General features: G+C 37.6%; 4 protein-coding genes and 1 pseudogene across 14 annotated transcripts; 3 read left to right on the forward strand and 2 right to left on the reverse strand.

Moving 5' to 3' along the window:
• The first annotated feature begins 4,477 nt into the window (after positions 1-4,477).
• On the forward strand, positions 4,478-66,645 carry LOC105496881 (CDP-diacylglycerol synthase 1). The gene is made up of 13 exons (XM_011767522.3): positions 4,478-5,062; positions 25,340-25,467; positions 32,934-33,030; positions 35,976-36,073; positions 37,777-37,916; positions 47,263-47,321; positions 49,312-49,394; positions 50,728-50,815; positions 54,248-54,316; positions 56,136-56,288; positions 58,299-58,418; positions 60,476-60,579; positions 63,868-66,645. The coding sequence occupies exons 1-13, from the start codon at positions 4,946-4,948 to the stop codon at positions 63,995-63,997; spliced, it is 1,386 nt and encodes a 461-aa protein (XP_011765824.2). The 5' UTR covers positions 4,478-4,945; the 3' UTR covers positions 63,998-66,645.
• Positions 66,646-83,450: 16,805 nt separating this feature from the next.
• Positions 83,451-391,375, reverse strand: LOC105496884 (WD repeat and FYVE domain containing 3). 11 transcript variants are annotated; one of them, XM_011767525.3, is made up of 69 exons: positions 391,262-391,375; positions 357,370-357,460; positions 319,314-319,413; positions 270,832-271,042; positions 260,301-260,424; positions 255,147-255,200; positions 251,805-251,914; positions 247,546-247,707; positions 242,133-242,325; positions 239,743-239,929; positions 237,235-237,401; positions 229,791-230,258; positions 228,847-228,948; positions 226,169-226,362; positions 218,723-219,180; positions 217,177-217,260; positions 212,126-212,303; positions 210,514-210,728; positions 206,691-206,803; positions 204,839-205,070; positions 203,191-203,291; positions 202,830-203,048; positions 198,122-198,303; positions 195,927-196,158; positions 194,422-194,582; positions 191,437-191,548; positions 188,597-188,787; positions 187,005-187,157; positions 183,584-183,657; positions 183,339-183,500; positions 181,555-181,649; positions 175,207-175,327; positions 174,765-174,982; positions 169,626-169,861; positions 167,981-168,115; positions 166,410-166,589; positions 164,184-164,417; positions 156,392-156,491; positions 154,391-154,551; positions 152,827-153,056; positions 151,657-151,766; positions 149,822-150,004; positions 148,805-148,962; positions 147,652-147,729; positions 145,985-146,212; positions 139,480-139,530; positions 137,066-137,234; positions 134,066-134,229; positions 131,068-131,216; positions 129,816-129,936; positions 128,836-128,921; positions 126,644-126,724; positions 122,809-122,863; positions 122,425-122,544; positions 118,611-118,728; positions 117,564-117,670; positions 115,895-116,048; positions 110,248-110,339; positions 109,498-109,710; positions 106,350-106,497; positions 105,098-105,252; positions 103,972-104,130; positions 101,569-101,748; positions 97,755-97,937; positions 96,187-96,283; positions 92,770-93,108; positions 92,036-92,147; positions 91,050-91,247; positions 83,451-86,826 (listed from the first exon to the last, which is right to left on the reverse strand). In XM_011767525.3, exons 4-69 carry the CDS (start codon positions 271,009-271,011, stop codon positions 86,703-86,705), a joined length of 10,650 nt encoding a protein of 3,549 aa, XP_011765827.2. In that variant the 5' UTR covers positions 271,012-271,042; positions 319,314-319,413; positions 357,370-357,460; positions 391,262-391,375; the 3' UTR covers positions 83,451-86,702. The 11 variants fall into 11 exon arrangements, with proteins under 11 accessions (XP_011765827.2, XP_011765830.2, XP_070949706.1 ...); XM_011767528.3 differs by lacking the exon at positions 319,314-319,413; XM_071093605.1 differs by lacking the exon at positions 255,147-255,200 and having other exon boundaries at positions 92,785-93,108.
• On the reverse strand, positions 302,478-302,578 carry LOC112429372 (U6 spliceosomal RNA; annotated as a pseudogene).
• LOC112429368 (uncharacterized) lies at positions 390,655-401,720 on the forward strand. Its single transcript, XM_024797619.2, has 3 exons — positions 390,655-390,905; positions 394,771-394,922; positions 401,528-401,720. Exons 1-3 carry the CDS (start codon positions 390,826-390,828, stop codon positions 401,650-401,652), a joined length of 357 nt encoding a protein of 118 aa, XP_024653387.2. The 5' UTR covers positions 390,655-390,825; the 3' UTR covers positions 401,653-401,720.
• On the forward strand, positions 391,450-391,755 carry LOC105496883 (uncharacterized). Its single transcript, XM_071093606.1, has one exon. It carries the CDS (start codon positions 391,450-391,452, stop codon positions 391,753-391,755), a length of 306 nt encoding a protein of 101 aa, XP_070949707.1.
• Positions 401,721-576,716: the final 174,996 nt, after the last annotated feature.

The following is a 576,716-nucleotide window of genomic DNA, read 5'->3' on the forward strand; positions in this document are numbered from 1 at the left end:
TTCTACCTACCTCACCAAAGCAATATCAGCATATTCTTACTTCTTCACAGTCCTCTGGGGTGTTGCAGTTTAGTGAGTTTAGAAGTCAAATATTGTTCTCCTCAAGAAACGTAGCTTTCAACAATATGAATGATAATAATAGGTAACACTTGTGTAGTGCTTCACGACGGCCAGACACTATTCTAAGTATTTTACATATATTAACCAATTTAGTCTTCATAAGAATCTTAGGAGGAAAATATTACCTTATCCTCATTTTGCACATGAGGACACTGAAGCTAATTGCCTAATGCCAGTAGGTGGCAGAGCTGGGATTTGAACTCAGGCTAGCTTCAGAATTTACGTGCCTGTTATAACAAACTATCCCCCACCCCCAACTTTAGAAGTTGCTTGTTTCTGCTGCTATATATTTGTACTACATTATGAACCAGGCAGAATTTGAAGTATAAAAACTTAGCTTTCAATCCCAAATTTCCTTTCTAACCTTTTACATCTGAACCTCAGATATTTTTTCTTATAAAACAGGAGTAATATTTATTATGCCTAGCTTACAGATTGTTGAGTAGAACAAATGAAATAATGTATGCGAAAGTGCTTTGTAAAGTGTTATGTAAAGAATTATTACTTAAGCTTTGAATGGACATGTCAGGATACAGCTTCAGCTGTGTATGATGAAAATGTTGCTTAAAGCAAATTAGGTCACAGCTAGATTCAAGCTATGATTCAAGCTAGCTTCAAGCTATGATTCAAACCCAGGTTCTTGGTGTATAAACCCCATACTTCTAACTACACCATAGCACTCTCTCATCTGATACTCTGTCACTACAATACTTGATAGTACACCATTGTTTTCCTATGCAGTTCCATTAAAAATAAAAATGTAAATATAAGTTATACTTCAAGATTTTCCCATAAAATGTTTCTCTGGTGGCCTAAATCAGAAATTCCTACCTCCAACTTATAAACAAAGCTGACAGAGGGCAACAGAGAAAGATAGGTCAAGCGACAAAAGCTGTAACTTGGGTAGCTAAGCAACTGGAAACGCTTGGCTGAGGAAGATTTCTTCCGCCCCTGGCAAGCTGGGGACATTCCAACAGGGCACCTTTGAGCCTCTGATGTGAAAAGCAGCTCAGATTCACATTCCCACCCCAGAAGGGCATGTTTATCAGTCTGGGAACATTCTGAGGACATTCAGGGAAGAGTAGTAACAAATTGCTTCATCTCCTACTCTCACTACTTCAGGCAACGTCTCTGCATCTTATGCTCTTATTACTTCCAGCAAAAGAGAAGGTAAACAGTAATCTAAAATAAAAACCATATAAACAATAATGTTAGCACTCTCTCTCTTATCTCTCTAGCAAATTCCTCATTAGAAGTTGAAAATTTTTAATTTTTTTAATTTTTAATTTTTATTTTTTTTTGAGACAGGGTCTCACTCTGTCACCCAGTCTAGAGTGCAGTAGAGTGAACAGGGCTCACAGCAGCCTCGAACTCCCAGACCCAAGCAGTCCTCCTGCCTCAGCTTCCTAAGTAGCTGGGAGTACAGGCACACGCCACCATGCCCAGCTAATTTTTAAATTTTTGTGTAGAGATGGGGTCTCTATATGTTGCCCAGGCTGGTCTTGAACTTCTGGGCTCAAGAGATATTCATGCATCGGCCTCGCAAAGTGCTGGGATTACAGATGTGAGCCAACACGCCTGGCTGGAAAATCATAAAATCAATCCAAGAAGTGCTGGCTGGGTTGTACTATGTGATTAGGCCTATGCACGTGCTTAGGGTTTCCGTGAAGCCCTTCAGCAGGATAAATTCAAGAACAGTTAACAGGTAAAGCCTTAGAAACCATTACACGCCAGATTTTGTGTCACCAAACATAAATACAATAAATTTAGAACACATAAGTTCCCTAAATGAAAATGAAAGATAAAAAAGAAAGAAAAAGGAACAAGAAAAAAGACATTGAAAAAGTCTGAGAACACAGAGTTTCAGAAGCCAGTTGTGGTTGAGTATATTGCACTGTATCTTAAATAAAGTCATTACTACAATCCCTCTTAATAAGTATTAAAATCAACTTCTCTCTCATATAAAGTGAAAATGAAGAAAAGTGAGTACCTATGTAAGTCTAAAACAGACTTTAAATGAAGAAACAATAAATACTATACATTCATGGGTTGCATAACAATGTTTCGGTCAACAATGGACCACACATACCACTGTGGCCTATAAGATTACAACACCATATTTTTATAGTACCTTTTCTATGTTTAGATACACAAATACTTACTGTTGTGTAGAGTTGTCTAAGCAATAGGCTTTACCATGCAGCCTGGGTGTGCAGTAGGCTATGCCATCTAGGTTTAGTACACCCTGTAATGTTGCAAAATGATGCATTTCTAAGAATGTATCCCCACTGTTAAACAACACATGAGTGTATATATTTCCTTGTTAGGCTGTACCTTTGCCATCCCATCGTTTCTTCATTCACTTCTTCAGCAAACATTGTTACCTATAGAAGGGTGGTGTTTGGCACTGTGGAAAGAGCTAGACCTGTAAAGATGAATAAGCCAGTTCCTGCTGTCTGGGCTCAGTCTGTTCACTCAACTAGTGGTAATAACTATAATGAAGAAGATTGAAAGAAATTGCTGTCTTAGCTACAATACAAGAAGGAGCAGAGCTTAAGAAAGGTGAGGTAAGTAGAACCTCACATTCTATTTTGGCGGTCTTTGCATTGGTCCCACTTTTCCTGGGTTGGGGAATACTGTTTCTTCTGTCATGCACTACTGTCCTCTGCTGCTCCCCTTTGTCACCCCTCTCACTCTCTTTTTTCCTCCTGCAGCAAAGGGAAAAAGTCAAAGAGGCCATGAGTGGACTAGGGAAAGGGGAAACAGGAAGTTGTTCAGGTATCTTGTGTACCAGGTCTCCTTTTCTTGGGCTATGGGGAAAACCAAAGGCTGGATTCTGATCGTCTAAAAGCTAAAAGGGACCACAGAGGCCATCCTTACTATCCGTTTATAGCTGAGGACACTGAGGCTTAATAACTTACCAGGCCATGCAATTAGTGGCATTGGCAGCACTAGAACTCAGGCTTCTTGACTTCCAGAGTTAGAATGGAGCACTTCTAATCCTTTTTGCAGAGTAGGGTGGTAGCCAGAGAGGGAAACCCTACTACTGGCTTCACTAGCTTCTTCAGTCATTATTTTGATTATCTTCTTCACTATCAAGCAGTCCTTCATTTCTGATCCTCCAAACAATTGGACAATTTATTAATGCAGTCACCCCATAGTTCTCTGTTCAGTAGGGACTTATTTTCAGCTCTTCTCTGTCATTTCCGCTATCCTCCCCATAAGGAACAAATTAGGGTTTCTTGACATCCTTTTGAAAACGTTGCAACCCGAACTAACCGCACAGCTTCAAAGATCCGTTTGGTGAGGTAAAATGATGTCTTTGTGTTCTGCTTTTCAATGCATCCTACTTTGACTTTTGGGTTTGCTCATTTGTTAGTAAATTTTCAACACCTTACTTACTTTTACCGTGTCAGTAATAACCTTGAGGAATTTATATAGTTGATCTCTTTGTATAAGGGTGCTTTCCTGAACCTTGCCCTGTGTGAAGGCCCGCCTTTTTTCTTTGCTCTCTCTCTTTTTTTTTTTTTTCATTTGTTAGCTTGTCAGTAATGACCAGGTGGCGGATACATGTCAAGAAAACTAATCACCTTCTAACAGGATTAGGACTAGAATTAACGCAGATTTTTTGCCCTCCTGTTCCCTCTTTGGCAGCCCAAGGTCCACCACTGCTCAGAGACTAGCTGAAGGGCAACTGCGCCCCACAGCATCTCACACTGTGTTGGGATCCTAGGTGGTGACCTTTGTAAGATTCAGTACCGAGTTTCTGGGAGATGGCGCTGCGGTTGTGATTAGAACTGTTGGCCGACGCACCTCTGGACGCCCAGTGAGGCAAAAGCATCTCCTGTTTTCAAGGTGATGACACTGGGCGGGAATGCCGCGGGGCCAACCAGTCGGTCCTGCCAGACAAGTTTCTGGTCCGGTGAGCCTCCGACCCGCCGCGCGTGTCAAGCTGACATGGTCGGGGTGGCGTTTGAAGGAGCAGTGTTGAGTGCTGTCAACATTTAGCGGGCGTCTTTGAGTAGCTCCTCCAGTCCTCGCAGCGGCCCAGGGACAAGTCTGCAAGTTCCCACCGCTCACTTCCAGCCCGCGCTGGCCCCGCCTCCGCCTCCGCCTCCGCCTCCGTCTCCGCCTCCGCCTCCCAGCTCCTCCAGCCTCCTCCAGCCCCGCCGCTCCCACCTTTTCTCAGGCCCCCACCTGCCAGCACGCAGAGGCGGGGGCGGGGCCGCGGGCCGGGATCGTGACGTCATCTCGCGGGGAGGCGGGGCTGTGGGAACCGCAGTGCAGCGCAGAGGGGCGGGGCCTACGGCGCGAGACCCGGTGCGGGAGGCCTGGGCAGGGAGAAGTGTGCGGGGCTGGGACCCGCCGGCTCCGAGTCCGGCTCCGAGTCCGGCTCCGGGGGGCTGGGCGGGAGGGGCTGGCGCGGCAGCGGGAGCCCAGCGCAGCGCTAAAGCGGGTCAAGTGTCCTCCTTTTCTCCCCGCCCCTTCTCCTCCTCCCACCTGGGCCTCTGCGTGGAGACGCGCACCTGGCAACCGGAGGCCGCGTCTCCGCCTTCTCGGCTCGCGCCTGGCTCCCCGAGCCTGCCCGGGACCTCCGCCGGAGCCGCGCTCGCTGCAGGCGGCCTCGAGCGCTCTCTCGTTGATGCCGTTTTGGAGGTGACCGGCGCGGCGGCCGCTCTATGGTGGGGCCGCGTTAGTGGCTGCGGCTCCGCGGGACTCCAGGGCGCGGCTGCGAGGTGGCGGGGCGCCCCGCCTGCAGAACACCGCGCGCAGCTCGGGTTTCGGGGTGCTTGAGGAGGCCACCACGGCAGCGCGGGAGCGGAAGATGTTGGAGCTGAGGTACCGGGGAAGCTGCCCCGGCCCCGGGGAAGCGGTGTCGCCGCCACCCCGTGAGGGAGAGGCGGCCGGCGGCGACCACGAAACCGAGAGCACCAGCGACAAAGTAAGTGGAGCCGCGAGAGGCGGACGCCGCGCCCTGGCTGGGTCCTGGTTGGAAGCGGGACACCTGAGAGCAAGGGTGGGGCCCTTCGAGCGTCAGGTGAGGCTGCAGGCTGCCCGTGCACCTTCCTCCCTGCCTGGCACTGCTTCCTCCTTTCCCAGAGGGGATCGGGACCCGGGATCCCAGTGGCGGTGCGGTTCCCAGGATGACCGCGGCCGCTGCCTGAGATAAATGGGTTACTCAACACGGCTTACAGTTTAGTTTCATCCCCTTCCGGTCCTTTCTTCAGGATCTGGGGCCGACGCTGGAATCAGGATGGAACCTGCCCTCCTAGGGGCTGCAGTTAGTAGCTGCCACCTCACCCCTCTTCTCAGTAGAGGGAACAAAGTTAGTAAGGACTCTATAGAGACGTGCCACCGTCGTGCCACCGGCTCTATCATTTCATTGGATCCTGACGCGGGAGGCTTGGCTTCTTGCGCTATCCCATCTGCAGTTTTATTTTCTCCGTCCTTTTTCAGTATGATAGATTTTGGAGGTTTGAGAGTATCATGCACGTGACATTATAGTAATCTTCCAGCTTCTTTTGAGTACACGGCAGACAGTGCAATTCTTCTGTCTACCAGTAGATTTCATTTAACCCGACACGTTAATTCATGAAGAGTTTTCACTCCCTTTTCTATAGATTACTCTTCTTTCACATTTAAGAATAAGTACATGTGATATTACCATCTGTTTAAAGCTAGAAAAGCAGTTCGGGCGTGTTTGGTAATACAGTGGTGCAAGTAAGAACTTGTGAAGAAATGCAGTTTTATGACCTTATGGACTGGATGGTTTGGGAAATTGGGCCAGAGAATAGATTGTTGTATCAAACCATCTGTTTAGAAAATTCCATTTTATTTGAGAAACCCAAAACACGTAAACTGTTTCTAGAAGCCTACTTTGGAAGCAGGCGTTGCCATTTAAATTACAGAAGTGAGGTGAATTGCCCAAGGTCAAGTTCGTGCCTCTTGAAACTAGAATCTGTTCTCCTGATTCCTTTTCTTCTGATTTATGTGGTTGCTGAGACTGGCTAGCAGTTCTGATTTGGGAAGGATTCCACCTGAAAGTTGATGTTGATGAAATTGATGTAACCCAAATTACAAAGCCCTAATAGGAACATATCACATGATACCGCGAAATAAACACAAACGTGATTCTTAGAAACTAAAACTTTAGAATCAATGGAGTGACACTTTTTTCCCCTTACCCTTGATAGTAAGTAGAATAAAATGAGTCTGTAATAGAACATATGTGTCAAGGAATTACCCAAAATATAACAATTTCCAGCTACTGAAGGTTGAAGTTACAAAACTAGAAACAGTGAGCTGAGAATAGTCTTTGTGAAAACTGCCTTGGAAACTAGACCCAAAATAGAATTAATTAGGTTGGGATTTGTTTTTTGTTTTGTTTTTAGCACCGGTATAGTTTAGCATCAAGGAAATACCAGCTTCTCTATGTTGACTCCCTTAACTCGACAAAACTAACAACCTTTTATTAAGATAAAAGATATTCAGGAAGCCATGCATAAAATACCTTTGGAATTAAGGTTTTTTTTTTTGTTTTTTTTTTTGTTTTGTTTTTTTTTACACCATAATGTATTTAAAATGGAATGGAAACTACTTCTGTGGTGTGATTTGACTCATTAGAACTGTTGTCTCTAGCTATCTGTGACTGGGTTGCCTCGCTGCATATTTATTTATTTATCAGTGCAGTACTGTTGGTTTTCATTAACACATGTCCAGCTGGATTTTGTTTTCTGAAAGTAGACTTTGCTATATGTAACCTGTTTTGTCAAGATTTCTTAGACAAGGATGAACATATTCAAACCATATCTAAAATACTGCTCTACTTTTAGAGTTTATCACAAGGAACTTTTGACTTGGCAAGCTTATAGATGTTGAACTCTATCCCTGTCTGTCCTTTCTTATCAGGGTGTGTATTTGAATACACCTATATTTCCAGGTCAAGGGCTATTTTAAAATCAGTTTGCACACTGGAGGCTGGTTAATATTTGGTCAATTCAAACTCATTAAGGGCCTTCTCTGTTCTGTTGCAGTAAAGGCAAAACTCTTGGGGAATTAGTGAAAGAAGTGAAGGAGGTACATTATATTCTGCTATTATAATACACTCCCATGCATTGCCATTTTGTAGTCTTTTAATAATGGTGTTATTATTAACATGACACTCCCTTTGTTCGGACTGGTGACTTGTGCTGAGGGAAGGCTCTGTACTCCAGATAATTAGCAAGTGAAAAAAATACTTCTTACCTGCAGGGGAGTGTTCCCAAGTGTTAAATGTTGGAGTGGTACTTGAAATATGACAAGGGACCCCTTCAAGGCACCCCGCAGGAGACATATATGAGTTAGATTTATTAGAAGTCTGTACAAGGCTCATTGTTAGCATAGAGGGCATGCTTGGCCTCTACCTGGAGACTGCCGGAAAAGCTCTAAACGGTAGGTGAGGATTGAACTGGAAGTGAAAAGATTCCTGGGACTCACCAGGTTTACAAGGATTTGGGTTGGGTGTTCTAGGCAAAGGACATGTTGGGTTTTTTCTTGAATCAGCATTCTAGGCAGACGGTTGGAGATACAGAGGAAGAGATAATGAAGGTCCTGAGAGCAAAAGGAGGAGGCATTGCTTAGAGCAGTGGTCCCTAACCTTTTTGGCACCAGGGATCAGTTTTGTGGAAGACACTTTTCCATGGATGGGTTCGGGGGGATGGTTTCAGGATGATTCAAATACATTACATTTATTGTGCACTTTATTTCTATTATTATTACATTGTAACATATAATGAAATAATTATACAACTAGCCATAATATAGAATCTGTGGGAGCCCTGAGCTTGTTATCCTGCAACTATACAGTCCCACCTGGGGGTGATGGGAGACAGTGACAGATCAGCAGGCATTAGATTCTGATAAGGAGCATGCAGCCTAGATTCCTTGCATGTGCAGTTCACAACAGGGTTCAGGCTTCTGTGAGGATCTAATGCTGCTGTTGATCTGACAGGAGGCAGCGCTCAGGTGGTAATCTGAGTGATGGGGTGTGGCTGTAAATACAGAGGAAGCTTCGCTCACAGGCCACCCACCTCCTGCTGTGCAGCCGGGTTCCCAACAGGTCCAGCACCTAACAGGCCGGTACTGGTCTGTGGCTTGGGGGTTCGGGACCCCTGGCTTAGAGGACATCATCAGTAGTACTTAGGAATAAGGGCTGAGACAGAACATGGAGTTTAGCAAAAGATCTAAGTAGAAGCAGGTTTAGGTTGAGGAAATTGAGAGGTGAAATGTTGGTAGTTATTATTATAAAGTGGCAGTGAAAGGAATACAGGATGGCAGCTAGAGAGACAAGAGGATTAATGAAGATTTTTCTTTTCAGAGGAGCGGAGATATATATTTGTATGAAAGTCGAATGAGTAAAGATGTTGAAGACAATGGGTAAGCCCTAGGAAAAAGAAAGCAAACATGGGGTAGAGACTGTGGATTATTGGGATATCCAAGGAAAGGAAAGAGGGATGCATGTCCCTTCCTTAAGAAAAGAAAGACGGAATGAAGGGTGGATACAGGAACATTTTGAAAAGCAGAAAGGAGAAGATCAAGTGTTCAATGCATTCAGTTAGTAAGGTAGGAACTCAGAACCAATGAGCTTCAAGGGATCTTAGAAACAACTTGGTTTAACTCAGTTCGTATATATTTGTATATATTTATATATAGTTTGGTATATATACAATTATAAACAATAAATTTGTGTTCAGTTGAATCTTCACTGAGTTTGATAATTCTGTATAGTACTATAATAGTTACCTTTTGGTCATTTCCTATCACATTTCCCAAAAATGACAGTTCAAATGTGTTCCAGTCGCATTTGGTGTTGTGTGAGTGTGTGTTAGGAATATCCCCATTTAATAGCTGAGAAGAAGAAAAACAATGGGAGTGACTTAGGCCTGGGGAGTGCCAGAGGTCCTGTGAATGACCACAGATTCAGCTCGGCAGGGAAGTGGGCTGGTGAAGATCTGATGGGTTGGGTGGGAATGAGCATTGAAAGGGAAAGAGCTAAGACCTGACTTACGTAGAGACCAAGGGAGAACTTCCCCTCCGCCCTCTGAAGACTTGCCAGAAAAAACTGACAACAGGTAGATTAATCGGAGAAATGGCATACAAATTTATTAATGTGTGGGATGGGAGGAGGGAGACAGAGTGATTACCTGAACCCCAGAAGGAGGCACAGAAGCTCGTATACCATCTTGAGGCAAAGGTGGTCCTATCATGTAGATGAAACCTCATAGGGAGCAGCCCTCAGAGAGAATAGATGGTGAATATTTCTTTCAGACCTTTAAAGGTGTCAGACTCTCAGTTAATCTTTCCTAGATCCAGACAAGAGAGAACCTCAAAGAAGGCCAGGTTGCATCAATGCGGATTTTCTCTACAGATGCAAATCTCCCTCACAACAGACGGCTTTGCAGGGCTATTTGTTTGCAGGCCCTCAGAACAGCCATCTCAAAATATGTCAAAGAAGTATAATTTGGGGTGAAATATTCTGATTTCCTTCACTTGCTAGACCCTGAAGTGGGAGAAAAGAGGGTGCACATTGAAGCTGTGGCCAGTCAAGGGGAGCACATGTGGAATAGTGTGCTTTCAGGTGAGGTCCCTGTGTGTTTGTGCATGGGGCTGCTACTTAGAGATTTTGATTTGTGAAGTTGAGGGGAAAGCAATCCAGAGATCATTTAACTTCTGTCCTCCATTTGAGATGTGTGCAGCTTCTTTCATAAATACATTATTATTTTCAAATAAACTTTTAATTTTGGAACAACTTTGATTTATGTAACCACCCCACAGGTTCTTCTTGCTTGCTGCCCAGATAGAACTGGTTTAACAACACAGGAGAATTGCAATAGAGAAAAATAGTTTAATGCACACAGAACTGGCTAAACAGGAGACCAGAGTTTTATTACTCAAATTAACCTCCCTAAAAATTTGGAGGCTAGGCTTTTTAAAAGAGAGTTTGGCATGCAGCAGTTAGAGAATGGGTGCTGCTGACTGGTTGGGGAGGCAAATTACAGGGGTATGGAGAGCGGTCCTTGTATGCTGAGTCCACTTCTGGGTGGGGGGCCACAGGAGTTGCTGGTTTGGCGGACTTACCCAGTCATCAGAAATATAAAAATCTGAAAGTAGTCTGTCTTTTAAAAGGCCAATCTTAGCTTATTTAATAGTGATATTATGTATAGAAGGAATTGTAGAAGTTGCAAATCTTGTGATTTCCAGAGCACTGGCTGGTAATTGTTTACATGTAATCACAGCAAAATTCAGTCCCCTCTCATAATCCTAAACTTGTGACCTGTTGTTAGTTTTATAAAGGCAGTTTAGTTTAGGGAAGAGCTGTTACCATTTAACCTATAAACTAAATTTCTTCCAAAGTTAGCTTGGTCCTCACTTGGGAATGACCATGGGCATCTTGAAGGTTAAAGGCAAGATAGAGTTGGTTAGGTCAGATTTTTTTTCACTGTTAGAGTTTTTGTAAAGATGGTTGGTTTCATTTACAGAAGCATTACAAAGGTTTCTGTGTACTTTTCACCAACTTTCCCCTAAGGTTTATATCTTGCATAACCGTGGTACATTGGTCAAAACTTAAGAAATTAACATAGCTATAATATCATCTTAGACTGCAGATACTATTCGGAAATTCACTGGTTGTTCCACTGTCCATTTACTGCCCTGGAATACAATCCGGGATTCAGCACTGCATTTTGTCTACTTTATTTTGTTTTTGTAAAAGCCTTAGTGTGTTTTTGTAAATTACTTTTTCATTTTGGTGCACTTCACTATAGGTTGTGCTAATGTCACCTGTAAGTGTAATGAACATCTTCTATAGTTTTTCATCTAGATCTAAGCCATTAATAAAATATTATGGCTTAGATGTAGATTTCTGGACTACCATTTGGGCTGATACTCCCTAACTGTTGATGAATTATCAGTCAGTATTACCACCTAAGTAATTTTCCATGATTCAGCTTTTATCATGCACAGCATATTCATTTCATTTAATAACATTTAAAAAAAAATGCTGGCTTCCAAAATATCAGCAACCCAGCCAAGTGATAAGACAGAGCTAGGTTTTTAGCTTACTGCAGTGAGGAACACTTCCACGGAGCCTTGGTAGTATTTCAGAGGGGGAGAAGCAAGGTGTAACTTATTTGAGAATTGGAAGTTTGATTTAAGGCAGGTCTTTTATTTTTTATTTTATTTTAATTTTTTTTAGACGGAGTCTCGCTCTGTTGCCCAGGCTGGAGTGCAGTGGCGTGATCTCAGCTCACTGCAAGCTCTGCCTCCCGGGTCATGCCATTCTCCTGCCTCAGCCTCCTGAGTAGCTGGGACTACAGGTGCCTGCCACCATGCCTGGCTAATTTTTTTGTATTTTTAGTAGAGATGGAGTTTCACCATGTTAGCCAGGATGATCTCAATCTCCTGACCCTTGTGATCTGCCTGGCTCGGCCTCCCAAAGTGCTGGGATTACAGGCGTGAGCCACCGCACCTGGCCTAAGACAGGTCTTTCAATGTGGGGAATTGATTAGGATTGGGTAAGGGTCACAATATAACAGTTTGGGATTGGTGGATAAGCCAGATAAGGATTTCGAGGCAAAAGTTTTCAAAGAGTCTTAGGACTAAACTGTTCGTTGATGCTTCCTTTCAAAGAGTTGATGTGTCTTTTAGGAATTCTTGTAAATAACATGAACTTCAAGCAAGAGTTTCCAGGAATACTCAAGTTATACTAACGAAAGAGTGAATCTAAAGGCATGGTAATGTAATAGTAAGCTCTGTGCAGGTTAGGAATGGTAGTTAACTTGAGATTTCTAAAGAATACCTGAGGGTTACCACATGAATTTTCACTTGCTGTTTATGATCTTTAAACAGTTCATTTTCTTGTTATTTTGAGAGATATTACCGTAGAATGTCATCAACTACATACATCAAGCTTTGGATGTGTACCACAGTGGGTTTTTTTGATGCTGTCATGCTGAGGAAAAAGCTGAGGTGCAACATAGAATTTAAAGACAATACCTGAGCCAACTTTAAAGATTTTACTTGAGCCAAACTGAGTACACTGCCTGGGACATACTTCCAAGTTGCCTGGGTGAGTGCCTTGGTTGGCCTTTCTTATAAGCAAGTTTTTAAAGGCAAAAGGGAGCAAGGAATGGGCTGGTACAAAGTTATTTGACGGGAATTCTCATTGCCTTACAGAGATAATATTGATGAGTGATTGGCTATTCAGTTTTAAAACGTAAGGTATGAGTTACAGTGTCTAGTATATGGTATTTTATGGCTACCTGGTATCAGTCCAGAGCCAACATAGCAAGTGGCTATGTTGTTTAGCTCAAACGGTGAGAGACATGACTGCTGACACATTTTGAACGCTTCTCTGGGCCTGATAATTTAATGAGACTCGTATTCTTCAAAATAAAAGTTTCTTTTCCCTTTTAATGCGAACAATATTTTGTCAAAATATACTGGGGAAAAGTGGGACAATTTAATGTGCTCTGGAAAATTATGAAGAAAAATTAAGATATATACACGTAGTATGAGTATTCTTTATGTGTTTATGAATTTTGTTTTTGTAAAACAGGCTGTCACGTTTCTTCCCAGATAACACAGATAAATACAGGGGTTTGGTGTGTTTGTTTTCCTTTAACCATTCTATATTTGGGGATGTCTTTTCCAAAAATACAGATTTTAGTTCAGTGTAAAGAACATAGGTCATTTAGGGAATTATAAACATATTTCTTAAGGCTTGGTTTGGTTCCGTGCATTCAGTAAATACTTGTTGAGTGCCTATTATAAGCAAGACACTGCTTGAATGTTATTTTTTTGTGGCTTTTTTAATACTCTTTGAGAAAAGAAGTGGTGTCAAGATTTGTTTGTTGCTCAACAACTAATTGTAGAATATATTAGTCTCTTGAATTATGGACTTTCACTGCATGGAATAATGATATAAACTAATTTTTTAGTGCAAAATAATTTATAATTTGCAAAATACTTGCTTATACTTAAAATCAATTTTAGTCTCTTAGCAATTATATAGGCAAGGGAGATAGGTTTAGTTTACATATGAGAAAATTGGAATTTGACAGCCTAAATGCCCTGCTAAGCATCACAGTATTTAGAGCCAGGATTTACCTTACTTTTCTAATTTAAAAATGTAAATGAGAAATCAGATGTGTGGTCCTAAATGTATAAAATCAACTAAAACATTAAAAAGAATCTTACTCTGTTACTACCTTGTGTGATTTTGGACTAATTTGGTCTTTTTGAGTCTATGAAATGTTGGCATTGGATTAGACATTTTTAGCTGACAGCCTGTAATTGGGTGATTTCAGGCACCTAGATTTAAACAGCACTTCAAGTATTTCCTCGCTTACTTATGATCAATTACAAGAAATCATTAGCTTTTATTTCATTTTATAGCTGTTTATATTTTATTTGGTTGAGAAATGTTTCAGAACTTAATGAGAATGACATCACATTTTGAAATTACTCTAGAAATGGAGAGGAAGTAATTTCATTAATGACCAATTTTTGTTTGTTTGTTTTTGTTTTTTTTTTGAGGCAGAGTCGCACTCTGTCACCCAGGCTGGAGTGCAGTGGCACGATCTTGGCTCACTACAAGCTCCCCGCCCCTCCTATTCAAGCAATTCTCCCACCTCAGCCTCTCAAGTAGCTGGGATTACAGGCACGCAACCCAAAGCCCAGCTAATTTTTTATTTTTTAGTAGAGATGGGATTTCACCATGTTGGCTGGGCTGGTCTTGAACTTCTGACCTCAAGTAATCCACCTGTCTCAGTCTCCCAAAGTGCTAGGATTACAGGCATGAGCCACTGTGCCTGGCCGACCAATTGGTTTTTGATCGTCCTGAGATACGCCAAGTTTATTATCTAAGTATTTACTTATTTTCTTATCCTCAAAAAGAGGTGAAAGATATTTTTCAGGACATATCATTGAATGTTTGCTTAAGACTTTCTCAGAACTATCAAGATTTTAAATTTTTAAAATATGAAATTGAAAGGCACAGGATGAGAGAAAAAAGAGTCCAGTCCAGAATGAGGAGCTCATATCTATGGAAATTATAGCTGCTTTTTGCAAACTTAGCAGCTAAGAAAGCAGTGTTGCTTTTTTGCTTCCTGGCTGTGGTTGCAGTTCCCTTTATTTGCCGGAACCCATGGCCAGCTATTTAAGAGCTTTCTGCAAGGCTGATGTGGCCAATCTGATTTCATCACCTGTGTGGCCCAGGTGGGACCAGACACCTTGACAGTTAAGTTTTGGCTCACTGCTACCTTCCAGTCCCAAGCAGGTCATTTCACAAACAATGTGGGGCTGTCTGTGGGTCAATGAATATTTATTAAGCCCATCTGGAACTTCACTTTTTATCTTAATATATAAAAATCCAGATTTGGGAAACCAAATTAGATTTGTCTTTCAAGAGTGTGCTGTTTATTTTTTCACCTACTTATACTGTGCTTGTACTTGAACCGTCTCAGAGTTGAGGCTTTGAACAATTCTGTGGGACACTATTCATGTAGAAGTCAATGTAGATAGTGCCCTGGAATGCTGCATGTAGTAGTCTCATTTATAATAATGTATACTGCTTTTAATAAATATGAAGTTGATACAAAAATGTGTACAAAGTATACAAGAAGATAAGGATACCAGCTAGTGACCTGGGTGGCTTATCTTCTCAGAGGTATTCCTTCCTTGTCTTGATAGGTTTACAACATCTGTTTGCATCCCCTGTCACCTTAAATAATGAGTTTCGAATGTATGATTATTTGATCCCAGAGCTTGAGGATGGCCATTCTGGAGCTTAGATTCAAGTTGCCTTGAGTATACACTCTGATTAGCAGCAGTTACAAGGTTTTTTGTTGTTGTTGTTGTTGTTTTTGTTTTTTCTCCTTTAGATAGAGTCTTGCTCTATCACCCAAGCTAGAGTGCAGTGACGCAATCTTGGCTCACTGCAACCTCTGTCTCCCAGATTCAAGCAATTCTCCTGCCTGGGACTCCTGAGTAGCTGGTATTACAGGCGCGCTCCACTACGCCTGGCTAATTTTTGTATTTTAGTAGAGACAGGGTTTCACCATGTTGGCCAGGCTGGTCTCAAACTCCTGACCTCAGGTGATCCACCCGCCTCGGCCTCACAAAGTGCTGGGTTACAGGCATGAGCCACCATGCTGGCCTACCCGTGGGTTTTTAAGGAAAAAAGAAAAGGCAGTTCCTAAGTTGTTTAATAAGAATTTAGATTAAAATAAACTATTGATTGGCTACACGTTGTTCTTTGTATCATAAATTGCAGGAAGATAAGGGGTGAGGCAGCGAGTCTGGAACAAAATGCCTTTAAGTAATTGCTCCCAGGCACGGGTGTGGGGTGTGACTGAAGTCCCATACCCCGGGGCCTGATAAATTTTACATGCCTCACATAGCTGGTCAGCTCAGAGCTATTTTTCTTTTCTCACCTCAATCAATATATTGTTTAGTGTAGGGGAGTGAAAACCCTTCCAGGTTTCTTGGCTGGGCTACAAATTAAATTGACATAAGACAGTTAAGAGAAAAACCATTTTTCTCTTGTTTAATTACATATGTCCAAAACAAAACAGGAAAGAAGTGTCAGATTTCTGAAGTTTATATAGCACCCTGAGATACTGAAAGGAATAGGGGCTGAGGCTTCTAAGGGGTTCTGGCCACATAAGTTCTGGGAGGGTAAGGTGAGGAAATGCATGGTGAATAACGGCTGTCTTGTTATGCGGTTAATCTCTCAGGTAATAAAAGCTGTCTCAGAGTAGCCATCTTCCTTATACAAATGCTTTACTAATGTAGATTTCCTTTAGAGATATAAATTTCTTTTACGAAATAACAACACTTCAGAGCTACTAATGTGTCTGCAGTTTCTCAGAATTATAATCTTGAAATATACCAAAGAAGTGTATTTTGGGGTGGCATATTGTAGTTCCCTATAGTCATATTTTAGGGTAGTATGTCCTGAGTCTCAATATTGGTTTTGAAGTTTTCTCTACCTTTTTATTGTAACTTTTTAATAATATAAAAATGTTAAAAGGTTAGGACAATGATCTTCAGTATACCTAGGACTTAACTGTTATTAAGAGATTGCTAAGTTTACTTTATCTTGCCATATATACACAGTTGGCTCTCCATATCTATGGGTCATGGCTCACTGCAGGCTCAACCTCCCAAGCTCAAGTGATCCTCCCACCTCAGCCTCCTGAGTACCTGGGACCACAGGCATGCACCACCATGCCCAGATAATTTTTGAATTTTTTTGTAGCGATGGGGTCTCCCTATGTTGTCCAGGCTGGTCTCAAACTCCTTGGCTCAAGCAATCCTTCTGCCTCGGCCTCCCGAAGTGCTCCCAAAGGTGAAGCATAGGACATGAAAACCCTCAATGCATATCATCCAAGAGGTGGCCAAAATCAGTCTGGTGATGGTCAGTTTTTAGGAAAGGGATGCATTGTGAAATTGGCACGCTGTCATATCAAAATTGCAAAGAGGGAGAGTCCAGTAGCAGCCTCAGATGATTGGCTAAAGGTGATAAAAGAAAGGGTACTCTGTTTCTTGTTTTCTAGAGCTGGTTTCTGCTTACTCCTTCAGAAAGAATTCTGGCTAAAGGTTAATGAGGAAGGGGCCTACTGAGGCATGTCCAACCTCCTGTCCCATCGTGGCTGGAACTCAGTTTCTGAAGTTTCTCTGGTGTCCCTTTGGCCAAGAAGGGGTTTGTTCAGTCAGTTGGGGGGCTTGGGCTTTTATTTTTATTTCTCAATTATTTATAATACCTAATACATAATACATTATGTAAATTCTACATAAATAATTGCATACTGTCGTTGTACAATATAGTATGCTGTATTGTTTACAGAATAATGACAAGAAAAAACTCTACATGTTTAATACAGATGCAACCGTCTTTTTTTTCCGTTTGAATATTTTTCATCTGAGGCTGGTTAAATTCGTGAATATGGAACCCACAAATGTGAGGGGGCCAACCATCCTTGTTTTTTTTGCTCTAAATAAATGCAAGGCAGAAAAGCTGGAGGCATTATTTATCTTAGCCCTGAAAAAGTGATATACCTGTGAGGACCAATCATTAATAAGATCCCTGGTAAAAAACAAGTTTGGGATGACAGTAATCATTCAGATTTTGAGTGAAACTCCTTAATTTTCTCCGTTCTTTTGTGTAATTCCATGGATTTTTTTTTTTCTTCTAGTGATCTTTATTCTTCATTTGGAATTTAAGACTTACATACATGAAACCATACAAAGTAGTATGATTTTAATGTATAATAGAAAGGGATATTACTGGAGAAAGATCAGAAGGAGCCAAACATTTAGGAAAGTCTTAAAATGGGCCTTAAAATTAAGTAAGATTTGAATATTGTAGATGGCATCTTAGGAATGGCAAAAAACAGAGCAACAATATTGTAGCTTGGAAGACTTGGCCCGATTCCATTTGGGGATAGAGAGATGACAGCCATAATTCCCTCAGCACATACTCACCAAGCTCCTGGTTGCAGGAATGGCCATGGTGGGTGAGACTGCTGGGTGAACAGGCAATCAAAACATGTCATACAAATGTTGGCATGCAAAGAGCTGCACAAAATGGGCTGAGGAGCTCCATTAGCTTCTGATTGCTGCTAAAACAAATCCCTAAAAACTCAGTGTCTTAAAACAATATAACCTTACCTTATGGTTCTGGAGGTCAGAAGTCCAAAATGGCTATCCCTAGGCTAAAGTGAAGATGTCCTGGTAGGACTGTGTTCCTTCTGCAGGCTGTAGGGGAAAATCTGTTTCCTTGCCTTTTCAAGCTTCTAGAGGCTAACTGCATACCTTGGCTGGTGGCCCCTTACTCCTTGCTCAAAACCAGCATCACTGTACCTCTGCTTCTGTCATCTCTTCTCTGACTCTGACCCTCCAGTCTTGCACTTATAAGGACCCTTGTGATTATATTAGACTCACCTGTATAATCCAGGATAAGCTCACCACCTCAAGATCAGTTGATTAGCAAACTTAATCCTGTCCACTTCCTTAATTTTCCCTTGCATTGTATCAACATCTTCACATATTCTGGGATTAAGACGTGAATATCTTGGTGGGGAGAGTGGGGAGGGAAGCATATTTTGCCCATGACAGGCTCCCTGTAGAAGAGTATTCTAGAAATTACATCTAGGTCGATACCTTAAAGATAAATAGGCAGAGTCAGGCAAAGCCAGGCTCAAAGCGGAAGAGCGTAAGTTATAAATAGAGGAATACTGTAGCACAATATTGAGAGGCTGAGACTGTTCACGCTCTGGGGAGCGCAGAAACTTTAGTTTTGCAGAGCCTGGAGTGGCTGGGTGGGTGTGGCCAAAGCCCTGGCTGGAGAGTAAGAGGAGGCTGGGTTTATACCCTGTGATGAGGAGGTGGGTGGATGATGTAATCAGATTTGCGTTATGTTATGCTGAGACACATTTGTTTTTCTCTTATCCAGGCATTGGGATCCACCACAAAGTGTAACTCCTGATTGGATTACTAAGGTGGTGCTCTGAACCAACCAGTCACCTCCTTCCTTCAGTGGGGAATAGAACAGGGCTGCAGAGAAAGATTTAGGGACCAGTTTTTCCCTTTGCAGTTCAAATTTAAACAAATAAGGAGTTTTTATCAATTATAATTAATTAGTATAGGATAGGACCACAGAGCTGATGAATGAGGTAACCAGATTTCTGTCTATAAAATACAGTGTTATGGGAGCAATGGCTCACACCTGTAATCCCAGCACTTTGGGAGGCCAAGGTGGGAGGATCGCTTGAGACCAGCCTGGGCAACATAGGGAGACCCTGTCCCTACAAAAAATAACAAAAAATTAGCCAGGTGTGGTGGCTCCAGCTGTAGTCCCAGCTACTTGGGTAGCTGAGGTGAGAGGATCACTTGAGCCTGGGAGGGTGAGGTTATAGTGAGCCTTGATAGTGCACTGCACTCCAACCTGGGTGACCCTGTCTTGAAAGAAACAAAACAGTGTTACTAAGTCCCTTGACCATTCTCTATCTTTATAGAGGTCTTGAGCCTCCTCACTCTTGGTTCACCAAAGTGCTGACTCACTAGGAAGTAAATCAGTTTAGTCCTTCTCCCCATCACAGATAGAAAGCAGTTCCTTCTCTTCACTTCCACTCCTGGGAGAAAGAGAAGAAATCCATGCTTATATGAAAACCGTGAAGAAACAGACAGAAAACGCTGAAATCAGGAACATAGCCTCATGTTCTTTCAAGTAAAACTGTTCAGTTTCAAGATTTTTAAAAGGCTGCCTCCTTTCAGGTGTGGAGCTATATGTCTCTGTGGGTTTCCTTTGGCTTAATTGCAAATCTTAATGCTGAACTGAGCTACAAGGATCAGTGTGCACATCAAGGGACCCTTGACGGAAGAGCTGACCATGGTTTTCTAACTCACTTTTTAAGGGGCCAGTTGTAAAAGAGACAAAAAGTGTGAGTGATTAATATATTATCCTTTGTTTTATTTTTAAACCACTACTTTACCTTCATTTGTTTATAGACTTCCTTTTGGACCCATCATCTATTTTTAAAATTTTGATTCTTATTTTAATTAATTTATTTTGAGGTGGGATCTTGCTATGTTGGCCAGGGTGGTTTCTAACTTCTGGGTTCAAGAGGCCCTCCTACCTCAGCTTCCTGAATAGCTGGAAATAGCTGCTTGCCACTGCACCCAGCTATTTTTTACTTTAACTGACATAATAGTTGTACATACTTATGGAGTACAGTGTCATATCTTGAAGCCTGTGTACAGTGTGTAATGATGGAATCATCCTCTTGATGAACTGTATCCTTTGTTCCCTGAGCCCCATGTCCTTGTTCTTGTCCTTTCTGTCCCCAGTATTGGAAAGCACCTCAGTTCTCTTTCCTGGACTGCTCTTTAAGAGTCCCCATGAACTATAAATGACATTCACTAAATTGAACACACTTAAAGTGCTATCTTAGCTCAAGATGTTATAATGAAAATACTATAGCCTAAACAACAGGAATTTATTTCTTATAAATCTGGAGGCTGGACATTCAAGATCAACATGCTGGCCAATTTGGTTCCTGCTGAGAGCCCTTTGCAAACTGACACCTTGCTGTGTCCTCATGTGGTAGAGAGATTATCTCTTGTGCCTCTTCATAAGGGCACTAAACCCATTCATGAGTCTCCACCCTAATTGACTTCATAATCTTACAAAGGTTACCTCCAGATAACATTACATTAGAAAGTTGCACTTCATTGTATAATTTGTTTTTTGGCAGGGACAGAAACATTCAGTCCATAGCAAATATAATTTGGCAAATTTTGACACATATATATATGTATATATGTATATATGCCTATGACTATGAAGCCATCATATAGTCAAGATAATGAGCTAATCTATCACCACTAAAAGTTTTCCCCTTTTTGTAGTTCTTCTTTCATCCCTAGACACCTACTAATCTGCTTTCTGGCACCATAGATGAGTTTGCATTTTCTGGAATTTTATATAAATGGAATAATGTAATACATGTGTGTATATATGTACATATATATGTATACGTGTATATATACATATTTTATGTACATTTTGTCTGGCACCTCTTACTCAGCATAATTATTTTGGGATTCATCCATGTATCAATTGCTCACTTATTTTTATCACAAGAGAATATTCCACTGTATGGAAGTAACATAATTTGTCAATTTCCCTGTTGGCTATTTGAGTTGTCCCTACTTTGGAGCTATTGCAAGTAAAGCTACCATGAACATTTTTCCACAAGTCTTTGCTTGTATCTACACTTCCATTATCTTGGATGAATACCTAGGAGTGAAATGGCCAGTTCAGTTGTTGGTTGTATATGTAATTTTTTTAAAAACTGTGATACTGTTTTCCAAAGTGGTTGTACTATTTTATATTCTCACCAGCAGTGTGCAAGCCTTTCAGTTCCTCCACATTTTCTCCAAAACTTGGTGTGTTCAGTTTTAAAATTTTACCCATTCTAATAGATGTATAGTAGAATCACATTGTGATTTTGACTTGCATTCCCTTAATAACTAATAATGTTGAACATATTTTCATGTATTTATTTACCATCTGTGTATTACCCCTGAAATGTCTGACCAAATATTTTGTTCATTTATTGAGTTGTTCTTTGTTGAATTTTGAGAGTTCGTTATGTATTCCAGATTACAAGTCCTTTATTAGATATGTGATTTGAAAATGTCTTTAATTCTGTGACTTGTCTTCTCATTCTCTTAACAGTGTCTTTTGAAAGACACTGTTAGTTTTGATGAAGTTATATTTATCATTTTTTTGGTGGATAATAATTTTGTTATCATACTAAGAAATCTTTGCCTAACCAAGGTCTCAGAAAGTTTATGGAAGATTTATAGCTTTATATAAATGTCTGTGATCTGTTTTGATTTAATTTTTATCTGTGGTGTGAGGTATGGATCAAGGTTCTTCATTAAAATTGTGTCAGTACCGTCTGTTGAGTTACCTTTGCAAGTTTGTTGTTAATCCATTGACCATATGTATGTAGATTTATTTCTGGACTATTCTTTTCCATTGATTATTTTGTCTGTTATGTCAGTACCACATTGTCTTGATTACAGTAGCTTTATAAGAACTCTTGAAAACAGGTAATATAAGTCCTTCAAATTTAGTTTTTTTCCAAACTTGTTTGGCTCTTCTATGTTCTTTGCATTTTCATAGAAATTTTAGAAGATTTTCTCCAAAAAAGCCTTATGAGGTGTTTACAGAAGAAGGTGATGGTCAGCAAGGCTTGCAGCAGTGAATGAGAATGGAAATGAAGGGAGGCTGGGCACAGTGGCTCACACCTGTACTCCCAGCACTTTGGGAGGCCAAGGCAGGTGGATTGCTTGAGCCCAGGAGTTCAAGACCAGCCTGGGAAATATGGTGATACACCATTTCTATGAAAAATGCCAAAAAAAATTAGCCAAGTGTGGTGGTGCATGCCTTTACTCCCAGCTACTAAGGAGGCTGAGGTGGGAGGATGACTTGAGCCCAGGAGTCTGAGGTTGCCATGAGCCAAGATCACGCCGCTGCACTTCAGCCTGGGTGACAGAGTAAGACCCTGTCTCAAAAAAAAAAAAAAAAAAAAAAAAGCAAAAGAAAAAGAAATGGAGGGAAAGACAAATGACAGACTTGGTGCCGACTGAATGTGTTGGTTAAAGGAGGCAGATATCAAGTGTTAAGGTGATGCCTAAGTTTCTGACCTGAGTAATTGGTTAACTGGATTGGTGGTGGTATCTTCTCCAAAGAAGGAATTATAGAAGGAGGCAGCATTTTGATGTGGAAGAGAGAGAAGTCCATTGCTTATGTTGAATTTCAGATGATGCCAGTGGAAAACCACCTGGAGATGGCATGTTGGAAGCTGGAGACATAAGTTTACAGGGAGTCATCGGTGTACGGGGTCTGTGGGAGATCACATGGTGGTGGGAGAACACAGGCCCAAGACAGAAAGTTGAAGATCATTATCTTTAAATTATGAGCTTGAGAAGAAGCAGCTACGAATTTTTAGGTTCTTGTAAACATTTTAAATACCTTCATTCAGGTATGGTGGCTCACCCCTATAATCCCAGCACTTTGGGAGGTCGAGACGGGTGGATCACCTGAGGTCAGGAGTTCAAGACTAGCCTGGCCAACATGTGAAACCTCATCTCTACTAAAAATACAAAAATGAGCTGGGCCTGGTGGGGCTTACCTGTAATCCCAGCTACACGGGAGGTTGAGGCAGGAGAATTGCTGGAACCTGGGAGGTGGAGGCTGCAGTGAGCTGAGATTGTACCACTGCACTTCATTCTGGGTGGCAGAGTGAGACTCCATCTCAAATAACTAACTAACTAACTAACTAACTAACTAAATAAATAAATAAATAAAATAAATACCTTCATTCAACGTGCACAATGCTGCATAGCTCTATTTGATCATTAAAAGTATTATAGTACTTCCTTCTTTTCTCTGACCTCCATTCACACTCTTATTTTCCTTTTCAAGTCTGGCATCTTTGTAACAAAGTCTATATATTAAATACAGTCAAACAAGGGCCCCTGTTACTCATTCTCATAATTGAGTAACATTGCTCCAAAATGCCACTATTTGGAAATTATCTTGTATTCTTTAATTACTAGAATGAAATAGACTCCTAGTCCAATTTAAGTTTTTATTTTGTGCTTCTCTAAAGGGTATAAAATAGAAAGCAGAAGCTTAAATAATGTAAGTAAAAGCAGGGCAGCCTTGTTGAGGGTGGGGAGGGTAGGGTTGCAGCACGTCACCATTATTGCCAAGTGGGCTTTAAAGTGGCTTGCAGAAAACTTTAGTATGTTGAGGAGTACAACTTGAATGCTAGTCTGGATGGTTTTAGTATTTTATAAATAAGGAAACCAAGGCCTGAGTTCCCTTCAGATTAAGTGATTTGCCCTTTGTCTCGCTGCTAGTTAGGGCAGAGGTAGAATTAGGGCTGGTAACTCCTGATTCCTAGTCTCATGCTCTTTTTGTAGGATAGTGATACTGCCCTAGAGAACCACTTCCATTAGTCACCATCCCCACTACCCCTCACACCACCAATGTCAATACTCTGCGTTATTAAAGGTGAAAAGAAGATGGCAGGGAAAAAGAAAAAAAAAGCGAAACAAAACTGATGTGTTTCCCTTGTTCCAGATGTCCAAGCTCTGTGGCTTATCAGACTGACAGCAGGTGACATGCCATTTTCTGAGGGGATGTTCTGTCTGGTTGTTTATTAGTTACCATCTCTCTGTATTTAAGCAGCTTCGGGGCCAACTGACTCTTGGTGTCACAGTGGGAATCTGACATTTCTATTTCTCATTTGTCATTTAGGGTACATCGACACATTTAATTTTGTAATTGTATGCTTAAAAAGTGAGGGAACTAAAGTTTATTAGTGCTTTATGAAAACTGAAAATACTCCCAAAGGCTAACATTATATTTGGTGAGCCTCCTAATGAGGAATTAGAAGACTTGATTCAATCATAATATTATCTTACTGCTTATTTGAATTTACTAAGTCCTTGGCACTGTACTAAATGCTTCATTTTAGGGATGAAGAAACAGTTCAAAGGGGCAATGACATTTGCCGATGTTTTGGAGCTAATAAGGGCTGAGTTTGGATTGCACATCCTCAACATTCTGAATTGTTGGGCGCTTTTATTCCTAGGATTATTTCAGTCTCTATATCCTGCTCAGTGCTCTGTTTGTATTTGCCTCCAGGGAATATTCTTTTTCCTCTATCCCAGTTCAACGCCCTCACTCCAGTTTCCTCCTCTGTAAGCCATTCTCCCAAGGTGTCTGTGTGTTTACCACTCATAACTGAAGGTTGCCAAGATAGGATGGATTGGGTAGGGCCTGAGTGGGGAGAGGTTGTAGAAGAGGAAAGAACATGGCAGTGGGGACTTATGGCAGAATGAGCAACTTTAAAACTGAACATTAGATGACATTTCTGTTTTGAAAACTGCATTGACCACCCTATCCCTGGAAATTCTGCAGTGACCACCTTTGTCTAAAGGCCTAGAGCTCCCTGCCATCTCCAGCATCCTCACGTAGCTCCTGTACATGCACTCAGTAGTCAGTTTGTGTTTTAAATAACTTCTTTAAAAATCTCATCACCAAATGCTGTTGATCATAGTTTACTTACCAGTAAAATAGAGATGAGGTCCATTTGACCTGCTTCAATTGGGATTCTCTCTCGAGGATCTAATAAAAATGATGGAAGTTGAAATGTTTAAAAATATATGTGAAATGCTACGCTCATGTAAGATATTACTCTTATTGTTGATGCTTTAATTGAAATCAGATTTAAAAAGGGACTCTTAACAGCCAATCAGAATCTACATGGAACTAACACCGAGATCTCCCAGGTAAGTGGCAAAACAATACGTATCTGATTTTAGGGGTATATTTCTGATTTAGAGAATATGGGAGCTTCTTTTGTTTAAAGTTATACTTCATATTATTAATAGTAGATTTTAGCAAAGGTAATCAAACTTTCCTAACAAAGAAGTATAGCAATGCTAAGATACTCAAGATAAATTAATAATTGTTTCTTTGTTTTAGATTATGTAACTGAGATGTGACACACTGAGCAATAAATGAATGTATTGGCAAGCATGTGCTTTTCTAAACATGATTTTGCAAAGTAATTTGTCTTTTTAATGTTAGGAAACAGATATTGATGACAGATATGGAGATTTGGATTCCAGAACAGATTCTGATATTCCGGAAATTCCAGCATCCTCAGATAGAACCCCTGAGATTCTCAAGAAAGCTCTATCTGGTTTATCTTCCAGGTATGATTGGATGAAGATGAGTATATCTTAGTGCACAAGATAGGCTTTGAGGTTATCCTTGTCCATGTAAGAAATTTGGCTTTTTGTAAGTTTTCCAGCTATGGTATTAGGTGGCCAAAGAGGCGCCACCTAATATCTGAGGTATAGTTCTATGTATTTAATGTGTATCCACCCTTAAAACCTTGTGAAGTACGAGAAAACCAAGGCTGAGAGGTTAATTGTTGAAGGCTACAGAGCTAGTAAGATACAGACCGGGGATTCTTGCCTTGGGCTGTCAGATTCTGAAGTCTATGATCTATTTACCACGTCATGTTGCTTTTTCTGGTATTAGAACACCTAATAAAGAAAATTCCATAGTCTCTGTTCCCTATTTTTCAAATGCCAGACAGAAATAGGTATTTTTTTCTTTTTTCTTTTCTTTCTTTCTTTTTTAAATAAGACGGGGTTTCACCACATTGCCCAGGCTGGTCTTGAATTCCTGGACTCGAGCAGTCTGCCCACTTTGGCCACCCAAAGTGCTAGGATTACAGGTGTAAGCCATGGCACCAGGCCAGTATTTTTTTTTTTCTTTTAACTGAGTTTAAGATTATTGTCTAAAACTCCACAACCCATTACCATTTTATACTTGTGCAACATTTAAAAATGTTTAATGACCACAAAATTTCAGCTAATTATATTACCCTTCATTGTATACTTTAGTAATATGAATTATAAAATTTATAAAAGCAAAATAAGCCTAAGCTTTTGTCCAGATTAATGTATGAAATGTTACACATTGGTATAGAAAGAACAATGTTTCCCCAACTTTTTGACACTATGACACAGTGAGAGATACGTTGTATACCACATTCCAAGACACACAAATGTATATTTTAACTGCTGCAAAAATGTTATGAAACAGTTCTTCCCATTACTGTGATACCCTCTGATTTCTTTTCTGTTTGATGCTGTTCTATGTTATTGAACAAAAAATGCTACATGTAACTTACTCAATGGATTTTACTACCCTTGGGTCATAGCCTGCAGTCTGAAAACCACTAGTTTAGTTGTATCTAGTAAATGTAATATGAATTTTTCTTTTTTTTACTTTGTAAGGGATAACCATATTAGAATACATTAGTTAAAAGCAACATTTTCATACTTTTTGACCAATAGAACATATGTTTGATCTGCTATTAAAAGCATGATTATTTTAATAGTTCTTGTTCCCAGTTGTTTTCATGACCTAATTCACAGATGTAACTTTGTGTTAAAATCTCATCAAGTCTATCTCAGACCTGAAATTTTGTGTAGTTGATGTTCTATAAGAATGATGCCAGATTTGTATGTGTCATTCATAAGATCTTCCTTAATCAGGAAGTTTTTTTTTTTCTGATATAAAGTAACAATAGCAAATACTAGCAGCTAATATTTATTTAGCATTTACGATGTACTACCATTGCTTCAGGCACTTTATATGTGTTAACTAATACTCTCACGGCAACCTCATAACACAAGTATATAAATGTGGAAACGTAGACAGATATTATATATCAAGGGTCATGTAGCTAGTAAGTTATGGAACCACATTCTGAACCTGAGTACTGTGGCTTCAATGCCTGTGTTCTTATCTATGCTATTTATGAGTGAATTGGTTTTAGAAAATGAACAGTAGATAGTATAATGGTTTCAATCTTCTCAAGAAACTTTTCTACAAAGGTTACACAAATGTTTTACATGTAATCTGTTTTATACATTTTTATCCTGTTTTTAGTCTATATTGAAAACAGACTGTCTTGACAGTTATTAAGGATATCTAGGAATCGAACTCAGCTCTGCACCAAGCAGACCTAATAGACATCTACAGAACTCTCCACCCCAAATCAACAGAATATACATTCTTCTTAGCACCACATCACACTTCTTCCAAAATTGACTACATAGTTGGAAGTAAAGCACTCCTTAGCAAATGTAAAAGAACAGAAATTATAAGTCTCTCAGACCATAGTGCAATCAAACTAGAACTCAGGATTAAGAAACTCACTCAAAACCGCTCAACTGCATGGAAACTGAACAACCTGCTCCTGAATGACTACTGGGTACATAATGAAATGAAGGCAGAAATAAAGATGTTCTTTGAAACCAATGAGACGAAAGACAGATGTTCTTTGAAACCAGTGAGAACAAAGACACAACATACCAGAATCTCTGGGACACATTAAAAGCAGTGTGTTGAGGGAAATTTATACCACTAAATGCCCACAAGAGAAAGCAGGAAAGATCTAAAATTGACACCCTGACATCACAATTAAAAGAACTAGAGAAGCAAGAGCAAACACATTCAAAAGCTAGCAGAAGGCAAGAAATAACTAAGATCAGAGCAGAACTGAAGGAAATAGAGACACAAAAAACCCTTCAAAAAAATCAATGAATCCAGGAGCTGGTTTTTTGAAAAGATCAACAAAATTGATAGACCGCTAGCAAGACTAATAAAGAAGAAAAGAGAGAAGAATCAAATAGACGCAATAAAAAATGATAAAGGGGATATCACCACCGATCCCACAGAAATACAAACTACCATCAGAGAATACTATAAACACCTCTATGCAAATAAAACAGAAAATGTAGAAGAAATGGATACATTCCTGGACACATACACCCTCCCAAGTCTAAACCAGGAAGAAGTTGAATCCCTGAATAGACCAATAACAGTTTCTGAAATTGAGGCAATAATTAATAGCCTACCAACCAGAAAAAGTCCAGGACCAGATGGGTTCACAGCCGAATTCTACCAAAGGTGCAAGGAGGAGCTGGTACCATTCCTTCTGAAACTACTCCAATCAATAGAAAAAGAGGGAATCCTCCCTAATTCATTTTATGAGGCCAACATTATCCTGATACTAAAGCCTAGCAGAGACACAACAAAAAAAGAGAATTTTAGACCAATATCCCTGATGAACATCGATGCAAAGATCCTCAATAAAATACTGGCAAACCGAATCCAGCAGCACATCAAAAAGCTTATCTACCATGATCAAGTGAGCTTCATCCCTGGGATGCAAGGCTGGTTCAACATATGCAAATCAATAAACGTAATCCAGCATATAAACAGAACCAAAGATAAAAACCACATGATTATCTCAATAGATGCAGAAAAGGCCTTTGACAAAATTCAACAGCCCTTCATGCTAAAAACGCTCAATAAACTTGGTATTGATGGGACATATCTCAAAATAATAAGAGCTATTTATGACAAACCCACAGCCCATATCATACTGAATGGGCAAAAACTGAAAGCGTTCCCTTTGAAAACTGGCAAACTGGCACAAGACAGGATGCCCTCTCACACCACTCCTATTCAACATAGTGATAGAAGTTCTGGCCAGAGCAATCAGGCAAGAGAAAGAAATAAAGGGTATTCAATTAGGAAAAGAGGAAATCAAATTGTCCCTATTTGCAGCTGACATGATTGTATATTTAGAAAACCCCATTGTCTCAGCCCAAAATCTCTTTAAGCTGATAAGCAACTTCATCAAAGTCTCAGGATACAAAATCAATGTGCAGAAATCACAAGCATTCCTGTACACCAATAACAGACAAAGAGCCAAATCATGAGTGAACTCCCATTGCTTCAAAGAGAATAAAATACGTAGGAATCCAACTTACAAGGGATGTGAAGGACCTCTTCAAGGAGAACTACAAACCACTGCTCAATGAAATAAAAGAGGACACAAACAAATGGAAGAACATTCCATGCTCATGAATAGAAGAATCAATATTGTGAAAATGGCCATACTGCCCAAGGTAATTTATAGATTCAATGCCATCCCCATTAAGCTACCAATGACTTCCTTCACAGAATTGGAAAAAACTACTTTAAAGCTCATATGGAACCAAAAAAGAGCCCACATTGCCAAGACAGTCTGAAGCCAAAAGAACAAAGCTGGAGGCATCACACTACCTGACTTCAAACTATACTACAAGGCTACAGTAACCAAAACAGCATGGTACTGGTACCAAAACAGAAATATAGACCAGTGGAACAGAATAGAGCCCTTAGAAATAATGCCACACATCTACAACCATCTGATCTTTGACAAGCATGACAAAAACAAGAAATGGGGAAAGGATTCCCTATTTAGTAAATGGTGCTGGGAAAACTGGCTAGCCATATGTAAAAAGCTGAAAGTGGATCCCGTCTTTTCGCCTTATACAAAAATTAATTCAAGATGGATTAGAGACTTAAATGTTAGACCTAAAACCATAAAAACCCTAGAAGAAAACCTAAGCAATACCATTCAGGACATAGACATGGGCAAGGACTTCATGACTAAAACACCAAAAGCAATGGCAACAAAAGTCAAAATTGATAAATGGGATCTAATTAAACTAAAGAGCTTCTGCACAGCAAAGGAAACTACCATCAGAGTGAACAGGCAACCTACAGAATGGGAGAACATTTTTACAATCTACCCATCTGACAAAGGGCTAATATCCAGAATCTACAAAAAGCTTAAACACATTTACAAGAAGAAAATCAAACAACCCCATCAAAAAGTGAGCAAAGGATATGAACAGACACTTCTCAAAAGAAGACATTTATGCAACTAGCAGACACATGAAATAATGCTCATCATCACTGGCCATCAGAGACATGCAAATCAAAACCACAATGAGATATCTCACACCAGTTAGAATGGCGATCATTAAAAAGTCAGGAAACAACAGGTGCTGGAGAGGATGTGGAGAAATAGGAACACTTTTACACTCTTGGTGGGACGGTAAACTAGTTCAACCATTGTGGAAGACACTGTGGCAATTCCTCCAGGATCTAGAACTAGAAATACCATTTGACCCAGCCATCCCATTACTGGGCATATACCCAAAGGATTATAAATCATGCTTCTATAAAGACACATGCACATGTATGTTTATTGAGGCACTAATCACAATAGCAAAGACTTGGAACCAACCCAAATGTCCATCAATGATAGACTGGATTAAGAAAATGTGGCACATATACACTATGGAATACTATGGAGCCATAAAAAAGGATGAGTTCATGTCCTTTGTAGGGACATGGATGAAGCTAGAAACCATCATTCTGAGCAAAATATCACAAGGACAGAAAGCCAGACACCACACGTTCTCACTCATAGGTGGGAATTGAACAATGAGAACACTTGGACACAGGGTGGGGAACATCACAAACCGGGGTCTGCGTGGGGTGGGGGGTGTCAGGGAGGGATAGCATTAGGAGATATACCTAATGTAAATGACTAGTTAATGGGTGTAGCACATCAACATGGCACAGGTATGCATATGTAACAAACCTTCACATTGTGCACATGTACCCTAGAACTTAAGGTATAATAATAATAATAATAAAAAGAAAACAGACTGTCCTGCAAAGACTTAGAATTTATAGATACATAGGATTAAAAATAGTAATTACATAAGAAATGTACATTACTTGTGGGGAAAAAAATCCTGTAATTCTCCTACCAAGACATTAATATTTAGAATACTTTGGTGTTTACTCTTTGAGGCTTTTTTTTTGTGCTGTGTGTGTGTGTGTGTGTGTGTGTGTGTGTGTGTGTATGGATGTGTGTAAGGCAAAAATGGGATTGTACTGTTTTCTACCTTACTGTTTTCATTTTCGTTCCATAGTGTTATTAGGAACAACATTTTATGTAGGATCCTAAATATATTTCAGAGACATTTTTAATGTCTATGACATATTTTGTTGTATGGCTGTAGTCTAGTTTATCCAACTGACCACCTATTGGTGGGCATTTAGTTTATTACTAAATGTTCACAATTAAAAATACCTCTACATTAAACATTTTTCTTTGTAGCTCACTTTGGTTTAACATCCATTAATTATTTCCTTAGGATAAAGTCCTAAAGGGAAATCCCTTGGTCAAGGTTTCTGCCCTCCCCTTACTTTTTTTTTAAACAGGATTTTCCTCTATTGCCTAGACTGGAGTGCAGTGGCACAGTCTCAACTCCCTGCAACCTCTACCTCTCAGGCTCAAGCAATCCTCCTACCTCAGCCACCCAAGTAACTGGGACTACAGGCGTGAGCCACCATGCCTGGTTAATTTTTGTATTTTTTATAGAGACAGGATTTTGCCTTGGCTTGTTGTGCTTTATTTACCTCTGACTAGATTTGTGACCTAGCCCAGTTTCCTAATCCATCCATTTAATCCGCAAACAGTTGTATCTGTACAACTACATGGAGCCTTTCAGCCATAGCATTTTTGACTCTACACTCATTTTCAGTTCTGCCCCATGCTCAAGCTCTCATGAGAAGTTTATGCCTACATAGTTTGTTAATAGAGGGAAATAAAGTTGAATGAGTGCAATTTGACTACCTTATGAAGAAATTGGAAACTGGAAAAAAATATATGTTGTTGGTATGTTGGTATTTTAGATCCTTCAAAGGAGTATTTGAAAAGAGTGTTTGTTGGAAGTGTCTAAATTATATTGGAGAGTGGTTGAAAGCAAGGAATGTAATCTTTTTTTTTTTTTTTTTTTTTAAAGAGATAGTATCTTGCTCTGCCACCCAGGCTGGAGTGCAGTGGCACAATCATGGCTCAATGCAGCCTTGACCTCCTGTGCTCAAGTGTTCCTCCCACCTCAGCCCTGACATGCCCTGCCTCCTGTCCCCCTCCCCACTGCCACCACCCTTCAGTAGCTGGGACCACAGGCAGGCGAGTACCACCACGCCCAGCTGATTTTTGCTTTTTTTGTAGAGCTCGGTTTTTACCACGTTGCCCAGGCTGGTCTCAAACTCCAGGGCTGAAGCGATTCTATATCTTATGAAGGCAGCTAATATTTCTGTTCTAAGAAGGGAATGAGGGCTGGGCATGGTGGCTCACACCTGAAATCCCAGCACTTTGGGAGGCCAAGGCAGGAAGATCACTTGAACCCAGGAGTTAGAGACCAGCCTGAGCAAGATAGTGAGACCCTGTCTCTATTTTTTTAAAAAAAGGAGTGAGGACTTGTGCTTAGAATACACTGCATATATGTTACTAGGCTTTAAGTTGAATCAAAATCTCTTGTAACATAATTTAAGTGCTACCAGTTGAATTAATAAAAATCAGAAAAGTCCTAAAGAAAAACAGCAACAATTCTAAATATAGATGTCATCATTTGTGTATAAGAGCATTCAGAAATCACCATCCATGTATTTGAATTATTCTGGATTTTTCATACAAGGCTGCCAACAGTTTATATGACATGGTCACACAAGGAGTGATATTTGTGTGGCACACTGGGGGTGAAGTGTGAGGCTTGTGGTGGTGGTGGGGTGCATGAATGCTACTTGGTTTTTGTTTTTGTTGTTTGTTATTATATAAAGTGAAGTAGTGGAATCTTAAAGTATAGTTAAGGAAAATTCATAAATCTGGCAAATCAATACTGAAACCACACAAAAAAACCTTAAGAACACATTAAATACTAACTTTCCGTTTTCTTTGTAGGTGGAAAAACTGGTGGATACGTGGAATTCTCACTCTAACTATGATCTCGTTGTTTTTCCTGATCATCTCTATGGGATCCTTCATGCTGATGCTCCTTGTAAGTGTTTGACTTTTCCCTGAGTGTCTCTTGCTTTGTTTTTCAACATTTATATATGATTGAAGTAATTTGAGCATATCATAAAAAATAAGTTAATTCAACACTCAGTCATAGCATATTTAGTTCCTTTAAGTGTCTTTTATTTCATGATGATCTGACTTAATCTTTTCTGTTTGCAAAATGACTATTCAATGTGTTCATTCAGCAGAGACCAAATTTGTGTAACAGGCACATGTCTATGTGTCTGACATTGTGCCAAGCATATTTCATAAAAGATATGACATGAGCCTGAGACCTCATCTCTACAGAAAATTTTAAAAAATAAGCTAGGTGGTGGTGGTTCATGGCTGTAGTCCCAGCTACTGGGGAGGCTGAGGTGGGAGGATCACTTGAGTCCAGGAGGTTGAGGCTGCTGTGAGCTGTGATTGTACTACTGTACTCCAGCCTGGGCAACAGAGTGAAACCATCTCACACACACACACACACACACACACAAAAAAAAAAAATATATATATATACACACACACACACACACATACACACACGTAACATGAACATGTGACTATTAGCTAGATCCCTGATTTCAAGGAACTCAGTGTAATGGCAGAAACATACAAGTAACCATATGAATAAAAGTATGCTAAATAAGCAAGATAAGTTCTATGATACAACATGCTAGGAGTACACAGTAGAAAAGCACCTAGTCCAGTCTGAGGGAGAGATAAGGAGGCTTCCAAAAGAGACAGTACCGAAGCCGAGTCCTGAATACTGGACAGGGAAAGGAATTCCAAAGTGGAGACATCCTGGGCAGGCCGAGGAGGGAGTGAGAGGATGCGGTCCATTGGAAGATCTTCAAGTTGTACGTGTAGAGGGTGTCTTTGTAGGGCACTGGAGAGGCAAGGAAAAACCATTCTGGGAGTTTTGGATTTTGGTGTGTGGGGGAAGCTCAACAAGTCAGGAAGCCAAACAAGTATTTTAACCCTTCATTCATTCATGTAACAAATGCTTCCAAGATGCCTGCTATATGCTATATGCTATATGCCATATGCCATCCATTAGTTCTATGGATGATACAGTGGTACTGAGAAAAATGTACCTCTCTCTGCCCTCATGGAGCATACTATCTGCACTTCAAAGAGTTGATTATTTACAGTCAGATGCCACCTGATGACATTTTGGTCCGTGATGGACAACTATATGATAGAAATCCTATAAGATTATAATGGAGCCAAAAAATTCCTATTGCCTCGTGATTTTATTCCAATTGCCAACAGTATTCAGTAAAGTAACATGTTGTATAAATTTGTAGCCTAGGACCAATAGGCTATACCATATAGACTAGATGTATAGGAGGCCATACCATCTAGGTTTGTGTAAGTATATTTTATGATGTTGGCACAACAACAAAATTGCCTAACGATGCATTTCTCAGAACATACCCCTGTTGTTAAGCAACACATGACTATATATAATCACAAACTACAATAAGCATTTGAAAAAAAGAATAATACTAAGAGCAAAGGCGGAGCTCGGAGCCTTTGCAGAGGCACAGTGCCAAGCACATGGGCTGCAATCTGAAGGCTGAGTGGGAATCAACGAGGTAAACGATGGAGTCTGGGGGAGGACCATCACAGGCAGAGGATTCCTGTGTGCAAAAGCCCAGATATTTAAAGCATGAAACATTCGAAGCCCACAAGTGTTGGAATCATGTGGCTGAAAAGAGACATTTAGTTTTTAAAGTATGTGATTGGACATGTAATCAGTATAATAGGAAAAAATAGCTTAAGAATACCCTGAATGGTAGGTTTTGGAAAACTAACTTGTGGAAATCTTAAAAGGAAATCCCAAAATATATCCTCTGACAGAGTTTGGTAAGCTTTTTCTGTTAAAGGACCAGATAGTAATATTTTAGGCTTTAAGGGGCTGCATATGTTTCAGTCACATAATCTTTGATTTTTAAATAACTCTTTAAAAAATATAAAAATCCATTCTTAGCTCAAGGACAGCATTAAAAACAAGCCCCTGGAGAGTGCTCTCTAGACAAAAAAAGTTAGTCTGCCATATTCACAAAGATTTTTACCTCTTAATTCATGACAATAAGTGTTCGACTTGCCATTTGCTCTTTGAGTCTTGAAATTGACAGGTCAAGCACTGGGTGTGATGCTACATCTTGAGAAATTACCTTCATCCAGGTTGCTGAATGCAGCAGTTTGAAGGACTACAAAATAGAACATCAAAAAGGGATTTATAAATGTAAACCCATTTAATGGGTGTGCAGTCACGACACTGTGTAAACAGAAATGCATAAACTCAGTTGACTGGCCAAAGTGGCTTCAAATGTGGAAGGTTGCTTATACTTTGCTAAGGTAGCCCAGCTTCGATTGACCAGTGAGTAGCTGGCTATGGGAGGGCTGACACAGCTGGGAGGATGAAAAGGCCATTCCAGGGTGACTGGGTAGAAAGTGTTTTAACTGTTTGTCCTGACAGTATCTTTATTACTTGCAAGTATAACAATGCATGGTTACAAGCAAACTTTCATGTATGATTTTCTTAGGGTATCTCAAGAAACATAATGGACAGATTGGACAAAAAGATTCTCCATCTTGAGAAGGACAGTCTAAATAATGAAATAGTAATGAGGGATAAATCCTAGTCAACTGTGGCCAACCAGATTATATCCCTCAACCTTTAAACTCCAGTGCCATTCCCCACCCCGGGAAGGATCTTCCAAGCCTTTTTGAGTAAAACATTATTTTGTCCACCCCTTTGAGGCATCACTTGGTTTTAGAGACATGGAATATTGCATTTTTTTTACTGACATTTAGAATAATTAAAAATTGGTAGATTAAGATTTTTCAAATACATATGACAAACTGCTTTATTGAATGATTAAGCACAAATGTAAGCATTGAGAAATGTATGTTAATGTTTTCTCTTGGTTTCAGGTTCTGGGCATCCAAGTGAAATGCTTCCATGAAATTATCACTATAGGTTATAGAGTCTATCACTCCTATGATCTACCATGGTTTAGAACACTGAGTTGGTAAGTAAGCTTGAAACTATTTCAGATATGAAAAGTTAATTTCTGAAGTTTGTAAAGGAAGCATCTTGATCAGTCAGTATCCACTCAATTTACCCTATAGATTGATTTTAGAGAAAGATAAATAAAAATAATATAGTTGAATTTTGAAAAGAAGATCACCTTTGTCTTTCCCACTCCGATACAACTTCTTTCAGATCTCATATTTTAGTCTTTGTAGAGATATCTAATATGTGTTGAATATATACACCATTCTTGTCCTTTTTTTAAAATAAAAAACTAAACGTAGTGTTGGAAACATTTTTGTATCATTTACAATAATAATTTTAGCAAAATATTTGCATATAACCTTTTCCTTCATTTTCCTTCATTTCCTCTCAGTTGACATGATAATATACAACATATTGTATACACACAAATGCATGTAAAGTTAGTGACAAATCACCAAATGATATTAACATTTAAAATTTTACATCTTTTAAAACTTTTCATGTATAAATCATTGCTATCAGAACCTTGGCTAGGAAACATGATAACGTTATAGTTCATATTTAACCCAAGTGGCCATCCTTTTTAATATATTTGATTAATATCAACCAGGGAGTCAGTGTCTCATTATAGCAGATGGGGTTTAGGATGGTCAAAAAGAAGTGTCTTGATTTTGGTGAGAGCTGATTTTTCCTTGTAGCAGGTTTCTTCATGAGTGGCAAAGTATATAGGAAATGTTAGATAGGTAAAGAAATTGGAGAATAAATAAATGTAAAATCATGCAGTATTGATTCTAAGTATTAAAAAAAAGAGAAGATAAATAAGGATGGGCTCCGGTGATTGTAGAAGGTGTCAAACAAGAGGTAAAAGATAAACTGGTATTTGAAATGAAGACAAGTTTTGGATAAAGAAGAGTTTTCTGGTTGGGGATGTAGCACCCATCAGTTTCTAGATGTGGGACAGACGTATTTATACTACCGCTGATGAGATATTCCTGGCCCTTCTGAGCAGAGGGTATTGTTTAGCGGATAGTGGGTAAATAGTTCGATTAGTAGACCAGGTTAGGCCTTGATTGCCTTACAGAGGAAGAATCCCGGCTCATTTGGAGTCCACTAGGAGCATTAGAAGAGGGGAGATGCCAGTGCGTGCAGGGCAGTGGGGAGACAGGTTGAATTACCTCTTCTTTCTTTCCTTCTTAATCTTCCTGAGGACAGGTGGGGATTTGTCTTAGGACTTCTACTATTAAAAAGCATTAGAGCTGTGAGTAGTTAGGAGTTAATTTTCATTATGAACTTAATACCTCAATATATACACCCACACATTATACATATATGCAAAGTATTAAAATCATACACACACATACACACATTATACTACACACAAAGTATTAAATTTATACACACACATGCACTGCTCCCACCTCCCAAGGGTGAAGGATTGTGTGTATGTAGTATTTTCTACATTGTTTCCTAATTATCTCTGGCATTAGATTTTCAGCTAAATAAAGGTATGATTTATATTCGGTAAATTTTTGCTAATCGATAAATTTGAAATTAAGTTTAAAACAGGAAAATAGCATTTTAGTGAAATATATCTTGAATTGGTCTTCTGAACTTGGTTTTGATCTTTGTGTCATCAGAATGTAGAAAATAATTTTGTTGAGTTTGAGGGGAAGGAAAGCTTCAAATATAGAAAAGCTAATTGTTTTTAAATTATAGGTACTTTCTATTGTGTGTAAACTACTTTTTCTATGGAGAGACTGTAGCTGATTATTTTGCTACATTTGTTCAAAGAGAAGAACAACTTCAGTTCCTCATTCGCTACCACAGATTTATATCATTTGCCCTCTATCTGGCAGGTAAGTTAAGGAATATTCTGTATTGATATGTAGCTAACACATTTTCCATGTTTATTTTTATTTCTGTTATTTAAATTCGTAATTTTTTGGTTACATTTTATTCTAGCCTCTCTTTTTCATTGTTTCTCATGTATAAAGCTATTTCTTTCATCATGTTCTTAAATAGCAATTACTCCCTTATAGTGGGTTTAAAAAGTGCTTATTAAGAATCACTCCAGGCCGGACTCTGGTTCACACCTGTAATGCCAGTACTTTGGAAGGCTGAGGTGGGCGAAACACCCGAGGTCGGGAATTTGAGACCATCCTGACCAATATGAAGAATCATGACGCTGCACTCCAGCCTGGGCGACAGTGCGAGACTCCATCTGAAAATAATAATAATAAAAAAAGAACAATTGTGGTTAATTAAAACATAAATCATTTATATCATTAATATATGCATATTAGTTTTCAAACTGAATTTCAAAATAATTATGATGTAAACAGCAACCCTGCACCACACCACTTTGAGATTTTTTCCTTTTTTCTAAGTAATAGGCCTATTTCTTAGTTTAGGCATTATCTATTGACTTCCTGTTATAACCTACCTCACTTCTTCATACTCAGTTTTTTTATAGTCACAGTTTGCATTAAGTAGGTACTTAAAATATCACTTCCTATAGAACCAAATAGTATCTATGATTACATTTCCTTCTTTTACTACTTTTTGTTTTTCCTGAACTGAGTAACTGCCTCACCTTCTCTTTCCCATATTTGCTAATTTCAGTGTAGAGATCTTTAATTTTTCCTTCAGGTTTGCCCCATGTCTGTTGGTAGTATTTTCAGATGTTTACACAAGTCAGATAGTATATCAATTGCCTTTTTTCCTGGAGACTTCTATGCCAGAGACCTCTGCATTCCAGTTCCTGTGTGAGCTGGCTGCATTTGGGCCCACTGCTGAGCTGTGCTCATGATTTGAGCCCATTTCTTCCATCCCAGGTCTTCCATCTCTTGGTTAACACCCTCACTTTGCTGAAGCATGGCCTGCTGTAGTTTCTTATGAAATGATGTGTAGAAGGTAGATGTCTTATGTTTGTGCATTTCTAAAGATACCTTTGGTCTGTTCTCACAGCTGATTGCTTTGGCTAGGGCTCACACTTATTGTTAAGACTTTTACTTAATAATCCAAGTCAGAAGCCTAGGCCTCAGTCTTGCCTTCCACCAGGCCTTTTCTCCTTAGTGTCTCTAGAAAATATGTTTAGGCACTTGTAATTTCTTAGGTCTACTAACAGTTTTCTATCTGTTTTCTAGCTTCCAAATTTTGTAGACATGTGTCTTCTTTTCTCCTTGACATTTCTTCAGTTTTCTCTGTTCTCATGGGGCTTCCCCTTAATTTCTTTTAATGTTATTTTGCAGGGACACCAGGATGGAATACAAACTGTCATTTAAAAACAAAAAGCCTTAACTAGTTTTGTTTTTCCCTTGGCTTAGAACAATTTGTTATTTTTGCTCACAGTCCTGCGGCTTGGCAGGCTTAACTGAGCAGTTCTAACCCCAGGCCTCTCACGTGGTTGCCGTGAGACAGAGGCCGGTGCTCATGTCTTAAGTGTGCTGGACATCAAAAATGGCTCCTTTTCATGACTGCAGTTCGTGCCGCTTGCTGACTTGGGCACTGACCTGTGGCGCCTCCGTGTGGCTGGGATGGGACAGGCACCCTGGGTTCTGAATGGGGAGCATGCCAGGAGCCAGGTGTTTCAAGAGGCCTAAACTAGTGTTTTTTTTTGTTTTGTTTTTGTTTTTTAATGAAAATATATGCCCATGATAAAAACTGAGACTAGAAAGGAGTATTTGATGAAACTTTTCTCCACCTCAGGGCCTTACTTACAATATCTGGAGGCTTACTACTGTTATTCCAGAAATTGTCTGAGTATTCCAGCTTTTATGTGTACATCCCCCTTCCCTTTTTCTTATACAAGTAAGAGTATCTCTTCTGTACCATTTTTCACTTCATACATTAATAGCTTATAGATGGATTTATATTGGCACATCTACACCTATCATTGTATCCATATCTGCAGTTACATCTATATTGATATACAGCAATAGCTGAGAGGTAGAATGTCGGCATATAAGGTGATTACTGTTTTCCCCTTTGGTTTGCTATAATTTATGCTTGAGAATAACATCTCAATTGAGTGTGGACCAATAGTGTAATTCATTTTCTTTGTTGTTTCTTTATATATTTTGTCTTTGATTATCGCCTCCCAGCCAGCCCCTTTTTAGTAATTCTTTGTTTCATGTATGACTTTTGGACTCTACTTCTATAAAAATACAATCTGTGTTTCATCTTTTTTTTTTTTTTTTTTTTTTTAAACAGAGTCTCACTCTGTTGCCCAGGCTGGAGTGCAGTGGCACTATCTCGGCTCATGGCAACCTCCGCCTCCTGGGTTCAGATGATTCTCCTGCCTCAGCCTCCCAAGTAACTAGGACTACAGGCATGTATTACTGCACCTGGCTAATTTTTGTGTTTTTAGTAGAGATGGAGTTTCACTATGTTGCTCAGGTTGGTGTCTAACTCCTGGGCTCAAGTGATCCCCCTGCCTTGGTCTCCCAAAGTGCTGGGGTTATGGTCATGAGCCACCATGTCTGGCCTGGTATTTCTTCATTTTTCTAACAGTATACTTATTTCTACCATAGACATATTTTACCATTTCTTATTTTACACTCAGAATCACAGAAACTTACTGAAAGTCTTTAAAGTCATTCTTTGAGCAAACATTTGAGTGTTTTTCAAATGCTAGGTACTGTGAATGATGTTGAGGATATAAAGGGAAATGAAGCGATTGTGTGCCTTCCAGGGTCTTGAAGCTGGTGAGATGTGAGTCTTCTAGTTCATTGCTGAAATGTGAACAATTTCTGGCAGGAGCATGAAGAAGAGGAAGGAAGGCCATGGAGGGCCTTTGAGAAGAGATGACAGGTTTCATGAAAAGGAAAGAGCAAGCAGGCAGTTGCCAGGTATCAGATAGTAGAAAAGTCCATTCCAGGCAGAGGAACAGCTGTGCAGGCATGAGAATGAGAAAGGATTGCATGTTTTGGGTTCATGGAGGCATGGAAGGTAGGCAGGAGCCACATCTTGAGAAAATTTGTATGTCATAGGAAGGGTTTGGACTTTATATCTGGGAAAACATTGGAGGATTTTAAGCTAAGAAATGATGTAACCAGACTTGTAATTAAATGAAGTAGGTTGGGAGACATTATCAGGCAGACTAGATAGGAAGCTACTAAATGTAGTAAGGACCTAAACTCTTCCGGTGTGTAGTTAATACTAAATGAGTAATAAGTTAGAAAATAAAAATACCACAGGCTGATCGTAGAACCCAACTGCTATTTTATGACAGTCTATGAAAAGTTGTTTATATATCACAGGTTATTGGCTTAAAATGCACATCTTTGTTGAGATAATTGCATGTTCACATGCAGTTGTAAGAAATAATAGATCTTTTTACACTTTGCTCGGTTATCATCAATAATAGTATTTTGCAAAACTATAGTACATCACACCAGGATATTGACATCATTATAGTCACACAAATGTACTTTTTGTTTGTTATTTTGAGATAGGATGTCACTGTTTTCCCAGGCTGGTCTTGAATTCCTGGACTCAACTTACCCTTCGGCCTCAGATTCCTTGGTAGCTGGGATTACAGGCGTGTATTACCATGCCCCGCTCTATAGGTCTACTTTAAAAATGCAGCCTCATAGTAAGCTAGGAGCTACTCAGTTAAATGGTGTAACTTCCAGTATAAAACAGGCATAGAATACTTGAATACTATATGTCTATTATCATTTTAAGGGTGGCCTAAAAATGGCTTGGTTAGACCAAAAGCACCCATGGTGTACCTCTCTTGTTTGTTTAATTCCCAGAGTGCAGTGCAGGACTGGCATTGAGGGTCCGACTCTGTATTTGTTGGATAAAGGATTAAAAGGCTGAGAACATGCACATCCACACACAGTGCTTCTTAATTATATTTTCTTAGTATCAGTGTTTTGTTTGCTGAGTCTTGAGGCCTTAGTGGCTACTTTTGAAGTGCTTAGCAACATTTGTGAGCTTAGTCCAGCAAATGGAGTTAAGCTTTGAAACAGGACTATGGAAACAGAGAGTGTGCTAACATTGAGATATTTGTACCTTTCTTTCAAATTATGCTGTGGATATCTTTGGAAGTCTTTTTGTTAAACAATATTCCAAGGGCCCTGTGAAAATTTTAGTTCTATTATAGTGGTCAAATGACTTCAGAAAATGTATGTCTTACCAGATTTAAAAAGCAGAGACAGTTCAAACTACTTCATTGACATTGAATTTTATTTAAATAAAATATAGGTATCTCCAATTCTGACCCCTCATGTCATGCAATTACATGGTTAGCAGTGATATGTCGACAAACTTAAGGTGTTTGACCCGTAATATCATCACCTTACATTTCTTTATTCAACTATAGTGATATGCATATTATGTTTAATAAATTATTTTTTGCTTGTATTTGTGCATGCATAGCTATTTTGATTTCTTTAAAATTCTTAGGGAGATAATATGACTTGAATGTAACGCTTTCAGTTCAAGAAAATTGATGGACATACAAAACTAAGTTATAGCCAAAATTAATGCATAATTAAGATATTTTCCCCAAACATCCTGAGTATCTTTTATATCAGAGGATATTAATGAAATCTTTAGAAAAATGTCACAAATAATTCACAAAAGACTGTGTCTCCAAAACTACTTAAAATTTCTGAATTAAAGACTACTAAACTCTATATACATGCTAGTACTGGTTCTAAACCTTAGACTAACCATTCAGATTAATAGAAAACTTTTTAAAATGTTTAACCAATATGATGATTGGTTTGTATGGTAATCTCTACAATGCATATTCGTTTAAAACTTTTTCAGAACAACTCAGTTGTAGCCTGGTGTCTGAATCAAGGCACACAATGCTTTTTTAATTTGATGCTAGAATAAAGGCACACAATGCTTATTTAATTTGATGCTAGAAAGTTTTGATGGTTTAGGCAAGTATAATGAAGAATATAACCAAGTGAAAGAATGGGGGATGAGTCGGAAGCTCTAGTATTCAATCTTGGGCCCATCCTACTGTCTGTTTTTTGAATTAAGGGCTATATGTTTACTAAATTTTGACTAATCATCAATGGTAAATTTAAAAAACAACTTTATTTTCATTTGTTTTCGGTGTCTTCAACAAGAGTAAGAGCTCCTGAATGGCAGTGCCTATCTTATTCATTTTTGCATCTTGTTTCTGGCATATCAAAGGTGCTTAATAAATATTTTTTATCTATTTTTCTGAAATTTCCTCTGTCTCATCTGTTGGGCTTTTCAGTATCTTGTGTTTTTTCCTTTACTTTTCCTGACCCCCTTAAAAATCTTCATCCTCTTTTTCTTTTTTAAATGAATTTTTTAAGAGATGGTGACTTGCTCTGTGGTCCAGGCTGGATGGAGTATAGTAGCTTGATCATAGCTCACTGCAGTCTCAAACTCCTGGGCTCAAGTGATCCTCCAGCCTCAGCCTCCCAAGTAGCTGGGACTGTCGGTATGTGCCGTCCTGCCCAGCTAATTTTTACTTTTATTTCATAGAGACAGGATCCTGCTGTGTTGCACAGGCTGGTCTTGAACTCATGGCCTCAAGCCGTCCTCCTTCCTTGGCCTCCCAGGGTGTTGGGATTAAAGGCATAGGACACTGCACCTGGATACTCTTGTTTTTTTTTTTTTTTTTTTTTTTGAGACGGAGTCTTGCTGTGTCGCCCAGGCTGGAGTGCAGTGGCGCGATCTCGGCTCACTGCAAGCTCTGCCTCCTGGGTTCACGCCATTCTGCCTCGGCCTCCCCAGTAGGCGGGACTACAGGCACCCGCCACCACACCTGGCTAATTTTGTTTTGTATTTTTTAGTAGAGACGGGGTTTCACAGTGTTAGCCAGGATGGCCTCGATCTCCTGACCTCGTGATCCACCCGCCTCGGCCTCGCAAAGTGCTGGGATTACAGGCATGAGCCACCACGCCCGGCCTCTTGTTCTTTTGGGATATACCTCTCTTTAGTTTGTTGGGTAACTGGTTCTGCTTAATCGCTGGAGAACTCTTTGTTGCTGGGCAACGAGATATACGTATCTTTGTATTGAGAACACCAGGCACAATACTATGTAGATAAATAATAAGTATAACTTTTATATAAAGAACTATATATTAGGATGCCTTTTCAGTACTTTTATTTATAGTACTATAACACATTCTGTGGTTTTAATTTAGAAATATACAGGCCAGGCGCAGTGGCTCACACCTGTAATCCCAGCACTTTGGGAGGCCGAGGCAGGCGGATCACAAGGTCAGGAGATCGAGACCATCCTGGCTAACACAGTGAAACTCTGTCTCTACTAAAAATACAAAAAATTAGCCAGACTTGCTGGCAGGCACCTGTAGTCCCAGCTACTCAGGAGGCTGAGGCAGGAGAATGGCGTGAACCTGGGAGGCGGAGCTTGCTGTGAGCCTAGATCACACCACTGCACTCCAGCCTGGGCGACAGAGTGAGACTCTGTCTCAAAAAAAAAAAAAAAAAAAAAAGAGAAATAGTCATGCAAGCATTCTTTGTTAACAATCGGGAAAAAAAATGAAACTATGGATCCAAGTGTACAAAAAGTGATCCTTTCCACAGATTTATTAAAATATAAATATATTTTTAAGTATTGAAACATAAAATGTTAATATGTCCATATAGTTGTGAATGAGAAAGATTAAGTTCATATGTTTTTTTTTTACAATGTTTTTCTTTAAAAATTAGTACAGTTGGCCCTCCTATATCCATGGGTTTTGCATCCCTGGAGTCAACCAACTGTGACTCCAACCAAATATTCTGGAAAAAAAAAAAGGCAACACAATGGATAATTGTGTCTTTACTGAACATGTATAGACTTGTTTCTTGTCATCATTCCCTGAAAAATACAGTCTAACAACTATTTATATAGAATTTACATTGTATTAGGAATTATAAGTAATGTAGAAATGATTTAAGATGCACAGGAGGATGTAAGTAGGTTAGATGCAAATACTATAGCATTTTATAGAAGAGACTTGAGCATCCATGGATTTTTGTCCTTTGGGATCCTGCAGCCAATCACCCAGGGATAATGAGAGATGACTATAGTTAGCCTTAGCTATGCTAGGAAAACACTGTATACCTCCCCCTTCCTCCAAGTCAGAGAATTGTATTACTTTACTGTATCTAGGAGTCAGACAATTCTATCACATAGGCAAAACTGGATCAGGTAAACGTGAGTTGCCAAGGTTGTCCTGGATAAAATGTCCATTAGGAAAATGTTAAATGATTCTACCGGTAATTGTGTTTGAAGAAATGTAAGTAAGGGTGAATGGTGTTATAATTTCAAGAAAGAGAAAATCATATATTTTGGAGTAGTATTTGTGAATAGATAATTTATAGTTAATGATATTGGGAAGTTCCCAAGGCTGTGCTGGGAGAGTCAAGGGGTCTGTTTGGACAGAAAACACTGTTCCTGTCTTGTGTCTCTGCTTTGCCCTTACCCATTGGCCTTTGAACCGAGTCCAGTCCACGTTCACCTTTAACTATGGATCAGTGGCAAAAAACAGCATAGAAGTCATTACTTGAGCTTCAAGATAAGTTTATCTGCTGTAGAAGAACAACTCAAAAGCAGGAATTTTTAAAGGAATCTTTTATACAATTGGCAATTTTGATGCCATTAATTTCATGTTTTAGTATCTCTCTCTCTCATTCTTTCCCTCTTTCCTTCTTTCTCTCAATAAAGTGACATATTGGCTTTCATTTGTGCCTCCACTCAGAAAATGTGTCCATATTGCTTGTGCAGGCCAGTTAGTTGGATTACCTCATAGATGACAAATAGGAGGTGAGATAGGATTGGGCTCAGTATTCGTTCTCTTCATTTTGTCATGGTCCTTTCTGCTTTGACATTTCAAATTGATCATCGAAAGTCGTGAAAGGCAGCTGCTGTTGGATTCTTTGCTTGGTAAAAGTAGTACCCTTGTTTACTCTACTGGTAGAATTGCCTCGGTAAGTATAACTTGGATGTACAAAGTCTAGTATTTATTTTATGTAGAATTGATCAACTGAAAATTCAATTTCTCTCTTGGAGAACTCACTCTTTAAAGATACTGCAGAGGCTAGGTACAGTGGCTCACACTTGTAATCTTGATACTTTGGGAGGCCAAGGTGGGAGGATCACTTGAGGCCAGGAGTTCAAGGCTGCAGTGAGCTGTGATTGTGCCATTGCACTCCAGGCTGGGCCACAGAGCGATACCTTGACTCAAAAAAGAAAAAAAGAGATGTTGCAGAATAGAATGCATACATAGCCATTTATCTGAAATTAAATTTGGTTTATGTATTTTTCGATATCTACCTCTGTAAAATAAACCTATCTTTAGAAGTTTACTGGTATTTTTGGCAAGAAGTGATTCATATTGCCTCCCATTATTTTAGTGTGTGATTATTAGATTTCACTTAATTGGTTAGAATTTAATAAATTTTCATTGTAATAAATTTGTAAAATGTAAACATAAATACAAATACTGTTTGTAAATCTTTACATTATTAAGAGTATTACATTTTACTATAATTATTGTGTGCTTTTGAGAAATTGCAAATTGCTCTTAACCTGAATTTTGCTGATTTTGGTTTATGGAACCATGGGACTCTTAGGGGTCAATCGTATTTGAGTGTTTATTTTCTAGCCCTGTGATCTTCAGTAAATTAATAAAGCCTTTTTTGCATTTTTCCTCATCTGTAAAATGGAGCTAATAATGAGTATGTTATAGGGATTTGGAAAGGATTGATAATAAAGGATTAATTATCATTAATGATTAAATGCTTAGATAAGAGCCTAGAAATAGTAAGTATTCAACAGACTTCAGCTGCTATAATAGTTATTATTCATTTTTCTATTATGTAGAGATTGAAAACATTCTGTACATATACTTGATGCATTGTTATAGCAAATAAATACTATTTAATTTAAATTTAAGATCTGTTTTCCATGCCCACATATTAACAAGGGATTAATTAATTAAATTAATGCAGAGGATGTTTATTGAATTTGTGCCACGGAATATATATTAGGCACTTTGGAGAGTACAAGATTGTTTCCCTCAAAAAACTTACTTAAAATGCTTAATATAAGATAGTAGGAGAGATGGCATCTGAGTAAGTGGCTAAAATACGCATAGCTGTGATATAGGACATTGGTTTATTTGGGCTCAGGGAATCTTAACCCTTTGTACCAAATTGTACTACGAGCACGTGTTTTTTGTTCTTGAACAGGTTTCTGCATGTTTGTACTCAGTTTGGTGAAGAAACATTATCGTCTGCAGTTTTATATGGTGTGTATTAACTATTATTCCTTAGTCATTATCTGTGATAAAAACCCTTAACTTTTTTTTTCTGTAGTGAGAAGATACAGTCTAATCTACTAGCTGTTGTTTTGCATGAATGTGAGGGATATTTGGATTTCAGATGATCATTAAATGTAAACTATTAAAGTTGAGAAGTTTGTGAGGATTTTAAAATTTTAACTTTTCAAAGTTTACTGAGAACTTTTTCTTTGAATATTTTCAAATGGTGTAAAATTAAAGTTTTTGGGTTCCTTAAATATGTAGAAATTTGAAGAATTTCTTACTCCTGGACAGTTACTAAGTCTGGGAAGCATCTGTCATATTGTTCTATGAAAGTAACTATGTTTACTTGCACTTGGCGTGAGCATAAAGCAGCAGAGCATGTATGATCTTGGTGGTCATGGTTAGTCATAGAATTGTGTAATTCTTTCTGGCATAAGATATTTTGTTCAATGTACCAAAGCCTGTCTTAAGAAATGTATCACTTTACATATGAACTTTTCTTATTTTCTTAAACTGTAGCTAGTAAGACTGTGCAATGCAATGTAGTATTAAGATCTGTAAATTCATGTAATAGTGAGGCTTATTTTGGACTTGGAATATTGTTTCTGTTCTTTATGCTTAGCTTTTCTCCATTAAGACATTCTGCTGAACATAATTGCTGGGAAATTGTGTTTCTTATAGTTCTTATTTCAGGGGATCTGAGCATGAAGAGTAAAATTCTGAGTGAATTTTATGTAGAAACAAGACAAGTAAAAGTAATAGAATATCCAGTGAAAATATAAATGGCATCTGTTGGAAAAAAATTAATTATGCATTTTTAAACAATCAGGGTAAAAGAGAATTGGATCTTTTAAGCAGATAAAAATTGAATAAAATAAAGCAACCATTATAATATGGTTGCTTAAATGGGAAACAGGTTTATTAAGAATAAATCAAAAGGCCAAACACCGATGGCTCATGCCTGTGATCCCAACACTTTGGGAGGCCAAGGCAGGCAGATGCCTTGAGCCCAGGAGTTTGAGACCAGTCTGGGCAACATGGCAAAACCCCATTTCTACAAAAAATAGGAAAATCAGACGGGCATGGTGGCATGCACCTGTAGTCCCAGCTACTGGGGAGGCTGAGGCAGAAGGATCACTTGAACCTGGGAGGTCAAGGCTGCAGTGAGCTGTGATCACACCACTGCACGCCAGCCTGGGTGACAGAGTGAGACCCTGTCTCAAGGGCAGGGGTCCGGGGAGAATAAATCAAACTCTTTAAGAATTTTTAAAAGTAATTTTATGAATTTCAATCAAAATTATAAGACTAGTACATGGAAACCTTCTTTTGTTTATATTCTACCCATATTGTTGATTGTGTTAAAAGTGGCCATCTTTCAGGCTAGCTAGAATTGGTAAAACACAAAGGTCTTTAAAAATTTGAAATTGAATACTGTCATTGAACAGACCTGTCGCGATCACCCTTCAAGTATGAAAGATAGAGTTTAAGGGCAGTTGAACCCTGCTGGTTTGAATAATTTAAAGTTGGAAATAACTCTTTATGGGAAAAAGTTACCATAATAAACTCTGAAAGAAAAGGAATTTTTAGCATTTTTTAATAACCGCAGAATGCAGCCAGAGTAAAATGCTCCCCTTTAAATGCTAAAACAACAGAAATCTCTCATTATCACTTAAATCTAATGATTCAAGATAATGGTTTATGTTTTATAAGTTTTAAAATTTAGTACTATATCTATTATTAGAATTCTATTTGTATGTAAATTAAGGTTACTTTGTTAAATGTTTTCATTATTTTAAGGTTCCAGTAGGCAACAAAAGGAACATAATTTACTAACGGTGTTTATTTTATATGACTCTAACGTATGCATTTTGACCAAAAGTCATGGTAGAAATTTGCGTTTCAAAATTGCTGTTGCTTCTTCAGCTGCACTGATCAGTTATGTTCACTAATTTTTGTATTGTTGGGCTATTAACAGTTCGCATGGACTCATGTCACTTTATTGATAACTGTCACTCAGTCACACCTTGTCATCCAAAATCTGTTTGAAGGCATGATATGGTAAGGCAACAGAAATATGCTGCTTAATAAATATGTCTTAGCACTTTTATAGCTCTTTAACATTGGACAATGTCTTGCAGATTTCTACTAAAATATGCTGTTTGTTGTTCCTATTCCATTAAACTATCTTACTGAGTTTTGCTTACTATTTGACATCTAAAGACAAAATGCTTCATTAACAACTGGATACCATTCTTATTCAGGTTCCAAATATAGGAAGTTTCCATAAAAGACCCAAACAATTAATTACATTTTCAGGTGTTAATAAATCCTAATGTGACTTTTCACAAAAGATAGACTTTAAATACAATATTTATTAAGATATTATTTACATAGAATGCCAAAAAATATAAAACTTTGCCTGTTAGTAACTACTGTGAAGAAATGCATGTTTTTCTAGGTGAAAGGTAGGTAGGTTTTTTCCTTTGCTTCTGTGTAGGAGTTGGTTTCCAGATTGTAGAAGTTAATTGCTCTATGGCAGTGGCTTGCATATTCAGAATGCATTTTTGTTAGGTAAAAATCATAAAACTTATTACTTAAAAATTAGTTGGAATGGAGAAAAAGCTTAAGATTTAGAAAAAGTGACCATATTTTTCCTACACTCATTTTAAACTCATTAATTAAAATCTTTTACAGTTGATGGGGTTTGTCAAGATAAATTGTATTCCCTTGACAGCTTTATGCCTTTTTACCAAGGGTGTGGGTGTGTCTGTATGTCTGTGTGTCTCTGTGTGTATATGTGTGTGTGTAAGTAATTGGAATCATTTTAAGATTGTCTTTAATGTATTATGCAGACTTTTCATTGATGGGGCAGTTACTGAAGTAAGTAGGTTCTGCACATTCAGTAGGGTTTACTGAAATCGTAAGCTAAGATATAATTAAAAATAATTGAGAATATGTATTAAGAACTCGATATAAATTTATCAGGTTATGCTCTGTCTAAAGAAATGACTCATTTTCGTATTAAAAGGCTGGTTTTCTTAAGATTAGCTTTCAGCCTGCCTTTTATTTTTTATTATAACATGTTCCTCATAAAGCTAAAATGAGAACATCCGTAACTGTAGAAATCAATAATTTAATATTTTCCTTAGCAGTATTTTCCTAGCGTGTTAGTTTATTTTTAGATTTTGCTCTGTTTAAATTGGTAAGTGGGCAAATTTGGTTGATATTTATCATTTCTACTGTTTTGGCAAGTGTTACGTTCTGGCTAGGCTGCAGTGCAATCCAAAGGGTTATTCTGATAGCTCATTATGAATCGTAATCTGTGCGAATATTTGCCACTTACTCACGTGAACTTTTTCCTGCTGACTTTTTTTTTTTTTTAAAAAAACAGGTTCCTTGTTCCAATATCAAGTGTTATCTGCAATGACATAACTGCTTACCTTTTTGGATTTTTTTTTGGGAGAACTCCATTAATTAAGGTAATGGAAAAATTTTATAAGCAAGCCACTATATAACCTTAAAGATTAGCCACTGGAGGACATTTCCAACAACTTGTGCTGTTGTGCATCTTTTATTTCCGAGGTGCTTTGATTTTCCTTAGCTGCACGGTACAGAAGCAGCAAGCCATATTTCTCAGTACTTCCTTCTGGGTTCTTCATCGGTTCTTCTGTTGGCTTCTCAGTAAGGGCCTGACTCCATCAGTTGTCCTTCCTTCCTTCTTTCCTTCCTTCCCTCCTTCCCTCCTTTCTGTCTTTCTTTTCTTTCTTCATGTGGCTTCTTTTCTTTTCAGGAGATGGGGCCTTGCTTTGCCACCCAGGCTGGAGTACAGTGGTGTTATCATGGTTCACTGAACCTTCCACCTCCGAGGCTCTAGCAATCCCCCCACCTCAGCCTCCCGGGTAGCTGGGGCTTCAGGTTCATGCCACCACACCCAGCTAATTTTTGTATTTTTTGTAGAGATAGAGTCTTGCCATGTTGTTCGGGCTTGTCTCAAACTCCTGGGCTCAAGCTGTCTGCCCATTCCAGCCTCCCAAAGTACTGGGATGAAAGGCCTGAGCCACCGCCCCTCGGCTCTGTGGCTGCTTTTTCTTGGCCATTGGTGCAGTTCTTCTTTATCTTCCTTTCCAGCAGGCCTATACACAAGCCTTTTCCTTGACTCTCCTCTCCCTTCAACCTGTAGCCTCACCTGTCCCCTTCTTTGCCAAACTTTCTAAAAGAGATTATACAATACCACCTTCACATCCTCATATCCATTTGTGGGACTTTTTATATCCAAACTCATATCAAAAGATTTTGGGGCCCTACAATAAAATACTAATAAAATACAAATAATAATGAAAGGGAAAGGAAAATACACCTGAGTAGGCCATGTTGTTTTGCTATGGAATTGGTTCTATTTATGGGCAATGGAGGTAAAGAAGGAAATGAACTAAATTATATAGTTCTCATTCGGGAGAAGAAATAAACTAATTCTTCATGGAAATCAAATCATTTTCTAGAACTGATTTCTTCTAAAAGAGCTCTTATTTATTTTTATTTTTTGTTTTTATTTGTTTTTGGAGACAGCGTCTCGCCCTGTCACCCAGGCTGGAGTACAGTGGTGCAATCTGGGTTCACTGCAACCTCCGCCTCCTGGCTTCAAGTGATTCACCTGCCTCAGCCTCTCAAGTATCTGGGATTACTGGCGTCTGCCACTATGCCTAATTTTAGTATTTTTAGTAGAGACAGGGTTTCACCATGTTGGCGAGGCTGGTCTAGAACTCCTGACCTCGAGTGATCTGCCTACCTTGACCTCCCAAAGTGCTGGGATTACAGGCATGAGCCACCACACCTGGCCTAAAAGAGCGTTTCATGTTGGAGTTTCAGATAAGATTCACACAATTCACATTATTGGTCAAAGTTTTTAATAATGTTCTGACAGACATATTATTACTTGGCTGTTTTGATATTATTATATGAAGGCAGTTTTGGAAGGACTGAGACAATTGTTCAGATATAAAGCCTTCTGTTGGTTCAGAGTGGTATGAGGGTAGTTTTGCATTACCAGAAGAATTTGTGGACTGCCTGTTCTTCCAAAAACCTCTGTAAACTCTACCCTTCTTGGGGAGGAGCTCACAGAGAGCATCTGCTAAGAGCATCAGCACACAGAGAGCGTTGGGCTGAGCTGTATAAGGATACTGGTAAGCAAGCTGTATATTTTTAAAACGTTTCTAAAGCTACTCCAGAGCACATGATTTATGTATTCAAGAGTTATACCCAGACTGAGAATTTTTCGGCTTGGGAAGCTGTATTAGTTCATTCTCACACTGCTATAAAGAAATGCCTGAGCTTTAAGTCGCTCATGGTTCTGCAGGCTGTACAGGAAGCATGGCTGGGGAGGCCTCAGGAAACTTACAATCTTGGTGGAAGGGGAAGCAGGCACATCTTACATGGTCAGAGCAGGAGAGAGGGAGAGTGAGGAGGTGCCACAAACTTTTCGACAACCAGATATCATGAGAACTCACGGGACAGCAGTAGGAGAATGATGCTTAACCATTAGAAACCGCTTCCCTGATCCAGTCACCTCCCACCAGGCCCCACCTCTGACACTGAGGATTACAAGTTGACATGACATTTGGGTGGAGACACAGATCCAAACCATATCAGAAGCCTTCAAAAAGGCTGTTATAGCTGTGGAAGAATCTTAGCAACTGATTTTGAACACAGCCTTCTAGTGAATTTATCAGGCTGGGTTAGTCGTATAATATACTTAGATAATTGAACAATTAACCCCTAAATCTATATGATAGGCATCAATTTAATTTGATAAGCTATCTTTACAGTAATCAGCACTTTTGAATTTGAGTCTGCTCCTCCTGCATGGCAGTGATAGTGAATTACCCTAGGAGAAGGTATGTCTGTCCCTTCTCTGTGGCAGAATTGTTATCAGATTTGTCAGGAAACGATTTCTGCCAACTGTTTTGCTTTGGGGCTCTATGAATATCAGGACAAGAAGTCTGTGAAGAGCTCCTATAGGTTAACCCATAACCCATTTTAATTTCCAGAGACGTCATTCTGATATTTGGTTTCTGTCCCTCATTAATGACCTGATAACCAAATCCCCCCACACATCTCTTTATCTCCCCTGGGCAACAACTTTCACCTTCTACTCCTGAATCTTTTCCTTCTGCCCCGACACCACTAACTTCTAGATTTTTTTCCAGATTTCTCTCCATGAATGGTCCATTGACTGGGCCGCAATAGCCTGAATCCAACACAAACAATATCTCTTCTTTGAAGTACATGTTCCTATCTTCTTGGAGATGGACATAGGTTGTGAAAAAAGAGAGAAGGATATGTGAATACTTGAGCAAATACAGTATCTGGGGTTCTGGAGTATTTTGCCATATCAGAAGGAAGTCTGTGTTTATATAGCATATTAGGAATATGTGAAAATTATATGTGCTAAAATGTCCATGTTTCGTTGTACTTATTCTATTTTTGGCCAATAGCGGGTCAATATTGACTGTGTGTACTTGGAACGAATATATCTCATTCTTATTCAAAGAACTTACACCAACTATTATCGGGTTTTATATTAGCATAAAAGTCATAGGACAGTTATTTTAGTATAGAGTTTATAGTCTTTTAAGAGACAAAACAAATTTAGGTCATTTAACATGAACAAACACATATTCACAGCGTCAAATATTTGAGGGTCTACTATGTGTTTAAATATTATTAGAGAGATTTTCAGTAGTAAATCAAGATCAGAGAAAAGGAAAAAGGGTTTTAAACTATTCTAATAAGAGAAAAAGTAAGAAGAGATGTACAGGTTATTGAGGAAACTCCTTGAACAGCGTTTGTATGTATATATAATGTGAGTTTTGTGAGTGCAGTAATGCTTTTTAATTTTATTTGCCCTTTTTTAGTTGTCTCCTAAAAAGACGTGGGAAGGATTCATTGGTGGTTTCTTTTCCACAGTTGTGTTTGGATTCATTGTGAGTATTACTAAGATTTTTATTTTATATACATTTTGAAATATGATACCAGGCTTATGAGTCTACTTTAAACCTAGAAAAATTAAACCACAAAATGCTGATAATGTATTTATTGAAACCTACTAAAAAGAACCAGTACTGTACCTCGGTAGCCCTTATCCTGGCTACATATAGAATCACCTGAGAAGCTTCAACAAAATCTGTGTCTCAACCTTATCCCAGGCCAATTAACACCCCCAGGTAATTCTAATGGCCATCCCTGCTGTTGTGCTGTTGTGTTTGGTAGTTTCTAACAGCTATTCTGCCTTAGGTGGGGCACAAGTACTGGGACAGGTGGTGGCCTTGAGTAATAGCAGAGTATGCAAATACTGTTGAAAAGCTCTGCCTTCTTAAACACATGGTGGCCACTTGGCTCAGTGGGTGGTTACTGTTGTGGGCCCAACATGCAAAAACAGTCTGTTAACTATAAATTATTAATGTTCGCTTTTAGCATGTTAAATAGCTATTGTTTATGTTTTACAAATTAGTTTACAGTTATAGGATTTAGATTTTTATTAAAAGGTGTCCAGTGAGAATGAGAGTGTAGTACCATAGCTGGATATAAGATAAATATACAAAAAAGTACTGTCAGGAAGCTTAATTTTTCCTTGTTTCTGACAGCTGTAGTTACATTCTGTATCCAAATCTAGAGTACCTAGTAACAACATGAAGCATGGAGAGAGTGAATATACAAATAAATGGAAGTGTGCCATGATCCTGGATAGGGGAACCACCAGAATTCCTCCATTTAATTTATAAATTTAGTTCATTTGCAATGAAAATTTTAATAAAATGTGATAAAATTGTTCCAATGTTTTTGTGGTAGAATATTGATGAGATAATAATTGACAGATAGAAGAGTGCAAAAGGATCCAATCTCATCCAATGTGTTTACATTACAAAGTGAGAATAATTAAACATTATGAAGTTAAATAGTGTAAGAATTTGTTATTATCAAAGACTATCTTGAAAATACCACAGGAATAGCCATATCATTGGAAGAAAAGTAGGAGCTACCCCATAAGCATGTAAAGCATGACAAAATAATGGGGAAGGAAATTTCACATCTATAAGAAATTATATATACATAATATATATAATAATATGTAATATATATAATATATATTTTATATATATAATAAACTGGTTGTTTGGAAGCAAAATCAGTTTATATTCATTCCTAGTGTCTTGAATTTCTATTAATCATTCTCGAGCAGAATAACAGGGTGAATGGCTGCAAGAAAAAGAGAATAAGCTGTTGTCTAGCAATTTAAATTTATAAGAGGATATTTTATTTTATGTATCTTACTTCCAAGGCTGAGGACATCTAGTTTTAAAAATTGCAGTGGTGTGGCCAGGGAAAGAATAATTTGGTCAAAGTTTTCTGGGCTGGCTAAGAACAGCGGTGTTGTTCACCTGTACTATTGTGTACTATTTTCAATGTAATGTTGAATTACTGGTTAATTATTAACTGATTAAATTAATATAAACTTTTCTGCAGTATACTTCAGTTCTTTATTCTCCTGTACCATATAATTGTGATTATGCAGAGATTACAATCTTATTGATTTCAAATAAACTTTTTTTCTAATGGTCTTTTAAGTCTTTTACTAGGATAATTATGATCATTTAACTTTGAAAATACATAGCAAAATATTAAGACAGAAATTCTGGCATTCTATCTCTGGCCCTTCTGATGTATACCTTAAGAGATATATATTTAGTCAGTGTGTCATGAACTTTTGCTTTGTTTTTTGTTTTGTTTTGTTTTGAACACCAGGCTGCCTATGTGTTATCCAAATACCAGTACTTTGTCTGCCCAGTGGAATACCGAAGTGATGTAAACTCCTTTGTGACGGAATGTGAGCCCTCAGAACTTTTCCAGCTTCAGACTTATTCCCTTCCACCCTTTCTAAAGGCAGTGTTGAGACAGGTAGAGTAAAAGTTCAAGATAAACATAGTTAGAGATCTTTCACTCTGAAGATTAAGCTTCTTTTATAATTTATTTATTTATTTAATTTGTTTCTTTTTTTGACACAGAATTTCCCTCTGTTGCCCAGGCTGGAGTATGGTGGCATATTCTCAGCTTACCGCAACCTTTGCCTACCAGGCTCAGGCGATTCTTATGCCTCAGCCTCCTGAGTAGCTGGGATTACAGGCACTCACCACCACACCTGGTTAACTTTTGTATTTTAAGTAGAGACGGGTGTCACCATGTTGGCCAATCTGGTCTCAAACTCCTGGCCTCAAGTGATCCACCTGCTTAGCCTCCCAAGGTGCTGGGATTACAAGCGTGAGCCATTTGTGCCTGGCCTGAAGATTAAGCTTTCTTTAAAAGTGGGATTCAGATTTGTACAAGAAACTGACTTCTGTAGAATTTTTAATTCCTTGATATAGCAGTGGTTTTAGTGTTAACTTAAATCAAATGGATGAGAACAACTTACAAATCAAATGGATCCAATGGTTTTGAATGTGTTTCTCATATCACTGACATCAATTGACTCAATTTAAAACTTAAAATTCACCAGTTTACCGAGTCCATGATTTTTAGAGGATATTTATTATGGATAGAAAGTTGCTGCTTCTACAAATCAGTTTTCCTTCCAAACACACAGTGCCTTCATTTAAAGGTATCTTGGAGGCCTTGCACTGGAGGATGTCGACATGCTCTCTAGTAGAACCCTCCTGATCTGTGTCATCAGGTCTGGTGAGTGGCTGGTTAAAGTGAGGAATCAAATAATAGCATGTGTGTCTGTATCTTTGTGTGCACACATGTACACGTTTATAAAGTAAAATCCATAATTTTTGAGAAGCAACTTAACAAATTATTTCTCTCTCTGAGTGCTCAGTACATGGTTTCCAAGAACTTTTTGAATGTCCAAGCCATCTGTTACTTGTTATAAAACTTTTTATACTGCTGGTGTTTGATTAGGAGCAAGGCTATTGCTTTGAGAACAGGTCAAAAAATTGATGTCTCCGCCGGGCACAGTGGCTTACACCTGCAATACCAGCACTTTGGGAGGCCGAGGCAGGTGGATCTCCTGAGATCAGGAGTTCCAGACCAGCCTGACCAAAAGGTGAAACCCCATCTCTACTAAACATAAAAAATTAGGCAGACGTGGTGGCATACACCTGTAATTCCAGCTACTTGGGAAGCTGAGGCAGGAGAATCACTTGAACCTGGGAGGTAGATGTTGCAGTGAGCTGAGATTGCACCATTGCACTCTAGCCTGGGCAATAAGAGCGAAACTCCACTTCAAAAAAAAAAAAAAAAATTTGGTGTCTCAAAATCTTTCTTCAACCACACCCATTTTGCACTGTCTGTAAGTTGTAGTTTCAGATTATTTAAAAAGGAGCAAGAACTACAAATTTGCAAGATAATTTGACTACAAAATTCTTTTTATGATTGTCTCTGCAAATCTTTAGTGATTGTCTCACTGATGCTCATTTTGATAATCTTCTTTAAGCAACTTATTTTTGTGTTTTTCCACAGCATTCGTCATAGTTTTAGAGAAAAGTCCAACTTTTCCCTTATTTTATCATATAAAATTAAAGTGAAATAAAATACAATGTTAAATTATATAATTACAGAAACAAAACATTACTCATTTAAAAAAATTTGGAAAATAACACAGCTGATTCTTGGTAAGAAGTAAAGTTCCTAGACAACCTGGAAGGTAGACTACCAAGCTGCAAGATTTCAGTGTGCCAGTTGCCTGTCATTATGCTTACAGAGAGAAGGGAAAGTGCTGGCTAAGTAGAGGATGGTACAGAAGGCTTACAATAGACTTTTCTTCTATGATCCTTAAAGTTTGAAAAATTAACAAAAATGTGGTACATGCTTTGACTTACTATTTTTACAATGGTTCTTAGATCAGGTGGCATGTTCAAATACAATTTCAATGAAATTAGCCCCTCTCCTCCCCTTCTTTTCTCTCTTTAGGAAAGAGTGAGCTTGTACCCTTTCCAGATCCACAGCATTGCTCTGTCAACCTTTGCATCTTTAATTGGCCCGTTTGGAGGCTTCTTTGCCAGTGGATTCAAAAGAGCCTTCAAAATCAAGGTGTGTGTTTAGATTCTGTGTTATATTATTAGAGAATCTAATTAGAGAATGTAACCTAGTTGAAATTTGGTTAGCTCATGATCTACATTAAGCCCCTAGGCAACAACTTTTGTATCCTGTTTGTTTCGACCTCACAGAAATGCTGCCACGCTGATCTGAATGTATTCTTTCTTGTTAGGTTTGTGATACTATGTTAATACATTTTAAGTGTCATGTCAGTTTCCTTTATAGAAATGGCATGTGTCCTTTAGTGTTGGAATAGACCTAGAATCTTGGTCTTTCAAGTGCTCACCCAAGAATCCAGCCATGAATCATCTGAAGTTTAGTGTTTTACTACAGTCTCACTTGAAGGGACACACAGAAGAACCTTTGGCTATGTAACCGTCCATTCTGCTAAGTCAGGTGTCATCAGACTCTTTCTGTAAAGGGCAAACAATAAGTTTATTAGGATGTGCAGACCATATATTCTATCACAGCGTCTCAACCCTGAACCCTGCTGTTGCAGTCAGAAAGCCCCCCATGGACAATATGTCAATGAATGGGCATGGCTGCATTTAATGCAACTTTATTTATAAAAATAGGTCGTGGCCGGGATCTGATCTATGGGACATACTTTTCTGACCCCTGTTCCAGATACCTAAAATTATCCCTGTGTATTAGGTTAGATCATCATAAAGTGACATGTTATCTCAGCAATTTTATCTCAGCCTCCCTCACATGGCTGAAGCACCATCTGGGGTTAGAGAGTGGCTATGGAAAGTGGGGTGGTCAGGGAAAGCCTTTCTGAGGAGGTGAGATTTGAGAAAAGAAGTCCTGCAGAGAAAACTAAGAAGAGAGTTCCAGAGCGTACAGAGGAGTGGAGGAGGTTAGCCTGTTTGAAGGTGAGCAAGAACAGTGTGGCTGTGGTTGAGAGTAGGAGATGAGACTACAGAGTTTGGTGGGGCCAGATCACACGTGGCCTACAGGTCAGGGAATGAGTGAACTCAGCGAGCGTTTGCCAGTGGGAAGCTACTATGTAAGATGCAATGCCATATACAAAAACATACAAGATGTTGTTCCTGTTCTAAAGATGTTCACCTCCTACTAGGGAAGATAATACACATCCCCAGAGAACTACAGCAACAGCTGTGCAGGATGAGTATCTTGCAAAGGCTGTAACAGCAAAGTGGCATTGGGTTACTGTGGCTCTCTTATGCTTTGACTAGTAAGGAAGAGAAGGAGGGAAATGGGTTGGCAAAAATTAACCAAAGACTTTTTCAGTAATTGGTTTAAAAAGAAAAATATTATATTAAGAATGGTATTTTCTTTAATGGTCTCCAATCCAAGGTTTTTTGTTAAATGGTGAGATTTTTTTTTGCATGTTGGAAACCAAGCAGCTATTGCTGTTGTAGTTTAAATATTTTTAGGGTGCCCGAGTGAACTAGAAGAGCAGTTAGTCGTGTCTGTTTCCCAGGCACCCAGATATGGGAACCTACCTGTACAGGGACAATTTGCAGAGGCTTACTACCCATTCCCTCAGGGTGGCCATTTAACGGACTAATGCGTCCCAGATGGGCTCACTGTAATTTTATTTTTTACTCTAACACTTAAAAAAAGAAGAAGAAATATTTATCATAGTAGTAAAATGTTTATTTCAGAGTAAGAACTATTGGGATAAACAAGTTAGAACCAGTTGTACATCTTTTAACAACACTAAAATAGCTCCCCAAACAGCTTATGGTTAAAAAGAAAGCTAGGCTATAACAAAATTAGATTAGTAATAGCTAATAGAATTTTTATTTAGAAGTTTTATTAACAAAAGTAAGTGCTAGATTTAATTAATGTTTAATGAATGAATGCTGTGGGTCAATTCAGAAATCATTCTAAAAGAAGCATGTATTTGGAAGTCGTGGTTTTAATCTGCTGGATGTGTTCTAATAAGTTTTTATTTAGGGAAAAAAATCCAATAGTAATGTATTTTCGTTAGAGTGAGTCCATGATGCCAAAGAGACACAGATAGGAATTTTGTAGCAGGTGATTTTTTGAAAATTTGCTAATATATTTGTTTGTTTCTAAAGGATTTTGCAAATACCATTCCTGGACATGGTGGGATAATGGACAGATTTGATTGTCAGTATTTGATGGCAACTTTTGTACATGTGTACATCACAAGTTTTATAAGGTACTTTTACATTTAACACATTTTTTAGATGATTTCTTTGAGTTCTCATTTCCATCAACATTAGTTTGAGTAAGTTAATAACTTTTTCCATCAGTGGTAATCTACAATATTAAAGCAAGTGGTGGCTACTGGAATTAGAGTCTTGAGCAGGATGGTTAACTTGTAATCATTTTACCTACACTTGAACAACTTAAAAAAAGATAGTATTTGTTATGGTCCTGGACCATGTTAAAGACCCAATTAATGTGGATGGTATAGGATTTGAAACTTGAGGAGATTTAATTTCTCAACTGTGGGCATTGCAATGATCATGAATACTAAAAATTACAAAGGAAGACAATGAAATGCATCCAGTCTACCAATTATTACTTGAGTGCCTGCCATGTTGTAGAATGTTCTAGGGACAAATATGGCAGAGGACAAAACAAACCAAATCTCTGCCCCCATAGCTTCTTGTTTGGAGGTTGAAAGAAGAATGATGAGAAAGAGACAATAAACAAATAAGCAAATAAATATAGTTTGTTAGATGGTGTTAAGTGTCACACAGAAAAATAAAGCAGGCCGAGGGGATCATGCTTGTGTGTATAGGGGCTGGCTGCTGGGTGAGTGGATGAATATTGCCATTTTATAAAGGGTGGTTTATTCTTGTTATTAAACCTTAATGTTTTGGATCTGCCTTGAAATACCAACTTGGGTGTGAAGGCTTAACATCGACTGCATGTTAACTTTATTTTCTGTGGTCTCTACTGGGGGCCCAGAAGGCGGAACACTTATTAATAATAGTGCCTGAGCCATAGAAAACATGGATTTCCTTCATAGTACTTGGAAGGAAATTCATATTTAGCGAACCCTAAATACACATTTTAAATATGTACCACAGTAGTGTGAGAATTTTCATATTAACTATTTTTGAGAGACAGTCTTGATAGGAGTTTATCAGTTACATTAATCTTTTCAAAAATATCAACTCCTGGCTTTGTTAATTTTCTCTACTGTAAATTTTTTACTTCATTGATTTCTCCTCTCATCTCATTCCTTTGCCTTTTTAAAATGTTCAATTTGCTGTTCTTTTTTTAATTCTGGAGATGAACTTAGATTATTGATTTTTAGCCTTCTTGTCTAATTTATCCATTGAAGACTATTAAGTATTGCTTTATCCTCTTCCTACAAGTTGTGATATTTGTGTTTTCATTATTTAGTTACATATGTTTTCTGATTTCCAGTATTATATCTTCTTTAACACATGGATTATTTAGAAGCATATTCATTAGTTTTCAAACAAATGGAGATTTTCTCACTTTCCTCCCTTAATTCCACTGTGGTCGGAAAACATACCCTGTGGTTTGAGTATTTTATAATTTTTGCAATCTGCTTTGTGGTGCAGCGTGTTATCTATTTTCTGGTACATGCTCCATGTGCAAAGGTGTATTCTGTAGTTTTGGGTTGTAGTTTTGTCCGTGTCAGTTAGGTGAGGTTTAATTAAATCTTCGGTACTGATTTTTGTTTATTTGTTTTTCTGTTTGTTTGGTCTGCTTGTTGTATCACTTACTAACAGAGCTTTGTTAAAGTCACTCATTGTGATTGTAAATGTATCTATTTTTATTTGTAGTTCTACAAATATTTGCTTTATATATTTTGAGGTTGCATTAGGTATATACAAATTTAGGATTATCATATCTCTCCGTTGAATTGATCCTTTTGTCATTATATAATGTCTGTCTTTACTGCTTGCCTTAAAGTCTATTTTGTTGAATATTAGAATAGCAATATCAGCTTTCTTTTGGTCAGTGTTTGCATGGTATTTCTTTGTCTCTCCTTTTATTTTTAACATTCCCTTTTCCTCATATTTAATGTGTGTTTCTTTTTTCTAGTAAGCATATAGCTGATTTTTTTCCCTGTTTTATTTATAAGACAGTTGACAGTCTTTATCCTTTTAATGGGACTATTTAACTTATTTGCATATTATTTATTGATCTATTTGGGTATTGGTAATTAGTGGTTAAATCCTTAGAACTTTGTTTTCAGAATATGGCAGCTTTTTAGGGCATTAACTCATATGCTTTCTTTTTAAAAAAAAAAAAAATGCTGTTCTCTCAGTAGGGAGATGTCATGCTGAGCCATGTTGTCCACCATTTGAAAGCAGCTATTTAGACTGTTAGAAGACAGTGAGAGTGCCAGGATGCAACTCGCTGGGAGCACCTGCTGACACAATTTTGCATTTAGCTGAACTTGCTAAAGCAGCCTTCCTTTTCTCTGTGGGTCACTTCTCGGGGTTTATGCTGTGAAGTTGCTGACTCTTTTAAAGAAATGAAATAAGACGAACAGTGTCCTGATCTGAGTGTGAAAGGCATATGGCGGCAGTTTTTTGACAGATGAGTTGAGCCACATGCGTGAAGATGACCCATGGTGGGATGGCTCATCTGGGCTCTTGTGCAATTTGTTAAGTCGAAGATTTTCAGAGTAAATAGTTCCTCTGCTCATCCTCATTGTGGTAACACTAAATAGACATTTCTTTGTTGCTGGAATTTCTACTTCCTATAATTCTATGTGAACAATCTTTATTGTAAGTCATACATTTACCCACATAAATGTCTTTCTTAGAATTCTGTGCCATCCGTGTACATTACTTGTATGTTGCTTTTTCCCATTGGATTTTAAAGCAGATCTTTTATTTTGTTTGTTTTTTTTATTGGAGTTTACCTAGGACTGTCTTTGAACAAAGACCATGGCACCTATATCACTGGTAAGGGGCTTCAGTGCTAGGCTCAGAACTTTTGTGTTCTGACTCTTTGAACATTCATAGCTCCTTGGAGATATTTTTCAACAGAGTACCTTTCATCATCTGAAGTTTCTTTGAAGTTAAAAATTTCAATTATATTTTCATGCCCTCTTTTTGGTTTGTCCTGTGTTCACCAGGCTCCTTTCCTTAGAGAATAGTTTTTGTGTCTCATTCAATCTCAAGATTTGCCATTTATCCCCACCTTTAACTTTGGTTGCCCTTTCAAGAACTTTTGTAGAACTTAGATCTGCACACCTTCAGTTGCCTTATATTGCTTTTGTGTTTTGTGTTTGTGCATTCTTTCTCCCTCTCTGCTGTATGCTTCTCAAAGCAGAATAGTTCTGGCTGTTTATCCCCTTGACACTAACACTGCACATTAAAGTGAGCTGTTATCACTTTAATAACAGCTACTCTACACTGAAAGGAATGGTTTGTTTTAAATTGGGGGTATACGCTTCACTTATCCCTATTAAAATAACACAAACCTGTCTTCTTTGCCTTATAATTAGGGGCCCAAATCCCAGCAAAGTGCTACAGCAGTTGTTGGTGCTTCAACCAGAACAGCAGTTAAATATATATAAAACCCTGAAGACTCATCTCATTGAGAAAGGAATCCTGCAACCCGCCTTGAAGGTATAATTTGATCCAGAGAGGGAAGGACTGACAAGAAGGAATTCTTCAGAAAAACACTGACGGATGTTTTGTAAATTGTACAGAAAAATAGTTAAAAATGCAATAGATTGAAGTTTTGGAGATATGTTTCTCTCTGAAATTACTGTGAATATTTAACAAACACTTACTTGATCTATGTTATGAAATAAGTAGCAAATTGCCAGCAAAATGTCTTGTACCTTTTCTAAAGTATATTTTCTGATGTGAACTTCCTTCCCCTTACTTGCTAGGTTTCATAATTTAAAGACTGGTATTTAAAAGAGTCAAACACTATAAAATGAGTAAGTTGAGGATGTTTTAAGATTGCACCTGGCACTGTGCCTTTTTGCACAAATATTTACTTCTGCACTTGGAGCTGCTCTTAATTTTAGCAAAATGTTTTATGCAAGGCACAATAGGAAGTCAGTTCTCCTGCACTTCCTCCTCATGTAGTCTGGAGTACTTTCTAAAGGGCTTAGTTGGATTAAAAAAAGAAAAAAAGTTTGTCTGCTTTTCAAAGAAGTAACCATTTGCCAGGGGAAAACATTCTGCTTTTAGGTAGTTTCAAAATTCAGGGGAGGGAGCCTGAAATTTTTGCCATGATTGGTTTGTTAGAGCAGGCATCAAACTACTTCTGATAAAATTGATTGGAAGATCACGACCTCGCAAAAACTTTTCAAGAGCAACAAGCAAGAATCCTGCTGTGAAGAACACAGTGTACAGATCCTCCGCAGATTATCTCAACAGAGGACAGTAGCTCAGGAGGCCGCGCCAAACAGTGACCTGTGGCCTGGGCCATCTCTTGGTCATGTGTTTCACTTTTCCTTGTTGCCCTGTGAACTGGCTTCCATGGTTCTGTAGGGTAGTGAGTCGGGGTTGTGGCTGCAGCAGAGCAGAAGATGCTCGCCCGAGTGGGAGTGACCCACCCCCGTGTCCCTGCTGCCTCACTCCTGGCTTCTACTGCAGCCCTTTGTAGACTCACCTCGCAAGAAGGAAGATCTGCCTGGAGACCTGATCCCAGTCCAGCTTTTTGGTCGTAGGTCATCTTTGTCCCATTGCTCTTTTGCATCATGTCATAAAATTTGAGGATATCAGCTGATTATTTTTTCTTCCAAGAATGAAAATCAAGCAGAATTGATTCCTACAAGGAAAAAAAAGCACACGAATGCCAAACCTTTCCTTTGGTGGACTGGACACTAACCAGATGAGAGTAAATTTCTTATCCGTGGACGTATGTAAGCTACTGCTGCTGTGTGCTCTCCACAGCCATATTTATTGTATTAAACAATCAGCACTAAACCTTCAAAACTTGCCCAGTGCTCCTAGTTAAATGTTCCGAGGGGAGAAATAGATATATTTTAAATAATGTTTTGCTAATGAAAAGAGTAAATATTTTTGTTTAAATCAGCAAAAACTTTCCATTATTTTATATTTCCGTCTGACTACTATACCTAAAACAAAAGATTGCCGCTATACCCGGGTTCCACTGATGCAGTCAGCTAGCAGCCTCATCACATGCACACGTGATTAGACATAGGTGCACTCAGTACCAAGAGTGCATTTTATGGTCCAGCATACACTCCATTGATTCATCATCACTGCATGCGTTCAGCCAGTGTATCTCACACTATCTGTGTAAATCTAAAACTGGTACTGGCAATGTTAGTAGAGGAGGCAGTGATCACATTTAAAATCAGGCCACTTACAAGTTTAATTTTCAACATCTCATGTTTTTATTTGTCCCATTACAGCTTCAAATGTTGGTCATAAAAAAAATTTAAGCTACTAAAGTTTAAAGAATAAAATGAAAATTTTGTGATAAGAACGTACATTAAAAACTCAGTAGTTTGCATGAGTAAGAACTCCTTGAGATACACAGATTCCCCCCACATTTGTATTTAAAATAATTGGTGAGGCATTGAGATACAGAATTATAAGAAAGCATTACTGAATATGTGTGTTATAAAGTCAATATTATAAACAAAATATGGAGCTAGAAATATTTGGGATCACAGTAATAGTTTTTCACAGATATACTTTTAGAGTTGAATGTACGTTATCCTATATGTAAAAAAGCAAATTCTTAATTTTAACGGAGCTCTCGATTGACCTGTTCAGCATACTTTTATAGCATGTATATTGAAATAGAATATATTTTAGCAAAAGGTTGCCATAAAACTCTTGACTTGGCTCATTTTGATATTTGCACTGTGAAGAGGGCTTAAATTCCAATGTAGCAATATGCTGGTAGAAAAATGAAAAACTGGGAAGTTCTTTCACAGTAATGCCTAATTGTTCCAAATTTGCTATATTTGGAGGTGCTCTACTGGTACTTCCTGCTTGACTCTCTGACCTGTGGGATGCACATTCTTCCTCAACGCTTTTTCCTTTTGGTGGTGACGTATGTTCACTATCTGAGAGTAAAAGACCATACACGCCCCTCTTTTTAAAATTAATAGTATCTCTTCCTTTTCACTTTGGTTTGAACAAAGATAGTGTCACCTTGTTCCATGAAAAAGAAAAAGCATAAACAGTGTATATTTAGGGTATATGGGTGATAGCTTATGATATGTGTCAATCAGTTCTCTGAATCTTTTACTGAAACTGAGATAGGAAAATAAAACTGAAACAAATCATATTCGACTTTGTTGTGCCATTTTCTCATTGGAGAAGAAATATGCAACCAGTATTTACAGAATAATGACAGATATATGTGAGTATTGTATCGTGTCTATTCCATCACCAGCACCTACAGTGACATCTTCAGGGCTGGGATAAAATAAGTTCTGGTGATTACCAAACATCTGTATTTGTTGAGAGGCAATGTCCTCTTAATACAAAGAGTACTGAACTTTTATGGTATTAGCACAGTTTGTAATTACACGTGTATTTTTGTGAATGTCTGAATAATGTGTGTCCCTTACTAGAGCTTTAAGCCAAACAGAGGCCAGATGAAGTCGGTTTGGGTTGGCCACTGCATACCCAGTGTCTGGCATGATGCCTGCTCTCTGTAGGGTCTCCAGCTTCTGAAATGCACAAGCTTGGAGCTTGGTCTAAAGACCCAGCTATACACATTCCCTCTTGTCTCTAGGACACCTCCTATCCCCTTCCCCAGACCTTTTATTTTGCAGAGTTCTAAGGTGGGCCTCATTATTCCTAGCTAATAGGGTTGTTTTAAGGATTCAGTGAAAACTCATATTGTCCAGCATTGAATAGCTGATTAGCAATTCTTAGTTTCCTTCCGTCCTTCCTGTCTGCTCCTCTTCCATTGCCTGTCTGCAGTGGGAAACGACAGGTTATAGGACTGAGCGGAAAAGTAACCACCGCTTTGGCCACGTCTGCTTCAGCTGGTGGGTAACGGAAGTGTTCCATGACTGATAGAAAAACCATTGATCCACTTCAGCAAACCCGAAATGACTACCTGACCCAGCACTATGCTTTGTTCTCACATGACGAAAAACCTTAGAACTAGTAGTTTTCTGCCTAGTCACAGAAACAGGTACAGAAGTGAATGTCATTTGAAGTGGATATTGATCAGAGTGATGACAGATATATAAACCAGGTGTGTGGGAACACAGGTGACCACCATCTGACCTCCATAAGACCTGTCTTTCCTGACCATAGTCTATAGCCAGATCTTTCTGCCCCCCTCTTGAAGCTTATAAAGTTTAAAATTCACTCCTTGAAGAGGGGCTGTGGTGATTTGGGAATCTTTAGTAGCTGCAAAGAAAAATCAGGTCTAGATAATTTAGCCAAAATCAGAAGCCATTCCTACCTTAATCTCATCGTTTTCCTATAGAGAAACGGAGAACCTTCTTAAATCATCAGATACGCATCAGTCATCATTTAGTAAAAGTTGGTGAGCATTTCCTGATGATGGCAAAGTGAGTTTCCAGAAGGAATGGAGAGAATCCAGCCTGTTCTCTACTGTGTACAAAAGATAAGGCTGGTGAAGCAAGAGCCTTGTCACTCAAGAGAGCCGAAGAATTATTGAGGGAGAGTGCACCTTAAGGATCGCATTGTCCTCTAGTGAAAGTGAAATTTAAAACTGCTGTCTCTCAACTTGTAACATGAACAGGGTATAGGACTTGGAGTTTAACTCTCAGACTTTCTGCTGTGCATCTGACTTGAGTTTAATGTGTCCAGATGATTTTCTTTTTTCTTTTCTTTTTCTTTCTTTTCTTTCTTTCTTGAGACAGGGTCTCACTCTGTTGCCCCAGGCTGGTGTGCAGTGGCGTGATGACTGCTCATTGCAGTCTCAACCTCCCAGGCTCAAGCGATCATCATCTTTTAGCCTCCTGAGTAGCTGGGAGGGACTACAGGCACATGCCACCATGCTTGGCTAATTTTTTTTTTTTTTGGTAGAGATGGGGTTTCACCATATTGCCCAGGCTGGTCTCCAATTTTTGACCTCAAAAGAGCCGCCTGCCTCTGCCTCCCAAAGTACTGGGATTACAAGCATGAGCCGCTGCACCTGGTCTGGGTGATTTTCTGTTCAACAATTCAAGCTTCAGATGAGGCCTAGGCAAGTGATGAGTTTGGGGAATATTCTTGAGTAATCTATTAAATATATTTTTCATTGGTTTTAGTAAATCTCAAAAAGTTGTGAAGAAAAGGAAACAGAGGCTTCAGCTAGTCCAGGTAAGACATACACATTTGAATTGTCAGAAATTCCATTTGTTTTTTCCCCCAACAGTTTTACTGAGATATAATTTACATACCATAACATTGTGCCACCACCACCAAATCCAGTTTGAGAGCACTTTCATGATCTTCCAAAAAGTTTCCTGGTGCCCATTTGCAGTTAATCCTCACTCCACGTCTCAGCCTTTGGCAACCACTGATCTGCTTTCTGTCTGTGTGATATTTCACATAAATTGAATTATATAGTATGTTTTGCACCTGGCATGTTTTTGCATGTATTAGCACTTCTCTCCTTTTATTAATATGTTTTGCTAACTCATCAGTTGATGAACATTTGGGTTATTTCCAGCTTGGGGCCCTTATGAAGAATGTTACTATGAATGTGAGTGGACATACATGTCTTTGTGCAGAAATTTCTTCATTTCTCTCGGGTAGATGGCTAGGGGAGGAATTGCTTAATTGTATGGTAAGTTTCTTTTAAAGAAATAACTTGCCGGACACAGTGGCTCAGGCCTGCTGGGAGGCCTAGGCAGGTGGATCACCTGGGGTCAGGAGTTCAAGACCAGCCTGGCTAACATGGCGAGATCCCATCTCTACTAAAAATACAAAAATCCTCTGGGCATGGTGGCGTGCTCCTGTAATCCCGGCTGTTTGGGAGGCTGAGGCAGAAGAATCGCTTGGGAGGCAGAAGTTGCAGTGAGCCAAGATTGTGCCATTTCACCCCAGCCTGGGTGACAGAGCAAGACTCTGGCTCAAAAAAGAAAAAGAAAACAAACTGTTTTCTAAAGTAGCTGTACAATCTTACATTCTTACTTGTGATCTGCAATGGTTGTAGTTTATCTGCATCTTTACCCAAACCTGCCATCACCTGTCTTTTAAATTATAGACATTCTAGCTGATGCATAAAGGTATTTCATTGTGATTTTCATTTGCATTTCTCTAATGGCTAGTGGTGGTGTGTCTTTTCATGTGCTTTATTTCCCTTCTATATATCTTATTTGACAAAAATATTCGTATCTTTTTGCCCATTTTTTATTTTTTTTAAATTTTTATTATTTATTTATTTATTTTTTGAGACGGAGTCTCGCTCTGTCACCCAGGCTGGAGTGCAGTGGTGCAACTTCTGCCTCCCAGGCTCAAGAGATCCTCTTCAGCCTCCTGAGTAGCTGGGATTACAGGTGCCCACCACCATGCCCATTTAATTTTCGTATTTTTTGTAGAGATGGGATTTGCCATGTTGGCCAGGGTGGTCTCAAACTCCTGGGCTCAAGTGATCCACCTGCTTTGACCTCCCAAACTGCTGGGATTACAGGCATGAGCCACTGCATCCATCCTCTTTTGCCCATTTTTAAATGGCACTATTTTCCTTATTATTGAGTTTAAGAAATCTTTATATATTCTGGATAGAAGTACCTTATCAGATATATAATTTGCAAATATTGTCTCTTAGGCTTTGGCTTGTCTTTTATTTTCTTAACGGTGTCTTTTGAAGTTTAACATCTTTTAAATTTAATGATGTCCAATTAGTCATCTTTGCCTCTTGAGGCTCCTGTGTTCAGGGGCAGCCAGTAGTGGAAGTGTTGCCCAGACCCTCTCCAGGTACCCTCTGCACCTGTGTGCAGCCTCATCTAGGAAAGCGCTTGGCCCAACCACACAATTCCCAGCTTGTGGTACCATTAGCCCTCCCTTCTCATCCTCTGAGATTGTCACTTCCACTGACTTCTCTGGGTATGGGTATTGTCCACTGTTGCAAATTGAGCAAGTCCCACTGGACTGTCGGAGTCCTCAGAGTCTCTCCTGCCCTGACTAAAGCTGTAACCCAGCTGAGCTGGTGGGGGCATGCATGCAGCCCTCGGGAAGGATTCCACAAGCACCCACTGTGCCCCAGTTTTTCAAGCATAAACGTTTTTCGTAGTGTATACCTTTGTTCAATTTCTAGAGTGTGGAAATATAAATTTTCTCCAGCTTTTAATAGATGCTTTTTTGGGGAGAGGATTTGCCACCCCCTAACTCAGACATAGCTGGAAGTCCCACCTTGACAATTCTACTTGATAGCAGGAAGAGAAGGAACAGATCTTAATCCAAATCCAAGTATGACGACACTACTTCTCCTCTGCTGAGGAGTAGTGACCAAGTGTATACACTAATATTAAGAGCGACGCCAAAATAACTTATGGAAGTTCTAAGTGAGAGCCCTCACTGAAGGAAGGGGCAGTTTGCTCCCGTGCCCCATTGAGCTCTGGCCCCCAGGAAGGCAAAGGCAAGAAGAGGCCTTCCTACTAATCATGGCCCCCCTCCATCTTTTTCACAATTGTCGGCACCCTGAAAGGCGACTCAGTTCTAAGATCCAGCTTTCAAGAATTTCAAGAGGGTACCTTTTCTTTGAATGTAATATATACTGCTAAGAGTATTTATTACCACCACCCCCAGAACCTCAGTCATTCACTAAATGATGGATATCATATATCCACTAAACATGGATATAGAACCATATTTGAATGAGACATCATTTTAGTATTTGAAATAACTAAATATGTCCAATTCCCTCAAAAGAAGGTGCAGATTAGCTGGAGAAACGTTGTAGAAGGTGCTGTGATTGTGGTCACCTCAGGAAAGGTTGGAGCTCTGACTTGGGCTGGAGCTAGCAGGGAGTGAGGCAAGGTGGTAGGAAAAGCCCAGGCGGGATCAGAGACCCCAGCGCATTCTGAGGCTGCTAGAAGAGGCTGTCACTGTCACTACTTTCTCACCAGATACCTTCTTGAAAGTATATTGGAAAGTGACCTGTCCCCAAATCAGAGTGACTTACATTTTAATGAGCACTTGAAGGGGGCACAGAGGGAGACAGGTTGGTTGGTGCTGTTCCCTGAGAATAAAAACTGATTGGATACATTGCTAGTGTGAATGTAAAATGGTGCAATAGCTTTGGAAAACAGTCTGAGAGCTGCTCGAAATGTAAAACATGGAGTTACCATATGAGCCAACAATTCCATTTCTTGGTATATACCTAAGAGAAATGTAAGCATTCATCCATACAAAAACCTGAACATGAATGTTTACAGCAGCATGATTCACAATAGTAAAAAAGTGGAAACAAGCTAAACACCATGTGCTGAATGGATAAATAAGATGTAGTCTATCCATACAATGGGCTACTACTTGGAAATCAAAAGGCGTGAAACACTGATACATGCTGTGATATAGATGAAGCTCAAAAATGTTAAGTGAAATAAACCATTCACAAAAGACCACATATTGCATCATTCCATTAGATAAAATGTTCAGATTGGGCAAATAGACAAAGTAGATTAGTGTGTTGGCAGAGGCTGGGGGCAGGAGGAGGAGAATAGGGAGTAACTGCTAATGGTAAGGGGTTTCTTTTTGGGTGATGAAAATATTCTGAAATTAGATTGTGACAATGGTGGTGTATTAATTAGTCTGTTTTCATGCTGCTGATAAACCAGAGACTGCGACGAAAAAGAGGTATAATTGGACTTACAGTTCCACCTGACTGGGGAGGCCTCAGAATCGTGGCAGGAGGTGAAAGGCACTTCTTACATAGTGGTGGCAAGAGAAAATGAGAGAGAAATGAAAGTGGAAACCCCAGATAAATCTATCAGATCTCGTGAGACTTACGAGAATAGCATGGGAAAGACTGGCCCCCATGATTCACTTACCTCCCCCCAGGGCCCTCCCACAACACACGAGAATTCTGGGAGATACAATTCAAGTTGAGATTTGGGTGAAGACATAGCCAAACCATATCATTCCACCCCGACCCCTCCAAATCTCATGTCCTCACATTACAAAACCGATCATGCCTTCCCAACAGTCCCCCAAAGTCTTATTTCACCGTTAACCCAAAAGTCAACAGTCCAAAGTCTGATTTGAGACAAGGCAAATTCCTTCTGCCTATGAGCTTGTAAAATCAATAGCAAGCTAGTTACTTCCTAGATACAATGGGGGTACAGGCATTGAGTAAATAACAGCCATTCCAAATGGAAGAAATTGGCCAAAAAAAGGGGTTACAGAGCCCATGCAAGTCTGAAATCCAGTGGGGCAGTCAAGTTTGTTTTTTTGTGTTTTAGTTTTTGTTTGTTTTTGAGACAGAGTTTCACTCTTGTTGCCCAAGCTGGAATGCAATGGCACGATCTCGGCTCACTGCACCCTCTACCTCCCAGACTCAAGCAATTCTCTTGCCTCAGCCCCCTGAGTAGCTGGGATTACAGCCGTCCACCACCATGTCCAGCTAATTTTTTGTATTTTTAGTAGAAATGAAGTTTCACCCTGTTGACCAGGCTGGTCTCAAACACCTGACCTCAGGTGATCCATCTGCCTCGGCCTCCCAAAGTGCTGGGATCACAGGCGTGAGCCACCACACCTGTCTGGCAGTCAAGTTTTAAAGCTCCAAGATGATCTCCTTTGACTCCGTGTCTCACATCCAGGTCATGCTGATTCAAGAGGTGGGTTCCCATGGTCTTGGGCAGCCCTGCCCTTGTGGCTTTGCAGGATACAGCCTCCCTCCTGGCTGCTTTCACAGGCTGGTGTTGAGTGTCTGTGGCTTTTTCAGGTGCATGGTGCAAACTGTAGGTTAGTGGATCTACCATTCTGAGGTCTGGAGGATGGTGGCCCTCTTCTCACAGCTCCACTAGGCAGGGCCCCAGTAGGGAGTCTGTGTGGGGGCTCTGATCCCACATTTTCCTTCTGCACTGCCCTAGCAGAGGTTCTCCATGAGGGTCCCACCCCTGCAGCAAACTTTTGCTGGGGCATCCAGGTGTTTCCATACGTCTTCTGAAATCTGGGCATAAGTTCCCAAATTCAATTCTTGACTTCTGTGCACCCACAGGCTCAACATCACGTGGAAGCTGCCAAGGCTTGGAGCATCCACCCTCTGAAGCCACAGCCCGAGGTGTACATTGGCCCCTTTCAGCCACAACTGGAGCAAGTTGGACACAGGGCACCAAGTCCCTGGGCTGCATACAGCATGGGGACCCTGGGTCTGGCCCATGAAACCACTTTTTCCTCCTAGGCCTCCAGGCCTGTGATGGGAGGGGTTGCTGTGAAGGTCTCTGATATGGCCTGGAGCCATTTTCCCCATTGTCTTGGGGATTAACATTAGGCTTCTGCTACTTATACAAATTTCTGTAGCTAGCTTGAATTTCTCCCCAGAAAATGGGTTTTTCTTTTCTATTACATAGTTGGGTTGCATTTTTTCCAAACTTTTATCCTCTGCTTCCCTTATAAAACTGAATGCCTTTAACAGTACCCAAGTCATGTTTTGAATGCTTTGCTGCCTAGAAATTTCTGCCAGATAACCTAAATCATCTTTCTTAAGTTCAAAGTTTCACAAATCTCTAGGGCAGGGGCAGAATGCCGCCATTCTCTTTGCTAAAATGTAACAAGAGTCACCTTTACTCCAGTTCCCAACACTTTCCTCATCTCTGAGAACACCTCAGCCTGGACTTTATTGTCCATATTGCTATCAGCAGTTTGGGCTAAGCCATTGAACAAGTCTCCAGGAAATTCCAAACTTTCCCACATTCTCCTGCTTCTTCTGAGCCCTCCAAACTGTTCCAGCCTCTGCCTCTTGCCCAGTTCCAAAATAGTTTCCACATTTTTTGTGTATCTTTTCAGCAACGCCCCACTCTACTGGTACCAATTTACTATATTAGTCTGTTTTCATGCTGCTGATAAAGACATACTGGAAACTGAAAAGAGAAAGAGGTCTAATTGGACTTACAGTTCCACATGGCTGGGGAGTCCTCAGAATCATGGCAGGAGGTGAAAGGCACTTCTTACATGGCGGCAGCAAGAGAAAATGAGAGAGAAGCAAAAGCGGAAACCCCTGATAAACCCATCAGATCTTGTGGGACTTATTCACACATGAGAATAGCATGGGAAAGACTGGCCCGCATGATTGAATTACTCCCCCTGGGTCCCTCCCACAACACGTGGGAATTTTGGGAGATACAATTCAAGTTGAGATTTGGGTGGGAACACAGCCAAACCGTATCAGGTGGCGAAACTCTGAATATACCAAAACATACTGAATTGTAGACTTGATGATTTTTACAGTATGTTAATTATGTATTGAAGTTGTTAAAATAGCTGATTGGAGAATCTGAATGATGGGATATGGTGAAAAGGCAGGGGTGGGATGGGGGAGTATTCTAGGACTGGGTATGGGACAGGGAAGGGCTGCCAGCTGACCCCAAATGGGAACCCCACAATGGGTCCAGTAGCCCCTCCTGGATCCATCTGCTGGGCAGGGTTGAGGGGTGGGGGCTGCCCTGGAATATATCGTCCTCCCCAGTTAGGCTGGACTAGGAAAAGGAGGGGAAGAGGCTTTCTTCTCTGGCACTGCTACAAAGACCCTGTGGCTTCTATCCTGGGGTGCTGGGTGGGTGATTCTCATAGGCAGAGGGTGCCTTGCTCAAGGTATCTTCAAAGAATGAGAAACTTTGAATGTTTAAGACCAAACCCTAGGCTGGGTGTGGTGGCTCATACCAGTAATTCCAGCACTTTGGGAGGCCAAGGTGGGAGGATCACTTGAGCCCAGGAGTTTCAGACCAGCCTGGGCAATATAATGAGACCTCATCTATTAAAAAAAAAAATTAGCTGGGCGGCCTGAACCTGTGGTTCCAGCTACTCAGGAGGATGAGGCAGGAGGATGGCTTAAGCCTGAGAGGTCAAGGCTGCAGTGAGCTATGATAGCGCCACTGCACTCCAGCCTGGGGCGTGAGAGAGACCCTGTCTGAAAAAATAAAGAATAATAAAAACCAAACCCTAGTGAGCATTTCAAGCACATGTGTTCAGGCATGTGGTATTCGAAAGCTCAAATTCAACATAAGAAAGATGATGTAAGATATTTACAAAAACAGATTGCATTACCATTGAGGGCAAATCGAGGGCTGCCTCTAATTCCTTCATTCAACACATTTATTGAGTAGCCACTCTGTCAGATACAGTTTTAGAACTCCCTGCAGCAGTGAGTGAAACAGACAAAAGTGTCTGCGGTCATGTAGCTTACCCTTTGCTAGAGAGACAGAAAGAACTAGTAGTATAGCACGTTGTAGAGGGTCTCAGAGAAGGGTGATTATGAGGAAGTCAGAGGGAGGGAAATTGCAATTGTAAATACTGTAGGTTGGTCAGGGGAGGCCTCACTTAGAAGGTGACATTTGAGGAAAGACTTGGAGGTGAGGGAGGAAGAGGAGCACACCTGGAGTAGGATCCTTGCAGGCAGAGGGCAGAGTCAGGGCATGGCCCTGTGGCGGAGGAGGCCCTAGCCCAGGACATAGAAGAGGGTGTGAGGGGTAAGAAGGTGAGGAGCCCTGCAGGGCTTGACACGGAATGGGCAATTGCAGCACACACACGGTGACTGCTGTGTCACAAAACCCAATCACAACACCCAATCCTCAAACTAAGGGGGGAACCATGTTAAGGAGAATTCACTCACAGTATATCACAGCAAACATAAAGGCTGGACAGGAGTCCACGTTTAAAAGAGGAAGAGGAAAATCAATAGCATGACACCTATGTAAAAGGCAGGCAGGCAAGAAGGCAGGACAAAAGTTTGCAAAAGACCAGGAATGCAGTGGCGGGTCACGGGGTGGGGGCAGTGGAGTGAACAAGGGGGAATAGGGGAGGACCTCCCAGGAAGGCCTGGTATCATACAATAATTCAAAAAAGGACAAAGATCAGATAACAATGATATGAAAATGGGGAGTGCAGAGCGAAGAAAACATATTGTGGAAGAGAGTATTACTGAATTAGAAACAGTAAGGAATGGAATACACTTACTGAAAATCTACAGATAACCTGCATGAAGGCAAGCCTCTCATTTATAGGCCAAAAAGTTCTTGGAGAGGGTACTTACATCATTGTAAAAAATCATCTTCAAGGCCCAGCTAAGTATGTATTAGCACAAACACAGATTTGCTACCTTAGAAGGAAAAAGACATCAACATTCGCAGATTGGAGCTTGAACCACAGCACACTTGATAACATTGCTTTAGGAGAACTTGGTTTCTTTTTTCCTCTTGGCAGAATCGGCCAGCAGCAGACTCAAAGGATCCTCAAGTTTATAACCAAAGACTGCTTAGTTCACCTTTGCTCCATGGTGAATTTCTTGAGTCAGTTTGCAAAGGAGTGGCTTCCTTTTATGAAGGGAAATTTTATGCTGGGAAATAACATTTTTAGGATATAGCTTTTGTTTGAAGTTTGTAGTAGGGCCTGAGGGCAAGACCCTAAACAAGTTGTTTTTCTTTAACTCTGTCCTCTGTACTGGAATGCAGCTTGCAACTCTTCTTTGCCTTTGTTGAGCAGGAAGCATGATAGCTGAAGGCCAAGGTTGAAGTTCGGATGCTCTATCTTCTTGATAAAGAAGGGCATAATTATGCACGGATAATATTGAAATAACATCCAAAGTACACTTGCACTGTAATCACCTAAAAGAAAATTGGGAAATACTAACTGGGAGCTGTTTGTAAAGAGCCTTGGCCTGGGTGTCAGATGCTTAGGAGCAGAGCTGGGAATTCTACCTAAAAAGCAGCCTGGCTTTGGGAACACTAAACACCTGTATGAACCCCTTCCCTCTCGTGCTAAATGAGGGTTTGGACTTGATGACTTTGAAGAGCCCTTCCCATTCTAGCATTCTGCCTCCTGTATATCTGACTGAAGGTTAACTCCCTGCCATTGGCGTTCATTTGGCATTCAGATGTTTCAGTGCATCATCCCTTTTATGTTCGTATTTCCGAGTTAACACTGGAATGTACTGACAACATATTTGTCAGGCACTACCCTTCCTATATATATTACCACATCGAATCCTTATAACAATTCTCTGGGGGCAGGTATCCTAATACAAATTTTCCATATAAGGAAACTCAGACCTAGAGTGGTTAAGTCACTCACCTGAGGTCACACAGTAAGTGGTACAATGGGAGCTTAGCCCCCAGACTGACTCTCCTGATAGTTTATTATACTAGTTAGAACTGTATCTAATATTAAAAGATTAGTATTAGCAGTTTCTTTTACATTATCAAAATTTTAGTGCCTTGAATAATGTGATTTCAAAAGTCCTTATTTGAAACCCCAACTGCTTTTGGGCTGTAGAGGTTGTATCCCAGTAGCTGGGGGTGGCCGCCAAAACACTTCAATGTGATAGGGCCTTGTCTTGCTCTTGGGAGGTTTCAATGGGAGCCCAGTTGAAGCACTGGATTAGTAATTAGGAATATCATTACTGAATGAGATTGCATGCATGCTACTTTACAATTTAGGTAGCCTCATCTCATGTCTTCTTGGACCAGTGGTTCTCAAGGGGTTTCCAGGCCCCCAGGAAACCTGAGACCCTTTCAGAGGGTCTGCAAGATTTTCACAGTACTACTAAAACACTATTTACCCTTTCGCTGCATTGATATTTTTATTGAGGTACAAAAGCAGTGGTGGGTAGAACTGCTGGAACCTTAGTATGGTGGTGCCAAACCACTAGTAGTAATGATCATATTCTTCATAATCAAACACTTGCAGTAAAAACACAAGTGCCTCTTTGACTTAAGAATGACCTTGGAGAAGCAATAAAAATTATTACTTTTATTAAATCTTGGCCCTTAAGTAGAGTGACACAAGATGAGAAGTACCCATAAAGAACCTGCATACTGAAGTACAACATTTGTCTCAAAGAGAAGCACTTGTGTGACTGAATTGTGAGCTGAACTCTCTTCCTTTCTCATGGAATGCTATTTTTATTGAAAGAACAGTTGACAAGCTACAGTTCTATGGATGGTATGTTCTCAAATATTAACAAAGTGAGCCTGTCCCTTCAAAGAAAACAGCAGACAGTATTTATTGCCAATGATAACAATTTAGGTTTTAAGCAAAAATAATAATTTTTTGTAGAATTTGTGTCTGTCACTATGACTTAAAATTTTCTGATACAGCTGGTGGTATTTTAATGTATATGATAATGTGATTTTTTGGTATTATCTAATGATATACGTCAACATTTAGAAGTTCTACATATACTGTTTCTGTCTCTGGTGCTTGAATCAAGATTTAAAAATAATTTTCTAAATGATCAATGCATGATGCTGTAAAATTATGGATGGGTAAAAAAATAAATTCAAAGTGCAAGACAGATCCACGGATTTTAATGTCATAATAATATGAGAAGTTCATTGGCATCATTTCAGAGTCCACGTAGTAATTAATCTTTAAGAAACTTAAACTATTAAAAAACTTAAAACTACGACTTAAGAAGCAATGATCTGAAAAAGCAATTATAATATTCTAGCTCGAAAAACTGAAAGCCTTTCCTTTAAGATCTGGAATAAGACAAGGATGCCCATTTTCACTGTTACTCAACATAGTGTCCTAGCTGGAGCAATCAGAAAAGAGAAAGAAAAGGCATCTAATTGGAACAGAAGTAGTCAAATTATTCTTGTTTGAAGATGGTATGATCTTATATTTGGGAAAACCTAAAATTAGAACTGATAAATTCAGTAAAATTGCAGCATACAAAATCAACATACAAAAATCAGGAGCATTTCTACATGCCAACAGTGAACAATATGAAAAAGAAATCAAGAAAGTAATCCCATTTACAATGGCTACAAATAAAGTAATATACCTAGGAATAAATTTAACCAAAGGAATGAAAGATCTCTATAATGAAAACTGTAAAAGACTGATGAAAGAAGCTAAAGAGAACACACAAAAAATGGAAATATATTCCATGTTCATGGATTGGAAGAATCAATGTTGTTAAAATGTCCATACTACCCAAAGCAATCTACAGATTAAATGCAATTCCTATCAAAATATCAATGACATTCTTCACAGAAATAGAAAAAATAATCCTAAAATTTATGTGGAATCACAAAGTACCCAGAATAGCCAAAGCCACTGTGAACAAAAGGAACAAAACTGGAGGAATCATATTACCTGACTTCAAATTACACTACAGAGCTATAGTAACCAAAACAGCTTGGTACTGGTGTAAAAACAATAGTCTAAATAGCCATAGACCAATGGAACAGAATAAAGAATCCAGAAATAAAACCATATATCTACAGTGAACTCATTTTTGACAAAAGTGCCAAGAACATACATTGAGGAAAGGACAATCCATTCAATAAATCCTGTCGTGGAAACTAGATATCCATATGCGGAAGAATGAAGCTAGACTCCCTATCTCTCACCATATACAAACATCAAATCAAAATGGATTAAATATTTAATTCTAAGACCTAAAACTATGAAACTGCTAGAAGAAACCATTGGGGAAACTCTCCAGGACTTTGGTCAGGGCAAAGATTTTTTGGCTAAGACCTCAAAAGCACGGATAACCAAAGCAAAAATGGACAGTGGGATCACATCAAGTTAAAAAGCTTCTGTACAGCAAAGGAAATGATCAACAAGTGAAGAGGCAACCCACAGAATAGAAGAAAATATTTGCAAACCACCCATCTGACAAGGGTGGTTAATAACCAGAATATATAAGGAGCTCAAACAACTCGACAGGAAAAAAAAAATCTAATAATCCTATTAAAAAATGGGCAAATGATCTGAATAGGCATTTCTCAAAAGAAGACATACAAATGTCAAACAGGTATATAAAAAAATGCTCAACATCACAAATCATCAGAGAAATGCAAACCAAAACCACAAGGAGATATCCTCTCACCCAAGTTAGAATGGCTGTTATCCAAGAGACAGGCAAGAACAAATGCTGGTGAGGATAGAGAAAGGGGAACCCTCCTACACTGTTGGTGGGAATGTAAATTAGTACAACCATATTCTCCATACTATGGAGTATAATATATAGTATGGATTCTCCATATAAATTCTCCATACTATGGAGAACAGTATGGAGGTTCCTAAAAAAACTAAAAATAGAACTGCCATATGACCCAGCAATCCCACTAGGCATACACACAAAAGAGAGGAAGTCAGTATATCAAAGAGATACCTACCCTCCCATGTTTACTGCAGTACTATTCGCAATAACCAAGATTTGAACTCAACCTGAGTCTATCAGCAGATGAATGGATACAGAAAATGTGGCACATATACACAATGGAATACTATTCAGCCATAAAAAAAAATGAAATACTGTCATTTACAACAACATGGATGGAATTAGAGGACATTATGTTAAGTGAAACAAGCCAGGAAAATACAAAAAAAGACATTTTGCATGTGCTCACTCATTTGTGGGAGTCAAAGATTAAAACAAGTGAACTCATGGAGACAGAGAGTAGAATGATGGTTATGAGAGGCTAGAAAGAGTAGTAGGGAGGAGGGTGGAAAGTGGAGATGTTTAGTGGGTACAAAAATATAGTCACATAGAATGAATAAGATCTAGTATTTGATAGCACAACAGGGTGACTCTAATCAACAATTTACTGCGTATTTTAAAATAGCCAAAAGAGTGGAACTGGAATGTTCCTAACACAAAGGGATGATAAATGCTTGAGGTGGTAAATACTCTATTAACTTCGATGTGACTATTATACATTGTATGCCTGTACTAAAACATAACATGTACCTCATAAATATATACTTATGAGCCCATAAAAATTAAAAATATTCACCCCCTTTTCAACCAATACATGTGTGAGGTTGGATTTTCTTCATGCTTCAACCAAAACAAAGTATATTCCTGATGTGACTATAGTAGGGGTGCGATAGACACACTTTTCACAATATGATAGCTGGAGAATAAAGCTCAGGAAACGAGCCAAAGCCACGCAGATGTGTCTTTTCCCAAAAATCCAGTCAAAACGAAGTATCACAACAGATGGAATGCGGAAGCAGACTTGAGAATCCACCTGTCTTCTATTGAGCCAGACATTAAAGAGATTTGCAAAAAATTTGGTTTGGAAAAGATTTTTTTTTTTTTTTTTGGAGACGGAGTCTCACTCTGTCACCCAGGCTGGAGTACAGTGGTGAGATCTCAGCTCACTGCAACCTCCACCTCCTGGGTTCAAGTCATTCTCCTGCCTCTGCCTCCCAGGTAGCTGGGATTACAGGCGCGCACCACCACGCCTGGCTAATTTTTGTATGTTTGTAGTAGAGACGGGGTTTTGCCATGTTGGCCAGGCTAGTCTTGAACTCCTGACCTCAGGTGATCTGCCCACCTCGGCCTCCCAAAGTGCTGGGATTACAGGTGTGAGCCACTGCACTCGGCTAGGAAAGACTTTTTATAGAAATATATAATTTATGTTAATACATCATGCTCTTATCATTGTTATTTTTAAATGAGTTGACATATATATTTTAAATCTCAGTTTTAATTTCTAATACAATGACTACTGATAGATAGAAACCATATAAGCAAAAGCTGTTCGGGGTCCTTGAAAATTTTTAAGGATCAAAGAATTCTCAGACCAAAAAGTTTAAAGAAGCACCATCTTAGACCATTCCCATCCTCACAGGCAGCTACTGATAAAGGAAAACCCTTTGGAGAGAGCGAGCGCTAAAACAAGAGGCTTTCTACATTCCCAAGCTGGTTAGAACTGAAGCCTCCGTGGTAATTCCTATTCAGGGATCTCCAAAACACCATGCTATTGTGGTAGCTTGGCTTGATGCTGTCTCTAGCAAAAGTAAAAGAAAATAAAAGAGCTTTATAATAGGTGGGAGGAAATGAGAATATTCATAAAGCAAAAAACTAACCAAGTGCTGGGCCAATTCCATCAAATGGTCAAAAGTGAGGTGTGTAGGGAAAATTTTGTTGAAGATGAGAAGCAAATGGCAGACAAGGGACTCACTGAAAATCATTTACATGGTTGTTCTTTTAAACTCTGAATTTCTGCATCTGAGAATTCTGCAGTGCCCATCCTTGACTGCAACCCATCACTAGAACTGTAATAAAGCATTAATAATATGGGAACTGCTCTAAGCTTTCTCTTTTACCATTTGTAAAAAAAAATTTTAAAGAAATTGGTATTGTTTTAGTTCTTCACATTCCTTCATCTTCTGCCACTCAAGTGGAGTTGCACTAAGGTAAAATTTGTAATAAGCAAAATATATTCAAATTTGGGGCTCTGCTATTCAAGCTTAAAATGAATTTAGCATCTTTAGAAAAAGTACAATCATCAAAACAGCCTAAATAAACTTAAAAACTCTTCTTTACGGAAAGGGTATTTTAAAACCAAACAAGCTGATAACAAGAACAATGGATTGTGAGTTCTAACACTCTCAGATTGAAGGCTGAACTGGAAAGACTAGCTGCTAACAGCGGCTGCTGTAGTTCCAGGTGAGGGGGGACACCGGAATATTCCTTTTGTGACTATAGTATGGGTGCAAGACACACACACACACACACACATATATATATATATACACACACTATTGCTTACTTTTCACAATATTTTGGCTAGAGAATAAAGCTCAGGAAAAAAGAGCAAAAACCATGCAGACCTGTCTTTTTCTACAGGTCCAGTCAAATTTGAGGATCACATCTCCCAGAAGGGGCTTGCTTCTCCTTACTGCCACCCACATACACTCATTAGCCCTGGGAATCCAGCACAATTGAGAAGCTCAGACTGCAGAAAGCCTGATTTTTAGGGATGGGTCAAACTAGAACTGGAACTGGAACCTTAACAGCCAATACTTCTGCAATCTTATGCAGGTGCTTCTGAAGTATTTACAACTAGAAAAGAACTACATAAAGTTTAGGGAGTTATTAGATCTCTGTTTTGTTTTCCTTCCCTGAATAACTGACTTAACAACTTTTCTTTTTCTTTCTTTTGGTGGTAAATAGTGGGTATTTATTTGAAATGAAAAAAAATTACTTAAGTACCTGGACTATTGCATTTAATCATGTATTGTAATTGTGTTACTCTACCTTTTTGCATCAGAGACAAATATACAATGAACATTCAGATATCACAGATTGCACACTAGATAGTAATTCTTCAGGTCTTTTACATAACCAAGAAACATATTGGTTTCTGCAATATAGTATAAAAGTCCACAATCAATCCAGTCTTAGCCAGTATCTTCAATTTACTTCTGTTGCTGTACAAATAATTGGCCATTACTAGGGCTTACAAGTTAATAACAGGACAAAAAATATACATTGCACTGACACAAAAAGTCAGCTGTGTTAATAGTCATGCAACAAGTAACCAAACTTGCTGAAATTAAAAATACTTTCTAAAAACAGTTTTAACGGCATAAATATTTTATACACAGTTCATTTACCAAAACAAAATGTATTTAAATGATACAAAGCAAAAATAAGTTTCTACCAACTTTATACATAAGAAAGTGCAAAATAACTTATCTATAGAGTGTTTTGCTATTATCCAGACGGATGGCTGCTATGGGCAGCTATTCTCTTCTTCAAAAGCATGACATTACAGTTGCACACTACACACAAATGTTAGAATACATGGATGAACAAATGAACAGGTGGATGGATGAATGAACAAACTACGAAGATCAGGCAGGAGCCCTGTGAGGTACTCTCAGAGAAAGAATGCAGACCACACTAAGGTAGATGTACATGTTGACAATAGATGTTGGTAAATAAATTTACATGGAACACAGAACGATATCCAGAGAAATAATTAGTTTATGTGAGTGTACTTGTATGTGTGAGTGATTCTGTTGATTTCTGCATTAGAGGCAAAAAGAAAAGAAACCCGATTGAACAAAACAGTTGCCCACAGCACCAGCTGCCAGAGGAAATACTACCATGAGGGTTTTGGTTTCCACCTTCTAGTTATGGAAGTCGTGTCAGAAAGTTAGTAATGAAAGTTGTGTTGGAAAGTTTAAAAGTGTTCATCTCATATAGTTTCCTATTACAAAGAGGAATAACCTTTAAGTAAGAACACACACACATTCATATATTCAAGTCTTTGAAGAACACCTCTGCCACTGGGTATGGGGTAAACATGATTCATGGGCAAAAGGAGGACGCTTCTTTTAAAAAGTGTAGAATAACACTGCTACAACTCATCTAGAGGGCCACACAGGGGCAAGGCCCACAGTTACGTGATAGCACAATTTCTGCAACTGTTGAACATCAGCATTATTTATTAGAATTGAAGATGGTGATGGGGGAGGGACAGTGTGGGGGGAGTAAGACACAGAAAGGAAAACAGAACACAACTTTTCTTTAAGTTAAAGTATTAATGCCGATAATCCTTTTATTAACAAGTATATTTGAACTTTTAGAAATGGAAGTGTTTTAATCAATTTTGATATGTAATCATAAATAGTCTGTAGGCTCAAACCCAGGTAAATAAAGATTTAAATTTAGTAAGCGTAAGGCACTAAAGCAGCCTTTATATTTTCTCTTGGAGACCTAGTTATCGTATCAGGAAGAACAAATTTGTTCTTAAGCTGGTTTCAGCCCATCAGGTACAAGATCACCATTGTACCAAATGCCTATTTTTGAATGCATGTGCATATATGTGCATTTTAGTGCATAAGTGTGCCTCTCACCAGGGCCTAAAGACGGAAAGTTGGAAAAGCCAAAGCCGCTGTCCTTTGCATGACACCTCTGTGAGGATGTGAAGGCCTTTCCTTTCGCACCTGTGAGGGTGTGAAGGCCTATCTTGGGCCATTAATGATTCTACATTTTTCAAATCACAGGGCTTTTAGAATTGTTCATAATATTATCACTAAGTTTCTGAAAATGTTAAAATCTAGATTAACTTTCATTTTTTAATATTTATATATATATGTACATAACACACATTTAAAAAAATCCCACCACCAAGCCTTTTCTCCGTAAACTAATCTCTTAGCCCCTTCCAGCTTTAATCCCCCTGGATTTGTGTGTTCTGTATCCAACTAGTAGAACAAATTAAATAACTAAATATTAAAATACTGTAATTATATTCATAGCAAAAACAAAAAAATAGACATTGATACAGTATAAATCTCACTGTTTTCAGGTAGATGACATTAAATGGTAAGGGTTAATTTTAAGCAGTTCTGACATGATTCAGTTTTACAACAAAGTTTATATGTTAATTCTGTACACTTTTTTCTTTCCTTTTTTTACCCCTTTTTTGAAAATAAGCTATAGTAGAACATCCGTGTCACGAAAGACACATACTTATTATGTTCTATGCAAGATAAGCTAATTTTGGGTTACATGCAAATATATTTCCATTAGTTGAGACAGGGCTGTTTCCTGCACTGCATTGGTCATCTGACCACCTTTCTGCAATGCTAACAAGGTATTCTTTGACCAAACAGCAGTCCACATACAAGTTTAAAAGGGGCCTTGTTTATGTAGGAACAACACTGAGGTGGTGCATAGCCAGGTACAAGACACCCAAATATTTCCAGTTTATCTTACGGCTGGACTCCTATTCTCCCACGCTGTTTCCTAAAGAAGGTCCACATTATTTTGGTTACTAGCCTAGTTTAAGTGGAGATACTGTGGGCAACTTGAAAGAAATGACATCAGGCACACAGGCTGAGCTTGAAAGGAAAAAAAGACCACAGATAATGTCTTTGGGGATTTAAAAAAACATATTTATAATTAATTGGTAAGTGAGGGATGTCAGACAAACCATAAGTAGTTCATTGAGTTAGTGGTTTAGTTTGAAGTTTCATGTTACAGGCAGTTAAGTCCTTATTTAGAAAAAAGGCCTTTTATACCTATTTACAATATACAGTTACTTGCAAAGAAGTCAGATTTACAACCATTTTCTAAAAGCCTTTTTTGTTGTTGGTTTTTCCAAATAAGGATGAGTAGCTCTATAAAAATGAGATGCAAGAAAAGAGAGTTAATAAGTGAGGATATTTCTCTTGGAGACAGCTACTGTCATCAGGGAGAATTGGAGATGGAAAGTGTTGCTTCTAGGAACCACCTCATATTCTTCTTGTGCTGTTCACCTGAATCACGTCTGCCCCATTCCTGTACTCTACACCCGTTTTATTCAATGATCCCTTTGAATTTTAACACTTCAAACACGTGGTATGAAGAGATGTGTAAACGGAGACTGTTTTCAATGCCTTCCAAGCTGGGACAGGAGAATCGGGAAGGGGTCTACAGACCGTGGTCTCCACTCAGCTTGTTGAATCTTCAACAATTTCGAGGCCCATCTTCTGAACCTCTCTCATGCTGTAAGTTATAATAACAGTTCTGACAAACACGCACCGGGGATGAGATTTTCAAGCGTTTGATTTCAGATTGAAATCGACTGCACCTAAAGGAAAGGAAAAGTCAATTAATTATTGGTCTCCTCCATGCTTGATCATGGGCTCCGGAATATTAATAATCGAATGGAAAGCTTGCAGTAAAATGCCAAAGGCCATACTGGTTTGTGTTGTGTGGCTGAACAAGGACTAAAAGGAAAGCTGTATTATTTGTTTCAGTCTATGAAGAAATGCAGTATTAAACCAGGGAAGCTATTTCTTTGACTGATGAGAATTAAAAAAAATGAAAACAAAAAAACAGAGTTAAGATTTTCCTACACAATGAGGCCAAGGTGTCTGAACATCGATGTGAGGCCATTCTACCTGTGCAGACTAATTCTCATGGCCTATAAGCTTGGGAATATGGTATGTCAGTGTCTTTACTTGGAGCTTGACATATTTCTCCTGGAAATTAGAAAAACTCACTAGTGGAAATTAGAAGACTCACTAATGAATATCTACTTCCAAGAGAATTACTAAAAACTCATTAGTGAGTCTTCTAATTTCCAAGAGAAATATGAGTTTGATCACTATCAAGTTCCATTGTGCTTTTAAACATTTTGATTGATCCACTCTTCAATCATTTCTTAAACAGTTAGACTGGCTTTCCTTTTCCAGTCCCAACACCCTCATTTCCTATTTATCTTGCTGGAACTCTTTGAAGCAGACTACTCTTAAGAGATGTTCAAATTCTTTAAGAAGTATTCAGAGTTCCTATTCCTGGAATAAAGCTGGGTGTGACTCAGGATGTGGTATTAAATCACTTTAGGCTTGGATTTTCACAAGATTAAAATGGAAATGAAAAAAAAAAATTTTTTTTTTTTAAGAGATGGGGTCTCAGTACATTGTCCAGGCTGTCCTCAAATTCCTGGCCTCAAGTGATCTTCCTGCCTTGACCTCCCAAAGTGCTGAGACTACAGATGTGAGCCACTGTACCTGTCCCTGAAATGGAGATTTATGTTTAGTCCATTAATCTAACAGTAAAAGTGTCTAGAGAGTAAATTAAGTACTATAAGCTTATGGGTTTAAAGGACTGTCCCTGGACCTCTGAGAACCCTGAGGAGTGTCAACAGCTCTCAGCCATAGAGACCACAGGCTGTGTGTTCTGGACAGCACTTCCTTCTGTGCCTGCTTCATCGGAACTTATCACTCTTTGGTCAGTTTCCAATAAAGCTTCCATCCAACATTTAATAGCAATGGATAATTTAAAGAATTACCTATAATTAAACAATATTTTGAAAATTAAACATGACAAAGAACAGATGTGTGCCAGCAGACATACGGAAGTGCTAGCACAAATCACTAGATTAATATGATGGGTGTGGAGGTTGAAAACTATAATCCCAGAACTTTGGGAGGCTGAGGTGGGGGTACTGCTTGAGCCCACAGCTTTGAGATCAGCCTGGGGAACATAGTGAGACTCTGTCTCTACAAAAAATACAAAAATTAGCCAGGTGTGGTGGCTCTTGCCTATAGTCTTAGCTACTTGGAAGGCTGAGGTGGGAGGACTGCTTGAGCCTGGGAGATCAAAGCTGCAGTGAGCTGTGATCATGCCACTGCACTCCAGCCTGGGTGATAGAGGAAGACCCCCATCTCAAGAAATCTATATCTATATCTAGATATATATAGATATGGGCCGGGTGCAGAGGCTCATGACTGTAATCCCAGCACTTTGGGAGGCTGAGGTGGGCAGACCATGAGGTCAGGAGTTCGAGACCAGTCTGGCCAATATGGTGAAACCCTGTCTCTACTAAAAATACAAAAAGTAGCCGGGCAGGTGGTGCATGCCTTAGTCCCAGCTACTCAGGAAGCTGAGGTAGGAGAATCGCTTGAACCCAGGAGGCAGAGGTTGCAGTGAGCCAAGATCGCGCCACTGCACTCCAGCCTGGGTGACACAGTGAGATTCCGTCTCAAAAAAAAAAAAAGAAAGAAAGAAAGAAAGACTATATGGCTCTGTGCTTTGAAAGGCCTGCTCTATAAAACCCATTATGGGTTTTAAAATGTATTATTTATTTTTTTGAGATGGAGTCGCGCTCTGTTGCCCAGGCTGGATGGAGGGAAGTGGCATGATCTCGGGTCACTGCAACCTCTGTCTCCTGGGTTCATGTGATTCTCTCACTTAACCTCTTGAGTAGCTGGGATTACAGGCACACACCACACCTGGCTAATTTCTGTATTTTTAGTACAGACACGGTTTTGCCATGTTGGCCAGGCTGGTCTCTAACTCCTTACCTCAGGTGATTAGACCACCTCAGCCTCCCAAAGTGCTGGCATTACAGGTGTGAGCCACCGTGCCCAGCCCCATTATAGGTTTTATACAGCAGGCCTTTAAAAGCACAGAGCCACTAGACAGAATCCTCTGCCAGCCCCACATAAATTCCCATAGGAAATGGCTGGCTGCAACATTTTGGGTCCCTCATCTTGAACCAGACTGCCCAGCAGAAAAGGTTTAAGGAATCAAATTATGGAACATCTGTTTTGCCAGACTCTGAACTTGGTGCCTTAAAACACTCATACATGTGATCTCATTTAATTCTCTCAGCAGCTCTAAGAGGACTGGTCTTCTTACCCACATTTACAGATGAAGAAACCAAAGCTCAGAGAGGCTCGGTAACTTGCTGGCATTATGGCAACAGAAAGCAGCACAATGAGCATTTGGTCAGTGTAAACCCAAAGACTATGCCCACACCAGTAAGCCAATGCTGCTTACAAAACCTCAGAAACTGCCTCATAATTACACAAGTTAAGAATAATATGCTTTCTATGAAGGCATCTCTGGAGTAAGGCAATACAAGCCTTAGAGTATACTGTCCATGGAATCCTTCCTGTGGTCTGGCAGAAAAGTAATGACTGTGGATATGTATCTGGGACCCGGGTGTAGGACAGAGTTATCAACCAAATCCACAGCCATGGGACCGCTGACCTTTCATATGGGGGAAAAACAGATCCTTGCCTCATGTCATACCCCAAAATGAATTACAAATGAATTAAAGATCTAAATGTGAAAAATAAAACTTTGAAACCTTTAAAAGAAAATAAATAAGATTATCTTCGTGATCTTAGGACAGGGAAAGAATTCTTAAGGCACAAAAAAGCAAAAATCATAAAGAGTAATAAATGTGACTACAACCAGTTTAAAAACTTGTCTGACAGAAAAAACATATACAAAGTTGAAACGCAAGCCACAGACTGGCAGAACATACCTGTAAGATATATAAAAGACAAATGTGTACAGCACAGAATATATAAAAGAACTCCTCAAGGAAAAAAAAAGAAAAAGGCAAAGTACCCAAGAGGAAACCCAAATAGCCAACAAACATGAAAAGATGTTGTCTCACTAGCATTGCAAGTTAAAACAACAAAGCATTATTTTTTAGCTATCAGATTGGCAAAAGTGGAAAAAGTCTGGCAGTCCCAAGCATGACTAAGAATTTGGAGAACTTTCATGTCCTGTTGGAGGTAGTATTAACTAGCACTCCTGTTTTGAAGAGTAATTTGGCAATATCTAATTAAGAACAAGAACAAATCTGTGTTCTATCAATTTCATTCCATCTCTAGAGGAATTCCAGCTTGTGTATTAGAAGGGCATTTATAGGGATATGCATTGTAGCATTATTTATAGTACTAATAGAAAAAAAAAAAACCCTGAGAAGGCATCAAAAGAGAAATAAATGGTGATAAATTCATATAATTAAAACAACCGACAATAGTTAAAATAAATATATTAGAATAAGTTATCTATATAAATGGATTTCAAAGACAATGTTGAGTAAGAAAGTTACAGAAGGGTAAAAATAGTATACTATATAAAGCTGAAAAGTGAAGCTGAAAACACCAAAACAATATGATGTAATGTTTACAGAAGCAACACATGCTCCTGAAAGTATAACAACATGGAGAATGGGTGTGATTGGTGAAGGGTGCAAAGAAGATACTTAAAATGTATCTATAGTGTTTACAGAAACATTTCACATACAGGTCTCCAAATTAAATATGATGAAATATTAGCATATGTGCATTCTGTGTCATGGATGACAAGGTGTTTGTGACTTGTATGATAGAAAAATTTCCTAATTGTAGTAATAAAGAAGAACAGAAAAAGTGAAGACTGGTTCATACTAACAAGGCATACTGTAGTGGGGATGCCAGGGCAATCAGAACCTGTGTGTAGGACATAATTAACATCCTTAGAGCTTACTCAATGTAAATTCAAAAAGCAGATATCTTATCTTACTTCTGGCAGAAGAGCTGACCACAGTTCCTGCAATGGTGTCGTCTTTCTGTGAGTGAAAACCTCACCGAGCAGCCCGAGCAGCTGTCGCCGCCTTCGTCCTTCACCCAGTGATCAGCAGCAGAACGGCCTGGCTGGTCACTCACAGACCAGCTGAAAACTCGGCCTCGACTGTCACCAACGAGGATCCTACTGTGATCCCTGCAGGAGACATGACAGAGGAGGTCATTGTATAGAAGGCTTCTGTTGTCTGTGATCTCCTTCTTGAGGCTCTCTGGTTTTTGGTGGATGTGTGTTTTGGGGTCAGGGCTGGTAAGGGTCCCGGAGAGACTCCTTGATTCACTCAGGGATGTATGTGTAAACAGACAAAAACTGAATTGAGCCCACATTTACACTTCCATTTCAATTTTCTTTGGATCACCCTTGCTATATCTTTGAAGAACAGAAAAAGCAGTTTTTCACTTTTTTAAAAAATTCAGAATTAAAATCCAGTGTATGGGCACGGTGGCTCACACCTGTAATCCCAGCACTTTGGGAGGCCGAGGTGGGCAGATCACTTGAGCCCAGGAATTTGAGACTAGCCTGGGCAACACGGTGAAATCCCATCCTACAAAAAATACAAAAATTAGCCAGGTATGATGGTACGCGCCTATAGTCCCAGTTATTTGAGGGGCAGAGGTGGGAGGACTGCTCGAGCCTGGGAGGTTGAGGCTGCAGTGAGCTGTGATTGTGCCCCTGCACTCTAGCCTAAGCAACAGAGCAAGACCCTGTCTCAAACAAACAAAAAAAAAAAAAAAAAAAAAAAAGAAGAAAAAGAAAAGAAAAATATCTACACACTGACAGGGTTCTTCTTCAAATTTATCTCTTTGAGCTATGTATGATAATACAAATAAAATCTGTTTTCCCCAAAGACAAGCCTGGAGTATATGGCCCTTGGCTAACCAAATGACTCAGATGGGAAGCGGAGCTGGAAAAAGCCTGACACTTACTTGGAGATGCCCAAGGCAGTGACCTCAGCTGGGTGTGCATTGTCCTTCCGATCAAAGGCTGTGTGCATAGTCAGCTTACTCCTGAACACCAGCTGCCGTTCCCATCGGTACCCTGGAGTGGAGAAGTGGAGGACACAACATACTCAACTGAGGGAAGCCAGTACTGGGGAGAAATACTCTACGACGGTGGCCTTAAACTTAGGGTACCTCAACATACAGCTACAGCAGCTTTTCCAGTTCTCAGCAGTTGCCGCCTTGGTTGAAAGTAAAGCTATCTAGCTTGATATTAACATGGGTCAGGCTGAAGAAATATCTCACTGAAGGAGACAAACTAATGAGAAGGGGAAATTTTCAGTGCAAGCAGATGCATCCAATTTCTCCAACTGAGGACCTTGCTTCTAACTCTATTCTGGGCAAAGTTACCTGTGAATGCAGTTTTATTTATTCATTTTAAATTAGCTTGCGTGATTTAATGAGTTGTGAATAAATGCAGTTTTTGTTTGAGGTATTTTTCTTTAGAAGATGCCCAGCATATTGCAAACACCCTTGTAGGATAGAATTTTTAAGTCCACTTTACACTAGAAGAAACTGAAGAGGCCTTCTGTGTAAAGAGGCCTTTTGTGTGAGTGGCCCAGGTCACAGGGCACATCCAGGGTGGGGCCCAGGGAGAGCTAGACCCCACTGCCTCAATCCACCAACCCTCACAAAACATATAAGGAGTGAGAAATAGATACCAGACTTCAAGTTACCAGGTTTCAATCTGCTGTAATTCCGCACCTCGATGGGATTGGGGTGGGGGTGGCTAAGGGGGCCCTGCAGATGGGCTCTGGTCTGGCCCTCTGAATAGTTCACAAATATGAAGCCGTCTTTCTCATCTAGACTGAGCTGGTCCGACCAGCGTCTGGAGTCATCAGAGCCACTGTCAGTACACCAGGCAGCTGCTGCGCGGCAGGAGGCTGTTCGGGGTCTGTGGCTGGTGCTGCTGGGTTGGCTTGGAGTGTCCTTAGGATCCTGGCTGACGCTCTGCTCATCTGCTTCTGAATCACTGCTGTCCTCGTCTTGGCCTTCCTGCCCTGGTGAAGCATTGAGATAATTGGAACATACAGAACCACCAAAGTTACACCCAGCTTTGTTCTACTAGCATTTTTTTCTCCCAGTTATAAGCCTTTATAGACATAATATTTTAAGCTAAGTGTAACAAAAAAGAAAGTAAGTGCCACGATTTTTGGCTAGAGTACAGAGCAAAGAAATAAAAAAGCAGGATTTCTGAAAGAGTTTATTAAAAACTTTGGCCAAAATCCTTAACTTGGAATTCAGTCTCCCACAATCTGGCCAGAACATGCCTTTGCCGCACACTCCCTGCCATGCTGCAGCTAGACGGTGTCACTCCAGCTCTCTCCCTGCAGACCTGCTCCTCCTCCAAGGGTGAGCTTCCTCACATGCTGCTGGTGCCACCTAGACCCAGCTTCCCAATCTGTGTGTTCCGACGTCACCTAGCTTTCAAGGCACAGCTTAAACATTCCTGTCTCTAAATCACCTAATTCCTTCAGCTCAAAGTATTCTCCCCCTTTTCTGGACTTTAACAGTTCTGTGCCTTTAACAGTTCTGTGCCTCCCAAGTTCTTGAAATTGTCATTCTAAAAGATTACTTTTGGATATTCTATATATATATATATATTTATTTATTTATTTTTGGAGAAAGAATCTTGCTGTGTTGCCCAGGCTGGAGTGCAGTGGCATGATCTCGGCTCACTGCAACCTCTGCCTCCTGGGTTCAAGCAATTCTCCTGCCTCAGCCTCACAAGTAACTGGGACTACAGGTACCCGCCACCACACCTGGCTAATTTTTGTATTTTTAGTAGAGACAGGGTTTCACTATGTTGGCCAGGCTGGTCTTGAACTCCTGACCTCATGATCCACCCGCCCCGGCCTCTGAAAGTGCTGGGATTACAGGTGTGAGCCACCGTGCCCGGCTACTTTTGGATATTCTTTCTACAAGATGGTAGAGAGAAGGACCATTGCAGACAGTGGTTAATGGCTGAAAGGTTAGTGAATTATCTTATTTTTAATTTTTATTTATGTACTTATTTTTACAGACATGTATCTTGCTCTGTCACCCAAGCTGGAGTGCAGTGGACCAATCATAGCTCACTGTAGCCTCAACCTCCTGAGCCCACGGAATCTGCCCGCCTCAGCCTTCTGAGTAGCTGGGACCACAGGTGCATGCCACAACACTTGGCTAAAGATTAGTGAATTATTGATGAAAGCCTTACTTTGGAATTTAGTTCTTCTTCCTCTTTTCACTGTTATTTTGCGCATTTCTTCACATCAACTCTCTACTCTGTTGCAATAAAGTCTACTGGAGGGAAAATATATAAGAAACAAGTACACCTGGCCCTCCATTTCTGTGGGTTCTACATCCATGGATTCAATTAACCTCAGATGGAAAGTACTGGGGAAAATAAACTGTGTCTGTTACTGAACATGTGCAGAATTTTTTTTTCCTTGTCATTAGTCCCTAAACAATACAATATCATAACTATTTACACAGCATTTACATTGTATTGCAAGTAATCTGGAGATGATTTAAGGTATTCAGGAGGGTGTTAGTAGGTTTTATACAAATACTACTTACACCATTTTATATCAGGGACTTGAGCATTCTCAGATTTTGGTATCCAAGGGAGGTCTTAGAACCAACTCCTGAGGATACTGGGCCCACCACAGTTATTTTCTTAGCAAGACAAATACTTTGTCTGCTTCCTACTCAGTAGGGGTCTACTGGACTAATGTGAATGAAGTTTTCACCCCAACGGCTTATGATCATGAGCTCTGAGGTCCGCAAACAAGCAGCTTTGGAAGCGGCTTTAGTTTCCAGTGAACCTCTAGCTTGTTTACATTTCGCCCCAGCAAGTGCCCACAAATCTCACCACTTCCACATTGTCCAGTTCTTCTGTGGGCTGCTCTCCCTCTCTGCCACTTCTGCCAGACTGCCCACAATAAAGACATACAAATATCTTTCCACCTTGAATTTGACCCCTTCTATCTCACTCATGCATATCATCTTCCACTGTTATTTACTTAAAAGCTTTTTAAGGGAAAGGAAAATGACCCACTTCTCACTCGTTCCCTTAATTCACTATCTGACATATAACAGGTAACCCCCAAACACTTACTGAATTAAACTGAATTCTTATGTCTCCAAACACCCAAATGACCTTTTCGGTGGGGCTGTAATTAGAAATTTACATGTACTAATATAACACCAGCATTAAAATGTCCTGCCCAAGGTCTCTTTTTTCTTCTCTGGCATGGAAAGTAAAAGCTACTTTCAGCTTATATAGAGAAGTGACTTGTGTCCTTCAGCTAAGTTTCCTTTATTAACTCTCTGACATCATCAAAGTCACAATGAATTCTCAGTGTACAAAAGCCAATCATGAAGAAACAATCTGAAGGTCAAACTTAAAACCTTGCTCCTTTCCAGGAAGTTCCTTGTACCCACTGTTCTACATCAAAGGGGGTGGCTTCTTCGGAGACTGCAATGCAAAGCAGATCTCACCCTGGCATTATGGCATTGCTTTCAGTTATTCTGGGTAGAAATCAATTATATCTATATTTCACTGGAAAATTGTAAATTGCTTTACAAATAATGTACTACAGGTAACCAGGCTTCAGTGTGAATTAATGCCCTAATGTAAGCAAGTCTGACGGTGGACTCTGGTCTGCCTCTGTTAATTGTTTACAAACACGATTGTATCTGTGATGCACACTGAGCCAGCCCCATGGTGGGCAGAACAAATGTGGGGCTGGGGTGCAGCAGAGCTTGTCTGACTTATACAACAGCATGCCCTCTAGGTCTGTTGTGTTTTCAGAAGTGAAAGCCCAAGCCTTCGGTACTCCAGGAATTAAGTGCTATATTTAGTATGGAATGTGGAAGTTAACCGCAAGACACCACCACACCGAATGTTGCCCAGTGAAGTAGAGAAAACCTGGCATGTCTGCTCAAAGGAATCACACAACAGGCAGCAACCACGCTTCTCCAAGCAGTGCCCAACCTTGGGCTCCTCTTTATGTTGTTTGGTATAAGTTTATCCACAGTGACAGAAAAGAAATGTGAAAACGACTGAGTCATTTTTAGAAAGTATTAAATACCTATTTGTGCTTCTGGACAGTCTTCCTGCATTTCTAGGTGTTCAGCAGGCTCAGGAGCTGGTGTTTCAGGAACTTGCAAAAATTCCATCCTCCAAAACTAAATTTAAATAAGTACAAAAGTTAAAACGTTACAAAACAGATTAAGGAACCAATTTACATTACTCAGTGAAGATAGACTCTCAGGGTTAACAGATAGCTTAATTTCCATCATGTTATACAGTTAGATTTCCCGTATCTTGGAAGATGTGGCAGGGGACTGCCTACACACAATGGCTGTTTCAAAGTAGAGGGAAAAGATTATAGTCATATCAGTTTAAAAACATGGTTCAGGCCAGGCACAGGGTCTCATGCCTATAATCCCAGCATTGTGGGAAGCCAAGGTGGGCGGATGATTTGAGGTCAGGCATTTGAGACCAGCCAGGTCAGCATGGTGAAACCCTGTCTCTACTAGAAGTACAAAAATTAGCCGGGCATAGCAGTCCATGATTGCAATTCCAGCTACTTGGGAGGCTGAGGCAGGAGAATTGCTTGAACTCCGGAGGCAGAGGTTTCAGTAAGCTGAGACTGTACTACACTCCAGCCTGGGTGACAGAGCAACTCACTCTGTCTCAAAAACAAAACAAAAACATAGTTCAACTAAGTAAACTTTTTTGTTTCCTACAAAAACCTCTCAGAGTCTTGCATATGCTAATATACATTATAGATCCCCAAGAAGGCACACAGTCAACAGAATCCCCAGGTGCCCAGCTAGGGAGCTATTTTATGCTGCTTCACAGATTGAGCATGTGAAACACCACCGTCGAGGAAGCGGACTCCAGGGTGTGTGTGTATGTGAGTTTTTGTATGTGTGTAGATGTGTATTGTGTGAGGTACAGGGTGTGGTAGTGGAGTGGCCTGATGGCCTCACTGTCTCTCCACATGTGACTCTGACTAAAGAGGGTGGTAATCAGCTGCTCTCTGCTTTTACAAAGAGCACAATTAAAGAAAAACAAGCACAAAGAAACATCTCCTGACACAGAAACACTCAAATACTGCAACAGACTACAAAATTGAATACTCCATTGCCTCTATTTTCTGTAGAGGCCAAGCACATAGCAACCTGAGAAAAGGATAAAGTACATCTAGGCTTCAGGTGCAGTCATCTGGGATCGTAGCTGGGGACGCTGGAAGTATTTTCCAGTACTGTGATTCTTTGTAGGGAAGAGACTTATCCCTGCTCACTATGTTTTCTCTACGAAGCCATTTGACAGGCTGAAAACCCAGTACCTCTGCAGTTTGCATTTTGAGCAATCCCAGTGTGACATGGGAATCATGTTTAAGTGACCTAATTGTGTCAAGCTGTCAAATGGCCAGTAGCACTACCAGATCTACTTAATACGAAGAAAAGAGGCCAAGACACTGGTGTTCCTCATGTCTGATAATGCAGAGGCCAAGGCTTGTCTGAACTGGAGCAAGAGTTCACTAAACATTACAACCTGTTCAGGTGTTCTTAACCTGTAGTTAGCTACAAGTTTCAGGTAAACTGGGACGACAAATATCCTAATGAGTTTTTCTCTCAGCTCACTTACCCGAACCACTCCATCTGAGTGTCCTGTCACTATGACGTTCTGTGTGTCCCATTCGTTCATCTCTGACACGCAGCAGCAGATGATCTGCTGGCTCCTACCTGTGAATGTGTTGACACTCACGATAGGGTTCCCATTGATGCTCCACACATGGATGTATGTGCCAGCGCAGGACACAATGTCCCCCTGAGAAGAGAGAGAAAAATGTCATTCTCTTTGCTCCCTTCCAATTACCTTCTGGTTTCTGAAGCAAACTGAATCCCTGGCCTAGTTCTCAGAAAGCTTTTCAGTCCCAAGACTAGCGGCTAATTTCTTAGGTAATCTGAAATTCAGTGCTTGCTGACTTAAAAAAAATACCCTGAACAAAGGCTTAAGAATTCACAGTTGAGTGGATGCAGTGGCCAAAGGGACCACAGATGGAGACAAAGGGTAGGTTCACGTCCCTGGCACACTGCTGAGCAAGGTCTGGCGATACAAGAAAGCTCCCTGTCATCTGAGGAGATGATGAACTACTCTTCTTCCTCCCATTGTTAACAAAATCTATTACGCCTTTCATCTAGAGGCAGGAATCCACCTCCACTTTTACAAAATGAATCCAACCACTAAAACCACAGGGTAGAAGAGGCATATTTCAGTTCAGATATAGTTGTGTTTCTTCAATAAATCAAAAGGCACAATCTTGGTAATGCTGTAATATCCTATTTTAAAATCTGTATTCAAAATAGGGGTGGGGGAATGTGGGGGGAGAAAAGGAGTGGTACATGGGTCACTTCTTGGCAAACTTAGTAAAAACCAAGATCCCTGAGCTGATAACTTATGTTTTCATGAGTTCCAAAGATAGAAAAGAACAACCTATTTTCTCAAATTCTACCAGGCTGGGCTCTACCTAACCTGGTGAGAACACAACCCACTATAGTTGAAGAAAGGAGGATGCTTTCTGAAGCATCTCCTGTATGCCAGTCACTGGGGTGGAGACTTCAGATGTTCTGGTTAACACAGAAACCTTGTGAGACTATCATTAGCCTTGCTTTAAAGGATGAAAGTGAGGGGCAAAGAACTTAAGTAACTTATTTATCATCAGAGATTTGAAGCCAGCTTTCTATAGCCCCAAAACTTACATACCATACCGTGCTGCCTCTCTCATTCCTAAGATAGTCTGGATATCACGATGCTAGGTATTAGCTTTAGAAAAGACCTGGTCAAGTTCAGTACCCTCAGGAGATACATAAGAACCTACATAAGTCTGAAGATGGTCAGCAAAAACAGAGGAGAACTAGAAGCTGCAAAGCAGCATCAACACATAAGAAGGTAAGGTGGAGGAGGCTGGGGTAGGGTGAGGAGGAGGACTAGGCCTGTTCCATCCAGTCTGTGCTGCACCGTCTGTGCTGGTCTTGCTACTGCTCCTCCTTATTCCTCCCATCCCCCAGCTCTTCTTCTACCAAAATGGCAAGAAATAAACCAAAACCCAAACTGAAACAATACTTAGCAAAGCATTGTTGTGTCTGCTTCTATTTCAGTTACTGAACCATCTCTGACTATGAGTGTCAGCAGTTGAGTTTTAATTAGTGGCTTCAGTCTCTGCAAGAGACAATTGCTCCATTCTGCACTGGGCAAGACCTTCTTCAGTTACTCTGGGGACTTAATTAGAGTTTATTAGAGTAAATCCTGTTGTTATGAAGGCAGAGACATAAGAATTAAAGGCAAAGAGGCGTTGGCCTAAAATGTAAACTGAAATAAAGCAGACTTGATATTGGTTGGAGAAACACAACAGAAATAGAAATCTTTTCATGAGTTATTAAGATATTACAAGAGCATCTTAAAAAGAAAAGACTGCTTTTGTAGTATTTGCAGCAAATATTGCAATCCAGTAGTGTACACTGGCTCAAACAACTGGCTATAATAAAATTATCAGTATTTAGGTTAAGAACAACCCCAAAACAAAGTGCTCCAAATAATGGATTAAGCATCTGATTCAACACTGCTGCATCAGAGTGGTTCTACAGCACCCACATTTTTGTAAAGCTCTTTAGGTTCAAATGTTTGCAGGACCAACCCAAGGTGTTGTTCTGAAAACCTCTTAAAGCTTTCAGACACAAACAAATTTGGCTCTTCTACCCTTGCATGTCCCCTACTCATTCTCAACCTGAGTACACCTGCCATTATTAATCAGACACTCTAAATGACTGACAACTATAAATGAATTTCTTTCTTTTTCCTTTTTAAATAAGATGACTACAAGATAGTTGACTAAAAGTGTTAACACTGAGTAACTTCTGGTAGAAATCAAAGATGCAGCATCCTTGATGAGGAAAGCTGTCTGTGTAGGTGACAGTGTGAACGTCACTCAATGACATGGCTAGAACTGTTCTGTGCATGAAGGATGGCCCTGCGGTAGGGGTGAAGGTAAGATGGCAATGGATATGTACAGCTAAGAAGCGATGAGGCTTGGGTGGATTCCTGCCGACTCCCAAGACTGATTTGTATATGGGGCATCACCTACATGCTGACATACATCATCTACTTACTAATGCGATAAGCTTGTGGGGCCTCAGTCTCTGTAAACCTGCCCTCAAGCTTCCCCTGCTTCAAGACCATCTTAGCAATGAATCTCCTCTTGTCTGCTTCAGGTGGGCTTGGTTTGTGTACAGTGCTCCTAGACAAGGGCATTTATTTTATTTGACTTCTTTCATTTATTTGTATATGAACTATTTATTTCTGAAAAGAGATAGCATCTTTTGATAACTTTTGGATCTGTTTTGAAAATAGCTATATAAGAATTTTTCTCTTGTTTGGGTACCCAAATGTCATCCTTTTTACTTTCCATACTCTGACTATATTTTATTAAAAATTTCAACACATTTCTAATGTTCTTCTTTTTCTATTGTCCAGGCTGGAGTGCAGTGGAGCAATCTCGGCTCACTGCCATCTCCACATCCCAGGTTCAAGCGATTCTCCTGCCTCATCCTCCCAAATAGCTAGGATTAAAGGCACCCACCACTGGCCCGGCTAATTTTTGTATTTTTAGTAGAGACGGAGTTTCACTATGTGGCTAGGCTGGTCTGGAACTCCTGACCTCAAATGATCCACCTGCAGTGGCCTCCCAAAGTGCTGGGATTATAGGCATGAGCCACCAAGCCCGGCCAATTTCTAACATTCTTAACAAATCCTACAAATTTCTTGTTTTAAAAAAAAAATTCTAGAAAGCTTTGTTTTATTTTAATCGAATCTTGTTCTCTCTAATGTATGCAGCAGTGAATGGATTTTAAGACAAAACTGCTCTCTGGATTACAAACTTTAACATCTACTTGCTTTTCAAACAACACTAAGTCAAAGAAAATGTAGTAACTTTTATAAAATGAGTGCCTATAACTTCAAAAACAACGAGTCATTTTTTAGAAGAAAAATTTATTATTTTTTTAAGAGACAGTGTTTTGTTGTGTTTCCCAGGCTGGAGTACAACGGCTATCACAGGCACAGCCCACTACTGAACGGCTATCACAGGCACAGCCCACTACTGATCAGCATGGGAATTCTGATCTGCTCCATCTCCAACCAGGGCTGGTTCACCCCTCCTTAGGCAACCTGCTGGTCTCTGGCTTTCAGGAGGTCGTCATATCAATGCTGACCTTAGTGCAGACATCTGATGGCTATAGTGCCTACAGCCCAGAAGTCCTGGGCTCAAGTCATCCTCCCACCTTAGCCTCCTGAGTAGCTGCAACTACAGACACGTTCCCCCGAGCCCCACCATTGTTAATGTATTTTGGCCAAGACTACTTGTTTACCTAAACGTAAGTGAAGTCGGCAATTTACTACTTACTGTTAATTCATTGATACAAAGAGCAGAAACTGGAGCTCGATGCCCGCGAAGCTGGGTTAGAAATGACAGTTTGTTCAAATCCCAAATGATACAGGTTCGATCCCGGGACCCACTGACAATTATGTGATAGGCTAATGATGCTGTGGCGCAGGTGACGGTATCAGTGTGGCCCAGTAAGGCCTACAAATGAGAACAAACAAACAAAATCAGGTTGATCTCAGTGACAGGGTTCCACGGCGACTCCAGAAGCTCCTGGATGCATCAGGAAGCAGTGGCATGCATGCTGGGTAGCAGGTGACTCGAGCAGTGGTGTCTGGAGAGTCTGGAAGGCAGACCTCCTTTCTCCTCCTGCTGACTGCCCTTGCCTCAGTCCATGGGGGTAGAGAGAAGTCTGGAGCATTCTGGAGGCTCTTCTCTCTGTTTTCGCATTACTACTTTCGTGGAGGTGGGCCAGGATCTTAGAAGGAAGAGGGAATGACAACCACAACCCAGCTTGGGTTTCTTTATACTATTTTTATGTAGAGATGTATTGATTATGGGCACCAAAAATACAGAATTTCAACTCTGTATCTATTCTTTTATGCCACAAACTCCTGTTCAGATCATTCTAAGGAATTACAATTGAATGAATTTTTTTAAAAAATGCATAAACTGTGAGAACCACATGGTTATAGCATGTGGTCTACAATAGACAAAGGGAGAATGTAGTCCTGAGGCATCAACATGCCGGAGTCCTGCTGCCAATGGGAGATATCTGAATATCTGTGCCTGAGAGGAATTCTTTCTTTAAACTTCCCTCTTTTGCTGGAATATGAAGAGAAACAGGACCCAGGGAAATGGCAATGTGTGAAAATAAGTAAATATTCTGAAGAAAAAGATTTAGATTACTGTTAGTAGTTCCTAAGTACTTAGAATGGGCCATCTGTCCCGGCAGAAAAATATATCCACTTAATAATGAGTTGGCTTCATCTGTTGCCTTCCACACTAGGATGTAAGAAGTCGCCTTCTATTGTACATTTGGGGAGAGCCTTGGGTGTAAAACAGTGCAAACTTGGAGGAGAGATTTTTCTATCATGTATAGTAGGTATTTTTTAGAGATTGAAGGTTGATCAATTTTTTAATACTTTCGAGAGAGAAAACTATCTGTGTATACACATGAAATATATGTGTGTGTGTGTGTGTGTGTGCATAATATAAAAAAATGAGGTGGCTTAAAATTTTGGTCATATAGACATCTTTATTGCATGCTTAGCAAACTCCAGGAAACCATTTTAAGTAGGAAGTCCTTTTTACTGGCACATTACTTTCAAAGTGCATTTTCTAAATGGAAAATATTTTTAAGCAATATAATTTGGATCAGCAAAATGTACTATTAACCTTGTAATCTGTTCATTTCAAGACTTTCTCCCTCTTTATATGGCTTGCCTCAGGACCCAGCAACTCTGTGAAGTTTCTGGCCTATACAGATGATTCAGTTTTATACTGAACAGGGGTTCAATTTTTTTTCTATAGGTATTTTTGACACAACTGTTTGAGTTTGGCTTTTAAAATAGCTTTGAAGTCAGACAGAACTTAAATTATAGCTTTACTGCTACATGTGACTTTAGACTTGTGTCTTGACCACTCTAACCTGTGTCTTTTTCAGGGGTAAGATGGGGCTAATAACTACCTTGTAGAATTGTGTGGGCTAGAGTTTTGTATTTGTAGAATACTCAACACAGTCCCCTGAAATAGAGGTGCTCAAGAAATGACAAGTGGTATTGTTACATTATTTTTCAAATTTGTATCATTAAAAATACTTAGATATATGCTCCTTATTTAAAAAAAGTTCTCTCCCAAATAAAATATTACGAAATGGCTTAATTATAAAAGGACTCTTGCTTTAAGTAAAAATTAATAATAGAATCATGTATGTAACAGGCAATCAGAAATACTTGTTAATTAAATCATCAAGGGCTCTATTGAATATATTCATGAGTTTGGCATATCCTTAAGTATATGACAAATGAGAAAAGAGAAAAACAAAGAATAAAGAATTTAGTGGCAGATAAATGGAAATCACCCTGGAAGGAAATTAATGAGTCAATAGCAAACATAATTCAGTTTGCAAAAATTCAATTTGGACTTTTGCATTTATATTACTTAAATACACTGAAATATATGTTACCTAAAGACAACTATCTTCAGATTTTAACAAAGGGACCGGCTTAGATCATTGTTAGAAACAGCTTATTCTGATTTCCTTTATTTTTTGAAAAAGTATTTCTAGCAACAGAACGTAACTTTGGTTTTGTCCATTATATCTGAAGTACCTCAGAATTATGGAAGCTTTTTACTTTCTAAAGGGTGTAGGCACAGGAGATGGACTATGTCCTTCTTGGCATTTTCTATGTTCTATCTTACCTGTTTGAGGGTGAGAGTCTTGGCCTTTTCTTTGGAGGTGCCCATCTCCCACACACACACAACTGTGCTTGTTCCACCCGTGATGACCAGCTTGGGGTTGGGGCAGATTGCACAGAGAATCTGGCCCCACTCAGACAAACATTCATAAACAGTCACAGCCTGTAAAGTAAAATGGATGTGAGACACACATGCGGTTAAGTACTACAAACTTCTGAAACTCAAGGAGCAGAGCTGAGTGGAGGTGCAGGCACCTTACTGGCAAATAGCAGCTCATGTTCTGAGCTAGCTTTAGTTCAGAAGCATATCCACTGAATCTCTACCCTGAACTACTCCTACCACCTCCAACTATTGCTGCTGCTGAAAGCCATAACCAAAAAGGACTTTGTTCATAATGGGGGTCTCTGGTTTCTCCAGACTGGGAAAATGATGCTGAAATTGTGTGACCTATGGAAGGTGCAGGGGACAATGTGGCAAAAGGCTGCATTTGCTGTAGATAGAATGTGAAAAGAGAGCGTGACTGCTGCTGTTTAAGGAGAACATCAACAAAATGGAATCGTGTTACAAAACAACATAACAGACTGTGCAGATTGTTTTTGTCTTGCATTTGGGAGGGGACTGTTGGAGGGCAAACACAGGGCACTAAAGAATCACTACAGATTGTCTCTCCAAGAGGTACTTACGGGACCCAAAACAGTTGCTGTTGCTTCTTGTGGGATAGAGCAACAGGTTTTCTGCCAGCTTGTTTGGAGCACTAAAATGAAAAGTGGGCCAGATGGTGACTCATCAAAAGGAGGCTATTCTGGTTGACAGAAATGCTGAGCACCTTGCTGGCTGGGATCTCTCGGAGGAATTCTTTGAGTGAGAAGAAAACTGCTAGCCCCTATTACACAACTTTGCAAAAGAGGCTTGTTCTGCAGGGAACATGACGTCTCTATGAACTCCTTTATCCTGCTCTCATTCAGTGAAGCACTCCTTTCCCCAAATAGGAAAGCTCACTTTTCCTTTGGGGTTTGGAGGAACAGCTGACAAGTCCTTGGACTGGGTACTCCCCAACGCTATTACTCATATAGGATAGCCAGACCACAAAAGAGCAATATTAAATGAGTAGGCAGGAAATAATGCAAACCTTGTCTGACTCATAGGTTCCCAGTCTGCAACTGAGGTCTGCATATCCCCAAGCAAAACTTTTATTCCAGGTTGGTGGGATAAGAACCTTATTCTGTTCCACGGCAAGAATACCTTTATCTGTACATACGATTTGTCCCACAGGTTCTTTGAGTTCTATAAAAAAGAAATCATGGTATTAGGACAGGAACAGGAAAAACTAACGTCATCATCTCATAGAGGATGATAATTTCAAATATTCATATAAATCAAGCATCCTGACACCTACATTGAGACAAAATAATCTCAGAAATAGAGCTGGGCTTTTGAATCTCCCACAAGACCTGCTGGGTGGAATGTTGAACCTAACAGGTCCTCTGCAGGACTTCCCTCCAGTTTTCCTATTTCTGGGCACTCTCTGGTTAGGTTACTTACTGTTCAGGTCTGCCTCTCTAGGGTTGTACAGAGTAATCTGGGATGCTCCCCAGAATGTCATAGGGGCACAGATGATCAACAAATCTATGTCCTTAGTACTTCCCAAGTCATAGCTAGCCCTTAGACTTCCTCAAGGAAGGTCATGTCATTCCCTAGAGGCACGCACTCCTTGCTCCACACCAGCACTCTGATGACCACATTACTACTCCAGAAAAATCGCCAGGAGTGATTGACGCTGGCACAGAGCAGAGTCTGTGTAATGAGGCCAAATGGCATAGAATGGCACACAAGTTAACCAGACTTTGTTCCAATTCTTGGATATTTTTAAGCGACAACTTAAAGATTTTGCAGAACTTTTTTTTTTTCATTCTAAGGGAAAAAAACTTACTTGAAAAAATATTTTTACATATCCCATTATACCATTAGATAAAAGACAGATGTCTTTTCACTGGCATACTAAAAATACGTTCTTTTACTAATATATCAGATAGGCAGAACATATTTAAATGAGAATGAAATTATGAAGCCAATTTTTTTTTTTTTTTTTTTTTTTTTTTACCTATAAAGTTGAAGTTACAAGATTTTGGTATTTTAGAGCTCTGATTATCTTAAAGAGGAGAGAGAAGACTGTTTGGTTCCGATATGAAATCCAACAAGCCAAAAAAATAAAACAGAGAAAATATAAATACTAGTAGGTACTTAGTAATTTAACACAAAATCTATGGCACTTATTAAACAAATTATGCTATTGTCAAAAAGCAAATTTGTTATTGTTAAACTGGGATTATTAAATAATCCCATTAAATCACAAATCAAAAGTTTATTTCTCATTATTTTACCTTTTACAGGTGTTAGAGAAGGCCTCAAGTTGTCTAGATGATGAAAAAAGATCTTGTCACTTGTAGATCCTGGTAGGACAGAGATTCCTGCATTGTCTCCATTGAGTCGACTTCTCACTCGCTTTGGTGGATGAGGTTTTTTAAATAACTGGTATGAAAGAAGATGACACACTTTATAATGAAAGATCACACTTATAAGCCCTTTTATATGCCAAGCATTGTGTTCTTATTTCAATTAAGGTTCACAAGAACCAGTAGGTACTATATTATCCTCATTTCACACCTGAGAAAGAGATTCAAAGAGGCTACGAGGGTGGCCAGAGAACTCACACCTGAATAAGCAGGGGCAGGACTATGATACTAAAGCATCGGCTATTGTCTTGTTCTACGCTAAGCTGAATTCACAATAACTTTCTAAAAGAAAGTTAACCTACAGTTGATTGACAATTATTTTCCAATGATATTCGAAATTTAACTCTTAGTAGCCTAATACCATTCTGTGCCACTGAAGGCAGGCAGACATTCTATCTAACTGGATTATTTCTGGTTTCAACGTGGCCTTTATGTGATTTAGAAACATCATTTTGGTGTCCTAAAAAGGTGTTACTGATTTGCTGAAAGTGTGAACATTATCATCTTCTTTGTACTCTGCTATGCTGTAAAGGGAAAAAAGAAAATAAAAATGTGCTACATCATCATTCAGTATTTCTATAGGATTAAAAATATTAATGGCTGGGTGAGGTGGCTCATGCCTGTAATCCCAGCACTTTGGGAGACCGAGGTGGGCAGATCATGAGGTCAGGAGTTCGAGACCAGCCTGGCCAATATGGCGAAACCCGTCTCTACTAAAAATACAAAAATTAGCTGGGTGTGGTGGCACATGCCTGTAGTTCCAGCTACTTGGGATGCTGAGGCAGGAGAACTGCTTGAACGCAGGAGGCGGAGGTTGCAGTGAGCAAAGATTGCGCTACTGCACTCCAGCGTGGGCAACAAAGCGAGACTCCGTCTCAAAAAAAAAAAAAAAAAGTACATTTAAGATTACTATTTTTCAATTATTGTAAATCTTTGAGACAGGCATAGTTTCTGTTGGAAAACTAGTATTTGAGGAGGAGATCTGAAAAACTTTAAAGGAAATGAGATTTAAGATGAATACAACACCATCACACTTTATAAATTAGATATTTGGGGTTTCCAAGAGAAAAAAAACAGAAAAAGTTCTTTGTGCAGAGGAAGATACACATTCCAGGCTCTCAAACCTTTAAATGTTTTGTTCCTACTTTATCTACATAATGGACCAAAAGATCAGGCTTCTAAAAAGATACATAGTTTTAAAGCACATTCATGAATGTGCATTTACTGAAGCACTTTTATGTGAGGACCTAAGGACAGAGCACTGCGCCAGGCTGCGGGTATATAATGATGTATGGAGATGATGACCATAAAACCTACATTCCTGAGGATGGCCTTACTTGAAAGTACCCTCTATTACTCAATGTATGTCCCAGAAATATGCTGGCATCCAAACGATACTTCCCAGACTTCTGGCCTCTTCTACTTCAAAGTAGCACAAAAATCCTGCAACAGTGCAAGTGTCTTGATTTTTACGTTCAGAATATGTATTTCCCCTAGGGTATGAAAAATGGCTCCAGCCCTTGTAACTCTCAGGAAAAAGAACAAAGTTAACTAAATAAAGGTATAGCTAATATTCGTCAACTGTGAATAGTTTATCAGCAAGTATTTTGCTTTAAAAAACACGACCAGGTGCCATAGCTTATGCCTGTAATCCCAGCACTTTGGTAGCTGAGGTGTGAGGACTGCTTGAGTCTAGGAGTTCGAGGCCAGCCTGGGCAACACAGTGAGACTCTATCTCTATAAAATAAAAATAAATAAAAACAAAAGTAAACATGTTTCTTTTATGAGGGGATCAGATTGCTAGGTGATCAGACTGCATTGTGAATGGTACAGTTATAGCATGTCCTGCTATCTATTATGACTTTTCTATATAAAGAGATGTGTCATTGTTTTGTGTGTTCTCAAGTGTCAACCCTGGAAATCTCAAGGTCAGTTAACCTACAAAAAGGGAGTCCACAGAGACGTCTAAAGCAGGAACAGAGAAGGCAGCCAGGATCAAAGTAGGAGCCACTGGTACTTAGTAAAGGTGGGTGGTCTGACCAGCTCGTCAAAGTGTGCCTTCACACTGTGGGGAAGTGCTGCAGCTACTACTGGTGCACCCAGCCCTCCTGCCATACCTCGGACAATGGCGATGAGAGAAGGGATGAGGTCTCTTCAGGGAGGTCTGCTCATCGCTGAACAGGAAATAGGCCTACAGTATCTGGGTGCTGAAAGGCTTAGATCTTGGTCTTCCTCTCCAAGTTTCAGAAGGTGGTGAGGGCAGCTATTGCATGTCCTAGGCATTCCTGTGGCACGTGCTCTCACAGCACAGCACTTATGCCTATGTCAACAATCTAACCCAATCCAACATCATCTGTTCCCTGAACTACTACAATAGCTTTCTTAATGGTCTTCTGCTCCCCATTTGGGTCCCCAGCAGTGTGTGTGTGTGTGTGTGTGTGTGTGTGTGTGTGTGTGTGTGTGTGTGTGTGTCCCCATTTGGGTCCCCAGCAGTGTGTGTGTGTGTGTGTGTGTGTGTGTGTCAGACACACAGAAAAAGAGAGAGAGACAGAGAGAGATAGAGTGAGAGAGTGAGAGAGAGAGAGAGAGAGAGGTGTGCATAGAGTAGTTTATTCTGACTGAGACCAGAATGAACTTCTAAAGTTTAAATATGACCATGTCATTTCTCTGCCTAAAATCAGCACTGGTTTCCCACTGGCCTCCAGACAAAACCTCATCTCTGTATGTGGCCTATAAGGCCCCTCCTGTTATGTCTTATGGAGGTTTAAGAAAGCACACCCTGCATTAGTCTGTAAGGGATAATTCTCTTTAAACAAAATTTTTATTTATTTGGAGTGTGAGAGTGAGAAAAAAAGCAACAATGTAGGAATCTATTGAAATACTAGGTGATATTTATGGCTGTTTATTAAGTTAATCTAAACTTAATTATTTTGTGGTCATCCACAGTCTAGAGAAATGTTACAAAATTTACAAAATGAAACAGAGTACATCAATCATAAAAAAAGAACATCCATACCTGTTTAGGGATCTGACCGAAGTTATTAATGAACCCAATTGTGGCTGTCTCCTTTAGTGGGTCATTGATGTTGTAGATATCCACTTGACCCTCATAAAAAAGATGATGGAAGACATTTACAGCTTCTACTGCAGCAGGGCCTTGCTGTTTATACCCGAAGATTAAGTCAATCCACTCATGTAGATGGGCACTCACATAATCACACTCCAAAGCCTATAATTTCAAACACAGATTTAGTCACTGGCTGACTTCTATTACTTGCTCAGAGACTAGAAAAACCTTGGTAAGTGGTTAATAGGAACAAAAATAACTAAAAATCATAAAAACAACATAGTAGTTCCCTCTTATTTGTGGTTTCGCTTTCTGAGATTTCGGTTACCTGCAGTAAACCATGGTTTGAAATTATTATATTTATGAGAGTGAGAGAGAGAGATCACATTCACATAGCTCTTAGTATGCTGTTATGATGTTCTATTTTATTGTTATTATTCTTAATCTCTTACTATGCCTAATACAAAAATTAACCTTTATCAGATGTATAGGAAAATACATAGTTTATATATACATAGGGTTTGGTACTATTCCTGGTTTCAGGCATCCACTGGGGTTCTTGGGATGTGTCCCCTGTAGATAAGGGGGCCTGGCTGTGTTAGTAACAAACAGGTGATACTCTGCTAGAGGCCCTGTCTTTGTATTATGTTCAATGACCAAATGAAATCCAACTTCAATTGCAAAGTGTCCTTCCATTACCTCACGATGGACTCTGATGAATTCTCGTGGGTCCCCTTTTGCCCAGGGTGGAAGGATAACATCTCCAAGCTTGGTGCCATTTTGTTTACAGCCTATGCAATTATATACATTAAAAAATAAAAAATAAAAAATAAAAAAAAAAAGAAAGAATGGGATAAATGGTTAACTTTATATTCTTCTGACAGACAAATGGTGGGTTAGATTCATTACCAGAACACTGAAATTGTACACCAGAAAGGACTTCAGAGATTATCAATCTAGCATCCCTCAAGGTTGCTCCTCAGATCACTCCAGCAGAAACAGGTACTAAGTCAGCAAAACTGAGGCCCTCACTGCCAATGTCTTCAGGAAATGCTGAGTTATACAAAGTGAAACATGCTTCTTTCTGCAGAGTCTTGAGGGCAAGACTCCTCAGAGGTTTCATATGCTAACATGCACTGCCCTTCTCGAAGAGGGATATCGAATACAAAATGTCTGAAATTTAATTGACCACGGGACTCCTTTTCAGTGAAACATTTTGCAGGGTTACTGTTTTGAATCTCCTGGAAACAGTCTCCTAGAGATATCTGCAATACAAGAGGTTTATCATATCGCTGACTCTTAGGTTCTCAAAAGAGCTCTGTAGAACTGGCATGTACTTTGCAGTAAGCATTCTCATTTAAAAAGTGAAATCTGAAATGACATAACTTTTTGCTGTTATTGCATCATTTAACAGAAAAAATATTTGGAAAAACTACAGGGCTACCAAAACCAAAAAATAACATGTTGTGATAAAGCACATAAATAACATTTATTCCATATAAACTTATTTTAAGTGATAGCCAGATAATTTCTAAAATACAAAAGAAACCATTCGCTATGAAATCTATCCACATCAAAATATATTAAATTTGGCTGCATCTAAGCAAAAAGGTTGTTTTTCTTTTTTTGAAATATACCAAAAAAGTCACTTTAGCTTACAGAGTTTTTATAGGTACAAATCAGATTATCCTTGTAAAAATGACTTTACAAACAACAATGTTGACTCACTAGTTTAATAGCAGTTGGTTAGATAAATACTCGTGTTGGAAATTTTCATACAGAAAAGCAGTTGTTCAAATTTTAGAACACAAAGCCAATTCCAAGTGAAAGCAAATAAAATATTTCCCTTAGATACAATCTTGCCTTTAGCATTGCTAGTTGATGGTTTATTGACAACGTGATATTAAGTGAGTGGTGCAAATATCAGTTTACTCTTTAAAGGAATGTCTTGACTTGGTTGGAAAGGTTACCATATGATTTAAGACAAAGATAAATCAAGTTATTACAACCCTTCCTCCTCAACCATACACACTGCACACTCTGTGCTGAATCCCCCTGAAATGCCCAATAGGCCTAATTTTTTGGTAATAATAAACAGGTAAAAAGGCTACTTGAGAAAGAAATTACTTTTCAAAATTTTGCTATAATCCTTGAACACTTATTTGATAGAATTTTATTTTATGAACACTATATGCAATTTTAAAATGACATATAAAGGTAACACAGTCTGTAGGAAAGCCTTTGTCTAATTCTTTTACTTTTTTTTTTTTTTAGATAGGGTCTTGCTCTGCTGCCCAGGCTGGACTGCAGTGGTATAATCATGGCTCACTTCAGCCTTGAGCTCCTGGCCTCACGTGATCCTCCCACCTCAGTCTCCCATGTACAGGCACATGTCACCATGCCTGGCTAATTATTTTATTTTGAAGGGATGAGGTTTTGCTCTGTTGCTCAGGCTAATTTTGAACTCCTGGCTTCAAGTGATGCTCCTACCTTGGCCTCCCAAAGTGCTTGAATTATAGGCAAGAGCCAGCGCCTGGCCCTTAATTTTGCTCTTCTGAAGCTCTCCTCCGTGTGTATCCAAGGATATATGGACAAGAAGACCCCAGGGTGAATATTACTTATCTCATAGCAAGGGGAAAAAAAAATCCAAGTGCTTTTTCTTTCTTTTTTTTCATTTGACACAGAATCTTGCTCTGTTGCCCGGGCTGGAGTGCAGTCGTGTGCTCTTGGCTCACTGCAACGTCTGCCTCCTGGATGAGTCTTGTGCCTTAGCCTTCTGAGTAGCTGGGATTACAGGCACACACCACGATGCCCAGCTAATTTTTGTATTTTTAGTAGAGATGAGTTTTCACCATGTTAGCGAGGCTGGTCTCGAACTCTTGGCCTCAAGCAATCTGCCCACCTCAGTTTCCCAAAGTCCTGAGATTACAAGCGTGAGCCACTGTGACCGGCCCCAGGTGTGTTTTCTTTTACACCATTTACTATCTTTTCTGTGTGAAGAGGCAAACTGTGTTTTTTTTTTTTTTCTATTGGGGTGAAATTCACATAAAGTCAACCATTTAAAGTGAACAATTCAGTGGCATTTAGTTCAGACACAATGTTATGCAACCATGATTTCTATCTAGTCCCAAAGCATTTTTATCACCCCAAAAGTAATCTTGTACCCGTTAATCAGTAGCTGCCCGTATTACTTTCACTCCAGCCCCAGAACACCAATCTGTGTCCTGTCTCTGTGGACTTACCTATTCTGAGTATTTCCTATAAATGGAAATGTAGAAGATGTGACAGTTTTTGCCTGGCTTCTTTCACTTTGTATAATGTTTCTGAGGTTCAACCACATTGCAGTATTTATTAGTGCCTCATTCACTCTCATGGACGAATAATATTTCATTGCATGTATGTGCTACAACTGGTTTATCCACTCATCACTTGATAGACATTTGAGCTGTTTCTGCCGTTTGGTTATTGTGAATAATGCTACTATGAACACGTTCATACACATACTTAATTGAGTTGCGTTTTCAATTCTATATACCAAGGAGTGGAACTGCTAGGTCATATGGAAATTCTGTTTAACTTTTTGAGGAACTGCCAAACTACTTCCCACAGTGGCTAAACCATTTTATACAACCACCAGCAACGTATGAGGGTTCTAATTTTTCTATACCTTTGCCAGCCCTTGTTATTTTTCAGTTCCCCCCACCCCATTATGGTCATCCTAGTAAATATGAAGTGGTATCTCACTGTGGTTTTCATTTGCATTCCCCTAATGACTAATGATGTTGAGCATCTTTTCATGAGTTCACCAGCCATTTGTATAACTTATTTGGGAAATTGTCTATTCAAGTCCTTTGCCCATTTTCCAACTGGGTTGTTTGTCTTTTTGTTGTTGAGTTATAAGGGTTGTTTATATTCTGGATACTAGATCCTCATTAGATATATTATTTGCAAATATTTTCTTCCATTCTATAGGCATCTATTCATTTTCTTGATAACATTCTTAGATGCAGAAATTTCTAATTTTGATTCAGTCCAATTTATCTTTTGTTGTTGTTGCTTGTACTTTTCATATCATATTTAAGAATCCATTGCCAAATTCAAGATCATGAAGATTTACCCCTATGTTTTCTTTTAAGAGTCGTATGACTTTAGGTTTTATATACAGTGTTTTGAAGTGTTTTGTTTTTGAGACAGGGTGTCAGTTTATCACCCAGGTTGGAGTGTAGTGGCATGAACACAGCTCACTGTATCCTCGACCTCCTGGGGTAAAGTGATCCTCCCACCTCAGTCTCCTGAGTAGCTGGGATTATAGGTGTACATCACCACGCCCAGCTAATTTTTGTATTTTTTGTAGAGATGAGGTTTTGCCATGTTGCCCAGGTTGGTCTTGAACTCCTGAGCTCAAGTGATTCACCTGCCTTGTCCTCCCAAAGTGCTGGGATTACAGGTGTGAGCCACCATGCCCGGCTCAACCACTGTTTTTTAAAGTATGCTATTTCAAGGAGGGAAGATAATTTGTTATGAGGGTAAACATAACAAAGATACATCCTCCTTTTTTAAAATTTACTTATTTTAAAAGTAGATTGGTTGGTTGGATTTGTAAGTGGTCTGTCTGGAACACCTTTGCAACATGGATTATCATAACTGATAGACGTTTCTGGAAGATTATGAGCTATCTCTTTCTTTCTGCACCTCTCCATATTTGTCTCTTTGACAGTGGTATCCCTGGGGAAGAAGGCAATATTCTCCAAAGTTGAATTATAAGTGAACATAAGAAAACACTAATGTGGCTGTCCGTGGTGGCTCACGCCTGTAACCTTTGCACTTTGGGAGGCTGAGGTGGGTGGACCACTTGAGGTCAGAAGTTCAAGACCAGCCTGGCCAACATGGGGAAACCCCGTCTCTACTAAAAATATGAAAAAGAATTAGCCAGGCATGGTGGCGCATATAATCCCAGCTACTTGGGAGGCTGAGGCACGAGAATTGCTTGGACCTGTAAGGTGGAGGCTGCGGTGAGCAGAGATTATGCCACTGCACTCCAGCTTGGGTGACAGAGCAAGACTCTGTCTCAAAAAAAGAAAATGCTAATGTGCATTCATAGTCAAAGGCTATAGCAGGTATTTGTTGATTGTCCTTGTTGACTATCTATTCTATTCTTTTGGGAAAACCCATCACTTTCTCTAATTCTAAGCCCTAAAGTTGTGTCTTTAGCTGCTCAAGGGTAAGCTCTAGGCATAACTGGAGGTAATAAAATCAATTTCAGGACGTTTCCTGGGGCTCTGGAGAGAGTCTTGTTATCTTCCCCATTAGATCCCATTTCACAAAGGTAGAGTTGCTGATGGACAATTAAATATACAAAAATTATCTTTAGCAAACTTCAAATAGAAATATCTTCCATATGTATAGGATACAAACACTTCCCTGTATTTTCTGTTCATGAAAATTTGGAGGTAGTACAGTTATAATTTATGTGCTAACTCTTATAAAACAGTAGAAAATACAAAGAATGAAAAAATATAAAACAACAAATATCTGGCAGGAATACTCTAACATGAAAACAATGGAATTCTGATATGCTTTAAAAGAAATACTCAGAAGCACAGATCAGCAAACTGTGTTCCAATAAACTGTAACCAAAGTCAAATCCACTTCCTCTAACAGCCAGATAATATAAAAACAGCACTGATGAAGTTTTTCTTGTTTTTGTAAGTGCTGATTTGGTCCTGTTTTTCTAGAAAATAGAGCCCTTACAGGATAAAGAAAAGGGATTTACTTAAAGTTATTCTGAAGTTCTAATTTTAAAACACATTAGCATATAAACCAAGAATATATTAGGCAATAAACGAGATTAAAACAATATGTGAAAAATTCAGATATACCACTCTTAGCTATTAATGGGTTTCAATAGTAATATTTTTCAAATAAATTTTCACTTCACCTTTGTTTTCATAAAAACAATAAAATTCTAAATGTTGGAAGTAATCTGTCTCAATATTTATTTATTTAGAGACGGAGTCTCGCTCTGTTGCCCAGGCTGGAGTGCAGTTCACGATCTCGGCTCACTGCAACCTCCACCTCCCAGGTTCAAGCAATTTTCCTGCCTCAGCCTCCTGAGTAGCTGGGATTACAGGTGCCCATTACCACGTCCAGCTAATTTTTGTAACCTCAAAAATGACATGTAACCACACCCAATTATAGCAAATGACTGCAAGAAACTAAAATGACTGCAAGAAACGAAATTTTTTTCTTGTTAATGTGTGCTGCAGACAATCTTTAGAAAAGTGACTTATTTCTATTGGGCTTTTCCTGGCTGACATTCCTAAGACAGTGCCACAGCTCTACGTACCTAGATCGAAGTTGTTGGAATTGAATAGGAATTCTGGTAAATAAAAGAACTCTGGAATAAGTTCTTTTACATCTGCCATGTTGTGCTTCGATGCTGAATACCAGGCCTCGCGCACACTGTGAAACATCCGGTCAGCCAGGTCAAAGTGGCCACCCTGTGGGCAGAATGAGAAGACACCTCTCTATTACAGAACCATTCCCACCTGACAGCTTCTATCAAGTTCAAGAGCTTGAAAACTCCAACTATATTTGGTGACATTTCAATTTCTCATTATCCTACATTAAATGCACAAAATTTTTTAATAAACATGAAACATCTATTTCTCTTTGGAGTAATCCTTACAGAGGGTTCTCTCCACATTTGTTTTATAATCAAACTGAAAATCAAATGTAAAGATTTTAAAAAGTCATCCAAAAAACAGTAGATTTTAAAGAGAGGACAAGGCTGTAAGAAATATGAGTTCTTCCATAGTTTGATGATGCCATCACAAGAAAAGATTCTAATGTACATCATCTACAGTTGGAAACATTCAAATTACGTTTTGAATGTTTTTTGCATAAATTAACATGATATGCAAGTTCTCATACTAATGAGAATTAAATGGAGAATTAGAAAAGGTGATCAGTTACAGACTGATAAAGCAAATTAAAATAGAAAAGGGATATTTTTGACTACACAGCCTCAGGTACACTACCCATCTTCTTCAGTAAAGCCCGCCATGCTGCTGTGTTTTAAGTGAACACGGTGTACCTGTCTTATGATGCTCACTGTGGGAAAATGCCAAAGTCCATGCCGTGGCTGCCAAGGCCTGCCATACAATGTAGCCCCTGTTTCCTTGTTCACCTCTTCCCTTACAACTAACTTTCCTCCTTACTTACTCTATTCTGGACACACTGGCCACTGGGCTGCTCCTCAAACATGTCAGATACAAGCCTGCCTTAGAGCCCTTGCACAAGCTCTTCCCTCTGCCTGGAACATGTATCTCCAGATATCTGCAGAAGCAACACCCTTACCTCCTTTAGACTTTTTTTCACAGGAGACCTACTCTGATCACTCTACTTAAAACTGCATCCCACCCTGCCCAACCTCCTGTTCTCTCCACCTCCCATCCCCCTTTCCGGACCTATATCTTTCTGATAGCTTTTATCACATTCTAAAACACTTTACAGTTTTCTTATTTTTGATATTTGGCTGTCTCCTTCAACTGAAATACATAAACTGCACAGGTAAGGCTTTTCTCTTTATTAATTGAAGTCCTCCCAAGTACCTGGAACAGTGCCTGGCACACAGTAGGCATTTATTAAATATGTGCTAAATAAATGAAAGAGAATGTCCAGAAAAGCAATCATAATCGAGGAAACAGAGAATGAGCTGGAATATATCACGTTTTTGTAAAATAAAAATTGTTTAATTCAACCAGTTAGGGCTGGTTGAAAAATGTATGCTACTTATGTTTTTGATTAAAGGATGCTGGCACTTATTTGTTCTAAGCGAATTGTAGTTCATTATCAGTTTTGGTCCAACAAAATTCTACTTTAGTTATGTAATTACTTTGTCATTAAAACTTCACAGAGCTTCTTATAATGGAAGATAATGGTATTTTAAAAGGTGACATTTTAGATAGAAGAGGCTAGTATAAAATAGAAAAACCTCCAATTTAAAGTTTTACCTGTAGCCTTAAGAATATCTGTGTGAAAGGCTCCATCCTCACAAGGTATGAGGCCACAATCATTGCAGATGAATAGTGGGTCCCATAGTGGTATGCGGGAGTTTCTCCTGTTTAAGAAAATTAAAGCATAATTGAAACCAAAAGAAGAAATATGAAAAATAAAATCAGTATTACTTTATGTTTGAAAATAATAGCCCATGTGATAACTGTGACACTAAACGCAGTTAGTACTGGCATTTTCAGCAGGAAAACTTCATGATGACACCACTATCCCTCTCTTCTATATTTGACAGTAGTCCAAATTAAGTATAATTCAATGGCCTATTCCCACAAACTTAGTATGTCTACCAATTTCATGTTTTGAGGCTTACTATAATAGTTAACCCTTAATAGTAGACCATCTTCCACTAAAGCAGGATATGCACTTATAGTTACTTTTTTATTAGGTTCTGGCTTTGCAATTACATATTTCTCTAAATTGTTGTTTATGAATATTAAGCACTTTTTATGTATTTTTACTACATATTCTCCTCGGCAGAGAGGGGGAACAAAAAGCTTAGGCTTTCTTTCTCCTTTGTTTGTTTTGTCTTTTTGAGGGAGAAACACAATAAACATTAAACATAATAAATAACAAGTAAACTATATAGTTTTAGAAAATAGTCATTTTTTTAAATGCAAAAGGGTTCTAAAAATTGCCTCAATAAAATTAAAGAGAGACAATAAATTAAAGTGTGGTTCCTGGACTAAATATGATTAGAGACAGAGGCAGATTATGATGAGAAATTTCTGTCCTATGCAAAGCAGGAATACTTAGTTTTTCACCAGTACTCTAATAAGCTATTTAAAACGCCTTCTAAGCATGGCCACAAGTTGGCATGCAAACCTGATTCCTCTGCTATAATAATCTGCATATATGTGTGGACATATAATGTATATAGATATGATATATAAGAAATTTGAAGGAGGATGTGAGAATGTCAGACCGCTACATAATGACTTACTTTTGAAACTTGGGTAAAAGGTCCAATGACAGAAAAAGTTTCTTACCATTAGGATCCTCCCAGTCTTTATATCGCTTCTTATACTGAGCTAAGCGTTCATCTGTTTGTGCTCCCATTGGCTTAGCCAGGTTTCTAAACGTCTTGGGATTAGTAAGATCCACCTCCTAAAATACAAAATGTAACTCAATTTCAAGTTACTATACACTATCTAGCCTCACTAACGTAGATACAGTGGCTACAGTGGACGATGATGATTTATAAACACACTAGTACCTATGGGGTCAAGCTGGCATAACTGGACTCCAAAATAATGTTATGTATATATTGTTTATCCACACTTTACAGACAGGCACATGGGAGTTGGTTAACCGATTCAGTTGGAAGATAAGTGCTTTGGAAATTATGTGTTTCACAGGGGAAGCCACTAAGGATCTAGGTTTAGGGGATGAGGATTAAGAGGGAAAATGCTTCCAAGTCTTGGCAAGGACCCAGCAGGAGACTGTGGACACAATAGCTCCAATTCATCGTTAACCTCATCACTCACATAATTGGAGGATCAGATCTCCCTTCTGTGTCCTCCCTCCCTCCACCCCCACCCTGTCTCCCTCCAATGTTACTTCTGAGCATTTTCTTCTCAGAGGTGATCTGGAACTGATATAAACTAGAACACTCAGTAATTCTTTCACCTCTAAAAGATAACATTACACCAGATCAAGTAACTTTCCAATGAGACGGATTCTTCTAGTTTACCAGAGATTACTTTACAAGTTGATGAGTTGACCTAATTCATATATTTAAAAGGAAACTAAAATTTACTCCCTGAGGATTTTGAAAGTAGAAATTTGAAATACGTGCCTGTGGCATATTTGTGTCCTTTTTATAGGACATCATGAATAACCAGTTTTGCCAAACTTTTATTTATTTATTTATTTATTTTTTTTTGAGAGGGAGTCTGGCTCTGTCGCCCAGGCTGGAGTGCAGTGGCCGGACCTCAGCTCACTGCAAGCTCCGCCTCCCGGGTTTAGGCCATTCTCCTGCCTCAGCCTCCCGAGTAGCGGGGACTACAGGCGCCCGCCACCTCGCCCGGCTAGTTTTTTTTTTTGTATTTTTTAGTAGAGATGGGGTTTCACCGTGTTAGCCAGGATGGTCTTGATCTCCTGACCTCGTGATCCGCCCGTCTCGGCCTCCCAAAGTGCTGGGATTACAGGCTTGAGCCACCGCGCCCGGCCCAAACTTTTATTTTTAAAAATCTTGGGCAGGAGAAACTGATCTACATTTCTGAATGTAAGTCAAGTTAGCGTATTTGTTATCTCAAAGTTTATATGTAAAGTACCTCGTTTATATTTTCTGGTTAATTCAACAAATGTTAAAGTATGTACAAAGTGCCAGGCATCATCCTATTGGCTGAGAGTTGAGAGAGACATAAAATGGTCTGTGTGCTCAAGGACCTTGACCCTATGATTACTGCAGGACTATGCTGTAAAAGAAAGCTCCATGATTCAAATGGTGGGAAAAAAACCCAACATAGGTACCATATTATACAACTATAGGGCAGTGTGGGAATAGAAGGCAAAGGAGAAAAAGAACAGAAGGGTCCACATAACAGGGCTGGTACTTGAGTGTTTCCTGAAGGATGAAGTGGAGTTGGTCAGTTGAGTTAGTTGGTGGAGAGAAGAAATGCACGATGGGCACTGGGCAGGTCAGGCTGTGTGGGAAAAGCCACTAAATTACAGAAGAGGGATCTGGGGTGCCCCACGATAGCTGTTCTGGGAGGACATGAGGAATATATACACAGGAGCTACAATGAAAAGGTTGCTATAGTGAGGATTTTCAACTCTCTCCCAAATTATGACGGTGATTCACTGAATAATTTTATTATTTATTTATTTTTACTTCATTATTTTATTTTATTTTTTTTGAGACAGCTTCTTGCTCTGTTGCCCAGGCCAGAGTACAGAGGCACACTCTCAGCTCACAGCAATCTCCACCTCACCAGCTCAAGTGATCCTCCCCTTTCAGCCTCCTGAGTAGCTGGGACTACAGATACTTGTCACCACGCCTGGCTACTTTTTTGTATTTTTTGTAGAGATGGGGTTTTCCGTGTTGCCCAGGCTGGTCTTGAACTCCTGGACTCAAGCAATCTGCCCTCCCTGGCCTCCCAAAGTTCTGGGGTTACAGGTGTAAGTCACAGCACCTGGTCACTGAATGATTTTAAACAGGGGGATGACTCAATTAGTGTTCCTGAAACTGGCTGCAGTGTAGAAGGCATAGTGAAGGAAGGAGAGACTAGAGCATTAAGCCCAGTTAGGAGGCTGCTGCAACAGTCCAATAGAAGATGCAGAGGGCCTGAAATGAGACACTAGGTACACTGATGGAGACAAAGGTAGAAATGCCTTGGCCACTGAGCAGACATGGACAGTAGGAAAATAATTTCCAGCCTGTAAGACAGCATGGATGATGGTGCCACTTCCTAAGATGGGGAATACACAGTGAGGGTCAGAATTGCATCGGGAGAACGAGGTAGAGAATTGAAGGTTCAGTAATGGGATCTGTCATGTTCATGTAAGATACATATTCAAATATGGGTTGACAAAGTTCTCCACTCCCTTCTCAGAAAACCACATTTCTTTTGGACTTCTGTCTCTTTAAAAATCTACACTTTCTTTCTAACTTTCCTTGATGGACTTAAAGAAAAAATATTTTCACTTATCAATCTTTACTCCTGATCTCTTCTTTTCCTTTTATTATTTATGTATTATGCATTAGGTATGCAAATTAATTATACAAGCAAATATATAGATTCAAACATCAAATACACTAACGTACGTCCATGCATAAAGGGTGGATTTCCTTTCATTCTTTCATTAGACCAAAATTTTCTGAGGATAGAAGCTTTATCCTTTTTAATATATTGATGTATAAAATTTCTGAAAGGATAAGCAGCCATGATTCTAGTGAATAAGAAGGTCTAATGAATTTCTAAATTTTAAAAACAATCTTTTTGGTTGTTTACCTAGGGCTAAGTGTCTTTTGTTTTGCCTGCTACGGTTCATTTCCAAAATAATCAGATGTCTATCAGACAGGAGGTAAAGGAAGAGAGGAATCAAAACATTCATATGCTTCTATCTGCTCTTGATTTTGAGACTTGTCAGGTACATGTTGAATTGTTGGAAATCTTCTCCCAAGGCTTTCTGGAATAGTATAAAAGATTTCTTTTATGTGGCAGTAATGTCTTGTAGAAGGGTTACTTTGTGTTTTCCTAACAAACACTTCAAAGTACACAGATGGATTCTGATATCCACCAATAGATGCAAATTAATCAGCACTTAAAAAAACTGAATAGATATTATGAATTAATGGCCAGTACTCAATAAGTTGGTCAATTATCCAAACTTTGTATATGTCTGTGCTAAATGCTTCTCATCTATTTGAATTAAGTGCCTGTGCCTATTGAGAACATTAAACTACAAACCAAATAAAACATTTAGGCAACTGCAGTTTTTTTTTTTTTTTTCTTGTCAGAGACACAGTCTTGCTTGGTAGGTCACCAAGTCTGGAGTGCAGTGGCGCAATCTTGGCTCACTGGAGCCTCCATCTCCTGGGCTAAAGCAATCCTCCCACCTCAGCCTCCTGAGTAGCTGGGACAACTGGGGTTTGGCACCACACCTGGCTAATTTCTGCAGTTTTAGTGGAGACAGGGTTTTGCCATGTTGCTCTGGCTGGTCTTGAAATCCTGGGCTCAAGTGATTTGCCTGCCTCGGCTTCCCAAAGTACTGGGATTTTAGGGATGAGCCACTGCACCCTGCTTCAATTGTAGCATTTAAAAATTATTTTTGAAAATGTGTTCTACTAAGATTTACCTCTGAGTCGTAATCTGCAAGGATCCAGGGGAAGACAGGATACTGCATGAGATCATTATATGATCTGCCAGCCAAAGTGTTCAAATGCATCAAATATTGGAAGTTGCTGATTTCACCTCTCTGGAAAAAGATGAATATTCATTTTTGAGCAATCAATGATTTCTACTATGTTCAGCTTTTAAAATTTTATATGCAAAATGATGTAAAGGACATATTCTTTTTAACAGATTTCAGAACAATGAAATACTTTTTTTTCTAAAAAGAATGAAAATAAAATATTTTCTCTATGGTATATATTTTATGGATAATTAAAGTGCTTTTAACTGTATGACTTCTACTCTAACTACAAACTTCTAAGGAAGCTCATATATTCATTAAACTTACCTCCCATCTCTGAGTCACAGACTTCTCTCCAACCAAAGTGCTAAGCAACCCAGATCTAAAAGCAATACATAATACAATAAATTAGAAGCAATAAAATTTTAAATCTGAAAAATTATAAAGTTGAAAAATTTAAGTCATCTGGTCCAGGAATTTTTCAAACTGTGGAGGATCTATTAGTGGGTCATAAAATCAGTTTAGTGGGCTGTGATCAGCGTTTTGAAATATGAAGTAACATAGAACTGAATTGAAGAAAACAGAGGACATCAGAAGGCATCACATACCTTAAGGGAAAGTATTTTTTTGTGAATTTTGTTTGAGTATTTATAACTCCATTTATGTGTCTTGGGATGAATGTAATATATATTTTTTACTCTAGGTCATATTCAAAAGAGTTGGAAGAACACTGATCTAGTTCAACTTTTTTTTTTTTTTTGAGATGGAGTCTTGCTCTGTCACCCAGGCTGGATTGCAGTGGCATGGTCTCGGCTCACTGCAGCCTCTGCCTCCTGGGTTCTACTGATTCTCCTGCCTCAGCCTCCTGGGTAGCTGTGATTACATGCACTCACCACCACGCCCAGCTAATTTTTGTATTTTTAGTAGAGGCATGGTTTCACCATGTTGCCCAGGCTGGTCTCGAACTCCTGACCTCAGGTGATCCTCTCACCTCAGCCTCCCAAAGTGCTAGGATTACAGGCGTGAGCCACAGTGCCTGGCCTTCTTTTTCTTTTTAAAACTATTTTATAATTTATTTTTTGTAGAGATGGGGTCTTGGTATGTTGCCCAGGTTGGTCTCAAGATCCTGGCCTCAAATGATCCTCCTAACTCGGTCTCCCAAATTATTGGGACTAGAGGCATAAGCCATACTCTAACCATAGTCTTTCTTATTTTTACTATAATCACTAAGCAAACAGATCCAAGGATACTTAATTAGAATAACTGAAATATTATAATACTTTATACACAGTACGTACATAATACATTAAATAAGTGAATGAAAATATGAATATTGTATAACAGGAAAGTCACTGGTGTCCAGGCCATTTGAAATTTAAGCATTACTTTTTTGGGGACAGCAGACTTCCTTAAAATGTTATAAAATCCTATTTAAGGTTTATCAGCTTTATAATATTGATAATTAATAATTGGTCATGGAACCAGGAGAAAGTATTTATATGTTTTCTTTTCTGAAAGGAAATTAATACATTTGTAAACCTTAGGTCCTAAACACATCCAGCTCGATGGTACTATTTTCCACTTTGAGATAGTCTTTCCATCAGGCAAACTGAATGCACAAGATACTCTCTTTGGAAAAATAGCCATGATCACTCTTCAACATCGTAAGAAAGGGAACAACTGAAATGGACGACTAAAGTTGGAAAAGAATTTCTGTTTCTTGCCTCTGAGCTCTTAAAAGTTCTTTAACAACTGCCAACTCAGCACAGGAAGTAGCAAGAACAAAGAAATAGCAAGTTTAAGATTATCTAGGAAGCAGTAACAATTTGCTTACAAGTAGAAAAAAGGCTCATTATGTTTTTAAGGAAATTTTTCACTTCCTGTATTTATGTTAACAACAACACAAATGATTAGGAGCAGAACATGTTTCTGGGGTTAACAAAAGCATGTATTTAGCATTGTATTTGCTAAGGCTTGGCTATAAAAAAATAACAACAAAACTTAAAGAGAAATACACAACATATATAGAGGCACACAGATTGGAATCAAATTTTATTTACAAATTACATAATCTCTAGAACTTTCAAAAGTCATTTTCTTGCATGCTCTAATAATTAATTTACAGCCCCAAAGCACTGCTTCTTTCCAGTGGATTATAAAAGGCTACCACTTATTGAGTGATGTAAATGGAGCTGGGTCTATGGATTCTTGTAATGGCTATGTCATCTAGAAGGCATCGCTAACATGAAATGCGGCTATAAAGAGCATAAAGGAATCCCTGACAGTTCAGAATACACAAAAACAGAGGTTTAAACGTAAATGTCAAAAAGCAAAATTTAGAGGAAAACTGGGAAATCTGCAACAAATACGACAAGCAAAGGAGTAATAACTTATGGTAGAAAAATCCTACACAAATTAATAAGATCTCAAAGGAAAAATAGGCAAAAGATATGGACAATTTACAAATAATGATTCTAAATGGCTAATAAACATACACAGAGCTCATGCTTACTAATAATCAAAGAAATATACATTTAAAAAATGAGAAAACATTTTATAAAATCAATAAAATAAAAAAATTAATATACAGGCCAGGTGTGGTGGCTCACGCCTGTAATCCCAGCACTTTGGGAGGCCGAGGTGGGTGGATCACAAGGTAGGGAGTTCGAGAGCAGCCTGGCCAATATGGTAAAACCCCATCACTACTAAAAATACAAAAATTAGCCGGGCATGGTGGCGCACACCTGTAGTCCCAGCTACTTGGGAGACTGAGGCAGAAGAATTGCTTGAACCCGGGAGGCGGAGGCTGCAGTGAACTGAGATCATGCCACTACACTTCAGCCTGGGCAACAGAGCAAAACTCTGTCCCAGTAATAATAATAATAATAATAATAATACACAAAGTTAGCAAGTATCTATTGAGACAAACTTATCCACTAATAGTACAATATAAACTTGTATAGTTTTTATGAATATCAAGTTGGTTTTGTGTATCAAGAGCCTTAAAATTCCTACTCTTTGTTTTATTAAGGGGACTCTACCACAATAAAATAATGAAGAATCATAGCCGGGCGTGGTGGCTCATGCCTGTAATCCCAGAACTTTGGTGGGCCAAGATGGGCGGATCCCTTAAGGCCAGGAGTTTGAGACCACCCTGGCCAACATGGCAAAACCCCTTCTCTACTAAAAATACAAAAATTAGCCAGGCATGGTAGCACATACTTGTAATCCCAGCTACTCGGGAGGCTGAGAACTGCTCAGCCTGATGCTGAGAATCGCTTGAGCCCAGGAGGCAGAGGTTGCAGTGAGCCAAGATCACCCCATTGCACGCCAGCCTGGGTAACAGAGGGAAACTCTGTCTCAAAATAAAAAAATAAAAAAATAAAAAAAATAATAACGAAGAATCACATTTCCAGTCTTATGATAAGAAAACCTGATAAACACCAGGCGCGGTGGCTCACATCTGTAATCCCAGCACTTTGGGAGGCCGAAGCGGGCAGATCACCTGAGGTCAGGAGTTTGAGACCAGCCTGACCAACGTGGCAAAACCCCGTCTCTACTAAAAATACAAAAATTAGCCAGGTGTGGTGGCAGGCACCTGTAATCCCAGCTACTTGGGAGGCTGAGGCAGGAGAATCTCATGGACACAGGAGGCGGAGGTTGCAGTGAGCCAAGACGTGCCATTGCACTCCAGCCTGGGTGACAGAGTGAGACTTCATCTCAAAATAATAATAATAACAATAATTTAAAAAAAGCAAAAACCTGACAAAGATGAAATATCCAAAAATTACATGATGTTTTATATATGTGATGAATAGGTAGCAAATTATAGTTATGTTTCTGAATAGTTTTTTAAAGACAAGAGGTAATATTTAAATATAACACTGAATAGAAGAAGCAGGATAAAAACTTGTATTTAGAGTATAAACTCAGTTATGTACACAACAATGTACTCATGCTTTAAAGAACAGAAGGTAATTGATCAAAATGTGAGCAGTGATTTGACATAGTGATTATGCATACCTTTTTCTTTTCTTCCTTTAAAAAAGTTTGCAACCACCAGGGGAAAAACACTCATTTAAAATGTTAAATAATACTGTCCAGATATGAATCATCCCAACTTCACTACTAAACTGTAATATTCAAGGAACAAACCACCTACCCCTGCTCCACACTCGTGTTTGGTCGTTGTCCAGATACGGATTCTGAACTGTCCGTTAGAGACGGCACTACAGCCAAAAACCTGAAAAATTTAAAACAGCATAAAATTGAAAATGAAGTCTCAGTCAGGATCTAATGGGAAGCTTTAGAAAGGATGATTTGTTTAGATGTTCATAGTTGCATCTACCCTCCCATAACCCACTGAATGGCAGGCAAAAGGAATATATAATAATTAGAATACTCTTTGGGTTATAAAAAAAATATGATGACATCCAGAGCCAAATATAAATGCCCATAACAAAATCTATTATTTTGGACTTCTCTGAATAGGAAATAATTTCTTAGCACTAAAAACAATAGCACCTTTAGAAATTAAAAAATCAGATAAGTAAAAGTGAATCTCAATCACTTTACTTAGCTCTTCCCATATGTGAAAGGAGTTTTGGGCTACCAATCAATATCCACACGTGCTTTATTTGAACCACCCTCATTTCCCAGCTGCTCACAGGTAATATTACTGTACTGCAATGAGAAGCAATGTTGGATGGTTTAGTTATTCCTCATGGAAATAATTTGAAATATAAAAATTTTCTATAATAGAGGGATTGCCAGGATCTACATCACCCTTCAAAGAACAAGAGAATGCCTCTCATCTACATGGTTAGTTCAGAATAGCCTTATTATTCACACATTCAAGAGAATGATCTTTAAATACCAGAGATACATGTTGCTTTTCCTTTTTAAAAAAATTTATAGGCTGAGTGCGGTGACTCATGCCTGTAATCTCAGCACTTTGGGAGGCCAAGGTGGGCAGATCATGAGGTCAGGAGATTGAGACCATCCTGGCCAACAGAGTGAATGAAACTCCATCTCTACTAAAACCACAAAAATTAGCTGGGTGTGGTGGTACATGCTTGAAATCCCAGCTACTTGGGAGGATGAGGCAGGAAAACTGCTTAAACCTGGCGGGCGGAGGCTGCAGTGAGGCAAGATCATGCCACTGCACTCCAGCCTGGTGACAGAGCAAAAATTATTTTTTTTGAAACAGTGCCTTGCTCACTCAGGCTAGAGTGCAGTGGTGTGATCATGGCTTACTGCAACCTTGACCTCCTGGGCTTAAGCAATCCTCCCACCTCAACCTCCAATTACAGGCATGCGCCACAATGCCCAGCTAATTATTTTATTTTTTTATAGAGACAGGGTCTCACTATGTTGCCCAGGCTGGTCTTGAAGTCTAGACCCAAGTGATCCTCCCTCGTTGGCCTCCCAAAGTGCTGAGGATATGAACGTGAGCCATTGCATAGCTTGGCCTGTTTTTCGCTTAAAAGGAAATTTTAAATATAGTTTATTAAAGATAAAAATATGCTTAAATTAGACTATCTGCCTTATTTAGCTATACTACTTTTTCAAGGATGAAGGTATCCAATATCCCTTCCATGGCCAGAGAAAAGTCCCACGTAAATTAAATTTCTAAGGGAACTCAGTCCTTGCTTTCAATAGCAAGAAACTGCATTGGCTTCATTTTGGTAAATACAAAGAAACCTTATTTTGAAAGTAAAGGTTTATTTTTGGCCAGGCACGGTGGCTCATGCCTGTAATCCCAGCACTTTGGGAGGCCGAGGCGGGCGGATCACGAGGTCAGGAGATTGAGACCATCCTGGCTAACATGGTGAAACCCCGTCTCTACTAAAAATACAAAAAAATAAGCCGGGCATGGTAGCGGGAGCCTGTAGTCCCAGCTACTCGGGAGGCTGAGGCAGGAGAATGGCGTAAACCTGGGAGGCGGAGTTTTAAGTGAGCCGAGATCAGGCCACTGCACTCTAGCCTGGGTGACAGAACGAGACTCTGTCTCAAGAAAAAAAAAAAAGAAACTGAAGTTTTATTTTTAAAGCTACAGTTTCATCATCCTTTGTATGTAGAGACACAGGACTTAGTGATAAAAGTAGTTTTTGATGATTTCTACTATAAGTTAGCAGGAGGAAAAATGGTATGTCACAATAGAATTGCATTATTTTAAAAGTTAGAAGAACAATTGTTTCAAGAGGCTGGCAACAATAATACAAATTATTTTCTTCAAAGATGTTGGCTCAATGATCTAAATTCTAGATTTTTAAAAACTAGCAAAACTGAGAAAAGATTCCCCCTCCCATCTCTTCCCACAGTAGTAGACAAAGTGTTCCTAACAAACAAGACCTTTGATAGACTTTGTTTCTAATTCCTTTCTGAAAAGCAAGGAGGTAATTCCGTCCATCTCCAGAGAAAACTTCCACAGCAATAGGCTGAAATGATCAGAGAGAAAAACATTAAGAAAAAACAGAAGTTCACAAACAAGATTATATATTAACTTTTCCACTATGAATTTCTACAATGTTCAAGAAGTTAATCTGCTAACACTTTTAAAGTCATGAATTCCCTGAAGATTAAGCTACAAAATAAACAGATATTTCTTATTCTGCTCAATTTATTTCTAAAGTCTTTAATAACAGAAAAAAATAATTATTATACAATTATAATTTTATAAAATTATAGTAAGGATATAATTTTTATATTAGAAGAAAACTAAAATGTTAATTTGGATAGCTACAGGGAAAGATGGATAACAAAGATAATCACTCAAATTTTAGGTTGTGTTTAAACAAGAGAAATGCATTGTACAAAATTATGCATCCACGTGACCTGAGGTGACCTGAGTCTGTCTATAACCAAATCTAAGGATTATTCTAAATGCAGATCCTGGCCGGACACGGTGGCTCATGCCTGTAATCCCAGCACTTTGGGAGGCTGAGGTGGGTGGATCACGATGTCAGGAGATCAAGACCAACCTGGCTAACATGGTGAAACCCCGTCTCTACTAAAAAATACGAAACAATTAGCCGGGCGTGGTGGCGGGCACCTGTAGTCCCAGCTACTCAGGAGGCTGAGACAGGAGAATGGCGTAAACCCGGGAGGTGGAGCTTGCAGTGAGCCTAGATCACGCCACTGCACTCCAGCCTGGGCGACAGAGCAAGACTCCGTCTCAATAAATAAATAAATAAATAAATAAATAAATAAATAAATACATAAATAAATAAGTGCAGATCCTATTGAGGGTTTCCATGGCACATACCAATTTTTAAATAATACATTTTCAGAATAAAGAAACAGGACAAAACAGTACTACTAAATTGACTCACCTGCAGGAGATATCTCCTTTTATGAACTTCCTTGATATCTTCATATGCAAAAATGCTGCATGTTCTCTTGAGTTGACTAGGACCTTGCCTGGCTCCTCTAGGGATAATTGGCTCATGCATACTACAGGCAGCCAAGAGAAAAAGCAAATAAACAAAAACACAGCAAGAGATAAATTTACTGTTCCACAAAGGGTGAGCTAATTTTAAACACATGAACAGGATGGAGGAATAATATATATCAGAATTTTCAGTTAAAAAATACGTTTAAAAGAAAAATTTGTTAGCTACCTGAGATACAAGGAACCCCCTTTGATGAATGCAATTTTAAAAACTCCCCTATTACTGTCAGGACCAAGTTATTCACCAGACATGGTTAGCACAGTGCTTCAGCTCACATACTTTCTGGGGACCAAGAAAATGTCTTAATTTATTTTAAAAATCAGAAAAAAAAATCAACTTTTAGGTAGAAAAAGGTAGAAAAAAATGTTTTCATATGTGATTATATTTATACCATTAGTCACAACATATAAGTTTAAATATTTTTGTATGGAAAAAGGACCCATAAAAGTCTTCATGTGACCCTGACTGTTGCTGAAAGTAATTATTTGAAATATCTCCTAGGAATGAACTATAGAAACAATGTCTGTATTCAAGGGTGCTAGGAAAATGTTAAAGAAGAGAAGCAGCCAGCCTGTTGATCTTCTAAGCCCTAAGCTTCTTATCCTTTTTCTAGCTTGGTCTCTCTCCCGAGTTTTCCACTACTCACTATTAGTTTCATCACAGGACAGCAGAAGAAAAGGAAGATGCCTACAACTCAGCCAGTAAATCTCTGCTAATGCTTTAGTCATGCTGTTTCTAGGGTACTCAGTACCTGATGATGCTCTTTCATTTTTAGGAGTATTGTGCAGTTACCTGCATTTTCTCTACAATTGTATATCTGCTATATTTTTTAAAAGGACGATTTATAAATTCAGAATAAATTTATAAATATATAGATTATAATATAAATAACTCAGAATTCACAGAAATAAATGTTATTTAGCTTTCATCTTAATAAAGAAGCCAAACATTTTCATTATTACCTTAAAATAACTGAATATCATCTTTGTGAGTATGTAATGACGAATACACACAAACTGAGAGAGAACATTACCTAGAACACAATTTTTTGATTAAAAAAGAAAACTATGCAAATATACTTTCTGTCTTCTAAAGACAGTCATACATTGTGTCTCTTCATTCATTTACTTACTTTGGAGGTAAGGTTTCAATATCTCTTATTTCTCTGGTTGCTGTCATGGTAAATCCATCAATCACATAAAAATGCTCTTTACCAAAAAGAAGGAGCCCCTCACTGGTATCTAGGCCCTGGACTCGAGCACAACGGTACATGTGTTGGATCTATAAAGAAGCCCATAAACATTCATTAATACAGGTATTTTGTAAAGATCAATTTTTGTTAGACTATTATGGCATCCCTAGAGCTAAGCATATTAAATCAGAGTTTAAACATATTCCGAAGAATAAGCTTAGATTACAGTCTGATTTGCACCTGACTAGAGTAAAACTAAACAATTCCTTCATACCCATCCACTCATCTGCCAATCCCATCTCTCTCAATATTCTGGGTGTACTTTCTGTAGGCCAGGCACATATGCGCTAGCTTCTAAAAGTGAAGAACATTAGATAAGGCTCCTGCCCTCATGAAGGGAGACAGACACAGCAAGCTTGGCAGGAAAGGGAATTCAGGCATACATGTAAGGAGATTAGAATAGGATTGTGTTCTATGTGAGGCAAGATGACATAGAGTGAAAATTGCAGGGCCTGCTAACTCAGGGTAAATTTCCAGTTCTGCCACTTTGTAGACTGGGTCAAGTTTCTTAATTTCTCTGAGTCTCCATGTCTTCATTTGTAAATTTCTAATTGACTTGTGAGAATTAAGTGAGATAATGTACATAATCAGGTTAGGAATTATTGGTTGCTTTCTCTTCCACACAGTTTATCTTCTTTTTCCATCATATCCCCTGGAAATGGAACTGTAGAATTTGTTTCTATTCATTCCCCACCTGGATTCTGCTCCCTGGAGACTATTGTACTGTTGCAAAAAGCCAAGCTTGGCAGAAGTTGTGTTTTCCTCATAGGAAGGAGCATTGCTAAATCTCTCAAAGTAAGTATTGTTTTCTCTCCAAAGGGCAGTATCTAATTCTTTGTAAAAACTCTTTCTTGCTTAAACTTAGTTCAACATGAGTCAAGACAAAAATCAGCAATTAAATCAGAGTTAAACAAATGTCAGTTTGAATACACTTCCCGCACTATTAAAACTTAAAGCAACTACAGCAAAAACTGTACTCATGAGATTAAAAGTTTTAAAAATGAAAGCATTGTAGTAAGCTTTCTAAAATATCTAAATATAAGTCAATTTTCATTGCTACATCTGATCAATCCTGATATACTTTAAAAGTTTCTCTATTGCAGTATATTTATGCATATATACACATACATACATACATATATTATATATACACACATACACACACACACACACACACACACACAAATGCTTATTTCCTAAGTGTATGGCTGGATTAATTTTCAAATGCTAAAAATTTGGTGTGACCAGCATCCAGACCAAGAAACAGAATGCTTCCCAGTCCGTAGAAGCCTCTCTTGTGCTTCCTTCATATCTGGGGTACTTTTATAGTTACATGATCTTTTCTTAATGTATTGTCATTCAATATTAATTAGGGCACACATTTGAACAGAACTGTTTTGATTATACTCCAATTTCTAGTGACTACTTAGAGCGTAAGACCTCAAAGGTTTTATACCAAGATCTAATGTAACAGACAAAAGAACATCCTTTAAAAAGGTGATATTCATGACACATTCACGTCATTCATTCCCTTGTTTATTCAACCAATCATGCCTTCATTCAAAGGTTTATTGGTTATCTATTATGCAACTGGACCTGTGTAAGCCAATGAGATAGGGATAAGACACAGTTTGCCTATAAGGAGCTCAAAATCTAGGACAAGAGAAAGATATTGGAACAAGTAATTATGACATAATATGGAGTGATATATATAAGGCATCATGAAAGTATAGAGGAAGGGTATCCAACCAAGCCTGAGCTAGCAAAAGAGTCAAAGAAAGCTTCCTATGTTTGACTATTACAAACATCCAGATAAATGGGATAACACACAGGATTTATTAGGATAAAGGTTAAGCAAGTAAAAGGAAGAGGGGCATTTTGGCAGGAAAAAACAATATGAGTGACATGGTTTGCATGTGTGTCCCCTACACAGCTCATGTTGCAATGTGATCCCCATTGTTGGAGGGGCGGCCTTATGGGAGGTGTTTGGGTCATGGAAGTGGGACCCTCACGAATGGCTTGGTGTCGTCCTGGCGGTAATGAGTCCTCACTCTATCAGTTCACACAAGAGCGCCTTTTCTTACCATGTGACAAGCCTGCACCCCTTCATCTTTTGCCACGAGTTAAAGCTTTCTAAGGCCTCATCAGAAGCCAAGCAGATGCTGGTGCCATGCTTGTACAGCTTGTAGAAGTGTTAAGCCAAATAAACATGTTTTCTTTATAAATTATCCAGCCTGAAGTATTCCTTTATAGCAATGCAACATGGACAACACAATGAGTAAAGTGCAGAGTGGAAAAAAAACACAACATGGTGGGTGTAATGAATTCCAAGGTGTACCAGGCTGCAGGGGATCAGGTTATAAGACAGAGTCAGTGGAATGAGACCAGAGAGGTCAGCAGGGTATTGGAGGTTGAGTGAGAAATAGGAAGGTGATATCTTCTGTGAGTGAAGGACAGTAGGGGCTAAATAATCCAAGGCTGGAGGTGACAGTCCAGATTGGCTGAAGCTGCTGGTAGGTTATTACTGGAATTACGGAGATGTAGAAAAAAATACAAGGCCAGATTGCTGAATAGGCTGTCTACATGGACTTGAAATAGAGAATTATGGCAAGATCTGTGGTATAGAGGAAGACAGAGAATTAGGTGCCAGTTGTTAATACTGTATCTGATGAAACCTTATGCTGTTTAATGTTTCAGGGGAGTGAGAAAACCCTTACAGAAGAGAGAAGTAGAGTACTGAACCCAAAAGGCTGCTTAAAGCTGTATTTTATTACAGAGGCTAAAGCATTTACTTTCCACAGCTACCCTATCAACTCATGTTGTCTTAATAATATGTTACTGAAATATTTACAATCCTTACTTTTCAGAAGCACAATACCTTTTCTCCTTCCTCTAATAGACGCAGTAAGGTAGCATTATCTGTTTTCTCCTCCTCTTCTATGGAGCTGCCCTCGGCAATCTGGTCTTGTAGCTGCTCCTGGTTCTCCTCATCTCCTCCATCAGGTGCAGATCGGGAGCGTTTTAGAGGAGGCTTGACCAAACCTACAGTATAATAACCAAGAGGGCCATGTGGCATTGCAAGGACCTTGTGCGGAAGCAGTTTAGTCTCATGTAGTCCCTTCTACAGATATCCAATTTGAGACAATTCTGGAAGGTATAGGGAGGTAGCACATTCAGTGGTTAAGAACATAGTCCTCTGGAGTTAATGACCTTGGAAAATTATTCAACTTTCTGAATCTTAGTTTCTTATCTAAAAAACTGGGACAAGAGCCGGGTATGGGCAATATAGCAAGACTCTGTCTTAAAACAACAACAACAACAAAAAACCACCTGGTACAAGTACAGTATCTTCTTAGAGGATTGTTGGACTACATTAGGTAATTCATGTGAAGTGCTTAGCATTATGCTTAATACATAATAAATTCTCAGTAAGTGTCAGGTGATGATGATAACAGAACGCTATAATAGTAAGAATGGTGTAGCTTAGGTAGGTGTCATTAAGGGGACACCATGAATAAATAATCAAGTATTGTCACAAAAATAAAGACAGCAAACTATAAACATGATTATGACTGGGTGCAGTAGCTCATGCCTATAATCACAGCACTTTGGGAGGCCAAGGTGAGCCGATCACCTGAGGTCAGGAGTTTGAGACCAGCCTGGGCAACAATGCAAAACCCTGTCTCTACTAAAAATAAAAAAATTAGCCGGGTGTGGTGGTGCATGCCTGTAGTCCCAGCTACTCAGGAGGCTGAGGTAGGAGAATCGCTTGAACCTGGGAGGCAGAGGTTGCAGTGAGCTGAGATCATGCCACTGCACTCCAGCCTGGGTGACACACCAAGACTCTGTCTCAAAAAAAGTAAAAAATAAACATGATTACAAGATATCCCACCTATCTGGAGGACTCTTGAAGACTATTTCATGCCTCATTTCACAAGTGGCAGTACGGTTTTTCATACATGAATTAATTTGATCAAAATACCAGGTCAGAAAGAACAGAATTCTTTATAATACAGGGACATATAATTTAATCTGCAGATTAAGGAAACATTTTACTACCTACATTTTGACAACTTTTTAGTAATCAAAGTAGGATAAATTAAAATCAGTTGATAGTAACCAGTGAGGACCCAACGTATGAGAAATCCTTAAAATACATGCTAAATCACATATTTTGATTAAATTAATACTCTTTGTGCCATCCAAAGTAACACTATACCTGCCTGTTACAGTTGCTCTAAGCACTTTGGAAAAGCACAAGTCAGCCTGAGTCTTATCCTTTGAATATTACTTATCAGAGGTTTTGCTTTGCCTTGAGAAGAGCCTTGTTTTCATATTCGAACAAGTGTAATAAGTAAGCAACAGAGATCAAATCCTCCAGAGAACATCCACAAGGGGAGAAAGCTTACAGCTGCATTATTTTTAGCTTAATGAATCAAAACCTCCATTTCTATGTCTTGCATAATACCCTGTATATTTATGCTTTTAGCTCAATTAGAGATTAGGAAAATCAGGCCAGAGAAGTTAAGAGCCAATGACCCAAACACAATCTATCAAACTCTGTGGATTATACCTTGGCTTGTATCCAGCAATAGCTTTGAACCCAATTCAATAACTGTGCTGGTGCAATGTCAACAAAATTAGAAGGCTGTAATCTCTGTTCAACTACCAAAAGTTTCAGTGATTTTATGAAAATGTTGGAACAATTATAAAATGTTTAGTAAGTCATAGTCATCACATGAGAGAACAGGTATAACAACAGGAGAAACTGATCACAATTTAAATAGTGTTTTTTGTTGACACAGTCCTAAACAGATTGCTTTAAAACAATCCGAAACTAATTTTTAATTTATTAACTCATGAAAACTCATTTTTAATTTCTTAGTTTTTAATTCTAAAACTAACTTTTAATTAAAATCTTAATTTACACTTTAGGGATGTATAGAATACGCAAAGAGTTTTGAATTTGTGTTGAATCAGAGGCTTAAGATTAAAACAACCAATTGATTTACTTACTCGAACTGAATCCTCATTCTGTGCTAGTCATGTGTCAAAATTTATAAAGTAAGAAAAAACAATCTGTCTTTGAGAAAAACTCATAAATTAGAAAATGGAAACATACAGCAGTGAAAAATCACTGAAACTGCTATAACAGACATGCACAAAGTACTATCAGTGAACAGAGGAGTTGGAGAGGACTTTAGAGAAGGATGATTTTATACATGACCAGTGAGTTTAAGACTGAGTAGGATGTGTTAAGGTAAGGATAATGGAGAAGCTGTAGAAAAGAAGAAACCATTTCAGGCTGAGGGCACCAATGTAAAAGTACAGAATCTGAAAGTCTATGGACATTGTAGTCCAATTCATCATCTATTCAGCTCCTAAAGTTTAGATCTGGGATAATCTCTCTCAACTCATAGGAAGAAAAACCATTATTCCTTACTATTGGCTAATATGCACTAATTACAGGTTTAATAGTTATTTTAATTTTATAAATATTTAGTTATTAAGCCCTTAACTTAAAATATCAAGTGCTGAGGCACATGTTCTCAAGACCTTCTGAGGCTGTGTCATGAAAAAATGCATATGCATATTAAGAAAAAAACTAAATATCAAGTGCCATTGAGGATTCTGAGAAATACAATTAAAAAACCATTAAGCCAATGGGCACGTGACATTCATTTGTAGGCAATAAACAAAAGCAAGTGTCTTTAGTTCTGACAAAGAAATCAATCGTTAAGAAGGGTGAGATGGTAAAATACGTATAGATATTTTAAAAGTTGGGCCTACTATTTACAGTTGCTCAAATTTTTGTATGAATTCAAATACAAGAATGTTCCAAAATCACTTTTAATCAAAATCAAAAAGGCAGGCTGACCTCTGACTTTAGCAATAGTGTCTTCCCCATGCTCTGGTTCTTGCTGAGCAGCTTCGCCTTCTGAACTCTCCACAATGGTGTCTTGGACAATGGCGGGATTGCCAGAGGCCAGTCGCATGTAGTACTCTTTACTGTCATAACTTACGGCTCTTCTGTATCGAGCAGGTTTCTAAGAAGTGACAAAAGAAAATGACTGAAGATAACTATCATCAAGAATTAAAACATAATATTCTTGAGGAAAGGTATGGTGTCAAGGTGTGTTACCTTTTTAAAGGGGCTTTTCATAGACTGTATGTATATACAGTAAATCCACATTTTTGGGTTAGGTTTCTCTGTTTTAAAATTCCATTGAGTTTTTTAAAGACATACATAAAACAACAATATTAGCAGTTTTGTTCTTCCTGAAATAATCTCTAGCCAGAAAACGTTTCTGTGTTAGTGCAGTGTGTCTTCTTTGGTGTATGAGAAAACCTCCCCATCCAGTAAAGAGAATGCTCACTGTTGAAGAGCATCGAGCTGCAAAGAGCCTGTCTAGTCTGTGAGGAGCCTGGAACTTTGCTTCCACCCGAAGTGAAGTAATTAGGTCAGGCCTAAAGATCCACACACTCAGAATAATCAGTGTGAGTGTGTAGTTCAAATACTTGGAGGTACAGACTCAATTGCCCTATTCTTTCCTATATTCCCAGGTTTCACTGAGAACGGCCAAAACCTTCTTCAGATCCTTCTGAGAGTCCTGACCCAAAAAGGAATCAAGAAGTTTTATGCCAGTTGACACTCTGGTTAGCTTGCCACTGCAAGCTGCTCTCTCCAATTTGCTCATTCTCATTGTCTGTTATGTAAAGTAATATGACCCATAACTAACTCAACTAAATGAGTATATTAAGAACATACAGCAGTCCATTTTGAAGAAGAAATTAATTACCTAGAAGCATAAGGATTTGATGTCTTAGAACATGATACATGAACATTTCTTTTCCTGATTAGCCTTTATTCTCAAAACAGGTTCTCCAACTGACTTAAATTGTTTTCCCCTTAAAATCATAGAAGATGAGAAACTAAGATCTCAAATATCCTACAAAATATCAGACAGAGGGAAAAGTTGGCATGTATATAGGATCCTCGGATCGGAATTAGACCCACACCATGGATTAATAATTTTAAAAATATGAAATCTGAAACATGCTTTGAAACCTTCCCCTTCTAAATATGACTTTACTTTCCTATAAACAAGAATATGTAATTTTAAAAATTCTACTATCGGTCTACTCTTGAAACTCAAATAGTCAATATGCATCATTTACAACAATGCCCTTTTCAAGCAACATTTTTTTTAAGTGATTTCCAACTAAAGTGGAAAACAAGTGTCCTTTGGGTGAGACATGTAGAATGAGATACTGAACCAAATTTTAGATAAAAAAATAACTAAGTGAAGCCACATTAGCCTTTTTTAACTTCAGGCACAGAGCAAGGAAACAGAGTTGCCAGTGAACTGAGGAATGATATACAGCAAATGGAGAATGAAAATATTACTTGACACAGGAAAGTATTAAAATGATGTAAAATAATATTACAATTTGGAGGATCTGATGGGTAAACAAACAAGAACACTGTACTATTTTTGAAAATGAAAGGAAGGTAGTAGATTTTGTACCATAAAAATTCTTTTGTATGAGGTATCTTCAACTCAAAATTGCTAATATTTAAAAAGATAAAAGCATTGTTAGTGATGGGCAAGAGAATGAATTAATAGATGTGGGACAGCATCTGCTTGATTACCGACTTCATGTACAGATTCAAAATTGACCTACAAGAATTTTTCTCTAAATATTTTGAGGTGTACTTCTGTGTCCTAAAAAACTACATTTTTTATTGAATTACATACTTCCATCTTTCTGGAATATAAAAATGATAATTAACTTTTCTACTAATTAAAATAAATTTGTATTTTAAAAAGTGATCACACACTCTTAGTTTCCATTCATTCTGATTGAAAAAAAATTTTAAAAGAGGAGACATTGCTGCATTCTCAAAATACACACTTTAGTATTTAGAATTGAATGAGTAACTGAAAAGTTGAAGACGCCAGGCTGCCCATTACTAACATGCCTCATAATTTGTTAGTTTATGTGTGAAGCAATACATGTTTTTGTAGTGAGAGCAGTGAACACTCAGCCTGTTAGTGAGCAGCATATAAATCCTAAAAAGAGACAATTAGAAAAAGCTGAGAAACAGTAGAACAACGTCTCTCAGCCTGAATGAAATCAACTGTTCAACTCTAAGGAACTTATAGGAAGAACAAATTGAAAGCCAATCTTTTAAGTTAGTCTAATCTAGCATGCACTTAAAAAAAACCCAGAAAACAAAAAACAAAACTACAAGTAGTTTACATTCTTTTACTGTAATTTGTGTTTTACCTTTTGAGGAATATCATCGGGTGTCTCAGGCTGTTTACTTGGGATCTCAGACTGAAAACAGGGTATTAAGTATAGACATATCAGAAAAAAAAAACATAAAGAGGAACACAAAAATAAAATTTTTCTTGAGGACTGTATGAAATATGAAAGATGTAGTTACTCAAAGAAAATTAACATGATAGCCAAAGCAGCTTAAATAATCACTTAGCATCTTGTGGTTACTTTCTCACAGATCAAAAGTAGTTTTAAGTAAACCTTAAATACGCCAAATGTCTCAGTGCTATTGAACAGGACGAACTCTTACAAATCACACAGGCAAAACTTCAGCACAGGTTGCCATTGACTTGATTTACAGGCAACTCTTTATACTGTTTAAAAAAAAAAAAGAAAAAAAAACAACAGAAAACAAACCTGAAATCAGGATAACAGAACCTAATGCTAGCTAATATCTTCCATCTTCTTTTCCCTGGGGTTATCCCTAAATCTGTGTTGTTAACAGGGGCAAATGGCTGATTTAAGCTATCATTTACAATACTCCATACCACAGACATCACTCTCTTTCTTTTAGGAATCCTCCTTTAAAAGCATAAGGACCTACCTACTTCCTTCACTACCTTCACCATCCCAGAAAGGCTGAAAGCAGAGGGTAGACTGGATCATCAGCTTCCAGATCAGAAGTTCTTCTAGAGTACTTTTAAAAGAATTAGGTAATGGCTTTATATTTTATTTTCAGAATAAAATCCTGGTTAATAAGAAGGCAATTCTGTTGAGCTGTAGCATGTGGCTTCATGTAAGCACACAGGTAGCTACAGACAATAATGCAACCAAAAACCACTTCCGAATTTCCTTCCTGTTCATGGTTTATATCTGGTGATGACTTCTAGTACCTTTCCCTATAGTAAACATGAGCAGGCAAAATGTTTTCACAAATGTTTGCTTCCCAAGGCAAAACCATGGCCCACTAGGCATACTTACAAATACTTCACATGGTTTTAATGATTCTTTCTTTTTAAAAGCAAACTTGTAAAGGTATATCTTATATTGAAAAATAATCTTTAACGTCTAATCAACGTTCTTTATCTTGGTAGGGATTTAGATGATAAAAGTGTAATGTATGTATTTGTTAAAACTCACTGACTAGACCATAATAAAATAAAAGCATTTTAATGGCAAAAACAGATCAGGAAATCCAACATTAAAAAAAGAAAGAAAAAAAAATCACTGAATGGTACACTTAAGATTTGTATATTTCAAGGTATATAAAATTTCCTTCAGGAAAAAAAGAATTGTAAACAAATATTGAACTCATAATATGCACATGAAAGTGAAGAAAACTGATTCTTCAACTCGCTCTGAAATTCATAAAACAAAACAAACGAACAAACAAAAACAAGATAGGACCAGGAGTGGTGGCTCACACCTATAATCCTAGCACTTTGGGAGGCCGAGGTGGGTGGATTGCTGGAGCTCAGGAGTTCAAGATCAGCCTGGGCAACATGGCGAACCCCCCATCTCTACCAAAAAATCCAAAAATAGCCTGGCGTAGTGGTACATGCCTGTAAACCCAGCTGCTTGGGAGACTGAGGCGAGAGGATTACTTGAGCCCAGGTGGTCGAGGCTACAGACAGCCAAGATCGCCACTGCACTCCAGCCTGGGCAACAGAGCGATACCTTGTCTTAAAACAAATGAATAAAAATATAAGACAGACTGTTGGATAGATATGCAACAAATAAATACAACAAAACAGACCAATTACCAATGTCATACCTGTGACATTCACTATATATACTCCCAGCCAGGATGTACGCAGGGTCTACTAAGTATACTCTTATATTTTTCCTGGCACCATATGGTACATCGCCAATTAAATACATATTTGCTCACTGATTGATTAACCAGTTCTTATTTTACTAAAAGACCCAGCACTCAATAGTAAATATGTTATCCAATAATTTTAGCATTATTTTGGTTTCCTTTTATTTAAAAAAGCATTAAATTATTACTATAATTGTTTACATAGAAACCTATATTTTTCAAAGTCAGAATTTCTAGAAAATAATTTTATAGTCCTTTTACTTCAAATGTTTCTATAATGCTGGCAATGAAATTTTCTAAATGAGCTGCTTAGTTTCTGTAAGTCTTGTGACATTTACACATTATATAAAAATACGTATTGAGGCAGCCACAAGAAACTCTCCTAGTTAGAAAAGGAACCTAAAAGTTGACTAGCTTCCTGCCCCTGAGTAACCCTAATTTAATAGGCAAAGTCTTCACCCTAATGAACTTTGCAAAGAATAGTAAATGTGTTTGAGATTATTATTCTTTAAAAATAAGGGAATTATATAATTAAAGCCTAGTTAATATTTAAATACAATTTTTTTAAAATGGCAAAATATGCATTATTTTCCTCCCTTAGGATTCAGAGGAACAACCAGATTTTGAATTTTCAGCACATCCCAGGCTTACATCTTACACTATCTATAATATTTGTTTAAAATACAGAATTATAGTATAATTCAGCTCTTTTAATTATGAAAATTACTCCCCAAGAAAGGTTACTATGTGAAAAGTATTAATCATTTTTATGTGAGAATACAGAATTTTCCACATGTACTTAATTTTTCTCAAGATATTAATAATTATTATTACAATTTTTATTACAATAATTTTAGTTGATAAACTTTCAATGCTGTAAAGTCTGAGTATGTTCCATATTCTATACACAAACATCCAATTTAAAATCAATAAATAAAATTCAAAACTTATACTAGGTAAGGTATTTTTTATACAGTATGTAACATTATCAAAGTTTAAGAAATAAAACTTTAATGAGTAAAAAAAAAAATCACCTGATTTATTTCTAACAAATCAAAGACCTTAAAACAGAAATTAATTTTTTAATCACCACTGTATTCTTTAGCGTAAGTGACAGGACAAAACATGGAAATGTTACTGAGAAATAATAATTATTTTAATCAATAACGCAAAAGATCAAATCATATGCCCTTGCACCAGGAGAGGCTTCAAAAGCAACTTTAGGTTGGCACAAACCTATTATATCACAAAAAGTACTGACTATATTAAACATGCATGCAAGGAGGGCAACAAATTCATGGAAGTTTAAAGGAAAGAACTGGTTGATCTCTAACTCTGGGAGGCAATATTTTTTAATATAGATCAGGGCAGAGGTGGATTTACTATGAAGTTAAGGTAGTTTAAACTTTAGTGGCCTTCACTTGCATGAGTCCCTTTCAAATCCCTGGAAACAAAGCCCTACTAATTTTATATTCATAATTTTTACTCTTTTTCTTATAGAGCCCTCTCCTAAACTGTATAAACTACAGGGCCCATAAAATTGCATTCGAGGCCATTTTAGTGGAAAAGTTTTAGATTTAGGAAAATTCTATAGAATGCTAAAGAGAAAGCACAGGAAAAAAGTCTATAACTTAGGGAAGACAAGAGTGCTGGCAGTTCATTCACTCAATATTCATTGAGTATTAGGTACTTTGTTAGCACTAGAGAGATAAAACCTAACATGGAATACATTCACTATCAATGGATAATGTCATAAAATGGGCAAACATTAGAATCTTTTCTTTTTCAAAGTGATTCTACTACTAAGGGACTGTTGAACTATACTCCTACCTTACTACACTACTTCGCAGCTGCAGCCTAGAAGGTGTTCCTTAACTACTCTAGGTTTCATTTTCTCATGTGTAAAACTGGGATAACAATATTAACTGTACTTCAGAGGGCTGTTATGAGACTGAAACAAAATGAATTCAAACTGCTCCGTAGAGCATCTAGCTCAGGAGTGTCCAATCTTTTCGCTTCCTAGGCCATACTGGAAGAAAACTTGTCTTGGGTCACACATAAAATACACTAAGACTAACAATAGCTGATGACGTTAAAAAAAAAATTCTCTCTCTCTCTTTTTTTTAGATGGAGTTTTGCTCTTGTTGCCCAGGCTGGAGAGCAATGGTGCGATCTCGGCTCACCACAACCTCTGCCTCCTGGGTTCAAGCGATTCTGTCTCAGCCTCCCGAGTAGCTGGAATTACAGGCATGCGCCACCACACCTGGCTAATTTTCTATCTTTAGTAAAGATGAGGTTTCTCCATGTTGGTCAGCATGGTCTTGAACTCCCAACCTCAGGTGATCTGTCTGCCTCGGCTTCCCAAAATGCTGGGATTACAGGTGTGGGCCACCGTGCCTGGCAAAAGTCTCATTATGTTTTAAGAAAGTGTATGAATTTGTGTTGGGTCACATTCAAAGCCATCCTGGGCTATATGTGACCCTTGGGCCTCAGATTGGAGAAGCTTGATCTAGCTCATTGTGCTCTGTAAATATTAGCTCTTCTTTTTTGATTTGATGGTAGAATTCAGTGGGATAATAGATATTATAACTTTTTGAAAATTTGTTTTTAACACTGCCAGATGCATATTCCAAAAGATACAAGTGGACATTTAATGGCATTTCAAATTTACAAAATATGTGAACTACTAAAACTAAAATAAAAATTATTTCAGAAAATTACACCATAGCAGATTAATCTTGACCTTGATTTGTGCATGAACTATGCAGCATGAATTCTATATTCTGTAACTGTCTCTCCTTCCTGACTGCTTTTTCCTTTTAGGTGAAAGTATCTCCAACATTTCTCAACTGTCTTGTATTTTCCAATATGTAACCCACTTGTTAAATAAATAAGTTCCATCTGGTGCATACTTATTTATGACAGTGTCTGTTTCGATTTCACAGGCTGGTGAATTCCTTTGCCTAGGTAAAATGCTGATGATACTACGGTTGTAGGTGTGAACTCTTAATAGGGTACTTTGTTTTTATCTGATATAGAAGTTAAAATACACTTTTGTAAACAAATGACATTATTACAAGGAAGGAAAGGAGCACAGATAAAAATATTATGGTTATTGTAAAAATAATTCAAAAGTATATGCCTCAGTAAAATCTAAACAGTGAGTTGGTCATATATTTGGGAAAGCATATTTATATTTTAGTATTCTTGAATGGATTCAATTTAAGCATTGACTCAATAAGAAATACTTTATCAAACTGCTAATGCCTTAAATTCTTAATAGATTGTTAAGGAAAAAAGATTAACAATTAAAAGATCATATTGTTGCTTTGCTCTTATAAAAGTAAGTGCTAGTAACAGGCTGCAAAAATATGGGTAGATTACCTTTTTTACAGTGCTCCAGAATTAGAAATTATAGTGCTTTAAGGCACAGCTGCATCAAGTATGGCATTCTTGACAGAATTGAATAGCTTTGAGAAAAGCAGACTTCAGGGAGCTATCTTCTAAACTTTTAACAACTATCAGCAGGAGCTAAGACCTACATATATTACTATTTTAGAAATTTTACTGTTAATTGACAAATTATAATTGTTTATGGTATACAAAGTGATGTTATATGTATATGGTTTGAATGATTAAATCAAGCTAATTAACATATTCAGCACCTCAAATACTTAACAATTTTTGCGCCAAGAACATTTGAAATGTACTCTCTTAGCAATTTTGAAATGTACAATACATTATTATCAATTATAGTCACTAGGAATGTAACAGATCTCAAAAAAATGTATTCCTCCCGTTTATCTGAAACTGTACCCTTTGACCAACATCTCCCTATTCCCCTCATCTCTCAGCCTCTGGAAACCTTCATTCTATTCTTTGCTTCTGAGTTTGATTGTTTTAGATGCCCCATATAAGTGAGATGGATCATGTAGTATTTGTCCTTCTGCACCTTGCTTATTTCATGTAACATGATGTTCTCCAGGTTCATATACACTGTTACAAATGACAGGCTTTCCTTATTTTTTTAAGGCTGAATACTATTCCATTATGTAAACATAGCATATTTTATTTATGTTACTCTGCTGATGGACACTTAGGTTGATGCTAAGATCTATATTAGCATCAGGACTGAGGTTAAACCAATCAGTACAAGATAAATGGAGCTAGGGTGCTCGTCAGAGAAAACCAAGAGGCATTGGAACAATTCAAGCTGCCTCACCTTATATGATCAGAGCTACTTAGAAGATTCATGTGTTCTAATATATAGTGCTTATTCTGGACCAGACACTATTTTAAACACTTAACTAATTTTAATGAACTTAATCCTCCCAATAGTCCTATGAGGTGGAACCATTATTTGCTCAAATTCAGGCATAACAAAACGAAAACCCGGAGAGGTTTAATGACCCGTAACCCAGCCATAATAGCAAAGTGGTGGAGTCAGGTCTTAAATTTGGGCAGTCTGGGTCTGGAGTCTCTGATATAAACCTCTTTATCATGATGTCTCCTTCTTGCACTGTTGCATCTTTTCACTCCACCTCCACTCTGAAGTTATCAATTCAATGGAGTTTGTTGAATTTTTTAAATGAGCTATTTGAGGTAACTGACTTAATAGAGAAAAAATGCTTACAAAGGAAAATAAAAACTTGAAAGAGCCAGTGTGATCATTGAATTCTGCATACTCACCGCCACATTTGTCTCTTGTTCAGTTTCTGGCACGTAAGGGTAATGGTTATAAAACATATCGTTTCGCACCATCTTTTTCCTCATCCTGCAGGGCCCTTCTGTCATCTCCAGCATCCACTTGTCCAGGTGGGAGCCGATGGGAGGGCCCCACAGCCCCCGCTCCCGCAACAGCTCGCACTCGATCTGGCACCACTCTTCCGTCACGTACTTCAGGGCATTCTGCTGACGCTGACAGGAAAGAGTCCAGGTCGGTTTTCAAGCAAAAGCAGGAGTAACAGTAACAAGTCTACAAGTCACTGAAAATCAAGTTATTACTTGGAAACAAACACAATCCACACCATTTCAGTTAATCCTATAAAAGTAAAATTACATTCGTTTATGGTTAAAGTAAGCGGGTTTGTTGTAGAAGGTGGACTTCTTAAAGCATCAAGTAAATGACAGACATGTATAGGGTAGAGCGTGCAATATAGTGGAACAGAGAGTTCAAAGAAGTCTGTTTATCTGGCACAGGAAAGACGGTAATATTATGATGAAAATATATTGAAATGGTTAGCCCTATGTGCGCTAATAAATACATATGGTAATTTAAAGATACACCAAACTGGAAAATAGCTACCACAACATGTACGGGGGATAGTCTAGGAAATCAGATGAAGAAAAAGTGCCAACAGGCTTGATTACTGGTGAACTAGGTAAACATTTCCAAAGATTTTAGATGAAGAATATAAACATGCAGCACTAAGAGGAAACTTGACATTCATACAAAAATCAAAGAGAAACCATTTTCTCCTGGCCACTGGGATAGATTCAAACCATTTTACTTAAAAGGAAATTATGTCACAGTACAAGTTCTTCTTGTCTATCAAATGAGAAATATGTAACATTTCAACAGTACACAATGATAAATAACTTGCCCAACGATTCATGGAATGTAAGTATACACAATTTAAATCTAAAAATAAAGATTTCTAAAACATAACTGTCAGTAAAGATTACTGAGTAAATAATTAAAAATTTACCTATCACAGTAGTACTTATATGTTCTTTGGTTGGGGAAACTAAGGATCTAGTGTGATATCCATAAAATATTAGCAGTTAACCATTCAGAAACCTTTAATAGATCCAGAATAGCTAATCTGAGAATAAAACATTTAAGATAAGCTTTTGAGTAATTATGAATTTACCAAGAGAATTTCAATAAATTTATTTTTCACTGACATAATCACCAAGCACTTGTAGGGTAGTAAAAAATAATTTCATTTAATCTTGTAATTTTTTACAATTTTAAGAGACTTCTCAGAGACTTGGATGCATGTTTTCACAATCTCCTTGTTAAAAGCCTGAAAAAGAAGGCTCATCCTTACATTTTTATTTTTATTAGGAACAAAGACATGTAATGTGTCAGTAGTGGATGTCAACAGAATTCAGCTGGGCTCATTTTCAGTTAGTTGCTTTTTGAAATGCAGTTTGTTGACAGAAGATTAAAATTTTCCATCCTAAAATCAGTAGCCAAAGTATCTGATGGCAGGAATAATTAAAACCATCATCTGATGATGAATACAGTCCAGCAAGTACCTTAAAATGGGCAGAGAGATACCAGCACAAACAGAGACCTTTTACATACAAAAAATGTAAAACAAACCATTATGATGATTATAAATCCTTACCTCCTGATATTCTTTATATTGTGTATCTACTAAGTCGCGAACAACAGCAATGTGAGTAAACATCCACTGCGAAATCTCCTAACAATGGATGGAAAAAGAGTCTTAATATTTCATGGATTTCTGGAAAAAAATAGTTAATTACCCTTGAAATTAATGCTAAATAATTGGTTAAAATTCTGCCAAAAGCACCAACACAGAAAACTAAAACAAAAAATTCGGAATGAATTCCATGCTTGTGTGATGGACACAGATCTGCATGCTCTCCTACCCCCCAACCCCCTTCAAGGAAGGGCTTGCTGCCCACGTTTCTGGGCTACTGTCGACACCCTCAGGGATGGCCTTAGCTGCAGAAGGAAGATGGGGCGCCCCACATCCAATGATCTAGGGGTGAGAAGAATCACATATTTCAGCTTAATGGAGGTCAATTCTAAGAGGGTATTCTGTCCTCAAAGCTCCACTTAGTTTGGCTGAGGCTGTCACTAGACCAGCACTGCAGCCTGACTTTTCCCTATATCCAATCCTGCTTTCTTCTCCCTTCCACAGGTATTGATTCCAAGGGCACCCCCTAATATACATTATGCGCACTAAACTCCATCTCAGAGTTTGCTTCCTAGAAAACCTAACCTGATGCATGAGATGGCTGACACATACTATTTCTCTCAGACCCTTTCATAGCTGCCACTTAGATTCTGGAATGGTGAAGGAAGTAGGAGGAAGAAGTTAATGCTGGAGGCAGATGAGCTTTTAAAAAACCATCAATCATAGGTATATACAACAGGACTAAAAATTTAAAAAGACTTGTTTGGCTATTGCCTTAAAATTTATATAATTATTAGTAATAACATTACTGAAAGTTGGGAAAATTGAGAGAAAATTATCCATAGTCTGATCATATATTAATCTCTAAATCTCATCTTCTATCCAGTTATAAGATGTGTATAAGTAAATAGCACTAATAAATACTTTTATCATAAGAAAATGAGAGAAATTCCCATAGTCTGGATTACTTCTATCTTTATTCTAAAGCAAAAATACAGGAAAGTTTCATTTCCAATCAACTGCTTGTACATGTTAAGTATATTATATAAAATACTACAACTAAACCTTGAAATATAAATTTCTAATAATATCATCAATGAAACTAAAAAAGTACCTGGGTGGAAAGACTGTGTTTATTAAGACCACTTTCTTTTCGATTCCTTCTTGATCCTGTTAACTTGGAAAGACCAAAGCCACTGCTGACACGGGATAATTTGGACTGTGTGGTGGGCACTAAAGCTTCTCCTCGACTTATGCATTTCTTTTCATGGGCTATGAAAAATTAAATTAGATTATTTTATAATTTCTCCATGTATTTATGAATCTTCCTTTTAAAACTTTCATATGTGGTTATAAACTACAACGCTGTAGTTAACAAAAGCAGCACATATTACAGATGCAGACATTACATTTAGATATCACAAATTTATTTATTGGTAATCTTGTTTAAGGATGATTGCTTACAAATTATTGTATTACCTGAACTTACAGTTGGTTGAAACTTCACAGCTCTGTAATAACATGTACATTTAACTATGAGTTTCTATATTAATAATTCATAATCACCTAATTAAAATCTTTGGTGTTGGGTATACTTCGCAACTTAGAAATGTTTTGGATTTTTAAAAGGTTATATAGCTTATACACTGTAGATTATACAATGGCACCAGAGAATCTACGGTAAAAAGCTATAATTTAATACATCAATATTACTGCAACAAAATGTATGAATATTCCCATACCAAGTAGGACAAAGAAAAATAAGTTAGGTTCTGCTATAAAGTCAGTTTTGGCACCAAATTAATGAAAAAACAGAGCTTTTTGAATTTCAAAATTATAGTTAAGGGATTGTTGACCTGTAGCCAAGACAGTGACCATACTAGAGCTGCTAGCAATGTATTACATTCTGAATGCAAAAATGCCTAATGTATAACATACCTCAGATACAAAAAAAAACTCAAAGAAAAGTAAGATCTCAGTATAATCATTCTAGAATGGTTGTTATATTGATTTTCATTTCTACTGACTTTATAGTATCCTTTTGGGAATGCTGTAATCACATATTTAAAGTATACCCATATATGACAGCCAAATGTAAATCTCCCGGTCATAATATCTCTATAGGCCTTACCCAAATGATTCTGCCAGCACTTCAGGGCAGCTTCTTCAACGAGTGGCCTTGCTGTAGCTATGTCCACGTGGCCCCTTTCATTCACAGGCAGAGTTACTTTGAACAGCTCCTCTAAGACTTGTTTCTTACTATGTATCAGTTCAGTCCAAACTCTGTTGACAGCTTTTATGAGAAGCTGACGCCCTAGTAAACAAACAAACAAACAAGCAAGCAAATGACCAAAACAAGGCATAAAGTTAGTTTTTATTTTTCTTCATGTTTACATGTAGGAATTTTGACTACAATATTTAATTGTTTAAAAAAAAAAAAAAAGCTCATGTTGTATCTAGCCCAGTGAAAAGGTTATTTAGACAACTCAAACTGTGGTTGCCTATTTAGAAAACATTAAAAATATCTTTGTATTCATACAAAAGAACTACATTTTTATTTATAAAATTGGAAATTATATATATGTAATTATCTAACTTTTTCTAGATTAAAAACTTATCCCCCATTTAAAAGTAATTTTTAGATCTGAATGTTTAAGGTGAGTTCAAAACTAAGTTAGTATTCTTGAATATTTTGCACAAGAAAAGAAATATTTTGAGAAGACTTTTACTATGAAATTCATTCTTACTTTGGATTCCTTGTTTGTATGCCTGACACCTCCTCCAGACCAGTCAGCCCTCAGCAATCACCTGAGGGCCTGTGATAACAAGCTCTGCTAGTCCCTCACCCCAGGGTTTCTAATTCAGTAGGTCAGAGTAGGGCAACAGAATCTGCTTTTCTACTAAGTTCCCAAATGATATTGATGTTGCTATTGTGAGGACCTTGCTATGAGAACCAATGCCAGTTCCTCAGGGGGTGAAAATAATAACCACATCTTTGGTGTTTAGGATTCAAAACATTTTGGTGAAAGAACAGAGAATAAATTCATGTTTAAATGAAGGAATGAAATTAAAACGAGTGCTGGGCTTCCTGACAATGAAACCATATGTAAAACTATTGCACAGTATTTCTGAGGAGAAAAACACTACCAGAGTGATTTCTCTTTATCACTAAACATGTGGAAGTAAGAAATCAATCCATACAAGGACTTCAATATGCAATGCTTACAGGATCAGTGGGAAAACCAGATTGAAAAAAAAGAGAGGGGCTGGGCACAGTGGGCTCACATTTGTAATCCCAGCACTTTGGGAGGTCGAGGCTGGTGGATCACTTGAGGTCAGGAGGTTGAGACCAGTCTGGCCAACACGGTGAAACTCTGTCTCTACTAAAAATACAAAAACAATTAGGCATGGTGATACCCGCCTGCAATCCCAGTAACTCAGGAGGCTGAGACATGAGAATCACTTGAACACGAAAGGTAAAGGTTGTAGTGAGCTGAAATTGTGCCACTGCACTCCAGCCTGGGCGACTGAGCAAGATTCTGTTTTTTTTTTTTTTTAAAGAGAGTATAGAGAGAGAGAGAGTATAAAGAAGAATAAAAAATAGCACTATTGATAACCTGTCTCAAGCAATATTTGCCTACTCTGATGTGATATGCCTAGCATTACCACTGGGCAGTTCTCTTTATAGTTAATTCCAAGGTAGTATTTGAACTTAAGCAAATGTAAATATTAATACCACCACCAAATCTCACAGTGTTACTAAGAAATGATGAGCTTAGCAACATTACTGGTTTGTGCTTTACTCTTATTGGCATGAGGGGACTCTTTGTCTATGTATAGGTTGCTCTACTGGGAGAGTTGCTATCAATGCTGGCAGTTTCTGCAGCCAGTTTGTTGGTTATGTCTTAAAAACTGGAGATAAAACAACTTCAACAATTTAAAAACATCCCAAGTTGAGGCAATTACCTTCACTAATATCTTGGCTGTAACTACCATCTGGTTCAATGTCAGAGGGGATCATAATGTGCCATGTGGTCATGCGGGCTTCTGCTTCCAGTCCAAATCCATCCACGTTGCTGAAAAATTCCAATCAGTTTAAACTTTATGAAGGAAATGATTAGCTGCAGACTACAGTAACTAAGAATTACTCTATTTCCATTACCAGCAGACACTGAATGTCTACTCAGCAGATGCACAGAACAGAGCTCTAGTTTGCCAGGAAGATGCCATTTTTAAGAGGTGATCAAATAAATCCACTTGACTAAATGTAATTAGACTAATCTATAGCATCAAGATTATTACCTTAATATTTAATATGCCTTTTGATTATTGTGAACATTTTAACCTAACAATTACAAAATGTTCATTCAACTAACATTTTTCTAATATGCCTGTGTCCTCTCTCCAGTCTTATATCTCACTACTCTGCTTCTGTAGTGAAATAGTTGCAGTTCTCCTAAGGTGCCACTCTTTCTTCCCTCTGGGCATTCATACAGACTGTTCTTTCTTCCAGTAGCAGTTGTCTCCATTCTCTTGTCCTCCCCAACCAGGTCTCAAGCTGCAGCTCAGCAGGTATTTCTTTCAGGTTAGGGGCCCCTCTTATGTGCCTCCAAAGCACTGGGTTGTTCCTAGCAGATCACTCAATACAGCTGACTGGTCTTGCTTAGCTTTTTCCCCTCAAGAAGGCTGCCACAGGGTCTATCTTACTCACATTTTGTACCACCCCCTAATTCAAGGCTTGGCCCCGGGAGACTCTAATGAAATATCTGTCAAAGCAATCAACTGGAAAATACTAATTTTACTCATTTAACACATAACACTGCATTGAGCTTTACTTTTTACTTCTCTTAGACTTCAATGGTATGTATTTTGTTTGCTTTAAAAGCAAACTGCCTTACATAAGTGACATATGGTGATAATGGGAAATTTTACAGGTGTAGAAAACTAAGTTAAAGGAAAAAAGATACCCATAATTTCACTGCAAAAATGCAACACTTGCCCTTTACCTTTTTGCATAAAGGTTTAAATAAAACAGAATAAGGGTAAAAGAAAGGCTACTATCAAAAAAATGAAGAATTTTGTTGGAATAACATCAAAGCCAAATTTAACATGGCAAACTGAACCTAAAGGATTTACCTTCCAACATGTAGATTGATCAAGCAGTGGGCCAGACAGCTAATAAATTCTTGGTCATGGTTCCCAGGTCCTAGGATCAAGTTTCTGTTTACAGTGAGGACCCTGAGTGAATCAAGCAGAGCTACTTGCTGAGGAACAGTTTTGTGTGCCCGTGAGAACTGGTACAAGATGGTCCTATTGAGGCAGTGATACACTGCATCCAGTGACAATCCCTGTGATCTTCTCTTTGACTAAAGACACGGAAGATATGTTTTTAGTACAATAGACAAAAGTAAAACACCTGTTAATCATTCACACCTGAACTTTTATTAGGTCTATTATATACCAGATGCCATGCTAAGTATGAAGGTGCTAAGTTAAAAGATACAAAGCTCTTGCTATTATGGATTTCAGAACCCATGAGTCACATGAATACCACTTAATGAATGATATGATGGCTACATTAAAAAAAAGAGCTCCCAAGGAGGGGAGCCACTAACGCTGCTGTGGGCAGAGCAGTCTCCCTGAGAACACGAGGATGTGACATCTAGGGGAGTCTCCTCACAAATATATTTTGTTAGGATAAATGATCACTATTCAAAAGTACTGAAAAAATTAAGATGTTACTAAAATCATTTTTTTTTGACATTCTAATTTCATCCCCTCGTTTGAGAATTTTTCTCTTTGGCTTAAATACAAATATATCCCTTTAAAAAGACTTAGGTGACATGAGAGAGCCTATGCATCTGTGTACCATATGCTAATGGTATTTCCTACTTTATTTCCTACTTTCTACATTAAGTATTATATAAGATTAATCAATTGTGCCAAACCAGGCCAAACCCTTAATTAAAAGTACTGTGAACATGCACAAAAAATAACAACTTCAAGAGAATATAAACTACAAGGAACTTTGTAAAGATTCAACTGGTAAGAGAATATTCTTTTAATATCAACTCTTCATGCTGTGTAAACCTTTACACATGGATGTAGTATACAGTACAAACCTACCAAACCATATTAAGGTATTTAAATCTATCGGGGTAGCAAAGAATAACACCTAGGCAACTTTACAAGGGACACACTGGCACCAGGCAATTGGTAATGGGGAGGGGTTCAAAGTCTGTATGTCTATTCAGTTTTTTTTTTTGAGACAGAGTCTCGCTTTGTCATCCAGGCTGGAGTGCAGTACTGTGATCTTGGCTCACTGCAACCTCCGCCTCCCAGGTTCAAGTGATTCTCCTGCCTCTGCTTCCCAAATAGCTGGAATTACAGGCACACACCAACATGCCTGGCAAATTTTTGTATTTTCGGTAGAGACAGGGTCTCACCATGTTGGCCAGGCTGGTCTCCGACTTCTGACCTCAAGTGATCCGCCCGCCTTGGCCTTCTAAAGTGCTGATACTACAGGTGTGAGCCACTGTGCCTGGCCTGTCTCCATTCACTTTTAATAAGCTTAGCTTTTTATTAAATGTTAACATTCATTATCTTATTAGTTACACTTCATTTCAACAATTTTGATACCATAGGCAAAGTTTTCAATAGGAAAACATGTACTCTACAACTGATAGTGACAATGGATTACCTGTGCAATTAGTTGAATTATAAAATCTATAAGAAGTTTAGATTCTTTGTTGAACATGCCTTGCCAAAGCTTGTCCACCACACGCTGTGTGAAATAAAACACATTGTTCACCAATACCTGGTAGCTTCCTCCACTGGTAATAGGCAGAGATGCGTCTTCCCCTAAATTCCAGTAGGAAAAAAATGTCTAAGAAAATTGATATCTAGCAACACAAGATCAGATCCTCAAAAAAATAAGGCTAAGGAAAAATAAGTGTATCTACAACATGTAGAAATATGACTACTAGCTTTTATGTACTACTTCAAGAAAATGACGTTCAATGGTCAGAAATCAGGATGAATAATTTCAGCAGGATAAAGTGTTATGGATTGAAACTACCTGTGGAGTCTCCTATTGCCTAAACAAGAGTCTGTGATAAACAAGCAGTTCTGCAACATAAACTGTCAGTCACAGGTGTTCTCCATTTGAGAGAAAAAGGGCCAGTTTATTAGCTCTTAATTGATTTTGTGTAAGTAATAAAGGGTAAAACTGTAAAACAAAACTGTTTTAGAGTATAGCTCTAATAGCAGTGAAGTAACACAGACAGAAAAGAGCTTCAGGAAAATTGTGAAAAATAAAGTATAATCAATGTTGAGGGGTTTGTTTAGCCCCTCCATCATTACCATTGGCTCTCTTTCTAAAGCTATCTGAGTGTTTTCAGTGTGTTTGCATATACATATTGCTTTCAGACTAATCCTCCTAGCTCCTCCTCCTAACCAGAATGCTTCCTCTAAGCCAGGGGTCCCCAACTCCCAGGACATGGACCGGACCACACAGCAGAAGGTGTGAGGCAGGTGTGCAAGCATTACCACTGGAGCTCCTTCTGTCAGATCAGCCGTGCCATTAGATTCTCATAGGAGGGCAAGCCCTATTATGAACCGTGCATGCAAGGGATCCAGGGTTGCACAATCCTTCCGATAATCAAATGATAAATGTAATACTTGAATCATCACAAAACCATAATCCCACCCCCCGCCCCGGTCTGTGGAAAAACTGTCTCCAACGAAACTGGTCCCCAGTGCCAAAAAGTTTGGGGACCACTGCCTTAAGCCTTTCCTCCACAGAAATTCTGGAGGTTCGATTTTTATTATTCTCACCTAATGCTAATAATAATTTTTATTATTCTCACCTAATGCCACAGAATTTGATTTTTATTATTCTCACCTAATGCTAAATTGCCCCATTAATCAAAATTATCTGTGTTGTGTCTTTGTGTAGTATGACTGCTCTAAACTGATAAGAATAAGTACAAAACTGTGACTTGACTTTGAGAGTGCATAGTTGCATGTTAAGACAATACTAAAGATTTCCTGGCAAATTTACTTCGGGAAATAATTGTAATTTAATAGCACAGAGGTTATATGATTAGTATTATTGCTAGGAACTCAAAAGTAGCATATATAGTATACTAACCCATTATGTTTCCTTCTCTTATAATTCTGCTTTGTTTTATACACAAATGTTGGCTTCATTGTACATGTATTAAGTTTCATATTTTTATTGTAACTAGATATAGACATACAGAAAAAACACATTTCAATGTGTTTTGACTCTATGTCCTGGAAGCCATACTAAAAAGATAACATACATATACCTATGACCCAACAATTCCACTCATAGGTATATACTCAATAGATATGTGTAAGTATTATACACATATGTGGTCCATATGAACATGAATGTTTATAGCAGCTGTTAAAATTATCTCAAGGTGAAAACTTTCATATGTCTGTCAAGAGTAAAATGACAAATTGATATAATCACATGATGAAATACAATATATTAATGAAAACAATGGACTCCTGCTACATGCAACAAGATAAATCTCACAAATATAATGTTGAGTATGAGAAGCCAGACAAAAAAGGAAAGAGAAAAGGTGATGTTAAAAAGTAGTTTTACTTGGGGCTTAGAGAGGAAAGTGATTATAGGTATTTTTATAAAATAAAAACACAGAATTACCTAATAACACATCAGCTGCAAGCAAATGGTCCATCACACTATCCAAAATGTAAGTTTGAAATTCTTTTTGCTGAGTTCTTGTAGACCTTTCAGGGGAAGCCTAATCAAGAAAATTTAGGATTAGAAACAGAACCAACAACAAAAAAAATATGAGCTCAATCATATTTACATTACCTAATGTATTAAAAAGATTAAAAAATCCTACTGATAAAATTTTTAAAATGCCATGAGAGATGGTATACATGCTTATGGACTTTCACATATTTTCTAACTACAGAATTAAAAAAAATTTAAAGTAAAGGTGAAACATCATCTTCTTTTAAATCAATTTCTTAAGACATAGTATTCTAAACATTATATTTATTATATGGTTACAGTTTATATTATATAACATATAATACATAAACAATATATATAGTATTGCTATATAAAAACTGTTATATAACTGTTATAATAACTGTTATATAAAAACTTATATATATATAACAATACTATATATATTTATATATAGTATTGTTATATAAAAACTGTTATATAAAAATTGTTATATAAAAACTGTTTAGCAATATAATAAATATTTGACTGTTAGCACACCTCACTTCCAAAAGAGATATGGCAGTTTATAATGAAATACAGATAAAATAAATAACAAATGAATTATAAAGCCATTAAAATAAAAAACCCCAAGAATCTAGTAATCAAGAGGGCATGTCAATAGGGAGAGGAAATATATTTGTAACAAAAAAATAATTAAGCACAAATTTAGCTCTGAGCTTCATAGGTGTCAAGAAAACAATAGTTTACAAAGCTTTCTATTGTCTATAAAAAGAAACACATAGTGTCACAAGTGCCTACAGTCCCAGCTACTACGGAGGCTGGGGTGGGAGGATTGCTTGAGTTTGAGTCAAGCCTGTGCAATATAGCAAGACCCTTTTATGAAAAAAAGAAAGAGGGAAAGAAAAACACAATAGATGGTCAGCAAAGACATATGTTTTCCTAAAATTGTTCTGAGAGGAATGTTCTCTGTGGGTTTTTGTGAGGAGGATAGTGAACAACTCTATATAGGTGGTATCTTTGCTAAGTTTTACAATGTGCAAAGATGATTCTGAAAATTATCTTATGTTAAAGTGTCGAGCACAAAGTTAAACTGTAGTCTACTGACAACAATTCTACTTGTAATTAGGGTATGACAATCCAGGTGCATAACTTTCCAGTATCTGATCCGGTGAGCAGCAAGGAACTGGCAACAGTGGGATGAGATGTAGGAAAGAGCCTTTTGTCACCCTCAAATGCCAGTAGTTTCAGCCAGGTTTTTGATAGGAGTTGGATATTAAACAACTCAATAAATGTCCTAACATCCTTTCTTAAAAAGAGATCTGTATGTTTTAGATTCAGGCACAGTATTGAGGTTTTGCAAGTGATATAGAAGAACCTACTTATTCTTGAATAGGGAGATCTGGTACTATATTTATGACCATGTTACAAAAGTGGGCTTTTAGAATGCTGTTCTACTTTCCCTTCTATTCTGATTTTCAAGGTGGTCCTGTTAATGTTTTAAGAAAGTAGCTAGAATAAAAGTTCTATATTGAGAACAAGAACACTAACCTAAGTTCTCAAAAGCCAACCACTAAACTAAAATTGTAAGGAAAATTGCTCCTTCTTCTGCATAAGACTACTTATTTTGTTTTAAAATGACAAAATATGGGTCTAGTAAGAATTAAAAGAAGACCAGTGCTTAGGAGTTTGGTTTGTCATTAAACTAATTTGGGAAAAAGTGAAGAACATCTCATGTTGTTTTTAATCTTGATAAATTTTCCTGTGTAGTTAACAGATTAATACAATAGCGAGCAGGAGACTTGTGACCAAGGCCTGTCTAGTCCTTTCAAGCTGATACTACATTGAGTGTCTTATCCCTATAAACTGAAGAGGATGTGAGGACTTTTAAGTGATTAACAGCAGACCAACAGTTACAGGAGGGTTTCCTTATAATTACATCAGAGACCATTTTATCCAATAGCTTGAGTTATCATAATTTGCTAAGGAATAAAGCTCTGCAGTCACAGAAGGACATAAACATTTTGAAAAAAATGGTACTCCTGGCTGGGCATGGAGGCTAATGCCTATAATCCCAGTACTTTGGGAGGCTAAGGTGGGTGGATCACTTGAGCCCAGGAGTTCAAAATCAGCCTGGGGACAATGGTAAAACCCCGTCTCTATCAAAAAAAAAAAAAAAAAAAAAAAAAAAAAAAGTCTGGCACGGTGGTGTGTGCCGGTAGTCACAGCTACTTGGGAGGCTGAGATGGGAGGATTGATTGAGCTCGGCAGGTCAAGGATGCAGTGAGCCATGACTGTGCCACTGTATTCCAGACTATGCAACAGAGCAAGACCCTGTCTCAAAAAAAGAAAGTTACTCTTTCAGGCTCATAATCAACTCAAGGTGGTTAATGAGATAAGTAGTAATGAGTAGGGCTTATCAAATCTTAACTAGAAAAAGTTTTGAAGTCTGTAAAACAAAGGGACTACTAAACATACAGAAGTGAATGTAATTTATTTTTATTAAAATAATATTCTTTCTTATTCCAGAAGGATTTAAGACTGACTTACTCATCAACAGGCATTTAATCTTCTGATTTGTCTCAATAAAACTGTTACACGCATGATGAGGACCCAGAATTTACACTTGTGACTGGTCCTAGTGGCCTAGTTTGATGTTCTTGCTGAGGTGTATAGCAGTCTAACTTTTCAAGGACTTAACATTTTATGAAAGCATGCATTGTTGTCTCTGAGATGTTCTTTTTCTTTTTAAACAATTCACTGGACTACTGTTTTGTGCCAGACATAGGGCTTATATATATACATTATCTCATATAGTCAGGAAAATACCCTTGAAAAAGATACTAATGATTTTAGAAATAAGTTAACTGAGGCCTCGAGAGAGTAAGTCACTTGGTCAAGTCACATCTAGGATTCAATTCTCAGTTTCTGTGAAGCCAAAGCCCATGGCTTCACCAGTTACATCATACTCTCCCCGCTCTACTAAAATCACCTTATGAAAGTTAAAAGCACAAGAGCAAATCTGCAGAGTGTGGGCTACAATCTGTTCATCACTCTTTTAGATAAGACTGGTTGGCCCACCAGACAACCAGAATGAAGGCAGCCATTCAACATATCCATCTTTAAACAGTCTCCTTTTCGAGGTCTTGGGGACACTACCCAGAATCTTTGTGTCCCACACACAGGCCAGACAGCCTGTACACGTCTGCTGCCCGTGGGTAAACAGCACAGTCGCTATGGAAGGCAGGCCTTTGGAATTCTGTCCTGTTTCTGTAATGGGCTGGAAGGCATTAAAGATAGGATTTTGAGTCTCCTAATTCTGACTGTAGTCTGCCTGTTGACTGATTTTTCCTCTCTGAGTTATTCTGTGGTGCTCTCTTTGCCCACTTGGCCATTGTTTTTTGCTTGTGTCCCTGTAGTTCCTCAGGGTGGGTTTCACTCTGATGTATGACAATGGGGAGCTCTTGCAGAAGATGGTTGGAATAGAGTCCAGTGAACTCCTCAGACCACAGTAAGGTGCTTATGGTGTCAGAAAAGTGTTGGCCGTATCTCCTCCCAAATCTCATCTTGAATTGTAGCTCCCATAATCCCCACAAGTCATGGGAGGGACACAGTGGAAGGTAATTAAATCATGGGGGTGGTTACTCTCATGCTGTTCTTGTGATACTGAGTGAGTTCTCAAGAGACCTGATGGTTTTATAAGGGGGTATTCCCCCACTTCACTCTGCACTTCTCCTTGCTGCCACAATGTGAAGATGGACGTGTTTGCTTCCCCTTCTGCCATGATTGTAAGTTTCCTGAGGCCTCCCCAGCCTTGCTGAATTATGAGTCAACTAAACCTCTTTCCTCTAAAAATTACCCCATCTCAGGTATGTCTTTATTAGCAGTGTGAGGTTGGACTAACACACACTGCAAGTCAGCACCCTCTCAGTTTCATTATCTTTACCTCCAGATACACACAAATCTGTTTGAGCTGTTCACATGCACTTTCTTCCTATTGCCACAGTATTTATTTGCAGCAAATTCATTTGGCTCTCCAGAAGTCTAGTGGTGACAGCAGAGGTTACTGATAAACAGGAGCTAGGAAAAGAGTCTCTAGGCACCCCTATAGAAGACAACACAGGCCACTTAGTCAATTTTTTGAGTATGTTTAAGTGTCGGGCACTGTGTTATGAGTATTAAATCTTATTTAGTTTTCACAATAATTCTCAGAGAGAGGTTCCACTTTTATATCATTTTACAGATATGTAAATTGTATAGATGTGAAGATAATTGAACTTGGTCAAGGTCACACAGCTATATCCAGCACACATGTAATTCCTCAAAATACTTTTTGCTGGGTGATGTACATATATTTAACCCTCACAGTAATCTTGTAAGAGAGATGGTAAATTATATCATTCTCTAGAGAATGAATTTAGCTTGGGAAGATGAACGTGCTTATACATTAAACAACAGGGCCAGAATTTATTTATTTATTTATTTATTTATTTATTTATTTATTTATTTGAGACGGAGTCTCGCTCTGCCGCCCAGGCTGGAGTACAGTGGCCGGATCTCAGCTCACTGCAAGCTCCACCTCCCGGGTTCACGCCATTCTCCTGCCTCAGCCTCCCGAGTAGCTGGGACTACAGGCGCCTGCCACTGCGCCCGGCTAATTTTTTGTATTTTTAGTAGAGACGGGGTTTCACCGTGATAGCCAGGATGGTCTCGATCTCCTGACCTCGTGATCCGCCCGTCTTGGCCTCCCAAAAGTGCTGGGATTACAGGCTTGAGCCACCGCGCCCGGCCAGGGCCAGAATTTAAACCCAGGCACTTCTTACTCTCAAACCTATGATCTAGCTTTCTGCTACAGCACACCACTTCCCTTGTATTTGGCCTCAGTCACACTAAAGCCAGTCTATATGAATGAAAATCTCCTATTTGTATGCTAATGAATTTTACCGCTAACGAAGGTAATTTTACATGTTCTTTTGTAGATATAATCAAGTAAGTAGATACTTTTATAATGAAATTCTAACACTCATAAGACTGAACATGCTCTCGTTCACGTTTACTGGACTCAGATGTTCAAGTCCCTTCCTTCACAAAGGTAAATGGTAAATATATAAGATAATTCTCTCTCTCTCTCTTCTTTTTTTTTTTTTTCTTTTCTTTTTGAGACAGGGTCTCACTCTGACACCTAGGCTGGAATGCATTGGAATGCAGTAGTGTAATCATGGCTCACTGCAACTTTGAACTCCTGGGCTCCAGCGATCCTTCCACCTTAGCCTCCAGTAGGTAGGATATAGGCACGCACCACAACACTGGCTATGGCTAATTTTTTTGCAAAGATGGGATTTCACCTGTTGCCCAGGTTGGTCTTGAACTCCTGGCCTTAAGAAATCTTCCTGCTTTGACCTCCGAAAGAAAGGGTTGGGATTACAGGCATGAGCCACCATGCTCAACCTAATTTTCTTCTTGAATCTCTTCATGGATAAAGACTTCATAATCATAATTTTCAAAATCATAGGTTTATAATTTATTGTTACACCATTGGAAGACACAGAATGTTAATATTTCATTAACATAAAATTTTTTTGTATATGTATTCTGCATATGTATATTAAAGATCCTCAAAATATTTAAAAGCAAATTTCTATGTTTTTTTTATTAGATGGTATCCTATCTTCCTGTTTGGGAATTTCCAGGGATGAATAGTTAAATGACTCAAAAATACAGTAAGCCTTACTTAATGTCATTGACAGGTTCCTGGCAACTGCAACTTTAAGTGAAACAATGTACAGCAGGTCTTCAAATAACATTGTTTCCTTCAACATAGTTTTATTATAAGGTTGATGAGGAAAAAAATTAGTTTTGTTACACATCATTTTGCTTAAAGTTGCAGCTACCAAGAACCTATCAATGACATTAAGCGAGGACTTACTGTACTGACAGAATACACCAAGTCTCTGTGCTAACTGTTGTGAGAGACAAAGGAACACATGAAAGTTGGTCTCTAAGCAGTTTATAATCTATCTGGAAACTTCAATCCTGACACCCCCTGCTCTTCCCTGAACTATAATCCTACTCCCTAGTATAATGAAGCACTATTCTACTGTAGGGCAAATTCATGCCCCAACAAAGAGAACCTTACTTCAAGGTTAATACATGTTATTATATATCAAATTTTTCCTACTAAAAAAATATAGAAAACAAAAATAAAGGGCAATTATACAATTTATATATGGCTAATTAATTAGCTATTCAGGTTCCAGAAGCTTGAAAATGCTATCACTGGATATTTCCAGTCATTCCATATCTTTCATGTATGTATTTTCCTTTTTTGATCAGTTATGCTTTCTTGCACACTTCTCTTCTGGCCTTTATCCTATTATTTTCTGATAAACTATTTCACTTTTTCACAAAATGCTTCAAATTTTTACCATATACAGTGAGATACTGGTCATTTCTCTTCTCAGAGCTTTTTAAAGTTTCCAAACGGGAGAAGTTCCACTGGGCCTGCTTTTTAATTCTACCACATGCATTAGTGAGGAAACCAATTATTCTCCTGCCATTATTAAACATTGTCATCCTGGTTAAATGCTTAGCATAACTGGTACCCTAATTACACTAGTGATTTTTTTAAAATTGACCAAATTGAGATATTTTCACATGGATAAGATAAACATGTGGTTTTCAGGTTGCTATTTATAAGTTAAGTGTACTAGCCACTAGAGGGCGCACAAAAAAAAAAATCTCAGGTTCAGCTGTCAAACGGCTGAGAGATAGTGGAAGTTCCTCAAAGAGAAAAGCAGTCTTCTCCACAGATCTACTCTTTCACAAAACATGTTATTTTTAGAGCCCCTGGCATGGGCTGTTTGACCTTATTTACATGAATTGGTCAAAAGAACATTAATGTATATGCAACTAATTATACGGTATTAAATTATCTCTCTGTGATATCTTCAGGCTTTTCTAGGTAAACATTTTTTAATACTTTTCTGGGATAGCTAATTTCTAGAGCCAGCAATGAGGTCACTTAAAGGCTTAGAGCCACTCTCATTTTCTGATGTATCAGCTGATTCATATCAATTGTCAGGAGAATGGGCAGGCAGGCAACCTAGAAGTTTGCTGCCTTGGGGAATTTAACAAGTGCATCCTGGGCACCTATTCTGTACAATACACCATGTCTTAAGCTGCACAGGACACTGACAACAGTAACACCTGGCAATGATAGGTAAGATAAATTGATGTAGGAAGTTATAAGGTAAGAAGACAATGGCACTAGGCACTGTTAATGTCCAGGGAAGGGATTGGCACACTATGGCCTGTGGGCCAAATACAGCCTGTGCTGTTTCTGTAGATAAAGTTTTATCAGAACGCTGCCATGCTCATTCTCTTACTTACTGTCCATGGCTGCTTTCTAGCTACAACAACGTAGCTGAATAGTTGTGACAGAGACTGTATGGCTCACAAGCTTAAAATATTTACTATTTGGCTTTTTACAGAAGAAGTCTGCCAGCTTCTAGAGAAAGGATGATAAAGGACTGAATTAGAGACATCTTTGAGGGAAGAAAAAGAAGAACAAATTGATAGGGTCTAAAGCACATGTGGGATAACAACTTTGCACAGCCTATAACATGTTCTGCCTACACATAAACAAGAGGAATTAAAAATCTTTGGCATAGAACTTGCTTGGTTACTAATGTTCTAATTTAAAAAATAATGCAAAAGAGATATAAATGCATTTCTTTACCTCCAACAAAAGATCAATTAGTGGAGTTTGCTTGCTGGCAGGGGTGAGACAGAGGTTGTCTATGATTAAGACCCTCATGAAGTCAAAAACGAACTTTTTAGCTGGGTGATTGGTCAGATATGTCTTGGTGCCCACATTGCAGTACTCTGATTGGCTCCTGTTCATCCCTGTGTCTGCTGCAAACGCTTTAAACTCTTCTGCTGGAGATCCAACTTCATCATCAAGGTCAGTCACCTAGTAAAATCAAGTGGAAAGATACAGTAATCACATTAGACTCTGACATTTCTACTTCTGTGTTTCCTAAAAATAAAACTGTAGCAGCAGCATTTTCCACCTATTAAGCTGTTCAGCACATTATTTCACTCTGCTTTACTCGACCCTTCCTTTCAAGGTAGTAATCTGGCACCATATGTCATGGTTATGCAACATATGGTGTTTCTGACTGACCACTAACAACATACCACCTTCATGTTGAATTATATGTCTACTGCGGCTAACTGCACTTAAAATATATGGAATAAAATGAGGATAACTATGTTTCCATATTTGAACTCTACCCCTACTGTGAAGTCAAATGTCACAGAATTTCAGATAAAAATCTGGCATAATGGTAGCATGTAAGGGCTGATCCATTTTTTATAGGTTAAAAAAATAAATAAATTAAAAAAACCCAACAATACTAGTACCAATTTTGAACCAAGTGACAGAGAGAGAGAGACTAGCAAAGAAATTATAAGACGCTGATGGCCAGACGCAGTGGCTCTCGCCTGTAATCCCAGTACTTTGGGAGGCCGACGCGGGGGGATCACCTGAGATCAGGAGTTCCAGACTAGCCTGGCCAACATGGCGAAACCCCATCTCTATTAAAAACACAGAAAAACTGGCCAGGCATAGTGGTCCATGCCTGTAATCTCAGCTACTCAGGAGGCTGAGGCAGGAGAATCGCTTGAATTTGGGACGCAGAGGTTGCAGTGAGCCGAGATCATGCCACCATTGCACTCCAGCTGGATGATAAGAGCGAAACCCTGTCTCAAAAAAAAAAAAAAAAAAAAAAGATGCTGACAACAAAAAGACATTGATATATTATTCAAGGTCTTTTTTTTTTTTTTTTTAACCAAAAATAAGGATTCTAAACATTATAAACAAGCCAGGGTATTAAGGTCATGTGTCATATTTGCCCTTCTCCTAAAAATCCCTACCATTTTAAAATAAGTACTGTACCTTTATACATGGAGAAAAATTAGTATAAAGAAGGTCATCTACCCCAGGTTCTAGAGTACATGGTGGAAATAAGAAGAAAAATCATGAAATTTTGAAGTACTATGGAGGAATAACTATCTTTTGGGTGTGTTCTATTTATTTTTAAGCCTGTTTTATGTTTACAGTTTATTAGCTAATCAACATCAACGTGCAAAAGTGGTAAGTACAAGCCCCTGCAATATGGTTTTGTGTAAATTACAGTAGTTTATTTGTTTTGAAGTCATCAGTATTTATGTCAACTGAACTATTAGTTACTGTAATGAACAGTATTTAGACTCCAAGTTATGAAACTATCCATCAAGGCCTCTGCAAAAATGTGGTTCAGTGAATTTCCATGTGAATATATTTTCAAAGCAGGAAACAAGGCAGCATATGAAGATATGATATTGTACATGCTAACACAATTTTTGGGCTTATTTTAAAGGACAAAAGAGTATCTATACATACTATATGTGATTATATCTAGTAGTTTTTAAGTTAGTACAAAATAAGCAAAATAAAAGTTTAATGAAAAAAGAAAAGTCAGGCAGAAGAAAGGACCAACACTTGCTTTCAACCCTATAATTTATTTGTAAAAGTTAAATCCAGCAAATATCTACTTCCTAAAATAATAAATAAATAAATTTGGTTGGACTAGAGTTATCTTAATGGAAAAGAACATTTTATAACTACACAGCTGGCATCATGTAAAATAAGAAATGAATCAACTATTTGAAAAGGGAAATTACTAACAAGGGACTTACAAGAATATGGTGAATGAGAAAAGGAAGTAGAGTTCACTGTGATTTTAGGAGAAAGCAGAAGGAAACTGTGGGGAGCTGGGGACACCAGACAATAATGCAAGAGGTGATGTATAAAGTTATGAAACTGTAACTTGTTCAGAAGCTTAAAAGATTGTCAAAAAAAATCTGCTAACCATTGAAACAGACTAATTCCAGTTCTGACATTTTCCTCCCCCTTTCCTACCATCTCTGAGTAAGGGCGAATATTGAAGGGGAAGACGGTGGCTGCCAGTGCACACAGGAAGTCAGGGCTCATCCACATGGAGGCAAGGTCTGGGACATTGTGATACAAATATCTGAAGAACTGCATCAGGGTCACAGGATATTCTCGGAGCCAAGATCCCTCTTCTTCTGATTGCCAAGGCTGTTATGGGGACATGAGAGGAAACACTATGTTAGAGTAATTGACACTGCTATAAATTATTTTAAAAATCCACTACTCAGTACTCTTATGAAACTGGATATATTGATGGTACAGAACTCTGTAAACCACACATATGAGCAAACACACACGCAAAGAAATTTAGAAACTAGCTTAAAAAAAATCCCCTTAGAAACTGATGGGATCATTGTCTAATCGTTGGATTACTCAGGTCTGCTAACCATTATCAGTGGTTTTGATTATTCATTATTATTATCATGAGTGTTGGTGGTACCAAAGTGGCTGTATTACCATCAATGTTGCCCCATCGTGCATCATGCTAGGAAGTTAGGAGTAAGATAAAAGGTGGAGAAATTACTTCACCTTTCTGAGCCTCACTCTTAAGCATTATGTAATACAACAATGATGATGACTAAAGAAAAACCATGAATACTGTATATCTGAACAATGTATATCTTCTGATATCTGCCCAGAGAGTATCTTTTAAAAAACTTTTCTTATGTTTTTGTAGTTGTTTATGAATAGGCACCAAAACAAGACTCCTAAAACATTCTAAATTAGTACATCTAATGGTAATGTTCTGTTCTTAGATGATACCACAATAGTTTTGACTGAAATTAGATTTGTCAGGTACATGTAATTCAAGGAGTCAAGTTAATATTTCCTGTTACAACACAATCCTAAATTGTACAAACAAATCTGGTCATTATTCACTGTATTCCTGTCAGATCGATAGGAACATCAATTTTGTCTTTTACTCTTTCAATTCTTCATCTCTAAGTTAGACATAATTAGAGCAGAAGAAAAGCAAAAACAAAATCAAATGAAACTTGTATTGTTAACATTTCTGACCTCTAAAAGAAAGTGACTTTAAAAGTTGAAATATTATGTAATATTATAATTGTAATAACATTCACTACAAATATATACTCATTACATATGTACTCATTATTATATATTCTATAATATTAATAATGTAAGTTAATACTTATGAAACACTTATGTATCAGGCATGTTTATAAGTGCTTTATGTGTATACACTATCTTATTAATTCCTCACAAATACCCTAAGAGATGCATTCTATTATCGCCGGCATTTTAAACACCAGGAAACTGAGGCACATAACTGAGGATAACAGGTTGGAAGTACCAGAGGTGAGATTTTAACCCAGGTAGGGCTTCAGAGTCCATGGTCTTAACAACTACACAGTGTGTTCTTACATTAGACATAACTTTGTCTAACATAAGAGTCTCAAGTTCCAGAGATCATGCAGTAAATAAGTAGTTATGTTACCAAAAAATTCCTCTATTTACAAAAAAGTATCCCAGGCAGGAGGAACTCTCAATAGGCCTGGGTATCTGAGTGAACTTACTGAATTCAGCATGCTGCGGAGCATTCCCAATAATAAAAAAACAGCTTCTGTGCACACGTTATGGATAGAAGAGACCACAGTTCCGCTGGAGGCAGGAACTCCAAAGATAAATGTCCAGATGGAATCCAAGTCAAACTGCAGAGGTGAAAGTAAGCAAATATTAGCCACCACTAATTTTTCAGTAGAGACCCTCGTAAGTTCTAATAGCCTAAAATTTCTTTGAAACTAGTTTTTCGTTGTTTTTAAAAGTAACCAATGATATAGACATAAAGAACTAGTACCCTTCCATCCTACATTTTAAAACTCATTTTTATAGATATAAAAAAATTGAATACTATGTTATTATTCTGCATCCTGCCTTAGGTACCTATGTTAAAAAACTGCTTTCTACTTTTTTCCTAAAGAATGTAAAAATAAAACACACGTTAATTAGCCAAGAGATAAAATTATAGAACCAATAAATTTAAGCAAGATCTTTTAAACAAAGCACATTAAGCTCACTTCTTTCCCATTCTCAGCAATATTTTAATTTTAGATTACTTACAGATAAGATCTGATAAAATAAAAATTGAGACTTATTAATAGCAGGTTTATAAATAAACTTTATGACTATGGTACCATGGATATTGAAAAACTGCATAACCAATACAACTGCGCTAAGCATGAATCTGTATCTTGATTTAATCTAAGGGCACAGACTCAAGTGTTTACACTTAAAAGATTTTGTCAACTACTAGAATTGATTTGAATAGCATTTGGCATTAGGATGGAAGCATAGTTGAATCTAAAAGCTAGATTCCTAAGTCTTTGCAGTACCACAAACATTAGCTATATATAGACATCTTTAATAGTCTTCAATTAGAAGTCAACTAAAGTCTTACTGTTTTCCTAATGTTGATAATATCTATCATTAAGTAATTTTTTTTCCCCTAATCAGAATTTGCACTGAGAATCCTGTCACACCCACTCGAGGAGTGATATTTAATTTATGGTATATAAGCTACTCCTTTCATTTTTAATTCCGCAGAAATAAATCACATAACAGGCTGGGCACAGTGGCTCATGCCTGTAATCCCAGCACTTTGGGAGGCTGAGGCAGGTGGATCACCTGAGGTCAGGAGTTCAAGACCAGCTAGGCCAACAAGGTAAGACCCTGTCTCTACTAAAAATACAAAAATTAGCCCAGTGGGGTGGCGCCTGACTGTAGTTTCAGCTACTCAGGAGGCTGAGGTGGGAGAATCGCTTGAACCCGGGAGGTGAAATTTTCAGTCAGTCACGTCACTGCACTTCAGCCTGGGTGACAGAATAAGACTCTGTCTCACAAATAAAATAAAATAAAATAAAATAAAATAAAATAAAATAAATCATGTAACAAAAGAGTTCTTTAGATCACCATTAAATATCATACAGAGTCTTTATGCATATATAATATACAGAGTAATCATATAGGAAAAAAATGTAAATAGGGACAAAGGACTTTTGGGAAAATTTTCTGTGGTATTTTCAAATTTTTCTGTCCCAAATCAAACCTTAAATGTGGGGAAAGTGATGGAATTGACAGTTGGTTTTACAGTGATTATCCATTATCCTACGGTGATTCTTTGGAATACATAATTTCACGCGCCCCTTGCTAGATAATTCCTACCTGGCAACCCTGCTTACTCCGGCAGCTGATGACAGGCACACTGACCTGCAGGTTCTCAGGCAGCTCACTAACTGGCTGCTGCAGAAACAATGCCATGAGGAGAAAATAGAGGGCAGGGACATTAGTGTGTTTAGGAAGGAATGACTGAAGGACTGGAAAACCAGGAAAATGACAAGCATCTCGGTTAATCTCCCTGACTGTCGATCTCCCACCAGCACTTCTGCCCACATTGAATCCTAAGAGAAGAGAAAATATAACAGTAAGTGCAAAATTAGCAACTGATAAACATGCTGCATTAACAAAGGAGAAAGCAATTCAGTATGTGTTAACATTTCTATCCAGAACATTCATATTACTATAGGCAATTAAGTATTCAATTGTTGAATTAATCTTCAGTCAAAAGTTTTACTTTACCATTTGTTTGACTTGAGCAAGCCTGTCTATTAGGATATAGGTTTTGAAACACAGTTGGGACAATAAGATACAAGGAGTTTGAAAATCCTTCTTAAGGTGCTATAAGTTCTACTTATTAAATGAAAGACCTCAGAGGAGCTCTAGTGTTCTTGGCTTGTAGTTCCCCAAGAAAAAAGTGAAATCCAAAATACAGCCAAAATTTAGAATGCTACAAAAATATAACTTAAAAATATCCTTGTTATAATACATTTTTATTTTTTTGAGACACAGTTTTGCTCTGTTGCCCAGGCTGGAGTGCAATGCCATGATCTTGGCTCACTAAAGCTCCACCTCCTGGGTTCAAAGCAATCCTCCTGCCTCAGCCTCCTAGGTAGCTGGGACTACAAGCATGAGCTACCACCACCAGCTAATTTTTGTAACTTGTTATAACAATATATTTCATTTGTCCTGAAAATCATGAAAAACTAGCTAACCTTAAATTACCTATGAATTTAGAGATAAGACTAAATGAGTAAGTAAAACAATCTTTACTCACAACATCATCTGTAATCTGTTGGAAAGCTGCTGGGCAGTGGGATGGCAAATCCAAGCCTGTTGTGGCTGCAGCTATCCACTGGCTGAGCTTAACATCCGGAATTCCCTCTAGAAACCCAGCTTTTAAAGGAGATGGTCAGTTCTTACTAATATAGCTTATGGCAGCAGTGTTTCTATCAATCTTGTTTCCTCTGTTTTATAATGAAATTCAGGATACACCCTAAACATATGGTTCACCCCACACCTAGGGAAGTACTCATTACACAGTGAATGTTGCTCAAATTTTCAATGGAAACTTTTGCGAATAGCAACCAATAGATGAAGAATTTATTTCGGTCTGAAGCAATTTGTATTTCAAATAGATATTTGCATTTGTTATTTATTCTTTAAGAGATGAGGGTTCACTCTGGAGGGTTCACGTTGGAGTACAGTGGCGTGATCGTAGCTCACTTAACCTCAAACTCCTGGACTCAAAGGATCCTCCCGTCTCAGCCTCACCAGCAACTAGGACTACAGGGACATGCGACCATGCCTGGCTGATTAAAACATTTTTTTTTTGTAGAGACAGGGTGTTGCTATGTTGCTCAGGCTAGTCTCAAACTCCTAGCTTCAGGTGATCCTCCCACCTTGGCCTCCCAAAGCGCTAAGATTACAGGCATGAGCAACTGCACTCAGCATAGATAGCCATAGTTTTTTCAACTTCTTTTTTTCTGGAATGCTGCAAAGTACATATTACAACTACTGTTTTATATAATAAAGGAACATTTTATGTCTACGTTGCTTTTAAAATATTTTATCCTAACCAATTCCTCAGTGTGACATGAATTAACTTCCAAAGTATGCTCTTCTAATTAATAAAAAATTATATAGCAATTCAACAAGCTCCTTCCCAGATCACTCCTTAATCACAATGAATATGTGAGGTAGAAATTACTATTATCATTTTTACAACAGAGAAAACATGATTTGTTCAAGTCACAATGTGGTCATAAGTGGCAGTACTATGCTATGAAAACGAATTTCTCCATTTTAGAGTCTGAAAATTATTATTTTCTTTGCCCTTATTAATGAAACTGCCACATTTCTGAAAGATTGCCTTAATTAGAAGATCATGCTGATTTTTTTTAATAGTAAATTCTAAATAAAATTATAAGAATAAACAATGTTTTGAGCTCTAAGAAATCAAAAGACATCTCAGCTACTCAGGAGGCTGAGATGGGAGGATTGCTTGAGCCCAGGAGTTTAAGTCTAGCCTGAACCACATAACAAGATCCAATCTCTAAAACATAAAAAAATTTTAAAAAATGAAAAAGAAAACCAAAAGACATGAAGTGGTATTTTATACATTAAATAGTAAAATAGATTTTGATTACAATGCAAGTTCTAAAAAAAAAAAAAAAAAAAAAAAAAAAAAGACAAAACTGGCATTATCATTTTCCTCTCTGAAGTCTCACATTATTTTTCCCTATAATTGATCTTAAGGAATATTTAATATACTACGATTAAGCATTAATTTAGATACAAGTTTCAGCTACATGGAAGATTTTTATGGCAGCCATAAAAAAGAATGAGTTCATGTCCTTTGCAGGGACATGGACGAAGCTGGAAACAATCATCCTCAGCAAACTAACAGAGGAACAGAAAACCAAACACCGCATGTTCTCACTCATAAGTGGGAGTTGAAGACTGAGAACATATGGACACAGGGAGGTGAACATCACATACCGGGCCTGTCGTGGGGTGGGGGTTAAGGGGAGGGAGAGCATTAGGACAAATACCTAATGCATGTGGGGCTTAAAACCTAGATGATGGGTTGATAGGTGCAGCAAACCACCGTGGCACATGTATACATATGTAACAAACCTGTGTGTTCTGCACATGTATCCCAGAACTTAAAGTAAAATTAAAAAAATACATATTTTTATAAAGAAAAATTTGACAAAAACCAATAAATGTGAATAAAAAAGTAAAAAAAAAAAAAAAAAAATAGGTTGCTATTCCGTCAAGGAGAAATAGAATCAAATGAGCTGATATATACACCTGTTTATATACACAAAAATGTGTATGTGTCAGATAGATATTCAGGGAAAATTAAGTTAAGCGGGGTCAAATTGAAATTAAATTTAAATTGAATACCCAGATTTCTTCTTTGAAATAGGAGCAGCATATGCATGCTCACAAAAGTACCAATGAAGGATCAAAAGATTCTAATACATGAAATCAGGTAGGTCAGATACAGTGAAAGTGATGCAGGACAGAAAAAGCACAGGACTAAGAAGACAGATTCTTACACAGTATTACTGCCTCGCAAACTAACCTTATGTAGTTAACAGTCTTAATTTCCTAATTAGAGAAATTAATCCTTACTTTATATTCATCAGGCTTATTTTCTAGAAAATAAAACTTATACGCAATAAAATATATGCCTGTCTCCAGATTCTTGAAGGACAAATGAGATTATATATGTGAAATAATTTTTCAAACCACAAAGTACTATTATAAATCTCAGGCGTGATTACTCCTGCTGCTGTTGGCCTTCCAAATAACCATTGCTGCCAGTTAGCATTTAAACCTTGCATATTCAACAGAACTCACATTCAATTATGCCTTTCATTATTTATTCTCCAGTAGGTATTATTAAGGCCAATAAACGAAACTTCTTACTACCAAAGTATTCAAAACAATTATATCTGTAGATTAAATCCTTCCCCAGAGTTCATGTAAAACAGTGATATATTTTTGAGCACAAAAGTACCTATGATGATCATTTAAACTGTATATTATAAACCAGACAATTTTCTTTAGAAATCACTTCACAGTGACATGGAAATGATATTACTTTTCCTTTATCACATACGAAGTTTCTTCAGACCTTCTTCATATATGAAATAACAATACAATAGTACTATGTTGAAAGATCTGTCTTCCTATGGCCGGGCATGGTGGCTGACACCTGTAATCCCAGCACTTTAGGAGGTGGAGGCGGGTAGATCACGAGGTCAGGAGATCGAGACCATCCTGGCTAACACGGTGAAACCCTGTCTCTACTAAAAAAAAAAAAAAAAAAAAAAAAAAAAAAAAATAGCTGGGCGTGGTGGCAGGTGCCTATAGTCCCAGCTACTCGGGAGGCTGAGGCAGAAGAATGGCATGAATCCAGGAGGTGGAGCTTGCAGTGAGCCAAGATGGCACCACTGCACTCCAGCCTGGGTGACAGAGTAAGACTCCGTCTCAAAAAAAAAAGAAAAAAAAAGAAAAAAAAAAAAAAAAAAAAAGATCTGTCTCCTATCATTTGCTTTCATGTTTGAATTAGTAGTACAGACAGCACCTAGACACTGATACTTAAACTTGTTTTCTATAAATAAATTACATATTAAATTCTAATCCCTATTTTTCCCATTGGACCAAGGTAAACAGATATTCTCAATATAAGCTTCTTAAGATCAGACATACAACAATTAGACACGATTTACAAGGTAATGTTACATGACAAATGTATATCTAAAATTATTTAAGAACGGAATGACTTTGCCTTTCAATAAAAACACTACCTTCAAATATATATTTTCCAAAGTAATATTACTAATATGAATGGAAACATATGAGTTCAAATAAATCTAGCATAGGAAACTGCAATTTTCTAACATTAGGTAAATGCTCAGTTATAGGGTGAAAATAGCTATGGTACTAGTGAGCTTACATCCTTGTGTGGCAATATAACATAAATGTTAAAAGCATAGACTTTGGAACTGAGTAAAATGAATTTGGTTTTCTAATCTGTAAAATAGATATGATAGTATTTGTACCTCACAGAGTGATGAAATGTTATTACCTGGCAAGTGTTTAGGAACTGGCAGACAGTAAGTACTCAAAATAAATATTTATTATTATTATTAATTTAGTTCTACTGATAATTTGCTAATTATTTACTTACAGATCAGTAAGGCCTATATTACAAAAAGATCCTGAGGAATTCCCTGAGTTTTCAAATCTTAGTGTCTTATCTGTCTTCAGTTTGATTTGCCACTTAAAAGGCCTAATTTGAAATCTTCTAAGATCTTCATTCTATCATTAATTAAAATTAATATCTCCTTAATGGTGATCAAACTGCAGAGGATAAGTTTACATAAAATTTAAAAATAAAACAAAACACACCAGCTCATTTCCAAGCAGCTTACTAGAAAAGTCTCATACCTAATACAGTTCCAATCTTATTAGTTAAGACAGAATCTGTCTGTTCAAGCCATCCTCCACCACTGAGTCCTTCTTTAAACTTGATGAGAATAGACTGATTACTTAGTAGGACAACAAGAATCCTCATGGCTGCTGTAACTGTGGTGGAATGTAAGTGTTCCTCCATAAACATCATGATCCAGTCAAAACCCAGTGTCTTCACCAGTTCTTCACAAGCTCTATTCAAAGACAGATGGATTTAAAAAACAAAAAACAAAATTACTTTCAGAAATTAGGATTTCCAATCAAAAAGGAAAAAGAAGACTGAGTTTCATTCTTGAGATACTATAAACTTCAGGGTTAAAAAAATCTATTTAAAGTCAATGGCAATTCCTTCTTTTGCCTAACATGAATTAACTAATAGTAGCAACTGGTATAATAACTTTTAAAAATATTTACTTACTGCAAATTAATGCTTGTCTTTTCTTTAGATGTATAAATTAGTTTTAGCAAGATATCCAGAAGTCTGTTCCTCAAAAGTATAAGATTAGCAGATACAAGACCTCCAAACTCCTCTTCAGTTCCTTAAATAAAAATAAATACATTAAATCTCCCTAGTAGATAAGCTAAAAGAAAATATACAACATAGTTCTTGGAAAGTTTACTGAAAAATATATCTTTTAGAAAACATTTTCTCCAGGACTGCTTTTCACCAACATGGACAAGAAAAAGGGTCAGTTAAATATTTCTCTTTAGAACTCTGAAAATTGTTCATTTACATTTGACATTTCCTAAACTAGTGATAATAAGGCTGTGAGATCTTTTTTACGTTACATTAATATTCCCCTTGACTTCTCAATAGGGGGAAAGTCATCAAATGAGGACCATGTGAATAAAAATAATAATCACTACTGACTCTCAACCTCTCAAATCCTTAAATTTTAGTTTCTTTTTTGAAAGATACAGTTAAATCTACCAGATTTAAAAATTGAAACTAGAAAGCAAAGACTTATTCAGTAAATGTAATAACATAAAGAAAAGTTAGAATTAAATAGCACAGAAGAAAGGCAAAGGCACACAAACACATAAAAGAGAAATTAGAAAAGAGAGGAAGTAATGGAGCTCAGACGTTCTCAGATAGTACGGCAAGTACACAGAATTGGGCATCGACAACCCAGCATTCTAGGCCCAACTCTACTCCAGCAGAGCTATGTGTTACTGAGTCACAGACCTCACAGAGGCACACCTTTTAATGCACTTTGCAGATACTGCCTTTCTTATAAATTAAAGGATTGTGGCAACTATACATACAGAGAGTCCAATCAGGCCTTTTTTTTTCAAAAGCATGTGCTTACTTCATGTCTCTGTCTTATTTTGGTAATTCTTACAATGTTTCAAACTTTTTCATTATTATAATATCTGTTACAGTGATCTGTGATCTTTGATGTTACTATCATAATTGTTTACAAGTGCCACAAACTGTACTCTTATAATGGTTAACTTAATTTTAAAAAATGTGCTTTTGACAGCTTCGACTGGTCATTTCCCCGTCTCTCTCATTATTCTCAGGCTTCCCTATTCCCTGAGACATAATAGTATTGAAATTAGACTAATTAATAACCCTACAATGGCACCTAGATGTTCAAGTGAAAGGAAGAGTCACGTATCTCTCACTTTAAATCAAAAGCAAGAAATGATTAAGTTCAGAGAGGAAGGTATGTTGAAAGATGACACAAGCCCAAAGCTGGCCTCTTGTGCTAAAAAGTTAGCTAAGTTGTGAATACAAAAAAAATTCTTGAAGAAAACTGAAAGTGCTACTCCAATGAACACACGATGATCAAAAAAAAAAAAAAAAAAAAGTGAAACAGCCTATTGCTGATAGAAAGTTTTACTGGTCTAGATAGAAGACTAAATCATCTACAACAGTCCCTTAAGCTAAAACATACTCCTGAGCAAAGCCTGAACTCTCTTCAACTCTATGAAGGCTGAGAAAGCTGAGAAAGCTGCAGAAGCAAAGTTGGGGGCCAGATGCACTGGCTCATGACTGCAACAAAACATTAGGGAGGCTGAGGTGGGAGAATTGCTTGAGTCCAGGAGTTTGAGACCAACCTGGGCAACACAGTTGGACCCCGTCTCTAAAAAAATGAAGAAATGAACTGGGCATGCTAGCACACACCTATAGTCCCAGGTACTCAAAAGGCTGATGTGTGAGGATTGCTGGAGCCCAGGAGGTCGAGGCTGCAGTTAGCCATGATTGTGCCACTGCACTCCAGCATGGGTGACAAAGTGAGACCCTGTCTCAAAAACAGACAAAAAGAAAAGCTGGAACTAGAAGAGGCTGGTTCATGAGGTTTAAGGAAAGAAGCCATATCCCTAACAAATGTGAAAGATGAAGCAGCAAGTGCTGATATAGAAGTTGCAGCAAGTTATACAGAAGATCTAGTAAGATAATTAATGAACATGACTACACTAAACAGCAGATTTCTCCAACAGACTTCTCAACAGATTTTTTTCCAACAGCTGCCTATTGGAAGAAGATGCCACGTAGGACTTTCGTAGCTAAAGGGGAGAAGTCAATGTCTGGCTTTAAAGCTCCAAAGAACAGAGCTGACTCTCTTGTTAGAGGCTAACGCAGCGGGTGACTTTAAGTGGAAGCCAATGCTCATTCATCATCTTGAAAATCCTGGCCGGGCGCGGTGGCTCAAGCCTGTAATCCCAGCACTTTGGGAGGCCGAGACGGGCGGATCACGAGGTCAGGAGATCGAGACCATCCTGGCTAACACGGTGAAACCCGGTCTCTAATAAAAAATACAAAAAAAAACTAGCCGGGCGAGGTGGCGGGTGCCTGTAGTCCCAGCTACTCGGGAGGCTGAGGCAGGAGAATGGCGTGAACCCGGGAGGCGGAGCTTGCAGTGAGCCGAGATCTGGCCATTGCACTCCAGCCTGGGTGACACAGCAAGACTCCGTCTCAAAAGAAAAAAAAAAAAAAAAAAAAAAAGAAAATCCTTGGGCCCTAAGAATAAAGCTCAGTCTACTCTGCCTGTGCTCGCTAAATGAAATAAGAGAGTCTGGATGACAGCACATCTGCTTACAGTATGGTTTACCGAATATTTTAAGCCCACTGTTCAGACCTACTGCTCAGAAATAAAGGTTTCTTTCAAAATACTACCAGCTCATTGACAATGCACCTAGCTATCCAAGAGCTCTGACGGAGATGCACAAAAAAGTTAATGTTGCTTTCATGCCTGCTAATACAACATCCATTCTGCAGCCCATGAATCAAGCAGTAATTTTGACTTCAAATTAACTTCAAAGTTGTATTATTTAAGAAATACATTTCTTAAGGCTATAGCTGCCATAGACAGTGATTTACCTGATGGATCTGGGCAAAGTAAAGTAAATCTTTTGGATAAAATTCACCAATTTAGATGCCATTAAGAATATTCATGATTCATGGGAAGAGGTCAAAATATAAACATTAACAGGAGTTTGGAAGAAGTTGATTCCAACCCTTATGGATGACTTTGAGGGGTTCAAGACTTCAGTGGAAGAAGTAAGTGCAGATGTGGTAGAAACAGCAAGAGAATTAGAATAAGATGTGAAGCCTAAAGATGTGATTGAATTACTGCAATCTCATGATATAACTTTAACAGATGAGGAGCTGCTTCTTACGGATGAGCAAAGAAAGTGATTTCTTGAGATGGAAATCTACTTCTGGTCAAAATGCTTTGAACATTGTTCAAATAACAACAAATGATTTACAATAGTACATAAACTTAATTGATATAGCAGTGACAGTTTTTGAAAGGATTGACTCCCATTTTTAAAGAAGTTCTACCATAGGTAAAATGCCATCAAACAGTACTGCATGCTACACAGAAAACTTTTGTGAAAGGAACAGTCCATTGTTATAACAAACTATATTGTCCTTTTTTGCTTATATTATTATTTTTAATTGACATATAATTGTATATAGTCATGGGAAACAGTATGATATTTCAATACATGTGTACCATGTATTGAATGTAGTTTGTAATGACCAAAGCAGAATAATTAGCATATCCATCACCTAAAATTAGCATATCCATCACCTAAATAATTAGCATATCCATCACCTGTCTTATTTTAAGAAATTGCCACAGCCACCTCAACCTTCAGCAACCACCACCCTGGTCAATCAGCAGCCAACAATATCCAGACATCACCCTCCATCAGCAAAAATTACGATTTGCTGAAGGCTCAGATGATTGTTAGCATTTTTTAGCAATAAAAAACTTTTAAATTGAGTTACATACATTTTTTTAAGACACAATGCTACTGCACATATAGTAGACTACAGTATAGTGTAAACATAACTTTTACAGCACTGGGAAACCAAAAAATTTATGTGACTCACTTTATTGTGATGTTAGCTTCATTTGCAGTGGTGTGGAACTAAACCTGCAATATTTCTGAGGTATTCCTATACTTTCCTTCTTACTAGAACTAAGGTTCAGGCTAAAGTTTCAGGGTTATATACTTCTACTTGTTTGGGGCAATGTACCTTTAAACTGTCCTTTATAATGCTAATTTAGTACCTTAATCATTATGGGTACTTCAAGCTACCAAAAAGAACCCAAGATCCTCCCTCTTCTAAGAAGACAGAGACTGGTAATTGCCTTATCAAAAGAATATCACAAAACTTACATTACTCTAAGAGCTACTTCCTTTAAATTTTTCTACAATAAAGTAATAATCTAGCCAGAAATTAACAATTTTATCTTTTATGTCTCCTTTTCTTACTGCCAGTTTTCATTTTTTAGAACATTATATTATACTCAATAAAGTCTTCAGTGCATATCAAATAAATAATAAATGTCATATACTAATAAGACTAGCAATTTGCTTCTGACTTTATTATTTCAAATGACAATAAGCTGATGATAATATCAGTCTAATCAACTTGGCATATCGAAAGAAAAATTTACTAATTTATACATCCCTACTTCAATGTTTTATATGAAAGAAAAATTTACAACACTACTATGGTTACTGAATTCAATGGACAACAAATAAATATGGAAACCAGAGAAATATTTTTCCCACTTTTTTTTTGTCTGTTTTTGGAGACCAGAATCTCACTCTGTCACCCAAGTGCAGTGACACAATTACAGTTCACTACAGCCTCAACCTCCTCAGGCTCAAGTGATCCTCCTACTGCGGCCTTCTGAGTAGCTGGGTCTACAGATGCACGCCAACATGCCTGGGTAATTTTTGTATTTTTTGTAGAGACGGAGCTTTGCCATGTTGCCCAGGCTGGTCTTGAATTCCTAGACTCAAGCAATTTACCTGCTTCAGCCTCCCAAAGTGTTGGGATTACAGGTGTGAGCCACCACGTTCAGCCCACATATTTTGTATACTTGAAATAAATTCCTTACATATTTCAGCAATATTTAAAGTACTTTCACTACCTAACCATAATTAGTCAGCCTATATTAATTTAGAACTTAGAAATAATCTTTGTATTTGGTAGGAAAATGTAGTAGTTAAAAGCTTAGAATGCTGGTTTGGACTACCTGAGTTCCCATATAGTCAATGGTATGATATTGGATAAGTTTCTTTTACTTGTATCTTTTTGGGCTGCAGTTTCCTCCCTTGTATAATTGGAATAATAGTACCTATTTCATACAGTTATTACAAAATTATATAGAGCACTTAGTAAGTATTCAATAAGTGTTATTCATTGATCTGATCTTTATACTTATCATCCACTGCTAATTTGCTTCATCAGAGAAATATCAACATCATTCTAAATGAATTGGCAGTAGGTAACAGTCAGGGGTCCTGAACCTGTCACTAACATACTGTGTGATTTACAGCAAGTCACTTAGTTTTTCAAATCTCTCCATCTCTCCTTTGAAAACTGTAATCACACCACTTTCTCTTACTCATGAAGCACAGGAGAGGCTGTGCTCGGGAAGAACAGACAACATGGAGAACCCCTTTGGGAGGAAGTGATACAACAACAGTTCCTCTCTACCCTCCAGGTGGATGGGGTGGTATGGATTTAAATGAAATAATCTATATGATATGATTTGGGAATAATGTAATAGAGTAATAATGTAAATAAGGCTGAACAAATATAAGATTCTGAGAATTTAATTCCAGAGGTCAACCTAAAAAAAGGTCCTTTCAATGCATTCCAAGCAACTCTCCTGTCCTAGCACATACAACAGGAAAAACATATGGGAACAGAGTGGGGAATATATATATACTAAATGAGGAAAGGTTTCCAAAATACGTGCTTGTCATGGACCCAGGAACTTACAACTTATGAAATTATTTTTATATTATACTTACATAAAATGATTCTAGTAAAATGTTTTTTTCTCAGTGACTACTAAATATTTAACAGGGAAGTGAAAATAACAGTAATATAGATATATGGATATAATTTAGTTTAACAAGTATCATGTTTCTGAAAAGATATACACACATTAAAAAAATCAAACAATGTTCAAATTACACAGGAAGAATTTGCTATTTAAAGAAACATTGCTATGAATACTCTATAAAAATAGGAAACATTTTATTTTTAAAGTGAAATTCACACCCTATTAAATTTTGTAGGTAATACTGTAATACTGCATATTGTATAGGCTTGATATAAGACAAATACATCAGAGAAAGGCCAAAAAATATAACGTAATGAGAAAAGTTATACATATATTATATATAATCACATATAATTCAGGTCTAATTTGGGCCAGAAGAAAAAAAGACATAATATTTAGTTGACCACTATCTTCTCCAAGCTCCAGAATCAACTTACCAGTGTCAAGCTTCTCTTCATTATTTATTTCCATTACTACAAATTTCTCACAAACTGCAAAGGTTGGCAAAGTAGAAGAAATAAACTGGCCAAATCTTTAAACAAAGGAAAACAAGATTATGGATTTTCTTTTTCCTCTTCCCAAAACAACAAAGTACAAAGAAATAAAGCCAAAATAGGACTTCTTATCTTAACTAGCCTTTTAAGGACCATTAGGTGATAATATTTAGTTTGCTTCCTCTTGGACCATCCCAAGTAACATTACATAAAATAATGCTTTTAAAATATGGGGAAAATACAGTTCTTCAAAATATGAATTCTTTAATGCACTAACGTGCAAATGGTTTCAAAAACCAAACAACATGATCCATATTCGAATGTCCTAACATTAACTGGATGGATCCACTGTAGCCCAGTGGTTAAGAACTTGGGTTTACATATATGATCAAATTCCTGGAGTAGGGGGAACAGGAGAAGAAAAAACACCCTGGCCGTATCACACTCTAATTATGTGGGCTTTGTTTCTTCATTTATAAAGTAGGAAAAAAAACAAAAACTTTTACAGGTTTAGGTAATAATTTCAGCAAAGTGACCATTACAATGCTAGGAATACATTCTTGACATAATGATAATTATAATTCTCCAAAATAATTCTTAAGCTGAAGTTTAAATCTGCCACCAGGTTTTTTTGTTTGTTTGTTTGTTTGAGACGGAGTCTCACTCTTGTCGCCCAGGCTAGAGTGCAGTGGCGCCATCTTGGCTCACTGCAACCTCCGCCTCTTGGGTTCAAGTGATTCTCCTACCTCAGCCTCCCGAGTAGCTGGGATTACAGGTGCCCACGACCACGCCTGGCTAATTGTTCATATTTTTAGTAGAGATGGGTTTTCACCATGTTGTTCAGGATGGTCTTGAACTTCTGACCTCATGATCCGCCCACCTCGGCCTCCCAAAGTGCTGGGATTATAGGCGTTTGCCACCACGCCTGCCCCACCAGGTTTAAAAATATGTTTTGAAGGCAAATTAACACAAAAGTGAGTGATTTACAAACTATACAGATTAGAGGTTAGTCTATGAGAATAACTGAATAAATGAGTGTGATTTTACCTGAGATACTTGGTAGATCACATGAACAGTAGTGACCAAGTCCAGTTTAAGCAATTCTCTACTTGAAAAATATTCAATTGTGCAGTTTGTTTTTCTTGTTTTCTTTCTATAATCCCCAAATTTTCCAAAATGGGGATTATCATGTGAACATAAGAACACTTCTACAGACATGCCATCAATATGCCTTAAACCACATTTTGCATTGTCTGCAAAATAATACTTATATCATATTAAAAAGTGTGGATATGCAACAGATTTAAAATACCATAATCTGTTTGAATGAAAGAGAATAAAAAATAGAGGTGGCACACCCACTATTTTGGAGTGTGTATGTATGCTTGTGCACATACACTTAAAAATTAGCAGGGCTTGGGAAATAGGATTGGGAACCAAGAATTCCTGGACTGAATACATTATATCCAGGCCAATTTCACTGGGCTAATTCCTATATCTTTTCTCACCAATATTCTATTATTCACTAGTGGCAACAATTAGCTTTGCTCCATCAAAGCAAGACATTGTCTCACTCATGTTTTCCATGCATCATACATATTTTGAATAGTATTAACATTACAGGTGTTATTACACAGTCATAAAAACCAACTACATTCATCTCACCCCTCTTAACCTGATTGGTACTTTTAGTTAATAAAAAGACAAAGACAAAGAAGATTTCCTACCTGAGCAGATCATTGCTGTTGGGAAAACCTTGCAGTAAGAAGCTCAGCACATTACTAATAGCAGCAATAGTAGGCTGGGATAAAGACATGTCTCGAAGAGTCAGGAGCAGCTTTGGGATTAACTGGAATTCTCTCATTAATTTGGCATTCTTTGAAGCTTCACTGTAAGAGAAAGAAGATTGTATACACTGTACTATCCCCTTTTCTATAGCTGAATAACTAACTACATGAGTATTAATTAATACCTGGACTCTGTGAGTAGTTCAATAAAGTGTTCAAATAAGGAAAGATGAAGTTCATATGGTGCATGGAGCCAGACCTATAAAAAATAAAAACAGTAGTATATTTAAGGTTAAAAAAAATGCCCAAATGCCAAACCAACAAACAATACAGCACATGGAACTTATTTCACTTTTATAATTATTATTTTATAAAGCTCTATAAAACCACTTATATAAATTGGCCAAAAAAATGACCAAAATGATGAAATTATCACACTTTTACAAAGCTATTACGAATATCCTCCATATGCTAAAGAGTGTAATGAAAAACATGAACATGATATGGAGCCAAATGAAAGACAACCAAAGCCCCCAAACAAACCTCTAGACATGACAAATAAAATAGTTAAAATGAAAAATATACTGGATGGCATTAATAGCAGATGAGATACTTCGGAAAAACAATTTAATAACCTTGAAAACATAACAATGGAAATTATTCAGAATGAAGCATAAGAAAAAAATACTAAAGAGAAATACCAGATTTAGTGTATGAGTGATTCGAGACAGTTTCAAGCAATCTAAGATACGTGTAACTCGTGTCCAGAAAAGGGAAGGGAGTGGCAGGAAAAATCATTGAAGAAATAATGGCTAAAAAATTCAAATGTGATGAAAATGACAAACTCACAAATCAATAAACCCAAGCAGAAGAAACATAAAGTGGACAAAGGGGACAATGACATGAATGACATCTTTAACGTGTGAAAACAATAAAAACAGTCAACTAGAATTCTATTCCATGCAAAAATGTCCTTCGAAAAGGAAGAAAGAAATGGAAGACTTTTCCAGATGACGGAATTCACTGCCAATATTTCTGTAATACAGAAATGTTAAAAAAGTATCTCCAGGCAGAAAAATTACACAAGATGGAAATTTAGATTTACGCAATGGAATAAAAAAGCTATAAATACTATATATGTAGTCAAATAGAAAATAATTGTAAAATGTCTTTTGAAAAAAATTCATCATTTAAAGCAAAAATAATACAAACTATTGTAGGGATTATAAATATATAGAAGTAAATGTATACAACAATAGCATAAAAATGGAAAGGGAGAAATTAAAGTCTCTTATTGCAAAGTATTTATAAGGTATAATATTCTTTAAAGATAGACTGAACTTTTAGATGCACACAATAAATTCTAAAACAATCACAAAAAATTGTTTATGGCACTGCAATTATTTTCCTTATATTTGTCAAATGACTATTTTAAAAATTTGGTAAATTAGGTATTTATAGACTACTTGCGGTTTGGAGTAATTAGGGATGCTATAAGAGGCCATAAAGTCAGCAATGTACTATAAAATAAAGCCAAAATTTATTAAGCAACTAAATTTCTGATGTTTGTATATTGAGTTTTAATCAGAAATCTGAGACTGAAGATAATCCTTGATTTAAATGTGTCAGTTACCAGGTGAAAACAAGGTTAGGCTGGGTTAGGTAGGTCTTCTTAGTGATCCCATAATCCTTTCTGTCTACCATCTCTGGGCTTTCACTAGTTTTAAATTATCTATTTCTTTGTCTTTTTCTTCTAATGGACTAAATGCCTTCAGTCGTGGACTCTTGCCTTTTCTTTTCACATCCTTCGTAACTAATACAGTGCTTGCCTCAAAAATATTCAGCAAGTGCTTTCTAAAAGAGTAAGAGGTTTGGATATCAGAACGTTGAATACTAGGCTGAGAAATGTGTACTTTATAGTGTAGAAAAGGAAAATCAGTGCAAGTCCTTGAATAAATGACAAGATTATGCCTTTGAAAGAATGAGGTCCCAAGGGTATGTAGGACAGCCTGAGCAAAGGGAAAAAAGAAGTGATAGTTATCCTAGTATGAATAGGAGAAGAATTGAGTATGGCTTGAATTAAGATATAGCAGTAGAAGCAGAAAAGGCAGACTATGGAATGTGAAAGTAGAACCTATATGACAATATCAGACTGTTTACAGACAGAGAAGAAGGAAGCTGATGTTTTCAATTTCAAGCCTTGGTGACTAGGCAAATGGTGGTGTTATTAACATAAACAGAGAAGTTAGAAGGAAGAACTAATTTGAGGAGGGATGCCAAGTTCAGTTAAGGTGCTGATGGGACACAAAAATGGAAGTGTTGAGCAAGAATTAGAAATAAGTCTGGAATTCAGATGCCAAGGTTAGAGATTTAGATTTGAGGATCAACTCCACAGAGATGAGACTGTCAACCTAGGTAGGAGTTTAAAGGAAGGAAAACAACAAACACAGGAAAATGTAAAAAAGTAAAGATGGACATCTTTACAAAAAATAATGAAAACATCACTGCAAGAAAATAATAGAAAAAAATAGAAAGATATAAGAACGAGGATATTAACACCTGAAAGCTAGCAAAAGAAGTATAACTTGAAAGAATACGAGGGAAACAGACAACAGCCAATGTTACTGAGAGTTGGGGATACTGAAAACTGAGTACAGACCATAGATTTTTATTTAGAGGGAAGCTTCTACTAAGCTTTGAAAATACAGTGTCAGTAAAGTACTTAGGGCACACTATTTGTGAGGGATTCAATAACTGACAAAACAGAGCTTACAGTAGTTGTGAGGAAGAACGGTTAGGGCCTAGACATAAGAGTTTGCAAATACTAAGTGCTAGGCACTATTCTGGGTGGTAGGAACACAAAGACAAAGAAGATAAACACTATCTCTGCAATCATAAAGCCTACAGATCCTGCAGTTTCAAAGGGATATATTATATAAATTTAGTATATAGTAACTAACATGCAAAGTGCTGTAAACAAGAAATTAAATGGAAAAAGGCTATGAGTGATTAAGTGCTGCCTTGAGAGAACAGAGTATAAGCTGTTACAGTAATAAGCCAGTAGAAATGAAAATGCCTTTGAAAGAATGAGGTCCCAAGGGTATGCAGGACAGCCTGAGCAAAGGGGAAAAAGAAGTGATAGTTATCCTAGTATGAATAGGAGAAAAATTGATTAGGGCTTGAGTTAGGATATAGCAGTAGAAGCAGAAAACGTAGACTATGAAATGCGAACATAAAATGAATGATATTTTACCATGCAGTTGTAACCAAAATTAGAGGTCTAGGTCCTATTTATCAAGAAAAAGTTTCTATCAGAATCGCTTGATGAAAATATGTTCGACTCACGTAATGCCACTGCCAGCAGCAAATTAGCTAGTTAGGGATATGCACCATACCATTTCACTTCTAAAATATTTGCAAAATGGAATATCCTTGGAGAAAAGGAACCCCAGCATTATTCTACTTTTTATCTTTTACTAAATGATATTAACATGAATGTCACAAAATTACAGGACTTTAAACACATTTTAGAGATAAAATAGTTTATAATCATATGGAGTAAGAAATACATTCATTGATTATATATTATTATGCTTATATACATACTTCAAAATCACAAAGGAGGTCCTGGAAAGCAGTCGAATTTGGAATAATGGAGGTCTCATGTCCACTATCAACAGTTCCCACCAAAGAAAAAGTTAGATGGAGGATGTGGCTGTTAAGAAGGGAACGTTTCTTCTTAAGCAACATTGCCAGCAACTACAAGAAAGTAATACCACATGCCTGTTGATAAATCATCATGTATATTCTTTACACATACACCCCAAACCCCCCAACACATGCACAGAATCCTATGTAGATGATTTTCCGAGATTTCAAAGTTACCTTCTAAATTTTTATTATGGCAATATAACATTAGGTAAAATCTGAAAAACAAAGGGATCCTAACACCATTATTAAAATATCTACTTTTACATTTACCCTTTCAATTCTAATATAAATATGTAAATAATTACCAACATGTGCATAAAATTGTATGTGTAATGAAAACATCACAGTAAGAAAATAAAATTATATGCACATGATGGTAACTACTTAACTATACATTTTTTTCTGTATATAAACTTCTGCAATATAGTTTTCATAATTACAATTTTAAAAGGTTGAATGATAGTCTATGGAATGTTTAGAGTATAGTTAGTCATTCTCTCATTACTGGTATATGTAGATTGCTCTATTTTTTCATGATAAACAATGCTGCAATAATCATTTTGAAAGTTTTGTAAAAGAAAACACTTATTGAAATAGTATAATTAAATCTATACAACACAGTAAACAGTATATTCATTATCAATAAACTAATGGCTAAACTTGCAGAAGGCATTTGTACTTCATGTATGATAAGAGGTTTTAATCTTCTTTCAAATATTTGTTCCTCTTCTTATAAGTGATTTTTTGTCTAATTCTGGTACAGACTGTGGATACCTAAATGCTGCCTTTTTTTTTTTTTTTTTTTTTTTTTTTTTTTTAGGTCTTGCTCTGTCGCCCAGGCTGGAGTGCAATGGCACAATCTTGGCTTACTGCAGCCTCCGCCTTCCGGGTGCAAGCAATTCTCCTGCTTCAGCCTCTGGAGTAGCTGGGATTACAGGCACATGCCACCACGCCTGGCTAATTTTTGTATTTTTAGTTTTCAGGAATAGCAATGGTACACTTATTATGTAGTGGCTTTCACATCTCCTGAGTAAGTAACAGAGACAAAAGATGGTAGGGTGTGAGATGGAGGGGAGAGACAAGGAGACAGAGAGAGCGCTGAATCTTCTATGGATTTGGCAATCTTTTGAGAAAGGGGGAATAGGACCCCATTTCATTTCATTCCCATTTCCACAGAGAAAAACAACATTCAAACCAGCAAACCTTTGTTCTGAAAATATATTCAATGTATTAAAGCTATATTGAAATAATGTTGCCTAACTCAAGTGTTTAGTAAGATTTGATAAGATAGAAGAAAGAGGATAAAGCAAAATAAAGAAACAATACAACTTTCATTGAACATGTATCAGTTTTCATAAAACTACTGGCTCTTTAAGTTTACTTGGACAACATAATTCTTCCAGAGTTTGAAACAACATGAAAGATAATAAAAAGCAGGGTATTTTAGGTGCCAGGTGAAATGAAGGCAAAGTTTTACAGTTACAAACCTGGTAGCCCTTGATTCTTTCCATTTCTTTGCTGGCTAGTGGGTTACTCTTGACCACACAAACCAGGGCCTTGACTGCTGCATATAACCCTTCCACATCAGAGGCCATGGCCACCAGGCCCAGGATGGCTGCAGCTCCACCAATGTACTGCAAAGTAGTGGCAACAGGCTTAGGGACAAATGTTCTTACTCCTGATTAAAAGATAGTGAAAAATAATTAAGATAAATTCCCTACGTGAACAAGAACCGTATACATTATTTTGAAAAGTCTTTAATTAGTAAAGTTTTATTTAAAAAATATCTTCTGTCTATAATGCAAATTCTAGGGAAAGCATTAAAGGTAGGATTTAGGACAAGGCAATAAAGGCTGGCTGGTCACGGTGGCTCACACCTGTAATCCCAACACTTTGGGAGGCTGAGGTAAGTGGGTCACAAGGTCAGGAGTTTGAGACCAGCCTGACCAACATGGTGAAACCTCGTCTCTACTAAAAATACAAAAATTAGCCGGGCGTGGTGGCACGTGCCTGTAATCTCAGCTACACAGGAGGCCGAGGCAGGAGACTCACTTGAACCTAGGAGTTGGAGGTTGCAGTGAGCCGAGATCGCGCCACTGCACTCCAGCCTGGGCAACAGAGGGAGACTCCATCTAAAGTAATAATAATAATAATAATAATAATAATAATAATAATAAAAGAAAAAAGAAAAAAAGCTAATCTACATACTTTTAGAGAAGACTGGGTGTAGAGGAGTGAGCAGAGAAGAGCAGGGCTTTTCAGCAAGCACAAATGTTTCTACTGTGTAGCTTTGGGCTGTACTCAAAAGTGCAGTGGTCTTGAGAATGAATTTCTGAGTAAGTGAGAGTGCCTTAGTAGAGTCTGCTGGGGAATAACCTTGGGGACAGTAAAAATCACTTTAACTCTGTGAACTGGGGAACAGCTTGGAGAAGCCATCCTGGCGGGGATGATGTACTTCCTATAGATAAACCAAGCAAAGCACATTACTGACCATTACCCAAAGCTTCTCTTGGTTAAGTAATCTGAGTAACAGTACATCAGTGACTTTAGGAGAGTGTAAGTTTATAGAAACACAGTCCTGGAACTGTGTGTCAATTAAAAAAAATCACACCTACATTCCTAACATTTTAAAGAGGCATTATGTGAATGTCACTTGCCTGTTGACCAAGATAGAGATTTTAAAAAATAAAACTAACATGCATATTATATTTCTATGTGCTCTGCAGTATTCACAATACTTTCTTTCCTTCTTTCCCATTTTGTTTTTTAGACAGGGTCTTGTTGTCACCCAGGCTGGAGTGCAGTGGCTCAATCACAGCTCACTGCAGCCTCCTGGGCTCAAACAATCCTTCTGTCTAGGCCTCCCAATGTGCTGGGATTACATGGTGTGAGCCACCATGCCCAGCCCACAATACCTTCATATATTACAGTGCTGGATTTTGAAAACTAGCTCCCAAGGTAATTAGGGCCAGGATTACTAGTTTATAGATAAGAAAACTGAAGTTCATAGAGCATAACTGAATGGCATAATATCACACAGTGGCACAACAGGAGCTGGAACCTAAGTCTCTGAACTCTTTATTTACTGCTCACTGCTCTTTCCACTATACCACAGGTCTGCTATACTTCTGAAAAGGACATACCACAGTGCTTAATAAGCATTTTTTGAATAAAAGAACACTACCATGTGCTTTAAAGAAAATTTTCTTCAATGCGATATTACCAAAAAAGAAAAACAAAGATTTATGCAATTCACTGGGACAATAAAAATTGCCAATGACTGATAAACATGTTGGATTCTGTCCAGCACAACACTAACTTTTTATTAATCTAAAAAGGAACCAGTATTATATACTGATTTGCACATTAAAAGGCACAATCACTGGTTCTGAATTTTGAATGGCCTGATTGGTTTATGTCTCAAGATCCTATCTAACCAAAAAACAAAAACAAAAACAAAAACGTTTTAAGCAGACATGTACAAGGCTCTGTACTACTCTCAACTTTCATTATAGCTTGAGTCATAGTGTTTATCTCAGAATCACTTAGTTCTAGCTCATTTCTAAATTAACAAAACTCATGAGCTATATACCAAATCATGAAACAATCAGTAATAGTTCTGAATTTTGATACCTGTTGCTAAATGTAATTTGAAATTTACCTAAAAATTACATGAAATTATATAGTCAGTGCTGATCATCACTGACAAGAGGGAAACAGTGGGTTTTTTTTTTTTTTTTTTTTTTTTAACTTTAAGTTCTGGGATACATGCACAGAACGTGCAGGTTTGCTACATAGGTAAACATGTGCCATGGTGGTTTGCTGTGCCTATCAACCTGTCACCTAGGTATTAAGCCTCACATGCGTTAGGTATTTGTACTGATGCTCTCCCTCCCCTCGACCCACTTCCCCTGACAGGTCCTGGTATGTGATGTTCCCCTCCCTGTGTCCATGTGTTCTCACTGTTCAGCTCCCACCTATGAGTGAGAATATGCGACATTTGGTTCTCTGTTCTTGTGTTAGTTTGCTGAGGATGATGATTTCCAGCTTCATCCATGTCCCTGCAAAGGACATAATCTCATTCTTTTTTATGGCTGTACAGTATTCCATGGTGGATATGTAAAAGTTAGTGGGATTTTATGAAAGGTTATTAATTTTAAGTTGACTGGAATTTGAGATTGTTATATTTAATCTCTGAATACTGCACGTACACTATAGGTCAGTGCTATACAATATGAAATTAAATACTGCCCCTCAAGTGAGGAAAGTGAATGCAAACTTGATGGCAAACAAAGAAGTCTGAAAAAACAAAGACAAGTCCACTCACCCAAGTATCCAATCAGAGCGGCCCCAATTGTCCGTGCAGATCCATTAAGATGTCCTGCTGAATTGTGTATCAACTTCACAGGAGTGGCATTCTCATGTGAGGAAATGCCTAACTGAAAAATAGGAAAGGAAAATAATGTAATTATATAAGAACAGTTTCAATGTTTTGATTGGGAAAAAAACCAAACACACGAATGGTAACATATCTTTTCTTTCCTCCCTTATCAGAATACTGAAAAACGGCATTTAGGTCCAGCCTGATGGCTCATCCCTATAATCCTAACACTTTGTAAGATAGAGGCAAGGGAATTGCTCGAGTCCAGGAGTTTGAGACCAGCCTGGGCAACATGGTGAGACCCCCATCTCTACTAAAATGCAAAAAATTAGCCAGGCCTGGTGGTGCATTACTCAGGAGGCAGAGGTAGGAGAAACACTTGAGCCTGGGAGGTCAAGGATGCAGTCAACGGAGATCGTGCCACTGGCACTCCACACTCCAGTCTGGGTGAGTTTATTTTTGGAAATGTACAAACGCTTCCAAAGTGTGGAAACTCATAGGAGTTAAGTTAAACACAATTTACTGAGATAAAGATGGCGAGAGGATTTTGAGACACAGCTTCAGGGGTCTTTCTGAATGAAGTTCTTTGGTAGTTTAAAGGTTGTTATCACTAACTTCCTCACAGTATTTCAGATCAGTGAACATATGAGCTTTATTCCATATCCAAGTAAACGTAAGTTATCCAAGAGTTTATAGATAAAATTGCCTACATAAAGGAATCTTACATTTTAATACATTCACACATAACACAAGATCTATTTTCAAGTCAAATATAACTTTAATTCTGTTGTTCACTATAGAGTTATGTACAGTTTATGTTCCTTAGATATGTATATGTGTCAACATATGTATATATGTATACACACACACACACACACACAGACACACACACGAAGCTCTCTATAAGAGCTGTCAATACTTACAGTTCCTGGTCTCTTGATTTCCTTCCCCTTGGACTTTGCCTTCGGTAATCAGCCAAAATGGCTTGTCACACTCACTGACTCATAGTCACTCCTCACTTCTCATCTTACTGTGACCACTTAAGACATTTCCACAATGAATCCTTGATCTTACAACATTAGGCCCTCCTGGTTTTTCTCCCTTCTCACTGATTGCTACTTCTCAGTCTTTTCTGGTTCTTCTTGATGTCCCCAACTCCGTAACACTGGAATGTCCCAGGTTTCAGTCTTTAAAACTTTCCATTTCCCTATCTACGTCTATGCTTTGGTGAATACATGTAGACTCATGGCTTTAAACACCACCTGTATAAATGTACTCCAGATTCATATTTTCAATGGCCTTGAAATCTCTACTGTGATGTCTAATACACTTCTCAAACTTCTAAAACAGAATTCTTAATATTCCTCCCAACTCTACTCTTTTTGTAGTTTTCACCAAATCATAAAATTTGACTCCGTTTTCCCAGCTGTTCAAGCAAAAAACCTGGACTCCTTAACTCTCTCACCTTTCACACTCATTCCACATTCTATCACCCAAAACTGCTAGGTCTACTTTTAAAATATACCTTGAGCCTTGTGGGGTGGCTCACACCTGTAATCCCAGCACTCTGCGAGGCTGAGGCAGGCGGATCACCTGAAGTTAGGAGTTCAAGACCAGCCTGGCCAACATGGTGAAACCCTGTCTCTAATAAAAATACAAAAATCAGCTGGGTGTGGCATGCCTATAATCCCAGCTACTCAGGAGGCTGAGACAGGAGAATCACTTGAACCCGGGAGACGGAGGTTGCAGTGAGCTGAGATGACACCATTGCACTCTAGCCTGAGTGACAAGAACGAAACTCCGTCTCAAAAAAAAAAAAAGTGTATATATATATTATACAAGGGGTGTGTGTGTGTGTGTGTGTGTATATATATATATACACCTTGAATCTGATCACTTCTTATCACCACCACTGCTATTGCCCAAGTTAAAACCACCATCATCTCTCATAGGAATTATTTATCAGTCTCATAACTTGTCTCCCTACTACCACCTTTGTTTCTCTTCAGTCTATTCTCAACAGAAGTCATAGTGATAAAATGTAAGTTACAGCATTTCCCTCCTATGTCTGAAACTCTATAATGCCTCCCATCTTTCTCCATCAAAGCCAATGTCTTTACAATTGCCCCATGAATCCTAAACAACCTGGGACCCATCACCACTCTGGGCTACTCTCCTACTGCCTGGGCCCTCTCTAATTTTATTCCAGCCACATGTCTCCATGGCAAGCAAGCATTAGTACTTTTCTCAGGGCCTTTGCACTTGGATTCCTGGAATACAAAACACTCCCACACCCATAGGTATATCCCATGCTGCCTATTCCTATGGCTTGTACCTCATCCCTGTCAAGTCTTTGCTCAAAATTCACCTTCTCAGTAAAGTCTCCTTGGACCACCATATTTAAAACTTGAAACTTCTCTCTTTCCCCTTCCCTGCTTTATTTTACTGCATAGCACCCATCACCTTCTAACATACTTTACGATTAGGTTATTTCTTTAGGTATTATCATCTGTCTCTTCCACTAGAATGCAGGAAACATAAGAGCAGAAATTTTCTTTTTATCCACTGCTATGTCCTGAACTGAATGTCACCTGGCACATAATAGGTCATTCATTAAAAAGTTGAGTTGTAGCCTTAAAAACAGTAATTGTTTTCATTAGTTTTCTAAAGTTAAATTTCTTAATTGCCAATATAAATAAAAAAATTAATATGAATTATGTACTCATAACAGAAACTGTCACTTTTCCAAATTAAGTTACATATCTACATGTGTTTTGGCCTGCATTTGAAGTCAAATTAACCAAACATAAACAACACATGAAAGGCATGATTTTTAGCAATCACTCATAATTGAGTAGTATCCATATGAGACTCTGAGATACATTCCCAGTGAGAATCAGCCATAGTACACCAAGAAATCATCCTGCCTACCTGCTTAGCAATGGCTTTGCTATCCAATTTGTTATACACTTTCCGGATTCTTGCCACTGTTAGAGAAGACACAGAGAGTGCATAGAGGCCAAACGACACCTTCTCCTCTGGTACTAATGACACAGGGGATGGCACTACCCCTTCGGATTTTGCATCTTTACCTTCAAAAGAAGAATAATTCTTTTCAAAATCATCAGTAGTTCTCATCTTAAAATAAGTTTTTTATTCTTACTATCATTTTTAAATGAGGAGGCTTGAAAGTCTTAAAGTAGAATAAGAGAGGTAAATTTAAAAACTATTTTACTTCTCAGCTCTTCATTTATTTCTTTAATTAAAAAATGGAAAAAGAAATCTAGCCATAGAGTTCTACATTTTAAGTGCTACTCTTAAAACATGTTTAAAATATAGCACAATGTAAAGGAAGAAAAGTTTTAACTGTTATCTGACGAATTGTAAAACATGTCCCCCTGGATTCAAAGGAAAAAGGATGGAGATGAATAAAATGCCTATCAGCCATGTAGCACTATGTCCCCTCCCCCAAAAAAGCACTCAGATATGCCTGCCTGTATTCTCCAAGACAACAAAGCAGAAGAGTTATTAATAAAGGCACGTGTTTTAAAGCCACATGGCCTGAGTTTGAATCTTGCTTTATCACTTAAAAGCTGTGCGACTTATATGTCTTTGTGCCTCATTTTCCTCTTCTGTGAAATGGGAATATAGACAGTACCTAACTCACGGTGTTTCGAGATGAATAAATACATGTGAAGGGCTCAGAACAGCTACATCCTTCATTTGTATTGACTTATTTAGCACACAGTAAGAGACCAAGAAGTGTTAGCTTTTATTAGATACCATTTAAATTAAGAATGAGTGAAAAGATAAATTACTAAATGATAGGATTATGACCATTTACAATATACTTGTCCTAATTCTTCTGAGATTCTTGGTGGAATCAGAACAAGGGAGTGGAAGACATCATTTGCAAGAAGTACTAGCAAGGAATTGCCAGCTTAACATCAGTTCCTCTGAGTCTATATTTCATTTGGGAGAAAGGATAACAAAAAGTAGGCTTGGAGTAAAGAAGTGAGAAAAAATAATGTTAAGTGATCTAATCTAGAGAATATATGTGTGTGTTTATTGAACCTATCTGTTCTTCCTTTAACAGGAGTGGCTATACTTTAAACTGCTTCATGTAATAGGAGAAATCACAAAAAGAGAAGAGTGTCACACAGTTAGACTCCTAGAGGGCATATACCTATATCTCGGAGCCAGTAAGAGAAACTGGATAATAAACCATCAGGCATAAAGACAAAGAATCCAGAAAGTGCAGTATGATCAGTGGAGGAAAATATTTTAAAGAGGAGTGAGTATCCTGCTGAAGAAGATTAGAGAAAGAGAAGGCGCTTTTCCTAGATAAACAATATGTATAACCTCATACACACATGCATCTATATTGCAGGAGTTAAATTTCACACAACTTCAGGAACTAAAAATAAGTTACTCACATGGCATACATACAGCCTGAAAGCTTCCAACGTAATTTGGTCCAAGTTCATAAATGGTAGTAACATTTGAAGAAGGCAAAACTTCTTCTAGAAAATGTGTGGGTCCCAGGCGCCAAACCAAGGAAGCAATTTGGCGTTGGGCAGGTGGAGTACCAATGTAGGCATAGACCGTGCTCACCACTGGTGGATTTGCTGAACCTGAACCCCCTGGAGTACTGTGAACATAATGAAGCTGTAAGGAAGACAAAAGCAAATGTGTGAGATGTGAACACTTTCCCCAGGAAAATTACTTTGACATATATATTTTCATTATCTCAAGGTCACACAACTTTACAAATGCACAAAAACATTTGGGGTTGAGAAACAGGAAGGGCAAGGCATGATACTGGGATCTGTAACTGAGGACCAGGTATAGTAGCTAAAACTTTTATCCAACTCTCTAACACAGATAAACTCTTTAATGCTAGAAATGGCAACAAGCAATTTTAGGGATACTGTCAATGGCTGGTTTGCATATCAAGTTAATGATGCTTCTCTGAAATTTTTGTGCTGATATAAAGAGAGCTTTCCACTATAGAATTAAAGTAGTCTTGAAATTAGGTATGTTACCTTCAATGTGAGTCCGTTAACTAAAATTACTGATGAAAATTGTTTTATAGAGATAAATTATTATAATGAATACATAATTAAGTACAGTATAAGAGATAAAGAACTTAAGTTGCTTTTTCTTGCTGAAGCAGCTTAATGGGATGAAGGACATTTCCATTAATTGTTGTGTCATAATAACATCTCAGCTTCAGATCCTATTCATTATTCTGTATATTAAACAGCAGTTCTTGGTGATGTTAATAGCACAATTGTGAAGACCAACATGTGAGCTACAGTTGATTTCACACTACTGTGACTATTGACAGGGACAGTGATGATGATGATGTAAATAAATCAATAATAAATTTCCTACTGCTCAACTCTACAAGCTGAGGCCATTTTTATTTTTAATGATACTAAAATTAATGAAGTAGCAATGTACTAGAGAATCTACAAACTCATTTCAAATGTAATCATGTATACAAATAAATCAACGACTATTCCACAAGGTGCATTTTAGGGTTTATCATACTGAAACACAATGCCACAATAAAATATCATCATCATCAAGGAAGGAAATAAATTCAAAGATGCTGCTGGTTTCAGTGTTTTTTAAACTTTAATTCACACACAAGGACAAACTTTGTCTTTTTTTCTTTCAAGTGATCGCTCTAAAATGGATACCTGCCTATAATCCCAGCATTTTGGAAGGCTGAGGTGGGAGGATCACCTGAGGTCAGGAGTTCAAGACCAGCCTGGCCAACATGGTGAAACCCCATCTCTACTAAAAATACAAAAATTAGCCAGGCGTCATGGCACGCACCTGTAGTCCCAGCTACTTGGGAGGCTGAGGCAGGAGAATTGCTCAAACCCAGGAGGTGGAGGTTGCGGTGGGTTGAGATCATGCCACTGCACTCCAGCCTGGGCGACAGAGTGAGAGGCCATCTTAAAAAAAAAAAAAAGATACTAACTTTTAGAAGGTCAGGAATTTTCAGTTTGCCAGCTGAGTTCTGTACAAAGTAACAAGCAGTATTTATTCTCATTCAGAAAAAGGGAGTTTCACCTGTTTCTTTACTCAATAATCAACTCTTTTTTTCTCTTCTAAATAGTATCACAATCTACAGTAATGTTTATGTAGTCATTCATTCAAGAAACAATAAACTGAATACCTACTATCATTATCGGGGACTAATCTGGGTGATCTGAAAACAAAGAAAAAAAAGCAATTCTAGCTCTAAAGAATATAAGTCTTCTGGATGAAATTACAGCAACAGCAATGAAGTGACAAAATAGTGTGTTCACCATTATTTAGGAATCCTTCCACTGGTTCCTCTATTATGAAAAAGCACCTAGCAAACTGGCTTAAGCTCTTGCATATTCAGCAACTTCTTTAGTACCTATAAGCCCTCATTTCTATTCTTCTCTAATAAAATGGTAAGAATTGGTTACATGAGTCTAACATATTATTCAAATGGGTACTGAATGTCAACTTAAAATTAAGAAAGTAATTATACAAATATCACTGTAATACACACACACCCCACCCACACCCACCCCAAACTACTACCTTATAAAGCAGGTAGATTTACAAGTGCACATACTCTTACCTTTACAGTGTTAACAAGCTGTCCATCAATATAGAGGGCTGCAGTACTGTTTTTCAACATGCCTTTGCTCATTACCAGGACCAAATGATGCCACTGTCCCTCAATGATAAGCTCTCCACATCGAAAGCGAGCACAGCATGGGAGAATTTCATAAAATGAGGACTCTTCACTAAAATCATCAACTGAAATAAAGGGGGGAAGACATAAAAAACTTTTTCCAACACCATCCCTATTCAAATTATTCATATCTAGATCAGCATGTTTTGACTTTATGTTAAAACAAAATAATGATGCAGACTGATTTGAGTAATAATACAATTCTGGAAAAAAAATGATAATGCGGGCTGGGTGCAGTAGCTCATGCCTGTAATGTCAGCACTTTGGGAAGCTGAGGTGGGTGGATCACCTGAGGTCAGGAGTTCGAGACCAGCCTGGCCAACATGGTGAAACCCCGTCTCTACTAAAAATACAAAAATTAGCTAGGCATGGTGGTGTACATCTGTAGTCCCAGCTACTCGGGAGACTGAGCCAGGAGAAACGCTTGAACCTCGGAGGCAGAGGTTGCAGTGAGCTGAGATTGCACCACTGTACTCCAGCCTGGGTAACAGAGCGAAACTCCATCTCAAAAAAATAAATAAATAAAAATAAAGAGATAATGCAAACAGAAGATGCCCTATTCATGCAATACCCTTACCAGCAGTAAGAAGTGAAACCTAGAATGTATTTTTGCTCTCTTCTGCTCAGGAAATATAGGTATAATCAAAGTTACAATGAACAAAAGTAAGCTAACGAAGTAAATAATACCTAAGAATAAAGAGACAATAACATTATGACAAACACTAAAAAGAGACTAGTTGACACCCAAAACAAAAATAAACAAGTGGGACTATCTCAAACTGAAAAGCTTTTAAATAGCAAAGGAAACACCAGAGTGATAAGGCAATCTATGGAATGGGAGAAAAATATTTGCTAACTATGTATTTCATAAGGGATTAATGTCAAAAATACCTAAGAAATTACTAGAACTCAATAGTAAAGAAACTAATAATCAATTAAAACTGAGCTAAGAACTTGAACAGACATTTCTCCAAAGAAGGCATATAAATGGCAGACAGGTATATGAAAAATGCTCAATGTTACTAATCATCAGGGAAATCCAAATCATAAGCACAATGGCATATCATCTCACACATGTCAGAATGGCTATTATCAAAAAAAACAAAACACAAGTGTTGGCAAGAATGTGGAGAAATTGGAAGCCTTGTGCACTGTTGGTGGGAATGTAAAATGCTGCAGCTGCTATGGAAAACAGTACGGAGGTTCCTCAAAACACTGAAAATAGAACTAACATATAATCCAGCAATACCATATCTGGGTACTTATCTAAATCACTGAAATCAGGACTTCAGAGAGTTATCAGTACTCCCCTGGACAGATGAGTAGATAAAGAAAATGCGGTATATGCATACAATGGAATAATAATTAGCCTTAAAGAAGAAAATTCTGCAATATCTGACAACATACATGAAGCTTAAGGACATTATGCTAAATGAAACAGCCAGTCATAGAAAGACATATATTGCATGACTCCACTTATGTGAGGTATTTAAAATAGCCAAATTCAGAGAAACAATGAATGAAATGTTGGTTGCCAAGGGCTTGAGGGAGGGGCAAATGGGAAGTTACTAATCAAATGGTGCTAAGTTTCAGTGAAGCAAGAGAAAAAAAGCTTGAGATTTGCTCTACAACACTGTAACTACAGTCAACAATAATGCACTGTAACTTTTTGACATTGATTTGGTTACAGTATGGGTTAGAAAAAGAACCAAGAAAAATGTAAAGTTTATTCTTGCTATATGCTATGCTCAATGATACAAGATGACAACTATCTATTATTAGTTAGTGGCCATACTGTCCATAATAAAAGGTAGTAAGAAGGAGATGATTTACAGCATAGACTAGGTATTTGTTGATCCAAGTTTCCTGCTTTATCAGACAACCTTGTCTCATGTATATAAACATATTCTGATTTGCTATCATTCTACGATTACTTCCTGACTCCAATCTGGCTCCTCTTTGTTACCCTATATGTTACCAGACCATGCTAAGAAATAATGATTTCATATTAATTTAATTTTAATGTTAAGCTAAATAAAAATTAGTTTACCTTTTATCAGTACTTAACAAGTGGCAAGACAGCAGTAGAAAACCAGGTTTTAAATACTCATTTAAAAAGAAAATTAAGAAAAGGGCTAACCTGTAACCATATAATTTAAAGCAGATCTGGTATTTTTCACTGCATGTACAAACAAGTAAACATACTGAAAGTAAAATTTATGTGACATGAAGAAGAAAATGCAAATAAAATATTGATTTCTATTTTTGGAATATTAAAATATCTGCACATACTTAAATACCTAGATTATATTTTAGAACGGGAATTCAGAATATATGTCTGTTGATAAGACTATTACACAGACAAAAATCTTATCCATGAGGTTACTTGATATAGGAACTGAATAAACTAGGCAGAAAGCAGAGTCCTAAAGCCTTGAAAGGTGTAGTGCTATGGTCCAATGGAGGTGAAAGTAAATATGAACATATGGGTGAAACAAGGAACTCGTCCCTCTTCCTTCCCTGGTTCGTAGACTATAAGTCTTCTCAAGTATCGAAGAAGATATTCCTTATAAACATTTGTGAGAGTTTTACTTTCTGACTTAGGTTTGAACTAAGACATTTCCAGCACTGAGTGGTATGTCAGGGTATCTCAGTGAGCCAACTGGCTTATGACAACTCTTAATTTCCTAGGCATCGTAATGGGTTATAGCTGTTGAGAGAATGAATTCTGGCAATACTAACATATATGTTACCGTCATTTCTAATCATATATGGACTACAGCAACCTGGCAAATTACGTTTAGTAATAAAAATGAGATAAGAGTTAGAAAATATTTTCCTAGTTTATAGATTTATCTCCAGATCCACTCCTTAACTTTTCCATTAAATTCTAGGGTGTCTTCGAGTTCCCCATTATTATTCACTTTTCTCATTGTTTCCTTCTCAGGCCGTTCATTTCCTCTATTCATGTATTTATATGTTTACATAATATCTGTATGCCTAATACATTCTAGGTACTGTGTTAGACAGGGAAGCCTAGATTACAAAGATTAATAATTTTGTTTGTGGGAGGTTCAAATAGCATAAGCAGACAAAAACAAATTAAAAATTAAAATCTATGAAGTCTAGATAAGAGATGAAGACTATTAAACAAGTGCTATGGAAGTAGGCACAGGGAGGAAGGGAAGATTTGAGAAATATTAGGGAGGAGTATTACAGTAAGACTTAGTGGAAGGGGTGGTATTTTCAAGTTGACTCAAGGTTTCTAGCTGGGCTAACTGGCAGTGGTCGTGCCATTTATCAACACAGGAAAATATAAGGAGATGTAGGTTTTTTGTTTTTATTTGAAACGGGATGTCTCTCCTAGGCTGAGTGCCGTGGCACCTTCACAGCTCACTACAACCTCAAACTCATGGGCTTCACCAATCCTACCACCTCAGCCTCCTAAAGGAGATGTAGGTTTTATAAAGAAGGAATATTAGAAACTGAGATGTTTACTGGAATACTGTTCATGTGGAGGTGTTTAATATGCAGTTGGAAATATGAGGACCTAGCTTGGGACATAGACAAATGAAAAAAAAAAACCTTGACTTCACAGTCCTTGAGATAAAAAGACTTAAAGCAATACTAGTTCACGATTTTTTTTCCCATGAAGAGCTGGTCAAGTATAAAGATGAAAGGTGAAACACTGGAGAACACTACTTCTGAGGGGCAGATAGAAGAGAAAGCTCAAGATGGAAGGAAATTGCAAAACAAAGATCAGAGAAATAGTGAGTATTCTAGAACACAAGATTGGAGGTAATTTTAATTAGGACGAATTAGTCAACGGGACCAAATGCTACTAAGGGACAAATAAAGCATCATAACAAGAATTTTAAAGTACTAACTATATTGATGTCTAGTTCTGTGCTAGGTACCATGAGGAATACTAAGTCAAGAAACCTTACAATCTTTAAAGACTAACATTCATATTAAATTAATATGTATTGAATACCAACCACATGTCAATATGTGATATTATTTTACTTAGTTAAAAGAACAAAATTTTAAAAATCACATTTATACAAAATGCTTTGAGTTTGGAGATCTACTGTACAGCACTGTAAAGTCATGGCATGTTGGAGAAAACTAGGGAATTCGAGTTATAAAATAGTATATAGTATGCATTATATCTTGAAGGTAAGTGACGGATAAGGTAATTGAAATGTTATTGTGTCTAGCACAGTGTGGCACATATGGCAGGCAGGTGCTCAATGAATATTAATTAGTTAAGCAGAATTCACAGCCAATGATAATCCTTACCAAAATACATCAAACAAGCAACCTGCTTTCCTATGAAAAGCTGTGATTTCTTGGCAAGTAGAGATAAGTCCTTATTAGGTACTCACTCCCTCCACTGTTTTGTAAGTCTCTTTTGAAAGTGCCTTAAAATTCACTGGTAAGCAATATTCAATGTTTCATATAACTTGTTCTATGCTATAATAATTTAAGCTGAAAAGTCATTATTAGTTGGACTTTTAAAATAAATACAAAAATGAAGTTTTAATACTTTTATAATCAAAAGAAGAAAACAGAAAAAACAAATACTGACCATAATTTTGGAGGAGTTCCTCTTTGGTGGAAACAATCAGAGATCGGTCTTTTGCTGATAGAACTATGGCAAGGCACACGTAATGCTGCTCGGAAGAATTTGCTCGGCGTACAACAGTAAGAAGTCTGACAGGGTGGTTATTTGGAGGAGAACTAAAATGTTCAATACAAAACCAGCTAGAGTAACTTAAGCCAGAGGGAGGAGGAAAGAATCTTTCACCTACAGTAAAAATTTTAAAAAAAAGTTTGTGTGGATTAATATTTATATTTTTAAAAAGATGCCAACAAAAGCATGTAAACTCTAAATTAAATATAATGTACTGGAAAAAAATTATCATAAGCAGAAAGAAAATATTACTTACCAGAACCAATGCCACTGACCACAGCTCCATCAATAAGACCTGTCGTGACGGTATTAGTTGTAGGAGCATTATGAGGGGCCAAACTGGGCAGAAACAGACAGCTATTAAAGAAAAGACAACATACATATTAGAGATCAATGACTCCTTCTCTTAACACTGTGCACTTACCACGGTGAAATAACTGCCAGTATTTAATGTTGATTAGAGAAAATATCATGGAATAAATCTGGATGCCTTGCAAAGCCCTTCCCTTCTTTTAATCATGTAAGGGTATCAAAAGACATAATTTTAAAATCTCCCAAAATAACATTTTTAATTTAAATTAAAAAAATTTAAGATACAAAATGCATATGGCAACATACTCTAATGTATAAACCCAATCAAGACATTAGAACAATTTCATCACTGAAGGAAAACTCCCACGTGCCCCTTTCTGTCACTCTTGTTACCACTGATTGCTTTTGACTATTCCCAACCATGTTTTAATCTATGGTTTGATAATGACCTATGACAATATTCTTAAAACACAGAGGTTTCAATCCATATAAGAATCCCACAAACAACTAGTATAGACAAAAATTATGAATTAACACTCTAAGGCTGGGCATAGTGGCTCACGCCTATAATCCCAGCACTTTGGGAGGCTGAAGTGGGCAGATCACTGGAGATTGGGAGTTCGAGACTAGCCTGGCCACTATGGCGAAACCTCATCTCTATTAAAAATACAAAAATTAGCTGGACATGGTGGCGTGCGCCTGTAATCCCAGCTACTTGGGAGGCTGAGGCAGGAGAAGAGTGTGAACCTGGGAGGTGGAAGTTGCAGTGAGCCAAGATCGCGCCATTGCACTCCAGCCTGGGCGACAGGGCAAGACTCTATCTCAAAAGGAAAAAAAAAAAGAAAAAAAAAACTCTAATAGCTAACAGATCTAGCTATTAGATATATTAGCATTTGTGTCTATTTTAAGGCTGTTGGACTTCATGAACTCTTTTAGATTCTTTATAGATTCATTATTGCCATTTCTGCTACTATAATCTGCTGCCACTTGAAATAATTTACTCATTTGAAGTGACAGTCCTTGAATACTTATAATGTATAAATTATTACGCTAGGTAATTTGAAGGATAGATGATGATAAAACCCAAAGACTTTTCAATTTAATTTTAATTTATATATTATCTATACATTTATATTTATTACATCAGATGTTGGCAGACTTTTTCTGGAAAGGTCCAAATCATAAATATTTTATGTTTTGTGAACCAGGCCGTCTCCATCATGACTACTCAACTCTGACACTCTAGCACAAAAGCAACCATAGGAAATATAAATGACTGTGGCTGTGTTCCAATAAAACTTCATTTACAAAAAAAAAAAAAAAAATTTGCAAAAGCTTTACTAACAAAACAGATTTGGTCCATGGGCCTAAGATTTTGGGTTCCTATGTCATATCAATTTATTTAGTATAACAAACAAAAATAATTAAATGTAGTAATCTTAAAATATCATGCTCAAAAAACTCAATAATTAAAAAATATTAAGTATGGTAAAATATATTTTAATTAAGTATATTTAAAACCAAAGATCCATTTGTAAAGGCAAGTATGAGGCATAAAATAATAAAGCTTGGCTTCCTTGCAAATTTCTTACCCAAACCCTTCAAGCGATGTGTCAAATTCAACAAAAGCTGGAGTAACTGATGACCCATGAAGTCTGATGTCATGTGGGGTTGTCATAGAGACCAGACACTTTACCCTGGTCAGGGGTACAGTACTTCCTTCCGCAGATTTTACCAGGCTCTTGCTTATCCGGTAATGGTTATCTTCATGTAAGCTAAAAACATTATCAGTACCCAGACCTTCCAGAGATGTGATCATACTACCTGTAAGTCAAGGAAATCTCTTGGGAAAATGTCATATGGAATTTTAAAATAACTTTACAAGGCTGATTTATTTGTAAATACCACTTCAGTTTCAATACACAATAATTTTCTTTTTAAGTGCCAAGATCATTATCCAGTTTTAATGTACTTAGTTTATTTTTAAACTTAATAGCATGCATTTCCTTTTTTACTAAAGCAATATGCACATTGCAGAAATGTTGGAAACTAAGAGTATAAATAAAAATAAACATCTCAAATAATTGTCATCAAAGCCACTGATACAATGAAATTTAATTATAAATCTCAGTTAATAGTTTACAAATCAGGTAATACTTTTATTTCACAAAACTATGATTTATTAATTCTCTTTGAGGGAAAAGTAAACAATTTTAGAGCACTAAAATGAAAAGAAACAGGTCATCTTTATTATAAAACAAATTAGAGATAAATGGCAGAAACTTGCTTCTCCCATTTTCTCCCCATTATTAATTATTTCCTTACAATTATTAGAACGAAATGTGCGATCATAAAAGTACTTTAACTGAAAGATTTCCATATTTATAAAAAGGGTAACAATTTCAAGAATAAAAAGAAAAATTCTAAACAGATTGTCATTATCTCTCCAGGGACACATTACAAACGTAATGAAGAAAATATTCTCTCTCAAAATAAACTACATGAGTGTAGGAAACTGTTTTCCTTCTAAATGTGCTGGATATTCAGGTAACTATAAAAATATTTCAAATATTCTCTTAGGGAAAGGAACTATTTTTGTTTCTACTCTTAGCAAAGGAAATCACAATTCAATTCTAACTAACTGTGTAAAGTACAAAAATAATAACAAAAACATCACAATAACAAAATATGCATCCAGAAGCTGTATATCAGTTAACATGAAAACCTGCAATCATTTCTGTTCTCTAATACAACAGTGTTAGAACTCAGAATATCTTAAAGTTTCTGAAACACAAACACAGTATTTGCTAATCACTGATAATAATTTGTATGAGGAAAAATTAAGACTCAAATAATGGGTGAAGTTTGTTTAATCTGACCTCAGAACTGTCACCTGAAAAACGAAGGGGCTGAACTATATGATCACTACTTCCTTCCAAAGTGGCCATCTATCCCTTTCTCTCAGCCTATCACTAGCCACTTGGCTTCGTTTCTTTCCCTATCCAACCTATAAGCAGGATTAATGTATCAGTTCAACTACTTTTATCAGTATTTTTAATTTCCTATCCTCCATGTGTTCCTGCAGTAGCTGTCCTGCAAATCCACAGCCTGTCAACAATAATCAACCATTCTTCAGTCCAGGCAGCAAAGGCTACTCGCGGAAGGCAAGAAACTATGAATCCTCTGAGAAAGAGGTATCTCCTTTCCAAGCCAAGGGTTGTTCCGCCCGTAATTCTTATCTCTTTTGGATCCTTCAAACACCAATGATTCCCTCCTCACTCCAACTGCCTCCTTCCTCAATCAACCCAATCTTTTGTTTCTCTATTTAAACAATAAACCCTTCTCTTTCTTTGCTTTCACAAACTTCTTGAAATAATATTCAGCCCCTACATGATTTTCATTCATAAAATAAATCAAAAAAGGGAATTTCAAAAGTCAACTTACTTCTCATCTCTGGTTCATAACTCAGTGAACTTGGTTTGTGGACCCTATATTGTTTTAGCAGTTTTTTGTCCCAGGCACCACAATTTAAAGGACTTGCCAAACGTAAAAACTCCCTAAGAAAGAGACAAAGCAAAGTTATTCCTTGACTGAGAATGTTATATAATTCATAAATGAAATATTCAGAAAATGAATTTAATAAATTCCAACAGACTAATTACAATACAAAAAAATGCAAAGTATAATGAAACAATATAGTGTTAGTTTTACATTTAATCACCATATAGCTATATATCTGCCACTTTTTTTTTAAATTTGCTTTTTAGACAGTTATTCCTTGAGAATATTTATAATTCATAAACCAAACATTTTCAAATAAGGAATTTAATAAATTCCAACAGACTAATTACAATACAAAAAATGCAAGTATAATAAAACATATACAGTGTTAGTTTTACATGTAATCACCATATAGCTATATATCTGCTACACATTTTTATAAATTCATTTTTTTAGAAGTTAATAATATTTAAGAAGAATCCCAACTCAGATATTTCTAAAACCAAACTCATCACCTTATATTCAAACCCAGGGCTTTTCTTTTGTTCTACATCTCACTGAAATGTGTTTTTGTTCCTTCTCCTTTCTTTAACTTTCCATATTCAGAAAATTAGAAAATCCTGCTATTTCCACTCATAAAAATATGGAATCTGCTCTCTTCTCTCATTATTGCTGTTATCACCCAGACCACGTCATTTTACTATTCCTAAAACAGAGTCTTAATTACCTCCTGTGACACCAATGTTGCCCCAACTCAATCCATTCTTCACTACAGTCAGTATCTCAAAGAACTTAAATCTACACAGTGTCACTCTATTGCTTAAGACTCTTCCATGGCTGTCCATTTCTCATAGTTGAAAACACAAAACAGCTAGCATTCAGTACCATACATCAGATGATTTCTACTGTACTCTCCAGCTTCACTGCTCCCATCTTTCCCCCAATCATAAACTCCACTAAAGACATACGTAAAGCTTCTGACTGCCTAAGAAAGCTGTACTCCTTCTCTACCCTGGAAGAAAGACATATTTGTCTTTCTTGTTGGGGAAAAAATTCTTGCCCTTACTTTTTCACCTGATTAACCCTCTTCCATATTTTACACTTTTTTATTTATAATTTTTTTTGCAAAAAAATATTGCAGCTCAATTTTTTGTGTGTGTGTGAGACAGGCTCTTGCTCTGTCACCCAGACTGGAGTGCGGTGATGTGATCACAGCTCACTGCAATCTCAAACTCTTGGGCCCAAGAAATCCTTCGGCCTCAGTCTCCCAAGTAACAAAGACTACAGGCACACACCACCATGCTAGTTAAAAAATATATATTTTATATTTTTTATATATTTATATATATAATATATATAATATATATATTTTATATATTTTTATACATACATATTTATACATATATAAAATATATATACATATATAAAAAATATGTGTTTATATATACATATATATATTTTTTTGTAGAAACAGGGTGTCACTATGTTATTCAGAGGCTTATTTCAAACTCCTGACCTCAAGTAATCCTCCTGCATTGGCCTCCCAAAGTGTTGGGATTACAGGCATGAGCCACACTGCCCGGCCTCATACTTTACTTCATTAATTGTCATTTCCTCCAGGAAGCCTGCTTTGAGTCACACTTCCAAAAGTCTCTGCCCCTATATAAACTCTGCAACACTGCTATTACAAACTTAATAAACAATATTTTCATTTCCTGCTTATCTGCATGTATTCTTTACTAGACCATACATTTTTTAAGAGCATGAGCCCTCCATATCCTGTCATTTACAACATCATGTTAAAAAAGAAAAAAGTAGAATACTTCTCTAAATTTCCAATTCCCTATAGCAGGAAACAAAAAAGGCTTACAAGTTAGGTTTGCCAGTTTTTCATGTAGAACATTAGACACAATTAGTTTATAATCTATGGCTTTTAAGTAGCAAAGTACTTGTATCATCATTTGACTTTTTTTTTGTGAGAACTCATTCATTGTGAAAACTGAACATACCCAATGGTTGACTTTCATTGCTTATTCTATTTATCTAACTATGCAATACAAGTTATCTGGTAAAACAGTAGCATTAGGTATGGGACAATCTCTCTCTCTCTCTCTCTCTCTCTCTCTCTCTCTCTGTGTTTCTCTACTTTTTAAGTAGCAGATTACCAAAAAGGATCAGGGGAAAATCTCAATGGTATTTTCGAAACTTTAGGATGGTGAGTACAACTACAAGATAATGGATGAAGAGAGTAGGTCCATCTCACTCATCTTGGCATTATAAAGGCTGTGAACACTGCCTGATACAACACCATTTAACAAATGTTTACAGCATAAAAGTTTTTTAGTTCACAGTTTGGAGTCAGTTTTAAAAACTTACAAATAAATTTCAACCATTTTTAAGAAAGCTTGTGAAAGTTTTATAATATAATAAGTTCTGTAATAGCAGTGTTATAGAGTTTATACACAGGCAGCCTACCCAGACTTTTGGAAGGGTGGCTCAAAGCAGGAGGCTTCCTGGAGGAAATGACAGATATCTATGAATCATTCAAGAAATACACATATATAAGTATATATTTCTTGAATGATTCACAAACTGTGATACATCCATAATATGGAACATTATTCAGTAACAAACAGAAAAAACTACTGATACATGTAACAACTTGTGTGCAGTTCAAGAGCAATATGATTACTGAAGAGACAATTTCAAAAGATCACATACTATATAACTTCATTTATGTAACATTCTCAAAATCAGTAGTACCCAACCTTTTTGGCATCAGGGACCGGTTTTGTGGGAGACAATTTTTTCATGGATGGGCTGTGGGGGATGGTTTCAGGATGAAACTGTTCCACCTCAGATCATCAGGTATTAGATTAGTTAGATTCTCATAAGGAGTGCCCAAACTAGATCCCCTGCATGCACAGTTCATAATAGGGTTCACGCTCCTATGAGCATCTAATGTCACTGCTGATTTGACAGGAGGTGGAGCACAGGCGGTAAATGCTGGCTCACCCACAGCTTACCTCCTGCTGCGCAGCCCAGTTCCTAATAGGACATGGACCAGTACTGGTCCACAGCTCGGGGATTTGAGACCCCTGTTCATAATGACAAAACTATGGAGATGGAGAACAGATCAGTGCTTTCCATGGGCTAACGATGTTGGGGTTAGGGGAGTGCGTATGACAATAAAGGTAGCACTAGAGAAATCTTTGTGACATCGTAATTGTGTGGTGATTACATGAATCTACATGTGATACAATAACAGATAATTGCTTGTGCACATAAATACATCATACCAATATCATTTTTTTGGTTTGGATACTGTAGTATAGTTATGTCAGGTGTAACTACTGGAGAAAAATGGGCAAAGGGCACAGGAAAACTCTTGGATCTATATTCACAACTTATGGTGAATCTATTATTATTTCAAATTAAAAAGTTAAAAAGTATTTCTTTAAAAACTTCTTACATATGAAAAGTTATTAAATATAAAGTAAATGCATGACTTTATTTTTAAAGGAAAGGGAGAGCTTGCTAGATTCAAATGAAAGAAATAACTGATGGACAGAAACACTAAATGATTACTAATAACTAGATTTATTTGTTTCTAAGTGCTATATTTTGAGTATTTTGTCCATTTTTGTTATATTTTGCCCATAGATAACGGAATATATGTCCATTAAGGCAGGAACTCTGGAATCATAAGGACTCTAGAAACTGACATTACTAATTGTGGATTATTTGAGTATGAAAGAGAACTCACCTCAGTACCATGGGTTCCAGGGCCTGAGAGGCTAATCGTTCAAACATGCGCTGCAGGGGTGGGTGCAGTGAGTGGTCCTCATCAGCCAGTGCGGCACTACACCTCTGCAGCAGTCGTGCATGAAGACCAGCTTCACACATGACTTGCTGGTTCCTTTCCGTGTGCACCAGGGATTGTAAAATATTTGCCACGGCAAGTTGAAGATCCAAAGCATGCTAAAATCAACAAAGAAATCCACACAGTCAGGTCATTTTTAGTGAGAAAGGTGACAATTCTTTTCGCATACCTTTTTTTTTTTTTTGAGACGGAGTTTCGTTCTTGTTGCTCAGGCTGGAGTGCAATGGCTCGGTCTCGGCTCACTGCAACCTCTGGCTCGCAGGTTCAAGTGATTATCCTGCCTCAGCCTCCCAAGTAACTGGGATGACAGGCGCCCACCACCATGCCCAGCTAATTGTTATATTTTTAGTAGAGATGGGGTTTCACCATGTTGGCCAGGCTGGTCTCAAACTCCTGAACTCAGGCGATCTACCTGCCTCAGCCTCCCAAGTTCTAGTACCACGCCCGGCAGAAGCATACTTTTTTTTTTTTTTTTTTTGAGATAGAGTCTTGCTCTGTCGCCCAGGTTGGAGTGCAATGGTGTGATCTCAGCTCTCGGCTCACTGCAACCTCCGCCTCCCGGGTTCAAGCAATTCTCCTGCCTCAGTCTGCCGAGGAGCTGGGACTACAGGCGCCCGCCACCACGCCAGGCTAATTTTTTGTATTTTTAGTAGAGGCGGGGTTTCACTGTGTTAGCCAGGATGGTCTCGATCTCCTGACCTTGTGATCCACCTGCCTTGGCCTCCTAAAGTGCTGGGATTACAGGCGTGAGCCACCGCGCCCGGCCAGAAGCATACCTTTTAACATGAAGTCTCTATATGCTTCCAAATACATTCAGATAAATTAAGTAACTGGCTTAGAGCAATATAGCAATTCCAGAACAGGTTAGGCAAACATGTCCTATTTTAATTTTGCGAGAAATACAGGCAGCTGGATTCTATTCTCTTTAGACTTTTGTATTACATGACTGTATGACTGTATGACTAAAAGTAGTTCTATTTTTATAGAAATAGCAGGGACAAAGTCTTCTTAATGGTGGGCAGATAACTAGTTTAAAGGAAAGCCCATTGTTTACATCTGTGACACTTTAGGCCTTAGAGACCACATAACATTTTAATAAAAATCACCACCCAAACTCCAATTCACCCAAACTCTTGAGTGCAACAAGTCAAAACAGACAAATAGCCTCAATGTAGTATCTTCAGTCATTTTTCCTTCTGTATTATTCATTAGCAATGTCCACTGCTGAGCAGGATTTACAAGGAGAAAGAGAATTATTCTAGTATCAGAAGAAACCACCTTGGTTGCCTTTGTAACAAATGAACTGGATTCTAAAACATATATATCTACCATTCATCATGAAAGGTAACACTCAAATTAAAAAATCCTTTTTTTTTCCAGCTACTTTAGTATGTAATACTAACTTTCTCCTCAACCCCCTAGCTCATATAATTGCACTCACGTCCTTTCATTCATTTCATTACAGATGGGAAGGAACTAACATATCCAAGCTTACTTCTGGCTGTGTCACTGACCCAACGGAGGCCAGTAGGTCCAGCATGGCAAGCATGGCTCCAGGATGAATGATGACTGCATCAGAATTCTGGAGAGATGAAGTTGCCACATGTAGTTTCAGGTCAGCAACATTTTTAGGAGGGTAAACAGGGGGAGTTGAAACAGAATGATATACATGCCTATAAAAAAACGAAAGGGTAAATTTAGTATTGAATTCCAATCACATTCTATTCCTCTTCGGTTACTTTCATCCACTGATAACCAAAAAGCCTTGTTAGAAAACAACTTAAGGTTGGGATAGAAAAAAAGGAATATATTATCAACTCGAGTTGATATGTGTATGTGTCTGCATGTGTGTGGGTGGATGTGTGCAGACCATGTAACTATCCATTATTCATAGTCTTTATATGATTTTTACTTTTACTGATTTACTGTATGGATTGTTTGATTAAAAAATGACACCTATACCAGAAGATGTAAAGAACAGGTACAATCATAGTGATTCAAAGCTCTAGGAAGAGGACAATTCCAATAATATGTGATGAGAGATCAAGTTAAATTAATTCCCTCAATGAGATTTTATCTTTTGAAATTACCTATATGTGTTTTAACCTTTCCTTAGTGCATGAGTAACACTAACGGGGTCAACTGAGTCAGGGTTGTCTCAGAGGCTAGGCTATCCAAGAATAAATATATTTGGCATTGTGGGAGTTTTCCTTTAGCTTATTTGGAACTGCTTTCATTTTCTGCATTTATCCTCACTACCACTGAAAATATTCATTGCAACTTTTAAAAACTTGAAGACAATTTACAGAACAAGTTTCTGTGAATTAGAAAACCCAGCCATGTCCTGAATGTACGCATTTCTTCTCATCAATGATCTCTACTTTCTATTTCATACTACTCATCTACAATTCATGAATTTTGCACATTTTGCATCTTGGCACTAAGAAACAGATGCTTGTGGCTTCAGCCTATGGGAACTCTTTGTTCCAATGAGTTGGTCTCAGCATAATTTGCCTAATGCTGAGCTCTGTCACAGAAAGCAATGCAGTTTTAGCTTTCTGGGACAAGAGCAGCTTGGGAAACAGATGCTTTACGTCAGTGATTTAGTAGCAAAGAATTGGCACTGCCATGGTTTAAAAAAAAATACCGTTCTCTTTTTAACAGGGATTCTAGGAAAATGTTCAGCTTTACTTATAAAAAGGCGCATAGGCTCTCCTAGTTTATTTAAAAGTCAGCATGTCCTTTACCCATTCATGTTTTCACTCCCTGTATTCTGCCATTTTTCATTCAAAAAGATTTAATTTCTAAACTTACTAAGAAAAATATTTCAAAATGTGTATTACCAACAGTTATCCTACTCCTATATTGCTCCCTTTATTATTTTAAATATTTTGATCCGTCTGGAAAACAGATTCATAATTTACCTAGCATGTATCAGAAATAACCACTGAATTCCAAAATTTCATTAAAAATGTTTTCATTGCATACACACACATATGCATAGATTCTAATTGTCTATTTTAGTTATAGGCCTTCCAAAATCATTTCTAAATTGACAGATTTGATGAGATTTGGATTTAAATTACTGATACACTCAGGAAGAAATCTTTATATCTTTGGACACTGAACTCTTTACTAACACAGGTTGAGTATCCCTAATCCAAAAATCTGAAATCTGAAATGCTCCAAAATCCAAAACTTTTTAAGCACCCACATGATGCCACAAGTAGAAAATTTCACATCTCACCTTATATGATGGATCAGAGTCAAAACAGAGTCAAAACTTTGTTTCATGTACAAAATTATTAAAAATATTACATAAAATTGTCTTCTGGCTACTTGAATAAGATGTATATGAAACATAAATAAATTCTGTGTCTGGACTTGGGTCCCATAGATATCTCATTATATATATTGCAAATATTACAAAATCCAAAAAGCTGGAAATCAAAACAATACTGGTACCAAGTGTTTTGAACAAGAAACACTCAACCTGTATACAATTATTACAGTAGTACTTTTTTTAATCTAAGAAAACAATATTCTGAAAAAGGAATTACATTCATTGTTTTCAAACCAGAAAAATATTGCAAACATTGCTGATGTCTAAAACACGGTATTTATTAACTAAAATTAGGTGTATTACAACAGGTATTATACAAAATTAATTCTGATTAAGTCATCTAGGTATCACCATAGGTATCACTTTTTAAATTCTGGAATTACGGTAAGCTCATTAAATGGTTAATTCCCAAGCAAGAACTAAACATTTCCAAAGATAGGATAAAATTACATTTCATAATTTGGTTGCTATTTAATATTTCAACCTCAATTCTCATATATATTTAAGATTCATCCACCTCTCCGGGGAATACATAATATTTAAATTCTGAATCTGCTTTGCTTAACTTATCAGGTGTGTAGAGGCACTAAATAATGGATCCCATGTTTGAAGGATAACAAGTACTTGTCACCTTTTGCTCCACTGCAGTCATATTCTGTAGAGTTCTGATTATTATTTTGTATTCACTTCTTCTAACTCTGATTGAACACTGTTCAGCTATAATTCTGTTCTATCATTCCTTCTGAATAATAATGAACAATGAAAAAGGTTATGAGTTTTAATTTTCCAAATATAAAGTCAGCTAGTTCATTTTCCCCCAATTCTTAAAATAATTAGAGAAAAATCTCCTGGATACTACATGTCAGACAAGTATCACAAGTTCAAAACATCCTTAGCATCTGAGAGTGTTCCACAAGCCATAAAAACACAGTTAAATTTTGGTTTATCCTTTTGCCAACAAAACCAATATGTTTTGCTACAAGAAAAAGATGTCTATAAGCTGATGTAATTTGTTGAGAGTTTCTAGAAATAGTGTGACTTAAATTCTAATTTCAAGTTACTAGACTTGAATTTGTGAAGTAAAAACATTATATTCTTTACTAGCTTATGATTCTTACCGCTGAGCAAAATGTATGCAAGCTGAATAGAATGGCAACCTGAAAATGTCAACAATGATCTTAGTATTAGCATGAACAGTATCAGGAGCTTTCTGTCCTTGAGGGAATGTCAACTTGTAAGGCTCATGGAGAATTCACACGGATTAGGGCTCAATCAACTAGCTTTACTGATTTAGTGACAGTCTTCCCTTAAGTCAAAGACCTGGTATCTCTACATGGAGCTACACTGCAAATGATGACAATATGTTTTTGATTTAAGGCCATAAGTAACTCTTTAAGAATAAAAATAAAATGCTGTTTTCTCTTTGTCAAATTACCATTTAAATAAACAGAAAGTTCTGATGTACTTTTGGAAATGGAGTCTCGCTCTGTAGTCCAGGCTGGAGGGCAGTGGAGTGATCTCACTGCAACCTCTACCTCCTGCGTTCATGCAGTTCTCCTGACTCAGCTCCCGAGTAGCTGGGATTACAGGCGCAAACTGCCATGCTGGCTTTTTTTTTTTTTTGTATTTTAGTAGAGAGGGGGTTTCACCGTGTTGCCAGGCTGGTCTTGAACTCCTGACCTCAGGCAATCCGCCCACCTCGGCCTCCCAAAATGTTAGGATTACAGGTGTGAGCCACTGCAACTGGCCCTGATGTATTTTTTTAAGTATCCTTTTAATCTGTGTATTTCTATTTTGTGGTATTTGGTTAATACTTAAAAAGGACTAAATGTTTTTAAACAGCAAATTTTAAGGCATTACTCATTATGACATAATCACCATATTTTTAAATTGTGATTTTTAGTAATTTAAACTATTTACTAATTGAAATTATTTCTCTAACATTTAGTAATTTCTAGGGCTCATGAGCAAACACAAATTTTCAAACACACATTGTTTTTTGCCTCGACCATTTTAGCAACAGAAAAACACATGATATCAACTTGAATTTACCTAGTTTATCATTCTTCGAATTAGGAAGAGCTCTTTTTTTAAAAAAGAAATTGCAGTTTTTAAGCACAAATATACTGAACAACCCTATATTCATTTAAGACTATTCTGAACTATGCCATGGTTTGCTGCGCAAAGTAAGCTATAAGTGTAAATTTAAGAGAAAAAGGAAATTGCATCTTTTCATATACCTAATATTACTATGCAAACACGTTGAAATACAGAATCCATAACAAATACTTTTGATGTACTAACTCCATCTGTCTTCGAATTTCAAAATCTGAACAATAGTAATAAGATTAAAACAACAATATAGCAGCACCTTGGGATTCATTTTTTAAAAGCCGCAATGAAAGAATATTAATGTAAGAGTTAAGGACTTATTTTTGGTTATGAGGAAAACAGGAGAAAGAATGAAGTATTTGGGGCCAACTGCAGACCATAATCATTTGATGGTTGGGCTGCAAATGTAATCTTACGTGGATCTTAACTATACTTCCGTCAATCAACTGCAGTTTTTAAAAATTTGAGTAGAATTTTTTTAAAGGTAGTTTTGAAAAGACCAACTAGATCAGCTTAGAGATTTACAAAGAACTGATCAAAGTATTGGGGTGGGTTTTTTATTAACTTTTTCAAAGTTTAGCTGTGAGCATTTTTCATAACAGCAACATACTTCAATTGGTTGAATCTGATGGAGAAAATACACATTTCCTTCCAATGCTATGAAATTCATTTTGGAATAATAGTAAAAACCAAAGAATGATCCCAACGTTTAAAGTAAAAAATAATAATTAAAAAAAAGAAAAATTAAAAAAGTGGAAAAGTACTCTACTTAGAGACATTAAGTCCACTTTTCTAACTTATTTTTAATAAAAGACATGCTTTTTCTATAACCAAAATGTGTAGTTTAGTATAAAAAAGTTGGATGACAAAATTATATGTCCTTCATAGTTTCATAGCATCAACACATTTTACTCTCATGTATATAAGAAAAATTGGTATTTTTAAAACCTAAAAACACCCCCCAAAACCCAAAAGTTCAAAAAAAAACAAAACTGAAATCACAAAACACAATCACCATGTTAACATAAATAAGCACAGAAAAAAAGAAACCCCACACAAATAGAGACTGACTTCTCTTATATGATCAGTACCTTTTCCTGGACAAAGCTGGTGTACCCCAAGGAGAGGGGAGAGAAGACTCACTTGTCAGGCAAGGAGGGATCTGTTCTGCACGACTACAGACACAAAACAGACAGGGTGGTTTAGAGAGGTTAGAAGAAGAGAACACCAGGTTGGCAGTTGGTTAGTTTCACAAGAAATGCCAGTAAAAGTTTAATAAGGAACATCCTCCATATTCAGCAGGAACAAGGAACAAGACTACAACACATGCACTGAATGAAACAGAAAAGCATGCTCACGGCAGATGCTTATTCCATTCATGTTAACATTTAACACATCTGTTAAACAGGGTGCTCTAGGCCCTATTTTTGACAGTGACTAAAAATGACATATTCTAACTAGGATAAGAAGAAATCAAGGGAAAAGAGGTTGAATCTGAATACACAAATTTATATAGCTCATTCCTAGAACACTACACTGTCCTGTGTTTCCTATAAGTTAACCATATATGTGCATTTTATTTCGAGATAGGGAAAAGCAGAAGTTTAAAGAAAAAAAATTTTTATAATTTTTGTCATAGTTGTTTAGATTTTTAAATGTAAATACTGAGGACTAAGAAATCTTGTTAAGAAGGAAGAAATATCTCAGTTGATACTTCAAAGCAGATATTCCACAGAAAAGGACACAAAACCTATTATAAGCTCTGTCCAGTGGAGTTACATGGTCTATTTACGAGGGCAGTTCATTTATTTTATATAGTAAAACTATGGTAACTGTTAAAAGCAATAACGCTTGGGGCATAAATTAGAAGTATTATTTTCAAAGTGACATCTTCATTGAAAACACAGTTGAAGCACTGAAAATAAGTGATCTAGATGAAGTGGCTCTCCTACAATCTCCGAGAACCCTATATTTCCCCATTGTAGAATTTGTCATGCTATAGGTAATTGTTTATTTATGTGTCTATATTTTAGCTAAAAGATAACAAGGACTAAGACAGCCCTGTACAGAGCTGAATCCTCAATGCCTAGCACAGTGACTTGGCATGCAGCAGGTTTTGTTAAGTACTTATTTCATAAAGGAATGAGTAAATACTGAGTCTGATGGCCTCTTGAACTTGATGGTTCAAGACACTGACATCTCTCTTTGGGAACTATATCATTTTTTGAGGAGTACGAAATGTGGAGAATGATGGAGTATGTGTCTGGAAATAAGAATAATCATAATGATGTTCTGTTGATAACACATATCAGTAAGTCCAGATGCACCTTTTAAGGCTAAAAAGAAAAAAGACAATAGTAAACACGATCATTAAAGGAAACTTCATAGAATCTGTTCCAGTAACTGCAATGAGAACTAATTGAACCTGAATTTACAAATAGCACACAGGCTTCCATGCTAAAAAAACAATACCAGAGCAAGAGTAATATTCAAAAATAAAGTGATACACCTCAAACAAACAGGAGAAAAGATTCATCTACTTTCATATTCTTTGGGATTAACTCATAATTCAAGTCTTAACGTTGAAGTCATGCTTAGTATACACCCTTTAATTCAGAGGACAGAGCAGAGCCATACCTGTCAAAAGAATCTGTGGCTACTTTGTAAAGATAAATAAAAAGTTTACTGCAGTGCCGTAACGTGGGTGACACTGATTCTATTGAGACTACATCTTCCTCTAAAAGTCTTTGAAATGGCTGTGTATTTGAGGGGAAGACATTCATGGCGCTTATTTTTCTTAGGTCTGAGAAGCAGCCAAGAAATCGAACAGCATCTGCCAACTTCTCATACTGAATCTCTGTTTTGAAGAAATGAGAGTTGGCTGGCTCATAGCGCATTGCTGCAGTCAACGTGCAGAACACAGTGTGAAGAAGTTCAAATACTTGATTCTGGTTCACTTTCTCCCAGCCATTCTTGGGTGGACAGCTCAAAGATCTTTCCATAGCAACGAGCAAGGATGTAATGTACACAAATCCTCCAACTTTCCTAAAAACTGTTCTTGAACGATGGCTTTCTCGAAGGACCGACAGGAGGGCCTACAGGAGACAAAAGAAAAAAACAAATGAAAATACACGTAATTAAAAAAACAAACCACTAGCATGTATATGGAGGTTGTACATTCTGTGAATCTGACATGCTTGTATAATTTACCCAATAAACGGTCCTATAAAGCATATCAAATATTTTGCTAATTAAAAAATGTCACATTAAATGCTGAAGGTAATTTTAGGAAACAATATCACATATTTCTTTGATAGAATAAAGCTATATCCAAATATTGGTTGAAGAGCTTTCAGAGTCTTTAATTGATTATGACATCAATGAATTCAGTGACTTTATAAAGTAAGTAAAATACATCTTCTAATCTAGTTTTACACAATCATGAAAACTTATGACTGTGTGTATAGAAACTGATTAATTCTAGAAGGGATCAGAGAGATGGTCGGGGCAGCCAAGATCTGAGGTCTTTTGTCTCCTATAAAGTGACCACATTCATTCTTTAGAAAGAAGATTCACTTCAGAAGACTTATTAAACATTCTCTTTTCCAAAATGAACTGAAGCCTGAGGGCTGAAAGTATGATCTTTCCCAAAACAGCTGTAAGCTTTAAGAAAGAAAACCTGAAGTACATAAGTAAATCAAATATTTACTTTCTGAACTGTCATAATTTTAACTTAGCTTATGATATATATTTTTTTTAAACAAAAACAAAAACAGAGTCATGCTCTATCACCCAACTTGGAGTCCTGGGGTGCCATCCTGACTCACTGCAACCTCCACCTCCTGGGTTCAAGCAATTCTCCTGCCTCAGCCTGCTGAGTAGCTGGGATTACAGGCACGCACAACCATGCCCAGTTAATTTTTTATATTTTTAGTAGAGATGGGATTTCACCATATTGGCCATGCTAGTCTCAAACTCCTGGCCTCAAGTGATCCACTCACCTCTGCCTCCCAAAGTGCTGGGATTACAGCCGTGAGCCACCGCCCTGGCCAGCTTATGATTTTAAAAAACACATTACAAAATCACCTAATATTTTATCAGGTACTTGCTATGTACTAGGCATTCTAGGTACTTTTATGCACTATCTTATTTAATCCTTTCAACAATCCTGTGTGTAAGGTACTATTATTATTTCCACTTTATAGATAAGGAATTGAGGCCCAATGTGGTAAAATAACTCTCCAAAGACTATATAACTTATATAATAATAAAGGTAGAATTTAAACCTAGGCAGTCTAATTACCCTACTCCTGTACTTAATCATGACATTATGCCCCAAACAGCAATCTGAAATCTTTTTTATGGATACAGTGGACTCCTTTGCCCTCTGTTTCATTAATTGTAGCACAATGGGTATTTACTATTACTTAAGATATAATTTCTAATCTGTCCAATCATTGCATTTGAAAAAAGTCATTTTATTAAAAGATCTCACACATTTCTAATGGTATCTGAAGAATGAAAAGGCTACATACAGGTTGAGTATCCATTATTTAAAGTATTTGGGACCAGAAAAGTTTCAGATTTTGGAATATTTGCACATATACAGTAAGTTATCTTGGGGATGGGACCCAAATCTAAACATAAAATTCATGTATGTTTCATATATACCTTATACACATAGCCTGAAGGTAATTTTATACAGTATTTTAAATAATTTTGTTCATGCAACTTATCATCACATGAGGTCAGGTGTGGAATTTTCCACTTGTCAGCACTCAAAAAGATTGTAGCATTTTGAATTTCAGGTTTTTGGATGAGGGATGCTCAACCTGTATTAATATATTAGTCACCTTTTGACCTACACTGCTTCAGAAGTTATGAAGATTTCATTGTTCATATATATGCCTTAATATTTTAAAAGACAGAAAATATGCAATATGTATGTAAATAAAATATAGAAACAATGTACTCCTTCCAATAGTCTTTAATCAATAAATTTCCATTTTAGCATCTGGTAACAATATAGTTTCCCTATATTGTCAAATTTAATAAACTGTATTAATACTTAAAATATCTCATATTAACAAAAGACTTTTTAACCAACACACACACACACATATGCGTGGGTGCACACACACACACTCCTTATAACATAGCCTGAAGACGGCTGAACTCAGAATGCTTGGGGTCATATTCCGACTCCAACATTAAAAAGCATTTAACCATCCCAGTTACTTAACCTTTCTGTGTCACAGTTTCCTCTTATGTAAAATGGAAACAACAATAACTAGCCTCAAAGGAAATACATGTAAAAACACTTAGAGAAGTGCCTGGCATATAAGCCTATCACTGTCATCAATTTTCAAAAACATACTGGAAGAAAAATATGACTATGACAAGTATTATTTTATAGATGAGGAGGGGTGAGTTCAAAGTTAAAGTAACATGTACAAAATGCTATCACTGGTTAGAATTATGACTGAGGTTAGAAAAACTGCTGCTTATGAATCTTTAGTCCAATAATTTATATTATGTACTTCTGGACAGGCCCACCTCCTACTTCCTCAAAATTGGTATCTGTTGGCGCTCTGACATTATCCCAGCACAATCTCAGTATTTGAAAAATTTCAAATACAATGAATAATGTAACTTCCCACTTACATCAATAAATGATGACGAGTAGCAAACACCAAAGTTGCAATGAGATCTGGAGGCTGCTTGGTTAATAAGACAAAATCAGCTATATATTATTTATATTTGCATAAATACAATTCATACAATTCAAATTTGTGCATCAGGAGAATTTCCATGACATGTCATGGAATGTCAGGTTTGCGTATAAATAATTACAAATTAAATTATATAGGTTTGTGGTATATGTCAGTTGAATGGAGGAACTAAGAGGCAATTCTGAATGAAATAAAAATGGAAATTGAAACTGAGAACCCAAATTTTCCCTACTGGCACACAACACTACTTTATCCCTTCAAAGCAGAATGCCAGAGCTAGCTCATACCGGCTCTCAAGAGGTCAAGTACCGTATTTTCAGGAATTTTGTAAGTCAGTTGTTAAACGTACAATCATAATTTAAAATTAAGTAATAAATTTACAACTAAATATTTTAAAGACAAAAGTAATACTCAAAACTCATCAGTTTCTAATTATTTTCTGAGTTTTACTATTATCTATGCTTTTGCATATCTGCATGAGGAAATGCTATATAATGGTGTACTACTGTGCATCTCTTTCCAGTCTACATTCAGTGGCACATTAGTTGATTGAATAGGCCACAATGCGAGTATTTATACCCTGGAAATCTGTAAATGCAAAATATCACGACCCTCTCCTGCCCTCTTCCAGCCTGAGAATCAGTTACTAACATTAACCAGAGCACTGCCTCAAAATTATGGGTCAGTCAACTACTTCTTGTTGGCTTACCAATATTTTAAAAATCCAATTAATAAGGTACCAAAAGAGGAGAAAATGGTATGTTAAAAAAGTTGGCAACCTTAGCATCTTTTGACGCCATCTATATTCTCCCAACAATTCCTTCAAATACAAAATGTTCTTCAAATACTGACATTCATGTGGATATCCTTTTTGTCTAAGAGATAAATTGTGGTGAGATTAATCTTGCTTTTAAGATGCATATTCAAAATTGTCATTATACACCATCAAAACATGATGAAATATATAACAGCATAAAGAAAGAAATGCTATTTTTTCATTACCAATGAAGCATTTAATTGAATAAAAGTAAAAGAAAATAGAAGTAATAACTCCTGTAATGTCTGTGGCTGAAATGGGCATGTAGGAAACTAGCATATGCCACCCCAAAAGATGCCACTTTGGCATAAGGATTATTTTCAGTTGAAGGCAACTGAGAAGAAGTAGATATAAGAAAACTCTCTGCCATTCCCTATTAGATGAAGTCAGACCCTTCTCAGCCTGGAGACAGCAAATAAATGCACAAAACAAACTACCAACTATTCTTTATCTACCATTTATTTGCCTTCCCACAATTAGATATCCCTAGAGTCCTTTCTCTTTATGTCATCATTTCTCTAAAAATGTACGGTTCTTTGCGGAGAATGCTACGCAGTGGTCCCCCTTCTCTGCAGTTTTGCTTTCCTTCATTTTAGTTACCTGTGCTCAAACTTGGCCTGAAAATATTGAATGAAAACAACAATTCAAAAGTCTTAAACTGTGTATCGTTCAGAGTAACATGATGAAATCTCACACTGCCCCACACCACTGTGACTCATCCCCGTGTCCAGTGTACATATGCTGTATAAGCCACCTGCCCGTTAGTCACTGAGTATAGTCTCGGTTATCAGAGCAACTGTGGAGGTATCCCAGTGCTTGTGTTCAAGTAACCCTTATTGTACTTAATAGTGGCACCAAAGCACAAGAGTAGGGACACTGGCATATTGTTAAAATTATTCTATCTTATTATTGGTTATTGTTGTTAATCTTACTGTGCCTAATTTATAAATTAGACATTATCACAGGTATAAACATAGTATATATAGGGTTCCATATTATCTGCAGTTTCAGACATTTCTGGGGGTCTTGGAATGTATTTCCCTGAAGATATGGGGGGACTACCATATAAAATGGAGTTCTAAGCCACCTCTTTGAGAATTAGTCATCTTTCCCTGGTTGTCTCCCATGCACATATGAGGTACACATGTTAATAAACTTCTGCTTGTTTTTCTCTTGCTAATTTGTCTTTTGTAACACCAGTCTGTCCTAGCTAAGAACTCAGCAGGTAGAGGAAAAATAATGTCTTCCTCATCCACAGGTGAGAGTACTAGTAGAAGTCGTCAGAGGACAGGGAGATCGGGTCACAAGGGCCTTGGAAGCAAGCAAGGTTAAACACACTGGTTTGTCTGTTATTATTTTAATGTCATTTTAGACTTGAAGAAAAACTGCATAATCAGTTGAAAGAATTCACAGATATCCTTCATTCGGATTCTTGAAAAATTACCATATTACTTAATTTCTCTCTCTCCACTTCCCTTTTCCCCTAAAAGCTTCAGTGTGTTTTTCAAAAAATAGAATTCTCTTACTACTCACAGTACAATGCTCAAAATAGAAAATTAACATTGAAATAATGCAATTATTTTATCTACAGATCTTGTGTTTTTTCCAAATCCCAATAATATTCTCCATAACAAAGGAAAATTCAAGTTCATGTACTACATTCAGTAGTCACTTCAACCTCTTTACTTTCTGGAACAGTTCCTAAGTCATTTTTCATTTTATTTTTTTTTAAGAGTTTAGGCCAGTTATTTCATAGAATGTTCTCCTATTAGGATTTATGTGATGTTTTCTAATAATCAGATTCATATTATATACTTTTGGGAGGAAAAACTACAAAAATGAGCTGAATTTTTCTATGTGCTTCATATCAGGAGGTGTATGCTGTTCATTTGTCCATCACTGGCAAAGTTAATGCTGATCATTTAGTTAAGGTAGGGTCCACTGTAAAGCTAATATTTTAGCACTCGAAATTAAGAAATATCTTTTGAGGACACAATTTAAGACTACGCAAAAATCCTTTCATTTCTAAAACTTTCATCTACTGTCTTTAGTAGCCAGTGATGAATTTTACCTGAACCAATTATTACTATGATAGTTCATAATGGTGATTTTCTTTGACTTTTGACTATAAATAAGAGATTTTCCTTTTTTCTCATTTATTTGTTTGATTGTACTTAATTATTTTCTTTGATCTCTTCTTTACTTTTTAAAGGCTAACTGAAATGTTTTAGGCTTATTTTGTTTCTTTCTCTGCCCTAGTCCTGGAATCAAGCATTTCACCAAGGAGGCCTGAATCCTTATAATGGAAAATTGTATTTAGAAACCTTGCATCAATCAATAAATTAAAGAACATAAATTTTAATGGACTTCTCTCACTTTACTCAGATATTATTTAAATACAAGAGCAGGTTTTTAGTCACAAAAAGAGAAGGCTACGTCTCTTTTTATTAAAACAACTATTATTCACCGCACATAAGTTAAAAGCACAGCTTTATAAAGAGACTACATGGGTTCAGATCAAGGCTCCTCTACCTACTAGGCATATACAACTTGGGAAAATTTTTTAACCAGTCTGTGTTTCAGTTTGTAACATGTAAAGCAGGGACACTAATAGTATTTATTTTTATCATAAGGATTAAATAAGTAGATGCACATAAATGCATACAATAGTACTAATAGAACGCAGTCAATAAATGTTAGCTACTATTATATCTGGAACTTGGAATTTTTTAAAATATATCATTTAATATTTAATAGTCTTTACTTTTCCATTACACCTTACTTGCTTTACTAAATTCACTTCTAAATGAAAGTGAAACATTTGATTATATTTTGATTCTAAAAATTTCTTACATATCATTTCTTACAGTAGCAATGATTTCAGTAATATGAGAGAATGTGAGTGTATAAGTCTGTGTAAAACAATGGTGCTGTGGAAATAAAATGGGTATTGAAATCTGGGGGTCAGTTCTACTAACTAAAAGTCACTTACGTAAACAATATAAGTTATATATTTCTATAAACCTAAGTTTTCTCATCTGCAAAACAGGGGGCTACTTACTTTACAATATTGCTAAGGAGTAAATGATAAAAGCACATGTAAAACTTCTGGTATATTGTTTGATATCTACTAGGATATCCATTACTTACATACATACATATATGCATGCATGTGTATATAATGTCAAATCTAGCATTTCATTTCACAGATGCATAACACTATGAGTGAATTCAATTGAACAGAAAATATATATATTTAGTATTTATTAAGATCCTATACTTCACTAATATTTAATTTAAGAGTTCCAATAAGTCAAGATAATTACTGCAAAGGTTTATAGCAGTAAGTTAAATATATACTGAAAGACATAAATGACTGGAGTTTTTCCAAATTCCTAATGTGCACAAAGTTGTGAGGTTTTCTGGGTAATTTTGATTTTTTAAATTTCCCTGCCTCTAACTTAAATGTAGATCATTTAAAAATAACCACAGATTTTAGTAGTAAAAGAGGGGAAACATATTTATCAAACTTACCCTTAAAATATCAGTCTTCAACTGCAATTCCGTCGGTGGGGCTGAATGCATTAGCCCCAGGAGAGTGCCCATGTCATCGTCCCCATTTGGAGAGAGCACCAGCTGCTGGATAGTCATCAGGGCATGCTGTCGGCATTGAGGGTACTTTACTATATTATGTGCACATCTTGCACCTCCAAATTCTCGAAAAATTCCTTGAAGGAAGGAAAAAAAGTCCAATAATGGCTACTTTAAAATATTCTGAGACAAGTCAGATAAACTAACATTCAATTATTTTTCGTAAAGTAACACAAAATAATGTAAATAAAACCTACCCAATGATTTCACCTTTTAAATTACAATACAAATTTGCACAGCGGGTTGTCAGCAAAGGTATATGCAAATTTTCTCTACATTTTCTTAATGCAAGATTAATGCCGTGATATGTTCACCATGCCCAAGCTCTCAAAATCTAGAATATTCAGAAGTGTCTTAGGTAAACCCCAGGAGACTCTATATTGTAATCAACTTATGTAAAAGGCTTTCAGAGGAACAACAGCCTAAATAAAGGAGATTTAAATGAACATGGCTTCCAAAATAGTAGCAAGAAAGAAATGGAATAAATTATTCCACCATGGGAAAAATTACAAGGGACCAACATGTTTTGTTGCATAGGTAGAGCACAAGAACAAAAAGTGACAAATTCTGTAACAGAAAGCATGTGTCATTGTTACTGCTCCAAAGCCTTTACACAGATTGACTTACTTAATACTCATCCCCTACCATATAGAAGTAAGGCAGTCAAAGTCATACAGCTAGTAAGCAACAGAAAAGGATGTATGCCTACACAGCCCAGCTCTGTAAGCCTGTGATCCTGCTCACAAGTGATACTGTTCTCACATCAAATATTAATATCATCCTCCAGTATTAAAAAAATGGGCCCAGTGATTGAAATGACTATATTAGTATTTCCTCTAAGTAATTCTTCTATCCCTTACATTTTTAGGACATCTTGTTTATATCTCTATTATGGTTTATAACAAACAGTCTTACTATTATTATTTATATTTGGTCTTTCATGACTATTGGATTTTCTCCTGTGTTTCAATAAACGTTCACTGAAACAGTGTATTCTGCTATAGCAGCCACTGCCCTCTCTGCTTAGTGGCTTTCTATTTGCTAACTTCATAAAAATTGTATGATCATGAAGTCAGTCTAAGCCATGTGTTCGAGATTCAGCACATGGAATTTGTGACAGCCTTTCATTACCTGAAGGCCTGTTTAGTTACCTCCCGGTTGTCAGTAAGGACCCACTAGATAATCATAATGGCTAATATTATTTAATACTTAAACTGTGAGTAAAGCACTGTTTTGTGCCTAACATCACAGAGCTAGTAATCTCTTTCCTATTAGGAAGAGAAAAACTGAAAAGAATTGTATGAAAGTGTTTGGCACTTTGGGAGATGTACTAAGTGACTTTTAGTCACACAGAGTAAGCTCTCCAATTGTCCAATCTCTTCCTGTGCAACTTCTAGGTCTACTCAAGGAAAGTTAATTTGCAAAGCAAATTCCTGTTAGTGTATCTTTATTATGTTTCTGAGTACCTCAGTTAACTAAACCTAGTTAGTGGGAATAAGATTATGCATTATGCCACAGACAAAATGTTACTACAGTATCAATTTAAAGTCATCATACTCATTGTTTCAATTACCTGTTAAATTCATTCAAGTCTTGGCATTTGCCAAAGTTGTATTAAACTAATTACTTTTATAATTATGTGTCTACATTTTCTTCACTAGATTCTAATTCCTGGGGAGCAAGAACGATCTTACCTTGGCATCTAGGTGTTATTCTAACACCTAGCTAGCATGGTACCTGGGATACACAATATATTTAAAACATGATGAATGCTGAATTTCTCTGCATTCAGGCAGTCATGCAAGTGCATGGGGTTCAGTCATCCCTGGCTTTCCATAACACTTAAAATATAATTCAAGCTCCTTACCATGGCCTAAAAAGCTCCCTATGATTTGGGCCCAGCCTACTAATCTGAACTCATTTTCCCCTCATTATTCCTTTGAAGTTGCACTGACCTTATTACCTGAGAGTTGTTTGATGTTAATTAAAATCTCAAGTAATCTTTTTTAAAATGCAAGAGTGATATTTTATAAATATAGTTGGCCTATCTGTTAATGACAGGTAGAAAAGGATAAAAGAGAAATTGAGACCAAAATTAAACAAAATATTTAGTAAGTTAATTAACCTTGGAGAGGTTACGTTTTATTAGAGAATCATTTTTCAGTATTTTCTGAAGGTCGTAACATTATAATACTCTAACTTGTAGTACTAAAAATATTTTTTAAATCACTGTGTAAAGAAAATATTTTAGGAAAAAATTAAATAGCAACTTACTTGAGTAAGAGTGTACCAGTAAAAAATTAGAATACTTTAAACAGAAGACACTATAAAAAGCAATTTAAACATCATTTTGAAATAGTAACAATGTCATATGTTTTGTCATCAAGGTACTGCTAATGGTCAAAAGTAAAGTACTGAATTTTTAGGAACATGATGGGTACCAAACTGAATTAATAGTTTTTTCTCTTAAGTGACAGGAAGATTTCAGAAGGAAGAATCACCACAGAAGATGCAACCAGTAGTAATCTCCCAAAGTATTTGCTTATAGCTTTTTAAATTACCTGCATTTGTGTTTGATCCTTGAAGAAGCACTGTCAAGGTCTCCATAACCAATAAAGCCAGGTGTTTTTGGTCTTCAACTGAACTATTATTTCTTGAGTCCCCTATAAAAAGATTCAAAGGTCCAAATTACAAAAGTGATAAGCTTATTTTTTCTTGATTCAGTTTTATTGTAATAATTTATTTCTTCAGTATTCACTTTTACCCCAATATGACACATATAATATAATCTTTAAAATGATGCATGTGTCCAACATTTGCAAAAGTAGGCTCAAAATCAACATTAACAGATTTTATTTCAGTATGCTTGCAAGTGGCAGTTATCTAATAAATATTAAAAATGAAAATACAAAGGTTAATAGAATGCTAGATTTTGATTCACCAAAGAGTTAGAAAAGGTCATGAATAAAGTTACCTATTCAACCTGTATTAATTCACATTTAATACTTATTAACTACCAGATACTATTGTACTTTTATCAGATTTATCAGAGAGGTACCCAATGATAATACATTGTGTATATAACATCATTAAATATACTTATTTTCTCTATACAATAAAAACATGTTGAAGTAACTATACATTTAACTATATTTATTAGTTGTAATTAATAAATCTGATTATTTTCAGAAGCTTTTAAAACTCGCTCTTAGAAGCAGAAGGCAGTATATACTAGTCATGTGGATCACACAAGTTCTTCCTCGGTTTTTACCTTCCTTTAAACTCTCTCCAATACACTGACATAATTCTAGCTTCCTCCTCCCCAATTCCCTAACAGAGGTTGAATGAACCTGTAAATTTTGGAAAATATAGTTCACTAATATGTCACAATAATACACAGTAGGAAGTCATTGAAATCAATAACCAAAGAATGGGAACAAGAACAAAAAACTCTCTGCTTTGAACCCCTTTTCAAACAAAAATAAAATTACAGACAATATTTTACCTTGCTCATTTTGTGCCTGAGTTGGATCCTTCAACAGGGCAGCATATTTATGCAAAAGGTTTACCATGACCTCCAAAAGGCCAACCTCCCTGAACACATCTTTAAATATGTAGTCATGTCTTGTAAACTTAAGAAGTGTTTTCATTGCAATAATGCTACAGTGATAAGAAGAGCTAGATTTTAAGAGGATACTGACACTAATAAGTTCTTTACAAGGAATATAATTTAAGCTAAAAACAACAAACTCCAGCATCTCAAAGTATTTGTTTTGTACTTCTGGGAGTTTAGAAATCTTCTCTGCAAATTGTGACAACGTGTGCTGTGACTCTAGGATGAAGTAATTGGCATTGTCAGCCATGTAGATATTTGTGATAGCATCAAGGATGATTTGGGCAAGGAAGCTGGTCTTTGCTTTTAAAAATGCATTCTGAAGAACTGCAAAGGCCTGGATGTTTCTCACACTGTGACCTAAAACAGAGAAGAAAAACATAAAAGTAGGTATTATGTGATATTTTAATGATGGCAAACCAGTCTGTTTAAACACATCATGAATTATAACATTTATCAATTATTTACTAAGAACATAATCCTGTTTTCACAAAAGGTCTTATTTTTCTTCATCAAGTTCAAATCATTTAATTAAAAATAACAATGATTAAAATTTTAATGCATTATGATGAATATTTCAATTCATTAATAGTGTATATTGAAAAGTTGGACTGTTTTAGAGGGAATAAAAGCATATTATAAACATCCATGCTTCAGAGTTTGGAAATGTGTGGTAGTGTAGCATTTAATTATCTATGAGATTGATTTTGACTATAAGGACAGCTGTCTCTCAGTTTAAAAAGACTTTGAGGTTTAAGAAGTTACAGGCCTGAGAACATCAATAAAGAAGCAGGAAAATAGGAGGGGAAAATTTTTCCAAATTCCAATTTTTCTTTATAATTAGAACACTATGGTTTTTATAAATTTTAAGCTGGAAGTTTGTTTTGTTTTCTAGCTAAAAGTACAATTTACTCATACAGACATTTGTTAAAGCAGTTTATGGCCAGCTATTCAAACATAACAAATGGAAAAAAAAAATCTTTATACATGGCTCTGGTGAGGCAAATCAGCGACAATAATCATAAAGAAATTAAGGCAGAAAGTTATACTTGAAGTACATGAAAATAAGCAGCTTGCTTCTAAAAGTAGTCCCCAGAACAATAGCTATTAGGAGTATGTGTCATTTCCAAGAATGACCAAAAAATTAACATAGTGCCTTACAGAATAAGCTGGATTTTAGAAAGTGAATAAACCAGAGAACTACCAAAATTCTTAAATGGAGTAGAAAGAACGCTCAGGGCTGGGGGCAGTAGCTCATGCCAGTAGTCCCAGCACTTTGGGAAGATGGCCTGAGGACAGGAGTTCTAGACTAGCCTGGCTAACATAGCAAGACCACCTCCATTTCTACAGGAGATTAAAAAAAAAAATTAGCTGGGGATGGTGGCATGTGCCTGTAGTTCTAGCTACTTGGGAGGCTGAGGCAGGAGGACTGCTTGAGCCCAGGAGTTTGAGGTTGCAGTGAGCTATGATCACACCACTGCACCTCAGCCTGAGTGACAGAAAGCAATCCTGTCTGTAAAACAAACAAACAAACAAAAAAGAATGCTCAGAAATCCTGACTTGGACATTTCTTAAAAACACAGGGAATTTAAAAAATCTCCAGCCTACATATGATTTCAATTTTCTGATTTCTTGTTTATAACATATATGGCAAATACCAAAAGTTTATCTTTGTTTCCTGTGTCTATTAGTCTATCTAAGTTTTTTTCAGTTACCTACAGAATATAAAGAATAAAGATGTCTGGAAAAGAATAACTGACATCTCAGCAGCTTTTCAAAAAAAATTAGTTCACAGGATTATTAATTTGTATGGCAAACCAAAAGACTTAGAATAGCCAAGACTTAGAATAGCCAATGATTCTGAGAAGAACAAAACTGGACAACTTACGTGTCCTGATTTTAGGCTTATTATAAAGCTACAGCAATCAAGACTGTGGTATTAGCTTAAGGATAGACACATGGATCAATCAAACAAAATTCAGAAAGTGTCTCAGATATATATAGTCATATATGATATTTTCAACAAAGGTCTTGGAACATTCAGATATCCATATTAAAAAAAGAAACCAGTACTTTCTACCCTCTATAATAATAACTTAAAATGTACTATAGACCTTAATTTAAGAGTTAAAATATGAAACACTGGATAAAGAAAAAAAAAATAGAAGAAAATATTAGAGATCTTCGTGAATCTGAGTAAAGATTTCTTCTATAGGAGAAAAATAATCACAAAATATTCTTGAAATGAAAAACTGGACTTCATCAAAATTTAAAACTTCCATTTCTCAAAAGATGCATTAAAAAAACCCCAGCAAGTCAAGATGAAGAGAACACACTTCCAAAATACATATTAAGGGATAAAGAACTTATACAGAATATCTAAAGAACTCTTATAACTCCAATAAAACAACCCTATCAAACAATGGGCACAGAGATCTGAACCAAGGTAGAGAAACAGATGGTGACAAAGCACATAAAAAATGTAAAACTTCATTAGTCAATTAGAAAAATGAAAATTAAAATAACAATTAGACATTATTACATACTTAGTAGAAGTCTAAAATTAAAAGGACTAACAATACCAAGTGTTATTGACAACGTCAAGTAACTGGAACTGATATTACTGATGTGAATGCAAAAATGAGACAGCCACTTTAGAAAATACTCTGGCAGTTTCTCATAAAGTTAAACATACATTTACCATATGGTCTAGCACTTTCACTGCTCTGTATTTAGCTAAAAGAAATGAAAACGTATGTCCACAGAAAGATTTGTTTTATATAAATGTCCACTGTTGCTTTATTCCTGATAGTCAAATAAATGTCCATCAACTGGTGAAGAGATACATAAATTGTGGGCTATCCAAACAATGAAGTAATACCCAGCATTAAAAAGGAGCAAACTTCTGATACACGCAATAATATGGGTGAATCTCCAAAGTATTACAATATTCCTCCCATTTTCATGGTTTTATTTTCTGTGGTTTCAGTTACCCATGGTTAATCACAGTCTGAAAATATTACATACAATAGATATTTTAAGACAGAGAGAGCACTCATGCTCTTAAGAGAGAGCACACATTTACATAACTTTTATTATTGTATATTACTATAATTTTCATATTTTATTATTATTGTTAATCTCTTACTGTGACAAATTTATAATTTCAACTTTATCATATGTATGTATGTGGAAGAAAAACATAGAATATATATGGTTTGGTATTATCTGTGGTTTCAAGTATTACTGGGGACGTTGGAACACATTCTTCCCGATTAAGAGGGGAATGATTAGATAGAATCACTTAAAGTTTATCTAAAGAATCCAGATACACAAAAACTATATACTGTATGATTACAGTGTATTAAGTTCTAGAAAGGGCAAAACTAAAACAGACTAGTGGTTGCCAGGGCAAGCGTTAAGGTGGGGAGGGCTGACTGCAAGGAGAACAAGGAAACTTTCTAGAAGGGTGAAAATATTCCACATCATGATTACAGTGGTGATTACACAACCATATCCACTTGTCAAAACTCATCAAATTCAACACTCAGATGAATAGATTTAATGTACACAAATCACACCTCAATACTGCTAGAAAATATAAAAGACAACCTATTTCACATTCTTTCCATAATGGAATACAGCTATTTCCTTTGATTCTTGCAATAACGCTGAAAGTAGACCATGGGAAACAGAAAATTTTGAGTTATACAGGAAACTCAAAATGATGTAGCTTGACCCATTCACTATATAGAAGATTATGCCAGTTTTTCTGAAGAAGAAACTGATGTTTAGAAAAGTTAGGTCACTTATAATTACATAAATTCTGACTCTTAGGGCATCACCCTTTCTAGAGAGCCTTACTTTCATAGACATTATGTCACTGGATTCTCTCAATAACCCTGGGAGGTGCTAGGTTATATGACTATTATCCCTGTTATGAATGAGACAAAACCAGGCAATGATATTGCAAAAGATTAATTTTGCTTCATTATTTCAAAATTATACTGTTGTAATTAGCTATTATGCCAATATCAACATCACATTGATAAACCAAATGAAACAACAATAAAGCATAAAATAGGAATTACATTGCTGCGATATTTTTATGTTAATTCATAGAAAGAGTTAACTGCAGAATGGTTAAGCTGGAATCTATAAATTAGAAGTTTTCTGAGAAGTCCCTATTTTTTTCTTTTACTTTATTTATTTATTTATTTTATTATATTTTAAGTTCTAGGGTGCATGTGCACAACGTGCAGGTTTGTTACATATGTATACATGTGCCATGTTGGTGTGCTGCACCCATTAAGTTGTCATTTGCATTAGGTATATCTCCTAATGCTATCCTTTCCTCCTACCCCCACCCCACGACAGGCCCTGGTGTGTGATGTTCCCCTTCCTGTGTCCAAGTGTTCTCACTGTTCAATTCCCACCTATGAGTGAGAACATGCAGTGTTTGGTTTTCTGTCCTTGTGATACTTTGCTCAGAACGATGGTTTCCAGCTTCATCCATGTCCCTACAAAGGACATGAACTCATCCTTTTTTATGGCTGCATAGTATTCCATGGTGTACATATTTTCTTAATCCAGTCTAACATTGATGGACATTTGGGTTGGTTCCAAATCTTTGCTATTGTGAATAGTGCTGATCAATAAACATATGTGTGCATGTGTCTTTATAGCAGCATGATTTATAATCCTCTGGGTACACACCCAGTAATGGGATGGCTGGGTCAAATGGTATTTCTAGTTCTAGATCCGTGAGGAATCACCACATTGTCTTCCACAATGGTTGAACTAGTTTACAGTCCCACCAACAGTGTAAAAGTGTTCCTATTTCTCCACATCCTCTCCAGCACCTGTTGTTTCCCGACTTTTTATTGATTTTCATTCTAACTGGTGTGAGATGGTATCTCATTGTGGTTTTGATTTGCATTTCTCTGATGGCCAGTGACGATGAGCATTTTTTCATGTTGTCTGTTGGCTGCATAAATGTCTTCTTTTGAGAAGCGTCTGTTCATATCCTTCACCCACTTTTTGATGGGGTTGTTTTTTTCTTATAAGTTTGTTTGAGTTCTCTGCAGATTTTGGATATTAGCCCTTTGTCAGATGAGTAGATTGCAAACATTTTTTCCCATTATGTAGGTTGCCTGTTCACTCTGATGGTAGTTTCTTTTGTTGTGCAGAAGCTCTTTAGTTTAATTAGAACCCATTTGTCAATTTTGGCTTTTGTTGCCATTGCTTTTGGTGTTTTAGTCATGAAGTCCTTGCCCATGCCTATGTCCTGAATGGTATTGCCTAGGTTTTCTTCTAGGGTTTTTATGGTTTTAGGTCTAACATTTAAGTCTCTAATCTACCTTGAATTAATTTCTGTGTAAGGTGTAAGGAAGGGATCCAGTTTCAGCTTTCTACATATGGCTAGCCAGTTTTCCAGGCACCATTTATTAAATAGGGAATCCTTTCCCCATTTCTTGTTTTTGTCAGGTTTGTCAAAGATCAGATGGTTGTAGATGTGTGGTATTATTTCTGAGGGTGCTGTTCTGTTCCATTAGTCTGTATCTCTGTTTTGGTACCAGTACCATGCTGTTTTGGTTACTGTAGCCTTGTAGTACAGTTTGAAGTCAGGTAGCGTGATGCCTCCAGCTTTGTTATTTTGGCTTAGGATTGTCTTGGCAATGCGGGCTCTTTTTGGCTCCATATGAACTTAAAAGCAGTTTTTTCCAATTCTGTGAAGAAACTCTTTGGTAGCTTGATGGGGATGGCATTGAATCTATAAATTACCTTGGGCAGTATGGCCATTTTCACTATATTGATTCTTCCTAGCCATGAGCTTGGAATGTTCTTCCATTTGTTTGTGTCCTTGTTTATTTCGCTGAGCAGTGGTTTGTAGTTCTGATTGAAGAAGTCTTTTGCTTTTAAGAGAAAGAGGGTCTTGCTCTGTCACCCAGGCCGGAGTGCAGTGGTGTGATGATCGCTCACTGAAGCTTTGAACTACCGGGCTCAAAAGATCCTCCTGTGTAGCTGGGATTACAGGAGTGAATTGCCACACTATTTTTTTCTTAATAGTAAATAAAATGAAACCTTAAATCACGTAGGGAAACGTAGATTTCTCCCTACTTATTGCAGAGACTCATTTAAAAGGTTCTAAACAACTTATGTACTGAGGGTATATCATATCACACTGTTTGATGATGCCATCTCTTTTCATTTATTTAAAGACTGTTGATTTCTATGTCATAACATATATAGATATGTATTATAAATTTAAATAACCAGACATGTTGGTATTTTTTGGCTGGCTAAATTTTATATGGAAATATCAAGATCCTACTGAATACTCAGTAAGTGACAGTCATGTGACTAAAAACTATTAGAGGCCTCCAGGCTCAGGTTACTTTGAAATGATTACTGTGTATTTTTTGAAAAATAAAATACATAATAAAACTAGCTAGCATAATTATGTAATTAAATATTATTAAGATCCAAATGTTTGGAAATCTAGACTATAAAAATTTATCCTCTGACCTGAATGAAATAATGTAACCTCTGTACTTAGATTTTGCTTAGTTTTAAATAAAATATAAGCAGTTATACTTCATGCTGTCCACAGTCAGCCCCTGTATCCATGGGTTCTGCATGTGTGGATTCAATCAATCACAGATGAAAAATATTAAAGAAAAAAAGGTGTGGTTGCATCGGTACTGAACATGTACAGACCTTTTTCCTTGTCATTATTTCCTAAACAATACAGTAAAATAAGAACATAGCATTTACATTGTATTTGGTATTGTAAGTAATCTAGAGATTATTTATTTGAAGTATATGGGAAGACACATGTAGGTTATATGCAAATACTATACCATTTTAAGTCAGGGACTTGAGTGTCTATGGATTTTGGTATCTGTGAGGGGTCCTGGAACCAATCCCCCACAGATACTGAGGGATGATTGTATATCTTAATAGCTACAGAGATTAGACTGAAAATTGAGTTCTATTCACGTAAAGTAGAAATGCATGAAGTGCCAGCATTCAAAAGAAGCATGTTTTTATTAAATTGTTTGAATGTTAAAAAAGAAACACTGTAATATAAATCTCCTTGTTTGATTTTATGATATTTTTACAATATTATTTTCAGGTATTTGATCTGCTAGATTAAAGATTATTACTTAAGAAATACTTAGACTTAAACCATTAAAAAAAAAACAAGCTTTAAGGGAAACAACATATTACTTTTATATATATAACATAAACAAAAAGTAATATACCAAAATACGACAAATTAATTCTTTCTCTATTTTTCTCAGTAGCACAGAAGGGAAAAAACAAGACTCACCTTTGCCTGCAGGCTGAGGTACTGCAAATCCAGGCAATAAAAACGGTGCCCCTGTGGTAATACCAGCTGGTTTTAGTTCATTGACACCATATGTTGTTAGGGAAGTTATCAGATTAACCAGATCTTTCAAGGCATCTTTGGATTCTGCCTCTTTTGCTTGCTCCAATCTAGAAAGGTATGATTTAGAAAGTATTTTTTCTCTTTGGTTGTGTTCTCAGATTTAACACAGAAAGTATTTTTCAATTTTATATGCAGTAAATAAATGTATAAAAGTACTCTGAGAAGTACCGAAAGAACACTGGGGTCATTAGGGAATTATCTTTTAACAATGGTTTTACTGAGAACAGAAAATGGGTTGCAACAAATATCTTTTTTTAAAAAAAAATAGATTTATTGGGTATTTCCCCTTAAAAGAAGTAATTATTCTCATTAAAATAAACTTGGAGAATGCCAAAAAGTAGGAAAGAAGAAAAAGTATGATTAGCCTCATAAACACAATTAACATTCTTATATATTTCTTAAGCTTATCTTTTTAATATGAAAAGTTTAGTTTTTACAGTATTTATTCTCAGACTATATACAGAACGTTGTACCCTATTTTTTTCCTTTACTAGTGCTATATGTGTACTTCCACATGTTAGTGTAAGCTTTCACAGGTAAGCTTTTAGGGGCCATACAGAGTCAACCACACATTTGGGGAGGGAGAGGTCCAACAGCCAGCAGAATACAAAAGCACTAATAAATAAAATCTTGTCTACATTTTGGATTATATCTTTAGGATCAATAAACAAATGAAATTATTGTATCAGATTACCAACATTTTTAAGGCTCTTAATATCTTGCCAACCTACACTTTCAAAGGATGAATCAATTAATACCCCTCTAGCAATGTGAAGTGGTTATTTAATCAACTTCCATATGTATTTATAAATTTGCATATATATGCAAAATGATATTCTTAGGGGTTATCTAATATCAACTAGCAGCAACTAGGTTAAATTGATGTTACAAATAACAAGTTCTGGCCAGGCATGGTGGCTCACACCTATAATCCTGGTGCTTTGGGAGGCTAAGGAAGGAGGACTGCTTGAGGCTAGGAGTTTGGTAGCAGCCTGGGCAACATAGGCTCTACAAATAGGCCGGGCGCGGTGGCTCAAGCCTGTAATCCCAGCACTTTGGGAGGCCGAGACGGGTGGATCACAAGGTCAGGAGATCGAGACCATCCTGGCTAACATGGCGAAACCCCGTCTCTACTAAAAACACAAAAAATTAGCCGGGCGAGGTGGCGGCGCCTGTGGTCCCAGCTACTCGGGAGGCTGAGGCAGGAGAATGGTGGGAACCCGGGAGGCGGAGCTTGCAGTGAGCTGAGATCTGGCCACTGCACTCCAGCCTGGGCGACAGAGCGAGACTCCGTCTCAAAAAAATAAATAAATAAATAAATAAATAAATAAAACAAAATATAGCTGGGTGTAGCTACTTAGGAAACTGAGATGGGAGGATCTCTTGTGTTCAAAATTATAGTGAGCTATGATTATGCCACTGCACTCCAGCCTCGGAACATAATGAGACCCTAGAGGGAGGGAGGGAGGGAGGGAGGAAGGTAGGAAGGAAGGGAGGAAGGAAGGGAAGGAGAGAGACAAGTAAGTGTACAAAACAGTGGTGTCTTATAATAGATCAAATGATTTAAAAATAATTAATGGCCCAGGAATAGCTGCTGAAAAATTATGAGTATCTTCTTCTTAAGAAAATCTGTAACCAGCCACTTTCTAAGTATGTGCATGAATCATTTGCAATGGAAAAGGGGGTAACACATTTTGAAATTATTAATTTTTTTCATATACACAATCATAAGGTTTCATTTCATCTACATAATTATTCTTGTTATTAAGTACATTAATAAAAAGACTAGAAGTACTATAAAATAAAGAACCAAAAATTAAGAAGAGTTTATACTTTAAGAAGATAATAATTCATCTAAATTCTTCTCCTTCAGCTGCTAAAGAGCAGATTTATGCTTCATATCTAACCTCTGACTTCACCACATTTGTGGCCTGCATTTGGCAATTTAACTCTAAATTCACATTTCCACTCTGTTGGCAGAACAGGAATAAAAAGAAGGGAGTAGGCCAGTTGTGGTGGCTCATGACTGTAATCTCAGAACTTTGGGAGGCCGAAGGATCGCTTGAGGCCAAGAGTTTGAGATCAGCCTGGGCAACATAGCAAGATCCTGTCTCTATAAAAAATGTTTAAAAATTAGCTGGGGTGTGGTGGTACATGCCTGTAGTCCTAGCTACTTGGGAGGATGACGTGGGAGGACCATTTGAGCCCAGGAATACGAAGCTACAGTGAGCTGTGATCACACCAGGAAAAGTAGGGAGTAAAGCCAGGTATACATTAAATAAGTGTTTCATTAACCTGCTTTTCCTATAACACCAAATCACATTGTTTTCTTTGATAAAAAAGACTGAGTAGACATTTAAAATATATTCTTAAATTGTGCAGTCTTACCTAAGCAAGAGATCACAAAGAAAATTATATCCTTGCCATATCCGAAAATCATCCAGAAGTGTTTGGGAAACATCACTGGAATCTTTGAGGAAACAAGAAAGCCCAGCAAACATTTCAACAATTTCTAGGGGAGACAGGTCATCTGATTGCTGCATATTCTGAACACATGTAGATAAACACTCTTTCTCTGTAAGAATAGATAATTAAATAAATATGCATTATTCCTGACAATTGCTTAAAAATTTTTTAATTGTTAACTGTTGTTTAATGAAACATTAAATTTTAACATATCTGTAAAATACCATGAGATAAATGTAACACATTCTAAAAGTCAATATAAGAGTCATATGCACTGGGAAAGCACTGCCTCTAGGTAGTAAACAAAGGATAATACAGAAACGTGTTGAAAAATACTTGACATGTATGTACATGTAATTTTTTCACATATTTTGCTGTTTTATTAAATGGCCACTGCCAAATCATATTTTTGATATTTTATATTGATATAGTAACAAGATGAAAAAAGCAAAAACTATCTTCTAAGTTTAAGAACAAAAATCTAGTAATTAGTTAAAACTTTAAGTTAGGGAGAATATATAGCCTGGCTAACATGGTGAAACCTCGTCTCTACTAAAAAATACAAAAATTAGCTGGGTGTGCTTGCACGTGCCTGTAGTCCCAGCTACTCGGGAGGCTGAGGTAGGAGAATCACTTGAACCTGGGAGGCAGAGATTGCAGTGAGTCGAGATCATGCCACTGCACTGCACTCCAGCCTGCGTGACAGGGCAAGACTGTCTCAAAAAAATAAAATAAAATAAAACAAAAAAATAAATTAGAGAGACTATAGACAAATGAGATACAGAAATACTTTAGGAAATAAAAGTTTTAAAATTTTATTTGTATATTACTAGTTTAAAACACAGTTATATCTTATGCCTGACTCAGGATTTGTAGCATTTCAAGGAAGATTTTCACTTTCTTATCTTTGGTAATATGTATTTGTATAAAGAAACTTACTGTTACATAACAAAAGCTAAGATTTAACAGAGGAATGGGAGGAAATACGCATTTAATAACTGACTCATGTATTAGGTACTAGCTTTCACATATATCATTTAGTAAATGTAAGTGAACAAATTGGTGTATTATTTTGAAAGAGTTTCAGGACAATAATATCAGGTAGTTCTCAACTTGATGATTTAAGATTTTTCTACTTTATGATGGTGTGAAAGTAACATGTATTCAGTAGAAACTGTACTTTATGTACCCATATAAGCATTGTTTTCCACTTCAGAATAGTATTCAGTAAATTACATGAGATATTTAATACTTTATTATAAAGTTGATTTTGTGTTAGATGATCTTACTCAACTATAGGCTAACGTAAGTGTTCTAGTTAGTTTCAGAGTAGGCTAGGCTGTTATGATGTTCGGTAGGTTAAGTATATTACATGTGTTTTTGACTTACATTATTTTCAAATTATGATGGGTTTATTGGGACATAACCCCATCGTAAATCAAGGAGCATTTGTGTATATACCAAATAAGCAGATTGCTTGAGAAGCTAAGGCAATTGTCTCCTATACAGACATTTTAAAAGACAGTTGAATATTACATATACTTTAAACCGACAGTGTCTTCTTATTGCTGATAAAGAATCCACCTAATTCCATCTATGCTGCATAAGACAGATTATTACCTAGCAACTTATGCAATATCTTCAGAAAGACTGGTTATAGGATATCAAAAAAATTTCTTTTTTATTCAGTAAAAGAAGGGAGAATAGGCTGTGACATAGAACTTTCATTACATTATGATTGAATTTACACAACAATGAAATTTTTTTTTAACTTTTAGAAATATCCATTGTTGGCCAGGTGTAGCGGCTGACACCTGTAATCCCAGCACTTTGGGAAGCCGAGGAGGGTTGATCATTAGGTCAGGAGTTCAAGACCAGCCTGGCCAAGATGGTGAAACCCTGTCTCTATTAAAAATACAAAAATCAGCCGGGTATGGTGGTGTGCACCCGTAATCCCAGCTACTCGGGAGGCTAGGGCAGAGAATTGCTTGAACCCAGGAGGTAGAGGCTGCAGTGAGCCGAGATCGCACTACTGCATTCCAGCCTGGGCAACAGAGAGAGACTCCATCTCAAAAAAAAAACAAAAAACAAAAAACAAAAAAAGAAGTATCTGTTGTTCAGAACTTACGAGGAGAATGTTTTACATTTGAAATGCCCCCATAGATGAAAAAAAATTTTCTTTTATCTCGGCAAATTTATTTTTTATTTTAAAGAACAAGGTATAGAATACTGAAAGATAAAAATACATCTATTATTAAATGAAGAAAAGTGGAAGAAATTTAGAACACTGAAATATATAAAGAGATATTCACCATGAATATACTTCACTACATTGACACTAAGACCATGACGAGATATGGTCATGAGGACTTCTCCAGCACTCTTTCTCCAAGGCAGGTTATAGGGAGGGCACCAAGAGGTTATTGCACTGAATAGAAGCTGGAGATCATCTTTCTGAGCCAGCTCCTCCGCAGGGGAAACAAAACTGCACAGTTTCACTAAGATCTAAAAAATAAAACAAAACAAGAGTGTGTAAGCAAAAATCAAATAATCTGATTTAAAAATGGGCAAATGAGCTGAATGGACTTCTCTCAAAAGAAGACATAGAAATGGCCAACAGGTATATGAAAAAATGCTCAACATCACTAATCATCAGGGAAATGAAAATTAAAACCACAATAAGGTATCACCTCAAGCCAGTTAGAATGGCTATTATCAAAGATAAAAATGAACAGATGCTGGTTAACTCCTATATACTGTTAGTAAGAATATAAATTAGTACAGCCATTATGAAAAACAGTATGGAGGATCCTCAGAAAAGTAAAAATAGAACTACCATATGATCTAGCAATCCCACTACTGGGGGTATATATCCAAAGGAAATGAAATCGGTATGTCAAAGAGACAGCTGTACATCCACGTTTACTGTAGCACTATTCCCAATAGCCAAAATTTAGAATCAAAGTATCCAACAGATGAATGGATAAAGAAAATATGGAATATATATATACAATCTAAAACTATTCAGCCATAAAAAAGAATGAAATTTTGTCATTCAAGGCAATGTGGATAATATGTTAAGGAAAATAATCCAGGCACAGAAAGATGAATATTGAATGCTTTCATTCACGTGTAGTAGCTTAAAAAGTTGATCTCTTAAAAGTAAAGAGTAGAATTTTGGTTACAAAGGGTGGATAAGGGAAAGCGAGTGGGGCAAACTAAAGGCTGGTTAAGGGATACTGAAGTACAGTTAGGATTAAGTTCTAATGTTCTATAGCACTATAGGGTGAATATTATTTAAAAAACAATTTATTGTATATTTTTAAATAGCCAGAAGAATGAATTTTGAATGTTCCCAATGCAAAGAAGTAATAAATGTTTGAGGTGATGGATATATATACACTAGTTACCCTTGATTTGATCATTACACATTGTATACATAAAAAAATATTACACTATGACCTATAAATATGTGCGTTGTCAATTAAAATTAATAATAAAAGTTAAAAAACCATAAGACTATATGTAAGTAAGTAAATGGCTGATTATGTTATGACAGTAAACTAGTCCTACTTATATCAGCTTATTTTGAAAAAAAAATTTACTATCCTCTCTTCACCCTAATATTTTTGCATACCTTGGCTTGAAACAAGATAAAACAGTATTGCCTTTCCAAGTCAACATTTTATTTTTCTAACTTAGTTCTTTAATTTTTAGTTTGCCACAGGCAAAATGTAATTTTCTTCTCTAAAAGGGACAGTTTTAGTTAAAAAAAGGAAGTAAAAATAGATCTTTAAAAGCAAAGATATTTTGAAATTGTTTCAATTTTCTATACAAGTAACAGGGGATATTAGAATAATATAAACAATCTTCATTTCAAAGTATTTTAAATCTAGTTGCCAAAAACCTAAAGTCTGGCTTTCAAAGAAGACTCAAGACTTCTTAAGTACTGGAATGAGAACGTATTCTTTAACTGTGATTTGCAGAATACACACTACACAAGGGCACACAGCATTAAGAGCCTGCAACTTGGGAATTCAGCAATGGTTTCTGCCCTCAATGGGCTCTTCCTTCTAATACCAGTTCAGGTTAGGAAAAGTTAACTTTTCTCTTTGCTAAATTTTCTCATCTAAATATTTTTTGAAATATACAATACGAATGAAATTACTATAATTTATGACATCATTTTATTATCTTGAAAAAGAGCGCTTCATGAAATTTTGATAATTCAGCATCAGTGGAAAATAGCAGCCAGGTGTGGTGGCTCACGTCTGTAATCCTAGCACTTTGGGAGGCCCAAGGTGGGCAGATTGCTTGAGTCCAGGAGTTTGAGACCAGTCTGGGCAACATGGTAAAACTCCATCTCTACAAAAAATTAGCTAGGCATGGTGGCTAGTTACTCAGGAGGCTGAAGTGAGAGGATCGCCTGAGCCCAGGAGGTCGAGGCTGCAGTGAGCTATGATCGTGCCACTGCACTTCAGTCTAGATGACAGAGTGAGACCTTGTCTCAAAAAAGAAGAAAAGAAAAGAAAAGAAAAGCTCAATAGAGAGAGGTATTTGAAATATCATATTTTATCTGAGAAAACTAGGCCTTCCTTTTCCTATTTCCTTCAAATGCAAAAACTTGCTTAGATATAAAAGCTTTCTAATTCATAGCTGCCAAGTATCAGAAAGGGAAAAAGGTTTAATAATTCATAAAAACAATAAAATATTTATAAAACCAGTAAATATGGTACCCTTCCCACCAAATGCCTGGAGAAACTGCTGGATACCAAATGTCCATTAATATGTGTAATATGTCATCATCTTTTATCATATGTGAATATAGACAGTTAAATGCAACAAAAAAGTATATTCTCAGAGGGGTGTATTACTGATTATAGTTGTTGTTGGTTCTGACACTGCCTTATATGATCAGCGAGACAAATGCCAGTTTTCCAATTAGGTACATAGAAAACAAACCCACAAATAATAAAATACTTTTTTACAAATCAAATCACTGTTCTCAAGCTGGATGCAAGGATTTCTTGAATTTGTTGACTTCTAAGATAATTGGTTCATCTTTATAGGTAGGATTCTTATAAATAATCTAGAATGATCCTTTCATTTTACAGAACAGAAAACTGTAAAGTCAATTTATCATTCCTGGCTGGGCATGGTGGCTTATGCCTGTAATCCCAGCACTTTGGGAGGCTGAGGTGGGAGGATCACTTGAGCCCAGGAGTTGGAGACCAACCCTGCCAACATGGTGCAACCTCATCTCTACTAAAAACAACAACAACAAAAAACTAGCCAGGCTTGGTGGCACAGCTTGTAATCCCAGCTACTTGGGTGGTTAAGGCACGAAAATCGCTCGAATCAAAGAGGCGGAGGTTGCAGTGAGCCAAGATCGTACCACCTCACCCCAGCCTAGGAGACAGAGCGAGATTGTCTCCAAAAAAATTTTCTCATTCCTCTTCTGCCTCTACACTAACCACTTATATTTGTAAGAACTCTGTTACAAAAGTCCAATCAAGTGTGGCAGACCAATAATTGGTCACATCAACAACAACAAAAAAAACTGAATGCCTGCATGAAGCATTACCAAATGCTAAAGTCCCAGGAAACCATATGTCACATAATACAAACGTAGGGATTTCATCTATTTTAAAACATTTAATAAGTTTGTCTCAATTGGTTTCCTAGACACAATGATGAAAACATTAGCCTGCGATGAGGAACTAAAACAAAGGAAGTGATACACTAAAAGGAGCAGTGAACTAGGAGTTGGTAGAGCTAGGTTTTTATTACTGTCACTCATCTTCTGTGGATCATAAACCGGAATATTAGTTTCCACAACTGTAAATGAGGAGTTTGATTTAAATGATCTTTTGAGTCCCTTTTGGCCTTAATATTCAATGACTTCAGTATGCTAAAGTGACTCCCACATGACTGAAAGTCAGCACCTGGTTTTCAAGTAGAAATAATTTTTTAAAAAAACTTTGCTATGCTTACTTAGGTATTAAAAGTATCAAATGGAGATTCCATTTATTACCTAAGGCATTAGTTCTTTAAAAAGGGTTTACTGAAATGAGACCGCTATTCTAATCAGCAAAGATCAACCCACTACATTCATCGGCAATATCTTCAAGCAGCTATAATTCCTATGCGATTTACTCCTTCATTTATTCCCATTGCTTTTCTCAGCCAATCTATTCAGGAGTCAGATAGATCTGAGTTCTAAGCCTATTTCTGCCATTTGCTTATGTAATCATTTTGGGGAAAAACAAAAGCTTTGAAGTCGTGGGGTTATCTTGCAAATTGAGATGTGAGATGAGAAATATTAACCACAAGCACAAAAGTAACAGATCAAGTGTTCAATAAATACATTGATTTAGTATTTTACTTGATAATCCTATTCTTTCACTTTCTAAAACTGTCTTGGTCTCACTCTCCCCTGTCCTTTCATCACTAGCAGCTCTACAAAACAGTCATCCTTACAGTAAAGAGCCCAGTGACATGAGGTAAGCCTGCAACCATTATTCTACATAGCTCTATCTTTTATACCCCAATCCACTGTTCTCTTCATTCCCTTCCTACTCTCAATGGTGATGATGGTGGCAGCAGCAGTAATCACAGTTACTTCTTCCTATCTACTATGTGCTAAGCTGAAAACTGTACCTTTACATATTATGTCATTTAAGCCGCAAAAAACCTTTTAGGTAGATATCATTTTCATTTTACAGGTGCGAAATCTGCATCTTAGATGACTTAGCTTTAGAGAACTAGATCTAAACATGTTGTTGTTTTTAACTGTTGATTGGGTTAAAAACATGTAAAATTTACCATCTTAACTGTTTTAAGTGTGTGGTACTGGTACAGTAGTATTAACTATATGTACACTGTTGTGCAACAGAACTTCTTCATCTTGCAAAACTGAAACTCTATTCCTATCAAAAAATAATTCCCTTTTCTTCTTTCCCTTAGTACCTAGCCACCAGTATTTTACTTCTGTTCTACCTGTATTACTACTTTAGATATATCATATGAGTGGAATCATGCAGTATTTGTCTTTTTGCATCAAATGTTGTTTTTTTAATACTATATCAGACCAATGGACAGATTATATTCTCTATGTTTGTAGGTTGCTTGTTTTGACAATTTTCTCCCAAGAAAGGATACCATACATGATGACTATATTCCTGGGCTAGCTAATAAAGGTCTATCACATGTTTGTTAACCCACAATGCTATTAAAAGAACAGTGCTAATAGTGGGAAAGAAGAATTTTACAGGTAGGGCAGAGGAGGAGGCAGCCATCACCAAAGTACACTGTCTTTACAAGTGAAATATTTATTGGCTAGGAACTTCCTGTATATAAACAGCAACTAGACAGAATTTCCAGACATTATAAGAAATATTATCCAAATCTTTATATCATTTTCAAGAGTTTTTCCTTGCTTAGTTCATTTTCGATACATGCCGATATATCAAATGTAATCTCAATGGCTGGATCTGTTCAGAGAAATAAACTTGCTAATGCCTCACTCAAATATTCCTGAAAAGAATATTTCAATATTATTTCTGCAGATTCAAAAAATGTGACAATTATATGAGATAAAGTCATAATATCATAAATAAAATGAAATATGAGTTAATAAATGGAATATGTAGAACATCTATTTAGGAAGTACACCCACTTCCCTTTAAATAGGGTGGACATCCAGGCAAATAGCACCTTTCATACCTGTACAAAAACTTTCTGGAGTAGTCCTCGACGTTCTGCTAGAGGTAGCTCATTCTGTGCACCTCCAACTGCCTCAGGCACATGTGGAAGGTCAAAAAACAGATATAAACATTTAACCAGGGTGGAAGGCACTGACATTGTTGTCATGCAGTCCACAGTTTTCTGGAAAACAAACCAATAAATAAGTGAATAGATAGACAGACACAACTATAATTGGTACAGCCAAATAATTCATAAATGTTAACCTGAAAATTACATATCAAGGTAACTTTTTAAATGCATATAAGAATTTAAAAATGACTCCAAGTGAAGAAATATACAACTTTGCATTTGAATAATTTTGCTTTAATCAAATAGTGAGATTGAGTTTGTTATATAGTAAATTAGCAATTAAAGGTAATATTTATTTATTAAAAAGCAGCATGTTTCAGGAAGCATAAGCTTTACAATTCAGAAAAACAGACACTTAATAACTATGAACTTCAGCAAACTACTTAATTCTCCTGAGATTCACTTTCCTTTCTTATAGAAATAGATAGAATGATACACCCTCTTCAGGGTTAACATGAGAGTTATGTAAGATAATAAACACAAAGATACATTAAGCACCAAATTGTATATTCATTGTTGCTCTTCTATTATTTTTATCTTTATTCTTATTGTAGATTTTTGAGGCTAGAAAGACACTTGAGTGATAAAGCCATCACTGACACCAATACATCTCCATATTAGTTTCAAAGATATCCAGAGGAGAAACTCCTCTAGACCTTCTTACAGTACATATTTCAACACTGTTAAGTATGATATATTTATCAAAATTTTCCATGGTGCAGTTTGGAACAAAAAGTTTAACCACACTAGAGATCAACAGACTGCATAAACTGTTGATTCGTTTATTTACTTTCTCATAAAACATTTATTGAGTGTGTAGGGAATGTTAGGCTGTGTGCTGGGAGCTGGGCATGCAAAGATGAAGCATCTCTGTCCTTCAGAAGACCACAGTCGACTGGAATTATTAGAGTCCTAAATAATTATGATTTAATCTCTTAATATTTCAGTCTAACAATGGTAGTACATACAGGCTAATATAAAAGGGATTAACCAACACTGCCAGAAAGGGCATTAAAAAGTATAAGGAATTAAAAAAAAGGGAAAGATCACCTGGAAGATACATAGGAGGTGGTTAGGCCATATGGTACAGTATTTTTGAAGAACCACAGATTCCAAAAATGCTGACTCCTGAAGAGCCACAATAATAATGGCTAACCTTGAATTACTGTTTACTATGTAAGAGGCATAAGGCTAATAAGCACTTCACATACATCATCTTACCTACTACTTAAGTCAACCCCATGAGACACTTCATTTGTAAAATGATCCTTATTTCACAACTGAAGCAACTGAGGCTCATCACTTACATACCCTGCTTTAGGTCAGAGAGCTGGCTAAGTGGCCTACAAAGTGTGTATGCTCAATGACCTATGAAAATAGTCTCATGTTTTATTTTGTTGGCAGTGATGACCCAGTGAAGTGTTACAAACAAAAAGTAAAAGAACTAGATTTCAGAAAATTAACTGGTGGTAATACAGATCATAAATTAAATATAGAGAGCCAGAAGAAAAGGGTAATTAGGAAACTAACTCCCCAAACCACAGAAGAGATGGGGCCAGAACTAATGCAGTAGCAGGGTGATGAAGAAGAGAGAGCTTCAAGACTATCCCTGGAAGATGTGGCCCCTTTCTACATACCTAACCTGCCATTTCTTGTCTCAAATACTCTAAACCTTTTATTCTATTCACCTACGATTTATTATTTCTTAACACTTGCGTTACCATACATTTAATGTTCAGTTTAAACATCTGCTATGTCTCAAAGTTTACTGAACTCATCTTCCCTTCTACCTTCACCTTCAAAATGTTTAACTCTCACATTTCTATTTTCAATAGCACTATATATGCCCCTTTATTAAATATGATGGTATTATCTTTTCCTGCTTCATCTCTGTCATCTATGCATTGAGTCGGGACTATGTTTTGGTCATCTCTGTATATCGCTGCTACCAGGAGAAAATATGGTGCTCAAAAAAGGTAGCTCCAAACATAACACTGAATTTGCTTTTCAAATGTTATCTATTTCCAGATAGATTATTACGAGCTTTAGCTCACCACTAAGCAAAGTGGTATGACATTTCATTTTCATCTGATTGTAGATAGATTTAAAGTATAACTTGGTATCTAAACTTGTAATTTTTAAGTGATTAGGTTTTCATAGAAAATATGAATAAATGTAGAACATTTTACTAAAAGTTAATATTACTTATATTAAATATCAATAGTAAATATTTAAATTATATAAAGTTTTAATAGCAAATAAAGATGTGCTATTCTAAACCAAATTTTGGTATAGTAACACACAGACATTTATAGCTACCATCAACAGCAAACAGAATTGAGATTTTGTTATTCATCCAGTAGAGTCAGATACATGAAAACAATGGTCTACTCTGGGACCATTTGAAGATTACTTAGAATAACCAACCCGCTCCATTTGCCTGAGACTGTGCAGTATCCTGAGATGCAGACCTTTCTATCCTAAAACCTGGAAAATCTCAGGAACACCAGGACAGGTTGGTTACACTAATTCCCTGAGATTTAAAAAAAAAAGAGGGCCAGGCACGGTGGCTCACGCATGTAATCCCAGCACTTTGGGAGGCCAAGACAGGCGGATCACCTGAGGTCAGGAGTTCGAGACCAGCCTGGCCAACATGGTAAAACCCCATCTCTACTAAAAATACAAAAATTAGCTGGGTGTGGTGGCACCCGCCTGTATTCTCAGCTACTCAGGAGGCTGAGGCAAGAGAATCGCTTGAATCTGGGAGGCGGAGGTTGCAGTGAGCCAAGGTCACGCCATTGCACTCCACTCCAGCATGGGTGACAGAGCAAGACTCCGCCTCAAAAAAAAAAAAAGAAAGAAAAAACACAGCAAACAAATAAAAAGAAAATAGATCATTCCAAGGAGAAAATTCTAAGAGATAATTACTTTGGGTTACTGACAGGTTTCAGGATATGGTTACTAAGACGTACGCACTGTATCTGCTGTGGCCAGTCACCTGGTATAATGATGTTACAGTTACCTAGGTCCATTATTAAATGATGGGAGGTGTTTAAAAGTCCACTGTAACTTAGACAACAGACATTTCCAAGATTGGTACTGACTTCAGTAGGTAATTATACTCTGGATTTTAGAAGGCTGAATAAACCTCTTTCATTCCCAAAACATCAAAGGCCAAAAAATCAGGTAATTCAAATAGCTCATTAATGAGCACATGCAACATATTTCATGACAGATACTTATAGCTGATTTAGAGGAAATAAAAGTAATTTCCAGAATAAATCAAATGAGAAGAAAATATATATTATCCTAAAAACATCAATGTTTTCTTATTTCCCATACAAATTTAAAACTATTTTCCATGTAATTTGTTCTTTATTAGCTGAGTGACTTTACATAAACAGTGATTTTTTTTTTTTTTTAATTTTCCTGAGCCAGAGTTTCCCTAACACGGGTGACAAAAATGTTGGGCTGGGCCTGATAGACCCAGAGTTCCTGAGCTACTTGCCACCAGTCAGAAATAGTCCATCTGTTTGCCCAGAATGCTCTACAAGTGGTATCACTACAAAAAATTTTTTTTAGAGACAGGGTCTCATTCTGTCACCAGGCTGGAGTACAGTGCTGTGATTATGGCTCATTGCAGCTTCAACCTCCAGGGCTCAAGCAATCCTCTTGCCTCAGCCTCTGAACAGCTGGGACTTCAGGTACAGGCCACCATGCTCAGCTAATTTTTTTTTTTTTTTTTTTTTTTTTTAGAGATGGGGGTCTCTCTATGTTGGCCAGACTGGTCTCAAACTTCTGGGCTCAAGCAATCTTCCCACCTTGGCCTCTCAAAGTGCTGTAATTACAGGTGTGAGCCACTGAGCCCAGCCACAAATGGTTATGTTCCTATGTGTGTTACAACATTATCGAGATGGAAAACACTGCTCTAAGTCATGCGTTTCCTTATGAGTAAAATGCATAGAACATCAAACTCCTGGCAGAGATGCTATGAGAAGCATGACATAATGTTTTAAGAGAGTTAGAAGAATACAAATGATTATCATAGTATCTCATCCGGATATAATGATATATTTAATAACAAAATCACAAGAGAGGTTATAAAATAAAGACGCTGAGTTATCAAACATGAAAACTAAGAACTTTACCTGACCAGAGGAAGCTAACAAATTAATTGTCGTCAGAAGCATCCAGCCTCTACTGGCTTCTTCACTCTGATTGATCTCCAGGAACTGAACTATGGCCCGACTTGCAGCCTCTGTAAAACCAAAGGGAAAGTCATTAAGTGGGGGGAAAGTCACATATAAAGAGGTTCTTCTTTAAAACCTACCAAGAAAATGAAAATTTACTAAGCACATAATTGTATCAGTACTATTACATATGGAAAAACTTAAAAAATAGCAATGTTTTAATGATATTCATAAACCATTATATCGTTAATACAGAAATGTAAAAGCCAACCTATGTATTTCTGGGAAAGTTATGACAGGAGCTGATCAGAAAGTCACAGAAGAGGTGAAATTTGAGCTAAATCTGCCTGGAAAACAAGTACATGTTTGTCCAGGAAGTGGGAGTGATTAAAGATGCAGAGAGAACAAGAACACAGCAATAAAGCAAGAGTGGCTAGAGGAATGAGCCTGATACATACAGATCAAGACAAAGAACTGTGATAACACTTTCTTAACATTATAGAAGAACACTGTTGAGAAGTGGAGTCTAATACCAACAGTAGTGATTTTTTAAAATAGAGGTGCCTAATTATGAAGGACGGTAAGCTACTGGCTGTATTTGTTTTTTGGGGCAAGAGGGAGCAAATGTAGTTTCTTGAGAAAAGGAGATGATGAAAGGATTATACTAAGACTATTAATCTAGTAGTAATGTGTATGACAGACTGGAAGGCTAAGGAGAATGGTGAGAGGGAAATAAAATTAAAAGGCTTCCTAAGTAATACACACAGGAATAACTTGAGCAGCTGACAGGAGGAAGAGAGAAACAGTGAAATACATACGACAGCCAATCATAGAACTGCAGACTTGGAAGAATCTTCAAAAGTAAATTTAGTTGATTATTTTCCTTATTAGAGAGAAAAGTAAATAGAGATGTCTCTAAATATGTACCTAATTTCATCAGCATGGTTTGCCAATTTTTATAGTAATATATGATAGGACTTAAAATTGTCAGAAAAGAAGTCCAATTTGGCAGGGTGCAGTGGCTCACACCTGTAATCCCAGCACTCTGGGAGGCCAAGGCAGGTGGATCACCTGAGGTCAGGAGTTCGAGACCAGCCTGGCCAACATGGAGAAACTCCATCTCTACTAAAAATAGAAAAATTAGGCAGGTGTGGTTTCATGAGCCTGTAATCCCAGCTACTTGGGAGGCTGAGGCAGGAGAATCGCTTGCACCCGGGAGGCGGAGGCTGCAGTGAGCCAAGATCATGCCACTGCACGCCAACCTGGGCAACACAGTGAGACTCTGTCTCAAAAAAAAACAAAAAAAAGAACAGAAGGTAAGTTCAATTTGTTCAGTGGGAACTAACTGGGTAAAAAACTAATGTATACTTGGCTGGGTGTGGTGGCTCACGCCACCGAGGTCAGGAGATCAAGGACATCTTGGCTACTAACACAGTGAAACTCCGTCTCTTAAAAATACAAAAAATCAGCCAGGTGTGGTGGTGGGAGCCTGTAGTCCCAGCTACTTGGGAGACTGAGGCAGGAGAATTGCTTGAACCTGGAGCTAGAGGGTGCAGTGAGCCGAGATCACATCACTGCACTCCAGCCTGGGTGACAGAGCGAGACTCCATCTCAACAACAAAACAAAACAAAAAGCTAATGTATACTTAACACACTTCATAAAGAAGTAGAAAGTAGAAAATAAGATTTAGGTTATCTTAGGTGTATTTTTTCTTTAATTTAACATAAAATAGAAGTGTTTTATTAGATAACTGAATACAAGACTTACACATGATTCTGGGCTGGGCAAAGTTTAATCTTTGTAAACTTCCATTTGAGGGTACACTATAGCAGTAAAATTTTTAAAATAGCTTCTTTTTATTGCATCTTAACTATATATCAAGCATTGTGTTAAGTACTTGTGGGTTTAACTCATTTAATCTTCACAAAGAACCCTGTGGGTTATTTTCTACTAATATATCCCTTATAATAGTGTAAGTTGAGAAATGCAGAAGATAAATAATTTGCCTACAATCACGAAGCTAGTCAGTGAAAGAGATCTGGATAGGGCTGAGGTTGAATGATACGGGGAGATTCCAAACTCTATCGACAAAATAAACTATCTTTACATAACAAATACATTTTACTATTTTGTAAAGAATAGTATAACTGTATCACTGCAAAAAAAAAAAGAACTATTTTATTTTCACCTGCCAATTTCAGTATGTGTCATTCAGAATATTTCAAAGGCATCTCCCACTTTTTATTCTATTATTTTTTATTTTTTTGAGACAAGGTCTCACTCTATTGTCCAGGCTGGAGTGCACGATCACGGCTTACTGCAGCCTCAACCTCCTCAACTCAAGCAATCCTCCTGCCTCAGTCCCCCATGTAGCTGGGACTAACAGTATGCACCACCATGCATAGCCAATTAAAAAAAATTTTCTTTGTTGAGACAGAGTATCGCTATACTGCCCAGGCTGGTCTCAAACTCCTGAATTCAAGTGATCCTCCTGTCTTGGCCTCCCAAAGCACTGGGATTACCTGTACCTGGGTGTGAGCTGCTGTGCCCAGCCTCACTTTTTATTTTAAATGAGGTAAGTGGCTTATTTTAAAAGTACATAGCATTTAGTGCTATCTTAAAAAATTATGTATACTAGCAAGACAATTAAAATAAAACCTCCATAAATCAAATGGTTTCTTAAAACTTTGAGGAAAAAATGCCCACTACTAGTCAGAAACATACTGGATCTTTTAATTTCAATATTTAACAAATACAAATATAAATGATTATTTAAGTTTTTAAGAGTTAATGAAAGAAGATATTAATAGTAACCCAATCTTTAGAGTTGTCAATCATTTGATTCAAGCTTTATCTTTCACACTGCATTTCAGTACATATAGTTAGAATGAAAAACACAGAAATGAGGTTAGTAAAGCCCAGGATTAGATTAAATAAGTAAAGAATGCAGACAATCTTAAATGCAATTTCTCAACCTACACTGAGAGAAAACAAACAAATTTAATTAGCATTCAAAACAATCAGAATGCAAAACATGTTAATAATAAGTGAAATACAAGTTTTCCTTTGCAAAGTCCATTTAAAGCATATGCCATTTTCAAATTTTTGCTTCATGATAATGGTGAGTTACATTAATGGTATTATTATACTTATTTCATTAATGAAGACACAAAGCCCTAAACACCCTTACCCCCTCCAAAAAAAAATTCCACAAGTTAGTCAGAAAAACAATATTAGAATTCACAGCTTCCATGCTTTTCATTTAACAATACATAACCACATCTTGGGAATGAAATTACCTGAAGGTGTTGTGGCTTTGAAATCCTTGGGGGACAGCAGGGCACACTGTTTTTCTGTTTAAAAAAAAAGGCTGGGTTGTCTAAGTGGGGATTCACTAAATTCCACTAATCCCACCACAAGAGTACTGGGGTCAACATCATCCAGCCTCTCCACTGCTGGATTGCCGCCCACTGGGGATTGCACTACTAGGTTTAACAGTGGCACCTAGCATGTAGCAAAAACATTAATAATAAACTGAAGATACTACTTTATGCAGGTAGGAATTTTCTGCTTTGCTGATATAAATTGACCATGTGCTCTTAAACTTAAGCATTTTTAGAACTGGCTGAACTAACTAGAAGAGATGGGGAAAAATCTTAAGATACACCCTCTATACAATCTGGCTACAACATTATGTTTTTGTCAAATTAACTGAGTCACTACTTACTTCCAGCAAAAGCCACAAGGAGGCAAAGGAACAAGAAAGAATTAAGGGAGACAAGGAGACTGTGACTTGACCTAAATGTGTAACAAATCATCCATGTATCCATTTTGCAACTTGATATGCCCTAAAAGGTTTCCATTTACATTAACTTCAGACAGATGTAAACAACAGAACTGCACATAAGCTTGTTTCCTACTGAGATATCTACAGCCCATATCTCAAGTAATCTGATAAAAAAGTCTGTATCTGTGAGTGCTGATTAGGTAACACCCAAAATAACAAGTCTTCCATAGCAAATTCAGAGGGGTACTGGAAGAATAATCTTGTTCTGGTGAACAATGAACATAACCAGCCTTCAAAGGAATAACAGAAGGTTCACTTCACCTGTTTTTTGGTAGAAAAACTATGTGAATGTAAATTAAGACAAAATTCTTTTCAATGATAACTGCCTATAAAATAAAAGGTTATATGAGGTATCTAAAGTAGTCGAACTTATAGAAGGAGAAATCAGAATGGTGGTTGGTGGCCAGGGGCTGAGAGGAGGGGGAAACGAGGAGCTGCTGTCCAATGGGTATAGTTTCAATCATGTAAGATTAAAAAAAAGTTCTAGAGATCTGCTTGCTGTACAGCATGGTATGTATAGTTAACAGTCTGTACTGTACACTTAAAAATTGGTGAAGAGGGTAGACCCCATATTAAGTGTTATTTTAACCACAATAAAAATAAGTAAATAAGAAAATAAAGATGAAATATGTAAGAGTTGGATGATTTAGGATATACTTAGGTCCTGAAAAATCTAGAACTTTTTACTAGAAAATCAATAGGTCAAAAAGTCTCCATGAATGTATTTTTGATAACAACACTGACCAAAATAATCTTCCAATGTTCTAAACGAAAAATGAAAGAAAAAAAACAAAGATTCCCATAGCCAGGGTAAGGCTGACTAAGGAGACACTCCAGAATTATGTTCTTCTCTCCTAAAAATCAGGAAAGCTGGCTCTTCTAACTCTACTCTGATTCTCAAAGCATTAAAAAAAAAAAAAAAAAAAAAAAAAAAAAAGGGCAGAGAAATCCTATGTCCAAAATCAGTAAAAGTTTATTGAACACCTAATTATGTGACAAGCATTATTCTAGGTGCTAGTAATACAGGGGTGAACACAACAGACAATAAAATTAAATAAGTAAATAAAGAAAATACTTTCAAATGATAACAAAGCTATGAAGGTTAACATACAATGTGACTGAATAGATACTAATGGGTGTGGGGACAGAGGATAGAAGAACTATTTGAGACAGGGTACTCAGGAAAGATTTTTCATGGGAAGTAACACAAACTAAATTGAGTATCATAGGATTCAAAGGTTAATGAATTTCAGAAGTTTAAAACTAAAAATTATGTGAAATTACACAATATGAAAAAAATGTATCTTAAAAAATTCCTAGGTAATAAGTTGCCACCAATGAGGAAAAGTGAATGAAGAGCACATGATCCTAGGTACTATTTTTGTAACTTCCTAAGAGTCTATGATTATTTTAAACTTAAAAGTTAAAAAAAAATACTTGTGTAATTTTTACTGTAATTAACAATGAGACATCTTCTACTCTATTTAAGACATCTTTCATTACATCTAAAAAATTGCTCTATGGATGTAAAATCATAAAGGGAGTTTGGAAAATGAATCTCCAATGTAGCAAAATGTCTTTCTACAAACATGCAGATTAAGTATTTAAAAAGACAGTAACAGAGGCAAGTATAAATAAGTTTTAGGAATTTTTTCCTAATCTAGTATGTCATTCAAGAAAGAATGGGGAATACCTCATTTCATCAGCATGGGTATTTCCTTACAGGACTATGAAAATGGATGAATACATCCATTAAAATGCTTGTAAAAGGATTTTTAAAAGGTATAAACTTTTAAGAACAAGAACAGGATAAGTGAAAGCAATGAAATTTTGTATATTAAAATAGCAGCGAGATTCATGGTTACTGATTACCAAACCCTAGAATCTTGAAGTAATTCAAGAAAAGTGGAAAAGCAACCAAACTACCAAAGAACCCCTGAGAGGCTCAGGAATTGGTGGCACAAGGCACCTTTGGAAGCAGAAGGAAATAAGAACTAGACAGAGAAGCATTGGTGGAAAATATGTTCAAGAGCACTTAGACCCAAGGTCCCCACTACTATGTGGGCACTAGACGGGAGGTTTGTTTGTTCACTGAAAAGAATAAGAGAGGGAGTGCGGATTGGGGGGCACCAGGCACCATCTGGACATACAAAGGTAAAATAAAAGCTTATATACTAAACCTTGAGGGTCCCCAAACCTTTCCCCTACTTTGCTTCCAAAATGCTGAGTCAGGCATGTATCTTCCAAGCAGAGACTGGACAATTCTCTGAGTACCTGCTTAGTTTAGGAAAAAGATCACCAAAAAAATAGCCTAGCAAGATCACCTTATGTTGCAGCCCACAGCTGCAAGTTTCACACACAATTAAAAAGCTTTTTAATGCTCCATTCTTATGTAAGAATAGATGGTCATGGGTGAGACATGTAAGGACATTCTCTAACATAAAAGACAAAGATAAAAACAAATTGATTAAAAAAAACTTTTTTATTAAACCTGAAAGAAACAGATTATTTAGGGAGACAAAAATCTGAAAGAAAAAAATAAGAAACCTCAGAAAGATGAGAAGAAAATATACCCCAAAAATAACAGAAACCAGTAAGAAAGAACACTTAGAAATAAAAAATATTTTTTAAAATGAGAAAAATATAATGTCACAAAGGAAAAAAAAAAAACCTCTACAGAAGAGATAGATGATAAAATTGAGGAGTTCTCTCAGCAAGTAGTCAAAAAACAAAGAGAAAATGAGAGGAAAGATAAGAAAATGAGAGGAATATTCTAAGAGGGTCATCTGACTAGAAGGAGAAAACAGAGGGGAGGATATTATTAAACAATTCATGAAACTTTGCCCAAATTAAAGGATATGAATAACCAGACTGAAAGAGTCCAATGAGTACCCAGCACATGTATAAAAATAGGTCTACCACAAGGCATGTTATTATGAAATTTTAGAAAACCAGGGACAAAGAGAGGATCCTAAAAGCTTCTAGAAAAAAAAAAAAAAATAGGTCACAGAGGAAAAAAAAAAATCAAGAATATACGTAGCTTTTGATTTCTCAGTAACAATGTAAGAACTTAAATTATAAAAGAAAAATTTTAAAATTCTGAGACAAAATGATTTCCCACATAGAACCTGATACTTACTTAAAGAGGACTGATAATAATGCAGCTGCAAGATTTTTCCAAAATGACCCTGAGTGCTCATCCTGGGCTGCATGGAAGGGCAGAGCTAAGACACTCATCACTGACCATCTCAACCCATCGTCAACTTTCCCAGGCAACTGGTAGCTTCTAATCACCGCTAAGAGGACCTCCTGGATTACATAGCTAGCATTCTCAAACAACTCCTATAAATATCTAACAAGTATTCAATGGCCTAAGTCATAGGCAGTTTAAATGTCTCTTCACTAACAAGATTACTCTTGAGTTTGTCCTTTAGGAATGGAGAACAATGGGGGACAGAAAGGAGGAGAGGAAAGTGTCTCTCCATTTAAACGTAAACCACAGCTGCGTTTCAGCGCATCTCCCCAGCACATGTATCTGTGAGATCACGAGAGTGGTAGATATGTGTCTTCTTTTCTCTTATTGACCGTTGGTTTTGTATTAAATAAGTTTCCTTTTCTATAATAATCATGCTGTATGATGTAACGGAATTGTTCTAAGTCCTGGCAGCTGAAAGGTTGTCAGGTGAAAGAAGAGAAAAGAATCCAGTTTTTACAGCAATAGTCAAAAAATGTTTAACTCATGGTATGTCTAAAACAACAAGCAGAACAAAACCCTGATAACTCCCCTGCATCCTTTTTTACGAAGCTGCTGGAAAAGATGCACTACCAAAATCAGGGATTCAGGAAAAAGAATCCATCCAAAAGAAATGAAAAGGCATCTCAGGACAATGTGAATAGTGATGTTAAAATGGCAGCTGTGCAGCTGGCCTAGAGAGCAACTACTACAGATGACAGAGAACCCTAAGTAGCTCATGGTCTACGGCGAAGATAAGACACATGCACAATGACCACCCAGGAGGTTGAGAAGAAAAACAGTAGTTCAGAAGAGAAAAAATGTTTCTTTGCCTAAAGAAATCAAAAAGCATTTCATCAAGGAAGCATGACTTAATCATGCTGACATTTAGACATACTGAAATGAGGAAAAGATTCTCCTTCCTCAGTGAAGCATTCTAAGAAAATGATTAAAATAAGAGAATAAACATGTTTGAAGATTACAGACAGCAGGATTTGGTTGAAATACAGAAAACAAGCAATAGAAGCAGTGTATGCTTTTAAAAAAAAAAAAGACCAGATGATAGCTTGGCCTTAAATTTCATGCTGAGGAATTTGTATTTTGTTCAAAGGGAAACAGAGAGTATTTTAAAGGGTTAGGGTGGAAGTGGTAGTGGTCCAGGCAGAGTAGCCTTGAGTAGAACTACTCGAGAGTTGAAGATGCTGAAACCAGGAAAAGAATGTGACTCTAAGAAAGGGAAAGGGAATGGGTAAATGAACTTAATACTCAATGTGCTGAGAACAAGGTCTGTTTTCCATTTAATTTTAATGGGACTTTTACAGAACTGTCTGTTCATTCAAACAAATCAGTTTTTGCTGGCTACTGTAAAAATACCTGTGGATTTGTTTGATGCTCTCCTTCGAATTTCTGTCACCATTAGTCGTGAGACTTGTGTTGTGAACTGCAGAAGATCAGAAAATTTTTCTGTCATTGTATTCGGCGGAGCATTTCCAAAAACCTGTAGATAAGAAAAGATATAGTTAACGAAGCACTGACACATTTTTCTTTTATTTTGTGAATTCTGAAGTGTAGTATGACTTGAAAATCAAGTCCAGAAAAGTCTACCTACACAGTTACTTTGAATCTTAATACGTTGGAAACACAACTTTCAATAAATCACATATCTAGCCACATTTCCTTTTACAAATAAGTTTGCTCAAGAAATGATTAAATAAATGAAATCTATTTATTTTAGACATTATTGATAAAATTTGAATCAATCTCACTAAAAACGTTAGAAATTGTAACATGTTTCTTTTTTTTTTTTTTGAGACGGAGTCTCACTCTGTTGACTAGGCTGGAGTGCAGTGGCACGATTTTGGCTCACTGCAACCTCCGCCTCCTGGGTTCAAGTGATTCTCCTGCCTCAGCCTCCCAAGTAGCTGGGACTACAGGTGCATGCCACCATGTCCGGCTAATTTTTGTATTTTTAGTAGAGACAGGTTTCACCATCTTGGCCAGGCTAGTCTTGAATCCCTGACCTCTGGTGATCCGCCTGCCTCGGCCTCTCAAAGGCTGGGATTACAGGCATGAGCCACTGCGTCCGGCCAACATTTTTCTGACGAAATCTAATTTGAGAATTTAGAGAAAAGTTATAAAGGATCTTTGATGGAGTACAGGCATATTGGATGGTGAAAAGCAGCTCCACTGATAAATCCCAGGCTGACTTCGGAATTCACTAAACTCACTTCATATCTCAGAATTTCTACATTCTAATCACAATAATTTACAAAATAAGACTGTTACGAAAAAACTAGGAAAAAGAAAATAAATAGGAAGGTCATGAAATAAACTTGTTTTTACACAAATTTTAATATAAATGAGCTTTAGAATAAATAAGTCTTATTATCTTTTTTTTTTTTTTTTGACAACTGGGTCTTGCTATATTGCCCAGACAGGTCTTAAATTCCTGGGCTCAAGCTATCCTCATGCCTCTGCCTCCCTAAGTGCTGGGATTACAGGTGTGAGCCACTGTATTCTGTCCACAATAAATAATTTTTAAAAGTAAACGGGTATGGGTTCAGCAAAGAGAATTTGAGAAAATGAAACCTGGACAGACCATCATAAGAAAAGAAGTGGTATTTTAATGGGTAAATAACTAGATGTATCCTGAGGTATTATTTTAAAGAATATTCTTTATAGCTGAAAGGAAATTCTCTATATTCTAAGTCTATTATAGTATCTCTCCCTTTTAACACTCATTACACAGTATTTTATATAATTATTACCTATTGAAATGTCACTACAAAAGGAGAAAACATAATTTACTCATCTTCATATTCTCCCAAGCCAGCACTCTGCCTTTTATAGTAATGTTCCCTAAATATGGTTGTTTATTTATATGTTGACTGCCCTCACAACCAAATTCTAGAGAATATTCAAGGAGCACTGAAGGAGAACATGAGAACATAAACTAAAATTAAGAAGGAAAACAAAACAAACAAGCAAATAAAAGACCCAGCTAGGGAGATGGATTGGAAAAGAAAACTAAATAAAAATCTAAGACCAGAAAGACCTCTATATTTTCCATGTATTGGTTACAAATTTTGGCTCAAAGATACAGAAGAGAAAACCTGATCAATCACATCATTTGCAATGTCCTTAGCATGAAAAATATATATATTTAAGGAAGTACTTGTATTCCTCATATTACAGTAGTCCCCCTTATCTGTGAGAAGTAAGTTCTAAGACCGCAGTGGATGTCTGAAACCATGGATAGTACCAAACCCCATAAACACTATATTTTTTACCACAATACATACCTGTGATAAAGTTTAAGTAATAAATTAGGCACAGTAAGAGCCTGGCAACAATAATTAATAACAAAGTAAAAAAATTGTAACAATATACTATTCGCAATTGCACAAATACAAGATTCCTTCTTATTACAGATCTCAGAAACCTCAGCACACAGTTTTTGGTGTTTCCTTACTAAGTCAAGAACTTATACCTTTTCACTTAAAGGAAAGACTTCTCTCTGGCATACCCAAGTTACCATCCCCATAACTTTTGCACTTTGGGGCCATTATTAAGAAAAATAGAGCTTCTTGAAAACAAGCAGTTTGATACCAGAACAGTAGGTCTCATAACTGAGGCTGCCACTAAGTGACTATTGGGCAGGTGGCCCATACATCATGGATACACTGGACAAAGGAATAATTCACATCCGGGGAGGGATGGAGCTGAATGGTGTCAGATTTCAAACTCGTGAATTGTTTGTTTCTGTAATTTTCCACTTAATATTTTTAGACCACAGATGACCGAAACTATGAAAAGCAAAGCCCTGAGTAAGGAGGGATTACTGCATAATATAAACGATTCCTTCCACATATCCCAATAAAAGGATATAACAAACAATGTGATATCCTTCTAATAGAAAATGTGTTTCTTACACGTTTCTTATAACCTCCCTCAAATTGAGTTGAAAACACTAAAACAATAAATCAATTCTACAAGGGTATCCTTTTATCCAAACACCTAGTCTGTTCAATAATTTGACAAATGAGTAATTTGTAAAAATCTCAAAAAATAAACTGTACTTTTCAATACTTCCTCAACAAACACATTTTTTTCTGCTGAGATTTTGATAAATGTTGTGTGCTTAGAATTAACCTGTGTCACTTGTTAAATAATCTATGTTACCTGTTAAATAACCCTCCCCTGCCTTTTTTTTTTTTTTTTTTTTTTTGAGATAGGGTCTTACTCTCTCATTCAGGCTGGAGTGCAGTGGTGCAATCATGGTTTACTGTTAGCTCAATCTCCTGAGCTCAGGTGATCCTCCCACCTCAGCCTTCTGAGTAGCTATGATTACAGGTGCCCGCCACCACACCCAGCTGATTTTTCTATTTTTTATAGAGATAGGAATTTTGCCATTTGTACAGGCTGGTCTTGAACTCCTGGGCTCAAGTGATCTGCCCACAATGGCCTCCCAGAGTGCTGGGAATACAGGCATGAGTCACTGCGCCCGGCCAGAAACCTCTATTCTTTAACAAACTGGAGACTGATAAAAATTGAGAAGCCTAATAAAGACACATGTTTGAATAGCCATTCCACCTGTGCTCAGAGATGAGTACATAGCCTTTTGTTATTGTTGTTGTTGAGACAGACTTTTTGCTCTTGTTGCCCAGGCTGGAGTGGTACAATGGCACATTTTCGGCTCACTGCAATGTCTGCCTCCTGGGTTCAAGTGATTCTCCTGCCTCAGCCTCCTGAGTAGCTGGGATTACAGGCACCCACCACCACTCCTGGCTAATTTTTTTTGTATTTTTAGTAGAGATGAGGTTTCACCATGTTGGCCAGACTGGTCTCAACCTCCTGGCCTCAGGTGATCCGCTCATCTCGGCCTCCCAAAGCGCTGGGATTACAGATGTGAGCCAACTCTCCGGCTGAGTACATAGCTTTTTAATGGAGGTATTTATAATATTCCTATTACTCAGAGTGTATCAATGTATATTTTGCTCCTAAGAATAGTATGAGGTATTTTATTGCTAAGAGTTATTAGGACAACTAAACAGAAGCAATAGTTCATTTCTTGAACAGTTGTAAGATACGATTATTCAACCAATCTTCATGCTGGGTAAATAATATGCTGTTGAAAATGCCAGTAACTTTTTACACAAATCCTGATGTTTACTGCTTTATTTCCTCTAATAAATTTTCTCACAAGTAAATAAAACTGGCTTGAATTTACCAACTCAAAATCAGTACTACAGAAAAAGACTATGTCATATTTGCTAATCTGAAATGAACAAGCATTGCTTCTTAAATAAGGTTTATTCGGTTTATTCACTCACAAATATTTATTGGCTTCCTAGTATATATGCCAGGCAATGTTAGAAGAGTACTGAATATAAAGGTAAATAAAACAATATGATTTCTGTGCTCATGAAACACAGGACATTTTAGCACAGAAGACCAATGGTAAATAAGTTGATTTTAAACTTAAAATTATTTAAAGATAGTATCATGAAGAAAGTAAAACAGGGTGGCTGAAAGAGAATGCCTGGGGTGGGAAGAAGGTTGTCAGGAAAGTTCTCTCTGAAGAAGTGACACTGCTGCCAAAGGATGATACTGACTACTGAGGAAAAGTTACAAGCCAAAGAGACAAGGAAAGAGGGTTGCAGTCAGTGAGATCAGAGCTGTGCAAAGACCTTAAAGTAAGACTGATTTTGGGGTATAGAGTAATGAAAAGGAGGCAGATAAAGCTGGGGCATTTTGTCTAAAAGGAAAAATGGTACAAGATAAGATTGGAGGGATAGAGGAACTAAAGCATGAATCTGACATTGCAGATAATACTGAATGGATAAGGTAGCAAAGAAAACAGTGTAGTTTTTGTGATTGACTTAAAAAATTAAATCTAAAAGTATTAGGTATGTTTTCACTACTTTCAATAAGTAGTGGTATTTCTTGAAACTATACAATGCTTCCATCATTTACATAAATGTTTGCCAAAGAGGATGCAGCATGAAGCTGGGTGTCAGAAGGTGTGCTCACTCTCAGGGAGTACTGACTACTTGTCAAATTTTTCTGGTTCTAGGTCAGGTACAGTGGCTCACGCCTTAATCCCAGAACTTTGGCGGGCTGAGGTGGGTAGATCACCTGAGGTCAGGAGTTGAGACCAGCCTGGCCAACATGGTAAAACCCCATGACAACTAAAAATATAAAAATTAGCTGAGTGTGGTGGCACATGCCTACAATACCAGCCACTTGGGAGGCTGAGGCATGAGAACTGCTTGAACCTGGGAGGCATAGGTTGCAGTGAGCAAAGATGGCACCACTGCACTCCAGCCTGGGCAACAACAGAGCCAGACTTGGTCTCAAACAAACAACGACAAAAAATTTCTGGTTCTGCAGAGGAAGAAAGTTGGGCAAGAGAACAGGTAACACATTCAACTCAAAAGGGCTGATTCTAGAATAGATACGTAAAATTCATAACAGATTAAAAAAAAAAAACAGTACTGAAGAACAAAAATGCCTTCTTGCAAATTCACTAGAAATAACAACAACTACCATATAATACCCATTTAAAATCTGCCTAGCACTATTCAAGAATTTGGTGTCATTTAAGTCTCATAAAATTCTACAGAATAGGTTCTACTAGTAGCCTCATTTTACAGTTAAGAAATTAAGAGTTAGAGAAGTTAACTTAAAACAGGAGGTAATCCAGACAGAATTTAAAACTACATCTATCTGATTTCAAGCCAGGCTCTTAATCACTCAGCACTATATTTTTCTCAAACTGTGCATGAACCCTAGCACTGTAACTTTGCATAGTGTTCATCTTTACAGAAAAATAGCAAGGTTTGACTTATTTTTAAAAGAATCATTTTTAGTATCCACCTAAATAGATTTCAGAAGATTTCCTGGCACCTCTTCAACCAAACATTTTTGGCACTCAGGGAAAACAAATTAATGATGTTGTCTAATGGCATTCAAAAAGGCTCAATATATACTTGTTACTGAATGGTGCTATTCAATAAAAATATATTAAATATGACTAATAAAGGAGAGGTTGGAATGTTTACAAAATTTTTTAAAATGGAGGCTTTTGTTTCCTAAATATGTGTTACATCTAAAGTTAAGTCAGACTATTGGCCATCATTAGTCCTAAAATAATTTGCTATAAATAACAATGTTAAAAAACTAACAATGAAGATGTAATTGCTTTATTTCATATGGTAAATCAGTTAAGATTTCTTATCAATTAATATAAATGATTAAGGAAAGATTTATCTTATGCTCTTTTTGGTTCTAAGAAGGACCATCAGATGAGAGTCTGAGAAGAACAGAATGCCTAACTCAGTCCCGTCCTCTCCTTTTGAGCTCTGCCTGCCTCATAAGAATATGCATTCTCATCTGCTCTGGCTGTGGCCTGTGACTGTCCAGTTCTGCCAGTGACTGGGTAAGTAAACATGACTATTTCAGGGCTGAATTCAGCGAGTCCTTTATTGCACAGACCCAAGCCACATTCTCCAGTATCAACTGTATTGGTATTACATAATAAGTAATAAAGCTGCAACAAAATAATTCATCTGTCTGCCTTCTGATCTCTCTCTTATTTGGTTCTAAGTTTGGGTGACCTCTCTCTTAAGCCAACAAATTTAAAAGTAATGATAATTTGTAAGGGATTTAAAAAGGACACTGTATTACATTTACATGCTTCTCAAATATAAATTGGAATTAAGTTAAAAAATAAGGAGAGTTTCTTACAGAAGATCTAATTGGTAAACATTACATTTTAAAAATATACAACAAAATATAACAAATACTACAGTAACAGTGGCAGTTATGAATTTTTAGACAACTAAAATGTTACTCATTTTGACAAGTTTAAACCAAATGTTTTCTTTTGTCAGCTTTTGTTCTGGGACTAAAGGTTAATTATTTTTAAGAATGCTGAATAAATATTATTCTGCTATTTTCAGACTTCACTATAATCTTTCAGTTTGAGCAAATCAGTAAGAGGGAAGATAACAGCAGCCTCCTTGTAGGACTGTAATGAAGAAAACAGGAGGCATTTTGAGAACCCAGCATGAGACTTGGCCCAGAAAAAAGACTCAATACATGTCATTTCCCAACCCATGTCTCTCAAAGGCAAAAATGATGCACTGAAATAACACTATTAAGCATACTTTAAAAACTAGTCTGTAGCTAGTTGTCCATGTCTAACTAGTCTGTAGCTAGGTGTCCATGTCTATTTTAGCTTGTTCACCATTTAGCTCTAATCAAGCAAAGTCTCACAATCAACACCTCAATCCCTTTTTAGAAATCATGGTAAGAACTGGTTGGCTCTAGTGACATACTGAGCTACTCACTCACCACAGGTATTTCTCACTAGTGGAGAATGTTCAAGCACAAATGGCCAAATGTTAAATAGATATGGCTACATATTTCTAAATTTTTCTAAATTTAATGGAAATGGTATCTAAGAACAATTCTAGTTTATTAATTATATCCAATGAATAAGAATTTTTTAAAAACATTTTTCAAATTAGTCACAACAGTACAGATATAACTTTCTATCTTTTCATTAGTTAAGAGTTTACTGAATCTTTGTGATATTCAAATCACTCATTATATTAGAGGTTTAAAGCATTGCATACACATATGTTTCTAATCAACCAATTAAAAACTTTTGAGAGAATTTGTTAATAGTTAATGAGACTTACAATAACATAGGACGTAAGACAACTAAGTCAAACATTATAAATAGATAGAGAATAATTATTAAAGCATCTCATATCTGCTTATTAAAAAAACAAATATTCCTAAGATTCTTCTAGTCTAGTAGACTGTGGAAGCCTAACTGATGAAATACATGGGATACATACATATGTAGGATATTACTTAATAATTCATGTTAACAGCCAAGAACAATTCCCTTAACTGCTCTAAACATTCTTATTACCTTGTAAACATTCCTAAGTCTGAGAGAAGGAAATTACCTCAAACTACTCAGTAACCAACAGCACATCATGACATTAAAGTAAAACAAAAACAAGATTTAAAAACAAAACAAACTTCCGGGTAATAAAAATTAACTTCCCGGTAATAAAAATTAGTAACTTCCCTGAATAGGGCTTAAAACAATAGCTTGCCATAGTTCTCCCTCCCATTTTTAAAAGAGCTATTTTAAACCTTTCCCCACCTCTTCTCACGTTCCTACTCTACCATCTCCTCCCTCTATCATTCTTGGCAGATAATCTATCCTATTATTTCATAAGCAAGGAAATGTACATTCTCTAAATGCATTAATGTTTCTATCCTCTTCCTGTTGTATCCAACACAAGCTCATGGGTGATATGTGAACTAACCTTCCTTGCACTCTTGCCCTTCTGCCTTACCAGCATATAAAAACCTCAATCTCAATAAATCAGGTATTGCTTTCTCTACTTTTTCACACAGGCCAGTACAGATAAGGTCTAGTATAAATTTATCATCTCCAACCTTCACTGAGCTGACAATACTAATCAATTCTTTTATTGCCCCCTTTCAACTCTTTCTCACTCATTCCCTTTCACTAGTATTCCCAACAACAAAAATAATAATATTCATGTAATAAAAACAATAATAGATACAATAATAATAATAATAATAGGCACACATTTCTTGGGACACACTTATTAAGTGCTGTAAGTATGTTATCTGCATTTTACTCTCACGACAACCCAATAAGGTTGACATTATTATTTTACGGCCCAGAAATCGAAGGTAACTGTTCCTCCCCAGTGCATTAGACAACTAGAAGTCTAGTTCCTTAAGAGGAAGAAGAGAGATATCACCGCAAATCAAAGACAAGAACACTGATATGTAAACACTGGAGATTAAGTGATAGTCTATCACTGAACATGAGACATATTAAAACAATAAATAAATAAAATAGTAATAATAAAACAAGAAAGAATTCAAGGAAATTAAAACTGGGATAGTAATAGCACAACACTACTCTAAAAGAGCTAACGTTTGATTGACAGAGGTCCAGAAAAGGGGGAACATACAAGATACAGGGGAGAATATTCTCAAAGAAATCTTTCAGAATATTTACCCAGACTGAACAATACAAGTTTTCAGATTAAGAAGGCTTAAGCTGAAGCCACAAAAAATTTCAAAATAACGAGAAAAGGAAGAGCCTAGAAAATTTCATACAGAAAGATAGATGAACAGAGAAAATAATATAGACAAGAAGTGAGACTAGATGGGATAGAGCCAGTTAGAGATTGGGGCACAGGGTGAGGGGGTGGGTGTGGAGAAAGGCATAGCCAAGGGCATGGAGATAGATCTGGAAAAAGGGAGATCCAGGGGAGAAGAAAAAGAGAAAGGGGAGAGTCAGAGACAGGGAGAGAAATAGGGACAGAGAGGAGATAAAGAGAGAAATGGGAGGACAGAGAAAGACAGTGATGGAGAAGAGAGAGATGAAAGGCATAGAGAGACAGACAGAGATAGGAAGAAAGAAATGGAAACAGAGGAAGGCAGGGAGACACAGGATGAAAAGGACAGAGACAGGGCAAGGCAGAGAAAATGTGGGAGGGAGAGAGAAAGAGAAGGAGGAAAAAGAGCGAGAGAAGGGAAACCAAGAAACAGAGACATGGAGAGAAAGAAATTGAGACAGTTCTGAAGTCTGAGGAAAACAAGTTCTATAATAATAGAATAATAAAGGTAGTACCATATAAGGTTCATCTTTGAATAAATTTAAATTTACACCACTATCAGTAGAGAGCAAACACTGATTACTGCTTACACAAGCAGCATAACTAATAGGGAAAGGATGAGGAGGGCAGCGTGTATGAATGAGTGTATGTATGTATGTTACTGTTTGGAGGGAGAGGAAGTAAAAAAGCTAATTCTCATATTCCTCAGTAGGAAGTCAATTAAAACTACACAACCAAGAGCAGTAAAAATATGTTATTTAAAAGCCCGTCATGGCAACAGCAATTAGTGGTGAAGGGCGGGAGAGCACCTATAAGCCTGTGAAACTATCTGACTTTTTTAAATGATGTATTTGTGAACTTTTGATACACATAAAAAAATTATTATTATTATTATTTTTGAGACAGAGTTTCGCTCTTGTCACCCAGGCTGGAGTGCAACGGCGTGGTCTCAGCTCACTGCAACGTTTACCTCCCGAGTTCAAGAGATTCTACTGCCTCAGTCCCCCGAATAGCTGGAATTACAGGCACTTGCCACCATGCCTGGCTCATTTTTGTATTTTTAGTAGAGATGGGGTCTCACCATATTGGCCAGGCTTGTCTCAACCTCCTGACCTCAGGTGATCCACTTGCCTTGGCCTCCCAAAGTGCTAGGATTACAGGCGTGAGCCACCGCGCCCGGCCTAAAAAAAGTTATTTTAAAAATACCCAACAAGTTTGCTACATGTAATTTACAAAATATATTACAACATTAACTCTATTTTGTTTATCTATAGCCTATAACCATCCTCTTACAGTGTCTCTTAAACAACAGCAAATTGTAATGACTTTTTAAAGTGTACAAAGGGCTTGGGCAGTTGTACCATTTGGTGTAATAAAATCATCACTTTAAAAGATAACAGAAATAACACAATTGATAATTTACAATCTATTCCTCTTCCAAAACTCAACCATAACAGGGACATTTTAAACAATGGTTCACAGCTTGCACTTTACCTGTTAAAAAATCAAAAAGTCTCACTGAATGTAGTTTATTCTGACCAGTTTCACATCAAGTCACATTGCTTTATAGCAGATTGGAAAGATGAAACAAGAACAGCAAACTTCTTAAAAACTAACTCATCCTACTATTTTTTTCTACCTATGGCTTACCAGTAACCTTCAGATTCTTGTAGTGCCTCCCAGTCCTGGAAGGTGTGTGTCTGGCAACCTGGACTTACCCTGTTAAACACTGGCAGCATCATATACAGTTTCTCTTCTTGTTCCTTCTGAGTCATGTGCCGGGGAGGATGGCACAACTCCGTGAAGAGCCGGCGGAGGTGCATCAGCCCTAAGGCGTTGTCTTGTGGGCTACACTCCTCCTGCCTCGGCCGCCCCATGATCCTCTTCACCATGTTCATCTTGGCTGGTTGGTGAGACACACTTCTAATTCTGTTGGAAAATGTCAATACGTGAAGAGTCAAAACATCATCATCTTGACTAGGTCAAACATGCATGTAAGAGCTTATAAGAAATTTGCAAAATAGAAAATTCTGTCTAAAATATATCTTTCTACTTCTTTAAACACAAAAGACAGAGAAGCAAAATTTGATGAATCCCCCGAAGGACAAATTATTAATCATAGCACTGGAAGTTCCTACTCACTCTGCCACAATTTGTATAAAATGTAAAACATTAATCAGACAAGTAACAATGTTTCCAATTAGTTTAGTCATATCAAGTTCAAAAATAAAGGCGCCAGGCACAGTGGTGCACACCTGCAATCCCAGCACTTTTGGAGGCTAAGGCAGGCGAATGGCTCAAGCTCAGGAGCTCGAGACCAGTCTGGGCAATATGACAAAACCCCATCTCTACTAAAAATACAAAAATTAGTCAGGTATGGTAGTGTGTGCCCATAGTCCCACCTACTCAGGAGGCTGAGGTGGGAAGATAACTTGAGCCTGAGGGGCTGAGGTTGCAGTGAGCCAAGATCACGCCACTGCATACCAGCCTGGGTGACAGAGGCTCTGCCTTTAAATAAATAAATAAATAAATAAAATAAAAACACAAAGGGATCACAAAACTTACTATTAACAGACTTCTTAATGGTTAATGTAAAATGAATGAAAAAACAAACTTTATCCTAATCTCAAAACATCGAAGACAATCAAAAACCCCAAAACCTCACAACATTTTCTATTTTTCGTTATTTAATTTATAATTACTTTTTTTGCTAGAAAATTCAAGTATACCTTGAGTACCTGAAGAACAGTATATATTATAGATTAAAATGTGCACATTAAACACAATAATATCCTAACTTATAAATAATAAAAGGATAGTGAAAATGATCATGTGACTGAAGACTACTTTCTATAGTTCGGTAAGTCATGTTAAATCACTTAGTGGATAATGATGCGCATTTTTCAAAGAAGTGAAATGGGGGGGCGGAGCAAGATGGCCGAATAGGAACAGCTCCAGTCTCCAACTCCCAGCGCGAGCAACACAGAAGACCGGTGATTTCTGCATTTTCAACTGAGCCTCTGCTGCTGACACCCAGGCAAACAGGGTCTGGAGAGGACCTCAAGCAATCTCCAACAGACCTGCAGCTGAGGGTCCTGACTGTTAGAAGGAAAACTATCAAACAGGAAGGACACCTACACCAAAACCCCATCAGTACGTCACCATCATCATCAAAGACCAGAGGCAGATAAAACCACAAAGATGGGGAAAAAGCAGGGCAGAAAAGCTGGAAATTCAAAAAATAAGAGCACATCTCCCCCGGCAAAGGAGCGCAGCTCATCGCCAGCAACGAATCAAAGCTTGACAGAGAATGACTTTGACGAGATGAGAGAAAAAGGCTTCAGCCCATCAAACTTCTCAGAGCTAAAGGAGGAATTACGTACCCAGCGCAAAGAAACTAAAAATCTTGAAAAAAAAGTGGAAGAATTGATGGCTAGAGTAATTAATGCAGAGAAGGTCATAAACGAAATGGAAGAGATAAAAACCATGACACGAGAAATACATGACAAATGCACAAGCTTCAGTAACCGACTCGATCAACCGGAAGAAAGAGTATCAGCGACTGAGGATCAAATGAACGAAATGAAGCGAGAAGAGAAACCAAAAGAAAAAAGAAGAAATAGAAATGAACAAAGCCTGCAAGAAGTATGGGATTATGTAAAAAGACCAAATCTACATCTGATTGGGGTACCTGAAAGTGAAGGGGAAAATGGAACCAAGTTGGAAAACACTCTTCAGGATATCATCCAGGAGAACTTCCCCAACCTAGTAGGGCAGGCCAACATTCGAATTCAGGAAATACAGAGAACGCCACAAAGATACTCCTCGAGAAGAGCAACTCCAAGACACAAAATTGCCAGATTCACCAAAGTTGAAATGAAGGAAAAAATCTTAAGGGCAGCCAGAGAGAAAGGTCGGGTTACCCACAAAGGGAAGCCCATCAGACTAACAGCAGATCTCTCGGCAGAAACTCTACAAGCCAGAAGAGAGTGGGGGCCAATATTCAACATTCTTAAAGAAAAGAATTTTCAACCCAGAATTTCATATCCAGCCAAACTAAGTTTCATAAGTGAAGGAGAAATAAAATCCTTTACAGATAGGCAAATGCTTAGAGATTTTGTCACCACTAGGCCTGCCTTACAAGAGACCCTGAAGGAAGCACTAAACATGGAAAGGAACAACCGGTACCAGCCATTGCAAAACCATGCCAAAATGTAAAGACCATTTAGGCTAGGAAGAAACTGCATCAACTAACGAGCAAAATAACCAGTTAATATCATAATGGCAGGATCAAGTTTACAAATAACAATATTAACCTTAAATGTAAATGGACTAAATGTTCCAATTAAAAGACACAGACTGGCAAACTGGATAAAGAGTCAAGAACCATCAGTCTGCTGTATTCAGGAGACCCATCTCACATGCAGAGACATACATAGGTTCAAAATAAAGGGATGGAGGAAGATTTACCAAGCAAATGGAGAACAAAAAAAAGCAGTGGTTGCAATACTAGTCTCTGATAAAACAGACTTTAAACCATCAAAGATCAAAAGAGACAAAGAAGGCCATTACATAATGGTAAAAGGATCAATTCAACAGGAAGAGCTAACTATCCTAAATATATATGCACCCAATACAGGAGCACCCAGATTCATAAAGCAAGTCCTTAGAGACTTGCAAAGAGACTTAGACTCCCATACAATAATAATGGGAGACTTCAACACTCCACTGTCAACATTAGACAGATCAACGAGACAGAAAGTTAACAAGGATATCCAGGAATTGAACTCATCTCTGCAGCAAGCAGACCTAATAGACATCTATAGAACTCTCCACCCCAAATCAACAGAATATACATTCTTCTCAGCACCACATCGCACTTATTCCAAAATTGACCACATAATTGGAAGTAAAGCACTCCTCAGCAAATGTACAAGAACAGAAATTATAACAAACTGTCTCTCAGACCACAGTGCAATCAAACTAGAACTCAGGACTAAGAAACTCAATCAAAACTGCTCAACTACATGGAAACTGAACAACCTGCTCCTGAATGACTACTGGGTACATAACGAAATGAAGGCAGAAATAAAGATGTTCTTTGAAGCCAATGAGAACAAAGCTACAACATACCAGAAGCTCTGGGACACATTTAAAGCAGTGTGTAGAGGGAAATTTATAGCACTAAATGCCCACAAGAGAAAGCAGGAAAGATCTAAAATTGACACTCTAACATCACAATTAAAAGAACTAGAGAAGCAAGAGCAAACGCATTCAAAAGCTAGCAGAAGGCAAGAAATAACTAAGATCAGAGCAGAACTGAAGGAGATAGAGACACAAAAAACCCTCCAAAAAATCAATGAATCCAGGAGTTGGTTTTTTGAAAAGATCAACAAGATTGACAGACCGCTAGCAAGACTAATAAAGAAGAAAAGAGAGAAGAATCAAATAGACGCAATAAAAAATGATAAAGGGGATATCACCACCGACCCCACAGAAATACAAACTACCATCAGAGAATACTATAAACACCTCTACGCAAATAAACTAGAAAATCTAGAAGAAATGGATAATGTCCTGGACACTTACACTCTTCCAAGACTAAACCAGGAAGAAGTTGAATCCCTGAATAGACCAATAGCAGGCTCTGAAATTGAGGCAATAATTAATAGCCTACCAACGAAAAAAAGTCCAGGACCAGATGGATTCACAGCTGAATTCTACCAGAGGTACAAGGAGGAGCTGGTACCATTCCGTCTGAAACTATTCCAATCAATAGAAAAACAGGGAATCCTCCCTAACTCATTTTATGAGGCCAACATCATCCTGATATCAAAGCCTGGCAGAGACAGAACAAAAAAAGAGAATTTTAGACCAATATCCCTGATGAACATCGATGCAAAAATCCTCAATAAAATACTGGCAAACCGGATTCAGCAGCACATCAAAAAGCTTATCCACCATGATCAAGTGGGCTTCATCCCTGGGATGCAAGGCTGGTTCAACATTCGCAAATCAATAAACATAATCCAGCATATAAACAGAACCAAAGACAAAAACCACATGATTATCTCAATAGATGCAGAAAAGGCCTTTGACAAAATTCAACAGCCCTTCATGCTAAAAACTCTCAATAAATTCGGTATTGATGGAACGTACCTCAAAATAATAAGAGCTATTTATGACAAACCCACAGCCAATATCATACTGAATGGGCAAAAACTGGAAAAATTCTCTTTGAAAACTGGCACAAGACAGGGATGCCCTCTCTCACCACTCCTATTCAACATAGTGTTGGAAGTTCTGGCTAGGGCAATCAGGCAAGAGAAAGAAATCAAGGGTATTCAGTTAGGAAAAGAAGAAGTCAAATTGTCCCTCTTTGCAGATGACATGATTGTATATTTAGAAAACCCCATTGTCTCAGCCCAAAATCTCCTTAAGCTGATAAGCAACTTCAGCAAAGTCTCAGGATACAAAATTAATGTGCAAAAATCACAAGCATTCTTATACACCAGGAACAGACAAACACAGAGCCAAATCATGAATGAACTCCCATTCACAATTGCTTCAAAGAGAATAAAATACCTAGGAATACAACTTACAAGGGATGTAAAGGACCTCTTCAAGGAGAACTACAAACCACTGCTCAGTGAAATCAAAGAGGACACAAACAAATGGAAGAACATACCATGCTCATGGATAGGAATAATCGATATCATGAAAATGGCCACACTGCCCAAGGTTATTTATAGATTTAATGCCATCCCCTTCAAGCTACCAATGAGTTTCTTCACAGAATTGGAAAAAACTGCTTTAAAGTTCATATGGAACCAAAAAAGAGCCCGCATCTCCAAGACAATCCTAAGTCAAAAGAACAAAGCTGGAGGCATCACGCTACCTAACTTCAAACTATACTATAAGGCTACAGTAACCAAAACAGCATGGTACTGGTACCAAAACAGAGCTATAGACCAATGGAACAGAACAGAGTCCTCAGAAATAATACCACACATCTACAGCCATCTGGTCTTTGAGAAACCTGAGAGAAACAAGAAATGGGGAAAGGATTCCCTATTTAATAAATGGTACTGGGAAAATTGGCTAGCCATAAGTAGAAAGCTGAAACTGGATCCTTTCCTTACTCCTTATACGAAAATTAATTCAAGATGGATTAGAGACTTAAATGTTAGACCTAATACCATAAAAACCCTAGAGGAAAACCTAGGTAGTACCATTCAGGACATAGGCATGGGCAAAAACTTCATGTCTAAAACACAAAAAGCAACGGCAGCAAAAGCCAAAATTGACAAATGGGATCTCATTAAACTAAAGAGCTTCTGCACAGCAAAAGAAACTACCATCAGAGTGAACAGGCAACCTACAGAATGGGAGAAAATTTTTGCAATCTACTCATCTGACAAAGGGCTAATATCCAGAACCTACAAAGAACTCAAACAAATTTACAAGAAAAAAACAACCCCATCAAAAAGTGGGCAAAGGATATGAACAGACATTTCTCAAAAGAAGACATTCATACAGCCAACAGACACATGAAAAAATGCTCATCATCACTGGCCATCAGAGAAATGCAAATCAAAACCACAATGAGATACCATCTCACACCAGTTAGAATGGCGATCATTAAAAAGTCAGGAAACAACAGGTGCTGGAGAGGATGTGGAGAAATAGGAACACTTTTACACTGTTGGTGGGATTGTAAACTAGTTCAACCATTATGGAAAACAGTATGGCGATTCCTCAAGGATCTAGAACTAGATGTACCATATGACCCAGCCATCCCATTACTGGGTATATACCCAAAGCATTATAAATCATGCTGCTGTAAAGACACATGCACACGTAAGTTTATTGCGGCACTATTCACAATAGCAAAGACTTGGAATCAACCCAAATGTCCATCAGTGACAGACTGGATTAAGAAAATGTGGCACATATACACCATGGAATACTATGCAGCCATAAAAAAGGATGAGTTTGTGTCCTTTGTAGGGACATGGATGCAGCTGGAAACCATCATTCTTAGCAAACTATCACAAGAACAGAAAACCAAACACCGCATGTTCTCACTCATAGTTGGGAACTGAACAATGAGATCACTTGGACTCGGGAAGGGGAACATCACACACTGGGGCCTATCATGGGGAGGGGGGAGGGGGGAGGGATTGCATTGGGAGTTATATCTGATGTAAATAACGAGTTGATGGGTGCAGCACAGCAACATGACACAAGTATACATATGTAACAAACGTGTACGTTATGCACATGTACACTAGAACTTAAAGTATAATAATAATAAAAAATAAAAAAAAAGGAAAAAAAAAAGAAGTGAAATAGAATAGAAAAAAATAGAAGATAAGAAAAGAATAACTTGTTTCATGATATTTATTTCAGATAAGGGTGTATGAATGTATACTGAATCATAATACAAAATGTATCCCTTGCTGGAGGCTGCAGTTAAAAAAATACACAAACTAACCACTGAGTTAAAGTATATACAAAATCAATAACAATAAGCTTTCAGAAAGCATCATTACCCCTTTTTAACCACTACTAACAATGTCAGTAATTGGCTAAGTCTAGATACAAAAACATGATATCTTATAAAAGGAACCAGGAAGGGTGGGAGGACATTCTGGGTATGCAGAATTTGGATGAAGGGCCATTTGCTTTTTAATCCATAGAAAAGCAGGCATCACCTGAGATAAATTTTTCGTTTTGCTACAGAACCATATAAGCCAGTATGCCATTTCTTAAGAAATGAAGGACTACAGCAAGGTTAGAGTTTTATTTACTAAACATCTGCCTACTGATTTTTAAAAGTGTAAGAAGAATTTCAAACACACTTGCCCTTGAGAATTTTGAGTGAATTCCGTATTTGACTACAGGCATATGCTGAGGCACTGTAGCTAACAGGGGGACAGGATGTGATTCATCACAGGTGAAGAGGAGACAGACAAATTGTGCCTACAACTCTGCCAATGGCTTGTTTGCACTCAATGACTACTGTGCAAAGAGCACTCCGCACATTCTCAAGTGCCCAACTGCTGGAAACAGTGCTAATACATAGGCAAAGGGCTGGGATGAGCAGTTAATCTGTAAAATAACAAAAGTTAGTACAGTTCAAAGATGTCCAATGTATCTTATTCTTGAAAAATATGTCTTCCAAATATAAATATTTCAACAAATATATTCAAAAATCCTACTATGTGCTGGTATTTAAAGTCCTGGAAACCCCAGAGCAAAACTTAAATTTGAAGTGAACTATGAAAATTTTATAAATTAGCTAACATTTTAGATTTTGTATAGTTCTGCTCCTTTTCCTTACCCTGAGTTGATAATTTAGAGATTATGGATAGGACTTAGGGGATTCATGATACTCCAACACTTCAAAATTTTTTTTTCTAACAGAATTTCTCAGCTTTCAAAGCGGTCTAAATCATCTTTTAAAAGGTCAAGAATCATTCCCTGTTTTTAGAATGAGTTTCAAGGAACTTACAGAACATCTCATTTGCTCTTAATTCCAACTCACAAAAACGGAGTAAGGAGAAAATTCTCCATTTTTTTCTCCTACGTTTTATTGAGGTACAAATTGAGAAATAAAAATTGCATACACTTAAGATATACAACAATGTTCTGATATACATACACACTGTGAAATAATCAGCACAGTCAAGTTAATATATCCATCGCCTGAAATAGTCATCATTCAAAAAATAAAATATGTGGTGAAAACATGTAATATCTACCCTCTTAGCAAATATCAAGTATACAATACACTATCAACTATCAATGTCACATTGCCGTACATTAGATCTCCAGAACTTTCTATCCCTTGACCAGTATCTCTGTGAGTTTGACTATTTTATACTCCACTTGTAACTGATATCATACAGTATTTGTCTTTGCATGACTGGTTTATTTCACATTTAGTATAATGTTCTCAAGGTTCACCTGTGTTGCTGCAAACGACAGCACTTATAAGGACGAATAATATTCCACTGTGTAGGCTGCACATGCACACATACATATCTCATTTTCTTTATTATTCAACTGTCAAGGGACATTCACATTGTTTCCATATCTTGACTTTTGTGATTAGTGCTGCAACAAACATGGGAGTGCAGGCATCTCTTCAAGATACTGATTTCATTTCCTTTGGAAATACACCCAGAAATGAGATTGCTGTATCATAAAGATAATTCTATTTTTAATTTCTTGAGGAACCTCTAAACTGTTTTCCAAAGTGGCTATACCAATTGATATTCCCACCAACAGTGTACAAGAGTACCTCTTTTTCCACATTCTGGCCAACACTTTTCCACATTCTGGTCAACATTCTCGCCATTCTAACAGGTGTGAGGGGATATCTTATTGTGGTTTTGATCTGCATTTCCCTGGTGATTATTAATACTGAGCATCTTTTCACACACCTATTAGATATTTAGGTGCTTTCTCACTTTTTAATCAGGTTATTTGAGTTTTGCTATGAGTTGCATGAGTCCCTTATGTACTTAAATCATCACCTACATCAAATATCATGAGGCTCTCCCCGTTTTTATCTAGTACTTTTTGGTTTCAGGTATTATATTAAAGTCTTTAGTCTATTTTGAGTGAGTTGTTGTATGTGGTGTAAAATAAGGTCTAATTTTATTCTTCTGCATGAGGATATCCAGTTTTCCCAACACTACTTATTACAGAGACTATCTTTCACCATTCCATGTGCTCAGCACCCTTGTTGAAGATCAGCTGACTGTCAATGCATGGATTTATTTCTCATGTCTCTATTCCATTTCATTGGTCTATATGTCTGTTTTTATGCCAGTATGACACTATTAAGATTACTGTAGCTTTGTAATATATTTTGATATCACGAAATATGATACTTTCAGTTTTTTTCTTCTTGTTCAAGACTGCTATGGCTATTTGGGTTCTTTTGTGGTTCCACAAGATTTTTTTTTCTATTTCTGTAAAGAATGCTATAGGAGGCCAGGTGCAGTGGCTGATGCCTATAATCCCAGCATTTTTGGAGGACGAGGTGGGCGGATAACCTTAAGTCAGCAATTTGAGATGAACCTGGCCAACATGGTGAATTCCCGTCTCTACTAAAAATACAAAAAACTAGCCAGGTGTGGCACACACCGGTAGTCCCAGCTACTCAGGAGGCCGAGGCAGGGAATCACTTGAGCCTGGGAGGCGGAGGTTGCAGTAAGCCAAGATGGCACCACTGCACTCCAGCCTGGGTGAAAGAGCAAGACTCCATCACGAAAAAAAAAAAATGCTATTGGAATTTTTGAAAAGGATTATGCTTAATCTACAGATCATTTTGGGTAGTATGAACATTGCAACAACATTAACTCTACCAATCATGAACAAAAGAAATCTTTTTATTTATCAATGTTTTCTTTAATGTCCTTCATCAACGCTTTATTGAAGTGTACAAGTCTTTCACTTCTTCGATTAAGTTTATTTCTATGAATTGCATTTTTTCTGTTGCTATTGCAAACGGGATTGCTTCCTACCTTTAAGAGAAGCCCCCAAGATAAGAACTCACTCAAAGTACGATAGCAAAAAGGAACTTGGATGAGAATCCAGGCCTTTCAACTCCCAGTTAAGTGGCCTTCACCAGGCTTACTTATATTGAGGTATCAATTTTAAATTATAAAATCCTTGGAAACTGTGACTCTAGTTAGCATGTTTATTTACTTAGCATCAGGTAACAATCAGAATGTGAAAATAATCTTTTTTGAGTTTTCTGAAACACATAAATCTGGTTTTTTTTTTTTCTTTTGAAACTAGTTCTCACTCTCACACCCAGGCTGGAGTGCATTGGTGCAATCACTGTGCTCACCAAAGCCTCGAACTCCTGGGCTCAAGTGATTCTCCCAACTCAGCCTCCCTAGTAGCTGGGATGACAGGCGTGCACCACCATGCCTGTCTAATTTTTGTATTTTTTATAGAGACAGGGTTTCGTTCGTCCTGTTGCCCAGGCTGGTCTGAAATTCCTGAGCTGAAGCGATCCGCCTGCCTCAGTCTCCCAAAGTGCTGGGATTACAGGCATGAGCCACCACATCTGGCCTCAACTTTCATTTTCATTTTAAAAATACACATGATCACATTATGACAAATATTATCTCACTATATATAACCAAGCTATTGCAATATGGTTATTTAATATTTTATCAGATACAAAAGGATACACACCAAACAATCAAAAGTGGCAAAGATTCTCTCCTTGACCAAACTCTAGTTAGGTTCTTCAGAACTCTCTTCTCAACCAGGCTTGGCTTTTGGCCTTCAGTGCTTATCTCTTCATTGTCCAATTAAAAATCTGCTAAGTCAGTTTAGCCAGAATCCCCATTCTAATATCTGATTGGGTGGTCACATCTCCCACCATCCTCTAGGTAATGGATGTCTGATCACCCTGGCCTGCCTTCAGCAAGAATCTTGTTAGGTCAGTTTAGCCAGAAGCTCCAATGTTTCCTCTTAGTAATTTTCTATCCACTGACTGCCCCCTGCACCCCAACACTGCTATTTAGCTATAACATGCCTACCTTTCCTCGTTCTTTTCCAAGTTGAGCCCAATCTCTCCCTTTCACTGCAAAACTCCACTGGAATGATCCCTACATCTATCATGATGGTCTTGAACAAAGTCTGATTTATTGTTCTTTTACAAATGCCAGAGACCAGGCACAATAGCTCATACCTGAAATTCCAACACTTTGGGAGGCCCAGGAAGGCAGATCCTTTAAGCTCAAGCATTTGAGACCAGTTTGGGACACATGGCAAAACCCCGCCTCTACAAAAAATATAAAAATTGGCCAGGCATGGTGCTGCATGCCTGTATTCCCAGATACTAGGGAGGCTGAGATGAGGGGATCGCTTGGGTCTGGGGACATAAAGCCTGCAGTGAGCCGTAAGCGTGCCACTGTACTCCAGCCTGGGTTACAGAGTGAGACCCTGTCTCAAAACCAAGTGCCAGAATAAATAATTTTTTTTAACAGGAGCTCAGTGGGTTTACTGGTACTTCTCAATTACTCAGATAATCTCAATGATGGGGAAAAAAAATCAGATTCCTCCTTTGCTCCTAATGTACCAAGTAACACTTAAGCATATCAGTTTTCTGAACCACGGTGGGACAGAATAATAGGGTCTGCAGACAGGGCATCTAAGGACAATTTGTGTTGACTTCCTAAAGCTGAATCAAAGTTACACACCAAGGTCCGGGGGCAAGAGATCTAAGGCCAATTCGTGCTGACTTCCCAAAGCTGGATTAAAAGGAAAACACCTGGGTCTGGAACTTCCAAAAGCTAAACCATAAGGAAATACCCCATCTCCCCAGGCCCGAGAAGCAAAGGATCAAAGGCTACTCTCCCTAACCCTCCCCTTTCCACCACGTCTTAGATGGAAGGGGAAAGTGCCCTGGATGGGCTGCGGGCCAAGCTCAGGCCATTCCTTCATCCGCAGAGGGCACCAATTCACCGCAGCCTTTAATTAGCCATGGACCAAATCCTTCATCCAGATAAGGAGTAGCTGATAGGACCTCAAAAGGAAGACTTAAACCCCAGAAAACTTTGTAACCAGGCCCTTGAGCCGCTTGCTTGGGCCCACTCCCACCCTGTAGAGTGCTTTCTCACTTAAATAAATCCCTGCGTTTGCAGCTTCATTCCTTCATTACTTGTGCTTCACTGCGTGTGCATTTTGTCTAGTTCTTTGTAGAAAACATCAAGGACCTGGACATCTCACACTTCAGGCCTGCTCTCTGGTAACCATGGCTTTGGCTACATTTAAATGTTTACATTTAAAACATAATTCAGAACAAGAAGTAACATGTCTAAAATACTCTTCGGCAGTGAAAGAGTAGAAAGAATAGGCACTTATCAAACCTTTATAAACATGCCCATATAGTAAATCAGGTAACTTCAGGAGAAAGGCTCTAAACACCCTTGAATCTTGAGTTTCTTTCATCTATAAAATCTTTCCTCATCAACTTTTCGTAAAACTTAAATAACATCATTTCTGTAATATGCTAAGCATATTAGTTACATTCAATAAATGTTATCTTTTATTCCTTCACCTTGATCATGAAACATTTAATTTTTTATATGCATTTTTAGTTATTTAAACAAGCAAAGCAAAGGAAATACTATAAGCCCATATAGTACTATGTTTTAGAGACTTGCAAAATGACACAAAAAATTAAGGAATAATTTATTTTTTAGTTGGATGTAGAATAAGAGGTTTACAAAGCAATAAAGAAAAGATATGCAAAATAAGGAGGACAAACCACAGAAGAATGTTTTTGCTTAATTTTAATGTTAGTAAGGGTTTTCAAAATATTTATAAAGATTATTGTGTATAAGAACTGACTTTCTAATACAAACCCTATTTGGTTTCATAAGAAAAAATAATGTTAGGACTGCCAGCAGGGGGTTATTTAAATAACAATGAGATAATTACTGCAATAAACCCAGATAGTATTTCTTAATCTAATCTCTTATGTTAATAAGAGAAAACCACTTTAAACTTGCTCACTCAAAATCATTTAAACAGTTTTCCATTACTTAAATCATAGATGGGTATAAACCAAGTAAATAGGCTAAATTTTTAAAATATATTTGTCAAGTAACTAGCTGCATTTGAGTAGCTCTGCTGAAAACTTAAAATAACTTTCCTAACTCTTTAATTATATAAGCGAAGAAACAAAACAGACTCACTACATTCAATAAATGTAATGTAAGCTCACATGGCTAAGTAAATCTTACAGTTTCATCAGAGAATTATAAGCAATTACTGAGGTTTTTCTTTTTTCTTCTTCTTAATCTTTCTGGAAAATCCTATTTTTCCTTACACTTTGAAAAGTAAAGGCAAACTTCTCATACTTTTGAAGGATAAAGGCAAAACTCAGATGCTCCCAACAAACTGGGTATATAAACCAGCAGTCTAATATGTACAGTAAAAAACAAACAAAAACAAGTTTTAGATATAGTCCTGAATTTGAATTTAAAATATCTACCTTCTGAAGCATTAAGTTTTTTGTCTGTCAAGGAGAATCACTATCATATTTTAGCCCAGACTATGATATTACAAGATTAGTCTAGTCTATGGACCCATCATACATACTATATATACACTGAGCCGCACAATTTCTCACATTTCTTTAAACATTTTTTGGTGTGCTTAATTCTTTTCACACAGAAAAACATATTCCAAAGCCAAAAGCAACTCACCTCCATTTAAGAATACTTCACTTACATATAATTTACAACAGCAACTGTTGAAATCTCCCCGCCGCCTTTCTGGAACCCTTCCTACTACAGCTCCCACTGCTATCTTGGGAGCAGAAATTGCAACCACTAATAGAAGCCCTAAAGGTAGATTTATCTTAATAGTTAAAAGGCAGTTAGGTTACTTGGTATGATTAATAAAGTCTAATTCAATTATATTATGGAATAAACTGTTGAAAGCTGATCTGAGATCACAAGCATTCTCTGAGTTTTTATACATATGATGCTAAAAATTTGTATAAAAGACATGCAAAAGGATTCTTATAACACAATACTTCTATAAAATGTGACTGCATAATACTGACAAGTTGTGCATTCTACATATGTTTGCTAACCTATAGTTCAGGTCATTTAGCTCGGTAATCACTGCCCACTATCCTCAGTGGAAGGCACAGTACAGGGAGAGTGAGCTCAGGAATGAGATACACTTCAGCTGACCTAAAACTAACACAGATATATCCCAGATCTTGGCATCATTAGGAATTTATTTCTGACATTTCAAATTCCAAAATCTCACTCTGAGATAATCTTTTAATCCATTCCCCTTTCTCATCACTGAATCTGCGGTCTTCACTAGAATCATTTATCCCTTGACTTCTCCCAGAGGTGAGGCCATATTTAATTCTCATCAGCATCTTCACGCCCCCTGCATTCCTGGCCTATACACCTTCTCAACATGTATTCCTACCTCCAAGAATCCAGCCACATCATTTCTTCTTTTCTAATTTTGGGTTGCTGGGTTCTACAGAGAAAATTATATAATTCTGTAGACTGGTTATAATATAGTTATTATTTTATACTTCTTTCCATAAATAAAAACTAATAATTCCAAATAGATTAAAGATTTGCATGTAAACAAACAATAAAATATTAGCAGCAAATATAAAAAGAATACTTATACTTTAGGGTAAATCTTTAAAAGGGAAAAAAAGACAGACTTATGGCCAAAAATACCACAAAGTTAAAAGATAAGCAACAAATAGGCAAAAAATATTGGCAGTCCTTCCAGCAAAGTATTAATAATTAGGATATCCATGGAACTCAGACTCAACCACCCTAAAGCAAAGTAGACAGGGAACACAAATAGACTACTCCCAGTAAAAACACTACACAACATATATGAAGAGGTACTTAAAATCACTAATCCAAGAAATGTAAATAAAAACAAAGTACAATTTTTTGATCAGCAGTTTGGTAAAACTAATAGGATTTCTCTTCATAGACAGTAAGAAGTACTAAGTAAAATGGAAACTACTACACATATAAGTCAACAAGAAGTTATCCTGTAGAAATATTCACACAGATCACAAAGATGTCATACAATGTAAATTACCGCATTATGTTATTATAATCATTTTCAATAGTGAAAAAACTGGAAACAATCTAGTCCTTTAACAGATCAATAGGTAATTCATGGTACATCCATGTCATGGAATATCGATAAAAGAACATGTATTAATATGAAAAGTTAAATAAAAAACAAAATAAGGGTTTTAGCACCAAAATGTAAAGAGCTTTGAAGTCATCTCCTGTTCTTACATAAGAAACCACTGGATAAACTTTAACTCAAAGACTTTTCTTGGGCCCATCAAAGAACTGAGGTCGCAGGGCAAACAAACCCCGGAAGTCCAGAGTCACAGCTAAAATCAGCCTACCTGGATCAGAAGTCTCTGCAGTCATGAACTGGTAGGAACACCTCAATGGTAACTGGGACAAATTGGTGGCAGGTGAAAGTGGACTAGCATGAGAGGGAGAAATGCCAGAACCACAGATTTCCAGGGTTCCAATCACAATAGGTTTTCACGGCGAAGATCTGAGAAAGATCCCCTCCCTGGCTCTACCAGAGAAGGGGAAGAGTGAGTAATCGTTGTGAAATGCTCTCAGAGTATTCTCCATAACAAAGGCCTACACTGCAGGATGAAAGATTTTATCAGAGACTTGTCTTTCCTGGGGGAAGGGCATTTCTTCCCCTCCAGCCCCTTTAGCCTTCTGGTCTCACTTGAGGTCCAGGAAGAGGGGGCAAAGAAAGAATAAAGGAAGCAAAGCCCAGGGGAAACACTTGGAAGGTCACAGCCCAGGGTCCAGATCCACTAAAACACTGATATTTAGTAACGAGATTATAAAACATTTTCTCTTCCTCCATACTTTCACCACACCAACAGGGCTCTTAAAAAAAAAAATAAATAAATCAAAAGGAAATGCTAGAAATCAAAAGCACTCTAACAGATAGAAGAATGCTTTGATAGGCTCAACAGCAGATGGATACTGCTGAGTAAAGAGTCAGTGAATTGAAGACAGGTCAACAGAAACTTCCAGAAAGAGAAGAGAGAAGGGAAAAACAGCATATTTAAAGTAATAATGACAAAGAACTTTGAGAACTTTGCAAAATTAATGACAAACACCAAACCACAGATACAGGAATCTCAGAGAATGCAAACATGATAAATACCTAAAAGACTACATGTAGGTATATTATATTCAAACTGCAGTAAATCAAACATAAAGAGAAAATCATGGAAGCATGATGAGGTAGGGGGATAACAGGGAGGGAAAACAGTATCAATAAAGGAACAAGGATAAACAGTTTTAGTGGGCTTCTCATCTAAAACATACAAGCAAGAAGAGAAGGAGTAAAACAGTTTAAGCATTAGGAGAAAAGCCCACCAACCTAATATACCAAATTCCCACCCATGAAATTCCTAGGAATTCTATATCTAATGAAATTATCCTTCAAAAATGAAGAAAGAATAAAGATTTCCTCAAATAATCAAAAACTGAAAGAACTTGTTGTGAGGAGATCTTCTCTGCAAGAAATGTTAAAAGTTCTTCAGAAAGAAGAAAAATAATATGGGTCAGTAAATTATATCTATATTAATGAAAGGAAGAACACTGGATAAGGAATAAATGAAGGTAACATAACATTTTTATCCTTTTTTTTTTCTTTTTTCGACACAAGATCTCACTGTTACCAGGGCTGGAGTGCAGGCACGATCCTGGCTCACTGCAGCCTCAACCTCCTGTGTTCAAGTGATCCTCCCACCTCAGCCTCCCGAGTAGTTGGGACTACGGGAGCATACCACCACAGCCAGTTAATTTTTGTATTTTCTGTAGAGATGGGTATTTGCCATGTTTTGCAGGCTGGTCTCAAATTCCTGGCTTAAGTGATCTGCTCACCTCAGCCTCCCAAAGTGTGAGGATTACAGGCGTGAGCCATCATGCCTAGCTTTTAATTATTCCTAATTGATCTAAAAGATAACTGATTGTTTAAAAATAGCAATAATGTGTTGGATGATTATAGCTTATGAATAAGTAAGATAAATGAGAGCAATATCACAAGGGAGAGGAGGGAGGAGCTGGTAATGCTATTGCAAGAAACTTGCAGTATACCTCAGTGATAAAAAGTGTCATATGAAGGCAGATCAAGATAAGTAAAAAGTGAATGTTGGCATCTAGGGCAACCATTAAGTTTAATATGCCCCCAGGTGCGGTGGTTCATGCCTGAAATCCCAGCAATTTGGTAGGCCGAGGCGGGCAGATCACGAGCTCAGGAAACTGAGACTATCCTGGACAACATGATGAAACCGCGTCTCTATTAAAAATACAAAAATTAGCCAGGCATGGTGGTGGGCGCCTGTAGTCCCAGCTACTTGGGCGGCTGAGGCAGAAGTATCACTTGAACCCTGGAGGCAGAGGTTGCAGTGAGCTGAGATCAACACTGCACTCCAGCCTGGTGACAGAGGGAGACTCCGTCTCAAAACAAACAAAGAAACAAACATTAGCTGGGTGTGGTGGTGGGCGCCTGTAATCCCAGCTACTCGGGAGGCTGAGACAGGAGAATCACTTGAACCCAGGAGGCAGAGGTTACAGTGAGCCAAGATCAGGCCACTGCACTCCAGCCTAGGGAACAGAGCAAGACTCTGTCTCAAACAAACAAACAAACAAAAAACAAATTTAATATGCTAAGATAGGGGATTAAAAGAAATCATATAAAATGCTCAGTTAAACCCTGAGCAAGAAAAGAGGGGAGGAAGGAACGAAGAACAAATGCAACAAATAGAACACAGTTACGAACATGACAGATATTTATCCTACTAAATCAATAATCACTATAAATGTGAGTGGTCTAAATACACCAATTAAAGGACAGAGAATGTCAGAGGGGATTAAAAACTCAAATCCCTAGACAATATAGTATCTATATGAATGTAAATTTAAATATAAATAATCAGATAGGTTAAAGGTAAACAGATGGAGAGAAACACGCCATGCTAACTCTAATCAAAAGAAAGCTGGATTCTATTGACTTACCCTTGAAATATAAAAGATTTTTTAAAAAGCAGGATGGAGTAGCTAAATTAATTTTACACAGTGTAGTCTTTTGAATAAGAAAATAATATCAGGGATAAAGAGAGGCATTATATACCAACAAAAGGATCATTTCTACAAGAAGACATAACAATCCTTAATGTGTATAGGTCTAAAAGGCATATAAAAATATGTAGGGCAAAACCTGAACTGAAGGGAGAAAGAGACAAAATGATTATTAGAGTTTGAGATAGCACTCATACATTAATTGATAAATCAAGCATGCAGGAAATCAATACATATACAGTTTACCTGAACAGCACTGTCATTAAACTAGATCTACAGTTGACATTGATAGGATACTTGATCCAACAACAGCAGAATACACATTCTTCTCAAATTCACGTGAAACATTCACCAAGACAGACCACATTCTGTGCTATAAACACACCTTCACAAATTTCAAAGAACAGAAATCATATAAAGTGTGCTCCCAGACCACAATGGAATTAAAAGGGAAATTTGGAAATTAAACAACACACTTTTTTTTTTTCTTTTTGAGACGGAGTCTCGCACTGTCGCCCAGGCTAGAGTGCAGTGGCGCGATCTCGGCTCACTGCAAGCTCCGCCTCCCAGGTTCACGCCATTCTCCTGCCTCAGCCTCCTGAGTAGCTGGGACTACAGGCACCGGCCACCGTGCCCGGCTGATTTTTTTTTTTTTTTTTTTTGTATTTTTAGTAGAGACAGGGTTTCACCGTGGTCTTGATCTCCTGACCTTGTGATCCGCCCGCCTCGGCCTCCCAAAGTGCTGGGATTACAGGCGTGAGCCACCGCGCCCGGCCTAAACAACACACTTCTAAATAAACATATGGTCCAAAGACTTGTCAAGAGAAACTGAAACACATTTTGAACTAAATGAAAATACAACTTATCAACGTGCATAAAATGCAGCAAAAGCTGTTCTTTGAGGAAAAAAATTCCCTCAAAGCACTAAATATACACATTATAAAAGAAGAAAGATCTGAGGATTAATAAACTACACTTCTACCTTAGGAAACTAGAAAAAGAAAAGTAGTTTAAGCTTAAAGAAAGCAGAAAAAAAATCAAAATTAGGGCAGAAATTATTGAAATTGAAAAAAGATAACAGAGAAAAATCAATAAAACTAAATGCTTGCTCTTTGAAATGATCAGTAAACTTAGTCTAAATCTCACTAACACATGACTGGTGTCCCATTCCTTCTTTTTTTTTTTTTTTTTTTTTTTTTTGAGACAGGGTCTCATTCTGTAACCCAGGCTGGAGTGCAGTGGCATGATCGGGGCTCAGTGTAGCCTCAACCTCCTGTACTTACATAATTCTCCTGTCTTGGCCTCCCTAGTACCTGGGGCTACAGGCATGCACCACCACACCTGGCTAATTTTTGTATTTTTTGTAGAGATGGAGTTTCGCCACGTTGCCCAGGATGTTCTCACACTACTGGACTCAAGCAATTCACCTGCCTCGGGCCTCACAAAATGCTGGGATTACAGGTGTGGGCCACTGCCCCGGGCCTGGTGTCCTGCTCTTAAAGCTCCTAAGTTATCTTCCGAAAAACCAAGCAGAGGCCAGGCTCGGTGGCTCATGCCTGTAAACCCAGCACTTTGGGAGGCCGAGGCAGGCGGATCACCTGGGGTCAGGAGTTCGAGACCAGCCTGGCCAACATGGTGAAACCCTGCCTCTACTAAAAATATAAAAATTAGCTGGGCATGGCAGCACACACCTGTAATCCCAGCTACTGGGGAGGCTGAGGCAGGGGAATTGCTTAAGCCCAGGAGGCAGAGGTTTCAGTGAGCCAACATTGTGCCAATGCACTCTAGCCTGGCTGACAGAGCAAGACTCTGTCTCAAAAATAAACAAACAAACAAACAAAAACAAAAACAAAACCACAAAGCAGGTATCATACCACTTTTCTGATTTAAAACCTCTGTTGATTCCTTATTGTCTAAGAATAAATTAAAATACAATTTTCAGCATCATTTACCAGTAAGCCACCTCTTTCACTCTAAATTCTGCCACACTGAAAGTATCTCCCAGACTGTTAGGCCCTTTCAGTCCTCTATGTATTATGTATATTGTTTTCTCTGCTACCGATGCCGCCCATCCTCTGCTTTTCCAAGTAGCCTAAAATTCAGCTCTAAGGTCACCTTCTCAGAGAAGTCTTCCCCAAATCTCCAGGCAGAGTTTGTTGTTCAGCTTTTAGCCTACCATGAAACTTTAGTTACAAAGTCATGCATTGCTTAACGACAGGGATACGCTCTGAGAAGTGCACTGTTAGGCGATTTTGTCCTTGTGCAAACATCAGAAAGTGTACGTACACAAACCTAGATGGTACAGCCTACTACAAACCTAGACTATACGGTATAGCCTATTGCTCCTAGGTACAAACCTGTACAGCATGTTGCTGTACTGAATACTATAGGCAACTGTAACACAATGGTATTTGTCTATCTAAACACAGAAAATGGCCTGTAACTCCAGCACTTTGGGAGTCCGAGGCGGGCAGATCATGGGGTCAGGAGTTTGAGACCAGCCTGGCCAACATGGTGAAATCCCATCTCTACTAAAAATACAAAAATTAGCCAGGCATGGTGGCACTTGCCTGTAGTCCCAGCTACTCGGGGTCTCAGGCAGGAGAACTGCTTGAACCCGGGAGGTGGAAGTTGCAGTGAGCCGAGATTGTGCCACTGCACTCCAGCCTGGGCTACCGAGCAAGACTCTGCCTCAAAAAAACAAAAACAAAAACAAAAAAACCCACAAACACACACACACAGAAAACATATAATAAAAATACCATAGAAAGATAAAAAATGGTATACCTGCAGAGGCCACTTGTTACGAATGGAGCTTGCAACACTGCAGTTGCTCTGGGTGAGTCAGTGAGTAAGTGGTGAATAAATGTGAAGGCCTAGGACATCTGAATATATCGTAGACTTTATAAACACTGTACACTGAGGTTACACTAAATTTATAACAAATATTTTTCTTTCTTCAATAATAAATTAACTTCAGCTTACTGAAACTCTTTATGAAATTTCAAACTTTCAAATTTTTAAAAAACTTTTGGACTTTTTTAGAATAACAAGTAGCTTAAAACACAAACACATTGTACAGTGGTACAAAAATACTTTCTTTCTTTATATCACTCTATGAGCATTTTTATGTTTCAATTTTCTTCTAACTTTTAAAACAGTTTTGTTAAAAAAGACACAAACACACACATTAGCCAAGGCTTGCACAGGGCCAAGATTATCAATATCACTGTCTTCCTCCTCCACATCTTGTCTCACTGGAAGGTCTTCAGAGACAATAACCCATATGGAGCTGTTATCTCCTATGATAACAATGCCTTCTTCTGAGTACCTCCTGAAGGACCTGCCTGAATCTGTCTTACAGTTAATTTTCTTTTTATAAGTGAGAGTACACTCTAAAATAATAATGAAAAGTATAGTATAGTAACTACATAAACGAGTAACATGGTAATTTATTATGTATTACATGATTTATATACATGTGTTATTACTATACATAATTGTATGTGCTATACTTTCATACAACTGGCAGCACAGAAGGCTTGTTTACACCAGCATCACAACGAACATGTGAGTTGTGCTTTGTGCTATGGTATTACAACACTTATGACATCACTAGGTGACAAGAATTTTTCCAGCTTCATTATAGTCTCTGGGAACACCATCGTATATGTAGTCTGTTGTTGACTAACATATTATTATGCACTGCATGACTGTAGTCTGTTACAGAATATTCATCATTAAGAGAGACAGTATAACATATTAGTTACACAGGCTTCCCAATTAATTGTATCACTTACTAACTGTTTAACCTCAAGTCAGATACGTTCTGTGTGTAAGATTTCTCATCTGGAAAAAAAGAATAATTATCAGAACCTAACTCATAGTGTTATTTGTACAAAGTAGGTAATTTATTACATGGAAAGCACTTAGATTAGTATTTGGCACAAGTGCTCAGTAAGAGACAGCTATTATTACTGTTATTCTACTGTAATGTACATTTACCAGTAAATGATTATTCCCATTAGCAATAATTTTCTCAATAATGAAAACCAAATCTTATATAAGTTTGTATCCTTAGTTCATAGTAAGTGGTTGGTGAATGATTACATGTTAAAAAAAACCCCACAAAACTAACATAGAGTTATATACCTGGTAAGTGACAGCACTAGATTTTCTGTTCAGATATTCTGAGTTCTGGGTGTGTATTTTACTATTCCTCACAAAATCTTACATATTACAACATAAAAAACATGCTTAAACTTACAATTTATGTATCCTAGTCCTCATCCTAAAGAAAGCTTTTGTAGGACATCTTACATATCTCCTGATAAAAAATTACATTAATCATTAATCATTTGTTCTAAATTGAAAAGATACCAACTTGCTTAAATAAATTTCATGCTATTAAATTATCAATATCTTGCATCAAACTATAAATTCCTTGAAAGAAGGCTGTGCTCTCCAAATCCTTTAACACATAGCTAAGTATCTGGTACACAGTAGAATTGAAGGAATATATGTATGAGTGATTCTCAAAAGTACAAATTTTAAGGCTCTTTATTATCTAGTCACTGCATAGGCCTGACCTTCTTCATGCCCCACTATTGTACTTTAAGCAGAGCAGTCTACTGCAGGCCTTCTTGCTCTGCCTGCACACACCCTGAGCCCTCTCCTGGGAGCTCTCCGCCTCTGGCGCTTCTACATCCAGATGATTATGAATCACCCTTTAAATCTCAGCTCAACTGTCCCTCTTCTAAGAATCTTTCCAGCTTTCTTTTGTTGTTGTTTTTCTCGTTTTGTTGCCCAGGCTGGAGTGCAGTTGCATGATCAGGACTTATTGCAGCCTCCATCTCCTGGGCTCAAACCATCCTCTTACCTCAGACTCCCAGTTAATTGTTTTATTTTTTATAGAGATGAGGTCTCACTATGTTGCCCAGGCTGGTCTCCAATTCCAGGCCTCAAGTGATCCTTCTACCTCGGCTTCCCAAAGAGTTGGAATTAAAGGTGTGAGTCACTGTGCCTGGCTGAAAGCATTCCTGAATCTCCCAGTTTGATAGATGCCTCCCATTCTTGGTTCCCATAGCATCTTGTGTACATCTTTATCATAGCATTTATCACATCATGTAACTGTTGTTTTGATTGTCTTTTTCAACACCAGACAATGTAAGATTATGGAAGGCAAAGGTCATATCCTACTCAACTTTTTCCTGAATACCTGACATAGTACTTGACAAATAAGAAACAGACAAAAGAAAGATTCATAAATGAGTAAATGGTGCTGAATAAGAGTTTAGAAGATAAATAATTTAGAGGCAGCTCAAGGATTAGTTAAGGTGATTTAAAATAGGCCAAAGGGGCAAATTTTTTCTTTAAATTTCTTATCTGTTTATTTTAAAACAAGAAAACTTAGAAGACAACTTTGTTTTTTATGGTTTAAAATCAATTATATAGCTAACAAAAATGACCATTTTTGTTAAGATCGTTGGGTACCCCATAGGTACTTTTTAAAACATGTTCAGTTAAAACTGATATAAATTCAGAAAATAAGAACTATTTAAGAGAAGGCAAGGGCAGAAGGAAAAAAATTACTAATAGAGAGTTGGGTTTGGGTGGTAAACAGATGATGACAAAACAAAAGGCAATAAGCCAGAATCCTCTGCTGGAAATTCATGCATCAACAACATACTGAGAACAAGGAACATCTCAAAGAGGAAAACAGCTCATTAGTATCATAACAAATTATGACTGCATGGGGCTGGAATATATGTTAAGACCTGAAAGTGATGAAAGGAAAATGACAAATGCAAAACATTGTGCAGAATTACATTGGTAAAACCTCACAAATGAAAAAAATATGAATAAAGTAATGACATCAACAAAAATAATAATGGTAAAATAGATGTTTGCTTCTTCACAGATTATACTATTGATTAATTAGGATGAGGAGTTTTATTGTGAGTTATTTTATATTCACAAAATATCAAAATTTACACATCCAAATGAATTTTGCTCTTTGAATTAGTTATGTTGGAAAGCTATGTATACATAATGATGTTGACATGGTTTGAAATGCTTTAAAAAATTCCTCTCTACAAAATGCTTTAAGAGCATTGTGTAAGCTACATCTAAAAATCAGTATCATCATATATCATGTGTTACCAAAAATGGAATTTCCCAGTGTACTCATATGCTTTAGTTTCAAAACTTCCTCAAAATATCTTCTGTCTGTTACTAAGTATCAAATCCATTTAAAAGATTGAAAATTCACCACTAATAATCAAAAGGCTGCACTGCACACTCTGTGTTTGCATCCCCAACTACAATAGCAATTGCTGAAATTTAATTCCTTAAGTGTCTACTGTATATAAGGAACTAAGGGAATGCTGACTCCAGTTTTTACTCTGCCAATAATGTGGCTATATTCATTTTTCTAAAATTTCAAACACATCGGAGTACAACTTTCCCTAAAAGTGACAAAAATGGCTGCAATGGGCTAGAGACAAAACCTTTGCAAGGTATAAAAAGGTATAAAAAGACTGCTCAAAATCTGGTGTGTCCCTAATTTTGAAGCTGTATCTTCTGCCCTAACCCTCCCCTCATTCCATGCTCATACCACATCACCTATCTGCTGCTCCGTGGACACACCATGCAATTTCAAACCCTTGAAGCTTCTCCCAGATGGTCTTTGTTTGAAATGACAGATTTTTCTACTGCATGCAGTAGAAAATGAACTATCATAGGTAGTTCATGACTGTACTTAATCTTCAAGCAATGTGGACACAGCTATATAGTAGTAACTTGACCACTGATTCAAAGATATATTTATCAACTCACTCCAACCCACTTGAATTTCTCTCTGTTCCAGCCATGACTAGCTCTACTTTCAGCAGCTTATATTCCCTATGTTCTTGTCACCACAGTAACTGAAGACATTACTTTGAAAAGTAAAACTTTAAAAATGTTTAGAAGAAAATGTTGGAAAATACAACCTCAGGTTAAGGAAGAAATGTCTTAAAATGAAACAAAACAAAAATTACGCATACACACACACACACACACACACACAATCGACCTCATCAAAATTAACTTCTGTACATCAAAATTTAAAAAAGTAAACATAAGCTAGAAATTAGGAGAGAAATATTTGCAACATCCATAATGAACAAAAAAGCATTACATTCAAAATGTGTAAAGAATGCCTTCAAGTCAATGAAATGCAAACAACCCAATAGAAAAATGGACAAAAGACAAATAGGCATTTCACAGAAAAGGAAACATGAATGGCCACAAGAATATGAAAAGCTACACAACCTCATTAGTCATAAATGAAATGCAAATTAACATAACAACAAATTAACATTTGTGTTAGGCAGAATAATGGCCCCTAAAGACGTCTCTACTACATCCTAATCTCTAGAACCTGTATCTTACATTATGTGGCCCAAAGGACATTGCAAATGTGATTACGTAAAGGGCCTTGCAATGGGGAGATTATTCTGTATTCTTTGAGCAAGCCTGATATAATCACAAAGAAGGAGTCAGGAGAGAGAAGATGTGACCAGGAAGCAGAGGTTGGGAGTGATATGGCCATGAGCCAGTAATGTGGGCCATGAGCCAGTAATGTGCTGGGATTATGGGCATGAGTCACCACGCCTGGCCTCCTTTATAATTTTTGCATTAGTCTACAAATGGAATAAAAATAAATAATAATTGTATTATTTCAAGTCACTAAGAACATGATGATTTGTTACAAGATCAATAGGATATCAATATACTATTGTATATCAAAAATCAAATGTGACAATATCAAATTAGTAAAGATATGAACAAATGAGTTACAAATTTTAGGCAACAGTGTTTATGGATGGGCATTATCTGGTTGGAATTATCTAGTAAAATTGACCATATACAGATCACACGAATCAGCAATTCCACTTAGGTATATACCCTAGAGAAACTCACATATATGTAGAAGGAGATGTATAAAGTAATGTCCATAAGCAACATCGATTAAATTGTAAAAATCTGAAAATAATTAAAGTGTTTGTCAATAAGGAACCATATATAAATATATTTTTGGAGACAGAGTCTTGCTCTGTTACCCAGGCTAGCGTGCAGTGGCAGGATCTTGGTTCACCGCAACCTCTGCCTCCTGAGTTCAAGCAATTCTCCTGCCTCAGCCTCTCCAGTGGCTGGGGTTACAGGTATGCACCACCATGCCCAGCTAATTTTTTCTATTTTTCTTTTTAGTACAGATGGGGTTTCTCTATGTTACCCAGGCTGGTCTTGAACTCCTGACCTTAAGTGATCCGCCCTCCCTGGCCTCCCAGTGTGCTGGGATTACAGGTATGATCCACTGTGCCCGGCCTGATGGTAAGTCTTACTGAGCTTCTTCAATTGTTTGTCATGTATACACTCAACTGATATTTTTCAATTTAGCCTTATTCAAGATTTGTATTTAATAGCCTTGTTCAAGATTTGTAATTTTTTACCATACATATACATCAATTGCTAAATATTACATTATATACTTTCATTTTAATCCCTCTATTTCAATCTGTGTATTATTCTCTTCATTCACAGACTGCATGGGAACATGAGAATCATTTGTGGTTATCTGAGAGCAAATAACATATCTCCCTGTGAATTATTTTCTTAAATCTAAAAAAATAAGAAAAAAAATACTACCCTTGCTTCACCTCAAATATACCATTAAGATAAACAAATAAAGCAATACAGTTATTTCTGAAAGTACTTTGCAAGAAAGACAGCCATATCTTAGGAAAATACTCTTCTTTTCACCAAATCTTTTTCTCAGTTTGTCAAATTACATTCCTTTTATTTTGAGGGCTGAATTCAAATGTCTTTGTTTTCCAGGAAACAGCCTAATTGGCTTCTAATTAGAATATGATCTTTACAATCACAAAAAAAAAAAAAAAAAAAGATTGTTAAGCTAGGTGCAGTGGCTCACGCCTGTAATCCCAACACTTTGAGAAGGTGAGGCAGGCTGATGGCTTGAGCTCAGGAATTCGAGACCAGCCTGGGAAACATGGCAAGATCCCATCTCCACTCAAAATACAAAAAAATAGCCAGGCATGATGTACTTCTGAAGTCCCAGGTTGAGGTAAAAGGATCGCTTGAGCCCAAGGGGTGCGTGGAGGATGCAGTGAGCCGAGATTGCACCACTGTAATCCAGCCTGGGTGACAGAGCAAGACCCTGTCTCAAAAAAAAAAAAAAAAAAAATTATTAAGATCTATTTATCTGTTTCTATTTTAAACTATGTACATTTGTATGGTAGTATTTATACTCGAATATAAGGACATGAGAAACATTATCTCATGCAATCTTCAAAACATTGTTAGTAAGTAGTATGAATGGGACTTGAAGTCATGCCTTGTGACAGCTCTTTGCTCTCTGTAAGAATGCCTGTTACACCTGTGCCATCATCTCATATCCGCTCATCCCAAATTCACATATAATCCTCATCACCTAGAAAAACAAGCACTGAGTATCCACATCAAGGCTCTCAGTCAACAGTCAATATTCTAGTTTGGTCCCATTTGAGGCTATTCCTCGACATACCACAGGTATAATAAAAGCATGTTAGGATTTGTGGAGAGTATCTCCAAAAAGTGCACAGCTCCACTACCACTCCTTGAAGATGAATCTGATGTGAGGTCAGTAATCTGTTTCTTTATATTCAACTTTTAGTAGTTGGCAGAGCACCTGACGCACTGAAGATGCTTAATGAATGGATGGATAAATGGATGGATAGAATGAGGCAGAGAATCTTCCTCTGACACACCTAACTTATCTTCTCCACAAATTCTTCTATTCAAATTATTTTAAATTATGTGTATATATAATCTGCTCTTTATTCACTTTTTAGGGATATACACATGAAAAAGATTAGGAAACTTATGAAATTCTTAAACATACTTTAAAATAAAAGGTGACAGTAATGTGACTATCAGGGACACAAAAATTACTTGTTATTAGATTTATACCCTTTGTTAATCAGAGTATTATTGTTTCCCTTACAATTTTTAATTTTTTTTTTGAGACACAGTGTCACTCTGTCACCCAGGATGGTGTGCATGGCATGATCAGAGCTCACTGATCATCAGAGCTCACTGAAGCCTTGACATCCTAGGCTCAAGTGATCCTCCCACCTCAGCCTCCTGAGTAGCTAGTACTCATTTTTTTCAGTTTTTGTAGAGTTGGGGTCTCACTATCTTGCCCAGGTTAGTGACAAACTCTGGGGTAGAGTGATCCTCCCACCTCAGCCTCCCAAAGTGCTGGGATTATGGGCATGAGCCACCACGCCTGGCCTCCCTTATAATTTTTGCGTTAGCCTACAAATGAAATATAAAACTGCATTTATATTCTCATGACTGGGGGATACATTCTCACTAAAGGAGTTGAAGAGTGGAGGGGTAGATGAAAAGGAGAGCAAAAAACTACATGTCTCTGTCCTTCCACCATATCAAAACGTAAGAATGATTACTACCAATAGGCATGTCTTAATTACATCATTTCACTGCTGATCACATGTAGCCTATTTTAAAAAATGCCTTTGGGGAAGAATCAGAAGAGAAATGTTATTCTTAAATCAGTTAGCTATTTAATATATTGTGTATATCTATCTGAAACAGTGACAATATTTGAAATATGTGGCTTCTCTAATTTATGAGGAAATAAGTAACTAAAGTGAATAATTCTGCAAAGTGTAAATCAGTTTACCACATTTTTTTCTCGGTAAGTCTCATCATCTTCTTAGAAGGGATGCAATGTAATAAAATATAAAACACTACCTTGAATAAACTGGCACAAAACCCCTCTGGCAGTGAGGAACTATTTCCTAGGCTTATTTATTTTTATAACATTCCCTAATAAGACCTAACTCTCATTATTTTGAAGAACAATCTAAAAAAGTAATGCCTTTTATATCATTACTGAAGGATCAAGCATACCTAGCTGTTACTTTCATTTTACTTGTCTCCTTTTACATTTTACAATTAACACCTAAAGGAGCTGGGAAAAGGGAAAGACTACAACTGAAATCCTCCAGTTGAAATATTTGCTAGGAGGTTTAACATTTGGAGGTTAAGTTCCTAATCTACTTATTCTATTTCTAATACCTAGGCTTTTGAATTCAGTGGCTTAAACAGAAAATACAAACTACATGAAATAAATGTTTCATATAAAGACCAAACTACCCCTAAGAAGCAGACATAACATTCTATTTAATGATTGAAATAAAATATACATGTATGTGGTGTCTCAAAATTACATGCTAAAAATTACAATTTGAGTTGAGAATATTTTTCAGGTAGGGAACAAAGAATGCAAAGATTTGGGACTCAAAAAGCTATAGATTACTTTTTAGTTTTTCTTTCTTTGTGAAATTACACAAAACAAAGCCATTCTATGGTCAAAACTGAGTCACTCCAAGACATTTAGTTGATTTGGGTTTATGCATATATTTATGTTCCTAGTAGAACATACACTAAGTCATTCAAAAATATTGAGAGCTACACCAATGTTGATTACTTAAAATATTTGGACTTGTTTTTAAAAGCAACCTATTTCTAACGTGAAACTTACTATTGATCTAGGTTTTTAAAAAAATATTCACTTGCTTTCAATTTTTGACTGATTTAAAAATTTTCATACCATTTAATATACACTTAAAGTATACATACACTTATACTCTCAGACTTTAGACAAGATAACAACTCATTTAATTTCAAATCCAGATGTCTCCTGAAAAGCAAAATCTAACATTTAAATAACGTGGGGAAAAAAGAGACCCTGAAGAAATGACATTTAATTATAATTAAAGAAATTGATCAAGAATTTATAATACATATATCTCAAGGATCATAATGGTTACTAGTTAAGAGTGTTAAGCATAATTTAAATGTACTTAGGAAACACAACAGGTAACAATGATCATGAAACTTGAAAATTAAACTATATAATTTTTAGACTTTGAAAATAATCTTCTACCAAACCATGGTAATAAAATCAGTGGCAGAATGATGTAAGAACAAACTGACCAAGGTAGGGGTGAGAAATCTCAGAGGGAGATCCATATATCTAATCAGAACCAAACATGTGATAATTGTCACAAAAAAGGGTATATAACAATCACGTAGATGGCACTGAGAAACTAACTCACTAATTTTAGAACACAATTAAACTAGACCCCTCCCTAAAGCCACATACAGAGGTGGGCTCAAAATGGATTAAAGATCCAAATATGAAAGGTAAACTATAAAGCTAACAGAAGAATATACATATTCTTTGTTGTTGTTGTTGTTTGTGATGAAGTCTTACTGTGTCACCCAGGCTGGAATGCAATTCCATGATCTCGGCTCACTGCAATCTCCACCTCCTGGGTTCAAGCAATTCTCCTGTCTCAGCCTCCTGAGTAGCTGGGATTACAGACGTGCACCACCATGCCTGGCTAATTTTTTGTGTGTTTTTGTAGAGATGGGGTTCCACCATGTTGGCCAGGCTGGTCTCGAACTCCTGACCTCAAGTGATTCACCCGCCTTGGCCTCCCAAAGTGCTGGGATTACAGGAGTGAGTCACCAAGCCCGGCAAATATATATATATATATTCATATTCTTATGAATCAAGTAAGAACTCTAAAAGGATAAATTCAAAATCACTTATCATATATAAAAATAAAATGATGAATGTAATTACTTCAAAATTAAATATTTTGGCTTGGAAAGGAACACTGTAAACCAACAAAAAAAGAGAGAACACAATAGAAGGTATTTAAAATATCTAAAACTGATAAGAATTAGCATATAGAATTTACAAATAATACCAAAAAAAAAAAAAAAAAAAAAAAGAAAGAAAAAGAAAAACACAGCAATCCCACTGAAAAAAAAGGCAAAAAATATCAACAAGCAATCTGGAAGGTCATCAAACATAGAGGTGTTTAAATTTAATTAGTATTCAGAGAAATGCACATTGAAAGAAAATGCCACTTTGCACGTAATAGATTAGCAACAATCAGAAAGCTGGAAAATGCTGTGTCCTTAGACATGTGGACAGAAACTACATACATGACTAGTGAGAAAATGAACTGGATCTAAACGGTAATTTTGCATCACTTGGAATCTTGCATTCCTCTTCTATATCTACACTCTGAAGAAATTCTCTCATTGGCAGGAATTTTTTGGAAGCTATTTAAGAGGTCCATCACTGAGCAAAAGAATAGGCAAACCAAAGTTGATACACAACTATATATAGTTATTTAAAAGTATATATTTCAGATCCATTTAAGTTGGACACATCTTAGAAACATAGTGATGGGTTAAAAAAATTAAAAAATAAGATGAAATACATTACAATGTAACTTTTGGAAATTAAAAATACATGGACAGAAAGCAAATATTTTACAAGGACACATGTTAACAAAAGACAACATTAACTACTTTAGAATGGTTGTGCCTGTCCTTCATTAAATTAATAGCTCTTTAAAGAAAATAATTACTTTGCAATACTTCTGAATTTAGCTCAACTAACCCTAAAAATCACTGTTTTATATAAAAATATATTTACATTAACAACTGAAATTAAATACTTATATACCAACCAATTCATTTCTTAAGTTAGTCTCAATTGAACCACATTTATTTATTTCCTCTTCTTTTTTTTTTTTCCTTTAATGGAATGCTTCACAAATTTGCACGTCATCCTTGTGCAGTAGCCATGTTAATCTTCTCTGTGCTGCTAATGTGAGCACAACTGAACCATGTTTAAATCAGATACATGTACTTTTTTCTAAAGTGATTCTTAGCTATTTATCAACACAGCCATTTTGTTCCTTTTAACCCTCTGACACACACACACACAAATCCTTAAAATAAATTTCATCTGCTCAGCAAGTAACAAGAAAAATATACGTATTTGTAGGAATATTTAGAGAAGGGAGGAAGGAAAGAAGGAAGGGAGGGAGGGAGGGAACTGGTTTTTCAATAGACATTAGATATTAAATCAAATGCACAACTTTTAATAGCAAAATAAATCTGAGTTTCTTCTAGTCTTCAGACAAACCTACCCATGGTCTCCAACAACAAAAAAGTCACGCTGGGAATACCAACACGGTTCTGGTAGTGTTCAATACCCTAGATATGCCTTTAATAAAAAGACAGCAATTTCCTATTAGTATTTTGGAGTCATCACAACTTTGGCATAATCTCTCAGTCTTCCTATGAATATATGATGAAAATTATGGTAAAGAATGATCACTTTAATATTCTGAATCATGAATAATTTATAAAACATTAACCATTATGCTGAGTAGGTGCTTGGGATACAGTGGTACATATCAACAACCTGGAATATGTGACATTTACACCATGTGCCAGGAAATGACAATTCATTTAAGATCGACATGATATCTGACCTCGTGGAGTTTAGAGGCTGGGTGGTAGCAAAGATTAGGAAGGATGATAAAGGCAAAGCATGTACTAGGGAAACACAGGAAGAGTAGAGAAAAGTACATCAGGGAAACCTAATCTAGCTTCAGGGAGGTAGGGCTGTGGGGAAGAAGAGTGTTAGGAAAGAAAGCACATTTTTAAAAGATCGTCAATTACAGGAGAAAATAAATGAATTTCACTGGCCTATCCTAAGACCATTCTAGCCAATCAGGTTTTTGCAGCTCAGTTACTGCCCATTGGCTTGTAATCAGTATTTCCAAGTGGAAAACACTAGCCATTCTTTCCTTGAATCATTTTAAGTCTAAAGGGACAGCATCAGTAATTAGTAGCCCAGGCTGGAGTTAATCCCTAAGGAACTCTCATTTCCTGCCTCTATTTCAGTTTTTGTCCAGGAAATAAAGCCTTAAGATTCATAGCCAAGTACAACGCTAGGTATTTTCACAAAAATTTATTCATTTATTTCCTACCACAAAATGGTATGCCTACTTTACACATTTAAAAAATGGAAGCTCAGAGTTTAAGCAGCTTGCCAAAAAGATCCAACAACTAGCATTAGCTAAAATTTGAATTCAAGACATGTAACTCCAAATCCAGTACTCTTTTATTAAATGGAAGCTCTTTGTCTTTAGGAAGTAACTTTACTTATGAAAGCAATGGCAATTTTATTTTCTAGTTGTTCCTACTAAAGATAGTACTATTTGTTCTTCCTTAAAACATTTGGACAAAATGATCAAGTATTTTTGTCCCGAATAACTTAAAAAAAAAAAAAAACACAAAACCCATGTTTACTTTGTGTATCTTCCACCAAGGGTGTAACCAGACTGGTGACAAGAAATATGACTCACGAGCAGCATCTTGGCAAAGAATTCTTAGTATCTCTAGATACATCTGACACACAGGGGAAATGTTACCTACATGAAACTACATTTTCTTTTCCTGTGAGGAGCTCCCACTATCTTTAATTCAAATCAGCCATAATCATAACACAATGCCTCAATGTTAAATACAGTATAATATTCAGAATATTAAGGAAATAATTTCTTGGCAGAATCTGCCAAAGGCAAATACAAATAAAAAATTACTGTTGGGTAGTCATGGTGCCTCGTGCCTGTAATCCCAGCACTTTGGAAGGCCAAGGTGAGAGGACTGTTTAAGCCCAGAAGTTCCAGATTATAGTAAACTATGATTGTGACTATTAGCAATTAAACACAGCAATGTATTATGTCATTTAATGAGTTCTGAGCAATTCTTTTATTAATGAGAAAATGAGATAATAACCTTAGAAAAAAACTCCAATATCACGAGTACTTAACTATTAACCTTATTCTTCTGTGAATAAAATAATATACTTCCATATTGTGACTTTTGATTTAAAAAAGACAGGTTCCATAATCTTGCATATCCGCTAAAATGTAAATGCAAAATATTTCTGCCTTCGTCTACTGTTCTTACCTTCTGCTGAAGCTAAACTAAATAGTGGTGTGTTAGATCCAGCTTGTACCAGCTCATGAGAGCCGATGGCTAAGTTTTCAGAAATTTTGGACATCCAGCTGTCAAACTACAAATAGCTTGGGACTAGCCAAAGTAAGAATATTTGCACCACAGCAATCAGCAAACACTAAAAATTGGGGCTTTTTTTTTTTCCTGGCTAACTGGTTGTTATAAATTTGTCAGTACATCAGCACCGTGCTTAGGCCACACTAGTGCTTCAGCAGCTAATATTTTTATCTTCTTTTCTTCTCTTCTTTACTTCTCTTTTCCTCTGTAAACACTGATTTTATACTTTTATTTTTTCCCCAAAGGCCTTGCCTTGAAAATACTTAGACTACTTCAAAAAGTTCAGATATTGTGACTAATGATGTAAAGTGAAAATATTTTTTCACCAAAATATTCTCACAGAAAGTGTATCCCTGATTCCTTACCTGATTGGCCTGATTTATCATATTCTACTACTTTAAAAGCAATGTCTCTATTCCTTGTCAGGGTGCTAAGAGCAAATTTTTATTCCCTCCAGTGAATATTGTGCTTGAAGCTTATACATGTATTCCTCATAAAACATAAATGCATAATATTATCAATACTAAAATGTCTACAGTCTTTTGTCTAAGCAATATATTTTGTGCATGATATTACACATTCGCAGAGACCTTTTGCATTAAACTATGAATCATTATGCAAAAACAGAATACAAAATTGATTAGTTCCCTTTTACCGAAGAAGAAATAAAGACAGATTGAAATTTCTATAAAGGCAATGAAACTAAGAAACAATGTTTAAACAACCTCAATATGTGATTAAAAAAATTCTGGTTTGATTCACAAAAATGCTGCATTACAGGGACAAGCAATGGACTAGCAAGAATAGCTGGCAGTAAAAAAGTTCTGGAGTCAGGCAGATACGAATTTCAAATTCTGTTCCTCCATTCACTATGTATGTGACCTCAGGAAAAGTAAATCAAACTACCCTAAGCTACATTTTCCTTAATAGTAAATGGAGATGAGTATGATACTGGCTTTACAATGCTGTAAGAAAAGACAGTCAGAATACATGTGATATGACTACCACATGGAAGGCAATCAATGTTTAGTTATGACATGATTGGCATTGGTTACTGCAAAACCAACCAATGACTTTGAATTGGAATTAAGGAAAAAAATTAATCATTTTAATAAACAAAGAGTATGTTCCACATTCTTACAGCCAGTATATGATAAATGTGGTAGGGACTGCAGCTCAAGATCCATCATACCTTGCTCCTGTAATGGGCTTTCACGTATTACAGAGGCTATAAAACAAAGTAAGCAAGGTTTACACAGACTCCTTTGCAAATAGGTTCTCATTGCAATTTAGGTTCAGCCAATCAAACTTACTTGCCCCAGCTTTTTTTTTTCAAATAGTGTCTCACTGTAACTCGCACTGGAGTACAGTGACACGACCATGGCTCACTTCATCCTCAACCTTCCAGACTCAGGCAATCATCCTGCCTCAGTCTCCTGAGTAGGTGGTACTACAGGTGCATATCACCATGTCCAGCTAATTTTTGTATTTTTTGCAGAGACAGAGTTTTGCTCTGTTGCGCAGGCTGGTCTTGAACTCTTGAGCTCAAGATATCCACCTGCCTTGGCCTCCCAAAGTGCTGGGATTACAGGCGTGAGCCACAGCACATGGCCTTGCCTAAGCTTTGAAAAGGAGAAGTGAAGCAGAGACCACACTGTCCATGATATACATACATTTTTTAGCTGAAGTGTTGGACAGAGATCCCAGTACCCAGTGATTATCCTGCTGGCTGCTGGGAGGCAGTGCATGTCACATCTATTTGCCTGGTCATAATAGTTATAGTATGACTGGAGCAAGCAGCAGTAGAGGCAGCTTTCTGCAATGGCACTGAACTATGTGTTCTAGAGCAGGGGTTGAGAACTTTCTCAGTTAAGGGTCAGATACAAAATATTTTGCTATGCGGTTTTTGTTACAACTACTTAACACTGCCACTGTAGTGTGAAAGCAGCCATATATAATAGGTAAGTGAGCATGTATTGCTGTGTTCAAATAAACGCTGACATTTGAATTTCACATTTTTTTCATTTTTAATTTGAGAAAGTATTTTGCTATGTTGTCCAGGATATTCTCAAATGCCTGGCCTAAAGCAATTCTCCTCCCACCTTGGCCTCCCAAGTAGCTAAGACTACACTACAGGTGCCCAGCACTGTGCCCATTGTGAATTTATTAATTTTTAAGTGTCATAAAACATTATTTTTCCTTTGATTTTTTCAAATATTTAAAAATATAACAACCATTCTTAGTCTGTAAGACATAGACAAGCAGGTGATAGGCCAGATTTTGCCTAAAGGCCATAGTTTGCCACCCTACAACAGTCTCCTGATCCACACCGACAGCCGCAGCTCCCTTAGAAACCAGTGTTGAGGTATACCACTGGGAGATGTTTTTAAATTTAACCATGAGTCCAAAATCTGTTTTGTCTGCCCTTTCCTCTCCTCCATGATTTTGTAAGCCACTAATGCCACGTAATAAGTATTTTCCTGCGTAAACTGCTAGAACAGATTCTATTCTCTGCAACTAAATCCTGACTGACTCATAGTGCTACACATACATAAGCACTTTTTATTTTCAACCAAAAAAAAAAAAAAACCCTTATTACCTTTCAGGTGTACACCATGAAATATTCATTTACAAATTAATTTTAATGCATTAAAAATATTACTTTACAACTAAAAAACTATACACAACAGAATGTCATTTTAAGAATACACTATTTAATTGAAATTTATTTCAAACTAGGCACATAAATCACCTAATCCAGAAGAATCTACAGATTCCGCAGAACACCATGATAAACATAAGAAAAGCCTAATTAATAATTTGAAAGTATTTATTATGTATGAACCACCATTATATAATATAAAATTATATAATGGGGAAGAAAAACTGTTCACCTCCTTTCAGTGATTAGGGAACCTGCATTAGATTACAGAATGAAAAAGCAGAAAACAGGAGAACTCACTAGACATTTTGCTTATGGAAACTCTACTTTTTGTTTTTAGGGAAGCATAAATGCATCTCTAAAGTCTATGATGGCTCTAGAGTATTTTAAGTGGCAACTGCACAATCTTTGAGCACTACATTCATTTCTCTCCAGGCATTAAAAAGTCAAATTGGGACAGACCTTCAGTTCACATCAATAACAGTACAACTAATCTTTCCTGGAAGGTACAGCAGAGAATAACCCTGGAAACAGAAACTATCTAAAGATAATTTAGAAAAATGGCCTTCAAATTTTTTTTTGTATGCAATCCCTCACATAAGTCAGAATCTTTACTATTTTTAGGTTGATATTTCAACCTGAGTTTAAAGAGTTACAAAGGATGGCATTATAAGCATTGACAGTTTTAAATAAAATAATATATCAGGCTTTGGAATGTATTCATGGGATCTAAATGTAGCATTACAATCAACATCCTCTATTACATATATATATTTTTTAAGTTATTCTTTAACAGTCAGAAATTTAAACTTATTTTGAATCAAAATTCAGGCATTATATAATCTGTTATAAAGTGTGTGTGTGCGCGCGTGCGCATGTGTATAAGAATCTCCAAAAAAAGGACTCTAAAAAAAGGTATTACTAAATACTTTTTAAAGTATATTGAAGGGTTTAAAATACTTGTTAAAAAGTATTTTAAAGGTCACTAAAACTAGTAACCATCATTTTGTTAATATCAAATATCCAATATTTGATGAGTTCAAAATCTCATAAATGTCATAGTTGATTTTCATAGATATTTTATATGAATCAGGTTCAAAATAAAGACCACTTATTGCTATTGGCTGATAATGTCTCTTAAGCCTCTCATATAGATCTCTCAGTTTATACTGGGCACAGGAACTCTGTGTTGTCTACTGTTTGCTGAATAATTTATTCAACAAATATTTATTAAGCAACCACTATGTGTCCGGCAATGTTTTAGATGCTAAGAATGTAGAGGAAGAACAGAAGCCTGCTAAAGTTCTGTGTCCTTTTGGAGTTTAGATTCTCATGAGAGAGAGAAAAAAATAAACAAAGAAATCAATTATGTCTGATGGTTATGAAAAAAATTCAGTGAGCTTTGAAAATATAATGTTCCTAGGGTTGCTGTTTCAGTCTGCATGGTCAAGGAACGTTTCTCTGAGGGATTCACACCAGAACAGAAACCTGAATGAATGAGGGAGCAATCCCTAAGAATTTCAAGGGGAATAAAATTCCAGGCTAAGGAACAATTAAAACCGAAAGGCTTGAAGTAAGATTGTGCTTCACATGGCTGAAGAACTGTAATGAAGCCAGTAGGGTTGGGGAGCAGAATTAGAGAAGGGGAGAGTGTTAAGCTCTCATATGTCTGCATTGTGATTCAGTATTTACTACTCTTCAGCTGCTTTCCACCAACTGAGGCCAAGGAGATGGCTCTATATACTACCTCCTCTACTCTGCTGCTTCTTGCCACTCTTTTCTGAAAAAAAAAAAAAAAAAAAAAAAAAAGGTACATCTGTGTCTTTCCCTGCAGCTTTGCCTTGCCTGAGACTTTGTAGTCCCCTCACTACCTACCATGTGAGAGCTCTGCTGTGTTTAAAATCTGTAGATATTTGCACACTTCTCAATTTGCTTCAATGTTCACAATGTTTGGCAGCTCTTCTCATGATCTGAGGCTTGGGATTACTGTTTTCTCCTCATTTCACTTAAGTTAAAAGATTTCTTCCTTATTCTTTATTATTTTTGTTATATTCAGTTAACATTAGGAAGAAGAATAGAATACAAATGCTTTTACTTGGTCATTTTGAATGAAATCCTTTTCCTCACCTACTGTTGATAAATTTAGAGTAGGTACACCTAGAGAACTTACATTTCTAAATCTCTATTTTTTATTTCAATTTCTAGATTTTCCTATTTGAAAATCTGAGAAATTCTAGACCACCAACATCTATAGACTTACAACTATTGTTTAAAAAATAGGCCAGCTACGGTGGCTCAAGCCTGTAATTCCAGCACTTTGGGAGGCCGAGGCAGGCAGATCGCAAGGTCAAGAGTTCAAGACCAGAATGGCCAAGATGGTGAAACCCCATCTCTACTAAAAACACACATACACACACACACACACACATTAGCCAGGTGTGGTGGCAAGCGCCTGTAATCCCAGCTACTCAGGAGGCTGAGGCAGAGAATTGCTTGAACCTGGGAAGTGGACGTTGCAGTGAGCCGAGGCTGCATCACTGCACTCCAGCCTGGGCGACAGAGCAAGACTTCATCTCAAAAAAAAACAAAAGTAATTAAAAAAATAATAATAATTTAGCACAGCATCAACTTTAAATGTATATTAAAGACTCTATACGGAACATAAACTTGGAAACTATAGCAAATTTCTACCATGATCCTTACATCCAAACTAAGGAATAACAAAAGGCAAATAAATGTCCACATTCAAATGGATATGCAATGAAGAGAGAATAAGCAAAATATCAAAACAATATATGTTAAATAAATACAGCATTATTACTTTCGAGAACATAAAACTGTGGTTATGCTGATAAAAAGCTTACTCTGTTTTCTACTTTAAATAACAGTCCAATTGTCATGTACTTATGTATAAGTGATTTGCATGAAAAGTATTCTGAATCATCTAACAGCACTGTTTAAAAACCCAGCTCTTGGCCAGGTGCAGGGGCTCACACCTGCAATCTCCGCACTTTGGGAGGCTGAGGTGGGCAGATCACTTGAGGTGAGGAGTTCGAGACCATCCTGGCCAACATGGTGAAACCCCAATTCTACTAGGCTGGGTGCAGTGCCTCACCCCTGTATTCCTAGCACTCTGGGAGGTCAAGGCGGGCGGATCGCCTGAGGTCAGGAGTTCGAGACCAGTCTGGCCCACATAATGAAACCCTGTCTCTACTAAAAATACAAAAATTAGCCAGGCATGGGGCACACGCCTGTATTCCCAGCTACTCAGGAGGCTGAGACACGAGAATTGCTTCAACCCAGGAGGCAGAGGATGCAGTGAGCCCAGATCGCATCACTGCACTCCAGCCTGGGTGACAAAGCAAGACTCAGTCTGAAAAAAAAAAAAAAAAAATTAGCCAGTTGTGGTGGCACACGCCTGTAATCCCAGTTATTCAGGAGGTTAAAACATGAGAATCACTTGAACCTGGGGGGAGGAGGTTGCAGTGAGCCAAGATTGCACCACCGCACTTCAGGCTGGGCAACAGAACGAGACTCTGTCTCAAAAAAAAAAAAAAAGTCAGCTTTTTCAAATAAGTGAACATTTTTCTCATACTTGATTAATAAGTTACTAAAAAGTAACTTATTAAACTCTTTCCTCAGAAATGTAAAACTCAGGTTAGCTTTTACTAAACTTTAAAAACACTGAATTAGTGACCTCACATGATTATAAGCTCAGAGTTCAAAAATTGTATATGTTAACATTTACTTTCTTATTCATTTAATAACACTTTTTACATGCAAGTACTATGCTAGAAACTAGTGATGGAAAGATAAATCAATCACATGCTACCCTGTAGGGGCTCATGGTTAAGTGAAAAAATATAATAGAAGCAATGTGATAAGTATTACAATGAATAATAAATAAAGAAACAAAGTGCTATGGAGAACACAGGGAAAAGGCAGTTAACTATCAATAGAGAAAGTGACATCTGAACTAAGCCTTAGAAATTGAAGAGAAGTTCATTCAGCTGACAATGGACTAGAACTTATTTCCAGCAAATAAACTGTGTACACAGACAAGAAAGCCCAAGATACGCTGCTGGGTTGGCCAAGTAGTTCTGCATAGTTGGAACAAAGGGTGAATGTGGAGAAAAGCTGGAGATGAAGCGCGCGAAGAAAAGCCAGTCACAGGAAGAGCCTAAAAGGCCTTACATCTTAGACTAACAATAAACTGTTAAGTAGGAGGGCTATGTATGTTGAGAAAATATTTCTAAATATAGTGTGATATGTGGGATAGATGTATCTTAATGATGCTTTCAGCCATAAAGGCAGAGCCAGTGGAGGTAAGGGTGAGGCACAGCGGTATGAGAGATTACAAGTAATGCCACTGACACAGGGGTAACAATCTAGGAAGTAGATATCCTTCAGGATCAAAGGAAAAAGAGATCAAGAGGACTCAGAATTCCAGGTTGGGTGATATGAACAACAGTAGTGCCATTAATTAAGCTGGAAATAAATTGAAGGAATAAGAATTAGTGCAAAAGATAAAAAGAGACAAATTGGAACATGGTGAAAAGGGTGAAAGAGGCCGGGCACGGTGGCTCATGCCTGTAATCCTAGCACTTTGGGAGGCCGAGGTGGACAGATCATGAGGTCAAGAGATAAGAGACCGGGCGTGCCTAAGATGGCCGAATAGGAACAGAAACAGCCTCCAGCTCCCAGTGTGAGTGACACAGAAGACGGGTGACTTCTGCATTTTCAACTGAGGTACTGGGTTCATCTCACTGGGTCGTGTCGGACAATTGGTGCTGGTCCGCTGGTGCAGCCCGACCAGTGACAGCTGAAGCAGAGCGAGGCATTGCCTCACCTAGGAAGCGCAAGGGGGAAGAGAATTCTCTTTCCTAGCAAAAAGAAATTGAGACACACAACACCTGGAAAATCGGGTAACTCCCACCCTAATACTGTGCTTTACCAAGGGTCTTAGCATATGGCACACCAGGTGATTATATCCCACACTTGGCACGGAGGGTCCCACGCCCAAGGAGCCTCCCTCATTGCTAGCACAGCAGTCTGAGATCTAACCGCAAGGCAGCAGCGAGGCTGGAGGAGGGGCGCCCGCTATTGCTGAGGCTTAAGTAGGTAAACAAAGCCATCAGGAAGCTCGAATTGGGTGGAGCCCACCACAGCTCAAAGAGGCCAGCCTGCCTCTGTAGACTCCTCCTCTGGGGACAGGGCATAGCTAAACAAAAAGCAGCAGAAACCTCCACAGAGGTAAATGCCCCTGTCTGACAGCTTTGAAGAGAGCAGTGGATCTCCCAGCATGGAGGTTGAGATCTGAGAATGGACACACTGCCTGCTCAAGTGGGTCCCTGACCCCTGAGTAGCCTAACTGGGAGACATCACCTACTAGGTGCAGACCAACACTTCACACCTCACACAGCGGGGTACACCCCTGAGACGAAGCTTCTAGAGCAAGAATCAGACAGCAACACTCACTGTTCAGCAATATTCTATCTTCTGCAGCCTCCGCTGCTGATACCCAGGCAAACAGGTCTGGAGTGGACCTCAAGCAAACTCCAACAGACTTACAGCTGAAGGTCCTGATTGTTAGAAGGAAAACAAACCAACAGAAAAGACACACACACCAAAATCCCATCAGTACGTCACCATCATCAAACACCAAAGGCAGATAAAACCACAAAGATGGGGAAAAAGCAGTGCAGAAAAGCTGGAAATTCAAAAAATCAGAGTGCATCTACCCCTCCAAAGGAACGCAGCTTATCACCAGCAAAGGAACAAATCTGGACGGAGAATGACTTTGACGAGTCGAGAGAAGAAGGCTTCAGTCGATCAAACTTCTCAGAGCTAAAGGAGGAACTACATAACCAGCGCAAAGAAACTAAAAACCTTGAAAAAAGATTTGACGAATGGCTAACTAGAATAACCAATGTAGAGAAGTCCTTAAAAGAACTGATAGAGATGAAAACCATAACATGAGAACTATGTGACAAATGCACAAGCTTCAGTAAGTGACTCGATCATCTGGAAGAAAGAGTATCAGTGACTGAAGATCAAATGAATGAAATGAAGCAAGAAGTCTAGAGAAAAAAGAGGAAAAAGAAATGAACAGAGCCTCCAAGAAATATGGGATTATGTAAAAAGACCAAATCTACATCTGACTGCTGTGCCTGAAAATGACAGGGAAAATGGAACCAAGTTGGAAAACACTCTGCAGGATATCATCCAGGAGAACTTGCCCAACCTAGTAAGGCAGGTCAGCATTCAAATTCAGGAAATACAGAGAACACCACAAAGCTACTCCTCGAGAAGAGCAACTCCAAGACACATAATTGCCAGATTCACCAAAGTTGAAATGAAGGAAAAAATATTAAGGGCAGCCAGAGAGAAAGGTCGGGTTACACACAAAGGAAAGCCCATCAGACTAACAGCAGATCTCTCAGCAGAAACTCTCCAAGCCAGAAGAGAGTGGGGGCCAATATTCAACATTCTTAAAGAATTTTCAACCCAGAATTTCATATCCAGCCAAACTAAGTTTCATAAGTGAAGGAGAAATAAAATCCTTTACAGATAAGCAAATGCTTAGAGATTTTGTCACCACCAGGCCTGCCCTACAAGAGACCCTGAAGGAAGCACTAAACATGGAAAGGAACAACCGGTACCAGCCATTGCAAAAACATGTCAAAATGTAAAGTCCATCGATGCTAGGAAGAAACTGCATCAACTAGCAAGCAAAATAACCAATTAATATCATAATGAGAGGATCAAGTTCACACATAACAATATTAACCTTAAATGTAAATGGACTAAATGGTCCAATTAAAAGACACAGATTGGCAAATTGGATAAAGAGTCAAGACCCATCAGTTTCCTGTATTCAGGAGACCCATCTCACATGAAGAGACACACACAGGCTCAAAATAAAGGGATGGAGGAAGATCTACCAAGCAAATGGAAAACAAAAAAAAAGCAGGGGTTGCAATACTAGTCTCTGATAAAACAGACTTTAAACCATCAAAGATCAAAAGAGGCAAAGAAGGCCATTACATAATGGTAAAGGGATGAATTCATCAGGAAGAGCTAACTATCCTAAATATATATGCACCCAATACAGGAGCACCCAGATTCATAAAGCAAGTCCTTAGAGACTTACAAAGAGACTTAGACTCCCATACAATAATAATGGGAGACTTCAACACCCCACTGTCAACATCAGACAGATCAATGAGACAGAAAGTAACAAGGATATCCAGGAATTGAACTCAACTCTGCACCAAGCGCACCTAATAGACATCTACAGAACTCTCCACCCCAAATCAACAGAATGTACATTCTTCTCAGCACCACATCACATGTATTCCAAATTTGACCACATAGTTGGAAGTAAAGCACTCCTCAGCAAATGTAAAAGAACAGAAATTACAACAAACTGTGTCTCAGACCACAGTGCAATCAAACTAGAACTCAGGACTAAGAAACTCAATCAAAACCGCTCAACTACATAGAAACTGAACAACCTGCTCCTGAATGACTACTGGGTCCATAACAAAATGAAGGCAGAAATAAAGATATTCTTTGAAACCAATGAGAACAAAGCTACAACATACCAGAATCCCTGGGACACATTTAAAGCAGTGTGTAGAGGGAAATTTATAGCATTAAATGCCCACAAGAGAAAGCAGGAAAGATCTAAAATTGACACCCTAGCATCACAATTAAAAGAACTAGAGAAGCAAGAGCAAACACATTCAAAAGCAAGCAGAAGGCAAGAAATAACTAAGATCAGAGCAGAACTGAAGGAAACAGAGACACAAAAAGCTTTTCAAAAAATCAATGAATCCAGGAGCTGATTTTTTGAAAAGATCAACAAAATTGATAGACCACTAGCAAGACTAATAAAGAAGAAAAGAGAGAAGAATCAAATAGATGCAATAAAAAATGAAAAAGGGGATATCACCACCGACCCCACAGAAATACAAACTACCATCAGAGAATACTATAAACACCTCTACGCAAATAAACTTGAAAACCTAGAAGAAATGGATGATTTCCTGGACACTTACACTCTCCCAAGACTAAACCAGGAAGAAGTTGAATCCCTGAATAGACCAATAGCAGGCTCTGAAATTGAGGTAATAATTAATAGCCTACCAACCAAAAAAAGTCCAGGACCAGATGGATTCACAGCTGAATTCTACCAGAGGTACAAGGAGGAGCTGGTACTATTCCTTCTGAAACTATTCCAATCAATAGAAAAACAGGGAATCCTCCCTAACTCATTTTACGAGGCCAACATCATCCTGATATCAAAGCCAGACAGAGATACGACAAAAAAAGAGAATTTTAGACCAATATCCCTGATGAACATCGATGCAAGAATCCTTCATAAAATACTGGCCAACCGAATCCAGCACCACATCAAAAAACTTATCCACCATGATCAAGTGGCCTTCATCACTGGGATGAAAGGCTGGTTCAACATACGCAAATCAATAAATGTAATCCAGCATATAAACAGAACCAAAGACAAAAACCACATGATTATCTCAATAGATGCAGAAAAGGCCTTTGACAAAATTCAACAGCTCTTCATGCTAAAAACTCTCCATAAATTCAGTATTGATGGAACGTATCTCAAAATAATAAGAGCTATTTATGACAAACCCACAGCCAATATCATACTGAATGGGCAAAAACTGGAAGCATTCCCTTTGAAAACTGGCACAAGACAGGGATGCCCTCTCTCACCACTCCTATTCAACATAGTGTTGGAAGTTCTGGCTAGGGCAATCAGGCAAGAGAAAGAAATCAAGGGTTTTCAGTTAGGAAAAGAAGAAGTCAAATTGTCCCCGTTTGCAGATGACATGATTGTATATTTAGAAAACCCCACTGTCTCAGCCCAAAATCTCCTTAAGCTGATAAGCAACTTCAGCAAAGTCTCAGGATACAAAATTAATGTGCAAAAATCACAAGCATTCTTATACACCAGTAACAGACAAACACAGAGCCAAATCATGAATGAACTCCCATTCACAATAGCTTCAAAGAGAATAAAATACCTAGGAATCCAACTTACAAGGGATGTAAAGGACCTCTTCAAGGAGAACTACAAACCACTGCTCAGTGAAATCAAAGAGGACACAAACAAATGGAAGAACATACCATGCTCATGGATAGGAAGAATCAATATTGTGAAAATGACCATACTGCCCAAGGTAATTTACAGATTCAATGCCATCCTCATTAAGCTACCAATGACTTTCTTCACAGAATTAGAAAAAACTGCTTCAAAGTTCATATGGAACCACAAAAGACCCCGCATTGCCAAGACAATCCTAAGCCAAAAGAACAAAGCTGGAGGCATCACGCTACCTAACTTCAAACTATACTACAAGGCTACAGTAACCAAAACAGCATAGTACTGGTACCAAAACAGAGATATAGACCAATGGAACAGAACAGAGCCCTCAGAAATAATACCACACATCTACAGCCATCTGATCTTTGACAAACCTGACAAAAACAAGAAATGGGGAAAGGATTCCCTATTTAATAAATGGTGCTGGGAAAATTGGCTAGCCATAAGTAGAAAGCTGAAACTGGATCCTTTCCTAACTCCTTATACGAAAATTAATTCAAGATGGATTCGAGACTTAAATGTTAGACCTAAAACCATAAAAACCCTAAAAGAAAATCTAGAAAATACCATTCAGGACATAGGCATGGGCAAGGACTTCATGTCTAAAACACCAAAAGCAACGGCAACAAAAGCCAAAATTGACAAATGGGATCTAATTAAACTAAAGAGCTTCTGCACAGCAAAAGAAACTACATAGGCATGGGCAAGGACACAGGCATGGGCAAGGGCATGACATGGGCAAGGACTTCATGTCTAAAACACCAAAAGCAATGGCAACAAAAGCCAAAACTGACAAATGGGATCTAATTAAACTAAAGAGCTTCTGCACAGCAAAAGAAACTACCATCAGAGTGAACAGACAACCTACAGAGTGGGAGAAAATATTTGCAATCTACTCATCTGACAAAGGGCTAATATCCAGAACCTATAAAGAACTCAATCAAATTTACAAGAAAAAAACAACCCCATCAAAAAGTGGGCAAAGGATATGAACAGATACTTCTCAAAAGAAGACATTCATACAGTCAACAGACACATGAAAAAATGCTCATCATCACTCGCCATCAGAGAAATGCAAATCAAAACCACAATGAGATACCATCTCACACCAGTTAGAATGGCGATCATTAAAAACTCAGGAAACAACAGGTGCTAGAGAGGATGTGCAGAAATAGAAACACTTTTACACTGTTGGTGGGACTGTAAACTAGTTCAACCATTGTGGAAAACAGTGTGGTGATTCCTCAAGGATCTAGAACTAGAAATATCATTTGACCCAGCCATCCCGTTACTGTGGATATACCCAAAGGATTATAAATCATGCTGCTATAAAGACACATGCACACATACGTTTATTGTGGCGCTATTCACAATAGCAAAGACTTGGAATCAACCCAAATGTCCATCAGTGTCAGACTGGATTAAGAAAATGTGGCACATATACACCATGGAATACTATGCAGCCATAAAACAGGATGAGTTCGTGTCCTTTGTAGGCACATGGATGCAGCTGGAAACCATCATTCTCAGCAAACTATCACAAGAACAGAAAACCAAATACCGCATGTTCTCACTCATAGTTGGGAACTGAACAATGAGATCACTTGGACACAGGAAGGGGAACATCACACACTGGGTCCTATTGTGGGGAGGGGGGAGGGGGGAGGGATAGCATTAGGAGATATACCTAATGTAAATGATGAGTTAATGGGTGCAGCACACCAGCATGGCACATATATACATATGTAACAAACCTGCACGTTGTGCACATGTACCCTAGAACTTAAAGTATAATTTTAAAAAAAAGAAAAAAAAAAAAAAGAGATAAGAGACCATCATGGCCAACATGTTGAAACCCCGTCTCTACTAAAAATATAAAAATTAGCTGGCCGTGGTGGTGGGCTCCTGTAATTCCAGCTACTCAGGAGGCTGAGGCAGGAGAATCGCTTGAACCTGGGAGGCAGAGGTTGCAGTGAACTGAGATTGCGCCACTGTGCTCCAGCCTGGCAACAGAGCGAGACTATGCCTCAAAAAATAAAATAAAATAAAATATAAAAAGGTGAAAGAAAATGTAAAGCAAAAAAAATCCCAGGACATGAGTTTAAGAGAGGAAAATCAGATGTAAGGCCCTAAATAACACATCCAACACAAGAAATAGTATACCAAATAACAAGTAGAGACCCTCAATTTCAAGGAATGTGAGGCTGTTTTCTATTTTTCCAAGTAGAAAAAACTATAAGCATTATTTATAAAACTAAAAAAGCATTTTTAGCCATTAAGAATTTTTTTTTTTTTTGAAATTTAATATATGCACGGGGTTTAAAAGATCATACTGAAAAGAATACATAGTAAAAGTAAATATCCCACTACAGGGCTCCAGTTCCCCTCCCTAGAACTGTCATCACTAATCTCTTAAATATCTTTCAAAGATATGTTAAATGTGTATAAGCATATAGGTATATATATAACATATATCCTCCTTTAAATAGTCTATTAGAAACAGTTCTCAAGACATATTTTCTATTTCCTAAATATGATAGTACAGTAATCAAATTTATAATGGTAGCTCTATAAATCAAGTCAATATAAAAAGCCCTGTCTACACATAAGTAATTAACAGTATTTGTTTATCAATAAATCCAGTGATAGTAAAGATTAAAAACAAAAACCCACTAATTTTTCTTCCCAGAGACTGACCTTTAGGGAATTCCTTGGGTAACAGGTTCTGAATGTGTGAGCACAATAGGGCCCATTCGCTTGAAGTTAATTTACTGAAGACTTGAAATCTGGGCTCCAACTAGAAAGAGGGGGAAAAAGGTTATCAATTAGTCTCTAATTCAGAATATTTTCCTCAACACAGGTAGCCCGGGTCCACTAACTATCTCACACATGAGGGCTTTTCAAGCTTGGTTGGATACTGGAATCAACTAAGAAGCTTTAAAAAATGCTCTGAAGCCTGGAAGCCACTCTGTTCAAATCACAAGTCTCTGGGGCTAGAGCTTGGGCAGGGTTTTTACGGGTTTCCCAACTGATTCTAATGTGCATCCAGGGTTGAGAACCACTGCCAGAGAAATATAAAATCAGACGGTATGGAGGTCACCTATAAACTTTTCAGCTTGTTGCTAAACAATGTTTGAGTATGGAAATGCACTATTTTTTAATTATTTTATTTTATTTTATTTTTTGAGATGCAGTTTCACTCTTGTCACCTAGGCTGGAGTGCAGTGGCCTGATCCTGGCTTACTGCAATCTCTACCTCCCAGGTTCAAGCAATTCTCCTGCCTCAGCCTCTGAGTAGCTGGAATTATAGGTGTACACCACCACGCCCAGCTAATTTTTATATTTAGTAGAGACGGAGTTTCACCATTTTGGCCAGGCTGATCTTGAACTCCTCCTGACCTCAGGTGATCTGCCTGCCTCAGTTTCCCAAAGGGGAAATGCACTTTTAAAATACTTGGGCAAAGGTGGCTGTAAATAACCAGAGTGTTCCTAATGCAGGACAAAGTGACGCTAGAGAGCCCACAACACACGACGCAACAGGTAGTCACCTCACATTCTCTGAACAAGCTTAAAACCCAGGACAAATCTATTCTGGACATTCCATTATGAAAGAAACAGGATCAAATATTGAAAAATGCCTTAAAATCTCCCTGAAGAAGAAGAAGGTACATAGAGACAACAACAACTATTAAAATTTAACTTAAAAGCAAGATACAATAACTATTGCTTGATTGCAAAAATCAGAAGTGAAATGAACAAATTAAATTCCTAACAATGACATTCACAAAACCTCTTTTATAGGGATTATAACCTATGGCATATGAAAGAGCCTAAGCCGGCAGCCACTACCTATATGTGGATATTTAATCTTAAATACAAATTAATTTAAATACATGAAGTAAAAAATCTAGTTCCTCAGTTGCATCAGACACATCTGAAGTGCTCAACAGCTATTATGTGTCTAGTGATTACTGTATTAGACAGAGCCAACATAAAACATTTTAATTGTCACAGAAAGTTATATTGGACAATGCTGGCTTGGGGGTAAATGAAGCCCTGAAACTTCATATTAAATTTGTGAACATACATATACTCTAGAAAGATGACCTATGACTTTTATTTGATTCTCAAAGGAGATCATGTTCAATTGCCACACCAGTGATCCAAGTGCCAGTGCCCAAGCCCACAGAAAGTAGAGAAGAGTCCTTTTTTTCCCCAAATAGTTACCTCTTTTAAAAAAGCATATCATATCAGCAGTAGCACATCCCACCCATGGATACAGTCTTTCAACCACTGCATGAAGACGAGTAGGACTACTATTAGCACAAAATGGTCTTCCCACCTCCCTGATGTTGTTATGGTTCTGGAGCTTCACTGCTTTTTCAGAAGAGAAAAAGTAATAGTAAATCATAATCACAAAAATAGACCTCCTTTGATTTATTCATCATCTTCAACTTCATTAGCTATTGATATATCCAAGATGATTTACCTACCTTTTAACCCCAAACCCAGCTTTTTGTGGCAAAGTGAATCACAATAAAATAGAAAGTGAATTATGCATCCCTCAGAAAAAAACACAAACAACAACCTTCCATATGTAGGATGCTGTTCCTAAGAAGAATTCCAAAGATACTTGGCTACTAACCTAAGATTTAACACTTAAGTTGTCATCAAAAACTAACACAAAACAAAGATATGATCTCAAAGGTGAGCTTCCCTTATGGATAAACAGTCTGGGTTTAGCTTCCATACTGAAAAGGTTTGCGTTTGGCACTGAAACAAAGTCTTCTAAAGAGACATCATGGTGTGATGAGTATAGAGTATATCCAGCTATATTCAATTTCTAGGATACGATCAACTGTCTAATTGATTTAAAAACTTAGCAACTCCATCTCTAATCCTTTGCTCCTAATACATACTTTTTTAAAAAGGCAACCTCCCTAAAATGTTCGACTGTATCTTAACTAATTCAAATGAAAATTACTTTAAAAATGAGTATGCCTTTTATCTGTGAAGAAAAGATATATCAAGTCAAAAGACCACACAAGAATATGAATAAAAGTAAAAGGCAAAATAGACCCTCAATGTAAGACAAGACTAAAGCCTGTCTTATAAATTAGGTGAGCTTGCTGCGTGAACTATGAAGTCTGAGTTCAATAACATCCCATGATTCAAATGTTATTAAACTAACTGTATTTTAAGTCAATAAACTAAAAGTTTGGCATTTTCTTATCAAATTAAACATTTATTTATTATGTACTCATGATAAATTGCAATCCCATTCCTAAGTATTTACCATAAAACAGGGGTTAGCAAATTACAGCCATGTACCAAAATCTAGCCCACATGTTTTTGTAAATAAAATTTTATTGGAACACATCCATATTCATTTACTTACATATTGTCTATGACTGCTTTCACACTGCAACAGCAGAGTACCCACAACAGAGACCCTAAAGCATAAAATACTTCATCCAGCCCTCTACAGAAAGTTTGCTGACCCTGGCACTGAAGAAATAAAAACTGGGCCAAGTGTGGTAGGTCACACCTATAATCCCAACACTTGGAAAAGCTGAGGTGTGAGGATCACTTAAGGCCAGGAGTTCCAAGACCAGCCTGGGCAACATAGTGAGATCCCATCTCCACACACACACACGAAATTAAAAACAAAAAATTAGCCAGGTGTGGTGGCATGCTTGTAGTCCTAGCTACTCAAGAGGCTGAGACAGGACTGCTTGAGCCCAGGAGGTAGAGGCTACATGCAATGTGACTGCACCACTGTACTCTAGCCTGGGTAACAAAGAACGACCTTGTTTCAAAAAATTAAAAAGAAAGAAAAAGAAATGAAATGAAATGAAAACTTATGTTCACACAAAACTTATACACAAAAGTTTATAGTATCTCTATTCATTATGGCCAAAGAATGGAAATAACCCAAATGTCTTTCAGCAGGTGAATAGACACACAAACTATGGTGCACCCATACAACTCAACCAAAGTAAAATAATTTTTTTTTTTTTTAAGTCAGGATCTTGCTCAATCTCCCAGGCTGGAGTACAGTGGTACAATCATAGCCCACTGCGGCCTCGAACTCCTGAACTCAAGTGATGCACCTGCCTTAGCCTCCCGAGTAGCTGGGATTACAGACACACCACTACAACCAGCTAATTTTTAAATGTTTTTTCATAAAGATGGGGTCTCATTATGATGCCCAGGCTGGTCTCAAACTCCTGGCCTCAAGTGATCCTCCAAAAGTGCTGACATTACAGGCATGAGCCACTGCATCCAGATTGTGAATGAATTATTGATACATATAAAAACTTGGATGATTCTAAAAGGCATTATGCTAAGTCAAATAAACCAGTCTCAAAAGATGACATATTGTGTAATTCCACTTATATGGTGTTCTTGAAAAAAAACTATATTGATGAAGACAGATTGGCAGTTGCCAGGGGTTAGAGGTGAAAGGGACTGTGACTATAAAGGAACACAGCAAGGAAGTTTTTTGGGTGATAAAACTGTCCTGTATCCTCACTGTGGTAGCAGTTACTCTTATCTGCACATGTATCAAATTCCATAAAGCTATATACCACAAAAAGGTCAATTTTGCTTTGTAATAATTAAAAAACAAAACCTTTTGAAAACAGCATGATAGTTTCTGTGTTTATTTGTGCTGTGATAACAGAATACAAGAAACTGGGTAGTTTACAAATAATAGAAATGTATTTCCTCATGGATCTGTAGGCTGAGAAATCTAAGATCAAGGCACTGGCTGGTTCAGTTGTCTGGTGAGGGCTGCTCTCTGCTTCCAAGATGGTGCCTTATTGCTGCATCCTCTGGAGGGGAGGAGCACGTGTCCTTATATGGCAGAAGGTGAAAGGGCAAGAAACCTAATGCATAAAGCCTCATTTAGAAGGGTCTTAATCCCATTCATAAGAAAGGAGCCTCCACGGCTTAACTACGTCCTAAAGGCTCTACCTCTTAATACCATCTGCTATGGTTTGAAAATTTCTCCTCTCCAAAACTCACGTTGAAATGTAATGCTCCAATGTGGCAGTAATTAGAAGTGTGGCCTTTGACTGGTTCATGAGGAATCTGCTCTCATGAAGGGACTAATCTATTCATGGATTAAGGTTCTCATGGGGATCAGCTGGTGGCTTTCTAAGAAGAAAAAGAGAGACCTGAGTTAGCATGTGATGTCCTGTACCACCTTGGGACTCTGTAGAGAGTCCCTTCCAGCAAGCAGGACCCCACCAGAGGGAGTTCCTAGATCTTGGACTCTTCAGCCTCCATAAGCATAAGAAATAAATTCCTTTTGTTTTCAAATTACTCAGTTTCAGGTATTCTGTTTTAAGCAACAGAAAACAGACTAAGACACCACCACAATGGCCATTACATTTCAACACCTGCATATTGGAGGGGACATATTTAAATCATAGGTAGATAGTTTAAAGAAAAGTAACAAACTAACAAGGAAACAAGCTCTAAAAATTTAGGGCAAATAATCTGAGATTTTGCCAGGGAAGATGAGATCCCAAAGTGTAGTCTGGGTTACTACACTCTTGGGTTTTAGTCCTGGCTTTATAATCCATTCACTACGGAACATTAAATCCATAACTGAGATCAGTATTTCCCTGTGATTTTTCTGCATGCAGTCTGACAGGCTGGTATCTGAGGGTGAATATGAAGCTCCTGAATGCAATATTTCCCCTGTCAAATATGACATACTACATGAAAAAATACTGCAATTAAAGTTATTTCAGAATACCTCCATTCTACTCTCCAGATTAGCCATAAATATAAAGGCGTGGCTTATATCACAGTTGTCAGCCCTTTTCACACACTCAAGTTTTCTCACTCTGCTGCTCTCAAAGCTCCTTCCCATCACCAAGCTTTCAGGAAAATCTGGCATTATATTCCATATACATACTGAAAGACTGTGCCACATATGTTTTTGCACTGTACATGATCTGCAATTTTCTTTAGGGAAACCAGATTTGCAGATTGCCCATGAGAAATCTGTAAACTGTCACCTGGAATTCACCAAAACATAAATTTAGTAAATACAAAATAATTATCACAGAAAACAAGAGGTAGGATTTAGTGCTTTCATAGAATCAACAATAAAAACAATTTATAAATTAGTTATATATTTTGTAAATCCAATAAAATAGTTTTTTTAAAAACCAATATGAAAAACTGGGAAAAGATACATTCAGACTAATTGGTTCCATTGTGCATAATTAACAGATCATGTCTCAAGTTAAACTCTAAAAGAGGAAGAACTCAGGAGTGACCACTCATCTTCTGTAAATCATTTTTACATGGTCATCAAAGAGAAGAAACTTTTTAAAAGAGCAAAATAAAATTTTCACCATGACAAAAAGTACATCCCAAAGTCCCTAGCATTTTGTGGTGATTTTAAGTATCAGCAAGTTCTTTGACAGTCCTACTTTTAAAAGGAAAAGCCTTTTTCTCCATACCCTTTGAATGGGACTCACTTTTGAAAAGTAAAATGCTGGGAGTGGTACTATGTGACTTATAAGACTAGGTCATAAAAAGGATGCAAACTGTAGCTCTGCCATTAATACTAATTCCTCTCTTTCAGATTTAATGTCAGGATTGGCGATAGCATATGTAAAGTCTTTGACTTGGTGCCAGAATATTAGAAGCCTAACAAATAGCTTCTAATCAAGCACTTGTAGTCCTTAAAGTCACCCTCAAGATGTGTATTATTAGGATTTAAGAATGAAAAGAGTAAATTATGTTGTTGAATGAATGAAAGTCACAAAGTGCTAAAATCAAATCATGAAGAATATAAAGACTTTTAGAAAAAATTCTTTCTATTAAGGTTGAGTCAAATGAAATTGCCATTTTTGTCAGGTCAGAAAAAAGAGAATATCAGTAATTTTTACAGTTCAATCTAATACATGTGGAATAAATGTTTTCCCTTTGATATTATCAAACACATTATTACATATTTCAAATAATTTGAAAACCTCAGGGAATATATAATCTAAATGTAAAAAGTTTAGAATATTTTCCATAGCAGAGCATATACGAAGGGAGTTTGTTCGCGTCAAACAAAAAGGGAGTTTGTTGCGTCTTGCTCTATGGCACAGGCTGGAATGCAGTAGCACAATCTTAGCTCAATGTAACATCTGCCTCCTAGGCTCAAGCAATTCTTCCACTTCAGCCTCCTGTGTAGCTGCGAGTACAGGCCTGCACCACCACGCTTGGCTAATTTTTGTGTATTTGGTAGAGACCAGGTTTCTCCATGTTACCCAGGCTGGTCTCGAACTCCTGGGTTCAGGTAATCTGCCTGCCTCATCCTCCCAAAGTGCTGGGGTTACAGATATGAGCCACTGTGCCCAGTCTTATAATATTGTTTTAATTCATTCTCCTACTCATTAGACTTCAAAAATATTTCAAACCAAACCTCACCTTAGAGTTTCATCATTTAAAAAATTAACCTTCTTTGAAGGTAGCCAAGTTATGACAGACTGAGAAAAGCTGGACAAAAACAATATGTGAAATATATGAACATTAAAGAATCGGTTTCAGATATTTAAGACACTATGCTATACGCAAGTATATTTATGTGATGTGTATCTCTATTTCTCTATCTCCCTATCTGTCTATCTTTCTGTCTGTCTCTCCATCCGTCCGCCATCCCGCCCGCCCGCCTGCCTGCCCGCCCGCCTGCCTGCCTGCCTGCTATGGTCTGAATGTCTGTGTACCCCCACCCCAAATTCATGTTAAAATCCCAACCCTCCCAATATGATGGTATTAGGAGGTGGGACTTTTGGAAGGTGTTTAGGTCATGAGGGTGGAACTCTCATAAATTGATTAGTGTCCTTATAAAAGCTCTTCTGCCTCTTCCACATGTGAGGACACAGCAAGAAGGCCCTCTCTGTGAACCAGGAAGTGGGCCCTCACCAGACACTGAATCTGCTGGTGCCTTGATGTTGAACTAGAACTGTAAGAAGTAAATTTCTGTTGTTTGCTTGTTTATTCGTTTGTTTGTTTATTTATTTGAAATGGAGTTTCGCTCTTGTTGCCCAGGCTGGAGTGCAACGGCGCGATTTTGGCTCACTGCAATCTCCGCCTCCCGGGTTCAAGGGATTCTCTCGCCTGGGTGAGACAGAGAAAGACTCTCTCTCCAAAAAAAAAAAAAAAAAAAAAAAGAAGAAGAAAACTGAGACTCAGAGAGGTAAAATTCCAAGGTCACACAGGTAGCAAAGGGCTTTGTTACTCATTCAACAAATGGCAGACACGGTAGAGATGTAATACTTTCTCATCTATTACAATACCATTACTGACAAAAATTTTAAAAAATAAATAAGAAATTAGATGTTTTAATATAAACTAATATAAACAAACTTCTGTGTGCAGACAAACCTCTATGCTGTGGTTTGTCTTACAAGCAAGCAAAATGCAGCCCATTAAAGCAAACTCTAAAAGGTTGAGTTTTTAGGGCTCTTCTCTCCCTAAAAAGGCTCATCCATTCTACAACTTTACATACCATCTGTACATCTCCTCCTAACTCTCTGAGCTTCAGGATCGTTTAATTGATTGCCACTTGCCATCTCCATTCGGTCACTTACAGACGTCACAAAAGTAACAAGTTCAAAAATAAGGCCGGGTACCATGGCTCACACCTGTAATCCCAGCACTTTGGGAGGCCGAGGCAGGCAGATCACTTGAGGTCTGGAGATCGAGACCAGCCTGGTCAACATGGTGAAACATTGTCTCTACTAAAAATAGAAAATTTAGCAGGCCATCATGGCGTGCACCTGTAATTCCAGCTACTCGGGAGGCTGAGGCAGGAGAAGAGCTTGAACCTGGGAGGCAGAGGTTACAGTGAGCCGAGATCACGCCACTACACTCCAGCCTGGGCGACAGAGTGAGACTCCATCTCAATTAAAAATAAACAAATAAATAAATAATTCTTGACTTCCCTTTTCACTGACCTCCAGTCTCATTTCAGAATACTGTCATTCACCCAACTGCTCAAGCCAAAACCTGAGTATTTTCCTTGCTTTCAATGTCCCCCACACTTTTCATGTTAAGTCCTACTGGTTCTACCTACAGACTAGATCTCATCTATCCTTTCCTCTCCCAACACTTTAGATCTGAGCTGCCATTATCTTTCACCTGGACTACTATAATGATCTTATTATTTTCCTACTTTCTCTCCTTTGCAGACAAAGTGCTTTGGGGGCTAGGGAGCAGGTAACAGAAACTATAGTATATAACTTTAAAACCCTTCACTGGCTTTCAGTGTGTTTAATAAAAGCCATACTCCTCACCATGGCCCTTTAAAATTCTAGATATCTGATCCCTTTCTACCTTTCAAACTTCATTCCACTCTCCCCCAGACATCTCCAGGCATGCTTTCAATTCCTCATACACCAACTGTTCACACTGCAGGGTCTTCCCTTCTTCCTGTAAATTCCTGGCAGGTATAATTCCTTTGATTTTCAGCTTCAAGGTCACCTCTCTTGACAAGCCTTTTCTGGCAATGTAGAAGTACCTCTGCCTTCCCATGACCCTCTATCACCTCATCTGCATTTCTTCCATGGTCTGCGCTTAACATTATTGGAAAATATCTATTTATACATTTATCATCTAGCTGTCTACCAGATTATGAACTCCAAGTAGAGAGAATATGTCTGTTTTGTTTACTTATATTCACCACCTAGTAAAATGATTGTCATGTAAATTTTTCTTGAATGAGCAAGTCAGGAATATTAGACTAAAAGGACTTTAACTTCTGTACAATTTAAAGTGTTTTAAGCTACAAATTTAAAAGATAATTTATGATTTTCTCTCATGAAGTATACAAATACAACTCAGAGATAGATGTGTTTCATTTCTTAAAGACCTATTACAAACCTCAAAGCAGTGAATTTTGTGTCAGATTCATTTTATAGGCAATATAGAACCTATGAGATGACTTTCTTATTTTATTTTCAGAATCTAGGTGAAAAAGCTGCAGTAAAATTATGAATAGGTACCAACTAGCTCAAGTAAATAATTATGTTTATATGTAAAATTACTATAGCTTCAAAAATGTGTATAATATTTGAATAAAAGCATACGCTTAAAAAAAAAATAACCACAGTCATCCTTTGGTATCCATAGGAAACTGGCTCCAGGACTCCCATGAATACCAAAATCCTGCCATGCTCAAGTCCCTTATATAAAATGGCATAGTAATTACATATAACCCTATGCACATTTTCCTGTATACTTTAAATCATACTTGTCCAACCTTTGGCTTATGGGCTGCATATGGCCCAGGACAGCTTTCAATATGCCCCAAACTTGTAAACTTTCTTAAAACATTATGAGATATTTTGTGATATTTTTTCTTTTTTCTTTTTTTTTTTTTTTAGCTTATCAGCCATCATTAGTGCTGGTATATTTTATATGTGGCCCAAGACAATTCTTCTTCTCCCCATGTGGCCCAGGGAAGTCAAAAGATTGGACATACCTACAAATCATTTCTAGATTACTTACAATACCTAACACAATGTAAATCCTATATAAATTTTTGTTATGCTGTATTTTCAAATATAAAATTGTTTATTATTATTTTTTGCAACATCTTTTCCCAAATACTTTCTATCCATGGTTGGTTGAATCCATGGATGTGGAACCTGTGGATATGGAGGGCCAAATGTATTTCCATTTGGACAAAAGTATTTTATATACAGAGAAAAAATAACCTATTTTGGTCAAGTCCAAGGAAGAATAATAAATTACTGTCTCATTCTGTGTCATTTATAAATATATCCACAAATTTTATGATGCTCCTCTTTTCAAAGGTAAAGTCTAGTTAATCTCCTCTTAATTATGGGTTATACTTAGCAACACATTTCTAAGGAACAGAATATGGCAGAAGTGACTATGTGTAACCAGATCATAAAAGACATTATGACTTCCTTCTTGCTCTCTCTCAGATTACTTGCCCTTAAGGAAGCCAACTTCCATGTCATGAGGACACTCCAGCAACCCTATGGAGGGGTTCACATGAGTAGAAACAAAAGCTTTCTGATAACAGCTAGTAAGAAATTGAGGTCTTCTGTCAACAGCCACATATGTGAGCCATCCTGCAAAGTGATCCTCTAGCCCCAGTCAAGCCTTTAGATATCCACAGCCAACATCCTGACTACAATCTCATAAGAAATCCTAAGCTAGGGCCACCTAGTTAAACCACTCCTAAATACCTGACCCATGGACACTTTGAGATAATAAATGCTTGTTCTTTTTTTTAAGTGACATACTTTGAATCAGCAATAAGTAATCTACATTCGTTCAACCAATAATCATTGATCTGTGCCTACTATGGCCCAGTCACTGTACCAGGTCCTACAGACACAGGGAAAAAATAAGACTCACTATCCTAGAGGGATATAGGAAATATACAAGAGGATAGAGGATAGCACAGCAATACAGTGTTAAGGGCTCTAAACAGATAAATAGAAGGCCCTACCTCAACACCCAGAACACAATATCAAGTTTCAAAAGAAGGAAGAGGAACAGGAGGAGAAGCTGTTAAAGGGGGAAAGAGTGGGTGTACGTATGCATATCTACATGTAAGGCACAAGGAAAGTGCAGAGGATGACAAATGAAGGGACTGGAGATATAAGTACCAGTTGGATAATGAAAGGTGTTATACGCCATACTCTGAGCTTTAACTAAAGGCAATAAGGAGACACTGAGAATTTCAATAAAGTAGGGTAAGATTTGCATTCTACAAGGAAGACTCTTGCTGCAGCATGGAAAATGGCTAAAAAGGGCCTCCTCTAATACAGACAAAGGAAACTGCAGCTGTCCAGTTTAGGTAGAATGATGCCCTGAAATATCTTAACAACAAGAAGTAAAAAAGCAGTAGACAGATTCAACAGACATTTAGAAGGTAGAAAGATAGAACTTTATGATTGATTTCAAAATTAAATGTCACCAATATCTCCAGAACACTAAAAAAGGGAAATCACTGTAATATGAAAATATTCAGAACAAATAAAAGAACAATCTTTATTGGTATACATGGCAAACCCTCTAAACTCAAAAGAATCACCAACACATTCTGAAAGTGGAGGTGAATTTTAAATCAGTTATCAAAAAGGTAGAACTATAAATTCAATACAATGAAGGCATAAGTGGCTTTGCATAATTCTAATGTACCTCATCGAAAACCTCAATAGACATTTACAACTGACAAGTCCAACTCTTTGTATATTTTAACTTTTTTTAATTGCTGGTATGAAGTATAGCTCTTTTTCTTTCCCTTTTAGAATAAAGGGACCAGGGAGATACTGTATTACCTCTCCTTGAATATCTAAGTCAGATATGCCAGAATACAACACATTTTCCTGATCTAGCTCAGGAGTTCTTAGTGTTCCTCTAAGATTGAAATCAAAACTCTTCAGGACTTCAGTGAGCATAAATTCTCAACATAAGAACTCTTTCTAAGCTATAATGTAAGTTCCTTGAGGGCAGAAATCATGTCTTAAACATCTATTCCTAGCACTAAGCCCATTGAATCTAAAGCAAGGAAAAATTCAAAAGATGTTTATCGAATGGATTCACATTAAACTAAATACCGGCAGTCTATTCTTATGCACATATCCATATATATACACACACACACAAAAAAATATTTACTGATGGAATTTGTTTCAAAATGCAGGGATACAGTAAAGGCATGGGAATATAAAACAAGATGGGCCAATATATAACTTTTTAGAACTGTGAGATTTATCAGAGAAAAGTGAAAGTAAACAAGGGAGTTACAGGGAGGGCATCTATTTTATGTATTTGGTTCATGGGGTAGAATACTAAAATACACTTTAAAAGGTTAAAATTATTCTTTTTAAGAGATTTTTGCCTTTAATTTATAACCTAGTGTTCTCATTACAAAATATTTCTACTTCATAATTCTAAATCCCAAATAACTTATTATAGAACTATGGTTAAAGTATTATAATAATAAAAAGAAAGGGCACAAAGGTACTACAGAAAAATAAAAATATAATTCATGTAATAACAAAGTAAGAGAAAATGACATTTAATGTTCTCCTAATTTTCTGGTTGCTGTTGCAGTCTGAAGGAACAGAAGATTAATTACATACTTGTAACATAAAAAGAGCCTAAATATAGTCATTCATATTTGGTTTAGGAGTCTGTCACTGCTAGTTCTTTAGTAAAAATATTCCTTACAAAATACCAATATTTTATTTTATGAAATTTCAGAAGATTTTCAGTAGTAGATAGCTTCCGGAACTAAAATAAAAGTAGAATTTAACGTAAAATTGAATGATTTACTAGATTATGTGACTCATTGGTCTTCTCATTATTGTGTTCTTTCTGCAAGCAAGACAAATATTTCCTTTTTTGTCTTCATGTTTTTGTCTCTAATTCTCAAATTTCCAAAGAAAGGTGCAATATGAATTAAATAACCAACAATTTGCTTGCTTTAACATTTTTTTCCCAGTATAACCCCATCAGTATTCATAATAAATTTAATATTCACCATTCTTTTTGGAGTACTGTCAACTAAATGAAACTATTAAAAGCAAAATTTAAAGACATACAGTCAGCCCTCTGCATCTGTGGGTTTCACACTGTGGATTCAGCCAACTGCAGATCAAAATATTCAGAAAATAAAATTGCATATGTACTAAACATGTACATATTGTTTTCTTGTCATTATTCCTAAACAATACAGAATAACAACTATTTACATAACATTGACATTGTATTTGGTATTATAAGTAATCTAAAGATGATTTATAGTATACAGGAGAATACACACAGGTTATGTGCAAAAACTATGCCATTTCACATCAGGGACTTGAGCATCTACAGATTTTGGTGCTTGAGGAAGGTCCTGAAATCAGTCCCCCACAGATGCAAGGGATGATTGTATATTAGAAACATTTTTAAAGGCACACATTAATAGTAATAAATTAGCCAATTAAAAATAAAACATTTAGTATAGTAATCAAAACAGTATGGTACTAGCATAAGGATGGTAATATGCACCAACAGTATGGAATACAAAGCCAAGAAAAAAACTCTCACATATATGACCAACTGATTTTCAACATGGGAGCCAAGACTGTTCAATGGAGGAGAGGGCAGTCTCATCAACAAAACCAGTGCTGGGAAAATTGGATTACCTATAAAAATTAATGTAAAATGGGTCATAGACCTAAATTTAAGAGCTGAAACTATAAAATTCTTACCAAAAAATGAGCAACTCTTCAATGTTTTTGTTGTTGTTGTTGTTGTTTGTTTGTGACAGAATCTCACTCTGTCACCCAGGCTGGAGTGCAGTGGTGCGATCTCACTCACTGCAACCTCCAGCTCCCAGGTTCAAGCAATTCTCCTGCTTCAGCCTCCCAAGTAGCTGGAATTACAGGTGTGTACCACCATGCCTGGCTAAATTTTTTTTTTTTTTTTTTTTTAGTAGAGGCAGGGCTTCACCACGTTGGCCAGACTGGTCTCGAACTCCTGACCTCAGGTGATCCACCTGCCTCGGCCTCCCAAAGTGCTGGGATTACAGGCATGAGCCACCATGCCTAGCCCAATGGTTTCTTAAATATGACACCAAAACCACAGGAAACAAAATAGATAAACTGGACTTCATAAAACTTAAGACTTTAGTACACCAAAGGACACTATCAACAGAGTTTTACTCAGAATGAAAGAAAATATTTGCGAAATCATACATCTGATAAGGGTTATCCAGAACACATAAAGAACCCCTATAACTCAACAACAAAGAGATAAACAACCCAATTTAAAAATGGGCAAAGGAGGTGGGAGGATCACTTGAAGCCAGGAGTTTGAGACCACCCTGGAAAACATAGTGAGACCCCTGCCTCTGCAAAAAATTAAAATATTAGCTGGGCATGTGGCACACGCCTGTAGTACTAGCCACTCAGGAGGCTGAGGCAACAGGATTCCTTGAGCCCAGGAATGGAGGGTCAAAGTGAGCCAAAATCGCACCACTACACTCCAGACTGGGTGACAGAGTGAGACTTTGTCTCTTAAAAAAGAAAAAAAGGGCAAAGGAGCAAAGGATATGAACACACATTTCACTGAAGAAGATATATACACTTGAACCTTAACCAACACAGGTTTAAACTATTTGGGTCCAGTTACATGTGAATTTTTTCAATAAATATATTAGAAATTTTTTGGAGATCTGTGACAATTTGAAAAATCTTACAGACAAATCTCATAGCCTAGGAATATTGAAAAAAATAAGAAAAAATTAAGTAGGTCATGAATGCATAAAATATATGTAGATACCAGTCTATTTTTATCATTTTTTACCATAAAATATATACAAATCTACTATAAAAAGTTAAAACTTATCAAAACTTACACATGCACAGACTGTACATGGTGCCATTCATAATCAAGAGAAATGTAAACAGTGAAGATGCAGTATTAAATCATAACTGCATAAAATTAACTGTAGTACAGGCTCTACTACCAAAATAACTTTGTAGCCATCTCTTGTCGCTATAGTGGTAAGCTCAAATGTTGCGAGTATTCATTAAAACACTATGTGATGCTAATTATCTCTGCCAGAGCACTTCTTCTCTCCAGTAAGTTGTATATGGCAACAAAATGTGTCTCGAGGTTCATGCATATATTTTTCATCATGTTTGGCTCAATATCATAAACCCTGACTAACACCGTGGAACTCACACAAAGTGCCACTAGTGATGCTGGTTGTGTTCCCAAGAAGCAGAGAAAAGTCAAGACATAACAAGGAAAAGTTGAATTGCTTGATATGTACCTTAGATTGAGGTCTGCAGGTACAGTTGCTGACTATTTCAAGGAAAACAAATCTAGCATAAAGGACCACTGTAAAAACAGAAAGGGAAACAGGTGAAGCCAACACTGCAGCTCTCCCAGAAGGCACAAAACCTTGCGCTTTCTGCAAAATACTTTTTTATCTCATAATGAAAATCCACCTTTATTGTGGGCACAGGGTTGCTATAAGAAAGGCATATCTAAGAACTCTAATATGATTTGAGAAAAAGCTAAGTCATTATATGACAATTTAAAGCAAAAATAACATGAAGGATCTAAAGCTGCAGCATTTAATGCCAGCAAAGGATGGCTTGGTAATTTCAGAAAGAGGTATGGCTTAAAAATGTCAAGAGAACAGGAGAGGCAGCTTCTGCCAACCAAGAGGCAGCAGACAAGTACCCAGACATTAAAAAAAAAAAAATCATTGAGGATAAAGTACATCTGCCTGGATTTTTATTGTAGATGAAAGTACCCTATCCTAAAAAAACAGCTTGCCAAGGACATTTATTACTATAGAAGGGAAGTGAGTACCAGGATTTAAGGGTATAAAGGGATAGACTAACTCTACTGTTTTGAGCAAATGCAGTTGGGTTTATAATCAGAAGTGTCCTCATCCAGAAAGCTGCTAAACCCTGAGTCTTGAAGGGAAAAGGTAAACACCAAATGCCAGTATTTTGGTTGTACCACAAGAAGGGCTGGAAATGAGAGTGCTTTCTGGATTGCTTCCACTGATACTTTGTCACTGAAGTTAGAAAGTAAGAGACTGCCTTTTTAAATTCTTTTGGTATTAGACAATGCCCTTGGCCACCCAGAACCTCATGAACTCAATACCTACGCATTGAAGGGTCTACTTGAACCCAAACACAACATCTCTAATTCAGCCTCTAAATAAGGGCATTATAAAGACCTTTAAGGTTCACTACTCTATGGAAAGGACTGTCAACCAATGGAAGAGAACCCTGACAGAGACAACATCATGAAAGTCTAGAAAAATGACACCATAGAAGATGCCATCATAGTTACAGAAAAAGCCATAAAAGCCATCAAGCCCAAAACAGTATGTTCCTATTGGAGAAAAATGTTCCCAGATGTTGTGCACGATTTCATAAGATGTATGATAGAGTTGATCAGGAAATTGTGAGAGACTGCAGATATAGCAAAAAAGGTGAGGGGTGAAGGGTTTCAAAATATGGATCTTGGAGAAACTCAAGAGCTAGTACATACCACATCAGAGGAATTAACAGAAGACAGCTTGATGAAGATGAGTGCTTCTGAACTAGTAGCAGACAATGAGGAGGAAGATGTAGAATAAGCAGTGCCAGAAAAAAATCAACATTAGACAATCTAGAAGAAGGATTCTGATTATCCAAGACTTCTTTTATGACACGGACTCTTCCATGATACAGGCACTGAAACTAAACCTAATGGCGGAAGAAGGATTGGAAAAGAAATATTTTTAGAGAAATAAAGCAAAAAAAAAAAAAAAAAAGGAAGAAAGAAATTAAAATGTATTTCTGTAACATGACACCAGTGTGCCTGCCTCTCTTGCCTCCCTGGCCTCCCCTTCTACCTATTCCTTCCCTTCCACCTTCTCCACATCTTCTGCTTCTGCCACTCCTAAGACTGCAAAGACCAACTCCTTCTCTTCTTCCTCAGCCTACTCAATGTGAAGATGATGAAGATGAAGACCTTTATAATGATCCACTTTCACTCAATGAATGGTAAATACATGTTCTTTTCCTGATGATTTTCTTAGTAACATTTTCTTTTCTCCAGCTTACTTTAAGAATACATACATTAAGTGTAACATACAAAATACATGTTAATCAATTGTTCATGTTGGTGCTAAGCCTTCAACAGTAGGTTATTAGGGCCGAGCGCAGTGGCTCACACCTGTAATCCTAGCACTTTGGGAGGCTGAGGTGCGCGGATCACGAGGTCGGGAGATCGAGACTAGCCTGGCCAAAATAGTAAAACACCGTCTCTACTAAAAATACAAAAAATTAGCTGGGCGTGGTGGCAGGTGCTTGTAATCCCAGTTACTCAGGAAGCTGAGGCAGGAGAATCGCTTGAACTTGGAGGCTGCAATGGGCCAAGATCGCGCCATTGCACTCCAGCCCGGATGACAGTGCGAGATTCCATCTCGAAACAACAACAACAATAAAAAAAAAAAAAAAAAGAAAGAAAAAAACATAGGTTAGCAGTAGTTACATTTTGGGAGAGTCAAAAGTTATACATAAATTTTTGACTGCAAGGGCATTGGCAACCCTAAGCCCTGAGTTGCTCAAGGGTCAACTGTATCTTGTCAGTAAGCATGTGTAAAAACTCTCAATATAATTTAATCATTAGGAAAATGCACATCAAAACCACAATGAGACACCACTTAACACCTATTTGGATAGCTACTTTCCAAAAAAATAGAAAATAACAAGTGCTAGTAAGAATGTAGAGAAACTGGAACCCTCATGTATTGCTAGAAAAATGCAAAATGGTGCAGCCACTGTGGAAAACAAGTTTACTGGTTCCTCAAAAAGTTAAACAAAGAATTACCATACAACCCAGCAATTCTGTTTTCAAAAGAATTGAAAACAGTGACTCAAACAGAATCTCGTATGTCAATGTTATTATCAGCAATTTTCACAGTAATGAAAGGTGTTAATAACTCAGGTGTGTGTAAACAGATGAACAAATATATAAAATGTGTTATATACATACAGTAGAATATTATTCTTCTATAATAGAAATGAAATTCTGATACATGCAACAACATACATGAACCTTGAAAAGATTATACTAAGTGAAAAAAGTCAGACGCAAAATGACAAATATTGTATAATAATTCTTAATATAAAATACCTAGAATAGGCAAATTCATAGAGACAGAAAACAGAACAGAGGTGGCTAGGAGCCAGGAGAGAGGAGAATGGGAATTATTACCTAATGGGTACAGAGCTTCTGTTTGGCATGATGAAAAACTTCTGGAAATAGATAGTGGTGATGGTTACACAACATCCTGAACATATACAATGGTGCTGAATTGTACACTTAAATATTGTTAAAATGGTCATTTTTAGGTAGTATATATTCCACAATTTCAAAAAGGCATTTAAGATTGAATATTATTCCTGAAACAGAATTTAATTTGATCGAAAGTCTATCGCCACAAAATTTTCAGGCAAACATAAACTAATACAGTACTAGCTTCAAAGTATATATTCAGCATTAAAATAAGGCATCCAAGTCCCTGGCCACACTAAAGAAGAAGCCTATAAATGAACCCCAAAGGATTTGTTTTTATAGCAAGAACTTGGTATTCAAGCCAAGTTAAACTCACAAACACTCCACAGAAATAAAAGCCAAGTTCACTGCAGACTTGAGATCTTTAGTTGTCTATTTTTACTGTTTCTATTTCCACATCTAGAATTCTCTCTTTAAGCCAGTTTAAAAATGGGGCTCTCAGGAGAAAAATATGTGCACTCAAATTTTTAATAATCAAAACTGTAGAACCTCAGAGTAGTAGAAGCTTTAAGTGTACAGACCTCAATTAACAGGAACTGGGGGAAAAAGGTTTTAATTATACACACATACCCCTCGCTCACCCCCACAATGTGTTGCATGCTTTTGGCAAGTGCCACAAAACCAATTACTTACCATGTTGTTTTCTAATCAGGAATGCTATGATTTTCCACAAACTAATAAAGAACCTGTTTCATAATAAACTTAGTCCTGAAATTACATTTTATGTTCCTAATCCACAGAAGTAGAACCTTGTCATATATTTAGGGGTAAGTATTACTCATAAAAAGATCATGTTTTATCATGCTGGATAGGTACAAGAAAACTGTCTTTTTTGTGGACAAGCTGTAATTTCAGAAAAGGGATGAACAACATTATAAACTAAAAACAGAATGACACAAAAATAAGTTCAAGAAATGCAAAACGCAAGCAAAAGGTAAGTTCATCAGTTAATCTAGTAAGTTCACAAGAGATGGGCAGAGAAAAAATAATGAATACGGTTCTATGCAGCAACATCCTCCCATCATTATACCAGTTCTCTCTATCCTCTTCTTGCCAGAAAGCACTCTGTCATGCCATGATCACTACCACTGCTATTCTCAATGAGAAAAAGAAAACAAACGTGGACTTTACTTATGCAAATGATTTACAATCATTAGATGAAGAATTCACTGATTTTCCTTCCTGCCTCTGTTACAAGTATTTTCTGAAGAATACTGCAATTCTCACATATGATTATCAGCAGCAAGTGACTGATCAGTTTGTACTTAGGCAGGAGGGAAAAGCTATTCTGACACTCTAATGTAGTACTTCAACTGGATGTCAATGTATCAAGAATGTTGCTCCAAATAGAATACAAGAACTTAAAATTAAATGAAGAAATTCCAGAGCTCTACTGATCTCTAGTCATTCTGCCAAATAATGGACTCTTGATAAACTGAAAATGAATATACTGAATTAATAAAACAATTTCTATGGAAGTTATCAAATGAAAGTAATGTAATTTCACTTCAAAATAACTGTAGTACAGGCAAAATTCCATTAAGCAAATTAGAATTTTTGAGTATTTTCTATGTTACATTTAGACTCTGGCTGGCAAACATCTATAAGCTGTCTTTTTAGACTCATTGATAAAAGATGTTTGCTGGCTCTCCTCTAATAACATTAAACCACAAAAAAGAGATGAATAGATATATATTTTATATATCAAACAAAAACATATACATGAAACAAAGTATATAGCTATGAACAGATATATATTTTATATATCATACACACAAAAAAAGATGAATAGATACCTCTTTTTCGTGTGTGTGTGTGTTTTAGTGGAGAGATATAACTTTTAAAGCATCAATTGGCCAAGCCTTCTGAATTATTTCACTGCTTCATGGTAACATTACTAGTTTCTGACCTATTACCTTTTTTATCTTTTTTCTATAAACTTCAGTTTCATGGAAATGGTGAAGTTACAGAAGCCTAAAAGAGGTCAGGTCTGGTGTCAAGACCATTGAAAAGAAGCCAAGAGAGCCCAGGAGGCCAGTTGGCTAAAGCCTACTAGGCTAGTCCAAACCTTCCTCTTTACAAGGATAATTCACAATAACTGAAAACGTATAATCTAAGTCACTTAGTAAGGAAGTTTTAAAATAAATGATAATTACTAAAGCTAGGTGACAGATACATGAGTTGATTTTATGGATATCTGAAGTTTTCTATTCAAAAAGTTCAAAGTAAAATAAATTAACTTACATACTCTATACATAGTAGCAGATGTTTTTCTCATTCAGGCTTTACAATGTAAGACTACGGGACAAGGATAAATAGAGCATCTGGTACAGATAACCATCTCATTCCTTTTCTATTAAACACAGCAAATTCATTTCAAACTCCTTATGTTTTATAACTATGACTTCAAAATGTGAGGGCAATAATAAAAATCATTAGTAAATTTGAACATATATATACATATGTAAAAATTGGGAATGGTAAAAACCACCAAAAGCGAAGTCAAAAAACAAATGAGACAATTGGGAGAAAATACTTGCAATATACATTACAGATAAAGAACTAATATTCTCAACATTCAAAGAGCTTAATAATAATTTAAAAAGACCAAAACTCCTAGAGAAAAATGAAAAAAGATATAGACAGACATCTCCCCCTACATATATGGCTCTGATAGATGGGAAAAGATGTTAAACCTCACTCATAATAAGAAAAGTGCACATTCTAACTACACCAAAATACCTTTTCTTTGCCCTTCAGATTGGCAAAAATTCAAAAGCTTGACAATAGACTCTCTTGGTAAGGCGGTGGGAAAACAGGCACTCTCATACGTTGCTGATGGGAATGCAAAACAGTACAAACCCTATGGAAGGGAATTTGGTAACATCTAGCAAAACTACATAGGCGTTTACCACTTCAACCTAGTAATTCCACTCCTACATTTATCCTGAAGATACACCCCCAACAGTATGAAAAGACACAAGGTTATTAATTACAGCACTGTATAACTGTAAATTGCTAGAAACTATGTGGATACACAAACATAGAAAAGAAGATGAATGAACTGGTGTACATACACACAAAAGAATGATGACGACCTCTATGAACTGATATGGAATAATTTCCAGGGTATATTTTCCAGTGAAAACAGCTAAGTGCCAAAGTGTTTACACAGACAATATGCTATTTTCTGTGTGGGAAAAAAGGGGAAATAAGAAAACACACATATCTACTAATCATTATAAAACGAAACATTGGAAAGATAAATGAAAAAACAACAAGGTTGGTTATCTACCAGGGTAGCATGTTGTTTTTGTTTTTAGTGATATATGTGAAACAATTCTGAAACCATTTTAGATGGTACTCGTTTAGATCAAATGAGTAAAATGTTGGCATGATTGGGAGCCCATGTTCTCATTATAGAAAAATGGAGAATTGGAGGTATCAATGCGAATTTTTATTTTGAAAAAAATATACCCATATTCACATATGTATATGCATGTTACATGGGCATATACATGCAACACATGCACATATTTGTGTGTGTGTGTGTGTGTATACACATATACATGTATACATTTTCTAGCTTGTTCCCTGATAGGGCCTAGAAGCAAAGATACCCAGCAATAACATACATACCAAAGCATCCAGATCTTGGTTTCTAATACTATCACCCAATAAGAAGGACCAGGGCTCCTAGGAGAAATGACTGACTCCAGTGCTGGGCAGTAAACGCACAAGATGAAACTTATTATAAAGCATGAAAATAATGACTTGCTTAAAAAAATGATGGGAACACATAAAAGGATACAAGAGCCAGCATGAAGAAGGTGCCACTGGTGAGGACTGGAACCATATGAGCTCCAAAATATTTACAGACAGTTAACGAAATGTTAAGCATTAAGGGAAAAATAGGAAACCATAAATTCAAATTAACAATAAATACAACAATACACATAGATAAAGAGAAGGGCTCTTACTACAGTAGAACACTGAGTAATAACTGGTAAATGCAGAGAGTATAAATGCAAATCACTTTGCAACTATAATAGTAAAGATTGATTCAAGCAAGTATCATCAATGGATGCAAATACAGGGGATGAAATGTTATGAGGAGTTGTATATTTTAACTGTCTTAAAGTGTCTCCCTCCCAGTAGACAGTTTATTAGTAGCAAGGAACACGTAGTAATATGGTTTGGCTGTGTCCCTACCCAAATCTCATTTTGAATTGTAGCTCCCATAATCCCCACATGTCATGGGAGGGACCCGGTGGGAGGTAATTGAACCATAGGGGTGGTTACCTCCATGCTGTTCTCATGATAGTGAGGGAGTTCGCAAGAGATCTGATGGTTTTGTAAGGGACTTTTTCCCTTTTGTTCGGTACTTCTCTCTCCTGCCTCCATGTGAAGAAGGGTGTGTTTGCTTCCCCTTCCACCATGATTGTAAGTTTCCTGAGGTCTCCCCAGCCATGTGGAACTGTGCGTCAATTAAACTTCTTTCTTTTATAAGTCACCCAGTCTCAGGTATTTCTTCACAGCAGCGTGAAAACGAACTAATACATGTAGTAACTACATAGTGGAAAAATCAGACAATGAAATGGTCAAAATTTCCATCACAAATGAAAGGCAGAACAGTTGGCACCTATAGATGTGATATGCTCAGAAAGATATATTCCTTATCTAATATTCCATCCAGGAATGTATAACCTGAAATCTTATCAAGAGGAAACATCAAACAAATAAAAAAATAAGGAACAAACAAAAAGTAAGAAAACAAACAAAAAATAACTTCTGAAAAAGGAAAGGATGACTGTGTACTTTTAAAATGTCATATAATAAAAGATAAAGGTTGAAGAATTATTCTAGATTAAAGGATACTAAAAAGACATCAAATATAAATGCAACATATGATCACTGACTAATTCCTTCACTGGAGGAGAAGAAAACTGCCTTAGAAGGCATTTATTCAGATAACAAAATTAGAAAATGGCAGATTAAAGTAAGAATGTTAAGTCTACTTAGGTTTTTAGACTGCTAATGTAAGAGATGATCCTTATTCTTAGAAATCTACGCAAACACATTTAGGACTAAAGGGCTATAATATGTTCAATGTAACTCTCAAATGGCTAAATGAAAAGAATAAATACCTGCATGCATGTATATTTACAAATATATACATACATGCACAAAGTGAGAAAAAGTGAGTAATAAAGCATTTGGGACAAAAGGCTAACAATAGATGAATCTGGATAAAGGGTACATGGATGCTCTTTATATTATTTTTGCAACTTTTCTGCAAGTTTGAAATTATTTCCAAAAAAATCATTATATTCAGGAACTAACACATTATTTTTCTCTCTAAAATCCATTCCTTCTTTTATAATTCCTACACAGCTGAAAAGGACCAGTGCCAACTAGTCATCCCACTAGAAACGACAGTTAACCTAGATTACTCAATAGTTTCATTTCCTTCCTTTTCTATAACTCCTACACCCCAAAGGAGAATTTCCTAAGGGAATATCATTAATATGACCTTTGTTTTCTCCAATCATACCAAATTGGTGTAGGACCTAATCACTTAGCATTTCTCATCTGACTTACTGCTACAATCTACTAATGATCACCGTTCCTCCAGTCTTGGACCTAAATCATTCTACACACTGCTACAGAGTGACTTCCCTCAATGAAATGTGAATATGTCACTCCCTGTATTTCTTAATTTGTCCTAAATATAGGTAGGAAAGAACTTAACTTGAAAAAAACACTAATAAAATATATTATTTTGGATCTTGAGAAGCAAGTAAGCAAAAATTACTGCCCAGAGACTTAAAAGCTGGTATAACATAATTGATATAGTCATAAAACAACTGCAAGAGCCTTCTCGGATGCAATCTTAAAGCAACTGCTATTAAGGAATATATTCAGTGCCTTTTATACAAATAATGTAAGAACCCTGGAAGAAGGAAAGGTAATTAAAAGCAAAGAAGGGAAAAGAAATGCAAGGAAAAGAAGGGAAGGAAAAGAAATGGAAAGGCAGAAAATTGAAAAGAAGGGAAGGAAAAAGTTAAAAGAAAAGTCTATTAGTAAAACAGAGATTGGTCTAGCATTAAAATGTTAGCATTTTAAGATAACCCTCTCTCAATTATTCCTAACGAAATAGCAAGCATAAACAGAGAAAAGTATTTTTATATGTCTTTATCAATATCTGACATTTTATCAAATGTTACTTGAGAACAGTATTATTCATAATCAATATTTATCAATATATATTGATAAATATTGCTTAAATATTTATAAGCAAATATGGAACCAAGTTTCTATTGCTTTCTTTTTTTTCTTTTTTTTTTTTTTGAGACCAAGTCTCGCTCTGTCACCCAGGCTGGAGTGCTGTGAATGACACAATCCCAGCTCACTGCAACCTCAACCTCCCGAGTTCAAGCAATTCTCTGCCTCAGCCTCCCTAGTAGCTGTGATGCCACCATACCTGGCTAATGTTTACATTTTTAGTAGAGGCAAGGTTTCACCATCTTGGCCAGGTTGGTCTTGAATTCCTGACCTCGTGATCCACCCACCTTGGCCTCTCAAAGTGCTGGGATTACAGACGTTAGCCACCGTGCCTGGCCTGTTTTCATTTTTAAATTTTCAATTTCTCAATTCAAGGCATTAATATATAACTATACATTTATTGTATATAAAAATATACACATATACAGCATATATGTATAATATACATAAAAGTTACACAATATATATCTGTATCCGGATTCTAGTATCCTACTTCAGCACCTATACCTGTAGATTTTAGATATCAGTAAAAAGTTTTAAGTAACTTTTATGTTGAATGTCAAGTTGCACAATAACAACTAGATTTTATAAATAAAAACATTTATTGATATTTCATACTGAGAATATAAAATACAACAGATAGCCAAATACACATTGAAGAGTCTCCTCAAGACAAAAAGCTTGCTTCTTATATTTCTTTTCCAGTTTATAGATGGAAAAGAAAACAAACTAAACAGAGGCAATAAACATGTCACACTACAGCCTCCTCTCCCCCTAAAAAGTTGTTTTAATCATCACATTCAATCTTTTTATAACAAATAACATTTGTTCTTTAAACTTCAATTTAAAAATTGTAAGTGTGAGTGTGTGTGTGTCAAGGGAGACAGAGTAAAGGATCAAAGATCAATTCAGTTTATAGATGGGTTCTTTTGTTAGGTTTCTATAGGTCTGAGCATGTAAATATGGCCAACAGTACAATAAGAATTTTTTTTTTCAATCTTATTGCTTTTACCGAAGCAAAGTCTGTTTTGTTGTTGTTGCTGCTGTTTTCTGAGACAGGGTCTTGCTCTACTTGCTCAGCCTGGAGTGCAGTGGCACCATCAAAGCTCCCTGCAGCCTGAGCCTACTGGACTCAAGGGATCCTCCTGCCTCAGCCTTCTCAGTAATTAAGACTACAGGTGTGCGCCACCATGCCAGCAATCCCCCTGCCTCAGTCTCCTGAAGTGTGGGATTACAAGCGGAAGCCACCACACCCAGCCAAGGAATCCCATATGCAACAGAGTTATTTAATTTACTCCTTGTATATTGCTTAAAGCATTAAATGACAGCTAAAAATGGAAGCGTTTGGCCTATCTTCTATTCAGCTGGGACACGTGCTGTGAGATCTTTGAACTTACAAAAGCAGTTAGCCTGTCTCTTTAGGTTTGCAAATAATGAAAGAGGGGAAAATCATCATAGTCTTTGGGGGTAAATGAGTTAAGAATATGCCACCCCAAAATGCCATTCTGGCATACTGACTACTTAAGTTAAAAGCACTTAAAAAAACAGCAGGTACAAGAAGATCATTCTGACCATACTGTTTCTTAGAAGTAGGAGATGAAATTCCTATATTGGAAAGAAAACAGCATTCTTATCATCAAGAATAAAAAGTTGAGGCCAAAGGAAATCTGTACAAACAACTCTGTTACACAAATTCTTATCATCCCAACCACTTCTCCGCCCACTTGACTACCCTAGCCCAAGCCCTTCTGCCTTATCACATTTTTTGCAAGTTACTGCTCTTTGTCCAACTCAGTATATAAGTGTTTGTCTTTCACTGCTTCTTTGGGTCTTCATTTCTTTATGAGGCTCCTATGCCACATAAAGCTGTTATTAAATAAATGTGTATGCTTTTCTCCTGTTAATGGCAATTTAATTCTTGGGCCCAACTATTACCCTAAGAGGATGGAGGTGAAATTTTGCCTCTCCTACAGGGGAAGAGATTCTTAATAAAGTTCTTATCAATCTCTAATGCTAATAAAATTCTTAGTAGCGGGTTCCATACACCATGCTCCAAGCATGAAAATAAAACTTCCAGGCCAGGTATGGTGGCTCATGCCTGTAATCCCAGCACTTTGGGAGGCTAAGGCAGGTGGATCACCTGAGGTCAGGAGTTCTAAACCAGCCTGGCCAACATGGTGAAACCCCATCTCTACTAAAAATTCAAAAATTAGCCAGTTGGGGTAGTGTGCACCCATAGTCCCAGCTACTCAGGAGGCTGAGGTGGGAGAAACGACAGAGCTCAGGAGGTCAAGGCTGCAATGAGTCATGATTGTGAGTTAGATATTATTTTCTAATGCCAAACTGCAAAAACTGTGATCAGCTTATTTTTTTGTTAATATAAAAATTTTTATAAATAAATTCCTAAAAGCTACATTAATGGGGGAAGCACTCAGGCTATAAACATACACATTCACATAGGCACAATGATTTTAGGGCACAGCCCTGAGAGATTAAAGGAATCTTTTTCTATACAAAAAAAAAAAAATTAATTGCAATATTTTAATACCTAACAATTAGATCTATTTTATTAAAAAGTAGATTTCTGAAAAGTTATTTTCTAGCATTTACAATATTTCTTAGGATACTATCATTGCAGAGGTTTCTACAATGTAAAATGAATAGAAATACGTACACAGCTTTATATCCATATTCTATTTCCTAGGCATTGGCTAATTTTTCTGTGTAGGACTTTATTCTTTACAAAGGCATTTCACATTTAGTTGACCATTTATCTTGATCCTCACAATAACCTTCTGGGAAGAAAGCTAACATATGCCAAATACCTACCATATGCCAGGCTCCACATTCAGGGTTTACATGAACAATCTCTTTAATCCTAACAACAATCACATGAAGTAGATACTATCAATTCCATTTTTACAAAACAGAACATTGAGAATAAGAAAAGTTAAGTAGCCCAAGGTCACATGCTAGAAACCAGAAAAACCAGGCCTTAGAAACAGGTCTGTCTGCCTTACACCCAATCCTCTGCTCTTTCACCTACACAATGTTGTTTCATCATCACAAAGGAGGAAATGGTCAGAGGAAAAGGTATACCTGAACAGGGCTGCTTAGCTTAGTATGTGGTAGGAACAGCATTTAAAACTAAAATCCTGTGCTTCTAAAACTTTTCCTACTACAGTACCTTCCAACTACAGTACCTACACAATCATTATAAAGCATAAAGATATAGCCAAAGTATAAGATCATGGCTTCAAATTTGCCCTTGAAAATTTGCAAGAACCAGTACAATATACTATTACATGTACACTTCCATGGAAAACCTCATAGCATTCCTACAAAAGGTTTAATGCTCACAACCTCCTTTGCTCTTCCAGTAGTAGTTAAGCTCAGAAGAGAAAATCTAAAGGTGTTTCTTCATTCACTCATTCAGCTACTTAGCTAGCACAGAATGGACAATTAACCCTCTAGGTGCTGAGGACTATGATTTCCAAGTCTCTTCCCTCTTTATTAAGTAACTCACCTAGTATCATGCCTCAGTGCCATATGCATTTCCTTTAACCTCTTTCTTTTCCTATTATTTTCCAATTTCTACTCTATTAGCCTCAAAGAAACCTCTCTTAATTGTTCCCATTTGTTAACTTCAACCAAGTAATAACTACTTCTAGTCACTATCTAATGCCCTGGGAAGTTTTTAAAAATATATCTCATGTGGCTTCCTGCTCCTGTGGCAGGAATACTTTCTGACTTCACTAGGCAGACCCAGGAAGAAACAAATGGACAATGTGGATTTTTACAAGAAAGTTGGTCTGGACTCTTCAAAAAGTCAGTATTATCAAAAAAGAAAGGAAGAGAGAAAGAAAAAGAGATGAATAGTGAAAAGAGAAGCAGGATAAGGGAAACTAATCTAGATTTTTTAAAGAATAAAGAGACATAAGCAAATGCAATATGTAGACCTTAACTAGATTGTTGTTTGAAAAAAACTATAAAGGAAGTTTTGAGGACAACTGGAGAATTAAGATATGGACTGAATTTAACACAGAACTATTGTTCTTTTTCACATATGGTAATTAATAAGTGGTCATGTAAACAAAGTCCTTACTTCTATGAGATGCATATTAAAGTATGTAGTTTTTAAGAGTAAAATGACATAAGGTCTGAAATTATTTTCAAATGGTCCAGCAGTATCACACCCCTCTCTAAAATGTACATATTCCACAAGAATATATGTAGCAAAATGTTGGTAATTATTGAATCAAGGTTGAAGGTGTTTGGATGTTCACTGTATTATTCATTAAACATTTCTGCATGCTTAAATTTTTCAAAATACAAAACTCGGTTTAAAAAGGTAAGGGGGAGATTAATCCATTGGGCAGTCTACACTTGTTTTCAGATTTCTAGTATTCTTCTTTGAAACGGAGTCTCTGTCACCCAGGCTGGAGTATAGCACAATCTAGGCTCACTACAACCTCTGCCTCCCAGGTTCAAGCAATTCTCCTGCCTTAGCCTCCCAAGTAGGTGGGATTACAGGCGTCCGCCATCTCGCCCAGCTAATTTTTGTATTTTTTTTTAAGTAGAGATGGGGTTTCACCATATTGGCCAGGCTGGTCTTGAGCTCCTGACCTCAAGTGATCACTCGCCTCGGCTTCCCAAAGTGCTGGGATTACAGATGTGAGCCACTGCACCCAACCTAGATATCTAGTATTATTGATAGAGCAGAAATAACAACTTCCTCTTAGTCTACAAAGTGCTAACTGCTAAATCTTAAAAGGGTTACCACTCTAATCAGGTTCTGAGGAAGAATACACAAAATTACAACTCTACTCTTTTTTTTTCCTTCCATAAACAAATGTATATCACCAATACTTTAAGTATAAAACCATATAATTTTCCCATGGTACCAAATATGATAATGTGTGGGTATACTGCACAAATCTTTTCTTAAATCATGTTTTTCATAGTTTTCATTAGAACGTCTTACCAAGGTCAACAGAGGGTAAAGGAGCAAATTGTATTTTTATAAAAATCTGTTATTTGCATATACCTTATACAATCTCACAGATGTTATTTTCTATTTATTACGTAGTAAGTACTTTTGTCTTATTCTTAAATGGTCCAATCACCCTGAGACCCAGGCCTTAGGCAAAGCATGCAGACAATGAGGAGTACAATGAACCTAAAGAAAGTTAGAAAGATGGCTACGGTCACCACACATTTTTGCAGAAATACACTTCAGAGAAAACAAGTGTTTTACAAACCTATGCTTCTTCAAAATACAGTTCTAACATAAGATACCACTGAAAACCTCATTCATTTATGTTCACACACCATTTTACACTATTAAATTAGACTTAAAATGTATTCCCATTCCAGATGAATAAGCTAAAGGCTATGAAAATAAGTCTTCCACAAAATCCCAACATCCATGCAGGCAAGAAAAAGCAAAGGGCTAACTCAAATTAAAAACGTATATCAAAACGTTTTTTCTTTGGGTATTACTAAAATTATTTAAATACTAAAGGTATTTATTTTCTTCTTGCACATATCCCCTTCTTAGAGAAACTGCCCTTTCCCTACTCACTGAAAAGGGACTTTATTGTGAACACCTAACTAGACTCTTCCAACGATAGCTGAGTGAACAGTGTTAGACATCCTCCATGTTGTGAGATAAATGGGTTCTCTTCCCTAGCAAGTTAGAATTTAGAATTTTATGAGCTATTTATCTATGGGGACTATAGGCTAGCTGAATTTAACACTCACAATTGACCACTGTACACTGATAAGAAAGTAGAGACCATTTAGCAAAACAAAACAAAAACAAAAAACACAGGCAACTACAGAAAAAGGAGAGGAGGCACCTAAAAATATTCAGGTCCTCAGAAGCCTGGCTGTACTTCCTGTACTGAGATCTATAGTATGTGTCACCAGGAAAATTGTCTTCAAAACAGCCATCGGGGTGAGGCGGGAAGGTAAATATGGACATCTATGTAGATACAGATGTAAACTTCCAAAGAAACAAATGAGTTAAATTACCATACTAAATACCAAAAATATGATTAGAACATAGCAACGCCTGGGATTCAATTACTAATCAATACATTCTTCCCAAAGTAGGATGGTAACCTTCTTTGGAGTCACTTGAGAAGATAGAACAAATCATTTCTGGTCCAAACTTTCTTTATTAGTGTGCATTTTCTTACTTTTATCAGCAATAGAATAAAATGTTTGAAACCTGTGTTTAATATTAATGAATATTCACAGACTATCAGCTTTAACTATAAATTCAAATATAATAAAAATGCCTTATGTCCTTTTAGGGTAGAGAAAGAAATAAGCAATGTCTTTCTTCATGGATTAGAGAGGCAGGATAGGAGAGCAGTCAAATGCATGGGCCCTGGAGCCAGACTCCTAGGTTTGAATTCAGGCTCTGCCATTGCTAATCCTGTGACGTTGGGTCAGTTACTTCTCCTGTCCAATAGTATAAAATTAGAATAATAATAATAGAATCTATCTCATAGGATTATAAGAAAAATAAATGACATGATGTGTTTTTAAAAAATCCTAGGAAACAGTCAATGTGAGCTGCCATTAATATTATTTTTAATAATAATTAGCTATTATTCTGGTAATGGGTGGATTTCAAACATATTCATAACATTATAAAACTGAATTCCTTCAACAAGGAGACTCTCTAATAGGTACAGGAAATAAAAAACATAAAAATGTATGATCCAAGAAACAGGAGCAATAAAGATAAACTCATATTTTTAAAAACCCTCATCGCCTAGACTATCTAATTCTATAGTGGGGCCTCCGTAATAACAAACCATGAAGTGTTTTTTCATGAGGGATACTCTGTTTTTTGATAAAATTCTGTAAAGGTTTCAGTAACTCCTGACCACAGAAGGAAGCCTTATTCCTAAATGTCCTTTCATCACTCAGAAACAGCAAAGCATTAGGATTATCTACTGATGTTGGAAGAAGACAAAGGTTTTTAAAAAAAAAAAAATCTCAAAAAGTTTTAATTTTAAACCATCACTGGTTCAGAGATGACTACGAAAACACATTCTTTTTTTTTTTTTTTTTTTTTTTTTTTTTTTTTGAGACTGAGTCTGGCTCTGTCGCCCAGGCTGGAGTGCAGTGGCCGGATCTCAGCTCACTGCAAGCTCCGCCTCCCGGTTTACGCCATTCTCCTGCCTCAGCCTCCGGAGTAGCTGGGACCACAGGCGCCCGCCACCTCGCCCGGCTAGTTTTTTGTATTTTTTAGTAGAGACGGGGTTTCACCGTGTTAGCCAGGATGGTCTCGATCTCCTGACCTTGTGATCCGCCCGTCTCAGCCTCCCAAAGTGCTGGGATTACAGGCTTGAGCCACCGTGCCCGGCTGAAAACACATTCTTATAGGGCTTTTTGAAATTTGTTTTGGACTAGGCAATTATATAGGTAAGAAACAGCTAGAGATGTTGTTAAGGAGAAAAACAATTCTTGCATCATAAACATATGATACATGATTTGCTTCCTACAAAACATGCAGTATGATCAAATAAGAGAGCCAAGCTGAAAGGTCAAAAATTAAGGGGAAGAGAAGAAATGATGAGGTAGAAGGGAGGGAAGGAGACCATTATAAATAATTTCAGCTATTTGGAGGAGGCAAGAATCAAAATATCCTAATTTTTATAGAAAATACAAAGTAGTTAAAACTTAACAACTTACAAAGTAGTTTCAAACTACTTTGTTAAGTTTAAAAAAGCAAGCAAAGACTAAAAAGAACCTGTACTTCCTTCCGTATATGTTTTGAAATCTGGTAATTCTTTAACTCATATTTCAATCCGGAATATAGGCATATTCACAAAAAATTATTCATTCAATCAAAAAATACTGAATCTGTATTTTCAAAATACGATCCTCGGCTAGGCTTTTTTAGGTGCCTCACCCAATACACACAAAGACGATAATAAGCAGCTTCAGAGTCTGTATTTCTGATTTTTTTTAATTTTCCTTTTTCCTTCTATATCACTTACATTTCAAATTCCATATTTCACTTTACTTAGGCATAGATCCTTTTTCTAAAAGGAGAAAGAGTTTAGCTTTCTTAGGATGCAACCAAGGGGCCTTAGTCATCTCACAACCAGATTAATCCATGTAAAGATGCCTTTTAGTAGAGATATTCATAAAACTGAAGCACCCTCAAGGGACACTCACAGGACCACAGGGAATGACTTGACCTTTATAAGGCAATGAAGAGAAAAGGCATCCCTTCTCCCCACTTCTTTCCCCTATGTGAAAACAAAACAAAATAAGAAACAGAAAAGGGGGGCTAGTGGTTAACGTTAAAAAAGAAAATGAAAACTTGACATCCTAGTGCTTGTACTTTTTAAGAACTTAATGACTACAAAAATATCACCTCTGACCTAAGCAAAGAGAACACACTTATTCCCTCTATTTCCTTTTTCTCTCCTTTCTTTGTAAGTCAATAATTTAAGTGATGCCTTTAAACTTATATCTTTTTATGCAAACTCTATTCTATTTTTCAAATAAACATCACTTCTTGGCTTTTGGCTAAGATCAAGTGAAAAAATAAAGTCAATATGCTAATAAAATATGTAACCAATCAACTAAATACCAAGGGATATATATATATGATCATTTGCTGTGGACATGATTTTGTTTATATTTCAATCTCAAAAATTCTGAAGTAAAAATGAAGTAAAAAAAAAAAAAAGTGATGCTTATTAACAACAAATAGCAGCTAATATAAATTTAGCTTCTACTTACTGTGTGCCAGGCACAGTATTAAGTCCTTTATAAGCATTATCACATTTAATCCTTTGATACTTCTAAGTATTACTAATAAACCCATGTTACAGATGAGGAAATAAGAAGATATCAGAAAATCTGTCCTGGGGTAAAGAGCTGTAAGCAGGCCAGGTGTGGTGGCTCACGCCTGTAATCCCAGCACTTTGGGAGGCTGAGGTGGGAGGATCATGAGGTCAGGAGTTCAAGACCATCCTGGCCAACATGGTGAAACCCTGTCTCTACTAAAAATACAAAAAATTCACTGGCATGGTGGTAGGTGCCTGTAATCCCAGCTACTCAGGAGGCTGAGGCAGGAGAATTGCTTGAACCCAGGAGGCAGAGGTTGCAGTGAGCCGAGATCGCACCACTGCACTTCAGCCTGGGTGACAGTGTGACACTCCGTCTAAAAAAATTAAAAAATAAAAAAGCTGTAAGCAGTAATATGATTTAAACTAGAAAACATGATTAAATTTGAGACCTTAACCAAACAAAACACATATTACACTGCAATTTTTTCACTTTCATATCTGCTTTATTAATACACCTTTTTTTAAATCATACTGTTGATAAAGATCAATGTATAATTTGTCCCCAAAACAAGTGCTAAGTAAGGGATACTAAGGGTTGAAAATCAATGTGATGTGGCCATACAAACATCAGGCTCTATTTAATAAATCAAAAGTCTACAGAAAAAGGAAAAAAGTTTCACAACAGAAGATAAAGTGGTGATTAAAAAGATTAGTATTTCTAAGTCTTAAATTGTAAGTATCACTTGTTCAAAGGAAAGAAAATTGAATTAGATTTTAAAATCCTAAAATTCTATTTAGTAATGCAATTTTATTTTGCTACTTACTTTTTTCTGATTATAAGAACTTTTTGTACTTTGTAATTTAAACTTCACTTTAAGTATCTTTACTCATTTACATTTTCCTGAGTTCCCTTTCAGCTTTTTAAACTCTCTCAACACATGTTTTCTTTCTAATACATTTGACACAGACTTTCATTTCTGGGTGATGTTTTTCTAAACCATAAAATTTGCAACATTATTTTCTTCAAAGAATCTAAAGCCTAAAATCTAGTCGTAAATCTATCCAGTTCTAGAAGTTTTCATAATAAAAAGAAGGTATATTACAAAACAAAACTCTCAGCTCAGTATCCTGGTAACAGCATCCTAAGAGCTTAAGCTTAAACCTTCCCCTTTGCCATAATCGTTTCAACAGACCTTCCCCTTTGCCATCAATTCAACAGTTTTTTCTAAGAAAAAAAATTATCAATTGTTCAAAAATAAGAATGCTTTCCCCAGTCCACTATAGGTGGACCAAAAGAAAGTCTTAAATCTATATATGACTTCTGCTAACCATGCTAACAAGTGAAAAAGAAAACCACATAGAAATCTTATTAAATTATATTTACTCAATTTCTGTATAGTATGACTTAAACGTCCAAATCTAGTGAGACTTAAAAATGTCTCATCGTTTCTAACAATGAGGTGTTTGTTTACTATTAAATGTATTCTATTTACAGTAATTCAAATAATTATAATTAAACAACTACTTATAAAAATAACCACTTGTAAAATCATGTAAAAATCATGTCATCATATGGTTAAGAAGTATAAGCTCCATCTACCCTAATGAAGTTTGTAAAAATAATCTTTTCTCCACAAACTTGAGATTTTCTTAAGACTAAATTTACTAAAGAAATGTTATTCCACATGTTACACACACACCGCTTATAGAATAACTCCTACAGATAATGCCAACTAGGTCAAATTTCACTTCCAGAAACACAACTATACTACCTTCCATAACAAGAATTACAAAATGAACCCATAAAATTAGTTTCCAAGTATGATGATGGTTGATTTGGGGTGTCAACATGACTGGATTAAGGGATACCCAGTGAAATGGTTTGGCTTTGTGTCCCCACCCAAATTTCACCTTGAACTGTAACCTCCATAATCCCCATGTGTCAAGGGCGGGGCCAGGTGGAGGTAATCGGCTCATGGGGGAGGATTCCCCCATGCTGGTGTTGTGATAATGAGTGACTCTCATGGGATCTGATGGTAAGTGTCTGGCATTTCCTCTGCTGGCATTCATTCTCCTGCTGCCCAGTGAAGATGTACCTTCCGTCATGATTGTAAGTTTCCTGAGGCCTCCCCAGCCATGCAGAACTGTAATCCCAGCACTTCAGAGGCTGAGGCGGGTGGATCACCTGAAGTCAGGAATTGGAGACCAGCCCGGCCAACATGGCAAAACCCTGTCTCTACTGAAAATACAAAAAACTCAGCTGGACATGGTGACGCACACCTGTAATCCCAGCTACTCGGGAGGCTGAGGCACGAGAATCTCTTGAACCCAGGAGGCGGAAGTTACAGTGAGTCAAAGTCACATCACTGCACTCCAGCCTGGGCAACAAGACAGAAACTTCACTCAAAAAGAAAAAAAAAAAAAAAATCTGGACACAAGAGACATGCACAGAAGGAAGGCCAAGCACAGAGACACAGGGAAAAGACAGCCACCTAAAAGCCAAGAAAACACGACTGGAACAAATCCTTCCCTCAGAGGCCTCAGAAGGAGCCAACCCTGCAACACTGACTTCAGACTTCTATCATACAGACAGTGAGACCATAAATTCCTGTCATTTAAGCCACCCAGTTTTTTGTACTTTGTTATAGCAGCCCTAAAAACTAATGTATGTGGCAAGAGATAGCACACATATACTTAATTCAAAATAACTTCTATCAACAATACCAAAGTTAGCCTCCATTTAGGACTCAAGGAGATGCCCCAAGGTCTTTATTAAGAAAAAAAATATTAGTCCATACCAGAAAATCTTAGGACCACAGATATTTTAGTGAGCTGGGACCTCTGCAGTCATATAATCTAATCTACTCATTTCAAAAATTGATGATGATAATGATAACGATGTGCCAGGAACTGTTTGAATACATATGTTAATTCTTCATAACAATACCATGAGCTACCACTATCATCTGCTCCTTTTTTAAGATGTAGAAATTGATGTCCAGAAGTAAAGATCACAAAGCTAGTATGTGGCAATGCCAGGATCTGAATAAATTCAGGTGCACAGAGAAAAAGTAATTCACCCAAAATCATAGTTGGCAGCTGAGCTGGGTACCTAATAGTATGTCTCCTATATTCAAATCTTTTTTTCTCAAAAAGTCAAATGAAAAAGCTTTCCTTTCTCAAAATATCTTATTGCACTGTACCATTTTATTCATGAAAGTCAAATAAATGTCCATCAACTGGTGCATGGATACACAAACCGTGGACTATCCAAACAATGAAATACTACCCAGCATTAAAAGTATCAGAAGTTTTATCCTTTTTAATGCCGGGTAACATAGATGAATGCAATAACATGGATAAATCTTTAAAGTATTACAATATTCCCCCTTTATCCATGATTTCACCCTCCATGGTTCCAATTACCTACAATCCAAAAACATTATACACAATAAGATATTTTGATAGAAACCATAGTCACATAACTTTCACTGTAATACTTGTTATTATAATTGTTATATTTTATTAGTAGTTATTGTTAATCTCTTACTGTGCCTAATGTATAAATTATACTTGGTTACAGGTAAGTATGTATAGAAAAAATATAGTATACATAGGGTTCCCTACTATCTGTGCTTTCAGGCTTCCACTGGGTGTCTTGGAACATATCCCTCTCTGATAAGGGGAGACTACCACACATGTGGAGGAAGTACTACTACAGCTTATTACTAGTTATCCACATTTTAGTAGGAATAAGTGAGATCTTTTTCAGAGAACAGGCTTTAAAATAAAGAAAGCCAATGCAAAGCTTTTAAATTACCATGTCCTAAGCTACAATTTGTCTAAAGATATCTGACTGAAGAATCAAATTCTGTTCCAGCAAATTAGTATCGAGTGCTTAGTTAGCCTTTCTTTAGGATCTGGATTATAAGGTATTATGCTTGGGAGGCAGTGGTAAGCAGGCTTCACCTCACAAAGAATAGAAATGTGATGATAGCTAGTTCCCAAAGAAAGAGAGAAGAATGAGATCGACATGCAGAGAAGAGACACTCTGCTGAGAGCCTGCAGGAAATCTTATTGTCTTTGGTACTGGGTTCTTATTGTGCAGTCCAGCTGCATTTCTGTTCTTGGATCCTGTGGCATCTCCTGGGACACTCCCAAAAGTTTTCCCATTTTTGGTTACAATAATTTGATTACTTGCAATCAACGGAGAACCAACATGATCAAAAAGGTACGCTATCTAAAGCTGAAGAACATTATTGAAAAACTAATAACCTCATGTAAAAAATAAACGTCTTAGTAACAACAAAGTAAAACATTAAAACTAAGATAGCCACAGTGCTCTCAAGGGCCTCACAAGATAGTGTATTCCTTAAACTAGTCACTCAAATAAACTACAATACAATGGATTAAAGAGATCCAAAGCATGTGCTTTAAAAACAACTAGATTTTTCCAGGAAAAAACAAGAGGAAATGATGCTTTAAAAATATGACTTTTATCATCTGTAGGTATCTACAAGAAAAGTAATGTTGATTTAAAGCCAAAATTGAAACTGAAGATAACTTATTATAATGTAGCCCTGTTTTGGTGCAGAAAACTAAGAGCCAACAAGCAAAGAAGGCTTGCCCAAGCTTACCAGTCATCAGTGGTAAAGGACGGTTGAAACCCAACTCCTGAATCACAAGTCACTGGTCTTGCTGCTGCACAATAACGCAGCAAAGACAATCACAATTCTGTTCCTAGCTCTTTTTTCAACAAATAAAACAATCCTAAAACTGACCTGATTCTCTGTTCTGGGCTGGCATGAACCTGCTTAGAAATGATAAGAATGGCAGGCACTTTCTTCCTGAAGCAGACGTGAAGTATTATACCTGATGAAGGAAAGGAAAAGAAAACTCAGTTTATGTTCAGAATATGCATCATGAGTCATTCATTTTCTACTGATTCTCTTTACCTCCTTACTTGCTGTCTTGCTTGTTTAATAATGGAACATATAGCACTTCATTTAAAATAGATTAAATTTGCTATTAAAAATCCATGAAAAATATAAAGTTATTTAAAGCTGCTCTCTATAGACCATCTGATTCCGCTTCTTCATTTTACTGATAAGGAAACTTTGACCTGGAGAAGTTATGGGAAGAATCAATGACAACACAGCTACTTAGTGTTAGAGCCAGATTCAGAACTCAACCCTTACCACTTCTGGTCCAGGACTCATTTATATATCACAGACCACACTGCCATTTTTCTTGGAGAAAAAATTCTTGCTATTTCTCTAGGTGTATTTGTCATGCATCTCAAGATAAATGTGGTATAGAACTGAATTGATTTGTTCTAAATTAAAATTTTAAAAATTGCTGCCTCATTCAAAGGTCACACTCTAGTCTCAAATTATTCGGGTTGTCTTATACAGGATATATAAATGTTTCCTTTCATTTACCAGTCAATATTTCAATATGAAAACATTAGCATATGAATCATGAAATCTAGTTTCTAGGCCTCTAGTAACTCTGCTCTCAACAAGTCTATATTGTAATCAAACACATTTTTGGTCCTAAAGCTCTTTAATTCAAAAATGAGGAGCCTAGACTAATTCCTAGGGGCCTTCTAACTCTAAAATGTTAAACCAAAGAATAGCATCATCTTTAATGACATTCACCTTTTTAGATGAGCTATGTGTTTTTGTTATATAACTTTATTTGTTAAACTCTTTTAATCATATTATTATAGTTCAAACAAAACCAGTAATATTGCCTTCAACAGACAGGTAATTATTCAAAAACCTAACCAATAATAACCCAGTTTTGCTGGTCTATCTCATTACCTGGCTGGTTCTTATATTACAGAAACCCAGCTAGAAGTAGAAGAAAAATCCTTCTTTTTCATTTTTAAATATATAGATTTATAGAGTACATGAGATGTTTTGATACAGGCATATAATGTGTAATAATCACATCAGGGTAAATGGGGTGTCCATTATCTCAAGCATTTATTTTTTTGTGTTATGAACATTTCAATTATACTTAGTCACTTTTAATGTACAATAAATTATTGTTAACTACAGTCACCCTGTTGTGCTACCAAATACTAGATCTTCCACATTCTTTCTAACTATATTTTTGTAACCATTAACCATCCCCACCCTTGTCCCACCCACTACCCTGCCCAGCTTCTGGTAACCAACATTCTGTTCTCTATTTATGAGTTCAATTGTTTTAATTTTTCGCTCCCAGAAATGAGTGAGGACATGCAAAGTTTGTCTTTCTGCACCTGGCTTATTTTGCTTAACGCAATGTCCTCCAGTTTCACCTATGTTATTGCAAATGACAGGATCCCATTCTTTTTTACAGCTGAATAGTATTCCAATGTGTGTGAACCACATTTTCTTTATCCATTTGTCTGTTGATGTATACTTAGTTTGCATCCGAATCTTGGCTATTGGTAATAGTGCTTATAAATATGGAAGTGTAGATATCTCTTTGATATACTGATTTCCTTTCTTTCCAGTATAAACCTGGTAGTGGGATTGCTGGATCACATGGCAGTTCTATTTTTAGGTTTTTAGGAACCTGCATACTGTTCTCTATAATGTCTGATTTGCATTCCCATCAACAGTGTACAAGGGTTCCCTTTTCTCCACATCCTTGTCAGCATTTGTTATTGCCTGTCTTTTGCATAAAAGCCATTTTAACGGGATGAGATGGTATCTCATTATGGTTTTGATTAGAATTTCTTTGATGATCAATGACAGTGAGCACTTTTTCATGCATGTTTGTGTGCCATATGTATGTCTTCTTTTGAGAAATGTCTATTCTGATCTTTTGCCCATTTTTTAAATCAGATTAAGGAAAAGTACTCTTTAAAAGTCTACCTCTTGGGTAGTTTCTAAGAAATATCCTGAATTATTTCCTCAAATCATTGATCTGGTTATTCATCCAGTAAGTTTTTACTGAGTCACTTGCCAGATGGCACATACATAGAGGCTTAAAGAGACAGAAAGCTTTAAAACAAGATAATTCTAGTGAAATACTGAGTGCTATTAGGAATTCAGGTGGCAGTAGAGAGTGGGTAGAAGTAATGACATGTCTCCTAAATTATGACTTCAGATTATGGCTTATCTTTTAATATATTAATTACTACATACAACAATTATTTGGAACATTTAAAATTCAAAGCAAAATAATAGAATGAACATCCAGATAACTGTCACCCAACTCAAGAACCTAAGGGTAAGTTATTGGTATTGTTCTACTAATTTGCTCCTCCTCCATTCCATGCTCTGCCTCCCTTATCCCTGCCACTCCCTGTAACTGCAATCCTGTATTTTGTGTTTATCATTACTTTGCTTTTTAAACAGTATATCACATAGGTACATCTTCCTGAACAATACATTTGCTTGGTTCTGAATTCTATAAAAATGGTATCAAAATCTATCCTCCTGTCTTATAGGATTTGATTTTTTAATTCAATATTATGTTTCCAAAACTCACCCATGTTGTTGCATATAGTTGTAGTTCATTCATTTTCACTGCAGAATAATACTCATTGTACAAACATACCACAATTTAATTATCCGTTCTCTTGTCAATAGCTTATTTTCCCCTCCAAGTTTTGTTTTGTTTTGCTATTATGAACATTTATGCTATAAAAGTTCTAACACGTGTCATGTTCCACATGTGTCCGAGTTTCTCTTAAGTACATGCCTAAGAGTTAGGGAGTAATCTTAAATTTAACTTTTCATCATGATACCAATTTTTACTTTCCCTAAAGTGTGTCTGGCAATTTATAACTCCACTACCAACAGGTAGTAGCGGAACTACCACATCTACAGCCTCTCCAACAGGTAGTAATGCCAACTTTTTAATGCTGGGGTATAAAATGGCATCTAATTGTGGTCTTAGTTTGCACTTCCTTGCCAGTTAATGATGCTGAATATTTCTTCATGTTTCTTGGCTACCTCATATTTTCTATTGTATGGAATGCCTATTCATATATTTTACCCATTTTCCTCCTGAGTTATTTGCCATTTTCATATTGTTTCATGTGTATTTTATATGTATTTGGATGCTCATTACTTGGTTTTACCAGTCTTGACCAAATACAGGCAATTGTTGAGATAAGGGAGCAGAAGCAAAAATAGCAGGCAGCCAGAAAACTGGCAACAGCAAGTTAGAGTACCAATGATTTTCTCAACCCATTTTTTAATATAAATGTAATCTACAGACATCTTAAAGTATCAGAAATCTAAAATATTATAAAATCAATCTAGATTTACAATCTTTCATTTTAATATAAACTGAGCCAAGAGCAAATGCTACAAAATGATTTCAGTACATTCTAACTGCAATATGCAATATAATATAATTCTCAGGAATCAAGTTTTACATAGGTCACAATTTAGACCACAATTTAAAGTTACCATTTTGACCCTGACATTTTACATATTTTTACTTCAGGCTTTGCTTGCCTCCAATTTAGAATAAGTCAGTTACATTGTCAGAGGGTTAAGTTTAAATGTATATGTACATTATGTATAAAAACTAAATTTCAAACTTAAACTATGTAAATTGAAATGCCACAGAAACCTGAATTCCAGACTTAGCTAGATGATCAGCTGTATCTCCCTGGCCTATCTATGTCTTCTGAGTTGGTTTTCTTATATTAATATTTAAAATGGAAATTGTGCCCGATAAGTTCCAAGACCCTTTGAATCAATGATAACTCTTTGGGCTGGGAGTGGTGGCTCATGCCTGTAATTCCAGCTCTTTGGGAGGCCGAGGCAGGACTATTACTTGAGAACAGCAGTCTGATACCACCCTGGGTAACATAGTGAGACCCCATCTCTACAAAAAATTAAAAAATTAGCTAGGCATGGTGGCACACACCTATAGTTCTAGGTACTTAGGAGGCTGAGGCAGGAGGACCACTTGAGTCCAGGAGATGGAGGCCACAGTGAGCTTTAAACATGCCACTGCCCTTCAGCCTGGGTGGCATAGCGAGATCCTGTCTCTTTAAAAAATATATATATTTGGCTTGAAGATCAATGAGAAAATTTTTTTCCAAATAGCCCAAAAAGATTTTATGGGGTCTCTTTCCAAACTTTATACAAAATAGCCAGCTAAACTAAATAATAACAAAAAATAAATGTTCTGAAAAAAAATTTTCAACAAGCAGTTTTATAGTCCTCCTAAGGCCTCCCAGGACTCCTGCCAGATAATCTGATGAAAAGCATCATACAAGAAAAAAACATTCAAAAGCCACAGGCAATCAGAAGAGAACTTCCAGAATCTCTCATGACATTTACCTCCCCACCTGAATCTGTACCCTTTTACTGAATTTCAGGATTCACATCAAAATCTAACTCCTCCACTTTGCTACTAGATGTTACATGCCTAGAACGCCAATGTGACTGCTCTAGGAAATCCCACTTCTTTCTCCTATGCCATCAATTTCCTCCTTCCAATAAAGCAAAATCATTGGCAAATACATTTCCAATCATTAGAAAACAAACAACAAAACCTCTCAACTCCTTATACGCCTCTAGGTGATGGCCGATATCTTTGATTCCTTTTTTAGCAAAACATCACAAACATACTCCCTGTCTAAAAGTATACTTTCATTCAAATTTAACCCACTCCAATTAGACTTTTACTACACAACACATCACTGAAACTTAAGGTCATCAATTACCTGAATATTGTTAAATCCAAAGGCCTGTTAGTCCTCATCTTTCTTGACTTATCTGCAGCATTTGGCATGACATATCACATACTGATACACTTTCTTTTCTTGGCTTCCAGAACCAACTCTACTGGTTTCACCTTATCTCACTGACCTCTCCTTATCAGCCTTCTTTGCTAGTTCCTCCTCTGCTTGACCTCTAAAGTTCAACTTCTTATCCTTCTTCTCTAACCCACTGGCAAGTATTATTGACTTTATCTACAAAAATACTGAGAATCTGACCACTTCTCGCCACTTGCATAGTTAGTATTTTGGTCAAAGTCTGTATTGTGTCTCGCTTGGATTTTTGCCATAGGTTAGTAACTGGCCTCCCAACTTCTACCCTTGTCCTATTTTCAAGTCCTTTCTCATCAAAGTAGCCAGAGTGATCCAGACAACCTAACATAAATAATAAATCGCATAACATCTGCTCCCAAAATCTCCCAATGGTTTACCATCTCACTCAGAGTAAGTCATTTTTTTTTTAAATGACATAAAAGAACCTATAAAATTTGGCCCCCGTTACCTCTGACTTCATTTCCTACTAACTTCCTTGCCATTCTTTTTACAGGGCAGGCACATCCTTGCCTTGGGGCCTTTATACTTGCTATTCTCTCCCTATATGCTTTTCCAAGAGATGATTACAGTAGATCCTTCCTTATCTGTGTGGGTTGGGGATTGGATATGTTCCAAGACGCCCAGTACGTGCTTGAAACCTCAAATAGTACTGAATCCTATATCTACTACATTTTTCCCCATACATATATACCTGTGATAAAATTTAATTTATAAATGAGGCATAGTACTCTTATGCTTTGGGGCCATTATTAAGTAAAATAAGTGTTATTTGGTATAAGCACTGTGATAATCTGACAGGTATATTTCCCTTCTGTTCCTATTTGTCTATGTCCTTCCATGAAAATGTAAATCTATGCGGGCAATGGTTTTGTTTAGTTTGATGCTACAGTTCCAATGCCTAGAAAAGAATCTGGTACATAGCAGGCATCCAATTAACATTTTTTTAAAATAAACAAACAGTTACGCTCTTAGGGCTAAAAATGGGACTCTTTCCTAGTTTATAAAACAAGATAATCTAAATCAGGGGACAGCAACTAGATTTTTTATATAAAAGAACCATTCTAAAATTTCTTGAAAAGATAATTGATAATGATGATAACCTCCAAATACTTTATTAGACATTGTAGCTGATACTTCCATAAATTTGATAAATTAACAAATAGTTCCCCCTATAATTAGGTTTTAGACTCTGGCCGTCCACAGAATGACTCCTTTCTTTCCCACTAACTACTGTCATATTTAACAATGGTTGGCTTGCAGGGCCATAACACCAACACACAGTAAAATATTTCAAAAATGTTCATTCCAAACTGGTTCCAGAGAAAGAATCAAGCTCTTTATAAATGAGGAAAGTCTAAAAAAAGGGCAGATATTTTTAAATGTTTTCAATATTTTGTTTGAAAATAATTTCAAACTTACAGAAAACTTACTAAGAATACAAAAATCACTCATACTCAGATTCAGCCATTACTAATGTCACCTCTTTACTTTTCCATTTGTGCTCCTGAGCTCTCTTACACTTTCTTGCATTCACACACACACACACACACACATGCACACATACACTTTTTTCCTGGAGCAAATGAGAATAAACCATATATTCTCCTCTGCTTCCAATGTACATTTCTTTAGCAATACTCTCTCTTATAAGGAAAGCACAGAGATCAGCTTCAGTAATTATAATATTGTTATAATATTTTTATCTATTCTATGGTCTATATTCCAATATTCTAATTTTTCAATTGATCCAATAACATCCTGCATGGTATATTTTCCCCCATTCAGTATAAGATCCAGTCTAGGGTCAGATACTGTAGTTAGTGGTTCTCTCTTCTAAGTCTCCTTTAATTTGGAACACTTCCATAGCCTTTCTTTCGCTTTATGACACTGACTTTTTTAAGGACCACAGTTCCCTCCCCGCTTTTTAAAGTAGAACATTCCTTATTTTGCACTTGTCAAATGTTTCCTCATGATTAAATTCAGGTTATACAGTCTTGGCCAGAATACTACAGAGGAGATGATGTGTCCCCTCAGGGTGTCCTATCTGGAGTCACATGGTGACCATCTGCCCCATATTGTTGTTGGATCGCACCAATGCGTAATCACTATATTATCCCTTGCAATTAGTACACAGTCTGTGGGGTGATGCTCTAAGACATTGAAAATATCCTGCTTCTCATCGAAATTTCTCCCTGATTTTGTTATGACTCTTGCCCTACCTAATATCTACTATGCTGGCTACAAAATGATGATTTCTCCAACTCTAAAGTTCAGAGTCCTACTGTAACAAAGAGTCTTCCTTTGTCCTCTATTTATTCACTTATTTTTATTATCATTATGGATTTATTACTATTTCTAATGGTTCATAATTTATTATTATACTTACTTGATTATTAAATTATCTCAAATTTGGCTAGTAGGAATGCCAACAGGTTTCTTGTGACATGTTCTTATTTTTTTAAAAAAAGTTTCTATTTTCTAGCATTAAAAAAAATAATCCAGGCTCACCTGGTATGTGCCTTACCCTATCCTAGAATCATCTACTTCTGTGAGGAGCTCTGGTTCCTTTGAGTTAAGAACGGTATTACATAATTTTAATTCCAAGATTTGGGAGTTAGGTATGCTGTTTGACTCTTAGCCTTTTTGCTGGACAGAGCTAGGAAATGCAATTACATATACACATATATTGGCTTAAAACATAATGAATTCACACTGATAACTTCAATTCCAATCCATCTGCACAGAATTTATTTTGCCTTCTCCCATCCCATATTTGTGTATCCCTCCTTCCTCAGGGAGAACCCTCACCCCAACAACCTCAAAACATTTACTCAATCCCCAATACACCTAAAAAGTTCCAGAAGTCCTATGTCTATATCACTATGAAAAGTAAACCTAATAGAACGAGTTCAAGAGTTGCCTGCAACCCTTCTCTTTCACCTCTACCCAAGCTGAGGGTATATAGTCAATACCATGTTATTAATAACAAAATACTTAGATTTACTCTTTGTTCCCTCAATGAGGGTACAGTACTAATTTAAAATACATTCAGATTCATTTGTTTCAGTGGATTAAGATTTGCCATTTCCATCTTTATTTTGAATGCTGAAAAAATCACACTATGAAAAGTCAAAACTATATTTTAAAAAAAAAGGTTTACTCTGAAGTGTCATTCCCTCCCATAAACCTCTGGCCCCATTACTTCTCACTACCCCTTCTTTTTGTAAAGTCAAGCATATATGCGTATGTGTTATTTTCCCTTTTTCCTTACATGAAAGACAGCACACTATATATTCTTGTTTATACTAACTAGCTCAATCCAGATTGAAGGAAACTCCTCCCAAAGCCTTTTATAAGATACAATACCTTGATATCAAAACCAGACAAAGAGATTAAGAGAAAAGAAGACTAGAAATTTCCTATTTTTTGTGAACATAAATGCAAAACTTTTAACAAAATATAAGGAAACCAAATCTGGCAACATATAAAAGGGAATTACATCATGATCAAGTGCATTTATCCTGGAAATGCCAGGCTAATTCAATATTCAAAAAATTAACATAATTTACCATTATCAATAAAGACTAAAAACCATATAATCTCAATAGATATTTCAAAAATCACTTGCAAAATTCAACATCTACTAATGATAAAAGCTCTACTAAACCAGGAATAGAATGAAACTTACTCAACCTGATAAACAGCCTCTTTAAAACAGATATAGCTAACATCATATTTAATGAAGAAAGACTGAATGCTTTGTTTTTACATATACTGGAAGTCCTAGCCAGTGCAATGAGGTATGAAAATAAATAAAAGGCATACAATGGAATGGAAGAAGTAAAACTGTCTTTATTCCAGGCAGCATGATTGTCTACATGGAAAACCCCGAAGAGTGTACCAAAGAAACCTCCCTAAGTTAATAAGGGAACTTAGCAAGACTGCAGTATACAAAGTTCATTATACAAAAATCAATTGTGTTTCTACATATCAACAATGAAACAACTAAAAGTTACATAGATAGATAGACTGATTGATTGATTGATAGATAGACAGATAGTACCATTTATAATAGCACTCAAAACACATGAAATGCTGAGAGGTAATTCTAACAAACTATGTGCAAGATTTGTATACTGAAAACTACAAAACAATGATGAGATAATCACTAATGAGATAATCATTGATAACAATGACGAGATAAACCAAAGACGACAGTAAATAGAGAGATATTCTATGCTCATGGATTTGGAGGCAATATATTCAAGGAATCAGTTCTTCCCATATTTACCTATAGATTCAATGCAATCCCAGTCAAGATTAGAGCAGACTTTAGTTTCTGGAAATCAACAAGATGACTCTAAAATTTACATGAAAAAGAAATGAAGAATAGTCAAAACAATTTGCAAACAAAACAAAATTAGAGGACTCATATTACCTGATTTACCTGATTTCGAGACTTAATACAAAGCTACAGTAATCAAGATAGTGTGGCAGTGGTAAAAGCCACTAGGTAAAAGCACGTAGATCAATGGAAAAGGATAGAAATTCCAGAAGCAGATACACACAAACATGGTCAACTGACTTTTGACAAAGATGTCAAGCAATTTAATAGGGAAGGGAAAACTTTTCACTAACCAGTGCTTGAGTAACCAGATATCCACAAGCCAAAAAAAAAAAAAAAAACCACAAAAAATTAAATCAACCCACACATCACACCATATACAAAATTTAACTCAAACCAAATCACAGACATAAATGTACAACCTAAAACTATAAAACTTCCAGAGGAAAACTTCGGGGAAAATCATTGTCACTTTGAGTTAGGCAAAAAATTATCTAACAGGATATAAACAGTAAAAACCATAAAAGAAAAAAAAAATGGGCAAAGTGGACATTACCAAAATTAACTTCTGCTCATCAAAACAGTGTTATAAAAATGAAACTAAGCCAAAAACTGGGAGAAAGTATGAGTTTGTAAAACACATACCAGACTGGTACCCAAAATATATAATGAATTCTTTAAACAATAAAAAAAAAAAAAACTGATTAAAAAAATTGATTTTAAAAAAAAGTCAACACTTACTTTTAAAAAAAGGATACATATAGCAAACAAGCAATGAAAACTCAATACCATTATTCCTGTAAAGCAAATTAAACATTTTGAATGTTGCTATGAACATTAGCCTTTTTGTGGACATGTGCTTTCATTTCTTTTACACATATACCTAGGAAAGGAATTTATAGTTCCTAATGAATACGTTTTAATTTATGAGACAGTAGTTGACTGTTTGCTAAAATGGCTATACCATTGCACCAGGAATGAATGAGAGGAAACTTCCATATCCTTGCTGCATATCCTTACCAAACTTAACATCATCAGATTTTATTTTTAGCCATTCTAGTGAGTGTATAGTGCTATTATTCTATGGTTTTATTTTGTATTTCTCTGATGGCTAGTGGTGTTGAACATCTTTCTATGTATCTCTATCTTTCTATGTCAATATATGTATTTGTCATTCACATATCCTCGGTAAAATATCTGTTCAAATTATTTGCTCATTTTTCAACAGGGTTCTTTGTCTTCTTATTATTCAATTGTGAGAGTTCTTTATATATTCTGGTTCATATCCTTGGCCAGGAATGTAATGTGTTGCAAGTATATTTACCAGTCTATGGCTAACCTTTTTATTTTTTTAAAATGGTGAAGCATGTTCATTTTGAGAAATTTCATTAAGCTTCAACTTAAATTTGTTAACTTTTACTTATGTATATACAGTAAACTTGAACAACATGGGTTTGAACTGTGATGCCGACTTATATGTGGATTTTCTTCTGCCTCTGCCACATGAGACAGGACCAACTACTCCTCTCTTCCTCCTCCTCTTCAGCCAACTCAATGTAAAGACAATGAGGATGAAGACCTTTATGATGACCCACTTCCACTTAATGAATAGTAAATACGTTTTCTCTTCCTTATGATTTTCTCAATGACATTTTCTTTTAACTAACTTTCTTGTAAGAATACAGTATAAGGCCAGGTGCGGTGGCTCACGCCTGTAATACTTTGGGAGGCTGAGGCGGGCAGATCACAAGGTCAGGAGATCGAGACCATCCTGGCTAACATCTGGTGAAACCCCGTCTCTACTAAGAATACAAAAAAATTAGCCGGGCGTGGTGGTGGGCACCTGTAGTCCCAGCCACTCAGGAGGCTGAGGCAGGAGAATGGCGTGCATGAGAGAGGCAGAGCTTGCAGTGAGCCAAGATCACGCCACTGCACTCCAGCCTGGGTGACAGAGCAAGACTCGTCTCAAAAAAAAAGAATACAATATATAATACATATAACCCACAAGATGTGTATAAATCGACTGTTTATGTTATCAGTAACACTATCTGTAATTAAGTTTTAGGGGAACCAAAACAGTTATATACAGATCAACTACACAGGGGGTCACTTCCCCTAGCCGCAACACCGTTCAAAGATCAACTATACTTGAATAAATGTATTTAAAATAACAGCAGCAACCAAAAAAAAACTGCTCTTTAAAGGTGACAAAATCATCAACTAGTAAATAGCCTAAGGGTGATACAATTTGGCCTACACATACTAAAAACTAGAAAATAAGTATTTACACTACCAGTTATGAGCCATTCATTGTATTGGGTCCCTGCCAGATGCACAGACATAAAGCCTAAAATTAACAAGGGAGAGTAACTGTTGAAGGCCCCCCTCTTGCAATTTGACCTCTGAATTATAAATATTCCAGATTAGGATATATTGTATTTTTTGTTAATTATAGAGCAAATTTTAAATGGAAACTTTATGTTGATGGGGAAAGCAAAGAAATTCAACCTAAGAATAATTACATGAAAAACTAACTCATGTAATGATTTTCAGTAAGCACCTGATTGTCAAATACATATGCTAAAACAAATAATAAGACACCACATGTCTTTTCGCTGACTGAACAAATAGCTTTATATAAGAATTATTTATTTGTCTTTAATTAGTCCAAAATTATCACTCCTCTAACTTTAAGAAACAAAAATCAGCCACGCATGGTGGCTCATGCCTGTAATCCCAGCACTTTTGGGAGGCTGAGGGGGATGGATCGCTGGAGCTCAGGAGTTCAAGACCAGCCTCTAAAAACCCATTCTCTATTAAAAAAATAATAATACAAAAAATTAGCTGAGCATGGTGGTACACACCTGTAGTACCAGTTACTTGGAAGGCTGAGGTGGGACAATCACTTGAGCCTTGAGGGAAGAGATTGCAGTGAGCTGAGATCTTGCCACTGTACTCCAGTCTGGGCGAGAGTCAGACCCTGTATCAAAAAATAAATAGGCTGGATGCGGTGGTTCACGTCTGTAATCCCAGCACTTTGGTGGGCCTAGGCAGATGGATCATCTGAGGTCAGGAGTTCGAGGCCAGCCTGGCCAACATGGTGAGACCACGTCTCTACTAAAAATACAAAAAATTAGCCAGTCGTGGTGGCTAAGACAGGAGAATTGCTTGAACCTGGGAGACAGGTTGCAGTGAGCCGAGATCACACCACTGCACTCCATCCTGGGCAACAGAGTGAGACTTCATCTCAAATAAATAAATAAATAAATAAATAAATAAAAATAATACATATAGTCACTGGATGTGGCTAAAAGTCTTAAGTTTGGGGAACTTATAGAATATATTATTACTTCTACAGTAGACACTTCCTGGAGTAGCTGGAAAGCTTATAATCCTTCCCTTTTCTGTGTCATGATCAATGGCCTTGAAAAGATCAAAGATAAAAAAAGACGGAGATTCTCAGAATAGCTACTTGAATGAACTTCTCACAACAGGGTCATAGCCTAAAAAAATTCCTGTCCCATGTGTATGTTCACCAGAATTCTGCTAACAAATCAAAATATAAAGCCTCTTAGTAATTGAGTGAATACGATGAACCACATCATAGACCAATTCATATTCCTCCAGCCAGCCTGGTGCTTACTCAACAGGTTCATGAAAACCACCAGGTGGAAGGAGAAGCAGTTATGCAAGGGCAATCTGCCACAAACTCATTAAGACTGACGTCACTGTTACTACTGTTGAGAACCCATTTGCCTGAGTCCCCCACAGAGAGTACTTCTTAGCAGGTAAATTATATCAAACCCTTTGCATTACGGAAATGGTGATGGCTGGTTTTCACTATAAAAAACACCAATTCTGAATTTGTCTCTGCCAGCACCATCATTCAAGATTAAGTGAATGCTTCATATAAATCACACTCACAGGGCCTCTGATCCAGGAACTCACTTCAAATGGTGATGGGCAGATGCCCAGGGGCCTCACTAGTGTTATCAAATAGACTCTTATTCAGACACAGCTGTCCTCACAGAGGAGGTAATGGCATTTTGAAGCTTGACATGCAAATTGTTGCGCCACCTAAAGCCTTCTGAAATTGGGGTGCTGTCCTACAGCATATAAAATAAGCTCTGAACCACCCACTTAATATATGATGTCTCCCATCCTCCCATCTCTGGAACACACTGGATATGGGAACCGTGTTGCGACAGTGGAGGTGGTATATTTCATCTGCTCTCAAAGTTCTGCTTCTTGTCTCAAGAACTCTGGAATCTGTTATCTAGAAGTTTTATTTAGCACTCAAGAATGAAATACTTATACCAAGAAACAAAACAACTGTTTCACTCAATTGAAAGCAGAGTTTTATTTATTCATTACAATAAAAAAAAAAAAACAAGCAAAACTGGAGGCTATAGAATTGACAGAGGTGACTGCTTCTGACTATCAAGGAGAAGACAGGTTGCTACTACACATCTGGGGCTAGAAAGACCATGAGAAAAGAACATGGTGGAATCTCATAGAGTATTCTCTGGCAGTGCTGTGCATAGTGTTAATGTGAGTTAAAGACTATCACAATTCTATACAGTTGGAACTACCAAACCTCAGACCCTTTCAGGAACGAAGGACTGAGTTAGCTTGCTAGAAACAGAACCCTGATAAGCCAGGACACTAGCAGAAGGTAACAGAAATATGCAATCTGGAGTGAAACAGGTTAGGGCTTTGTGCTCGGATGCAAAACTAAGGATTGTAGCCACCATTTATTTCCTTAATAGTCACCGGTATGTGATAACTACCCTTGTCTTTCCCTTTAAATACATTTTCTCTTTATTTCCTCTTCCATTCCAAGCATGCAGATGGCAAGTTGGCAGGAGTTAAATTTAGGTTGTAAAATATCAAGAAAGAATCACAATAGAACCAGAAGGCAGCATGATATCACTCAGAGTCAGTAGCCCTATGGCACTGCCTCTGGATATGGTGCCTCAACTTGCTTTTGACTTTCTTTCACTGGAAAAACTGCATCGATACATGGGATAGCAAGGTTATCTCTACAGTGGGGAGGAAAGCGAAGGGAAGAGGAGGCAGGAAAAGCAGTGGTTAAGCTACCAAAGAGTGAGATGTTCTAGACACCTAGGAGGGCTGCCCAGCTTTTGACTTCCCCTTCTTTGGGAATGACCCCCAGCACGGAAGTATATTCCTGGCATGCTATACATCATAACTCTGCATACCCTGGCTCTAATACAGACAGACACCTGATCTGAATGAGACTAATTTAATCCTTTCTTGATGGAATATATAAATTGAAGATGCAAGGCAAGGAGAGACTAAATCTTTACAGCAAAGTCACCTTAATAGCAGGAGTCTAGGACGAAGGTATAAAAATTCCTGCTAGGGGCTGGGCGCAGTGAGTCACGCCTATAATTCCAGCACTTTGGGAGGCCAAGGCGGGTGGATCACGAGGTCAAGAGATCGAGACCATCCTGGCTAACGTGGTGAAACCCTGTCTCTACTAAAAATACAAAAAAATTGGCCAGGTGTGGTGGCCCGGGCCTGTAGTCCCAACTACTCCGAAGGCTGAGGCAGGAGAATCGCTTGAACCTAGGAGGTGGAGGTTGCAGTGAGCTGAGATTGTGCCACTAAACTCTGGCCTGGGAGACAGAGCAAGAATCCATCTAAAAAAAAAAAAAAACTTCCTGCTAGGCTGGGTGCAAGGGCTCACACTTGTAATCCCAGCACTTTGGGAAGCCAAGGCAGTCAGATCTCTTGAGTCCAGGAGTTCAAGACCAGCCTGAGCAACATATCAAAAAACCCCACATCTACAAAAATAAAAAAATAAAAAAAAATTAAGCCAGGCATGGTGGCTGAAGTCCCAGGTACTCAGGGGCTTAAGGTGGGAGGACCGCTTCAGCCTGGAAGATAAAGGCTGTAGTGAGCCATAATCGTGCCACTGTACTCCAGCCTAGGTGAAAGAGTGAGACCCTGTCTCAAAAGTAAATAAATGAATAAATAAATAAATAAAATTCCTGCTAATGAGATCCTCAGAGCAACTCTGATTTCTTCTGTTCAAGACCCACTTATTCAATCCATCATTCCATTCCCAGTGTGAATCCCATTAATTCCTTTTCCCCACCTCAAGCTAGTAAGTGTCAACTGACTGCAACCAAAAAAATGCTACTATAACTTCTTATAGGAAGTAAATGAAAGGTGTGGAGGTTCTCAATTTAAGGTCAATTTATCATAATCATGCATTTTCCTTGCTTCCTCTTACCCAATTCAGAAAATAAATTCCAAAAGGGTAATTTTGCCTTCCGAAGTGTGACATGAGAACCCCCATGCCTAACATGCTTTTTCATATCCTCCTATTTCACAAGAAAGCACATTTACTTCAGTGTTTAAGTTTGTTCGGTTTAGTAGCAGTTCCCTGTTAAGACGTTACTATGAGGCATCAGCAGTTCTTTGCATCTCGTGATGCCATACCAGTGCCAATAAAGCAGACTAAATGATTACTGATCAACAATACTTAATAGTACGTAGAAAAAAACGGTAATTAGTAGTTCGTAAATGAATGTCAAGCCCAGTCTGTCTCTGCTCTCGAAGTGCCTGGCTTCTCCTGTCACTTAAATCCTAGATCACCAATAGGGACTTGTGATAGAAGATGTTTTTGCAGTTTCGCCCCAATCTTTAATTCTGGATCAAGTCATCACTAACATTACCCAGCCTTCATACTGCAGATTAGATAGTTAGGATTTCTAGCTCGTTATGATGCCTACCCTGTTCTACTCCTTCTCCTTCTGCTGTCCTTGCCCTGTTTATAGCTCAGTTATTATAACTAAGCTTCTGCTTTGACACTTTTGAAGGTCCCTAGTCTGATCCCTTCCTGGCTTTTCTATTCCTAGGACTGAGAAGTCTACTTTAAATTACCACTCCCAATCCCAAGGACTGATAGCTAGAGCCCAGTACCCGCAGACAGAATTCTCTGGTGGCCACTCATACATATATAAGCATGTATGTTTGCATTCATTTAGTCATTTACACACACACACATTCCTCCTATATGCTTCTTCCCCTTGAATTCCCATTAATTGGTTGACTGAATTATTCTTTGGCTGTTCTCATCCTGACATGGCCTACCAAAGAGAACTTTTCCTCAGTGCCTGCAGTTAAGGTTAGATTGACCTCCACATGCAGCACTATACCTTAAATATGGACTGGTTCTAGTCTGTCCTGCATAATAGTTACCTCTGCCCTACTCTACAACTTGGCCATGTGCTCTCATATCACAAATACAACAAAGCTCTATCAAATTTTGAGATATGGAAAAAGTAAGCAAGCTCACAGATTTTTAAAATATAGCAAATATACGAAAGAAAAAAGTTATTTTCTAAATGGCATAAGCTGGAAACTTGGCAGTATAGTACACTTAAAACAATAACATAATATAGGAAAGAATCCTACACATTTACATGCCTAAATTTATTTTTCAATCACCAGATAATTTTTAAAATGGGAGAAATGACAATGACTACATTACATTTTATAAATATGTTCTAGATTATCGCATACGGAAAAGGCCATCTGATTCTCCAGAGTTCCAGGAGCAATTTCTTAATGCAAAACTTAAGGCACATCAGAGCAATGAAAGAGTATATATATCTGGTCACATAAATCAGTGCCTCTGGCCCGGCGTGGTGGCTCACGTCTGTAATCCCAGCACTTTGGGAGGCCGAGGAGGGCAGATCACAAGGTCAGGAGATCGAGACCATCCTGGCTAACTTGGTGAAACTCCGTTTCTACTAAAAATAGAAAAAATTAGCCGGGCATGGTGGCGGGCGCCTGTAGTCCCAGCTACTCCAGAGGCTGAGGCAAGAGAATGGTGCGAACCCGGGAGGCGAAGCTTGCAGTGAGCCGAGATCGCGCCCCTGCACTCCAGCCTGGGTGACGGAGCAAGACTCCGTCTAAAAAAAAAAAAAAATTCAGTGCCTCTTCTGATCAATGCTGAATTCTTCTCTATGAAACTTATTCAACTCTAATTCTCTTTACTGCCAAAAAATGGAACTCCCATCACTTTCTCCAAAATCTAGTTTTATTATTAATACTACACCTTCATTAAAGTTGTTTCCTCTGCTGGCTTTCTCTACAATCTTGATTCCTAACTAAAGATCAAACCACAGATGGGATCGCCCACCAAAAAAATTACCAAGTAGCCGAAGATTCAAGGACAAAAGTATATATATTTACCTCAGGTCCCTTATAAGCCAACAGAACTGCAGAAAGAACAAACACAGTAGATAATAAAGAATTCTAAATACTGTGGCTAAGGTGGGAAGCCAATGACATCTCAAAACAGATGCTGTTCGCGGATGTTTACTGCAGCTATTCACAATAGCAAAGACTTGGAACCAACCCAAATGCCCACTGATGATAGACTGGATAAAGAAAATGTGGCACGTATACACCATGGAATACTAAGCAGCCATAAAAAAGAATGAGCTCACGTGCTTTGCAGGGACATGGATGAAGCTGGAAAACATCACTCTCAGCAAACTAACACAGGAACAGAAAACCAAATGCCGCATGTTCTCATTCATAAGTGGGAGTTGAACAATGAGAACACATGGACACAAGGAGGGGAACATCACACACCGGGACCTGTCTGGGGGTGGGGGGCAAGGGGAGGGAGAGCATTAGGACAAATACCTAATGCATGAGGGGCTTAAAACCTAGATGACTGGTTGATAGGTGCAGCAAACCACCATGGCGCATGTATACCTATGTAACAAACCTGCACGTTGTGCACATGTATCCCAGAACTTAAAGTTTAATAAAAAAAAAAAAGTTACATTATTTAATATAGGCTAAACTAGTATATGAACTCTCTGAAAGAAGTAATAGCATCTCATCATCTTAATAGTTTCAGCCGGTTGCAGTGGCTCATGCCTGTAATCCCAGCACTTTGGGAGGCCAAGGCGGGTGGATCATGAAGTCAGGAGATTGAGACCATCCTAGCTAACACGGTGAAACCCCGTCTCTATTAAAATACAAAAAATTAGCCAAGCATGGTGGCACATACCTGTAGTCCCAGCTACTCGGGAGGCTGAGGCAGGAGAATCGTTTGAACCCAACGATTTGGAGAAACGTTTGAACCCAACTGAAGGTTGCAGTGAGCAGAGATGGCGTCACTGCACTCCAGCCTGGGTGACAGAGGGAGACTCCATCCAAAAAAAAATAGTTTCAGCACACAAAGTAGACACTGAATAAACACGCTGAATGAAAAAGTAAATCAAGAGTTTAGATGGTTAGTAAAGAAGTGTCAAATGTACTCAGCTTATACTGTAATACAATCACTGCAGAATGTCAATTACTAGGGAGAGCCTTACTCTAAGAAGACAAAGTGTAATGTAAGTGCTAAGAAACTCACATTTTTTCCAAAAACTACTCCCTATTCATTAATAAACACAATGCAAAATGCATCTCACACTGGGGATTAATTTCATGTACTCTTTCCCTTTTGCCAGGTAATTATTTACCTCTATTCTAATTTTATATTCCTATGACCCTTGCCTCACAGGATGCTGAATATTTATCTTTTAAAAATCCATTCTATTACTTGTTTATTTGAATAGGACTTCCCCGTATTTCAGGCATCTGGGAATGAGTTACTGGTCAATACGTTTATCTTCCATTTTCTTCGTTTGTTTTTATCGTATTTTTTTCCATCAACAAGAATATACAAAAATCTTCAGAACTGCTGTTCACAGACATGCTTTCCTTTGTAACAGAAGTCACAGTGAGTTGAACTCTCATGAAGAAAACAGATTATCTGATGCCAGAGCAGTCTTTACTAATTTAACTACTTTACCATCTTTAAAATTTTTAAATAAAAACGCAATTTGTATTGATCCTTTAAATGATAACAGATAATGTAATATAAAAAAATCTAACTCAAAGCCTGTGCACAATACTTACTTCTGCCACTTAGAAGTATGATACATATCTGTATGTCAACAATATGCCACACATGCTACGTAGTTAAATCACTTCTAAACTTTAACAAAACTCAAAAAAGCACACAGATGTGAACATAAGCCATGCTTGATGTTAAATAACAAGACCAAAGTAACAATTAGATACTGCAATGCAACCAATCTTCTTCCATTAAAATAGTGCTTGCCAAACAAAATCTTCATTGGACTGGAATGATGCTTTGCCAGATGACATCGGGATAGGCAAAGCCACTATTAAACCCTGTGCTAAAGTGGGTGTCAACAAGCAGAGTAGGAAGAAGAAAGGCTGGAATATGAGGAGACTTTTAAACATCTTTCAACATTGGCAAGCCACAGTCAAAAAGTAGTTCATTTTTGATGAAAGTTTTAGTCAGGCTGAGAAAATTGAAAGTGCATGAAAATCCACGAGAAAGAAAAATCAGCCTTCTAAGAAAGACACAATACTCTTTCCCAAGCTACGAATAGAGATCACTAGTACTATCACCTCAGAAAAGCAATGCAGTACAACTTTTCCCTGCCCTGCCCCAATCACACAAATACCTGTCAGTGGTAGTAGTGGCCTTCATGCATTTTCAGCAGTTGCCATGTCTTGATAGGCTTCCCCACATCCTCCTGAAAGTAAAAACACCTATGCCAACCCATGTGGTGGTTATGCAACCTAAGACAAGCTGGGAATCACTGAACTTATTTACTCTGGTGACTCAGATATAAATCTAGGTCTCTGTGGAATAAGAGGTGGAGAACATAAAAGAATGTATGACACCATTTTTCATTAATATTTATTGTATAACTGAAGCAAACTCAAAAGATTTTCTGCTCTCTATAGGTTCAACAAAGAATTTAGCTTTCAGGAATGCTTCAGGTTTGACTAGGTACAATGTACCATCTGCTATACTGAATGACCTGAGGCAAAAACAACATCCCTTTATATAGAACTTTTATTTTCTCTCATCATGTTGCCATTCACCAACATCTTACTTTCCCTTCTTCCTCCAGCTTATTCTTTAAAGCCTGCCACTGACAGCTACCACTCAGCAATGCTGAACTCCACAACATCAAGAAATTTTTTTCAATGCTATTCCACTCAGAAATAATTTAAACACTGCAACTTCAAAAAATAAAACAGCAAAAATAAATCAATATTCATCCTAACCAAAAAAAAAAAAAAACCTCATATTTCTGGATTTAGCAAATTAAGTGAAATATATAAATTACATCTGCCATTAATGTAGCAGATCAAACTTAAAAAGCATACATGGTAGATTGGTGCAGCTGTTATGGAAAATAGTATGGAGGATCCTAAAGAAATTAAAACTAGAATTACCTATAACCTAACAACCCTTCTTCTGGGTGTATATACAAAGGAAGTGAAATCACCACCTCTAATAGATGCATTCCTCATGTTCACTGCAGCATTATTCATTATGGCCAAAGTATGGAAACAACCTTGGTATCCTTCAACTATCAAATGGATAAAGAAACTATGGTGTATATATAAAAAATGGAATATTATTCAGCCTTAAAAACAAAAGGAAGGGATGCTGTCATTTGCCACAACATGAGTTGACCTGCAGGATATTTCACTGTGTGAAATAAACCAGACACCAAAAGAAAAATATTGCATCATCTCACTTATATCTGGTATCAAAAAAAAAAAAAAAGGTCAAATATTCACAGAGATAGGGAATAAAACTAGTTATGAGGGTCAGGGTTGCGGGGAGGAAATGGGAGAGGTGTCTCAAAAGATACAAAATAGTATATATGCAGGATGAACAAATCTAAAGATCTCGTTAACTGACAATGTACTGTATTCAGGATTTTTGCTAAATGAGCAGGTCATAGCTGCTCTTGACACGGGAAAAATGGGTAACTATGTGAGATGATAGATATGTTCATTTGTTTCACCATTGTAAACATTTTACTATTTATGTTACCTCATAACATCACGTGACTATCTTAAATATATACAATAAAATGTATTTTTTTAAAAAAGAATGCATGGTAGGAAAGTCATACTTAGTACAATTTTAATGATGACCAAGTTGTAAATGCTTCAGGAGCAAGAGTACGATTTTCATATCATAAGTATTTTTTTCCTAACTATCTTACATTATTCCTAATCCTTTTCTTATTTTTTACTTAAATATTATATTTGGCTGAATATTTTTCCCCAAGAAACCTGTTCTGATTCACTGACAGTGAAATCTATTAATTTTATATGTCCTATAATTTTGATACGAATAAATTTCACAATTCCCACCAAGGAAATTCGATCAATCCCCCAATACTCAGATCAAACATCGTACCTTAGGGTTCCCTTAATCAGTTCAACCAAAAATAATCTTTCTACTCATTAAGTGTTCACAGCACTTCTGTACCTCTCAGACTCATCAAATACCTTTCGATTATGTATCTATCTATCTTATCTCCACTGTTACAAAGCTATTGAGGGCAAAACTACCCCTGTGTAAAGCAGCCAGGCGTAGTACCCACGACACCCAGCACAAGCACAAGAAAGTATGTTATCATCTTTAGGAAAAAAAGCTCATAGAATTATTATTATATATCATAACACCACTTGAGAGTCTATTTACATTGGATCATCATTTTGGGAAATAAGAACTAAGTAACTAAGTTCCCAGGTAGCAAGTTTAATCCCTGATACTTGATCTAATTTAGTCCCTACTCATTACACAAATAAATCAAGCTAAATAAAATTATTAAGCAATCAATACACAATGATTGTTCTACAAATAACTGATACAGAGTTTATTTTTATTTCACACTTAATTACTCAACTATGGCATTTATCATCTAAATCACCTAATATTGTGTTTTAACGGGCAATGCCATGGGGAAAGAACTTGGACTGTAGGGTCAAAAAGACTCAGAAAGACTCCAGGTTTTAATCAAATAAATCTGACCATAAATTTATCTATAAATTCTTAGGGATTTCTAGGGTGAACAGAAAAAAGAAACATAATAAAACACATATTACCATTCTTTCATTTTTAGTAAACAGTCTTACAGTTCCTCAGAGTAACAGTGAATATTTATTTTCCTAATTTTCTGACAACATGTTTACTGTCTACTTACATTTACTCACTCAACAAATGTTTACTGAAAGTCAATCATATTCCTACATTATGTGTCTAGAGAGAAAATAAAATTTGCTGAAATATATGATACAATGTCTGGTAATGTTCTATAGCTGTTTATTTAGCTGCACTATTAACTTTTCCAAAATCTCTTTAGAATCAGCACAGTGACAGCAGATACTTAATAAATAATCTTTGGCTAACTGCTCAATATTTCTTGCTTTATTTGCTACATGTTAAGAAAGCTCCCAGTGACCAGGCACGGTGGCTCGCTCCTGTAATTCTGGCACTGTGGGAGGCTGAGGCAGGTGGATCCCTTGAGCTCAGGAGTTGAAGACCAGACCGGCCTGACCAATATGGCAAAACTCCGTCTTTGCAAAAAATACAAAAATTAGCCAGGCACGGTGACGTGCCTGTAGTCTTAGCTATTCAGGAGGCTGAGGCAGGAGAATCGCTTGAACTCAGGGGGTGGAGGTTGCAGTAAGCCAAGATTATGCCACTGCACTCCAGCTTGGGCAATGGAACAAACCTTGTTTCAAAAAAAAAAAAAAAAAAGGGGGAGAGGAAGCTCCCAGTAAGCAAATATAGTAGTGCCTAAATAAAGACGAACAGTAAAGAGGAATTAAGAAGAATGCCACGTAATTAAAATTTTTACATGACTATATCTAGGGCTGTGACTGAATTACCCTGTGGAAATAATCAGCCATTTGTCTAGTTACCTGTTGCTCTTCTTATAGGAAATGCAGGGAAGAAACATTCCCTGGGCCTGCTGCCTACGGACATAAGGCACAGATCTGAATTTGTATACATGAACATCTTCACCCTCTGAAGAGGACAAAAATACCAACATTCTTGTATTTTCCAATATTTTTCAAAATCAGGTCACTATGCTTTCAGTAATAAAATATAAATCAGTTATTGTACTATAGTTATAAGATATTATTAATGGTGAAAGAAAGATAGGTGAAGAGTACATGGAGCACTACACTATTTTTGCAACTTCCCAAGTTTATAATTACTTCAAAATTAAAAATTAAAAAAATCAATAAGATAACGCATCTTTAATAAGTGTTGCAGAAATTAAAACAGGTAAATTAAATTGTTTTTCTAAACTCAAATACTTAACATGTACTAAGTAACGAATATTTTGAGAAAATACTTGTGGAAATTCTATTTAAACTGTTGAATCCTAGGCACGATAATTAATCACCTTCTGAGTTATTCAACTTATAAAGTGAAATTTATGTGTGTGGATATTTTACTCAAAGCAAGGCAATAAAACTACAAGTTAATGTGCAGATAAACAAATCAGTTGTCCCTTGGAAAAAATAGGACGTAACACAAAATAATTTTGGCATAATTTTTTAATGGACCAAATAATAGCTATGTATCACACTCCTATTTTCCTTAGGCTAATATTAAATCAGTTGGCCTCCTTTAAGTCCACACTGGCTAGAGAACAGAAGGAAACATGCTAGGAAGAAATACCATACAGGAAGAGGAAGCTGGGCTTGGTATTAATCGGCTGGGCAGTTGATTCATCAAGTGCTGACAACATACCAATTACAACATGTCAAAAATCACCCTGTCACATGGTCTCCACTCGTAACACAGGTACCAAGGGCTTAAGAAACTGAAGAAAGCTGAAAGAATCCATGTCAGAACTCAATGATCGCTATTATTTCAAGGACCCAGAGTGGAAAGGACAGCCAATGCATGAAGAACCAGAGGCCAGACGGGCTAGGGGTCCTACCCAAAGACACAACTCTCTACCAGCAGGGGAAGAACAAGAGTCTTTTAATTTCTGGGCCTCTGAAGTGCCATTATCAATAGGCACTAATCTTTTATAGGTAGTAGTAATGAACACTTTAAAGAGATTAGGCCATTCACAAAAGAATGAAACAACTGTAATTACTTTTTAAAATCCTCACTCATTTAGTAGTCCTCTGAACTCCCAAATACAATACTTTAAATCCACTGTGGCTTCACACATACCTAGTTGATACAAAGTTTCCAATCTAAGCTTACAACCTCATCAAAATACATTATTATAGTACCATGTATGTCAGTTCTCTTTACTAACTAGGGCATCAGTTTTTTTAAGGCTTACAAGTATCTGCTACTGGATCAGCATAATGATAAAAAGTGTTGTCTCCAAACACCTCCAAGCCTTGAGCTTGCTCAATTACTGCAGCACTTGATAACCATGGTGTTCTTTTGTGAAATATCATAAAACGATGATATTATTAAGCTAAATCATATATTACACACAAATATACTAATACATGAATAGAAGCAGGTGACAAAAGTTTTTTTCTTTTTAAAAAATAACCTTTATGAATGAAAACACAGACCTAAGAAAATCATTAATAATTTTCCTGGAGCTGAGAAAACTAAAGAGCTTATTTAATAGTGAGACCACTTTATAGAGATATAAAACCAAGGCCCAACTCAGGCATAAGCATTAAAGCAGCAGCAAAACCCCAAACTGAAAACAAAATCTCAGCACTTAAGTGAAATTAGTTTAGTTGGTCAAAATATATAGTGCCTACATTAAGTGGGCTAAGAGATAAAAAGTATTTCATATACCAAAAAAAAACAAAAAAAAACTACAAGGTATATCATAATGAGACTTCTCACAATGGACTATAATACTATGGAAGCTTAATAATCCAATATTTTATCATCTATTATATACAATCTATTAGACACAATAATTTTTGATTAAACAAAATGAGGGGTAAGTGACTTGCATCACTAACAGACATTGCTTTAAAGTTTTGCCTCAAGTCTTACATTTTCTGCAGATACAGTACTTGAGATATCTCAATGTCCCTCCTCTGAAGGTTCAAAGACGTGAAGGTAATGGGGTCAGACAGCACATGGAAGCCTGCGACAAGAACTGGGGATTTTGGAGTTAATGGTCACAGTTTTATGACCCTAAGAAAGGTACGTGGTAAGGCCTGATACTTTTAGACTCAAAAATCCCAAAGCCCTGCACCAGTGCAGTCAAGTAAATAAATCAACTAGTAATTATTTGTTCAACCAAATGAAACACATGAAGAAATATCATTAACTTTTTTCTGGTGCTGGGCTTTTCACATTTTGCAAGACTCAAGTTTCAGTTGTTTATAGAACTGATATTCTAGATCTATTCGTGTTATAGTTATTCAAGATTTGGGGGCCAAGTAATAAATTAACCTGAAAAAATTCCAACCAAAGAAAGAAAAACAGAAGTACAAATGAGTCAAAACATTCTGCAATGAACTTTATTTATTTAACTTGGAGATACATTATTTCCACATTTCTTTACTACTGTATTTCCTTATTACTACATTTATTTACGGTGAAAGAATGCATCTCTAAGTATGTGGCATTTCTCACACATAAGATTAGTGGGAAGATAAGGCTGTCAGGAAACGTTAAGGGATTTTGGGTTCATTTAACCCATGGGTTTCAGGGAAGCAGTGGAAAAGGCAGAGGCTGGCACAGCAATATGCACTCAATCATTTACCAAGTATTTACTGAGCACCTACTGTGTATAGCTCATTGCACCAGCACTAAATGCACCGTGGTCAGCAAAACAGATTCCATGTCCACATGAGCTAGCAGTTGCTATGCAATGTAGTTGGCATCTCCTACCCAGTTTTCAGTGATTAATCCTTTGTTTAAGCAGTTCTATAATTCAACAAACATTAATTCAATGAACTAAAAATTCAGAAGTTTTTTTAAACCAGCTATTAAGTTTCATAATAGGAGTACAACCAAGAGTGCTAAGGGAACATCCAGGAGGGACAACGTAAGCACTATTCCAGGTAGAAAGAAAGGCTCAGGGGCAGGAGAGCACGGCATACTTCAAAAGTTTCAAGTAGGAGACAGGAATGCATCTCTGCCATGCAGAGGATGCAATCTAGGCTCAAACAACTGAGTTTAGAAGTCAAAGTCCTAACACTGGTCTACCCAAGACTAATGACACCTCCACCACCCTGACCTCATGGTTCACCTCCTTCAGTCAACCCCTTATTGTTCTGTGAATATGCCAAGCACCCTCCTGCTTCAGAGCCTCAGCACTTGCTCTTCTCTCAGTCCTACAATTCTCACTCCCTCGGCTGCCTCAAATCTCTTCAAATGGACCTTTACAGAGAGGCCTTCTGATCCAGACCTCTATAAATGGCAATCCCACCCATACTTTAGCACCACAATGATTGTATGATGTCACTGACAGCTATACTATAATAATATAGTATATAATACACTACGTACTATAATAACTGACAGTTATTGACAGTACAATTAACAAGAATACTTGTTATCTATCCCCCTCGCCACTAGAATTTAAGCTCCTTGATATAGCTCTATCACCTAGCACTGTGCCTAACAGACAGCAGACACTCAAGTCTTTTTATAAAAAATGCACAAATGAATGGCTGTCAGAGATGAGACTGTAGAAGCCGGAGTCAGGTTACAAAGAGTTTTTTATAGATTACAACCCCATATTTTAGTGCCTCTTTGATAATGACTTAAGACATATTCAAGAATTTTAAGTGAAAAAAAATAAAGGGTATACTGGAAAGACCACAATTTCACATTTTAAAAAATTAAAACAAAGAAAAAAGAATTTATTTTGGAAAGGGTGTGAGAGTAATTATAAGAAGACATGAGACTGAAGTTAAGAAGAATATTTAAAAGACCTCAAATACTTCAGCAGGGAAATACAGGCCTCAAAATTGTCTTCTAGCAGGTGGAGGTTGAAAAGGACAAACATTTACAAGATTTAAAAAACAACTGGACCTGATGCTTAAGTAAATGTGAGACATGAGGAAGACTGAGGAGTGTATGATGACTGCCAATCTCAATCTACTGATAGAACAGGTGCTAACAGCATTTACTTAAGCTGAGAAGATGGGAGAAGAAAATATATTTTTGGGAGAAAGATTATGAGTTACATTTGGGCCATGCTGAGGCTGACATGCCTATGTAAATATCTCAGCAGATATGTCTAAACTAGCAGTTGGACATATCCCAGCATAAAATCAGTGGTTCAGATGTCATTAATACTTGTCACACGAACAAAACTTGATGAACTTCATGGCAGCAATAAAAATCAAATACACTTAATTATGTATAAACATTACAGTATTAGACGAGAATTAGCCTAAATGTTAAAAAGGAATGCTATAATCTTATCTATACTAATGCTTCTTAAAAGATCTGGGGATGAGTTCAAAGATAATATGATCAAATTATTTCAGTATATGAATGTTAGAAGTAAGCAAACTACCAAAAAATACCTCAATAATATAGTAAAAGTTTGCTTTTTCGGTTTTTACCAGTTTTACTTCCCATTAACTTTCCTAATTACAACTAAGACTGGGTAGGCGCAAGAAATGTAGGCTTTAGAGGCCTGTTATTTGAAAACAATATTCCTGATATGTTTACTATTCGCATTTTCTCTCATCTCTGAATAACTGTACATTCTATTAATGCTACACAGCCACTTCCCCTAACTACTCAATCTACAGATTTCTCAATGAAGACAATGCTTCCTCCTGGAAGTCCTGCCAAACTTTGAAGTCTGAGTTTCATGCCCACCCCACCTCCACACCATATGTACCTACCTACAGCACCCACACCTCACGTATGTGATACCCTGTTCAACAGTCTCTTCCACTCAACTGTAAGCTCTATCATGATAAGGACCTTGAATCTTACATGCACAACATATTTGTGCATGTATATGAACAAATGTATGAATCAATGACCGAACAAATTATCCATTTTCTATGAGAACTGTTGAGATGTTTAAACAAGCATCTTTCATTATTACAGGGTACTCAAACTGTGAATATAGCTATCCTTATTTACAATCTAACATGACTATGTCTTTTATAAGGTTACTCTTCTTATTTTAAAAAAGAGAAGGGGTCTCACTATGTTGCCCAGGCTGATCTCGAATTCCTGAGCTCAAGCAATTCACCCACCTTTGCTTCCCAAAGTGCTGGGATTACAGATATGAGCCACTGCACCTGGCAGGTTACTCTTCTAAGGGTTTTATTTCATATCACCTTCTGAATGAATGATATCTTATTCCAATGGGGCAACCCAGTATTTTACTATTTGAAAATTAAATGTTGATATGAGGTATATGTAATTTAATCATTTGTCCACACTAAAACTATGAAATTTCAAAGACAGATTTTGACCAGGCACAGTAATCTCAGCATTTTGGAAGGCCGAGCAGGGCGGATCACAAGGTCAGGAATTCGAGACCAGCCTGGCTAACGTAGTGAAACCCTGTCTCTACTAAAAATGCAAAAATTAGCTAGGCATGGTGGCAGATGCCTGTAATTCCAGCTACTCTGGTGACTGAGGTAGGAGACTCGCTTGAACCCGAGAGGTGGAGGCTGCAGTGAGCCGAGATCATGCCACTGCACTCCAGCCTGGGCGACAAAAGCAAGACTCTGTCTCAAAAAAAAAAATAGATTTTGATACTGTGGTTTCAGAAAGAGTAGTAACTAACTTAACAGTCCTCAAGATTTTAAAATAAAAAACAATTGAATGAGTTTATAGAACTTGGTGAAATCCCATTAAAGCAAAGTGTTGGCATACGGGGAGCCACAAAGAATCTTTTTTTCCCTTGAAGTCCAAGTCAAAATTGAAAAAAAAATTCTTTATGATAAATTTCTTAATTCTAATTTTTTAAACAGAGCTTTATCTACCTGTTTAAAATGGTTCATTTTTAAAATTGTTAACAGCTAAGCATTAGAATAATTCCCTAATGATGATGCCTTCACAAAAAGTAATTTTCACAACATGGAAGGTGAGTGCACAGTAAAAACTCAACAAACAGCCTTCAAAGGCTGCAGCCTTCATAGTAAGATCATAACTGATGCCCAAGCTAAAGAAAATTATTTTTTTAGAAACATCTATCATAAACTTTCTAGGTTGAATCTAAACACTACTGAAAATAAGAGTAAAAAAATTTAAAGGAGATCACTACACACATAATAAGTGGCTAAAGTTTTAATAACTGACAATACCAAGTGCTTGCAAAGATGCAAAGCAACTGAAACTCTCAGATATTGCTGTAGGAATGTAAGATGATATCACCATTTAGGAAAACAATTCAGTAGTTCAATAAAAAGGTCACTGATGTTAATAAATAAACACTTATCCTAGGACCCAAAAATCCCACTCCTAGGTATTAACTCAAGAAAACTGAACATTTTTGTCCCTCACATAGACCTGTATGCAAATGTTTATAGCAGCTTTATTCATATTTGACCAACACTAGAAACAACTCAAATATCCATCAGTTTAGGAATGGATGAACAAATTGTGTTACCCTGCTGTAAAACCATGTTACTCAACAAAAACAGGAACTGTGCTGGAGCTGGCTGGTACCAGCTCATGGGAGCCCATTGTTAAATTTTCAGGAATTCTGTGAGCTGATAGCTTAATTTAGGCCATAGTGAGAGTGTTTACACTACAATGATTAGCAAATGCCACAAATCAGGGATTCTTTTTTTTTTTTTTCTGAAGAGCATGTTGTTAAAACATTTCCCAGCACATCACTGAACAAACTACTGATACATGTAACAACTTAATAAATACCAAGCATTATGCTAAGTGCAAGAGAATACGAAAGGCTATGTAATGTATAATTCCATTTATATATGCTAGACCAGATAAAACTTTAAGAGCATCAATTAAATTAATGGTTTTCAGGGGCTGGGGATGTAGAGGGAGAGCACTGACTCATGACAGGCCATGAGTGAACTTTTTAGAGTAATGGAAACATCCTTTATGTCTTGACTGTGGTGGAGACTATCCAATTATAGACATTTGTTAAACTTTTACTACATGTAAATTATGCTTCAATAAACATTAAAACATTAAAGTAGAAGTCATTTCTTTTTTTTTTTTTTTTTTTTTCTTTTTTGAGATGGAGTCTCGCTCTGTCACCCAGGTTGGAGTGCGGCGGTGCGATCTCGGCTCACTGCAACCTTTACCTCCCCGGTTCAAGCTATTCTCCTGCCTCAGCCTCCTGAGCAGCTGGAACTACAGGTGCACACCACCATGCCAAGCTAATTTTTGTATTTTTAGTAGAGATGGGGTTTCACCATATTGGCCAGGCTGGTCTCGAACTCCTGACCTCAGGTGATCCACCAGCCTCGGCCTCTCCAAGTGCTGGGATTACAGGTGTGAGCCACCATGCCCGGTCATCATTTATTTCTTAATCATTTCATGGATGATAAATACACCACACACACCAAGGAAGAACTGGATTTATCAGTGTAAATATCAGGAAGGCCGATTTTGACTTGATATACACAGAAATATAGATTTAAAATGTTTAAAAAAAAAGAAAAAGAAAAAAGAAAGGCCTGGCACAGTGGCTCAAGCCTGTAATTCCAGCATTTTGGGAGGCAGAGGCAGGCAGATCACTTGAGCTCAGGAGTTCGAGACTAGCTTCGCCAACAGGGTAAAACCCTGTCTCCACTAAAAATACAAAAATTAGCCAGGCATGGTGGTCAGGGTCTATAGTCCCAGCCACTTGGGTGGCTGAGGCACAACAATCTCTTGAACCTGGGAGGCAGAGGTTGCAGTGAGCCCAGATCATGCCACTGCACTCCAGCCTGGGCGACACAACAAGACTCCATCTCAAAAGAGAGAGAGAAAAAAAAAAAAAAGGTCAAGAAAAAAAAAGAAGAGGGGAAATCTGTAATCATAGGAAAGACTAAAATCAGAGGTGGATGATCCTTCCAAGGATGCTGTAGAAATGACCCTACTTCAGGTGTGATTTCAGACTAGTGTCATTAACATGAGGTTAGTATCATTAAGATCTCTTCATACTGGGAGTCCAGGGCTCCAAAATCTCATGATATTGTATGCTATGATAATCTCAGATATACTTTGCAATTCTAACTAAAACATCAATTACTTATTTTTACATCAATCAAATGGTATTACCGATCAAAGTCTAGTATACCCTGGTTATGAATGCTGGCTCTGACTTCAGACAATCTGGGTTCACATGTTGGCCCACTAGTGTTTGCATGACCTTAAAACAACTTGTTCTATTTCCCCAACTGTAAAATGGGATTAATATTTTCCTTCAATTTAAATGAGAATGTGTTAGAAACAACGTCTATGTGCTGAACTCTTAATCACAAACATTTCTTGGGCATAATCAGAAATGAAGGACATAAATCATCAAATGTAATTTAAAAATTTTAGCTTTGCAAATATGGAATATTTATCCTTTAATTTTCTATCTAGAAGTTCATAATCTTTTACAGAGCCATATCATTTTGAGAATGCGATCACCACACAGACTCTTCATCTAGGAAAAATTCAAATATATGCTATATTCTGCATATGATTTCTGGGGAGCCAAGGACCCTCAGAAGCATATGCATGAAATCAACAAAGAAGCAGGGCATGGTGGCTCACGCCTGTAATCCCAGCATTTAGGGAGGCTAAGGCAGGAGGATCACTTGAGGCCAGGAGTTCAAGATCAGCCTGGGCAACACAGGGAGACCCTCGTCTCTACAAAAACTACAAAAAAATCAGACAGGCACGGTGGCATGCACATGTAGTCCTAACTTCTTGGGAGCCTGTGGTGGAAGGATCACTTGGGCCCAGAAGTTCAAGGCTGCAGTGAACCATGATCATGCCACTATACCCCAGCCTGGGTGACAGGGCAAGACCCTATCTCTAAAAAAAGAAAGAAAGAAATTAAGAACAACTGATATAAACTTTTAAAATTGCAAAGTTGAGCAGAGGAATTTAAGAATCTCTTCAAAGTAGAGAACCCAACTTAATAATGAAATATTATACTGTCATTTACTTTTTTAAAAACAGATTTTGCAAGAATAGAACATCGCATTTTCTAATTTATCCCTCCTTTTTGGAGGGGATATAAATTTTTAGAAACTTTTTTTTCTTTAAAAAAATTGTTTTCTCTATGTTGCCCAGGCTGGCCTCTAACTCCTGGCCTTAAGTCATCCCCCAGCCTTGGCCTCCCAAAATGCTGGGATGACAGGCATGACCCACTGTGCCCCACGAAAAGCATGCTTATATTTCAGATGAATCCATTTTAACTCATGGAAAGAAACTAGCAGCAGAAACTTACCTTTCTAGCAGCTTGAGATAGAATGGTTGAAAGTGTTAACATACTCTACTATTGTTCAAATATCGCAGGAAGAGTTCTCAATTCTAATGTAATATATATTAAGAGTCTCATGATAAAGTTTTATCTTTTTTTAAGTGGGATTTTTTTACTAGACTTATGCACTAATACAACATGTTTTTCTATAAACTAGCATATTTTGGGTTCTATTTTATGTTGTTTGTTATGTCGCCTGATAGTCGAAACCAGTTGTTCTCAACCTGCTACCAAATACCAACCTGGAAATATGCCACTATTTAAAACGCCCAAATAATAGGGTTTTGTTTTTCCTTTTCAATTGTTTGGTTTTCAAACTACATAGTAAACCAGTTGGCAACCATTACTGAACCAAAATAGTTTTTCGTATGCATGAGCACCATTTTCCCATAGAAAACACTTAACCATTTTTAAGGTACTGGAAGTCCATGCAAGGGTTCACATATGCAGTAAATATCCTTTCAATCTGGTTGTATCACATTGTTTCTGTGAAAGGAAGACCTGATATTGCAGATTGCAGAATTAAATGGTAAAACTCAACGAAAAGCTGCACCTGAGGCTCAAACACTAGCCAGATGGCCTTTGGTCGGAAAGGTCACATCTGCGTTTTAAACCCCGCCGTAACTGTGAATGTTTGAGATGCCACCACATCCCCAGTACAAGAGAACTGGAGCATCTCTGGTTCCTTCCATAATCGAAGGGCTTCCAGCATAGGGCGTAGGGGGAGAGGCCCGAAGCCCTGGAGACAGCGCCCGAGGGATATAGGCCGCGCTCGGCTGCGTCCGGTGCGAGGGGGGGGGGGCTCCGGGAGCTGAGACCCCGCGGGATGCAGAGGGGGAGCCAGGGCCTGATCCCCTACCCCTGCGAGCCAGGGCCGCCAGGTTACGCCCCCACTGCTTCCCAGAGGTAACGTCCAGCCCTCTCCTCCCCTATCCCCCGAAATATCTCGGTTCCGCTCCGCTCAGCCCGCCGCCCGTGACCCCAACCCCGACCCCGACCCGATGGCGACGGCGCCCTCCCCAGGCCGCAGCGGAGGACTCGCGCCAGGCAGCCAACCCTGGCGGCGGCGGCGGCTGCGGGCCAAGGCGGACCCTGGGGAGGACAGCAGCTGGGCCGCGGCCTGTCCCTAGGGGGAGCGGGCGCTGGGCCGCGAGTGGGCAGCGCCTCCGCCCCGCACGAACAAAGCGGCCGGGCGCGCCGGGCCGAGGCTGCGCCGCCTCTCCGGGAGCACGGGGGGCGGGGAGGATGGCGGGGGCACTCACCTGAGGGCCGGCGGAGGGCGCGGGCGGGCCGGGCCCGGGAGCCGGGACCGCGGCAGGCCGGGGCTCCGCGCCGGGGACGCACGGGCTACGGGGAATGGGCGACCGGCGCGACGTCCGCGGCGGGGCCCAGGAGCCCCGCAGCGCGGGCCGGGGGCCGGGGCCCGGGCTCGATTCTGCGGCCGCGAGGTATGGGAACCGGTCCGCCGGGCCAGGCAGCGGTGCTAGGCGGCAGGGGCAGCGACGCTGCCGCCTTTCCCTTCTCCTGCCCCCGTCCCTGCTCCGCCGCGTCCTCGTCCTCGCTGGGTCCCCGCCGCCGCCGCCTCAGCCTCGGCGCTCCTCGGGTTTCGTCTCTCCATCAAGGCCGGGCCGACCCGCAGGGACCATCCCGGAAAGTGAGGGGTTGTTGCCGTTTCCCGCAGCTGTTGGTGGCCATCTTTAATCCTCCTCCTCCTCCTCCTCCTGCTTTCTCCACCTCCCGCTGGCTGCCTGACTGACTGACTCTGGATCCTCCTCTTTCCCCTCCTGCTCCTCCTACTGAGCCGGCCGCAGAAATTGCAGCCGCTCAGCTTCTACCCCCTCCTGCCTTTCCTTCCTCTTTCCTTACTTCCTTCCCTTCCCTCGGCTTCCCCCTCTCCCCTCACTCTCAGCGGCTGCCTTCGCCCCCGTCTGCAGGCAGCGCCGCTGGATGCTTCCAGCTGGACTTCAACCCCAGACGCGCCTCTTCCCCGCCCCGCTCCCCTCTCCCCTCTCCCACCCCTGCCCCTCTCCGCGGCGCTCACCCTTCTCAGTCCCAGTTTCTCAAAGGACTCAGCTGAGAAAGGACAACTGGGTTCCGCTTTCCTTAACCCTACACCCTTTAGCTGGATGCTGACAGCGGCGATGGAGAAACGCAAAGCTGCGTTAATTTTACTCTAGCCAGAGTATAAAAGAACTGCCCACGCCAGCTATTTTACTACGCAGCTTCGAAACTCCTGCACGCTCTTCTGTGTGGCTCCTGTCCATTATGGGACTGGAGTTGAGGAGCTCGGTCTCAAATGGTGCCTTCCGTCACTGACCTTGAGTCCATTGCTTAATATTTTAGGTTTTCCTTTTCCTTCCTGGGAGGGGCATTGTTTATACCTTTGCAGTCCCAACAAACAGTGTTTAGACCAAATAAGTATTCTTTAGTAAACCTAGAACTGCCAAGTGATCATCAGTTTGTCCGTTTGTTCCTACTCGACAATTTGGGTCACGCTTCAGTTCTGGCAGCGAAGACAAACTGAGTCAGCAGTTAGAAGTGGACTCCCTTAACAGTTAGAGTGGGGAAGTGGTCATAACATCGCTCTAATGACAAACTTGTTTTTCCTAACACTGCAATCTACAGAAGTTTCAGGATTTCCTCTAATAAACATAAGGCAAGTTGGATTTGCTGTTTTCTTCTTTTTGACAATTTTGCCTTTAGAGTTGGACCCATTTGTAATGATTTACTCGTCAATTACTCCAAGGTAACAAACTTGGAGGTAACATTGCTAACAAACACAGATGACATATGTGAACACTGTGTGGCGTGGAGGGGAGGGGGGTCACAGTTTTTGCTTCTCTTGGGCACTGGCTATTAAAAAAAAAAAAAAAAAAAAAGCACCTTGCCCTTTCAAAATAAGACCAGTGTGTTCAAAGGTTAGTCCCTTAAACAGACCAAATGTAGGCAGAAATGTTTTTAAATGTAGTTTTAGATTCTACTTCAAAACGAGTAATGTTTTGAAAGTTCAAATATAAGATATTGTAATTATAAAAATTTAAGAGTTTCAAATCTCTTTGAAAAGAATATGCCAAAACAAACCTAAAAATATATTTTAGTGAAAATACTATATCCTTTGGTGGGGGGCAGAGCAGAATTCTGATATTTTTATTTAATCCTCACGAAGTAACCTTAATTAACCCAGTTAGGTTCAAGATTTCAGTTGCCATCTTTCAATGCCAATAATTTTTCCATTTGAAATCAACAACCTATACCAACATCTACAACTCTTTTAAACCCAAATGAAGTATTTGAGACAGCATTGTACAATACATTTTGAAATAAATTATTACAAACAAAGCACCTATATGGGTGTGTGTATGTGCTTGTGCATGTACTTTTTTTGTTGTTCTTTCTTTCCTTTTGGCCTTTTGGTGTTTATTCTTTATTTAGATTTTGTGTTCTTCCAGTCTATTTCTAGGCAAAATACCACAAAATTCTTGACTCTTAAATATTCGCTTATAAAACTGTATGTACAATAATTGGAGAAAAAAGAACGTTAGATAACATGAATATACACTGAGAAAATAGGCTGACTTCTTTTAAACATTAAGACCACCATGCATTTTTAAAGGAAGATTTTCAATTAGAGGTTTCAGGATTCTTGTCATTGTGATTTGATTTACACTGAGGGAGGAAAGAGTTACATTTTAAAATACTATAATTATATTTTTCTGTTAAAAAATATATTGCAATAAAGTTCACAAATCTATCAGTATGCAAATGCAGCTATTTTCATATTAATGTCTTACAAACTCAAAGGTTTTTCAGTGATAGACGTAAAAATAAATGTACCAAGTTTTTTTTTTTCCTTTTTACTGAAGCCACATAAACGTAAGTACTGTAATAATGGAAAAATCAGACCCTTCACATTTACTTTTTTACAGCTCTGTCATCATTACAGCCTTACCTTTGGTCTTTGTTGCCGGCTAAGTGTAGTTTCACTGTCATCTTAGGATTCGAGTGTGAAAAAAAAATGGTCAAATCAGTTTTTCCTGCAACATGATTATTGTTTCGTATGTACTCACTCTCAGATAAAGTCAAGGTCCTCTATAATACAAAGAATTGTGTTAAAGTGGGATAAACCCTTTGTGCAGAGGCCAGATGGAAAGAGATCTAGGCATGTGCAGCAAACTCCTCTGGGAATAGAGGAGCAAGCATGAAGGGCTATTTCTAAACAGTTCTGCACTGGGAGGCTGATCTCCAACTTACAATTCATGAATAAGGTGATTGTGGAGAATAATAACCAAGAGGCTATCTGTGACAATAAGCAAACAGAACTCATATTTGCTTTTAACATGATTGAAAATTCTTATGAACATGAATGAGTGAAGCATAATTTTAAATGAAGGAAAATGGAGATAAAGGGTTCATGAAAAATATCTGAAAGTAAGAGGAAGAAAAAATAATAGAAAAGAGCAATTTTGGAAAATTGTTAATACATATTAACAGTTTGCTATGTAAACAATTATTTACTTTATGTTAACTTTTTGTTAACATGTTTGCTTTTAAGACGATACAAGAAATAATTTAAACTTGGTCAGGTAGCATTATCCCAGAGATGAGTATATGTAATTAGAATTTTGAGATATTTATTCTAAAACATAGAGTGCTAAATGATGCTGTGACACAAAAATCAAAAGGAATGGAAGTGTTAATTGACATATTTAAAAATTACTGAGCCACTATATTATGTAAGAATTATATTAAATATATATTTCTATTTTTCCAGGCTACTAGATGCAACAATAGAATTACCATATTGTTTTTCCTGGTTTGAAAGGACCAGATGGAAACAAACTGGGCAAGCCAATGAACATCTCTGGGGATTATGGGAATTGAGTGTCTATGAAAACCATATTCCAGAAAAGAATATAGTCTTAGGTAAATGTTCTTATAATCTGCATTCTTTAGAAAAGACAATATCTCTGTTCTGCATCTTCCTCTTTAGGTGGACTGTCTAAAATATCAAGTGAATAATGACAAGCCATGTTTATCTGCACTGATTGAAATCTAGTATCATTCTTCACTCCTCAATTTACAGAACTGCTTATAATTGACTGATGAGCTGTCTCTGAGACAGGGCCATTTATAGTCATTACTGCACTCTAACTGGGGAGAAATCCTTTTAGAAAGTTCTAATTGGAGACTTTTTCTGTTATTTTTCTTATACATACATTCAAAAGAGGTACTGGAGAGTTTGTTTTGTTTTGGGAAGGGGCATGTGTGTAGCTCAATGTATTGTTTTTCTTCATACTTAAGTAAGTAATATGTAATAAAGCTTCTTTAAACTATAAAGAGTTACAGGCTCACAGGAGGAAAGAGAATAGTGTCATGTTTTGCCCTTGTTCATCATAATTATCAGCACTATAATAGAGACGGGGGTTGAAGGCTTTGATTATTAATAAATTCTATTTCTACTTAAAGGTCCTCTTCATCTTCAGTTCCTGTATGTTTCTCTGTGGAGAGTTCAGACTTTTAGAACCAGTATGCTTACAATGTTTTTACAGGATAAATACACTTGACCCTTGAACAACACAGGTTTGAACTATGCAAATCCACTTCTGTGTAGATTTTCTGCCACCTCGGCCACCACCAAGACATCAAGAACAACTCTTTCTCTTCCTCCCCCTTCTCAGCTTATTTAACCTGAAGATGATGAGGATGAAAACCTTTATGATGATGCTTCTCCACTTAATGAATCATGAATATATTTTCTCTTCTTTATGATTTCCTTAATAGCATTTTCTTTTCTCTGGCTTTATTGTAAAGGTAAGTATATAATACATATACAAAATATATGTGAATCAACTATGTTATCAGTAAGGCTTCTGGTCAACAGTGGACTATTAGTAGTTACGTTTTCGGGGATTCAAATATTACACACAGATTTTCAACTGTGCAGAGGCCAGGGAGGGCATCAGCACTCCTAACCCTGGCGTTGTTCAAGGGTCAACTGTATAGTAGTATACACATTGAGCTTATTTCACTCATTAAAAATTGTAGTGAAAAATTATTCAAGTGGCTCAGTGTAGCTCATCTAGTGCAAACTTTGTAGCAATTTGAATGAAATCCAGGTCTCCTGACTCAGTCTCAAGTCCCATAACTTCAGAATTGACAGGGCTCATCTCAGAGGAGACAAACTCAACCAAAGAAACTTTTAACTGTGCCATCTTCAGTTAAATATAATTTAAACTTAATTTCCAGAATTAATGTTCAGCGTTGACCTTTCTTAGAAATGAAGCTAAGGAATAAAGTAAATAAACAGGGTTTTCGTATTTACAAAAATGAGAACAATTATTTGCAATTAAAGTAGAAAGCAAATTTGAAGAGTTTAAGAGAGCTCAAGTTGACTAAAAAATGTGCGATTTTTTGAAACCTAAAACAACCCCTATTCTATAACATTTATTTATGGTTCAAAAAGTATAAAGTTAACTCAAAAATACTGTGTTATTTCATGGATTAAGTTAAAATTGTGTTGCAAGACTCAGGAAACAAACCTCAGTTAACTAAATAAAGTAAAACACTGCCATCTGCTGACTAGAATGAAAAATTAGTGGGTCTTTTACCATCTGTAACTAGCGAGAGGTCTCTGTTAATTTATTCCATAACTCTTAAAGTATGCTAAAAAACACTATGCGGGGTGATACAATATTACTCAGTCTCCTAGATGGACACCTAGGACTATACCCTATGCTACCGTATTAGTTAGGGTTCTCCAGACAGACCAAACCAATAGGATATAGATATAGATACAGGAGAGGGGATTTATTAGGGGAATTGGCTCATGCAATTTTGAAGGCTGACAAGTCCCAGGACAGGCCGTCTGCAAACTAGAGACCCTGGGGTGCCAGTAGCGTGGCTCATTCCAAGTATGTAGGCCTGAGAACCCAGAGGGGAGCTGGTGTGAGTCCTGATATCGAAAGGCTGGAGAGCCTGTCATTCTCATGTCCAAGGGCAGAAGAGTGTAACCCAACTTTAGGACAGAGAGACCAATTCACTTTTCCTCTGTTTTGTTCTGTCTGGGCCTCCAGCTGCTTGCATGGTGCCCACCCACATTGAGGGTGAATCTTTCCCACTTAGTCCACACAGACTCACACTCCAATCGCCTCTAGAAACACCCTCACAGACACACCCCAAAATAATGCTTTACCACTTATCTATATATTCATTAATCCAGTCAGGTTGATACCTAAAATTAATCATCACAACTAGCATGTGGTGGTGGTGGTGATCATTATTCGAACAGTTAAATCTGACCATAATCAGTAATGCAGCAATAATAGGGTTTAAATATAAATGAGGAAATAAAGTTATTATCTCGAAATTTTGAATCTAGAAAAATTTTACATTAAAACTTATTTAAGGCTGGGAGTAGTGGCTCACACCTGTAATTCCAGCACTTTCAGAGGCCAAGGCATGCAGATCACTTAAGGTCAGGAGTTTGAGACCACCCTGGCCACCATGGTGAAAACCTGTCTCTACTAAAAATACAAAATTTAGCTGGGTGTGGTGACAGGCACCTGTAATTTCAGCTGAGGCTGAGGCGGGACAATCACTGGAACCTGGGAGGCGGAGGTTGCAGTGAGCCAAGCCGAGATTGCATCATTGCGCTCCAGCTGGGCTACAGAGCGAGACTGTGTCTTAAAAAAAAAAAAAAAAAGAGCTTTAAATTGTATAACTACAGTAAAATTAATTTGGAAAATAAAAAAATTTAAAGTTTAAGTCATGACCTAATTACTTCACTCTGCAAATATTTGAGTGGTTACCATGCCAGAAACTAGATTGCCTGCAAGAGATATAATAAATACCTACTGTCTACCTTTATGGAGCTTACAGTCTAGAGAAAGAGATAGATATCAACCAGGAATGATAGTGTCTTAAGAACTATAACAAGATGGTACAGGAGTACCTCCTTCTGCTCTAGTGGGGCACACGAATTATTATCAACTCATACAAATTACAGTATAATAAGTATTTACTCCTGTCCTCAATTACTATAAATAATCCTTGGACTTATTCAAAGCTATATTTTGAGCTTTCTGTCTGAGTGGAGTTTTTGTTGTATTGCTTTACTCAGAAACCTCAAAAGGTTTATAACATTTCAATTTCTCCCATTCCCTGCATCAAATCCATTACCAAGTATTGCCAATTTTACTTCCAAATAACTCTCAAATATAAATAACTCTTCCCATTTTCTCTGGTACTACCCTACTCTCATATTTTCAACTGAGATAACCTTTTATCTAGTCTACCCACATTCACTTGAATCTCTTCCAATCCATTGTTTCTGTTTACAAATTTTCAGTGGTTCTTGGGACCTGGCATAGTTGGCCAAACATCCACCTCTCTAACGTCAACATAAGCCATAATTTAATGCACTTTCTCTACTGCTATTACCCTGGCCCGTTCAGTCCCTTCTCCTTGACATGCTCCCTTTGCCACAGGGCCTTTGCACAGTCTATTTCCTGTCTCTATTCTTCATCTACTTGAACAATGTCTTCACTGAATTATCTAAGTCACAAATCCCACCATTAAATTTTTCATAGAACAACTCAATCTTCCTTCATAGCACTAATCAAGGATGCAGTTTTATAGTTTTTTATGTTATGATGTGGTTTATGCCTGTAAATTCAATGAGGACAATAACTGTGTTTTGACTCTTTATTGGTCCAGTTTTGGTAAGACCAGTTAACATTATAAAATTCTTCAATATCAGAGTAAAGAAGTTTTGAATCAAGCAATTGACACCTATCATAACTTAATGAAGTACACACATTTAATGGATGAATAAAATATGCTGGATTATTGATGATTCCAAACATATTTAATTTATAATTTTTTCCTGTTTATTTCATATATGTTATGACAAGACTAGAAAACATATTTTTTTTCTTTAACACTGGCTATTGGGCCCTGCTATCCTAATCAGAATGTGTGCTAATTTGAGGGCACTCTATCCTCAAGGCAATGTCATATTTGAGGAGCAACTGTGAATGAAGTCAAACATTGACCTAGTTTTTTTGACATCTTCTCTATCACTGCAATATTTTGTGTTTCCTCTTTTGCTCTTCCTTATCACTTGACATTTCTGCCACCATTATATAATCTTTAAAAATCAAGTTCCTTTTTTGCTGTTGTGCTTTTGAAACTTCCAGATGATGGGATGGGGTAGAGAGACACAATAACAAACAAAAAAACCAAACACACAACCTACTTTATTTAAAATTTTTAAAGTTACTTTATTTAAAAATTTTCCTCAATAGCTGGGATTTATAGATAGAACCAGTCACGAACAAATAGAGTTATATTTACTTGCCTTATCAAGAAATTAAATCATTCTGAATTCATAGTGAGACTATAAAATCAATTATGTTATGTATATAATATCATTTATTTTCCTTAAAAAAATTTTTTTTAAAGTAGAGACAAGGTTTCGCCATGTTGTCCAGGTTAGTCTCTAACTCCTGGGCTCAAGTGATCCTCCTGCCTGGACCTGCTAAAGTGCTGAGATTACAGGCATAGGCCACCACTCCCAGCCTCATTTAAAAAAATAAATAAATCTAAGTTTAATTTAATGACATACTATGACGGTTAATTTTATGTGTCAACTTACCTGGGCCATGAAGTGCCCAAATATTTGGTTAAACATTATTCTGGGTGTGTCTGTGAGGATGTTTCTGGATGAGATCGACATTTGAATCAGTAGACCGAGTAAAGCAGCTTGCCCTCCCCTATGTGAGTGGACCTCATCCAATCTGCCCAAGGCCCAAATGGAGCAAAAAAAGTGGAGAAAGGGAGAATTTACTCTCTGCCTGACTGTCTTTGACTTGGAACGTCAGTCTTCTCCTGCTTTCATACTTGGACTCAGACTGGAACTATATCATCAACTCCCCTGGGTCTCCTGCTTGCCAACTGCAGATCTTACGATTTCTAAGCTTCCATAACCAGCTAAGTCAATTCATTATGATAAATCTATGTATCTATGTATCTATCTATGTATTATCTACATATCTATCATATATCTATTATCAATCATCTATATATATATCATCAATTATCTATCTATCTATCTATCTATCTATCTATCATCTATCTAATGTTCTATTTCTCTGGAGAACCCAGACTAATGCACATACCATGACATTAAATACTAACTATAATTGCATGGATTTTACACAATTTAAAGATAGCTATGTTGATTAATTTTGGTATTAAATTCCAAGTGATGCCAGTTGCAGTGGCTCACGCCTGTAATCCCAGCACTTTGGGAGGCCAAGGAGGGTGGATCATGAGGTCAGGAGTTCGAGACCAGCCTGACAAACATCATCAAACCCTGTCTCTACTAAAAATACAAAAATTACCTGGGCATGGTGGTAGGTTCATGTAATCCCAACTACTCAGGAGGCTGAGGCAAGAGACTCGCTTGAACCCGGGAAGTGGAGGTTGCAGTGAGTGGAGATTGCACCACTGCACTCTAGCCTGGGTGACAGAGTGAGACTCCATCTCAAAAAAAAAAAAAAAAAAAAACATTCCAAGTGATTTTATCTTGTATATCCCTCTGCCTATTTACAAAATAAGAATGAATATTTATGTACACACAGACACACACATGCCCACACACAAAAACACAATCCTTGGTCCTTTAAATATTTCCAAGTCTCTTTATTGTTCAGATGGGGGGAAAAAAATCTCCCAATCTCCATTTTTTTCCTCTCTGAAGTTTTTAAAAGAGTGCTCCATTTATACTTTATTTCTCCACTTAAATCTCTAATACTCATTCTTTAGTTACCTGTTACTAGCTTCCAACTTTACTACTCTGTTGAAACTGCTCTTACCAAAGTCATCAGTGTTCTCCTAATTCAACATAAAGCAGTATCTTCCATCTTATTCTAGAAGTTCTCTGTCCTTATTTTGGCAATTATGATTCTTCTTTTCCCTGATACTGTCTAGTCCCTTCTTCCTGGTTCCTCTCAAATTCTCTACCTGCCCCTTGCAGATAGTGCTCTAAAGTGACAGCTTCATTCTCTCAATCCTTTCAGTAATTCTGATGAATTCAGTTCTTTACACTGATTACATAAATTAATATCTCCAACCCAGACCTTTCCCAACACTTTCAGTCTCATATCCAGTTGCCTACTAGATAATTCATACTCAGTTCTCTAAAACTACAATTATCATCTTCCCTAAACTGATTCTTATTCCTATTTCCTCTATCTCAGATATAATAATCTTCATTTAACCTTCTTTCTTATGAATGGAAATACCAGTATAAAGAGCAATGTCTGTAACACATGCAGGTATAATAAATTGCATTATTGTTCACAAATATTTGCTGCCCATTCGTAAGAGATAGTTGTACTTTCCTGCCTATTGACATAGCTTAACTATGCAACTTACTAAATATAAGTGTAAATGACTGCATTACTTTCCAGCAGATACTTAAGAGCCAGAATATCGTTTGTCATGCTTTTTTTGCCCTATGCCAGACAACCAGCAGTATTCTAGATGCTCCATCAGCTTGGGTGCTGGTATGAAGGTGATGTGGTACAGAGCTGCAGCCAACCTGCAAGGAAATAGTAGCGTGACTGAAAATAAAGCTTTGAAGTTGTAATGACTGAAATTTGGGGATCATTTGTCAACACATCCAAAAGCCAATACTGACTGATCTGAGGCTGGAAAAGTTTTAACCACAGAATTGTATTTTCATCTATATATAGTCATGACAGGTAAAGGTCAACAGAAAGACATTCTCAAATATGCAAAGGCTATGAGACAACCTTTATATAATTTTTAAAATGCCTTAGATATTTCTCCAAAAAGTGAAATATGAAACAAAATTAAGAGAGAGTGAAAATTAAGGGTTTGAAATGAAGCATTGAACTGCAAGCATTGAAACTTGGTAAAAAGGGAGCTGAAAATGGCTGTAAATTTGCTTATAAACTAAATACAACGATCGTATAAACATTGAATAAGGAAATATATATAATATTAATGTAATGACACTTTGGATCTAGATTCCATGTTATATTAACAAAGACTGAAAAGTTGGAAACGGAAAAAGTTAACTAAATTTGCTCAGGTATGGTGGCTCACTCCTGTAATCCCAGCATTTTGGGAGGCGGAGGCAGGTAGATTGCTTGAGCCTAAGAGTTTGAGACCAGCTGAGGCAACATGGTGAAACCCCGTATCTGTTTAAAAAAAAAAAAAAAAAAAAAAAAAACTTTGTATGGTGGTGTATGCCTATAGTCCCAGTTACTTGCGATACTGAGGTGAAATTTACAAAATTCATTATATTAAATAGAGAGAATTCAATATAGAATATTTTACTTTCAATTCTGACTATTATAGAAGTAGAGGTTAAATAACGATGTTAAAATTCTTAAAGATAGTTTATAGAGGCTTTTAAAGATGGCAAGATAAAAATATTTTTAAAAGTTTGATCCTCCCCCTTGAAACTTACTAATAATGAAAAAATAAAAAATAACAATGTAGGAAAAACAACCAACCAAACAACCAACTTCATCTTCAATGAAACAAGGAAATTATACAACCCTAAGTTACAAAAAAGGAAGCAGCAATAAAGTAAAATGAGGAAAGAGGCTGATTGCCAAGAACCAAAGCATGCCTTCTCCAATCATGAGCAGAACAAAGATTTCTCTCAAAGGAAGAGAAACAATCCTGAAAAATTGTGACTAGAGTAGCAAAATCTGAACCTGGGGGAACCTCAGAAGTGGAATGTCTAGTTTAAAGGAGAGGTGGAACTAAAGAAGAAACCAGGCTGGTATGTCAGCTCTACAACCTTCAGCCTATTCTGTGAGCCACGGAGATTGCTAGAAGTAAAGCAGAGTGAGGAAAGGAAGAGAAGAACCAGAAATCTCATGTCACTCTTCACTCCTATGCAGAATTTTTTGTCAGTAACTCATTGACAAGCACCATGTCTCTGGGCAAACACTAGTTATAAGGAAGGCAAGGAAAATAACTAGCTAGCTATTACAGTTTCTATGTTAGAGACAGGCAAGGGAAAAGGATGAGTGAATCTGTAATTTCTATTACTACGAGAAAAAAAGAAGACAGAATGTAAGAATATATTTTAAAAGGAAAAAAAGAACATAAATAAACTGCAGAAGAAGAGCATACTGTGCAAGGTAAATTACCTACTAAATATTCCCAGAGTTAAAATAAACACTTCCTTGTAATCTCTGTAGTGGGTTCAATAGTGCCTCTTTCTAATTATGTTTACCCAGAACCTTAGAATGTAATCTTTATTAAGAAATAATTCTTTGAAAATGCAATTTGGAAGGTGTGATCCTACTGTATTAAGGTGGGCCCTAAATCCAGTGACTGGCATCCTATGAGAAGAGGAGAGGACATACGGAGACATACGCAGGAAAAAAGGTCATGTCACAGTGGAGGCAAAGATTGGGGTGATGCAGCTACAAACCACAGAACACCAAGGATTTCTAAGAGCTGCCAGAAGCTTAGGAAAAGGCAAGGAAGTTTTCTGCCCTACAGCTTTCATGGGGAACATAGCCATGTCAAAACCTTAATTTCAGAATTCTAGCCCTGAGAATTGTAAATCAATAAATTTCTTTTGTTTTAAGTCAGCCACTTTGTTATGGCAGCCCTAGGAAACTAACACAGTCTTCAAGAAATTACATACAACGTCACTGTGGTGGGCAGACTCTAAGATCACCCGCCATAACCCTTGCCTCCTGGTGCTCAGATCCTTGCATCCTCTCCTTGACTGTGAGTAAGACCTATGATTTATTTCTAACCAATAGAATACGGTGCAAATAGGAAGGGATGATGATTTTGTGCATGTGATTACATCACATAAGATTGTAGCCTATCGTGATCCTGGCTGGCTTTGAAAAAGCAAGCTACCATATTCCCAGATGTCATAGGAAGACAGCCACAGGGCAAGAGAGCCACATAGGAAGAGTGCAGCCTCTGGTCAATAGCCAACAAAAAATTGAGCCCTCAGTGTAGTAGTCTGCCAGGAACTGAATTCTGCCAGGAACGATGTTGAGTTTGCAAGCAGATCCTTCAGTTGAGCCTCAGATGAGACTGCAACCCCAGCTAACACCTTGATCGCAGCCTTGTGAGACCCTCAAAGCAGAAGACCCAGCTAAGTGATGCTCAAACTCCTGACCCATAGAAATTGTGAGATAACACGTGTGTGGTCCTAAGCCACTCCGTTAGTGATAATATTGTTATGGAATGATAGAGAACCAGTACAATGTCCTTTCTAGAAGAAGACCTCTAACAAGAGAATAAAGAGTTCAATAAAAAAGTAAGGCATCCAAAGAGGAAAATGTGGAGATAAAAGAGCTCAGAAAATTAATGGAAGAGCTAAAAAATGGTAGGAGAATAAATAGAAGAAAAACACATGATTGAATACACAATCTAAAGAAATCACACAATACACAATAAAAAATGACAGTGATATAAAAATCATATTTAATATGGGGAAAAAGATACGCATGCCTTTCATTTAGGCATAATGAAATAAAATAGATTTGAGGAAGAGATAGAAATTGAGAAAGAAAATAAAGCGAACAAAATTAAATAAATAGTAAAAAAAAAAAAAAGTACAAAATACATTCTGGAATTGAAGACCAGATTTGCAGATTTAAAAAGCAAACTCTGTCTAAGAGAAAAAGTGATTCAGAATCATGTCACCAAAACATGTCCTGGTGCAAGTTTGAATTTTAGGAATAAAGACAAAATTTTATGAAAATTTTATGCAAAAAAGCAAGTAGCATTCCATTTAAAAAGAATCAGGTTTTACCTGGAGTTTTCCACAGTAATAGTTTAATGCTGGAGAACAGAAAGAATGTCTACAACATTCTGAGGGAAATAAAATGTGACTTTAAAATTTATCCCTAGACAAGTTTTCCTTCAACTACAAAAACAAAAACACATATTTCCAAGGGTAGAGAAATTGAGGGGATACATTTCCTGTAAGTTCTACTTTAAAAAAAGCATGGCAGTGGAAATCAATCAAATAAGAGATGTATAGAAACGTAGAATACAAGAATAAAGAAACTAGGGAAAAGAGAATGATAGTGAATACAATTCCTTTAAGTATAAAATCACAACTAAAACATGTCAAGAATTTTGACTGCAAAATAAAATGTAAATGTTATTAATCTTGACATTATGAACTTAGTAAGTAATACAAATCTGGGAGAGATTGATGGAAGAAACTGTAAGTGCACTAACCTCCCAGTTTTCCATAGACAAAAGGAGAGGCTAGTAGAGGAAACTGTTAGTAGACAACTCTCCCAGGCTTCCACAGTCAAAAGGCTGTGGATATAGCATAATTTACACATGCAGTCTAAAAAAAGCACTTCCAACCTTTTAATGTTTATCTTATCTATAGAGGAAAGTTTCAGAAACTTATTTTTTGTGGTAAAGAAACATTTACTTCAAGTACACCAATTCTTTCAGCTTTACTTCAGTTTCTTCTTTCATTAAATTAGATTTTAAGTGAACATAATTAAATTAGCCGGGTGTGGTGGTGCATGCCTGTAATCCCAGCTACTCGGGAGGCTGAGGCAGGCAAATTGCTTGAACCCAGGAGGCGGAGGTTGTGGTGAGCCGAGATCACGCCATTGCACTCCAGCCTGGGCGACAAAGCAAGACTCCATTAAAAAAAAAAAAAAAAAGTGAACATAATTACTAAAAAGAATAATAAAATGAAAATCCTTCAATCCCATTTTATATGATTCTATTTGCATAATTAAACATAGAGAAGTGAAATTATGGTAAACAAAGTTTAGTGATGGTTGTTTTTGGGCTAAAAGGCTAGGAATAGAACTTGCAATCCCCTCTGAATTTTGGGAATTGTTTAGACTGTTTAATGATAAATGTAGATCACTTTCAGAAAACTAATTTTTCTTACATATAAATCTTAATTACAGTCACACCTCATTTTATTGCACTTAGCTTTATTTCACTTTGCAGATATTGTGATGTTTACAAATTGAATGCTTGTGGCAATTCTGAGTCTAAAAGTCTATTGGTGCCATATTCCCAACAGCATGTTCTTACTTCATGTCTCCAGGTCACATTTTGGTAATTCTCAAAATATTTCAAATTTATTATTATTATTATATTTTTCTGTGGTGATTTGTGATCAGTAATCTTTAATGTTACTGTTGTAATTGGCGGTGTCAGGAACTTTGTCCAGAGATGATAGTGAATTTAATCAATAAATGTGTGCGCAGTTTCTGACTGTCCACCAGCTGGCTGCTCCCCGAGTCCATTCCTTTCTTATTGGGCCTTTCTATACCGTGATACACAACAGTATTAAGATCAGGCCAATTAGAAACCCTACAATGGCCTCTAAGTGCTCAAGAGAAAAGAAGAGTCACACATTTCTCACTCTAAATCCAAAACTAGAAATGATTAAGCTTAGTGAGGAAGGCATGTTGAAAGTCGAGATAGATTCAAAGATAGGCTTCTTGTGCCAAACAGCCCAGTTGTGAGTGAAAAGAAAAAGTTCTTGAAAAAAACTAACAGTGGTTCTCCAGTGAACACATGAATGATGAGAAAGTGATAATGCAGACAATTTGCTGATAATGCAGACAGTTTTAGTAGTCTGCATAGAAAATCAAACCGGCTACGACATTCCCTTAAGCCAATGCCTAGTCCAGATCAAGACTCTAACTCTCTTCAATTCTATGAAGGCTCAGAGAGGGGAGGAAGCTACAGAAGGAAAGCTGGAAGCTAGCAGAGGTTGGTTCATGAGGTTGAAGGAAAGAAGCCATCTTCATAACATAAAAGTGCAAGATGAAGCAGCAAGTGCTGATGTAGAAGCTGCAGCAAGTTATCCGGAAGATCTAGCTAACATCATTGATGAAATTGACTACATAAACAACAAATTTTCATTGTAGACAAAACAGCCATGTATTGGAAGAAGTTGTCATCAAGGATTTTCGCAGCTAGAGAGAAGTCAATGGCTGGCTTCAAAGTTTCCAAGGACAGACTGACTCTCTTGTTATGGGCTAATGTAGCTGGTGACTCTAAGTGTAAGTCAATGCTCATTTACCATTCCAAAAATTCTAGGGCCCTTTATAACTGTGCTAAATCTATTCTGCCTGTGCTCTATCAATGGAACAATAAAGTCTGGATGATAGCATGTCTGTTTACAGCATAGGTTACTAAATATTTTAAGCCCACTCTTGAGAACTACTCTTCAGGAAAGAAGATTTTCAGAATATTATTGCTCATTGACAATGCACCTGTCACCCAAGAGCTCTGATGGAGAAGTACAGGGTATTAACATTGTTTTCATGCCCGCGAACACATCATACTATAGTCCATGGATCAAGGAGTCATTTTAACTTTCAAGTCTTATTATATAAGAGATACTGTTTGTAAGGCTATAGCTGTTACAGATACTGATTCCTTTGATAGATCTGGGCAAAGTAAATTGACAACCTTCTGGAAATAAATCACCATTCCAGATACCATTCAGAACATTCATGATTCATTGCGGGGGTGGTCAACATATCAACATTAACAGGAGTTTGGAAGAAGTTGATTCTAACCCTCACGGGCGATTTGTGGGGTTTAAGATTCAGTCAGGGAAATAACTGCAGATATGGTGGAAATAGCAAGAGAGTTAGAATTCAAGATGTGACTGAATTGCTGCAACCTAATGATAATTTTTTTTTTTGGACTGTCTTGCTTTGTCATCCAGGCTGGAATGCTATGGCACAAACATGGTTCACTGCAGACTCAACCTCCCCAGCTCAAGCGATCCTCCCACCTCAGCCCCTCAAGTAGCTGGGACTACAGGCACATGTCATCATGTCTATCTAGTCTTTGTATTTTTTGTAGAGACAGAGTGTTGTCATGTTGTTCAGGCTGATCTCAAACTCCTGAGCTCAAGTGGTCCGTATACCTTGGCTTCCCAAAGTGCTGGGATTATAGGCCATTGCACCTGGCCCCATGATAAAACTTTAAGGAACTGCTTCTTATGGATGAGCAAAAATATTGGAATCTTGATGCAGAACACACTTCTGGTGAAGACGCTGTGAATGTTGTTGAAATGACAACAGAAGGTTTAGAATAGTCCGTAAACAGCTGAGAAAGCAGCAGCAGGAGTTGAGAGGATTGACTTCAGTTTTGAAAGAAGTTCTACTGTGGATAAAATGCTATCAAATAACCTCACATGCTGCAGAGAAATCTTTTGTGAAAGAAAAAGTCAATAGATGCAGTAAACTTCATTTTTTTTAATATTAAGAAATTGCCTTAGCCACCCCAACTTTCAGCAATCACTACCCTGATCAATCAGCAGCCATCATCATCAAGGCTAGACCCTCTGTTGGCAAAAATATTACGACTCGCTAAAGGCTCAGATGATTATTAGAGTTTTTAATTTAATTTCTTATTAGCAATAAAATATTTTTAAATTTAAGTAATGTACATTTTTAGAAGACATAATGCTATTTCATACTTAGTAGTCCACAGTAGTATAAACACAACTTTTCAATGTACTGGAAAACAGAACAAAAAAAGTCTCATTTTATTGTGACATTTGCTTTATTGTGGCAGTCTTAACAAAACCTGTAATATTTTTGAGATATTATGCCTATATGAATAGAATTAAAAGCATAATATATATACTTAATGTATTATAAAAATGAAAGAAGATAAAACATTATTGAATAAATATATCTACACGCAAAAGTTCTCTATTAATATATGCTGTTTACAAATAAATATACATAAAACAAAATGATGTAATAAGTCTATAGAATATGGAAAAATACTAGGCAAATGCAAGCAAAAAGAAAGAGTAATAAGTATAAGAAATAAATGGATTTGATGGCGGAAAAAGCCAGTCACATGAAACAAATTTTACAAAAAATAAAATTTGTTTTGTAAAAAACACATTTTACAAAAAAGACAATTCATAATAAAAATTTAAATTAATGAACCTTCATATTAAGCAAAAGCTGTTTGAATAAAAGAAGAAATTGATAGAAATACAAGTGAGATAATTTATTTTGAGTGGGCAAAAAATTTAAAACATACAAAATATAAATAAAATTGATTTGCGGATACAAAGAATGAATAAACTTTTCAGTGCCAAGAGCATCTATAAATTTATAAAATTTGATTATGTTACGTAAAACATGACAATTTCCAAAAGATAGAAAGCCATATCTCTGACCACAATGCAACAAAACTAGATAAACAAAAGGCAACAAAAAATAAAAAGGAAGAGGGGCTGTTTAATCCTTTAGAAATAATATTTTGTCAAATAATTATTGTTTAAAAGAGGAAATCAAACCTAAAATTATATACTATTTAGACATTAGCAATAACAGTACTACATATCAAAATATGGGTTGACTCCAAAGCTATTCTCAGAGAAAAATGCAGTGTTTAATGCTTTTACTCCTAACAAGAAAAGAAATAAAGGAAGGGAGGAAGGGAGGGAGGGTGGAGGAAGGAAGGAAAGAAAGAAAGGGAACTAAATCTTATATCTAAGAACCAAGAAGAATAACAATAGAAAACTTTACAGGGAAATAAATGAATAAAGATAAACCAGATATTACTGAATTATAAAATAGTAGGGAATTATTTAGCAATTAGCTTTAGGAATCATAATATTTTAACCAGTTTAAATATAAATAGATTTAATACAGTAAATTTGGTACTTACAGCATTGTAGGAAGAGCTGGAAAATCAGGCTTTTGTCTGTGCCTTCGGGGCTTACTCCCAAAAAACATTGCTGAACTGTACTGTAAGTTTCTATAGTGACAGAATCAAGAAGATGCAGATTTAGGAGGCTACCACTGGAACAACTAAGTTCAAGAAAGTAATATCAGAGATTTTTACAAAAGAAGCAGAGATGGATCAAAAGAATCTACTGCTAGCATTGCATCTTCCTCCTTGCCACCCACAACTTAGCTTTGCTCTTGCAGAAAAACTCAGTATTTCTGTAACTAGGACAGGCAGTAACAACAGCTGGATTCGAATTTGCGGCCAGAACCCTGCCTCAAAGGGATCTGGGAAATGTAGTTTTTAGGTTTTCAGGCTCTACAGCAGAAGTGTTCAATCTTTTGGCTTCCCTGGACCACACTGGACGAATTGTCTTGGACCACAGGACAGCTTTGCAAGTGACCCAACACAAATTCACAAACTTGCTTAAAACATTATGAAAATTTTTTTGCATTTTTTTAGCTCATCAGTTATTATTAGTGTTAGTGTGTTTTATGTGTGGCCCAAGACAATTTTTCTTAGAAATTAGGAGATCTACCACTGAGACAGATGAAATGACAGATGTTACAGGACAGTACCAGTGATAACTTGATGGTATTAAATTTGTAAATCTTGATAAAATGGATATTTCTAATTTCTAAGAAAATGTAAAAGTTCAAATTGATTAAAAATATTGGAAACCTAAGTATATCAATAGTCATGGGAGAAAATGGAAAAACTTATTAAGAATGAAAATGGCCCCCTGACCAAAATAAGACCCAAACAGCTTTATAAAAAATATTTTTATAAATATTTTGTAAAATCTTCAAGGAACATATAATTTCTATATCATTATGCCATTTACAAAATTTCCAAACCACATTAATAGCTCTGTTATTATGCATTATCAGGCATTGTGAAAATGTCCTGTTCATTTTCTGTGGTTCAACCTAACCACATTGAAATCGATTTCAGTAACCACAGTATTTCAGGGCCCCCATTATGGCAGAAAAATGATTATTTTCTGGTATATGTAATTCCCTTCATTGTTTCCTCGCTTTCTGTCCTTCTTTTTGGTATAACATTTACCTTCAAGAGCTTAATTAAGTGTACTCACAGTATGGTGGCATGAGCTGTATCCAGCTCTCTCCCTCCTGGGCTGCTTGGCATTTGTATAATCCCAAGTATAGCGATCCCCCCACAATGTCACCCGCTGAGTCCTGGGTTGCCTTATCTGACTTCCAATCATATGATTCACTGTCCTCCGCCTAATTCCCTCTCTTAACCACCAGACCTCTGCAGTCTTCACAGCACTCAGACCACTAGGAAGAAAAACATTTGGCCACTCCATCATTCCTGCTTAAGATGGAAAGTGGCCCTGTGTGAGTCTGGGTCACTCCAGCCCTCCTAGACATTGGGCAGAGGCTTTCTTTACTCAGTGTTTCCATATTGTGTAGGGTTGAGGAGCTCTTTTGGACTCAGCATCTTCCAGGACCAACCAGACCTGAAACAGTACAGATCTCCTATAGTCTGAGATCCCCAAAATTTCCTGGGGGATCATCATCATCCTCCCTCTCCTTTAGGAGCTAAAGGGTCTAAGTGGGGGTTCACATGGGAATGGGGAGGTACTTGACTCTCAGAGATGCTCCCAGTGTTTGCTGTGACTGCTTCCTCTCCACCTCTATAGAGGATACAGAGAGAACAGGTAAAGAGAGACAAAGAGAGGGCCTCTCCTGATAGGAGACTCTTTAGAAGCTTGGAGTCAGGAATATGGTGGTAGGAGACTCATGCTTATTTATGTGCCCTGTTAAAGTGTTTCTTGTCTTAAATGTAGACTGGGATCTTTGAACTCCAAAACTCAGAACTTGATACTTTTATTTCTCTGCTTCCACTATGATGAGAAATTGAAGGAAGAAAAGAGTTTCCTGTAGTTGGCTAATAACCATCGACAACACTATTTAAACTGTTCTAGAAAATAGAAACAAAACATTGCCAAGTTCCATTTTCTGCCAGTCTGCCATAACCTGAAACCGAAACCATGAATATGGACAATATGCAAAAAAATCTAAATAAAATATGAACTTACCTGTTTTAACATTTATTTTAAATAAATAATAGACCATCACTAGGTTATATTCAAGGAATGCAATATAGATTACTTATATTCTTGTATAATTTTTCTGTACTCAACAAGGAAGCAATGAGCAAGCCACTATGTGGAAAGGTATACTACAAAAAAATAATTATATACGCCTCAAGGAGCCTAATATCCGGTTGGAGAGACAAACACAAAAGTGGAACAACATAAAAATGTAAATAATTCATGATTTACAAAAGAAATACTCAAAGGTAGTACCCTGTTCTTTCAGATGAATTATATAAATATGCACTAGATGTTCATAGAAAGATGATGTTCACTTGATTCCAGAGTGGTAGGAAAGACTGTACAAAGAGGGGCAGTATGTGTTTCATTTTAAAAGATGGGTTGAACTTGTATGTGGTGAGAATATTTCAGGCAGGTAATCCAGCAGGTGAAACTGTGAACGAAGGAAAGCTGAATATGTACATGTTCAGTCAACAGTGAGCAAACTTTCTGTGATAGAAAAATGAAATGTTATGGTTTAGAGACATTGTGAGTTAAAATTCCACTCCTGAGGAAATGTTAATTTAAAAGATATGTTATATATCTTTTTCCGTAGTCAGCTGGTAAAACAATTTGGAGTATCTTGACCTGCCTGAGGGGCACACTTGTTCTGTGTGAATAGTGAGGTCTATTGGTTGTAAGTTCAGTGTACACCTCCTTCACACAGTTACTCCAGAGTGCTTTTAAAGCCCCCATTTACATTCTCTTGACTTTCTCCCAAATCTTGGCTGCAAAAACAGTCAGCTCCTCTGCCATCTATTTTACCTTGATTTTCTGTACCCAGTTTCTGGATCTGTTTTTTATTATCCTCATCAAGATATACTCAGTCAATCTAAAGCAGAGATAAAATTGTTGCCAAAATTATGCAGGAGTAAATTCATATGTACTGAAGCTTTCACAAATGAAATTGAACCTGGGGAGAAATACCGTGCTACATTGAAAGCGTTTTTCTCCCCTCACATACACATGAATAATTTGTTTAATTGAGCTCTGGATTCCTTGGGGCACAAAGACTAAATATTTATAGTTCTTTGTGTACACTAGATGGTTAGTGGGAGCTCCCCACAACAGCTCCAGAGACAGAATTATTAGCTGGTTCAGATGGGAACACATAGCAAACTTATTTCTCTAGCTGGGCATATTGACAGAAAAGTCCCTAACTATTTACAGAATTTGAGCCACTCTCCTCACCTCCCACCTCTTCTACCTCCTACAGATTGTGTTGTATTCTTCCTTCTACTTCTGATGCCTTGTAAAGTCTTTGATCCTACTGCATTACTCTCTCACTTACACAGATCTCACCGTCCCTCCCCTGAATCCAAACAATGCTTGCCTTTTCAAGATGTACTCCATTTTGCCTCAGCTTCCTTTATTCCTTCTAAGAGGGCATTGCAAAAACATCTGCTTCTATTCTGCATCCACTTCACCTCTTTTAACTTTTCTCAGTCTCCAATTTTCTCCTTTGTCATTATCCCAAACATATTTCACTTAGTCTCTAAATATTGATTGGTTGGTTAGTTCTGCATAATACAAAAGGGTTGCTGACTCTACTTAAAAAGTAATGAGAATTATGACTTCCCACAGAATACGTAGAGAGCAGATAAACTCTTAGTGTGACAAACTGAGAAAATAAACACTTTATCTTATTAGATTGTTTCCACAGGGCTGCAAATGAAACAAGTGATACATCACCACCATCAACTAAATTACAAACACTGCTTAGGTTTATTAAATCCATTATTATACCTGCAGCCATTTTTAAATTATTGTTTTTGAAATTATTATCTTGGTCAAAAGAGCAGGAAAAATGCTCATCGAATCAATAATGTATCCTTTTAACCTAATCCTAACTCCTAAGAGTGGTTGCAAATATGTGAACGATTGGTTAATGTAAGGGTCCTTCAGGGAATAAGGGGTCAATGGAGCATAAACAGCAGCAGTCAGGGTGCAGCCAAATTACCCTGTAAACCAGTTGCTGTTCTATGAACAGATAGGAGGTGGGGTCTAAAAATGTTGAAATCATGAAGATCTGGAATCTGCATTCACTTAAATTCATTTGGTTTCTCTTAGCTGTGGCAGATCGACTTTACTTACCCTGTCTGAATTATATCCCTCATCCTTACCATGGCTTCATAGTGGGCAAAGTGGGCTTCCCACCTCAAAAATTTGAGGCATTACTTGCTAATTTTAAAGATAACATTAAATTGGACCAAGTAGCTGATTTTATGTGGGCATTGTTCCTTTTGTTTAAGCCTCCATTATAAATAGGATTATTACATTTGTTCTTTTGTGATTTTTTAGCTTACCAGATTATCAAGTCAGGATCATGGGTTGTTCACCTCTATTTATATAGAGCCTGGAACATTGGTAATGCTTACTACATGTTTGATTAGTGAAAAAGTGAGTGGTTATGAATGGAAGAGCTGGGAACAAAGAGGAAAAAAGGCATTTTCATGGGCCTATGATGCGACAGAACAGGCATGAAAGAGCAAAGCTTATTTAGAATGAAGACAATTCTCCAGCTTGGTTGAAAGTTGTAATATATGTGTTAGGAAAGGTTAAATGTGGTCAAATTTGAATGCCAGATTGAATGCCAGATTTAGGAATTGGGTACTTATTCTATAGATAGTAGAAAGTTTGTTTGAACATTTTGTAACAGGAGAATGACTTGGGAGGAATAATGTTTTAGAAAGATTTGTCTTGCTGCAGAATGCAAGAAGGACTGCATTAGGGAGGGATTGGAGGTTGGAAGGTGAGGTACATAAAAAGGAAGGTAAAGCCTGAACTGGAGAGGTAGTGCCATAATTATAAAATAAAGGTGATGGAAGAAATATTCTTAAGGAAGAATCATTGGACTTTTTGTTATTTTGGGGTTTGGAGGGCAAGGGAGAGCCATGTGAAAGATGACTTTCTGATTCAGAGTCAGAATGACATGAACATTGTTAGTTCTATTGCATATATCAGAGGAACCTGGTGCCAGGTGAGTGGGAGGGTAGGGAGGGTTTGGAAGTAGATTATAAAAACTGTAATTTGAAGGACATTTGGAAATATATGAGCATAAATATCCACACACAGTTTAAGATAAGGGACTGGCTGGGCATGGTGGCTCACGCCGGTAATCCCAACACTTTGGGAGGTTGAGGTGGGCGGATCACTTGAGGTCAGGAGTTCGAGACCAGCCTGGCCAAGATAGTGAAACCCCGTCTCTACCAAAAAAAAAAAAAAAAAAATTAGTGGGCATGGTGGCACGCACCTGCAGTCCTAGCTACTCAGGAGGCTGAGGAAGGAGAATAACTTGAACTTGGGAGGTGGAGGTTGCAGTGAGCTGAGATCATGCCACTGCACTCCAGTTCCAGCAACAAAGTGAGACTCCCTCTCAAAAAAAAAAAAAAAAAAAAAAAAAAAAAAAAGATGAAGGACTAAAATTCTAAGAATAAAATTGGATCAAAATAAATATTTGGTAGTAATCTATATGGAAGTGATAACTGATTTTTAGAGTATGGAAGAATTCTCTGAGAGAGATACTGCAAGATGAGCAGTAAAACAAAAATTAAACTTTGGAATTATTTGTTAAATTTGGTCATTGTGGACCAAATGTGTGTGCATTGTCCGACGTACATGGACAAATAAGATGATCAAATGAATGTTTACAATTATTTTCCACATTACCCAAACAAGTTAATTTGGTTGTGACCTCATTAAATTAATGTCTTAAATTGATTTAAACTAGAGTGATGGGACCAAGGATAATTAAAGGCACTCCATCCATCCTGCAGCATTTCCAAAGTGGGAGGTATTTTGAAACGTTAACATAGATAGTATCATTATTTATTGCTTCATCCGCTCCTATACATATTTCATATGAATATATCAGATAACCTTCTTTGAAAAGACTTATTATTTGCCATGTTCTGGCAGTCCTTGATATTATAATGTCAGGACATCTTAATGTCATTTTTTTTTAAGGCTTAGAAACAATAAAACTTCTATACAAATAACATTAAGCAGATCATCTCACATAATTCTTTTACTCATCTTATATCTCAATACCCTACAGGTTTATAACTCCCACTGAAATGTTTATTACCTACTATTAACTAACAGTTATATAATGTTTTACAATGTGCTTTTACATAATGTTCAATTTGATGTTCATAGTAAATCTGTCAGCATGGCATTATTATTATTATAATTACATCTCAAAGATGAATAAAATGAAGCTCAGAGAGGTTAAGTAACTTTCCCAAATATTTTTTTTTCTTTTTATTCCAAAGGTTTATGGGACGCCCCAGTAGTCTCTATGTAGAGTGTAATGTAGAATCCGGGACTGCACAGAAAATTCACGGGGTGTAAGAAACAATGATAACCTCTATTTTTACATCAAAAAAATAAGATACAAGTTAAATTTACTAATATTTAACATATAGACTGACTCTCAAAGGTCAAACAGTCTCTATGGTCATGCTCCCTGTCCTATTTGGTAGGACAGGAGAGGTCTGGAAGAGATGTCTGAGAGCTCCAAATGCAAGCAGCTTCACAGAGGCACCCTCTCTTGTTTACTCACTCTCAGTGTTGTGTCATAAGCAGTTCAAATGAGCCTAGATACAAGAATTTATAGATTATAGGACCATTTTTTAATGGGTACTTCATTTTTGCTTTAATAATTATTTTCGATTGCTAATGAAAGTGACCATTTCCACATATATTGAATATTGAATTTATAATTCTTATATATTTCCTTATATTTCCTGTGTCCCATTCATCTATCTAGGACAAAAACCATAACAGAAAAGCCGATTTTAGATTGTAAAATTTCTAAATTATCTTTTAAACCAAATATGCAAAGATATTCCTTCTTATTCATGGTCTGTTGTCAGTGTGATGCTTTATATTCTTATACATACGATCCCTTCCTTCCTTCCTTCCTTCCTTCCTTCCTTCCTTCCTTCCTTCCTTCCTTCCTTCCTCCCTCCCTCCCTCCCTCCCTCCCTTCCTTCCTTTCTTCACTCTCTCTTTCTTTTCTTTTTTGAGATGGAGTCTCACTTGTTGCCCAGGCTGGAGTGCAATGGCATGATCTCAGCTCACTGCAACCTCCATCTCCCAGGTTCAAGGTTCAAGAGATTCTCCTGTCTCAGCCTCCTGAGTAGCTGGGATTACAGGCATCCACCACCACATCCAGCTAATTTTTTTGTATTTTTAGTAGTGATGGAGTTTTGCCATGTTGGCCAGACTGGTCTTGAACTCCTGACCTCAGGTGATCCACCAACCTCAGCACCCCAAACTGCTGAGATTACAGGCGTGAACCACTGTGCCTGGCCTCATATGATCCATTTCTGGCTAAACTGCTCCTCACAAAATACACAGATGACATACATAGATTCCTGTACAGAAAATGCTGATTGAAACTAACACTAGGCTGGGTGTGGTGGGTCACACCTGTAATCTCAGCACTTTGGGAGGCAGAAGTGGGTGGATCACATGAGGTTGGGATTTTGAGACCAGCCTGGGCAACATGGCGAAACCTTGTCTCTACTAAAAATACAAAAATTAGCTGGGTGTGATGGTGTATGTCTGTAATTCCAGCTACCTGTGGGGCTGAGGCATGAGAATCACTTGAATCTGGGAGGTGGAGCTTACAGTGAGCAGAAATTGCTCCACTGCATTTCAGCCTGGGCAACAGAGTAAGACTCTGTCTCACCAAAAAAACAAAACAATACAAAAAGAGGCTGGGCATGGTGGCTCACGCCTGTAATCCCAGCACTTTGGGAGGCCAAGGCAGGCAGATCACTAGGTCAGGAAGTTCAAGATCAGCCTGGCCAACATGGTGAAACCCCATCTCTACTAAAAAATACAAAAATTAACAGGGTGTGGTGGCACAGGCCTGTAGTCCCAGCTACTCGGGAGGCTGAGGCAGGAGAATTGCTTGAACCTGGGAGGTGGAGGTTGCAGCGAACCAAGACCATGCCATTGCACCCCAGCCTGGGCAACAGAGTGAGACTCCGACTCAAAAAACAAACAAACAAACAAACAAACAAAAAGAAACTAAGACTAACAATGTTTAAGCAAACAAATAAGAAAATAGCAGACTTGCATGTCTATCACTCAAAATGTTATTTTTATTTTTATTTTTTGAGATGGAGTTTCGCTGTTGTTGCCCAGGCTGGAGTGCAATGGCACAATCTTGGCTCACTGCAACCTCTGCCTTCCAGGTTCAAGCGATTCTCCTGCCTCAGCCTCCCAAATGGGGTCTTGGCATGTTGTCCAGGCTGGATTTGAACTCCTGAGCTTATGCAATCTTCTGATCCCAGTCTCTTGGGTAGCTGGGACTACAGGCATGCACCACAATACCTGGCCAAAATGTAAGATTTTCATCAGCAATATTATAAGATGAAACAATGATCTGAACAACAGTTGGCCAAAGTCAAATTTTTAGCTATCAAGAAGAGAATTTAAAAATATATTTACATCCACTATCATTATTCATAAATATCATGTGAGCTGTATATATTCCTTTGAGGTATTGGCTAAGGATAATCAAGCTATTTTAACACTAAATATCTAAAACATGAAGATGAACTCTATAATTGTTTCAGCAATGTTTGAAGTCATACTCATTCCAGTACTTTACAAAATTTTACTAAAAATTAATGAAAACGTTGAGGGCTTCCTTTAACATTTCTTATTTAATTGCAAGAGGCAAAAAGCAGTTGTTTGCCCTGTCACAGTAGGCTAAAGTAATATACTCAATATAACTGCAAACCAACAGGCACTCCTTTTACAGCAAAAAGTGTTAGAAGTTGCAAAATGTAACTTAGAACAAACTTCAAATTAAAGGAGGGCATGCTATTAATAAAAGTATCAATATTTCTCCAAAGTCTAAGTTTGTGGTATTTGCTGGATTTTATTTCAATAATGAAGTCCATCAAGTACTACTTTTTGTGTAAGCCACTAAAGAATATGAGCCAGAAAAGATATTTCTCAATAATAAAAAACGTCTTTAATGAAAACGATTAACCAAGTTGCATTGCCTGGAATCTTAAAAAGTACTCCTAGGTCACAGGCAGATTTCAGAGCTAGTACAATGCAAATTGACTTACTCCATCATACGTGAACACATAAAGCAAAATTGAAGTCACACATGTACAAAGTGCTGATGGGCGTCATTGACATGGTTAATTTCATAAAATTAAAAACTTAAACCTACAATACAAGCTCTAAACATTGCAATCCATGTGGCATGATCATGAAAATCTTTTGTATTAATACTACAGTGAAGCTGATTGGTTATTTTGTATGAAAGACATGAAAGGAGTTGAGTTTATAGATGTGTATGTATTTTTCTTGAATAACAAAAGAGATAAGTATTCCTTTTCTGATATACTGCGATAGTAATAAGAGGTGGGGCTTTCAGGAGGTGATTAAGTAATAAGAGCAGCACCCTCATGAATGGGATTATGACCTTATAAAAGAGGTGTGAGGAAGCTTTACATTTCTTTTTTGTCCTTTTAACCTTCTACCATTTTAGGACACAGCAAGAGGCAACATTTTGGAAGCAGAAGGCAACTCTCACTGGAAACCAAATCTACTGGCACCTTGATCTTGAACTTTGCAGCCTCCAGAACTGTGAGAAAATACATTTCTGTTCTTTATAAATTCCTCAGTCTCATGTACTTTGATATAGCAGCAGGAACAAACTAAGACTATTTGAAATATATTATACAGGGCTGGGCACGGTGGCTCATGCTTGCAATCCCAGCATTTTGGGAGACTGAGGTGGGTAGATCACTTGAGGTCAGGAGTTCAACACCAGCCTGGCCAACATGGTGAAACCCTGACTCTACTAAAAACACGAAATTAGCCAGGCATGGTGGCATGTGCCTGTAATCCCAGCTACTTGGGAGGCTGAGGCATGAGAATCACTTGAACTTGGGAGGGGGAGGTTGCAGTGAGTCGCGATCCACTACTGTACTCCAGTCTGGGTGACAGAGCGAGAGTCCGTTTCAAAAAAAAGGAAAATATATTACACAGGATCAATGGGACAATGGCTTATATTTTTTCTCTTTAATTTCCATTTAAAAAATAAAAGTTCAGTGCTCTAATTATAATTACCCTCAATGGTTCCTGGTGAGTTCTTACAAATTTTTTGTGTTTTGACTCCCTTTCTCTCTTTTGGAATATCATATGACTCATGCATTTTTATAAAATCATTTTCAGTCAGTTGAAGTCATTATTGTTTTTATGCTCAAATTATTCCGCCTTTGGCCAAATTAGCTCTTCTGTCCTTTTGACATAACCCCATTAACTTTTTCTTTTTTCACAGGTAAGGTCTTTCTATGTTGAGCAGGTTGGTCTCTAACTTGACCTCCCAAAGTGCTGGAATTGCAGGTCTGAGCCACCATGCCCAACCTCCCATTACAGTTTGATTACTATCAAACTTTGTCTTTTTTACAACAAAATATCCAAGGCTCATCTTATCTATTTCCTGACCCAAACCTCAATCTGGCCCTTTTTCTAAGGAGCCCTAGTTTGTTTTATCGGCAAGTGATATTTAGAGATCATAATCTGGTGCTAGGTTTAATGATTGCTTTTAGACTTTTTCAGTAAATAGAATTAGGAAATACACTTAAACTTTTTAACTAATTGTAGAAAATGTTAAACATACACAACAACAGTAAGAATAGCATAATAAATCCTCATGTGACAGCATCCAATTTTAACAGAAATCTATGTTTTGCTCATCTTGTTTTATCTAGTTCTCACACTTCCCTTGAAAACTATTAAAAATCTATGGCAGAAAAATGGTCAAGGAATACGAACTACAACTTCATAAATGAGGAACCAGAAAAGGTAAAAAAACAAAACAAAACAAAACAAAAAAAAACCAAAACTTGAACAGATAATCGAATTTCACAGTAATTCATTTTCAAATTAAAAAGTATAAAGATTAAAAAAATGATTTCCCCATTGTTGACTAGACTGCAGAAAAATGGGGCCAGGCATGGTGGCTCATGCCTGTAATCCCAGCACTTTGGGGATCCAAAGTGGGAGAATCACTTGGGCCAGAGTTCAAGACCAGCCTGGGCAATATAGCAAGAAAAAGAAATTAAAAAATAAAAATAGAAGTTTCATGCAATACTAAAGGGAATATACATGGGTATAAGCTTTCTGGACAGCAATTTTAAAAATTACATAAGAAATCTTCAAAAATATTCTTCTCTCTGATATAACAAATAGACTCTACAATACAGTGATTTAAATAATACAGAAGTTCACTTCTTTCTGTCTTCTCTATCTCTCTGTGTCCAGGTTAGCAGGGAGGCATTCATGTGTGAGGTCAAAACTGAGTCACAACCACAACCAAGTTCCAGCTGGCAAAGAGTAAAAATAACATGAAGGAGTTATGACCAATGTTGTAAGGATCAGGCCTAGCAATGGCAGGCATCTTTTCCACCAATATCCTATTGGTAAAAATGTAGTCACATGGGCACACCACCTATCTGCATGGAAGGCTGGGAAATGTTGATCGGTTGGGCAGCCATATGTGTAGGAAGTAGAAAACAGAATTTGGTGGATACCTAGTAGTCTCTGCCACACCCTTGACCAAAAATTTTTCTTCTAAAGAATTTAATTCTAAAAATTAGAGACATTCCCAAAGATTTACCTGCAGGCATCACAGCTTTGTGTATAATTGCAAAAATTGAAATCAACATGAATGTCCAAAATAGTGAATTATTTAAATAGATTATTATGCATATTACGAAGAAATACTCTGCAACTCTTAAAAATAAATGTGATGTGCCAGGTGCAATGGGATATGCCTGCAGGCCCAGCTACTTGGGAGGCCAAGGCAGGAGGATCACTTGAATTCAGGAGTTCAAGTCTAGCCTAGACAACATAGTGAGACTTGGCCTCTAAAAAAGGAAAAAAAAAAGAAAGAAAACTGATGTAATGAATATATAATGACCATAAAAGAGGTCTAACCCTATAGTTGAAATGTTTGGGGCACTCATCCCATTCATAATTATTTTACATTTAAATTACTGTTCCTATGTAAGTGGTGAGCTTGGTAACCATTTTCATATCAGGTGATACTACTGCAGTAATCATAGCTGTTTGAATGAGGAATAATCCCAATCACATTTTCTCTTAATAGTTTATTATACTGGGCATTGGGGTTGCAAGACAATGCACACTCCAGGCTGAATACATGTCTTCATGTACCTGTGTGTAAATCCCACTTTTATTCTAAAATTCTTTGAATATTTTGTTTCTTGCAACCCAATGATCCCAAGAAAATTATATGCTTTTACCTGAAAATTAAAACCAATATTTTTGGAAAAGTGTATATGCAGTATGATCCCACTTTATAAACAAAGACAAATTTATAGGAAAATGGTTATATGGCTGATAACAATGACTGTCTCTGAGTGGTAGGATTACAGTTAATTTTTATTTTCTTCACTCTGTTTATCTTTATTTTCTGAACTTTCTACAATGAACATGTTTTATTTTTACTTTTGTTAAAATAAATAACATTTAATTTGACAGGACATTCTAAAAATCAACCTTTGGTAACTTCAATATTCGTTGGCATATTAGTTTGTGCCTGTTTCTGGGGGTCATTCCTATGAGAAAGGCAGGTAGAACTTATGAGGATAGAGCAGTTGAAATATTATAGGTTTCATATTTTATGGCTTTATTGAAAACATTGATATATTGAATATTTGTAAATTTTAATTTCATTTTCTTTTATAATCCTCAGTGTGAGGCTAAGGTATAAGGAGATTGGTAAGGAAGTATGATACATATTGAATCAGATGTCAAGGTACCATTGGTGCCTGGGTCTGACCAATAGACCAAGGGAAAAATCTCAAAGAATGAGACTTGTAATGAGAACACCACAAATTTGAATACTTTATACACAAAACACAAACATTGTTATGCATAATGTGCATGAACCCTGAAACAAAGATAATGATTTGGACCTCCCAACTGAAGTGGCATGAACAAAAGAAACAGCAGAGAAAAAACCAAAATAACTAAAATAAATTGTTAGAGAAAAATTACTTTAAAAATAGCTATAACACTTTGCAATTTCAGTAACAGTTCTGCCTCTGATGCAATGTAAAACATGTATTAGACATTCAGTCTCCACAATAAATTTTAATGAGCACTACAAATTTAGAATATATAAAAATATCAGTAACCTATGAATTCATCAACATAACTCACTTTTCAGTTAAGTTAGGCTGAGTTGAAATTCTACTAAGTTTTCCCATATTCTTGATAAAGGCTAAATTTGAAATAATTTATTTAGATGACTGTTAATTGGCAATTTGATAGTAGTTACATTTTACGTAACACTTGATATAATAATTAACCAAAATTAATTGGTTCAATATTATCTTCTGTGGTTTATTGATCCAAAAGTACATATTTGTTATGTAAACTTATACTATGTAAACTTGTATTCACTTTTTGCTTCCTTGAATTAATAAAGCCCATTAATGCAAATCTAAGTCTTCATAGACTTTTCCAATCCTTAGTTAAATATTAAAAACTGACTACTGTAGTTATTTGCTAGGTATAAAAGGTGTGACTCAGAGCAGAGAATAAGATGTCAGCAAATAGACAATAAGATGTCAGCAAAAGTGCCTCAAATTGTAACTGCGACAAGTTAAGGGCATTGTAAATACTATAGTTATATGTTATATGCAGCTTGCAACTTCTACTGAAATGAGTTTAATCATGCCTTTCACATAGCTGAAATTTGTGTCACGATTTAAGCTGATTTTCTCATTCTTATCAAAGTCTTACCTGGGGGTAGGGAGAGGTAGGCCTGCATCCCACCTCTAATGCTATCATTTTAGGAAGAGACAGGCATAAATCTGCTCATCTAGTAGAACACATGATGTTAGAGTATATTTTGTTGAATGCTATGGAATATTAATATAATTAATTCTAAAATATCACCTAAAAATATGTCAACTGAAGATCTGACTGTACTAAATATAAAAAATAAAACAACATATACTTTCTCTACTGCTTTTCTGTCCATTCATTGTCACCAGGCCTAGCCAGTCCCTGACACCCAATACACTACCAATAAGCCATCGTCATCTTTTCCTGGGGTTTTACATTCACTGGTTGTGTTACCTAGTATCGCCTATAATAATCGTTAGTCATCATTAAGGAACTAAGTATTATCTGCTCCTTGCCTTGGAACACTCTATTTGGAGTTGTGCAAATGAGAAGCCCCAAATTTATAAGTCAATATCCTCATTTCAGAGCCCCCACCCTTGTGACTTTAAATTGGAGCTCCTGTTTGACACCACTGTGTATCTCTGTCTCTGGCCATCACTTTTTTAATACATATGACTTTCCTTTCCCAATTTCCAGACAGGGCTCTTGGAATGTATGTCAAACTCAATTACTCTATAGAAAAACTGCCTTTCTCTTCAACGTGCTCCCTTGAGGTTGCTAGGTGAATTTTGTACCTTCTATTTTAAAAGAGGCTTTCCCAAACTGCCATTTATCAATTTATTGCCCGTCAGTCTCCATCTACCATTCTCCACTCTGTTTTGTGAACTGAAGAGGGACCCTGTAAACATTTCTTTATTGCCAGCAGATGCAACATTAGACATTGTCAAGAAAGGGTGCTGGAGGGCCACTTCAAGTCCACTGCAAGAGGAAGGGGCTGCTCCTGATGGCCAGGTTTGCTGTTTCCTTCAGCAAGGCTGCTGGTGGATGTGCATGTCAGAGTTCCCATGGTTCTCACCTCGGTGACACTTGACAACCAGCATCAGGCCCACCAAAACCTCCAAGAAGTTTAGTCACCAGGTGAGTCACTTCCTGTGAACCCTTCCAGCATATACCTTCTGGTAAGTTTCTATGCTGTTGGAAGTCTGTGCGTTCCTATAGCAAGCACACTCTCTCCAACAAGGCATGAATCATGAATCTATATTGGCTGAAGGTGGGACGGTTCGTTTCTTCTACATTCTTGGTTCCTCAGTCCCAGAAGTAGCTGCTTTTTGCATTTGTTATCTCTGTATTCATTAGAGTTCCCTTTTATTATGATTAATATAATACTCCTTTATATTAAATTTTTCCTTTTCAAATAACTGGTGTGGATCGAAGGCATCCTGAATTTGGTATAAGTCTATCTTACTGTTTTCAGATACTGTAGTAAGAGGCATAAACTTTATGTAATTTTAGTAGATTTGCAGTTGCAAAATATTTGAAATAAATTTATGGCAGGAAGGTTTGAAGTGAGAAAATTATGTAATTGAGTTACATTCTTATGTAAATTGGGAAAAGACTGCCATTATCGCACTTTAGCAGCATAATATCTTTGTTCAGCTCTCATGACTATCCTGTTCTATAAGAGTAAGCTTAGAGAATCACTAAAACCAATGAACAAAATGTTGCTTAATAGAACAATTGTTGAGTTTATAAAAATTTATTTGGTTAGAGAATAAGGTTTTGTCTTCAGACTTTCAGTTATGGATGACCCAACTTCTCTAAAATCATCTTTCCATACTATCTCTGTTTGTCAATTTAATTTTCTTTGTTTCTACTGTTCAGGATTAAAATATCAGCATTATCTCTAATTTATTCCAGCATTATTAAATATCTACTATTTGCATGGTACTGACTGGGGAATGGAAGCAGGAACAGAAAAATGTAGATATAGAAAAATTGCTCAATGTAAATAACCAATACTTTTAGAAATAATGTAAGTGACTAATGTTCAGAAACAATGTATCACCAAAATTTCTTTTTTTTCAAAATTTCTTATAGTTCATTAGTTTGTAAATGTAATGTAAATGTTGAGAATATTATTCTTGTCATAATGTAAAGCCATGTTCTTTTACTTTAATCTCTGGAAAAAAATCACAAATCATTCATTATTGTTTTAAGACAAGGTGTGCGATAGTTGAATAAAAAGTTGATTGCATTCATTTCTTTAATTAAATCTAAGCTGTAATTAAAATGAACTTTGGAAAACACTAACTTTAGTCTGATTAGTTACTAGTAGTTCATTGGGTATCTACAACAACCATACTTTCACTCTAAAAACTGACAGTGATTCTCTTATGTCCCATGATAGAAATATGAAGATTATTCCACAACACCCTCTGTGGACATAAAACTTTATAAACCTACTAATGCCAAAGGGCAAGGTGATAATCCCCTCAAAAAAAAAAAAAAAGAGAAAAACAGGAAGTCATGCTGTTCTCTTCTTGAACACCACCTTTGCTGTCACCATGGTACTGTGATCTAAGGTAAGGCAGTTTTTGTTGTTATTGTTTTAAATAACAGAACATTCAGATAAATATCCTAAAGCAGTATTAAATTGGAAGGCTAGCATCTCTACTTTAATTAATTGCATTTGCTTCTATGTTCTACTTAAGCCAAAGCCTTCCTTTAAGACCCATTCTTACCTTTGTTCACGATTTGCTCTCCTCTCACAGTCTTCTGGCCTCAATCCCCTTGTACAGTGACTCTCCTGTCTTTTATCCTGACCTGGGGATTCTCCAGCTCCCTCCAAGTGACAGAGAATCCGAAGTGCTGGTCCCAGAGCCTTTCATGTCTCTTATCAGTTCTCCTGTTGCAGACTCCAGGTGACAAGGGCTTTACTTCTGCCTGAGAGTCTCCTGGTCTGAAGACGGGTAGGAGGAAGCCTTGTCCTCCTGAGCTGCAGTTGAGTTGGTGGTTGCTTTCACTTTGCTTCAGGCTGTCCATCAACAACGGCTGAAGCATTCCTTCTGAGTGTGCCTAAACACAGAAATACTTTATCTATCCTTTTTTAAAAAAATGTTTTATTTAAAACATTTTATTTAATATTTTATTGATTGAATGATTGATTTTGCAGACGGCATTCGCTCTGTCACTCAGGCTGGAGTGCAGTGGTACGATCTTGGCTCACTGCAACCTTTGCCTCCCGGGTTCAAGCAATTTTCCTGCCTCAGCCTCCCAAGTGGCTGGGACTACAGGCACACGCTGCCATGCCTGGCTAATTTTTTGTGTTTTAGTAGAGACAGGGTTTCACCGTGTTGCCCAGGCTGGTCTCGAACTCCTGATCTCAGACAATCCACCAGCCTCGGCCTTCCAAAGTGCTAGGATTACAGACATGAGCCACTATGCCCAGCCTACTTTGTCTATCTTATCTTTTTTCCAAAAATAAATCTATCCTCAATATGAAGAATTTAGATTTTTCCTGTTTAAATGACTCCAGTACTAAGCTTTAGGGAACAGTAAGTTTCGCTATTATCTTTACGTTAAGGGAATAAGCACTTTGAAGGCCCAGATCTGTATTATTTATTTATTTATTTATTTATTTATTTATTTATTAATTATTATTATACTTTAAGTTCTAGGGTACATGTGCATAACGTGTAGGTTTGTTACATATGTATACTTGTGCCATGTTGGTGTGCTGCACCCATCAACTCGTCAGCACCCATCAACTTGTCATTTACATCAGGTATAACTCCCAGTGCAATCCCTCCCTCCTCCCCGCTCCCCATGATAGGCCCCGATGTGTGATGTTCCCCTTCCTGAGTCCAAGTGATCTCATTGTTCAGTTCCCACCTATGAGTGAGAACATGCAGTGTTTGGTTTTCTGTTCTTGTGATAGTTTGCTAAGAACCTACAAAGAACTCAAACAAATTTACAAGAAAAAAACAAACAACCCCATCAAAAAGTGGGCAAAGGATATGAACAGACATTTCTCAAAAGAAGACATTCATACAGCCAACAGACACATGAAAAAATGCTCATCATCACTGGCCATCAGAGAAATGCAAATCAAAACCACAATGAGATACCATCTCACACCAGTTAGAATGGCGATCATTAAAAAGTCAGGAAACAACAGGTGCTGGAGAGGATGTGGAGAAATAGGAACACTTTTACACTGTTGGTGGGATTGTAAACTAGTTCAACCATTATGGAAAACAGTATGGCGATTCCTCAAGGATCTAGAACTAGATGTACCACATGACCCAGCCATCCCATTACTGGGTATATACCCAAAGGATTATAAATCATGCTGCTGTAAAGACACATGCACACATATGTTTATTGCAGCACTATTCACAATAGCAAAGACTTGGAATCAACCCAAATGTCCATCAGTGACAGACTGGATTAAGAAAATGTGGCACATATACACCATGGAATACTATGCAGCCATAAAAAAGGAATGAGTTTGTGTCCTTTGTAGGGACATGGATGCAGCTGGAAAGCATCATTCTTAGCAAACTATCACAAGAATGGTGTATTATTTATGTAGGTATTTAATAATGCTGAACTTGAGTCAGAAACAAAACAATGTTTAAAGCCCAGTTGATTGGCAGAAGAATACAATTTTTCTCCTGATAATGAGAGATTAATTTCAGTTCATCCTGCCCATAAAATATTGACTTCATGCAACACGTACAATGTATTTCCCAAGACAGAAAACTGGGAATCAAAGCTCTCTTTTGTGAAATCTAATTTACCATCATGTCCAGTTAATCCTACCTCATGGCTATATCTCTTGACTCTGTTATCTTTTTTCCAAACCCTTTCTTACACTATAGGGCCTACAGAATAAATTCAAGTTTTGTAGCGTTGCATACAAAGCACTTTATTATTTGACCCTTGCCTACATTGTGGCCTCATTTTTAGCTGCCCCTCGTTTGTGGTCATGAAAATGCAGCACTCAGGTTTTCTACTGCGGAGAGTGTAATTGACTGATGGCCCCAGGTAGTGTCTGCTGGATCCACTCTTGTGTTCATGTAGACACCACGATTCCCACAGGGTTTTCTCAGCCAGAGTACAACACGGAAGCATTCTAATGCAGGCTTATTTTTATGAGACAGGGTTCCTTTAACAGGTGATTCTGGCTGGAGGACTCTGCTAAACTTGGCCTGGCTAAGAATTTCTTTTTCTTTATTGTTTTTTTTTTTCCAAAATTAGAGATAGAGACTTGCTCTGTCACCCAGGCTGAAGCATAGTGACATAATCTTGGCTCATTGTAAACTTGAACTCCTGGGCTCAAGTGATTCTCTTGCTTCAGCCTCCTGTGTAGCTGGAAATACACCCAGCTAATTTTTTATTTTTATTTTTTGTAGAGATGGGATATTGCTATTTTGCCCAGGCTGGCCTTGAACTCCTGGCCTCAAGCAATACTCCTACCTTGGTCTCCCAAAATGTTGGGATTACAGGCATGAGCCATAGCGTCTGGCTTGCCTAAGATTTTCTTAGAGCTGTGCCACATCTGAGACTCATCCTACACAATTCTCCTCCACATCTTTCTTTGTCTCTCACAGGGGTCAGACTGCCATTATAGTCTGAAGGTTCCTCCTGCCTTCCTTAGCTCTTTCTTCTTTATCCATCATAGGCATTTCTCACCAATACGTTTCTTGCACATCTAATCCCATTTTGGCATTTCTTCTTGGAGGATTCAAACTAACAAAACTGGTGCCAGGAGTGGTTTGAAGAAACAAGAGATAAGACTGAGTTTGGGAACCTTCAGGCAGAGCAGGTCATCTTAAGGGTTATATGTGGATAGTTTGTGGGACTAGGTGGCAGCTTAATTGCTAACGGTTTCACTGATGGTAATCTTGAAAGGGAAAACACCCCAGTGGAGGGGAACACCACTGCACATGCACTGATTCAGGCATTTGAAAGACATGGGGGAAATGGTACTACAAAGACAGCAGAGATAACCACTTCCCATCAAATTTGTACTGCTTTGCAGAGGAATAGTGAAAAATTGAGGACTATTAACAAGCGATTAAAGCTCAGTGTGGAAGCTGGAGGACTTCTTTTGTAGTTTACAAAGAGGGTCTTATCTTCTGCAATGACGGAGCAGACAGAGCTCAGCAGAGAACTGCCTATCTGATACAGGTATACCTTGGATATATTGCAAGTTAGGTTCCAGACTGCAGCAATAAAGCGGGGTCACAATCTTTTTGGTTTCCCAGTGCGTATAAAAGCTATGTTTACACTATACAGTAGTTTATTAAGTATGACATCGTATTATGTCTTAAAAAGTTTATACCTTAATTTATAAACACGCTATTGATTAAAAAATGCTAACAATCATCTGAGCCATCAGTGAGTCATAATCTTCTTGCAGGTAGAGGGAACAGTAGTGTGTGCTATTATCTGGGTGACAGAGCGAGACCCTGCGAAAGAAAGAAAGAAAGAAAGAAAGAAAGAAAGAAAGAAAGAAAGAAAGAAAGAAAGAAAGAAAGAAAGAAAGAAAGAAAGAAAGAAAGAAAGAAAGAAAGAGGGAGGGAGGGAGGGAGGGAGGGAGGGAGGGAAAGAAGGAAGGAAGGAAGGAAGGAAGGAAAAAGAAAGAAAGAAAGAAAGAAAGAAAGAAAGAAAGAAAGAAAGAAAGAAAGAAAGAAAGAAAGAAAGAAAGAAAGGAAAAGAAAAGAAAGAAAAGAAATTGCAGCAATTCAGTCACTCTTCAGGCTCCACTTCTAATTATAGTTCTCTTGCTATTTCCAATGCATTTGCAGTTACTTCCAGGACTAAAGTCTTGAACCCCTCAAAGTCATTCATGAGGATTGCAATCAACTTCTTCCAGACACTCAGACACTGTTAATGCTGATATTCCGCCCATGAATCACAAGTGTTCTTAATGGAATCTAAAATGGTGATTTTAAATTTTTTTTTTTATTTTTTGAGAGGGAGTCTCGCTCTGTTGCTCAGGCTGGAGTGCCGTGGCGTGATCTCAGCTCACTGCAACCTCCGTCTCCTGGGTTCATGCAATTCTTCTGCCTCAGCCTCCTGAGTAGCTGGGATTACAGGCATGCACCACCATCACCAGCTAATTTTTTTTTTTTTTTTTTTGAGATGGAGTCTCACTCTGTTGCTCAGGCTGGAGTGCAGTGGTATGATCTTGTCTCACTGCAACCTCCGCCTCCTGGGTTCAAGTGATTCTCCTGCCTCAGCCTCCTGAGTAGCTGGGATTACAGGCATGTGCCACCACATCTGGCTAATTTTTGTATTTTTAGTAGAGACGGGATTTTGCCATGTTGGCCAGGCTGGTCTCAAACTCCTGACTTCAGGTGATCCACCCACCTGGGCCTCCCAAAGTGCTGGGATTACAGGCATGAGCCACTGCGCCTGGCCTAAAATGGTGACTTTTATCCAGAAGATTTTCAATTTACTTTGCTCAGATCCATCAGAGGATCAGTATTTATGGCAGCTACAGCCTTACAAATAGTATTTCTTATATATTAAGACTTTAAAGTCAAAATGATTCCTTGATTCACAGGCTGCAGATGAATATTTTGTTAGCAAACATGAAAACAACATTAATCTCCTTGTAAATCTCCATCAAGGTTTTTGGGTGACCAGGTGCATAATCGATGAGGAGTAACATTTTCAAAGGATTTTTTTTTTTTTTTTCCTGAGCAGTAGGTCTCAACAGCAGACTTAAAATATTCAGTAAACCACGCTGTAAACAGATGTAGTGTCATTCAGGTTTTGATGTTCCACTGATAGAGCACAGGCAGAGCAGATTTGGCGTAATTCTTAAGAACCCCAGGATTTTCAGAACGGTAAAAGAGTATTGGCTTCCACTTAAAGTCACCAGCTGCATTAGCCCCTCACAAGACAGTCAGCTTGTCCTTGGAAGCTTTGAAGCCAGGCATTGACTTCTCTCTAGCTATAAAAGTACTAGAAGGGATCTTCTCCCAATAGATGGTTGTCGTGTATACATTATTGTTTAATGTAGCCCACTTTATTAATAATCTCTGCTAGATCTTCTGGATAACTTGCTGCAGCTTCTACATCAGCACTTGCTGCTTTACCTTGCATTTTATATTGTGGAGGTGGCTTATATCCTTCAACCTCACAGAGCAATCTCTGCTAGCTTCCAATTTTCCTGCTGTAGCTTCCTCAGCTCTCTCAGCCTTCATAAATTGAAGAGAGTTAGGGACTTAGTCTGGGTTAGGTTTTGGCTTAAAGGAATGTTGTGGCTGGTTTGATCTATCCAGACCACTAAAATTGTCTGCACTATCAGCAATAAGACTGTTTCGCTTTCCTATCATCCATGTGCTCACTGGAGTGGCATTATTTGGCTTCCTTTAAGAAAGTTTCCTCTGCATTCACAACGTGGCCAACTGGTGCAAGGGGCCTAGCTTTTGGTCTGTTTTGGCTTTTGACATGCCTTCCTCCTGAAGTTTAATCATTTCTAGCTTTTTATTTAAAATGAGATGTGGCTGGACATGGTGACTTATGCCTGTAATCCCAGCACTTTGGGAGGCCAAGGCAGGAAAATTGCTTGAGGACAACAGTTTGAGACCAGCCTGTGCAACACTGTGAGACCCTCAACTCTACAAAAATTGAAAATCTTAGCTAAGGCATGATAGTGCTCCCTTATATTCCTAGATACTCAGGAGGCTGAGGCAGGAAGATTGCTTGAGCTGAGTTCAGAGTGACAGTAAGCCATGATAGCACCACTGCACATCAGCCTGGGCAGCAAAACCCTGTCCTTAAAAAAAAAATAAAATGTGAAACTCTGCCTTTCATTTCATGACTTAGAGGCCATCGTAAGGTTATAAATTTGCCTAATTTTAATATTGTTGTATTTCAGGGAATAGGGAGGCCCTAGGAGAGGAAGAAAGATGGGGAAATGGCAGGTTGGTGAAGTGGTCAAAACACATGCAACATTTATTGATGAAGTTCACCATCTTACATGGTTACAGTTTGTGGCACCTCAAAACAATTACAATAGTGACACCAAAGATCACTGATCACCACTGATCACATGTCATTATAAGAGATGTAATAATAATGAGAAAGATTAAAATATTGTGATAATTACCCAAATGTGACAAATAGACACGAAGCAAGAACATGCTCTTAAAAAATGGCACATGATACACTTGCTTGATGCAGGGTTGCCACAAAACTTTAATTTATAAAAAACACAGTATCTGGAAAGTGCAATAAAGTGAAGTGCAAGGAAATGAGATATACCTGTACTTTGAGTCACAGAGCTCCAGAAACATTTAAATGCTCAGCCAAGGCAGATATGTTATATAAAGTGCAGGGACTTAATTGGGAAAATCGAGACCCTGAAAAATGGGACAGACATCTGGATGGATGTCCTCAGTCATGCTGGTTCTTTAGACTTTCTTGAATCCTCAACTCTCTCATAAGTGCTTTGCCTCTCATAATAAGAACTAACTCTTCTTCTCTGCTGGAAAACCAGGCGGAGTTATCTCACCTACAAGGAGCAGATGCTTCTCAGGAGCTGCCCCCACTCCCTCTCTTGGTTACTAGGCTTGCAGTTGAGTGTTAGCTCCCAGAATTACCTGCTTAGATACATTTTGGCTTGAAAAAGGAAGAAATAAATTATGAACCAAAGAAGAGCTGCAAAACTTGATAGCATCTGCTAGCAGAAACCAGGGGAGTAACCCTGGTATTGGATTTTTAAGGTGTTAATAAGGGGATCAGAACATAAAACTGTATAAGGAAATAATTAATTGATTTAAGAGCACTTTCTTAAGACATGGAATTTAATACATTGGCAAGGTTATCAGAAGATGGGAAAAATTCTTTCCTAGGCTGGCTTTTAGAAGCCTATAGAAAACAACAGTCAAGGCTAAACAAAGTGGGAATGCCCAGGTTGCACTGTCAGATGGTAGAAGAAGGGATACAAAGGCCCAGGGATGTGGACATGCTGGGGTGAATACATGGTGTGAGGCTAAAAGACATACAGAGGTTTATGGCCCAGAGGCAGCCCAGAGGACATAATGTACACCAAGGCCATCTGGAATGCACTGGTGAGAGAGGCTCTGGCATTATTATAAGGTCAGTGGTGGCTTACTTCAGCAGGCCAGGGCTGACAGTAGGACTGGTGGTCATAGAACTGGGCCCATATATCCATAGAGACAGAACCCCTTCCTACTACCCCCACCCTCCCCTCGCTGGTGTTTCTTCACAGTGTCAGATATCTATTCTTTATATGTATTTGCCTTTCCTTCCCGCAGAGCTTCACTAATGCCACTTTCAAGTGTTCGTAGAATGTTTTATCCAGAGGTATGGAAACTCATATATTGTAATGTTGAATCAGGAGCTCTATTTAACGGTGAAGAGGCTGGGCGTGGTGGCTCACGCCTGTAATCCCACGACTCTGGGAGGCTGAGGCGGGCAGATCGCCTGAAGTCAGGAGTTTGAGACCAGCCTGGCCAACATGGCGAAACCCCGCCTCTATTAAAAATACAAAAATAAGTCGGACGTGGTGGTGCATGCCTGTAATCGCAACTACTTGGGAGGCTGAGGCAGGAGAATTGCTTGACCCAGGAGGTAGAGGTTGTGGTGAGCCGAGATCTCGCCACTGCACTCCAGCCTGGGCGACAGAAAAAGACTCTGTCTCAAACAACAACGACAACAACAACAACAACAACAACAACAATAGTGAAGAAGGTGCTGAAGGGGTTCATGACCATAGGATCCACTGGCCATATGTTATACCATGCCATTCAGAAATAGCCTCATAGAGTGCTGGCATGGCCTTCAAAGCACAGATGAATTGCCAGCTCAGAAGAAACACCCTGAAAGAATGGGGTGTCATCTTCTAGGTAGCAGTATACATAAATTCAGAGACTTCTTTATTATGCTGTGTCTCCAGTAGGAAGAATACATGGGTCCAGAAACCAAAGGTGATTTTGAGATCCCTATCCTCATCACTGGATTCTGCAGGGTGGGAGGTTCTGGTCCCCAAAAGGGACACCCTCTCTCTGCCCAAGTGGCATAACAAAGGTCTTAATGAACTACAGTATATGGTTACTTTCAGGACACTTTGGATTCTTATGTCCCAGGACCAGCAGGCAAGAAAAAGAGTCGTTATCATGACAGGGGTAATTGATCTTGATCAGCAGTTAGAGATAGAGCTGCTTTTACACAATGGAGTCCAGGAAGAACATGTGTGAAGCCCAGGTGCAGATCTGCCACCTGTGAAGGAGAGGGGGAAGTAAGTAGAGTCTCAGACTGCAGCTCTAAGAAAGACTCAGCCATTCCCACAGGGAATCTACAAGTCAAAGTCACCTAATAAGGGGGTCTTGCATCTCATAAGGATGGGCCTGCATTGGTATCTCCAGCGTGCTCAGTCATTAGTGATCTTCTTGGGCAACTTCAGGTATTGTGTTTGCTCCATTATAATTGTGAATGGACTTTTTTTTTTTTTTTTTTTTTGAGATGGAATCTTGCTCTGTTGCCCAGGCTAGAGTGCAGTGGCGCGATCTCGGCTCACTGCAAAGCTCTGCTTCCCGGGTTCACGCCATTCTCCTGCCTTAGCCTCCCAAGTAGCTGGGACTACAGGTGCCTGCCTGTAGTCTCAATGCTAAGTAGAGAAGTATATCTGTGTGTCGCAAGGCATGGACTTTGGTGGCCATAAAAATGCACCAGTCAAATCTCCTGCTGCATGAAGCAAAATCCACTAAGAACTCTAGATGCTGCACTTCTGGACCTGATCCTGTGTTCACACCAGGCCACAATTCCCACAGGTTGCTGCCAGCTAATGACTGAGCATGATGGAGGTACGAATGCGGGCCCATCCTTATAAGAAGCAAGATCCCCTTAACAGCTGTCTTTGACTTGTGGACTCCCTGTGGGAATGGCTGTCTTTCTTAGAGCTGCAGTCTGAGACTGTACTTACTTCCCCCTCTCCTTCACAGGTGTCAGATCCGCATCATGGTCTGAAAGCTCTTCCCACTTTCTCTGCCTCTCTCTTCTTTATCCACCATCACAGTTCCCTCGTCCCCAAATACATCTCCTGTGTGTCTACTCCTATCTTGCTGTCTGCTTTTCTAGGGACCCAAACTAACACATTCCCATGTGTAGCTCCTCTTCTACATAACCCCTATGCTGTAGTCATACAAAAATTAATTAGATTTTCCTGAACTTGTCATGTTCGTTCTCTTCCTGAATCTTCAAAGAAGTAACTTTCTCTGCTGAAACACCCTGACACCTCATATCCAACTGGCAAATTCATCATCATTTTTCTTTTTTTTTTTTTTTTTAAATTTATTTATTATTATTATACTTTAAGTTGTAGGGTACATGTTCATAACGTGCAGGTTTGTTACATATGTATACTTGTGCCATGTTGGTGTGCTGCACCCATCAACTTGTCATTTACATCAGGTATAACTCCTAATGCAATCCCTTCCCCCTCCCCCCTCCCCATGACAGGCCCCTGTGTGTGATGTTCCCCTTCCTGAGTCCAAGTGATCTCATTGTTCAGTTCCCACCTATGAGTGAGAACATGCGGTGTTTGGTTTTCTGTTCTTGTGATAGATTGCTAAGAATGATGGTTTCCAGCTGCATCCATGTCCCTACAAAGGACACAAACTCATCCTTTTTTATGGCTGCATAGTATTCCATGGTGTATATGTGCCACATTTTCTTAATCCAATCTGTCACTGATGGACATTTGGGTTGATTCCAAGTCTTTGCTATTGTGAATAGTGCTGCAATAAACATACGAGTGCATGTGTCTTTAGAGCAGCATAATTTATAATCCTTTGGGTATATACCCAGTAATGGGATGGCTGGGTCATATGGTACAACTAGTTCTAGATCCTTGAGGAATCGCCATACTGTTTTCCATAATGGTTGAACTAGTTTACAATCCCACCAACAGTGTAAAAGTGTTCCTATTTCTCCACATCCTCTCCAGCACCTGTTGTTTCCTGACTTTTTAATGATCGCCATTCTAACTGGTGTGAGATGGTATCTCATTGTGGTTTTGATTTGCATTTCTCTGATGGCCAGTGATGATGAGCATTTTTTCATGTGTCTGTTGGCTGTATGAATGTCTTCTTTTGAGAAATGTCTGTTCATATCCTTTGCCCACTTTTTGATGGGGTTGTTTGTTTTTTTCTTGTAAATTTGTTTGAGTTCTTTGTAGGTTCTGGATATTAGCCCTTTGTCAGATGAGTAGATTGCAAAAATTTTCTCCCATTCTGTAGGTTGCCTGTTCACTCTGATGGTAGTTTCTTTTGCTGTGCAGAAGCTCTTTAGTTTAATGAGATCCCATTTGTCAATTTTGGCTTTTGCTGCCATTGCTTTTGGTGTTTTAGACATGAAGTCTTTGCCCATGCCTATGTCCTGAATGGTACTACCTAGGTTTTCCTCTAGGATTTTTATGGTATTAGGTCTAACATTTAAGTCTCTAATCCATCTTGAATTAATTTTCGTATAAGGAGTAAGGAAAGGATCCAGTTTCAGCTTTCTACTTATGGCTAGCCAATTTTCCCAGCACCATTTATTAAATAGGGAATCCTTTCCCCATTTCTTGTTTCTCTCAGGTTTGTCAAAGATCAGATGGCTGTAGATGTGTGGTATTATTTCTGAGGACTCTGTTCTGTTCCATTGGTCTATATCTCTGTTTTGGTACCAGTACCATGCTGTTTTGGTTACTGTAGCCTTGTAGTATAGTTTGAAGTCAGGTAGCGTGATGCCTCCAGCTTTGTTCTTTTGACTTAGGATTGTCTTGGAGATGCGGGCTCTTTTTTGGTTCCATATGAACTTTAAAGCAGTTTTTTCCAATTCTGTGAAGAAACTCATTGGTAGCTTGATGGGGATGGCATTGAATCTATAAATTACCTTGGGCAGTATGGCCATTTTCACGATATTGATTCTTCCTATCCATGAGCATGGTATGTTCTTCCATTTGTTTGTGTCCTCTTTGATTTCACTGAGCAGTGGTTTGTAGTTCTCCTTGAAGAGGTCCTTTACATCCCTTGTAAGTTGGATTCCTAGGTATTTTATTCTCTTTGAAGCAATTGTGAATGGAAGTTCATTCATGATTTGGCTCTCTGTTTGTCTGTTACTGGTGTATAAGAATGCTTGTGATTTTTGCACATTAATTTTGTATCCTGAGACTTTGCTGAAGTTGCTTATCAGCTTAAGGAGATTTTGGGCTGAGACAATGGGGTTTTCTAAATATACAATCATGTCATCTGCAAACAGGGACAGTTTGACTTCTTCTTTTCCTAACTGAATACCCTTGATTTCTTTCTCTTGCCTGATTGCCCTAGCCAGAACTTCCAACACTATGTTGAATAGGAGTGGTGAGAGAGGGCATCCCTGTCTTGTGCCAGTTTTCAAGGGGAATTTTTCCAGTTTTTGCCCATTCAGTATGATATTGGCTGTGGGTTTGTCATAAATAGCTCTTATTATTTTGAGGTACGTTCCATCAATACCGAATTTATTGAGCGTTTTTAGCATGAAGGGCTGTTGAATTTTGTCAAAAGCCTTTTCTGCATCTATTGAGATAATCATGTGGTTCTTGTCTTTGGTTCTGTTTATATGCTGGATTATGTTTATTGATTTGCGAATGTTGAACCAGCCTTGCATCCCAGGGATGAAGCCCACTTGATCATGGTGGATAAGCTTTTTGATGTGTTGCTGAATCCGGTTTGCCAGTATTTTATTGAGGATTTTTGCATCGATGTTCATCAGGGATATTGGTCTAAAATTCTCTTTTTTTGTTGTGTCTCTGCCAGGCTTTGGTATCAGGATGATGTTGGCCTCATAAAATGAGTTAGGGAGGATTCCCTCTTTTTCTATTGATTGGAATAGTTTCAGAAGGAATGGTACCAACTCCTCCTTGTACCTCTGGTAGAATTCAGCTGTGAATCCATCTGGTCCTGGACTTTTTTTGGTTGGTAGGCTATTAATTATTGCCTCAATTTCAGAGCCTGCTATTGGTCTATTCAGGGATTCAACTTCTTCCTGGTTTAGTCTTGGAAGAGTGAAAGTGTCCAGAAAATTATCCATTTCTTCTAGATTTTCCAGTTTATTTGCATAGAGGTGTTTATAGTATTCTCTGATGGTAGTTTGTATTTCTGTGGGGTCGGTGGTGATATCCCCTTTATCATTTTTAATTGCGTCGATTTGATTCTTCTCTCTTTTCTTCTTTATTAGTCTTGCTAGTGGTCTGTCAATTTTGTTGATCTTTTCAAAAAACCAACTCCTGGATTCATTGATTTTTTGGAGAGTTTTTTGTGTCTCTATCTCCTTCAGTTCTGCTCTGATCTTAGTTATTTCTTGCCTTCTGCTAGCTTTTGAATGTGTTTGCTCTTGCTTCTCTAGTTCTTTTAATTGTGATGTTAGAGTGTCAATTTTAGATCTTTCCTGCTTTCTCTTGTGGGCATTTAGTGCTATAAATTTCCCTCTACACACTGCTTTAAATGTGTCCCAGAGATTCTGGTATGTTGTATCTTTGTTCTCATTGGTTTCAAAGAACATCTTTATTTCTGCCTTCATTTCATTATGTACCCAGTAGTCATTCAGGAGCAGGTTGTTCAGTTTCCATGTAGTTGAGCGGTTTTGATTGAGTTTCTTAGTCCTGAGTTCTAGTTTGATTGCACTGTGGTCTGAGAGACAGTTTGTTATAATTTCTGTTCTTGTACATTTGCTGAGGAGTGCTTTACTTCCAATTACGTGGTCGATTTTGGAGTAAGTATGATGTGGTGCTGAGAAGAATGTATATTCTGTTGATTTGGGGTGGAGAGTTCTATAGATGTCTATTAGGTCTGCTTGCTGCAGAGATGAGTTCAATTCCTGGATATCCTTGTTAACTTTCTGTCTCGTTGATCTGTCTAATGTTGACAGTGGAGTGTTGAAGTCTCCCATTATTATTGTATGGGAGTCTAAGTCTCTTTGTAAGTCTCTAAGGACTTGCTTTATGAATCTGGGTGCTCCTGTATTGGGTGCATATATATTTAGGATAGTTAGCTCTTCCTGTTGAATTGATCCCTTTACCATTATGTAATGGCCTTCTTTGTCTCTTTTGATCTTTGATGGTTTAAAGTCTGTTTTATCAGAGACTAGTATTGCAACCCCCGCTTTTTTTTGTTCTCCATTTGCTTGGTAAATCTTCCTCCATCCCTTTATTTTGAGCCTATGTATGTCTCTGCGTGTGAGATGGGTCTCCTGAATACAGCAGACTGATGGGTCTTGACTCTTTATCCAGTTTGCCAGTCTGTGTCTTTTAATTGGAGCATTTAGTCCATTTACATTTAAGGTTAATATTGTTATGTGTGAACTTGATCCTGCCATTATGATATTAACTGGTTATTTTGCTCGTTAGTTGATGCAGTTTCTTCCTAGCCTCGATGGTCTTTACATTTTGGCATGTTTTTGCAATGGCTGGTACCGGTTGTTCCTTTCCATGTTTAGTGCTTCCTTCAGGGTCTCTTGTAAGGCAGGCCTAGTGGTGACAAAATCTCTAAGCATTTGCTTATCTGTAAAGGATTTTATTTCTCCTTCACTTATGAAACTCAGTTTGGCTGGATATGAAATTCTGGGTTTAAAATTCTTTTCTTTAAGAATGTTGAATATTGGCCCCCACTCTCTTCTGGCTTGTAGAGTTTCTGCCGAGAGATCTGCTGTTAGTCTGATGGGCTTCCCTTTGTGGGTAACCCGACCTTTCTCTCTGGCTGCACTTAAGATTTTTTCCTTCATTTCAACTTTGGTGAATCTGGCAATTATGTGTCTTGGAGTTGCTCTTCTCGAGGAGTATCTTTGTGGCGTTCTCTGTATTTCCTGGATTTGAATGTTGGCCTGCCCTACTAGGTTGGGGAAGTTCTCCTGGATGATATCCTGAAGAGTGTTTTCCAACTTGGTTCCATTTTCCCCCTCACTTTCAGGCACCCCAATCAGACGTAGATTTGGTCTTTTTACATAATCCCATACTTCTTGCAGGCTTTGTTCATTTCTTTTTCTTCTTTTTTCTTTTGGTTTCTCTTCTCGCTTCATTTCATTCATTTGATCCTCAATCGCAGATACTCTTTCTTCCAGTTGATCGAGTCGGTTACTGAAGCTTGTGCATTTGTCACGTATTTCTCGTGTCATGGTTTTCATCTCTTTCATTTCGTTTATGACCTTCTCTGCATTAATTACTCTAGCCATCAATTCTTCCACTATTTTTTCAAGATTTTTAGTTTCTTTGCGCTGGGTACGTAATTCCTCCTTTAGCTCTGACAAATTTGATGGACTGAAGCCTTCTTCTCTCATCTCGTCAAAGTCATTCTCCGTCCAGCTTTGATCCGTTGCTGGCGATGAGCTGCACTCCTTTGCCGGGGGAGATGCGCTCTTATTTTTTGAATTTCCAGCTTTTCTGCCCTGCTTTTTCCCCATCTTTGTGGTTTTATCTGCCTCTGGTCTTTGATGATGGTGATGTACTGATGGGGTTTTGGTGTAGGTGTCCTTCCTGTTTGATAGTTTTCCTTCTAATAGTCAGGACCCTCAGCTGTAGGTCTGTTGGAGATTGCTTGAGGTCCACTCCAGACCCTGTTTGCCTGGGTATCAGCAGCAGAGGCTGCAGAAGATAGAATATTTCTGAACAGCGAGTGTACCTGTCTGATTCTTGCTTTGGAAGCTTCCTCTCAGGGGTGTACTCCACCCTGTGAGGTGTGGGGTGTCAGACTGCCCCTAGTGGGGGATGTCTCCCAGTTAGGCTACTCAGGGGTCAGGGACCCACTTGAGCAGGGAGTCTGTCCCTTCTCAGATCTCAACCTCCGTGTTGGGAGATCCACTGCTCTCTTCAAAGCTGTCAGACAGAGTCGTTTGTATCTGCAGAGGTTTAGGCTGTGTTTGTTATTGCCCTGTCCCCAGAGGTGGAGTCTACAGAGACAGGCAGGTTTCCTTGAGCTGCTGTGAGCTCCACCCAGTTCGAGCTTCCCAGAGGCTTTGTTTACCTACTTAAGCCTCAGCAATGGCGGGCGCCCCTCCCCCAGCCTCGCTGCTGCCTTGCCGGTAGATCGCAGACTGCTGTGCTAGCAATGAGGGAGGCTCCCTGGGTGTGGGACCCTCCCGGCCAGGTGTGGGATATGATCTCCTGGTGTGCCTGTTTGCTTAAAGCGCAGTATTGGGGTGGGAGTTACCCGATTTTCCAGGTGTTGTGTGTCTCAGTTCCCCTGGCTAGGAAAAGGGATTCCCTTCCCCCTTGCGCTTCCCAGGTGAGGCAATGCCTCGCCCTGCTTCAGCTCTCGCTGGTCGGGCTGCAGCAGCTGACCAGCACCGATCGTCCGGCACTCCCCAGTGAGATGAACCCAGTACCTCAGTTGAAAATGCAGAAATCACCGGTCTTCTGTGTGGCTCGCGCTGGGAGTTGGAGACTGGAGCTGTTCCTATTCGGCCTCATCATCATTTTTCAATTCTTTAACTACTTGTAAGTATTTGTACAATTTCATTGTAAGCATAGACTTTATCGTGTACTGCTTGGTATCTGTCAGACTCTGGCACCATGGTAAATACACAGTAAGTACTTTATAAAGTCCTTTTTATTGATTCTATTAAATAGTAGAAGTAAATATATCTTAACTTTTAGTAAAATCATTACCTGCATTTATTTTACCAGAAGACTATTTCACAAGGGAAAAGCAAGTGAAATTTTCTTGTATGCTTGAGCCCAATGGAGAATATTCAATTTTCCAAAGTAAGAGTAACATTTATGTAGTGTTTACAGAGTAAGAATGCACTTAAATATTCCCTTTACAACATCATTTTCAATGACAGACATGGAATCCCACAATTAGGCTATCTTCTAAATTATTTAAGTTGGACACATAGGTTGTTTCTAATGTTTTGCTAACACAGATAGTGTTACAATAAACATCCTTTAAAAAGTGTTTACTTACATTTATTATTATTGCTATAGGCTTCTTGGGCTTTCATGTTACCACACTCTCTTGATTTTCCTATTACCATTCTGACCGTTTCTTCTAGTTTTATTCTGCTGGCTTCTCTTCACCTGCCTGACACCATTCATATTCCTGAGTTCTCATACATTGGTGTGCTTTATGTTCATTCTATATATTCTCCATATAAGGATCCTGACCCACCCCCGATCCCCTGCCAGTCATGCCCTCAATTGCCACCTTTTCAATAAATCCATTGTTTGACCAAATATCTTCCTGAATGACAGATGCTCTTATCTTACTGTAGATATTGTATTATTTATATTCTTTGATTGCAAGCAACAGAAACTAAATATGGCTCACTTAATCAAGAGGCAAATTATTGGCAGGATGTTAGAATTCGCAGAACTTGGAACTAGGTAAGAACTAAGAGGATAAATGACTGCAATTATTTTGTAGCAAGAACTCTGCTACATTTTAGTCTGTCCATTCAAGATTTACATTCTTGAATGGTATCTGATCGGCTTCCCTAGGATTACCTGCCTCCTCTGTAATTAGTGAGGCAGGTTTTTAATGACAATTGTAATGGATTTTGTCCATTGATTTAGAGAGAAAACCCCAGATGTTATAAGAAAGAAGAAATTGAGGTTAGGTAGCCAGAAATCAAACCAAACTAAACCAAAACCAAAACAACAAATTAATAGATGTTAATTTCTTAATCTAGAACACTTAAAATTCCATATTCTTAAAAGGGAAGTCATAGTCTCCCCCAATAAACCCTCTTCTCTTCTATGGTCTTATATTTCACTAAACAGTATCCCTACTTATCCAGAGACTTAAGCCAGAAGCCTGGAAGTTCTTCTTGACGCCTTCATCTTTATTACCCCCTACTTCTTGATCAATCATTAATTCTATCATTCCCACCATCTAAATAACTCCCCAATCCATCTTTGTCTCTCATCACCACTGCCACCACCCTAGGTAGGCCAAGTAATCATTGTTTTTCACCTCTATAACCAAAAGACTCCAAGTGGCATATTCTGTTATTCTCTAATCATACTGCAATTGGAACAATTTTATAAATGAAAATATAATTACATCAGAACTTCTCTAGAAAGTTTGTATTAATTTTTATTCAATAGCAGTGTATATAGGCCTCTAAGTCCTCATATTCTTTGGATTACTGTGTATTATTTAAAAAAAAACTTTGCCAAGTAGATTAGCAAAAACTTCCATCAATTGTTTTAATAGAAATTTCTGTAATTATTAGTGAGATCGATGTTTTTCTCATATATTTCTTGATTAGTCATACTACTTCTTTTGTCTCTTGCATCTTCATGCCCTTTGTCTGATTATTTGTTGCAGTATTTACATTAGTATTGATTTAGGATAGTTTTGGGGCTATTTTTATTTTTATTGACTAAGGATAGTTTTTTTCTTTTTTGAGAATATCGACTATTAAGCTGGGTGCAGTGGGGTACGCCTGTGGTCCCAGCTACTCAGGAGACTGAGGTGGGAGGGTTCCTTGAGCCCAGGAGTTTTAGTCCAGTCTGGTCAACATAGAGAGACCCAGTCCCTAGGGGGAAAAAAAAAATACTAACTCTTTCTTGGCCATATTTATTGCAAATGATTCCCTTTTTTGACTTTTAGTGTTATTTTCTGGGCAAAAAGTTCTTATATTTTATATAGTAAAAAATGTAAGCATTGAATCTGTCAATTTTGCTTTATGCATTGTGCTTTTGATACCACGTTTTAATATCATGGTAAGAAAGGCTAGCCTACTCACAAGATTATGTACAAATTCAGTATGTTTTTCTTTGATCATTTTAGGGTTTCAATTTTTACATTAAGTTCTGTCCCATCTGGACTGTTTGGAGTGTGTGTGAGTGTTTGTGGGTTGGTGTAGAGAACTCTTTTTTTTTTTTTTTTAAAGAGTCACTATTGAGATGCGTTAACTCAATTTATGAAAGAATACATTGTTTTTTCAGACTTGAAATATATGGCCACTTTTATCATATACACAATTGTTATGTATTATTCACTTGTTTCCAGATAATCAAAAATTCCAAAGTATTATTCAACCGGATTATTCATTTTATTTCCTAGATTTATACCTGCATAATCTTTAGATGCTTCAAGAATTATATTTCCTTCTCAAAAATGAGGAATAATCTTTAATGAAGATTTTAACATGAATTTGTTATAGGAGATTTTATTTTATTTATTTTTTTTGAGATCGGGCCTTGTTTTGTTGCCCAGGCTGTAGTGCGCCGACCTCCTTGGTGTTTCTAGAACAGTCCAGGCGTGTTTTCACTTCTCCCTGGAACACACTTATCTCAGGTGCCCACATAGCTGGATCCCTTACCATCTTAATTATTTGCTTGATCATGGCTTGCTGCAGCTTCAACCTCCTAGTCTCAGCCTTAAGTAGGTGGGATTACAGATGCGTGCCACCACATTTGTCTAATTTTTTTAAAAAATTGTTTTTGGGATGGAGACTCACTTCATTACCCAAGCTGGTTTCAAACTTCTGGGCTCAGGGATCCTCCCACCTTGGTCTCCCAAAGTGCTGGAATTATACCAAATTTTAAAAGATAGATATTCAAAATGTTTTTAGTAATGGCAGGATAGTGGTAGTAGGTACATAAATTGATTATTACTGAAAGGATGGCACCCAGTTCATAAATGTAGCTTCATAGTCATAAAAAATATGGGTTTAAGAGAAATTTTACTCTTTGAATCACTTTCGTTAAGTTTTGACTAGCTCATAACTGCTTCACAAAATCTTTTGTTTTGATCTAGTCAAAACTTAAGAGTGGTTCAAAGAGTAAAATCTCATATCAAATATGAAGCTTGATTGTATTGATTGCTTTCTGCCACTGCCTCCACCCCTTCCCATGTGTGGACTTATTTTCTTGTTTCTTCGCATGTTTATTAACTTTTGGTTGAAAACTGGACATTGCAGTAATTTGTTGTAGTGACTCTTGATTTTGTTTTTTTCAGAAGATGGTTGGGTTTTTATTCTAGTAGATTGTTACCTTGCCTGGATTCAATACTACACACTTTGTCTTCCCTGTGGTATGCAGCACATGATGTTTCTGCTTTGTCCTCAGAGTTTCTAGCTGCTGATTTTTAATTTTTTAATTTTTTTTAGTTTGGCCACTGGGAAGTTTCTCCTATGCTTAAATGGTCTGATTCTTCTCTTCCTTTTCAACTTTGTCTCAGAGTAAACGTATTATAAAACAAAAGTTATTCATTCGACAAATATTCACTTATTGAAGGCCTACTGTGTGCCAGACACCTGGGACACACTAATAAAATAGGAAAAAAAAAAAAGGCAAAAATTCTGCCTCTGTGGAACTTAAGTTGTAGTCGAGAGAGAAAGACAATAAATAGCAAACAATGTATAAGTTAAAAAAGTATGTAAGACAATGATATGATAAGTGCAGTGGAATACAGTTATGCAGAGTAAAAGGCATCTGGAATGTCTATGGAGGTAGCTAGTGAGTTCTTTCTAAATACCTGTGATGGCCAGGCATGGTGGCTCACGCCTGTAATCCCAGCATTTTGTGGGGCTGAGGCAAGTGGATCACTTAAGCTCAGGAGTTCAAGATCAACCTGGGCAACAAAGTGAAACCCCATCTCTACCAAAGATCCAAAAATTAACCATGTGTGGTGGCATGTGCCTGTGGTCCCAGCTACTTGGGAGGCTGAGTGTGAGGATCACTTGAACCTCGGAGGTGAAGGTTGCAGTGAGCTGAGATCTCACCACTGTACTTCAGCCTGGGTGACAGTGAGACTTGACCTCACAAAAACAAAAATAATTATAATATCAACCTCCAAATTGCCCAACAAACTTTAATATTGGATTTCATGGGCCCACATGGTCTGGATCCTATAATCTCAGTTGCCTCATTTTGCAGTAGTCTCCTCCTCTCTCCCTGCATCTGGCCACAGCGACCTCCTTGGTGTTTCTAGAACAGCTCAGGCATGCTTTCACTTCTTCCTGGAGCACACTTATCTCAGATACCCACATAGATGGATCCCTTATCATCTTTATTTTCAAATGTCACCTTGTCAGCGAGGCCATCTCCAGCCACTTTATATAAAATTGCTTTTTATCTCCTATAGCCTTCCTTCCATTTCTCTTATTTGATATCTTCTCTCCAATTGCATGTATAAGTATATGTAGTATATTTTGTAATGTATTTGTTTGTTTATTGTCTGTCTCTCTCCCACGGTATGTAAACTTTACAAGGGCACAGCTCCACCATGTTTGGAACTTATGAGGTACTCAGGACATATTTGTTGAAAGAATAATAAATGAGAGTCTGAGTCTGGATCAAAGTGGAGAACCTGAAAGGCAGTGGCAGATGGAACCAGTCCTTGTGTGACTTGAGACCTGTAAGATAAAATTGTTTTAGATATTCTCCTTAAATTCATGTATACTTGCTCACTTTCTGTTGTCTGAAGAAATTCTTGTTATCAGACAATGACTGTAAATAGCTGTGGCCGCTTTAATGGTTATGATGTCTCCTCAGTTTGATCTGTGGTATCTCAGGAACCAGTATGTTGTGATTTGCTAAGAGATCTCATAATGTATATTTAAAGATCTAGGAAGATTTTTTTTGACTTCATAATCATAGAAAAGAGATTACACCAATTACTATTGTCTCTCTCAAATTAAGATTACTAGTGTTGAAGTTATGTTTATATCTGCACATGTTGATTTTACCATTTTTCATTAATGATGAAATTTTTGTTTTGAAATTTATCATAGCAGAAAGATAAAAATGCATATACTATAGAATCCCCATTGTAGTTGCTATTTTCTTTCCCAAGATAACATTATTACTAGCATTGAAGTTATGTTTCTTTTCATGTTTATGCCTGCACATGTTGTTTTTATCATTTTTTCACTAGCCATGAAATTTTGATTTTGAAATTTATCGCAGCAGAAAAATGGAAGTTCACACATTATAATATCTCAGTTGTAATCAGTTGAGCATTGGTATAAGCCATGACTTCCAAATGTTGGGAACAGATGCTCTATGCTAATTTTTATTTCTCTTATCTCCTGTGGAGAAGATTAGGTTGTTATGCAGAAAATGTGGGTTACCCTTTTAGGCATGAAATAGAATGGATTGCTCTATCATAAACATGATTAATGCTTATACAAGATATGGCTGCCATAATTTATGCTGTACCTGAAAAGTTTCTTTTTAGAGCGTGTTAAAATTCCACCATTCCCATCAGACAATATTTTAAATACCATTATATAAGATATGTAGCTTAAGTTTTGTGCATTTCCTTTACTTACGTCCTAGCTGGTCTATCCCATAAATTAGAAATTTTAAATATGCCATTTAGAAAACATATCTGATCCTTATAATTTCTGCTATATTAGCTGGCTTCCTAAGTATTTTGTTTCCTAAGTCACTTTTCCCTGTAATCTTCTAAGTGAACACTATTACTACAAGTCTTTAAATTCTCTTGGCATGGGCATTAATATCAAATACATTATTTTGATTTACCATGCCCTTTATAATAACACATCAGTGTTATGATTGGTACATTCCCTATATTGCATTTTTCAAAATCGTTCTCTCTTTTCATTGATTTACTTGACTACATGCTTCTTTGCAGTTTTTATTACTATTCCATCTGGGTGCACCAACTAAGAAAGATAAATTTGCATTTTAGCCCTTAAAATTAACAAATCTGGGCATTATTTATAAATAATGCAGTGTTATTTATAAGTTGAACCTACACATCGGTATCGATAAGGGTCAGCCTCTATAAAGCTATTAGAGTTTTTTTGACTCTATTTATACTGCATCTCAGCACATAGGAAGATGAGAACCATTTATCAGTACTGATGTATTGAGTTGTTAGAGGTTTATATAATTGGCAGAAAGAACTTTCTATTGGAAAGCTTGGTATTTGTGAAAGATGGCATTCATCATCCATATGTTCAGCAAATATTTATTAAGAACTTCTGATATGCTTGGTAATGGTCTAGTGACTGATAAATCAAGAAATAAAATCTTTGCTATGGAGCTAATAGGTGAAGACAATAACAAAAGAACGTATGAGTATGTGATAATTCTGCTAGCAATAACTATTATAAAAATACGGGGACAAGCATAGAGTGACTGGGACTACTTTTGATGGAGAACCAGAGAAAGCTTCTTGAGCAAATGGCATTAAGGCTGAGGTTTAAAAATGAGAAAAATCATGGGTGCAAAAATCCAAGAAAATAGTGGTGTGGCTGGATTACGGAAGTGAATAGTACAAAATCAGGTTGGAGATTCAGGCAAGGGCCAAATCCTGGGGGCCTTGGGAGCCATTGCAAGGAATCAGTCTTTTATTTTCATTGTAATTGAAGCCATTGGGAGTTTTAAGCAAGGAGAGAGACATAATCTAATGAATTCTAAAAACATCACTCTAGCTTTGATGGGGAAATTGGAGAGGGGGTGTGTGGATATGTTGGAAACTTATTTTTCTGCATCACCAGGGAAAACAGCCAGGCACATGAATGAGAATGACAGTGTATTAGTCTGTTCTCACGCTGCTAATAAAGGAGTATCTGGAACTGGGTAATTTATAAAGGAAAGAGGTTTAATGGACTCACAGTTCCACACAGCTGGGGAGGCCTCACAATCATGGCAGAAGGTGAAGGAGGAGCAAAGGCAGGTCTTACATGGCAGCAGGCAACGAAGGCTGTGCAAGGGAACTACCTGTTTATAAAACAATCAGATCTAGGCTGGGCACAATGGCTCATGCCTGTAATCCCAGCACTTTAGGAGGCTGAAGCAGGTGGATCACCTGAGGTCAGGAGTTCAAGCCTAGCCTGGTCAACATGGTGACACCTGGCTCTACAAAAATACAAAAATTAGCTGGGCATGGTGGCACATGCCTGTAATCTCAACTACTCAGGAGGCTGAGGCAGGAGAATCACTTGAACCTGGGAGGCAGAGATTGCAGTGAGCTGAGATTCTGCCACTGCACTCCAGCCTGAGAGACAGAGCAAGACTCTGTTTCAAAAAAATTAATAGTAATAATAGTCAGATCTCGTGAGACTTATTCACTATCACAAGAACAGCATGGGAAAAACCTACCCCCATGACTCAATTACGTCCCACCAGGTCCCTCCCACTACATGTGGGTATTATGGGAGCTACAATTTGAGATGAGATTTGGGTGGGAACACAGCCAAACGATATGAGACAGTTACCATACCTCTTTGTATACTCGAAAATCTGAAAATGTTGATTCAGCTGGCACTTGAGGCTTCTGGAGCATATTAGGTTTATGCTAAACACACACACACACACACACACACACACACTCTCTCTCTCTCTCTCTCTCTATATATATATATTTGATGAAAGTCTGAAGTTCTTTATAACGTAACTCTGTTTGATGCCTTCAGTCACTTTTCTAGTCTCCTGTCGGCCTTGTCCTTGAAGTTTCTTATTCCTCTATAAATCATCTACATCAGAAAACATTTTTCTTTTTAAGATTTCCCATTTTTAAAGATACTCTGTCTAAAGTCTGTTGTGCAGATGAAATCCCCTAAATGAGAATAGGTAAAGGTGAAAATAAGAAATAAAATGTAATGCATAAAGCCAAATAAACCAAGTTAAAGAAAAACCAGAGCTTCACAGTAAAGTGATAAAAACAGATTTTATTCAGGAACTATTGCAATAGGAGAAAAGAGACCTAAGTATAGAACTAGACTCAACTCTGAATACAGCAAGGACAAGTGAGGATTTATAGTCAAGGAGCAGGGTGAGGTCATTGAACAGAAAATTACTAAGAGGAAATTTTGGGGTAAGGGGAGATTCTGGTTAAACTGACTTGACAAGATTCTTGCTGAAGGCAGGCTAGGGGGTCCAGTTATCCCCTGGAGGAATGTCTGGGAAAATAAATTTGATTTTATTGAGTGATCAGAAATGGAGGGTTGGGGATTCTTTCTGAACTGACTTAACAGGATTCTTGCTGAAATTGGGTGATTCAGGCCTATCAATGATGTCCACTGAAGCCTAAAGTCAAAGCTTACTTGAAAAGAAGGTTTAGAAACCTGACTAATATTTGGTCAACAAGAACATCTTTGATAATCAGGAGGGAATCTCTCTCTCTCTCTCTCTCTCTCTTCTGTTAACATGATTGGGCCAGACTAATCATTTACAGACTGCAGCTTCCAGGGAAAATAATGATACAATTTTTATTCAGAGGAAATGTATTAAGTGGATTTTAAGGGCAGTTTTCAGGGGAAAAGAGGGAGATAAAATGTTATAGGAAAACCACATCCAGTTCTTTTGGAAGGATATATAAAAAAGAGAAGCAATTAAACCAGTTATATCTTTAATATATTGATAATCTGAGATGCAGTGGATAGTTATAAAAGTATTTTAAGCACCACTAAGTGCTCCATTTATTCTAGGAAAATGAACTATGTTGTCTACTGTATTCACAACCTTTGCAACAACTCTACTCATGCACTTCATTGCCATACTCACAGAAAATGCAAAAAGGACGAACCAAAAAGTCATATTTTATATCTATGACCCTGCCCCCTTGGCTACAGATATTAGATTATAAGCAATTGATTGAATGGTAGCCAATTCATAGATTATTTTTTCCCTATGACATGCATGGCTTTGCACGAAATGATGATCTGAGCTAATCACATTCTTACTCTCATTGACAAGAATTGAGGAAAGAGAGAAGCAGCCAATTAATAGTAGATTTGAAGCTGAAGGTTACATGCAGAGAATCCCTTGACTTGGATTTGGAGCCATGTATAAATAATTAAGTTTAGGCCTGTGAAAGATCAGCACTATCTGAGTTATAATCAGAAGCTATCAGGGAGAGAAAATATCTAGAATACAGAGAGAAAAAAATAAGCTAAATGGTGTGGTAAGTTAAAGATAGCTGTGCATTATTTGACACTTTGTCTTCCCCAAAACTGGGGTACTATTTCTTCTTCCTGTTAATCTGAGTGGGTTTAAAAAAATAATTTTGGTTGCTTGACCAATAGAATACAGTGGAAGTGACCCTGTGCCATTTTGGAATCTCAAGAGACTATTTGCTTTCAATTCCTGTCTCTGAATATTTGTGCTAGAAACCAAACCAATCTGCTATGCTTCTCTATGAGAAGACACATAGAGAAGTGGAGAACTAAAGCCTCTCACCAACAACCTGGGATGAACTCCTCCTAGTCAATAGCGGCACCAATTTGCCAGGCATGTGAGTCAGCCCTCTGGAAAGCAGATTCTGCAGATGCAGTTGAGCTGCTCTAGCTGACATCACATGGAATAGGACTGAGCCATCCCCATCCAGCCTGCCCAAACCATGGGTTCATGAGGAAAATTGATGACTGTTGTTTATTTTTACTTCTTACTATTTTTTAATTGTGGTGAAATACACATAAAATTTACTATCTGAACCAGTTTAAAGTACACCATTCAGTGGCATGAAGTACATTCACATTGATGTGTGACCATTACTACTATTCATCTCTAGAACTCTTTGGTTTATGAAACTGAAATTCTATACCCATTCAACAACTCTCCATTCCCCTCTTCCCCCAGCCCCTGGCAGCTACCATTCTAATTTCTGTCTACATGAATTTGATTACTCTAGTTACCTAATGAAGTAGAATCATACAGTATTTGTCTTTTTATGACTGGCTGGTTTCACTTAGCACAATGACCTCAAGATTCATCTATGTGGCAGCATGTGTTGGAATTGCCTTCTTTTTTCTGACTTCATTTTATTTATATAACACTTTTTTTTTTTGAGACGGGGTCTCATTCTGTCACCCAGGCTGGAGTGCAGTGGTGCAATCATGGGTCATTGCAGCCTCGACCTCTTTGGTTGAAATGATCCACCCACCTAAGCCTTCTCAGTAGCTGGGACCACAGGCACGTGCCACTAGGTTCACCTAATTTTTTTTTTTTTTTTGTAGGGACAGGGTCCCACTTCATTGCCCAGGCTGGTTGTGAACTCCTGGCCTCAAGCAATCCTCTCATCTTGGCCTTTTAAAGTGTTGGGATTATAGGCATGAACCACTTTGCCTGGCCTATACCACATTCTGAAAATATAACACATTTTGTTTATTCATTCATCCAAAGATGGATACTCTGGTTGCTTCCATTTTTTGGCTCTTGTGAATTGTGTTGCTATAAACACAGATGTACAAATATCTGCTTGAGTCCCTGCTTTCAATACTTTAGGATATACATACCCAGAAATCGATTTGTTTGATCACACAGCAATTCTGTTTTGGATGTTTTAAGGAGTTGCCATGTTCTTTTCCACAGTGGCTGTACCCATGTACATTTCCACTACAGTGTACAATTGATCAAATTTCTCTATCTCTTCACCAACACTTGTTATTTTCTGTTTCTTTTTTTTGAGGGTAGCTATCGAATGAGTGGTGAAGTACTCTCTCATTGTGATTTTGATTTGCATTTCCCTAATTATTAGTAATGTTGAACCTCTTTTCATGTGCTTATTGGCCATTAGTGTATTTTCTTTGGAGAAATGACTATTCAAGTCCTTTGTCCATTTTTTTTATAAGGTTGATTTTTTGGGGGAGATTGCTGTTGTTGACCTGTTGAAATTCTTTTTATGTTCTGGATATTAAGCCCCTACAGATATAAGATTTGCAAATGTTTTATTTCATTCCATGGATTTGCCTTTTCACTCTGTTATGTCCTTTGATGCACAGACATTTTAAATTTTGTTGTAGTTCAGTTCGTCTATTTTTCCTTTTGTTGCCTGTGCTTTTGGTGTCATATCTGAGAAATCATTCCCAAATCTTGTTGGTGTTTTCTTAGGCCTCTGAATTTTGCCATGGGTTGCTACATAGAAATAGATAATCAACAATGAGGCATGAGAAATAAGCAGATATGCCACTACAAAGATCATGAATCTTAAGAGAGATGGAGAGAAGAAGTATTTCTTAGAACTATGGTGGACCCAGGCCAGGCGTGGTGGCCCACGCTTGTAATCCCAGCACTTTGGGAGGCCAAGGTGGGAGGATCACGAGGTCAGCAGATCGAGACCATCCTGGCTAACACGGTGAAACCACATCTCTTCTAAAAATATATAAAAAAATTAGCTGGGTGTGGTGGCGGGCACCTTTAGTCCCAGCTACACAGGAGGCTGAGGCAGGAGAATGGCGTGCACCCAGGAGGCGGAGCTTGCAGTTAACTGAGATGGCGCCACTGCACTCCAGCCTGGGCAACAGAGTGAGACTTCATCTCAATGAAAAAAAAAAAAAAAAAGAACTATGGTGGACCCAGTCCCTGTAAAACCTGGTTGTATCATGGTTCCAATTAATACATTTCTCTAATACTTTTATCTTCCTTAATAGCTTATATAAACCTTAAAATAAATCACCGTGAGTCGCTTTTCCTTGTTACCAGAAGCGACCAAGTCAGCATGATTTCTTCCTCTTTGAGTAGTTGTGCAGTTTCAGTCACCTGGAACTACCAATAACCCATTTCCCAAAGGGTGGAATGCTACAATGGCATGGACTGCGGTGCTAAAATGCCACATGCAAGGCAGCTATTAGATGGGGTCAGTGATGCTTCAGACTCAAGGCAGTATTTGAAATTAGCTACTTAGCCCACTGCCATGTTTATTTACTCAGTTACGATGGCTGTGGAAAGTGTCTCATTTTGACCACACATGTTGCCTCAGAATCTTAAATTTAATTTGTAGAATGAGACAATATAATATCCAGTGAAAATATTTCACTTGCTCTACTTTTCAAATTTTTGATCTAGAAAATTTACATTTGTATGTTTAGTCATTTGTTTTCTATGTATATTATACTAAAAGGATTGGTTACTTTTGACTAGTTTTGGTATACCCATACAAAATAGACTGGTACTCCTTAGTTTAATTTATTTTCACTTTCCAGAAACAAAGTGGCAGTTGCAAAAATATTTAATGGGATTGAAAATTTAGTAAATTCCTACAAGTTTAGATGTTCCAGAGCTTCATAACCCTATATGTTCATAAATTAATTTATTTTCAGATAAATCACCACTTAAAAATATGTGAAACATGGTCGGGTGCATTGGCTCACACCTGTAATCCCGGCACTTTGGGAGGCTGAGGCAAGCAGATCATTTGAGGTCAGGAGTTTGAGACCAGCCTGACCAACATGGTGAAGCCCCATCTCTACTAAAATACAAAAATTAGCTGGGTGTGGTGGTGAGCACCTGTAATTTCAGCTACTCGTGAGGCTGAGGCAGGAGAAATACCTTGAACCCAGGAGGTGGAGGCTGCAGTGAGCCGAGATCGTGACAATGCACTCCAGCCTGGGCACCAGAGCAAGACTCCCTCTCAAAAATAAAATAAAATAAAATAAAAACACAAAACTTAATTTTCTCTGACTCTTATTGAACTTTTGATTTGTATGTGATTGTTTCAAGATTCACAAACTAACAGAAAAATTGCTTTTAACTATTAGCTCTAAGCTCCTATTCTATCCAGCTTCTCATCAATAACAAACTCTGTTATCTTGCATTTGCCTATATTCCTACCTTGATAGAGTCTTGGAAGGGAAAAATGAGGAACATCAAAATAGTTAGAAGATAAGGAAGAACACAAGCATTAAGACAGATAATTATCATAACCAAACATTCTTTCCCTAAATATTTAAGTTGTATATATGAAGGATCATGAACAATGTTAATATGTGAAGGGGTTTTATGTGTTTCTGTGTGTTATACAGACTGTAGGAAAGTACAGCAACAGTTCTCTGTCTTCTTTTTGAGACAGAGTCCTGCTCTGTCACCCAGGCTGGAGTGCAGTGGTGTGATCTTGGCTCACTGCATCCTCTGCCTCCCAGGTTCAAGTGATTCTGGTGCCTCAGCCTCCAGAGTAGTTGGGAGTACAGGTGAAAGCCACCATTCCTGGCTAACTTTCATATTTTTGGCAGGGACAAGGGTTTCACTATGTTGGCCAGCCTGGTCTCAAACTCCTGACCTCAAGTGCTTCACCCACCTCGGCCTCCCAAAGTGCTGGGATTACAGATGTGAGCTATCATGCCAGGCCCTAGAGTAACAGTTCTTAAGCCCAGCTACATAATATTAGCATCAATTAGCTTATTAGCGTAAGCTTTTTAAATACCCGTGCTCAGGTCCCACCTCATATCCTCAAGTCAGTATATCTGGAGATGAGATATCATCAAAGATATTTTTAAAAGTTCTCCAGATAATTCTAATGAGCATGTGGAGTAGAGAACAACTAGACAGGAGAATAGGGTCTATATTTGTGCATTTTATACAAGGCCAACTACACTTTGAGTGTTCATCAAACATTAAGGATGCCTCTACTGGACTAGCTCTTTTGGTAACAGATGAGGCCTCAATTAGGTAGCTAGCCACTCTATTCTATAGTGCTTTCTGTTTTGAAGTTCACACAGATAAGACTAACAGTATCCATGACAACGGCAGATGTGATTCATCCATTCCTTAGCTTTCAGTTCCTTTGGGACATTCTGTTCCCTAGGATGACATTTGGGGCAGCTCATATACTCACTCAGCCATCTGGCATAGCTGGTAATTTGAATACTTCTTCATCTAACACCTTTTTAACATTACAATCCTAAGGCTATGTCTTAGGCATCATATCAGTTCACATACACTTTTAAAATATGTCACAACATTTGCATGGTTATTAATGGGCTCTTCAAACATTTAGTGAATATTTATCGAATGGCTAATAACTAAAGGTTAATCCTAGCCCTCTGCCCTCAAGACTCTTTTATTCTAAGTGCTGATATTAATACTCAATTTTACACCATCAAATTTATTGTATAATTTAGGTTCTCATGCTTATATACAATATGGTATTAGGGCTCTCCAGCAAAACAGAACCAAAGAGATTTATTATAAGAGATTGGCTCATGTGATTATGGAAGCTGAGAAATCCAAATCTGCAGTATGTGTGGCCTGGCAGGCTTGAGTCCCAAGAGAGTTGATGTTCCAGCTCAGGGCTGAAGGCTGGCAGGCCAGAGGCCCAGGAGATTCAATGGTGCAGATGAAGTCTGAAGGCAGTCTGCTGGAAAATTCTTTTTTTTCTTTTCTGAAATGGAATCTCTGTCTCCCAGGCTGGAGTGCAATGGCATGATCTTGGCTCACTGCAACCTCTGTCTCCTGGGTTCAAGCAGTTCTCCTGCCTCAGCTTCCCAAGTAGCTGGGATTACAGGTGCACACCACCACATCTGGCTAATTTTGTATTTTTAGTAGATACGGGGTTTCGCCATGTTGACCAGGCTAGTCTCAAAGTCCTGACCTGAAGTGATCCACCTGCCTTGGCCTCCCTAAGGGATTACAGGTTTGAGCCACCATGCCTGGCCTCTGCTGGAAAATTCTCTCATGTGTGGGGAGGCTGTTTTTTTGTTCTATTTAGGCCTTCAATTGATTGGATAAGACCCACTCAAATTATGGAGGGCAATCTGCTTACTCAAAGGTCACTGATTTAAATGTGAATCTCATCCATAAATGCCCTCCAAGTTGACACATAAAATTAACTGATGACAATGGTGATGATAATAGGTACTGATAGAGCAGGAGTATAGCCATCTTCGACAAACACTGTCATTTTAAAATTCACCTTGATCAAAAACTGCCTAAATCCCATAAACCACAAATAATATTTCTAACCAGAAGCATTCCAATAACTTCCCCAACCACAGACATGCCAGCCCCAAGATAACCTCCCCTTCACCCAAAGGCATTCCAACCCCACCATAAACTTCTCCTCTACACAGAAACATGCCAAGCTTGTGATAAGCCCCCTCACCCAAAAACCCATATATACTCTTAGTCTGTAAGAGAGAATGCTCCTGACCAAAATCAGCCAGAAGCCCCCCTCAGGTTGATTTCTCTAAAATAAACCTGTCCTTGACTGTTGAGTTGCATTTCATGTTTGTTTCCTCTTTCTTTAACTCTTACAGGTACACAATATTTTTTATTTTTGTTTTTCAAGATGGAGTATCGCGATGTTGACCAGGCTGGTCTCAAACTCCTGGCCTCAAGTGATCCTCCCATCTTGACCTCCCAAAGTGCTAGAATTACAGGCATGAGCCACTGCACTCAGCCAATAGGTACACTATATTGAGTGCTTACCATGTGCCGGACACTTTTCTACTTTGTTTAACCCTATGAGGAAACTATTGCTACTATATTCATCATATAGATGAGAAAAATGAGACATGAAAATAGCTTGTCCAAGTCACAAAGCTAATAAGGTTAATCCTACAATTTAAATCCAGATCTATCTGGCTTATAGCCCTTGCCCTTAACCACTCCAAAGCTCCACAAAGATTCTTTTGTGAGTTTTCTTTCTATTGTCCTCTGAGGTATACTGCTAGTGAGAGATGACATCCTGTTGCACCTTAGAAAGAAGAATTTTTTTATTATTTGCAGTGTTTCATTTAATATTGAATTGACATACTGTGGACAACTGCATTTTAATGGGTTAAATTCAGAGCAAAGATCTGTCTTTATCTACTGGAAAAATTTCATTAGAATTAAATGTGCCTCTGCTTCTTACTATTTAAAATGGAGATACTGCTCACTATTGGTTTGTAAAGTGTTTTGAGATCTCCACATGGAAAAACTCCAAGTAGAGATGTCACTATGCTGATTTAAATAATTGAGTCAATTAACTTTAATACATTTGAATAATGTAAAATATGAATATAACTTCTTGGCTCTTCTAACTTAATTGCATAGGTAATATTATGAGTATAAAGGTGATGTTGTCAGGAGAGTTGGCAGTTAGAATGGAAGTAATGATCTTACCCTTCAAAAGAACTGAGAAAATCAGTCCCATATTTTTCTTCAGTACAGTACCCTCTTGTCTTTCATGTCCCTGTTTCACTCAGCATTTATTTTAATTAATTATTTGGTTAACTAGCAGTCACTCATTCAAAAACTTTTGTTTAGCACTTCTAATGTGCCAGGTGGGTAACTAACATGTGTTTACAACTTTATAAAGCAACTTCACATACATCTCATTTATCTTTGCTCTTGTTCTGAGATGGAGAGTATTAACTCTTTTATCCATACACACTTATTATTTTTGTTCATTTTTCTACTCCCTTTCAAATGTTACTTTTGTTTCTATATAATTTTTTCTATATAAACTGAAGATTAGGCTCCCTTCAGAGATAACTTAACTGCTGATTTCCAAAGCGTATATCTGTTTTTTATTTTTATTTTTATTTTTTGAGATGGACCTTTGCTCTGTCACCCAGACTGGAGTGCAGTGGCATGATCTCAGCTTACTGCAACCTCTGCCTCCCAGGTTCAAGCGATTCTCCTGCCTCAGTCACCCAAGTAACTGGGATTACAGGCATGTGCCACTACAGCCAGCTAATTTTTGTATTTTTTTTTTGAGTGAAGGCAGGGTTTCACCATGTTGGCCAGGTTGGTCTCAAACTCCTGACCTCAGGGGATCCGACTGCCTCAACCATCCAAAGTGCTGGGATTAGGTGTGAGCCACCGCACCTGGCCCCAAAGTGTATAGTTTTCACTAGTATCTTCTTCTTGCTTGTTCTAACCATTTCAGTTAGCAAGAAAATCAGTATTATATTGGTTCTTACCATTTCCTTCAGAAAGTATCAATTATTAGATCAGAGTATCAGATTTTTGGAAAATTATTTGTGAGAAAATGTTATGTAATGGAAAGAAAAACTTAAGCTTTACTTAGTGCTACTGGTGGATGGTGTCCAGGTTCTTTGGCATTTTGAATAAAGAATTGGACAAAACGCACAAATGAAGCAAGGAAGGAATGAAGCCACAAAAGCAGAGATTTATTCAAAATGAAAGCACACTCTACAGGGTGGGAGTAGGCCTGAGCAAGTGGCGCAAGGGCCCGGTTGCGGAGTTTTCTGGGGTTTGAATGTCCTCTAGAGGTTTCCCACTGGTTACTTGGTGTACACCCTATTTAAATGAAGAGGCTGAAGTGAAGTTACAAAGTCATTTACTTTGGGTACACCTTGCGCAAATGAAGAGGATGTTTCCTGTCATAGCTTACTTGGTCTTAGAAAGTTGGGGATTTTCGGCTTGATTTATTTCTGGGAAGAACTTAGGTTCCCTGCCCTCAGACCCTCTCTTGTGTCATTAGTATTTAAGTGAGGTGTTTGACATGGTGCAATATTACATATTACATAAGAGAGGATAAAATTATAAAGGCATCAGACAGAATATTTGAAAAAGGAATTCAAACCTGACCAACTGTTTTAGTCTGTTCAGGCTGCTATAACAACAACCATAAACTAGGTAGTTTGTAAACAGCAGAAATGTATTTCCCATAGTTCTGAAGTCTGGAAAGTCCAAGACCAAGGTGACTGCTGATTTCCTTTGTGGTGGGGGCTTCATTTCTGGTTCATAGATTGTGCCTTCTAGCTGTGTTTTCACAAGGTGGAAGGGTCAAATGAGCTTTCTCAGGTCTCTTAGTCCATTTGTGTTGCTATAACAAAATATCACAGACTGGATAATTTATAAAGAACAGAAATTTATTTTCTCACAGTTCTGGAGGCTGAGAAGTCCAAGGCTGGTGTCTGATAAGGGCTTTCTTGCTGTGTCATCACATGGTAGAAGGCAGAAGGGCAAAAGGAATGAACTCCCTCTGACAAACCCTTTATAAATGCATTAACCCATTCTTGAGAATGGGGCCCTCATGACCCAAACACCTCCCAAAAGGCCCTACCTCCCAATACTGTTGCATTGAGGATGATGTCTCAATATAAATTTTTGGAGGGGACAAAAATGTTTAAACCATAGCAAATACTAATCTCATCTCATTCACAACCTAATCACCTCCCCAAAGCCCTGTCTCCTAATAGCATCATTTTAGGCGCTAGACTTTCAACATATGAATTTTGGGAGGAAACAAACATTCAGACCACAGCACCAGCCAATGCTTGCTTAACTTACACCCTATATATCACAAAAATAGCAGTGTAAGGCCCCTTTCTGAACTGGGTCTTCCTCTTCTCTTTAAAGAGAAATACTGTGTTCACCCTTTTCTACTAATCACATTATGCCTTACTTTGGAAAAGGCTACCAGTTAACTGCTGAAAATCATTTCCAGAATGCTGGATTACCGATTGTAGTGTAATAAGTCATGAGATCCTTATGACTATGGATATAGGAAGTTTCATTTAGTTCTTTACTCTAACAAGTTGGCTTCATTTATTAGTAATTAACAACAGCGATCCTGGAGCTTGAGCCTTTCTGCTTGTTTAAGGACTAAAGATAATTATCTTTCCGTATTTTCCTGGAAAATTAGTGATCATAAACATTAAAATTAATTTATGCATACAAAAAGTTTGCAGATCCTCAAATTTAATTTCTATTAAACACTTAAAAGTTAAAGAGAAAACTTTTTCTTGGCTTTTGGGAAGAACATTTTCTATATCTCCCACTTGCCAACCTACCCTTCTTTATTCTACAGCAATGAGGAGGAAGTATTGAATGGGATTTATTAAGATGTTATGCAAGTCACATTTCTAGGAGTGAAGTCATAGCAGAAGGGGTATAAATAAGATAATACGTTCCCTTCCTCCCTTTCCTTAGCTTTCTCTAGAGCATTGACAAACGGGATTTGAACTTGGCTTTGAAGTATTAAAAAACAGAGTGGACTTTCTAATTCAAGGCTTCTTAGGCCCATCTAATGTAAACAGAGTTTTTCATTTTGTCTTAATCTAGAAAACTGGGATTTAACATTGAGGTTTGTGGAAAGGCCTGGACATTAATAAAGCACAATTTTTATTCTGGTTCATCATCATCTTGTACATATATCTGCCTTGCAAATTATTGGGAGATATAAATTAAGGAATTGATACGTCCTAGCAGAGACCCCCATAATGCCATTTTAACTTCACTTTAATCACATCTGTTCAATTAATACTTTTTCCTGGTCTTTTAATAAACTGTCATACTCGATACACTAAAGCAGTCTCAAATTAAGCCCATTCTTCCAATTTCACTTTCAAGCCCAAATTGCAGTCTTGAATTTTACTACTTGAATTCAGTGGAGAGTCACACTTGCCTTCTTCAGAGAAAAAAAGGGAATGGGGAAGTCCATAGGATTAGCAAAAACTTTACCCTTACAGTGATGAACCAGTAACCTTGAATCTGACCTGAGGGAGAGATAAGGGTGGAGGTAAAATGGTAAAGAAAAGGTTTTTCATGGGAGGCCAGCCTTTCTTACTCCAGATGTAGTCTGAATAACAATAACCAGTGTCTTCAATACACATAAAACACACACAAGGATTACAATACTTATACTTGATTCCCTCCTCGTACCTACTGCAAACCTGGCAAAAAGTACAATTACAAATATCTGTAAATAAAATAGTTAGCATGACAGATATACTCAATGAAGAGTCTGAAATCTTAAGAATGAATTTCTAATCTATTCTTATTTTAGAGAGAAGAAAACAAGTTAGTCTCTATTGCTCAATATTGACATTGCTATTCCCTTGCTTCCCTTGACACCACTCATTTATAGGAAACAGTCTTACTGAAAGGAAGATACCAAGTTAACTTATTTAACTTTAAATACACTTAAGAAGATACAAAAAAAGAGAGAAACATTTGATAACTTGTATTAAGCACCATCTATGTGCTATTCATTGTTAAACTCATTTAACTTTTATAACTCTGTGGCTAGCCACACTTGACAGATTAGGAAACTGGAGTTTTGAGATGTAAATGTTTCAGAGGTCCTGTAGCTAGGAAGTGATGGCCCTAGAATTCTTTCTCAGGACTGTCAGACTCCAGATCCAGTCGTCTCATTCTCTATACTATTCTGCCTCTATGATATGCATATACACTGTATTAGCGTGGTCTAATTTTTCTAGTTTAAAAAGATTTGATTCTGTTATAAAAATATTGTTATATTGAACATATCTCCCCTCATTTATATTCCCATTATATGCTATTCATTAGAATTTATTATTATGGACTTACTTATATGATAAAATATTTTGAAAAATTTTTACAGTTTTTTTTTCCTACTGAGAAGAAATATCTAGAGTTTCCTTGCTTAAATGTCTATGCATACATCACTATTCTGTGATTGTTCAGTTTATCTTCTGAGGTACATAGTAGTTCTTAGATATTCATCTTTTATTAAATTTGAACCAAAAATAGGGACAGGTGAATATAAGATCTAAAGCTTAATGTCTCAATTTGGGACATAGTTTTATATGACTGGAATAGAGAGGTGGCTAGGAGTGTGTACAGAAATACAGATATGGTTGAAAGGTTGACTGGGGCCAGTTTGTAATATGACCCATGTACAAGCTTTGTTGGAAAAGTGCTGTTTTCAGCTGTTGAATACCCTACACTTTGAAGTTTGGCTGTGCGAGGCATAGTACCTGGCACATAGTGGATACTTATTAAACTTCGAAGGGAAACAAACTCCAGCAAGACAACAAAGTTTAATAGAACAGCATGAAGAATCACAGCCAAATTAATACATTAATATTCTTATTTTTAGTAGCACAGCTAGTCTCAGGAAGAAAATGTAAAGGAATATTGGAGAATGATCAACTTTAAATTAGATATTAATATAAGGAAGAATAAGGTTTCTGGAAAAATATTTAGTGCAATGCCTAGTATACTGGAAGTGATTCAATAAATGTTGAATAAATGAATGAAAAGTGTACATTGTGTGTGTGCTCACATTGCTCATACAGGCAAATGGTAAATAGGTAAAACAAAAATGAATGAACATTTAATGCTTTCAAATATATTTGCATTAAAGTCAAAGTTTAACTTTAGAAAAACCTAATGAGAAGCCAAATTTAACAAAGTCTGTTCTTTATCTTTATCCACTGCTGTTAAGCCTTCTGACTGTTTCCTTGTGATGTCAAGTTCCCCAGTGCAATACTATGATAATTTAGGGAAGAAAATCTGAGAGGATGTTGAAAAATAATGAGCATTTAGCTGCATGTGAATCCAAGCATTCACAAGGGCCCAGGGGTAACATATGGAAAAGATTTAATGAAGAAGAGAAAAGTAATGAAGATCCAAACAACAGAAAGATAACACTTTTTAGACTTCAGATCCTAAAATCTGAAATGCTGCTGAAGGTTTCTAGAACAGAGTGGCTTGTAGGACACCTGAACACTTCTTATTTGTTTGGTTTTGGGAAATGTAAAAGCAACTGTGGGGTTATAAGGTGAGTATGACTTTGTAAAACAATAATTTTAAACCACACCGTCCTTCTCCTCGTTCCTATGTGTCTGCATGATCTTACTCTGTATGAACTCGCTCCTCTGTGGATGTCTCAAGCCAGCCCGCTTTAGAGATTGAGCCCAAAGTTAAATCTCACATGGGGAGAATTTTCTGTAGAATCATTGCAAATATGGTAGAGAGTTTGCTTTTGTTAGAAAAATGAAACAAAAAGCAACATTTAAATTTTGCTAAGTCACCAATTTAATTCAGTTAAGAAATTACATCATTCCATGGGGAAAAAATACTCAAATTCTCCATCAACAGCTTTTGATCTTTTATGACTGCTTCAGTGTCACATTTTAAAATATCTGCTGGACTTTTCTATTTAGGTGTTCTAGTTAAACCTTTCCCTTTACTTCTGGGAGAGTTAACTTTCTCCCCGTCAACTGTCCTGATTAGTTCTGTGTGTCTCCTTCTTTTCTAAACATCTTGGTAAAATATTTTGAAATATTTTTTCTCCTCTTTCTCCATTCAGAATGTGTTACCTTGTCTTATTATTTTTCCTTTGAAAAATTAAAAATTAAATGCTTATAAATTAAAGATAAATACTTAAATATCTCTACTCTTATTGTTCTTGTCTGAATTGTCCTCATAATTAATTGGTTATCCAAAATATTTTTCTGGAAAATGAAGGTTATACACAAGGCTATTGTAAATTTAAAAAAATGTATGCACTCATTTAGCATAAAGTAGATGCTTAGTAAATAATTCCCCCAGTTTCCCTGTATAAAAATACTTTCCTGTACACAAATTTTCATTGTTTTATTGCCTGTAGGATAAAATCCAGAAACTCAGACTGATAGGATTATGAGAGTCTGTTGCTATCTACCTATATGAAATTATTTTATACTAATCTCTATTACTTAATCATATTAATCTCTTTATGCCACTAATAGGCCGTATTTATTCCAATGTCTTTGCTGACACTCCTGCTGTTCATTTTTGGGGAATATTGCTTCTTTTGTTCAATCACATCCACCATGTTTCAACTCCAGTCTTGCCATCACTGTGGAACTTCCTTCAATTGTTCTAGGTGCAGGGATACAGCAATGAACAAGGTAGATAATGTCTCTGCTCTCACAATGCTTACAATCTAGCAAGATTACAGATAATAACCAGATAAAGAAAGGATTGACTATAACATGCATGAACTTTGAGGACATTATTCTAAGTGAAATAAGCCAGTCTGAAAAAGACAAAGACTGCATAACTCCACTTAAAAGGGGAGTTGTTCAATGGGTATAGAGTTTCAGTTTCACAAGATGAAAAAGTTCTAGAGATCTGTTGGACAACAAGGTGTGTGTAGTTAATATGGTACACTTAAAAACGGTTAAGGTGGTAAATTTTATTTTGTGTGCATTTTACCATAATAAAAATTGATATAATCCTAGCTAATTATGAATACTATTAAGAAAATAAAGGAGGATATAATAGGATGAAGCACCACTGAGAGGAAATGCTATGTTAGAAAGCACCTTGGAAGGGGTGACCTTTGAGTTGAAACCTGAGTGATGAAATAGATTAGTCATGAGCATCAAAAGGAATACTAAGTGCAAAAGTCATGAGACCCAAACAAATTTGATCTATTCAAGGAAGATGAGGAAGTCAGCATTCAGACGGCATGCAGTGGACTTGCTGAGGAAGGCAGACACTAGATACCCTAGGGTCTGTGGGCTAGGAAAAGGAGATTGAATTTTATTTCAGTTCAGTTCATTGGAGGATTATAAGCAGTGGATGATGTGATCTGGTTTACAGTTTAGAAAAGTGAGCTAGCTGTCATATGCAAACAGACTCATGGAGGCAAATATGGAAGCTGAGACACCAATTAGAAAGCACACTGGAATGCATAGGTTGCTAATTTGGACTAGAGCTGAGAAGGACTGAGCTGGTCTGACCTCGAATATACTTAGTTGTCCATTGGCCTGGACAACTAAGTGAAAACCCAGAGGAGAATTGGTATAAGGGAGTCAATAGTTAAGGGTTCAGTTTTGGCCATGTTGAGGTTTTTGTTTTTATTTTTTAAAACTGTATTGAAATACAATAGTATAAAATAAAATTTACATATTTAAAGTGCACGATTCAATAATCTTTTTAGTATAGTCACAGTGTCATGCAACTATCACCACAATCTATGTTTAGAACATTTCAATCACTTCAAAAGAAACTTGAACCTATTTCCCTGCTCCTAGCCACCCACAAACCTGCTTTCTGTCTCTATAGATTTCTCCACTCTTGGCATCTTATATAAAGAAATGCTGTGATATATGGAATTTTATGAGTGGATTCTTTCATTTAACTTAATGTTTGCATGGTTCATACATGCTGTGGCATGTATCAATCAGATGCTTCCACTTTTTGGCCATGATAAATAATGCTGCTATGAATGTTTGCGTGCAAGTTTTTGTGTGAACATATGCTTTCTTTACTCTTCAATATATAACCAAAAGTGGAATTGGTGGGTTGTATAGTAGCTCTATGTTTAATATTTTGAGGAGCTGCTAAACTTTCCAAAGTGGCTTTACCATTTAAATTCCCACCAGCAATGAACAGGAGTTTCAATTCCTCCATATCTTTGCCAACATTTGTTATTGTCTATATTTTCATTACAGTTGTCTTAGTGTGAAGTGGTGTGTCATTGTGGTTTTGATTTGCGTTTCCCTAATACTATGTTGTTGAGCACCTTTTCATGTGCTTATAGTTCATTTGTATAAATTCCTTGGAAAAATGTCTATTCATATTCTTTGCTCATTTTTAAACTGTTTTTGTTTGTTTTCTTTTGTTTTTGAGCCAGACTCTCACTCTCTCACCCAGGCTGGAGTCCAGTGGCATGATCTTGGCTCACTGTAACCTCTGCCTCCTGGGTTCAAGTGATTCTCCTGTCTCAGCCTCCCGAGTAGATGGGATTACAGGTGCACGCCATCACATCCGGCTAATTTTTGTAATTTTGAGTAGAGACGGAGGTTCACCATCTTAGCCAGGCTGGTCTTGAACTCCTGACCTTAGGTGATCCACTTGCCTTGGCCTCCCAAAGTGCTGGGATTCCAGGTGTGAGCCACCATGCCCGACCAAACTTCTTTTTTTTTAATTGTTGAGTTGTGTGACTTCTTTATATATATTCTGGATACAAGACCTCTTTGTCAGGTATATGATTTGTAAATATTTTCTTCTGTTCTTTGGATTGTATTAGCATGTTTTGATGTTATTGTTGGCACTACAAAAGCTTTTGATTTTAGTGTAGTCCAATTTTTCTATCTTTTCTTTTGTCACTTTTTCTTTTAATATCATCTCCAAGAAATGGCCAGGTGAAATTTTAGCTACCTATTAGACATCCAAGACTTGCAAGTAGTTGTACGTGAATCTAGATTTCAGAGGAGAAATTAAACTGGGGGACCCGGCCCAACCTCCGCAGCTGCTGGCCCTACTGCTAAGCCCCTCATTGCCCTGGTGCTAAGTCCCTCATTGCCCTGGGCTAGCGGTATGTGCAGGGCCCGTGGGCAGCTCCGTGTGCAGGGCCCGCCTAGCCTTGCCCGCGCCTGCTAGGCACTCACACTGGCCCCATGAGCACAGCCGGGGTTCCCACCCTCGCCTCTCCTTCCACACCTCCCCACAAGCAGAGGGAGGAGGCTCCGGCCTCAGCCAGCTCAGAGAGGGGCTCCCACCGTGCCATGGCAGGCTGAAGGGCTCCTCAAGTGCCGCCAGAGTGGAAGCCGAGGCCTAAGGCCAAGGAGGTGCTGAGAGTGAGGGCTGCTAGCACATTGTCACCTCTCACTGTCAGAGACACAACATAAAAAGAAAACTTCAGGCCCATCTCCCTGATGAACATCCATGCAAAAATCCTCAATAAAATACTGGCACACCATATCCAGCAGCACATCAAAAAGCTTATCCACTATGACCAAGTAGACATTATCCCTTAGATGCAAGACTGGTTCAACATATGCAAATCAATAAATGTAATCCGGCATATAAACAGAACCAAAGACAAAAACCACATGATTATCTCAATAGATGCAGAAAAGGCCTTTGACAAAATTCAACAGCTCTTCATGCTAAAAGCTCTCAGTAAACTAGGTATTGATGGAACAAATCTGAAAATAATAAGAGCTGTTTATGACAAACCCACAACCAATATCATACTGAATGGGCAAAAACTGAGAACATTCCCTTTGAAAATTGGCACAAGACAAGGATGCCCTCTCTCATCACTCCTATTCAACATAGTGTTGGAAGTTCTGGTCATGGCAATCAGGCAAAAGAAAGAAGTAAAGGGTATTCAATTAGGAAAAAAGGAAGTCAAATTGTCCCTGTTTGCAGGTGACATGATTGTATATTTTGAAAACCCTATCATCTAAGCCCCAAATCTCGTTAAGTGGATAAGCAACTTCAGCACAGTCTCAGGATACAAAATCTATGTGCAAAAATGACAAGTATTCCTACACACCAAGAACAGAAAAACAGAGAGCTAAATCATGAGTAAACTCTCATTCACAATTGCTACACAGAGAATAAAATACCTAGGAATCCAACTTACAAGGGATGTGAAGGACCTCTTTAAGGAGAACTACAAACCATTGCTCAAGGAAATAAGAAAGGATGCAAACAAATGGAAAAATATTCCATGCTCATGGATGCGAAGAATCAATATTGTGAAATGGTCATACTGCCCAAAGTAATTTATAGATTAATGCTATCCCCATCAAGCTACCATTGACTTTCTTCACAGAATTGAAAAAAACTACCTTAAATTTCATATGTAACTAACAAGGAGCCCATATAGCCAAGACAATCCCAAACAAAAAGAACAAAGCTGGAGTCATCTTGCTACCTGACTTCAAACTATACTACAAGGCTACAGTAACCAAAATAACACGGTACTGGTACCAAAACATATTTTTTATATACATATAAAACAATGCAACAGAACAGAAGCATCAGAAATAACACCACACATCTACAACCATCTGATCTTTGACAAACCTGACAAAAATAAGCAATGGAGAAAGGATTTCCTGTTTAGTAAATGATGCTAGGAAAACTGACTAGTTATATGCAGAAAGCTGAAACTGGATCTCTTCCTTATACCTTATATAAAAATTAACTCATGATGGCTTAAAGACTTAAACGTAAGACCTAAAAACATAAAAAATCATAGAAGAAAATCTAGGAAATACCATTCAGGACATAGGCATGGGCAAGGACTTCATGTCTAAAACACCAAAAGCAATGGCAACAAAAGCCAAAATAGCCAATGGGATCTAGTTAAACTAAAAAGTTTCTGCACAGCAAAAGAAACTACCATCAGAGTGAACAGGCAACCTACAGAATGGGAGAAAAATTTTGCAATCTGTCCATCTGACAAAGGGCTAATATACAGAATCTACAAGGAACTTAAACAAATTTACAAGAAAAAAAAAACTCCATCAAAAATGGGTGAAGAATATGAACAGACACTTCTCAAAAGAAGACATTTATGCAGCCAACAAACATATGAAAAAAAGCTCATCATCACTGGTTACCACAGACATGCAAATCAAAAACGCAATGAGATGCCATCTCATGCCAGTTAGAATGGTAATCATTAACAAGTCAGGAAACAACAGATGCTGGAGAGAATGTGGAGAAACAGGAATGCTTTTACACTGTTGGTGGCAGTGTAAATTAGTTCAGTCATTGTGGAAGACAGTGTGGCAATTCCTCAAGGATCTAGAACTAGAAATATCATTTGACCCAGCAATCCCATTACTTGGTATATACCCGAAGGATTGTAAATCATGCTACTATAAAGACACATGCACACATATGTTTATTGCAGCACTGTTCACAGTGGCAAAGACTTGGAACCAACTCAAATGCCCATCAGTGATAGACTGGATAAAGAAAATGTGGTGCATATACACCACGGAATACTATGAAGCCATAAAAATGGATGAGTTCATGTCCTTTGCAGGGATATGGATGAAATTGGAAACTATCATTTTCAGCAAACTAAGAAAAGAACGCATGTTCTCACTCATAAGTGGGAGTTGAACAATGGGAACACATGGACATGGCTGGGGGGCATCACACACTGGGGCCTGTCGGGGATGGGCTCCTGAGGGAGGGATAGCATTAGGAGAAATACCTAATGTAGATGATGGGTTGATGGGTGCAGTAAGCCACCATGGCACATGTATACCTATGTAACAAATTTGCATGTTCTGCACATGTATGCCAGAGCTTAAAGTATAATTTTTTAAAAAGTATGCATTATTTATTATTATAAATCTTTAAAATAGCATTTTAACAGTGCTTTGCTTTGTCTAGACATTGATTTTTTAAACTCAGTTTTATTGAGGTGTAATTTATATAAAATAAAATAAGTGCTTTTTCGTATTTAATAAGATTTGACAAATATATTAATCCAAATAAAGACTAACTGCAATCAAAATACAGAACATTTCCATAACTCCCAAAATTTCCTTCATACACCTTTATGTTATCTTCACCTTCCCAGCCCTATAAAGCTATTCATATTTTGTGTCATTGTAGGTATGATTTTTCCTAATTATTGAGGCATAACTCACATACAAGATAATGCATCCATTTAAAGTGTGCTGTTTGCTATAGCCACGGATTTTTTCTGAAGTATAATGACTCTCCCTATAATGTTATCCTTTTGAATTCTCAGCTGTAGTTATTGAACTTTAGAATAAACTTACCATCATTTGATTATATGAGAAAGCACTAAATAATTTCTCTTCGTTTTCTGTACACACAGAATCATACAGACTCACTCTATATTCTGTACACAAACTATGTAATATAACAATATTCTTGATCTATAAACTATTCCTGAAAAGTTACTGATACAAAGGCCAGAGGAAGCAGATATAAAACTAAGCTACTGAGTTAGAACCTAACTACTATTAGCTATAGCCACACACCCATGAATCATAAAGTCCCTGAAACACAGATATTAATGATTTTCCTAGCCGATAGTTCTCAGACAATTATTTTAGAGGAAGGTAGATTATAAATCTTAAGTAAACAATTTAATAAATAAATATACACAGCTGGTGTTTTAATGTTCACTGTGTGAAGGAGAGGGTGGATACAACACGTTATCCAGGCACTTCCACTAATGGAACAATTCTGAAAAAGCTTATTTGAAGCTATTAGCAAGTTTTATGAGTTATTGATTTCTAAATGCTTTCCTAGTTTGGCAAGAAACCAGATTTCAGAAGACAATGCCATTTAATCATTTTTATCAGTTAGGATGGATAACAGTTTAAGTGTAGTCCAGCTCCCTGGATATGAAAGAAATAGAATGATTTTCAATAGTGTTTTACCCCAATTTGTATATGGGTTACAGTAATAAATTCTGGGGAATAGATTATTATAGCTTAGAAATTTGAAGCTTCTGAGACAATTTCCAGGAAGGAGTTCCTGAACAATTTAAAATTTGCAAAACAAACAAGAATAGCAATGATGCACTCAATCAATATGCTCTGCGCAATAAATCTTTTTAACAAGCATGTATTGTGAGCTTATTATGTCTGAAACATCGCTTGAAGCCATAGTGATACATAGATGAAGGAGGGCTTCTACTCTCAAGTTCCTTTTCAGAGCAGGCAGGAGAGAGAGCATTAAATTAGCAATTGTAACATAGGGTGCTAGGTTTAAGGAGAAAAATATGTCGAGAGCGCAATGGCAGCAATAAAGAGAGCTAGATTTGGGCTGAGAGAATCAGAATAACCTTTCTAAAAATGATGATAATTTTGCTAAGTCAAAACGCACTAGCAAAAATTAGCAGGTAGAGGAAGTAGAGTCTGTTTGGCTATCTTCGTAAGAAATCTTCCATTATTAAAAGTCATACTTCAATAGAAAAACATAGGTAAGATGCTTGAGAGCCTCTGACTTTTATAGTAAGTTTTTGTTTCTCTTGCAGAAATTTTGATAAAAAAGATATTTGCTATTGTTCTAAGGGTTTTTAAAAAATATTTTAAGCAAAACATCAAAATGGATAAAATTAAAATGTTTTCTCATTTACTCTTCCACACACACAGCCTCAGTTTCTTCTGTTGATGGGTCCTGACCTTACAATTGAGTTTGCTGAATTTATCATGACTGTGGAAGGTAAACAAAAGAGCCCAAGGACAGAAGTCTAAAGAAATGTTGGCAGAGCATCCAGCCATGCATTCGGAGCACCCACATGTTTCCATGTTTTGTCTGTATAAGCTTTTATGCCCACCTTGGCTGGCCAGTTATTAATTCTCAACAGAGACACGCTTGTAATCAATACTAGTTTATACAGTACAAAAGAGGTTTCATAATTGATTGCTTTATATATGATTTCTATTATAAAATCTTGTTCTGTTGGAGAAATGCTTCATGTTTGGTGTGATTGGAGCATCAAGCATTTGGGGTCATGTTGAGTTCTTCGTGCGCCATGCTAAGGAATTTAGATTTTATTCTGAAAGGAATAAAGGTGATGTTTTCAGATGAATTTCAGAGAGCATTGAGAGATGGCATAAGATTTGAGCTTAGAAAAAGTCCCCTGGCAGCAGTGTGAAATATAGATTGCTGTGTTGGGAAGTGGTGAGAAAGACCACTTATGAAGCTATTAGGATAAAGAGGGACTGACATAAGGCACTAGGAAAGCAAAGGAGGGAATGATTTAGAGAAATAAGAACATACAATGATTCTACTCTATGACAAGCTGGATGTAGGAGTGAGTGTGTGTGTGTGTGTGTGTGTGTGTGTGTGCGCGCGCGTGTGTGTGTGTGTATCTGTGGGAGGTGGTGTCTAAATTAATTCCCATCTTTTTACCTGGGTCAGCAGGTAAAATATGAATGGTAGGAGGAAGAGAAGCAGGAACAGTTGTTTTTGGAGGGGAGGACTGGGAAGAGGATGTATTTTGAAGTTAAGGTATATATGGGATATATCTAAGCAAATATTTAATAGGTAGACCTGAAAATGAGAGAATTACATTACAGATACAGGATTTTAGAGAAAAAAGTCTTACTTAAAGTTATTATTAAAATAAAACATCCACATAGTTAAAAGTATCAACTTGTTCATAATGGCTTATAAAGAAAAATCATTTTGGATAAACAAAATGTTGTACACATACACCATGGAATACTATGTAGCCACAAAAAAGAATGAAATCATGTCCTTTGCAGCAACATGGATGCAGCTGGAGGCTATTATCCTAAGTAAATTAATGCAGAAACAGGAAACCAAATTATGAATGTTCTTACTTATAAGTAGGAGCTAAACATTGGGTACCCAAGGACAAAAAGATGAGAACAACAAACATTGGGGACTCCAAAAGGAGGGGCAAAGTTGGAAAAGTACCTGTAAATAACACTCACAGTATTTCAGCTGTTAAAAAAATATTGTTTTGTGAGTCAAGTCATACACTGTGATTATACTTCCTTCTCTAAGTTTACAAAGTCAAGATTCAGTGTCATGCAAAAGAAAGTAAATCTAGTATCAAATTCAAAAGAGTTATCTTTTTATCATTTACTCAAATTCATGCCATGTTTTAGTTTCCCTCAAATTTAAGCTGCCTTTTTAAAAATAGCTTTTTTTTTTCTTTTAATATCTGGTGAGGGCTGATTTATCTTTCATTCTTTAATTACTTACATTATCTGCATTTATTATAGTCTTGAGTTTTTCCAAGCTCAGAAATTCTCTCAGTTGCTTTTTTTCAAGTAGTTCAATTTCTTCTTTTGTCCTGATAGTTTACTTTCTTGTTTTGTTGGAGCATATCATCAGACAAACTGTTAAGAGAGGCTTTCGGGCGTGTAAATGTTTGGAATTCTTATATGTTTGAAAATTTCTATATCTTGTTTTTACGTTTTATTATCTGGCTAGGTAGAGTACACTAGGTTAAAATTGTTTTCTTCCTTTGGAACTTTGAAGGCCTTCATTATGTTCTGACACCCATCATTGCTCACGAGATGTCTAATGCTATCAACTTAGATTCTTCTTTTCATTTTTGTTTTCATGAACATTTATAATTATGTAAGTCTGCTGAAGCAGAGGGGAGGTGATATGACTGTGTTTGGACACTTTTTCACTTCTTGTTGGAAATCAGTTTGTCCTCTTATTCCATGCTGCTTCATCAGTAATCACCCTTCATTTATTTCCTGTCTCCAATAGCTTTATTGAAATATGTACATTGTCCTCTGTGCTGGATATTCTCCACTGGTCTTTTTATATTCACTCTCCACCCATCGTCATCCTGTTATGTGCCCTGGGAAAGCATACTGCAACAAGCTTCTTTGTCCTCTGGATCCCAGTTGGTTTTAGCCAATGGAAGACATCAGCAGGATATTGGGGAGTGGGAGGAAGGAAACACTGGGGCATTTCCTATAGAGACCTACCTGTTGAGGCATGAATGGGCAGTGGTTGAATTTTGCTATAGAGAATTACAGCTCCTGCTAAGATTAACTTGTATTGCTGTTCTTCCAAACTGCTTTCTTTTTGTTTCTCCTTCAGGCCTAGGGACAGTTAATTGTTTCCCTCCATTGTTAGTCTCTGCATGCCTCATAATTCCCTGACACATTTTCCTTAGTCCTGACTCCACTTTTGTTAATTATCAATGTATTAATCTCTCTTCTTTACCCATTTATGGGGAGCTTGTAGTTTTCTATCTTTAACCTGACTGATACAATCCTCCATGTCATTTCTTCTTGGTAGATAAATATGTATACATTAGGAGAAGAGATCAATGCTTATGCTGAATCTCCCCAGTATGACTGGTATATGAAAATGTAGGTAAATCTGAGTCAGAACATAGTAGAACTAGAATATGGGTAATAGTAGAAGCTTGGATAAGGATAGGGCCACCCATGATTATGTTTTGGAGTACAAGTTGCATTTTCACCTATCGCATCATTGGCTATATTATCAATTTACTGTTAAGATTTTAATCAGATACGTTTAAGATGGCTGAATAGGAATAGCTTCAGTCTGCAGATCCCAACTAGATCAACGCAGAAGGCAGGTGATTTCTGCATTTCCAACTGAGGTACCTGGCTCGTGTCACTGGGACTGGTTAGACAGTGGGTGCAGCCCATGGAGGGTGTGCCAAAGCAGGGTGGGACGTCACCTCAGCCAGGAAGCATAAGGGGTTGGGGAACTCCCTCCCCTAGCAAGGGAACCCATGAGGGACTGCCATGAGGAATGGTGCATTCAGGCCCAGATACTATGCTTTTCCCACGGTCTTCACAACCCGCAGACCAGAGGATTCCCTGGGGTACTGTTATGCCCAGACCGTTTATTCCCCGAAGAAGACCACCAGAGTCCAGAGTCAAAGCTAAGCAGCAAGGATCTTTATTACAGGTTCGAACCTGGAGCTCTCACTTGCTCGTGAAACGAGACGGGCAGGAGAGCTCCCCCACTCAGCTCCGAACAATGTTATATAGTCTAAGAAAAGTGGGCATAGAGTTATTATACAAATCAGATATATGATTGGCTAGTGTTTGAACAAGGCGATTTGGCTAACTATGATTGGTTCCTGCCATTTCTGATATTTTGGTTCAAACTTTGAGGCGGGAGAGCAGGTTTATGGCAGCAAGGGTTTATCTTACTTAAACACGTCTTGTGACCTTGCCTCAGAACTTACAAAATCTCTGGTATGTGCAAAACAAAATCTCTGGTACGTGCAGAAAACCAGGTACTCACAGAACTTACGAAATCTCTGGTATGTGCAAAGATTAGAGAGCAGAACAAGGGTGTAGCGGGTGGGGGGCGGGTACACATCTATCTTTGTGTCCTTTCAGTACCTATGCCACCAGGGCCCTGGGTTTCAAGCAAAAACTGGGCAGCCATTTGGGCAGACACCGAGCTAGCTGCAGAAGTTTTTTTTTTTTTTTTTTCATACCCCAGTGGTGCCTGGAACACCAGCAAGACAGAACCATTCACTCTTCTGGAAAGGGGGCTGAAGCCAGGGAGCCAAGTGGTCTAGCTCAGTGGATCCCACCCCTATGTAGCCCAGCAAGCTGAAATCCACTGGCTTGAAATTCTCACTGCCAGCACAGCAGTCTGAAGTTTACCTAGGTTGATCGAGCATGGTTGAGGGAGGAGCATATGTAATTACTGAGGCTTGAGTAGATGGTTTTCCCCTCACAGTGTACACAAAACCACTGGGAAGTTCGAACTGGGTGGAGCCCACTGCAGCTCAGCAAAGCTGCTGTAGCCAGACTGCCTCTCCAGATTCCTCCTCTCTGGGCAGGGCATCTCTGAAAGAAAGGCAGCAGTCCCAGTCAGGGGCTTATAGATAAAACCCCCATCTCCCTGGGACAGAGCACCTGGGGGGAGGGGCAGCTGTGGGCACAGCTTCAGCAGACTTAAATATTCCTGCCTGCCAGCTCTAAAGAGAGCAGCAGATCTCTCAGCATAGCACTTGAGCTCTGCTACGTGACAGACTGCCTCCTCAATTGGGTTACTGACCCCCATACCTCCTGATTGGGAGACACCTCCCAACAGGGGTTGATGGACACCTCATACAGGGGAACTCTGGCTGCTATCTGGTGGGAGGCCTTCTGGGATGAAGCTTCCAGAAGAAGGAACAGGCAGCAATCTTTGCTGTTCTGCAGCCTCTGCTGGTGATACCCAGACAAACAAGGTCTGGAGCAGACCTCCAGCAGACTCCAGCAGACCTGCAGCAGAGGGGCCTGACTGGTAGAAGAAAAACTAACAAACAGAAAGGAAAAGCATCAACATCAACAAAAAGGACATACACTCAGAAACCTCATCCAAAAGTCACCAGCATTAAAAGACTAAAGGTAGATAAATCCATAAGATGAGGAAAAACCAGCGCAAAAAGGCTGAGAATTCCAAAAACCAGAATGCCTCTTCTCCTCCAAAGGATCACAGCTCCTCGCTGGCAAGGTAATAAGACTAGATGGAGAAAGAGTTTGATGAATTGACAGAAGTAGGCTTCAGAAGGTGGGTAATAGCAAACTCCTCTGAGCTAAAGGAGCACGTTCTAACCCAATACAAGGAAGCTAAGAACCTTGAAAAAAGGTTAGAGGAATTGCTAACTAGAATAACCAGTTTAGAGAAGAACACAAATGACCTGATGGAGCTAAAAAATACAGCACGAGAACTTTGTGAATCATACACAGCTATCAATAGTTGAATCCCCATCAAGTGGAAGAAAAAAAATCAGAGGTTGACGATCAACTTGATGAAATAAAGCATGAAGACAATATTAGAGAAAAAATAACAAAAAGGAATGAACAAAGCCTCCAAGAAATATGGGGTTATGTGAAAAGACCAAACCTATGTTTGATTGGCATACCTGAAAGTGATGGGGAGAATGGAACCAAGTTGGAAAACACTCTTCAGGATATTATCCAGGAGAACTTCCTCAACCAATCAAGAAAGGTCAAATTCAAATTCAGGAAATACAGAGAACACCACAAAGATACTCCTCAAGAAGAGCAAACCCAAGATACATTGTTCTCAGATTCACTAAGGTTGAAATGAAGGAAAAACTGTTAAGGGCAGTCAGAGAGAAAGGTCAAGTTACCCACAAAGTGAAGCCCATCAGACTAACAGCAGATCTCTCTACAGAAACCCTACAAGCCAGAAGAGAGTGGGGACCAATATTCAACATTCCTAAAGAAAAAAATTTTCAACCCAGAATTTCATGTCCAGGCAAACTAAGCTTCTTAAGCAAAGGAGAAATAAAATCCTTTACAGATAAGCAAATGCTGAGAGATTTTGTCACCACCAGGCCTGCCTTACAAGAGCTCCTAAAGGAAGCACTAAATATGTAAAGGAACACATGGTACCAGCTGCTGCAAAAACATACCAAATTGTAAAGACCATTGACACTATAAAGAAACTGTACCAACTAATGGGCAAAATAACCAGCTAGCCTCATAATGACAGGATCAAATTCACACATAACAATATTAACCTTAAATGTAAATGGGCCAAATGCCCCAATTAAAAGACACAAACTGGTAAAATGGATAAAGAGTCAAGACCCATTGGTATGCTGTATTCAGGAGATCCATCTCACATGCAGAGACATACATAGGCTCAAAATAAAGGATGGAGGAATATTTACCAAGCAAATGGAAAGCAAAAAAGCAGGGGTGGCAATCCTAGTCTCCGGTAAAGCAGACTTTAAACCAACAAAGATCACAAAAGACAAAGAAAGGAGTTACATAATGGTAAAGGTATCAATGCAACAAGAAAAGCTAACTATCCTAAATATATATGTACCCAATACAGGAACACAAAGCTTCATAAAACAAGTTCTTTGAGACCTAAAAAAGACTTAGACTGCCACACAATAACAGTGGGAGACTTTAACACCCCACTATCAATATTAGACACAGCAACAAGTCAGAAAATTAACAAGGATATTCAGGACTTGAACTCAGCTCTGGACCAAGTGGACCTAATAGACATGTACAGAACTCTCCACCTCTAATCAACAGAATATGCATTCTTCTCAGCACCACATCACACTTATTCTAGAAGTGACCACATAATTAGAAGTAAAACACTCCTCAGCAAATGCAAAAGAATGGAAATCATAACAAGCATTCTCTCAGACCACAGTGCAATCAAATTAGAACTCAGGATTAAGAAACTTACTCAAAACTGCACAACTAGATGGAAACTGAACAACCCACTCCTGAATAACTATTGGGTAAATAACAAAATTAAAGCAGAAATAAATAAGTTCTTTGAAACCAAGGAAAACAAAGACACAATGTGTCAGAATCTCTGGGACACAGCTAAAGCAGTGTTTAAAGGAAAATTTACAGTAGTAAATGCCCACGTCAGAAGGTGGGAAAGATCTAAACTTGACACCCTAACATCACAATTAAAAGAGCTAGAGAAGCAAGAGCAAGTAAGTTCAAAAACTAGCAGAAGACAAGAAATAACTAAGATCAAAACAGAACTGAAGGACAGAGGCATGATAAACCCTTCAAAAAATCAATGAATCCAGGAGCTGGTTTTTTGAAAAGATTAACAAAATGGATAGACTGTTAGCCAGACTAATAAAGAAGAGAAGAGAGAAGAATCAAATAGACATAATAAAAAATGATAAAGGGGATATCATCACTGATCCCACAGAAATACAAACTACCATCAGAAAATACTATAAACACCTCTGTGCAAATAAACTTGAAAATCTAGAAGAAATGGATAAATTCCTGGACACATACACCCTCCCAAGTCTAAATCAATAAGAAGTCAAATCCCTGAATAGACCAATAACAAGTTCTGAAATTGAGGCAGTAATTAATAGCCTACCAACCAAAAAAAAGCCCAGGAGCAGACAGATTCATAGCCAAATTATACCAGAGGTACAAAGAGGAATTGGTATCCTTCTTTCTGAAACTATTCCAAACAATAGATAAAAATGAACTCCCCCCTAACTCATTTTATGAGGCCAGCATCATCCTGATACCAAAACCTGGCAGAGACACACAACAAAAAAAGAAAATTTCAGGCCAATATCCCTGATGAACATAGATGTGAAAATCCTCAATAAAATACTGGAAAAATGAATCCAGTAGCACATCGAAAAGCTTATCCACCATGATCAAGTCAGCTTCATCCCTGGGATGCAAGGCTGTTTCGACATATGCAATTCAATAAATGTAATATATCACATAAACAGAACCAATGACAAAAACCACATGATTATCTCCGTAGATGCAGAAAGGCCTTCGATAAAATTAAACACCTCTTCATGCTAAAAACTCTCAATAAACTAGGTGTTGATGGAATGTATCTCAAAATAATAAGACTATTTATTACAAACCCACAGCCAATATCATACTAAATGGGAAAAGCTGGAAGCATTCCCTTTGAAAACCAGCACAAGATAAGGATGCCCTCTGTAACCCTCCTATTCAGAACTTCCACAGTACTGGAAGTTCCAGCCAGGGCAATCGGGCAAGAGAAAGCAATAAAGGGTATTCAAATAGAAAGAGAGAAAGTCAAATTGTCCCTGTTTGCAGATGACATGATTGTATATTTTGAAAACCCCATCGTCAAAGCCCAAAATCTCCTTAAGCTGATAAGCAACTTCAGCAAAGTCTCAGGATGCAAAATCAGTGTGCAAAAATCACAAGCATTCCTATACACTTACAATAGACAGAGAGCAAAATCATGAGTGAACTCCCATTCACAATTGCTACAAAAAGAATAAAATACCTAGCAATCCAACTTACAAGGGATGTGAAGGACCTCTTCAAGGAGAACTACAAACCACCACTCAAAGAAATAAGAGAGGACACAAACAAATGAAAAACATTCCATGCTCATGGATAGGAAGAATCAATATCAGGAAAATGGCCATACTGCCCAAGGTAATTTATACATTCAATGCTTTCCCCATCAAGCTACCATTGACTTTCTTCACAGAATTAGAGAAAACTACTTTAAATTTCATATGGAACCAAAAAAGAGCCTGTACAACCAAGACAATCCTAAACTAAAAGAACAAAGCTGGAGGCATCATGCTACTTGACTTTAATCTATACTACATGGCTACAGTAACTAAAACAGCATGGTACTGGTACCAAAACAGATATATAGACCAATGGAATAGAACAGAAGGCTCAGAAATTACACCACACATCTACAACCACTGGATCTTTGACAAACCTGACAAAAACAAGCAATGGGGAAAGGATTTCCTATTTAATAAATGGTGTCAGGAAAAACTGGCTAGCTATATGAAAAGAACTGAAACTGGACCCCTTCCTTACACCTTATACAAAAATTAATTTGAGATGGCTTATAAAAACTTAAACATAAGACTTAAAAACCATAAATACCCTAGAGGAAAACCTAGGCAATACCATTCAGGACCTAGGGATGCGCAAAGACTTCACGACTAAACACCAAAAGCAACAGCAACAAAAGCCAAAATTGATAAATAGGCTCTAATTCAACTAAAGAGCTTCTGCACAGTAAAATAAACTATCATCAAAGTGAACAGGCAACCTACAGAATGGGAGAAAATTTTTGCAATCTATCCATCTGAAAAAAGGCTAATATCCAGAATCTACAAGGAAGTTAAATAGATTTACAAGAAAAAAACAAGCAATCCCATCAAAAAGTGGGCGAAGAATATGAACAGACACTTCTCAAAAGAAGACATCTATGCAGTCAACACACAATGAAAAAAAGCTCATCCTCACTGGTCATTAGAGAAATGCAAAACAAAACCACAATGAGATACCATCTCACGCCAGTTAGAATGGTGATCATTAAAACGTCGAGAAACAACAGATACTATATGGAATATGGGGAAATAGGAATGCTTTTACACCATTGGTGGGAGTGTAAATTAGTTCAACCATTGTGGAAGCAGTGGGTGATTCCACTAGGATCTAGAACCAGAAATATAATTTGACCCAGCCATCCCATTACTTGGTATACACCCAAAGGATTATAAATCATTCTACTATAAATACACATGCACACGTATGTTTATAGAAGCATTATTCACAATAGCAAAGACTTGGAACCAACCCAAATGCCCATCGATGATGACTGGATAAGGAAAATGTGGCACATACACATCATGGAATATTGTGCAGCCATAGAAAAGATGAGTTCATGTCCTTCTCAGGGACACGGATGAAGCTGGAAACCATCATTCTCAGCAAACTAACACAGGAACAGAAAACTAGACACCACGTGTTCTCACTCATAAGTGGGAATTGAACAATAAGAACACATGGACACAGGGAGGGGAACATCACACACTGGGGCCTATTGGGGGGTGGGTGGCTAGTGGAGGGATAGCATTAGGAGAAATACTTAATGTGGATGACAAGTTGATGAGTGCAGCATACAACCATGGCATGTGTATACCTATGTAACAAACCTGTACGTTCTGCACATTTATCCCAGAACTTAAAGTATCATTAAAAAAAAAAGAAAAGAAAAATTTGTTTAAGTTCTTTGTAGATTCTGGATATTTGCCCTTTGTCAGATGGATAGATTACAATTTTTTTCCCCATTCTTTAGGTTGCCTGTTCACTCCGTTGATAGTTTCTTTTGCTGTGCAGAAGCTCTTTAGTTTAACCCGTCAAAAAGTGGGCGAAGGATATGAATAGACACTTCTCAGAAGAAGACATTTATGGAGCCGACAAACATATGATAAAATGCTCATCATCACTGGTCATTAGAGAAATGCAAATCAAAACCATAATGAGATACCATTTCACACCAGTTAGAAGGATGATCATTAAAAAGTTAGAAAACAGAAGACGCTGGAGAGGATGTGGAGAAAGAGGAATGCTTTTACATTGTCGGTGGGAGTGTAAATTAGTTCAATCATTGTGGAAGACAGTGTGGTGATTCCTTAAGGATATAGAACAAGAAATACTATTTGACTTAGCAATCTCACTACTGGGTATATACCCAAAGGATTATGAATCATTCTACTATAAAGACACATGCACACGCATGTTTATTGCAGCACTATTTGCAATAGCAAAGACTTGGAACTAACCCAAATGGCCCTCAGTGATAGACTGGATAAAGAAAATGTGGCACATATACACCATGGAATACTATGCAGCCATAAAAAACGATGAGTTCATGTCCTTTGCAGGGACATGGATGAAGCTGGAAACCATCATTCTCAGAAACTAACCCAAGAACCGAAAACCAAACACCGCATGTTCTCACTCATAAGTGGGAGTTGAATAATGAGAACACATGGACAGAGGGAGGGGAACATCACACAATGGGGACTGTCAAGGGGTGACAGGCTAGGCGAAGGACAGCATTGGGAGAAATACCTAATGTAGATGACGGGTTGATGGGTGCAGCAAACCACCATGGCACTTGTATACCTATGTAACAAGACTGCACGTTCTGCACATTTATGCGAGAACTTAAAAGTATAATTAAAAAAAAAGAAAGAAATAAAGAGTTTAACCAACTGAATGTCAGCAAGTTTAGAGAGTTTAACTCAAATTGAGTATTTAGGAGATGTCTTTTAGTAATTTATTAACCTTGAATAAAACTAGATAAATAACTGATAAAATTAGACTTTTAATTCATAAGTAGAGGAATTTGATTTTTCAAGATTTTTGGTTGATCTTTCAAGGATTTATGAGTTTTTTGTACCTTTGAAGTTTATTACTATATATAAGTAAAAACTAATTTTTTAAATATTAAAAATTTTAACTGGAATATCTTGTTGCTTCTGTAATTAATAATGTGCATACATTCTTTCAGGCCAGATACATTTCAGCATTGAAATAACTATGGTTATTTTAAGGAAATGTAGAAAGATGTGAAATCTATGTGTATTGAGAAACGTGCAAGAGCTCATAGAGACTTTATAGAGTGGGAAAAGGCAGGATTCACACAACCATAAATTTAGTTGGATGATCACAATGGATTGAGAAATACCCAAACGTCTGGTCCAAACGTTTATCCTGCTAGTCTGCTATGACATTAAATTTCTCTTATAATCCTTTCAAAATAATCTTTAGTTGAGTCATGACTTTGGTAAGAGAATGAAGTTGAGGATGGGGAAGGGAGAACAGGCATAGGCTGGTGTGGTACTCAGCTTCTCCTGAAATCCCAAGTCCATCAATAGGGGTCAATATGGATCACATACGTTTAAAGAAAAAAAAAAAAAAAAAAAAAAAAAAAAAACTTCCTGATAGAGGCTAAGAAGGAACTATGGTGCACTAGATTAAGACAATTTGGCCCATACTCTTCTATTCTCATTGTCAGGAAGCTCTAGAAATCCATCTTTCCCTGCTTGTCAACAGTCAGCCTCTCAGCATTTGCCTCATGTCTACTGGGATGACTCCATTATTCCATTTGTGCCTATTTATGTCAATTACCAAAGAAGTCTCCAGACAGCCAAGTCACCTCTCCTCTCCCACACTCTAATTCCCATTGAGCACAATATACCCCTATTTTTTTCTCTTTCATTACTCTTTTCTAATTCCTAAAATTCTTCCATGATTCTTTCTAGAATTCCAGTTTCCTTAGAAGCAAAATCTCCTGTACCCACCCTCAACCTAGTTTCCAAATATTCCATTTACCTTGTTGTTCTAAAAGAAGCTTGACTCTCTCCTGAGGTTTCTGCCTGCCTGAGAGCTGTCACAGGTGATGGCTGTTTTATCTTCCATAGCTTTCTCACTTGAGCTTGAGGGCAGGGGTCTTCTCCTTGCACCTTATTGCTGCTTCCAAATGATTCTCCCTCTCTATAGCCTCCCAGTGTTGACTCCCATGCCATCAGATTTTATCCTTCATTACTCATTATTGTTGCCATCCTCTACTGAGTTTCCAGTTTTTTTCTCTTATTTTTCTACAGTTTAATCCTTGTTTAATTCTTGTTCTCTCTAATACATTCGTGATTCTTGCTCACTTTAATATGCACACAAGGAATCCTTTCAACACCCTCACCTTTAGTTGGTTGAACTTTTCTTCAATGAACTTGTCTCTAGCCTGGTGCAGCCCCTCACTCACATGTTCTCATATCTGAGACCCTGTGATTACCAATAAATCCAAACCCTTCATAATCCCAACTTTTCATACCCCACTCTAACCAGCACCTCCTCTCAGCTCACATCTAGCCATCCTTTGATAACACTCCCCACCCACCGCACTGAGAGGGGATCCACCACCTTTAAACTGTCCTTCTCTTTTAGACATCATCATTACTCTTCTTACTCAGCTTAATTTCATGGCCGATAATAATAATCTCTATTCATATTTACTCTTAACTTCCTTTCTCCACCTCTTTCTTCACTGTACTGCTGCATGAAACTACAGCTGCATGAAACCTTTCCTTCTCAGAGCCTACAACTATCCAGCTGAAACTTGCTGGAGGAAAACCTGTAATTATACTGACTGGTCTCATTTTATGTTCATAATAAAAACCTTAAGTGGGCCCTTAATGCTACCAGACAATTATACTGGACCAATCAGTCTCCTATTCTCCTAGACAACACTTCACATTTTCTCCTTTCCCTCACACCCATAACCACTGCTCCTCTGTCATCCCTCTCAATTTCTTCGCCATGAAAATTAAAGTAATTTAAAAAAGAAACTCCATGGAAATCCCACCACCATATCTATCAGCATCTCACTTTGTAGGAAGTATAAATGTTTTGATACTGATAGATATGGTGATATAGTGATATATGGTGATATAGCAGAGTATTGCTACAGATTAACTATCCACGTTCTCACTTTAGGTAGAGCATTCTCTTGTCCACTTAATTTTCTTCTCTCTTGCTATACAGACATTGATTTAACAATTATTCTGCCTACTAGCTCGTTCCCGTCAAAATGCAAACATGCTGTTGTTTCTCCCATCTAAAATAAAATATTCTCTTGCCCTCATTCTCTCACCAGTTACCAAGTCTTTTCTTTAATCTCCTTTGCGGGAAAACTCCTCAGAAGAGTTGTCTATGTTGGCTGTCTTCAATTTCCCTTCTCTCATTTTCTCCTATACACACTTCTATCAGGATACCTCTGCAAGCACTCCAAAGATTTGATTCCTGTTACAGTAAACAATAATTTCCATATTACTAAATCCAGTGGCCAATTTTTAGTACTTATCTTTGTGTTTATCTATCAGAAAATTTGACACAGTTGATCACACTGGCTTCCTCAATTAAACTTCTGCTAGCTTTGCATCACACCACACGATTTTGGTTTTCCCCATATGTCACTGGCAGCACTTTCTCAGTGCCCTCTCCTCTTCTCTCCAAACTGGTCATTTGGGATGATCCAGGACTGAGCACTTTTACTTCTTTGATGTTCTTATTTTTTCTATTTATACTCACTTGTTATGAGATGGCTATTAACATATCACCCTTTACAGATGATGAAAACAAGGCAGAGATTAAATATCTTGTCCAAGATTATAAAGCCAGCAAGTAGCAAACCTGAAATTTGAACCTAGATAATTTGATGTCAGTATCTTTACTTTTAACCACTATTCTCTCCTCTCAAATTTATTATTTCATTATATTAATTAATGCATTTTATTGTATTATATTAGTACACAACCCCATGAGTCACTGTCTTTAACATCTTTATTTTATTGATAAGGAATCTCAGAGAAGTTATTTGCAAATGGTCACATGAGTGGCTAGTGTTGGAGCTAGGATTTGCAACCCAAAATAGTTGGACTCCGGAGTTGATTTTACTTTTTTAGTTTTAGTTTATTTTTAATTGACATGGACTAATTGTATGTATTTTTGGAGACAGTGTAATGTTTTGATACATGTATACATTGTGTAACAATCAAATCAGTGTATTTGGCACATCCATCACCTAAAACATTTATTATTTATTTGTGGTGGAAACAATCTAAATACTCTCTTCTGGCTATTTTGAAATACACAATGTGATATTGTTATCTATAGTCATTCTCCTGTGTAATACAACACCAAGACTTATTCCTCCTATTTAACTTTGTACCAGTTCACCAATCCTTCCCCAGCCCTCTCCCTTCCCCAGCCTCCATAACCACTCTTCTAATCAGATCTCATATTATTTTTTTTCTCTGTTTTTAAATTATTATACTTTAAGTTCTAGGGTACATATGCACAACGTGCAGGTTGGTTACATATGTATACATGTGCCATGTTGGTTTGCTGCACCCATTAACTTGTCATTTACATTAGATATTTCTCCTAATGCTTTGCCTCCCCATGACCCCACCCCATGAAAGGCCCCAGTGTGTGATGTTCCCCACCCTGTGTCCAAGTGTTCTCATTGTTCAGTTCCCACCTATGAGTGAGAACATGTGGTGTTTGGTTTTCTGTCCTTGTGATAGTTTGCTCAGAATGATGGTTTCCAGCTTCATCCATGTTGCTACAAAGGACATGAACTCATCCTTTTATATGGCTGCATAGTATTCCATGGTGTATATGTGCCACATTTTCTTAATCCAGACTATCATTGATGGACATCTGGGTCGGTACCAAGTCTTTGCTATTGTGAACAGTGCCACAATAAATATACATGTGCATGTGTCTTTATAGTAGCATGATTTATAATCCTTTGAGTATATACCCAGTAATGCGATCGCTGGGTCAAATGGTATTTCTAGTTCTATATCCTTGAGGAATTGCCACACTGTCTTCCACAATGGTTGAACTAGTTTATGCTCCAACCAACAGTGCAAAAGCATTGCTATTTCTCCACATCCTCTCCAGTACCTGTTGTTTCCTGATTTTTTAATGATCGCCATTTTACCTGGTGTGAGATGATATCTCATTATGGTTTTGATTTGCATTTCTCTTATGACTAGTGATGATGAGCATTTTTTCATGTGTCTGTTGGCTGCATAAATGTCTTCTTTTGAAAAGTGTCTGTTCACATCCTTTGCCCACTTTTTGATGGGGTTGTTTGATTTTTTCTTCTAAATTTGTTGAAGTTCTTTGTAGATTCTGGATATTAGCCCTTTGTCAGATGGGTAGATTACAAAGACTTTCTTCCATTCTGTAGGTAGCCTGTTCATTCTGATGGTAGTTTCTTTTGCTGTGCAGAAGCTCTTCAGTTTAATTAGATCCCATTTGTCGATTTTGGCTTTTGTTTCCATTGCTTTTGTTGTTTCAGTCATGAAGTCCTCGCCCATGCCTATGTCCTGAATGGTATTGTCTATGTTTTCTTCTAGGGTTTTTATGGTTTTAGGTCTAACATTTAAATCTGTAATCCATCTCGAATTAATTTTTGTATAACGTGTTAGGAAGGGATCCAGTTTCGGCTTTCTACATATGGCTAGCCAGTTTGCACAGCACCATTTATTAAATACAGACTCCTTTCCCCATTTCTTGTTTTTGTCACATTTTTCAAAGATCAGATGGTTGTAGATGTGTGGTGTTATTTCTGAGGGCTCTGTTCTGTTCCATTGTTTATATCTTTGTTTTGGTAGCAGTAGCATGCTGTTTTGGTTACTGTAGCCTTGTAGTATATTTTGAAGTCAGGTAGCATGATGCCTCCAGCTTTTTTCTTTTGGCTTCAGATTGTCTTGGCAATGCGGCTCTTTTTTGATTCCATATGAATTTTAAAGTAGTTTTCTCCAGTTCTGTGAAGAAAGTCATTGGTTGCTTGATGGGGATGGCATTGAATCTATAAATTACTTTGGGTAGTATGGCCATTTTCACAATATTGATTCTTCCTATCCATGAGCATGGAATGTTTTTCCATTTGTTTGCATACTCTTTTATTTCATTGAGCAGTGGTTGGTAGTTCTCCTTGAAGAGGTCCTTCACATCCCTTATAAGCTGGATTCCTAGGTATTTTATTCTTTTTGTAGCAATTGTGAATGGGAGTTCACTCATGATTTGGCTCTCTGTTTGTCTGTTATTGATGTATAAGAATGCTTTTGATTTTTGTACATTGATTTTGTATCCTGAGATTTTGCTGAAGTTGCTTATCCACTTAAGGAGACTTGGGGCTGAAATGATGGGGTTTTCTAAATATATAACCATGTCATCAGCAAACAGGAACAATTTGACTTCCTGTTTTCCTAATTGAATACTCTTTATTTCTTTCTCTTGCCTGATTGCCCTGGTCAGAACTTCCAGCACTATGTTGAATAGGAGTGGTGAGAGAAGGCATCCCTGTCTTGTGCCAGTTTTCAAAGGGAATGCTTCCAGTTTTTGCCCATTCAGTATGATATTGGCTGTAGGATTGTCATAAATAGCTCTTATTATTTTGAAATATGTTCCATCAATACCAAATTTATTGAGAGTTTTTAGCATGAAAAGCTGTTGAATTTTGTCGAAGCCCTTTTCTGCATCTACTGAGATAATCATGTGGTTTTTGTCTTTGGTTCTGTTTATGTGATGGATTACATTTATTCATTTGTTTATGTTGAACCAGCCTTGCATTCCAGGGATGAAGCCCACTTGATCATGGTGGATAAGTTTTTGATGTGCTGCTGGATTCAGTTTTCCAGTATTTTATTGAAGATTTTTGCATCAATGTTCATCAGGGATATTGGTCTAAAATTCTCTTTTTTTGTTGTGTCTCTGACAGGCTTTGGTATCCGAATGATGCTGGCCTCATAAAATGAGTGATGGAGGATTCCCTCTTTTTCTATTGATTGGAATAGTTTCAGAAGGAATGGTACCAGCTCCTCTTTGTACCTCTGGTAGAATTCAGCTGTGAATCCGTCTGGTCCTGGGCTTTTTTGGGTTGTAGGCTATTAATTATTGCCTCAATTTCAGAGCCTGTTATTGGTTTATTCCGGGATTCAACTTCTCTCTCATTTAGTCTTGGTGTATGTGTCCAGGAATTTATCAATTTCTTCTAGATTTTCTAGTTTATTTGCACAGAGGTGTTTACAGTATTCTCTGATGGTAGTTTATATATCTGTGGGATTGGTGGTGATATCCCCTTTATCATTTTTTATTGTGTCTGTTTGATTCTTCTCTCTTTTCTTCTTTATTAGTATTGTTAGCAGTCTATCAATTTTGTTGATCTTTTCAAAAAACCAGTTCCTGGATTCATTGATTTTTTGAAGGGCTTTTTGTGTCTCTATCTCCTTCAGTTCTGCTCTGATCTCAGTTATTTCTTGCTTCTTCTAACTTTTGAATTTTTTTTGGCTCTTGCTTCTCTAGTTATTTTAATTGTGATGTTAGGGTATCAAGTTTAGATCTTTCCTGCTTTTTCTTGTGGGCATTTAGTGCTATTAATTTCCCTCTACTCACTGCTTTAAATGTGTCCCAGAGATTCCGGTACGTTGTTTCTTTTTTCTCATTGGTTTCAAAAAACATCTTTATTTCTGCCTTCATTTTGTGGTTTACCCAGTAGTCATTCAGGAGCAGGTTGTTCAGTTTCCATGTAGTTGTGTGGTTTTGAATTAGTTTCTTAATCCTGAGTTCTAGTTTGATTTTACTGTGGTCTGAGAGACAGTTTGTTGTGATTTCTGTTCTGTTACATTTGCTGAGGAGTGCTTTACTTCCAACTATGTGGTCAATTTTGGAATAAGTGCAATGTGGTGCTGAGAAGAATGTATATTCTGTTGATTTGGGGTGGAGAGTTCTGTAGATGTCTATTAGGTCTGCTTGGTGTAGAGCTGAGTTTAAGTCCTGGATATCCTTGTTAACCTTCTGTCTCATTGATCTGTCTAATACTGAGAGTGGGTTGTTAAAGTTTGCCATTATTATTGTGTGGGAGTCTAAGTCTCCTTGTAGGTCTCTAAGGACTTGGTTTATGAATCTGGGTGCTCCTGTTTTTGGTGCATATATATTTAGGATAGTTAGCTCTTCTTGTTGAATTGATCCCTTTACCATTATGTAATGTCCTTGTTTGTCTTTTTTTATCTTTGTTGGTTTAAAGTCTGTTTTGTTAGAGACTAGGATTGTAACCCCTGCTCTTTTTTTTTTTTTTTTTTTTTTTTTTTTGCTTTCCATTTGCTTGGTAGATCTTCCTTCATCCCTTTCTTTTGAGCCTATGTGTGTCCCTGCACGTGAGATGGGTCTCCTGAATACAGTACATTGATGGGTCGTGACTCTTTATCCAATTTGTCAGTCTGTGTCTTTTAATTGGGGCATTTAGCCCATTTACATTTAAAGTTAATATTGTCATGTGTGAATTTAATCCAGTCATTATGATGTTAGCTGGTCATTTTGCCTGTTAGTTGATGCAGTTTTTTTCCTAGCATCAACGGCCTTTACAATTTGGCATGTTTTTGCAGTGGCTGGTACCAGTCACTCCTTTCCATATTTAGTGCGTCCTTGAGTAATTCTTGCAAGGCAGGACTGTTGGTGACAAAATCTCTCAGCATTTGCTTGCCTGTAAAGAATTTTATTTCTCCTTCACTTATGAAGCTTAGTTTGGCTGGATATGAAATTCTGGGTTGAAAATTCTTTTGTTTAAGAATGTTGAATATTGTCCCCCACTCTCTTCTGGCTGTAGAGTTTCTGCTGAGAGATCTGCTGTTAGTCTGGTGGGCTTTCCTTTGTGGGTAACCTGACCTTTCTCTCTGGCTGCCCTTAACATTTTTTCCTTCATTTCAACCTTAGTGAATCTGACAATTATGTGTCTTGGAGTTGCGCTTCTTGAGGAGTATCTTTGTGGAGTTCTCTGTATTTCCTGAATTTGAATGTTGGCCTGCCTTGTTATGTTGGGGAAGTCCTCCTGGATAATATCCTGAAGAGTGTTTTCCAACTTGGTTCCATTCTCCCCATCACTTTTAGGTACACCAGTCAAACGTAGATTTGGTCTTTTCACATAGTCCCATATTTCTTGGAGACTTTGTATGTTTCTTTTTACTCTTTTTTCTCTAAACCTTTCTTCTTGCTTCATTTCATTAATTTGATCTTCAATCACTGATTCCCTTTCTTCCACTTGATCAAATTGGCTACTGAATCTTGTGCATGCGTAACGTAGTTCTCATGCCATGGTTTTCAGCTCCATCAGGTTATTTAAGGTCTTCTCTACACTGTTTATTCTAGTTAACCATTTGTCTAATTTTTTTTTAAGGTTTTTAGCTTCTTTGCAGTGGGTTTGAACATCCTCCTCTGTCTTGGAGAAGTTTGTTATTACCAACTTTCTGAAGCCTACTTCCATCAACTCTTTTTTTTTTTTTTTTTTTTTTTTTTTTTTTTTTTTTTTTTGGAGCTGTTATTCTTTAGAGGAGAAGGAGTATTCTGGTTTTTAGAATTTTCAGCTTTTCTGCTCTGGTTTCTCCCATCTTTGTGGTTTTATCTACCTTTGGTCTTTGATGATCGTGACCTACAGATGGGGTTTTGGTGTGGATGTCCTTTTTGTTGATGTTGATGCTATTTCTTTCTGTTGGTTAGTTTTCCCTCTAACAGTCAGGTCCCTCAGCTTCAGGTCTGTTGGAGTTTCCTGAAGGTCAACTACAGACTCTGTTTGCCTGCCTTCCTTTCTGCCTTCCTGCCCTATTCCCTCCCTTTCTCTTTTATTCAACACATATTTATTGCATGTCTGCTTTGAATCATGTACTTCTCTGTGTGCTGAAGATACCTACAATGATGAACAAAACAGACCAAGTCCCTGCCCTCATGGAGTCTATATTTAGTAAATTTCCAAACAAGTAAACAAATGAACAATAATATAACACCAACAGTTGATAGATGCTATAAAGATAAATCAGGGTAAGGTAATAGCCAAGAGCCAGGAGGCTTTGAATACAGAGTGATCAGGAATGCCTCTATGCTAAGGTGAGATTTGAGTTTAAACCTGAATGAAGGCATATAATAAGCCTGTGATTATCAGAGAGAGCATCCTAGTTGAGGTTAAGCTAACTGCAGAGACCTGAGGCATAAGTATGCTTGGGGCATATGAGGAGCGCAACCTTGCTGCTCGGGTGGTTGTGCAAGAAGGCTGTGGAAGTGCGATTGTAGAGGTAGCTAGTGGCCCATAAGTCTTTATGAGTCACGCAATAGGCTTTGGATTTTATTCCTATGTTTATGAGAAGCCAGTGCAGTGTTTTAAGCAAAGGAGTGAAATGGTCTGATTCACATTTTCAAAAGGCCCCTGGCAGCTTCATGGAGAAAACCATGAAAGGGGGAAGAGAGGCAAGCATGGAAACAGGGAGACCTAGACTCAGCAGTTTTCCATGTGCCTGTTTATCATCCTACCCAAAGCTCACACTTGAGGTCCAAAGGGATTATGGGAACATTTAGGAGAGGATTCCAGCAAGGTGAAGTTTAATGGCTGCTACCACTTTTTGCCCCTAATAAATGTAAATATTCACCATCAGTAAAGCTTTTATTGGTGGAAATTTCTCTTGAAATTACAGAAAATGGAGAGGGCCCAGCACTGTGGAACAGAACAATGACAAGAGTGTACAAAAATTGAGTGAGAGACTCAGGAATGCAACAGGTAACTTAGAAAGAGGGAGTAATGATGGTGAAAAGGGTTAGCACACTGGGGTCTTGTGAGGAGAACAATTTTGTTATCTGAATCAGATTTTCTGCCCAATATGCTAAGACTTGGTACTGTCAGATGCTGAATACAGGTGGGGTAGATGGTATAAGATGGCAGCCTCAGTTCCATGTTTATTTCTGATTCTTCTTAAGCATGGCAAGAATAAATTATGGGAATCAGTGTTTTCATCCTTGATTCCCCTCCATCAAGCTTCCCTGTGTTCAGTTTTCTATGAAGACACAAAGAGCTCAGAAGTTTTCTGTGATAATGAAAAGAACCAATAGCCCCTTTTGTTATCCAAAGTTGTGAGAGTGATATTTCAATGCATATTTCATCTTGACACTCTTCTGCCCTGTGGCTGCACTTCATAGGAACAGACTGCAGCTTTAGTAATGATTAATCAGTGAATGACTTCATCCCGTAATTGGAAATACAGCACAAGTCCGAGAATGATAACTCAGCTTCAAAGTTCTTTGTTTGTGAAAAGTGTCTTATCACCATTTGAAAAAAAATCTGCCTGTTTTCATATATACCTCTGAGGTAGGTTATTGTCACTGCTATTCTAATGATGAGACTGTGGAGCTTGGATAATTCCTACAAGGTCATATAAGAAGTCATGAGTTTACAATGAAAACCCAAAGTCCTTGTTTCACCAGATTATTGTCCTTCAAGTCACATAATTATGGTGACAAATGGTATAACCAGGGATAATGTGTTAAGAAGTGAGATAGGCATAGAATTCTGTTATTGTAAAAATTTGGAAGACAAAAGGGGTCATTATTCATGCAAAAAACATAGTCTGTGCCATGCTTTTAAGCCACTAAGGACAATTAAAATAAAGTAAATAAAGTAAAACATTTGCTTGTTTTTGTTCTTATTTGTGCTGTATCTATTACCTGAATATTTTCTTTGCTTTTACGTTTATAAAGTGATTCCATGTTGGTGCCTGTCAATGGTAGAAACCACCAAAGTACGGCTTGATATTCCCCTGAGCAGCATGATGCTTCTGTATTTCATACTCAGAAGGCAAATGATAAATAGATAACCAGGTAAAATAGGATCAAAATGCAGTAGAGGTTTTAACAATCTCATTCTGCCTTTCCTTTTTAGAATCTTATGGGGTATATTGCTCTATTGAGAGAGAAGGACATGGGGGTTGAGAACAAGAGAGAGTAGTCTTATCTTACTCGATTTCCCGATGCAGTGCTTAACAAAAGGGGGTCTTTATACATTAGGTATATGATTCATAGATGAAGCCCAAGGTGGTGTCAGAAGAAAGGTTTGGGCTTTGTGAAACAGAGAAGGAAATTATTTTATGTGAATCTGCTGCAGAAGATTTAAAAGGAGGATCCTCATTGTTCCTTTCCAATTGCCATTCTATCCAGGAAGGATGGAAGTGAACAAAGGCAAGCAGAGTGGTGATAGCCTTATTACAACATAGACTGAAGAGACAGCTTCTGAAGGCAGACAGTAACACACCTTGTGGAGAGACATGGGCGTGACTAACCATAGCAGAGTAACAGCCCTTTTAATGCCACTTGTGGGAGAATTGGGAAATATTTCTCACCTCTGTTATGTCAAGAGTAAGAACAATTGTAAGAGTGATTGCATATGAAATGTGAAAAAAGGCTGAGGAGTCTTGAGTCATGTCGAGAAGGTGTAAGGAAAATTTTCTAGCTGGCTCCCCTCTCCTTCAGGAGAAAATAGTCTATGAGACTATTTAAGTAGAGCAGCTCACTTTTTCTGATTTTTTTTTCTGCACATCTGGACAATTAGTCACTATATTTTTGGGGAGGGAGAGAAAACCGACTGGGCTAGAACTCCTCCTTTGTTTCCCATGGAACCTTGTACCACCCACATGATTGTGCTTATAATATTGTAATGGTCTATGTTCTCATCTATACCCCAACAGGTACAAGCTGTATGAGGCAGGGATCTAGTCTGGCTTGTCAGTGTAACATCTCCAGCACCTGGTGCAGTGTGCTTGATACTTAGTACACTAAATGCGGTTAGTTGTCCAAAGGAATGAATGGTGGATCAAGGAAAGGGAGTGCATAGATAGGAGAAAAAGTCAATTTCTGGTTCCTAAATCTAATCTTGTTTGTACTTTTTAAAGAGGCTTGTAGTGTATAATTTAGCATGTTAGCTCTGGGCCCAAACTGCTTTAGTTCCAAATCCAGTTCTGCCGTCTCCAGGCTGTGTCATTACAGGAGTTCCTTAACTTTATCTGTGAGTGGGGACGATGATGCCCACTTATATTAGGGACTGAGTTTGGCTGTATGTATAGAAAACCCAAATAAGAGCAGTTCAGGTAGGATAATGGTTTATCTTTTACTTCCTAATGAGAAGTCAGTTGGAAGAGAGTTAGTCCAGGGCTACGCCATCCCCGGAGTCTTTCTTTTCCTATGGTCACCTGGTGGCTGCTGGGGCTCCCGCTATCACATTCACTCTGCAGGCAGGAAGAAAGAGAAGAGCAAAAGCAAACTCCACATGTTAGTAGAATTTGCTTCCTTTCAAGGAGATTTCTCAGGAATCTCAACCAAAAACTCCCATTGATATCTCATTGGCCAAAACTGTATCACATGAATCCCCCATCTGAATAAAAGTCTGGGAAATGTGTTTTCTTTCTTTTAGCTGGACATATTGATAACTCCACGGTAAAAAAAAAGATTATGTTGGTAAGGAAGACGTGAAAGATGAAAAGATGAAAAGGCAACTAACAATATTGGGGAAGTTGAAGACACACAGTGGTTACTCAGCAAATGTGGGTGTACTCACATTTATATTAGACTTGTGATTTTCATTGAAAATGTGTATAAGAATACAGAAATGGTGGCCATATAGACTTGAACATTGGGCTTAAGCATGTGCCTTTTGGGGAGTGTCACAGCCCATGGGTAAGGATTCATGCTGACATGGAATTTATTGTAGACCTGGATCTTTATGTATATTCATTCATTTAACCCTTAACCACAATTCTGAAGAATAGGTATGGCTGTTATTTTCACCTTGTGGATGGAGAAATTGGTTCAATAGGGTGCTTGAGTTCTACAATCACCAACTGGTAGAGGTAGGTAAGATCTGAATTCAGACAGTCTGCCTTCAGGGTCTAAACTCTTAAGCCAATATGAGTGAGAGAATATTTTTCGGTAAAAGTGAATTAAGAAAAATAACTTCTAAAGATTTTCCAGTTCCCTGGATGGAGTATGTTAACTATAGAATCTTACAGATTCATTTAAACTTGTTGTGTCTCTGTGATACCATGTTCAAAATAAGAAGAATAAATAGCAGATGGTGATATTTGTTAGAATATAAACCCAATAAGGGAAAGAGCTGCCACTTTTTCTGGCTGCAAGAAGTGCCTAATTTAGTGTTTCAAATATTATGAGAGTACTTGGCAAATCACATTTGTTAGTAAAGCCTACAGTTTGACTTTCCCAGCTACCAAGTCTCACCATATAAATATGCTGCAATTTAAGAGCTTCCTATACAGATGGAACTAAAATTCTCATCTTTAGTCAAAATGAGACTATGCTATTTATAAAAGTGTTTAAAGCCAAATGATCACCAACCAAGCAGCTTGAAATTATCCAAGATGAAGCAATATAATCAGACTGCATACATATATGCATACACACATAGACATATGTATGCATGTTACATGTATATATTATAAGGATTCATGCTTACAGAAGAGAAAAAGCCTGATCATTCTCAGAGCATCTGTTGGGAGAAGTGAACATTATCCAGGCATCGTTCAAGGAAGACACAGATGGTAGATACTGACTGATTATGAAGAAGTGCATGTTATCTCCATAAGGTCAGGCAAAACAAGCTTTGAGCCATTTTAGTGTTAGGATGAAGGCAATTCAAATGCAAATATGAGAGAGGAGGAGGAGGTAGCAATCACTGCAGCTGGACTAGCCAGTGACCAAATAACGATCAGTATTAACCCTGATTGGAAAGGCAGGAGAGGATGGAGGCACTTATCTTGTTTCAGCTTTCTCTTGCCAACCTGCAACGGATTAGCGGCGAGGTGGGTGGGATGTATAACTGCTTCTGATTGGCTGCTTTCCCATCCCACGGAAGGAGAAGAAAGGAGAATCAGCAGGTGGGTTTATAGTTCTATAAGCTCCAGACTGGATGATATTTCTGCTATAATTAACCCCACGGGGGCTGCTTTTTCTTTTTTTCCCCTTCTTTGTGTTTTGTTAGTTTATGCCAAAAACGTTGACCTTTCACATTGCCCTCAAAGGAGCCCTTCTGCCAAGATTCGTGGCTACAACTTTCAACCACACACACTCAGGAATCAGTAAGTATTGTCATGCCTAGCTTGCCTCTTTTTCTGTGAATCTTGTTGCTGTGGTAGTTGCTTTTTTTTTAATGTTTGGACAAACTGTCATAAAAGCGGCCCTGTGGGACGCACGAAGGCCGCCCATCCTGCTGGAGCCCTCTGTGGCACGTGTCGACTGGTCCATCAACTGCAATTGTTTTAGGAATAGTCAGGGGATTATTTGCTGCTCTTGGGGTGGGGACAACCCCATAAAAAAAAAAAAAACCGAACTCCATAAAGAATATCACCTCTTGTAACCTATTACTCATGTTATTATTGTTGAAATTATTAGAGCAACAATCTCAGCTACACAAAATCAGGGAAGAATAGGAACTCAACTGCCTTTGATTTTGGTAGAGGAGAAAAGTTTTTCATCTTGTTATCTTGTCATTGCTTTGTAGTTTTTGAAAATGTGCAATTTCCACGTAAATGTATATTTCCCTAAGGCTAGCAGAGATGAATGAGTAAAAAGAGGACAGTGATGCCTATTTCTTTCTTTCTTTTAAGAGAAGTTTTACTTGGTATGTTTTCCTAAAACTTTGTATGAGATATTCTCTGAGGTTTGAAATTTTAAAAACATCTACTTTCAAAACTCTTTATAAAAATTTATTTTCACGACATTAGGATTTTTGTGTAAGATATAGAACTAAGATACAAATATTAAATAAGGTAGTCAAATCTGATTTTCTGATTATTAAAAGCAAGCAGCTATTTAGGGGGCATTCCAGTTCTTATTGTTTGTTTTCCCTTTAGAAACACCCATATCTTATTAATTTGGATGGTACTAATTAGTAATTTGTCATAGTTTCAGCTATGTAAAATTTTCCTAGCCAGCCCTTTAATCAATGATAAACAGTTTTGAAAAAGCAAGATTGTAGAAAGAATGTTTCGGCCGGGCGCGGTGGCTCAAGCCTGTAATCCCAGCACTTTGGGAGGCCGAGACGGGCGGATCACGAGGTCAGGAGATCAAGACCATCCTGGCTAATATGGTGAAACCCCGTCTCTACTAAAAATACAAAAAACTAGCCGGGCGAGGTGGTGGGCGCCTGTAGTCCCAGCTACTCGGGAGGCTGAGGCAGGAGAATGGCGTAAACCCGGGAGGCGGAGCTTGCAGTGAGCTGAGATCCGGCCACTGCACTCCAGCCTGGGCGACAAAGCGAGACTCCGTCTCAAAAAAAAAAAAAAAAAAAAAAGAATGTTTCAAAGAATAATGAGAACACACTACTTTTAGCTATTTTCTCATTCTCTACCTAGAAATATTTTGGAAGCATATTTTCATTCAAACAACCCAATGGCTACATGGTTTTCTACTTTACCTGCTAGCACTTTGTTCAACAAATATACATAGAAAATCTATCTTTTCCCAGGAACCATGCTAGGTACTAGAAATATCAGAATGAACCAGGTAGCTCTCTGCTTTCAGAGAGCTCCAAGTCTAGTGACACAGTAGGACATAAATAAATCACAATAAAAGTAGTTAATATTCTTACTCATGTATGAGCAAAATGTTGTGTAGGTCATTCTCTGTAGGTGTCTAAACAGGCTGAAGGATTTACTCAGGAGATGACATTTAAATTGGGTTTTGGGGAGGAGTAAGGGGTTTAAGGTAATGAAGTAAGCATAGGGCAGAAGGAGTTGAGAAGTCAGAATCCCAGAGTTGTGACATGGCTTGTGTGTGTCTGGACGCAGTGTGCCTGGAGGGTCTGGTGTTGTCCTTGTAGGAGGTAACCTAGGTTGCATGTGGATGTGACAAGGGTGTTAGTGATAGTACAAGGGCAAGAGCAGTTGGGACCCTAGACCTTAGGTCCATGTTCTCTCTCCTCTGCCATCAGGACATTGTGGGGATTAGTTTGAGAAGCACTAGGGCAATGGGGAAAACCCTCACTTCATTATTTCTCAAACTTTCTGAGCTACATTTTACATAAAATGATGCAACAACCCTACCTTGCATGACTAATGGGAAAATTAATTTAGGAAAAACATAAAAATTGCCCATTAATCTACTGAGTATCTAGTCACCTCAGGTACTTTCCTTTCTCTCCAGGAATTTTTTTGTAAATGAACAAACCCTCTAGTTGAATATTTGTTTTTTTGTTTCATAAATATGAGTTATAACCTTACTTATCTATATAATTATATGAATCTTCCAAAACTTTTGGACACAGAAACATGAGTAGAAAATCTGAAAGTTAGATGATTTGTATGTAACTCTGTGAGATGAATTCACAGATCACAAAATAGTTTCTCAGATAGCTTCTTCCTCATTTCTATCGGAGGATATTTCCTTTGGTCCTATAGTCTTAAAAGGGATCCAAAATATCATTTCTCATATTTCACATAAATAAGGCTAGCAAACAGCTCCACGAAATACAGCTGTAACTCAGTGAGCGGAAGCACACCTCACAAAGCAGTTTCTCAGAAAGCTTCCTTCCAGTTTTTACCTAAGGATATATTCTTTTTTCCCATAGCCCTCCTTGGGCTTCCAAATATCACTTTGCAAATTCCACAAGAACAGTCTTAGCGAAAGGCTTCTTGAGGGGAAAGCTGTAACTCTGTGAGATGAATTCACAGATCACAAGGAAGTTTCTCAGAAAGCTTCTTTCTCTTTATTATCGGATGATATTTACTTTGGCCCTATAGTCTTCAAAGGGATCAGAAATATCAGTTCTCAGATTCCACAGAAATAAGGCTAGCCAACAGCTTCAGGAAATACAGCTGTAACTCAGTGAGAGGAAGTCACACATCACAAAGCAGTTTCTCAAAAGCTTCTTTCCAGTTTTATCTGAGGATATTTTCTTTTTCACCATAGCCCTCTATGGGCTTCCAAATATCACTTTGCAAATTCCACAAGAACAGTCTTAGCGAACGGCTTCTTGAGGGGAAAGCTGTAACACTGTGAGATGAATTCACAGAACGCAAAGCAGGTTCTCAGAAAGCTTCTTTCCAGTTTTTATCTGAGGATATTTTCTTTTTCCCCATAGCCCTCCATTGTCTTCCAAATATGACTTTGCACATTCCCCAAGCACAGTCTTAGCAAAACGCTTCTTGAGGGGAAAGCTGTAACTCTGTGAAACGAATTCACAGAACACAAACCAGTTTCTCAGAAAGCATCCTTCCAGTTTTTATGTGAGGATATTTTCTTTTTCCCCATAGCCCTCCATGGGCTTCCAAATATCAATTTGCAAATTCCACAAGAACAATCTTAGCGAACGGCTTCTTGAGGGGAAAGCTATAACTCTGTGAGATGAATTCACAGATCATAAAGAAGTTTCTCAGAAAGCTTCTTTCTCATTTCTATCGGAGGATATTTCCTTTGGCACTATAGTCCTCCAAGGGATCCGAAATATCAGTTCTCAGATTCCAAAGAAAAAAGACTAGCAAACAGCTCCACGAAATACAGCTGTAACTCAGTGAGTGGAAGTCACACATCACAAAGCAGTTTCTCAGAAAGCTTCTTTCCAGTTTTTATCTGAGGATATTTTCTTTTTCACCATAGCCGTCTATGGGCTTCCAAATATCACTTTTCAAATTGCACATGAACAGTCTTAGCGAACGGCTTCTTGAGGGGAAAGCTGTAACTCTTTGAGATGAATTCACAGAACACAAAGCAGTTTCTCAGAAAGCCTCTTTCCAGTTTTTATCAGAGGATATTTGCTTTTTCCGCAGCCCTCCATGGGCTTCCAAATATCACTTTGCAAATTCCACGAGAACAGTCTTGGCAAACGGCTTCTTGAGGGGAAAGCTGTAACTCTGTGAGATGATTTCACAAAACACAAAGAAGTTTCTCAGAAACCTTCTTTCCCTTTTTTAACAGAGGATATTTCCTTTGGTCCTATAGTCTTCAAAGGGATCCGAAATATCAGTTCTCAGATTCCACAGAAATAAGGCTAGCAAACAGCTGCACGAAATACAGCTGTAACTCTGTAAGTGGAAGTGACACATCACAAAGCAGTTTCTCAGAAAACCTCTTTCCAGTTTTTCTCTGAGAATATTTTCTTTTTCACCATAGCCCTGTATGGGCTTTCAAATATCACTTTGCAAATTCCACAACAACAGTCTTAGCAAACGGCTTCTTGAGGGGGAAGAAGTAACTCTGTGAGATGATTCAACAGAACACTAAGCAGTTTCTCAGAAAGCTTCTTTCCAGTTTTTATCTGAGGATATTTTCTTTTTCCCCATAGCCCTCCATAGGCTTCCAAATATCACTTTGCAAATTCCACAAGAACAGTCTTAGCGAAAGGCTTCTTTAGGGGAAAGCTGTAACTCTGTGAGATGATTTCACAGAACACAAAGAAGTTTCTCAGAAAGCTTCTTTCTCTTTTTTATTGGAGGATATTTCCTTTGTCCCTATAGTCTTCAAAGGGATCCGAAATATCCGTTCTCAGATTCCACAGAATAAGGCTATCAAACAGCTCCATGAAATACAGCTGTAACTCAGTGAGTGGAAGTCACACATCACAAAGCAGTGTCTCAGAAAGCCTCTTTCCAGTTTTTCTCTGAGGATATTTTCTTTTTCACCATAGCCCTCTAGGGGCTTCCAAATATCACTTTGCAAATTCCACAAGAACAGTATTAGCAAAAGGCTTCTTCATGGGAAAGCTGTAACACTGTGAGATTAATTCACCGGTCCCAAAGAAGTTTCTCAGTAACCTTCTTCCTCTATCTATCAGAGCGTATTTCCTTTGGCCATATAGCCTTCCAAGGGATCCGAAATATCAGTTCTAAGATTCCACAGAAATAAGGCTAGCAAGCAGCTCCAAGAAATACAGCTGTAATTCAGTGAGTGGAAGTCACACATCAGAAAGCAGTTTCTCAGAAAGCTTATTTCGAGATTTTATCTGAGGATATTTTCTTTTTCACGATAGCCCTCTATGAGCTATCAAATATCACTTTGCAAATTCCACAAGAACAGTCTTAGCGAAAGGCTTCTTGAGGGGAAAGCTGTAACTTTGTGAGATGAATTCACAGATCACAAGGAAGTTTCTCAGAAAGCTATTTTCTCGTTTCTATTGGGAGATATTTCCTTTGGCCCTAGAGTCTTCCAAGGGATCCAAAATATCAGTTCTCAGATTCCAAAGAAATAAGGCTAGCAAACAGCTCCATGAAATACATATGTAAGTCAGTGAGTGGAAGTCACATATCACAAAGCAGTTTCTCAGAAAGCTTCTCTCCAGTTTTCACCTGAGGATATTTTCTTTTTCACCATAGCCCTCCATGGGCTTCCAAATATCACTTTGCAAATGTCACAAGAACAGTCTTAGAGAAAGGCTTCTTGAGGGGAAAGCTGTAACTCTTTGAGATGATTTCACAGAACACAAAGAAGTTTTTCAGAAAGCTTCTTTCTCTTTTTTATCGGAGGATATTTCTTTTGGCCCCATAGTCTTCAAAGGGATCGGAAATTTCAGTTCTCAGATTCCACAGAAATAAGGCTAGCAACAGCTGCACGAAATACAGCTGTAACTCTGTGAGTGGAAGTCACACATCACAAAGCAGTTTCTCAGAAAGCTTCTTTCCAGTTTTTATCTGAGGATATTTTCTTTTTCCCCATAGCTCTCTATGGGCTTCTAAATATCACTTTGCAAATTCCAGAAGAACAGTCTTAGCGAACGGCTTCTTGAGAGGAAAACTGTAATTCTGTGAGATGAGTTAACAGAACACTAAGCAGTTTCTCAGAAATTTCTTTCCAGTTTTTATCAGAGGATATTTGCTTTTTCGCCATAGCCCTCCATGGGCTTCCAAATATCACTTTGCAAATTCCACAAGAACAGTCTTAGAGAAAGGCTTCTTGAGGGGAAAGCTGTAACTCTTTGAGATGATTTCACAGAACACAAAGAAGTTTTTCAGAAAGCTCCTTTCTCTTTTTTACCGGAGGATATTTTTTTTGGCCCCATAGTCTTCAAAGGGATCCGAAATATCAGTTCTCAGATTCCACAGAAATAAGGCTAGCAAACACCTCCACGAAATACAGCTGTAACTCAGTGAGTGGAAGTCACACATCACAAAGCAGTTTCTCAGAAAACTTCTTTGAAGTTTTTATCTGAGGACATTTTCTTTTTCACCATTGCCCTCTAAGGGCTTCCAAATATGACTTTGCAAATTCCACAGGAACAGTCTTAGCGAATGATTTCTTGAGGGGAAAGCTGTAACTCTGTGAGATGAATTCACAGAACACTACGCAGTTTCTCAGAAAGCTTCTTTCCAGTTTTTATATGAGGATATTTTCTTTTTCCCCATAGCCCTCCATGGGCTTCCAAATATCACTTTGCAAATTCCACAAGAACAGTCTTAGCGAACGGCTTCTTGAGGGGAAATCTGTAACCTTGTGAGATGAATTCGCAGATCACAAGGAAGTTTCTCAGAGAGCTTCTTTCTAATTTCTATCGGAGGATATTTCCTTTGGCCCTATTTTCTTCCAAGGGATTCGAAATATCAGTTCTCAGATTGCACAGAAATAAGGCTAGCAAATAGCTCCACGAAATACAGCTGTAACTCACTGATTGGAAGTCACACATCACAAAGCAGTTTCTTAGAAAGCTTCTTTCCAGTTTTTATCTGAGGATATTTTCTTTTTTTTTTTTTTCTTTTTTAAAATTTATTTATTATTATTATACTTTAAGTTGTAGGGTACATGTGCATAACGTGCAGGTTTGTTACATATGTATACTTGTGCCATGTTGGTGTGCTGCACCCATCAACTCATCATTTACATCAGGTATAACTCCCAATGCAATCCCTCTCCCCTCCCCCTCCCCCCTCCCCATGATAGGCCCCTGTGTGTGATGTTCCCCTTCCTGAGTCCAAGTGATCTTATTGTTCAGTTCCCACCTATGAGTGAGAACATGTGGTGTTTGGTTTTCTGTTCTTGTGATAGTTTGCTAAGAATGATGGTTTCCAGCTGCATCCATGTCCCTACAAAGGACGCAAACTCATCCTTTTTGATGGCTGCATAGTATTCCATGGTGTATATGTGCCACATTTTCTTAATCCAGTCTGTCACTGATGGACATTTGGGTTGATTCCAAGTCTTTGCTATTGTGAATAGTGCTGCAATAAACATACGTGTGCATGTGTCTTTATAGCAGCATAATTTATAATCCTTTGAGTATATACCCAGTAATGGGATGGCTGGGTCATATGGTACTTCTAGTTCTAGATCCTTGAGGAATCGCCATACTGTTTTCCATAATGGTTGAACTAGTTTACAATCCCACCAACAGTGTAAAAGTGTTCCTATTTCTCCACATCCTCTCCAGCACCTGTTGTTTCCTGACTTTTTAATGATCGCCATTCTAACTGGTGTGAGATGGTATCTCATTGTGGTTTTGATTTGCATTTCTCTGATGGCCAGTGATGATGAGCATTTTTTCATGTGTCTGTTGGCTGTATGAATGTCTTCTTTTAAGAAATGTCTGTTCATATCCTTTGCCCACTTTTTGATGGGGTTGTTTGTTTTTTTCTTGTAAATTTGTTTGAGTTCTTTGTAGGTTCTGGATATTAGCCCTTTGTCAGATGAGTAGACTGCAAAAATTTTCTCCCATTCTGTAGGTTGCCTGTTCACTCTGATGGTAGTTTCTTTTGCTGTGCAGAAGCTCTTTAATTTAATGAGATCCCATTTGTCAATTTTGGCTTTTGCTGCCGTTGCTTTTGGTGTTTTAGACATGAAGTCTTTGCCCATGCCTATGTCCTGAATGGTACTACCTAGGTTTTCCTCTAGGATTTTTATGGTATTAGGTCTAACATTTAAGTCTCTAATCCATCTTGAATTAATTTTCGTATAAGGAGTAAGGAAAGGATCCAGTTTCAGCTTTCTACTTATGGCTAGCCAATTTTCCCAGCACCATTTATTAAATAGGGAATCCTTTCCCCATTTCTTGTTTCTCTCAGGTTTGTCAAAGATCAGATGGCTGTAGATGTGTGGTATTATTTCTGAGGACTCTGTTCTGTTCCATTGGTCTATATGTCTGTTTTGGTACCAGTACCATGCTGTTTTGGTTACTGTAGCCTTGTAGTATAGTTTGAAGTCAGGTAGCGTGATGCCTCCAGCTTTGTTCTTTTGACTTAGGATTGTCTTGGAGATGCGGGCTCTTTTTTGGTTCCATATGAACTTTAAAGCAGTTTTTTCCAATTCTGTGAAGAAACTCATTGGTAGCTTGATGGGGATGGCATTGAATCTATAAATAACCTTGGAGATTATGGCCATTTTCATGATATTGATTCTTCCTATCCATGAGCATGGCATGTTCTTCCATTTGTTTGTGTCCTCTTTGATATCACTGAGCAGTGGTTTGTAGTTCTCCTTGAGGAGGTCCTTTACATCCCTTGTCAGTTGGATTCCTAGGTATTTTATTCTCTTTGAAGCAATTGTGAATGGAAGTTCATTCCTGATTTGGCTCTCTGTTTGTCTGTTCCTGGTGTATAAGAATGCTTGTGATTTTCGCACATTAATTTTGTATCCTGAGACTTTGCTGAAGTTGCTTATCAGCTTAAGGAGATTTTGGGCTGAGACAATGGGGTTTTCTAAATATACAATCATGTCATCTGCAAACAGGGACAGTTTGACTTCTTCTTTTCCTAACTGAATACCCTTGATTTCTTTCTCTTGCCTAATTGCCCTAGCCAGAACTTCCAACACTATGTTGAATAGGAGTGGTGAGAGAGGGCATCCCTGTCTTGTGCCAGTTTTCAAAGGGAATTTTTCCAGTTTTTGCCCATTCAGTATGATATTGGCTGTGGGTTTGTCATAAATAGCTCTTATGATTTTGAGGTACATTCCATCAATACCGAATTTATTGAGCGTTTTTAGCATGAAGGGCTGTTGAATTTTGTCAAAAGCCTTTTCTGCATCTATTGAGATAATCGTGTGGTTCTTGTCTTTGGTTCTGTTTATATGCTGGATTATTTTTATTGATTTGTGAATGTTGAACCAGCCTTGCATCCCAGGGATGAAGCCCACTTGATCATGGTGGATAAGCTTTTTGATGTGTTGCTGAATCCAGTTTGCCAGTATTTTATTGAGGTTTTTTGCATCGATGTTCATCAGGGATATTGATCTAAAATTCTCTTTTTTTGTTGTGTCTCTGCCAGGCTTTGGTATCAGGATGATGTTGGCCTCATAAAATGAGTTAGGGAGGATTCCCTCTTTTTCTATGGATTGGAATAGTTTCAGAAGGAATGGTACCAACTCCTCCTTGTACCTCTGGTAGAATTCAGCTGTGAATCCATCTGGTCCTGGACTTTTTTTGGTTGGTAGGCTATTAATTATTGCCTCAATTTCAGAGCCTGCTATTGGTCTATTCAGGGATTCAACTTCTTCCTGGTTTAGTCTTGGAAGAGTGTAAGCGTCCAGGAAATTATCCATTTCTTCTAGATTTTCCAGTTTATTTGCGTAGAGGTGTTTATAGTATTCTCTGATGGCAGTTTGTATTTCTGTGGGGTCGGTGGTGATATCCCCTTTATCATTTTTAATTGCGTCGATTTTATTCTTCTCTCTTTTCTTCTTTATTAGTCTTGCTAGTGGTCTGTCAATTTTGTTGATCTTTTCAAAAAACCAACTCCTGGATTCATTGATTTTTTGGAGAGTTTTTTGTGTCTCTATCTCCTTCAGTTCTGCTCTGATCTTAGTTATTTCTAGCCTTCTGCTAGCTTTCGAATGTGTTTGCTCTTGCTTCTCTAGTTCTTTTAATTGTGATGTTAGAGTGTCAATTTTAGATCTTTCCTGCTTTCTCTTGTGGGCTTTTAGTGCTATAAATTTCCCTCTACACACTGCTTTAAATGTGTCCCAGAGATTCTGGTATATTGTATCTTTGTTCTCATTGGTTTCAAAGAACATCTTTATTTCTGCCTTCATTTCGTTATGTACCCAGTAGTCATTCAGGAGCAGGTTGTTCAGTTTCCATGTAGTTGAGCGGTTTTGATTGAGTTTCTTAGTCCTGAGTTCTAGTTTGATTGCACTGTGGTCTGAGAGACAGTTTGTTATAATTTCTGTTCTTGTACATTTGCTGAGGAGTGCTTTACTTCCAATTACGTGGTCGATTTTGGAGTAAGTACGATGTGGTGCTGAGAAGAATGTATATTCTGTTGATTTGGGGTGGAGAGTTCTATAGATGTCTATTAGGTCTGCTTGCTGCAGAGATGAGTTCAATTCCTGGATATCCTTGTTAACTTTCTGTCTCGTTGATCTGTCTAATGTTGACAGTGGAGTGTTGAAGTCTCCCATTATTATTGTATGGGAGTCTAAGTCTCTTTGTAAGTCTCTAAGGACTTGCTTGATGAATCTGGGTGCTCCTGTATTGGGTGCATATATATTTAGGATAGTTAGCTCTTCCTGTTGAATTGATCCCTTTACCATTATGTAATGGCCTTCTTTGTCTCTTTTGATCTTTGATGGTTTAAAGTCTGTTTTATCAGAGACTAGTATTGCAACCCCCGCTTTTTTTTGTTCTCCATTTGCTTGGTAAATCTTCCTCCATCCCTTTATTTTGAGCCTATGTATGTCTCTGCTTGTGAGATGGGTCTCCTGAATACAGCAGACTGATGGGTCTTGACTCTTTATCCAGTTTGCCAGTCTGTGTCTTTTAATTGGAGCATTTAGTCCATTTACATTTAAGGTTAAGATTGTTATGTGTGAACTTGATCCTGCCATTATAATATTAACTGGTTATTTTGCTCGTTAGTTGATGCAGTTTCTTCCTAGCCTCGATGGTCTTTACATTTTGGCATGTTTTTGCAATGGCTGGTACCGGTTGTTCCTTTCCATGTTTAGTGCTTCCTTCAGGGTCTCTTGTAAGGCAGGCCTAGTGGTGACAAAATCTCTCAGCATTTGCTTATCTGAAAAGGATTTTATTTCTCCTTCACTTATGAAACTTAGTTTGGCTGGATATGAAATTTTGGGTTGAAAATTCTTTTCTTTAAGAATGTTGAATATTGGCCCCCACTCTCTTCTGGCTTGGAGGGTTTCTGCCGAGAGATCTGCTGTTAGTCTGATGGGCTTCCCTTTGTGGGTAACCCGACCTTTCTCTCTGGCTGCACTTAAGATTTTTTCCTTCATTTCAACTTTGGTGAATCTGGCAATTATGTGTCTTGGAGTTGCTCTTCTCGAGGAGTATCTTTGTGGCATTCTCTGTATTTCCTGGATTTGAATGTTGGCCTGCCCTACTAGGTTGGGGTAGTTCTCCTGGATGATATCCTGAAGAGTGTTTTCCAACTTGGTTCCATTTTCCCCCTCACTTTCAGGCACCCCAATCAGACGTAGATTTGGTCTTTTTTCATAATCCCATACTTCTTGCAGGCTTTGTTCATTTCTTTTTCTTCTTTTTTCTTTTGGTTTCTCTTCTCACTTCATTTCATTCATTTGATCCTCAATCGCAGATACTCTTTCTTCCAGTTGATCGAGTCGGTTACTGAAGCTTGTGCATTTGTCACGTATTTCTCGTGTCATGGTTTTCATCTCTTTCATTTCGTTTATGACCTTCTCTGCATTAATTACTCTAGCCATCAATTCTTCCACTTTTTTTTTCAAGATTTTTAGTTTCTTTGCGCTGGGTACGTAATTCCTCCTTTAGCTCTGAGAAATTTGATGGACTGAAGCCTTCTTCTCTCATCTCGTCAAAGTCATTCTCCGTCCAGCTTTGATCCGTTGCTGGCGATGAGCTGCACTCCTTTGCCGGGGGAGATGCGCTCTTATTTTTTGAATTTCCAGCTTTTCTGCCCTGCTTTTTCCCCATCTTTGTGGTTTTATCTGCCTCTGGTCTTTGATGATGGTGATGTACTGATGGAGTTTTGGTGTAGGTGTCCTTCCTGTTTGATAGTTTTCCTTCTAACAGTCAGGACCCTCAGCTGTAGGTCTGTTGGAGATTGCTTGAGGTCCACTCAGGACCGTGTTTGCCTGGGTATCAGCAGCAGAGGCTGCAGAAGATAGAATATTTCTGAACAGCGAGTGTACCTGTCTGATTCTTGCTTTGGAAGCTTCCTCTCAGGGGTGTACTCCACCCTGTGAGGTGTGGGGTGTCAGACTGCCCCTAGTGGGGGATGTCTCCCAGTTAGGCTACACAGGGGTCAGGGACCCACTTGAGCAGGGAGTCTGTCCCTTCTCAGATCTCAGCTTCCGTGTTGGGAGATCCACTGCTCTCTTCAAAGCTGTCAGACAGAGTCCTTTGCGTCTGCAGAGGTTTCGGCTGTGTTTGTTATTGCCCTGTCCCCAGAGGTGGAGTCTACAGAGACAGGCAGGTTTCCTTGAGCTGCTGTGAGCTCCACCCAGTTCGAGCTTCCCAGCAGCTTTGTTTACCTACTTAAGCCTCAGCAATGGCGGGCGCCCCTCCCCCAGCCTTGCTGCTGCCTTGCCGGTAGATGACAGACTGCTGTGCTAGCAATGAGGGAGGCTCCGTGGGTGTGGGACCCTCCCGGCCAGGTTTGGGATATGATCTCCTGGTGTGCCTGTTTGCTTAAAGCACAGTATTGGGGTGGGAGTTACCCAATTTTCCAGGTGTTGTGTGTCTCAGTTCCCCTGGCTAGGAAAAGGGATTCCCTTCCCCCTTGCGCTTCCCAGGTGAGGCGATGCCTCGCCCTGCTTCAGCTCTCGCTGGTCGGGCTGCAGCAGCTGACCAGTACCGATCGTCCGGCACTCCCCAGTGAGATGAAACCAGTACCTCAGTTGAAAATGCAGAAATCACCGGTCTTCTGTGTCGCTCGCGCTGGGAGTTGGAGACTGGAGCTGTTCCTATTCGGCAATCTTGCTCCGCCCCCCTCGATATTTTCTTTTTCACCATAGCCCTCTATATGCTTCAAAGTGTCACTTTGCTAATTCCACAAGAACAGTCTTAGCCTTCCAAGGGATCCAAAATATCAGTTCTCAGATTCCAATGAAATAAGGCTAGCAAACAGCTCCATGAAATACAGATGTAAGTCAGTGACTGGAAGTCACACATCACAAAGCAGTTTCTCAGAAAGCTTCTTTCTAGTTTTTGTCTGAGAATATTTTCTTTTTTCCCATAGCCCTCCATGGGCTTCCAAATATCACTTTGCAAATTCCACAAGAACAGTATTAGCAAAAGGCTTCTTCATGGGAAAGCTGTAACACTGTGAGATTAATTCACTGGTCCCAAAGAAGTTTCTCAGTACCTTCTTCCTCTATCTATCAGAGCGTATTTCCTTTGGCCATATAGCCTTCCAAGGGATCCGAAATATCAGTTCTAAGATTCCACAGAAATAAGGCTAGCAAGCAGCTCCAAGAAATACAGCTGTAATTCAGTGAGTGGAAGTCATACATCAGAAAGCAGTTTCTCAGAAAGCTTATTTCGAGATTTTATCTGAGGATATTTTCTTTTTCACGATAGCCCTCTATGAGCTATCAAATATCACTTTGCAAATTCCACAAGAACAGTCTTAGCGAAAGGCTTCTTGAGGGGAAAGCTGTAACTTTGTGAGATGAATTCACAGATCACAAGGAAGTTTCTCAGAAAGCTATTTTCTCATTTCTATTGGGAGATATTTCCTTTGGCCCTAGAGTCTTCCAAGGGATCCAAAATATCAGTTCTCAGATTCCAAAGAAATAAGGCTAGCAAACAGCTCCATGAAATACATATGTAAGTCAGTGAGTGGAAGTCACACATCACAAAGCAGTTTCTCAGAAAGCTTCTCTCCAGTTTTCATCTGAGGATATTTTCTTTTTCACCATAGCCCTCCATGGGCTTCCAAATATCACTTTGCAAATGTCACAAGAACAGTATTAGCAAAAGACTTCTTCAGGGGAAAGCTGTAACTCTGTGAGATGAATTCACTGTTCCCAAAGAAGTTTCTCAGTAACCTTCTTTCTCTATCTATCAGAGCGTATTTCCTTTGGCCATATAGCCTTCCAAGGGATCCAAAACATCAGTTCTAAGATTCTTCAGTAATAAGGCTAGCAAGCAGCTCCACGAAATACAGCTGTAACTCAGTGATTGGAAGTCACACATCACAAAGCAGTTTCTCAGAAAGCTTCTTCCAGTTTTTCTCTGAGGATATTTTCTTTTTCACGATAACCCTCGATGAGCTATCAAATATCACTTTGCAAATTCCACAAGAACAGACTTAGCGAACGGCTTCTTGAGGGGAAAGCTGTAACTCTGTGAGATGAATTAACAGAACACTAAGCAGTTTCTCAGAAAGCTTCTTTCTAGTTTTTATCTGAGGATATTTTCTTTTTCACCTTAGCCCTCCATGGGCTATAAATATCACTTTGCAAATTCCACAAGAACAGTCTTAGCGAACAGCTTCTTGAAGGGAAAGCTGCAACTCTGTGAGATTAATTAACAGAACACTAAGCAGTTTCTCAGAAAGCTTCTTTCCAATTTTTATTAGAGGTATTTCTATTTTTCTCCATTTCCCTCCATTGGCTTCGAAATATCACTTTGCAAATTCCACAAAATCAGTCTTAGCGAAAGGCTTCTTGAGGGGAAACCTGTAACTCTGTGAGATGATTTCACAGAACACAAAGAAGTTTCTCAGAAAGCTTCTTTCTCTTTTTTATCGGAGGATATTACCTTTGGCACTATAGTCTTCAAAGGGGTCCGAAATATCAGTTCTCAGATTCCACAGAAATAAGGCTAGCAAACAGCTCCACGATATACAGCTGTAACTCTGTGAATGGAAGTCACACATCACAAAGGAGTTTCTCAGAAAGCTTTTTCCCAGTTTTTGTCTGAGGATATTTACTTTTTCACCATAGCCCTCTATGGGCTTCCAAATATCACTTTGCAAATTCCACAAGTACAGTCTTAGCGATCAGCTTCTTGAAGGGAAAGCTGTAACTCTGAGAGATTAATGAACAAAACACAAAGCAGTTTTTCAGAAAGTTTCTTTCCAGTTTTTATCTGAGGATATTTTCTTTTTCATCATAGCCCTCTATGGGCTCCCAAATATCAATCTGCAAATTCCACAAGAACAGTCTTAGCGAACGGCTTCTTGAGGGGAGAGCTGTAATTCTGTGAGATGAATTCACAGATCACAAAGAAGTTTCTCAGAAAGCTTCTTTCTCATTTCTATTGGAGGATATTTCCTTTGGCCCTATAGACAGACATCCAAGGGATCAGAAATATCAGTTCTCACACTCCACCTAAATAAGGCTAGCAAACAGCTCCATGATATACAGCTGTAACTCAGTGAGTGGAAGTCACACATCACAAAGCAGTTTCTCAGAAAGCTTCTTTCCAGTTTTTATCTGAGGATATTTTCTTTTTCACCATTGCCCTCTTTGGGCTTCTAAATATCACTTTGCAAATTCCACAAGAACAGTCTTAGCAAACGGATTCTTGACGAGAAAGGTGTAATTCTCTGAGATGAATTCACAGAACACAAAGCAGTTTCTCCGAAAGCTTCTTTCCAGTTTTTATCTGAGGATATTTTCTTTATCCCCATAGCCCTCCATGGGCTTCCAAATATCATTGTGCAATTTCCACAAGAACAGTCTTAGCGAAAGGCTTATTGAAGGGAAAGCTGTAACTCTGTGAAATGAATTCACAGATCACAAAGAAGTTTCTCAGAAAGTTTCTTTCTCATTTCTATCGTAGGATATTTCCTTTGGCCCTATAGTCTTCCAAGGGATACAAAATATCAGTTGATAGATTCCACAGAAATAAGGCTAACAAACTGCTCCATGAAATACAAATGTAAGTCAGTGAGTGGAAGTTACACATCGCAAAGTAGTTTCTCAGAAAGCTTCTTTCCAGTTTTTATCTGAGGATATTTTCTTTTTCACCATAGCCCTCCATGGGCTTCCAAATAACACTTTGCAAATTCCACAAGAACAGTCTTAGCGAACGGCTTCTTGAGGGGAAAGCTGTATCTCTGTGAGATGAATTCACCAGTCCCAAAGAAGTTTCTCAGAAACCTTCTTTCTCCATCTCTCAGAGGATATTTCCTTTGGCCCTATAGCCTTCCAAGGGATCCGAAATATGAGTTCTAAGATTCCTCAGAAATAAGGCTAGCAAGGAGCTCCACGAAATACAGCTGTAACTCAGTGAGTGGAAATCACACATCAGAAAGCAGTTTCTCAGAAAGCTTCTTTCCAGATTTTATCTGAGGATATTTTCTTTTTCACTATAGCCCTCTATGAGCTATCAAATATCACTTTGCAAATTCCACAAGAACAGTCTTAGAGAACGGCTTCTTGAGGGGAAAGCTGTAACTCTGTGAGATGAATTCACAGAACACAAAGCAGTTTCTCAGAAAGCTTCTGTCCAGTTTTTATCTGAGGATATTTTCTTTTTCACTAACTCTGTGAGTTGATTTCACAGATAACAAAGAAGTTTCTAAGAAAGCTTCTTTCTCATTTTTTACAGAGGATATTTACTTTGTCCCTATAATCATCAGAGGGATCCGAAATGTCAGTTCTCAGATTCTACAGAAATAAGGCTAGGAAACATCTCCATGAAATACAGCTGTAACTCAGTGAGTGGAAGTCAGACATCACAAAGCAGTTTCTCAGAAGGCTTCTTTCCAGTTTTTATCTGAGGATATTTTCTTTCTCCCCTTAGCCCTCTATGGGCTTCAAAATACACTTTGCACATTCCACAAGACCAGTCTTAGCGAAATGCTTCTTGAGAGGATAGCTGTAACTCTGTGAGATGAATTCACAGATCACAAAGTAGTTTCTCAGAAAGTTTCTTTGTCATTTTTATCGGAGGATATTTCCTTTGGCCATATAGTCTTCAAAGGGATCCGAAATATCAGTTCTCAGATTCCACAGAAATAAGGCTAGCAAACAGCTCCACGAAATCCAGCTCTAACTCAGTGAGTGGAAGTCACACATCACAGGGCAGTTTCTCAGAAAGCTTCTTTCCAGTTTCTATCTGAGGATATTTTCTTTTTCACCATAGCCCTCTATGGGCTTCCAAATATCACTTCGCGAATTCCACAAGAACAGTCTTAGCGAACGGCTTCTTGAGGGGAAAGCTGTAACTCAGTGAGTGCAAGTCAGATGTCACAAAGCAGTTTCCCAGAAAGCTTCTTTCCAGTTTTTATCTGAGGATATTTTCTTTTTCACCTTAGCCCTCCATAGGCTACCCAATGTAACTTTGCAAATTCCACAAGATCAGTGTTAAAGAACGGCCTCTTGAGCGGAAAGATGGAACTCTGTGAGATGAATTCACAGATCACAAAGAAGTTTCTCAGAAAGATTTGTTCTCATTTTTATCAGAGGATATTTCCTTTGGCCCTGTAGTCTTCAAAGTATTCCGAAATATCAGTTTTCAGATTCCACAGAAATAAGGCTGGCAAACAGCTCCATGAAATACAGCTGTAACTCAGTGAGTGGAACTCAAACATCAAAAGCAGTTTCCCAGAAAGCTTCTTTCCAGTTTTTATCTGAGGATATTTTCTTTTTCACAATAGTCCTCTACGGGATTTCAAATATCACTTTGCAAATCCCACAAGAACAGTCTTAGCGCATGGCTTCTTGAGGGGAAAGCTGTAACTCTGTGAGATGAATAAACAGAACACAAAGCAGTTTCACAGAAAGCTTCTTTCTAGTTTTTATCTCAGAATATTTTCTATTTCACCATAACCCACAATGGGCTTCCAAATATCATTTTGCAAATTCCACAAGAACAGTATTAGCGAAAGGCTTCTTGAGGGGAAAGCTGTAACTCTGTGAGATGAATTCACAGATCACAAAGAAGTTTCTCAGAAAGCTTCTTTGTCATTTTTATAGGAGGATATTTCCTTTGGCCCAATAGTCTTCAAAGAGTTCCGAAATATCAGTTCACAGATTCCACAGAAATAAGTCTAGCAAACAGCTCAATGAAATACAGCTGTAGCTCAGTGAGTGAAAGTCACACATCACAAAGCAGTTTCTCAGAAAGCTACTTTTCAGTTTTTAATCTGAGGATATTTTCTTTTTCACCGTAGCCCTCTAAGGGCTTCCAAATATCACTTTGCGAATTCCACAAGAACAGTCTTAGTGAACGGCTTCTTGAAGGGAAAGCTGCAACTCAGTAAGTAGAAGTCACACGTCACAAAGCAGTTTCTCAAAAAGCTTCTTTCCAGTTTTTATCTGAGGATGTTTTCTTTTTCACCATAGCCCTCCATAGACGGCCAAATATCACTTTGCAAATTCCACAAGAACAGTCTTAACGACCGGCTTCTTGAGAGGAAAGCTGTAACTCTGTGAGATGAATTCACAGAACAAAAAGCAGTTTCTCAGAAAGCTTCTTTCCAGTTTTTATGTATGGATATTTTCTTTTTCACCATAGCGCTCCATGAGTTTCCAAATATCACTTTGCAAATTCCACAAGAACAGTCTTTGCAAAAGGCTTCTTGAGGGGAAAGCTGTAACTCTGAGAGATGAATTCACAGATCACAAAGAAGTTTTTCAGAAAGCTCTTTCTCATTTTTGTCCGACGACATTTCCTTTGTCCCTATAGTATACAAATGGATCTGAAATATCAGTTCTCAGATTCCACAGAAATAAGGCTAGCAAACACCTCCATGAAATACAGCTGTAACTCAGTCAGTGGAAGTCACACAACACATAGAAGTTTCTCTGAAAGCCTCTTTCTGGTTTTTATCTGATTATATGTCCTTTTTCACCATAGCCCTCCATGGGCTTCCAAATATCACTTTGCAAATTCCACAAGAAGAGTCTTAGCGAACGGCTTCTTGGGTGGAAAGCTGTAACTCTGTGAGATGAAATCACAGATAACAAAGAAGTTTCTCAGATAGCTTCTTTCCAGTTTTTAAATGAGGATATTTTCTTTTACACCATAGCCCTCCATGGGCTTCCAAATATTACTTTGCAAATTCCACAAGAACAATCTTAACGAAAGGCTTCTTGAGGGGAAAGCTGTAACCCTGTGAGATGAATTCACAGACCACAAAGAAGTTTCTCAGAAAGCCTCTTTCTCATTTTTTTCGGAGAATATTTCCTTTAGCCCTATAGTCTTCAAAGGGATCTGAAATATCAGTTCTCAGGTTCCACAGAAATGAGGCTAGCAAACAGCTCCACGAAATACAGCTGTAACACAGTGAGTGGAAGTCACACATCACAAAGCAGTTTCTTAGTAAGCTTCTTTCCAGTTTCTATCTGCGGAAATTTTCTTTTTCAACATAGCTCTCTATGGGCTTCCAAAATCACTTTGCAAATTCCACAAGAATTGTCGTAGCCAACGGCTTCATGAGGGGAAAGCTATAACTCTGTGAGATGAATTAACAGAACACATAGCAGTTTCTCAGAAAACTTCTTCCCAGTTTTTATCTGAAGATATTTTCTTTTTCTCCATAGCCCTCCATGGGCCTCCAAATATCACTTTGCAAATTCCACAAGAACAGTCTTAGCGAACGGATTCTTGAGGGCAAAACTGAAACTCAGTGTGTGGAAGTCACACATCATAATGCAGTTTCTCAGAAAGCTTCTTTCCAGTTTTTATCTGTGGATATTTTCTTTTACACCTTAGCCCTCTATGGGCTTCTAAATATCACTTTGCAAATTCTACAAGAACAGCCTTAGCGAACGGCTTCTTGAGGGGAAAGCTGTAACTCTGTGAGACGAATTAACAGAACACAAAGCAGTTTCTCAGAAAGCTTCTTTCCAGTTTTTATCTGAGGATATTTTCATTTTCACCAAAGCCCTCCAAGGACTTCCAAATATCACTTTGCAAATTCCACAAGAACACTCTTTCAGAAAGGCTTCTTGAGGGGAATGCTCTTTCTCTGTGAGATGAATTAACAGAGCACAAAGAGGTTTCTCAGAAAGCTTCATTTTCATTTTTATTGCAGGATATTTCGTTTGGCCCTATAGTCTTCAAAGGGATCCGAAATATCAGCTCTCAGATTCCACAGAAAGAAAGCTAGCTAACAGCTCCAGGAAATACAGCTGTAACTCAGTGACTGGAAGTCACACATCACAAAGCACTTTCTCAGAAAGCTTCTTTCCAGTTTTTATCTGAGGATATTTTCTTTTTCACCGTTGCCCTCCATGGGCTTCCAAATATCACTTTGCAAATTCCACAAGACCAGTCTTAGTGAACGGATTCTTGAGGGGAAAGCTGTAACTCTGTGAGATGAATTCACAGATCACAAAAGGTTTCTCAGAATTCTTCCTGCTCTTTTTTATTGGAGGATATTTCCTCTGGCCCTATAGACTTCAAAGGGATCTGAAATATCAGTTCTCAGATTCCACAGAAATAAGGCTAGCAAACAGCTTCAGCAAATACAGCTGTAACTCAGTGAGTGGAAGTCACACATCACAAAGCAGTTTCTCAAAAAGCTTCTTTCCAGATTTTATCTGAGGCTATTTTCTTTTTCACCATAGTCCTCCATGTGCATCCAAATATCACTTTGCAAATTCCAAAAGAACAGTCTTAGCAAACGGCTTCTTGAGGGGAAAGCTGTAGCTCTCTGAGATGAATTTATGGAACACAAAGCAGTTTCTCAGAAAGCTTCTTTCCTGTTTTTATCACGATTTTTTCTTTTTCACCATTGCACTCTATGGGCTTCCAAATATCCCTTTGCAAATTCCACAAGAACAGTGTTAGCGAACGGCTTCTTGAGGGGAAAGCTGTAACACTGTGAGATGAATTCACAGAAAACAAAGCAGTTTCTCAGAAAGCTTCTTTCCACTTTTTATCTAAGGATATTTCCTTTTACACCATAGACCTCTAGGGGCTTTCAAATATCACTTTGCAAATTCCACAAAAAACAGTCTTAGCGAACTGCTTCTTGAGTGGAAAGCTGTAACTCTGTGAGATGAATTAACAGAACACAAAACAGTTTCTCCGAAAGCTTTTTTCCGGTTTTTATCTGAGGATGTTTTCTTTTTCACCATAGCCCTCCATGGGCTTCCAAATATCACTTTGCCAATTCCCCAAGGACAGTCTTAGCGAAGGACTTATTGAAGGCAAAGCTGTAACTGTGTGAGATGAATTCACAGATCACAAAGAAGTTTCTCAGAAAGCTTCTTTCTCATTTTTTTTGGAGGATATTTCCTTTGGCCTTATAGACTTCAAAGGGATCCGAAATATCAGTTCTCAGATTCCACAGAAATAAGGCTCACAAACTGCTCCATGAAATACAGCTGTAACTCAGTGTGTGTAAGTCACACATCACAAAACAGTTTCTCAAAGAGCTTCTTTCCAGTTTTCATCTGAGGATATTTTCTTTTTCACCATAGCACTCTATGGGCTTCCAAATATCACTTTACAAATTCCACAAGAAGAGTCGTAGCGAATGGCTCCTTTTGGGGGGAAAGCTGAAACTCTGTGAGATGAATTAGTAGAACACAAAGCAGTTTCTCAGAAAGTTTCTTTCCAGTTTTATTCTGAGGATATTTTATTTTTCTCCATAGCCCTCCATGGGTTTCCAAATATCACCTTGCAAATTCCACAAGAACAGTCTTAGCGAAAGACTTCTTGAGGGGAAAGCTGTAACTCTGTGAGATGAATTCACAGATCGCAAAGAAGTTTCTCAGAAAGCTTCTTTCTCATTTTTTTCCGACGATATATCCTTTGTCCCTATAGTCTTCAAAGGGATCCGAAATATCAGTTCTCAGATTTCACAGAAATGAGGCTAGCAAACAGCTCCACGAAATACAGCTGTAACTCAGTGAGTGGAAGTCACACATCACAAAGCAGTTTCTCAGAAAGCTTCTTCCAGGTTTTAATCTGAGGATATTACCTTTTTCACCATAGCCCTCTATGGGCTTCCAAATATCACTTTGCAAATTCCACGAGAATCGTCTTAGCGAACGGCTTCTTGAGGGGAAAGCTGTAACTCTGTGAGATGAATTAACAGAACACAAAACAGTTTCTCCGAAAGCTTCTTTCCAGTTTTTATCAGAGGATATTTTCTTTTTCACCATAGCCCTCTGTGGGCTTCCAAATATCTCTTTGCAAATTCCACAAGAATAGTCTTAGCGAACGCCTTCTTGTGGAGAAAGCTGTAATTCTGTGAGATGAATTAACGGAACACAAAGCAGTTTCTCAGAACGCTTCTTTCCAGTTTTTATCTGAGGATGTTTTCTTTTTCACCACAGCCTTGTAAGGGCTTCCAAATATCACTTTACAAATTCCACAAGAACAGTTTTAGCGAATGGCTTCTTGAGGGGAAAGCTGTAACTCTGTGAGATAAATTAACAGAACACAAAGCAGTTTGTCAGAAAGCTTCTTTCCAGTATTTATCTGAGGATATTTTCTTTTTCACCATAGCCCTCCGTGGGCTCCCAAATATCACTTTGCAAATTCCACAAGAACAGTCTTAGCGAAAGGCTTCTTGAGGGGAAAACTGTAACTCCGTGAGTTCAATTCACAGATCACAAAGAAGTTTCTCAGAAAGCTTCTTAGTCATTTTTATCGGAGGATATTTCCTTTGGCCCTATAGTCTTCAAAGGGATACGAAATATCAGTTCTCAGATTCCACAGAAATAAGGCTAGAAAACGGCTCCATGAAATACAGCTGTAACTCAATGAGTGAATTCACAGATCTCAAAGCAGTTTCTCAGAAAGCTTCTTTCCAGTTTTTATCTGAGAATATTTTCTTTTTCACCCTAGCCCTCTTTGGGCTTCCAAATATCACTTTGCAAATTCCACAAAAACAGTCTTAGTGAACAGCTTCTTTAGGGGAAAGCTGTAACTCTGTGAGACGAATTTACAGAACACAAAGCAGTTTCTCAGATAACTTGTTTCCAGTTTCTATCAGAGTATATTTTCTTTTTCCCCATAGCCCTCTATGGGCTTCCAAATACAAGTTGCACAGTCCACTAGCACCATCTTAGCGAAATGCTTCTTGAGAGGCAAGCTGTAATTCTGTGAGAAGAATTCACAGATCACAAAGCAGTTTCTCAGAAAGCTTTTTTCCAGTTTTTATCTGAGGATATTTTCTTTTTCACTAACTCTGTGAGTTGATTTCACAGATAACAAAGAAGCTTCTAAGAAAGCTTCTTTCTCATTTTTTTGCGGAGGATATTTCCTTTGTCCCTATAGTCTTCAAAGGGATCCAAAATATCAGGTCTCAGATTCCACAGAAATAAGGCTAGCAAACATCTCCATGAAATACAGCTGTAACTCAGTGAGTGGAAGTCAGACATCACAAAGCAGTTTCTCAGAAAGCTTCTTTCCAGTTTTTATCTGAGGATATTTTCTTTCTCCCCATAGCCCTCTATGGGCTTCAAAATACACTTTGCACATTCCACAAGAACAGACTTAGCGAAATGCTTCTTGAGAGGAAAGCTGTAACTCTGTGAGATGAATTCACAGATCACAAAGTACTTTCTCAGAAAGCTTCTTTGTCATTTTTATTGGAGGATATTTCCATTGTCCCTATAGTCTTCATAGGAATCCAAAATATCAGTTGTCAGATACCACAGAAATAAGGCTAACAAACAGCTCCACGAAATACAGCTGTAACTCAGTGAGTGGAAGTCACACATCACAAAGCAGTTTCTCAGAAATCTTCTTTCAGGTTTTAATCTGAGGATATATTCTTTTTCACCATAGCTCTCTAAGGGCTTCCAAATATCACTTTGCAAATTCCACAAGAACAGCCTTTTCGAACGGCTTCTTGAGGGGAAAGCTGTAACTCTCTGAGATGAATTCACAGATCACAAAGCAGTTTCTCAGAAACCTTCTTTCCAGTTTTTATCTGAGGATATTTTCTTTTCAGAATAGCCCTCCATGGGCTTCCAAATATCACTTTGCAAATTCCACAAGAACAGTCTTAGCGAAAGGCTTCTTAAGGGAAAAGCTGTCACTCTGTCAGATGAATTCACAGATCACAAAGAAGTTTCTCAGAAAGCTTCTTTCTCATTTTTTTCGGAGGATATTTCCTTTGGCCCTGTAGTCTTCAAGTGACCCAAAATATCAGTTCTCAGATTCCACAGAAGTAATGCTAGCAAACTGCTCCTCGAAATACAGCTGTAACTCAGTGAGTGGAAGTCACACATTACAAAGCAGTTTCTCAGAAAGCTTCTGTCCAGTTTTTATCTGAGGATATTTTCTTTTTCATCACAGTCCTTCAGGGGCTTCCAAATATCACTTTGCAAATTCCACATGAACAGTCTAAGTGAATGCCTTGCTGAGGGGAAAGTTGTAACTCTGTGAGATGAATTCACAGATCACAAAGCAGTTTCTCAAAAAGCTTCCTTTCTGTTTTTATCTGAGGATATTTTCCTTTTCACCATAGCCCTCCTTGATCTTCCAAATGTAACTTTGCAAATTCAACAAAAACAGTCTTAGCAAAAGGCTTCTTCAGTGGAAAGCTGTAAGTCTGTGAGATGAATGCACAGATCACAAACAGGTTTCTCAGAAAGCTTCTTTCTCATTTTTATCGGAGGATATTTCCTTTGACTCTATAGTCTTCAAAGGGATCCGAAATATCTGTTGTCAGATTCCACAGAAATAAGGCTGGAAACAGCTCCACAAATACAGCTATAACTAAGTAAGTGGAAGTCACACATAACAAATCAGTTTTTCGGAAAGCATCTTTCCACTTTTTATCTCAGGATATTTTCTCTTTCAACGTAGCCCTCCATTTGTTTCCAAATATCACTTTGCAAGTTGCACAAGAACAGTCTTAGCAAACGACTTCTTGCGGGGAAAGCTGTAACTCTGTGAGATGAACTCACAGATCACAAAAAAAGTTTCTCGGAATGCATCTCGCTCTTCTTTACCGGAGGATATTTCCTTTGGCCCTATAGTCTTCCAAGGGATCCGAAATATCAGTTCTCAGATTCCACAGAAATAAGGCTGGCAAACAGCTCCATGAAATACAGCTGTAACTCAGTGAGTGGAAGTCACACATCACAAATCAGTTTTTCACGAAGCTTCTTTCCAGTTTTTATCAGAGGATATTTTATTTTTCACCATAGCCCTCCTTGGGCTTCCAAATATCACTTTGCAAATTTCACAAGAACATTCTTAGCGAACGGCTTCTTGAGGGGGAAACTGTAACTCTGTGAGATGAATACACAGAACACTACGCAGTTTCTCAGAAAGCTTCTTTCCAGTTTTTATATGAGGATATTTTCTTTTTCACCATAGCCCTCCATGGGCTTCCTTATATCAGTTTGCAAATTCCACAAGAACAGTCTTAGCGAACGGCTTCTTGAGGGGAAAGATTTAACTCTGTGAGATTAATTCACAGTTCACAAAGCAGTTTCTCAGAAAGCTTCTTTCCAGTTTTAATCTGAGGATATTTTCTTTTTCACCGTAGCCCACCATGGGCTTCCAAATGAAACTTTGCAAATTCCACAAGAACAGTCTTAGCAAAAGGCTTCTTGCGGGGAAAGTTGTAACTCTGTGAGATGAACTCACAGATCACAAAAAAGCTTCTCAGAATGCTTCTTGCTCTTCTTTACTGGAGGATATTTCCTTTGTCCCTATAGTCTTCCAAGGGTTCCGAAATATCAGTTCTCAGATTCCACAGAAATAGGGCTAGCAAACAGCTCCATGAAACACAGCTGTAATTCAGTGAGTGGAAGTCACACATCGAAAAGCAGTTTCTCAGAAAATTTCTTTCAGGTTTTTATCTCAGGATATTTTCTTTTTCACCATAGCCCTCCATGGGCTTCCAAATATCAGTTTGCAAATTCCACAAGAACAGTCTTAGCGAATGGTTTCTAGAGGAGAAAGCTGTAACTCTGTGAGATGAATTCACAGATCACAAAAAGTTTCTCAGAATGCTTCTTGTTCTTTTTATCAGAGGATATTTCCATTGGCCATATAGTCTTCAAAGGGATCGAGAGATCAGTTCTCGGATTCCACAGAAAAAAGGCTAGCAAACAACTCCACGAAATACTGATGTAACACAAGGAGTGGAAGTCAGACATCACAAAGCAGTTTCTCAGAAAGCTTCTTTCCAGTTTTTTTCTGAGAATGTTTTAATTTTCACCATAGCCCTCCATGGGCTTCCAAATATCACTTTGCAAATTCCACAAGAACAGTCTTAGCGAACGGCTTCTTGAGGGGAAAGCTGTAACTCTGTGAGATGAATTCAAAGATCACAAAGGAGTTTCTCGGAAAGCTTCTTTCTCTTTTTTATCAGAGGATATTTCCTATGGCCCTATAGTCTCCAAAGGGACCTGTAATATCAGTTCTCAGATTCCACAGAAATAAGGCTAGCAAACAGCTCCAAGAAATTCAGGTGTAACTCAGTGAGTGGCAGTCACACATCACAAAACAGTTTCTAAGAAAGCTTCTTTACAGTTTTTATCTGAGGATTTTTTTTTTACCGTAGCCCTAGATGGGCTTTCAAATATCACTTTGCAAATTCCACAAGAACAGTCTTAGCGAAAGGCTTCTTGAGGGGAAAATTGTAACTCTGTGGGATGAATTCAGAGATCACAAAGCAGTTTCTCAGAAAGCTTCTTTCCAGCTTTTATCTGAGGATATTTTCCTTTTCCCCATAGCCCTCCATGGGCTTCCAAATATCACTTTACAAATTCCACAAGAACAGCCTTAGCGAATGGCTTCTTCAGAGGAAAGCTGTAACTCTCGCAGATGAATTCAGATCACAAAAAAGTTTCTCAGAAAGCTTCTTTCTCTTTTTTATTGGAGGATATTTCCTTTGGCCCCATAGTCTTCAAAGGGTTCCGAAATATCACTTCTCAGATTCCAGAAAATAACGCTAGCAAACAGCTCCACGATATGCAGCTGTAACTCAGTGAGTTGAAGTGACACATCACAAAGTAGTTTCTCTGAAAGCTTCTTTCCACTTTTTATCTGAGGATATTTTCTTATTCACCATAGCCCTCCATGGGCTTCCAAATATCACTTTGCAAATTCCACATTAACAATCGTACCGAACGGCTTCTTTAGGGGAAAACTGTAACTCTGTGAGATGAATTCACAGATCACAAAGCAGTTTCTCAGAAAGCTTATTTCCAGTTTTTATCTCAGGATATTTTCTTTTTCACCGTAGCCCTCCATGGGCTTCCAAATATCACTTTGTATATTCCACAAGAGTAGCCTTAGCGAACGGCTTCTTCAGGGGAAAGCTGTAACTCTGAGAGTTAAATTCACAGATCACAAAGATGTTTCTCAGAAACCTTCTTTCTCTTTTTTATCAGATTATATTTCCTTTGGCCCTGTAGTCTTCCACGTGTTCCGAAATAGCAGTTCTCAGATTTCACAGATAGGGCTAGAAAACAGCTCCACGCAATACAGCTGTAACTCAGTAAGTGGAAATCACACATCACAAATCAGTTTCTCAGAAAACTTCTTTACAGTTTTTATCTGTGGATATTTTCTTTTTCACCATAGACCTCCGTGGGCTTCCAAATCTCACTTTGCAAATTCCACAAGAACAGTCTTAGCGAACAGCTTCTTGAGGGGAAAACTGTAACTCTGTGAGATGAATTCACAGATCACAAAGCAGTTTCTCAGAAAGCTTCTTTCCAGCTTTTATCTGAGGATATTGTCTTTTTCACCATAGCCCAGCATGGGTTTCCAAATATCACTTGCCAAATTCCACAAGTATATCCTTTGCAAACGGCTTCTTGAGGGGAAAGCTTTAATTCTGTGAGATGAATTCACAGATCACAAAGAAGTTTCTCAGAAATTGTCTTTTTCTTTTTTAGCTGAAGATATTTCCTTTGGCCCTATAGTCTTCCAAGGGTTCCGAAATATCAGTTCTCAGATTGCACAAAAATAGGGCTAGCAAACAGCTCCACGAAATACAACTGTAACTCAGTGACTGGAAGTCACACATCACAAAGCAGTTTCTCAAAAAGCTTCTTTCCAGTCATTATCTGAGGATATTTTCATTTTCACCCTATCCCTCCATGGGCTTCCAATTATCTGTTTGCTAATTCCACAAGAACATTCTTAGTGAACAGCTTCTTTAGGGGAAAGCTGTAACTCTATGAGATGAATTCGCAGATCACAAAGCAGTTTCTCAGAAAGCTTCTTTCCAGTTTTTATCTGAGAATATTTTCTTTTTCACCATAGACCGCCATGGGCTTCCAAATATCACTTTTAAAATTCCACAAGAACAGTCTTAGCGAACGGCTTCTTGAGGGGAAAGCTGTAACTCTGTGAGATGAATTCACAGATCACAAAAAAAGTTTCTCAGAAAGCTTCTTTCTCTTTTTTAACGGAGGATATTTCCCTTGGACCTATAGTCTTCCAAGTGATCCCAAATATCAGTTCTCAGATTCCACAGAAACAAGGCTAGCAAACAGCTCCATGAAATACAGTGGTAACTCAGTGAGTGGAAGTCACACATCATGAAGCAGTTTCTCAGAAAGCCTCTTTCCAGTTTTCATCTGAGGATATTTACTTTCTCACCGTAGCCGTCCATGGGCTTCTAAATATCACTTTGCAAATTCCACAAGAACAGTCCTTGCGAATGGCTTCTTGAAGAGAAAGATGTAACTCTGTGAGATGAATTCACAGATCACAAAGAAGTTTCTCAGAAGGCTTCTTTCTCTTTTTTATCGGAGGATATTTCCTTTGGCAATATAGTCTTCCTAGGGTTCCGAAATACCAGTTCTCAGATTCCACAGAAATAAGGCTATCAAACAGCTCCACGAAAGACAGCTGTAACTCTGTGAGTGGAAGTCACGTATCCCAAAGCATTTTCTCAGAAATCCTCTTTCCAGTTTTCATCTGAGAATATTTTCTTTCTCACCGTTGCCGAACACGGGCTTCCACATATTGCTTTGCAAATTCCACAAGAACACTCTTACTGAATGGTTTGCTGAGTGGAAAGATGTAACTCTATGGGATGAATTCACAGATCACAAAGCACTTTCTGAGAAAGCTTCCTTCTCTTTTTTATCGGAGGATATTTCCTTTGGCCCTATAGTCTTCAAAGGAATATGAATTATCTCTTCTCAGATACCACAGAAAAAGGGCTAGCAAACAGCTCCACAAACTACTGCTGTAACTCAGTCTGTGAAGGTCAAACATCCCAAAGCAGTTTCTGAGAAAACTTCTTTCCAGTTTTTATCTGAGGATATTTTCTTTTTCACTTTAGCCTTCCTTGGGCTTCCAAATATCATTTGCAAATTCCACAAGAACTGTCTTAGCGAACGGCTTCTTGAGGGGAAAGCTGTAACTCTGTGAGATGAATTCACACATCACAAAGAAGTTTCTCAGAAAACTTCTTTCTCTTCTTTATCGAGAGGATATTTCCTTTGGCCCTATAGTCTTCAAAGGTTTCCAAAATATCAGTTCTCAGATTCCACAGAAATAAGGCTAGCAAATAGCTACACGAAATACAGCTGTAATTCAGTGAGTGGAAGTCACACATCACAAAGTAGTTTCTCAGAGAGCTTCTTTGCAGTTTTTATCTGAGGATATTTTCTTTTTCCCCTTAGCCCTCCATTGGCTTCCAAATATCACTTTGCAAAATTCCACAAGACAGTCTTAGTGAACGGCTTCTTGAGGGAAAGCTGTAACTCTGTGAGATGTATTTACAGATCACAAAGCCATTTCTCAGAAAGCTTCTTTCCAGTTTTTATCTGAGGATATTTTCTGTTTTACCATAGCCATGCATGGGCTTCCAAATATCACTATGCAAATTCCACAAGAACAGCCTTAGTGAACGGCTTCTTGAGAGGAAAGCTGTAACTCGGTGAGATGAATTCGCAGATCACAAAAAAGTTTCTCAGAAACATTCTTTCTCTTTTTTATCGGAGGATATTTCCTTTAGCTGTATACAACTCCATGCGATCCGAAATATCGATTCTCAGATTGAATAAAACCTGGACTAACAAACAGCTCCATGAAATACAGCTGTAACTCAGTGAGTTGAATTCACACATCACAAAGCAGTTTCTCAGAAAGCTTCTTTCTACTTTCTATCTGAAGATATTGCCTTTGTCACCGTAAACTTCATTGGACAAAGAAATATCCCACTGCTGATTTCAAGAAAACTGTGTTAGCAAAGTGATCAATGAACAGAAAAGTGTACCTCTGTGAGTTGCATTCACACGTCACAATGCAGTTTTTCAGAACGCTTCTTTTCAGTTTTTATCTGAAGATATTTCCTTTTTCACTGTAGCTGTCAATGCGCTCCCAAATATCTCTTAGCAGATTCTACGATAAGAGTGTTAGCAAACAGATATATGAAGAAAAAGATGGAACTCTGTGAGATGAACTCAGGGATCAGAAAGATATTTCTCAGAAATCTTCTGACTCGTTTTTATCTGGGGATATTTCCGTTGGCTGTATACTCCTCTAAATGATATTTCTTTTGGCTGTATACTCTTCCAAGCGATCCGAAATATGGGTTCTTAGATTGAAAAAAAAAAACTGAACTAGACAACAGCTTCATGAAATACAGCTGTAACTCAGTGAGTTGAATTCACACATCACAAAGCAGTTTCTCAGATAGCTGCTTTCTACTTTTTTAGCTGAAGATATTTCCTTTGTAACCGTAAGCTTCATTGGGCAAAGAAATATCCCACTGCTGATTTCAAGAAAAATGTGTTAGCAAACCGATCAATGAACAGAAAGTGTAACTCTGTGAGTTACATTCAGACGTCACAATGCAGTTTCTCAGAACGCTTCTTTTCAGTTTTTATCTGAAGGTATTTCCTTTTTCTCTGTAGCCCTCAATGCGTTCCCAAATATCACTTTTAAGATTCCCCGAGAAAAGTGTTAGCAAACAGCTAAATGAACAGAAATGTGAAACTCTGTGAGATGAACTCAGAGATCAGGAAGACATTTCTCAGAAATCTTCTTTTTCATCTTTATCTTGGGACATTTCCTTGGGCTGCATACTCCTCCAAGCGATCCTAAATATCGGTTCTCAGATTCAAAAAAAACTGGACTACTAAACAGCTCCATGAAATGCAGCTTTAACACAGTGAGTTGCAGTCACACGTCACAGTTTAGTTTCTCAGAACGTTTCTTTTCAGTTTTTATCTGAATATATTTCCTTTTTCACTGTAGCCATCATTGCGCTCCAAAATATCTCTTTGCAGATTCCACGAGAAGAGTGTTAGCAAACAGCTACATGAACAGAAAGGTGGAACACTGTGAGATGAACTCAGAGACCACAAAGACATTTCTCAGAAATCTTCTTTCTCCTTTTTATCTGGGGATATTTCCTTTGGCTGTATACTCCTCCAAGTGATCCGAAATATTGGTTCTCAGATTCAACAAAAACTGGAGTAGCAAACAGCTTCATGAAATACAGCTGTAACTCAGTGAGTTGAATTCATATATCACAAAGGAGATTCTCAGAAACCTTCTTTCTACTTTTTCTCTGAAGATATTTCCTTTGTCACCGTAAGCTTCATTGGTCAATGAAATATCCCAGTGCTGATTTCAAGAAAACTGTGTTAGCAAACTGATGAATGAACAGAAAAGTGTAACTCTGTGAGTTGCATTCACACGTCACAATGCAGTTTCTCAGAGCGCTTCTTTTCAGTTTTTATCGGAAGATATTTCCTTTTTCACTGCAGCGGTCAATGCGCTCCCAAATATCACTCAGCAGATTCCACGAGAAGAGTGTTAGCCAACAACTACATGAACAGAAAGGTGGAACACTGTGAGGTGAACTCAGAAATCAGAAAGACATTTCGTAGAAATCTCCCTTTTCGTTATCTGTGGATATTTCCTTTGACTGTAAACTCCTCCAAGCCATCCAAATGTCGGTTCTCAGATTCAACAAAAACTGGACTAGCACACAATTCCATGAAATACAGCTGTAACTCAGTGAGTTGAATTAACACATCACAAAGCATTTTCCTAGAAAGCTTCTTTCTACTTTTTTCTGAAAATATTTCCTGTGTCACCGTAAGCTTCATTGGGCAAAGAAATCTCCCACTGCTGATTTCAAGAAAAATGGGTTAGCAAACTAATCAATGAACAGAAAAGTGTAACTCTGTGAGTTGCATTCACACGTTACAATGCACTTTCTCCGAACGATTCCTTTCAGTTTTTCTCTGAGATATTTCATTTTTCACTGTAGCCGTCAAAGGGCTCATAAATATTACTTAGCAGATTCCACGAGAAGAATGTTAGCAAAGAGCTACATGCATAGAAAGGTGGAATTCTGTGAGATGAATGACAGGTCACATAGAAGTTTCTCAGATCGCTTCCTATCAGTTTTTATCTGAAAATATTTTCTGTTTCACTATATCCCTCAATACGCTCCCAAATACCACTTTGCAGATTCCACGAGAAGAGTGTTAGCAAACAGCTACATGAACAAAAATGTGGAACTCTGTGAGAGGAACTCAGAGATCACGAAGACATTTCTCAGAAATCTTCTTTCTCATTTTTATCTGGGGATATTTCCTATTACTGTATACTCCTCCACGCGATCCAAAATATCGGTTCTCAGATTCAACAAAAACTGGACTAGCAAACAGCTCCTGGAAATAAAGCTGTAACTCAGTGAGATGAATTCACACATCGCAAAGCAGTTTCTCAGAATCCTTCTTTCTACTTTTTATATGAAGATATTTCCTTTGTCACCTAAAGCTTCATTGGCAAAGAAATATCCCACTGCTGATTTCAAGAAAAATGTGTTAGCAAACTGATCAATGAACAGAAACGTGTAACTCTGTAAGTTGCATTCACAACGCACAATGAACTTTCTCAGAACGCTTCTTTTCAGTTTTTATCAGAAGATATTTCCTTTTTCTCTGTAGCCATCAATGCGCTCCTAAATATCACTTAGCAGAATCCACGAGAAGAGTGTTAGCAAACAGCTACATGAGCAGAAAGGTGGAACTCAGTGAGATGAATGTACAGGTCACATAGAAGGTTCTCAGAACACAGCCCTTTAGTTTTTATCTGAAGATATTTCCTTTTTCACTGTAGCCCTCAATGGTCTCCCAAATATCGCTTACCAGATTCCGCGGGAAGAGTGTTAACAATCAGCTACATGAACAGAAAGGTGGAACACTGTGAGATAAATGCACAGGTCACATAGAAGTTTCTCGGAACACTTCCTTTCAGTTTTTATCTGGGGATATTTCCTTTTCCACTGTAGCCCTCAATGCGCTCCCAAATATCACTTTGCAGATTCCACAAGAATAGTGTTAGCAAACAGGTACATGAACAGAAAGGTGGAACTCTGTGAGATGAATGCAAAGGACACATAGAAGTTTCTCAGAAGGCTTCCTTTCAGTTTTTATCTGGAGATATTTCCTTTTCACTGTAGCCCTTAATGCGCTCCCAAATATCTCTTTGCAGATTTCATGATTAGAGTGTTAGCAAACAGCTACAGGACAGAAAGGTGGAACTCTGTGAGTTGAATTCAGAGATCAGAAAGACATTTCTCAGAAAACTTCTTTCTCGTTTTTATCTCGGGATATTTTCTTTGGCTGTATACTCTTCAAAGCGTTCCAAATAATCAGGTTTTAGATTCCACAAAAACAGGACTAGCAAACAGCTCCATGAAATACAGATATAATTCAGTGAGTTGAATTGAATTCACACATCACAAAGCAGTTTTTCAAAAAGTTTCTTTCTACTTTTTATCTGAAAATGTTTACATTGGGCAAAAAAAATATCCCATTGCAGATTTGAAGAAAACTGTGTTAGCAAACTGATCAATGAACAGAAAAGTGTAACTCTGTGAGTTGCATTCACACTTCACAATGCAGTTTCTCACAATGCTTCTTTTCATTTTTTATCTGAAGATATTTCCTTTTTCACTGTAGCCATCAATGCGCTCCCAAATATCACTTAGGAGATTCCAAGAGAAGAGTGTTAGCAAACAGCTACATGAACAGAAAGGTGGATCTCTGTGGGATGAATTCAGAGATCAGAAACACATGTCTCAGAAAACTTCTTTCTCGTTTTTATCTATCAATATTTCCTTGGGCTGTATACTCTTCAAAGCGATCCGAAATATCAGGTCTTACATTCCACAAAAACAGGACTAGCAACAGCTCCACGAAATACAGCTGTAACTCAGTGAGTTGAATTCACACCTCAAAAAGCAGTTTCTCAGAAAACTTCCTTCTACTTTTTATCTGAAGATGTTTCCTTTGTCACCTTAGGATTCACTGGGCCAAGAAATATCCCATTGCAGATTTGAAGAAAACTGTGTTAGCAAACTGATCAATGAATAGAAAAGTGTAACTCTGTGAGTTGCATTCACATGTCACAATGCAGTTTCCCAGAACGCTTCTTTTCAGTTTTTGTCTGAAGATATTTCGTTATTCACTGTAGCCCTCAAAGCGCTCCCAAATATCACTTTGCAGATTCCAAGAGAAGAGTGTTAGCAAACAGCTACATGAACAGAAAAGTGGAACTCAGTGAGATGAATTCAGAGATCAGAAAGAGATTTCTCAGGAAACTTCTTTCTCATTTTTATCTTGGGATATTTCCTTTGGCTGTATACTCCTCCAAGCCATCCGAAATGTCGGTTCTCAGATTCAACAAAAACTGGACTAGCCAACAGCTTCATGAAATAAAGTTGTAACTCAGTGAGTCGAATTCACACATCACAAAGCAGTTTCTCAAAAAGCTTCTTTCTACTTTTTATCTGAAGATATTTCCTTTATCACTGTAAGCTTCTTTGGGCAAAGAAATATCTGATTGCTGATTTCAAGAAAAATGTGTTAACAAACTGATCCATGAACAGAAAAGTGTAACTCTGTGAATTGCATTCACACGTCACAATGCAGTTTCTCAGAATGCTTCTTTACAGTTTTTATCTGAAGATATCTCCTTTTTCACTGTAGCCGTCAGTTCACTCCCAAATATCACTTTGCAGATTCCACGAGAAGAATGTTAGCAAACAGCTACATGAACAGAAAGGTGAAACTCTGTGAGATGAATACACGGGTCACATAGAAGTTTCTCAGAATGCTTCCTTTCAGTTTTTATCTGAAGATATTTCCTTTTTCACTGCAGCCGTCAATGCGCTCCCAAATATCACATAGCAGATTGCACGAGAAGAGTGTTAGGAAACAGCTACATGAACAGAAAGGTGAAACTCAGTGAGATGAATACACAGGTCACATAGAAGTTTCTCAGAACGCTTCCTTTCAGTTTTTATCTGAAGATATTTCCTTTTTCACTGTAGCCCTCAATGAGCTCCCAAATATCACTTTGCTGATTCCATGAGAAGAATGTTAGCAAACAACTACATGAACAGAAAGGTGGAACTCTGTAAGATGAACTCAGAGATCAGAACGGCATATCTCAGAAATCTTCTTTCTCATTTTTATCTGGAGATATTTCCTTTGCCTGTAAACTCCTCCAAGCGATCAAAATATCGGTTCTCAGATTCAACAAAAACTGGACTAGCAAACAGCTCCATGAAATACAGCTGTAACTCAGTGAGTTGAATTCACACATCAAAAGCAGTTTCTCAGAGAGCTTCTTTCTACTTTTTATCTGAAGATATTTCCTTTGTCATCGTAAGCTTCAATGGGCAAAGAAATCTCCCACTGCAGATTTGAAGATAACTGTGTTAGCAAAGTGATCAATGAACAGAAAAGTCTAATTCTGTGAGTTGCATTCACACGTCACAATGGAGTTTCTGAGAACGCTTCTTTTCAGTTTTTATCTGACGATATTTCCTTTTTCACTGTAGCCATCAAGACGCTTCCTATTATCACATAGCAAATTCCACGAGAAGAGTGTTAGCAAACCGCTACATGAAAGGAAAGGTGGAAGTCTGTGAGATGAACTCAGAGACCACAAAGACATTTCTCACAAATATTCTTCCTCGTTTTTATCTGGGGATATTTCCTTGGCTGTATACTCCTCCAAGCGAACTGAAATATCGATTCTCAGCTTCAACAAAAACTGGACTAGCAAACAGCTCTATAAAATACAGCTGTAACTCAGTGAGTTGAATTCACACATACAAAGCAGTTTCTCAGAAAGCTTCTTTCTACTTTTTATCTGAAGACATTTCCTTTGTCACCGTAAGCTTCATGGGGCAAAGAAATATCCCACAGGTGATTTCAAGAACACTGTGTTAGGAAAGTGATCAATGAACAGAAAAGTGTAACTCTCTGAGTGGCATTCACACGTCACAATGTAGTTTCTCAGAACGCTTCTTTTCAGTTTTTATCTGATGATATTTCCTTTTTCACTGTAGTCTTCAATGCGCTCCTGAATATCACTTAGCAGTTTCCACGAGAACAGTGTTAGCAAACAGCTACATGAACAGAAAGGTGGAATTCTGCAAGATGAATGCACCGGTCTGATAGAAGTTTCCCAGAACGCATCCTTTCAGTTTTTATCTGAAAATATTTCCTTTTTCACCATATCTCTCAATACGCTCCCAAATATCACTTAGCATATTCCACGAGAAGAGTGTTAACAAACATCTACATGAACAGAAAGGTGGAACTCTGTGAGATGAACTCAGAGATCAGAAAGACATTTCTCAGAAATCTTCTTTCCAGTTTTTATCTGGGGATATTTCCTTTGGCTGTATACTCCTCCAAGCGATCCGAAATATCGCTTCTCAGATTCAACAAAAACTAGACTAGCAAGCAGCTCCATGAAATACAGCTGTAACTTAGTGAGTTGAATTCACATATCACAAAGCAGTTTCTCAGAAAGCTTCTTTCTACTTTCTCTCTGAAGATATTTCCTTTGTCACCATAAGCTTCACTGGGCAAAGAAATATCCCACTGCTGATTTCAAGAAAACTGTGTTAGCCAACTGATCAATGAGCAAGAAAGGGTAACTCTGTGAGCTGTATTCACACATCGCAATGCAGTTTCTCAGAATGCTTTTTTTCAGTTTTTATCTGAAGATATTTCCTTTTTCACTGTATCCCTCAATGCGCTCCCAAACATCACTTTGCAAATTCAACGAGCAGAGTGTTAGCAAACAGCTACATGAACAGAAAGTTGGAACTCTGTGTGAGATGGACTCAGATATCAAAAAGGTATTTCTCAGAAATCTTCTTTGTCGTTTTTATCTGGGGATATTTCCTTTGGCTCTATACTCCTCCAAGCCATCCGAAATATCTGTTCTCAGATTCATCAAAAACTGGACTAGCAAACAGCTCCATGGAATACAGTTGTAACTCAGTGAGTTGGATTCACACCTCACAAAGCAGTTTCTCAGAGAGCTTCTTTCTACTTTTTATCTAAAGATATTTCTTTTGTCACCGTAAGCTTCACTGGGCAAAGAAATATCCCATTGCAGATTTCAAGAAAACTGTGTTAACAAACTGATCAATGAACAGAAAAGTGTAACTCTTCGAGTTGCATTCACACGTCACAATGCATTTTCTCAGAATGCTTCTTTTCAGTTTTTATCTGAAGATATTTCCTTTTTCACTGTAGCTGTCAATGCCCTCCCAAGTATCACTTAGCAGAATCCAGAAGAAGAATGTTAGCAAACAGATACATGAAAAGAAAGATGCAACGCTGTGAGATGAATGCACAGGCCACACAGAAGTTATGCAGAACGCTTCCTTTCAGTTTTTATCTGAAGATATTTCCTTTTTCACTGTAGCCGTCAATGCGCTCCGAAATATCACTTAGCAGATTCCAGTAGAAGAGTGTTAGCAAACAGCTACATGAACAGAAAGGTGGCACTCTGTGAGACGAACGCAGAGATCAGAAAAACATTTCTCCGAAATCTTCTTTCTCATTTTTATCTGATGATTTTTCCTTTGGCTGTATACTCCTCCAAGTGATCCGAAATATCGTTTCTCAGATTCAACAAAAACTGGACTAGAAAACAGCTCCATGAAATACAGCGATAACTCAGTGAGTTGAATTCACACATCACAAAGCAGTTTCTCAAAAAGCTTCTTTCTACTTTTTATGTGAAGATATTTCCTTTGTCACCATAAGCTTCATTTTTGAAAGAATTCTCCCATTGCTGATTTCAAGAAAACTGTGTCAGTAAACTGATCAATGAACAGAAAAGTGTAACTCTGTGAGTTTTATTCATAAGTCACAATGCAGTTTCTCAGACGCTTCTTTTCAGTTTTTATCTGAAGATATTTCCTTTTTCACTGTAGCCGTCAATGCGCTCCCAAATATCACTTCACAGATTCCACGAAAAGAGTGTTACCAAACAACTACATGAACAGAAAGTTGGAACTCAGTGAGATGAATGCAAAGGTCACATAGAAGTTTCTCAGAACGCTTCCTTTCAGTTTTTATATGAAAATATTTCCTTTTTGACTGTAGCCCTCAATGCGCTCCTAAATATCACTTTGCAGATTCCACGAGAAGAGTGTTAGAAAACAGCTACATGAACAGAAAGGTGGAACTCTGAGATAAATGCACAGGTCACATTGCTGTTACTCATTACAATTCTTTTCAGTTTTTATCTGAAGATATTTCCTTTTTTACTGTAGCCCTCAATGGGCTCCCAAATATCACTTTGCAGGTTCCACGAGAAGAGTGTTAGCAAACAGCTACGCGAACAGAAAGGTGGAACTCTGTGAGATGAACTCAGAGATCACAAAGACATTTCTCAGATATCTTCTTTCTCGTTTTTATCTGGGGATATTTCCTTTGGCTGTATACTCCTCCAAGTGATCCGAAATATCGGTTCTCAGGTTCAACAAAAACTGGACTAGCAAACAGCGCTATGAAATACAGCTGTAACTCAGTAGGTTGAGTTCACACATTACAAAGCAGTTTCCCAGAAAACTTCTTTCTACTCTTTATCTGAAGATATTTCCTTGGTCTCCGTAAGCCTCATTGGGCAAAGAAATATCCCACTGCTAATTTCAAGAAAAATGTGTTAGCAAAGTGATCAATAAACAGAAAAGTGCAACTCTGTGAGTTGCATTCACACGTCACAATGCAGTTTCTCAGAACGCTTCTTTTCAGTTTTTATCTAAAGATATTTCTTTCTCACTGTATCTGTCAATGTGCTCCCAAATATCACTTAGCAGAATCCACGAGAATAGTGTCAGCAAACAACTACATGAACAGAAAAGTGGGACTCTGTGAGATGAACTCAGAGATCAGAAAACATTTCTCAGAAATCTTCTCTCTGTTTTTTATCTGGGAATATTTCCTTTGGCTGTATACTCCTCCAAGTGTTCCGAAATATCGGTTTTCAGATTCAACAAAAACTTGACTAGCAAACAGGTCCATGAAATATAGCTGTAACTCAGTGAGTTGAATTGACACATCACAAAGCAGTTTCTCAGAAAGCTTCTTTCTACTTTTTATCTGAAGATATTTTCTTTGTCACCGTAAGCTTCATTGGGAAAAGAAATATCCCAGTGCTGATTTCAAGAAAAATGTGTTAGCAAACTCAAAAATGAACAGAAAAGTGTAACTCAGGGAGTTGCATTCACACATCACAATGAAGTTTCTCAGAACGCTTCCTTTCAGTTTTTATCTGAAGATATTTCCTTTTTCACTGTATCCCTCAATGCGCTCCCAAATATCACTTTGCAGAGTCCACGAGAAGAATGTTAGCAAACAGCTACATGAACAGAAAGGTGGAACTATGTAAGATGAACTCAGATATCAGAATGGCATATCTCAGAAATCTTCTTTCTCGTTTCTATCTGGGCATATTTCCTTTGCCGGTATACTCCTCCAAGCGATCCAAAATATCGGTTCTCAGATTCAACAAAAACTGGACTAGCAAACAGATTGGTGAAATACAGCTGTATCTCAGGGAGTTGAATTCACACATCACAAAGCAGTTTCTCAGAAAGCTTCTTTCTACTTTTTCTCTGAAGATATTTTCTTTGTCACTGTAAGCTTCACTGGGCAAAGAAATATCCCACTGCTGATTTCAAAAAAACTGTGTTAGCAAACTGATCAATGAACAGAAAAGTGTAACTCTGTGAGTTTCATTCACAATCACAATGCAGTTTCTCAGAATGCTTCTTTTCATTTTTTATCTGAAGACATTTCCTTTTTCAGTGTAGCCGTCAATGCGCTCCCTAATAACACTTAGCAGATTCCACGAGAAGAGTGTTAGCAAAAAGCTACATGAACAAAAAGGTGGAACTCTGTGAGATGAATGCAAAGGTCACATAGAAGTTTCTCAGAACGCTTCCTTTCAGTTTTTATCTGAAGATATTTCCTTTTTCACTGTAGCTGTCAATGAGCTCCCAAATATCACTTAGCAGAATCCAGGAGAAGAATATTAGCAAACAGCTACATGAACAGAAAGATGCAACGCTGTGAGATGAATGCACAGGTCACATAGAAGTTTCTCTGAACGCTTCCTTTCAGTTTTTATCTGAAGATATTTCCTTTTTCACTGTAGCCGTCAATGCTCTCACAAATATCATTAGCAGATTTCACGAGAAGAGTGTTAGCAAACATCTACATGAACAGAAAGGTGGAACTCTGTGAGATGAATGCACAGGTCACATAGAAGTTTCTCAGAACGCTTCCTTTCAGTTTTCATCTGAAGATATTTCCTTTTTCACTGTATCACTCAAAAGGCTCCCAAATATCACTTTGCAGATTTCACAAGAAGAGTGTTAGCAAACAGCTACATTAACAGAAAGGTGGAACTCTGTGAAATGAACTTAGAGATCAGAAAGATATTTCTCAGGAATCTTCTTTCTCGTTTTTATCTGGGGATATTTCCTTTGGCTCTTTAATCCTCCAAGAAATCCGAAATATCGGTTCTAAGATTCCACAAAAACTGGATTAGCAAACAGCTCCATGAAATACAGCTGTAACTCAGTGAGTTGAGTTCACACATCACAAAGCAGTTTCTCAGAAAGCTTCTTTCTACTTTTTATCTGAAGATATTTCCTTTGTCACCGTAAGTTTCATTGGGCAACAAAAATATCCCACTGCTGATTTCAAGAAAACTGTGTTACCAAACGGATCAATGACCAGAAAGTGTAACTCTGTGAGTTGCATTTGCACCTCACAATGCAGTTTCTAAGAACGCTTCTTTTCAGTTTTTATCTGATGATATTTCCTTTTTCACTGTAGCCGTCAATGCGCTCCCAAATATCACTTCACAGATTCCACAAGAAGAGTGTTAGCAAACAGCAACATGAACAGAAAAGTGGAACTCTGTGAGATAAATGCACAGGTCACATAGAAGTTTCTCAGAACGATTCCTTTCAGTTATTATCTGAAGATACGTCCTTTTCCACTGTAGCCCTCAATGCGCTCCCAAATTTCACTTACCAGATTGCACCAGAAGAGTGTTAGGAAACAGCTATATGAACAGAAAGGTGGAACTATGGGCGATGAATTCAGAGATCAGGAAGACATTTCTCAGAAATCTTCTTTCTCGGTTTTACCTGAGGATATTCCCTTTGGCTGTGTACTCCTCCAAGCAATACGAAATATCGGTTCTCAGATTCAACAAAAACTGGACTAGCAAACAGCTCCATGAAATACAGCTGTATCTCAGAGAGTTGAATTCACAGATCACAAAGCAGTTCCTCAGAAAGCTTCTTTCTTCTTTTGATCTGAAGATGTTTTATTTGTCACTGTAAGCTTCATTGGGCAAAGAAATATCCCACTGCTGATTTCAAGAAAACTGTGCTAGCAAACTGATCAATGAACAGAGAAGGGTAACTCTGTGAGTTGCATTCACACGTCACAATGCAGTTTCTCAGAACGCTTCTTTTCAGTATTTATCTGAAGAGATTTCCTTTTTCACTGTCTCCCTCAAAGCGCTCCCAAATATCACTTTGCAGTTTCCACGAGAAGAGTGCTAGCAAACAGCTACATGAACCGAAAGGTGGAACTCTGTGAGATGTACTGAGAGATCAGAAAGATATTTCTCAGAAATCTTCTTTCTCATTTTTATCTGGGGATATTTCCTTTAGCTGTACACTCTTCAAATGGATCCGAAATATCACGTCTTAGATTTCACCAAAACAGGACTAGCATCAGCTCCATGAAATGCAGATGTAACTCAGTGAGTTGAATTCACACCTCACAAAGCAGTTTTTCAGAAATCTTCTTTATACTTTTTATCTGAAGATATTTCCATTGTCACCGTAAGCTTCATTGGGCCTAGAAATATCCCATTGCAGATTTGAAGAAAACTGTGTTTGTAAACTGATCAATGAACAGAAAATGTAACTGTGTAAGTTGCATTCACTCGTCACAATGCAGTTTCTCAGAACACTTCTTTTCAGTTTGTATCTGAAGATATTTCTTTTTTCACTGTCACCCACGATGTGCTCCGAAATATCACTTTGCGATTAAACGAGAAGAGTGTAGGCAAACCGCTACATGCACAGAAAGGTGGAACTCTGTGAGATGAATTCAGAGATCAGAAAGACATTTCTCAGAAAACTTCTCTCTGGTTTTTATCTGGAGATATTTCCTTTGGCTGTATACTCTACAAAGCGATCCTAAATATCAGGTCTTACATTCCACAAAAACATGACTAGCACACAGCTCCACGAAGTACAGATGTAACTCAGTGAGTTGAATTCACACATCACAAAGTAGTTTTTCAGAAAGCTTCTTTCTACTATTTATCGGAAGATGTTTCCTTTGTCACCGTAAGTTTAAGTGGACAAAGAAAAATCCCATTGCAGATTTGAAGAAAACTGTGATAGCAAACTGATCAATGAACAGAGAAGTGTAACTCTGTAGGTTGCATTCACCTGTCACAATGCAGTTTCTCAGAACGCTTCTTCTCAGTTTTTATCTGAAGATATTTCCTTTTTCACTGTAGCCCTCAATGTGCTCCCAAATATCACTTTGCAGATTCCAAGAGAAGAGTGTTAGCAAACAGCTACATGAACAGAAAGGAGGAATTCTGTGAGATGAATTCAGAGACCTGAAAGACATTTCTCAGAAAACTTCTTTCTCATTTTTATCTGGGGATATTTCCTTTGGCTGTATACTCTTAAAAGCGATCCGAAATATCAGGTCTAACATTCCACAAAAAACAGGACCAGTAAACAGCTCCAAGAAATACAGATGTAACTCAGTGAGTTGAACTCACACATCACAAAGCAGTTTCTCAGAAAGCTTCTTTCTACTATTCATCTGAAGATATTTCCTTTGTCACCGTAAGCTTCACTGGGCAAAGGAATACTCGATGGTAGTTTTGAAGAAAACTGTGTTACCAAACTCATCAAGGAACAGAAAAGTGTAACTCAGTGAGTTGCATTCAGACCTCACAATGCAGTTTCTTAGAACGCTTCTTTTCAGTTTTTATCTGAAGATATTTCCTTTTTCACTGTAGCCCTCAATGCGCTTCCAAATATCACTTTGCAGATTCCAAGAGAAGAGTATTAGCAAACAGCTACATGAACAGAAATGTGGAACTCTTTGAGATGAATTCAGAAGTTAGAAAGACATTTCTCAGAAAACTTCTATCTCGTTTTTATATGAGGATATTTCCTTTGGCTGTATACTCTTCAAAGCGATCCGAAGTATCAGGTCTTAGATTCCAGAAAACCAGGACTAGCAAACAGCTCCACGAAATGCAGATGTAACTCAGTGAGTTGAATTCACACATCACAAAGCAGTTATTTAGAAAGCTCCTTTCTACTTTTTATCTGAACATATTTCCTTTGTCTCTGTAAGCTTCATTCAGCAAAGAAATATCCCATTGTAGATTTGAAGAAAACTGTGTTAGCAAACTGATCAAGGAACAGAAAAGTGTAACTCGGTGAGTTGCATTCACACGTCACAATGCAGTTTCTCAGAACGCTTCTTTTCAGTTTTTTTCTGAAGATATTTCCTTTTTCACTGTAGCCCTCAATGTGTCCCAAATATGACTTTGCAGATTACACGAGAAGAGTGTGAACAAGGGGCGGAGCAAGATGGCCGCATAGGAACAGCTCCAGTCTCCAACTCCCAGCGCGAGCGACACAGAAGACCGGTGATTTCTGCATTTTCAACTGAGGTACTGGGTTCATCTCACTGGGGAGTGCCGGACGATCAGTGCTGGTCAGCTGCTGCAGCCCGACCAGCGAGAGCTGAAGCAGGGCGAGGCATTGCCTCACCTGGGAAGTGCAAGGGGGAAGGGAATCCCTTTTCCTAGCCAGGGGAACTGAGACACACAACACCTGGAAAATCGGGTAACTCCCACCCCAATACTGCGCTTTAAGCAAACAGGCACACCAGGAGATCATATCCCACACCTGGCCGGGAGGGTCCCACACCCACGGAGCCTCCCTCATTGCTAGCACAGCAGTCTGATCTACCGGCAAGGCAGCAGCAAGGCTGGGGGAGGGGCGCCCGCCATTGCTGAGGCTTAAGTAGGTAAACAAAGCTGCTGGGAAGCTCGAACTGGGTGGAGCTCACAGCAGCTCAAGGAAACCTGCCTGTCTCTGTAGACTCCACCTCTGGGGACAGGGCAATAACAAACGCAGCCAAAACCTCTGCAGACGCAAAGGACTCTGTCTGACAGCTTTGAAGAGAGCAGTGGATCTCCCAACACGGAGGTTGAGATCTGAGAAGGGACAGACTCCCTGCTCAAGTGGGTCCCTGACCCCTGAGTAGCCTAACTGGGAGACATCCCCACTAGGGGCAGTCTGACACCCCACACCTCACAGGGTGGAGTACACCCCTGAGAGGAAGCTTCCAAAGCAAGAATCAGACAGGTACACTCGCTGTTCAGAAATATTCTATCTTCTGCAGCCTCTGCTGCTGATACCCAGGCAAACAGGAACTGGAGTGGACCTCAAGCAATCTCCAACAGACCTACAGCTGAGGGTCCTGACTGTTAGAAGGAAAACTATCAAACAGGAAGGACACCTACACCAAAACTCCATCAGTACATCACCATCATCAAAGACCAGAGGCAGATAAAACCACAAAGATGGGGAAAAAGCAGGGCAGAAAAGCTGGAAATTCCAAAAATAAGAGCGCATCTCCCCCGGCAAAGGAGCGCAGCTCATCGCCAGCAACGGATCAAAGCTGGACGGAGAATGACTTTGATGAGATGAGAGAAGAAGGCTTCAGTCCATCAAACTTCTCAGAGCTAAAGGAGGAATTACGTACCCAGCGCAAAGAAACTAAAAATCTTGAAAAAAAAGTGGAAGAATTGATGGCTAGAGTAATTAATGCAGAGAAGGTCATAAACGAAATGAAAGAGATGAAAACCATGACACGAGAAATACGTGACAAATGCACAAGCTTCAGTAACCGACTCGATCAACTGGAAGAAAGAGTATCTGCGATTGAGGATCAAATGAATGAAATGAAGCGAGAAGAGAAACCAAAAGAAAAAAGAAGAAAAAGAAATGAACAAAGCCTGCAAGAAGTATGGGATTATGTAAAAAGACCAAATCTACGTCTGATTGGGGTGCCTGAAAGTGAGGGGGAAAATGGCACCAAGTTGGAAAACACTCTTCAGGATATCATCCAGGAGAACTTCCCCAACCTAGTAGGGCAGGCCAACATTCAAATCCAGGAAATACAGAGAACGCCACAAAGATACTCCTCGAGAAGAGCAACTCCAAGACACATAATTGCCAGATTCACCAAAGTTGAAATGAAGGAAAAAATCTTAAGGGCAGCCAGAGAGAAAGGTCGGGTTACCCACAAAGGGAAGCCCATCAGACTAACAGCAGATCTCTCGGCAGAAACTCTCCAAGCCAGAAGAGAGTGGGGGCCAATATTCAACATTCTTAAAGAAAAGAATTTTAAACCCAGAATTTCATATCCAGCCAAACTAAGTTTCATAAGTGAAGGAGAAATAAAATCCTTTACAGATAAGCAAATGCTTAGAGATTTTGTCACCACTAGGCCTGCCTTACAAGAGACCCTGAAGGAAGCACTAAACATGGAAAGGAACAACCAGTACCAGCCATTGCAAAAACATGCCAAAATGTAAAGACCATCGAGGCTAGGAAGAAACTGCATCAACTAACGAGCAAAATAACCAGTTAATATCATAATGACAGGATCAAGTTCACACATAACAATCTTAACCTTAAATGTAAATGGACTAAATGCTCCAATTAAAAGACACAGACTGGCAAACTGGATAAAGAGTCAAGACCCATCAGTCTGCTGTATTCAGGAGACCCATCTCACAAGCAGAGACATACATAGGCTCAAAATAAAGGGATGGAGGAAGATTTACCAAGCAAATGGAGAACAAAAAAAAGCGGGGGTTGCAATACTAGTCTCTGATAAAACAGACTTTAAACCATCAAAGATCAAAAGAGACAAAGATGGCCATTACATAATGGTAAAGGGATCAATTCAACAGGAAGAGCTAACTATTCTAAACATATATGCACCCAATACAGGAGCACCCAGATTCATCAAGCAAGTCCTTAGAGACTTACAAAGAGACTTAGACTCCCATACAATAATAATGGGAGACTTCAACACTCCACTGTCAACATTAGACAGATCAACGAGACAGAAAGTTAACAAGGATATCCAGGAATTGAACTCATCTCTGCAGCAAGCAGACCTAATAGACATCTATAGAACTCTCCACCCCAAATCAACAGAATATACATTCTTCTCAGCACCACATCGTACTTACTCCAAAATCGACCACGTAATTGGAAGTAAAGCACTCCTCAGCAAATGTACAAGAACAGAAATTATAACAAACTGTCTCTCAGACCACAGTGCAATCAAACTACTACTCAGGACTAAGAAACTCAATCAAAACCGCTCAACTACATGGAAACTGAACAACCTGCTCCTGAATGACTACTGGGTACATAACGAAATGAAGGCAGAAATAAAGATGTTCTTTGAAACCAATGAGAACAAAGATACAACATACCAGAATCTCTGGGACACATTTAAAGCAGTGTGTAGAGGGAAATTTATAGCACTAAATGCCCACAAGAGAAAGCAGGAAAGATCTAAAATTGACACTCTAACATCACAATTAAAAGAACTAGAGAAGCAAGAGCAAACACATTCGAAAGCTAGCAGAAGGCAAGAAATAACTAAGATCAGAGCAGAACTGAAGGAGATAGAGACACAAAAAACTCTCCAAAAAATCAATGAATCCAGGAGTTGGTTTTTTGAAAAGATCAACAAAATTGACAGACCACTAGCAAGACTAATAAAGAAGAAAAGAGAGAAGAATCAAATCGACGCAATTAAAAATGATAAAGGGGATATCACCACTGACCCCACAGAAATACAAACTATCATCAGAGAATACTATAAACACCTCTACGCAAATAAACTGGAAAATCTAGAAGAAATGGATAATTTCCTGGACACTTACACTCTTCCAAGACTAAACCAGGAAGAAGTTGAATCCCTGAATAGACCAATAGCAGGCTCTGAAATTGAGGCAATAATTAATAGCCTACCAACCAAAAAAAGTCCAGGACCAGATGGATTCACAGCTGAATTCTACCAGAGGTACAAGGAGGAGTTGGTACCATTCCTTCTGAAACTATTCCAATCAATAGAAAAAGAGGGAATCCTCCCTAACTCATTTTATGAGGCCAACATCATCCTGATACCAAAGCCTGGCAGAGACAAAACAAAAAAAGAGAATTTTAGACCAATATCCCTGATGAACATCGATGCAAAAATCCTCAATAAAATACTGGCAAACCGGATTCAGCAACACATCAAAAAGCTTATCCACCATGATCAAGTGGGCTTCATCCCTGGGATGCAAGGCTGGTTCAACATTCGCAAATCAATAAACATAATCCAGCATATAAACAGAACCAAAGACAAGAACCACATGATTATCTCAATAGATGCAGAAAAGGCTTTTGACAAAATTCAACAGCCCTTCATGCTAAAAACGCTCAATAAATTCGGTATTGATGGAACGTACCTCAAAATAATAAGAGCTATTTATGACAAACCCACAGCCAATATCATACTGAATGGGCAAAAACTGGAAAAATTCCCTTTGAAAACTGGCACAAGACAGGGATGCCCTCTGTCACCACTCCTATTCAACATAGTGTTGGAAGTTCTGGCTAGGGCAATCAGGCAAGAGAAAGAAATCAAGGGTATTCAGTTAGGAAAAGAAGAAGTCAAACTGTCACTGTTTGCAGATGACATGATTGTATATTTAGAAAACCCCATTGTCTCAGCCCAAAATCTCCTTAAGCTGATAAGCAACTTCAGCAAAGTCTCAGGATACAAAATTAATGTGCAAAAATCACAAGCATTCTTATACACCAGTAACAGACAAACAGAGAGCCAAATCAGGAATGAACTTCCATTCACAATTGCTTCAAAGAGAATAAAATACCTAGGAATCCAACTTACAAGGGATGTAAAGGACCTCTTCAAGGAGAACTACAAACCACTGCTCAGTGAAATCAAAGAGGACACAAACAAATGGAAGAACATACCATGCTCATGGATAGGAAGAATCAATATCGTGAAAATGGCCATACTGCCCAAGGTAATTTATAGATTCAATGCCATCCTCATCAAGCTACCAATGAGTTTCTTCACAGAATTGGAAAAAACTGCTTTAAAGTTCATATGGAACCAAAAAAGAGCCCGCATCTCCAAGACAATCCTAAGTCAAAAGAACAAAGCTGGAGGCATCACACTACCTGACTTCAAACTATACTACAAGGCTACAGTAACCAAAACAGCATGGTACTGGTACCAAAACAGAGATATAGACCAATGGAACAGATCAGAGTCCTCAGAAATAATACCACACATCTACAGCCATCTGATCTTTGACAAACCTGAGAGAAACAAGAAATGGGGAAAGGATTCCCTATTTAATAAATGGTGCTGGGAAAATTGGCTAGCCATAAGTAGAAAGCTGAAACTGGATCCTTTCCTTACTCCTTATACGAAAATTAATTCAAGATGGATTAGAGACTTAAATGTTAGACCTAATACCATAAAAATCCTAGAGGAAAACCTAGGTAGTACCATTCAGGACATAGGCATGGGCAAAGACTTCATGTCTAAAACACCAAAAGCAACGGCAGCAAAAGCCAAAATTGACAAATGGGATCTCATTAAACTAAAGAGTTTCTGCACAGCAAAAGAAACTACCATCAGAGTGAACAGGCAACCTACAGAATGGGAGAAAATTTTTGCAATCTACTCATCTGACAAAGGGCTAATATCCAGAACCTACAAAGAACTCAAACAAATTTACAAGAAAAAAACAAACAACCCCATCAAAAAGTGGGCAAAGGATATGAACAGACATTTCTCAAAAGAAGACATTCATACAGCCAACAGACACATGAAAAAATGTTCATCATCACTGGCCATCAGAGAAATGCAAATCAAAACCACGATGAGATACCATCTCACACCAGTTAGAATGGCGATCATTAAAAAGTCAGGAAACAACAGGTGCTGGAGAGGATGTGGAGAAATAGGAACACTTTTACACTGTTGGTGGGATTGTAAACTAGTTCAACCATTATGGAAAACAGTATGGCGATTCCTCAAGGATCTAGAACTAGTTGTACCATATGACCCAGCCATCCCATTACTGGGTATATACCCAAAGGATTATAAATTATGCTGCTATAAAGACACATGCACACGTATGTTTATTGCAGCACTATTCACAATAGCAAAGACTTGGAATCAACCCAAATGTCCATCAGTGACAGATTGGATTAAGAAAATGTGGCACATATACACCATGGAATACTATGCAGCCATCAAAAGGGATGAGTTTGCGTCCTTTGTAGGGACATGGATGCAGCTGGAAACCATCATTCTTAGCAAGCTATCACAGGAACAGAAAACCAAACACCGCATGTTCTCACTCATAGGTGGGAACTGAACAATGAGATCACTTGGACTCAGGAAGGGGAACATCACACACAGGGGCCTATCATGGGGAGGGGGGAGGGGGGAGGGATTGCATTGGGAGTTATACCTGATGTAAATGATGAGTTGATGGGTGCAGCACACCAACATGGCACAAGTATACATATGTAACAAACCTGCACGTTATGCACATGTACCCTACAACTTAAAGTATAATAATAATAAATAAATTTAAAAAAAAAATAAAAAATAAAAAATAAAAAAAAAAAGAGTGTGAACAAACAGCTACATCAACAGAAAAGTGGAACTCTGTGAGATGAATTAAGAGTACAGAAAGACATTATTCAGAAAACTTCTCTCTCGTTTTTGTCTAGGGATATTTCCTTTGGCTGTATACTCTTCAAAGCGATCCGAAATATCAGGTCTTACATTCCACAAAAATAGGACTAGCAAACAACTCCACGAAATACAGATGTAACTCACTGAGTTGAATTCACACATCACAAAGCAGTTTCCTAGAAAGCTTCTTTCGGCTTTTTATCTGAAATTGTTTCCTTTGTCACCGTCAGCTTCATTGGGCAAAGAAATATCCAATTGCAGATTTGAAGAAAACTGTGTTAGCAAACTGATCAATGAACAGAAAAGTGTAACTCTGTAAGTTGCATTCACATGTCACAATGCAGTTTCTCAGAACGCTTCTTTTCAGTTTTTATCTGAAGATATTTCCTTTTTCACTGTAGCCATCAATGCGCTAACAAATATCACTTTTCAGATTCCAACAGAATAGTGTTAGCAAACAGCTACAAGAACAGAAAGGTGGAACTCTGTGAGATGAATTCATAGATCAGAAAGACATTTCTCAGAAAACTTGTTTTTCGTTTTTATCTGGGGATATTCCCTTTGGGTGCACACTCTTCAAGGCAATCCGAAATATAAGGTCTTGGATTCCACAAAAACAGGATTAGCAAAGACATCCACGAAATAGAGCTGTAACTCAGTGAGTTGAATTCGCACATCACAAAGCAGTTTCTCAGAAAGCTTCTTTCTACTTTTTATCTGAAGATATTTCCTTTGTCACCGTAAGCTTCATTGGACAAAGAAATATCCCATTGTAGATTTGAAGAAAACTGTGTTAGCAAACTGATCACGGAACAGAAAAGTGTAACTCTGTGAGTTGCATTCACACGTCACAATGCAGTTCCTCAGAGCACTTCTTTTCAGTTTTTATTTGAAGATATTTCCTTTATCACTGTAGCCCTCAATGCCCTCCCAAATATGACTTTGCAGATTCCAAGAGAAGAGTGTTAGCAAACAGCTACATGAATGGAAAGGTGGAACTCTGTGAGATGAATTCAGAGATCAGAAAGACATTTCTCAGAAAACTTCTTTCTCATTTTTATCTGGGAATATTTCCTTTGGCTGTAAACTCTTCAAGGTGATCCGAAATATCAGGTCTTAGATTCCACAAAAAGAGGACTAGCAAACAGCTCCACGAAATACAGCTGTAATTCAGTGTGTTGAATTCACACATCACAAAGCAGTTTCTCAGAAAGCTTCTTTCTACTTTTTATCTGAAGATATTTCCTTGGTCACCGTAAGCTTCATTCGTCAAGGAAATATCCCATTGTAGATTTAAAGAAAACTGTGTTAGCAAACTGATCAAGGAACAGAAAAGTGTAACTCTGTGAGTTGCATTCACACATCAAAATGAAGTTTCTCAGAACGTTTCTTTCCAGTTTTTTTTTTTTTTGGAAGATATTTCCTTTTTCACTGTAGCCCTCAATGCGCTCCCAAATACCACTTTGCAGATTCCAAGAGAAGAGTGTTGGCAAACAGCTACATGAACAGAAAGGTGGAACTCTGTGAGATGAATTCAGAGATCAGAAAGACATTTCTCAGAAAATTTCTTTCTCCTTTTTATCTGGGCATATTTCCTTTGACAGTATACTCTTAAAAGTGATCTGAAATATCAGGTCTTAGATTCCAAAAAACAGGACTAGCAAGCAGATCCACGAAATACAGATGTTACTCAGTGAGTTGAATTCACACATCATAAAGCAGTTTCTCAGAAAACTTTTTCTACTTTTTATCTGAAGATGTTTCCTTTGTCACCATAAGTTGCATTGGGCAAAGAAATATCCCATTGAAGATTTGAAGAAAACTTTGTTAGCAAACTGATCAAAGAACAAAAAAGTGTAACTCTGTGAGTTGCATTCTCAAGTCACAATGCAGATTCTCAAAACGCTTCTTTTCAGTTTATATCTGAAGATATTTAATTATTCACTGTAGCCCTCAATGCGCTCCCAAATATCACTTTGCAGATTCCAAGAGAAAAGTGTTAGCAAACAGCTACATGAACAGAAAGGTGGAACTCTGTGAGATGAATTCAGAGATCAGAAAGACATATCTCAGAAAGCTTCTTTCTCTTTTTTAATCTGGGGATATTTCCTTTGGCTGTATGCACTTCAAAGCGATCCGAAATATCAGGTCTTACATTCCACAAAAACAGGACCAGGAAACAGCTCCACAAAATTCAGATGTAACTCAGTGAGTTGAATTCACACATCACAAAGCAGTTTCCCAGAAAGCTTCTTTCTACTTTTTATCTGTAGGTGTTTCCTTTGTCACCATAAACTTCATTGGGCAAAGAAATATCCCATTGCAGATTTGAAGAAAACTGTGTTAGCAAACTGATCAAGGAACAGAAAAGTGTAACTCAGTGAGTTGCATTCACACATCACAATGCAGTTTCTCAGTACGCTTCCTTTTAGTTTTTATCTGAGAATATTTCCTTTTCCACTGTAGCCCTCAATGCGCTCCGAAATATCACTTTGCAGATTCCAAGAGAATAGTGTTAGCAAACAGCTACATGAACAGAAAGGTGGAACTCTGTGAAGTGAATTCAGAGATCCAAAAGACATTTCTCAGAAAACTTCTTTCTCGTCTTCATCTGGGATATTTCCTTTGGCTGTATACTCTTCAAAGCGATGTGAAATATCAGGTTTTACATTCCTCAAAAACAGGACGAGCAAACAGCACCACGAAACACAGCTGTAACTCAGTGAGTTGAATTCACACACCACAAAGCAGTTTTTCAGAAAGCTGCTTTCTACTTTTTATCTGAAGACGTTTCCTTTGTCATCGTAAGCTTCAGTGGGTAAAGAAATATTCCATTGTAGATTTGATGAAAACTGTGTTAGCAAACTGATCAAGGAACAGAAAAGTGTAAATCTGTGAGTTGCATTCACACGTCACATTGCAGTTTCTCAGAACGCTTCTTTTAAGTTTTGATCTGAAGAGATTTCCTTTTTCACTGTAGCCCTCAATGCGCTCCCAAATAATACTTTGCAGATTCCAAAAGAACAGTGTAGCAAACAGCTACATGAACAGAAAGGTGGAACTCTGTGAGGCGACTTCAGAGATCAGAAAGAGGTTTCTCAGAAAATTTCTTTCTCATTTTTATCTGGGGATATTTCCTGTGGCTGCATGCCCTTCAAAGCGATCCGAAATATCAGATCTTACATTCTACAAAAACAGGACTAGCAAACAGCTCCACGAAATGCTGATGTAACTCAGTGAGTTGAATTCACACGTCACAAGGCACTTTTTCAGAAACTTACTTTCTACTTTTTATCTGAAGATGTTTCCTTTGTCACCGAAAGCTTCATTGGGCAAAGAAATATCCTATTGCTGATTTGAAGAAAACTGTGCTAGCAAACTGATCAATGAACAGAAAAGTGTAACTCTGTGAGTTGCACTCACACGTCACAATGCAGTTTCTCAGAACGCTTATTTTCAGTTTTTATCTGACGATATTTCCTTTTTCGCTGTAGCCCTCAATGCGCTCCCAAATACCACTTTGCAGATTTCGTGAGAAGAGTGTTAGCAAACAGCTACATGAGCAGAAAGGTGGAACTATGTCACATTAATTCAGAGATCAGAAAGACATTTCTGACAAAACTTCTATCTCGTGTTTATCTGGGGATATTTCCTTTGGCTGTATAGTCTTCAAAGTGTTCCGAAATATCATGTCCTACATTCCACAAAAACAGGACTAGCAAACAGCTCCACGAAATACAGATGTAAATCAGTTAGTTGAATTCACACATCACATAGCAGTTTCTCAGATTGCTTCTTTTCAGTTTTTATCTGAGAATATTTTCTTTTACACTGTAGTCCTCAAAGGGCTCCCAAATATCACTTTGCAGATTCCAAGAGAAGAGTGTTAACAAACATCTACATGAACAGAAAGGTGGAACTCTGTGAGATGAATTCAGAGATCAGAAAGACATTTCTCAGAAAACTTCTTTCTTGTTTTTATCTGGGGATATTTCCTTTGGCTTAATACACTTCAAAACGATCCGAAATATCAGGTCTTAGATTCCACAAAAACAGGACTAGCAAACAGCTCCACAAAATACAGCTGTAACTCAGTGAGTTGAATTCATACATCACAAAGCAGTTTCTCAGAAAGCTTCTTTCTACTTTTTATCTCAAGATATTTCCTTTGTCACCGTAAGCTTCATTGGGCAGAGAAATATCCCATTGTAGACTTGGAAAACACTGTTAGCACACTGATCAAGGAACAGAAAAGTGTAACTCTGTGAGTTGCATTCACACGTCACAATGCAGTTTCTCAGAAAGCTTCTTTTCAGTTTTTATCTGAAGATACTTCCTTTTTTGCTGCAGCCCTCAATGGGCTCCCAAATATCACTTAGCAGTTTCCATGAGAAGAATGTTAGCAAACAGCTACATGAACAGAAAGGTGAACCTCTGTGTGATGAATTCAGAGATTTGAGATGTGTGAATGCAACTCACAGAGTTACACGTTTCTTTTCATTGATCAGTTTGCTAACTCTCTTTTCTTCAAATCTGCAATGGGATATTTCCTTGCGCAAACAAGCTTTCGGTGACAAAGGAAATTTACTGAAACAAAAAGTAGAAAGAAGTTTTCTGAGATGCTGCTTTGTGATGTGTGAATTCAACTCACTGAGTTGCAGCTGTATTTCGTGGAACTGTTTGCTATTCCTGTTTTTATGGAATCTGAGAACTGATATTTCGGATCGCTTTGAAGCGTATACAGCCAAAGGAAATATCCCCAGATAAAAATGAAAAAGAAGTTTTCTGAGGAATGTCTTCCTGATCTCTGAATTCATCTTACAGAGTTTCACCTTTCTGTTCATGTAGCTGTTTGCTAACCCTCTTCTCATGGAATCTGTAAAGTGATATTTGGGAGCGCATTGAGGGCTATAGTGAAAAAGAAAATATCTTCAGATATAAACTGAAAAGAAGAGTTCTGAGAAACTGCATTGTGATCTGTGAATTCATCTCACAGAATTCCACATTTCTGTTCATGTAGCTCTTTGCTAACACTCTTCTGCTGGAATCTGCAAAGTGATATTTGGGAGCGCTGAGGGCTACAGTGAAAAAGGAAATAACTTCAGATAAAAACTGAAAAGACGCGTTTTGAGAAACTTGTATGTGACCTGTGCATTCATCTCACAGAGTTCCAACTTTCTGTTCATGTAGCTGTTTGCTAACACTCTTCTCATGGAATCTGCTAAGTGATATTTGAGAGCGCACTGAGGGCTGCAGTGAAAAAGGAAATATATTCAGATAAAAACTGAAAAGAAGCGTTGTGAGAAACTGCATTGTGACCTGTGAATGCAACTCACAGTGTTACACTCTTCTATTCATTGATCAGTTTTCTAGCACTGTTTTCCTCAAATCTGCAATGGGATATTTCTTTGCCCAATCAAGCTTACAGTGACAAAGGAAATATCTTCAGATAAAAATTAGAAAGAAGCTTTCTGAGAAACTACTTTCTGATGTGTGAATTCAATTCACTCAGTTTCAGCTGTATTTCGTGGAGCTGTTTGCTAGTCCTGTTTTTGTGGAATATAAGACCTGATATTTTCGATCATATCAAATATTATGCGACCAAAGGAATTATCCTGAGATAAAAACGAGAAAGAAGTTTTCTAGAAATTTCTTTCTGATCTGTGAATTTATCTGACAGAGTTCCACCTTCCTGTTCATGATGTTGTTTTCTAACACTCTTCTGGTGGAATCTGCAAAGCGATATTTGGAGGGCATTGAGGGATACAGTGAAAAAGGAAACCTCTGCAGATAAAAACTGAAAAGAAGCATTCTGAGAAACTTCTATGTGATCTCTTAATTCATCTCACAGAGTTCCACCTTTCTGTTGATGTAGCTGTTTGCTAACACTCTTCTCCTGGAATCTGCAAAGTGTATTTGGGAGCGCATTGACAGTACAGTGAAAAAGGAAATATCTTAAGATAAAAACTGAAAAGAAGCCTTCTGAGAAACTGCATTGTGACATGTGAATGCAACTCACACAGTTACACTTTTCTATTCATTGATCAGTTTGTTAACACAGTTTTCTTCTATTCTGCAGTGGGGTATTTCTTTGCCCAATCAAGCTTACTGTGACAAAGGAAATATCTTCAGATAAAAAGTAGAAAGTAGTTTCTGAGAAACTGCTTTGAGATGTGTGAATTCAACTCACTGTGTTACAGCTGTTTTCGTGGAGCTTTTTGCTAAAACTGTTTTTGTGGAATCTAACACCTGATATTTCGGATCGCTTTGAATACTATACGGCCAAAGGAAATATCCTAAGATAAAAACGAGAAAGAAGTTTTCTCAGAAATTTCTTTCTGATATGTGAATTCATCTGACAGAGTTCCACCTTTCTGTTCATGAAGCTGTCTGCTAACACTCTTCTCGTGGAATCTGCAAAGCGATAATCTGGAGCGCATTGAGGGCTATGGTGGAAAAGGAAATATAATCAGATAAAAACGAGAAAGGAGTTTTCTGAGAAACTTCTTTGTGATCTGTGAAATCATCTCACAGAGTTCCACCTTTGTTTTCATGAAGCCGTTTGCTAACACTGTTCCCGTGGAAAATGCAAAGTGATATTTGGGTGTGCATTAGGGCTATGGTGACTAAGAAAATATCCACAGGTAAAACCGGGAAAGAACCATTCTGAGAAACTGCTTTGTGACGTGTGAATGCAACTCACAGAGGTACACATTTGTTTTCATTGATCAGTTTGCTAACTCTCTTTTCTTCAAATCTGCAATGGGATAGTTCTTTGCGCAAAGAAGCTTGCGGTGACAAAGGAAATTTACTCAAACAAAAAGTAGAAAGAAGCTTTCTGAGAAACTGCTTTGTGATGTGTGAATTCAACTCACTGAGTTACAGCTGTATTTCTTGGAACTGTTTGCTAATCCCGTTTTTGTGTAATTTAAGACCTGATATTTCTGATTGCTTGGAAGAGTATACAGCCAAGGGAAATATCCCCAGATAAAAACGAAAAAGAAGTTTTCTGAGAAATGTCTTTCTGATCTCTGAATTCATCTCACAGAGTTCCACCTTTCTGTTCATGTAGCTGTTTGCTAACACTATTCTCTTGGAATCTGCAAAGTGATATTTGGGAGCGCATTGAGGGCTACAGTGGAAAAGGAAATATCTTCAGATAAAAACTGAAAAGAAGAGTTCTGAGAAACTGCATTGTGACATGTGAATGCGACTCACAGAGTTACACTTTTCTGTTCCTTGATCAGTTTGCTGACACAGTTTTCTTCAAATCTTCAATGGGATATTTCTTTGCCCAATGAAGCTTAAGGTGACAAAGGAAATCTCTTCAGATAAAAAGTAGAAAGAAGGTTTCTGAGAAACTGCTTTGTGATGTGTGAATTCAACTCACTGAGTTACAGCTGTATTTCATGGAGCTGTTTGCTAGTCCTGTCTTTGTGGAATCTAAGACCTGATATTTTCCATGGCTTTGAGTACTCTACGGCCAAAGGAATAAAAACTGAAATGAAGTGTTCTGAGAAACTTCTATGTGACCTGTGCATTCATTTCACAGAGTTCCATCTTTCTGTTCAAGTAGCTGTTTGCTAACACCCTTCTCGTGGAATCTGCTAAGTGATACTTGGGAGCGCATTGAGGGCTGCAGTGAAAAAGGAAATAACTTCAGATAAAAACTGAAAGGAAACTTTGTGAGAAACTGCACTGTGACCTGTGAATGCAACTCACAGTTTTACAGTTTTCTGTTCATTGATCAGTTTTCTAACACTGTTTTCTTGAAATCTACAATGGGATATTTCTCTGCCCAATCAAGCTTACTGTGACAAAGGAAATATCTTCAGATAAAAAGTAGCGAGAAGCTTTCTGAGAAACTGCTTTGTGATGTGTGAATTCAACTAACTGAGTTACAGCTGTATTTCGTGGAGCTGTTTGCTAGACCTGTTTTTATGGAATCTAGGACCTGATATTTTCGATCGCTTTAGATACTATACGGCCTAAGGAAATATCCTGTGATAAAAAAGAGAAAGAAGTTTTCTGAGAAATTTCTTTCTTATCTGTGAATTCATCTGGCAGGGTTCCACCTTCCGGTTCATGTAGCTGTTGGCTAACACTCTTCTCTGGATCTGCAAAGTGATATTTGGGAGTGAATTGAGGGCTACAGTGACAAAGGAAATCTCTTCAGATAAAAACTGAAAGGAAGCGTTCTGAGAAACTTCTATGTGATCTGTGAATTCATCTCACAGAGTTCTACCTTTCTGTTCATGTAGCTGTTTGCTAACACTCTTCTGGAATCTGCAAGGTGATTTTTGGGAGCGCATTGAGGGCTATGGTGAAAAAGATAATGTCCACAGATACAACCTGTAAAGAAGCGTTCTGAGAAACTGCTTTGTGATGTGTGAATGCATCTCACAGAGTTACACATTTCTTTTCATTGATCAGTTTGCTAACTCTCTTTTCTTCAAGTATGCAATGGGATATTTCTTTGTGCAAAGAAGCTTGTGGTGACGAAGGAAATATACTCAATCAAAAAGTAGAAAGAAGCTTTCTGAGAAAATACTTTGTGATGGGTGAATTCAACTCACTGAGTTACAGCTGTATTTCGTGGAACTGTTTGCTAGTCCTGTTTTTGTGGAATCTGAGAACTGATATTTTCGATCACTTTGAATACTATACGGCCAAAGGAAATATCCTCAGATAAAAACGACAAAGTTTTCTGAGAAATTTCTTTCTGATCTGTGAATTCATCTGACAGAGTTCCACCTTTCTGTTCATGAAGCTGTTTGCTAACACTCTTCTCGTGGAATATGCAAAGCGATAATTGGGAGTGCATTGAGGGCTACAGTGAAAAAGGAAATATCTTCAGATAAAAACTGAAAGGAAGCGTCTGAGAATCTGCATTGTGATCTGTGCATTCATCTCACAGAGTGCCACCTTTCTGTTCATGGAGCTCTTTGCTGACACTCTTCTCCTGGAATCTGCAAAGTGTTATTTGAGAGCACATTGAGGGCTACAGTGAAGAAGGAAATCTCTTCAGATAAAAACTGAAAAGAAGCTTTCCGAGAAACTTCTATGTGACCTGTGCATTCATCTCACAGAGTTCCACCTTTCTGTTAGTGTAGCTGTTTGCTAACACTCTTCTTCTGGAATCTGCAAAGTGGTATTTGGGAGCACATTGAGGGCTACAGTGAAAAAGGAAATCTCTTCAGATAAAAACTGAAAAGAAGGGTTCTGAGAAACTGCATTGTGACGTATGAATGCAACTCACAGAGTTACACTTTTCTTTTCATTGATCAGTTTGCTACCACACTTTTCTTGAAATCTGCAATGGAATATTTCTTTGCCCAATCAAGCTTACTGTGACAAAGGAAATATCTTCAGATAAAAAGTAGAAAGTAGCTTTCTGAGAAACTGCTTTTTGATGGGTGAATTCAACTAACTTAGTTACAGCTGTATTTCGTGGAGCTATTTGCTAGTCCTGTTTTTGTGGAATCCAAGGCCTGATATTTTTGATCACTTCAAATATTATACGGCCAAAGGAAAGGAAATATCCTGAGATAAAAACGAGAAAGAAGTTTTCTGTGAAACTTCTTTCTGATATGTGAATTCATCTGACAGGGTTCCACCTTCCTGTTGATGAAGCTGTTTGCTAACACTCTCTGGTGGAATCTGCAAAGTGATATTTGGGAGCGCATTGAGGGATACAGTGAAAAAGGAAATATCTTCAGATAAAAACTGAAAAGAAGCATTCTGAGAAACTGCATTGTGATCTGTGAATTCATCTCAGAGAGTTCCACCTTTCTGTTCACGTAGCTCTTTGCTAACACTCTTCTCCTGGAATCTGCAAAGTGATATTTGGGAGCACATTGAGGGCTACAGTGAAAAAGGAAATCTCTTTAGATAAAAACTGAAAGAAGCGTTCTGAGAAACTGCATTGTGACGTGTGAATGCAACTCACAGAGTTACACTTTTCTTTTCATTGATCGGTTTGCTAACACAGTTTTCTTAAAATCTGCAGTGGGATATTTCTTTGCCCATTCAAGCTTACTGTGACAAAGGAAGTATCTTCAGATAAAAAGTAGAAAGTAGCTTTCTGAGAAACTGCTTTGTGATGTGTGAGTTCAACTCACTGAGTTACAGTTGTATTTAAAAACTGAGAAGAAGCGTTCTGAGAAACTGCATTTTTATTTGTGAATGCCACTCACAGAGATACACTTTCCTTTTCATTGATCAGTTTGCTAACACAGTTTTCTTGAAATCTGCCATCGGGTCCTTCTTAGCGCAATGAAGCTTAGTGTGACAAAGGAAATCTCCTCAGATAAAAAAGTGAAAGACGCTTCCTGAGAAACTTCTTTGTGATATATGAATTCATGTCACAGAGTTACAACTCATTCTTCATTAAGCAGTTTGCTCACACTGTTCTCCTGGAATCTGCGAAGTGATATTTGGGAGCACGTTGAGGCCTCTGGTGAAAAAGGAAGTATCCTCAGATAATAACTACAAAGAAGCTTTCTGAGAACTTGCTTTCTGATGTGTGAATTCATCACATGGAGATTCACCTTTCCCTTCTCTTAGCAGTTCGCTAACACTCTTTTTGTGGAATCTGTAAAGTGATAGTTGGAAGCTCATTGAGGCCTCTGGTGGATAAGGAAATATCCACAGATAAAAACTGGAAAGAAGCGTTTAGAGAAACTACATTGTGATGTGTGAATGTAACTCACAGAGATACACTTTCCTCTTCATTGATCAGTTTGCTAACACAGTGTTCTTGAAATCTGCCATCGGATCCTTCTTAGCACAATGAAGCATAGGGTGACAAAGGAAATATCCTCAGATAAAAGGCAGAAAGAAGCTTTCTGAGAAACTGCTTTGTGATGTGTGAATTCAGCTCACTGACTTACACCTGTATTTCGTGGAGCCGTTTGCTAGCCTTATATTTGTGCTATTTCAGAACTGATAGTTCGGATCGCTTTGAAGAGTATAAGGACAAAGGAAATATCCTCAGATAAGATCGTGAAAGAAGGTTTCTGAGAAACTTCTTCATGATACGTGAATTCATCTCACAGAGTTCCAACTTATTCTTCATGAAGCAGTTTGCTAACACTGTTTTTGTGGAATCTGCAAGGTGATAATTTGGAGTGCACTGAGGCATATGGTGAAAAAGGAAATATCCTCAGATAAGAACTAGAAAGAAGTTTTCTGAGAATTTGCTTTCTGAAGTGTGAATTCATCACACGGAGATTCTCCTTTCCCTTCTCTTACCAGCTTGCCAACACTCTTTTCGTGGAATCTGTAAAGTGATATTTGGGAGCTTATTGAGGCCTCTGGTGAAAAAGGAAATATCCACAGATAAAAACTGGAAAGATGCGTTCTGGGAAGCTGCATTGTGATGTGTGAATGCGACTAACAGAGATATACTTTCCTCTTCACTGATCAGTTTGCTAACACAGTTTTCTTGAAATTTGTAATCGGATCCTTCTTAGCACAATGAAGCATAGGGTGACAAAGGAAATATCCTCAGATAAAAAGTAGAAAGAAGCTTTCTGAGAAACTGCTTTGTGATGTGTTAATTCAACTCACTGACGTACACCTGTATTTCGTGGAGCATGTTTGCTAGCCTTGTATTTGTGGTATCTGAGAACTGATAGTTCGAATCGCTTTGAAGAGTATAAGGACAAGGGAAATACCCTCAGATAAAAACGTGAAAGAAGCTTTCTGAGAAACTTCTTTGTGATATGTGAATTCATCTCACAGAGTTCCAACTTGGTCTTCATGAAGCAGTTTTCTAACACTGTTTTCATGGAATCTGCAAAGTGATATTTGAGAGCGCACTGAGGCATATGGTGAAAAAGGAAGTATCCTCTGATGAGAACTAGAAAGAAGCTTTCTGAGAACTTGCTTTCTGATGTCTGAATTCATCACACGGAGATTCTCCTTTCCCTTCTCTTAGCAGTTTGCCAACACTCTTTTCGTGGAATCTGTAAAGTGATATTTGGGAGCTCATTGAGGCCTCTGGTGAAAAAGGAAATATCCACAGATAAAAACTGGAAAGATGCGTTCTGGGAAACTACATTGTGATGTGTGAAAGCAACTCACAGAGATACACTTTCCTCTTCATTGATCACTTTGCTAACACAATTTTCTTGAAATCTGTAACCGGACGCTTCTGAGTGCAATGAAGCTTAGGGTGACAAAGGAAATCTCCTCAGATAAAAACTAGAAATAAGCTTTCTGAGAAACTGCTTTGTGATGTGTGATTTCAATTCACTGAGTTACACCTGTATTTCATGAAGCCGTTTGCTTGCCCTTTTTTTGTGGAATCTGAGAACTGATTTTTCAGATCGCTTTGAAGACTATAAGGACGAAGGAAATATCCTCAGATATAAAAGTGAAAGACCCTTTCTGAGAAACTTCTTTGGGATATATGAATTCATCTCAAGAGTTTCAACTTATTCTTCATTAAGCAGTTTGCTCACACTGTTCTCCTGGAATCTGCGAAGTGATATTTGGGAGCACGTTGAGGCCTCTGGTGAAAAAGGAAGTATCCTCAGATAATAACTACAAAGAAGCTTTCTGAGAACGTGCTTTCTGATGTGTGAATACATCACACAGAGATTTACCTTTCCCTTCTTGTAGCAGTGTGCTGACACTGTTTTCGTGGAATCAGTAAAGTGATATATGGGAGCGCATTGAGGCCTCTGGTGAAAAATTAAATATTCACAGATAAAAACTGGAAAGAAGCGTTTAGAGAAACTACATTGTGATGTGTGAATGCAACTCACAGAGATACATTTTCCTCTTCATTGATCAGTTTGCTAACAGAGTTTTCTGCAAATCTGCAATCGGATATGTCTTAGCGCAATGAAGCCTATGGTGACAAAGGAAAGGTCCTCAGATAAAAACTAGACAGAAGCTCTCTGAGAAACTGCTTTGTGATGTGTGAATTCAACTCACTGAATTACACTTGTATTTCATAGAGCCGTTTGCTAGCTATTTTTTTTGTGGAATCTGAGAACTGATATTTCGGATCGCTTTGAAGAGTATACGGCCATAGGCAATATCCTCAGATATAAACGAGAAAGAAGCTTTCTAAGAAACTTCTTTGTGATGTGTGAATTCATCTCACACAGTTACACCTTTCTCTTCATGAAGCCTTTTGCTAACACTGTTCTCGTGGAATCTGTAAAGTGATATTTGGGAGCGCATTGAGGCCTTTGGTGAAAAAGGAAATATCTACAGATGAAAACTGGAGCCGGCCCGGTGGCTCACCCCTGTAATCCCAGCACTTTGGGGAGCCCAGGCGGGCGGATCACAAGGTCAGGAGATCGAGACCACGGTGAAACCACGTCTCTACTAAAAATACAAAAAATTAGCTGGGCGCGGTGGCGGGTGCCTGTAGTCCCAGCTACTGAGGAGATTGAAGCAGGAGAATGGCATGAATCCGGGAGGCGGAGCTTGCAGTGAGCCGAGATCATGCCACTGCACTCCAGCCTGGGTGACAGAGCGAGACTTCGTCTCAAAAAAAAAAAAAAACAAAAAACCTGGAAAGAAGTGTTCTGAGAAACTGCGTTTTGATGTGTGAATGCAACTCACAGTGATACACTTTCCTCTTCATTGATCAGTTTGCTAACACAGTTTTCTTGTAATTTGCAACCGGATAGTTCTTAGCGTAATGAAGCCTACGGTGACAAAGGAAAGATCCTCAGATAAAAACTAGAAAGAAACTCTCTGAGAAACTGCTTTGTGATGTGTGAATTCAACTCACTGAATTACACTTGTATTTCATAGAGCCGTTTGCTAGCAATGTTTTTGTGGAATCTGAGAACTGATATTTCGGATCGCTTTGAAGAGTATACTGCCATAGGCAGTATCCTCAGATAAAAACGTGAAAGTAGCTTTCTAAGAAACTTCTTTGTGATGTGTGAATTCATCTCACACAGTTACACCTTTCTCTTCATAAAGCCTTTTGCTAACACTGTTCTCGTGGAATCTGTAAAGTGATATTTGGGAGCGCATTGAGGCCTCTGGTGAAAAAGGAAATATCCACAGATAAAAACTGGAAAGAAGTGTTCTGAAAACTGCATTGTGATGTGTGAATGCAACTCACAGAGATATACTTTCCTCTTCATTGATCAGTTTGCTAACACAGTTTTCTTGAAATCTGCCATCAGATCCTTCTTAGCGCAATGAAGCATAGAGTGACAAAGGAAATATCCTCAGATAAAAAGGAGAAAGAAGCTTTCTGAGAAACTGCTTTGTGATGTGTGAATTCAGCTCACTGACTTACACCTGTATTTCGTGGAGCCATTTGCTAGCCTTATATTTGTGCTATTTCAGAACTGATAGTTCGGATCGCTTTGAAGAGTATAAGGACAAAGGAAATATCCTCAGATGAAAACGTGAAAGAAGCTTTCTGACAAACTTCTTCATGATATGTGAATTCATCTCACAGAGTTCCAACTTATTCTTCATGAAGCAGTTTGCTAACACTGTTTTCGTGGAATCTGCAAAGTGATATTTGGGAGCGCACTGAGGCATATGGTGAAAAAGGAAATATCCTCAGATAAGAACTAGAAAGAAGCTTTCTGAGAACTTGCTTTCTGACGTGTGAATTCATCACTCAGAGATTCTCCTTTCCCTTCTCTTAGCAGTTTGCCAACACTCTTTTCGTGGAATCTGTAAAGTGATATTTGGGAGCTTACTGAGGCCTCTGGTGAAAAAGGAAATATCCACAGATAAAAACTGGAAAGATGCGTTCTGGGAAACTGCATTGTGATGTGTGAATGCAACTCACAGAGATACACTTTCCTCTTCATTGATCACTTTGCTAACACAGTTTTCTTGAAATCTGTAATCAGACGCTTCTGAGTGCAATGAAGCGTAGGGTGATAAAGGAAATATCGGAAATATCCTCAGATAAGAAATAGAAAGAAGCTTTCTGAGAAACTGCTTTGTGATGTGTGATTTCAATTCACTGAGTTACACCTGTATTTCATGGAGCAGTTTGCTAGCCTCTCAAAAATCAGAATCTGAAATCTGATTTTTCGGATCGCTTTGAAGAGGAAAGAAGTGCTCTGAGAAACTACATTATGATGTGTGAATGCAACTCACAGAGTATAAGGACAAAAGAAGTATCCTCAGATATAAAGGTGAAAAAAGCTTTCTTAGTTATGATATGTGGATTCATCTCACAGAGTTACAACTTAGTCTTCATGAAGCAGTTTGCTAACACTACTTTCGGGGAATCTGCGAAGCGATATTTGGAGCGCATTGAGGGCTACGGTGAAAAAGGAAATAACGTCAGATAAAAACTGGAAAGAAGCGTTCTGAGAAACTGGATTGTGACATGTGAATGCAACTCACAGAGTTACACTTTTCTTTTCATTGAACATTTTGTTAACACTTTTTTTGTGAAATCTGCAATGCTAGATTTCTTTGTGCAATGAAGCTAACGGTGACAAAGGAAATATCCTCAGGAAAGAAGCAGAAAGAAGCTTTCTGAGAAACTGCTTTGTGTTGTGTGAATTCATCTCACAGAGTTACACTCCTTTCAAGGAGCAGTCTATTTCCACTGTACCACTGTCTTCGGGGAATCTGAGAAGGGACTCTTTGCATTGCATAGAGGCCTATTCTGATAAAGGAAATATCCTCAGTTAGAAACGTGAAAGAAGCTTTCTGAGAAACTTCTTCGTGATATGTGGATTCATCTCACAGAGTTACAACCTAGTCTTCATGAAGTAGCTTGCCAGCACTTCTTTCGGGAATCTGCAAAGTGATATTTGGGGGCGCATTGAGGGCTCTGGTGAAAAAGGAAATATCGTCAGATAAAAACTGGAAAGAAGCGTTCTGAGAAACTGCATTGTGACATGTGAATGCAACTCACAGAGTTACACTTTTGTTTTCATTGTTTAGTTTGCCAACACTGTTTCCTTGAAATCTGCAAAGGGATATTTCTTAGTGCAATGAAGCTTGCAGTGACAGAGGAAATATCCTCAGGTAAAAACTAGAAAGAAGCTTTCTGAGAAACTGCTTTGAGATGCGTGAATTCATCTCACAGAGTTACACTTTCGTTTCATGGAGCAGTCCATTACCACTATCTTTGGGGAATCTGAGAAGGGATACTTTGGATCGCATTGAGGCCTATTCTGATAAAAGATATATCCTCAAATAAAAACGTGAAAGAAGTTTTCTGAGAAACTTCTTTGTGATACATGGATTCATCTCACAGAGTTACAACTTAGTCTTCATTAAGCAATTTGCTAACACTACTTTCGGTGAATCTGCAAAGCGATATTTGGGAACACATGAAGGGCTACGGTGAAAAAGGAAATATCGTCAGATAAAAACTGGAGAGAAGCGTTCTGAGAAACTGTTGTGACATGTGAATGCAACTCACAGAGTTACACTTTTCTTTTCATTGATCTGTTGGCTAACACTGTTTTCTTGAAATCTGCAATGGTATATTTCTAAAGTGCAATAAAGTTAATGATGACAAAGGAATTATCCTCGGGAAAAAACCAGAAAGAAGCTTTCTGAGAAACTGCTTTGTGATGTGTGAATACATCTCACAGAGTTACACTTTCCTTTCAAGGAACAGTCTATGACCACTGTACCACTGTCTTTGGGGAATCTGAGAAGTGATGCTTAGGATCGCATTGAGACCTATACTGATAAAGGAAATATCCTAAATTAAAAACGTGAAAGAAGCTCTCTGAGAAACTTCTTTGTGATATATGGATTCATCTCACAGAGTTACAACTTAGTCTTCATGAAGCAGTTTGCTAACACTACTTCCGGGGAATGTGCAAAGCGATATTTAGAAGCGTACTGAGGGTTCTGGTGAAAAAGGAAATATCATCAGATGAAAACTGGAAAGAAGCATTCGGAGAAACTGCATTGTGACATGTGAATGCAACTCACAGAGTTACATTTTTGTTTTCATTGATCAGTTTGCTAACACTGTTTTCTTGAAATCTGCAATGAGATATTTCTTACTGCAATGAAGCTAATGGTGACAAAGGAAATATCCTCAGGAAAAAACCAGAAAGAAGCTTTCTGAGAAATTGCTTTGTGATGTGTGAATTCATCTCACAGAGTTACACTTTCGTTTCATGGAGCAGTCTATTACCACTGTCTTTGGGGAATCAGAGAAGGGACAATTTGGATCGCATTGAGACATATCCTGATAAAGAAAATATCTTCAGTTAAAAACGTGAAAGAAACTTTCTGAGAAACTTCTTTGTGATATGTGGATTCATCTCACAGAGTTACAACTTAGTCTTCACGAAGCAATTTGCTAACACTACTTTCGGGGAATCTGCAAAGCGATATTTGGGAGCTCATTGAGGGCTGTGTTTAAAAAGGAAATATCATCTGATAAAAACTGGAAAGAAACGTTATGAGAAACTGCATCATGACATGCGAATGCAACTCAGAGTTACACTTTTGTTTTCATGGAACACTTGCTAACATTTTTTTCGTGAAATCTGCAATGCGACATTTCTGAGTGCAATGAAGCTTATGGTGACAAAAGAAATATCCTCAGATAAAAAGTAGAAAGAATCTTTCTGAGCAACTGCTTAGTGATGTGTGAATTCATCTCAGAGAATTACACTTTCTTTTCATGGAGCAGTCTATCACCCCTGTCTTTGGGGAATATGAGAAGGGATACTTTGGATTGCATTGAGGCCTATCCTGATAAAGGAAATATCCTCAATTAAAAACGTGAAAGAAGTTTTCAGAGAAACTTCTTTGTGATATGTGAATTCATCTCACAGAGTTTCAACTTAGTCTTCATGAAACAGTTTGCTAACAATACATTCGGGGAATCAGCAAAGCGATATTTGGGAGTGCATTGAGGGCTATGGTTAAAAAGGAAATTTCGTCAGATAAAAACTGGAAAGAAGCATTCTGAGAAACTGCATTGTGACATGTTAATGCAACTCACAGAGTTATACTTTTGCTTTCTTTGTTTAGATTGCTAACACTCTTTCCTTGAAATCTGCAATGATATATTTCAAAAGGGCAATGAAGCATATGGTGACAAAGGAAATATCCTCAGGAAAAAACCAGAAAGAAGCTTTCTGAGAAACTGCTTTGTGATGTGTGATTTCATCTCACAGAGTCACACTTTCATTTCATAGAGCCGTCTATTATCACTGTCTTTGGGGAATCTGAGAAGGGATTCTTAGGATCGCATTGAGGCCTATCCTGATAAAGGAAATATCCTCATTTGAAAATGTGAAAGAAGCTTTCTGAGAAACTTCTTTGTGATATGTGAATTCATCTCACAGAGTTACAAATTAGTCTTCATGAAGCGGTTTGCTACCACTACTTTCAGGGAATCTGAAAAGCGGTATTTCGGAGCGCATTGAGGGATCTGGTGAAAAAGGAAATATCATCAGATATAAACTGGAAAGAAACGTTCTCAGAAACTGCATTGTGACATGTGAATGTAACTCACAGAGTTACACTTTTGTTTTCATTGTTTAGTTTGCTAACACCTTCTTCTTGAAATCTGCAATGGGATATTTCTTAGTGGAATGAAGCTGACGGTGACAAAGGAAATATCCTCAAATAAAAAGTAGAAAGTAACTTTCTGAGAAACTGCTTTGTGATGTGTGAATTCATCTCACAGAGTTATACTTTCGTTTCATGGAGCAGTCTATCACCACTGTCTTTGGGGAATCTGAGAAGGGATACTTTGGATCGCATTGAGCCCAATCCTGATAAAGGAAATATCCTCAATTGAAAACGTGAAAGAAGATTTTTGAGAAACTTCTTTGAGATATGTGGATTCATCTCACAGAGTTACTACTTAATCTTCATGAGGCAGTTTGCTAACACTACATTAGGGAATCTGCAAAGCGATATTTGGGAGCGCATTGAGGACTATGGTTAAAAAGGAAATATCGTCAGATTAAAACTGGAAAGAAGCGTTCTGAGAAACTGCAATGTGACATGTGAATGCAACTCACAGAGTTACACTTTTGTTTTCATTGTTTAGTTTGCTAACACTGTTTCCTTGAAATCTGCAATGGTATATTTCTTAGTGCAATGAAGCTTACGGTGACAAAGAAAATATCCTCAGGAAAAGACCAGAAAAAAGCTTTCTGAGAAGCTGCTTTGTGATGTGTGAATTCATCTCACAGAGTTACACTTTCGTTTCATTGAGCAGTCTATTACCACTGTCTTTGGGGAATCTGAGAAGGGTTAATTTGGATTGCATTGAGGCCTATCCTGATAAAGGAAATATATTCAATTAAAAACGTGAAAGAAGCTTTCTGAGAAACTTCTTTGTGATATGTGGATTCATCTCACAGTGTTAAAACTTAGTCTTCATGAAGGAGTTTGCTAACACTGCTTTCGGGGAATCTACAAAGCGATATTTGGGAGCACATGGAGGGCTGTGGTGAAAAAGGAAATATCGTCAGAAAAAAACTGGAAAGAAGCGTTCTGAGAAACTGCATTGTGACATGTGAATGCAACTCACAGAGTTACACGTTTCTTTTCATTGATCAGTTTGGTAAAACTCTTTCTTTGAAATCTGCAATAGGATATTTCTTAGTGCAATGAAGCTTATGGTGACAAAGGCAATATCCTCAGGAAAAAAGCAGAAAGAAGCTTTCTGAGAAACTGCTTTGTGATGTGTGAATTCATCTCACAGAATTACACTTTGTTTCATGTAGCAGTCTGTTACCACTGTCTTTGGGGAATCTGAGAAGGGATACTTTGGATGTCATTGAGGCCTATCCTGATAAAGAAAATATATTCAATTAAAAACATGAAAGAAGCTTTCTGGGAAACTTCTTTGGAATAAGTGGATTTCATCTCACAGAGTTACAACTTGCTCTTCATGAGGCAGTTTGCTAACACTACGTTTGGGGAATCTGCAAAGCGATATTTGGGTGCACATTGAGGGCTATGATGAAAAATTAAATATCATCAGATAAAAACTGGAAAGAAGCCTTCTGAGAAACTGCATTGTGACATGTGAATGCAACTCACAGAGTTACACTTTCCTTTTCATTGATCAGGTTGCTAACACTGTTTTCTTGAAATCTGCAATGGGATATTTCAAAAGTGCAAGGAAGCTAATGGTGACAAAGGAAATGTCTTCAGGAAAATACCAGAAAGAAGCTTTCTGAGAAACTGCTTTGTGATGTGTGAATTCATCTCACAGAGTTACCCTTTCGTTTCATGGAGCAGTCTATTACCACTGTTTTTGGGGAATCTGAGAAAGTTATTTTGGATTGCATCGAGGCCAATCCTGATAAAGGAAATATATTTAATTAAAAACGTCAAAGAAGCTTTATGAGAAACTTCTTTGTGATATGTGATTCATCTCACAGAGTTAAAACTTAGTCTTCATGAGGCCGTTTGCTAACACTACGTTCGGGGAATCTGCAAAGCGATTATTTGGGAGCTCATTGAGGGCTACGGTGAAAAAGGAAATATCGTCAGATAAAAACCAGAAAGAAGTGTTCTGACAAACTGCATTGTGACATGTGAATGTAACTCACAGAGTCACACTTTTCTTTTCATTGAACATTTTGCTAACACTTTTTTCGTGAAATCTGCAATGGGAGACTTCCTAGTGCAATGAAGCTAACGGTGACACAGGAAATATCCTCAGGAATAAACCAGAGAGAAGCTTTCAGAGAAACTGCTTTGTGATGTGTGAATTCATCTCACAGAGATACACTTTCCTTTCATGGAGCAGTCTATGAACACTGTCTTTGGGGATACAGAGAAGGGACATTTTGGATCGCATTGAGGCCTATCCTGTTAAAGGAAATATCCTCAATTAAAAACGTGAAAGAAGCTTTCTGAGAAACTTCTTCATGATAGGTGGATTCATCTTACAGAGTTACAACTTATCCTTCATGAGGCAGTTTGCTAACACGACTTTCGGGGAATCTGCAAAGCCATATTTGGGAACGCATTGAGGGCTATGGTGAAAAAGGAAATTTCATCAGATAAAAACTGGAAAGAAACGTTCTGAGAAACTGCAGTGTGAAATGTAAATGCAACTGACAGAGTTACACTTTTGTTTTCATTGTTTAGTTTGCTAACACTGTTTCCTTGAAATCTGCAATGGGATATTTGTTAGTGCAATGAAGCTTATGGTGACAAAGGAAATATCCTCAAGAAACAACCATAAAGAAGCTTTCTGAGAAACTGCTTTGTGATGTGTGAATTCATCTCACAGAGTTACACTTTCATTTCATGGAGCAGTCTATTACCACTGTCTTTGGGGAACCTGAGAAGGGATACTTTGGATCGCATTGAGGCCTATCCTGATAAAGGAAATATATTCAATTAGAAACGTGAAAGAAGCTTTCTGAGAAACTTCTTTGTGATATGTGGATCATCTCACAGAGTTACACCTTAGTCTTCATGAGGCAGTTTTCTAACACTATTTTCGCGGAACCTGCAAAGCAATATTTGGGAGCGCATTGAGGGCTATGATGAAAAAGAAAATATCATCAGAAAAAAACTGGAAAGAAGCGTTCTGAGAAACTGCAATTGTGACTTGTTAATGCAACTAACAGAGTTACAGGTTTCTCCTCATTGATCAGTTTGCTAACACTGTTTTCTTGAAATCTGCAATGAGATATTTCAAAAGTGCAATAAAGATAACGGTGACAAAGAAAATATCCTCAGGAAACAGCCATAAAGAAGCTTTCTGAGAAACTGCTTTGTGATGTGTGAATTCATCTTACAGAGTTACACTTTCATTTCATGGAGCAGTCTATTACCACTGTCTTTGGGGAATCAGAGAAGGGACAATTTGGATCGCGTTGAGGCCTATCCTGATAAAGGAAATATTCTCAATTAAAAACGTGAAAGAAGCTTTCTGAGAAACTTCTTTGTGATATGTGAATCATCTCACAGAGTTACAACTTAGTCTTCATGAAGCAGTTTGCTTACACTACTTTCAGGGAATCTGCAAAGCGATATTTGGGAGCGCATTGAGGGCTATGGTGAAAAAGGGAACATCGTCAGATAAAAACTGGAATGAAAAGTTCTGAGAAACTGCATTGTGATACGTGAATGCAACTCACAGAGTTACACTTTTCTTTTCTTTCAACATTTTGCTAACACTTTTTTTGTGAAATCTGCAATGGGAGGTTTCCTAGTGCAATGAAGCTAATGGTGACACTGGAAATATTCTCAGGAAAAAACTAGAAAGAAGTTTTATGAGAAACTGTTTTGTGATGTGTGAATTCATCTCACAGAGTTACACTTTCGTGTCATGGAGTAATCTATTACCACTGTCCTTGAGGAACCTGAGAAGGGATACTTTGGATATCATTGAGGCCTATCCTGATAAAGGAAATAAAATCAATTAAAAACGTGAAAGAAGCTTTCTGAGAAAATTCTTTGTGATAAGTGAATTCATCTCACAGAGTTACAACTTAGTCTTCATGAGGCAGTTTGCTAACACTACTTTCAGGGAATCTGCAAAGCGATATTAACTCGTGCTTTGAGGTGTATGGTGAAAAAGCAAATATCGTCAGATAAAAACTGGAAAAAAGCGTTCTGAGAAACTGCATTGTGATATGTGAATGCAACTCACAGAGTTACACTTTTGTTTTCATTGTTTAGTTTGCTGACAGTGTTTCATTGAAATCTGCATTGGGATATTTCTTAGTGCCAGGAAGCTTGCGGTGACAAAGGAAATATCCTCAGGTAAAAACTAGAAAGAAGATTTCTGAGAAACTGCTTTGTGATGTGTGAATTCATCTCACAGAGTTACCCTTTCGTTTCATGGAGCAGTCTATTACCATTGTCTTTGTGGAGTCTGAGAGGGATCCTTTGGATCGCATTGAGGCCTATCCTGATAAAGGAAATATCCTCAATTAAAAACGTGAAAGAAGCTTTCTGAGAAACTTCTTTGTGATATGTGAAATCATCTCACAGACTTACAACTCAGTCTTCACGAAGCAGTTTGCTAACACTACTTTCGGGGAATCTGCAAAGTGATATTTGGGAACACATTGAGGCCTATGGTGAAAAAGGAAATATCCTCAGATAATAAGTAGAAAGAAGCTTTCTGAGAAATTGCTTTGTGGTGTGTGAATTCATCACACAGAGATTCACCTTTCCCTCCTTGTAGCAGTTTGCTAACACTTTTTCATGGAATCTGCAAAGTGATATTTGGGAATGCTTTGAGGCTTATGGTGAAAAAGTGTATACCCACAGATAAAAACTGGAAAGAAGTGTTCTGAGAAACTGCATTGTGATGTGTGAATGCTATTCACAGAGTTACCCTTTTCTCTTCATTTTTTTTTAAATTTATTTATTATTATTATACTTTAAGTTCTAGGGTACATGTGCATAACGTGCAGGTTTGTTACATATGTATACTTGTGCCATGTTGCTGTGCTGCACCCATCAACTCGTCATTTACATCAGGTATAACTCCCAATGCAATCCCTCCCCCCTCCCCCCTCCCCATGATAGGCCCCGGTGTGTGATGTTCCCCTTCCTGAGTCCGAGTGATCTCATTGTTCAGTTCCCACCTATGAGTGAGAACATGCGGTGTTTGGTTTTCTGTTCTTGTGATAGTTTGCTAAGAATGATGGATTCCAGCTGCATCCAAGTCCCTACAAAGGACACAAACTCATCCTTTTTTATGGCTGCATAGTATTCCATGGTGTATATGTGCCACATTTTCTTAATCCAATCTGTCACTGATGGACATTTGGGTTGATTCCAAGTCTTTGCTATTGTGAATAGTGCTGCAATAAACATATGTGTGCATGTGTCTTTATAGCAGCATAATTTATAATCCTTTGGGTATATACCCAGTAATAGGATGGCTGGGTCATATGGTACATCTAGTTCTAGATCCTTGAGGAATCGCCATACTGTTTTCCATAATGGTTGAACTAGTTTACAATCCCACCAACAGTGTAAAAGTGTTCCTATTTCTCCACATCCTCTCCAGCACCTGTTGTTTCCTGACTTTTTAATGATTGCCATTCTAACTGGTGTGAGATGGTATCTCATTGTGGTTTTGATTTGCATTTCTCTGATGGCCAGTGATGATGAGCATTTTTTCATGTGTCTGTTGGCTGTATGAATGTCTTCTTTTGAGAAATGTCTGTTCATATCCTTTGCCCACTTTTTGATGGGGTTGTTTGTTTTTTTCTTGTAAATTTGTTTGAGTTCTTTGTAGGTTCTGGATATTAGCCCTTTGTCAGATGAGTAGATTGCAAAAATTTTCTCCCATTCTGTAGGTTGCCTGTTCACTCTGATGGTAGTGTCTTTTGCTGTGCAGAAGCTCTTTAGTTTAATGAGATCCCATTTGTCAATTTTGGCTTTTGCTGCCATTGCTTTTGGTGTTTTAGACATGAAATCTTTGCCCATGCCTATGTCTGAATGGTTGATCAGTTTGTTACACAATTTTCTTGAAATCTGCAATGGGATACTTCTTAGCGCATCGAAGCTTACGGTGACAAAGGAATTATCCTCAGATGAAAACGTGCAAGAAGCTTTCTGAGAAATTGCTTTCTGATATGTGACTTCATCTCACAGAGTTACACCACTATTCCCTGGAGCCGTTTGCTAGCACTGTTTTTGTGGATTCTGAGAACTGATTTTTCAGATGGGTTTGAAGAGTATAACGACAAAGGAAATATCCTCAGAGAAAATCCGGAATGACACTTTCTGAGGAAATGCTTGGTTATGTGTGAATTCATTTCACAGTGTTACACCACTCTTTCATGGAGGAGTTTGCTAGCACTGATTTTGTGGAATCCCAGAAGTGACGTCATGGATTTCGTTGAATCCCATGGTGAATAATGAAATATCCTCAGATAAAAACTGCAGAGAAACCTTCTCAGAAACTGCTTTGTTGTGGGTGAATTCAGCTCACTGAGTTACATCATTGTTTACATTGAGATGTTTGCTAACAGTGTTCTGGCAGAATCTGCAATGACACACACGGGGGGGGCTTTGAGACCATAAATATCCTCAACTCAAAAAAGAAAGAAGATTTCTAAGAAACTGCTTTGTGATGTGTGAATTTAACTCACTGAGCTACATCTGCATTTCGTGGTGCCGTTTGCTAGCGCCGTTTTTGTGGAATCTGAGAACTGATATTTCAGATCGCTTTGAAGACTATACAGCCAAAGGAAATATCCTCAGATAAAAACGAGAAAGAAGCATTCTGAGAAACTGCATTGTGATGTGTGAATTCATCTCACAGTGTTACACTTTTGTCTTCATGAAGCTGTTTGCTAACACTGTTCTCTTGGAATCTGCAAAGTGATATTTCGGAGCTCATTGAGGACTAGGGTGAAAAAGAAATATCCTCACATTAAAACCGCAAAGAAGCGTTCTGAGAAACTTCACTGTGACGTGTGAATGCAATTCAGAGAGTTGCACTTTTCTTGTCATTGATCAGTTTGCTAAAACAGTTTTCCTGAAATCTGCAATTTGATAACTCTTAGTGCAATGAAGCTTACAGTGACAAAGGAAATATCCTCAAATAAAAATTAGAGAGATGCTTTCTGAGAAACTGCATTGTGATGTGTGAATTCATCTCACAGAGTTACACCTTTCTCTTCACGAAGCCGTTGGCTAAAACTGTTCTCGTGGAAACTGCAAAGTGATATTTGGGAGGGCATAGAGGGCTATGGTGAAAAAGGAAATATCCTCAGAAAAAAACTAGAAAGAAGCATTCTCAGAAACTTCATTGTGACGCATGAATGCAATTCAGAGAGTTGCACTTTTCTTTTTCATTGATCAGTTTGCTAACACTGTTTTCTTGAAATCTGCAATGGGATAATTCTTAGCACAATGAAGCATATGGTGACAAAGGAAATATCCTCAGATAAAAATTAGAGAGCAGCTTTATGAGAAACTGCTTTGTGATGTGTGAATTTATCTCACAGAGTTACATCTTTCTCTTCATGAAGCCATTCGGTAAGACTGTTCTCGTAGAAACCGCAAAGGGATATTTGGGAGGGCATAGAGGGCTATGGTGAAAAAGTAAATATCATCAGATAAAAACTGGAAAGAAGCATTCTGAGAAACTGCATTGTGACATGTGACTGCAGCTCACAGAGTTACACTTTTCTTTTCATTGCTCAGTTTGCTAACACTGTTTGCTTGAAATCTGCAATGGGATATTTCTTAGTGCAATGAAGTGTATGATAACAAAGGAAGTATCCTCAGATAAAAACTGGAAAGAAGCTTTCTGAGAAACTGCTTTGTGATGTGTGAATTCTTCTCACAGAGTTACACTTTCATTTCATGGAGCAGTCTATTACCTCTGTCTTTGGGGAATCTGAGAAGGGATACTTTGGATCTCATTGAGGCCTATCCTGATAAAGGAAATATCCTCAATTAAAAACGTGAAGGAAACTTTATGAGAAACTTCTTTGTGATATGTGAATTCATCTCACAGAGTTACAACTTAGTCTTCATGAAGCAGTTTGCTAACACTTCTTTCAGGAAATCTGCAATGTGATATATGGAAGCGCATTGAGGCCTATTTTGAAAAAGGAAATATCTTCAGATAATAACTAGAAAGAAGCTTTCTGAGAAATTGCTTTCTGATGTGTGAATTCATCACACAGAGATTCACCTTTCCTTCCTTGCAGTTTGCTAACACTGTTTTCCTGTAATCTGCAAAGTGATATTTGGGAGCGCATTGAGGCCTATGGTAAAAAAGGAAATATCCTCAGATAATAACTAGAAAGAAGCTTTCTGAGAAATTGCTTTCTGATGTGTGAATTCATCACACAGAGATTCACCTTTCCTTCCTTGTAGCAGTTTGCTAACACTGTTTTCGTGGAATGTGTTTTCGTGATGTTTGGTAGGGCATAGAGGGCTATGGTGAAAAAGAAAATGTCGTAAGATAAAAACTGGAAAGAAAAGTTCTGAGAAACTGCATTGTGATGTGTGGATTCATCTCATAGAGTTAAACCTTTCTTTTGATTCACAGGTTGAAAACACTTTTCTTGTGGACTCTGCAAACAGACATTTGGAAAACCATTAAGGCCTATGGTGAAATACGAATTATCCCCAGATAAAAATTAGAAACTATCTGAGAAGCAATTTCGTGATGCGTGGATTTGTCTCACAGAGTTAAAACTTTTTTTGGTTAAGCAGGTTGGAAACACTCTTCTTGTAGAATATGCGAAGGGACATTTGGAGTATATTGTGGCCTGTAGTGAAAAACCAAATATTCTCATATTAAAATGTGAAAGAAGCTACCTGTGAAACGTCTTTGCAATGTGTGCAGTCATTTCCCAGAGTGAAACAGTTCTTTTGATTGGTGAGGTTGCAAAGACTCTTGTAGAAACTGCAAAGGGACATTTGGATCACATTGTTGCCCATGTTAAAAAACCGAATTTTCACAATAAAACTGGAAAGAAGCTATCAGTGTAACTACTTTGTTATTTATGGATTCACCTCAGAGAGTTTAATCTTTCTTTTGATTATTCAGGTTGGAAACACTCTTTTTGTACTATCTGTTAAGGGACATGTGGGAGCCCATTGAGGCCTGTTGTGAGAAACCGAGTAACCACGGATAAAAATGAGAAAGAAGCTATCTGAGAAACTGCTTTTGGATGTGTCGATTCATCTCACAGAGTTAAAACTTTCTTTTGATTGAGAAGGTTGTAAACACTCTTTTTGTAGAATCTGCTAAGGGACATTTGGAAGACCGTTGATGCCCATACAGAAAAATCAAATATACTACAAAGAAGCTTTCTGTGAAATCACTTTGTGAGGTGGTGAGGTGTGGACTCATCTCACAGAGTTAAACCTTTTTCTTTATTCAGCAGGGTGGAAAGACTCTTTTTGTAGAATCTGCAAAGGGATATTTGGGAACCCATTGAGGTCCATAGTAAAAAATTGAATATCCGTGGATACAAATTAGGAAGAAGCTATCTGTGAAACCACTTTGCAATGTGTGAATTCATGTCACAGAGTTTAACCATACTTTTAATTCAGCAGGTTGGAAATACTCTTTTTGTAGAATCTGCAAAAGAATATTTGGAAGCCCATTGAAAGCTATACTGTAAAAACAATATCCTCATATAAAAACAAGTAAGAAGCTCTCTGGAAAACCACTTTGTGATGTGTGGATTCATCGCACATGGTTAAACATTTCTTTTGATTCAGCAGGTTGGAAACACTACTTTTGAAGAATTAGTGAAGCGACATTTGGGAACCCTTTGAGGCTTATAGTGAAAAACAGAATATCACCAGATAAAAACTACAAAGAAGCCACCTGTGAAAGTGCTTTGTGATGTGTGAATTCATTTCACAGTGATAAATCTCTCTTCTGATTCAGCAGATTGAAAACACTCTTTTTGTAGAAACCGTGAAGAAACCTTTAGGAAACAATTGAGGACTAAGGTTAAAGAAAAAATTTTCCCCAGTTAAATCTAGTAAACAGGTATATTTGAAACTGGTTTGTGATGTGTGCATTCATCTCACAGAGTTAAATTTTTCTTTTGATTCAGCATTCATTTCAAACAGTTTTTTTGTACAATCTGTGAAGGGACATTTAGGAGCCCATTGAGGCCTATAGTGAACAATAGAATATCCCCAGATAAAAATTAAAAAGAAGCTATCTGTGAAACCCCTGTGCACTGTATACATCCGTCTCAGAGACTTAAACCTTTTATATCATTTGGCATGTTGGAAACACTCTTCTTATAGAATCAGATAAGGGACTTTGGGAGTCCATTGATGCCAATAGTGAAAAACTGAATGTCTCCAGAAAACAAACTAGAAACAACCTATCTGTGGAACGTAATTGCTATGCAGAGATTCATTTCACATAGTTAAACCTTTCTTTGGATACAGTAGGTTGGAAGCACTCTTTTTGTAGAAACTACAAAGGGACATTTGAGAATCCATTGTGGCCTATCATGAAAAACGAGTGTGGATAAAAATGAGAAAGAAACTATCTGAGAAACTGATTTGTGATGTGTGGATTTATCTCACAGAGTTAAAACTTTCTTTTGATTGAGAAGGTTGTAAACACTCTCTTTGTAGAATCTGCTAAGGGACATTTGGAAGGCCATTGATGCCAATACAGAAAAACTGAATATCCTCATATAGAAACTAGAAAGAAGCTATCTGTGAAAACACTTTGTGAGGTGTGGACTTATCTTACAGAGTTAAACCTTTCCTTTCATTCAGGAGAATGGAAAGACTCTATTTGTAGAATCTGTGAAGGGATTTTGGGGATCCCAATGTGGCCTAAAGTAAAAAACTGAATATCCACAGATAAAAACTGGAAAGAAGCTATCTCTGAAACTGCTTTGTGATGTTTGGATTCATCTCACCGAGATAAATTTTGTTTCTGAATACTCAGGTTGGAAACAATCTTTTTGCAGAATCTGTGAAAAGATTTTCAGCACCCATTGAAGCCTAAAAGGAAAAACAGAATATTTCCAGGAAAAAAAAAAAAAAAAAAAAAAAAAAAAAAAAACCTAGAAAGAAGCTATCTTTGAAACTGCTTTGTTATGTGTGGTTTCAATTATGGAGTTAAACCTTTCTTTTTGTTCTGCAGTTAGGAAAAGCTCTTTGTGTGGGATCTGCAAAGGGACTTTCAGGAGCCAATTAAGGCCTATGATGAAAACACAAATATCCTCAGATAAATACTAGAAATAATCTAGCTGTGAAACTGATTTGTGATTTGTGGATTCCACTAAGAGAGTTAAACCTTTCTTCTGATTCAGCAGGTTGGAAACACTCGATAGAATCTTCAAAGGGACATTCTTGAGCCCATTGAGGCCTATGGTGAAAAACTGAATATCCACAGAGAAAAAGTAGAA

This window comes from Macaca nemestrina, chromosome 3 (assembly GCF_043159975.1).
Source record: "Macaca nemestrina isolate mMacNem1 chromosome 3, mMacNem.hap1, whole genome shotgun sequence".
In the NCBI taxonomy this organism is placed as follows: Eukaryota; Metazoa; Chordata; class Mammalia; order Primates; family Cercopithecidae; genus Macaca; species Macaca nemestrina.

Excerpts from the sequence above, each read along its gene's own strand:
- LOC112429368 (XM_024797619.2), top strand. The coding sequence starts at position 390,826 with ATGCAGAGGGGGAGCCAGGGCCTGATCCCCTACCCCTGCGAGCCAGGG. Across the intron at positions 390,906-394,770 it reads GCCCCCACTGCTTCCCAGAG|GCTACTAGATGCAACAATAG; the intron begins GTAACGTCCAGC and ends CTATTTTTCCAG. Across the intron at positions 394,923-401,527 it reads AGAAAAGAATATAGTCTTAG|ACAACCAGCAGTATTCTAGA; the intron begins GTAAATGTTCTT and ends GCCCTATGCCAG.
- LOC105496884 (XM_011767528.3), bottom strand. The coding sequence starts at position 271,011 with ATGAACATGGTGAAGAGGATCATGGGGCGGCCGAGGCAGGAGGAGTGT. Across the intron at positions 226,363-228,846 it reads AGGATCAAACACAAATGCAG|GAATTTTTCGAGAATTTGGA; the intron begins GTAATTTAAAAA and ends CCTTCCTTCAAG. Across the intron at positions 210,729-212,125 it reads GGTCAGTGACACAGCCAGAA|CATGCTTTGGATCTTCAACT; the intron begins GTAAGCTTGGAT and ends TGTTGATTTTAG.
- LOC105496883 (XM_071093606.1), top strand. The coding sequence starts at position 391,450 with ATGGGAACCGGTCCGCCGGGCCAGGCAGCGGTGCTAGGCGGCAGGGGC.
- LOC105496881 (XM_011767522.3), top strand. The coding sequence starts at position 4,946 with ATGTTGGAGCTGAGGTACCGGGGAAGCTGCCCCGGCCCCGGGGAAGCG. Across the intron at positions 47,322-49,311 it reads ATCGTCTGCAGTTTTATATG|TTCGCATGGACTCATGTCAC; the intron begins GTGTGTATTAAC and ends GGCTATTAACAG. Across the intron at positions 54,317-56,135 it reads CAGTTGTGTTTGGATTCATT|GCTGCCTATGTGTTATCCAA; the intron begins GTGAGTATTACT and ends TTTGAACACCAG.